Source organism: Hemicordylus capensis, chromosome 3 (genome assembly GCF_027244095.1).
Source record: "Hemicordylus capensis ecotype Gifberg chromosome 3, rHemCap1.1.pri, whole genome shotgun sequence".
Taxonomy (NCBI): Eukaryota; Metazoa; Chordata; class Lepidosauria; order Squamata; family Cordylidae; genus Hemicordylus; species Hemicordylus capensis.
This window is the reverse complement of record NC_069659.1, coordinates 266568426-267032909: the sequence shown is the minus strand read 5'-3', so window position 1 is coordinate 267032909 and position 464484 is coordinate 266568426. Positions and strand designations below refer to the sequence as shown.

General features: G+C 42.7%; 3 protein-coding genes, 3 long non-coding RNA genes, 1 other non-coding gene and 1 pseudogene across 20 annotated transcripts; 2 read left to right on the top strand and 6 right to left on the bottom strand.

Moving 5' to 3' along the window:
• The first annotated feature begins 15447 nt into the window (after positions 1 to 15447).
• Positions 15448 to 267778, top strand: GRK5 (G protein-coupled receptor kinase 5). 5 transcript variants are annotated; one of them, XM_053309322.1, is made up of 16 exons: positions 15448 to 15872; positions 105798 to 105893; positions 152078 to 152190; positions 180723 to 180800; positions 222421 to 222521; positions 225045 to 225137; positions 231804 to 231867; positions 232939 to 233079; positions 233523 to 233713; positions 245044 to 245081; positions 245954 to 246043; positions 246929 to 247137; positions 253461 to 253598; positions 256654 to 256791; positions 260235 to 260366; positions 261644 to 267778. In XM_053309322.1, exons 1-16 carry the CDS (start codon positions 15821 to 15823, stop codon positions 261740 to 261742), a joined length of 1773 nt encoding a protein of 590 aa, XP_053165297.1. In that variant the 5' UTR covers positions 15448 to 15820; the 3' UTR covers positions 261743 to 267778. The 5 variants fall into 5 exon arrangements, with proteins under 5 accessions (XP_053165297.1, XP_053165299.1, XP_053165298.1 ...); XM_053309324.1 differs by lacking the exon at positions 15448 to 15872 and adding an exon at positions 101578 to 101613; XM_053309323.1 differs by lacking the exon at positions 15448 to 15872 and adding an exon at positions 105381 to 105432.
• On the bottom strand, positions 24458 to 28162 carry LOC128350725 (uncharacterized). The gene is made up of 3 exons (XR_008319427.1): positions 27933 to 28162; positions 25567 to 25705; positions 24458 to 24707 (listed from the first exon to the last, which is right to left on the bottom strand). It is a non-coding gene; the product is annotated as an uncharacterized LOC128350725 (long non-coding RNA).
• LOC128350724 (uncharacterized) lies at positions 45855 to 51680 on the bottom strand. Its single transcript, XR_008319426.1, has 2 exons — positions 51558 to 51680; positions 45855 to 45996 (listed from the first exon to the last, which is right to left on the bottom strand). It is a non-coding gene; the product is annotated as an uncharacterized LOC128350724 (long non-coding RNA).
• TRNAN-GUU (transfer RNA asparagine (anticodon GUU)) lies at positions 92069 to 92140 on the bottom strand. Its single transcript has one exon. It is a non-coding gene; the product is annotated as a tRNA-Asn (tRNA).
• A 21939-nt stretch (positions 267779 to 289717) lies between the features above and the next one.
• Positions 289718 to 298515, top strand: LOC128351714 (uncharacterized). The gene is made up of 3 exons (XR_008319996.1): positions 289718 to 290023; positions 292881 to 293004; positions 297845 to 298515. It is a non-coding gene; the product is annotated as an uncharacterized LOC128351714 (long non-coding RNA).
• Positions 298516 to 304543: 6028 nt separating this feature from the next.
• On the bottom strand, positions 304544 to 333373 carry RGS10 (regulator of G protein signaling 10). 2 transcript variants are annotated; one of them, XM_053312254.1, is made up of 5 exons: positions 333306 to 333373; positions 322742 to 322860; positions 321851 to 321937; positions 316707 to 316850; positions 304544 to 309886 (listed from the first exon to the last, which is right to left on the bottom strand). In XM_053312254.1, exons 1-5 carry the CDS (start codon positions 333352 to 333354, stop codon positions 309740 to 309742), a joined length of 546 nt encoding a protein of 181 aa, XP_053168229.1. In that variant the 5' UTR covers positions 333355 to 333373; the 3' UTR covers positions 304544 to 309739. The 2 variants fall into 2 exon arrangements, with proteins under 2 accessions (XP_053168229.1, XP_053168230.1); XM_053312255.1 differs by lacking the exon at positions 333306 to 333373 and adding an exon at positions 330294 to 331908.
• Positions 333374 to 343448: 10075 nt separating this feature from the next.
• LOC128350591 (importin subunit alpha-1-like) lies at positions 343449 to 345052 on the bottom strand (annotated as a pseudogene).
• A 46337-nt stretch (positions 345053 to 391389) lies between these two features.
• On the bottom strand, positions 391390 to 437490 carry TIAL1 (TIA1 cytotoxic granule associated RNA binding protein like 1). Of its 9 annotated transcripts, none has more exons than XR_008318822.1 (14): positions 436887 to 436905; positions 418286 to 418382; positions 412109 to 412258; positions 411843 to 411897; positions 410804 to 410891; positions 408864 to 408939; positions 407838 to 407946; positions 403373 to 403453; positions 401316 to 401411; positions 401142 to 401226; positions 399386 to 399509; positions 396555 to 396694; positions 395548 to 395656; positions 394616 to 394741 (listed from the first exon to the last, which is right to left on the bottom strand). XR_008318822.1 is itself a non-coding variant. In XM_053305797.1 (13 exons), exons 1-13 carry the CDS (start codon positions 437260 to 437262, stop codon positions 394624 to 394626), a joined length of 1248 nt encoding a protein of 415 aa, XP_053161772.1. In that variant the 5' UTR covers positions 437263 to 437490; the 3' UTR covers positions 391390 to 394623. The 9 variants fall into 9 exon arrangements, 7 of the variants coding, with proteins under 7 accessions (XP_053161772.1, XP_053161774.1, XP_053161768.1 ...); XR_008318823.1 differs by lacking the exon at positions 394616 to 394741 and adding an exon at positions 394748 to 394963; XM_053305797.1 differs by lacking the exons at positions 395548 to 395656; positions 436887 to 436905 and adding an exon at positions 437234 to 437490 and having other exon boundaries at positions 391390 to 394741.
• Between the last annotated feature and the right edge of the window lie 26994 nt (positions 437491 to 464484).

Sequence of the window (464484 nt, the reverse complement as noted above, 5' to 3'; positions counted from 1 at the left end):
TTTGAAAATGCAAGTCCTACAATCTACCACTGTCAAAGTGATGTAGGTTAAGTGCAGCAGTGGTGAATTTTAAAAAGAAAGAGTGGCACTGGGACTGAAACCATGGCAACACCTCTTCAGAAACTGCAACCATTTCATTCTGAGTTGTATGTAAACTGAGTTGTAGGGTTACAATCTAATCTAGTAGGAGGCTGTGGTGTGTCATAGCCACCAACAAAAAGGACTTTTCTCAATTCGCTGTAAATTTCGCCTCAGATGGCCCCCAAGAAAATATTCTTCTGAGGATCTTAATGTTTGGTCAGGCTCATATGGGAAAAGGCATTCCTTTATGTACCCTGGTCCCCAGGGGCATAGCTAGGGGAGAGGGGGCCCGTGTTCATCCCTCTCTCTGGTGGGGCCCCAGGAGTGAGGGAGATAATGAAGAAAATAGGGAGGGAGGGAACTGGAGGGCCCTCAGGAGCTGGGGGCCCGCGTTCTTTGAACCCTTTTGCTGAGCTATAGCTATGCCCCTGCTGGTCCCAAACCACTGTTATTCTTACAACACAAACTATGTTGTAACACAACCATGTTTCTAGTAACTGTGTGTGGGGTGCGGGGGGTGGGGAGAGATAAAATTTAGAAGCCTGACCAGTATGAAGAGCATAGTACACTCAGGGGTGGTGTTTTTTTATTATTGTAAAGGAAATGAGGAAAGAGAGAGAGAGATGTATGTGGGGCAGGGAGACTTTCTTCCATAAATATGCTGTAGTTTTTCCTGTGGTCTCTGTTGTATAAATGAACTGGCTGGGTGCAGAGCATCTGCGCCTTGGCCGGCCTGGCCAGCCCACTTCTCCCTCCCCCCCCCACTTCTATTCTAGCGGCCTGGCCCACTTCTCCCCCCGCCGCCCGGCCTGCTTCTTTCCCCCATCCTGCCCGCTGCCACCACCGCCACCACCTGCTGCTCCCGCCAGCTGGCCCAGCATCCCTATTTTCTCCCCTGTCCCCTTCGCTAATCGGCAGCTGTTCACGAACTCTCACGAGAACTGCCACGCATGGGATTAGCAACAGGTATGCCCACGAGAAATATATTGATTGTGGCCAAGACCAGAGCTACCAGTGTTGAACATGGGCCCCTCTGCCCCCTTCTCCCCGTTCTGGCCACTACTGTTGCCACCTCTGCTGCCCACCTTCTCACCCACTGCCATCTCTCCTCTCCCTGTCTGCTTCCTCTTTACAGGAAGTGCTGTCAAGCAGTGTGCAGACAAAGGAGGAGGAGAGAGGAAAAGGAGAATAAACAGTGCCTTGGACAAGGAGTGTTTTCAGCTGGAAGCTTTTGTAATTAGTACTTAAACTAACTGTAGAGCTTGAATAAAAAGCTTGAAATTAAGACACTCACTTTCTTTTTCCCCCTAGCTCACTGCAGGTAGTTTACTCAACAAACCGTAAGCCAGAAAGTCCACTTCAGCACCTCATTCAAGTAGGAGCCCGGTTCACCCAGCCCTAAGCCTGGCCCAGCTAGTGCTTTTAAGAAATCCATTTTTTAATCCAGGACAGCTTTTGCAGAATATTTTATTACCAACATATAAAACATCCTAGTTCAGTGCAGGGGGTGGGGCATGTGTAGACACAAGAAGAAGAACAGGGAGGCAGCCTGGGGTTTTTGCTGTGTAAAAAACTAAAATATTTTCTTTAGTAAATTCCAAATATGTTGGTTTCACTTTGCTTACTGGTCCTCCTTCACTTCAGTCCTCAATTCTTTGGATTCTGCAGTGGTCTTCCTGCTTGTCTTGGGTAAAGAGGAGGCCCAGCAGACCAATACACTGCATGCACGGAGTGTGTCCCAGAATCCTTTGTAATTCTGGGCTGTTAAAGCAGATGTGCAGAGGTTCCTCAGCAGGTGAGTTGATCTGAAAAGGATTTTCTAAAACCAGAATGTTTCTAAACTGGAGACCCAAAATGGTTAGAGGCCCAAAATGTCATGTTTGCCTATACTGTTTGCCATAAAAGAATATTCAACTCCCAAATGGTTTCCTATCACTGTGTGGGTCAAATGTGCTGGATTGATTCAGGAACCTTGTTTTTTGTTGTATAAAACCTGTTTTGAATCAGTGGAATAAATGAACACTAGTAATGAAATCCCCAACAGATTGTGAAGAGCTCTAAAAGGATCTCTCCAAACTGGGTGAGTGGGCAACAAAATGGCAAATGCGGTTCAGTGTAAGCAAGTGTGAAATGATGCATATTGTGGCAAAGAAAGCCCAATTTCACATATACACTGATGGGGCCTGAGCAGGGGCATAGCGAGCTTCCCGGGGGCCGGGGGCTAAAGTGCAGGCACGTGTGTGCCCTAAGCCATGCCCCCTGCATCTGATGTCAGACACAAGGGAGCAAGGCGATTAGCAAAGTGTGATGGCCCCCCGCTAGGTCAGCAGCAGCCGCTGAGCCCAGCCCAGCAGGTTGTGTCTCTCTCCCTCCCACTCAGCCACTGCTTCAACCCCCATCTGTCAGGGCAGCTGGCATGAGCTCCCTCCCTCTCTCCCTGGCGAATAGAAGCTATGCCCATGGTTCCGAGCTGTCAGTGACTTACCAGGAGAGAGATCTTGGGGTCATGGTGGACAGGTCATTGACAGTGTCAACTTAGTGCACGGCAGCTGTGAAAAAGGCAAATTCCATGCTAGGGGTCATTAGGAAGGGGACTGAAAATAAAAATGCTAATATTATGATGCCTTTATACAAATCTTTGGTGCGGCCACATTTGCAGTACTGTGGGCAGTTCTGGTCACCATGTCTTAAGAAGGACATTGTAGAACTGGAAAAGGTGCAGAAGAGGGCAACCAAGATGATCAGGGACCTGGAGCACCTTTCTTATGAGGCAAGGCTACATCATCTGGGGCTTTTTAGTTTGGAGAAGAGGCGACTGCAGGGAGACATGGTAGAGGTGTATAAATTATGCATTGAGTAGAGAGTGGACAGAGAGATTTTTTCTCCTCTCACAAGACTGGAACCAGAAGTCATCCCATGAAACTGAAGGCCAGGAAATGTAGGACCAACAAAAGGAAATACTTTTTAACACAGTGCATAATTAATCTATGGAATTCCTTGCCATGGGATGTAGTGATGACCACTAGTTTGATGGCTTTAAAGGGGGCTTGGAGAAATTCATGGAAGATGGGTCTTTCAATGGCTATAGGCCACCCCCAGCCTCAGAGGCAAGATGCCTCTAAATACCAATTGCAGGGGAGTAACAGCAGGAGAGAGGGCATACCCTCACCTTTTGCCTGTAGGCTTCCCAGAGGCATCTGGTGGGCCACTTTGTGAAACAGGAGGATGTTGGACTACATAAGTCTTGGGCCTGATCCAGCAGGGCTGTTCTTATGTTCAAACACAACACACTGAACTGTGCCATAATACAATGTATGACAAATCCAACTGCTGTTACCCAGAATTCTTACTTCAGTGGTTATTCAGAGATATGTCAGTTTAAGGCCTGATCAGATTTAACCTGATAGTAGCTCTTTCCAGGCATGCAAGTACTGGGAGAGGAAGGGGACAGGCTCCACCTCTCTCTAGGCATGCTCATTCAGTTAATGAACTGTACGCATAGAGGGCTCCACTCACACAACTGGCAGGGATCTCAGTTGTGTGGAAAGTGTACACACATACAGCTCTAAATATGAGGATCTACTGAGGTACTGAATTAGTACATGTGAGACGGAGAGAGCAAGGGTATTTAGCAGGGGGAGTGCAATTGGCCCCATTTATCCCCAGCACAACATTCCTGCAGTGGCTATTGTGGTGGCTTTGACTGTGACCCCTTTGGGTACAGAAAAAAATCTTTTTAATTAATTAATTAATTAATTAATTATAAACCACTTCAGCTGAAAAGTAGTATATAAGTAGTAGTAGAAGTGAAGGGCTACCTTAAGGGGCTCAGCAGGGAAATGTCTGACGAACAAGCAGAAAGTTGCCGGCTCGAATCCCTGCTGGTACTATATCGGGCAGCAACGATATAGGAAGATGCTGAAAGGCATCATCTCATACTGCGTAGGAGGTGGCAATGGTAAACCCCTCCTGTATTCCACCAAAGAAAACCACAGGGCTCTGTGGGCACCAGGAGTTGAAACCGACTCAACAGCACACTTTACCTTTATAAGTGGAGGCATTTTCCTGCTGCCCTCCAACTACATGTGTTCATTCAGTGTGTGAATGACATGTGAAAAAAGGTTATTGGCCATGAACAATGTGCTATCCGCAAAAGTGTTTATGTGACTGCCATCTCATTTGCAAGCACGTATTATGTGTACCTGCCCATGCACATGCAGCATTAGCACTCGAGCTGCACATCCAGGCTACAAATCATTAGCATGCCAGCTATGCACATATTGATACTGTCATCAGTATCATGTATACTGATGACAGCTAATGCTGTCATCAGTATACATGATGAGCAAGCACATTTGAATGAAATAATGGTTGTGTGAAGTGTTCAGGCAGGCATGTGCTTTTTCACATGGCCGACACTGTATTTAAACTGGGCTCCAGAACAACACTTCCTTCCATGTATTCAATACCCTCTAAGGCAGCTAGATGTCAACCTGGAGATCTGCCTGCCTCCTTAAAGGCTCCAAGACATTTTGCATGAAATGCTGCCACTGAGTGTTGGCCCCACCACACATCTTCTTCTCCTGCCTCTTGCTGCAGGTTAAAATCAAAGCTTCAGAGCTTTAAGAGGGGCAGGCAGGATCTCCACAGAGGCAGCTGGCAAGACTATCCACTTCTCTGTCTATTCTAAATTGCTTTTCTGGAAACATTTGAAGTTTTTGAATTGCTAGTGAAATCATTTAGCAATGGCTGCTTTAAATTAAGTAATGACTTCAGGAGGGATTTGGGAAATGGGCAGTGTGTGTGTAGCATTAGCATACTAGCCTCACAGTTTAACAACTATAAAATACTAAGTGTGAGCGCCTGTGGAATGTTGTTTTAAAATAAGACGCATTGCCCTTTTGCTATTGCTAGGTGGCAGCAGATTCTTTCCATATACATGGAGAATGTGCAAGCTTTTTACGGTTCACAGGCTGCTTGCCAGATGTTTTGCATGAGGCCAGCTTACTCCTAACCCGCTGTTATGACACATCATGGAATGTTGAGACAATTCTCCAATTTGTAGGATCATAACCTCATTGCAACCATCACAGTTAATTGAAGGCAGGCAAATTGTTCATCATTTCAAAGGAGACACTGAAAATGCATAATGAGCTCGTGGACAGCAGCAACGTTTGCATATTTTATTCTAGCGAGGAAGGGGGTGGGAATCAGTCCTCCCTCCCCTGTATGAACAAAACAGAACACTGCCCACAATTACTAGACATGATTGCACTTTGTTGATGTCATTTGTTTGCAATTTCTGATATGTCAGCAGTAGTAATAAATCTTGAGATGCTATGGATGCAAACATTCAGTCTCAAATGGCACTCATTAAGATTTCAGTTTTGGAAAATATTTGCACATAAATATATATGTTGCCTATCCGGTAAGTTAAAAGGCCTTTTGTACCAGCTTCTCACATTTTTCAAGCATCACATATTCACTGAAGTTGGAAACCTTAAAAAAAACCCAAAAACAACAACAACCAAGCCTCAGAATCCAGCAAACATTATGTGCTGTGTGAAGGGGGGGCAGGGGAGGGGGCAGGCAACCAACAAGCCGGAGCTCTCCATCCCTGTAATAATTGGGTATGGCAGTTAAATACACAAGGAGGAGTGAATAGTGGGCTACTGTGGGACTTTTCCCAGTAATACATTCTCCTAAAGCTGTTGGTTGTCTCTGGAAATGTCCTGAGAATCAGGATTTGAGTCTGATGTCCTGAGAATCAGGATTTGTGGAGACAGTCTGTTGCTGCAGTATTCACAGCTGCAGACCTGCAAGCCCACTCAGTGGGTGACTCATCCGCTGCAACAGCTCAGAACACAGTCCTCCATTTACCCGTCCTCTTTTCTTATCACGAGGCCAAATTTTAGCTTTTGTACTGAAAAATGTGTTAGCGCTTCACTCACAGCCCCTTGAAAGATGGCTGCTGGTCCTTTTTTGTCCCCCTTCTGACAGCCTGTGTTTATCAAACGGTATTTTATGAAGTGTTCCTGTTCAGCTGTAAAGGAAAAACACTCCCCTTAAAAGAGACTGTGGGGGGAAAAGGTTTACTTGAAGGGTTTTTCCTCCCTTCTCTCTTTATACCTTTATAATTCCAGGCTTAGAGATTTTCCTCAACTAATTCCAAATGAAATATGCCCTGAGGTGTGTGTGTTTTTAAATTTCTTATTTTTGTTTTTAATAAAAGTATAGGGGTGTCTTTAGCTACTGAGGGCCTCCCAACAAAGTGAATTTGCAGTAGTGAACTACAGTACAATACTATTCATGTCTATTCTGAAGTAAGTCCCATAGAGTTTAATGAAACTTATTCCCACAGAAGTGTTTTTAAGATTGAAGGGTTTAAAGGCTGCAGTCTAGGGGCGTAACTATTATTAGGCAAGGGGAGTCAGCTGCCTGGGGGCCCCCACGCCTCGAGGCCCCCCCCCAGAGGAAAGTCACATGTGAAGTGTGTGTGTATCAGCGAGGGGCCCATTTTAAAATTTTGTCTCTGGGCCCACTCCAGCCTTGTTACGCCCCTGCTGCAGTCCTTTGCAGTGTTCTGGAAATAAGTCCAATGACACTGACTCCTGAGTAAATCTACCCAGAATGGGCTACACAGCTGCAATTCTTTGCATGCTTATTTGAGAGTACATTGCACTGAACTCAAAAGAAACTTTTGTCTGAGTAAATAAGCTTAGAAGCATGCCCTGCCCAGCAAAGATCTGGTGGGCATGAGATATTTTAAATAAAAGTATTCAAATTTCTACTGCACCCATCCAAAATGCTCAAGGCTGGTAACAGATACTGTTGCCAGCTATTCGTATGCAGCTGCTTATATTTTATTTAATAAAAAGAAATATAGATCCTATTAAAATTCAATTAAATCCAATAAAATGTAATAGTAGACATATTTCAAATCCTTGTTTGACCCTTGCCATCTAAACAGAAACACATTTATTAAACAAAGCTCTAATTCCCAGCCTCTCTCAAGCTTCAGGAGCAGTGGACAATCACCTAGAATATAGATCTACATATTCTCTTCTATTGACACCCAGGTAGTTACTTTAAAAGGGCTCTCAGCCATCAACAGCTGTGATTGGCAAATACTTCCAGATGCATATTCTGTAGGGAATGTGTATAGATGCCTGATCGTAAATCAAGTTGTTGTTCTCTTTAGCCTATTAATGGTCTTCAAGTCTTTCTCAGCTCTGTTGCCTGAGATTCTTTGTGAAGATACCAATTTGGGATTTTCTGTATGCGAAGCATGTATTCTATCATGGAGCTATTCCCCCTGAAGAACATGAAACAGTTATTGGATCTAGGTAAACAATTCATTTCAGATAATATAGGCAAATATTGAAATTATATAATTAATACCTGGTTGGTATTGAATGGCATATAAAATTAGAGTTAGTGTTTATATTACTTAGGAGGAGCCAGATAGAATGAATTAGTTACTTCTCAACCAAACATCAAAGCACTTAACTGGAGCAGCTACTCAGTGTAGCAGTTTTAGACAACTTTTCGTCACCATTGTACTCCCTCCCCCCAACACATCCAGTTACTTTATCTGAAGAAAGCTTACATTGTTCGAATCTCCCATCTGTCATGGACTCATTAGGTGATCTTAGACAACCAGCTTCTTCTAAACTTAATCTGCCCACTGCCACCTTCATCTGGAGAGGTGTAGCTTGGTAATTTTGGACCCTGGGCCTAATGAGCTCCCACCCCCACCCCTGCAAAAAAGCATCCTTTCCATAAACATACTTTTCATCACAAACTCACAGGTCTGGGCCAAAGTGCATGTACGGGGGTGGGGGGAGGACTACACAACCTGCAAAGGATCAATCCAAAGGATCTTCTTGATCATTCACCACAAACCTACAGATCTGGGCCAGAGTGCATTTGCCAAAGAGAGAGAGAGAGAGAGAGAGAGAGAGAGAGAGAGAGAGAGAGAGAGAGAGACTATGCAAGCCCCAATGGATTCACATAGCTTCTTGACCATTCACATACTAACTGGGACACAACACATGTCCCTTGCTCCACAGTTCAAACATAAAACCAACTTGAACATATAGTGCATTTGTAAGGGGGTGCGGAATTAATATCACAACACATGCCCCTTTCTTCACAGTTCTCATGCAGACTTTTTGGATCAGAAACCAACTTGCGCATAGTGCAATTGGAAAAAAACGTTTTATTCAGATGTAAGAGTCAGTTCCACCTTCACTAGATACCAGGTACTGTGGGTGACAAATGACAATACAAGGCCTGAAAGGAAATGCATTCCTAGGAATGTGCTATTGCTGTCCTGATCAAAATGCAGACAGTGACTGAGAGCTGCAGAAGGAAATCAGGAAGATGTCAAAGAGAGCTGTAATAATGGGTGACTTCAGTTACCCAACATAGACTGGGTAAATTCACTTTCAGGAAATGACAGGCCAAATTTCTAGATATGCTGTGCCATAGAACAGTTGGTCATGGAACCAACCAGGGAGAAGGTGATCTTTGACTTAATCCTGAGTGGTGCCTACTTCAGGACTTGGTGCGAGATGCCAGTGTTGTGGAACCTTTAGGAAACAGTGACCATAGTGTGAAAAACATTCAGCATATATGTAAGAAGAGAATCGCCAAGGAAGTCTAACAGACACTTTGAACTTCAGAAGAGGAAACTTATCTAAAATAAGGAGTTTGGTGAAAAGAAAACTGAAAGGGGAAATCAGGAGAGTCACTTTGCTTTACAATGCTTGGAGTTTATTTAAAACCACAATAATAGAAACTCAGTTAGAATGTATATCAAAAAGGAGGAAAGGTACCACCAATTGCACCAAATCCAAGAGGATGTCAGCATGGCTAACAAATAAGGTCAAGGAAGCTATAAAGGAGAAGAAGACTTCCTTAGGAAATTAGAAGGCCTGCCCAAATGAAAAGAACAGAAAGGAACACAAACTCTGGCAAAAGAAATGCAAGAAGACAATAACGGAGGCGAAAAGAGAATTTGAGGAACATTTAGCTAAAAGCATCAAGGGGAATAACAAAAATTTCTTTAAATACATCAGATGCAGGAAACCTGCCAGGGAGGCAGTTGGACCCTTAGACAATGAGCAAGTGAAAGCAGGGGCATAGGGAGCACTTGGGCAGCCGGAGGATGTAAGGCAGACAGGGAAAGGAGCTGCCAGTCAGTGATTAAATGAGCCACTGACTAGGGAAGCTCTGCAGGTGCCAGCAGGCCCCGTCCCTGGTACAGGCCACATCTCGTGTCTGATGTCAGATGCAGGGGGCATGGCCACTGCTTGGAAACTGGTCTGTTTGGACCCTCTCCCATCCTTCCCAGTCAGTGTTTCATTGAAACACAGACTGGCTGTGCTTCCCCCCCCCCGCCCCATTTTAGCCAGCTTTTCAGGGAACACCAGCTGGGGAGGAGAGGGGCGCACCTCACACTTCCAGCCGGTGAGCACTATATTTGCCGGCTGGGTATGAGTAGGGGCAAGGGGTGCCCCCCTGACCCTGCTGGCCGGGGGATGGTGGTCCTCCTTTGCTCAATGTTCCCTGTGCCCCTGAGTGAGAGAATTAAGGAGAATATGAAGATTGCAGAGAGGAGGAAATGGATTGCAGAGAAATAACTTGTTTAATTTGCATCTGTCTTCACAGCAGAGGATAATAAGCATATACATTATATACCTGTGCCTGAACCGAGCTTCTCAGGGACAGAGGCTAAAGAACTGAGTCAGAAGAATTAAGAATTAACAAATTGCCAAGGTCAGGTGGCACCCACCTGAGAGTCCTTAAAGAACTCAAATGTGAAATTACTGATCTCCTTGCAAAAGTAAGTAACTTATCCCTCACAATGCACAAAGTCAGGAAGTGTGACAACCTAGTAGTCTTTCTTTCCTTCTCCATTCAGACTGAGGGCCGAGAAATCTCTTGCATTGTCAGCAGCCTCAAGGTAGTGGGGAGAAAAGCCTCCTAGAGGAATGGTATGTGAAACAAGTACATTTCTTTAGTTTTTGCCTGGACATTTGCTATAGTACAAAGCATTTGGAGGAAGAGCTGTGCCTGGCAGAGATGCATTCCACAAGAATCTATCAGCTTTATTTGTAGGAAGTGATGGTAGCTGGATTGGGGACCTTTTGAATTTCTGGCTGAACAATTACTATATAGGTGGCATTTTGGGGAAACAGTGTGCCTTGTAGAAATGCATCAGGCAGAAATTCCCCAGGACTGACAAAAGGAAATTCACCAGGAGATCTCTAGGAAATGATTGGGGAAGCTGTAGTGTTGAATATCTGCCAGGATGCATCTTTGCCCAGCCCAGTGTCCAGCTAAAAGATGAAGACAAAGTGTGGCTGCTTGGAGCCTCATTTGTAAAGCCAGCATAATTCAGTAGACTGTACAAAGCAAGCTTTATGGTTTATATGGCATGCTTATATGGAAAAAAGAATCTCCACACTTTTTAGAGTCTGAGTTAACATGTAAAGCCATCTTAACTCTCATTTTAAACCAAAGGAGTTTTAATGACTGAATAGATTCTTGAGTAACTGGGCTTAACCCCCCTACAGTTATGGGTCACATGTTAAGCTTTTTAGCAATTTCTATGTATGAACTAGTTTATATGGCATAGTGTGTGTGTGTGTGTGTATAAATGCCTGCCTGCCTACAGGCAGTAATGGGCTGGATGAGGGATAACAAATTGAAGCTGAATCCAAGCAAGATGGAGATGCTCATTGTGGGGGCTCAGAATCTGAGGGGTGTGTTAGATCTTTCTGTGCTGGATGGGGTCACACTCCTCCAGAAGGATCAGATGCGCAGCTTGGGAGTACTCCTGAACCCTGGCCTCACCCTGATATCTCAGGTGGAGGCCATTGCCAGGAGTGCTTTCTGTCAGCTTTGGCTGATTTGACAGCTGCGCCCATTCCTTGAAGAGGATGACCTCAAAACAGTGGTGCATCAGCTGGTAACCTCCAGGCTTGACTATTGTAATGTGCTCTATATGGGGCTGCCTTTGCATGTAGTTTGGAAACTTCAGTCAGTTCAAAATGCAGCAGCCAGAATGGTCTCTGGGGCAACCTGGAGAGACCATATTATGCCTGTCTTGAAACAGTTACACTGGCTGCCGATATGTTTCCGAGCAATATACAAAGTGCTGGTTATTACTTTTAAAGCCCTGAACAGCTTAGGTCCAAATTATCTTAGAGAGTGCCTTCTTCTGCATGATCCCCACCTCAGGGTAAGGTCATCTGAGGAGGTCCGTCTCCAGTTACAACCGGTTCATCTGGTGGTGACTCAGAGGCGGGCCTTCTCTGTAGCTGCTCCTGGGCTATGAAATGTACTCCCGGCATAAATCTGTAATTTAAGTTCATTATTGTCTTTCAGGAGAGCCCTTAAAACCTATCTGTTTGGCCTGGCCTTTCATGGTTTTTAAATTGCTGTAAAGTGTTTTAAATGTTTGCCCTGGTTTTCCAGGGTTTTTAACTGTTTGAATGTTTAATTGGTTTTATTCTGTTTTTACAGTTTTGGTTTTAATTGTTAACTGGCTTTAATTGTGTTTATTCTGTTGTAAACTGCCCTGAGCCATTTTTGGAAGGGCAGTATATAAATTGAATGAATGAATGAATGAATAAATAAATAAATATGGTATTAAAAATAAAAATATGTATTATCTTTCAGTAGGAATGCCACTGGTGCAGGCTTTCATGTTGCAGGCTTTCATGTTTCAGGAGCTGTAGTGATGCAGTAATTAAAACATACTTGGTTACTGCATGGTGTTCCCTGAGCCACATTAACCAAAATATGTACTTGTATATTACATTAATTACTAGGGATTTATTTATGTATATGTATTAATATCCCACCTCTTGGCCCTAATAAGTGTTCTCAAAACAGCTTGCAGCAATTAAAACTGCTTTTTACAAAACCGAATCAAAAGCAACAAGTTCTAAGAACCCAGCTACTGAAGCTGAAACCAAGCGAGCACAAAACTGAACAGGAAGGCACAAATGAAACACCAGGCAAAATAAACCTGTTTTGGCTCGGTACTGGGAAGCCATCAATGAGGGGACCAGGTAGGCCTCCTGGATTGAGGGGATTCTACAGTCTGAGTGCCACAAACATGGAAAAGTTGCATTCCCACCAAACAGTCCTTTGAAGGCACGAGGATGTGAAGCAGAATCTTGGCAGATGACCAAAGTGGATGAGTGGATTCATATGAGGAGAAGCAGCCTGTCAAAAAGCCTGGATTCAAACAATGAGAAGCTGTCTTAGACTGCATCAGATCATTGGTCTGTACCTATCTAGCTCAGCATTGTCTACACTGACTGGTAGAGGCTCTCATGATTTCAGACAGGAGTCTCCCAATCCTACATGGGAAGAGGCTCCACCCTGGCACCTCCAAAATAGGGTTGAGAAAGACTCCTACCTGCAACATTGCAGAAGCTGCTGCCAGTCTGGGTAGACAGTACTGAGCTATATGGGACAATGGGCTGATTCGGTATAAGGCAGCTTCCTATGTACCTATGTTGATACCAGGGATGGAACTTGGGACCTTCCAAAAGCAAAACAGAGGCTCTACCACTGTCGGGCCATGTCATAGATCAAAAACTGCAAAATAAACTATGCAAAAGGAAATGAAAGACATTGGGGCCCAAAGGACAAGTCACCAATTTGTGTGGCACAAGCAGCAGGGGTTTGTGGCATGTCTGGACAGAAGTAGGTTATGCCATAATTAGACTGGCATTCCTTCCCACAATCCCTTCCCATAGGGCTGCCTGTTCTCTGGCTCAGTGGATTAACAGCAAAACTACCTTATGGGATGGGCTGCTGCATGTGTACTGTAGTGGACACACTGCACACCATTTTAAAATAAAGCTGGAAAGTGGCACTATCATACTTTTGACAGGCTGTAGCCAACCTTCATTTCAGTAAGACCACCACTAGATGGCACCATGGCACAACTAAAGGTTTACCCATGGGCACTGCTGTGGTCAATTAACTGGACTTCACTTCAGCAACAGCTGTGCTCCACGTTATTATTCATTCCTGAGAAGAGACAGAAGTTTTGGATGCTTTTGTGGCCAAACTGCAAGCATCTGAATCATGTTTCTCATGAGGCCTCATAACAGTCTTTCACATCTCATGAGGTTCACAATAAACACATACAGGAAGGAAGGACTCAGTTGGCTAGGAGGCAGAACTAAGGATTGATTCAAGTGTTAAGGCCTCTGAAAATTACTCCCATACAACCCAAATAGCAGCTCTAGCATTTGAAAGCTGCTTTCCCTGCAATTCAGCTTCCTTTGGAGAGAATCTCCATACCAGTGACAAGATTACGCAACACTTTTGTGGAAGCCACACAGGAAGCCACTGAACAGCCACTCACAAAAACATGGTTGTGACAGCAATCAAGCTACTTCTGTGGGAAGGTCCAGTTGCAAGTAAGACAGAAGCTGTGCTCTTAAACCTACAAACTGCAGCTCAATCAGTCCACTGATACAGTGGAGTGGCAGAGTAAGTGGGTGCTGATTACTTACCTATTGTAAAATTCTTTCTGATAACTATGTTGAATATAACAGTTACATTTCAATAAGATCAGAATTTGTATCATTCCACCTAAGAACAAGTGCAGTTTCACGCATTATAGCAAAAGATAGATCACTGCATTCCTACCATGGCTCCCCAAGGCATGCTGTATATGTTTAGACATACAAATGCCCTTCAAACAGTGAAGAAAAATTGGGTGATAGTGAAAGGCCTCCTTTTGTATACTGTATGAAGTAGCCCTCACTTTGGTGGTGGTCTTCAAACTCCCGTTTTCTAAATATTACAATGGAAGAACATGTGTTTCACTGAACCTGAAGGAATGTCTTCCACAGAAAATCTGCACAGGATTGCAGCCCACTCTGGCAAAAGATTATTATGATGAAAATTTATGTACGGCTTTTGTACAAAAAGGGATACAAAGTGGTTTACATAGGACAAAAATGGTTATCTGTCCCAAAAGGGCTCACAGTCTAAAAGGAAACATAAGATAGATACCAGCAACACCACTAAAGGAATGCTGCACAGGGGTTGAACAGGGAAAGTTGCTCTTTCCCTGCTAAATATAAAAGAATCGCCACTTTAAAAGATGCCTCTTGGCTGATTGCACAAGTCTTTGACCTGAACCCACAATCCATTGGTTCACATCCTATGAATGTCTTCTTGTCCTATTTCTTCTTGTTAGCAGGAAAGAAGTGAAAATGACATGGTTAAAGGATCAATTATAGACAGAATATGCCTCTTTAACAAGCACAATCTTCTATTGTTACTACTTTTTCTTAATTCACACTATGAGCCGAAAACTAATAGATAGAGAATATCATATAACAGCCAGAAAATAAAATTCACACTTTTGTTTTATGCAGCATTAAAGAGATATTCCTAACGATGGAGTAGAAAGTAAGTGGTAAAATGAGCAGTTCTGTGTGGTCTGGTAGCTTGCATACCTCACTTAAGTTAGGAAAGCCTGCCCTTCAAAATGCCAAGTTCTTTTCCTTATAGCTATATACACTAACTTGTACCATTTAGTACCACTATTCTTTAGATCTAGCTTCCAAGCATCTAAGATCAATAGAGGCATTAGACATAGTAATAAAGCAAGAATGCTAGTTGTCTGTCAGTCACCTAGGTATAATGGGAGATAGAGTTGTTACCTTTTTCCTTAGCATACTCTTTGGCTTAACAGCTGTATGTAAATCAGAAATGCAAATTTTATTTTCCCTCCACCCCATATGAAAGTACAGTGATGGCGTAAGCGGCGCGACCTATACTGTTCTGAGCTTAGAACACTTATTACATGTAGCTATGTCTTATGTATTCGAAAATAAGAAAGGTGCGAGGCTTCATGAATCTTTGTTGTTCAGTCAAGAAATACCATAACGTTACGCGTGACTTTGAGTCATTATAACAATTTTATCAGCAACTCAATTAAAAACAGCTAGCTGACTGATGAACTGTAAATTAGCTAATGGCCATGCGGGGAGGTCGTCTGCCCCCCCCCCCCGCCGCCTTAAACTGTTGGGGAGGGTAGATATTGTGTGTTGGCGTGCGTATAAATGTGTGTGTGTATGTATATGTGTATATATTCCTTAAAACACACCGTGCAGCTTCTTCCTTTCTACCGACACCAATTCGTTTATCTCTCCTCCTAACAGCGCAAGGCAGCTGCAGCAGGTCTTCCTCCAATGAGTATCGCGCGTGGAAAACGCAAACCCTGACGCCAGCGGCCGGCATGAAAACTACATCTCCCAGCATGCTCGGCCTGCGAGTACTAAGGAAAGAGCCAGCTGTTGAGCATGGCGCCTGCGCAATGCTGCGGAACCCGCTTCGTAGTACCACACCCCCGGGGAGGGAAGCAGAAACATCTGAAACCCTAAGCCATCGGAGGAGGGAGAGAGGCTTTGTATGTAGGCGTGGAGAATGGAGTAGTGAGGGGCTGGGGTCTCTAGCACTGGAGGAGGAAGAGCGAGCAGACCAGCCAGCCAACGGTGTTTTTTTGTTTGTTTGAGGAGGGAACTCGACGCAGGACTCGAGAGAAAGGAAGTGAAAGAATGCACTAGCGGGCTGCTGCTGCTGCTCTCTCTCTTACACACACACACGCACACGCGCGCGCGGAGCGGGAGACCCGCGATCGCTGATCGCAATCGGCATCCCCGCTGCAGCGCCCTGACGGAGCTTGTCAATGGAGCTGGAAAACATTGTTGCCAACACGGTCTTGCTCAAAGCCAGGGAAGGTAAGCTGCACGGAGCATCGCTCGCCTGTCGCATTTCCCTTTCTGCGAAGCAATGCATAGCCAGCTTAGCGGCGGAGGGAGCAAGGTGACGGTGGGATCTCACGCATCTCGTGTGTGTGAGAAATGGTTGAGGCGCTGATAAATCTGCCGATCTGCTCTCTGCCCCTCCGATGCGTGTGCTTTCAGCGTGTGTTGTGTAAAAAGGTCGGCTGCAAATACATTCGTTCACGATTGGCACATATGCAAATAGTCGGTTCGATCTACCTCGAGTAAGTCGGTGGGCTTTTGATCTGGAGTGACTGAATGGTGTAAGGGATGTTCAAAAACGAGTCGCGAAGAGCTTCAGGTTACTGCTTCTTTAACTATTATATGTAATAAAAAATTCAGTCTGACAGAGGAGGAGGAAGAAGACGGGTGGGGGAGGAGTGGATGCAAATAGAGTGAGGCACTGGCTTGCATACTACACATGAAAAGGGTCCTCGCTTCTCAGCAGCTGCAAAATAAGGCACAGTTTAAAAAGGAAGAGGTTTTGCATATGCTGTGTTGTCTTGAGGTGTGTGTGTCTGTGCGATTATATCTGCAAAAAAGATCTCGGTGCTTGCAGGGACAGTACTACAAAAAACAAAAATGTCATGACGCCTATCTTTCTCCCATCGATCTCTAGAATGATAGCTATCTCTAGTTCAACATCCTCTGGAGAGGGAAAGTGGTTTTCTGTTTTTGAATGACTGGGTGTTTTCTCCTCCTCTTCCTCCTCCTCCTCTTCTTTGGCTCAACTGAGACTCTGAGAGAGGATATTATTTTCTGTGAGACAGTCGCAGCTGAAATACTTGGGATGGAACAGCTTTTGAATGCAACTTGCAGCACTGGAGCTTTTCATTCACAGCATTTGATGAATGGAAATCCCATAGCCAGAGAACCAGGGGCTGCTATCATATCCTTTTCCCGCGTCTAGGCTCTGCTCATGCACGCCTCTTAGATTCGGTAATGCAGAGGAATGTTCTTTACCACCCCTCTGGTTGAAGGGGTGAGCAGTCACTCTCTATCATTGGAACCACTCAAAAGCATTCACTTCCACTTATACCATCTCTCTGGTGCCCTTTAATCGTGTGGTGGGTAGGGCACTTAATATCAGTCTTTTGTTTCTTACCTCTAACCGCCCGCCCCCCGCCACACTATAGTGATTTTTAAAACATACATACACCATGAGATTATCTGTTTATAAATACAGTTATAATTTCTTGCTTATTTTAAGACTGCAGGAGGTCTGGTAGGTAGGTAGGTAGGTAGCCCCTGTATTACAGCATGTTAAATGGATGATATGCATTAGATGGATGATATTATGAATATAGCGATTGTTTCCTCTAATTACATCAAGCCTTGCAATCCTCTTGTTTAGGACTTATGAGTATGCCTCCATAAGGTTACTATCTAGTTAACAATATGCACTTGTCCAACTGATTGCACTGTTATGGTAAATATATAACGATATAGGTAGCTTAGATAGACAATGTCACTATTCCTTCTGAGGAAAGAAAGACAATCCATGTATTTTTGGGGGGTGTGTGGTAGAATGAAATGCATTGCCCACGATTAGAAATAGACATGGTTCATCAAGCGATGTCATCACTTGGTGAACATCCTCATATGCCAAACAGAGCTTTTAGCCCCATTCTTGTATGGGAAAGGAGGTGTTAGTATTTGTGTAGGAGACTATATACAGTCGCTGCTGACTGAATGTAAAAAGAGAAAATGGCCAGAAAACATCTGTGATGGCCACCTACTGGTTGAACATGATTATGCGTTATATGGCTTGGGGAAAACTTATGAACATTTGGGCAGATTGAAAGTCTCTTTATGTGTGGTTAGGCTGTTGAGGGAGGTGTTGTTTTGATGAAACTGAAATATGATTGTTTTCTTTGCTTGAACTTATCAACTTATCTGTAGTGTTGCAGATGTTGCAAATGTTGCTTAAGTGCCAGGACAATCCTTTTATAGATACATCTTTGAAGCTTCTTTATTTCCTTTAATAGTCTATGTGTGAAGTAAAGTTTGCAGAACTTAAACTGTTAATAGTTTTGAGCCTCAGGTTGTCTGAGAGGCTTAAGGATAACTCACATATGACACTTTTATGTAGATCTGTGTTACGAAGTCACTGCATGCAGTCATGACAAACTGGACACTTGAAAATTTCTCACATACATGTTCTTTCTCCAAAAAGAAAAAAAAAGTCTGCAGGGAAATGCAGTATCAAGTTCACTCTTGGAGCAGAATGTTCTGTGATAGATGTTTTAGTTCTTATAAACTTATTTTTCTGTCCTTCATGTCAACACATCCACAGAAAGTTTCTGGGCCCACAAATGAATGTTTTTAAATATAATTTTTAAAGCTTGAGCGTGTAAATATCACTGGCAGATGGGAGGCCATATTAGCCCTATTCACATATGATTTTCTCTGCGTACTATATATGCATGTACCATTCTTACATTGTGTTTAATGCATGTCCAGTAGTACACTTCTTATCTGTACCTTGCATTTGAGGGGACCTGCACTCAGAAAGAAAATAAATGCATGTACAGTCACTCACACACACATGTGCATGTGTACAGACACATGAATGCATGTACAAGGTAATGTCTGAATAAGGTTTGTGTGAGAAGAGGAACACCTGAATTCTACTGAAATACTTGGTGGTTATGCACTTCACTGAAGCATTCCAGTTATACAGAGTGATCTTAAATGCAGAAACTTCAGCATAGCTTTCTAGTTTAAAAAATGTTTCAGTCCACAATACATCCTCAAAAAACAAATCCTAAACCTATTGGAATGCTAATCTGAGATATTTCCTGACATTGCATCTAATGTGTTAGCTGTTGCAAGGTTATTTCTGCACAGGATCATTCTCCTTGAATATTGCCTTAGTATTCCAAATTCAAAATAAAATTTATTTGCCCAATTAGTCCCTGTTTCTGCACATAATTTGTGACTAGGATGATTCAGAACAGAAGTGACAAATGTGTGGAAAGGAGCTACTCATAAGCTGCAGTTTCAAAATCTTTTCATATAGCTATACTGTCACCAGAAACCCAATTGTTATACAAATTGGCTTGTGTGACAAGAATGGTACAGAGCTTGCTATTGCTCTTCTGAGCCTAGGTTGAGTGCTGAGACACAACTTATAACCACACACACCCATATATATGATATACATATTATATAATACACACACACCATTCTAATCCAAATTTTTCTCCACTAGAAAACCATCCTCCAAACAATGAGCTTTTGTTGAACATTAACAGTACTTAGCATGTATAGGGCTTTTGAATGTGTAAAACACTTTGCTTATATTTATTTTGGTGTACAATAATTCTGGATAAGCTAACAGTTTTGCAGTAAGATTTATTGTGAATCACTTTGTACAAAAAAGATGGTTACTTGCCTTGATGCTTATTTCTCTGGGTCTCAAGCACTGGTTATAAGACATATTACTAGACATCCTAGGCATCTCTCTCTTTTGGTATACTCTGTGTGTGTATTATGGAAGTGTTTTAAAAGTAATTCAGCATGTTCATGGTGGGGATACTTCAGTTATCTCAGTGTATCTGAAAAAGCTCAGTCACAAAGGCCAAGAAGTATGTGAAGAACAAGCCAAGTTGTATCATGACAGTTCGGAAAGTTGTAAAAGACACTTGTCCAGACGCTTACGATTACAGCATGGCATAGAGGCCTTGATGTTTCAGGAATGTGATAAAGTCAGCACAGCAGCTGGGAAATGGACCATAATATAACAGAGGAAATTTATCATGGTTTCAATCTTTGCTTCTGCACTGCCTCCCTACCCTGGTCAAGCATAGTGTCATGAAATGTAATTCAAATAACTGTTAATTAAAGTAAGTAGGCCTCTGTATCAATGTGGTGAACACTTTTTCCTCCTCTCTAGAAAATAGTATGCAACTACATCTTTGTGGTTAGAGTCATCAACTCTTGGATCCTGGTGTGATTCTGATATGCTCACAAAAGAAGTTTGGGCAATCCTCACATGAGCGCACCCATGTGGAAAAGTTAAGCATTGTGAATGCCTCATAGGATTGACCCTGAAAACACATTCAGCTGTAACCTTTATTTGTTGATGGCTTTGCTTCAAAAAGTTATTACAGGAGCCCCAAAAACTGGCATTGTCTTGGCCCTCAATTTAAGGAAGACTTGAAGCCAAGTTGTACAAGCTGTCTTTCCCCCCGCAATTTTAACTGCATAAAGTAGTATTGTGAAGATATCTCCCACAGTAGAAACCGCAGCTTACAATGCACAGTTGCTTGTTCTTGCAGTCTAATCACTCTGGCGCATAAAGAGTGGTATCCTACCCCCTTTAAATAATGACTACATCTAAAGAATAATCACATGAACAAACACCCAAGTCTTGTTTGTGTTAATGGGCTGAAAGAGGACTTCTGTTTCCTTGAAATGCAACCTATATACAACTTTTAATTTCTCATGTCTTCTGTAGAGTTTAGGTTTTGGCCCCTGGGTTACCTAAATATAAGCTTTATTCCAAATTAGATTGGATATATATTTTTTTCAATTACAGCATAGGGACATGTGAACTAGGACATATTTTGTATTTAAGAACTGTCCTCTAAAAGAGCTGAAATTAGCCATTCTAATACAGTAGGCTCCACTTGACAAAAAGAAAATTTACTGAAATGACCACCCATAGATGGTGGCAATGGCTCATGTAACTTTGCTGTAATGAAATAGGTTGCATGCAATTATTGTAATTGGACTCTAGTATGGTTCATAAACCCATTCAGTGCAATGTGCATTTGATGTCCTGTCCCTCAGTAGTCTTATGCAATATTAAGGGTATAATTATAGATGGGCAACATTAACATTCTTGCAGTGAGTAAGGCAAACCTGTGTAGCATATGGAAAACCAAATGACTCTCTCTTTGAAATTAAAGTGAAAAAAATTGTATAGTGCAATAGAAGCCAACTTTCTGAAGCTTTGAGAATTGTATTACATTTTGAAGACTTTGCCCTCTTAATACAAGACCAAAGAATTACAATTCCAAAAAGCATTAATGAAAGAACAGGTAAAACAAAAGCCTAGTCCTAAATTAAATGCAAAATCCTGAAAAAGACTAGAAGTAAAATTCCACTTTGTGTCATTACTTATGCTGCGACTCTTACACCAGCATTCCACCAACAAAGAGGGAATAATAAATTGCTTGACTTGTACAAAGTCTCTTGTCTGATTCTCTCTGCAGTATATCTTCAAACTTCATTTTGAGACTTTAGTAGGACTGCTTGCCAGTTTGAAACTAACAGGCTTTGCCTTAGATCCCATGCAAATCCATTCTTTTCACAGCCAGATCATTTCCTCATCTTAATAAAAGATGGGAAGGCCCATAGCTCAGTGGTAGAGCATATGCCTTGCATGCAGAAACTCCCAGGTCTTGAGCAAAAAAGAAAAAAAGAAGACGAAGTGGGGGAGGGGGGAGAGAATCTCCAATGACAAAGTTTGTGCACAGGCAAACCAGCAGTCTCGCTTTTTATAAGGCAGCTTCATGTGGCTGGCATGTTCCAATGTTAAAGAGGGGAACAGCAGCCTCCAGCTTCAGCCTCTAAAGCTAATATAGCCCTACAAATCCAGATTCAAGTTAAAACTATCTTGCAAGGTGGTGTGGGGGATGGTAGGGGTTAGGGATGTGCACAAATTGATTCTTTTAAAATTCAATTGTGCCCAAATCAAATCACCCCTGATTTTTTTTGTGACCTAATCTATCCCCCAGAATCACCCCAGATTCTATTTGGATTCAGACCACTTATAAAGGTCCTAGGGGCACCAAATCTGGGTTATGGATAGATCCCCATGGGAGCCATCTACCCCCCAAATTTCAAGGCAGTGGGGCACTTGGTTGAATTCTAATGATTTTTTTAAAAGTTTTTATTGATTTTGTATATTTCCGCCATAGGAGATAATGGGGATTTGAAGTCTCCTTATCCTTACCCTAACATGGATCACCAGCTTTAATTCTTTCTTTTTTTTAAGCTAAGCTCTAGCCCTTATAGAAGTGGAGTTATGGAGCAAAATGTGCGGTTACTATTTTTCAAGTGTTTGGATTCTCTGGTGTATAATTTTTCCTCATAATTAATCCCTATGAGAATTCATTGCATGACTTCATTTCTTCTGTTCATTTTGACTGTAATTGGACAGTGCCAACTAAACCACCACCACCACCTGCAAGGCAGGGGGGTACTTAGTTGTGTGTGTTTTTTTAAAAAGGATTTTTTGAAGTGTTTAAATTCTTTGGTGGCTTCATTAAACACCTTCATTTATTCTGTTCATTATGACCCCACTGGTTTGCAGGTGGGGGTGGGGAATTAGTGGCATCCCATGTGCCAACTACCCCCCCAACCCCTAAGCCACTGGGTACTAAATTTATTTATATTTTAGGAGTTTTTGAGGTGTTTAGATTCTTTGGTGTGTAATGAATCCTCATAGGGATTCATTATGAGGAAAGGTTACTAGACACCAAAAAGTCTAAACAGTTGAAAAAATTCCAGAACATAAACTGAGTAGTACCCCAATGCCCTATGGGTGGGAGGGGGGTGTAGTTTGAAGATGGCAGTTGACAGTTGGCACTGTCCAAAGACTGTCAAAATGAATAGTAGAAATGAAGGTGTGTAATGAATCCTTATAGGGATTCATTGAGGAAAAATTATTATACACCAAAGAATCCAAATACTTGAAAAAGATTGACCACACATTTTGCTCCGTAACTCACTTCTACAAGGGGTAGAGCTTAGCTTTTCTTTCTTTTTTTAAAAAAAAGAAAGCTGGGGATTTGGGGAAATTAATAGGAGGAATCTGAATCTCGAATTGGAATTAGAGGAATCTGGTACAATTCAATTTGGATCTGAATCTAGCCAGTGAACCACAGGGGCGATTTGTTCTGTCTCCAAATCACCCTAATCAGCTAGATTTGGGTACAAATAGATTTGTATAGAAATTGATTTGCACATCCCTAGTAGGAATATGCTTTGAAAGGATCCTTTTGGATAAACTTCTCATACCATATTTGTGCCTACGTTTGTAGGTTGGCCATTGTTCTTGAAGGTGACGACGTACTTGATAAATATCTAGAGGGGTTGGAAGGAATAAATAGGTGTCTTGGGGACAAACTCCTGCTGTGCTTACCCTTTCTTGCACAAACAGCATGCATGGAGGCGGGGCGGGGAGTCTGGGCCAGGGCAGGGTATGGAGAACTTTAACATACCGTTCCTGCTGCCGTGCACATGATTTTTACATATACACTTTCTGTTTATCTCATCGGAAGCAATGGGAGCTCCCCACCCTTGTATAAATAGCAAATAGCACCATTTGATTTGATTTGGATTGGAACTATGGTGTGGAAGTCAAGTTAAAGCCCCTTGCCTTTGATATGTAGGTTAAATAATGGCGCAGCAGGGAAGCAACCTGCCTACAGAGCCGGAAGCTGTTGGTTCGAATCCCCGCTGGTGTGTTTCCTAGAATATGGGAAACTCCTATATTGGGCAGCCGCAATATAGGAAGGTGCTGAAAGGCATCATCTCATACTGCGTGGGAGATGTCAATGGTAACCCACTCCTGTATTCTACCAAGAAAACCACAGGGCTCTGTGGGTGCCAGGAGTCGACACTGACTTGATGGCACAACCTTTCCTTTCCCTTACCTTTGATATGCGCACACACACACACACACACACACACACACCCGTTTTATGCAAGGAAGGGCAAGCACTTCAGGGCTAAAGATGTAACTAACCTCGCATCTCATTTGGCCCTTGTGTACATGCAATATGCTGCATGTGAGATTGTGCTTCAGCTTCTGAACAGGAAAGGGTTTCTCTTCTTTCTTGTGGCTGAGGCTTCACATTTTGACAGTAAGAGTGAAATTAGCTGTCACTGCTAATTCTTATATGCAGCACTGTGGCCAACTCCTATACTATTACACGCCATTTGAATACTTATGGACCACAACACCCTCCTAATACAATGCAAAGAGTTGCAATATTTGGTGGATGCAAAAAGAATTGCATTAACATCTATCAGAGTGAGATCAGCATCCTTCTGCTTACCACACTAGTCCAGTGCATCTTCCTTTGTTCTGGAAGCTGATGGGGAATCTGTGTGCCAGGTACACTTATTCTGGCAAACAAGCTTAAATACAAGTGTGCTGCTGATTATATGTGGTGTACCAGGTCTGTGTACAGGTGGTAGAAAAGGTTCTTCTATTAAGGCATAGATAGTGAATCATAAATTTCCCAGTAACTCAAGTAAGTGAATCAAAACTTTCTGCCAAGGGAAAATTGAGAGAGCAGCAAAACGACAAGGAACTGTATTTGGAGTGGATGAATGCTCTTTATAGTATCTCTGTCTGGAATCTAACTTCCCAATTGAACATTCAAAAGAAATCATAGCAGGAAGTTTATCTCTTGTCTGCCTTTAATCTTCACCTTTTAAATAAGCAGTTTTAAATTTGCAAGTACTTACATGAATTAGTATTTATAAATGGATCTCCACCCCGTCTCCATAAGGGTGGCAATCTGGGAATTGTTTGGCATTATTTTACACACGTAGAATGCCACTATGTCACATTATCACTACCAGTTGCCTGCAAAAGGGAATCCTCCTCACTCCAACATGAACATATTCTGTAAAGACAGGACCAGTGTTCTCACCAATTTTTTTCATCTGTGTGTGGAATGAATTTTGTTCTTGGTGGCAGTATCGAGGCAGTGTGTGCACATGTATATTCAGAGTGGGGCCTTTCTGATTCAACCTGAACAGGATCTAAAATTAACGGAGTGGACATAAAAAAAACTTGTGAGTGTGCGCACACCTTAGAGGGAAGAACACTGGACAGAACAGGATGCATGTGTTTAGGGTTTTGTGGGAGGATTACACAAAACTCATGAGGGAGCATGTTCTTTAAACTTGCAAAATGTACTCTGTGTTTTTTTTAGACAGAACATGTTTAAACTAGCAAACTAAACAATTGATTAAAACAGTTGTCTGTGATCAGTACATGCCATCAGTAAGTGATGAAGACAGCTTTGTTCACCTACCAGTACTTTGAAGGACTGTGTTGGCAAGTACAAGGCTATGGACGTACAAAGCTATGTGAGCATGCTGGAGAGAAATGTACACAATATTGGACATGTATGAGCGCAGCTAAAGAGGCAAGCCAGTTATAAGGCAGGCCAAGAGGGCAGTATCAAAACTAAAGAAAAAAATGATCCCCTGGTGCAAAAACATTTTATTCAGATATCCCAATGCATTCCAATCAACAGCTCTCCAATGGGGGGGAGGTGGGAGTAATAAACTTCCTGAACAAATTAAATGACTCTCATTGATCAGCCAATTCTAAAAGCAGCTTGCCTTTTCAGTCATATGGTACACACTTCAGGCAGTGCCCAATGGTATGTTCGGTTCTCCACACTGTGAGCATATAGCTCTATAGGATTGCAGACTTGGTTTCTAGTCGCCAGTAAAACATGGTATCACATAGACAAAGGAAGAAAGATTTTACTATGTAGTTCTAAAGAAATAACTTCTGAGCATAAGGCTTCCTTAAACAGGGATTTGAATCTTCTCTTGGAGAGCAGACAGTGCTAGAACAAATTCCAGAGAATATATTTAAACCCTTTACCTTATTACAATCAGTGCTGAATTTCAAGCTGCAATGCTCTTCCTCTTCTGTTCTGTCGATTCAAAGTAGGATCAACTGACAAATCTCCTTCCAGCCAGCAGGGGGCATACAGGAGGCTTGGTGTTGCCAAATTCACACACTAGGGACACCACATGTTAATCAATGAGAATATAAACGAAGGACTGTATGAAAATACATGTTTTGAAAATGAAAAGTCTGAGCCTTCCCAACATATATTCCTCCCATTCTCAAGTGTATGAAATTCATGTGGGAGATAATAGAAGGCTTGGAGATGTACTGGATGGACAATCAAAATTGACCTTTGCTAAAGTATGGAAGAAGGTATGTCTGACCTTGACCTCTGTTACTGAATGGCTGAGGAAACATGCAGCTCTTTGCTGACAGAAGGACAGCCACAACATTTGAGAGTGGTTGTGGTGGAAACCTCAAAGAAGCCCCCAGCATTTATCCCTATTTTATTGTGGTGTCGAGGGCCACTGCTTGCCCCCATGCACCAAAGTTTAAGAATTCCTGGTTCACAGCATACTGGGTAACAAGCTCAGCCATTTCGCGTTCTGACTTGTTAGAAAGAGGCTGCATCAGAGATAATTGCCATTTCACCTGACTTGGTGCAAAGTTGGGCTTGACTGCGTTCTTTGCACAGAGTCCCTCCCAGTCCTAACTTTTTATCGCAGTTTAGCTCAAACAGGGTCGTTTTTCATCCAGTGTATGCTGCTGCAGGCTCCCACCACATGAGTCTCTGGATTTCATGGACTTAGCACTTCATTCCAAGAAGGTGGAATGGAAACAGGGGCTGATTGAAAATGTGTGTCCCCTTAATAGACTTGTTGAATTTTTGCTTTATCTATTTTGCTCGCAAACAGAAAACAAGCAATTAGCCAAGAAGGCGCACAGCTGCACAGCACCCTCCCCCTCTCATGTATGAGAGTGTAGTGGTGCGTACACAACTGGAACTAATTAAACTGAAATTCTTCTCATTGTGGAACAGTCTTACAGAATGTAGTAGGAATGAAAGCAGTTTTGGGCCAACAGATATTCAAGTCTTATGGAATTTTCTGCAGCTTAGCTTAGTTTAGCTTTCTCCTCTGAAAAAACTGCAGCCACAATCCATGCACAGTGTTATGATTTTAAGGCTGCATCTCTATGCTCCATTGTCCTGACTCAGGAGCAAATGGAAAGAAGAGCATTGTGCCTTTTTAAAAATCAGAAATGGGGTGATACATTATGACCTTGAGCTGGCATCACCCTGTTCTTGTATAGGAACTGCACACCTGTTCCAGAGGATCACATTCTGGATCCTGAGGTCTGGTTCTGCATTGGTACATGGATAATCAGCTAGCAGCACAATTCAGATTGGCACAAATCCAGTTTCAAAATGAAACTACTTGTTTAGTATGGCTTAGTTTGTGCAAACTAAGTTTGGTTTGGCTGTCTTGTGCAATGTGGACAAGAAAGTTTCAGCTGTTGCAGGTCATTTTGCTGTGGATGATCATACTTGATAGTTGTGCCATAGAACAAGATGATGATTGGGTGATGGAAGACAAGGTATGTTTGTTCCTTAACCGTTTAGAGTACAAGCTTCTAAACCTGGGTCTTCTAGTCTTTTTGCACCCATGGACCCCTTCAGATCCTCAAGTATTACTCATGGAGATCCCTGTACTTATAATTTTTTTTTTGTAAAATTCTAGTAAAACTCAGAATAGTCACTTTCAAGAATGTTATTCTGCCTCACCAGGAAGCAGAAGATTATAGATTGCTGGTCTATAACCATAATAAAGAAAGATCTGATTTGAATTCAGTACAGCAAAGATTTTCCATGGACTACCTGGAGCTGCCCCATAGATCCCTGATCCCACATGTTCTGAACAATAATCCCTCACTCTCTGCTTTGCTGAATCTTCTTTCCTTCTGACCCAGATCAACAAGTGCCTTTTAGCAGACTTCCTAAGTATTCTGTATTAGCAGGAAAACTGCTGCTCTCAGGAGTGAACTGCGTATGTCTCTTTCCTCTACCCTCTTAAGCCTGTTGCCTTAAAGTTTGTCTGGGGGTAAACTGTGAAGTCTGTTTCTGAGTAACAAACTGTGGACAACATGTCTAGCTATTTGCACAATTTGGGTAATTGCTAGGTAACCACTCAGGTACACTCTCTCACCCCAGTCCAAGTTGGCTATAAAGTCATAGTTAACAATGGCAGTGGTCAAGGCTGATCACATTATTATATTGAAACTTCAGGGTTCTCTCTCGTCTCCTCATCCACTTCTTCTGTTCTCTCATTTCTTTTAAAATTTCAGCTCCATATTGCAAAATTAGACAGTTCTAAATGTTTAAGCACTTATACAATTACCTATTGTCTATGTGGCACGTGCTAGGAAAGCAGGCGCGTAACAATGATAGGGCAAGGGGAGACAGTTGTCTGGGGGCCCCACTGCCTGGAGGGGCACCCCAGGGGCACCTCATGTGACTCCCCATTGCCCCCTGCCCAGCCCCATAGCCTCTCAGCCACTTGCCCTCTTCGCCGTCTCTCCTGCTTGTTCTGCTGGCCCGCAATGGAAGCAGCAGGCAAGCTGCCAAGAGCTCCTTTTCTCCCGCCTCTCAGCTGATCGGCGGGTGGGCGGGGCTTCCACGAAGGCCTCCGTGTAGGCCGCAGTGAAGCCTGAACTCGAGTAGGGCCCGAGCAAGCCAGGAAGGAGGAGGCAGCCAGAGTGTTCTCTGCAGCAGAAGACCCCTTGCTGCCCTGCTTAACCCAGACCAGCATTTGCCAGGTAGAGTGTGAACTCCTTTTTGTGGTTACCTTTCCCGCCCGCCCCCCATATATAGGGATCTGCTTGCCATAGGGCTTGGATATGGGGGGGGGAGGGACTGAGAAGTCTCTGAATATTTATTTTGAAACAGCTTGGAAAATTTGCTGACTTAAAAAAAAAAATCTAAAAAGTCCTATAAGTGGCTTGTTTCATGGCAGAAAATTGCAAAAACTTCTGGAACAGTATTTTATTAATTTTATTTATTCATTCATTCATTTATAAATGCACTTATGTTCAAGTTGTTTTGCAACCCAGAAGGTCTGAGTGAGAACTGTGAAGCATGTGTGGTGCTTTTATTTTATTTTTCTTGTGTGTGAACTGCTCCCCAATAACTTGCAGGGACTTCAGGGTAAATCTGGCCAACATGTGAATGCAGCACCTCCATTCCAGAGGAGATGTGTGTTAAAGGGCTTTAAAAGCCTGGTGTGAAAAGACTCCTGGAATCAAACTTGACTGAATTTGTTCAGAATTCTGAGAAAACAAACATAGGTTCACCCTGCATGGTTGAAAGTCTCCTTTGCTAATCTGCAGCGAGGGGCCCATTTTAATAATTCATCTTTCTAGTGTGTTCTAGGCATTAAAAGTAATACAAATGTATAGTACTCAATGTATATCACTATATATTGTGACGTGTGTGTGTGTGTATTCAGTGAAATGTATTTGCAGGCAGCATACTTATTTTGGAATATCAGACTTAAATCCTTGGGGGCCTGGGGTGTGCGGAGGCCCTGGACTTTGGGGGGGGCCCATTTTAAAATCTTGTCTCTGGGCCCACTCCAACCTTGCTACGCCCCTGTAGGAAAGGTAACAGAGTTATGCTAGGTTGCTCTACCTCTTCTGCAAAACACGAAATATTAGAAGCACTTGGTCACGAAATTCAGTTGTAGGGTGCTCTTTGTGATCCTATGATGAGATATTCTGTAGCCTCTCTTGGTTTTTTGTAGTTACTTGTACATTTCTTTAGGATGCTTTTCAACACATTTCTCATGTAAGCCTTAGTCCCCCTTTTCTTTAGTCCTGTGCCCATCTCTTTCTTGCATATTTTTGATGCAATTTGATCATACTTCAACTACGGCAGATTATGATCTTGGTTTTCAGCACTGTGCTGTCTCACACTTCTTTTAATGTGCCCTTGTCACACTTTCTTTCATCACCCACAATAACTAACTGTTCATCTCTTTGCAAGACCAGAATCATTTCAAACTTTGACTGCAGAGCATATTTCAATCTTTTTGTTAAAGAAAGATGGTTCCTTTGTCTTCAGCCCTTTCTGTCTGTGACTTCTGTTGCTCAGACCATACAACTGAACTAGTGGTCTTCCTATTTGTCACTTGACGATGTATTTATCAATACCACAATCCAGGAATGATCAATTTTGGCAGGTTCGTTCCAGAAGCTTTGTTCATACTTTGAGTTAGAGTCAGGGCCAGATTATGGCATGCTGAGGCCCTAAACTATGTCTAGCTTAAAAGACCCCCTATAATTACAAAATGTGTTAGAAGTCCTGTCCTGGCGCATTACTGACCACACTGCTCATGTTTACAGTGGTGTTAGTCTGAAGAGGCGAACACTGCCTGTAGCTGAGATAGTCATGTGAATAGCTATAATGGAACAAGGGAAGAGGGGTGCGGGAATGTCCTTGGGCCCCTGAGAGAGTGGCCTCACCACCTGGGTAACAATTTGCTCATTGGGCTCGCTCGCTCTCCCTGCTTTTGATTGGAGGACTCATCTTGGCTTCCAGCAAGATGAGTTCTCTACAGGAGGGGAGAAGAATGTCTGGCAGTGATCCTCCCTCCTCTTCCTCTCCTTTGGACTTGCTTTCTGAGAATATTATGTGTTTCACTATGTCCTTATAGTGTTTCGGCAGCAAAGATATGGTGGGGGAGGTGGGAGAAGACAGGGGGCTAGGGTGGGGGGGGCAAGGGCCCAACTTCACTTTTTGTCCCACTCCAACTTTGTTACACCCTTGGTGATGGTGGGTGTTGGACCTTGGTCTAAACCGGACCTTGGTCTAATAAAATTTTGATATAATTTACAGTTATTTCTGCACAAATTTATAAACCCATTATAGTTTATAACTTATATTGGGTTTACATAGCCTCATAAACTATTTTGTCATTTATAATCTCTATATATAATTCTCTTAAATGTACCCGTTGCTAATCCCATGTGTGGTAATTCTCGCGAGAGTTTGCAAGTGAGCTGCCGGGGGAAAGTGAATGGGCAGGTTAATGGCTGGCCAAGAGAAAGTGGTGCTGGGGAAAGCGGGGGCTGGGGAGGCTGGAAAGCGGTGGTGTAGGGGAAGTGGCCGGAGAAGTGGGGAAGAAGTGGGGGGACATAACGGCAGTCAAAATGGGCTGAGAATGGGGGAAGAGGTGGGGGGGAGAACAAGGGAGGGGGACTGAGAGGTGGGAGCCAAGAGGGAAGGAGGAGCCAGCTAGTAACTAACTAAAATGCCTATAAGTGAATACAGAGTACATGCCTAGAAGTCTTTCATTTCTTGGCAGAAGGATGAAAGTTGCAGATATGTTAGCCCCTTCTGAGGATATGATGCTTGCCAAATTGCAGACAATTAGGTGCAGGGTTTTTGTGTGTGCAAGTAACCTTTTAAAGTTTTAATACTTTAAAGATCTTGTTGTCCTTCCACAACCAAGTAGTCAGAGGACACTTGCTTGCACTCTCTCTTGGATAAAGGGTGGCTGTTCCTTTAGCTATTGCAATGACTATTAGCTTTGCGGTCTGGCTAGTGATATATTACTAGTTGAGAGATGCCCTTTGTACTCTCTGAATGGGTGGAAGCATGCTGAATTGGGGCAGATTGTTTCAATTAATACCAAATCACTTAGATGCCAGTTCAGTCCATATAAGTCCAATTTGATTTGTCACTCTGATGAGTTTTATATAAACCGATTTCTTTCTGACAAATACACCACTGTCTCTGGTGGCCAAATTCTGTACAGCTGTGATTACGCATTTGATTAAGTGCCATCAAGTCGGTGTCAGCTCTTAACAACCACATAGAGAGAATCTCTCCCAGGATGATCTGTCTTCAACTTTGCCTTTAAGGTCTCTCAGTGGTGCATTCATTGCTGTCGTAATCGAGTCCATCCACCTTGCTGCTAGTTGTCCTCTTCTTTTCTTTCCTTCAACTTTCCCCAGCATTATGGACTTCTCAAGGGAACTATATCTTCGCATAATGTGTCCAAAGTATGATCATTTGTGCCTCGAGTGAAAATTCTGGATTGATTTGTTTGTTTGTTTTCCTGGTTGTCCATGGTATCCCCAGAAGTCTTCTCCAGTACCAAAGTTCAAAAGCGTCAATACTTTTTCTCTCTTGCTTCTTCAAAGTATCACAGGAAAAACCATTGTCGAAATGATTCTATGATAGAAATGGTTAATTCAGGTTTTTCATTTGTTTTATCCTATCCTATTCTATTTTATTTCAATTTTATGTATTTTATTATATATATTTTATTGTTGTACTTATACATCTGTATCATTGTTCATTTTCAAGGATCATTTTTTTCTGGTTCTGGGACTGTATATTGGATCAGTGATCGTAATAAACTGAACTGAGCAGATTCGTGACCAATTTGGCTGCCAAAGGTTTGTAGAATCTTGCTAAAGAAACCACTTATATTAAAGGCATTCATTGCATCATAGAAAAAGTATATTTTCAAGAAATCTTTATCAAAATTATCTTTTCAAGAAAGGTGCCTTTTCTGCATCTTAGAAAAATAAAAGGTGCTGGAATCTTTTTTCACCTGATGCAAAATTAATCAAATTCAGTGCTCTTCTAGTTGCTGTAGGTATATTTCTCCCTAATATGTACCCTGATTGATCCACATGAATAATAGTTGAAAGTACCATATTCAGCATTTGTAACAACATGGAAGCAAAGATCTTACCTACATTAAGCAGAGAAATTGGCCTGTAGGCACTTACAGATGAAGGATATTTATCAGGTTTTGGAATCAGTTCTATCCTTGATTGATTCCATGAATCTGGAACTCTTCTGTTATCTTTTAACAGTTAAAGGTAAAGATAGTTCTTGCTTAAATTGGAAATAGTATGCTGAAGAAAGATCATCAGGTCCTAGTGATTTATTAAACTTAAACATTTTATTTTGGAAGTAATCTCATCTGTAGTAACGGGGCCATTAAGAAAAGCGTATTGTTCTTCAGAAATTTTTGGAAGCTGTAATTGTTGGGGAAATTTTTTTCCAATGGTACATCATAGAGGCACCAGGGGAATAGAGTTTGTAAAAGAATTCAAATTCTTGGACTGCCTTGTCATTTGATCTTGTTAGTTTCCCCATTTCATTTGGCTTAACTGATGGTATTAATTTCTTCTTACATTATTTGGCTATAAAATTAGCCAACAGTTTATCTGCATAGTTACCCTTCTCAAAAACTGAATCAGATGCATATCTAGTTCTTCCTTGAGTTTCTTATCTAAGGATTGCTTGTGTTTCTTTTCTAGTTATTTTAACTTAAGTTGTTACATGTGCTGTTTTTGGTTAATCAATTCATTGATCCGGGCCAGCTTTTGAATGGGGCTTTAGTTAATTGTATTACAGTCCTGGAATAGAGGTAGGGCTAACAAACAGCCAGAAGCAAGAACATGGAAAAGCAGTCTGCACTTGCCTCTCTGAACATAATATCTGTTTCATTATATTCCTGATTCCATTCCACTGCCTTTTCCTTGCATTCCTTGTTCTTACTGGTTGTGCACCACCCAGAGCCTTTGGATGGGGCAGTATTAAAATGTAATAAACAAACATATAAATAAATACAGCTTTCCCCTTGGATTCTACATTATTCAATTATCCATTTTCTCTTTTCATTCTAGAGCAGATTTTAAGAATTATTCCCTCTCAGTCTTATTAAATTCAAAATATTCCCTGATATTATCATTAACTCCTTTTACTACACCATCATTAGTTATCAGGAAATTTAAAATTTACAGTTAAAGAAAAAATAGCTAAATGTCATAATGTAAAGAACAAGAACAAGCTTTATTTCGATCAATGACCAGAACAAACACAAGCAAAAAGGAAAAAGAGAATAAGACATCATAAAATAGTAATACGCAACTTACATGCAACGTAACAAAACTTGGCCACAGAGTTAGTACTCATACTATCAAATTTAGTCAGTAATAAATCAAGATAAAAGTCATCTGAGCGGCCAGGAAAAGACTTCAACAAGGGTGAGATAAAATCTAAACGGGCATCCCTGTAGAGGTCACAGTAAAGAATAAAATGTGCAGTCGACTCAATAGCACCTGAGCCACAAGGGCAGAGGCGCAAAACATAAGGAATCCCCTTGAACCTTCCCTTAAGCACAGATGTTGGAAGAACATTAAGACGTGCAAGGGTCAAGGCACGCCTAAATTTAGGAAAAGTTATGTTACTTAGGTAATCAGCAGGCTTAAGATTGTAGAGCTGGTTACCTATATACAAACCTCTAGATATTTTGGAGGCTTCAACCTGTAGGTCAGTATCAATTATTCGCTGTTTAATAACCTTCGTAGCTGTAATAGAGCCCATCCTAACAAGTTCTTCAAGTGGGATCCCATAAAGTTGAGATTTTATTTTAAGCGACCGTTTCCATCTCGAATCAAAGGAGTCAGTCATAATAAGAGGGACTAATCCCACTTGTGAGAACTTCAGTTTTAACCAGAATAGGAAAATACATTTCCAATAAACCGATTCCAAAGTTTAGAGGCCTGCCTCCCGTCTAATAGCGGCATTTGAGACACTATTTGGGACCTGGAAGATGGATCTAAGAAATTTTGTCTGTATGGCCTCCAGAGGTGAAAAATTGCAGAAAGGGCCCAATTGTGCACCATATGTAAGCTGTGGGTGTACTTTAGCTGCAAAGAGTTTAATAGCAGCAGGTATATATGCAGCGCCCTTCGTGAAATAAAAAGATCGAATTAAGTTGGCAGAAAGCTGGGCTTTCTGTATGGTATAGTTCAGGTGGGCCTGACGGCCTCCCGAAGCATGGAAGACTATGCCAAGGTATTTAAATATTTTAACTTGTTCAATTAATTGGCCATTTATTTTCCATACATGGGGCTTGGAGCGTTTGGCAAATACCAGTACTTTAGTTTTCTGGTAGTTTACCTCAATGGCCTCCTCTGCACAAAAAGAGCTAAGTGATGCAAGTGCCCGCCTTAGGCCGACTGGAGTCAGTGACAGGAGAACCATGTCATCGGCATACAGCAGAATTGATATATGTTTATGAGCCAGTTTGGGCGGATGAATAGAAGGAGCATTCATATGAGTTACTATGGAGTTAATATAGATGTTAAACAAAAAAGGGGCTAAAATACACCCTTGTCTGACTCCTCTATGTGTGGGGATTTTAGCAGATAAGTGACCCTGTACACTATAACGAACTCTTAAGGATGTATTTTCATGTAGCTTATAAATTAGTAATAGGAGACGCTTATCTATGGATAAATCCTTCAGCTTAGCCCAAAGGTGGCCCCTAGAGATGGAATCAAAGGCAGATTTTAAGTCAATAAATGCCGCATAGAGGGCAGAGCCAGGTTTACAAGTATATTTCTCAGCCAGATGTTGGAGTATAAAGGCCTGCTCAATGGTCGATCGGCCTTCACGAAATCCGGCTTGTTCAGGAGCCAGGATGTTATAGCATCAATCCAGTCAGCCAGTTTTATCAGGAGATGTTTTGCATATAATTTAGAGATAATGCTCAAGAGGCTAATTGGGCGGTAATTTGCGGGATCTTGTCTGCTTCCTTTTTTATAAATAGGGATAATTAAAGCAACCCCCCAATCCTGAGGAATTTTCGCAGTCTTATCGATAAATGAGAATAATGACGCAAGAACAGGGGCCCACCATTCTAAGTTAGTGCGTATAATCTCAATAATGATGCGGTCGATCCCGGGAGCTTTACCGGGTTTAGTTTGTTTGACAAGGGCCTCAATTTCTGAGCATGTAACTGGGTTCCAATAGGAAAGGTCAGAGGTATTTAATTCTAGCTTAGCTTCTGTAGGATCAGTTTGACTGTAGAGTTTGTGGAAATGACGCTCCCATGATTCTGCGGGAACAATAAAGGTCGGCGAGGAGGGAGCTCTCACGTGAGGAGAAGAGATCAGTCACCAAAACCTTGTTTAATTCCTTGATTTAGCCGCATCAATTAGTTCAGACCATTTTTCTTTAGTAAATTGAAATTTCTTAGATTTCAACAATTTCTTATATTGATGCCTCAGATTAAGTAAATCCTGCAAACTGAATACAGAGGTACCTTCAGCATGGGATTTAAAGGCCTGAATGAGGGCCCTCTTGGCACCGTGACACTCAGAATCAAACCATGGACGGGAGGGGGTTTTATGGCGCTGACTAGCTGGTGGGCAGGAGTTGGTGAGCATGGGTGAAAGGAGACTAATTAGGCTATCATAAAGATCTAAGATAGCTGGAGAGGAAATCTGTAATCCTTTCCCAACTAGGGCATCTCGCAGAGAGATGGCATCCTGAGAATTTAGGAACAAGCTTACTTGGTTGATTTTAAGAATTATTCCCTCTCAGTCTTATTAAATTCAAAATATTCCCTGATATTATCATTAACTCATTTTACTACGCCATCATTAGTTATCAGGAAATTTAAAATTTACAGTTAAAGAAAAAATAGCTAAATGTCATAATGTAAAGTGGTCAGAGAAACCTCTGGGTATATATTTAACAGCAAATAAAAATGAATTGTTTGAGGCTAATTATGGTTTGCTATGGAAAGAACTACAAAAGGAGCTAGAACGTTGGTCTAAGTTAAATATCTCCTGGATAGGGAGGATCAATACAGTGAAGTTAAACTTAATGCCTAAATTTACTCATTAGAGATGTTCCAGTGGAAATTCCAGCAAGGAAGCTAAAAGAGTGGCGGAAATTAATAACTGGTTTTCTTTGGACTAAGAGACCAAAGGTATCATTATTGCAGAGGTAACTAAAAAACGGAGGCATTGCAGCACCAAATTTAAAACCTTATTCTAAAGTAATAAGATTAAAATTGGTTCTAAAATGGAAGACTGCAAAGGACATAGACGCTTTTAAAGGTGCATGTACCATAAGATTACTTACTGTGGGTAAGTGAACATCCTTATAGGAGGTCAGGTATGATGAATTATGACAACTATATATTAAATGAATTGATGCAAAACTGGGAAAAATGTAAAAGTTTTGTATGTCCAAATATTTTTTCCTTTAGGTTCCTTTATCAGTTCTTTAATATTGCAGATAAAGAATAAATTTGGGTCTGCAATAATAGAACCAGATATGAATAATAATAATAAGCATGAATGTCTTTCAGAACAAAAAATGTTTAAGTTTTAATCTATTGACTAAAAGAATGAATGAGGAGACAGTGGACTGGCTCCAGTATACCAGATTAAGAAGTTATGTAGGCAATAAAACTAGTAACAGCTAATTGAGAACTGAATGCACAGTTTTTGAAAGTTGGCTAAAGGAATATCAACTAATGGAACATTGGCTAAGCTTTATCAATTGCTATTAGACCATGAAATACAACATAGTGAAAAACTACAACATACCATGAAATTTCAACATAGTGAAATACAACATACCTTCAAAACTAGATGAGTCAACCTATTGAGGGTACAGATGACAGAACAAGAATGGAATGATATCTTCAGTGGCTAAGCAATGAAAGTTATTTGTAATAACATTAAAGAAAATTTTCTGAGAGTATTGTATCAATGGTACATGACAACAACAAAATAATAAAGTATACTGTACAAGAGCTCTGTGAGGTGTTGCAAGTGTGGGGATTTAAATGCAGACTTTCTCCATATGTTATGGAGTTTCCCTGTGGTTCTGAAATTTTGGAAGTACATATTAGATAATTTAAATGGAATAACACAAATAATAATTGGGAAAAAACCCTTAAAGTGGTTCGGTTGGAATATTTTGTAAATATCCCCAGTAAATTGAGAACACTAACACTGGGCCTTTTGACTGTTGCTAAAATGATAATTGCAAGACACTAGAAGGTAGAGGTGTTCATGGAACCGTTTTTGCTGTTTCAGTTCAAATCCAATCTGGGTTCGAGCTGGCCTGGTCCGGGTCAGGATGAGGGCTGGACTGGGTCTGGTCCGACCACGGGCTGCTTTGGGTATATACTTGTAAAGGAGAATCCAGTGAGGGTTCCCCTTTATCAGTAAAGGGTCAATCCATAACGGGTACCAGTTTGAATTGCAAGGCACTAGAAGATAGGGGTGAGCTGGTTTTGTGGTAATAAGCATGAATGGTCCCCTTTGCTAAGCAGGGTTCACCCTGGTTGGCATTTGAATGGGAGACTACATGTGAGCACTGTACGATATCCCCCTTAGGGAAGAGCATCTGCATGCTTGCATGCAGAAGGTTCCAGTTTCCCTCCCTGTCATCTCCAAAATAGAGCTGAGAGAGACTCCTGCCTGAAACCTTGGAGAAGCCACTGCCAGTCTGTGTAGACAATATTAAGGTGGACCTGATTCAGTATATGGCAGCTTCCTATGTTCCTATGCATGGAACTGGTTTTGCTGGTTTGGTTTGAATCCGAACTGGATTCGAACCGGCCTGGTCTCGTTCAGGGTCTGGCTGAACTGGGTCTGGTCCTGTTTGACCACCAAACCAGTTTGTAGGTCATTTGGGATATATACTTGTAAAGGGGAATCCTCATCGGATTCCCTTTTACAAGTAAAGGGGTAATCCCTATCCTAAGAACGGGGGCGGGGTAGGGGGAAGGAAAGATAGACACCTGCTATTTGCAGGTGGAGGTATTACCAGCTCCTTTAACCCACCCACCCCGCTAACCTTCCAAAGATCAGCTTGGGCCAGCTGCAGCCTGGTTTGTGCTTCCATGCGTGCATGGAAGCCATTTTTGTGACTTCCGCACATGCATGGAGGCTGTTTGCATCACCACGCAGTTTGTGTGGTGCTGCAAATGGCCTCTGGAGGTCACGAAAATGACCTCCAAGCATGCGCTGTGGCCCAGGCATCTGCCGGCCCAGGCTGATCTTTGGGAGGCTGGGTTTGGAGAAGAAAGAAGTTTGGAGGAACTACTGCCTCTTCTACTGTCTCTGCTGCCTGCAAATATCAGGTATCTATCTTTTTCTTTTGTGCTCCACCACTTAGGCTAGGGATTGCCCATTTATTTGTAAAAGGGAGTCCTTGCCAGTTTCCCCTATTCAAGTATATACCTGCACCGGTTCTCTTAGAACCAGTGCCAATCTGGTTCAAACTCGGACTGGCCAAACTGGAATGTATACCAAGAAGGAGAAAAAGTACCACCAAGTTCAGGAGGACGCCAACGAGGCTAACAAGTCGTGTCAGGAAAGCTATCAAAGTTAAGAAGACTTCCTTCAGAAAGTGGAAGTCCTCCACAAATGAACAGAAAGAAACAAAGTCTGGAAAAAGAAATGCAAGGAGACAATAAGGGATGCAAAAAGAGAGTTTGAGGAGCATTTAGCTGGAAGTGTCAAGGGGAATAACAAAAACTTGTTTAAATACATCAGAAGCAGAAAGCCTGCCAGGGAAGCAGTTGGACCCCTAGATTGATTGATTGATTGATTGATTAAACTTCTATACCGCCCAACCTTTTGTCTCTGGGCGGTTAACATAAAAACAATTAAAACACACACAAAAGTTAAAACAATGCAACAATTTAAAACAGCCATAAAATTAAAAACAGACAATTTAAAAAGGCTGGGAAAGCTTGGGTGAAAAGATGGGTTTTCCGGTGATTTTTAAAAATTGCCAGAGATGAGAAGGATCGTATCTCAGCAGGGAACGCATTCCACAATCTCGGGGCAGTGACTGAGAAGGCCCGTCTCTGTGTAGCCACCAGACGAGTTGGTGGTAACTGGAGACAAACCTCCTCAGATGACCTCAATGGGCAGTGTGGGTCATAGTGAAGAAGACGCTCTCTTAAATACCCTGTGGCCTAAGCCGTTTAGGGCTTTATAAGTTACAACTAGCACTCTGTATTTTGCCCAGAAACCTATTGGCAGCCAGTGAAGCTCAATTAGCAGAAGAGTAACATGGTCTCTCTGAGATGACCCAGAGACCAGCCTGGCTGCCACATCCTGAACCAACTGGAGTTTCCAGACTACATACAAAGGCAGCCCCATGTAGAGCGCATTACAAAAGTCAAGTTGGAGGTTATCAACAAATGTACCACTGCTTTGAGGTCATTGATCTCGAGAAACGGGTGCAGCTGGTGTATCAGCCGAAGCTGATAGAAAGCATCTCTGGCCACTGCCTCAACCTGAGAAATCAAGGAGAGGTATGGATCCAGAAGTACTCCCAGACTGCAGACCTGTTCCTTTTGGGGAAGTGAGACCCCATCTAGAACAGGTAGATCAAAATCGTCTCTGTTCATTTTGACTGTAATTGGACAGTGCCAACTACACCCCACGCCACCTGCAAGGCAGGGGGGTACTTAGTTGTGTGTGTGTGTGTGTGTGTTTTAAAGGATTTTTTGAAGTGTTTAGATTCTCTGGAATTCTGACCCTGCACAATAAGTACCTCCATCATATCTGGATTCAGCTTCAGTTTATTCTTCCTCATCCAGCCCATTACTGCTTCCAGGCAGGGTCTTAGAGAGTATATGCCAGCTCCTGAAGAAGTTGGTATGGAGAAGTAGATCTGGGTGTTGAAAGCCGCCAAGAGATCCAAAAGGACCAACAGAGTCACACTTCCTCTGTCAATTGCCAATTGGAGATCATCCATCAGGCCGACCAAGGCACTCTCCACCCCATAGTCCGCCCAAAAACCAGTTTGAAATGGGTCTAGATAATCAGTTTCCTCCAAGACCATCTGGAGCTGAGAGGCCGCCACCCTCTCAATTACCTTGCCCAGCCCTGGGATGTTGGAAACAGGCCTATAATTGCTCAACTCTGAGGGATCTAATGCAGGCTTCTTTAGAAGAGGTCTAATGATTGCCTCCTTAAGACAAGGAGGCATCCTGTCCTCCCTCAGAGAAGCATTTTTGATTTCCACCAGGCTGTCTATAACAGCCTCCCTGCTAGATCGAACAAGCAGGGAGGCTGTTCGATCTGGGGTGTTAGATAATGTTGGCATGAAAGGGAATATTATGGAGGATGAACAGATTACAGAGAAGCTGAACAAATTATTTGCATCTGTCCTCACAGTGGAGGATACTGGCCATATCCCTGTTCTGGAACTGAGCTTCTCAGGCTTGGAGGCTGAAGAATGTGGCCAATTTGAGGTGATGAGAGAGGATGTTCTAAACTTCTTGATGATGATGATGATGATGATGATGATAATAATAATAATTATGCTGCAATAATTATAATGCTGCAAGTCCATCAAACAGTAGAGGAGGAGAAAAGAGGCCTTGAAGAATATATAAGGGACAGTTAAGAAGATGCACTTCAAATGGTCAAGAACGCGAAACTATTCAACACCAATGAAACAAAACAGGCCTACAAGAAAGAACAAGTCAAGAACCGAGCAGAAAAATGGAGAAATAAGCCCCTGCATGGTCAATATTTACACAATATAAGTGGAAAATCAGACATCACCAAGACCTGGCAATGGCTTAAGAATGGCAACTTGAAGAAAGAAACGGAGGGTTTAATACTGGCTGCACAAGAACAGGCACTAAGAACAAATGCAATAAGAGCAAAAGTAGAAAAATCAACCACAAACAGCAAGTGCCGCCTTTGTAAAGAAGCAGATGAAACAGTGGACCACCTGATCAGCTGTTGTAAGAAGATCGCACAGACTGACTACAAACAAAGGCATGACAAGGTAGCAGGGATGATACACTGGAACATCTGCAAAAAATACAAGCTACCTGTAGCCAAACATTGGTGGGACCATAAAATTGAAAAAGTTGAAGAAAATGAAGATGTAACAATATTATGGGACTTCCGACTACAAACAGACAAACATCTGCCACACAATACAACAGATATCACTGTAGTCGAGAAGAAAGAAAAACAAGTCAAAATAATCGACATAGCAATACCAGGGGATAGCAGAATAGAAGAAAAAGAAATAGAAAAAATCACCAATTACAAAGATCTACAAATTGAAATTGAAAGGCTGTGGCAGAAAAAGACCAAAATAATCCCAATGGTAATTGGCGCCCTGGGTGCAGTTCCAAAAGACCTTGAAGAGCACCTCAACACCATCGGGGCCACAGAAATCACCATCAGCCAATTACAAAAAGCAGCTTTACTGGGAACAGCCTATATTTTGCAATGATATCTATAATAACCAACAGTATTGATGATAAAATTCTGGCATCCCAGGTCCTTGGGAAGGACTCGATGTCTGGATAAAACAAACCAGTCAATAACACCTGTCTGGCTGTGTAAACAAGAAATAATAATAATAATAAATTGCCAGGGCTAGTGGCATCTCCCCAATAGTTCTGATGGATCTCAAATGTGAAATTGCTCATCTCCTAGCAAAAATATGTAACTTGTCCCTACAACCAGGCTCTGGAGCAGACGAATGGAAAGTAGCTAATATAACCCCAATTTTCAAAAAGGGTTCTGGGGGGATCCAGGAAATTACAGGCCAGTTAGCTTCACTTCTGTACTGGGTAAATTGATGGAAAGCATACTTAAGGACAAACATATAAAAGCATCTGGTGGGCCAGTGTGAGAAACTGGATGCTGGACTGGATGGGCCTTGTGCCTGATCCAGCAGGGCTGTTCTTACGTTCCTATGAACCATGGTTGGAATAGATGTGGCTTGCACATTCTTACTGGAAGGCCTCTGAATATCTCTTTGTAACTGAATGGTGGAAAAAGGTTTGGGAGGTGGTTCAAATGATGAAAATAACAGAATCCATAAGATTGAAAGAAGGGAGGCAGATAAGATGATCCTTTTGTAATCCATGGAGTCCACTTTTGGAAGATAAAATTTTATATGGATTTTAAATTTTATACTAAGCTGGTATTATGAATGTGGCAATTTCTGTTTGGCTATGATTGTTTAGAAAACATGTTGTATCATTTTTTTATATTTTGTATTGCATATTTGTGTATTGAAGATTAAAAATGGATTTTTTAAAAAGAGAAATTACACTAGTCCTTGTCTACCACTTGTTCCATGGCAATGTAATTTAGTGGTTAAGAGGAAAACTGGCAGTGAAGATGAAAGATCTCATTTATAATTGGATATATTAATTCTTAATTTGAGAACTTAAGTTATGTGTGTGGGTGGCAGAGCCTCAGCTGGTGCAGGGCTGGAACCAGGGGCAGTAATTTCTGGTGGATTAAGATGTCTCTTAATTGAAGGTGTTGACCTAAAACAACACAGGGAGGTGGCAGAATTGCCTCTTGTTTTTCTAGCAACTAGACCAAAATAAAAAAGTATTGGACTGTTTGTGTGTGTGTAGGGCTGTGCAAGGCCTGTGATTGGAACTGTTGGATGTACCATATTGGGTTGATGCATTGTCCCATAGGAAGAAATGGGAAAACATCAAAATTTCTATATGTTATTATTATTGTAATAATAAATATTATTGTAAGAGAGTGGAATGAAACTTCAGGTGTGATGGACCTTGCTTAGGGCTTGATACCAAGCCCTAATGATTTCATGCAGAAGCAGCAGGTTTTCTGAGAAGTAGGCAAACCTCTCTGTCTTGCCCCCACCTCGACCCTTGTTTTACTTGGATTCTTGGAGGCAAGTACCTCCTGAGTGGACTTCTCCCAAAGCAGAGGCTGATGTATGTGCTAGGGTGCCTGAGAATAAGCCAGGCAGGTAGGGCATTGGAAGTATGTGGTTTTGGAGGAGCAGCAACTGTGCACAAAAGTATGGGAGACATTTAGTTTTTGTGTAGCAGCAGTTGTGCTATGGGCACAGACACAGAAGCACCTAAGTATATACAATATAATTCTACATCATTCCTCCCAATCACTGTGACTGGAAGGGAGATTAACTCATTGCAGCATGCTTTGAGCAGTTGCAAGCTTGAAGAGGCATTGATTTGAAACAGGGATGTTAGTTGCTGTCTCCCCCTTACCCAGCATTTTCCATAAATGGCACATAACCAGATTCAACAACAGGCAAGTTTTGTGACATCATTAATGGAGAAAAGCAGTAGGAAAGCAGCCATCCAGACATTGGACAGAGTTTAATAAAGCCCAATGTGGAAAGCTTTGTATCCCGCAGTGCCAGTATTAGCAATTTTGCTTCAAAACCAATATAATGAATGTTCTGATTGTTTTGAATCAGATCCCATTATTGTTTCAATTCAATGCACAGCCCTAGTGTGTGCGTCTAGTCTGTTAACTCTGTATCTTCTCTGTCAAATGCCAGCAGTCCGCAAAAAGGTCCATATTTGAATAGCTTGGTTCCTGTAGAAATTATATTCAAGGTTGAAACCACTGGTTCTCAATGTATTGGCTATTAGTATTGGCAATTTCCTGCAGAAATCCATAATTTGAACTCTTTATTGACCTTCAGGACAGCCCTTAAGACTTATCTGTTTCACCTGGCCTTCCAGGATATTTAAATTGTCTTTTATCTGATTGTTTTATGGTATTTTAGGAGTTTTGTTTTTGCTGTTTGATGTTGACTGTGTTTGTTTTGCTTGTAAACCGCCCTGGGCCAAATTGGGAGGGGTGGTATAAAAATTGCAATAAATAAATAAATAATAAATAATAGTCTCCAACAAAGACTTGAACACTATAATAGCTGAAGCTACCAATCTTTTTCTTTTTGTTTCTAGGGAGAAAAATGCTTTTTTGCTGTATAAATCTGATTCTTAGTCTGTTCCCCCATTTTTGTGAATGATGCTAGTACTCAAATGAAATGGTTCTGGAAAGCATTTGCTTAGCTGATGCATTTTACTACTGATATTTAAAATGATGCAGAGATACACTTTGGCCAGTGTTATGTCTCGTCTTGTGACCAGGGCAAATACGTGGGGCCTTCAGCATTCGATATCTGATGTTCTTTGATTTCTGGCTTGGCAGAATATAACTCCATTTGCAATCCTCAAGGCTTTGGTTTAGGGTGTATGGAGAACGTGTCCTTGCTAAGGGAATGCTACCCGCCACGACTTACACCACTGGATTCCAGAAGAATAGTTAGAGTGAAGGTCGGGAGATAATGAATCCACTAGGGGCAGATCATTTCTTCCTAACCGTGTGTGGGAAATCACCTGATGTTATGAAAGAAGCTCAGAGAACCACTATTTCAGTGAAACTTTTAAGCAGGCATGCTTAAAAGCAGCCCATAACAATATGTTGTTCCTTGGGGTGCAGTATTGGGGCTTAATTTGAGCCAGTGCTTTTCTGGACTTGCTCTAACTTCCATTGCCAAGGTTCAGCCCAGGAACATGTGGAATAAAGTGCTTCTAAGGACGTGCAAAATTCCTACAAGCTATGTAATGTGAAATATTTTTCTATACAGTCTTTCATGATGGGCATATATAATATATTGCGTTATATCAAAAATAATGTAGTTTGCACAGGCATTCTTCCTATATTAAAAAAAAAATCAGGTTTCTCATCTGACATCTTGGCTATGCTGCACATTTCAACATCTCAAATATTTTCTACAAAAGTTGAGATTGACTTAATGCCTTTGCTTCCTTCTCAGAATCTGATTAAATATGCAAATTTAACCTTATACAGGTGCTCTTAACATTTTTCTATCTCAGACCCCATCTTAGTTTTCTTCTGGGACCCAAGTTCTTAGTTGCAATTAACTATCTGGAATTAATTGTACTTTATTGGGGACTACATCAGAGATAAAGCCTAGGAGAAATCTGTTGGAGTTCTGGTCACAGTATATGCAGTGATAACCTCATTATATCTGCCACCTCAGCCCAATAACTTTCTGAGTTATTTACAGTCCCGCCACATATATTCATAGTTTGCCACTTTCCACAACACCATCAGTGGCTTGCGACTTCTTGATTTACTTGACTTTAAATTTAAAGAGGTCAAATTCAATGCACAGCCCTAGTGTGTGCGTCTAGTCTGTTAACTCTGTATCTTCTCTGTCAAATGGCAGCAGTCTGCAAAAAGGTCCATATTTGAATAGCTTGGTTCCTGTAGAAATTATATTCAAGGTTGAAACCATAGGTTCTCAATGTATTGGCAATTTCCTGCAGAAATCTATAATTTGAACTCTTTATTGACCTTCATTAGTTATAATGATTCTCCCTTGACCTAAGTGGCATTGATTTGAAGCAGTGATGTCAATCACATAATTGGTTTCTCCTCCCACACAGCATTTTCCATATTTGGCACATCACCAGGTCAGACAACAACTGGCAAGTGTTGTGACGTCAACACATAGTTCAGTAGGTGAGGCCTGTCATTGACTGGGCAAAGTCGTTGCATGGATTTCCTATAGGAAAGTTCAAGAAATTAAATGTACTATATGCAATAAAAAATTAATTAAATGTGCTTGCCAAAGGAAATTAAAGAACAGTTTGAAAGTTGAAGGATTTCAACTTCAAGCATAGTTTTTATTGAATAATGGCCGTATATGGTAAATTTAAATAGTAAATTTGAATCTGAGAAAGATCTTCTGCTTTTCTTGGGTATGATGTCATTTTGGAATTATTGATCTGGTTGAATGGTAAAAATCTGCAAAAAAAAAGCAGTTAAAATATGATTATAATATTCAGAATTTAAAAAAATACAAACAAATATTTAAACTCCCCTCCCCCCCCGAGATATTCTGGTATAAAATGTAGTGCACCCAGCTAATTTAAATGGCAGGAATGTTCATGCAAAATTTGATATCTGTAGGTAATTAGGAAGTATGGTATTGGGAATTTCTTCAAAGAAACTACCAAAAAATTATTTAAATTTTCCCTGAGTATATTCCAATGCAAAGCCTTGTGCATTCAGCTAATTTCAGTGGCAGGATTGTGTATGCAAATGTCACTGGGAAGTATGATTTTATTTTGCACAAATAAACAAATACAAACAGATTCTTCAAAGTTTATAATAGAATGTATTGGTAGATATTAGATACTTTTCAGATGGTTTTTCACCATGATCACCTACAAGCTTACCCTATGCCTGCATTTGAGAGCAAGGCTACCAGGAGATGCGCCTAACGTATACAGGTGAAACTCAGAAAATTAGAATATCGTGCAAAAGTCCATTAATTTCAGTAATGCAAATTAAAAGGTGAAACTGATATATGAGACAGACACATTACATGCAAAGCGAGATAAGTCAAGCCTTAATTTGTTATAATTGTGATGATCATGGCATACAGCTCATGAAAACCCCAAATCCACAATCTCAGAAAATTAGAATATTACATGGAACCAAGAAGACAAGGATTGAAGAATAGAACAATATCGGACCTCTGAAAAGTATAAGCATGCATATGTATTCAGTACTTGGTTTGGGCCCCTTTTGCAGCAATTACTGCCTCAATGCGGCGTGGCATGGATGCTATCAGCCTGTGGCACTGATGAGGTATTATGGAAGACCAGGATGCTTCATTAGCGGCCTTCAGCAATTCTGCATTGTTTGTTCTCATGTCTCTCATCCTTCTCTTGGCAATGCCCCATAGATTCTCTATGGGGTCAGGTCAGGCGAGTTTGCTGGCCAGTCAAGCACAGTACACTGTACACAGTACACTTTTCAGAGGTCCGATATTGTTCTATTCTTCAATCCTTGTCTTCTTGGTTCCATGTAATATTCTAATTTTCTGAGATTGTGGATTTGGGGTTTTCATGAGCTGTACGCCATGATCATCACAATTATAACAAATTAAGGCTTGACTTATCTCGCTTTGCATGTAATGCATCTGTCTCATACATCAGTTTCACCTTTTAATTTGCATTACTGAAATTAATGGACTTTTGCACGATATTCTAATTTTCCGAGTTTCACCTGTAGTGTAGAAGTAAGGTTGTGGGTTCTGAAGTACCCAATTCAAAACCCACCTCAACTTGCTGGATGGCTTTAGGCAAGCTTCTTTTGCACTACATCTCCCCTCCCTCAGTCTAAAACGTGAAGGCAAAAATACTGTCTTGCTTTGAGTCTGTTGTACACATTAGTGAGGTAATGTGGTTGTGACCGGCTATGAACTGACTACAGATCACTCCTGCTGAGCTGCTACTGGCCCATGCTCTCTGTCTTCCAACACCGAGGCCAGGAAACGTACTGCCAGCAGATAATGTGGCATTTTGTTCCCTGGTGCTGTGAATCTCCCCTCCAGCTTCTCAAGGATGCTGTGTATCCAGAAAGCTGGGGAAAGTTGCTTCTGAAGCGCCAAGTGTCCCAAACAAAGCTTTAAACAAAAAATTGAGAGGGTTTGACCAAGCTGTCCCAGTTCCAAGCAAAACAGCAATCTGGATAAATTCCAGGCAGCACCTTAAAAAAGAGAACTGTCCAGGACTCTGGGATAAAAGAGGACACATGGCCACCCTGCTGAGTCCATTTCCTCTGCTCAGAAAGGGAAGGAGCAGAAACAGGAGAGTTTTCTCAAAGTGGGACTACATTCCATGAAGAGAAGGCGGAAGGGAGATTAACTTAATTGGTGGCCTCATAATTATCTGCATGGCTCACAAGGCTGCATAATTACTCCCAAGTTACTGGTGGACCATCTGGTGCTTGCTAAGTATGTTGGCCTAGGTAGGCCTTGGTTTGATCTAGCAACACCTTTCTTAAGCAAGATTATATACTTGGGATCATTCAACACAGATTAGCTATAAGTGACTTAGTTTATATAGCCTCGCTTTGTAAATTTGAAATGCATCACTAACCCTAAAGCTTTTAGGGTGGTTTTAAAAAAAAGAATAAACCATGCAAGCCCACTTGAGTGAAATTTGCAGTAAATACAGATAATTCCAATCACCTCTTCTGTTTTTTTGGAAGTGTGAGACCAGGAGCTTGTTCATGAAAAGCAGAGAAGCCTTAAAGGAGAGATTCCCAACCTTAGGTCCCTTCTCACTATTGCAGACACAATGACTGAAGCTGACAGGAGTTGTCCAGCAATACTGGAAACCCAAGATGGGAACCCCTGCTCTAAAGCATGCTTCCCAGGATGCTCTGCAGCACCATGTCAAACTTGGCCCCAAGTTGGGAGACAATATTTATTTATTAATTATTATTATTTTTACATTGTATATCCCACTTTTCCTCCAAGGAGCCCAGAGCGGTATACTACATACTTGAGTTTCTCTTTCACAACAACCCTGTGAAGTAGGTTAGGCTGAGAGAGAAGTGACTGGCCCAGAGTCACCCAGCAAGTCTCATGGCTGAATGGGGATTTGAACTCGGGTCTCCCCATTCCTAGTTCAGCACTCTAACCACTACACCACGCTGGCTACACCACAGTAGCAGCGACACTGTGATGTTTCTAAGCAAAAATAAATAAAATTTGAGGACCTGGAGTGAGGTCTCTAAACCGATAATCTGGTAACACTGAGACAGCCTGTAATGTGTGCTTGCTAATTGCTTTTGAGCACTGAAGAGTTGGGTTACTTGCACTGTTCCCTCTAACAGGGATTCCCTGACGTTGTTGCCTACGACTCCCAGAATCTCCAAGCAAAAGCCATTGCAGCTGGGGATTCTGGGAGTTGCAGTCAACAACATCTGGGAATCCCTGTTAGAAGGAACACTGGTGACTTAGTGATGATGCATCCTGCCCACAATCCTCCTCGACATGGAATTTATCTTTGCATTGTGCTAACTCTCCTGTTGCTGCTCCTTCCTCAGCAGAGTGTGTGCTCCAGTGAAAATGGGGTGGTAGGGTAGCCATGGGTTGTTAGGTGGGTGCTCAGCAAGTTTGGTTGACATTGCCAGCTTTTCTGCCCCATTTCCTGACCTCCTTGTTGAAGGCTTGTCTTGGCACACTGCTGGGCACAGAGAGTAAGCAGCCCTTCAACTAACTGCAGGCCAAACTAAAAGAAAGAATCTCACTTTGTTTGTGGCCAAAGAAATGTTGAGAGTAGCTGCTGAGGCTTGTTCAGTTAGCATTTCATTTATCTGCAAAAGGGTCTCCTGCCAAAAATAACGGGTGACATATTTGTCAAGGCAAAATATGTGCCAAGAGGTTGCTGCGGTTGTGAAAACTTAAATTTTGTGCATCATATGTGTAAAAGCACAGTCATGGCTGAAGAAACAAAGAGCAGTTTTCATTAGTGGAGGTAGTACTTCAACCATTTAAAATGTACATCTTGAATGATCAGGAGTGGAATGGTAAAAACCATTATGTCTGCCAAAGTTAACTCCACCTAATGCTTCTGGCTTGGTCTCCAGACATGGATGGCTAGCACCAGAGCGAAATGTTGTCTTATTACATATTTCTTTCAAATAGACAGGCTTTTACACAAGAAAAACAATTTGGGCCCTTGTCCTTGGCTGCTGCACAATAACAATGTCAAGTAGTGCCAGTAGCTGTTGCTTGCTAAAGTCTGGAGTAATATTCTTTTGTGAAGAAAGAAAATGAAGCATTTTAGAGCTCATACAATAAAGCCATGGTCCAGAGAATAAGTATGGTATCTCTTGAATTGGAGCCAGGGTCACTATGCTATTGAGACTTGCCACCTGTTCCCTATTTCAATAAGCGTTCTTTATTTAGGATTACAATTAGTCTTCCATTTCAAGTTAATAAAAAATGTAGTTTGCTCCCCTGCACCCCACCCCAGGCCTTGGGGCTGGGCCAGGGGCCACTAACTGCAGGGGCCCCCAGAGGCATAACTAGGGAAAATAGCGCCTAGGGCAAGCACTGAAATTGTGCCCCTGTCCAAACAGGAATGATGGGACTTGTAGTCAACAATATCTGGAAATCCCTGAGACACTGTACCATCTAGACATGGTTGTTGATCAAAACCTGAAAACACGAGCCATCTCTGTAAAAAACTTAGAACAACAGTCAGGAGTTATGCGAGGATTCCAAGTGTCATTTTCTCTGTCTCATCTCATTCTTTTTTAAAAACATGACTTTGTCCTAGAGGATCACCTGCCCAAATAGCCACTAGCAAAATAGGGGAAGAAGAAGGTAGTGGTGGTGGTGGTGGGGAGTCTATAAACCAGTGAATGATTCCTGCCAGCCTTTGTCTTATGATGACTGTTGGCTCATGATGGGGTATATGTGCATTCACCACACCAGTGCTTACTTTGACACCAAGAGGGAGGAGGATACATTAGTTTGCCACACTAGACAGAGGCAGTTGAAACAGGAGCAGACAGCCAAGTTCTGCCAGGGCCAAAACCAGCCCCTGCCAGACTAAGAAATCATTGTAATTTGCCCCTTCCTGTCACAAGCAGTGTGCTGTTCTTTTATTATTGACTCTAACTCTCAGATATCCCAGTCATGGATGGAAAATTCAGGGTCAATTTACAAGAGACACATTTCCTACATGGAAGTTTCTTCTGTGCAGGTGTTGTGCAGAAACCCATGTGTAGTGACCGCCAGGGGCATAGCAAGGTTGGAATGGGCCAAGATGAGATTTTAAAATGGGCCCCCAGCCCCTCAAAATCCAGGGCCTCCACACACCCCAGGCCCCCAAGGATTTAAGTCTGATATTTCAAAATAAGTATGCTGCCTGGAAATACATTTCACTGAATACACACATGCACACTTACACACTAGCAACGCTAATTATTAAAATGGCCCCCTCGCTGCAGATTAACAAAGGAGACTTTCAGCCATGCAGGGTGAGCCTATGTTTGTTTTCTCAGAATTCTGAACAAATTCAGTAAAGTTTGATTCCAGGAGGATTTCCACACGAGGCTTTTAAAGCCCTTTAACACACATCTCCTCTGGAATGGAGGTGCTGCATTCACAGGTTGGCCAGATTTACCCTGAAGTCCCTGAAAGTTATTGGGGAGCAGTTCACACACAAGAAAAATAAAATAAAATAAAAGCACAACACATGCTTCACAGTTCTCACTCAGACCTTCTGGGTTGCAAAACAACTTGAACATAAGTGCATTTATAAATGAATGAAAGAATGAATAAATGAATAAATATTTGTTCCAGAAGTTTTTGTAATTTTCTGACATGAAACAAGCCACTTTTTAGATAGTTTTTGTTTTTAAAGCCAGCACATTTTTCAGTCTGTTTTAAATTAAATATTTAGAGACTTCTCAGTCTCGCCCCACCCCCATATCAAAGCCCTATGGCAAGCAGATTCCTATGGGGGGGACACCACAAAAAGGAATTCACAGCCTACCTGGCAAAGCTGTGCTAGATGGTCTAGGCAGGGGGTCTGCTGCTGCTGCTGCTGCTGCAGAGAACTCTGCCTGCTTCCTCCTTCCTGGCTTGCTTGGCCTGCCGAGTACAGGCTTCAGGGAGGCCTACTTGGAGGCCTCTCTGGAAGCCCCGCCCACCCACCGATCAGCTGAGAGGCGGGGAGAGAAGAGCTCTGCAGTTTGCAGGCCTTGCTGATCCTAGGTCTCCCGATCAGCCGGAGCTGGAGGCAAGTGGCTGAGGGGCCCTGGGGCTGGGCAGTGGGGTGGGGGTGGCAGGAACTGGTGTGGTGCCCCCACCTCAGTGGTGCCTAGGGCACGTGCCCTGCCTGCCCCCCCAGTTCTGCCTAAGGGGGCCCCTAACTGCACAATGACTGAAGGGTGGCTTCACATTGCAAGTTCTAGAGAGTAGTATTCAGCCTTGTCAACCAGATAGCAGAGCTTTCTGTAGTAGGAGCTACAACTCCCATGAAGCTATGGAGCCAAAACTTCATCCCTTGACCCTGCAGGCAGTGGGAAGGAGGCTAAGCCTTGTGCAGCAGAGCAGCCAAGCCTGTAAAGGTGTGGCTCATGTGGAGAGAGACTCCCTTTCTCTAAAGAGTTTAGAACAGCTTTTGGCTGTATACTGTTGTCTTGTCATCTTCCTCCTCCAGCAAAAAAAAAAAAAAAAAAAAAGCAGCAGGTGAATGCAGAAATATCGTGAAGAATGGGAAACGGCGTTCTGGTGGTTGTGTAAAGTGCATCATAATGCTTTGAAAGCTCATGGCATTGTATGTAATAGACTGCTTAGTTTTGCACGGCGGAGTGTCTGATTTTATTATGGTCTTACAATGTGTTTCTTATTTATCTTCAGGTGGCAAGCCTAGCTATAGCTGAGATTGCTAATATGTTCTTAATTCTAGGCCTTTTCAGATAACCTCCTTGGTGTTAGATGCATGGTGATCTAGTTGCTGCTGTGTTACAGTGTATCTTCCTTTCAGATCACACATTTGGGCAACAAATGATGTATCTTATCCCTGAAGTGCATTTCTGAGGGATCATTTTCTCAATTCTTGAAATATGCTGGGGTCCAGAAAAGATATTTTTTTAAACAGTTTAGTGATATTGGACAAGCACTAGCTTGGATCCACAGCCAAGCACAATATCCTGTGGCCATGTACTTTGAGTCTGAGAAGGTAGTCTTTCTCCTGGGGAACAGCTTGGTTTGCTGGTTTGTTTTTAAAGTAGCTTGTTTGTGCAAGTACAGTAAATGCCCAGCTTACTGATAAAGAACTGTATGTATTCTTATCCAGGTTGCTTGCACATTAACTGCTCTCTTGAATAGACTACTCATGAGCAGGATAACACTAGAGAATGAAATTTCTGCTCTGCTTCTGTGAATAGAGAATGCTTTAAAAACAACCACAAAATATTTAAAAATGCAGACATAAGTAGATCATTCTCACTGAGCAGTGCAATATTTGAAAGAAGGCAAAGTTAACCTGTGAATGGGTTCTTAGAATTTAAAATCAAGGATTAGAAACTGTAGGGTTCCAAGCCAGTATACTAGTGTGGATAGGGCAAAATACCCAGCTGCCTTAAATTTGCCAAGTAACTATATCTTAAACTTGACTGTTTCAAGCACTGGATTTATATGACTCAGGATCTAGATATTGCCTTTTAAATTTTCCAATTAAATTTGGTATTTGTGGGCAAGTTGGGTAACCACACCTTTCCATGGTTTTTATTGATGTGTTTTGTGGTTATTTCATCCAACAGAAAATTTGTTTTTCATAGTACTAGGTACACAGCAAGCCGTAATAAGAGATGGTTGACTCAGCTCATGTTATCATTGTGTAGATTGAACTACAACTTTTGTAAACAAATACCTGAGTGGTTGGTTTTTTGGGGGGGGGTCATATGTACATTTTGCTTAGATGTTTTGAAATGCAAGGGCAAGGTTTTTTTGGTCAGTACAACAATTTTTAATGCTAGGTATTATTTTCTAGAGACTTTGTATCATTTTACAGTATGTTTTGCCCTGTTCAGCAGTATGCCTGGTTTTACTGGTATTTCAGTCCTTGTTTAACCCTTACTTTTATACCAGACGCATAGCAGTTCTAAATAAAGCACAGAGTCCACTAACCAGCTTCACTGGGAAAACTGCAATCCTATATACCAGTTGAAGATCTGCCTGCTTTTAAAATTGAAAGATAACAATATTATTGACCTGTTATTACAAACAGAGTCCCATATTCAAGTTCTGTAGCTTGTCCGTATATCGGGTTAACATTCTTCCACTTGTAGTTTGTATTTTTACAAGACATACAACTTGTGTAACTCCCACTGATTTCCATTGGGACCTGGTACATGTGCAGATAGTTGCAAGCTTAAAGGTAAAATACAGATTTTAGAATTTGTAGTGAATTTGATACATTCAATTTGATAAATCTGAAAAATTCACTATCAAACTCTCAGTCAGTGAGCACTGTATGTTCAGCATTCAAAAAGCTGGAAAATACAAGTTAGTGGTAAAAGAAAGAATTAAGCAGTGCACTTAATAAAATGAGTGGTAGATCTCCTTAGAGACACATTCCAGGCATAGCTTTGATTTTGTGTTTGAAGAGGAATAATTTTGGAAATAATTTCCTGCTATATCATTCCAAACCTCCTGAGCAGCAGTATAATGGGATGTGTCTAATCTTTCCCTAAAGCACTTCACATTATCTTGAATCTTACCATTGAAAAAAGTAAAGTCTAGGTACATGCACATTAACTTGTCTTAAGTAGTATCTTCTTGTATCAGGGTTGTACTGTGCATTTGTATATATGTCCACGAGTTCACAGGTATTCAGCTTGAAGGGTGGTCTCCTTAAGAACACGCTGGTATTCCTGAAATACATGGTTCGCTAAGTGATTTACTACCTTACAGAACCAGCCTGTACCCTGTTTCCTTCAGCTACAGCCAGCTAGTCTTACCACACAGAGTGGCAAGTCAGGAAAACAGCCTCTCTGGAGTAATACTACCTAGAACTGCAAGCCAAAATATAATCTTAAATAAGACCACATTTAATAAGAATTATATAATATAGTGTAGTTTTGATTATTATGTTAGATCAGATAATAATCAACCTGTGGTACCTGATGTTGCTGAACTACAACTCACATTACCCCCAGCTACAATTTATTGTGTCTGGAGATGATGGGAGTTGTAGTTCAGCAACATCTGGAGTACTACAGGTTGGGAACCATTATGTTAGATAGAACTAGCCTGAACCAACCTTGTATAGCTCCAGGCAACTTTATATAGCTTTGGAAAGAATGAGACATCCAAAACGTGAACAGCATATAAGACATATTGTCCATTGCTCTGTAATGTCCCTCCAGAGGCCAATTGCAACAACAACAATTTTCTGTTTTCATCCCGTATCAAAGATGAGCCTCTGTGTCTACGAGTTAGTTCCAGAAATAGCAATTCAGTCCTTTTGATCTCTTTTTTTTTTAAAAAAAGTGTTCCCTTTCATCAGATCAATGTATATTGTAATCAGACTAGGAACTGTGGAAGAAACCAGAAAGAAGATACCCCTGGAAGAATCTTAGATGTGCCCACACAATTGATTACACAGCCAGTGTAAATCTGAATGTCCCTACAAGGCTTCAATTTATTTATTTATTTATTTACTTACTTACTTACATGAACAAGCTGTTCATATAGGAGACACTTGGAACATATTTGATTTTACCAAAGAACACACAGTGATGTACTGTACTATGTAACTCTTATGTTAAAAATGCATCCAACTCAAAATTTTAAAATGCCCCCCACCAAAAGCATCCAACGTCTTGATCCATGGTTTCCCTGTTTCTTCCATTCTGTTACCATTGGCTTAAGCATCATTATAGTTTTTGTTCTTGACCAATTAATTGCAAGCATAGCCCCATAACACTTCTTAAATTTGACTGCTACTTGAGACTTGGCCAGTTGGCTACTGAGTCAGTTTCTGCATTGATAAAGAATCAAGTAGATTGGCCAAATGTTCCTTAAGGGAAATTATTTCAGAACAATGCCCTAGCTAATGATGGCTCTGCTTCTGTATGCTTCTTATGTCAGATTACCAGATCAAAATGCTGTATAACTAGTCATAATTTGCATTGTGTGCCTTGTCATACTGCTCTTATACAGTAATTTTGTTTTTTCTCCTACTTGTTTTCATAGATAAGATCATAGGAAGATTCCTGCTGGATCAGGTCTAGCGTCCTGGATCAGGTCTAGCATTCAGCATCCTGTTTCCCATAGTAGCCAACCCAAAATCTCTAGAAATCCCACTGGCAGGAGATGAAGGCATACCCCCTCTCCCACCGTTGCTCCCCTTCAGTTGGTATGCAGAGGCATAATGTTAGATTGCTCCATAAACTCCTAGTGTCTTGATTATTCAAGGTGTGACCATCACTCAATTGATCATATGCATTGATTTTCTTCTATTACTCTGGGAAAGGGTGACAGGACCGTGTTTTGGTACATTACTGATATACATTCACAGCACAAAACTGGAAGGAACTGGAAGGCTGTTCAGCACTCTCATATACACATGCATGTTCACTTTAAGGCAGGATCTATCTTTCCCTTTCCCCACATCGGCATATTTTATTTATTTATTTATTTGATTTCTAGATTGCCCTTACAGAATAGCGCATATGTGTTCCATACCAAGGTAGGTTACTTTCTGTGTTTTCACCTGCTCCCTGCTTTTATCTAGAGGGCAAATCACTCCAGCTGACACAAATGAGCCAAGCTACCCCTGCAGGGAAGGAAGCCTCTTTGCCTTTTCCTCAGAACATAGCCATTCATGAATCTGACGTAAAGGACACCACAGATAATTGTGGGCTTGATGCCATACATTTCTTCATTAGAATATAGAAATAAGTTCTGTTTTCTCTCTGGTACTGGTACTGCTTGTGTTATATGGATGAGGTAAGGGTGCCTCCATTGTGGCTTTTATTCACTGGCTCTTAATGATGAGCAGCATTTCTTGACTCCAAAGGGCTTTGTAGGGAGGGTCATGAAAAGGTGAGCAAAACTATTTGCTTCATGCCTTTGTACATCTTGCAGCCCATGATTGTCCCCAGCTGATATACTGCCTACCACTGCAGAATCTACGCACATGGTGAAATTCTGTCAACAGCAACAAAATAAAATAATCCGATCTATTTACCTAAGTGGAAAATAAGACATTGTGAAAATAAAAAAGGCTCATGCTGTGTTCTATCATAAGACAGGTCTCGGCTGACTCGACTACTACTGTTATTTCTGCAGCTCAAGCTTAAAAATAAACAAGACCTAATCCATGCAATTTTATTTTGTGAAATCTGTTTGTCAGACATTAGTAGGAGATGGTCATTGCCATTATTATGCAAACATGGTTTCTGAAAGTGAAGGAGATGAAATAGTTAACTACCGTTGTGGAAAATGCAGCCCAAGTAGGTGCACTTCAGCAATGACTCACTGTAACTCCATGTTTCATGCTACTGGGAAGGTCACCGAGGACTCTGCAAGTCCTAGGGCACCACAAGTGTATGGTTGCTTAACACTGATTACAGAAGTGGGGATTCCTGCTGAAATAGGGAGGAAAACAATCAGGCCATGAATACGTATCCTGAATAAACAAGCCTGATCTGTTAAAATCCTGCCTCTGTCACAAGATTGATGAGTGGGTGTATCTTAGGAAGAAGGAATAGTGTATTGTTTAATGGCTAAGGAGGCTTTCACCAAGCTTTGGTGAATTGCGTTCTGCTTGTAAACTCAATAAATCTTTTATGTCCCTACCAACCTAGAAGTCCCCTTGCATATACAAGCCTAGCTTTACACATCCTGTATAGGTTCTCCTTCCCCCACCCACAGTCTGGCCCCTATACTTTGCAAAACACAGTCCAGACTTTTAAACGTGCTACCAACAGAAAGCAGGAACTAAAAGTGCATGCAAGCAAACAGATGGCTCTAGATGACAGCAGCTGTAAGGCAAGCCGCAAGCTATAAAGCAAATTAATGCATAACTGCAATATAGTGCTTATATTCTACTTAATGAGAGCCAGCGTGGTGTGGTGGTTAGAGTGCTGGACTAGGACCGGGGAGACCCAAGTTCAAATCCCCATTCAGCCATAATACGAGCTGTGTGACTCTGGGCCAGTCACTCCTCTCTCAGCCTAACCTACTTCACAGGGTTGTTGTGAGGAGAAACCTAAGTATGTAGTACACCGCTCTGGGCTTCTTGGAGGAAGAGTGGGATATAAATGTAATAAATAAATAATGTAATCTAAGTCCCCATTTTACAGCTGAGGAATGTTGAGGTATACCAATATGGGACTAGCCACAAATCAGCCAGCGAACTCCTGTCACAGTTATGTAGGGATGGTACCTCTGAGCATACACAGTGCTTCCCCCCTCCCCCCTGCTGAACAACAATACATTTGGAATTAAGAATTGGGTTTTCTTGAGTAGAGACACCTCCCATATAGATTTAGGTCCCAGCACCACTCCTTAAAAATTAATTGCTGACCTAATGACTATTGCCCGCAAATTGCAACCAGAGAACACATACATTCTGTTCTCTGCACAATAATTTGCTTCTTGTTTTTTTCTCCTTTTGCTTTCCTTCCAACTACTCTTTACAACAACAAAAACAGGACAGTGTAAAAGGTGGAATGGAACAGAACATTTGGAAATATCTGAACTGGCCAGAATTGACATTTTATAAATAAATATTGTGTGCAAATAAATATTGTGTGCTTTCCCTTAAAACCACAGTGGGATATGTTGGAGACACACAAGAACAATATTTTGGAAATAAAATCCATGCATTATTAACGTTTGCCAGCCAAGACCTGTTTTTTTTTTTTTTTAAACAAAAACAAAAAAATGGGATTGAAACAACTGGTTTTGAGGCATCAAACACAACCTGGTTAAGATACCCCACTACACTAGGTGGGATGGATTCAGTGACCCACTAAACCTCTCAAAAAATTCGTATGCCAGTACCAGTTCTGGATGATAAACTTTATTACAGAAATAAAGCCCAGAATGCCAACTTCACAATTGCATGTTCTGTTGGGCTAGATGGGAGAGATGGGATTCCCTGCTAAATGGGCAAATTTTAAAAGGTGTGTTTCTTTATATTCAGCTGGCGGGGCAGTAACTAGCCTCACTCAGCCCAAAGTAGCATGTGATTCAAATTCAGATTACTTTATTAAAGTCATTTATCAGAGCAGCGTAGTATCTCTCCAGTGGCTGTTGCTGGTATCTCCTATATGTATACCCTTTTGGGACAGGGAACTATTTTATTTTACCATCTGCCATGTAAACTGTTTTGTTGAAAAGTGATATAATAGGCCTATGTACCACCAAAATTATTGGAGCAGTTCCAATCTGATCCAATAAAAAAAAATTGGGAGGCCACAAATTGGGTTGGAATTGACCCAATATTTTTCCAATATTGTATGTCTGTGAGGTAGGGGGAGACACGCCCATTTCTTGACATGGATATTAAGGAATGCACTAATGGATTCAGGGGGTGGGGACAAAGGTAATGTCCTAAGAAAGACCTACTGGGCAGTGGGTCTTCCATGTGGTGGTTATTTTTTTGTCCCCCATCCCAAATCTGGGAGTGCAGTCCCTAAAAATTCATGCTGGGAGCCAGCTTGGAGAGACTTTCTCCTTGCTGTCCTTCCTGAAAGCCTTCTGATCAAGCCTGATAGTAAGCATCTCGGTCCAATATTCCTATTGGACATATACGACTGTACAGCCCTGCACAGATTTTTAGCGTACTCTTCAGCAGGCTTATGAGATCAACAGCCATTTCATGTGTGTCCCTGTCCGAGTGAGTGAGTGAGTGAGTGAGTGTGTGTGTGTGTGTGTGTGTGTGTGTGTGTGTGTGTGTGTGTCTCTCCGTGTCTCCCCACTATCAACGTAGAAATGCCTGGACCAATATGAATCAAACGGGGTGCAGTTGTAGAGACACCTCAGTGGTGTGGTTTGTGATGAGAGCTGGTTTGGGAGAGGAGAGCTGGTCTTGTGGTAGCAAGCATGACTTGTCCCCATAGCTAAGCAGAGTCTGCCCTGGTTGCATCTGAATGGGAGACTTGATGTGTGAGCACTGTAAGATACTCCCCTCAGGGGATGGAGCCGCTCTGGGAAGAGCAGAAGGTTTCAAGTTCCCTCCCTGGCTTCTCCAAGATAGGGCTGAGAGAGATTCCTGCCTGCAACCTTGGAGAAGCTGCTGCCAGTCTGTGAAGACAATACTGAGCTAGATAGACCAATAGTCTGACTCAGTATATAGCAGTTTCCTATGTTCCTATGTTCCTCCACCCCAGTTCAAGATGACGAATGTGTGAACATTTGAGGTGCAGTTGGGCTAAGTTGTGAGGTGCAGTTGGGCTAAGTTGCCTAACCGATTTGAACCAAATTTGCTCCAGGTGTAGGGACACACAGTGATGGCTCAAGGGCGTAGTTTGTAATGATGTCTTCCATACTGAATCAAGATGACAGCCATATGAACATTTGAGGTGCAAATGGGAACCGATTTGGACCAAATTTGGTACAGTTATAGAGACACATAGGGGCACCTCAGATGCATAGTGATCCATCCCAATTCAAGATGGCAGATGCCTGAACATTTGAGGCACAAGTGGGCTAACCTGTGAACTGCCTGATTTGGACCTAATTTAGTCCCGTTGTAGGGATTTTGGACCTAATTTAGTCCCGTTGTAGGGATAGTGAAAGGAAACTAGACAGATTAGTTCTTACTGGAACAACTTGTTAATAAACTAGAAAACCTCCACAAAATCCACATTCTGATACTCCTTCCAGGCAATATTTTATTTATTTCTTACATGTTTATACCACCACATATAAAAAGGTCCCTGGGCAATTCACCATCTAAAAACCACAATAAACTGTATTTTGGGGGAGAAATGACGTAGAACACCAGCTTCTGAGCTGTGCAGACCAGCCAAAACTACACGTGACATTGGGTTAGTTCAACACAGCACGGTGAGCCATTTAGAAATCACATTTAAAATAATAAAGTCACCAACCTGGAAAGTTGGGGGGGGGTTGTTTGGGGTGTTTGTCTTTGTAAGAACAATTACAATTTTTGGCTTCATCATAAGATAAACAATAGAATATTAAAAACACAAGTTTTTTTGTGATCATCCTTTCAGTTAGTAAAGATACCCCCCCCCCAAAAAAAGTGGGTGAGAGAAACTGGTGCTTTAAAATTGGGGTAATTGAAGGGTATAGTTTTCTCCAGTATAGGTTTCTGAGAATTTTTGCTATCCTGGCTAAACCAGGGTTCCTGAAGTACAGGAGCAAATGCAGATGTTATATTTACCTTATTATTTTTGGTCTTTTTTCCCATGGTGATTTTGATAAGTTGTAAGGCATACTATGTGTGGGAGGCATGTTGAATCTCCTGCTTTCCACCTTGGAATCCATGTAATAGATTCCATGAGTACCAGGCATGTTAAGGTTCTCTCATGGCGTATTGATTGTTTCCATTACAATTATGTTGGACACTACTTGGATGGACATCATTAGTCTATTTTAGCAGTTTCTGAAGCTGCCAGAGTTGGTGATTTTGCAGAGGTTATCTAGGCATTAACTCTATGATTGTCTCATAAAGTAATGGCATTCTTAGTCTGCTTCAGCAGTGTGAACAATGCTGTCTTTTTGGAAGAGGGCACAGCACCTTTTACTTACACAATTCATCTTGGGGTATATTCCGAGGGGGTGGGGAATGAAACAAATCTTGGAGTGTCTTCCACAACATCTTCCTCAACCAAACATTGCACAACAATTAATGAAGAGCACATTTAACAATGGTTCACCTCAGTTGCCACGTGTGCTCATACATCTGTGGTAACATCTGCATTAGCTCTATGTCTTCTTAATAGTAACAGTATGAATAAGTTAAGTTGATTAGAACTTCTGGATCTTAAAAACAACATTTCTCAATTTCATATTATAATGGCTCACTATTTTTTTGTTTAATTTTTTGTCAACACTAATGTTTTTAATCAAAACGACCTTTCAACGCCTGCATGAAAACCCCTACTTTTTTGGCCTCTGTCTTATTGTCTGTGCATGAAACTATGACTGAAAATGGCAATATACTGAAATCTTATTCTTTTAAAATTTGCTGGAGTGTTTACAGAGAATGCTTTGGTTTGATAACTTGCACATTCATGAGCAGTATTTTCTGGTTCCTGTATTTTGTTGATAGCTGGATTTCAACACTACCAGGAAACATTTCTGATTAATTATAATGCTGTAATTATTTGCCTAAGTGAAACAGTTCTGTCAAAGGTTTCCCCCCCTAATCGTTTTCAATCTGTTGCCCTTACTGACCAGTTTTCACCTATGATTTGTTAGTGGATGTTTGTCATACAAATAGATTAACTTTTAATACTGTTTCTCTTTCAAAAATAAAAGGCCTCATGAGAATGTATTGTAAGCAATTCTGCTCTAATCCAGGCAAAATTATGCTGAACTCTGCCTGTTTTTCTGCCTCTAACAGCATTGGGAATAGCACGGTGGTCAGCAGTGGCTATTCTCAGCAAAATCACTTCATGCTAGGGCCATTATATTTGTAATGGCTCCTGTATGGAAGATGCTCAAAATGGCTTCTGCAAGGTGCTCATACTGTGTGTAATGTATACAGAAGCTTATGACATGGATTGCCACTAATGTGGGAAGAATCTTCATATGACTGCTGAGTATTTTGGTGGCATAGAAACTTCCTATAGGATACTGGTGAGCTGCACAAGTCTGTTCTGTATGTAGTTGCCACCAATATAGGGGCTATTAATATGCATGCAAGTTTGCCCTGTGCTGCATAGGTGTGACATTTTGGGCCACCGTTATTTCAGCACAATGCAATGGATCACAAAGAGAGAAGTCAAAATAGTCTCTTACCAATTTCTATTCTATATGCACATTTTCTGGTGTGCTGTTTCTTACAAGCAGGTTGTAGAAGTACACAGACCACAGTCCATCAGGATCTCCAAAGTTTTGTTTCCCAGCTCTGTATTTTCACTTGCTCACTTTTGTTCATTTATAGCTCCTCAAGTATTTATTTTATTTATTCTGCTTGTTTGCCATTGCCTGTGGGACAATGTGTTCTTACATGATCTTGCCTTCATACCTGGGCTTGTAGGTTCTAGGTTTATTAAATTCAAATTGTGAGCAAATAATTTATACTGTTTTCAGCAGGATGCTATGTTTAATTCGATATCTGTATAACATACATGCGGTCTGTTAACTTAAATGCTGCATACTAACTTGACTTCTGTATTCAAAGGCAGACCCCCCCCAACCCAATTTCAGACAGGCACCTAGCCATTCTAATAGATGAGTATCAGTCCCAGGACCAAATTAAACTGGATTTGCTCATTTCATCTGCTTGCTGTGGAAAGCTTCCCACTGGGACTAGAAAGATGGCTATTTCTCCTGAGTCTTGACAAAGAGCAATGCTTGTGGGTTATCTCTTGGAACACTACTGAGTCATAGTTGTTGCATCTAAATGGTATTTTTCCATCTTGTCATCCTCCGTGTTCATTAAGGGCACTACTGCAAACTCTCCCTGGACACTTTAGTGGCAAGAATCTTTCTTCTAATGAAAGAAAGGGTTTGACCAAATTTTGTGTGAATTGATTAAATTATGGAAAACCATTCCACGTTCTCTGGAGCCATCAGGGCACTCCTGCCTGAGATAAGATCTAAATAAAAATTAAATTCTATACCCTTGTGTTTAGGTGCACTGTGGAGTGTTTCTCTCTCTTTCTTTTGGCCAGTTTAGAAGAGCCTTTACTGGCCCACACAATTAAAAGGCAGCTATGCCGAGAATGCACTCTTTGGGATGAGCATCCCATTCCCAGCGTTCTCCCAAAACATTTTTTCTTGTGAAGTGAGGGGTGGTGAGCATCCTAACTACTGCTTTATTAATTATGTATTTATTGAAAATATTTATACCCTGCCCCACTGCACTACTGCTCGGGGTGGCTCACAACAATAAGATGGACACAAGATACAATAAAAGTAATAAAATTAACTAAATTAAACCAAAAAAAGTTGTTAGATTAAAAACCACAATCATTATTAGGTTCAAACTAAAGGTTATATTAAAAGCTAAAAACTGAAAATAATAAAAAGCTAAAGAAACTACCAGATATAACAAAAAAATGGAGCATTAAAAAGTCTCCTTTAAAAGGTGTGTTTTAAGATGTTATTTTAAAAATACTGGGGGGGGGGAGCATGGCAAAGCTCTTCAGGGAGGGCGTTCCAAAGCCGAGGGGCCACAAGCGAAAATGCCCTGTCTCTAGTCCCCGCCAGCCGGATCTCTGTTAGTGTCAGGGCCATGAGCAGGGCCTGAGATGATGAGTGAAGGGCCCTGGCAGATTCATATGGGCAAATGCGGTCCGACAGGTACCCTGGCCCCAAGCCGTGTAGAGTAGTCCAGTCTGGATGTTATCAACACATTAGTGACTGAGGTCAAGTCTGACTTCTCCAAGTTGGGTCACAGCTGGTGTACCAGCCATAGTTGGTAAAAGGCACTTCTGCACACCGCCGCCACCTGCGCCTGCAAGGACAGTGTTGGGTCTAGAAGCACCCCCAAGCTGCGGACTTTGTCTTTCAGAGGGAGCGTGACCCCATCCAAGACCAGATTTACCTCATGCTCTGAATACTTGCATTTGGAGTGCATGTAGAAAAGTGGTTTGAATAATCCACTCCCCACATGCAATAAAGAAGCATCACAATGAGCACATTCTTGGAGTATCCTCCCTTTAATTGTGTGGCCTCGGGAAGTGTCATCCAAACCAGCCCTTTATCTAATTTCTAAAAATTGTTGTTGTTTATATACTGTTTTTCAACAAAAAGTTCTCAAAGTGGTTATATCAAAATGCAGAGAGGTATACAAAGAACAAGCCATTTACAGTAAAACAGTCTTTCATTCTGACATCTTGGCACACATTTAATTCTTGATGGATTGATTCAGAATATACTGTATGTCGGTCAGTATCCCCGAATCATCTGGAAAGAGCAGCATATTCATCTTTATGCAAGTGAATGATATTGTGCTGGAGGAGGGGACATGCTGTTCCTCTGAGCATGCTGTCCCCTGCATGATTCATTTGGGGTGGTGAACATATCTTCCAAACTGGCCTGATGATATTCTATACAAGCTTGCTTGCTTCCTTGCTTATCTATCTATCTATCTATCTATCTATCTATCTATCTATCTATCTATCTATCTATCTATCTATCTATCTTTTTATAGTGCCCAAAACTTGCATCTCTGGGCGGTTCACAACTAATGGCATGACACTGCAAATAAGGGCCCTTTTTATGGACAGCTGGTCTCTTTAATTGTCACCCTAGCTTTAGTAACCAAGACCCCAAAAACTTCATGGTCAAAATGACCTTTAATGTTTTTCTGTTGAAGTCAGTAACAGTTTTGTGACGGAACAGCAGGATCTGTCAAAGGCCTCCTGAAGTCTGAGATCTGGGCTCAATTTAAAGCCACCTTTTAAACTGGGTCCCAATCTGTTGGTGTCATATCTCCTGGATGCTTCACAGTTGTATGTGCTTTTACATCCTGATCAGCAGGAGACGGCAGTGCATTGTGTGATCTACCACTGCAGAACTGATTAGCTGCTGGCTAGGAAGGGCAACAGAGGTCTATCCTTTAGCTTCTTTCTTTTTGAATCGTTTCTCAATTAGTCTTGCTATAACGACTAAATACTTGCTAAATATTTCCTGGGAAGAAACCCAACTGTACCCTTTACTACTACTCTCTTCTCAGGAATACAAATTATCCTCTCCAAATATATAGTTATGATATTACAATGCACAAACCAAGTTTGCCTGTATACTGATACACATGTGCCTGCAATAAGATAGCATAATTTAAAAAGTTGCATCCATATGGTTCCACATCCTAGGAAGGATTCCAGTAGCTAGGAATGTACACCAATTGATTTGGTGCAGCCCACCAAATCATTTTGGCTGAACGGGCAACAGTATCTTGTAAGCAGGTCCTTATCTGCTCCTCCACCATCCCAGTGCTTTCCCAGGTGTGGTGTCAGAAGTCCATGCACTGACCATGCACCATGGTGTTGCAGTGGCCATATGTGTCCCACAACCATGCACAGGCTGCTGGGTGAACCCCTATGGCCACCTGCGGACTTCAGAGTGGTGCAGCACCATGCCTGGAGGAGCAGGTAAGGACCTGCTCTACTCATGCTTAAAGGTACCGTGCCCTATCCCGCCAAGACGTTTGTGGTATTACTGGCACTGGACAGTATGACTGTCATTATAGGGACTGAGAACTTCTCACACCAGGAAAAATGCTTGGGGACTGTGCACTCACATACACTCTAAATCAGAATTAGAGAATGTAGTGTTCCCATATCAGAGTTTGGTGAGGATAGTTTGAATACCTCGTTTTGAATACCCAAGGCCACAATTCCAGGAATTTTTATTTAAAATTGTAAGGGAGAGGTGATGGGCTTCCAGATAGACAAGCACTTGTAACAAAACATCTGTTGTAGTCTACTCGTACAACACAAACTTGTACTCTATTCTCCAGTGCACCAGCTGTATCTGCGTATAGTTGTGATGTGTAATCATTGCTACTTGCGCCTCTCCTCTTTCCTTGTTGCCTTTGTTGCTAGTTTCCAACTGTGTTCTTAGGAACCCTAGGTTCTTCAGAAGCTTATGGCGAGGGATTGATGAGAACCTTGTATAGGTGAAAGGAAGTTCCCTGAAATGGCTTGTCTGACATCATAAAGCTCTCCTGTGCAATCAGCGAGTGTTGGCCACATTGTTACTCTCATTCTCTGAGGAGCAAAGGAAGTATCCTGCATGGAGGATGAAGCCTAAAATACACCCTACAATCCTTTGGAGTATGAGAGAATTCATAAGTTCCTGGATGTCTGAATACTCTCTGGATGTTCCAGTGTGGCTGTGACCAGAAGTGCTCAGCTGCAGCGATGTCTAGAGCTGGTGAGCCATGCTAGAGTGACCTATGTCCCAGTTGCATCCAGACTTAGACTACTGGGAGTCCTTGACTAAGATATAAGGCCAAAGGCCCATCCAGTCACAAGAACAGCCCTGCTGGATCAGGCCAAAGTCTATCTAGTCCAGCATCCTGTTTTTACACAGTGGCCCACCAGATTCCTCTGAGAAGCCCACAGACAAGAGTTGAGGGCATGCCTTCTCTTCTGCTGCTGTTCCCCTGCAATTGGTATTCAGAGGCATTGCGCCTCTGAAGCTGGAGGTGGCCTAGACTAGTAGCCATTGATATACATGTCCTACATGGATTTGTCTAAGCCCCTTTTTAAAGCCATCCAAGCTAGTGGCTGTCAGAGAATTCCATAGATTAATCATGTGCTGTGTGAAGAAAGTACTTCCTCTTGTTGGTGCTAAGTTTCCTGGCCTTCAGTTTCATGAAGTTTCTATTATTATTATTATTATTTCTTGTTTACACAGTCAGACAGATGTTATTGACTGGTTTGTTTTATACAGACATCAAGTCCTTCCCAAGGACCTGGGATGGCTGAATTTTATTATCAATATTGTTGTTGTTATTATTATAGATATCATCGTAGAATATAGGCTGTTCCTGGTAAAGTTGCTTTTTGTAATTGGCTGATGGTGATTTCTGTGGCCCCTATGGTGTTGAGGTGCTCTTCAAGGTGTTTTGGAATTGCACCTAGGGCACCAATTACTACTGGGTTTATTTTGGTCTTCTTCTGCCACAGCCTTTGAATTTCAATTTGTAGATCTTTGTATTTTGTGATTTTTTTTCTATTTCTTTTTCTTCTATTCTGCTATCCCCTGGTATTGCTATGTCAATTATTTTGACTTGTTTTTCTTTCTTCTCAACTACAGTTATATCTGGTATATTGTGTGGCAGATGTTTGTCTGTTTGTAATCGGAAGTCCCATAATATTTTTACATCTTCATTTTCTACAACCTTTTCAATTTTATGGTCCCACCAATTTTTGGCTACAGGTAGCTTGTATTTTTTGCAGATGTTCCAGTGTATCATCCCTGCTATCTTGTCATGCCTTTGTTTCTAGTCAGTCTGTGCGATCTTTTTACAACAGCTGATTAGGTGGTCCACTGTTTCATCTGCTTCTTTACAAAGGCGGCACTTTTATCCTCCTCTACTGTTTGATGGACTTGCAGCATTCCTCTTCCACCTGAGCTGCAAGGGAGGTATAGCCTATCTACATCACTGCAGGGGTGCAGAGCATGATTGATGGTCATGATTTTCCTGATCGTACGATCTAGCATCTCTAGCTCTGCCTGGGTCCAGACTATTATTCCTGCAGTGTATCTGATAATAGGTATAGCCCAGGTGTTTATGGCTTGTATGGTGTTCCCGCCATTGAGTTTGGACTTCAGGATTTTTCTAACTCTCTTGATGTATTCACTTCCAATTTTTCTTTTAACTTCAGTGTGTGCAATGTTATCAGCCTGGAGAATGCCCAAGTATTTGTAATGTTCTTTCTCTTCCAAGTTCTTGATGTTGCTTCCATTGAGCAGTCTATTCCTTCTGGTTTTTTCCTCTGTTCATTATTAATGCAGCACACTTGTCTAGTCCAAACTCCATTGCTATATCGCTACGGAATATACGGACAGTGTTAATCATCATCATTATTATTATTAATTCAGTATGTACAAAAAGTTCTCAACGTGATTAACATAGAAAAAGGAATTATGGTGCCCTGCCCCAAAAAGGCATTCAACATCTTAACGTGTGTGTGTGTGTTTGTGTGTGTGTGTGTGTGTTTGTGTGTGTGTGTGTGTGTGTGTGTGTGTGTGTGTGTTGGAGTGTTGGATAAGAACAGAGTCAATTGGTACAGAATGCAGCTGCTGGAATATTAGTAAGCAAGTCATATTCTACACATTCTGTTTCAGCTCACTTCTGGGTTAGAGTCAAAGAACTAGTTTTGGCCTTTAGTTCTCTAAACTTGCCTGGGACCAGGCTACCTGAAATACAGTGACCTGCCATATGAACCCTGAGATGAGCTTCCGAGGCCCTACCTCTGAAGGCCTTTAACTAAGATCTCTGTGGGCACCAGAGACAGGATCTCATCAGTGGTGGTCCTGGGGTTTGGAACATGCTCTCAGTCTTCATCTTTGCTCTCTTTCAAAAACAGTGTTAAAAACACTTTCATTCTGCAAGGTGTTCCAGTGAATGTGTGTTTATCCATTGGATGGCAAATTGGCCTCCATGCCTCTACATTTAAATAAATAAATAAATAAATAAATAAATAAATAAATAAATATTCAATCATACTTTTGACTTTTTCTAAGTTATACTTTTTAATGTATTTTGTTACAGGATAGAAATCCTAATAAATAAAATATGATGAATCCACATTGAAAAAAGCCCCGGGAGTTTGTAAACCACTGGTCTCCCTTGTAATCTGCTTGGAGCATGGATGTATTTCTTTGTTCTCTCTCTCTCTCTAGCACATGGCACTCCGATTAGTGCTGTACAATGAAATAAGTAATGTTGGGTCAGCGTTGTGTGTGGGGAAAGCCATTCCAACAGATGGAACCTGATCTTGAATTTTTAAATATTAAAACTGTCTGTGTGTGTTTGTTTCAATGTTTAATGTTATGGCAAGAGATGTTATCATTGTTAATCCATGTGGTTTGGGGAGGAATTTCTTGGTCTGTGAGGATTAGTGGTTCACTGGTGCATTCCTCTAACTGGCTGCAGCCTCTGCTGTAGAAGCTTTCCAAGGGCATCCCAAATATATGAAAGCCCCGTCACTGACAGAAACCACAGGCTCAGGCAAGCATCTTGAGGAAGCTTTGGACAGCACTGCATTTAATAGCTTATTTCCTCTGCCACCAAGGCTATAAGAATTGCAAGAAACCTTTGCAAACCCATTTTTGCTTCCTTTTCTTCTTCTTGGTTTCTTCCCACCCCTCCCAATTTACAAATAGAAATATAGATGTTTAGAGCTGGAAAGGACCTTGGAAGTCTTCTAGTCCAACCCTCTGTTCAGTGCAGGAATCAGCCATGTGGGCATTCAGCCTCTGTCTGCAAACCTTTTGCAAAGGTAGAGCCCACCACCTTGCATGAGGCAGACTGTTACACCGTCAAGTAGCTTGCACAGTTCACGAAAGTTTCACTTTTTGACTGGTCAAAGAATGAAATAAAGGACTGACTGACTGACTTCATAGATCCAGTTCCATTTATAATCTGTAGCTAAAATAAAGTTTTAAAGCAAAACAGCCATGTGAAATATTGCCATCTGTACAGACCCTTCTGACACCTCCTACCTAAAAACCTAAAATGTCAGAAGGATTGTGAGGCCCCGCTTTCAGTTTTATTTTGAAACGCATCAATTTTGATTTTTAGCTGGCTCAGAATGATATAGGCTGCATGATATTGGCTTGTTTGTTTCTAACAGCTGTAATGGACATGTTTGTGTTCAGATTAAACTCTACAGGGAAACATGGAGGAAAGAGCTTGCCATCAGCTTGTTTCCTCACCCCCATATTCTACTCAGCCCTTCAGTACTTGCTTAGACCCTTGCCTTGGCTGGGAAACAGCCTACTTCTGCCAGTGTTTGTTCAGAAACTCTTCTCTCTTCTGCTCACAGTGAGGATCTCCTTTTTCCTACACAGTTGTGGAATCCACTGTTTCCATGTTATAGACTCCTCCCTCAAAGACTTCTGACAGTACTTTTGAAGTATAGGAGCCATTAAAGCAAGTAGGCCTTGATGGCACAGAGCTGAGGATGATATACCAGCTTCTTCTTGAGAGGGAGAGAGTGTGCCTTGTCACAGTTGGGTCATGCCCTGATATGTTTGGGCAGCTGCAATATGTCATATGTGTTGCTGCCTTTTGAAGGTAGTTAATACAAAATATGGCAGCTAGGTTACTAACTGGAACCAAGCATATGTAGTGCATCTCACAAACAGCTGCATTGGCTCCTGGTTCACTCTTGAACTTAATTCAAGATGCTGGCGTTAAGCTTTTAAGTAGCCTCACCAGTTTGGAACCAGGATACATCTAGGATCAGGACTGATAAAAATAGATGCTTTAAAAATAATAATCTTATTTTGATTTAAATTGGATTTTAATTTTTTTAATTCATAAAGAACCTAGGTCAAAGGTATATCATCATGAATATTAATCCTAATTATGAACAAGTTAGCAGCAGTTTAAGGGGATGAGAGATAACAGACCTGAGCAGTCCTATTCTGCAGCTGATGTACATGTAGTGTGTGCACGCACACACATGTGCACACACACACTCAGTCACTCCAGCCTTTGCTCCCCCGCAAAAAAGTGCAAAGGCAAAGAAGGTCAATGAATGAATAGAGGAGGGGGGGTAGAGTTAACCCCTGTTAACTAAGCAAAGAGACGCCTTTTAAAAGGGTGATTTTCTTATATTTAGTGGGGGAGAGCAACTGGCCCTATCCAGTCCCAGCACAGCATCCTTCCAGGCTGTTTCTGGTATCTGCCTTATGTTTATTTTAGATTGTAGGCCCATTGGGGACAAGGGACCATTTTATTTATGCATTTTTCTATGTAAACCACTTTGTGAACTTTGGTTGAAGAGTGATGTATATATATTTGTAGTTGTAGTGGAGTAGATCTGAGCAAGGAGGAGGAGTCTGAATATAAATGCAAAGATAGGTGAAGAGAATAGAAAGTGAAAACAAAAGTGAGCAGAACATATTGGTTCAACCCTGAGGAAACCTTTTTGGATTGCTTCCTCCATTGTAGAAGGGAAACACCTATCATGTCAGCAGGTCATAAGAGAGACCCCCAATGGGAATATCTTAATGAAGTCCCTGTACCTGTGGGTAAGACAGGCACACGTGTGAAATGCAAACAGTGTAACTAAGAAATGCAAATCCTGGTTGCTGAATGAAACATAATTATGAGAAGTGTGTACCAACTTTCTAAAAATGAAGCTTAAATCTATCTCTGTATTAAGGTTATATTGGGCAATAAGAGTGGGTATTTATTTATTTAGCGCATTTATATACCGCCCTATATAAAATCTCAGGGTGGCTTACAATCGAAACAAACAGCAGTTAAAAACCCCAAATCATATAAAACAGATTAAAATTTCTGTAAATAAAACTTGAAAACATCATAAATTAAAAGCCTGATGAAATGGGTGTGTTTTAAAAACAATCAGAGATGGGGAGAGTCTAACTTCATTTGGGAGTGTGTTCCAGAGGCTTGGAGCAACTCTAGAGAAGCCCTGGTTTTCAGTCGCCACCAAGCGAGCCAGTTGCAACTGTTGATGGAACTGCCTCGGGGATGATTGATCGACACCCCCAGTTGGGGCGGATGTAGGGAATTTAGCTCAAAAGGGGAGACAGTTCCAATCAGCCTTAATTTGTGCAAGCATATAAACTCAAGAAAATCGGCTTGAGAGAGCGGTTTTAATTAACAAGAAGGAGCTCATTAACAGAGAAGTAATAAGAGCAAAAGGCTAAGTTACTAGTTGGTCCTAATGTAAAAGCAATACAAATATGTTTAAAAAACAGACTTTTATAAGGCACATTTAGCTTAAAGTTCCAGATTGTGTGCAAATTCCTAGGCAGGCTAGAGAGAGGTACTTTAAGATAGAGGGGCAAGGTTTCAGAAATAAGAGAAAGGGATAGATTCAGCCCTGAAGGAGCCGGGCAAGAGTCTATATCACCTGTCCTCACGAAGATCCGACTTGGGCAGCTGGAGACTAGTGTCCATCCAGGAAGGTGGAAAGCAGGAGAGTTTGAAGGAGTTATTGGGGTTGCTCACGAGGAAGGTTCCAGCATGAGGCCAGCTGGATAGATCAACAGGGGGCTTGATCTCAAAGTAGGCACAATAAGTTGAGCCTTGGCATGAGGGCAGCGAATTGGCCAGGCAGGTAGTGAGTAGCCCCAAAGAAGAGAAGAACACCAAGGTGGTCTGCTGGAGTTCTTGTTGCAGTCTGATGGGGTCTTAAGTGAGAGGCACAAGGGAACGCTGAGATGTTTCGCAGTGGAAGTCCCAGGTGTAATACATGAGAAAACACACGTGAGTCATGGGGCTAGGGATACTTATATCCCAAAATATGCCTTGGGGGCACTTTGCTGTAGTCATGCTCTGCTGAATATGGGTCCATACTTTCAGAATGCATTGTGTCTGATTTCCCTTCCTGGGTGAGAAAGTGTATGAATCGCCTGTTGTATTTAAGATTGATTGTAATGAAAACTAGAGTATGCAGGTGCGTGAAAAGAGTATCCTGTGTACTGACTCTCCCAATAATTCTATCAAAAGTTTTGATGGCCACGTCTTCAAAGTTACATCACTGACTCATCCCTATTGAAATTGAGTCTGCTGTCGCACTTGTCTTACCTGCCTTCCCTTCCTGGCCTAATTGCTTCATTAGCAACAGGTGTTATCTCTCTTGCGAGAGGATGAGGGGAGTTTAGATTTTATTTCAAGGCTGAAATGATCTTGAATGCCAGAGACTTGCAGTTCTGGAGTCTGCTTAGCTGGGGCCCCCTCATAGAAATGTGAATGTAATCCCCGTTCCAATTTGTGGTGCTTGTAGCCAAATCTGGGGGTGACCAGTCCACTGCGAACTAAGCTACTTGTCGCCATTTATAACATAGACTGGGAACTCACTTTGCGGAGCAGCTCCTGAGCATAGCAAAGGTGCAATTTCCAAACCTGGAGATGCAGTTGCAACTAGGGAGGCTTCTGGGAGTGGCAGAATAGGCTCAGCTGTTAACACTACTGCAACCAGACCTCTCCCAATGATCTTAATAGGCAGTGGAGTGAAGAAGAAGGTGCTCTCTTAAATACCCTGGGCCCAAGCAGTTCAGGACTTTATAGGTAATAACCAGCACTTTGTATTTTGCCCAGAAAATAGTTGGCAGCCAGTGTAGCTCTTTTAAAATAGGAGTGATGTGGTCTCTATGGGTGGCCCCAAAGACCAACCTGGCTGCCATTTTCTGCACCAATTGTAGTCTCTGAACTATGTACAAAGGCAGCCCAATTTAGAGCACATTTCAGTAGACATAAGAACAGCCCTGCTGGATCAGGCCCAAGGCCCATCTAGTCCAGCATCCTGTTTCACACAGTGGCCCACCAGATGCCACTGGAAGCCACAGGCAGTAGTTGAAGGCGTGCCCTCTCTCCTGCTGTTACTCCCCTGCAACTGGTACTCAGAGACATCCTGCCTTTGAGGCTGGAGGTGGCCTTTAGCTCCACGACTAGTAGCCATTGATAGACCTCTTCTCCATGAAGTTATCCAAACCCCTCTTAAAGCCTTCCAGGTTGTTTCCAGACTATGGAAAACACCTATATCAGGCAGCAGCAATATAGGAAGATGCTGAAAGGCATAATCTCATACTGCACGGGAGGAGGCAATGGTAAACCCCTCCTGTATTCTACCAAAGACAACCACAGGGCTCTATGGTCGCCAGGAGTCAACACTGACTCGATGGCACACTTTACCTTTTACAAAGACTCTAATAAAAGTTTATCTACATTCCTCAGGGAGAATTGCTTGGTGCCAGTTCTGTTACCTTTTTGCTGCCCACTGATGATTGTAGTTTTTCCAGGCTTTTTAGCATGTGTTATTTTTTGTTGATGGTTATATCTGGCTTATATAACTCATTCTTGCTGCAATTTTATTGTATTTTTCCAAAATTTAGACGAGCTCTAACACTTGCCCGTGTAAATGCTCTCCCAACAGCTGTGCTCCATGGGAGATTTCAGGGTATACCATACACATCAAGATTATGCCCTTGTGGATCTGGTAACGTTGAAACAACTGCTCATTTTTTACTGCATTGTGAATATTACAGAGACATAAGACGCCAACAAATTGCCCCACTTTTGATAAACTTTCCGGGTCGTGGAGAGGATTTCTATTTAAACTATTTGCTCACTAATCCTAATCCGGATGTTATTCATATCGTGGCCAAATATTGTTATATAATATGCCAAATGCGTATAAATGTAGTCTGATTTTATATTATCATCTTATTATTGTTATTATCATTATTATTTTAATATTGTTGTATTGCTGGTCTACGACCGAAATAAAGTTTTTACAAGTTTATTGTATTTTTAATTGATGCTTGATTTAAAAAAATAATTCCAGTAAACCACTTTTTGACATTTGCCTGAAAAGTGGTGCTTACATAAAATGTGACTACTTCTTGTGCTGTAAAGGTAATGTCACTTAGACGGTATCGTAAGTAATGCAGAATAAGATGGTAGTTTACTTTTGCAGTCATGATAGTCGATCCAAAGCAGTGTGTGTGTGTACTCCATGGGGGAAAACTCCCCTGTTGTACCAGCTTCCATTCTGTTGGGGCGGGGGGAGAGGGAAATGCTACTTGCGGATAGTGTGGGAAAGTCCCCAGAATCCAGAACTGGGTGGTGTCAAGGACAGACGATGGGACCAGATTACCCAGTTATACTACTCTTATGTTGGGTATTTTGAAATAAATCTCAATAGTATAGTGGAATACACAAAATTATTTGCTGTCACAGTGTTTTCTTAATTCTGTGGCACTTTCTTTTCTAAAATAAGACACATTCATAAAAGTAAGACATTGCCATCTCGCCCAACTAGACAGCAGCCGGCAATAGTGTGTGTGCGATATTTCTTCTTGAATTAAGATATAGTTGAATCAGCTAACTTTCCAGAGGCTTGTAAATTCCTACAGTGGATTCCCTACTTGGATCCGCATGGCAGATTTTGTCTCTGATATGCCACTCTCCCTACGTGTGTAGGGCTCCAATTGACGTCAGTGAAAGATACAGTCTTTGAGGGATAAGAGAAGTTTGGAGTCTCAACTCAGTTTGTCAAAGCAGCTTTAGCCAATATTTTTAGAAGAGAGAAGGGGAATTTCCTTCACCTACATGGTTGATTTATATAATGGAAATCTAATCATGTTGATCCTATGATGTGTGCATATATCTGCTTAAGATTTTTTTTTTAAATGTAGTAAATACAGTGATTAAAACAGAATTAGTTGTTCTGTAGACACAGCTATCAGCAAGTCCTAAAATGACATGCCTTCTTTCTCTTGCACTGAAAATGTTCTCTTTAGTGACTGAGAACTGTACAGAAACATTCCATTCATTCCAGCCTAGTGCTTAAAAAAGAAGAAGAAGAAGAAGCGTATCGGTAAACATTACAACCCTAGACGGCAGTCAATAGCTGCATCATACTGTGTTCATAACCCTTGGCATTTAGATTTGAGCCCTAAAGGTCAAACTCTGTTCAATTCAAGCATCAAAGAACCGGGAAGCTATTTATAGAGTGTACTACGTTTACAACCACTTAACATGAATGAAAGTACCTCTCAAATAGTCAGTCATTACAAACCAGCTCTATTATACGTGTATTGGTCTAGTTTGCAATTTTCAGATTTGTTGTGTTGTCAGAAGAGCACCAATGAAAAAGTGATTTTTAAAATCTGTTTAACGTCTAGTGCACCTATTCTTAGCATACTCCATCTTTTAAATACAGTCTTTCCCGATACATCACAAATTGTTCCTCTTTTTCAGACAAGGAACTAAAGCTGAGAGGACAGTAAACACTGCTGCTTATGTTACCATATGTGGGACGATTTCCCTGAATTTGAAATGAAATTAAAACATCTCACTGTAATAGGTAATGTAGGTATGCAATACTCAGTCTCAGCTAGCACTATGAGCTGTCAAACTATTTGAAGTTTGACTAGGAGTCATGTGCATTACCCTTTCGGGCTATGGCTAGCTGATACTTGGATCCAAGGTCTCCTGGAACCCAGATTAATTGCTATTTGGACACTGGAGCGTTACATGATAGAAAATAGGGGTTTATTCCTGTAACCTAAGATAGTTGATAGATCTGGCTTTACCTTTGTACATCCTTCCAGACTTGTGTTACAGTGGACCATTCAGATCCACTGAATGGTCCTCCGGCTACTAGTCGGAGGGCTGTGGGCCACCTCCAGTCTCAAAGGCAGGATGCCTCTGAGTACCAGTTGCAGGGGAGTGACAGCAGGAGGGAGGGCATGCCTTCAACTCCTGCCTGTGGCTTGCAGCATCTGGTGGGCCACTGTGTGAAACAGGATGCTGGACTAGATGGGCCTTGGGCCTGATCCAGCAGGGCTGTTCTTATGTTCTTAACATGGTCCCCACTAACTCCCTACCCTTTAGGAAGGCAGAGCTGTGCCAGGAAAGTGCCTGGTGTGACATCAGTAAAGGATTTGCCAGTGCATTCTCAGCATGTCCTTTAATCACGTGTGAGGGATGGTCATTGGAATTGCCCCTCTACATGCACTCCAAACCCCTGTTGTTTGAGTGCATGTAGAAGGGTGATTCTGATGAACACCCCTCTCACACAATTAAAGGACATGCAGAGAGCACATTATTTAGTGATATCAGGGTGGGTGCATTCTCAGCATGTCCCCACCTTCATAGTGTGTAGGGGCCAGTGGGGGGCTGTGTTAATCTGAATTGCCCTACTTGGAAATCTGATCAACTGCATTTCTGGAAACTAGAACTGCTACTGCTTTTGCATCCTGTGGGGGGGGATGTGGGGGGGGGGATTGGAGAGTAAGCCCTTAGGTCTCAGAGCTTTAGGCAGTCATTGACGAAGAGTAGAGAGGGGACTCTTGACCTACCCAGCTCTGAATTGGAAGCTAACCTCAGAGGAAAGGATGAGTACGCTCCAGTTTAGGTTCCCGTCCCTGAGGAAAGCCCCTTAAGATCAGATAGACCCTCAGCACCAGAACTTGTCAGCCCTAAGGGGAGCCCTGGGGACATGGTGCCCTCCAGCAGGACTCTTGACCTGTCCCCAGAGCCCTATCCATTGGTCCTGCGATCTTGGAAACAGGAGCAACATGTGCCAGGGCTTCAGCAACAGAAGAAGTGCTCATGTGGATGCCTGTAGCTTCCCTCCCAATAGACTGGGAGGAGGAGGAGGCCAGCTCAGGCACCTGTTTTGGATTGTGGCTAGCCTGAGTTTAAGAAAGGGGTGGATTACATAACTCCTCTGTTAGCTGCCAGCTTTTGTTGGTTCTGTTGGGAATTCTCTCTGGTAGGAGAAACCCTTTTTCATTATAGCAGAGTGCACAGAGGCACAACACAGCGGAATTTAGTTAGGCATGTGTGTATGCTGAGAGTAAAGTAACTTGGAGCCAGTTCATAGTTTCAAATCAATGTAAGTGGTATTTATTAGAGAACTCCATTCTAGATAGGAAAGTGAGGAGTTAGGATCTCTAATCTATATATCTAGCTGGATGCAGATGGATTCTGCATCCTCTCTGCACACATGGTGCAGGGGAGAGGAGCTTGCCTGTTGTAAGGTAGAAGGAAGGGAAGAGAAAGGAAGAGGAAGTGACAATACAGGAAGGAAGGAAGTGTCCCTGAGAGTAGCAATCTACATTCTAAAGGGATAGTGTCAGAGCAGTAGAGAAGGGATGACCAGTGTCTTAACCCTCTAGCCCAGAGGTTCTCAACCTTGGGTCCCCAGATGTTGTTGGACTTCAACTCCCATAATCCCCAACCAAAGGCCACTGGGGCTGGGGATTATGGGAGTTGAAGTCCAACAACATCTGGGGACCCAAGGTTAAGAATCCCTGCTCTAGCCCTCTGACTCACTAGTCTGTCCTCCACTGTCATTGAGACAAGAGACAGTGCATAGTCCTTCACTTCCAATAGGCTCAACAGCTTATTCTTTGCTTCTAGCTGTTGCCTTGCTATACCCCAGTACGGACAGGGGCCTTGGATTTGGGAGTTGTAGCCCCAGCGGCTCCTAACCTTAGGCTTACTATGAGAAGACTGATAGTAGCTGTGATGCATGTTTTTAGACTAAAGCATTTGACCCTCAGCATATTAAAAGCTGTAAAATCATGCCAAGGGGAGAACCTTTTTATGAATTTCTCAGTTGATAAGTGTATTCCTTGATGCATGAGAACATAATGGACATTTGCTATTTATAACTTAGTTGATATAGATGCTGTTCTTTTTAGCTATATTTAACTGCTTCTTGCTTCATGGAAACTTTTTTGAGGAGGAAATATTTTTAGTGAGTTCTAGATCTACAGATACTTGCTTGGGATTAATGGGAAATGAGTTCTTGCATTCTAACCCATTACAATGGTGAGGAAGATACTGGGGCTTTCAAATATGTTGTTCAGATCTGTGCTGATAATTGCTGCAACTCAGTTAGCTTTCACAAGCAACATTGGGATCATAAATCAGACATGAAGTTGCTGAAACAAAATTTAGAAGCTGTTTTTAATGGATAAGATGTCAGTAATGCAGTTGGTGCAGCCAGTATGGTGTATTAGGTTGAACAGGAGTGGGCAGAAGGTAGGTTCTGGGTGAATTTTAGTAGATCCACAAGGATATTTGATTTCCAGTTGTTTAAGAACAGGAGCAACAAAAAGCATCCGCTCTAACACCCAAATTAGACTGCTGAAAAGAAACAGGTATATAATCAAGCCTGAACTCTGCCCACCTGTTGGCTAGAATATTTTAGTTAGCATGTGGGGAAAGGAGTTCAGATTCTTAACTGCTTGATGTTCAAGCTTGCTAGGTAGCTTTGAGCAAATCACCATAGCCCTATTCAGACACCATGTTGCATATGTGTTCAGGTGTGTCTCCGTGTGTGTGTGTGTGTGTGTGTGTGTGTGTGTGTGTGAGAGAGAGAGAGAGAGAGAGAGAGAGAGAGAGAGAGATTTGGGACGTATATAGGAGCTGGTGAGTGTGTGTGTGTGGGGGGTTACCCTCGTAACCAGGCACGGAGGGTTCAGAGGGGGAGGGATTTAAAATAAAGGTGGGTGAGACTAAGAGGGGGGAAGGGGGAGACTTGGAGTTAGTTGCGTGGGAAGTAGGAGGTGATTTGGGCTGAGGGCTGAGAGATCGGTTGGTGTGTTCTGAACAGGAAAGATTGTTTGGTGTGTGTGTGTGTGTGTGTGTGTGTGTGTGTGTGTGTGTGTGTGTATAACATGAAGAGTGAATGTGTGGAGGCTAGAGAACCAGCAGTGTTCTGGGCAGCTCCTAGTAACAGACAAGAAGGTCTGGAAGAATTTACTGTTTACAAACTCAGTTTTAATTACCTCTGTTCCAGTTATCTCACCCCACTATATGTTACATTTTATCCAGATGAAGAGAAATACTCAGAAAGTTGGACAGCGGATATACCTAGTAACTTGGTAGAGAAGCTTATGTGCCCTGCTTGCTTTGCAGAGTCCTTTATAGTAATCCATCAATAATAAACTTATTCTTCATTTCATTTCATAGCTCAAGTTTTGTTTCATTTATATCCTGAACATATGCCTATCCTGCGCTCGCAAGGCTACGTAGCCAAAGGTGTTAAGAACAAAGAGCAGGGTAACAAGAATTTATATCGCGGCAGCCAAGGAAAGTAAAACAAACAAACAAAACTGAATAAATTCCCAGAAGACTAAATTGTCATAGAACAATTAAAAAAAAACACCAACCAACAAAAACAAATAATCTCCCTGGAATTGAGCGGGTTGTCAGGGAAGGACCCTGACTGTGTGTGCGTGCGCGCGCATGACTGTACATTCATTCACTTTAAAAAAGAACCTGGGTATAGGTCCCTCAAATGCATGGCATGGTATGAAGCATGCTGCTGTACATACATTGAACATAATATAAATACCTGTACAGTTCTGTACATGCCTCTATGTGTACACGGTACAGAGACTGTATGTATGTTAAACATAACATGTATAGGGTTTATATTTCAACCTATATTGCATCATAGGTCATTGTGAGGACAAAATAAAGTAATCCTGAGTACATCATCCAATTGAAGAGAAGATGGGATACAAATGCCTGTATCTGTATACTGTGTTTTAGTGCTCTAAAGAACTCTAAGAATGCTGTTACTCAGAATATGTCAGAAATTTTGTCTAAAGCAAACCTTCCATAGCTGATGCACACTTATAACAACAATTAATGAGAGTGACTCAGTTGAAAGGTTTACTTTTAGAGAGTTGAAGGATGGAATCAGTTTCAGTTAGTAACTCAATAAAAATGGATTTGTGAGTTCAAGCATAAACTTGAAATAATTACCCATTTCCTTATAATACAAATACAAAGAATGTGTGATTGGAATGATTTGGTGGTCAGTAGCTAAATGAGGGTGGAAGGAACTGTTGCTAAAGACTCACCCTTTGATCCAGAGAAACCTGTGGTTGCTTCTGTTTGCATGTGGGGTGGCTTTTCAACTTCCCCACCTACAAGGTCCATGCATGACAACCTGTAGTGTGAGAGTCCATAGCTTGATGGCAAAATTGCACCCTCCCCTCAGTGAACTGAAGCACTTGTTGGGCTGCTTTAGAATTCTAGCATTCTGAATTCAAGACACTGTGGTGGGCTGGGTACATTGGATGGATTAAAATAGAAGTAATATTTCTTTTTAGAGCACTTAGTAATTCTTTCGCTGGAGCGCTCAATGTAGTTTGCAAAAGGCAAAGTGTCTTACAAATGTGTATTTCTAACACTTCCTTTAAAAAAAAAGCACGAAGAATATGTGTTTGGAGTACAAACTGATCAGAAGCTGTCTTGCTTGGCTTATACTCCATGGCACCGATACAGAGTTGCAGAGCTTCTGCGAAACTGCTGAGGCTTGGAGGAGCCCACCCCTTAGGTAGATCTGTGAGATACTGTTCTGTCTGGGACTTGTGCAAAGATGCAACAAGCAGACTTGGTCCTTGTTCAAGCAGCAGACTTTCTCTCTGTAGTTTTTATTCCACCTTTGCATCCCTTAAGGGCTCCCTTAAATTAAATTATAATCATAATGGGCACTCCTATGATGCACCAAATCACATTCTATCTTGAATCCGCTAGAGCCTATCCTTGACCACGCTTTCTCCTTTCACTACTAATTCTGTGAAGCATGCCTGCATTGCTTCTCCAGGTGCTTCAGTGTTGCTGGGGCGTGGCTTCATAGGTCAGTGATCAGTGGCGCCCTTTGGATTGGACCTTTGGGCTGAGGTCCGGTCCTCCACCAGAGGGTTCCCCAATGTCCCCCTGGGTGCCTCTTGGGTGGCACAGTTGCCACAATGCCTCCAGGCAGCCAAATGCACCTTTTCGCCCTCTTCAGCCCGATCTCTCTCCTGCAGGAGAGAGAAGGGAGGAAACCTTCTTCTTGGTCTCTGCGGAGCACTGGTGCAAGCAGTTTTGGGCTGTGAGAACATGTCCAACCCTCTCTCCTCCTCTCTTGCCAAGCTGCCCTGAATATTTGGTGCAGAGAAGCAAAGAGGTCAGTCACGTCTCCTCTCCACCCATTCTGCGAGTAGCTTTCATTGCAGCCCAGTCCTATGCATAGCTACTCAGACGTGAGCCCTGTTGCTCTCCATGGAACTTGCTCTCCATAGAACTTACTCTCCAGTAAGTAAGCACACTGAGGAACACAGCATTGCAGCCCGAGCCCTATGCATAGCTTCTCTGGGAGTCAGTCTCATGTAGAGTTCCAAGGGACTTAATCCCAATTAAAGTATTTTTTGGGCAAAGAAATGGAGTGGGTGGGTTTAGGATATAACTCTTCGAGCACAGGCAGAAATTGGGGGGCGGGGGCGGGTTTCATTGGCTGAGCCATCGCTTTTCTTAACTTCCCTTGAGAGCTTTGGTTGAAGAGCAGCTGCTCAATTTCCCCAATGAATAAAGAGATAAACTTTTCTGGATCAACTCTGCAGATGCAGAAGGCATGAGTTTCAGGTTGGACAGTTTTTCCCCCTCCATTCAAAACCTTTTTGGACTAATTAAAAAATGGACTCCTTAGAGACAGTTGGGTGGGGGGAGTGGGGAAAGCAATATGTGGGATGGGAATATGTTAATTTGCGTGTTGAAATGTTTCTGCTAATGGATATCTGCAAAAAGAGTCTTGCTTTATAGCCTTACATTCTTGTGAGTTCATTTGCTGTTTGTACCCTCAAGAACCCACGTGTTAAAAATACTGCATGTTGTCACGGGGTGTGTGTGTGTATATTATCTAGGTACACCTCTGTCAGTGATTAGGAGAGAGCAAATGAAAACTAAGCAGTTCCCAGGACAGACTGTTCTTTTTGGTGGGACCTCAAAGCTTCTCTTGGCACTGGACCTAATGCACTTGCATTATGTGCTCCATTGCGTGCTCCTTTGCAAGGCCACCTTTGCCTCTACAGATGGTCGTTCACCAGCGAGGTTTTTTCCATTCAGCTATTTATAAAAACATGAAAGCAGAAACCACTTATGTGAAATGCTCTAAAACATCAGTGCGTCAAAGGGAGAGCATTTTTCTTGAAAAAAATGTTACTCTGCCTGTATCTGAGTTTCTTAAAGAAACCACTTGATGGAAACAATTCAGCTTTGGCACTGCCATGTGCTAAGACCCTTGGCACTACTGAAGCATTGCTTTCCAGCAATTGGCTGGAAATGAGTCTATCACTGTGGTCCCACATGGCACTTAATATAGTGTTATGTACCTCATTACAAAACCGCAATGCACATTCTTGTGGAAAAGTGGGCAGTGCCTAGCTGCACAAACCATGGCAATCCCAAGCAAAGAAAGCTCGTGCATCTGCTTGTTTTTAAAAATAATTGTGTATTACTGGCATGCTTGTGCTTTAATGCAAAACCAAAATATTAAAACAAACTAACTTTGGGGAAAGGCAAACACTGTTGATACCTAGTGAGGGAAGAGATCACGTTGCTGGACTGGTAATAGCAGCAAAATCACCACCCAATTGATTCAGATTAAAATCACAAAGATCAGCTGCTTGGGAAAGGGAGAGGTGAGATAGCGCTGGAACTAATGGATTTGCATTGAAAAGTTTGCCATTCAAAATGGTTTGAGAATAAATATTTAAAATACTAAATATTTCTGTTTAATCGCCCTCCGCTCCAGACTAAGTGCATCGGCCTACCAGGTAGACCAGTCCTTGGAGACGGGCCAACAAAGTAAGTTCTGGGTGACGGGCTGATCTACCCACTGCATGAAGTGAGAAGAATAGGCCTCTGTTCTGGATAGCAGGTTGGCTGCCTCCAAGGACTGGTCTACCCGCCAGCTCCAATTGGTAGACCAGCTACCAGAAATGCAGGCCTCAAAATGGCACTCAAAACATTTTGAGTCGAAACAGGGCCATTTTGTTTTGAGTTTGAAATATTCTAAACTACCTGTTTTAAGCTCAAATCAATTTGAACTCAAATCAATTTGAGCTTGAATTGCTCAAGCAATTCAGTTTGCACATCTTGAATGTGCACATCCTTTTGCACATCTTTGTACATCTTGAATGCAGACTAAGACAGTGTATGAAAGTGTAAGTATTAACAAGCAGCAAGGGAACTCTTTATCTCTGCACATATTATCTTAGCAGCCATCTTGCTGATGCATCTACTGCAGCTTGTCATGGAGGATTCCAGGCAAAATGGTCTAGCAGGTTAAAATATCTCATGTTGGATGAAGGACAAATACAGCATTGCATTGGTTGATTTGAATATTGTTTGAGTCTAATGAATGTCTGATAGGGAAAGTACTTTCATATGCAAGCCTAAGACTGCAATCCTAAGCATACTAGACTACATTTTCAGTGGTCGCACCCAATATATGGAACAGCCTCATTGGTGAGGTTTGCCTGGACCCATAATTTTGTTCTTTTAGATGTTAGTGAAGATGTTTCTCTTCACTCAGGCTTCTTAAAATTGATGGGGGGGAAAACAAGTTTTAAAATGGTTCTATATTTTTTTTTTTGTCTGTGATTTGATCTACGTTATGTGTATTTATTGGATATGTATGTGGATTTTTTTATTATTGTGAGCCACTCAGAAAACAATTTGTTATGGGGCGGCTAACATATAAAGCTTTTGTTTGTTTTTGTTTGTTTGTTTGTTTATTTAAAGATTTAATAGAAAAACAAAAAACCCACTTAAATTAAAGGGCAAATGCCTGGTGGAGGAGGAGAAGGAGGAAGAGGAGGAGATGGTGATGATGGGGTGACTAACATTAATATGCTATTTACACACTGTCTACCAGATGTTATTGACTGGATTTGGTACTTTAATTATCTGGCCCTTTCCAAGGGTCTAGGATAACTAAAGAAGAATTAAAGATATCATTGTAGTATTCATACTGTCTCAGGTAGTGTGGCCGCCTTATTATTCTCTAAGATGCACCCCTGGCTAATCCTATATGTGGCAGCCCTTACGAGAGATTGGAGAGCTGCCGGATAGCCATGGGACGGATGTGGGGGTGAAATGGTGGCAGCAGTTAACAGCCACTGTGACAACACGGTGAAGGTGGGTGGAAGATAGCTGGTGAGGAAAAAAACAGCAGGCGGGGAGGAGGAAGCTGGCGGGCAGGCAAGGATAGGAAACAGCGGGGAGAGGAAGGAGCAGGTGGGTGGGGAAAGGAAGAAGCCGGTGGGCGGGGAGAGAAAATGGCGGGTGTGTGGGGAAACGGCAGCAGCAGGTGGGTGGTGGTGGAGGAGGCGGGGCGGACAGGTGGCTAGAAGCTCAGATGCTCTGCGCCCAGCCAAGCTAGTTACAATATATTTTTCTAAGGCGTACCCTTCGCAAATCCTGTACATGGCAACTCTCGCGAGAGTTCATGAGCGAACTGCCAGCAGGGGGAGAGGAAAGTGATGGCACTGGACAGGCTTGCAGGTGAGGGGGAAAAGAAAACAATGATGGCAGCAGACAGGCAGGTGAAAATGGCGGTGGTGGGTGGGCAGTGAAAACGGCTATGGTGGGGAGAGAACTAGAGCTGCAGATGCTCTGCACTCGGCCTAGTTAGTTAGTATAATGTTTATCAGGAAGCAAATTCTATTTTAAACAATAGAATTTATTTTGAAAAGAACCATGCTGAAATTTACAATTATTCTGCAAGTCAAAGAAATTCCATAGATTGTGCATATAAGATCATTGCAATGGTCATTGATTAATCATTACAAAACCAAAATAGTAATTGCTTATTGCATGTGGGTGCTGTGATCATTAATGTTTATAGTACACAATAAAATGTGAAGTGGTCTGTAATAGTTAAGTACTACTGCAGATGCTTAATCAATAAACAGAGGAGAAACAGCTGTTTGGATCCATACTGTTTTCCATTCTTATGGTGTTGCATAGCAAGGAGCTTATTTAATATATATAGTCCATATGGAGTCTTTCCTTATGGAGTTGCATAGCAAAGATTATATATATATATATATATATATATATATATATATATATATAAAATATGGAGTCTTTCATATATATATATATATATATAAAATTTGGAGTCTTTCCTTCACTAAGGCACAAGTCTTCACAGAATCTTCAGTTTCCCCTTGACAGTCTTAATAGTTTTTTCCATGGTTGGATTTTGGTTTCAGTTTATATAGTATAACCTCATCTAGTTGAGTGACCTAATATATATGATTGACACTAATTAATTTATCTTTAAAAGCCTCTCTAAACAAATGGGTTTTGATATCTTTTTCAAAAACCCTAAGGGAGGGAGAGTGGCGAAGTTCTTCTGGGTGGGCATTCCATAGCCAAGGGGCCACAACCAAGAAAGCCCTGTCTCTGGTCCCCGCCAGCCGAATCTCAGTCAGTGGGTGGAAGGGGTGGGCATGCAAGCAGGGCTCGAGCTGATGAATGAAGAGCCCTGGCAAATTTGTATGGTCCGACAGATACCCCTGCTCCAAGCTGCATAGGGCTTGGTCAAGACCCGCACTTTGAATCGGGCCAAGAAGCAAACTGACAACCAGTGAAGCTGCTGCAGGATAGGTATAATTCTCAAAGACCAACTAGCACCCACAAGCATCCTTGCAACAGCATTCTGGACCTTGCAGCAGCATTCTGGATCTGCTGAAGCTTCCAAACCGTCTTCAACAGCAACTCCACATTGAGGACATTGCAGTATTCCGGTCTGGATGTTACCAGTGCATGACTGACTAAGGTCAGGTCTGACGTCTCCAACTAGGTTCACAGCTGGCGTCCAGCCACAGCTGGTAAAAGGCACACCCGCATACTGCCACCTCACAAGGATAGCATTGGGCCCAAACTGCAAACTTGGTCTTTCAGCGTGTTTGTGTTTTCCTCCAGGACCAGATCTGCCTCAGCAGTTTTACCAGCCCAGAGCACTTGTTTTATCTGGATTAAGTTTGTTTGTTTGCCCCCATCCAATCCAGAACAGACTCCAGATACCAGTTCAGGACATCCACTGCCTCCCTAATATTAGCTGACTTAAATGATAGGCAGGACTGGGTATCATCAGCATACTGATGACATTAGGCTCTCAAACCCTTCCTCACTGCACCGTCACATTAGCCATTTCCTATGAGGAGCCTCTAATATTGCTGCCCCAACCTGGAAACTCAGTACAGTCCTTAACGTGCTCAGACACACCTCATTTGAGCCTCTGTGTTCCATTTCACTTTAGCTTCTCTCCTGCAAGGTCCTTTTCCTTGACACCATAATATCCATGCATAGGATCTCAGAGTTAGGTACACTCTCAGTGCGCAAAAAACTATGCATCTTCCAAATGGATAAAGTTGTTCTAAAAACCGACCATACCCAAGGCCAAGTCTATTTTCCACCATTCCCAAGACATTATTCTTCTGTCCTTTATTTAATGTTATTTAAAATATTTATACCCCGCCCCTCCAGTGCACTACTGCTTGGGACAGATCACATCATTCATAAAATAGTTACAATGTAAAATCAGACTAATAAAATTAACCAAATTAAGCTAAACAAGTTAAAAATACAAGCTAAAACCACAAACAGAATTACAGATTTTAAAATTTCAAATTAAAAGTGTTTTTTAAAAACCCCCACTAAGAATTGTAAAAACTAAAGAACCTACCAGATATAAGCAACTGGTGAAACATTAAAAAGCCTCTTTTAAAAGATGTGTTCGGGGTTTTAAAAAAAAAACATGGGGGGGGGGAGCATGGCGCCCTCTACAGGGAGGGCATTCCAGAGCTGGGGGCCACAACCAAAAAGGCCCTCTCTCTAGTCCCTGCCAACTGGATCTCTCTCAGTGCCTGCCATTCAGATCTTCTGTTCATCCCCTTCCCTTCCTAAGGAGAGAACCTGGCATAAGCTTGATGTTTACAGAACACTCTACATTAGGGATATGCATGGAACTGTTGGGTGCTTCATTCTAGGAGTGCTGAATCAGTTCTGTTAATTGGTGTTCGAGCTGGTTCAGAGGGCGGGGGGATGCTTTAAGGGACAGGGGAGACGCTGCCAGCCCTGCCCCGCTGTCCCCGCGCTCTTGCAAAAAGAGGGTGCCCGAGGCTGCAGCGTGTCTCCCTGCAGCCCTGGTCAGCATCACCATTCAAATGCTTGCGTGGTAACGCTGACTGGGGCTGCAGGGAGGCACGCTGCAGCCCGACATGCCTGCTTTTTGTGAGAGCGCTGGCAGGGAAAAGCGGTGGGGTGGAGGTTGGCAGGTAGGCAGCACCTCCCCTGCCCCTTAAAGAAACCCCCTGCGCTCATCCCTACTCTGCATATACATAAGCAGAACCAAATAGTTCCATAAATTAGACTCCGTCTCCTTCTACCCTGCATTGCCTCTTTGTCTCCTTCCCAACCTGCATCCTTGGTTTCAAAGTGTCAAAGGCTCTCTCAGATGTTGTTGTTATTTACATTGTATATCCCGCTCTTCCTCCAAGGAGCCCGGAGCGGTGTACTACATACTTGAGTTTCTCCTCACAACAACCCTGTGAAGTAGGTTAGGCTGAGAGAGAAGCGACAGGCCCAGAGTCACCCAGCTAGTGTCGTGGCTGAATGGGGAGTTAAACTCGGGTCTCCCGGGTCCTAGTCCAGCACTCTAACCACTACACCACGCTGATGTTGGATTAGAGCATGTATTGCCATGGCATATGAGAAATCATCCCTTCTGGTTTCACAGGCTATCACCGCACATTCCACACGCTGCACCTCTACTCTGGCTGCCTTCTCTGCGCATGGCCTGCTGCCCGAGATATGCAGGATGGTTACCTCGTCCTCCATTTCACCTTTCATCAAACATTATAAAATAAACACCTACCTTTCCTCATAGGCTGCCTTCAGGGCCACAGTACTTCAGCAGGTAATTTCACTGTGGTCCAATCCCTCCCATGCGTTACCACTCTGGTATGTCCCATAGTTAAGCATTGCCTCCTACAGTGTGAGAGAAAAACAGACTTTCCATGACTAGTTCTTTCTATACAGTGCACAGAGGTCATGTGGCTCACCATGGATCAATTTAGATGATTCATTGCTTCTTGCTGCTTCTTGCTACTTCTTGCTGCTGCTTCTTGCTGCTTCTTGCTGCTTATTTCATATTCATCCAGTAATCTTTCTTTCCTTTCTATAACATACTTCTATTCTATAATATACTTCTGTCTGGAAGCTGCAACAATTCGGAACTGGGAGGGTCCTGCTCTCACTGCCTGCTGGGTAAAGAGGATAGATAACTTAGCTAGTCACCTGATCATTCTACCTTGAAACCAGCTCTAATGGAGCGAGCTGAGGAAGACAGCCCATCATTAAGCATGACCTCCATAGAGGTGTAGAAAGAACCATTCACAGTAATTCCAAATCTCATGCAGACAACTTGTTCTTCGTATCTCATTGTCCCTCCTCAAGCTCCTGATCACTGTAGTGCAATGGCCAATGGGTTAGTAACTCATTAGCTTTGATAAAATATACAGACCAGTCCACAACAAATTTCCATCAGTTTGGTAAGCTCACCAGGCCATGTTCTGTTTCCTCCAGGACCTCAGAATGTTTGATGCTCTGCTTTAAATACTTTCAATTATATTTTCAGAAGCAAATAAACCAAATATTTTTCAATTTCCTGTAAGTAATTTTTAAAATAATAATAATAATTATTATTAAAAGCATCTTGCTCTTTGGCATTATATTTGCATTGTAACTTTAGAAATGAACTCTAGTCAGTCGAACTTTATTTCATTCCTTGTTTGCCTATAAGTTCATTCATGCAAGTCGTATTGCTCCATGAAGCACCTCTCAGCTATATTCTGGAAGTGTAGTCATGGCATAGTTTGTGATGATGTCATCCATCCTAATTCAAAATGGTGGATGCATAAATGTTTGAGGCACAAGTGGCCTAACTTGTGGACTGCCTAACTTATTTGAATCAAATTCGGTACAGTTGTACACAGGGACATCTCAACGGCATGGTCTGTAATTATGTCATCCACCCCCATTCAAGATGGTGAACACATGAACATTTGAGGTGCGACTGGGCTAACTTGTGAACTGCCTAACCAGTTTGGACCAAATTTAGTCTAGTTGTAGGGATAGTGAAAGGAAAGTAGGCAGATTAGTTATTACTAGAACAATTTGTTTTTAAAATGTAGGTACACTCAAACTAAGTAATATCAACGTGAGGCAAATTGGGGTTCAGACTGATGGCTGTGCCTGGTTGAACTATGGTGCAGGAGGTTGCATTTGAATGTTGGTCCTGCAAACTTCAGGCTGGTACAGAATGTCCACAGTAATGCCGACATACCACACTCATGTTTCTCCTTCCCTTTTGTATTTGGAGATAATGCCTGAACAGGGTTTATACTTGTCTAACAGAGGACTCTGTACTTGCATACAGAGTGTGCTTGGAAACCCTGCCTCTGTGCTGATGTATTCTGAAACCCTGCTCCCCACACTTACAGTGTTTGTCTTCAGAGACAAATGCTGTACTTGTGAGGATGTTTATCGCATGATTGCATCCCAGCATATAAATACATACAACAGTACAGAACAACAATTGAAGTATTCAAGTAATTGTATGTCACTTCAAGCAGTCTTATGTGTGACATCCCAACTATTTTTAATTAGTGGTCATTTATAATCTTATAATCCACAACTGTTGTCATTTTTATTAGCCTACTTTCCAGTAGCCTTATGAGGTCACCTGGCATGTGTGTGTGTCCCCCTATCAACTTTGCAATGCCTGGACCAATATGAACCAAATTGGGTACAGTTGTAGGGACACATAGGGTCACCTGAACACAGAGGCATAACTAGGGAAAATGGCACCCGGGGCAAGCACTGAAATTGTGCCCCCCTGCGCCGAGTTTAGCCCCGAGCAAGGGTGTTTAGGATTCTAGCTCAACACAACCAGGCCAATTTGTGGACACATCTGCAAGGCTAACAAAAAAGCATTTCATGTTTTTATTTAAAACGAATGCATGTATTAATCAGGCTTAAAATTTCACCAGCCGAGTCCCTTACAATATAGAGAGTTCATTTAAATGGGAACCCTTAAGCCCAAATCAGAACTTTAAACAAAAAGAAAAGAATATATAATCACATGCATGAATGTGCTTACTATGTCTGGAGGGTGTACAATCTATATACTGCACCCTAATATATACATTTTTTTAAAAAAAACTTACTCGCGCCTTCGATTTTTCCCGAGCCTCTGCTCCAGATATAGTCAATAACATTCAACAGCCATTTATGGAGCAACTGCTGCTTTAAAATTCAGCATGTCCCCTTCTAACATGTTCGCAACTCCGCGTACAGAAAGACAGTCAATGCAGAGTGGGAAGTAGGATTATGACTACCTCTGCCCTCAGTTTCTATGCATTGACTGTTTCTTTGTGAACAAATGTGCAGGTTAAGTGCGTGCACGCATGCACGCACACACCCCGCCGAGAGAAGACACCTTCCTCTTTGAGCGCCCAACAACACACACTGTCCCTCCCCACCTGCCAGCTTCTCCCTCCCCACACAGTCTGAGTCAACCCAGCATATCAAACTAAGGCTCCCTTTGCCGAGGGGACATGCAAATGCTACTGCTGGGCTGGGATTGGAAACTTCCTCCAAGCCGAGCAGCAGCTGCCAGCAGGCAAGCATTGCGGCTGCTTAGCAGTCAGCTCGGCATAGAGAACAGCAGCCCCAGCACAGCAAACTCAACGATGTTAGGGGCGTGCAGTGGCGCCCGCTCGAGGAGAGGCTGCTGGCTGCAGGCACAGCAGCTACCTAAGGGTGCAGTAGTGAGCGGCAGCGCGAGGGGAGCTGGGAGGAAGTTTCCCAGCAAGACTGAACAAATCAATCTGTTCTGTGTTCTCTCCCACCCCAGGGGAGAACTAGTGGCCAGAACTAATTTGAGATCCTGTGCCTGTCAAGCCTCTGCAGAGCTCAGGTTGTTTGGCACCATTTACTTGATTAATAAGCACATTGGTAAAAAGTTAAGTAAAGCCAGTACAGTCTCTCCCTGCCCGTGCCCGAGTCCCATGGGGGGGAAGCCAGTGTGGGTGTCCAAAGTCCAGATGAAAAGCATCTCTAGTTTTTCCCCTGCAACTGGAAATGAAATGAAATGGAAACCAGAATGTATTTCCTTAACTAAAAGGAAAGCACTTTCTTTTACAGACCCTGCAATTCCATCAGAAGGTTAGATCAGCCTTTTAAAACAATTTTATCAAGAAGGTTTTGTAATGATTAAAAAAATTAAAGTAATTTTAAAAAATCAACATCGTCCCTGGGTGGGCTCGAACCACCAACCTTTCGATTAACAGCCAAACATGCTAACCGATTGCACCACAGACTCCGCTGGTAGAAACTTTCTGCCAGGAAGGTACTAATGGTTTCTACGCTGTGGTTTTTGGTGCTTGTAGTTTTATTTTTAAATGTGCTAGTGAATTTTCATGGAATCGATTTCTAAAATAAGCGTTACGGAGGACAGAAAGAGATTCGTTGATTGAGGCGTGGGAGAGAAAAACTGAGTAATAACTGAACGAAGGCTGCTCCCGTAACAAAAAGAGACAGTAAACCGTCAAGAGCCCTTACTAGGTCATTCAAACGTACAGGCATGCACGTAGGCTTCCCGGACGCCCCATGGCCCCACCCCAATTTTGTACCTTCTTTCAGGAAATAATTAAGACGAGTCGATCGTTCGATAGTGTGGAGATTCCAGACTGTTATTTCAGCCTAGGACTTTCCCCTTTGACGCACGAATTCAGCACTAGCATGAGCCAGGGAGCTGCAGGTTGAACAACTTCATTCATTCTTTTGTATCGGGAGTTGAACTGTGCAGGCGCGCCTGCGCAGTTGGGAAGCGACGCCGGGCCAGAAGACAGGCTCGGCGTCGCTCTGCTTGAACTCCTCCTTGGCGGGCGATCTGCGGCCACTTGGGCCGCGCTACAGCCCATCGCCGCAGCCAGCCACCGCCGCACTCGGCGGGCGACCCGCCGCCGCCCGCCGCTCACCACCGCCCAACACCGCCACATCGCTGCACGCGCGGCCCCGCCGCCACTCAGAGTGATCCGGGGGGCGGCGGGGGAGGAGGCCACTTCTTGGCGCCCCCCACGTGACCCGCTGGGGTGGCGCCCGGGGCACGTGCCCCCCCTGCCCCCCCTATCGTTACGCCACTGCCTGAACGGCACAGTTTGTGGTGATGTCGCCCACCTTGATCCAAGATGGTGGACGCATAAACATATGAGGCACAAGTGGGCTAACCTGTGGACCGTCTTTAAACCAAATTTGGTACAGTTGTAGTGAGCAATACACAGGGATGGCTCAGTGACATAGTTGATAATGTCATCCATCCCGATTCAAGATGGTGGACGTGACTATTTGAGGTGCAATTGGGCTAACTTGTGAACTGCCTAACTGATTTGAACTGAATTTGGTACAGTTGTAGGGATAGTGAAAGGAATGTAGGCAGATTCGTTCTTACTAGAACTTGTTTTCCTTTATGGTTGACCTTCTGCCCAATCTGTGACAGTAAATTCCTCATTGGTGGTGTGCTGTGCAGAGGGAAAATCTTTTTGTTTGTGTGATATACATGATGATGAAATTGTTGCACTTAGTGGGCAATGAAGGCTAGACGGGAATCCTAAACTAAAGGCTTTTTATTCTGGGAATGTGTTGGTTTATTGTATCTATTTTTAAATGTGTGTCTTATTGGGACCACAGAATCCCTAGTCTCTTTCTAACATTTTGCCAGATCAAGCAACTGTAATGGGGATCAGGATGCAATTCTACAACATTGATTCAAGTCTTGGTTGAATCTTTTTATTGTTTTTGCTTAGTCTCAGTGAATCAAGGAAACCTGAATTTCGGTGGTGATAGTGTTTGAAAAGTAATCATAGTGAAGCAAAAGCTTCAGTCTGATTTGGAAAGCAGAAACCAGCAGCTTCTCATTGACCTCAAATAATTACTTTTAAAAAACTACTACAAAACTTAGCATTGCAGTGATTAACTAATGGATTGCAGTGACCATAGAGCAACAGAATCTGCTTGATTGTCATAAAATTCTTACACTAAGCAGAACCACTAAGAGAACCTGCTGATAACAAAAATTTGATTATCAAATGCAGAAGTAGTATTGCAGTAAAACATAGTGAATGGCTTAACACTATTTCCCCAGTAATTCAGCATTGGGCTCCAAGCACTGGAAAAGATCTGTATGGAAAGAACTTATGTGAAAGGAAATGTGGATTCTTTTGTTTAACATTCAACAGCTGAGCAAACCTGACAGTCTTCTACTGTATTTCACAACTATTTAACAATCTTCATACTCCTTGTGTTCAGAAAATCCTTTAATGTCATTTGGTTTTTCTGGAAAGGTCCTGGAAATTAATTGGCAGGTTGTGTCATTCACAACCTGATGACCTTTTTTTGTATTCATGAAGGAGTCACATATTTTACGAGTGCTTTTTTCCTTCCAACCTCTTTCATAACAAAGCTCAGGTCTTTGATATTATGTAATCATTAATTTATTTGGAGGATCATTTCTACATTGAAATCAAAAGTAAAATATGATTTTTAAAAATGAATAATGAGTAGGTCTAATTTTGAATGTGAAAGTGGAATAATGGCAGATTGCTAGCAAAGTTCACAAAAAATAACAAGATACGTGACACTAGAATTCTGCCAACCCACCCAGTTCCGGTTTTGGGTTTTTTAGTTCTGTTCCATTCATTATGATATTTCCTGTTTATACCGAAGACATTGGAGGATAAGGGCTCCATAACTGGTGCACTACTGAAGGCCCTCCTAGCTGCTACTACCAGCAGCTGTGAGTGAGGAGAACTCTCAGAATGCATAATTGATCATTTAGGGCAGTTATCTTCACTGTTTTTCAAGTGGAGGTCATTTTGGCAAAACATCTTCAAAATGACTTCCCATCATGCTGATCTTCGCACAGCACAGCACTTTTCTCAGAGCCAGGGGGTGGAATTTAAGAGAAATAGAGCCCTGTTGAGCTCCAGTGCCATCTTGGCACTGAGCATCCAGGCATGCTCAGAGGCAATGCTTTTCCCTAGAGCTCTTCCCGGCACTCCATGTGCACCTTCCAAGTTGGTGTTGGGGCTCAAGATGACTCAATTTTACATAAAGGAGTCTTACTGGCAGTGAACACAGCACAGCACTGCATGGTCTAAATGGTTGCTTTGGTGCAGTCTCAGGGGAGCTGTGTGGATTATTTGGCTTTGCACTAAGTTTTGCCAAAGACTTAAACAGTTATTCAGGAAGCTTCAGTTAGGGTTGATGGGAGCCACCACTAGTTCCTGGGCCTTGCAGTGAAGAATTTAGGGGGAATGCAAGTGCAACTCCCCCACCCCCGCCAAGATTTTTCCAACAAGACCAGTAGAACCTGTAAGACACAGGACCTCAGTTTTATCTGGATTGATAAAATTTTATCTGATTGTTCATCCTTATTCAAACCATACTGCCCCCAAACAACTGTCCAGAATCTCACTGCCTCCTTAGTCTTACATGTTGGAAATGGATGGTAAAGCTGTATGATTTGCAGTGGCTTCATGTAGACATTTAAAACATGGAGCACACCATAAGTCAAGGGGTGGAGCACTTGTCCTCCAGCATTACCTTGTGGGACCAACTCACCAGGAACACAATATGGTACTTACTAAGTACAGTTCAGTAGCTACATAGATCAAAGGTTTTAGTATTTCCTCTAGTGGAATTGTATTAACTTTTGTGCAGGCTTCTCTCCCCTGGTCCCAAAAGGCATGATTTCAAGCAGGACTCTCTTTTTTTGGTGTTGGTGTTGTTGTATTTTGTTTTTCACTAACTTTGTCCCAAAATGCCAGCTGGCTTGGAAATCACACCAACAGGCTCCAAGGTCATATTGGAAATAGGCCATGGTAGTGAGCACAAGAGCTGTTGCAAGCCCCAGAGCAATGCTGCTCACTGCCAGGAATGAGGCATCCCTCGCCAGCTCCCCTGCTCACAGGCTGCACTTGGGGAAAGACAAACAGTGAATGGTAGGGACAGGCAACAGGAGCTGGAAAACAGGACAGAGGAAGAGGAAATGGAGGATAAAGGGTCAAAGCATTAAGACATAAAAGCACCGAAGCCTGTGAAGAGGCAGTTCAGCCAGCCAGTTCCCTGAGGCAGCATGAGAAGAGTAAAGGGGCTAAAATGAGAAAAGAACTGGGTAGGAGGAAGATGGGTGGGCTAAGAAACTTCCTCCTCTGTATCTCTGAGGCCAGCAATCTCCATAGGAATTCACAAACATATACAACATATATCAGGTTTGAATAAAACAATTGAACAACAAAACAATATAAGCACACTACCACTTGAATCCCAATTGCCCTGGCAGAATAAAGAAATAGAGCTAGCTGTCATCGACTAAAACCTCATTGCATACCAGACAGCCTCTCCCAGCAGTTTTATGCAGATGTTAACCAGCATGAGAGGCGAAACAGAACCCTGTAGGATAATTCTGATGGGAAGGGACAAAGGTTCCCCAATAGCTTCTTCTGGAACCTTTCCCCCTGGAAGAAGTTGAACCACCATGAAGCAGTGCCCCCACTCTCAAAGATAGGCCAGAAGAATAGTAAGAAGCCTAGGAGGATCAATAGGGCCACATTCTGCTTGTGTGTCTCTCCCAGTGTAGGTTCTAAACCAGGACAACCAAGGTCATATATGTCCCAAAATCATGCCTAAATCCAGTGAGACCTATATAATCAGCCTCAACCAGGGGGTTGTCCAGTTACCATCTTCTCAACCACCTTGCCCAGAAATGGCTGGGAATGATGAGACTGACATAAAACACATTTGAGACTGACATAAAACACATTTCCCCATGCCTCCCAACAAAGAGGTATGCTGGCTCTTTAATTTGATAAAACTATCCATGTGGAATACATGTTTAATTTCATTTGAAGTAGTGAACAAATTTTGAATTCTAAATAGTATGTTGGTGATTAACCCCAAGGAATTTATTCAGAGACCACTAGAGAGTTAATACAGTCCATTCTCCGTATGGTTTCCAATTTCCACTAACAATAAGAAAGTACCTTAAGATCTGGTCCCTTGTTTGTCTCAAGGGGCTGGAATCTTTTCCAGTATGTTTATTTCCCGTCATGAAAGCATCCTTTTGTAAGCGCATGGCATCATGGATTATGTGAACCACACTACAAGAGAGGAAATAGCCATTCATCAACATTAATTCATTGGGTAATTAAGCCTATGACCTCTGACTTCACATCATTAACTACTGGGTGCAGGGAGGATTCTCCTGGAACATCTGTTCACTGTCATTCCCCAAGCTGCCTTTATTTACAAAGAGATTGAGCCTTTATCTACAACCAGACTAACACACACACACTGTAATGAGAACTGCTAATAACCTGTCTGAGCTAGTGCTGTCATTGCTGAGGACCAGGGGCAGAGCAGACTATAGGCCATCTCTGGGTCAGTGAAGAAACTCTAGTTTGTTTACATTTTTAGAATATCTGTATGGGGCACTTGGTGTCTTTGACATAAGTTCTAATATTAATTCAGATGTGGATGGATTACAAATATACCTGAATATAAGCTTATTGGCCATTTGGGAGCCAAAGTAAAAAACAGGGTCATGCCAAATTTATGTGTTGCTGGCATGGACTTGGGAGCCCTTTCTCCATGGTTAGGTTCCAAAGCACTCCAGCAACAAGCATCAAGAGAGGGCACATGGGCAAGCCATGTTTCCTTCCTTTCCATGGAAGTGTAACCAGATACCAAGAGAGGAAGAGCTCACTATATTTGTTTGTGTCACTTGAAACTTAAATGTAAAAGGTCAGCTGTATTAAACTGATGCACTTTATTCATTAAACTTTAAGGGCCAAACTAGATGGGACCATGGCAGATTGTTTGTTCAAACACAGGTGTGCCACAATCAAACATAAAGCGAGGGCTGGAAGGGTTAGAACAAAAGGGAGAGATGGGGTTAAACCTGTCTGTGACTTATCTCCTCACCAGTGTTCCCTGTTACAGGGATTCCCAGATGTTAAGAACATAAGAACATAAGAACAGCCCTGCTGGATCAGGCTCAAGGCCCATCTAGTCCAGCATCCTGTTTCGCACAGTGGCCCACCAGATGCCGCTGGAAGCCACAGACAGGAGTTGAGGGCGTGCCCTCTCTCCTGCCATTACTCCCCTGCAACTGGTACTCAGAGGTACCCTGCCCTTGAGGCTGGAGGTGGCCCACAGCCCTCTGACTAGTAGCCATTGATAGACCTCTTCTCCATGAAGTCATCCAAACCCCTCTTAAAGCCATCCAGGTTGTTGGCCGTCACCACATCCTGTGGCAGAGAGTTCCACAAGTGGATCACACGTTGTGTGAAAAAGTATTTCCATTTGTTGGTCCTAGACCTCCTGGCAATCAATTTCATGGAGTGACCCCTTGTTCTAGTGTTGTGTGAGAGGGAAAAGAATCTCTCTCTCTCCACTTTCTCCACGCCATGCATGATTTTATAGACCTCTATCATGTCTCCCCGCAGTCGTCTTTTTTCTAAACTAAAAAGCCCCAGGTGTTGTAGTCTTGCCTCATAAGAAAGGTGCTCTAGGCCCCTGATCATCTTGGTTGCCCTCTTCTGTACCTTCTCCAGTTCAACAATGTCCTTTTTAAGATGTGGTGACCAGAATTGTACACAGTACTCCAAGTGTGGTCGCACCATAGTTTTGTATAAGGGCATTATAATGTTAGCCATTTTATTTTCAATCCCCTTCCTAATGATCCCTAGCATGGAATTTGCCTTTTTCACAGCTGCCGCACATTGAACTGACACTTTCAATGAACTGTCAACCACAACCCCAAGATCCCTCTCCTGGTCCGTCACCGACAGCTCAGATCCCATCAGCATATACTTGAAGTTGGGGTTTTTCGTCCCAATGTGCATCACTTTACACTTGCTAACATTGAACCGCATTTGCCATTTTGTCGCCCACTCCCCCAGTTTGGAGAGATCCTTTTGGAGCTGCTCACAATCCGTTTCAGATTTCACTACCCGGAAGAGTTTGGTATCATCTGCAAATTTGGCCACATCGCTGCTTACCCCTGCTTCTAGATCATTTATGAATAAATTAAAAAGCACCGGTCCCAGTACAGATCCCTGGGGGACCCCACTTCTTACTTCCCTCCATTGTGAAAACTCTCCATTTATACCTACCCTCTGTTTTCTGTCTTTCAACCAGTTAGCAATCCACACATGTACCTGTCCCTTTATCCCATGACCGCTAAGTTTCCTCAGGAGTCTTTGATGAGGAACTTTGTCAAAAGCTTTTTGGAAGTCCAGGTAGACTATGTCAACTGGATCACCTTGATCCACATACTTGTTGACACTCTCAAAGAACTCCAAAAGGTTGGTGAGGCAAGATTCACCTTTGCAGAAGCCATGCTGGCTCACTCCCAGCAGGGCCTGTTCTTCTAGGTGCTTTACAATTTTATCCTTGAGGATGCTTTCCATCAATTTGCCTGGAACGGACGTTAGGCTAACTGGCCTGTAATTTCCCGGATCGCCCCTGGATCCCTTTTTGAAAATCAGTGTTACATTTGCTACTCTCCAGTCCTCTGGTACAGAGCCCGATTTCAGGGATAAGTTAAATATTTTAGCAAGGAGGTCGGCAATTTCACATTTGAGTTCTTTGAGGACTCTTGGATGGATGCCATCCGGCCCTGGTGATTTGTTAGCTTTCAGTTTTTCCAGACAGTTTAGAACATCATCCCTTGTCACTTCTATCAGACTCAGCTCTCTAGCCTCCATCCCTAAAAAGCCTGGTTCAGGAACAGGAACCAGTTGTTGACTAACAACTCTAATCCTCCCTAGCTGCAATGGTCTTTGACTGGGGATTATGGGAGTTGTAGTCAACAACATCTGGAGAACTCTGTTCTCCCCGCTTCTCCTTGGCCAAGCTGCAGTACTGGAAGTGAAGTCAGGGAGGAGGAGGAGGAAGAGGGGTTGTTGCTACTCTCAACCATATGGTCCCTAAAAATTGGAACCCCTTCACTTAATATGTGATTTGAGGCATACAATCAGTATGTGATTGAGGCGTACCTGGGTTTATGGATCTGCTGCTGTCACATTTAGTTTGACCTAAAGTGCACTAAGCAGTTGAACTCCCTGAGGAGCACATTCTTTATATCCTTTCACTTACCTTCCAATTTACTCTTTTTCTTCCCTTCTTCCATCTTGAGTGTCTTTTGCCAATGTAGCTAAAGAGACTTCCACACACAGCTATGGATGCAACTCTAGCTCAGTGGTCAAGGATCTGCTTTGCATGCAGAAGGTCCCAGGTTCAATACCTGGCATTTTCAAGGATTCCACAAAACTTCTGCTTGAAACTTTGGAGAGCTGCTGCCAGTCGGTTTAGACCAGGGGTAGGCAACCGTTGGTACAGGTGCCAAAAGTGGCACACAAAATGATTTTGAGTGGCACTCACATGGACTCCTGAAAGAAGGCCACACAACTGAATTTAGCAAGAGCCAGTTCTTCTGTGTTAGATCATCTTTTTTCCCCTCCCGTGTAAAGAAAGGGACACTGGAACTTTTACACACACATAACTTTTTAACTGGAACTTTTTACACACACATAGGGATGAACATTATTAGTTGACGTATCCCAGAAATTCTGCTTGTTCAGGAACAAAGCTTAGACTGGGCATTGATTTAATTTAATTTAATTTTAAAACTAGCTTAATCTGCATAGAGCATCTGCGCGCTAGTACTTGAGTGCTCCCCTCACCCCCTGTCACAGGCTCCCTCACAGACATCTCCACCCTCACCTGATCCACACTCCTGCTCCTCCTCAATCCGGTTGCTTCCATCCCCCTCACCCCACTTGGTCACTCCTCCATCCCTTTACTCCATCCTGCTCAGCCCTCTTGGTCATGGCTGCAGCATTGCTGGTGTCTGTCGTCCAAGCTGCAGCCCCCTATCCCCAGAGACCTACCCACTCTCACCCAAGCCCTGCTCCTCCCCACGAGAGCAGCAGCAGCAGTTTACCAGGTTCTTCCTTACTGCTGCCATGGCCGCTCGATCCCCTCAGGCCACTGACAGGCCCAGGCCCATCCCTTGCCTGCCTGCCTTCCCTGTCTCTGCTAATGGCCTCAGTAGCCCCAAACAGCAGCAGTGCTTGACTGGGCTCTTCCTTGCTGCCAATAGAAGCCACAATGGCTGCTCTTTCCGTTCAGGCCACTGACAGGCTCAGGCCCATCCCTCACCTTTAATTCTTACTCTCTTCTCCTCCCTTTGTTTTTCCTCTCTCCTCTGCTTGCTCTTCTCTTCTGTCTTTCTTCCCCTCCCTTCTTTTCTCTCTCTCTCTCCTTTCCTGAGTTAACAGATCTTGTTTATCTTGTTTCCTCATCTAATTCACACAACAGCAGCCTCCTTCTCCTGAAGGGACTCTTTCCTCCCTCACAACCCCTCCCTTCGCAGACCCCTGCCTGCTATCCTTGTATATATGTATAGAGTCCTCTCTTCTACAATCAAGAACATCTTCTGACCAGTAACAGTTGCATTCCAACTGACCTGAATCATCATAGGCTCCACCTTCCTATCTGCATATGGAATCACCACTGCCCAATTACCACAGTGCCACTGGCTCCTCCTCCCTATCTGCATATAGAACTCCCACTGCCCAATCACCACAGTGCTTCTTATCGCAAACTCTCGTGAGAGTTGCCACACATGGGATTAGCGACAGGTATGTCTAAGAGAGAGAGAGACACAGAGAGACAGTAAACAGCCCCTGCCAGACAGACAGTTAAAAGATATCCATGAATTACACTGGTAAGACATAAACTGGTAAGATCTACATTTTAATTTATTTTAAATTAAGCTTATTTAGCATTTTACAAGCATTATTTACTTTACATATAACAATAGTTTATACACAGAGAGAGAGAGAGATGAGTGTGAGAGAGAGCATGTCTGTGTAAAAATACACTGCAGGTACGCAAAACCTTAAACTAGAATGAATAAATGAAAACATGTCACACCACTTCTGAGAGGTTACTGACTCCTGATGTAGACAGTGCTGAAATAGATGGACCAATGGTCTGACTGTAGCTTCCTTTGTTACAGAGTATCTACTACTGAGTAAGTTTACCAAAGCCTCTGTATGTTCTGTTTCACCACAGGTAGAGCTACAGGTTACCTTAACAAACGCCTCATAGGTAGTGCCTTGTTTCTGTGCAGCAAAGTAATATTTGAAGCCACTGTGGTTAGAAATGTGCATTGTTGGATTATTGGCATAAAACACTCAAAAGTCATTTTCACATGTGTAATACTAAGAATTTCCTGCACTTGTAAATTAAATGGGGGGGGGGAACTTAGTTGATGTACTAGGTGTTTTTAAAAAAAAATGATTTCTTTAAACTGACTTGACTTTATAGCATTGATAAAATTCTGAAAATGGGATATGTTGGTTGTGTCGTAAAAGTGTGCTCTGCTTGGGGTCATAACTGGCACTGCCAGTAATCGTATGTAATTTGATTTTTGTCAGTATCAAAATGAAATATGTGCATTGTTTGGTCCCCAATGCTTTGGTATGTAAAATGTGGCCCCCTTCATATTAATGCTTTCTACATGTCTTAAGAACAACAAGCTTAAACAATTACCAGACATCTATTACCCTGACAGCCGCTTCCTGCACAGCAGCCAGCAAGCTGAGATGTCAAAACTATTCAAATGCTCCAAGCCCCAATGGTAAAATGGGGCATATAACATAGTGCATCTGTCAGCTTTTGGCAACAAAAGCAGCAGTGGAGATGGAGAGCCTCCCAATGTGAAAAGACAGTGTGAAAGCAAGGATCAAGGCAGGAGTTGAATAGCCTTCATTTTTACACCTCTGCAATTACCTTCCTGTTCACCATGATACCTTCTTTTAGCTTGCAGCCCAGCCAGACAATTTACCTTGTCTCAGCTGTCTGGGTGCATTATGTCCTTCAAGTCTTCACGCACACACACACACACACACACACACACACACACACACACACACGTATGCCTGTTGTCCTGCCGAATTGCATTTGGAGCAAGCAAGAGAGGATGGCTCCAAGATACAGGCTGTGAGCTAGAAAGGTCAGACAGATTAAAGCAGTTGATTGGAATCTTTAACGTAAAGACGTCACAGGCAAAATAGTGCCGCTGTATTACGCTCAAATACAAGCAAATGAGTCATCCAGCAGTGCTGCTGGCTTTTGTAGGACAAAGAATAGGAGAGGGGAGAAGTCATTGGCTGTGCGGTGCACCAATCACGCTTGTAACTAGGGGACTCTTCAGTCCTTTCCCCCACCCCAGATCTTGGCAGAAATGCAGGTTTAAAATGTATCATTTTAGAATGGTTAATTAATTTCATCTAATTGTATTCCTATGGTAATGGCTTTTACTTCTTTTTTTTACGCCATAATTATTTTACATTTCCTTTGTTCTTTTGCATGTAGTGCTTGTAATAGCTATTCCATACTCTCCTTGCTGTTGTGATGAAGAGAACATACAGATTGCCAAATTTGATAAGGGGATGCTGTAGCCAGCTGTTTTGTACTCTGGTAATTCAATGTTTCTATACCTCCGTGAATTCCTTAGGGTGATTTTACAACAAGAGGCAATGGTTCTTCCAGAAAATGTGAAAACTATGGCAAGATCAGACTTGAGGCAACAGAGAGTGGAAGATGAGCAATGTTGTTTAGTGGGGGAACAGGAGCATGGCATATATAATATTAGAAGAAATACACAGAGGCTTGGAAATGCGTATGATGGCATGTAATGGCGGATGCATCTGTAAACAAGCCCAGATATGCAGGGTGGGGGAGTGCATAGAGCATGAATTCAGTGAATGAAGCAATAAGGTGACCTGAAGATGGAAAAGTCAATGGGCCAACAAGTAAATATAGTTTACTGGTAAAATAATACTGGAAGTGGGAGTAATTCACTAGACTGTTTGCTAAGGAAGTTCTCTCTCCCAAACTGGAAGCAGCTGTCTATGCACACAGAACTAGAATCTGTTGAGAGCGAAACTTGTGGAACTTTCCAGAATTGTCACCCTGATCCAGTTCTAATCGGCTGATTTTGATATGCATTTTCAGGTGAAAATTCACATTACTGTAGTAGGTAGGGTAGTTACTATCAATAGAGATTTATAATCCTTTCAGCACTTGATTCATTCTACTTTTTGATTATTTAAAAATAAAATTGGAGCAATATGATCAATGAAATCATTATAACTGACTTAATTTGAAATAAACCTGTAAGACCTTGGTTTCAGGTTGCCATTTATTTCAGATAGTTGGGTTAGAATAAATTAAGATCAATCACTTTGGACATTATAACCAATCTTAGGTTAAAATAAACCAAATCAGAAATAGACGCTCATTCAGGGACTGGAGGGAGGAATGCGCATTTACAGGACTTGGCATTATTGTGCAGAGCCAGGTTTTAACGGAAGTGCTGGGCAATATCTGAACACTTTGTGCACAGAGCCCTGAACTGGGCTGCAGCCGGCCTGGCCTGTCATTTTGGAGGCTGGCAGGGGAGTTGGAGGAGCTCACTCTTAAAAATACTCATTTTAAAAGGTAATATTACCTCCCCCCCACACACACACACGGTATTAACTTTAGGGAAATCCCTTTACTTGTAAATGGGAATTCTTGCTAGATTCCCCTTTACAAGTAGACCCCTTCACAAGTATATCCCTCCAGCTGGCTCATGAGCCAGCTTGGCCTGGCTCGATGCCCGGAGCAGAAATGACCCTGGTTTGATCGAGCCCACGCCACCCAGGGCAACTTGAATCTGATCCGGATTCGAGCCAGACCAGGAAAACCAGTTCCATGCACATCCCTACTCCTAGGTGGTTCCAGGATTCTCCTGCCTACCTGGCTGCATTGGCTTCTGTTGATTTGTTCTTGAATACTGTATTTATCTGAATACAAGACTAGGTTTTTTCCAACTTCTGTGATGTTAGAAATCAGAGGGTCATCTTCAATTCAAAGTCCTCTTCCTTTTGGGTAAATATAGGTATAACCTGTATTTAATCTCTGTTTTTAAGGGGCCTGTCTTAAATTCAGAGTTGTCTTGTATTCTGGTAAACGGAAAAAAAGGGTGAGTGAATGAGGCTTCTTTTAACAGTGGAGGCCTTTTAAAAAATAGTTACCTCTTGGAGTCATTCCTGCTGATATTAATAGGTCTGGAACAGAGCAGGGTGGTTGGTTGTGAAAAGGTTCTTATAGTATGAAAAGGTTCTTGAATGTGTTGGGAAGTGTTGTGCGTGTACTGGAGCAGCCTGAAGAGTTTCATTTAATATAGCCACTTTCAGAAATATGTTATTGAAACAGCATAGATGAGAGCTTTCATCCACAGAGCCTATAGGTGAAGGCTTGTCTCTTTTACTGTTCTGTAGGCAAAGGTGTCTGAGACAGGTCTGTGTTACTCCCTTTTTTCAGTTTCCTCTATACTTCGATATTGTTATGATATGTTGCACCTTCTCTGTATCATGCTCAAGCCAGGTTGCAAAGCTGCTTTTAGATGCTGAGATTTTAGTACTCTTTCCCTCCTTTGGAGGAGATCATAGCAAGATGACAGCAACATTGGCAAAGGAAGAGGCAAGAGAAAGTAAATATCTTGGCTACTTTCTGGAGGGGCTCACTTAGTACTTCTTATAAAATGTCTCATCATGCTACACACATGTCTGGCGAGGCCACATCTAGCTGCTTTGCCTACTTTGACAAGAGGCAGAATTGTTTGATTGTTTAGCAACTATTGGATAGCTTCATAATCCAGAAATCTGGAAACAGTTGTGGAATGTGCCAAGTACTCTCCTCACCACCACCCCATCAATCTATGCTACTGAAAATAATGTTGAATAGTGCTATGTGTTTGTCCATGTGTGAATGTACCAAACCACAGCTGATATTTCAGTGCATGAGAATGGATGATGTTTAAAGAACCTGGTCTCAGTATGCTTTCTTCTCCTTCAGGGGGTGGAGGAAAGCGCAAAGGTAAAAGCAAGAAGTGGAAGGAAATCCTGAAGTTCCCTCACATTAGCCAGTGTGAAGATCTTCGAAGAACTATAGGTAAAAATTCATTTCCTGGTTTTGTTTTTCAAATGTTTCTATTGGCACTCTTTCATGTACAGTAGATTGTTATTAAATTTTTTCACCCTTATGTCCTGTATTGCAATCTGAAATATTAAGCTGAAATATTTTTATTAAAGAATTTCAGACAAAAAGCAACCAAGTTCTCACTGCGTTAACATCACATTTTGTTGCTCCTTGTCATTCTACAAAATATTGAACAGAATTAACATGTAATCACCTCTCAAGAAAATCAAGATTTGAATTACTGTACTTGCATTTTTATTACAACCTTACCCATAATTATTAAGCCATTCTCTATTGCATGGGTTCCTGACCTTGGGTCTCCAGAGATTGTTGGGACTACAGCCTAATAATCCAACGACTGACTGGGGGTAGTAGGATTTGTAGTCCAAAAGCATCTGGGGGACCTAAGGTTGAGACCACATAATGAATGGTAAATAACTGTTCTTCTTTTTAAAATGCTAATTGCCTCATCTGACTTTCTCTGCAGTGGGAGACTTAATCCTTGAAGCAATCTGGGTGAGATCTTGGCTTGGCTCTTCACAGCCACATGCAAATATTTTTTGCTATCTATCCTTTTTTTAAATTTGGTGTCCTCATTCTAAGGACAATAATGCTGGCCTTCCTTACTTATTGATGTGGTAAATCTGTCTCACTTTCAATTTCTGATAGATGTATGATGAAAAATTCATGATTATAAAATTGTGAAGATAAATTTATTACTGTGTTCGTAGTGGTGTATGCAATATGTGTATATATTTTCATAAAAATAACAAAAAGCACCTCTCATCTTACATGGATTATATCAAAAGACTCAAAATGGCCTGGTTCAGATGTAATGCTAAACCAGGCTTAATGCTACGAGAATGAAACGAGGGGAACCCTGGATTTGTGTACTCCCCTGTTTTTATTGAGAATGAAACCTTTGCTTTCTTTTAAGAACAAACTGAAGCTCCTCTTTACAAAATGTGGTTTGATCTCCTGGTTTGTTCTAACCTAGATTAACACACTGTAGTCCTGCATTACTTATGAAGTGTGGGAACTGCAATTTCCTCTTAAAATGAAAGCAAGAGATTTGCTCTCCTTCTCTTGCACATGAGAGAGAGAGAGAGAAGAAGAGTGGAGGAGGGAGTTTGTGAACCTGTGCCTTCCTTAGGCTCATTCATGTAGTACTAAACCATGGTTTATTGCTGTGTCTGAACTTGCCAAGGAGAAATCCAGCCAGAGGCACTCTTACCCCTAGACTGAGGGGCCAAAGTCCACGACCTCCACAGGCCCTGCACCGGCGCCCCCCCTCCATCATCTTTAGTCTGTCCCTGGTGGTATGGTTGCCCGGCAGAGCATGGTGATTCTTAATTTGCAGGGGAGGGGGAAGCCTCCAAAGTCCTTTAGTTCCAGGCTCCAAAATTACCTAGGTGCACCTCTGAATCCAGCTCTTAAGATGAGTTTGCAGTTGCATTAAAAAAATGTCAAGCATTGAAAGGCATCTCAACATTAACTTTGAGGAAAATATGTTGGTGACACTAATAATGTTGTGTAATACTGTGTGTTAATTTATGTTTTCCTGCTTATACTAACAGTGTTCTCCTGGGAAAATCTGTTCTGTTGTAAACCAACAGAACAACAATATTCTGTTGTAAACCGCCCAGAGACATAAGTTTTGGGCGGTATAAAAATGTTTTAATAAAATAAATAAATAAATAATCTGTGTCCCTTAAAACATTCTTTTGTCTTCCCCCATCCTTTAAACAACCTCTTGTCCACTAACTAAGCTATGGGTTTTCAGCACCCCCTTGCTGAAGATACCTGAGCTATCTGCCCTGCTAACTGAGCAACAAAGCACCTTTTTTAATTGATGATTTTCTTGTATTTAGCTGGTGGAGAGCAACTGTCCCTGTCCAGCCCCAGCACAGCATCCCTTCAGTGGTTGCTGCTTATTTCCTTTTAGGTTATTGAGCCCTTTTGGAACAGGGAAACCATTTTATGTGTCTTACGTTTCTGTGTAAATTGCTTTGCATATATTTGTTGAAAAGTGTTATATAAATATTGGTAGTAGTAATAGTATCTATACATCAGAACTGATCCTAAGGTTGCCATGAGAGCATGTTGGATTAGTCATAAATATGTGCAGAAATAGCACATATTTATTGGCCCTGCACTCACAGTATACTTCCTTCTAGATGGAGAAATAAGTGGTGATTGTTAAGGCAGCTTGACACATCTGGGCACCTAGAAATTCCCTTGTGGTCCCTGAGCCAGGAGGGTTTTCAGACAGGAGGCTTTACTGTGAATTTGAAGTTGTTCCCCCAAACCAATACAAAATCTTAATTTTTTTACCCCGGATATAAATCAGGCTACATTCTAACACGCAATGAAAAACCCGAATCGTGTGTGATGTGTTCCTTGATAGCTTGCAGGGACTTTGGGGTAAATCTAGCTGATATGTGAACACACACCTCCATTCTGGATGAGATGTGAGCTAAAAGCCCTGTTGAAAAATGCCCAGGTGATAGACAGACACGAGCAGGAATGGGCAAGCAAGGGTAGGGGCAGATTGCTCCCTCCTTCTGCTGCTGCTCAAATCCATTGGCCCATGACAGTCACTCAGTCTTGTTGGCCAGCCCTTCAGAAACATGCGTACTTCCTGTTTAAAAAAACAACGAGGGAGATGGAGAGGGGCGGAATTCAGATCACCCTTGGCTTGCTACATGATTACTCCTCCCAGTTAAGAGAGCTCCATGCCTAATGACAGAAGTTTCCTCTCTCAGCAGGCTCACAGATCAGCCTCGAGAAAATATGCCCTGTATGTTCCCACCTACACTCTCCCCCAAGTAACTGAGTTTGAACTGGCCACACTCTGACTGCATATCATAACCTGCAAAGTTCTCAGTCTCTGGTGCCACCACTTAGCCCCTATTTGAAGATTTCCAACCTAGCCTAATTTCTGAGAGCAGGATAGAAAACCGTTTACATCTGCACACTGCAGACAGAGATGGGCAGGAGGCTAGCATCCTCTGGCACGTTACAGCAAGCAGAAGCCTTAGTGTGGCAAGACTGGGATATTGTGTCTGAGTATGCATTTGCTTGCATAACAGAGAAATCCCACCACTTCAAGAGGTAGGGATGTGTGAACCGGCTCGAAATCGAGCCTATTAGCACTTGAGCTAGCTTGACTCAAAGGCTCACCCTCAAGCTGAACTGGGGGGGTGGGGGCAGAACAACGGCAAGTCGAGCCAAGCTCCCATCTTGCAATCCAGTTTGACGGTATACTTGTAAATTGCCAACTTCTGGTGCCAGTTGCCCAAAACACTGAAAGGAAATGTTTGCTCCCTAAAGTGCCATTTTTAAAAAACCACCCTGACTTTAACTATGAACATGAATTAGAACTCTCTCATTTGGAACTGTCCATCATGGCCCTGATCCAGCTGTGAATAAAGTATATGGCTGCTGATTCTTATCCAAGTCACTTTCTAAAATCTTTAGACACACCTTAATAAACCATTATCAGGGGGTAGCAAAGCTAACGTTATGTCCCACTTACTTTTCTAAATTGTCTTCATTTGTTAGTGGCTTTTTCTCTCTGTATTTGACCAGTAATTTATGCTTTGGGGTTAAAGGTGTGAGACTGGTGTAAACCGGCAACCTGAAAAAGGAACTCCAGATGCTCAGACACTTGAATAACAGTTGTGGCCTGCAAAGAATAGGTATATAGTTTGGAAAGCCCAAACTTGAAGTGAATGAGGACAATGGACCTTGAATCCAGAGTGTTTGCTCTTTAGTGATCCTTGCAAGGGGAATTCCTCCATTGGGATATGACAGCCATTTGTTATCTTTATAATTTAATATATCTGAGAAGATAAAAATTAAGTCAGAACATGCAGAAGCCTTTATAGAAAGGGTTGCTTAAATATTCTGGGATGATCAGGTTTGTGTTATAAGCATTCTTCTGTGCTCCTCTAAAAATAATTTATTCTGTGAAATTTTGTTGTATAGGTATAGCACACTTCTAAGGGTCTTTCCAGATGGTGACAGATTCCACCTTTGCTAATTCCTCTAGGTGATATTGCTTGGGGTCTGGAAGGTATGAAGCCTTCCTGGATTTTTTTGGCCATGGTTACCCATCAATTCAAGAAAAATAGCATTTTTTCCTCCAGTACTACTTGTGCAAAATTTTGCATTGTGCAACCGAGGAAGAAAAAATGCCATTGCGTAACCTGATGGTATATACATGCGACAAACAGACAGAGAGAGAGAAAGCAAAGTAGCGGGGGTGGTGGTGGAGGAGAGAAGACCACTTTCTCTAAACCAAGCCTGCTCAACTTAGGCCTCCCAGCTGTTTTTGGACTACAGCTCCCATAATCCCCAGCCACAGTGGCCAACAGCCAGGGATTATGGGAGTTGTAGGCTAACATCTACAGAAAGGCCAGAGTTGAGCAGCCCTGCTCCTAAGTTTACAGTAGGGCTGTTCAACTTTGGCCTTTCTGCAGACGTTGGCCTACAACTCTCATAATTTATTTATTTATTTATTGTTAATTTTATATACCGCCTTTCATTAAAATAATCCCAAGGCGGTTTACAGCAAAATTTAAAAACAAGATTGTAAAAAAGACACAATTAAAATATTAAGCTAAAAATATCAAACAAATCTGATTAAAAATTTAAAACAAAAGCATAAAAGCAATACAAAGTACAAAGAGCAGCAGCAAAGAATCAAATAAAAGCCTGTGCAAAAAGCCAAGATTTTACACTCTTTCTAAAAGCTGTGATGGAGACTGAGGAGCGAATAGCCACCGGGAGAGCATTCCAGAGTCTGCGGGCAACAACAGAGAAGGCCCTGTCCCACATGCACGACAACCGAGCCTCCCTCATTGTCAGCACCCAGAGAAGAGCTCCCTCAGATGACCTCGTCAAGCGGGTCAACCCTTGGAAACAGGCGGTCCCTCAGGTATCCCGGGCCCAAAACCAGCATCTTGAATTGGACCCGGAAACAAACTAGTAGCCAGTGCAGCTCTTTCAAAATGGGTGTGATGTGCTCCCACAGGGCAGCTCCAGATAAAACCCTAGCTGGCACATAATCCCTGGCTGTTGGCCACTGTGGCTAGGGATTATGGGAGTTGTAGTCCAAAAACAGCTGGGGGGCCTAAGTTGAGCAGGCCTGGTTTAGAGAAAGTGGTATTCTCCGCGCCCCCCCCCCCGGCTGGTTACTTTGCTTGCGCGTGCTCTCTCTCTCTTTGTTGCATGTATATACCATCCTATATAAAATCTCTGGGGAGTTTACAATCCAATCAAAACCTAAAAATCATATAAACAGATTAAAATTACCATAAATGAAACTTTAAAACTTGATAAAATAAAATCCTGATAAAACAGGTGTGTTTTCAGAAGTTGTTTAAAAGCAACCAGAGATGGGGAGATTCTGATTTTATTTGGGAGTGTGTTTCAGAGCCTCGGGGCAACCCTAGAGAAGGCCTGGTTTGGGGTTGCTATTAAGCTAGGCAGTGGCAACTGTAACTGGACCTCCCCCAATGATCTTAATAGGTGGTGGGGTTACCCTGGGCCCAAGCCATTTAAGGCTTTATAGGTAATTACCAGCACTTTGTATTTTGCTCAGAAACTGATTGGCAGCCAATGTAGTTGTTTTAACATAGGAGTAATGTGGTCTCTATGGGTGGCACTGGAGACCAACCTGGCTGCCTCATTCTTCACCAGTTGCAGATTTTGAACTACGTACAAAGGCAGCCCAACATAAAGTGCATTGCAGTTGTCAAGCCTGGATGTCACCAGCATATGCGCTACTGTTTTAAAGTTGTTTGTCTCGAGAAAAGGATGTTGCTGGCGTATCGGCCAAAGCTGATAAAAAGCTCTTCTGGCCACTGTCTCAACCTGAGATATCAGGGAAAGGTTTGGGCCCCAAAGTGCGCCCAAGCTACACACCTGATCTTTCAGGGGGAGTGTAACCCTATCCAGAACAGGCAGATCTAAACCACTTTCTAAGTTGCAGCCTGACACAACAAGTACCTCTGTTTTGTTTGGATTCAAATTCAGTTTGTTTTCCCTTATCCAGTTGATTACTGATTCCAAGCAAGCGTTTAGAGAGGTTAAGCCTCTCCTGACGAAGTTGACATGGAGAAATAGATCTGGGTGTCATCTGCATATTGTTGTGCCCCACCAAATGATAGTTGCTGTTGCTCTTGATTCAGTGTTGCAGAGGACCAAGATATCAAAAGAAAATGTGTTTGCAACATTGTTTACCTGTTATTACTCTGGTCAGAGATCAGGAAGATTGAAATGGCCAAAAGTCAAAACTCAAATCTTTAAAGTGTGCCTGAATCAAAACCCCTGAGCTATCTGGATAAAAATACTATAGCATAATAGCCTCACATGGATCTATCTTGCATCTGGTTTTTATCCCATTTGATAAGAAATAAACGGTCTATAAGTATTTTCAATTATGGCCAAAGTATTGGAAAAATAGGCAAGGACAGTTAACTACAGAAGTTTGTATGCTCTGTTCCTTGGGTTGCAACATCTAATGATCCACCACCCCCTCCTCTGCTCCTCTATTGGATTCTCCCAAAAGCATTGGATGTTTTAAAAGAATATTATCAGTATTTACAGTTTAGTGCTTATTCTCCCCCACCAATCAAAAGACAGAATGAGCAGCAATGTAAGATTAAATAAATAAATAAAAGAAATGAAATGAAATTGTGGGGCCAGCAGCACAGCTTATGCATGTTTAGTGAGAAGTAAGTCCCATTAACTTCCATAGGATTTGCTCCCAGAAAAGTGTGTGTAGGATTATATTGTAGGATTAAGTCATTAGCGGAGAACAATCAAGTGAGAGGAAAGGGAAACTATTCAGTGGGATTTTCAGGAAGTTATTTATTTATGTTTATATACCACCTGGTATGTGTATTTCTAGGCGGTGTTCACAATTTAAACACAACAAATATAAAATAGAGAGAAAACAGTTTCACAGAATTTTAAAAAAAGAATTTCATGCGATAAAAACAATTTATAAAAACTGTTTAAAATTAAACAGTTGAAAATTTATTTCAGTTGAAAGCCTGAGAAAACAGGCTTGAGGATCTTCCTAAGAGCAGTCGGAGATGATGCTCTTATCTTGACAGGGAGCATATTCCAAAGCCCCAGGGCAGCTACAGAGAAGGCCCGGTCCCTAATCATCACCAAATGAGCCAGTAGCAACCGTAACCAGACCTCTTCAGATGATCTTAATAGGTGACCAGGTTATGATAAAGAAGGCGCTCTCTTAAATATCCTGGACCCAAGCTGTTAAGGGCTTTATAGGTAATAACCAGCACTTCGTATTTCACTTAAACATATTGGTAGTCAGTGCAGTTCTTTTAAAATCAGTGTGTTACGGTCCCTTCGAGTTGTCCCAGAGACCATTCTGGCTGCCACATTCTATACCAATTGTTTATGGATTACTTACAAAGGCAGCCCCACATAGAGTGCACTACAGTAGTCGAGCCTGGAGGTTACCAGCATATGCACCACGGTTTTAAAGTCATTTGCCTCCAGAAATGGGCATAGCTGACATCAGCCAGATTCTTGTATTAAGACAGCAGCAAACTTGAAAACATGGAGACACTTAATTCCTACGTCCCCCTTCAACCTCCACAGATGTTTCAAGGAAAGCATGGCGGGGGAGTGTTGCAGAGCAGACCTTTAGAAAGGTGGAAGTGCAGCAAATCAGAAGTCTGCTGTTGTGCAACAACAAAAAGTGAAATGTGTCACTTTCCGCACATGCACACGTTAAGCACTTTAGGTGGAAGTGAAATTGGGAGTAACTGCAACCCACAATATCTGCCTTGATGCAAACAGAAAATAGCACAAACTAGTTGCGGATTCCCAAGACTAACTCCCACAAGCAGTAATTGCTTGAGCCAACTGAACATCCCACAAAGCCTCCCTTTGTCTAGGAATGGCCTACATCTTTGGGCTTAATTAGACTCAGTTTGTATTTTATTTTTAAAAAATTGTGGACACAGCCGACATTGAGTCATACTGTTTATACTTTCCATGCATACAAGAATGGGATTGACTACATCATTCCACTGAAAGCATTCGGTAGGCCCCCCTTACCAGATACCATTACATGCTACCATATATGCCATTTACTCTCTAACCTAAGCAATTGCCCATCTTCACCTGCCAATTTTGGAGAAAAGAATGATATCTGATTGGCGTGCTTTCCCCCCAAAGAACATGGTTTCCCACACAGCCTTGTTCCCAAACTTCAGGGATTTGGGTAATTACATTTTTATTTATAATAATGAAAGTTAGACACTTAAAAATGAAAGCGGAGGCTCTTGTCAATTCCATTAAAAGGTGAAATCTACTTTCCATAGTACTTGAAATAGTGTTTAGCTGCTATAGTGTGACTAAGTGCTATAGCTTAGCCGCTCTTGGATCCATTCTCTTAATATATTTGAATTCAGATATATTTTCTTTGAATGCTGTCACAATATTAGACAGAGTGTGGGGCGTATTCTGCCATTGCAAACTCTGGATATATCTACTTTATTGTGATGTACAGAATCCAAGGAGGGGGGAAATGTAAAACTTTTTGTCATACCATCAAAGAGAGGGTTTTTTTTTTTAAAGTCATTTTATGCATCTTGGGAGACTGAGAATTAACAGTAAAAGAACAGGCTGCCTGTGCTTGAGAGCTTCCAGGACTTTGAGGGATTACAGGGGAAATGAGTTTAAATTATCTCAGCCCACATTCTATTTACAGAATTTATTTCTCAAAACTTAATGCATTAAGGGTTACCTTGGTGGTGGTGAACTTGAGAGAAACCAAACAGGCTGTTGCTGTTCTCCTATAAAGGGCCAGCAACAAAATCCCCATCTCCTATCCCACACGAAGTGAGAGAACCCATATTCAACATGTTTTTGCATTCTCAGGCCTAGAGCAAATTCCACTAAATAGCTTATTTTATTTTAGTTGTGGTCAGGAGTAGTCAATTTCCTACAGTGAATTCTCGTGCATGTGGTATTTTTAAATGTTATGATACACCAGATTTGCTCCCAAATCTACAGTACAATCACAGAAAGAGGAAAAGGGCTTTTTGTTTATTACTTAAAATGATGGGGTGAGGCTATTGAGAATTTCAGGGGCTGTCATGACCTTCTTGGTAATACAAGCAACTAACTGTGATTAGAGCTTTGAAATTGGAAGGTACTATTTAGTGCTCTCAGTTCATTCTGTGTAGTATTGTTAAATGAGCAGTCTTTTGAAACCAATTTACAGCACAATACTATTAATGTTTTACTCAGAAGCAAATCCCACTGTGTTCAGTGGAGCTTATTCTCAGGTAGGTATACAAAGGTTTGGAGCCCTAATATTGTTTTGGGAGAGCAAGAGGTAATTTTGGGAAACATGATATTGATGTTGCTCGTGCATTTGTCAAAACTGCCTTGGAGAGGATTTTTCACTTTTAAGTACTCACAGTACAAACTTAAATTCCCATTATTCTCCATTATGCCTTGAATCCTGGTCCTCTCCTTTGTGTGTGTGTGTGATTACACTGTGTAACTTAATATTTAGTGGGCCTCGGGCTCTCTTTCTGCAGCTTCTAGTGCTGCAAACTCAATTGCTGCTGCTGTTGACTCCTTGGCATCTCTCTCTGCCAATCCTGAGCCATATTGTCACATCACCACACAGCATGTTAATGGACATCTCAACCTGGCTACCTTGTTGTGTGGTAGTGTTCAGCCTTCTCTCTAACATAAGTTCTGTGATTCTTAACAAATCCTTCCCTATATCAAAGTAAGGGAGTAAAGTCATTTAGTATGTTCATATACTCAGCAATGCACCCATGAATCACTCCTCCGTTTGCAATATACAGTAAATAAGCAAACAACCACACTAGGGTTGTTTAAAATTGTACTGCATAGCAGTTGGTGTAATTGGAGCCCTTAGTATAGTCTGTTGGAATTCTGCTGTTGTCAGAGTTGTTCGCAGCAGAGATCGACTAGCTTGTGCGTGTAACAAAATCAGATTCAATTTTTGAGTTGGACTTGGATGGGAGTTCCTGTCAAATTAAAAAGTATCAATGGTACTGATGATACAACCTACCAAAGGCTGTTCAAGGGACAAAGAGGCCTTCCTAGAGTGCTTACATCAAGCAAATTCAGAGTGCAATATACATTCATTTTACAGATGCCCACTGAATGGGTGGTCTGTTCTAGAAGGAAGCAGTAGTGTAGCAATTGGTTGGTCCCAGTAAGGCCATGGAGAGAGCCTACCTGTCTGTCCATCGCCTTCTGGACAGCAGCGTATGATGCCCACTGGTAGATGGTAGCAAGCTTCAAAATTGGTACATTTAGTGGGTAAGTGTTGGAGGTCTGGCCTAAACTACTTTACCTGGCTCATAGAACACACAAAATGAAATAATGCACTAGGATCACCATCTTTAGTAAGAGTTCTCATACTGTCAACAGCTACAGTATGTGAGAAGTCTAGCAGGTGATCCTTTCTCCTGGAATGCATTTCTGTTGCTAAATTTTAGCCAGTTATGCAGTTGTTAAAGACACAAGAGCCTTGCCAGGAGAAAAATTAGCAACCTGTCATGCTAGACAGGTTGTTCTAGCACTAATGTTCACTAACAAAAATGAAGAACTGTTTGTTTTATTTAAGAAATTATGTCCTGCCTCTCTACCATTTTGGTCCTTGAGGCAGCTTTCAATTAAAATGTAAGATTATATAAAGCATTAACAATAGATTATTTTTTAAAAAAAAAACAGGCTTAAAAACAGCATCTAAAAGCTGATCAGTAAAAACTGATGTTAAACACTTGGGTAAATTTGGATTCACAGAGGCAGCCTCTCTGTGATAAGCAGTTGGTAGGAAAAGGAACAGGTAGTGAGTTGTGAAAGTGCTGTAAACCTGAGAAGCCTCAGACTATCCTTGGTGGAGACTTCTGTGAGGAAAGCAGAGTAACAGGGCAAACAAAAATTATCTGGACACCAGAATTATATGTCAAAATATGCCATAATGGCCTTCCTGATCTGTGAATTCTATTCCTTTTGTGGAATGCTACAATGACTGCAGTTTAGTCTCCACCCATCTTCATTTTTTCCTCACTGGATTGACCTGTTCTTTGCTTCTTCTGCCCTTCCATGTCAATGTACCTGTGCCTTGGCAGGACCACACCTACAGGGATGAGCAAAATCCTAACTCTGTATTGCACCAAAACTATCACCACCATCCTGCAAGGCATGTACTGAGGTTTTTCTCTTCCGTACAATTTGGGGCTTGATTGTCAGTTTAATTTACCAGATGCTTTCGTAAATTGCTCTGCAAGGGACAAACTACCCTGTAAATTATATTTTTATGCTCTTTAAGTCCAAAGTCATTTAAATCATGTACTTTAATACATTTCCTAGCTTTTGGGGGTTGGTGGTACAAACACCAATAGCACATCTGGAAGACTTGGGCTGGGCAAAGCAGGTCCAGAATAACTGACATCTAACCTGTTCTGGATGTGCAAACAGCCATCATCTGTTAATTCAAACAATTCATAAAAATCACTTGAGCTGCATTTGCTCTTTCTGCGAACTTGAACATTAAAGAACTTGAACTCTCTCTGCTATCTTTGCTTCTCCAATTATAGCAGACTGACAAGGAAAACTTAATGGGGGGGGGATATTTATCAATTGAAATCTGATATAAAGATTATGGAATGCTCTAAGTAAACATGCATCCTTGAAAAAGGAAGGGCATGAAGGTAAGATGTCAGCAAGTTACCTGTAGCTTCTCATCACAACTTAAGCCTCTTAGAGAAGGCATGTGTGGGAACAAGTTGCCTTTTTAAGGTTATCTTTTGTTCTTGGTTACACTATAATCGGAGAACACGAAGGTCAAAGAAGTATGCAGTAACAACAAAAAGTTGATTTAGATATTTTCTTTCTGGAAACCTCATGACCTGTGTTCAAACATCTTTGCTTATAAAAATTTATAAATCCATTTATATATGGATATATATACCCTGCTTCCTAACTAGCTTCCCAGGTTCACAAACTAGACATAATAAAGAGAGAAAATCTCTTTATTGGGATATTTGCTAATTGAGAACAACAGTGCTCCTTTACAGAAGTGAATATTAGGCATGTTCTAACACTAGTGGCACGTCATGTGTATATTTTTAATCCCTCTCCACCCTTTACAGTTATAACTACTGCTAGTAACTAGTGTTCTGCTTGATCATGAGAAGCTCTCAACAGGAATGAACAACAATGACATCAGAAGCTCCTACTATTACAGTCAGGAAATCAGCCTGTATCTATGTATGGATTATGTCCACAGCCCTCATCTTTGATTTAGGACTAACGACATGCCACTGGCAGCCTCATTACTGTATGCTGAAAGAATGTATAAATCCCTCCATTTAAACTTGTACAAGCACATATGAGACTTATGAAAGGAAAAGAGCAACATTGACATTGTTCCTTTTCTACCAATGAAATAATGGAGCTCTAGAATTGCACACTGTATTGTGGGAGATGGGGGATTATCTCTTCAGTCCCCAGTATTTGTTTGGGGTGGCGGCGGCTGAAGTTTCCCTCATTCTCTGTCTCATTTGTCTGGAAAAACAGATACATTCTATCTACAGTCTACGTTTGTTCTTCCATTAATGCACAGTGGTAATGGACAATAAAAGGAAAAATTTATAATTTGTGATAGTTACATTGTTAGGAAGGGTTCTCCCACAATACAGTGTGCATTTCAGTTTATTACTACATTAAAATGAAACAAATCAAGTAAAAATCAAATATTTGAAATCATTCTCTCTTCAAAACACAAATATTGTAATAGGTAAATGTAAGGAGCTGCATTGGCAGTGTTACTTGAAACACTGTTATCTCCAGTTCCTGCCAGCCTATTTTTCAAAAAGATTTAACTCACTCATATGATGTCAGAAATCAGAGTTTGATTAACTTCATCATGGATGGTGGCAAGTAAAGCCTTTTTATAAAAACAATGTGCCTCTTGAGTCTAAAAAAACACAGAGAGAGAGAGATTGAGAGAGATTGAGAGAGAGAGGTTTTCCCATTAGTCGCATTGAAGTAGACTAGTTTGGAAAAGCTTTACTTTCTCTGAGTGCCAGTTTGACTCTGTCGGTGGTGATCCCACAGGTCCGTCTCCACCCCCCCCCCATCCAATTGGCATCTTTCAGTCTCCCATTCAGACCTTTTCCATTTTCATTGCCCCTGGCCTTGGTGAACTCCATTTCTGGGAAACACCCTTACTGCTGTCCACTGAGACTTATACCACATCTTTTCTTGTGACCATAGCATTATGTGGAAAGTAGCCAGTGGAAATGAGGTCAGATTATGGCAGATATATCTAGCGGTTAAACTAGGAAAATGGGCATCAACAACCCAGTTCTATTATTGACCTTGCCAGTGGTGTGTAGCTTCAGCTTGGCCTTGACCTAGTGCTACTATGCCAGATTGTTAGATCTTTATTATTGCTTTTGCTGCGTTACTCTTGCAAATATCTCATTGCCCTAGATTTTTAAAATATATTTGCAATGCAGAAGCTGCTCAACTTGTAGGATCTTTTTTGGATTGCCATTCAAGTGAAATAATAATCAAAGGCTTCCTATCTGTTTTTTTCTCCTTATTTTTGTAGCATTTTCCATATTTTATTAACTCTTGCATTTAAACATAGTAATACTTTTGTGTGAGATGGATCATTATTTTTGTTTTCCGAGGAAAGTACTGTAAGAGCTTACATCTTGCCACTAAGAGACCATGATTAAGGATTTATTCTGATGATGATGTTTTTACTGTTCCACTTGAGACTACTGGTGAGAGACTGTATGTTTGTTTAAATGCTGCCCCATTTAAAAAAAAAATTTTTTTTTTATATTTCAAGAGTTAGCATGTTAAGGAGAATCCTGCATGAGAATTAGTTTCATGGGGGAACTAATATCATTCCCATGTCTACAGTATCAAATGGTGCAGTCCAGGAAGGACTATATATTTGAATGACTGAGTCAGGATTTAAATAAATACATCCCACTGGATCATGCAGACTTTCCAATATAATATAGATAAACTTGTAGCTACCCAGAGAAGAAGGTAGTATTTGTTCCAAACTCAACAGGATTTTATATTCTGCATTTAAAAAACTGCAGCTAGAACACCATTATGGCACCTTAGAAGCTCACTGGTTTATTGTGGTATGAACTTTCATAGGTAACACAGCAATCAAAACCTTAGTCGATGAAGGAAGCAATTGTTTATGGAGATTCAAACCACAATAATGTACTTTCCACTTACATGGAAATCGCTGTCAGCATTTAAGAGAGCCCTAAAAACCTATTTATTTGGCCTGGCCTTCCAAAGCTTGTAAAGTGGTGTTGTTTTTAAAAGTATTTTAATTGGTTTTAAATAGTTTTAATCATTTTTGAATTGTTTTTATATTGTTTTTAGCATTGTGTTTGAATTGTGGGTTTTATATCTTTTAAAAAAGTTGTTGTACACCGCCCAGAGCCTCTGGATGGGGCGGTTTATAAATGAAATACATACATACATACATACATACATACATACAGCTACTTTTCAGCCATAGAGGCTCTATGATGATAGCAATTGCCATGGGTTTTTCTTTCTCAGTGCATTAACTTGGAGGAGTGGGGCATAATTGGATAAGATAGAAGACATATTTGTTCACCCAGACTTTTGATTAGATTCATAGTTTTTAATACTTTTAATATTGGGTTTCAAATTATTTTAATGCAAATGCTTAAATGATTTTCATTGTAAACCATCCAGAGATGCAAGTTTTGGTATAGAAATAGTTAAATAAATGTTTGGTAGCAAATTGGTGATGCCCCAACCCCTAATGGCACTTACATGGAAACAGCAAGCATGTCAGCTTTAGCTAATTGCATGGAACTGTTACTGGATAAGACCACCATTCTGTTTCCAGTATTCTGTTTCCAGTATGTTGCCAGCCAGAAATGGGTAGAAGATCTTGAATGTGTATGAAACGCTTCATGAGAGTGTGTGCGCAATGGGAATCTCTAATTCCCATCAAACAAACATTAGTCATCGGACGCAGCAACAGATTTTGTATTGGTCCTGCAGAAGGCTTAAGAAATACACTGGATTTTCATATAATAGCTATCAAATTTCTAGGAGCCCAAGCAACCAGCTCTATAACAGTATAGGCTCTGTTAAATGTGCTTATATTTAACAGGCATATTTTCACTAGAAGCCCTTTCTTTATGTGGAGTGAGAGATGTTGTGGGGTCTATAGTGCAACTTCAGCAGCTAATCTGACGTGGTTTCAACTTGAAGAATGATATTTCTTAAAGAGCAAATCTCCAGCTGTTATAAATAAAATGTAAACAGTTTTCCTAGTCTACAGATAAAGCAGGATGGGGGCTTTAGTGATGTGAGTAGAAACAGATGCACAAGAGACGTGTCTCCACAAGTCCCATATGCTAGAGGTTTTGCTATCAAAACCAGCAGAGCACACAGGAAATAAAACATTGAGAGCCATCGCAACAGGCCTTCAGTATAATGGGGCTGTAAATTTCTTTATTTCAGTGGAGATAGGCCAAAGAAAGTAATGTCGTAAATTAGTTGCTGCACAATCAAATTATCTTAAACATGTCAGAGTCTCATCAGGCAAAAGACTGAAAAAGGAAGTCCTTTTTCAGCCACAGGAAGTTTAAAAGGAACTTCTTTTTAAAAGTAACTATTTAAAAATCATTAGGCAACACTTGTTTTTAAAAGGAACTTCCTTTAAAAAACCATTAGGCTTTCAATAAGCTTCTTTTGTGAATGAAAATGGGGGGGGGGGAGTTGGCTTGTAAGTGTGCATGTGTTGGTTTTAAAATCATACCAATACAAAAATTAGGTGCTTTCTTACAATATATAGGTTATATCCAAAGAAAGTTAGTCATGACTAAGCACCAGTGAAATCAATTCATCAACAACAACAAACAGTTAGTATGTGCCACCTTTCAACAAAAGTTTCCAAAGTGGTTTACACAAGAAATAAGATGGATCCCTGTCCCCAAAGGGCTCATAATCTATAAAGAAACATGATAGACGCCAGCAACAGTCACTGGACGTACTATGCTAGGGGTGGATAGGGCCAGTTGCTCTCCCACTGCTAAATAAGCAGGGGAAGAGTAACTCTTTGCCAAGTTAGTATGGTTTAAATGCTAATTAAACAAGTTTAGTCATGACTAACAAGACTCATTAATTTCAGTGGGACTTAGCCACAGGTAACTTTATTTTGATCAACTCACCCCCTTTGTTTAGGGCAGTGGGTGCCAATTAAACCATCACTGTAGCCCTATTCAGACAATATTCATATGTTATGGTCAACATCTGTAAAATGAGTGTACAGTATGCAAAAGTGCAGATCTGTAGACAGGTTCTCTCTCTCTCTCTCTCTCTCTCTCTCTCTCTCTCTGGCGTACCTGTCGCTAATCCCATGCGTGGCCGCTCTCATGATAATTCACAAGCGAGCTGCTGGCAGGAGGAGAGGAAAGCGGTGGCACCAGTAGACAGGCTTGCGGGAGAGGTGGGAAACAAAACAGCAGCGGGGCGGGGAGAAAACGGCACCGGCGGACAGGCAAATTAAATGGCGGTGGTGGCAGGCCAGTGAGCAGGGGGGGAAACGGCAATGGTGGTGAGTGGGTAGGGAAAGAAAATAGTGGCAGGGGGCACTAGAGGTGCAGATGCTCTGCGCCCAGCCCAGCTAGTTATTCATTCTTTATGTTGGACACAAGTACTGCAGTACAACTCCTACCTGTACCATGCATTTAAGAGCATGGTACCCAGGTTCATTTTTAAAATGAACACAAGTACAGTGATTCACACAAACACACGCACATGACTACAGGCATCTGTACATGCATATAACATAATGTCTGAATTGGGCTCTGGTGTTGTTCCATTGGACAGTGCCATTTTGCAGTGAATGAATCCTTTTTTCCAGTATATGAACAGCAAATGATTGGGAAGTATAACCTTCAGAAATGAGAGATTGAGCACAGAAGGATGGCAGGTGAAGCTCTCTTAATCCAATATATTTAACACATTAGGGTTTTTTAAGGAACAGTCTTTTTAACTTTTTGTTGTAAATCAGTATAAATAGTTATCAAGAAAGTATAAACCATTTATAAAAATAAAGAATCCAAATAACTTCAAAACTAGTTAATTTATTCAGACAATAATAACCAATGAAGGGAGATATAGATTAATTACCTATGCATCAGGGGCGGAGCCACCATTGGGCGAATGGGTTCAAAGAACCCAGGCTGCTAATGGGAAAAGGCCACCGAGCCCCGTGGCTTGGGCTCCATAGGAGCCCAGAGCAAACTCCCCCCTCCCATGCCTGGGCCGCTGAGAGCAATACAATACATGCGATACAAATACAATTTCCAAATTATTAATTGCAGCATTTTAATTCCTTTTCTCTGTTCAGCTTTTAAAATGCTGATTCATATTTTAGTTTATAAGCTTCTTATAAACATTATTCAGTTGGGTTTTTATGAGGAACATAATCAGTGCTTTATTGTATAAAATATTTGCCAAAACAAAAACTTAAGAGCCACAAAATGGCTCTTTGCTGTAAAATGGTGGCTGGAAATGACCCGGAATTTCCATGTAATTTCTGGGCACTCAAAACAACGGCTAGGCAAATTCCACCAATTTTCTACTCATGGATAAACAAACCATGATCCCAGCCTAAGACCCAACTGCAGATAAGCAAAACCATGATTCACTAGTCTGCAGATAATAAGGATCACCTGTATTGTGTGCCATTGAGTGTCCATTTTGATTCAGTTCTCTCTAAATTAAAGCCTGAAATTGAGAGTTCTGTTGTGAACTGCCCAGAGAACAATTTGTTATGGCGTGGCTAACAAATAAAGATGATGATGATGATGATGATAAATATTTATTTTTGACAATAATGTCAAAAGACAAGTCATATCACTAGATTTTATTGAAGAAACCTTCTTATCTGAATATACTGAAAACAGGAAGTTGTTCTACACAGATCATATTTAACTCTTGAAAGGAAAATATTTAGTTTAAAGTTGTCTCCCACAAAGTTTCTGCACAGAACTGAGGCCAGATGCAGAAAACTACTGTACTGCTATAGATTATACACTAAAGCACTGATTATGATCCTCAAAAAACAACAACTGAATAATGTTGCTTTAAAATGATTTTTGTACTAATTTTAGAACAGCACAACCTTACCAGATTTACTCAAGTTTTCATTCCACCATGTTCAGTGGGGCTTACTTCCAGTTAAGTGTGCCTAGGACTACAATCTAAGTATAGCTACAACTTAACATATTTTGTAACAATGTAATAATTTGGAAATTGTATTTGTATTGCATGTTGTGGACACTGGAAATATCTAGTTTTGAATTTCTTTAGCTTTTTTGGCTTTGCCATTTTCAACTTAAAATTGAAAAGTGTTTTGATTTCAGATTCATTTTCTTTCTCCTAAAGTTGTTATTTTTGTTTGCAGCCTATCTTATTAACTATAAATACAGGGAGGACAGCCAGACCAAAATATAATAAAAAACAGTTTTTATTTTAAGTAATATAAAATAGCCTTTTCATTCTGTGTAGATAGAGAAATGTAATGAAATCTTAACACAGAAGGTGTTTTTGGAAAGTGGGTAGTATCTGGAATATGAGAAAAGGAACAAAACATAGATGCCAGTGTGATCCTCTTAAAAGGTGAGGTGATAGCAAGCTAAGAGGGAGCAAAAGTCAGAATGTCTGAAATAAGTGTGATTAGTATTGTTTTACAGAATGTTTTGCATTTGACATTTTGAACATGTGATTTAATAATGGTTTGGCTGCCTGTAGAAAATAGGGAAGAAAATGTTCCTGGCCTTTGGCAGAACTGAAAGCGACAACCTTCCCAACACCCTCATTTCCTTTAGTTTTAGGTTTGGCTTCCAGGGGGTGGGAAGCTGTCATCACATCATCACTGAGTTCAGATGAGAGCACTATAGCGCCAAAGAGTCAAAACTCAGGGAAAAGGAGGTGAAAGCAGAAAACTCTGTTTTTCCTTTATGGGGCATGTCCCAGTTATCCCGGGAAGAAAATCCCTGGCATAACTTTGCTTGCCTCTATAACAAATGTCACTCAACAGTCCGTACCACATTTCAGGATGGCTAGGGGTCAGCTTAACCTCTTCCAATTCCAAAGCATATAAATTGTGGTCTGTTCAGTTTCTCTATGTGGATGTTTCAGAGGAAGCAAAACACTAGGGTTCTGTCTTTTCTGCTTCTACACTACACTATGCTTGACGTTTCTTGTTAGTGTGTTAAGAAAGACAAGTATTTTGGACAAACCTCTTCTTGGGTGTTTGTATATGGCTCACTTCAAGATTTTCCCTTGAACAATGCATTGTGCATAAACTGGGGAAGTTTGCCTCCTAAATACGAATCTCTCCTTTTTTGTTGGTACAAATCTGAAATCTCTATTTGAATGCTGGGAATGTAATTTCTCTGCAATGAATGTGGTAACTGAAAGCATTTGGATATCCTGCAGAAAGTGTGTGAAGCTGATTCAGACCCATTAGGTGATCTAATTCAGTACTTCCAGAAGCTTCCCAAGAAGATCCCAGGCAGAGGTTTTTCCCAGCCCTCCCCTACCTTAGATCTCTTCTTACTGGATGCCAGAAACCTGAAAGCATGTGCTCTGAGTGTTGACTGTCCTCAAAGGTACAGGTACCCTTTCAACCGTTGCAAGGCTTTAAAAGGATTTGAACCCAGGACCTCTAACAGCCTAAGAAATAATACCCAAAGCCAACAAGCCACACAGTAAGCCACACAAAATAAGTAACAGTGGCACACATAGTGGACATTTATGCAACTTCGCTCTTCGTGCCCCTCCTCTCTTATTTCCCTGCAGCTCAGAAATAAGAGAAGATTATATGCATCTTCAGCATCCAGTGTTGTTTAGGAACATCCTACAGTAACGGATAAAATTTAAGGCAGGGTGTGAAATTTGGAAAAGAAGAAATGTTGGGACTTCGTAGCAAAACCAATCTCTGAAGTGTGGCATTCTAGCTGAAGCCAATACTCAATCTACCGAGCAAAGTCTAGGTGTTTGTAACAAGAAGGTCTAGGTGTTTGTTTTATAGTTCCAGTTTATTTTTAGTCAAGACATAGGAACTGGTTGCACTTGTTATATTTTTAGACAGTTCTTGCGCTGATTTAAGTGAAGCATTATTTGCTGCATCCTCATACTTGGGCCTTGAATTCCTAGTGGAAATGAACAAGAACAATAGTCTATTGGGATGGAGAACAAAGTGAAATGAGGTATAGTTGGAGCAAGGGTGCTCCAACTTTGTCAAAAAGGTCCATTCAGACCAAGGGGATAATTGTCCATAGGTTTATAAATATGTCAGAATAAATGCTTCGATATACATTTGTCCATAATCAATATGTATCTAGATTTTGTCCAGCTTTTGGAGATTTCATGAATCTTTCTTTTCATGAAATAAACACATGCCAAATCATTATTACTAGTCGGCCCGGGCGCAGAGCATCTGTGCCTCTAGTTCTCCCCCTCCCGTTCTCGGCCCCCTCTCTCGTCACCGGCCCCTTGTTCTTGGCCCTCCCCCTCTATTCTCCCCTCCCCCTCAGCTCTCCCCCCATTCTCGGCCAATTTCGGGGCTCTCTGCACAGGCTCAGAGAGGCCCAGAATGGGCCAAGTCCAGCTTGACCAGTCATTTGGGTGGCAGGCAGACCCAAATAAGGAGATTTCCGCTGCCCTCTTCCACGCCTACTTGGGTGTTCTCCTCGTGAGTAGGCCAGTCGGAGGTGATGTGTGCTCTCCCACTGGTTTGCAGTGGAGGCCGCAGGTTGGAGGTGGCGTGCCTTCTGCTGGACCTCCTTCCCACCCCGCCCCCGGCTGTTGCTTATTCTCCCACCTGCCTGCCCACCGTTTTCTCTCTCTGATCAGCTCCCCCCCCGGCCGCTGCTTTCAATACCCCCCCCATTCGCCTGCCCATTTGCCTTTTCTTCCCTGCTGCCACTTTCCTCTGCCCCTCCCGGCAGCTTGCTCGCAAACTCTCATGAGAGCTGCCATACTTGGGATTAGCCACACACAGGTACTCCTTAGAGAATTATAGACATAGATATAGATTATTATTTTTAAAGTTCTCAAAACTGTTTACACAGAAAAAGAAATGATGGTTCTCTGTCCCAAAACAGCTCACAATGTTAAAATGAACATAGTTTCTTTCTAACGGGAGAGATGCTCTACTGGGGTTCATTTACGAGATGAGTTCAAGATGATTAACGCCATTGGAAAAAGTATATTCTTCATTACTTCTGCCAGTTAAAGATGTTTAGCCAAGTTGGCCCTGCCTACAAATTCTATATTGAAGTAAGTTATTTTAACATTCTACAGAGGAGCCATAACTTAGTAGAAGAACATATGGTTTCTTTCTAGAAGGTCCTTGGTTCATTCCCAAATGTTCTGGATTAAAAAGTTACAAGCAACCAAAACTAGGAAAAACAAGCTTGAGTCCTTGGAAAGGTGTGCCATCAGAGTGGGTTTTACTGGAGTATGTAAACCAATAATCTGACTCTGTGTAAAGCAGTACTTTGTATCCTTATACCAGCTTACTCATCAGCAATACTCTGACCTTCCATCTGTGTTTTCACTTGGCACCCATCATTTACCCCACAATTTTAACTAACCTTTGCTAAACTTAAAGCTAGACCACCTTAATATGTCCTATGGGATTCCTCTTGAATACCGTTTTGCTACTTGTTGCAGGCTGCAGTAACTTACTTTCTGATATGGGAACATATTACACTTGTATTCCATTAGTCATCTGGATGACATTTCCCCCGCTCTGGCCACACAACTGAACTACTTTGAAGTTCAGCTTCAGTGGTGAGCAATGTGATGTGTTAGAAGTGCATAAATGTAAACATATTTGCATATGAAGATGTGAAAGGCCCTATTCTTTTTGTTGGAGATGAGGTAGCAAATGTAGCATTAAGCATTCCACTCTCTTTCTCATTACTGGGAAAAACTGTCCTTATACTTTTTCCTTTAGAACGGGCAATGCAGTTTTGCCCCATACTGAATGTTGCTAGTTTTTCCTAAGATGAACCTATGGGGAAGTTCTTAGCTTTACTGTAGGTGTTGATTCTCTGCTCCCAATGGATGTAATACAGGTGAATCTCTTCATTTGTGGATCCAACATCCTCAATTTTGCATATCCAGCATCCCCCTGCATATGCCAACCTCTGCATACATGGGAGAGGGGAGGGTTAATTCTGTGTATCTGTGGGTCTGGGCAACTGGAAATTACCTCTGAGGTCATTTCTGGCTGCCTTTTTGAGGAGAAGAACTATTTTGTGGTTCGTTTGTTTAAAACCCCCAAACAAAACCCTGTGATTTTTCAGGGAAAAAACTAGATTTGGGATGGGCAGCATTGCTTTACACCTGGAGACCCATGGAGCACAGTGGGGCACTTTACCCCTAGGTTTTAGGGCCCTTTGCAGAGCCTCCAGGAACCTAACCCCCTGAGTCCCATTGCCTTAATGACATAGTATCTGCAGTTGTAGCGGAGAACGGAACCGTCGCAGATACTGGGGTTCTCCTGTATTGCTTGTCTTCTCCCAAGATGTAGTTCACCAATTAGTAAAATGTGGCATACTGAATGCAAAACTAACCTTCTATTTTACAACCAGTGATTTGGCTTTACTCAAAAGGGATACAAGTGAGATGGAGGGCAGACTTCCCATTCCCCATCTCCTGTAACCCCGCACTGGTTTGTGGACACTAAACGGAAATAAAATGGTCATTCTAGGCACCCAGTCTGAACACGAACATGTGCTGTTCTTCAACTTCTTCCACCACCAGTCAGCTTCATAATGAGGCAAATGGAGATAACCCCTCAGATGGGGCTTATCATGTGACAGAGGCATGGTGGTTTCGAATCTGCTTACTACCACTACCACCAAATCTATTTCTCTCTGCCCACCCACGTCCAGTGCCACTTGGCTCAGCAGCAGCACATGAAGAGCTGCTCCATCCTTCTTGGTAAACTCAAAGAAGAGGGATGGAACGGAAGAAGTGGAGGAAGGGTGGTGGACTAAAGCATCTCTCCACTCTTCTACTCCTCCCTTTTTGCTTTGCCCTCTCTCTTTTTCAAGTTCAGCACTGAGGAAGAGAACAGAGAGGGTTTCCCCACCCCCACTAAGCTGGGTTGGGGGGCTGCAGCAGGCAGGTGAAGCTGAGACAGTGGATGGGGGCGGTGGGTGGCATCCTGCTTCCAGCACCCAAAGGGCTTGGGCTTTCCGTGGTCATCAGTGTTATAGGATGACCTTAGGGTCTACATATTAGAGGGACATAAGTTGTTGTAACTAGCTTGCGAATGTTCTCAGATGCTAACTTCAGCTAGAAAGATGACTATTTGGGGGGAGTTCAAAGTGGGAGCTTAAAAATTTTTGTTTTAATTATGGTGGTTGCTTATGGCAACAACTGTTTAAATACAATGGATGAGTAGTTCCTGCTTTTTAGATTACCTTAGATTGTTGTTAGTGTTGTTTTACACTCTTGAATGAACCCCTGAAAGGAGAGACAATGAAGCATTGTCTATCTTGACAGGCCCTAGCAATTATTAGCTCTTAATTTTTCTCCTAAGACCAAGATAAAGCAAAGAGATTTCCAAGGCAATTGTTTACTATGAGAAGTCTAAATCAAGAAATCCAGGATTTAGCAGGTGGTGCTCTAGGGAGCAAAGAAGTGTGCCTATGCTGTTTGGTGCCTTTTCCCCTGTCACTTGACAAAATGAGAACAGTAGAAAGCAAAATGGGAAGGACATGGAGACTGCAAAATCTCTTGGGGGAAATGTACTTTTCCATGCACGTCTGGCTTGTTGGCATGCACATTCCTCTCTACCTGATGACAGCATTATATGCTGGGTTGTGGTGGTAGCTAGGCAGCTACCCAAAGCAGCAGATCCCAGGTGCCAGTGAAACTTTCCATTGACTAAAGTAGGTTCAGTACTAGCTGTAGCAATGTTTACTTTGATCACTTTTGCTGCACTGATACTGGGCTTATTAGGATATTTTCAACATGCATTATTCTCGAAATCTCAACACTCTAGTTGTATCTTTACAACATCCCTGCACAAGAAACTCATTGCTTCAAAAGAAATACACTGGGGTTAGTGATGTTTCATATTTTGTTCTTGCCGACATTTTACAGGCATGGTCAATGACTCAGTCTTAAAAGTTTTGAAATTAGTCCATGCTCAAAATTGCCCCCTCAGAAGCCCTTACATGTCAGAAAAAGTACTGAATGCAAGAAGATACCAAAAGATACCCCCTGCTACATGAGTAGAGGCACATTTTCGAGTGGTGATTCTCTTATATTTAGCAGGGGAAGGGCAATGGTTCCTATTGAGCCTTAGCACAGGAGCCATTCAGTGGTTATTGCTAGTGTCTACCCCATGTTTCTTTTTAGCTTAAGAGCCCTTTTGAGACAGGAAAGATCTGTTTCCTCTCCATGTAAACTGCTTCGTGAACTTTTGTTGAGAAGCTGTATATAAATATTTGTAGTAATAGTGTATTTGCTGCTAAAATTGATTAATTATGCATGATGTATGGAGACAGATCTTGCCATTTGTGGATCCAGCATCCACGGTTTCGCGGGTCCGCAGTTGGGTAATTGGAAGAAGACCTTGACATATGCTGGAAAAAATGGCAAAAAGTGGGGTTAATTCCATCTATCTGCAAGTTTGGGTTGGCCAGAAATGACCTCAGAGTTCGTTTCCCGCCACCATTTTGAGGAGAAGAGCCTGTACATGCAGACACGTTAGAATTTCTATTATTTAAATAGATAGTTATACCAGACTCCTTGTTCTCTACAACCTTGTTCTCCAGCCTCTTCACCTGTGGCTCGCTTATATCAGTGTGCTCTAAAGTAAAATTGGTTATCTACCCAGCTGTAAAAGATGTTTTTATTATTATTATTATTATTATTATTAATAATAATAATTCAATTTCTATACTGCCCTTCCAAAAATGGCTCAGGGCGGTTTACAAAGAGAAATAACAAACAAATACGATGGCTCCCTGTCCCCAAAGGGCTCACATTCTAAAAAGAAACGTAAGACACACACCAGCAACAGTCACTGGAAGTACTGTGCTGGGGGTGGATAGGGCCAGTTACTCTCCCCCTGCTAAATAAAGAGAATCACCACGGAAAAAGGTGCCTCTTTGCCCAGTTAGCAGGGGACCATCTTTACCCAAGATGGATCCTGTAGGACTGTACTATAAAGTTGTGGTTAAGACTTTTCTTGTGAATATATTTTTCCACAAATAGCTGTTTAAAATAGAATTAATTATAATTGATTTAGAATTCAGATATATTATCCACTGTATATATACATTCACTCTAATAGATATTGGAGGATGAGTATTATGGTATATGCTACCAATAGCTGGCTCATTTTTTCAGACATTCTCTGTGAGTGTCTTACTCAGTGTGGCATATCCTGGAATGAGCACCTGAAATCCTAGGATGTTGAAGTTGGAAGGGACCATGGGCATCTTCTAGTCCAGTTATCTGCTCAGTGCAGGAATCTGCTACAATAGCACTGATAAATGGCAGTTTAGTTTCTGCTTGAATACCCACTTGAAAGAGAGCCTACCACTGCAGGAAGCAGACTGTTGCACTGTCAAACCACTCTGACAGTTAGGAAATCCCTCCTAATGCCTAGCCTAAATCCTCCTTGTAATTTCAACCCCTTGCTTCTAAATCCACTCTCAGGAACAACAAGTCTGTGTCTCTTTCTGTCAGCCTGTTGGATATTGGAAGACGATTATTGTATGTTCCCTTAGTCTTCTGTTCTCTAGGCTAAACATATCCAGCTCCTTTAACCATTTTTCACAGAACTTCGTTTTCAGTTTATCAATGTCCTCCTTAAAATGTGGCTCCCAGAAATGGTCACAGTATTCCAAGTGATATCAGAGTAGAATTTGGTGAAATGGAATCTGTGTTCCTTACTGTGTTTGTGTGTGTGCACGTGTGCACACACACACAAATTCTCAGTGGTGGCATTTTCAGTTACTGTATGATCAGAAGACATACTCCCTCCCCCCCAAGCATAGAAAATGAAAAGGATATATGAATGAACACATTGTGCCAGCACAAGAACAATAAACTTGGGAGTGTCTGAAAAAATTGGAAGCAAAGTATAAACAAGCCCTTGAGCATGGCTAGCATATATATCCAGCACTTCAATGGCAAGTAGCCCATCCTCTCACTAACCTTGGCAGTGTCAAGAGGATAATATTTTTGCAGATATGGACTGCTCCATCAATGCCTCCTAATGTTAGAGTGCTAGCACAAACTGCCTTCTGTTTAAGGGCAGAGGCATTCAAGCCTGCATTTTTCTATCTTTCATCCAGTCTTCAGACAAATGTGTATGCTGTGTTTGTGAAACTATAATTGTAATATAAAATTATATTATTCTTGGCCTGTTAATGACTTGTGAAGTGAGAATATTTGGGACTGCTGTGCACAAAGTGATTTCCTACATAGGAAAAATTGTTTATGTTGCCATATGCACACAAGTGATAGTCTAAATCTGTCAGGTGTACACATGGTGAAATAAATAGGTAGCATTTGTCATATGCTAGAGTGCTGTGCAGTGTACAGTGGTAATAGTAAGTCGCTGGAACTGCATAGTGAAATGCAGGATATAATTTTTTTTAAATATATACGTAAAACATCTATGTAGGGAAAATCTTTAAAATATATACGTAAAATATCTATGTAGGGAAAATCTAATATGAAGCAGTAATTTTGTTGCTGTATAACTTGTGGGTTTTTGCTACTAGTTATTGCCACTAGTAATTTGTTTCCATTCTTTTCTTAATTTCTATTTTAGTCTTGCATCATGATAAGAATATGTGTCAGGATGTGTATTTTACAAAAGTAATCTATTATAGATTCCCAGTATGTTTAAATGTTGGCACTTTCAGATGCAAAGTAAAGTGGACTGCTTGGGATAGACTTAACTCTCTTACTGCCCTGTGTTGTTAAAATCTTCTTAGTATTTGTGTAGTCAGGATACTTGTATAACTTTTCTTCTGTCTGTATTCTGTAGCAAACCACAATACAGGTGGACCTCTCTATACACAGACCTGACACCTATGGTTTCATGTATCCACAGCTGGGTAATTAACACCTGACCTCAGCATATGTGGGGGGAAATGGCAGAAAAGGAGTTAATTATAAGTATCCATGGGTCAGGGATGCCCAGAAATGACCTCAGAGGTCATTTCTAGATGCTGTTTTTTTGGAGGAGAGCCATTTGTGGCTCATTTGTGCTGTGTGTTTTTTTTTAACACTTCGATTTTTTGAAGAATTGTAGGAACTTTGGGCCTGGAGGCAGACCATGGCAGGGTACTTTATTTAGCCTGGTATGGTGTTTTCTGGTGCTTTGGGGTTTGTTTGTTTTTAAGTCTGGGAACCTAACCCCCGTGATCCCATAGGCTCAATTACTCATTATCTGTGGTTTTGTCACCCGCAGTAATATGCAGTTACTTCCACATATTAATAGAACTTCAGCAGATAATGAGATACAGCTGTATATTTATTGTAGGGTCCTGGTAGGCTATGTCACCAGTGCACTTCATCTGTTGGAGTTTTTCTTTTCTTTTCTTTTTTAGATACATATGTTGTTTCTCTGCTTCATATGAAGTAAATGCATGCATCAGCTACTAAAGTTCAAATGAAGCAAAGGATCCATATAAGTGTTCCCTGTAACAGGGATTCCCAGATGTTGTTGACTAAGATCCCCATAATCCTCAAAGAAAGGCCTTTACAGCTGGGGATGCTGGGAGTTGTAGGTAACAACATCTGGGAATCCCTGTTACAGGAAACACTGGTCCATGTGTGCAGTCCAGACATGATAAGGATCTCCTTGTTACCTCCTTGTGTCTAGTGTATGCTGCTCTAGGGCAAGATCCAGTAAGTCAAGGGTTCTCAGATTTCCCCAGATGTTGCTGGACTACATCTCCCATCATCCTTGACTTAATGGGCTTTGACCATTTTGGCTGGGTATGATGGGAGTTATAGTCACTTGGGGACCCGTTTGAGAACCCCTACACAAGCCTTTCTGATTCTGAAGAATGAGTCTTTTGGTGACTTAATATATCCATGCAACGTGTCCCACCACATGTAACATCTTCTATCAAAGATGTCTTTGGTGTTCGCAGTAGTGATATTTGCAGGGTAAAGCTTCTATGTGTATGAACGTCACCCCAGAATCTTGCAGCTACCATACAAAGTGCCCTCTATTGGAGTTCTAGTGACTTCTTTAAGCCTTCCTTGAACGATTTCCCCCCAGGTAGCACTGAGTAGTTTTGCAGACTTCATTTTAGAGTGAATAAAACTATTTGCAAAACACTTCCTTTAGTTTCCTGGCACTGAAAAGTTTGTTTTGTGTTACATACAACAGTTTGAGAACCCGTTTAAACATTCAAAGCAAAGCTTTGCCCTGAAATACTCTGTAAGCGGATATCATCAAGGAGAAGATTAAATAAAAACACTAGACAACAAAACGAGTGATGTATTTCAGTCAAAGCATCTATAACCAGCACAAATGTCGGTAGATTATTTTACTAGTTACCTCCTTTGACGACAGGCTTCTTAACACAGCTGCCTGTGCCAAAACCACTACAAATAGAGACTACAGAACCTTTATTCAGATGACGCCAGGGAATGCTTCAGAACTCTGAGGTGACCTTCAGTATTCCTCTTCAGAATTGTTTCCCCCCCCCCCCCCAGTCATAGGATCGATCACCTCACATGTGGTTCAGAACTTAAATATAGTGACTGACATCCAGAGCAGCATTCTGAGGGAAGCAGCAAGGTTGTGTAACACTCAGGGACATATTTCTGGAAGACAAAGAGCACCCACAGATGGGGGGGGTCAGCGAAAATTGCTCCCCCTGTGTGGGTGCTCTGCTGCTCAAGAAAGCTCTGCCTGCGAGGTCCTCAGAATGCTGCTCTGCATATTGACCACAGCCATTCCACACACATTTCATGAAATATGTAAAATACACTCAGGTTCTGCATAATTCTTTCTTGTGAACTGCTCCAAGCAGTATTGTATTGGAGGGGCAGGATATAATTACTGAAAGGTATCTTCTCCACCTGGAAGTTTTTCACACGGGACTTTTAAAGCCCTTTAACTTGCATGCATGGAGTAGGTGCATTCACATATCAGCCAGATTTACCCCAAAGTCCCTGCAAGTTATTGGGGAGCGGTTCACATACAATTTGGGTTTTTCACTTTGTTGGAGCGTAGCCCGATTTATATCCGGGGTAAAAAAAATCCACTGTTTGTGTTGGTTTTTTGGGACAACTTTGAGCTCACTGTAACACCTCCCAGTAAACTCACAGTAAAGTCTGCTGTGTGTAAAAGTCCCTGCTGGTTCCCCATCCCCTGGTATCCTTTGCAACTTTCTGAGCTGCACCAAAAAACCATTCCTGGTGTTAGGGTACATTTGACAATGGTATGGAATGTGGATGCAGCATTGGGGTTCTGTGGGGTAGGGAATCCATGGCATCAGTGGGAGGTACCTTCCATGAGTGGTGGTTTGCGCATGGAAGATAACTCCACCTGGTTCCTGGGGATTTCTCCCCCCCTCTCCCCCCTGGTTCTCCCTCCTCTCCGCCCTGGTTCTCCCTGTCTTGCATCCCATGCCATTGTTGAAGGTTTCCCCACTCTCATGCGTGAACCACTCAGAAGTCTGCAATAGAGAGAAGGGGATGGGGGAAATATCTTCTGCTTGCACCATTGTACAAGTGCTACTATGGATGCAACCCATTATGTGGTGCTGATATAGTACCAGCAATGTCCATAATGCTTTATAACAAGACATTAACTCCCTGCCCTTGAAGGGCTTACTTGTTTCATGTTGAGATAGGGGAGAAAGATAGAGGACGAAGGTAAGCAGAGGGAAGATCTGGATTCAGTTCCATTACACATACTTAGACTTAATTCAGTAGGAGCAGGGACATAGCAAGGTTGGAGTGGACCCAGAGACATAATTTTAAAATGCCCCCCCCCCTCGAAGCTCAGCTCATGAAGTAAAGAAATCTTAAATGAGGCTGAATAGTGGTAACAAAAAAGCATAGTAAAATTCATCTATCTATCTATCTATCTATCTATCTATCTATCTATCTATCTATCTATCTATCTATCTCCTATGTGCCATAATAGAACATCATCCTAAATTATTTTTTTAAAGGTTTTGTAAATCGTGGACAATGCAAGTCACTTAATGGTACTAGAGAAAGACATGCTGTTCTGGTAGCTCCAGGTCTTAACACTCACATCAATTTCGGAGGATGAATACAACTGAAGGAAGCCCAGGTGGGTGCACAGCTGGGGGATTCAGTCATGTGACTTGCCTCTGCCCCCCCCCCAAGGCAGTGGGCCCCCAGATAACTGTCTCTCCTTGCCCTATTATAGTTATGCCCCTGATTAGGAGGTGTCCTAAAGCAGGCCTGCTCAACTTTGGCCCTCCTGCAAATGTTGACCTACAACTCTCATAATGCCTAGCTATTTTTTCCCCCAAATTCAATTTTTATTAATTTTAACATTTAATTATTAATTGAATTAATTTTAATTTTTTGCCAGCTCCATAATGCCTGGCTATTAGCCACTGTTGCTGGGGATTATGGGCGTTGTAGTCCAAAAACAGCTAGGGGACCAAAGTTGAGCAGGCCTGTCCTAAAGGCTTTGGATTTTGAAGATGTATCTTGGAGAGAGATTTGAAGGAAGAGAGAAACTTGATTTGACTGACTGACCAGCCACTTTGTAGTAGACAATCTTGGATAGAAAGGCAGGATAGAAATATTCTAAACTTAATCTGAAGAGGAGGCATTGCCAGGTATGCTAGGAAATGGTTCTAGGCATAAGGGGCAGGAAGGGAGGAAGGGTAGAGTCATCCAAAGGAGCAGAAAACCTTCAGAGGGGTGTGTGTGTGTGTAGCTTGGAAGGGTGATGGCCACAGGCAGGAATATAGAGAGTTCGAAGGGATCTTGGAGGTCCTAGTCCAACCCAAGGAATCCAATACAGTCTCCCTGTCAGATGGCTACCCAGCCTCTGTCTCAAAACCTCTAGAGAAGCAGAACCCACCACTGCATGAGGCAGATGGTTCCACTGTTCAACAGCTCTTAACATTTGGACATTCTTCCTAAAGTCCAGCCTGAATCTGCTTGCTTGTAATTTAAACTCATTTGTTCTAGTCCTGCCCTTGGGAGCAACAAATCTGCTCCTCCTCCTATGTGGCAACCCTTCTGATATTTTAAGAGGGCTCTTGTGTCTTCCCTTTAGTCTTTTCTTCTCCAGGCTCGACATACCTAGGTCCTTTCTCTGTTCCTCATGGGTCATGGTTTCAAGACCCCTGACCATCTTAGTTATCCTGTTCTGAACCCATTCTAGTTATTGACATCCTTATTAAAATGAGGGACCCCAAATTAAACACAGTATTTCAAGTGATACCTGACTAGCACAGAACAGAGAATAATCAGATGGGAACAGGGTGTACTATATGCACTTGATATAGACAAATATTGCCATGGTTAGCCTTTGAAAATTAATAGGGTTGCATATAGTTGTTGTTTTTAACGTCCTGAGTCCTAAAAGAAAAGGGGGGGGGGAGAAAATCTGAATATATTCTGTTGAAGACAATCTATTGTGATCGTGCTACTCTGAAATACCAATAAGCTACCTAATGGTACAGCAGGGAAGTGACTTGATTAGCAAGCCAGAGACTGCCAGTTTGAATCCCGGCGGTAAACACCTATATCAGGCAGCAGCGATATAGGAAATTGCTGAAAGGCATCATTTCATACTGTGAGGGAGATGGGAATGGTAAACCCCACCTATATTCTGCCAAAGACAACCACAGGGCTCTGTGGTTGCCAGGAGTTGACACCAACTCGACGGCACACTTGACCTTTATGAAAGTTGTCTTGACCACGAAAGTCCTGCTCTAGCTTCTAAGATTTTCCCAGTGTAGCCTTAATTTCAAGGTAAGCTTCACGGAAGTAAGAGTTAGTAGTACTGGCTTCTTTAAGTGTGAACTGTATTTAAAGGTGCAGAATTCCACATTGGCTACTAACTTTTGCTTGCTTAGTTCTGTGTTGGACTTCTGGAATAATAGGCAGACATACTGAGAATGGGGTTCAGAAAATGAGCAAGATCACATCTTTATAGAAACGGCTTCTGGTTTTGAGATCTGCATAGGTTTTTGACTGGATTAGACCCAAAGCATATAGCACCTCAAGAATTACAGAGATTATTGGCAATTGCAACAGTTTAAGAATGCAAAATATCCTTTCAGCCTATGCTGTTGAATGATAGACAATTAGCTGAACAGAAGTCATGGTTCTTTGATCATTATAAGGGGCCAACATTCCCCTCTGGTAGTCTGCTTTCTCTCAGAGGCAGCTAAAACTATTTGTAGTTGTAACAAACCTTGCCCTATATATAGCCAAGAACTCTTTCCAATCTGCTTGATAAGCAGTTCTGTATAATTCAAATGCTTGTGTACTCCAAGCCACATAATCAGAAGTAAATACAATCCACCTTGACTATTTAATATTCTATTTTAGATATGCCTTTAAAAAAATATATTGGCTACTTCCACATTAGGCTAGTTTTTTCTCCAGTATTGGCACCAATCATTCATTCATGCACTTATTCCTGGGAATGTAGACAATGTTCTTCTCAGACTAATGCATTGCCATGTTTTCTCCAGTGCTGTCCTGCTTTTAAGGTACTGCTTGTACTGATTTTTAAGACACCCCATCACAATAGTAACAGAAAGCTTCTACTGTGACTAGATATAGGACTGTCTCTTGCTTATATGGAGATGTAATTGGCCACATGGTTGGTGAAGGTGGGTTTTAATACCACATTTCTTTATTAGCTGCCTGCCCCATCCCTCCACCATTATCTTCATCAGCACCTTCCCCACCCTATTTCTTGCGCAGTCCATTTAATCTATGATTCCAGAGACGGGGCTTCTGTAGAATCATAGCAGAGATGGAAATAAATTTTTTGTCGTTTCCACAACTGTGTTGTCAGACCTTGTTTATTAATAAAGTTATATTCCCCTTTGAAAAACCACTTTTCCTCCTTGGAGCAGGAGCAACAGCAGTGGCAGGGAACTGGGCAAGTCCTGTAGATACTGGAAAGGGCTGTTTTTTCTTAAGGCTGGCAGGATAAAGGGAAGTATACTACAGCACTATTGTGCACACATACCATTTGAAGCGGGGGAAATCCTCTTGAAAGAGCAGTAGTAGTGGTAAAACGGGAAAGGGGGGTGCTGAATGATTTTCTTCCCCCCTGGTTGCCACAGCATCCTTTTAATTAAAAGGAGATGGATGGTTTTGTGAAGTTTCTTCAGCAGCTGTATCCTTTTAGGGCGGGGCTACACAACTTTGGACCTCCAGCAGTTGTTGGACTACAGTCCCCATCATCCCCAGCCACTGTGGCTAATAGTCAAGCATGATGGGAGTTGTAGTCCAGCAACAGCTGGAGAGCCGCCATTGTGTGGCCCTGACATGGGGACTAGATAGCATGCAGTTACCAAAGAACATTATTATCTTACTTGCTGGAAACATTATAAGTATTACTTTTTCTCTTAAAGATGCTCTTGTTCATTCTTACCCCAACTTCCGTTATTGCAAGGCACAGTGCAAGTTTGCAGTAGTGCTGGCAAGCCGGAACAGTTTATCTTCATTTTAGCATGATTCATTCCCAGGGATTTGGGTTTATTTGAAAATTAATCTGAAATTTATTTGCAAATTGTTAGTGAATAATTTTGGTTGGAAAATTGGACTGTTGCTTGTTTATGCAATGGGTTATGTGCAAAGAAATAATAAACTAATCTACTATAGGTTAATCTCATTTATCTGGATAATTTCAGGGTTACATATATGTACAACTCTGATGCAGGTGCTTTTTATATGGAGTTTTGTTTACTTGGCATATGCAGGACATTCAACTAGCTAGGTAAATATCTAGATTACTCTCTACAAACCTATATCAGTTTTGTGCCAGTTGTCTGTCACGACTTCCTTTGAAAAAATCCTAGAAACTTTCAGGTTGCTGAAAGTGATGAGAATTCACAAAGATCCCTTGTGGCCTTCACAGAATTGAAGATCATACGGCTTAGGTGTGAACATATTGTTAATGGAGACAATGCATCATCTTAAGATCCTGAAACTGCAGAGTTACAGATGAAAATATCCTTGAGCATCAGTCAGAGTACTAAGGTGAAAACCATGCTGTATCAACCTTCCATACTATTAAGTGCCATATTTTGTGCCATGTTTTGTTCATTCTGATAAGGCTAGTATAACATGTTCATTGTAGGATGCTCTTGAAAAGGGTATTGCAGGGGAGTGGCAGTAGGGCGTGCCCTCAGCTCTTGCCTGTAGCCTTCCTAGAGGCTTCTGGTGGGCCATTGTGTGAAGCAGGATGCTGGAGTAGATGGGCCTTGGGCATGATCCAGCAGGGCTTTTCTTATGTTATTACATAGGGCTGCACAACTTGGCCCTCCCACTGTTGTTGGACTACAACTCCCATCATCCTCAACTACAGTGATAAATAGTGTGGGATGATGGGAGTTATAGTCCAACATCTGCAGGAGGACCGAAGCCCTGCTCTTGAAAATGTTTCAGAAGCTGCAACATCCAGAATACAGCAGCCAGATTGATTTCTGGAGCGTATAAGATTGCTTCTGTGTGAGCCCTACACATTACCAGATGTTTCAGGGCTAAATTCATGGTGTTGATCAGTGTTCCCTCTAAGAGGGATTCCCAGAAGTTGTTGACTACAACTCCCAGAATCCCCAAGCAAAAGCCATTGCAGCTGGGGATTCTGGGAGTTGTAGTCAACAACATCTAGAAATCCCTTTTAGAGGGAACACTGGTGCTGATACTTACATTTTAAACCTGTAGTCTAGTTCCAGGATATCTGAGGTAGTCTCTCTTCCCATATGTACTTTCTCTTTGACAAGTACAAATGAACATTATGAAGCTGCTTTATACTGAGCTAGACCATTAGTCCCGTCTATCTTGGTATTCAGGGCTGGTGTAATCATGAGGCGAACGGAGGTGGCTGCCCCAAGCGGATTATTAGACAACAGGGGTTGATGACTGCTGCCTTCTTCCTGTTGCCACTTCAATTAGCTCCACCTTCTGTCACCCTCCTCCTCCTCCTCCTCCTCCTCCCTGCCTCATGAGCAATGAACAAGGAGCTGTTCCACACTCCTTGACATGCTATATTTGAAAAAGAGATGGTGGTAAGCAAAAGGAAAGAGATTGGCTTAGACTAGCATCTCTGCTCCACACTTACTCTTCCACTCCTTCCCCTTTTCATATGTAATGCGTAGAGTAGGAGGATGGAGTGGCCTTTTGTGCGGTGCTCCGAAGGCAGGTGGAGGAGGAGAAAGATGAGGATAGCAGATAAAAAGGTGGCCATGGATAAGAGAGCCGTATTTGGTTCTTCACTTCAGGCATCCAAAGGCCTTAGCCTATCCCTATTGATACTGTGTACATGATCTACAATGACAGACAACAGCTCTCCATGATTTTCAGAAGGATATTTTGCAGCCTTGCCAGGATATGCCAGGTATTGAACCTGGGATCTTCTACACACAAAATGACTGCTCTACTACTGAGCTGTGGCCGTTTGCCATATCTTCTGATAATGTTTGATTCTTTCATCTTCTGCCAGATTAGGGGCACCATGTACAGGACTTTGTTGATCGTGACCCCTAAATTATTGAACCAGTTGCCTATTGGGTCTGCCAGGATCTGTGGATAATACTGACAGATTGTTTTGGATATTGAATATTTGCACAAAGCAAATATTGTCTGAATCTACATAATTAAATTTTATAAATAAAGATGAAAAATCATTTGTTTAAGACACAACTGAAAATCAGAAGAAATTAAGCTGGAAGGACCAAAATACCAGTTTAAAAGAATTAAAAGATTGTTTTGGCCATTAAACCAGACTTTAAAAAATTGTTTAACCAGAAAATCTTGTCTTAAAAAGTAGCTAAGTGATTTTATTAGTTGCTGTATTTTTTTCTAGTTATTGTCCCCCTCAGATAGTTTTATTGATGCTTTAAATTATATCTTGATTTTTTTTTGCCCTCTGCTTAAATATTCTTACACTGAAAAGGAGGCTATACATTTTCTAAATACCTAATTGGAAGCTTTAAAGCACTCAAAACAGCTTACTGTTTTCTTTGCTGCTGTTGAATATGTCTTGAAAATATTATGTGCTCATTCTTCTTTCTGTTGTTCTCCAAAATCTGCAAAGATTGTCCTGCAAACATTTATGGTGCAAATATTTGTATAAACACATTGGTACAAGTGCGTGTGAGATTCTACTTTCCACTGGCATTATAAGGAGGAAAACACCCCTCCCAATGTTTGCAGAAAACAAATTTAAAAGGCATTTTGTGAGCAACATTGAAGCACATTTAATTTGGAAGTTGTTGTTGAAATATTCTCCAAGTGCTGTTTGCAATCCTGGCTTGGTTTCTGTCTTGGAACATTTCCATCTTTTAAAGTAATATTTCTGTAATGTGTGGTGTTCATTCCTGTAGTGTAATTCCTTGAATAAAGGAGAGGATATAAAAAAAACAATAAGAGTAGATGCATAAAGCAAATATTGTTTGAATCTGAAAATTAAATTTTATAAATAAAGATGAAAAAAATATTTCAGACACAACTGAAAAGCAGAAGAAATTAAGCTGGAAGGATCAAAATACCAGTTTAAAAGAATTCAGTTGTCACAATCTTGATTGCATCTATATTTTTAATTAATTAGGCCTACGTCATATGCATCAAAGCTGCGCCCACTCTAGGGGCTTAGTTAAGAATCTGTCAGAGTTTCCATTATAAAATCCTGCATTCAAGGGGGAAATAACTCAGGCATAAAAATGTGCTCCAGGCTGGAGCTGTACTATACTAGGTCTAGACAGCTTTGAATTATGCAAGTGTTAACGGACCAAAAAGGAAAAGGAAAAAAGCTCTTTCTTTTTACTATGCTGCTAACTGGAAATTGCTGCAGTTTAATATAAGAAATTTGGCAAACGATTAACTCTTCAAGTGGCCTAATAGACTTCAGTGTGTAACTGAAATAAAAATGAAAATGGATGAGGTATTTAATGGCAGATGTTACAGCATTTATTACTGGTAGCTTCTTCACAAAGACTGCTTTTCAAATTTGCTTTCCGCACCTGTGCTGTACTGGCACAGTACATAATATGTAGCCTAGTCTTCAAGGCAATGCTTATGGCTTCCAATCTCTAGAAAATGAAAAGAGAAATAACAATGTTAGACAGGAGAATTAGTTGGGTTAGCCATCCATAGCATGGATGTGCATAACAAGTGAGGAGCAAAGACTGTTGACTAACAGTTGAATGTAAAGTACACTTTTTAATGTAAAGTACACAACTGCAGAGAGACAGAATAATTTTAAGTGCAATTCAGCTCCGTGAAGCATTATTGTAGATGTGCTTTTCCTGGGGTACAGGCAAGGGATCTTGCACCCCTCCCATATCATGGTGTCTGCTCAGACAAGCTTTTTATAGTTAATAATAAGTACCGTTTGGATCTGCAACAAATTGTTGTACTATATAGCTCTGATGTGCATGTGTTACCTGAGCCTGTGCCTGAACCTGGTGAAGGTTTTAGGCATTTCCCCCCTTAGAAGCAGAAGGGGCTGTGGAGGGAATATTCTTCTAGCAGAGAAATGTCCCCCCCCCTCACTCTTGCCCACCCTGGCTGTTTGTCAACTGCTCTCTGAGTACACAAACATTCCACTCCACTACATTACAGTGATGGAGTTTCCCCCCCTTAGAGTTTTTTCCCTTCAGATGTTGGTGGAAGTGAGACACCTGTGGATTATCCCAAGTGTGCTGGCACCTTCCTGCAGGTGCTCTGGTTATGCATCCATAAGGATAACAACATTTCCAGCTCTTTTGGAAATGGATATAAGGATATAATGGATTTGTTAAATATGTTAAAAATAATAAAATAAGATACTTCGTATAATGCCTTCAATAATTCAAAGCACTTCACATGAATTGTCACTTGGTAATCTTTACAACAACCCTATAAGATAAGTCAGTATTAGTATTCCAACATTGAGGGTGGCGAGCTGAGACTGAGGGAAGGGTTTGGTGAGTTCATGGCGCCATTTGGTGAGTTTTTAGTGACACCATTTGGTGAGCTTATTGCGGAGGTTAGATTTTAACTGGAGACTTTCTGTAGCTCAGTCATTCCACTGCATCAGCTCTATTGATTGATTCATTCAGTTCCTTTGTACACTTTTGGTACAGCAAGGGGTTTTATAACACATCAAACAGTACCCTGAAAAAGCTACAAGAGGGCCAAAAAGGGATTTCAAACTACCCATCCTGTAGGGCACTTTGATCTATTATATATTTTGAAGAATTTGGTTGGTTGATTTGTATGAAATAAAGTTATACTTCCTGATGACCTGTAGATACCAAATTTTGCATACACAATCCTGGCACTGAATTTATCTGAAAGCGCTACTTTTTACACCAGAATATGCTTGCTGAAAGGTTTAAATTTGTTGGTATTTTTAGAAGAAATTCTGAATATAATCACATTTAAACGGTTAATTTAACAGTTAGTCAGATCAATGATTCCAAAATGACATCATGCCCAAGACAAAAGTGCACCTAGGTAATTTTGGAGCCTGGACCTAAAGACCTTTGGAGCCCGCCTGCCCCCCGCCCCCCCGCCAGTGCAAATTAAGCATCATCATGCTCAGCCTGGCGACCACACCACCCAGAACCACACCACCCAGAAAGAGGATTTGGGGACGCCCAGGGGCTGTGGAGGTCCTGGACCTCAGCCCCGAAGTCAAGGGGTAAGAGAACCTCTGGCCCAAGAGAAGCAGAAGATCTTTCTCAGATTCAAATTTACTATGATTCCAATGTACCATATATGGTATTATTTAAGAAAATGAATAATATTTGAAGTTGAAATCTTACACATTTCAAACTGTTGTTTTACTTCTTTTGTAAGTACATTAATAAAACATTCTATTACATATATTTGATTCCTTGAACTTTCCTATAAGTGTAATCTACACAAAAATGTCTTTGCCCTGCCAATCATGGGTCTCACCTACTGTCTTTACCTGAGTTGACCTTTTCCAAGTTCTTTTATGTTAGAAATCAGGGGGTCATCTTAAATTTGGGGTCTTCCGTTTGGGTAAATATAGGTATCGATTGATTAAGTGCCTTGAAGTTGATGTCGACTCTTAGCGACCACATAGATAGATTATCTCCAGAATGATCTCCACTACCACCCCCAGTCCTGCTATGCTGCCTCATTGTGGCGGGATGTGTGTGTGTGCTCCTGGGAGAGATGAGTGAAGTATGCCGGGAGGTATACTCCCAGTAGAGTCACCCAAAGTGAGAAGGTCATCCCAGCTTACCCAGCTAAGGCAAGCAGGCATTTATACTGGGCAGCAGTGATATAGGAAGGTGCTGGAGGTGGACGATCACTTCAGTGACAACGACAAAGGCATCCTTTCATACTGCGCGAGAGAAGGCAATGGTAAACTGCTTCTGTATTTTACCAAGAAAACCACATGGGTAGACAAAATATAGGTATAAACTATATTTAACTACTGTTTTTAAGGGTCTCATTTTAAATTCAGAGTCCTTTTTTATTCGGGTGAATATGGTAAATAGTAGTAATATACTTTGTCAGTAGTGATGAGAGAGGCACGGTAGATTAGGGTTCTGTGACAGTTGTACAAAAAAGGTAAACTACATTTGTTCATTTCATTCCTTGTCTTTATTATAAGCCTGGTATAAGGCTAGATGATTCAAAGAACTGTTATAACAAGTTCTGTGTACTCAAGGAAGAGAGAACAGCTGTCCTCCCTACCCCATGGCAACCTCTTTCAACACAGAGGGGACTTTCAGCAGCCGTGCTATGGCAATTGGGAGCTGCTGTTCAATAAAAGTTCCATTGGATGGGCACAAGCCCTTTGAACCTGCCCAAAATAGCTCTTCAGATTCTGGCCACAAAGTCTGTGTGTATATATAAGAGAATGTTGGAGGCTGAAAGTAAGCTCATCTGGGCCCCTTTTTAAACTGAATACCAGGATGAACTTTTGTACTTAAACACTATTATGATAAGAAATGAAACTCTTACCTCTTTTTTTCCATTGCCCCCAATACCACCCACAATAGTCCATGTTCTAGTTTTGCATATTAAACTAAAATCCATTGGTTACACGTGCAGTGCTAGTGATGCAGCTAGCACAATTTGTCAGCCCCTTTTTGAAAAGTCTACAAAGAAGCTTTTGATGGGAAACACTTTCATCTTCTTTTAAATCAAGGTGGATTAGTGTAAACTCTTTATTGCCTTTGTGTAAAGATAACTGCAATTGCATTTGTAATTTGGCTGCAAAAAAGGTGCTGTGGATACTATCTAGTAGTACTTCTGCTAGAATTATTTTCCTAATACCTTCTTTCACAGGTAGGCAAAGTTATTCAGCTTTTAAAAGGCAATTTATTTCATATTGATGTGCTGACTATTCACCTGATTGAGCACAAATATTAAAGCACTGGTGATGTTCTTGAGCCCAAACAAGAAAGAAAGTAGAAATATTCATCTAGACTGAACAAAAACTAGTGCTTGTAACACAAGGTCATTAATAACTTTTTTGAGTTAGTTGGCCTGTATCAGGATGGCATAATCATTCTAGGCATAGTTATCCATGATACTTCCAGACAGAATGCAGGATATCCATGCATCCAATATGGGTGCACTTGATCTGATTTCTTGCCATTTTGAATGCACTGTAGGGTTGGCTCTTCTCTTGGCAGTGGAGTGAAAGATGGCGAGAGTGATTGCTCAAGATGGGTGGCTTTCAAAGAGAATTTATTATTTATTTATTTATTTATTTAACATGCTTTTATACGGCCCCATATGGAAGTCTCTGGGAGGTTCACAATGTGAGATATGATTTATTGTAGGCCAGGTGTATTTGAAACCTAGCTATATGTGACAATGTTTTCCTGTAATCTTAAAATAAACTTACTCTATCTAAGGAAAGATAGAGCATTTTCTGTATTTGTTAAACCTTCAAATCAGAACTGCTGTTTTTATTGGCATCTGTGCAGAGAACAACATAATGGATTCCAAGGCAGGCTTCTGACTCTCTAGTTGTCCATTTGTCCATCCCCCCCGCCCCGCCACACACACACTTTTCAGGACTGATAAAGTTCAAGTTAAAGAATGCGAATAATTTGGTTGTATCTTATACCACTTGGGTTGTGATGTATCACTGGAAAATTCTCTTTGCGTTTTGTGTTCACTTAATACTTCAAAAATATGTTGCCCAGTACATCAATAAGATGTTTTGTGGCAGTTCTGCATTGCCCCAAGACCAAACTACATTAGCAAAGTTCCTCAGTCTTGTAGGATTTAGGTCTTAGAACTATTTTATGCCACATGGAATAATAATACTATATATTATTTTACCATTGAGTTCATCCTGTTCTCATAGATTCATGTTGCCAAGAACTGTATGATCTAAGGGTATTGTGCATGTTCTTGGATTTATCCAAGTTTATTATTTTGGGCCTTGTTACTTTTATTGTTTTTGTTTTTTAAAAAGACACACATTTTTGGCCATATCATTATGGTCACAGTTCAATGAACCATTTTAGACAAGGAGATCATCTCTATAGCTGTGTCATCGACGTTCCCCTTAAGGGAGAAGATACATAATGCAGGTTGGGGCTGCTGCTAGGAAAAAGAGCAAGGGCACAGCAAAGTTGGAGTTAAAAGGTGAAGGCAGGCCCCTGCACACACACACACACACACACACACACACACACACACACACACACAGACGGTTCAGGGCGGCACAAGGGAGAGAGAAAAGAGCAAGCTGTCAACCAGATGGTAGGTTCCTCCTCTCTCAGGGCAAGTGTTCGGCTTGGGCCCTGGGTATTTAAGAGAACATCTTCTTTGTTATGAACCCCACCGCTGATTGAGATAATCAGGACAGGTCCGTCTGCAGTTGCCACCAGCTCGTTTGGTGGCTACTTGGGGACGGGCCTTTTCTGCTGCTGCCCCAGAACTTTTTTGGAATGCGCTCCCTGCTGCAATAAGCGCTTCCCCATCTCTGGCAATTTTTAAAAGATTCACCTATTCACCCAGATTTTAATTAAATATTGTTTTAACAGTTTAGCAGCGTTTTAAAATGTTGTTTTAGAATTTGAGTTGTAATGTTTTAACTTTTACGATAGCATTTATTTTGTTTTAACTAATATTTTAACTTTTTGTTTGCTTGTTGTAAATTAGGGGTGTGCAATTCGGATTTTTTGTGTTTCAATTCGGATCCATTATACCTTATGGGGGAAAACCTTAAAGACAATTCACCAAAAATCAGCCCTTTGCCCAATCCCCCTGCAATTTGGGTGGTAGCCTCCACCCATTAGGCACTACCACCCCACCCCACTCTTCCACTCCAGATCCCATTTTATGCCCCAAATCTGCTACAAAGACACTAAAACATCAACAATTCACCAAAAATCAGCCTTTTGCCCAATTCCTCTGCAATTTGGGTGGTAGCCTCTACCCATTAGGCACTTAACTTAAACTGAGTAGTACCCCACTGCCTTGCGGGTGGGAGTGGGGTGCAGTTGGCACATGGCAGTTGACAGCTGGCATTGTCGAAAAAACAGTCAAAATGAATAGAAGAAATGAAGGTGTGTAATGAAGCCTCATAAGGATTCATTGAGTGAAAGTTATTATACACCAAAGAATCCAAACACTTGAAAAATAGTGACCACACATTTTGCTCCATAACTCCACTTCTATAAGGGCTAGAGCTTAGCTTTTTTCAAAAAATGAAAGCTGGGAATCTGGGGGAATTAATAGGAGGGATCTGAAACTTGAATCGATTCGAATTGAATCAGGCGTGATTAGATTTGTACCCGAATCTAGCCAATGGACCACAGAGGTCATTTGTTTTGTCTCCGAATCACCCGCGTCAGCTAGATTCGGGTACAAATCAATTTGTACCCGAATCAGTTTGCACATCCCTATTATAAACTGCCCAGAGACGTGAGTTTTGGGTGGTCTGAAATACGTTAAATAAATATATAAGTGTAACTGGGATTCTCTGATTTTGTTGACTACAGCTCCTTAATCTCTAAGCAACTGGGAATGCTTGGAGTTGTAGTCAGCAGCATCTGGGAATCCCTATTATAGGGAACATTGCTCAGGGACCCCGGGACACTTGTTCAGTTGTAGCTACATCCCTGGAAAAGAGGAATGCCCACTGGGCATGTGGTCACGCTCAGGCTACCCTCTGTTTATGCTCTTTACCAGTACAGCAGATGTGTTGCTCTTGCCTTGTGCCACTAGAAGTAAAGGCATCATGTTGCTGCTTCTCCCTTGCTGGCTCCATCCCCACGCTTGGAGCTGGTGCTGACATTGCTCCTCTCCTTTGCTAGCCCTATCTCGTGTTTCAATGAGCCCAGGTGCTGGCCCTTGTCCCCTTGTGTTGACTTCACCTGCTGTGCGCTCTGCCCTCGTATCTGCTTATAGCTCAAGCTCTTCACGCTGGCTGGCTTCACTTCATTGTTGCTGGTCACTCCCAAGGTGCTGAAATGATAGCTTATCAGCTATATTATTGTAGCTATGTTGGCTGAACAGAAACAGTTCTCTCCCCGCTAAATCTAAGAGAATCATCACCTTAAAATGTGTCTCTTCGCCCAGTTAGCTGGGGTTAATTCACAGGATGGTGACTAGGGGACATGTTTGCACAGTAGCTCTGTGGAAGTATTAGAGGTTTTTTCCCCTACAAGCCATGATAGACTTGCTCCAAAGTTATTTCCTTGCAAGGAGGACACATTTCTGTTGCAAGAATGACTCAGTTTGATGCTGTGTGTTTTCCTGGGAAGCTGTTGCACAATCATATTTACAGTATGAGACTTTATCGTGAGAAAACAAAACTTAAGTAAAGTTTCACCAGAATATGTTTTGCCGCAGAAAGAAGTTTTAGGACTTCTGTGGTAAATGTTCACAGAATGTTTGACAGAAGCAGTGGAGCATTGCCAGAACATTCAGGGTTGCCGGAATCTCTACATTTGAATCCCTAATTGAACATATGTAGCAGAAAAAGGAAGGTTTCCACATCACGCCTGTCTGGACAGGCAAGAGTTGTACTTTAATAGCTGCACTTAAATAGAGCAACTTGGGAGTAAGTAATAGAAAATAAACACTGTGACCATAATGTCCTCTAGCAATCAGCATTCAAAAGGCAAGTAAATGTTCTTCAAGTATGGTGGAAAAGGATTCCATACAAACTTCTACAGTTCTTTGTTCTAGGTGCAGTTAAACTTGTCTGCCATGAAATGTGTTTAAGGAGTGGGTTGTTGCTGTAATAACAGAAATTGCCATATGTTACTAAGAAAGCTGGGCCAAGAATGTGTAAGGAAACAAAGTCTGTAGTTTTAATACTTAGTGTTTTTTTTAAAGAATGAATATATTTTACACAAGGATCCTACTATTACAAATTATGTGGTATTCACTCCTGATTTTAAAGTAGCAACAGCCTGATGTATCAGCTTGTCTTATATGGATGCCCAATTCAGGCTTTTTGCATATACCACCACAACTACCACCCACCCACCACATGAGGTGTGTGTGTGCATAGAATGTGATAGGGAACCATGACAATATAGTTGTATAAGTGGAAAATTTCTCAAAGTCCCTCACAAACATTTGATTTTAAAAGAGGAAACTTATAAATCAACAAACTGAAATCAGAAAGCTGAAAGAGTAGGTCAAAAAGTCAAATATTTTCAAAACATATGGAGGTTATTTAAAATAACAATAATAGAAGCTCAGCTAGAATGTGTACCACAAAGCAGGAAAGGTACCACCTAATCCTCAAGGATGCCAGCCTGGCCAACAAACGCAGTAGAGGAAGCTCTAAAAGGCAAGAAGACTTCCTTCAGAAAATGGAAGTATAGGAATACAAACACTGACCAAAAAAAGTAAGCTGATATGAAAAAATGGTTTTGCAGAGCATATGGTTAAAAACATCAAGGTAACCAATAAAGATGAATTTAAAGACATCTATTAAATGGTTAGTGTTAGATAGTGAGGGAGTGAAAGGCATCCTTAAGGAGGTTATAGAGGTAGCAGAGAAACAAAATGAATTATTTGCTTCTGTTTTCACTGAAGAAAATATAAGGCAGATACCTATGCTTGAACCTTTTAAGGAGGGACTTTAAAAATACTGAAGCAATGAACAGCAGTAACAGTAGAGGCGCAACAGTGGGTACGAATATGATGGATATTTATATACCACTTTTCAACAAAAGTCTCCAAAGCAGTTTACATAGAAAGATAGAAAGATAGATAGAAAGAATGGCTCCCAACCCCACAAAGCAATGGCAGGAGAATGGTAGGCTTTCCCAGAGCAATGGTTTTGATGTTTTTGAACTACAACCCCGCAACTGGTAGTCAGATATGATGGGAATTGTAGTCTAACATTTGCAGGAGGACTTAAGCTGTGCAGTTCTGGTGTGGACAATACTGAGCTAGATGGACCAATCGTTTGACTCAGTATACAGCAGCTTCCTCTGTTCTGTTTGTCATGAGAAGAGCAAGAGGCTATAAAGGCACCCTGAAGATCTCTGAAAACAGGGCAACCCACTCATACTGTCAATCTGCTTTCTGAGGTTTCAACAGGTATTTCAAGCTGCAAGAGCTAGTAATGGGCCTTCTTCAGAAAATAAAAGCTGAAACTGATTTCTGGGCTTCCATGGCACAGGTGCAAAACACAGCTTTGGCCACGGTCTTCATTTCTGTTGAGTTGTTTTTGTGTACATTTCAGTTTGTATTCCACATGCTGTTATTTTTAAAGTTCTTACAAAAAAAAAAAAAAACAACCAGACCAAATTGTGTTTTTAATGGTTCCTCAGATATTCACCTCCCCTTCTACTCTTTATTTCCCCTAGAGAGAGATTACTACAGTTTATGTGACAAGCAGCCGATAGGAAGACTTCTCTTTCGGCAGTTCTGTGAGACGCGTCCGGAGCTTGAGTGCTGTATTAGGTTTCTTGACTCTGTGGTAAGTTGATTCTTTTAAAGGTTGCAGTGCTTTATTGCTCTTTGTTCCTTGGTAAAAACTTTATGGGCCCGTACATGCAGGTACAAGAATAAACGCTGTGTTCTCAATGATGGGCTTTGTGTTCATGTCACAGACTCCACCACTTGCATTTTGTGATCTTTCAGCCCCACTCTTTACAGGGTTTTTCCAATATGCTCAGGTCCACAAAAACTTAATGCCATGTAATCTGTTATCTTTAAGGTGCTACAAGACTCCTTTTTTAAAAAAATTCATGTCCTACCACCAGTCTATATGACTTTTTGAGAGTTGGGTGGGCACTTATTGGGACAGCACCATTTCCCAATAATACCAAGCATTCAACAAAAATTATGTCATTTCAAAAGTGATGTTTTATTTTGCCACAAAATACATTTACATTTTCTGTGAGAGAATCCATTGCTCCTTTTAAAGAATTTGTTTTTTTTTTTTTAAAAGCATACTTGTGACATCTAACATTCTGGGTATGTGTCAAATCTGGAGATCTGTCTTGGTATAGTGCACATGCGAGTGACTATTTATAACCATGGTACTTCGTTTAAGACCATGCCCAGCCACAAGTACTAAAAATGATACTTTCCCAATTTACAGTGTTATAAGGATAAATAATATAGTAAAATAAAAAGCAAACCAAAAAGAAGTACCTGTACCATTTCAAACATGTGACTTACTGTTTCAGAGCTCAGTATTGGTACTTAAATCAGGAGTCACCTAGACTCAGTGGCTGACATCCAGTTAAATATTTCGCACATGCATTGGGGCAGGGGGAGATTATTGGCAATCCCTGCTTTCCTCTGCAGCACTCTGTTTCCTGAAAATATGTCCCTGAGGGCTGTCGGTCCCACAGAGACATATGTATGGGATGTAGAGTGGGCTGCAAAAGGATTTGTGAAAATCATCTGCTGCCTGTTGTGCACATGAAATATTTCTTAGCACACTCAAAGTTTGTTTGGATGTCTTATCAGTAGCTGAGATCTGGATTGCTCTTCTTCATTATCAAGTTTATAGACTGATTCCCCTTTGACCTGCAAGCCACTAAAGGGCCATGATGACTTGGATCCCTATTAGTCTAAATAGCAGACAAAAGACTTGCAGGGTCTGCTTGAATAGTTGAGTTCTAAATAGCGACTGTGGTGTAATACTACCATGCTATTTGCTACCTTTTCAGCGTGTCCATTTTATCCTTGCTGTGGGGAGAAGCTGCTATCTGGAAAAGTCTTTCAAAGTGTGGGGCAATTCTGGTTGTTGCTTGAGGATTATGGAAGTATTTTAGAATGATAATGGTTTAGAGGCTTTTTGAAAGTGGAATTTCATAATTCAGGGAGGTTTTCATGTGAAGTGTGTTCACAAAATATTTGCTTACTACTCCAGGAAGGCCTATCCCTGGCAGGAACTGTCCTGTTTGTTTCTTATGTGTGTAGATCTGATCCCTTCATTAAAACATATTATGAAATCTGCAAAGGCTCCCCATGCGTATCTGAGCTGTTACAGATATCTAGATTAGGATACAGATTGGCTGAGTTTAGCAAAATGTGTCATATTTAAAGAATGTATCCTTCACAGTCTTGCTGTTTTAGAATACATCTGTCATGGATAGAGAGCAGATGAGCTGGCAGGATTGTTTTTCTGAAGGCAAATCAAATGCAATCTAATTGTAAAAGTTCCAGTCCACAGGATCTTCATTCTGATACTGTAATGTAAAACTGTCACGTTGCATCATATAAATGTCATGAGAGAACTCTGAAAAAATTGTTTTGACAGGTTTGTGGGTTAGATCCATTTCTATGTTGAATCTCTTTGGGTTTTACATTAGATATGTGTGCAGCCAAAATAATGAAAATAAAGTTATTTGAAATGATAGCAAATAGTGACTTAACTAGGGGTGTGCAATTCGGGATTTTGGGTGATTCGGCTCGGACCCGAACCGAATCACCCCTGTTCTGTTTTGTGCCCGAATCTGGGTCACCCGAATCACCCTTGATTCGGTTCGGATTCGGATTTAATCCGAATCCTAATCCAAATCGATTCGGGGGGGGTAAAAAGGGTCCCAGGGGCAAAATTTTGGGGTGGGGTGGTAGTGCCCAATGGGTAGAGTCTACCACCCCAATTTCGGGGGGATTGGGCAAAATCCTGATTTTTGGTGAATTTTTAAAGTTTTCATGACTTTGGGGCAGTTTGGGGGCATAGCATGGGATCTGGGCAAAAGGAGTGGGGTGGGGTGGTAGTGCCTAATGGGTGCAAGCTACCACCCCAATTTCAGGGGGATTGGGCCAAGGGCTGATTTTTGGTAAATTTCTGAAAATTTCATGTCTTTGGGGCAGATTGGGGCATATTGGGGCAGAAAGTGGGGCCTGGGGCAGAATAGTGGGGTGGGGTGGTAGTGCCTAATGGGTGGAGGCTACCACCCCAATTTCAGGGGGTTTGGACAAAGGGCTGATTTTTGGAGAATTTTTGAAGTTTTAGTGACTTTGGGGCAGTTTGGGGGCAGAAAGTGGATCTGCCCCAAAATAGTGGGGGTGGGGTGGTAGTGCCTCATGGGTGGAGGCTACCACCCCCATTTCAGGGGGATTGGGCAGAGGGCTGATTTTTTGAGAATTTTTGAAGTTTGGGTGTCTTTGGGGCAGATTGGGGGCAGAAAGTGGATCTGCCCCAAAGGAGTGGGGTGGGCTGGTAGATAGTGCCTAATGGGTGGAGGCTACCACCCATCCCCAATTTAAGAGTGATTGGGCAGAGGGGTGAATTATGGTGAATTTATTTGTATGAGGTTTGTCTTCATAAGGTGAAGTGTGCTAAATTGATTACTTCCTCATATTATTCATAGTAAAGGAAAGTGTGAAAAAGTGAAAGTGGGGTCATGAGAGTTGTTTAATTGAAAAAAAATCTCATTTGCTATGATAGAATGAGAATTCACACCTCAGAAAAAACTTCTGAGGTGTGAATTCTCATTCTATCATAGCAAATGAGATATTTTTCAGTTAAACAACTCTCATGACCCCACTTTCACTTTTTCACACTTACTATGAATATGAGGAAGTAATCAATTTAGCACACTTCACCTTATGAAGACAAACCTCATACAAATAAATTCACCAGAATTCCCCCCTCTGCCCAATCACTCTTAAATTGGGGATGGGTGGTAGCCTCCACCCATCAGGCACTATCTACCAGCCCACCCCACTCCTTTGGGGCAGATCCACTTTCTGCCCCCAATCTGCCCCAAAGACACCCAAACTTCAAAAATTCTCAAAAAATCAGCCCTCTGCCCAATCCCCCTGAAATGGGGGTGGTAGCCTCCACCCATGAGGCACTACCACCCCACCCCACTATTTTGGGGCAGATCCACTTTCTGCCCCCAAACTGCCCCAAAGTCACTAAAACTTCAAAAATTCTCCAAAAATCAGCCCTTTGTCCAAACCCCCTGAAATTGGGGTGGTAGCCTCCACCCATTAGGCACTACCACCCCACCCCACTATTCTGCCCCAGGCCCCACTTTCTGCCCCAATATGCCCCAATCTGCCCCAAAGACATGAAATTTTCAGAAATTTACCAAAAATCAGCCCTTGGCCCAATCCCCCTGAAATTGGGGTGGTAGTCTGCACCCATTAGGCACTACCACCCCACCCCACTCCTTTTGCCCAGATCCCATGCTATGCCCCCGAACTGCCCCAAAGTCACTAAAACTTTAAAAATTCACCAAAAATCAACCGTGAACCGAATCACCCGAATTTTTCATGCCCAAAATTCGGGTGATTCGGCTCGTGCCCGAAAAATATCGGGGGACATCGGGGGTGATTCGGTTCGGCCCCGAATCACCCGAAATTGTTCGTTTCGGGCACAGATCGTTCTGTGCCCGAAATTTTTTGCACATCCCTAGACTTAACCCTTTTAAGGCTCCTCTATCTATCTATCTATCTATCTATCTATCTATCAAATTTGTATACTGCCCCAAACGTTCGTCTCTGAGCAGTATACAAATATACTGGTCATGTGTATATATATATTTGTGAGGCATGCCCTCATCTCTTGCCTGTGAGCTTCCCAGAGGCATCTGGTGGGTCAGGTTGTGAAACAAGATGCTGGACTAGATAGGCCTTGAGCCTGATCCAGCTGGACTTTCCTTATGTTCTTGTTGGTACTTGTGTGTACATATCTATATAATTGTTGACTGTTGGTAATGGCAAAGTGTGCCATCGAGTCAGTGTTGACTCCCAGAAACCTGTGGTTGTCTTTGGTTGAATACAAAAGGGGTTTACCATTGCCTCCTCCCACGCAGTATATGATATGATGTCTTTCAGCATCTTCCTATATTGCTGCCGCCCAATATAGAAACATACCAGCGGGGATTTGAACCGGCAACCTCTGGCTTGCTAATCAAGTCATTTCCCCACTGCGCCATTAGATGGCATTTGTTTACTGTTGACAAGCTGGTCTTATGGTAGCAAGCATGACTTGTCCCATTAGCTAAGCAGGGTCCACCCTGGTTGCATTTGAATGGGTAACTAGAAGTGTGAGCACTGTAAGATGTTCCCCTCAGGGGATGGAGCCACTCTGTGAAGAGCAGAAGGTTCACTTCCTGGCTTCTCCAAGATAGGGCTGAGAGAGATTCTTGCTTGCAAACTTGGAGAAGCTGCTGCCAGTCTGTGAAGACAATACTGAGCTAGATGGACCAATCGTCTGACTCAGTATATGGCAGCTTCCTATGTTCCTAATTAAGCCTTTTGTTATCTGTAGCTGTAGCCAAACTCCATTTTATTTCTCTTTTTGTTTCTCCATATCAGTAGAACCTTAAAGACATTGGCTGACATCCAGAGCAATGAAATAGTTGCAGGAGGAAGTTGGGCTAGCACAAAACTATGGCACTAAGTTTGGAACTTGCACAAGCAGGCTTATTGTTGCACAACAGTTAGACAAGTATGACACACCTCATTTATTGATTGGGAATTTTATTTATTTATTTATTTAGTTAGTTAGTTATTTGACATAGTTGTATACTGCCCCAAACCAAAGTCTCAGGGCGATTCACAACAACAAAACACTAAACAAAACTTTAAAATCAATTAAATGCTAAAACCAGTTTAAAACAAATCAATAAACAATCTAAAATTTAAAAAGTTAAAAAGCCTGGGTAAAAAGATGAGTCTTCAGACACTTTTAAAAAGCCGTTAGAGACTCTTATTCCCACGGCAAGCATGTTCCAAAGTCTCGGGGCGACAACAGAGAAGGTCCATCCCTGGGTGGCCACCAGACGACATGAAGGTAGCCACAGACAGACCTCCCCTGATGTATGCAGTGGACGATTGGGATCATGTAGAAGAAGATGCTCTCTTAAATGCCGTGGGCCTAAGCTGTTTTGGGCTTTATAGGTTACTAGTATTTTTAAGCCCGTTAAAATAATGGGCGCTAGTTGGGGATGGCGGTGATGGCCAGGTGCCCAGAGCAGCAGCAGCAACCACGGCTCGCCCTGCTGAGCTGCTGCCTGCGCCTCCGTCCCTGGGCTGGGCGTGAGCAGGAGCTGCTGCTGCTGCTGCTGCTGCCAGGGGCGGGCGGGCGGAGGTCTTCTCGGGGAGCCGCCGGTCCCCGCTTCTGCCTGCTGGTGCTCGGCAGGCTGCCGGCGGCTCTTCCCGAGGGAGGCGCTGCCGTCCTGGGAACCACCCGAGGGCCGGTTGCTGCCGAGCAGGAGGAGGAGGAGGCGGCGGCTCAGCGCAAGACACCCCCCCCGTCCGGCTGCCGCTGCCGCTCCCCTGGAGCCGCCCCCCCCGCCAACATGGCTTTGCAGCCTCCAGCCAGCCGGACCGCCCAAGGGACAGTCGCCGCCCCTGTTCTTTTCGGTGGGCGGGCCAGACCCGCCGCCGCCTCTCCTATCCCTGCGGCCGGGCTGGACCCGCCCCCGCCGCCTCTGCCCTCCCAGTGGCCGCCTCTGGCCTTTCCGCGGCTGGGCGAACAACCGGCCAACATGGCCACAGAATTTTATTTTTTTAAAACTTCCGGGCTGGTTCTTCCTCGCCTGGTCTGGACCCACCCTTGTTGTTTCTCCTATCCTTCGTCTGGGCTGGTCCCTTCTCCTGGGATGCCCGGTCCTGTCCCTGCCGCCTCTCTGCCTTCCGGGTCAGGTCCGGTCCCGTTGCCGCTCCCTTTCCCTTCTCTGAGGCTGGGCCGGACCCGCTGTTGCCGCCATTTTGAATCCGCCGCTGCCACATATCCTGCAGTCGGGCTGGACCCGCCGCTGTCTTTTCTCCCCTTTCTTTTCTCCCCACCGCTGCTGACTTTTCTCCCCACCGCCGCTGCCTCATATGTTCCAGCGGCAGGGCTGGTCCCGCCGCTGCCCTCCCCGTAGTCCGTTCTTGGCCCACTGCTCTCCTCATCATGGCCGCCTGGTGCCTGCGGCCGTATCTTCCTCGGACATTCTGGGCATGCGCTCCGCGCATGCCCAGAACGGCCAAGGAAGACACGGGCGCAGAGACACGGGCGCACACACAGGCTCTTTATTATAGAGGATAACCAGCACTTTGTATTTTGCCCGGAAGCTTATTGGCAGCCAGTGCAACTCCTGTAATATAGGAGTAATATGGTCTCTTTGAGATGACCCGGAGACCAACCTGGCTGCCGCATTTTGTACTAATTGTAGTTTCCGGACTTTATACAAAGGCAGCCCCACATAGAGCGCATTGCAGTAATCAAGTCTGGAGATTACCAGCAAGTGTACTACTGTTCTGAGATAATGAACCTCAAGAAACGGATGCAACTGGCGTATCAACTGAAGCTGATAGAAAGCACTTCTGGCCACTTCCTCAACCTGGGGAACCAGGGAAAGGTGTGGATCCAGAAGCACTCCCAGATTGTGTACCTGTTCCTTCTGAGGAAGTGTGACCCCCATCTAGAATAGGTAGATCAATATCGCTTCCTGAGTGACGACCCTGCACAATAAGTACCGCCATCTTGTCTGGATTCAGTCTCAGTTTGTTATCCCTCATCCAGCCCATTACTGCTTCCAAACAGGCATTCAGGGAGGATATGCCTTTTCCTGATGATGTTGACATGGAGAAATAGATTTGGGTGTCATCAGCATACTGATAGCACCCAGCACCAAATCTCCGGATGATCTCTCCCAATGGTTTCATGTAGATATTAAAAAGCATTGGAGACAGTATGGAGCCGTGAGGGGCATGATAGGAAAGTCCAGATTTTGAAGAGCAACAGTTTCCAAGTGACACCATCTGGAATCTGCCAGAAAGGTAGGAGCGGAACCACTGCAAAGCAGTGCCTCCCAGCCCCAACTCCCTCAGACGTTCCAGAAGGATACAATAGTCGATAGTACTGAAAGCTGCCAAGAGATCCAAAAGAACCAACAGAGTCACACTTCCTCTGTCAAGTCCCAATTGGAGATCATCCATTTAAGTGCAAGAACACTGTTGCACAAGAGTGCTCTTGTGAAAGTCCTATTTTTAGTGCAGCTAAGCTAACTCCTTGCACTACCGCAGACTTGCCCATTCCACAAGTGCTCCATATATCAGCCATTGTTCATGCAAATCTGAATTTCTGAACGTTTTTAAGGCCCACTCAAACCTAGAAAGCATCTACTGGTTCCAGTAGTTATTGAGAGAAGCAGTGCTAAGCTTTTTGTTCCTACTCTAGCCCTGAGATGCTTCTAGATAAAGCGTACATTCACATAGCCACTAATGTGGTCCCTGTTTCGCTGACAAATGATACCTAGTATATCTTTTGAAGAGTTTGTGGGTATGTTTGTGTGACAGAAAGTCATACTTCCTGGTTACCTACAGATACAAAATTTTGCATATACGATCCTACTACTGAAATTAGCTGAATGAACTACTTTTTACACTGAAACATGCTGGGGAAAGGGCTTAAGGTTGTTTGTTTTAGAAGAAATTCTGAATATAATAATCAGGTTTTAACTCTTATTGTTCTGAGTGGATTTTAAACACTCAATAATCAGATCAACAATTCAACAAGTTGCTCTGGTAAGAACTAATCTGCCTTCTTTCTTTTCACTATAGTCTTATATGATAATTGCTGTATTAACAGGTTAGCACACTTCACCCTCAACTGTTCACATGTCCACCATTTTGAATTGGGTGGATGATATCATCACAAACTATGCTGATGAGATGTCCCTATGTGTCACTCACTACAACTGTACCAATTTTGGTTCAAATTGGTTAGATGGTCCACAAGTTAGCCCACTTGCACCTCAACCATTCATGTGTCCATCCACTTGAATTGGGGTGGATGACATCATTTCAAACTATGCCATTGAAGTTTCCCCGTGTGTCCCTACAACTGTACCCAATTTCGTTCATATTGGTCCAGGCATTGCGAAATTGATGGGGGTGGGGGAGAACACAGATGATCACACTCACCCAGAATGCCTGGTATTCTGATAAGATTACTTTCCTTAAGGAAAGTAGGCTAAAAGTTCTCTTAAATTTATAAAATATTGTCTGTTATATATTTTGAAGAGTTTGTCACTTTGTGGATTTGTTTGTACAAAATAAAGTCACACTTCCTTATTACCTACAGATAACAAATTTTGTATAAACAATCCTGCCACTTAAAAATAGCTGAAAACACTACTTGTACACCAGAATATGCTATGGGGGGTTGTTGTTGTTGTTGTTGTTGTTATTAATTCTGTTTCTATACCGCCCTTCCAAAAATGGCTCAGGGCGGTTTACAAAGAGAAATAACAAACAATAAGATGGCTCCCTGTCCCCAAAGGGCTCACATTCTAAAAAGAAACATAAGACACACACCAGCAACAGTCACTAGAAGTACTGTGCTGGGGGTGGACAGGGCCAGTTACTCTCCCCCTGCTAAATAAAGAGAATCACCATGGTAAAAGGTGCCTCTTTGCTCAGTTAGCAGGGGTTGGAAGGGGAAGCTATTAATAACTTTTTAAAAAATACACAAAATGATGTTGCCTGGTCAATGGCAGGCCTCACCTACTAGTTAGATAATATATGAATAATATGTGAATGGTGAAAATCCAGAGCTCCTTCCCAAAGAAGCTGACATTTTTGCCAATTTTACATTCAAACAGTTAGTTTTCTACCACACAGTTTTGAATTGATACAGGCAGAATTTTTTGATACATGAAGAAATACAAATGATGAACTTAGAGGTGTTATTATTAGTTTTATAGTATGTTCAGCTCTGTGTAGAACAGGGTTGCTCTATGTCAGCCCTCCAGACTACAACTCACATCATACCTAGCCACAGTGAGCAGTAGCCAGGGATGATGGGATCTGTAGTTCAACAGCAACTGGAGGCCCGAAGTTGTGCAGGCCTGGTGTAGAGAAACTGGACATGACAATCTCACTTTTGAGCAACAAGTGGTCTGTGATGAAATGGTGCAGGACTACTTCTATGCAAATTGGCTTGGAACTCTTTGGAGCTGTCAGTCATAAGAGGCACCTGGAGAGTAGGGATATGCACGGAACTGCTGGTCCACGAACCAGTTTCAGGGGCGTAACTATAATCAGGCAAGGGGAGGCAGTTGTCTAGGGGCCCTCGCCTCTGGGGGGCCACCAGAGACATGTCACGTGTCTCCCCCACCCAGCACCCGCCACAGCTTCTTCCTGAATCATCATTTTATTTTATCATTAAAAAAAAAAATTCTCTCCTTGTTCGCGCCGCCGTATTTCCTTGTCTCAGTTCTCCCTCCCTCCGCCCTTTTGCCTTGTGGGCTCCTCCTCCTTCCCCATCCATTGGCTGGTGGCGCCCCACATGATCCAGAAAGACGCATGACTGGTGGGTCGGCTGCTGCCTGGAGCACGCGCTGCCAGCAAGGAAGAGGTCACGTCGAAGCCTGAGCTTTTCTAACTTATAAGTTAAAGAAGACACGGAGCGGCAGGAGGACTTGCAGGACTCTGAGCCCTCAGGTTAACTGAGTGGTTGCCGCCGCTTCTCCGCCCCCGCCCGCAGACATGGCTGGGCATTGGGCATTATGGCCCGCTTCTCTCCCACTCCCCACCCACCCACCCTGCGTGACCGCCGGCGTGGCTGGGCATGACCCGCTTGCTTCTCTCCCCATCCCCGACCACCCACTGCATGGCTGGACATGGTCCGCAGCTTTTCCCCTCTTTCCCACCCGCCCGCCTGCCGCATGGCTGGGCATGGCCTGTGCAGTTTCTCCTCCTCTCCCCATCCACCCACATGGCCCGCTTTCCCTCTCCCCCACACCTGCCTGCCGCATGTGACTGCCCGCTGCATGTATGCAGGCTCAGCCTGCAAAAGGGGAGAGCCCGTAGCCCGTGGACACCAAGCAAAAGCATACATCTGCTAAAGCCTCTTGTTATGAGGGAGATTCTCCCCCCCACCCCACCCACCACCAAATCAGCGCAGCCTCTGAAAGTTTCCTCTCAGGTCCTGCAGCCATCCAGGCTTCTGCATCCTTGATCCCCCTGTCCCCGCCCCTGCCCCATTCCAGCCTTGAATGTGGCCATTCCTCTATCGCAGCTTTATGGAGTAGTCAGATTTTGGGGCTAGATGTATGTGTGTGCTTGAAAGACTACGGGACGCGAGGTTGGGGAAGGTGCTTGGGTGACGTTGCCTTCTCTGGTAAGTGCTATCAGGTTAGGCTCTTTGAAAACAGGGGTCTTAGTGGGCTTGAAAGGGGTGTTGGAACCCTTTGAAAGTCAGGCAGGGAAGAATAGCGGATGCATTCTGGCAAAGCTTCCTCCAGCACTGCTGTTTTGGCATAGATCTCTTTAAAAAAAAAAATGCAGGTTCCCTATGAGAAATAATTCTAGAACAGTAGCTGTGTTTAGTCTGTGGTAGCAAAACCAACAAGAATCCATGACAGCTAACAGTTACTGGACAAGCTTTGGACAACCATGAAATAAACTGATTGCCCTTTAGGTATTGATGGTGGTATTTATTATGCTGTTTATCTACTTAGATGCTATTTTAGTGTGGGTCGTGCTGACTTTTATCATGTACACACCTTGGCTCTACATAGGAATGTGACACATCTACTACTATCCCTTATACTTTATGCCCATCTGGTCCCATGGTCTGAAACGTTTACTTCTCTATACTTATTCAGAAGTAAACCTGAGTTCAGGACAACTTACTCCCAAATACATGGTATCTAAAGAGTGCACTCCTATTTCACATTGATATCTTTTCCCTCTTTGTTTTTAATTAGAAAGATTACACCCCTCCCTGATGCTTTAATTATTTTTTTCCTTCATATTGTAAAGTAAGAAAAGTGGGCTGGAGTGGTGGTAATTATGATGATGAACACGGCTGTTGCTTAAATGAAAAAGGGTTGAGTCGTTTTGGCATCATGGAGGTGTAGGATGAAATTATTAGTGCTTTCTTTTTTACTTTAAATATGGTTAACAAGGGTTAGAAGAGAACTTTCATGCACCAACATATTCTGGAGGAATAGATGGTCTGAATGGTCTTCGCCCTCCTCCCTCTCTTTGTGCAGGGGACACATCACTTCAAGTTAGCAATCTTCAGATGGGGAACAAATAGTGTGTCTGCAACATGAGAAGACGGAACTTCTGTCTCCTCATCTTGCAAACACACTATTTGTTCCCCATCTGAGGATTGCTGACTTCAGTGATGTGCCATTTATTCTATTGTATTAGTTGGTTAGAGTGCTGGACTAGGACCAGGGAGACTCGAGTTCAAATCCCCACTCAGCCATGAAACTAGCTGGGTGACTCTGGGCCAGTCACTTCTCTCTCAGTCTAACCTACTTCACAGGGTTGTTGTGAGGAGAAACATACGTATGTAGTACACTGCTCTGGGCTCCTTCAAGGAAGAGCGGGAAATAAAACGTAAAATAAATAAAAATAAATACAAAATAAATTTACACCTTGTAACTAGTTGGGATATGTCACCTTAAGTGGCGCAGCAGGGAAATGCTTGACTAACAAGCAGAAGGTTGCCGGTTTGAATCCCCACTGCTACTATTTTGGGCAGCAGCAATATAGGAAGATGCTGAAAGGCATCATCTTCTACTGCGTGGGAGGAGGCCATGGTAAACCCCTTCTGTATTCTACCAAAGAAAACCACAGGGCTCTGTGGGCACCAGGAGTCGAAACTGACTTGATCGCACACTTCACCTTTTAACTAGTTGGGATAGTTAGCAGAGACATTGGGCCAGGAGGAGAGGAAGGCAGTGATGGGGGGCCCATTTTAAAATCTCGTCTCTGGGCCCCCTACAACCTTTCTACGCCCCTGACCAGTTTGTTATAACCAGCTGGTAGTTTGGTTCATGCAGCTGAACCGGTTCAACCTGGTTCGAGTGCCTTGTAAAGGGGAATCCAGTCTGGGTAGGAACACTCAAAGAGGAGTTCTGAGACTCAAAGCATAAGACAGTCTAAAAAATAAAGGACTGGGTCAGATGATGCCAAAGCAATTATTGTTGATCATAACTATACCTTCTTGCTGAAGCTAGCAAAGAAAGTGAAGGACATGGTACATATATCTTTTAAAATTCAATTGCTTATTTTTTCCTTCAACTTTGCTCCTAAAATTCTCAGTGCCAAATACAGATTCTGTTATTAGCTAGTTTTCTTTGCTTCTCTCTGCCCACTGAGATTTGGGTGGGGTGAAATGAAAGGGTAGAGAGAAAATTTGTGAGACTGGCTGATGATTAAAAGAAACAACGGTCAGAGCTCCTACAAATGACGTTTTCAGGGGATGGAGGACAGAAGGAGGCACTTTGACATTTGACCTGGGTTAGCACTGCTTCCTGTTTTCCTGCTTGAAGACTAAAAATATTGGCTCCCTGATTTTTATTGCTGTTACAGTCAGATATATTTTCAAATGCATCTTGTGGCTTTCAATCCTTTTTTACTGAACTAGAAGCTACCTAATGGCGTAACGGGGAAATGCTTGATAAACAAGCAGAAGGTTGCCGGTTCAAATCCCTGCTGGTACTATATTGGGCAGCCGCAATATCGGAAGATGCTGAAAGGCATCATCTCCTACTGCGTGGGAGGAGGCCATGGTAAACTCCTCCTGTATTCTACCAAAAGAAAACCACAGGGCTCTGTGGGAACCAGGAGTCAAAATCAACTTGAGGGCACACTTTACTAGAAGAGGCACAAAGGTCCCTCGAGGATAGCTGTTGCAAAACCTGGGCTCAGTCTACCAGGAAGGTCTTCTATATGAGCCCTATTGAAACAAATGGAAGTTTGCACAGGATAATTTCCCAGTGAATTGTATCCCTTTTGTCATGTCCCAGTTGCCAAGAATGTTACATAGAGTATACATCAATGAAGGAACAAATCACCTTTAATTCTTTAGGAAACTGCAGCAAAAACTAATGAACTAGCAGGTGAGTAATATCTCAATGTGATATAGTAGATTTTTGCTCTAAAAGTCTTGGAGCAGAATTCATGAACAGCACTTTAGTGGCATACAGACAAGGTCTCAGCCAGCCATGTTCTGATTTTTACAATATTTCATTCAACCTTTTTAAAAACAACCCCCTACCCAAAAATTTCCCTTCAGACCCAATATGGAAAATTTCTCTCACCATTTTTGCTTAAAGGTCAGTATTGGTCTATGTTACATGGTGGCGGGGTGGAAACTGTCCTTGTCTGGCTATTAATGCTGATCTCATATGAAGTGGTGTCAGGAGAAAGCTCTTCATATAAAATCCAACTTTTGTTCACTTACTTTAAAGGGTTAATATTTTAACTTAGGGGTCTCTCCATCTAATCACTCAGATTAGAAGACAGTTTTCTTCCATTGCTACTGGAAGAAGAGTGAAATGGTTTCAGATCAATATAAACATATGTCTTAAAAGATGGTTTACAAAACAATAAAAACAGCCAATAAAAGATTAAAACATTTCAACAATTAAAATTAAGAAGTTAAAACTATTAAAACACAATTAAAACATTAAAACACTAAAATTCATAAAAATAGATAAAAACACATTAAAATTTAAAAGTTTAGTGTTTTAATTAAAATTTTGTCTGTTTATCATGGAGGCCTAAGAGAGTTCTGTCCAAGTACCATGTCTTAGGGCAGTCCCACGTACTGATCTGCTATCCTCATTGTTCCCTCGTACTGCCAAACTCTCATGTTTCTACAAAAGGAGCTCTTAGTATGTGAGTGGAAATGTTCCAGTCTCTCCATTGTTTGTTTTTGCATTTATATACTGCTTTTCATACGGACCTCCCAAAGCAGTTTACAAAAAACTTAAATAAAGGACAAATACTTCAAGTCACACATTTACATTTTTACATGGGCCTTCGTCTCATTTTCTCTCTCCTCCCTTCAGAGCAAGATGGTCCCTGGCTGTTCTGTGGTGGCAATTGGGAGAGTAGGGGCTCATCAGCTGGGACAGGGAGCTGGATGGTGGCAGCTCTCCAGCCTGTCTCTCTTTCTTCTCCCCTTCCCTCAGAGCAAGGTGGTCCCTGGCTGCTCTGTCATTGTTCACATCTAGGCTGGCGACTTGTCACCTTTCGTTCTTTCATCTCAACATATATGTAGAATATGGGAGTTGGATATCAAGTGTGACTGGTATTGCTTGCTGGTAGGGGACATATACGAGAATACAATACACCATAGGTGAAGACACTTTTGGACGTTTTCAAGTCTGATGTTCTGATTTGAGAAGAATAACTGTTCTATGTATACATTGTACCATTATGTTCTTGTGGGTGGGACAGGAAACCACAAGTCTTTAAAGCGTTTGCTTTATTGGCTGGTATCGTAGTATCACTTGGACCTTTAATGAGCCACCTATCTGCTCCTGGAGAGTCGGCACTCGGCACCCTTTATTCAGAGTTTATCTGGAGCTATCTTATTCACTGTAATCATTTTTATGAAGATCTCACTTGGAAATTTTTAATAAGGAGTGGTGTAATAAATCTGGGCAAAAGGGACACCAAGCAACAAAAGTTCTCAAAGTCATAAGAACATAAACATAAGAACAGCCCTGCTGGATCAGGCTCAAGGCCCATCTAGTCCAGCATCCTGTTTCGCACAGTGGCCCACCAGATGCCGCTGGAAGCCACAGGCTGGAGTTGAGGGCATGCCCTCTCTCCTGCCATTACTCCCCTGCAACTGGTACTCAGAGGCACACCCTTGAGGCTGGAGGTGGCCCACAGCCCTCTGACTAGTAGCCATTGATAGACCTCTCCTCCATGAAGTCATCCAAACCCCTCTTAAAGCCATCCAGGTTGTTGGCCGTCACCACATCCTGTGGCAGAGAGTTCCACAAGTGGATCACGCGTTGTGTGAAAAAGTACTTCTGTTTGTTGGTCCTAGACCTCCTGGCAATCAATTTCATGGAGTGACCCCTGGTTCTAGTGTTGTGTGAGAGGGAAAAGAATCTCTCTCTCTCCACTTTCTCCACGCCATGCATGATTTTATAGACCTCTATCATGTCTCCCCGCAGTCGTCTTTTTTCTAAACTAAAAAGCCCCAGGTGTTGTAGTCTTGCCTCGTAAGAAAGGTGCTTTAGGCCCCTGATCATCTTGGTTGCCCTCTTCATCTACTTCATCTTCATCTACATAGAAAAGTAAATAAATAATAGAGAAGATCATTCTCTGTCCCAAAAGGGCTCACATTGTAAAAGAAACTCTAGAAACCAGCAACAGCCACTGATGAGATGCTGTGCTGGGGATGAATTGGACCAGTTACTCTCCCTCTGCTACTTACAAGAAAATCATCACTTAAGAAGCCTCTTTGCTCGTTTAGCAGGGACTTAGAACTGATCTTTAACCTTGGGTTGTAATTTAAGCCTGTATGTTTATTCAGAAGCATTCCCTGCATTGTTTTGTGGGATCTACTTCTCCATAAGTTTGTTTAAGATTGCAATCCAAGAACTAAATCCATAACCAAGTATTGACTTTTTATGCTCAGCTAAAAAGGAAATCTGCCATTTCGTTTAAACTGGACTCACCTGCATTTAATCAGGCTTAACGGTTGCAAAAGACTCACACAATCACAAGGATCCTGGTTAAAAAGTGAATCAGGATTAGTAAACCCAGCAGAACGGATTGCATGAACCCAAAATTTCAGGGCAATCCTGGACAAACCTCCCTGGTTAAGCAGCATTTAACCAGGATAGATGACCAGGCCTGATCTACCTATTATGGACACCATGTAAGAGGCACATGAAACAAATGTATAAGATAGCTTGTAAAATGTGGTGGTGCCCTGAGGATTGTTCCCAGTGGTGTGGAGAATTTTTCCACATTCCTGCCATTTATCAGTAGCAGCCCAGGAAAAAAAAGGAGGGGAGCACAAAAGAGGCAGAGTGTATTTGCGGTGGTGGTGGTGGGGAGGTTCAGCTGTGTCCCATATGTTAGATTTCTGAAGCCGAAATTGCGGGGGGGGGGCAAACTGCTTGTCTGAGAGGGCACTTAACATTGGAAATTTGCCCTCAGAGCCAGTGTAAAAGTTCCATGCAAAGGAATGGATCTATGGTCTATGTCAGTGGTACCTAATTAGTGGTACTCCAGAAGTTGCTGAACTATAACTCCCATCATCCCCAGACACAATAAATTATAGCTGGGGATGACAGGAGTTACAGTTTAGCAACATCTGAAGTACCACCAGTTGGGATCCCCTGGTCTATGTATTATTTATTTTATTTTAATTTTTTTACATTTTATATCCCGCTCTTCCTCCAAGGAGCCGTGCGGTGTACTACATACTTAAGTTTCTCCTCACAACAACCCTGTGAAGTAGGTTAGGCTGAGAGAGAAATGACTGGCCCAGAGTCACCAAGCAAGTCTCATGGTTATTAAGCCATTTATAAGTGCCACCATACAGAGACTGTTGCAGCTGGATTCCATTTAGTATCAACATCTAAATGCTGGCTTTAACTCTTTTTAAAAACTTCATACGTACTAAACATCGCTGTACTGTATTATTTGTAAGGGCGCCTAAAATATGCTAGGTACTATGTAGAAATTAAAATGAACAGATCCCAGCCGAGACACTGGAGTGGTAGGGAAAAGGAAAACTTTTCCCTGTGTGCATAAGGAGTGCATAAACAAAAAGAGTTAAAATAAAGGCCAAACTAGAAGTGATGTTAAATGCTTCATCATTTTCCAGGTTTTTAAAAAAATAAATAGGTGCCATTGGAATTCCTATCTGGATCAGGACCATGGGGGCTGTTTAACTAACTCCCCCTACAGTGCAGTCCTGACAAAAATAACTTCTGCAAAGCTATTTGAACTGGGAGGTAACCTATTGGTATTGGGGCAAACAGCAGCATTTGTTGCGGGTGGGGGAGGCATGTTTTCACAAAGGATCACAGCATGAGGAAAAGGAAAATTCACAGCATGAATCCCCATCCATGCCATGATCTGGATCGGGGACCACGTGGCAGCTATTTTTTAAAAAGACCAAAAACAGTGATGACCTTTTAAATGCTAAATCTAGTTGGACCCTAAAATGGATACAATAATTAATCAGTAAGTAGAAAAAGAACATCAAGACAGCAATTATAAGTTTTTAATGATGTCAGAGTTTGGAGGCTGCCGCCTTCAGAGAAGGCTAGCTGAATATCTAAAGGGGTGCTGTCTAAAGGGATGCTATGAAAGCCTTTCTTTACAGGATCCCCACCGCTCATTGGGATCAACAGGAGGGGTCTGTCTTCAGATGCCACCAGTTCATCTGTTGGTGACCTGGGATGGGGCCTTCTCTGTTGTCACCCCTTGGTTGTGGAACACACTCCCTATGGATATAAGAGAATTGTCTTCCCTGGAGGCCTTCAGGAGAGCCTTAAAGACCCATCCTTTTAGCCTGGCTTTTAATGATATTTCATTTTAATTGTAAATTTAATCTGCTTTTAATTGGTTCCTGATTTTAATTATGTATTTCTGGTTTTAGTGTAAACTGCCCTGGGCCACTTTGGGAATGGCAGTACAAAAACATAACATAAGAACAGCCCTGCTGGATCAGGCACAAGGCCTATCTAGTCCAGCATCCTGTTTAACACAGTCACCCACCACATGCCTCTGGGGAGACCACAGGCAAGAGGTAGGTGCATGCCCTCTCTCCTGCTGTTGCTCCCCTGCAACTGGTATTGAGAGGCATCATGGCTCTGAGGCTAGAGGTAGCCCACAGCCACCAGCCTTTGATAGACCTGTCCTCCATGAATTTGTCTAAGCCCCTTTTAAAGCCATCCAAGCTGGTGGTCATCACCTCATCCCGTGGCAAAGAATTCCATAGATTAATTATGTGCTGTGTGAAAAAGTACTTCCTCTTGTTGGTCCTAAATTTTCTGACCTTCAGTTTCCTGGGGTGACCCCAGTTCTAGTATTGTGAGAGAAGGAAACAGATTTCTCCTCGTCTACCCTCTCCACTCCACACATATTTTATACACCTCAATCATGTCTCTCCCAGATGTTGCTGAACTACAATTCCCATCAGCCCCAATTAATTACAATTAATTGGGGCTGGGGATGATGGGAGCTGTAGTTCAGCAACATCTGGAGACTCCCAGTTTGGAAACCACTGGTATAAGGGCGTTTTAATATTAGCATTTTTATTTTCATTTCCAGCCCCCTTCCTAATGACTCCTAGCAGGGAATTAGCCTTTTTCACAGCTGCCACACACTGAGTGGACACTTTCAATGAGCTGTCAACCACAACCATAGGTAGGTAGGTAGGTAGTCAGTCTCATGCTTTGCTCTTGGTATTGATGATGCCACAGAGATTTACTTTATGCATACTCAGAAAACTTGCTGTTGATTTTTTTTCCTAGTGGGAAGACTTGGGAATGGGTGTCACCAAGATGAAATTCTGTAAATTCTCCAAGCATAACAAACAGGATGATAAGAACAGCCATGCTGGGTCAGGCCCAAGGCCTTTCTAGTCCAGCATCCTTTCCTCCACAGTAGCCCACCAGAGGCCACTGGCAAGAGGTGGGGGCATCGCTCTCTCCTGCTGTTGCTCCCCTGCAACTGGTATTTTGAGGCATCTTGCCTCTGAGGTTGAAGGTAGCCTATTGCCAGCAGACTAGTAGCCATTGATAGACCTGTCCTCATGTCTAAGCCCCCTTTAAAGCCATCCAAGTTAGTAGCTATTGCCACATCCAAAGAGGCTTGTGTGGCATGTAAAGCTCTTCTGTATGTTCGCAGGTGTGTGTGTGTGTGTGTGTGTGTGTATTTCCCTTCCATTGTCAGCCCCTAAACTTGAAGAAATGCTGTCCCAGAGGTTCTTCCAAATTTGGGGGCAGCTTTTCAGGGTGTGGGAAGCTGAAAAGTCCTGAAATCACATATTGTCCTTTAGATCCCCATTAACATTTTCCTCTTCCTCCCAGCTTTCTGAAAGTTCCAGTACTGGCAAAGCAGTTGAGAAGAAGTGGATAGTTGGACAGGATTGTAAACATTGAAAGTTATGCAGACAGATCTAGCCAATTGGAATGTGTATGCAATTAATGTGAAAATTGTTTTAGTGGTCTATATATAAAATCCTGCATGGGATTATCAGATCTTTACAATGATAAATACAGAGTTCAAAAAGTAACAGGCAGAGAAAACTTAACAATAATAAGTGGCTATGAATTATCCTGGATTAAGAGATGATTGCCTTCTGAACTGCTTCACTGCTCTCATTACTCTGTATGCTTGCTCTTTGTGCTGCTGCTCAGTGTGTGGAAAGTTGCAATACAAATGTTTTCTCTTCATATTAAAAATGCTTTGTATATCAGTAGTTCTTTAATCTTGCTGAAGGCTGCCATCCTCTTTTGCAGTGATCATAAATGGTGACAGCTACAATAAGACTCCAGGTTTTCTAACCTTTTTAAAATAGCTCTTTTATCCATGTGGTTTTATTCTTCAGAATAGGTTCAGAAGGGTGGGGGCGGGAGGAAGGAACAATGCCGTTAAGATGCTATAAACATTCTTGGCTGTTCATGCTTTCAAGAGGCAAAATGACCTGTAGACAGATAGTATCTAAATAGACAGGAAATTGGAGGGAAAGGACTTTGCAAAACCCTTTCTGTTCCGTTTTATGAGTATATAATTGGTTCATCCCCATATGGTTATTGCAGTGGAAGGCTGTTGTCATGTATTTTAACAGTCAGAGTGTTTCTCATCTGAAATACCTTAGAGATTATTTCACGGTTGCCATTGAACCAGTAAAATCTAATTGCATTACTGTACTCTTAAGGCATCTTGTAGTAACACTGAAACAACAACAGCTGGCTCATGTGTGCAACAACAGCTGAGGGCTGGCTCATATGTGCTCTTCTGAGATGGTACAAAAAGGGCAGGGTCCGTACCACTTGAGTTTTGAGACTGTACCACATGTGCTTGGGAGTACAACAACTTTTAGCACACTAGAGAAGGAAGGTTAGTTTTCATGCTCTGAAGGGAAGATGGTATTCTTCAGAAGGACACGATTTATTTATTTTTGTTATTTATTTATTTATTAGATTTATATACCACTCTTCCAAAATGGCTCAGGGCGGTTCACAGCATGATAAAAACAATTAAAACAAATTAAAAATTAAAATCAAGCTATTAAAACACAATAAAACCAATAAAACAGCTAAAAGCCCTGGAAATCAGGGCAACAATTTAAAACAATTTAAAACAGTTAATCATTTAAAACCCTGGAAGGCCAGGCCAAATAGGTAGGTTTTAAGGGCTCTCCTGAAGAACAGCAATGATCTAAAATTTCAAATTTCTGCCGGGAGTGCATTCCATAGCCCAGGAGCAGCTACAGAGAAGGCCCGCCTCTGCATCGCCACCGATGAACCGGTGGCAACTGGAGACGGACCTCCTCAGATGACCTTAACGTGCGGTGGGGATCATGTAAAAGAAGGCGCTCTCTTAGATAACTCGGACCTAAGCCGTTCAGGGCTTTAAAGGTAATAACCAGCACTTTGTATTTTGCCCGGAAACATATCGGCAGCCAGTGTAGACCCTGTCAGTTACATGCACATTTGAAAGGGACTTCATGCCCAGGTTGGAAAGGAAGGCACAGCATTGGGACAGACAAGTTGGCAGTTCTTTTCCATAGATTGTGTTTCCATGGGAGTAAATACTGGGTCCAAGCCTCTTTAGCAATCTAATCTGTTAGGAATGACTATTTATCCACTATCTTAGCCGTTTGGGTGCCCCCAAATAAACACAATCTATGGAAAAGAACTGCCAACTTGTCTGTCCCAATGCTGTGCCTTCCTTTCCAACCTGGGCATGAAGTCCCTCTCAAATGTGCATGTAACTGACAGGGTCTTTCTTAACAGTATGTATCTGGTAGCAAATGTAATGAACCTAGTAATTTCTAAAGTTTGGACAGCTTGACATTACTGGTTCTCATTTTAAAATGAAACAGGTCAATTTTGATAGCCAGTAAAGCCTTCAGCCCTAAGGGTTATGTATTCTGCTTTGTCTGTCACCTAGACAACAACTGGATAGAACTGGTCAGACTACCCCAGAGAGGTGTCATGTAGAAATGTTATCTTTCCTGGAATTCTCCATTTAAAGGCTAATATGTTTGCTACCTAGTAGAGGTATGACTATCTAGGTCTAGCACTGAATGCCGTACATGACTAGCCCTGTTTTAAATTGTCCTGAGCTCATGGAGACATGGATTAACCCCTGCTGACTTGGCAAAGAGGCACTTTTTAACGTGGTGATTCTCTTTATTTAGTAGGGGGAGAGTAACTGGCCCTATCCACCCCCAGCACAATACCTCCAGTGAATGTTGCTGGTGTCTATCTTACGTTTCTTTCTAGATTGTGAGCCCTTTGGGGACAGGGATCCATCTTATTTATTTGTTATTTCTCTGTGTAAACCGCCTTGAGCCATTTTTGGAAGGGCGGTATGGAAATCGAATAAATAAATAATAAACAATAAATTATATTCTTGTCACCAAGCAGAGATGAGCTGGGTGGTAGCAGGTGCTGTAGCTGCCGGGCAGACCTCTCCAGCTGACCGAACTGCACACCAGCACAGTTCAAATATGGATGTTGCATGCCTGTGATGTCGCTTGGTTCACCACCCATCCCCCGGAGGCCAACAGTTAAAGAATAGTCGTGGTTTTGCAGGGGCAGCAGCGGGGCAACCTGCTTGGGGGCCACTTGGAGACTCCCTAGCCCTCTGGGCCCAGGGACATTTGTCCCTGGTTGTGCAATGAGTTCTATGCCCATGTCACCAAGGTGGGACATTTTTTAAAATAACAGAACGTCAAGAGTGGGACTGGTATACTCTCCATGCTATATGGCTGTTTAAACAACATGCTTGACAGAAACTGTTCCAATGTCAGGATGGCCTCTCTCAGACTTTGTGAAACAGTCTGAATGATGCACTTCCAGAATGTGTAAGTTTGTGAGGCACACCTTTGTAATTCCAACCTGGAGCTTTTTCAGACAGCAGGCTTTACCACAGGTTTACTACTAGGCTTTACTGCAAGTTTGGGCATAATGGGTACTCCAGCAGAAAAGGGGGATTTTTTTTAACCCTGGATGTAAATTGGGCTACATTCCAATACACAGGGGGAAATCTGAATCGTGTGAAGTGGTCTCTGAAATATTGCATGGATATTCAGGGTAAATCTGTCTGATATGTTTACGCACACCCACCCTCCCAAAGTAAAGACACCATCTGAAAAAGCTCCAGGTCTTTCACTGAAGAAAAGCATCTGCCTCTAGGCCTGTTCAGAGCATACAAATGTCTGGTATATTATTCATACAAAAACATGAAGGGGATGCCCACAGCATTCTACCTGAAGCCTGTGACAATTCTTTTATCAGTGGTGGTGTCTGCTAACCTGGATAACAAAGATTCTTCAGGAAGTTTTGTTAGATTAATATATCTTCTGAATCTATATAGGTATTTTGCCATAAAGGCTCAAACCTATGCAATTTTAATTGTGACTGGATTGTGTTCAGGGGAACATTTCTGCTTCATTTGGCCTGTGTAAGAGAAAGTCTCATGGGTGTTTTACAAATTTATATGTGCATCTGGGGTCTACCTGCAATATGAGGCTGTCTAGGCAAAAGTTCAGTGGAGTATGCAACTAGCAGCTGGACCCCTGGTTTAATACCCCTGCATAAAAGGGCACCAAACCTATGGCCAGATTTCCCACCCAGGAGCTGACATGGAGCTGCATCCCCACCCCGAATGTCAGTTTCACCTTAATTAGCTGTTAAGGTTTGAAACATTAAATTTTGCTCCATAGGTATCCATCCTTAAATCTATTGTGGAAAATAACTGCTGGACACTTGTGATCTGGTGACCTCAACATTTCTGTGCCAGTCTTGGGGAAAGTGCCTGATGCAGCAGCCTCGCTGAAGCTAAGCAGTACTGCGTCTAGTCTATGCCTAGATGGGATGTTGCCTGGGAATCTACTTTATGCTGCCTTTGTGTTCCATGAAAGTTCAGACAGAAATGAAACAAAAAAAAATGCTAGCTAGGGAAAGAGAGAGATGTATGTATCACCCCACTCCAGAGTAGCTTCTTCCTAGCCTTGATGAAGGTTGAAGGATTTGTGGGAATTGTGGTGGTCATGCTGTCATTGTTATCTCCTGTATGACCTGATGAGGCCCCTGAGCCTTGTGTTTGGTGTCTTTGCTGCCTTCGTGCATGACTAAGTATGAGAAACAGTATCAGGAAGAGAAAGGTAGACTAAGACGGAGGTACTTACTGTGCGGGGTCAGAACTCTAGAGACAATTTTGATCTGCCTGTTCTAGATGGGGTCACACTTCCCCAAAACAAACAGGTTCGCAGTCTGGGAGTACTTCTGGATTCACACCTCTCCCTGGTTTCTCAGGTTGAGGCAGTGGCTAGGGGTGCTTTCTATCAGCTCCGACTGATACGCCAGCTGCGCCTGTTTCTCGAGATCAATGACCTCAAAACAGTGGTACATCTGTTGGTGTCCTCCAGACTTGACTTTTGTAATGCGCTTTACGTGGGGCTGCCTTTGTATGTAGTCCGGAAACTTCAGTTGGTTCAGAATGCGGCAGCCAGGTTGGTCTCTGGGTCATCTCGGAGAGACCATGTTACTCCTTTACTGATGGAGTTACACTGGCTGCCAATAGGTTCCCAGACAAAATCCTTGTATTCACTATTCACTTATATTGATCAGACGGCCCACATCCCAAAGGACTGGGGTATTGTCCCAATTTTCAAGAAAGGGAAAAGAGAAGATCCATCCAACTACAGACCAATAAGTCTCTTAAATATAATAAGCAAATTATATGCGAAACATCTATTCATAAAATTATGTTCCTGGCTGGACCAGGAAGGCTTATTAGAAGATGAGCAAGCCGGCTTTAGACAGGGCAGATCAGTTATAGATCATTGTTTAATCCTGCAACATCTTATTGAAAAGTACATTTCCTTGGGTAAATGATCACTTTTTGCTGCATTTGTCGACTTTCATTCAGCCTTTGATTCTATTTCTAGAAGTTTATTGTGGGCAAAATTGGCTAATACATCAACTGATAAGCGGCTTTTACTGTCACTTTGTAAGTTACACGAAAACTCTTCTATCTGTGTTCGTTTGAACTCTATTGGTCACTTTTCTAAAGCAATCCCAACTACAAAAGGTGTGAGACAAGGGTGTATACTTGCACCTTTTTTGTTTAATTTTTATGTAAACGATTTAATTAAGCATTTACAGAAATTGGATACATTTGCCTCTATATTAGCAAACAGAAGGCTGCCACTGTAGATGTATGCTGACGATGCAGTGATTCTTTCCCAAACTAGATCAGGCCTTAAGAGAGCTGTGGGGGCTTTGGTAATATATTGTCAGGAGGAACATCTGGTCATCAGTTATTTCAAAATGAAAATAGTTTGCTTTAACAATAAAGCTAAGAGTTTTAGATGGACTGTTGGGGAACATCAAGTCGAACAAGTAAAGCAAATAAAATATCTTGGTGTGATATTTCAATATAACAACAGGCAAGACGCCCATGCTAGAATGGTTTCTGATCTGGCTCAATGAAGCGCAGTAGCTATTCTGAGATTTCACCATGCGCAGGGCGGAGGATATATTCCTGCTGCCATTAAATTGTTCCTTGCTAAAACTGTCCCGCAATGGGGTTCAGTTGGGCCCCTTTGATAGTTTTATGCCCCTAGAGTGGGTACAGTCAGGCTTTCTAAGAGCGCTTTTTGGTACACCTAGATGCACCCCTAATGTGGTACTATGACAGGAGGCTGGGTTGTGGAGGATTGAGACCAGGGCATGGTTGCAGATTATTTTCTACTGGCTGAAGCTTCACCTCCAGCCAGTGGGACTTGTGCCTGGATTTCTTTCGGCTACACCCCGGCCTATTTGGCTGGTAACAATTACGGATAAACTTTCCAGTATTGGCCTAGATCCTGAATTTTTATTAGAAACTGACCTAGTGAATGTAAAAAAATTAGTTTGTCAACGTCTAAATGATAGGGAGTTTCAGAACCAGTTGGCTTGTCTGCCGGCATTTTACAGTCAGTTTAAGGCCAGGGTGGGTTTTCCCCCGGCTTCAAATTTGTCTATCATAACTGTCAGAAAGTTCCACTGGGCTTTTTCAAGAGCTCGCTTTAATGCCTTTCCTTCAGCTGTATTAATGGGGAGATTTCAACATCTACCCCTGGAGGCTTGCTTGTGCCCTTGTGATTCGGGTGAACCTGAATCAATCGCTCACATTTTATTACACTGTAGATTCTACAGTAACATTAGATGTCATTTGATTCTGCCACTTCTTTCTAGGTTTAAACATCAATCAGATGATTTTCTGGTGAAGTTTTTACTTGAAGATAATGTACTTTGCATCTCTCATGTTGTAGCAAAATTTTGTTACATCGCAATTAGAATTTGTAGATTGATGCTAAAGTTAATGACTGAGTTAATGATAAATGCTGGAATTTATTCTTTGTGTTGTTGTTTTGTTTTGGCCATTGGCTGTAAATAAAGTATCTATCTATCTATCTATCTATCTATCTATCTATCTATCTATCTATCTATGTATCTATCTATCTACAAAGTGCTAGTTATAACTTACAAAGCCCTAAACGGCTTAGGCCCTGGGTATCTAAGAGAGCATCTTCTTCATTATGAGCCCCACCGCCCATTGAGGTCATCTGAGGAGGTCTGTCTCCAGTTACCGCCAACTCATTTGGTGGCTACACAGAGACAGGCCTTCTCGGTTGCTGCCCCGAGATTGTGGAATGCGCTCTTGGCTGAGATACGATCCTCCCCATCTCTGGCAATTTTCAAAAAACACCTGAAAACCCATCTTTTCACCCAAGCTTTCTCAGCTTCCTAAATTTTGGGAGTTTTAATGTCTGGTTTATTTTTAAATTAAAAACCCGATTTTGGGATTTTAATCACTGTAATTGTTTAATTGTTTTAAAATGTTTTTAAATTGTTAATTGTTATATTGTTTTTAATTTGTTTTAGCTCTTTACTGTTTTAGTGGTCTGTTTTAATTGTAAACCACCCTGAGCCATTTTGGAAGGGCGGTATACAAATCAAATAAATAATAATAACAACAACAACAAATACTGTATGAGATTTTGCACATCTGCTATGTAGATTCTGCAACCCATTTCAACTCTGTTGTTTCCCTGGTCTGTGAGCTACTGAGGATCATCATGCAGCTTCAGAAAGGGAGAAGATACGCATATGTGCATTATTAGAAAACAGTAAACTTGGTGGGGGTTAAGTTGTTTTGAGGCCTACCTTTATTATTATTATTATTATTTTTTACAACAGGAAAAGTTGTACCATATGAATGAAATGCCAGTAGAATTGTCCTCCACATGCTTAGAGTGAAACAAGCTGCTATGAACCACTTTACAATGGATCTATAAGGCAGAACCTGACAGATTTTCTTTGGATCTAGGAGCCAGTTGAAAATGTTTTGAGTCAGATAACGGGCACTTAACAAAATTCCCGGACTTAGTGACAGACCTTTGTGGGGGACAGGCCCATCCTTTGGGTGGGGCAAGTGGGGAGATCGCCCCCAGCCCCGGGCCCATCCAAATCTGCAATTTGCAGATACCCACTTCAGTGGTGCTTAGACGAAGAGAGCAGCAGCAGCTCTCCAGGAGTTGAGCTAAAGTTAAAGCAAATGTGAGGCACATGAAACGTAGTCCCGCTGAGTCTGCAAAGTGTGCTTAGGCTGGCCAATGTGTGACCTGTACCCCACCCCACCCCATATGGAAGGCACCCCGAGAGGAGCCCATAAAGTGGTGAGCTTCTGTTGGAGGAGCAAGCTTGGCTGTAGCAGTGTTTGCACTGTTCTCTCCATGACTGCTGAAGTTTTTCAATAAAGCTGTAAATTAAAGGCAAAGTAAATAAAAGGGAAGGGAGGAGGAAGGCGAAAATGGCAGAGCAGGGGAAAGGCCAGAGGGAAGTAACCTTCCCTTCTAGTAAGTATGTGTGAGCTGGGGCAGGAGGCTTCAAAGGGCATTGTGGGGTGGCAGAGAGAGAGAGAGAGAGAGACAGGCCCAAGGTACTGTTGGCTGCGGCTATAAAGGGTGCTTCAGGTTTGTTGCAGGCAAATTGGAAGCCGTTAGGGGAGCTCTTTGCCCAGCCAGGAGAGAAGCAAGCCTCGGATGCCAGGCAGGGAGATCTGGTTTCACTGGCCTGCATGGGTGGAGGAACACTTTGGACTCCTCCAGCAGCAGCATGCTCAGAGTTTCCAATTAATAAATCACTTTATTAATTGTTGGTTTATGCTGTTGGGGAGGGCACAGTGGCAGAGGTGGCACTAGGGGTATTATTGAAAAAAGGGTATGTGTGTCAGTCTCTCTCTCTCTCTCTCTCTCTCTCTCTCTCTCTCTCACACACACACACACACACACACACACACACACACACACTTACACTTTTTAAAGAATAATCCCATCCAGTTGCTACTGGATACTCAGTAAGGCAGCACTGAGGGGTTTGATCGCCTCCATCCTCGTTCCATCGAAGAGAGCAGCAACCGAACTGCCCAGGGCCTTACAACCTGGATACTAAATGAGAGGTTCGCATGCACCCTGATGTTTAATTAGGGTGCATGTGGGTCTCTCATTTAGTATCCACTTCCTGTGGGACCGGGAAGTTCGATCGCCTCTCTCTTTGCTCGAACGAGGAGGGATGGATGGAATTCTTTATAGTGCTATGCGCTGAGTTAACCCTAATGCTACTAGGGAATTTTCCTCTACAGAAGCACTCCTTTCATTTGATTTCACTAAGGAGGGAGGAGGGTAAGAAGTGGCAGGTGGGGAGTACAGGGAGCGCCCAGGAGGGGGGTTGAGCAGTGTTGGCGGAGGTGGAGTGTGGCTGAAGGGCAGTGCCAGTTGCCCCCAGCCCCACACACCCCTAGGGACGGCCCTGGGGGGGGCGGTTAATGGTGTCTCTTTATTCCTTTTATAAATAACTTTCTTAGAACAGAAACAGGGCTGCCTGGGACAAATAAAAGTTTTGTTAAATAACTCTACCTCTGGTTGTTCTGGTCTAATGTTTAAATTCCTAGGCTCCCTGGCACCGGGGATTTGGTAAGCCCTGCTATAAAGCGCACATACTGACCACTTTTCATTTTATTTTTCAGGCAGAATATGAAATTACTCCAGATGAAAAACTGGGAGAGAAAGGAAATGAAATTGTGATGAAATACCTCATCCCAGAGGTAAGGAACTCCAGAAAAGCTAATGCTAAAGAAATACAGGAGGAAAACTGCAGTAAAGTCTCTGCATAATTTTCTAGCAATTATTGGTAACTAACCTATAAGACTAAGAATGAATCTGTACATTTAGATGATGCCATTCATGGGCTCCAATGCTTGAATACTCTCTCACATAAAAACTTCCTGCCATGGAAGATTGGCACACTAGGGAGAAGAGATCTAATCTGCAGTAATCCCTGATGTACTAACTTTCTATGTAGAGGGAACTTTGGATCAGCCATGTGCCTGCCCTAAAATATGACTGCCATAGACCCCAATGGACACTGACTACTTACAGTCCTACCATTCTTCTTTAGTCTATACTATTGGCATCTCAGATCCAGACACACATAGAACTGTCCACCTTAATTGCTTATTAGCTGTCTCAAAACATGCCAGAACTGCAACTGATTTTTTTCTATTAAACTGTTTCCTACACCTAGCAGAACTTCTGTTTGTTTTAGTTTGGCTTATAGTTCTGCCCACTTGTTTCTTATGTAATTGCCAGCATCCTTCAATTCCTATTTCCACTGGAGGTGTCTTTACATGTGCACAACTGGGCTTATTTCTGTCCTGATGGTAGTCCTCACTGTAGAATAAAATTCAGAATAGGCATTTCTATTCTGATCTTTCTAGGCATTTGGATTCTGATAAGAGGAGAAAGTTTTGTTTTTAGGTAATCTTTAAAGCCACCCAAAATAACTTTGTGCTTAGAATGCCTTCTGAGAAATATTGGCCTACCTTTTGAAGTTGTTATACCATCCAATTGTCCCTATTTACTGGGGGCAGTCTTGATTTCCTGGTACCTGTCCCTGATAAAATCAGTGCCCTATTTTTGCATTTTAGGGATTGTGAAATGTTAAAATTTTTGAAAAGTGAATGCATGCATGTAACACCAAGCTGTGCATAACTTGGCATTTCACACATGGCAGATGTTGCATAGTATATATACTGAATTTGTTTATAACATATTGTAGGATAATTATGCTTTTCTAATATATTTTTGCCAAAAGAGCAATCACCCTCTTGGCATTAAAGTCAATTGAGTACAGGTTGCCAAAAAATAAATGAATGCATCACAGAGCAGACAGTGAAGAGCCTTCAACAATAGACAGCATCCTGACTGGTAGTCCCATGAATGGAAAATGTAACACAAAGGACAGTATTTCATTGGTCTGTTCTTCCCCCTGCAGTTCCCTGTGCCCCCTGAAAATATGTCCCTGAGGGTTGGGAGAATCTCAGGAACAGATCTTTTGAGGATCCAAAGGACAGCCGAAGGAAGGGGGGGGCTGGTGAGAATCGCTCCTCTCCCTCTGCACAAGCAGAACATCTTCTATTCACAGAAGTACTAGTCAGGATGCTTCCTGATGTGTAATAATAAAGGGGATGGGGCTTGAAGTGATGCTTCGCATACCAATAGAGATGTTACATGCATGTCTCTACTTTTGTCACTGAAATGTTTTGGAGAGACGGTATTTTTGCTAATCTAAGAACATAGGAAACTGCCATAGACGGAGTCAAACCATTGGTCCATTTAACTCAGTATTGTCTGCACAGACTGGCAGCAGCTTCTCCAAGGCTGCAGGCAGGAATCTCTCTCAGCCTTATCTTGGAGATGCCAGGGAGGGAACTTGGAACCTAGATGCTCTTCCCAGAGCAGCTCCATCCCCTAAGGGGAATATCTTACAGTGCTCATACATGTGGTCTCCCATTCATATGCAACCAGGGCAGACCCTCCTTAGCCAAGGGGACAAGTCCTGCTTGCTACCACAAGACCAGCTCTCCTCCCATCTCTTGGTGTTTGGCCTACCAAATACCAGTTTGGTAATTACCCATGTAGATAGGTAGAACTCAGCACCATGCACATTGGAAAGTATCAAAGAATTAAATGGACCTGTTTCCCCGTCTGGAAGAGCAAGAAGTGTTGACACAGGGCAGCAATTCTGCATTGAGATCCAGTGTCACAAGCCAGATGCAAGGCCAGGATTGGGGACAAAGCCTGGAACCAATAAGAGTGGGAGCCCAGGAAGGGCTGTGGCCAGTGGCTGGAGCTGAAGCTGCCTTAATGAGGAATTCTCTTTGGAACTGTTGCACCAGCAAAGGTCATGAGAGTGATATGGGATTCAGGAGTCCTGCCCCTTCCTGGAGCACATACTGGCCCTAGTCCAAGGCAGGTGCCTAAGCTACGTTCACCAGTCAAATAAGCTAAGACAGTCCTTGTGCAGGCAGGTGGGCACTCTGCCTCCTGTGCTGGAGCTTGACTCTGGTCCTCCCCTCCTGAGGTCCAAGGTAGATGATGGGGATTCTGAAGATGAAAGAGGGGTCCTTCTGGATGGGACATTGGTTCCTTGGTGTCCTGGAGTGACTCTGATGGGTTTGGTAAGGACTGAATGTTCAGGCTCTTGAGACCTAGGCCCTGGGGCCTCTTCTTGGGGCCTGTGGTCCCAGCTGGGATTTGCTTTCCCTCCTCCTCCTTTGAAAGGGTCTCTTCAGAATCAGAGTGTGGGTGGGTCTGACACATGCCCATGAAAAGCAGTCATATATAAAAACATAGACTGTTTTGTGCATGTAAACACAACCCAAGAGGTAGATATTAAAGGAGGAAGGAGCCTGGAGTTTGGGCTCTCTTTTAAACCCAGAGTATTTCACAATTCCTGAACTGTCGGTTTATGTCGAGATAATATTATCTTCACCAGAAGAATTGTATTGAGCACTGATGTCTCCCAGCTGAGGTAAAGCCCTCCTACTCAGCAGCCACAAATGAGTTCTGACAATTTCGTTCCCTCAGGACTGAAGCAATTCCTTATTATTCTTATGTGGGTAGAAATGTGGACAAACCTTTCCCTTTCTGTTAATCAGTCACCTACTTCCTTTCGGGCTAGGGATCATTGTAGTAGGGTAAGCTCAAATGCTTATGGTTTTTTCTTCCTTCAGAAATATGACAGCATTTATCAACCTCTGCGTTTTATCTTTGATATTTATGTAGGAGCATGTGTGTTTAAGGTATACCTATTAGATGGCATTACTAGTAGGACATAAAATCTAATAGATTGGATAGATTACAGCTATATGGAGTAAATGCTGTCCTGGCTTTTTGTTTATCCACTGCCTTCTCTTAGCCTCTGCAAAAGTTTCTTCCGGTAAGAAATAAGTGCTAGTTTTGAGTGCAGAGATCGTCTTAAGTGCTTATCTCCCTGAAGCCTCTGAAAGAGTAACTGGGCCCCATGATCATTGCTTAGATTCTTTTACAGCAGAAATTGTTTGACCCTGGGAACAATGTGTTACTTTAAAAAAAATGCCCCATTTACATTTTAAATGATACAATATGTTTTGGCAGGAGAAAAGGCAGATTTTTGCTTTTTGTTGTGTTTAGTCAACAGTTTTCCAACCACAATTTTTTCATTGGTTTACGTTTTCTCTCAGGGATCTCTTCAGAACCTGTTTTCATTTATTTAGTCTGGTTAATGTCAGATACGTGAGGACACGATGCCATTGCTGCGGACTGCTACTACCCATTAGGAGTGCTAAAACTGAGTCCTAGTCAGGTTTTGTTTTACAAAGGTGACATTTTCCTCCATAGCTATTAACTGTAAGTTGAGGAGGGGTATGGACTGAATAGTTAAAGGTCTTCTGTTCAGTAAGTAAAGAAAAAATGCGCTGCTTTCCCCCACTATTTTCCTCATGCCATAACTTGCTTAGGTTGCTTTCTCTTGAATGGTATGCTGAGTGATTCCTTAGCAGTAGCTGTGTTGTTTTTAACCTTGTGTTAGCTGCCTTGAGTGTTTAGTGTTCTGAATGGAGAGGCAGGGGGAAGACCCTTAAATAATATGAGCTAGTCAACATCACTGAGCAGAATTGTCAGACATAATAGCTCCGTTAAGATTGTGCCCACATCCCACTCCAATGTTACTAAAGGATGTGCCAACACAATCTCGGCACATTCTTTAATAATGTGTGAGGCACATTGGTTAGAATTTTCCCTTCACAAGCACTACAAAACTCTGCTTAAACATTAAAGGCATGCCCTTTAGTGATGTCAGGACAGGAGCGCTCCTGCCATGGCTACAACATTATCATGTGTAGTGGCCACTGAACATTTGAAGTAAAAATGAACCCTGTCTAAACAAGGTTTTGTAGCACATCCGATGAATGCCACTCACATATAATTAAAGAATGTGCCAAGATTTCATCAATAAGTCCTTCAATGATGTCAGGATGGGTGCGTTCTTGCTGCGGCCCCAACATTTTCAGCCCATTCTGTTATACCTATATTCAGATGTCTTTATACTTGTACATGTTTTTGTATAAATGACTGTACATGCATTCATTTTAAAGGTGAGCCTGGCTACAGGTCTTTCAGATATACATCAAAGGTACAGATAGGAAGTTTACTTTTGTATCTGCGTTCAACATAACATGTGAATAACTGTACCTGTATACAGATTTGTACCTGTGCACACTGTAAACTGATTGTACGAGTGTTGAACACAACATGGGAATAGGACTTATAGGACTATAATAGGAATTATAAAGTAAAGTTGTACTGTCGAGTTGGTGTCGACTCCTGGCGACCACAGAGCCATATGTTTTTCTTTGGTAGTATACAGGAAGGGTTTACCATTGCCATCTCTCACACAGTATGAGATGATGCCTTTCAGCATCTTCCTGTATCGCTGCTGCCCGATATAGGTGTTTCCCATAGTCTCGGAAACATACCAGTGGGAATTCGGACCAGCAACCTCTTGCTTCCTAGGCAAGTTACTTCCCCGCTGAACCATTAACAGTTTTCAGTGCTTGTTGCAATATAAATCCCTGTTTCTAAACCATTGTTTTCTAGAGTTCCTGGCAAGTATTAGTTAATGAGTATTAGAATATTCTGTGTGGTGTTCATGTAGCTTCCTGTATCAGTGAAATATATTTAGAAAGAGCCAGCCTAGTGCCGTAGCTAATGGTTGGATTTGAACATGGAAGAATCAGGATGCAAGCCATACTCCAGTACAGATATCACAAATTTAGTTCCAAGTCCTGCAGAAACAAAACAAAAAAAAGCAATTTCTATGAACTTTTCCACAAGAGGTGCTAAGAAGTGTATTTTGATTTCCTCTGTTTTTAAAAATAAACAGTAACCCTTCATATGTCCTTAACAAGCCCAAGGAAAGTGCTGTATGTAAATTGGCAATGTGATACTTTAAAAAATGAGTTCAAAGTCCATGACAAATGTTTGGATCGGATCTGCTCTCATGCTAATCTCTCTCCCTTGCTAATTGAGCAAAGGGGCACCTTTTTAAAGTGGTGATTCTCTTTATTTAGCCAGGGCCCTATCCATCCCCAGCACAGCAACCCTCCAGTGGCTGTTACTGGTGTTTTTCTTTCGTTTCTTTTTTTTATTGTGAGCCATTTGGAGTCATAAGAACAGCCCCACTGGATCATGCCCAAGGCCTAATCTCGTCCAGCATCCTGTTTCACACAGTGGCCCACCAGATGCTTCTAGGGAGCCAACATGCAAGAGGTGAGGGTATGCCCTCTCCCTTGCTGTTGCTTTCCTGTAGCAGGTATTGAGAGGCATTGTGCCTCCAAAGCTGGAGGTGGCCTATAGCCACCAGAACAGTAGCCATTTTATCGCCCACTTCCCCAGTCTGGAGATATCATTTTGGAGCTCTTCACAATCTGTTGTGGATTTCACTACCCTAAATAGTTTAGTGTCATCTGCAAATTTGGCCACTTTGCTGTTTACTCCAACTTCTAGATAATTTATGAACAAGTTAAAGAGTACTGATCCCAGTATAGATCCCTGGGGGACCCCACTTCTTACATCAAGCCATTGTAAAAACTGTCCATTTACATCTATCCTCTGCTTCCTGACCTTCAACCAGTTACTGATCCACACACATGAACTTGTCCCCTTATCCCATGATTACTAAGCTTACTCAAGAGCCTTTGGTGGGGAACTTTTTCAAAAGCTTTTTGGAAGTCCAAGTATATTATGTCAACTGGACCCCCTTTATCCACATGCTTGTTGACACTCTCAAAGGTTAGTGAGGCAAGACTTTCCCTTGCAGAAGCCATGGTAGTTCTCCTTTAGAAAGGCCTGTTCTTCTATATGTTTAACAATTTTGTCCTTAAGTATGCTTTCCTTCAATTTACCTGGCCCCAAAGTTAAGCTAACCAGCCTCTGATTTCCCAGATCCCCCCTGGATCCCTTTTCGAAAATTAGGGAGCCATTTTTGTTCATTTATTTTTATTTATATCTATGTAAACTGCTTTGGGAACTTTTGTTGAAAAGGAGTATATAAGGCCAACACACACACACACTGGCAGAAAATAAAAGACAGACACTATCACCAAAATCTCAAAACTTCTGGAGAACACCATCTAATAATTTAGTGAAGATAACAGTCTTTTCAAATGTTTTGAAACATGCCAATGCCAATGTTTTGAAACATGCCAATGTTTCAAAAGATCTTACACATTGACAAAGGTTCTTTCCAGAATATACAATATGTGAATTGCCATGCTATCACAGCAGTTGCTGCAAAGAAGCAGTAGTTAATCTGGATTCAGATGAAAGAGTATCATTACCTTGGATTTGCCTAAAACGTAGACTGAAAGCTAATAACAGTGACTGGAATCCCCCACCATTTTACAGCAATGGAAGACGATCTGCAATGTCCCAAAGCTGCTGGAGCCTAGCTATGCTTCTTTCTCCTTCTGTAGCCTCGTAGGGATGTGCAGAACCGGTTCGATTGCGAATTGATCCACCGCAAACCAGGCCACTTAGAACGGTTTGATCCTGAACTGGACTGCCTTCAAGAAAGGGGGCTGGTCCAAGATTGAACTGAACTGAGCCTAGTTCTAAGCAAACTGATTTGAAAGTTTGAGCAGCTGTGGGAGGCTATAGTGGGCGGGCAGGTGATGGTGCATGTATGAGCTCTGACAGGCACCTGTAAAGGAGAAGGTGCTTGCCGCCAGTGATACTGTTGCATTTGGAAGCTGCCTGGAGCAGAGTCACTCCCCTCAGCAGTCCGCATGGCGGCTCTGGCACTCATCTGGCACTCACCGCTGCTCCACGCAGCTTCCAGGAATGGTATTACTGCCGGTGGTAAGCACCTTCTCATTTACTTCTAAAGGTGCCTTGCAGCATCCCCCTACCTCCAAACCGGTTCACAGATCCGCAATTCGGACCGAATTACGAACACCAGTCCATGCACACCCCTACAGCCTTGCACCAGTGGAGAGGGAGGCGAGTACAGTTTTTGCTTTTCTTTCCTTCCTAAGGCTGTGCTTTAGGCTGTGTGACCTCATGGACATATTCCTGCAAGTAAATTGTTCTCCAGGCAGGATGAGAGAGCAGCATAAATTGTATCCCTTTCCCCTCCACTTCAGCTGGATTGTGGAAGAAGTGCAGTTGGCTCCAGCCTCTTTGGGATGCCACAGGGCTTGTTCTGTTGCCATAGCACTGCAGAGCATGTCAGCCAATGACAAAAAAGTGTTCCTATTAAAATGTCTAAAGCTAAAGCCATCAAGCAAATCAAAAGTCTCCATAAACTCCATTGCTTTGTGGGGAATTCTTCAAGTGTAACCATTGATAAAGGACACCACAAACAAAAAACTTGAAGCTGGGAGAAGTTCACACTTTGAGGTAATATTTCAGAGATCAGCAAACACAAGCTGGGTGTAACAGAAATCTCTAGAAAAAGGTTGTGTGTATTGCCAGGCTTGTAAAACATCAAGTATAAATGTTAGTTCTACAATATTTTGTGGCTACAAATTGAAGCAAATTGTTTTATAGCATTGCTAGTGTTACTCAGAGCTGCTGTAATGGAAGAATGCATGTGGCAATTCCAGGCCAGAAGCAAAATCTTCATGTATTCTTCAGGAAAGGTTTGTGAGCAGGATGCTTGGTTCCTATTATATTGGCCAAACCAGTGAGCCCTTCCTTTCACTTGTCTCCATTGACACAGCAGGAAAGGTGACACACACATTCAGGTGGGCCTATGTTCTGCCTTGATTCGTGAGGGTTTTCTTTTCTTTTCTAGAGTGCTATTTGTGCTAGTCTCCTCTTTTATGGTTACATTGCTGCATTGCACTGTGTATGCATACACATGGATGCATGTGCATGTGTAATTCCTTGGTTTCTGTATGTGTGGGAGAGATTTAAAAAGAAAAAGAACACTCTTGGATGAGGGAAGAAAACACTCCTCCACACATACATCAAGCCATTCAGGTATGCCCACTTTATCTTGAAGTAGATGGACAATGTACCATGGGCACTGTCAAACAAGCAAATGGGGGGAAAGTGTGTTTGTGGCAGGTGGGGGTAGAATGAGCTAGCTGAAAGCGAATGTGTAGCAAGCACTCGGACAGTCAGCAGACTGTTGTGTGGGAACCTGTAGACATGTCCAGGAAGCTTACAAGTTTGCGAGGTTGTGACATTTCAAATCCAAGGAGGAAAATGTCAGTGGCATCCCTTTTCTCCTTTTGTGTTCTCATCAATTCAGCTAATGTTCTTTTGGTTTCAGATTTAGTTTCCATTGTGGAATCAAACCTTACAGAAAGAAGTGTCTGAAATGAATTAAAGTTGCCATGCCAGTGTGTTCTCTCTAATGTGTTCCCTCTCTTTGTGGAATCAGTTTTGTTCTGGGCGGAAGTATCAAGGCAGTGTGTGCACAAGTGCATTCAGAGTGGGACCTACCTGATTAAAATTGAACGGGGTCTAAAATTAACTGAGCGGACATTTTAAAAAACCATATGAGCAGATGCACATGTGCACACCTTAGAGGGGACACTGCGTACCACCCATGTACCCTACATTTCCCTCTTTCCTGCATTAGTCCCACTTTTAAGCTGTATGTTGTCTTGGCACATCAGTGTGTGCCTTGCTTGTCTGGGTGAGAGCTGCCGCCCCTGTTTCAACTAAATCATTAGCTCATTGCCTTCTCTCTCGCTGCATAACTGCTTGTGATCCTTTTGTCTGAAAGATGCTATATAAAAGCAAATTGATTGGAAATTGCTGTTAAGACACTCTCTATGTGCCATTAGGGCTTGTGTTCAGACTCAGCTGGGTACTAAAGCATTGCTATATAGCAGGGCTAATGTGCACTGTTATTGCCATTAATGTCCTTCACAGATTCTGAAGAATAACTACTACATTAGCTTTATGATTTGAATTCCTGTTTGTTATCTGCCTCTTCAGGAAATGCATGTAATAATGGAAATGTCTGCAGGAGGGGAGCAGGGCAAGGGTATCATTGGAATCTACCCAGATGGAAGAGGCAAGGGAGATCAAGAAACACTTTGTTCAATAAAATGGCTCCATTTGTTTTGACATGAGGGGAAGGAAGGAAGGAGTTTGGAAGGGGAAACTGCTTGATATTGGTATCCCAGCTGAAGAGTATATTAATACTTTATTTTGTTCTAGGGGTTTAGAGAAACGGAAGGGAAGATAGAAACACAGCTCTGTTGACCAGAAAGTCCTCTTTCACTGGTGTAATAATCAATGCACCAATTCTATATGATTAGTATACTAATAGCTATAATTGTGATCAGGTAAAAATTGCGTCTGTGATATACCAGGGTTTGGGGGCTTCCGGGAGCATATCTTCAGCTTTTCGAGATGCACACACTCTGCCAGGGTTGTAGCCACAATTGAGTGGATGGGTTCAAAGAACTCGGGGCCCCCCAGCTCCATCACTCCCCATTATCTTCATTATCTCCCTCACTCCAAGGGGCCGCCAGAGAAAGGGGTGAACATAGGCCCCCTCTCCCCTAGCTACGCCCCTGGGCCCTACACACCTCTTTTCTTCTGCCTATAGTAACTGATTCCCTGCTCATACTGAATGAGTCAAGCAGAATCTGCACTGTAAACCTCATCAGTGTAGGTTAAGTGGCGGCATGCAGAATCTGCATGTTCTGTTCATGATGAATATGTTAGAAAGTCTTGCTATGATTGATAAGCCAGTGACTACCACCATCAGGATCATTCTAAGCAGCTGTTCTTAATTATACAAAAAATGTAGTAGTAATAGTAGTAATGGCAACTCTGATGTTGGTGAAAATAATGCATTCTGCTTTGTGTTTGTCACATGCTTTATATAGGCATACCTCTTTACTCGCAGGGGTTCCGTTACCGCGAGTAATGAAACCATGAGTAATGAGGCATTATGCTATGAGAAATAGGGGATTAGATTCCAGAATGGACAAAAAAGGTTTAAAAATCATAGGAAAAAAGTGGGAAAAGGTGAAAAGCATTGAAATTATTTACTATAATGTGCTCCTTAGGGTCCCCAGGAATGCCCCCCAAACCATGAAAAACCATGGAAAAAAATCATTTTTTAGAAAAGAAATGAGCCACAAAATGGGTCCTTCTTGCAAAATGGTGACCGAAGGTGACCTCTGCAGTCACTTCCAGCCCTCTAGGGGCCATGGATACATGAATTTTAACCCTTTTGTATCTGCGGATAATGAAAACAGGTGCCAATCAGACACTTGCAAATATGCAAAACCACAGATATAGAGTCGGTGTATAATGAGGTTTGCCTGTAGTATTACTTTTTGTAATTTGGCAGGTAAATTTATAAGAATGTTTATGGTTTCTTGTCATAGGGCTTACTAGTACATACATAGCATGGTGCTTAAGTCTTGAGGACTTGTGTTCTCCCTCTTCAGCTGTTTTAAATGCTTGCTAGATAAAGAGTTTTAATTACATTTTGGAACAGCCAAAAATGCATTCTGAAATTTGCTAGAAAGGCAGTTCTGAAAGGCAAAAGAATAAACCAGTGTGCTAAGTGCTAATGACTTTTGGTCTGTGATAGACTTCCAGGGATTGTTTTTCCAAAGTACTCATTTCCTCAAGCAGATTCAGCAAACTGGTCAAATATCCAGCCGGTTTAATTTCCAGTTAAAGGACTACTGCTAGCAGCAAGATATCCACATACCCTTGATTACAAATATGAAATATTTGACTTCTTGGCTCTTGAGACTCTTGCTATCTTTTTTTTTTTTTAAATTGTGTTACAGGTCCTTGTGATTGTACAGAGAAAGTTTTTTTTTTTAAGTGTGGGGTGTGTCTGCTGATCAAAGGGAGCTTTAGAACCTTTCGGGATAAATGCTTTATTACATAATGCATAGACGCTGGAAAATAGTTTGAGGATATATCATGCTTTTACTTTATTAAAACTAAACCAGCCTTACCTTGGTTAGTACTCTGGACAGGAGATTGTTTGGGAACTCCACAATAGCCTTTCTTGCTTCCCAGAAAACAGGATATAAGTATCATAAATATATCCCCCTTATGGAGGGGATTATCAAAACAGCATTCACATAAGTAGAGCATCCATTGTGGTGACCTCAATTTTTTTTGTGACTTTTAAAAAAACGTTTTTTCTTTTCATTTAGTTATTTTAACATATTTATGTACCACCAAAACTCACGTCTCTGCATGGTTTACAATAAAACAATACACATTAAATCAAAATAAAACAATAAAACAATTTAAAATTTAAAAACAATGTTAAATTCTATGACTCTGATTAAAAGTCTGGGTAAACAAGTGTGTCTTAATCACCCTTTAAAAAATTTGTCTGATTGTTGCTATTTTTCCGCCAGTGCTCACGGCAGGAAAGAGTCATGGCTGAGCTGTTTTCCATGTAGGAGGGAAAACAGCCCATCAACCGATTGCTTGTCATGGATGCTGTGTGGAAATGAAGGTGGTAGCGGCAGGTATGCGGCATTGTTAGGAGGAGGCTGTGGCAGGAGGTGAGGGCAAGGCAGGGGACCACTCTGAGGAGTTAGCAGTGGACTCTGTTGGGGAATGGAGCTTGGTGGCCCCAGGTTTTGTGACTTCTCTGGGAGGTACTTGTTCTTGAAACACATCTGCCCAATTACAGTTTTGCCCCTGCATAAAAGATCTCTGCACTCTTAAAATTTATCAGTTTTAATTTGTGTTGAAATTCTACCCATTACTTCCCATTCCACCCATTACTTCACTATGAAACCATTTTTAGGGATGTGCACAAAACAGATCATGACTTGGGGTCATAACCTGGCCATACATATGGCCAGGGCACATGTACGGTGGCCTCCAAAATGGCTGCCACCACCATAGAAAAAGCCAAAATGGCTCAAAAATGGCCCATAACAGCCCTTCGGAGACTGGGGGAGGCTGGCAGGGGAGGAGGAATCGCCAGAGGACCCCCCCACACACACACCCAACCGCACCGCACCCACCCCCGAGGTGTCCGCCAAACTTGGCATCCCAGCAAGTATTTTTTATTATTATTAATAAACTCTAGAGCCCCCAAACTGTCCCCAAGCTGGCCCAGGAACTAGGCCTGGTCCAGCGTGAGGGCTCGCCCTCGAGCCGAACCAGACTGATGTTGAACCAGCTCAAGGTTAAGCTGGTTCACACATCCCTACAAAGGATTGTCTACTTCTTGCCACAACACTATCTCACAAACAAAACAAATCACAACTCAGGGAAAGAAGGCACCTAAATGCTGCCTTTGTGGATCTGAGATCCAGCAAAACCAGATAGTTACAGCAGCATATTATACTCAGTGCTGAGAAAAGAAAACCACAAAATGAAACCTTCCTTCCTTCTCTCCTGATGTATCCTCTTCTTCAAGAGACACACAATATAAGGGCTCTCTTTGCCTCTCAATCCCTTTGAATACATTTTGAAATTCTTTCCTTTTGTGTTGGCCTCCCCCCCCCCGCCACAGCCAATAGGGGCACAGTAGCCCATGACTTCATACAAATAATACTTTATTTGTATGATAACAAGCCAACCAAGCAGCAAGGAGATTGCAAGCCAATCAGAAGACAGTGCCAGAAAACCAATCAGCAAGGGAAGAACAGGTCTCCAAAATGGCAGTCAAAATGTTGAAATGTTGAGATCAAAATGGGGGTTGTTCTGCTCCGAGCTTGAAACAGGTCCTTTATTTAAAGGGTGTTCTGTTTCAAACTTGAAACACTCAAAACAACCCATTTGGAGTCGAAACGTTTCGGGATCGAAACATTCTGCATATCCCTAACCATTTTCCCTCCTCAACTGTTGCTTCACTCAGTGCTCAGTTGCTCTTTTGATATGAATGTGAAATTCACCTATTGATTAATTCCCTTGAGATCACTAGTGACCAGTGACCACCCTTGGCCCATTACCATTTCTTACATATGTTTCACTTCCTTTTGTATGGTTAAATGAACCCCTGGAGGCATCTTTGTACGTCTCACTACTAAGCATGTTTACTTAGGTCAATTGGGAAGACCCTTTTATATATCCTGCCTCTATCAAATTCAGTTGGTGGGAACATGTGAAAGGGCCTTCTCTCCAACCCTAGAACATCTTTTGGGGCCTCTTCCCTAGCTAAAAACCTTTTGATTCTGGCAGGTCCTTTGCCTGTTTCATTCTTGAATATTATTACTTCTGGCTTTCCATTTCATTTATTTTATCTACTACTTCAGTCTGAATATTCTTAACTAGTTTTGAATTGTGATTGTTTTTCATTTTTGCTGCTGTTAGCCACTTGGGAGTTGCAGAAGAAATGAAAAGGCAGGATATTAAAAGAAGAAGAAATAATGAAATCCCCTGATTTCAATGGGATTTACCAACCCTTACCTTCATCTCCAACTCCCACTGAAGTTTTGTTTTGGCAATTGTTACATTAACAGTAGACTGGCAACCTTATTCCGCATATTCATTTTCTGTAACCAGGTTCTGTTATATTAGTAAGCAGTTTTTCCCATCAGAGGGCACATGTTGTAATATAGGATGTCATGGGAATCTAAAAAATGAAAAGACCAGCTTGATTAGGGCTTGTTCTGCTCAGTCTGTGGTGTTTGTTTTTTGTTTTGTTTTTTACATTTATATCCTGCTCTTTCTCCGAGGAGCTCAGAGTGGTGTACATGCTTTAAAAAAAACCAAAACCCTTATGTACTATTTATAAGCCAAATACTAGTCTAACAAAACATTTTTTAGCATGTGTCTTGTGGTATACTGTTGGCAACAGCATAATGTATGTTCTACTCCATCTATTATTGCCTTAGGTAATAAATATTAGGGGTGTGTGTGTGTGTTCACTCACACACACTTGGAGTTTAATTTGAGAGCTTGGTCCTGTTACAGCCGCCCTATTCAGACATTGTTGTATGAGTGTATCGATGTCTATACACTCCCACATATTTTTGTGTGAATGAATTTACCTGGGTTCACTTTAAAAGTGAACCTGGGCACAGGTCCCTCAAATGCACTGTACAGGCAGGAAGTGTAGTGCTCTACATGTGTTCAACAAATTTGTGATTAACTGTATCTGTGTACATTGTACATGTCTGAACATACATAAGTGTACAACATAATTTATATGTTATTCTGAACATAACGTGTGAATAGGACCCCTGTTCCTCACATCTAGGGCAATGAACCTTCCAGCTTACCCACCACCACACATGCACACACACACACACACACACACACACACACGCCTCATTCAAAGTGGTTTCATCAGAGGCCCAGAGAATGCTATTGAAGTCACATGGTTGTAGGCACTTGGTTATAGCTCACCAACTTGACTAGTGCTTGAGTAGTTTGCCATTGTCATTGGCCCATGTTGCCTCTCTGTGCTCCTATGGTGAAAGGGTGGCAAGCAAGACAAAGAACATTTACAGGCAAATATGTGCTTCTTTTATACACAAAACTATTATGTATTCTGATTAAAAGCACATACTCGGTGATTCATAACATTCACAAATGCAGTAAATTGCAGTAAAATATGGTATTGATAGGCCAGTGGGCCGTTGTAGGGGAAGGGGATTCAGAAATTTAATTGCTATTTTCCCTTCCAGCAGGTCTACCACCTCTTTGATTTTGGAGAGCAATGCCACCCACATAACCTCACCTTATTACTTTTTAATGCCAGGTCTGTTCAGAATAAATCTGAGGTAGTCCATGACTTGATTATGGATGAAGGAGTTGACCTGGTCGGGAGAGGCTAGTGGTCCAGCTTGGTCCCAGCTTCTCGGGTTACTCTTTGGTAGAGCAGATGGCTGTGGTCTATAAGAATATAATCTCCCTTACCAGGATCCCTGTCAGGGATTTGGCCTATACTGAATGTGTGTACCTGAGCCTAGGGACCAGAGATAGACTGGAACTTCTGCTGGTGTACTAATCACCTCACTGCCCAGTGGAGTCCTTAAGGACTTGGTTGCTTTGGAGTTGCCCAGGTTGTTGTTGGTGGGGGACTTTAATGTTCGTTTTGGGACCAGTTTGTCTGGAGTGGCTCAAGAGTTCATAGCGAAAATGATGACTATGGGCCTATCCCAATTGGTCTCTGGTCTGACTCATGATGCTGGTCACACACTCGATTCGGTCTTTTGCTCTGATCAGGGAGGTGTTCCGTGGGTGGGGACTCCTGTCATCTCCCCATTGTCATGGACGGATCACCATCTGGTTAAGGTAGAACTTACAGCCATGATCCACCTCTGCAGGGTTGAAGGACCTATTAGATTGGTCTGCCCAAGGAAGTTATTGGATCCAATAAAATTCCAAAAAGCCTTGGAAGGATTTAGGGTTGGCTCTGCTAATGATTCTGTCGATGCTCTGGTACATAGATGGAATAATGAACTTACTAGAACAGTAGAAACAATTGCTCCTAAGCATCCTCTCTGACTTGCTTTAAAGACAACCCTGTGATATTCAGATGAGTTACGGGAGCTGAAGCAGCAAGATAGATGATTAGTGTGCAAGTGGAGGAAGACTCAGCACAAGTCTGATTGGGCACAACACAGCACATTTGAAAACCTATGCTCTAGCAGTGCTGGCAGCAAAGAAGCCGTTCTTTTCTGCCTGCATTGCTTCCACAAATTCATGTCCAGCTGAGTTGTCTACAGGTAGGGTTGTGAGGGGGCTATTGTGGACCCCTCTTCCTTGAATTAAACTTGGAACCATCAGCCACTCACTGTGACATTTTTAAGGACTTTTTTGCGGATAAAATCTCTCATATTCAGGCCGAGCTGGATTCTTCAGGTACTGCAGAATCTACTGTGGAGGTGTCCAGCAACTCCTCTTATGGGATTAGATTGGATCATTTTCAGTTTGTGACTCCTGAGGAAGTGGACAAATTGCTTCGGACTGTGCATCCTACAACCTGTTCTCTTGACCCTTGCTCAGCTTGGCTTATCTCATCTGATAATCATATTATCAGAGAGGGTCTGGTTAATATTATAAATGCTTCTCTGAGGGAAGGCAAGATGCCTCCTTGTCTTAAGGAGGCTATTATTAGACCACTTTTGAAGAAAGCTACACTGGATCCCTCATAGTTGGTTAATTACAGACCTATTTCTAATCTTCCATGGTTGGACAAGGTGGTTGAGCGGGTGGTGGCCTCTCAGCTCCAGGCAGTTTTGGATGATGCAGATTATCTAGACCCATTTCAAACCGGCTTCCATGTGTGCTGTGGGGTTGAGACTGCCTTGGTCGGCTTGATGGATGATCTCCAACTGGCTATCAACATAGGGAGTGTCAGTCTGTTGATTCTTTTGGATCTCTCTGTGGCTTTTGATACCATCGACCATGGTATCCTTCTTGACCTCCTGAGGGAGGTGGGATTGGGTGGCACTGTCTTACAGTGGTTCCGCTCCTACCTCTCTGGTAGATTCCAGAAGATGTTGCTTGGAGACTGTTGTTCTGCTAAGCGAGAACTGAAGTGTGGAGTCCCACAAGGATCCATGCTGTCTCCAATGCTTTTTAACATCTACATGAAACTGCTGGGAGAGATCCTCAGGACGTTTGGTGCTGGGTGTTATCAATATGCTGATGACACCCAGATCTACTTCTCCATGCTGACCTCATCAGGAAATGGAATATGATTTATTTATTTATTTATTTATTTATTTATTTATTTGATTGATTGATTGATTTATATACCTCCCTTCCAAAATGACTCGGGGCATTTTACAACAAGATAAAGACAATTAAAACCAGTTAACAATTAAAATCAAAACTATAAAAACAGAATAAAACCAATTAAACATTCAAACAGCTAAAAAAAAATGGCTATGCAGTGTATCCTGTGAATGTGGGGGTTCCAGGAAGTGGCATTCTAAACCCATGATGCCCTCTCAGCAGCACAATGTGCTGTGCAGATTGGCTGGCTGTTGCATCAACAATGAAGTCACTTCCCTCTCACTGAGCCTTTGGGCTTCAGATCCAGGCCAAATAATCGCCTCCCCGCCTGCCCCTCCACTTGGCAAAGTTTTGAACAGAGTGGTTTTGCCTGGAGAGTAAAATTGGTGCCAATGTGCCTGCCATTTACCAGAGCCCCTCCCAAATGAAAATCCTCCTGTGCAAGTTCCACTGACTGAAAGTGGGATCCTAACTGGGGGTTGGGGTGGCTAGACCCAGCCAAATGCAAAGGAGGTTCTTCTGAGTGGGGAGACTCCTGTTTGTAGGGTTGTTCTGTAAGACAATCTTCAGTAATCCCTTAAGTGGACCCAGTTCCTGATTTTAAAAAAAGAAATGTTTTGTTCTTTTGTATAATATGTATGACTGAAAATGTTTTTGGTATGTCTTTTAATGTCTTGAAATGTGGGCTTCCATTAAAACATTATTTTTGTGTTTCTTTTTTGTGTCTTTAGACTCAAAAAGCATATGGGTCCCACTTGTATTAATTGTATTTTAGAGACCCCTATTTCTCTACTATAAAACTCCTCAAGGTGGCTGATAAAATCAAAAGCACAATAATAAATAGAACCCAAACCATATTAAAACAAACCAGTAATGTTAGTAAAGTCAACTATGCAGGGTAGAAATTGTCACACTGAACAAAATGGGGCTTCCTAAGGTCACCTCCCCTAAATGCCTGCTTGGAGGCAGTAATGGGCCTGGATGAGGGATAACAAACTGAGATTGAATCCAAATAAGATGGAGGTACCACCTGTGGGGGGCTGGGACCTGAGAGGTGGTTTAGATCTGCCTGTTTGGGATGGGGTTACACTCCCCCTGAAAGATCAAGTATGTAGCTTGGGAGCTCCTGGACCCAAAGCTCTCCCTGTTTTCTCAGTTTGAGGCAGTGGCCAGGAGCACTTTTTATCAGCTTCGGCTGATACATCAGCTACATCCATTTCTAGAGGTGAATGACCTTAAAACAGTGGTACATATGCTGGTAACATCCAGGCTTGGCTACTGTAATGTGCTCTATGTGGGGCTCCTTTGTACATAGTCAGGAAACTACAATTGGTACAGAATGCAGCAGCCAGATTGGTCTCTGGAACAACACAAAGGGACCACCTAACACCAGTTTTGAAAGAACTGCACTGGCTGCCAATATGTTTCCAGATAAATACAAGTGCTGGTTATTACCTATAAAAGCCCTTAATTGCTTGGGTCCAGGCTATTTGAGAGAGCGCCTCCTTTGTCATAATCCCTTCCACCCTGTTACGATCTTCTGGAGAGGTCCAGTTATTTATTTTATTATTTTATTTATTAAACTTCTATACCACCCAAACTTTAGTCTCTGGACAGTTAACATAAAACAATTAAAACACATATAAAAAGTTAAAACAATGCAACAATTTAAAATCAGCCATAAAATTAAAAACAGACAGTTTTAAAAAGTTGGGAAAGCTTGGGTGAAAAGATGGGTTTTCAGATGTTTTTTAAAAATTGCCAGAGTTATGGTTGCCACTGGCTTGTTTTGGTGGCTGCCCTAAGAATTCGTTATATGCTTCCTGCTGAAATAAGAGCATCTCCTTCTCTGTTTGTTTTCAGGAAGAACCTCAAGACTCTCCTGTTTTCTCAGGCTTTCAATAATTTTAAAAACTTTTAAAAATAATTATTTTACTCTGTTGTTTTTATTGTCATGCATTTTAATTTGTGACCTTTAAATATTTTAAATTCTGTACACCGCTTAGAGATATACATATCAGGCGTTATAAAAATATGATTCATGAATGAATGACTGAATGAATGCCTCATCAAGTTCTGAAAAGTGCCATTCATCAATTCTGGAAATTTTTGGCTTGTGAAAAGATTTTTAAACACTGAATGAACTTCTTGCAGCACATGACATGGAGGCACTTGTGCAGTGCTGAACCCAAATGTGCTCCCAGGAATCCACACCAAATGAAGTATCCCCACCAACCGTTCAGTCTTCACAACTTCCTGTTAAGAAGAGAGTTTCCTTCTGCAAGGGACTCTTTTCACCCACTTCCTTTGCTTCTGGTTTAGGTGGCATAGATGTGGCAGATAGGCAACCAGAAGCAGCTGTTTGAACCATAGATTTACTTCTACCAGACAATTGTGGGAACCTCTGGATGGCATTTTCAAGACTTGCTTGTTTAGTACATATTTCTCACATGAATTTTATTTTTGTTATAAGGGAAGATAAAGGTGCAATGGCCATATTTCTGGACGTGTTTGACACTACATGCCATGGTGCTCTCATCCCTGCTTTGTCAAAAGTTGCTAATGACTAACATCAGGCATTCACATTGTTGTTTCCAATTTCTTTTTGTTGCTTCAAAGCGGCCAGGGTTATGAAGTCATTCCCCCAATAGGTATAGATGTGCACAAGTTATTTTCAAATACAGGTAAAATAAAAACCAACAGGTGAAATACAAAGGATGCTGTGGAACAGCTTATTGGGGAGCGTTTTCTGTTGGTGGCAGCATCATTTTATGATGGTCATGAACAGATGTGTTACCCCTGGAGAAGAATGGAAAAGTTGGATCCATTTTACAGATGTTCCCCAGTAAACTCTTGCACTTTTAAGTTATATGTTTACTTCCAGAGCTGTTGTCCAAAAATTTGGTGCTGTCCACTTCTTTTTCACCAATTTCTGAATTCAACAACTAGCCAAGAAAGATAATTTCTCCTGTGTCAGTTGGAAGTTTTTTCTTCCTAAAATCGTGTTGATGTTTCTGTCACAGCTAAAGTGACTTGACAACTCAGAAGCAAAGCTTGTTTTTTGATCACAACTCTGAATCATAACCCCTTCCAGCCACTCTCACGCATCTTCCAAACTAAGCATTCTACCCAATACTGCATTTCTACTAGCATGGTCTTCAGCATCCCCTTCCAACTCTTGTCATAGACAGCAATTTCTTGCTCCTTATACCAACTCCCTGATTGCTCTCCAAAGATCTGAACTGGCTGACTCTCATAGCTTCTTTTCAGGATGTAAGGTGTGATCTGAAGTTAGCAGAAATAATGAATTGTGTGAGATTTGGAAAAGACTTTTAACTCTTCATTTCCTGCCATGAGGTTTCTGTCTACACTCACAAAACTGTTTGGTGGAAACATTTTGCACTGCAATAAGTCATATAATTAGCAAATGTACCAGCTGTGATGCATGTGAGAAAATAGCTGAAAAACATATTTGTGCTCCTAAGAAAAGAAATAGATATTACAGTGGAAACACAGAGTTTCCAGTCCTAAGTTTCCTTTGTGAAGCTAACACAGAAGACAGAATCAGTGGATTGAATGGGCTTGCTTACCCCTTTCCGCCCAACCGCTGATTCTACCCTGCAGATATCTCCCTGACAGTGGATAATATCCAGATTAGTTAGTCATGACTAAGCACGATTTAAATTAATGGAATAATTTAGTTATAACTAATTTCAATCCCATTAATTATAGCAGCAGTTAGTCACAACCAACTTAACTTGGTTTGGTTTTGTTTTTCCTGACAAGCTCTGAACCTGGAAGTCATCATGGCTGGAGGAAAACTGGTTTGGGGAGGGGACATTTGCAGATGAGAATCAGTGGGTGTAGGGAGGGGCTAAGTTTCCAGCCTACCACTTCATTCACATTATTTATCATTTGATTTTATTATATTTATATACCACCTGATATGTATATCTCTAGGCAGTGTACACAATTGAAAACACAACAAATATAAAACAGTACAAACAATTAAAACAATGTCACAGAATAAAACATTAAAACAATTTCATGGATATAAAAACAGCAATTTATCTCAGCAGGTTTAGGACTGGACCATTTATTTGCCAGGATTGCATGTGCTTTCACATAAACAAAATTCAAAATCTCACAGAGGGTGGGAAACAGCTTGGGGAGGTGCAGTTGGGATAAACTGGTGGGGAAATGGTTGGAGAAGGAGGGGACTTTTCTCTACTTCCCCGCACTCAGCCAGTGACTTTTCTGCTTCAAAAGGCTTTTGGGTGATTATTACACATGTCTGTAAGATGTAGTTTGAGCTAGTGTGTGCAGTTTTGCATTGACAGATGGATTAACTGGGTTCTTGCCTGGATTAATGTGGGTTCCACACATTTGTTTCCTGGGGAAAGTTGTTTCTTCTGTGAATTTAGAAACGGCTACACTCTCTTGTATGATGGCTTGCTTGTTTTCTAAATCCCATATAGTTTTAGTTTAAACAGAATTTTATTGCAATGTTAAGAAACAGTGGAAAGCTCTTGACCTGCCAGCCAAGCTTCTCCATGTAAATTAAACTAATTTGATCTGACTAAAGCTGGACTCTGTTCAAAATCCAGAGCATCAAAGTTCAACTATTTTAGCACAGCTGTTGTTTGTCCCAGCAGTCAAAGCTGAGGAGAAACAGATTGTGCCACTGTAATTGTGTATCTTCTCTCACAGTACTCTCTCTCTCTCTCTCTCTCTCTCTCTCTCTCTCTCTCTCTCTCTCTCTCTCTCTCTCTCTCTCTGTAATAGCAGTCACCATGAGTGCTGTCACTTGGATGGAGCAGATGACTGCAGGACTCACTTTGAGAGAAAATAAGTCTTGGTTGTTCTCCGTCCTTGGAGAAGGCAATTCCAAGATGCTGGTTGATTTTAACTTTCCTTGCTTTCTTGAGAGACCTATTTGCAAGCATGAGGAGGAGGGAGTGGGATTGTGTCTGCTAGTCTAAAGGTCTGAGTAGGACCTACACACACATCCAAGATATATGCATGGAGGCGCTCACTCCCTGCATTTGGAACCCCGCAAATACAGCGTTTCCGGTCATACGTACAGAGTCTGTAGTACAGCTGGGTGTATATATATGCGTTCAGACTTTCAGCTGAATATGTAGAAGCTGGAAAGCAAGCTAATGGGTGCAGTCTTGCTCTTGTCCCTGTCCAGTCACTAAATACAGATATAGCGTGTGAAAAGGGTTGCCACTGATCATTTTTTCCAGTGAATATTTTCACTTACTGATACCCAGAACATGAATGCCTTTAGCTCTTTTCAGCTTTTGCAATCAGCTAGTGGCAGAAGCCTCACTGATTTCAGCTGAAGCAGCTGAATGTGTGAGAGTTAATTTCTTCCTTAAGTTAGCTATCACTAGTACCTCAAGGCCAGGACCTATACGACTTAACTTGGAAGAAATTTCGCTTACACTTGGTGAGACTTGCTCCTGGGTAAATGTACATAAGTTCAGGTTGTAATTCACTTAAGTATGATCCTTCCATGACTGTTTATACTTTCAGTGAAATAAGAGATGAAGCACTGAGTTGCTCTGTAATGAGTTCTTTAATTCGGTCAATGATCTTTGGAACATGAGGAAGCTTCCCTAGGCAGGCACAGGAAGTTTGCGGGGTGACCTTTCAGGATCATCTGTTATGACCAGGCCGAGGACTAGAGTTTGAACCTTGTGGTCAAACTCAATGCAACAGCAACAGGGACATCTTTTTAAATGCAGTGATTGCGGGGAGGGGGGGAGTCTGGATTTTAAGCAAAGGGATTAGATTATATGAGATTTATTATGGTTGTTGACCAGCACAAAAACACATAATACAAAACCAGAAACAAGTAGCTAATTTTTAACAAACCCACGTGAGAGCTCACTAAAAGAATGGTGGACTAATGAACATCTCTTTCCCCCCAAACTTATTTGCTCTGGCACCTTGAGGCATGTTGAGGTGTATATCTAACACTACTCCCTTGGTTTTCTTTTGCTCTCCTTGCCCACCTGTGAGGCAGATACAGTGGGCATTAAAGGCCCACTTTCCCCCTCTTTATCTTACCTTATGGTGGAGCCCTCTTGAACTGAAGACATCCACCATGACAAGGTTAAGATCCCTTGTTCTAATTCAGCAGATATTTTACTTTACTTTTAAAAGACACTGTGTACTAATGAGAGAGTATATAGGATTTTCATCCCAAGCACCTTTTTGCAAAGATGTAGCAGACAGGCAGATATGTGTCCACTCATGGGCATGTGTCATTGGACTGATGTAATTATGCCTTGTGTTTTGCCTTTTTGTGGAACCTTTTTAACTTCACCTGCACAGTAGAGGTTCTCCTGCAGTGAGGCTGCTGGCTGCTAGGGAGCGTGCCTTTTTGGTGGTTGCACCCATTTAGGGAATAGCCTCCCCAGTGAGATTTGCCTGGCTTCATCACTTTGTTCTTTTAGATGCCAGGTAAAGACATTTTTGTTCACTCAGGCCTTTTAGATTTTAAATTTTTATCTGATTTTAACTGATTTTAAATTGTTTTGTATTGTGTTTTGTATTTTCTTCCTCCCGCTTTTTGGTCTGTTATGATTTATTGTGTTGTGTGTTTTTTATCTCGTGTTTAAATGTTGTGTTGCAAACTTCCCAGAGAACAATTTGTTATGGGCGGCTAACAAAGTTGTTGTTAGTTTTTGTTTAAAAAAAAAAAAACAGTCTTACATAGTGGCATTCTACTTGCATTGCTACATTTTTGTTAAGAACAGGAAATATAACAGTTAAGATACATTTTGAAACAGTTATCTGAACCTTCCTGAAACAGAAGGGGTAGTGGAAAACAGTTCTTGATTTAATGGCAAGTAAGGACAAGCGTGAGCCAAGTTAGAAAACCATGAAAGCAAAGATTTTGTTTGGTTCATTGCAAGGTGTTAAGGGGAGGCCAGAGGCAAACCTAGGCCTTCACTACAAACCAGACTTTCCATAAAGCTAAATGGCACAGTTTGTACCTGAGCTGGGCCAAGATCTAGTCTAAGTTGGAAAAACTGAGATTTGTTCCAAATTTTTTCCAAGCTACATCATTTCCACTCACGGCTTTCTCCTCTCTGCACATATATAGTTTTAGAGCTGGTTTAAGGTATTATTTGTTTGTTTCTTTGTAACATTTTTCTGTTGCTTTATAGAGAGGGGGATCAAAGCCATTTACATGTTTAACAGCCCCTTAAAAATAGGCGAATACAAAAATGGAGTAATCATATCAAAAACCAGAATCAAACAGAACTAGCTGCAACATACAACAGTGTGTGCTGTTAGCTGAGCGAGGCACCTTCTAAAGTGGTGATTCTCTTATATTTGGCATGGGGAGGGCAACTATCCTTTTGCAATCCCAGCACAGCATTCCTCCAGTGGTGGTTGCTGATGTCTATCTTATATAGCCATCCCTCACCAACCGCTAGGGTTCCGTTCTGGCAAAACCTCGCCGTTGGCAAACACGTAGTTGGTGAGGCATTAAAGTTTATCATAAAGTGAATCAGGTTGCACTGATTGAGGGTTGCGCAAACACCCGGGTGTAAACATTAAAGCAGGGGGTGGGATGGAGAGAGCATGAAAGCCCCTGAGCTTGCTTGGTACCTGCCGATCCAGTGGGATCTGACTGAGAAAGTGTGGCAGGCGGGGGGAAATAGAAGGGGGCTGTCGGTCTATCTGCTCAGGAGGAGCAGAGCTGTGGTGGTGGCAGCTGAGTGAGAGCCGTCCAGGAACAGGCGTGTTTGTGCTTCAAAGTAAAACGAACAAGATTGTGTCTCAGAGAGAGAGAGAGAGAGAGAGAGAGAGAGAGAGAGAGAGAGAGAGAGAGAGAGAGAGAGAGCGAGCGCAAGAGCACACTCCCTTCAGCCAGCCCAGCTAGTCTGGAGTGGCTGCCTGATTTGAGACAATATGAGGGAGTACAGAGGGAGGGAGGAGCCCAGGCTTCTGCAGCCTCCCCTTGTGCGTGTGTGTGTGTGTACGCACACGCGTGTGCACACGCACACACACATCATTTCACCCTGGCCCCAGAGCCAGCAGATTCTCTCAGCCCGGCACTCAGGGGGCCAGCCAAGCTTTGCCCTCACAGCCACACACACGCCTTTCCTGCCCACCCACCAACTCAGGCAGGTGGGCAGGCAGGCAAGCAGGCAGCGCAGGGAGGTAGCAAGTCAGCGCACAATGGGATGATGCAGCCACCACCCCCTGGTCGGCAAGCAGAGCCCCCTCTCTGCACCTTGCTAGCAACATGCTTTTAGTAGAGAAAAGGGGGGAAGGAAGCCTCTTGCCCTCCTCATCATAAGCAGTGCCCACTGTTTCCCCCTCCCCCCCGATCAAATAAAAATTATTTCATGAATGAAAATTATTGTCCACACCACTCCACGCTGCAATTCATAAAATACGAGGCAAGCCTCCCTGCAACGGAAAAATACAGCTACTTTCCTGCAACGCTATTAAAACATTATAGGGCCATAAAGCATCAATAAAACCCAAATCAAGGTACTGGAAATATGGACGGCACCCTGGTGACAGTGCAGCGACCGTGATGTCAAAACAAGGGAAATGTGGAGATGCACTTAGCGGACACGTTGCGAAATTGTTGCACCTTGTAATCTGGAAAATGCCCTCATGTGGAGAGTGCAGGGAAGGAACATGAAGCAAGGTCTCTTCTGGGAGAGGGTGGCACACGTGGGAATAGATCTACCCCAGATACCATGCAGGGCCACAAAGATAAGTACCAGCAATGAAGTATGTATATAGGTACTTCTGTTATGTAGATATTTTTATCCCACCTTCCTGCTTCTGAAGACATTCCAATAATCCAATAATGCCTACTACATAAAATGAAACCATAAATCATTAAGAATTCAATTTTAATCAAACAGAAGACTGCGAAATAGCAAGATCAAATCCACAGGGGAGTAGTCAGTAATAACCATCATCTTAAATTGCTTCTAGAGATGTACTGGTTAGCAATGAGGATGAGCAGAAATGGGCTAGTGTGCACTCTGCAAGCAACCCCTATAAGGAAATGGCCAGCAGAATACTGTGACTGGACATTTCTAAGCCATTTTAATGGGCAGTATATTGATACTGAAGTCATGAGGAGACTCTTGTCATTTCTGCGGAAAAGTAGGAGAAGATGCTCTTCTTTTCATGTTTGGAAATGGGCCCAACAATATTTTATTTTATTTTTGTTTGAAGATTTCTTCATTCAATGCCCACCCTTTCTTAGCTGAATTCATGAGAGATAACAGGAGAATTATAAAACAGCAATAATTTAAAATACAATAAAACAACTGCAGCAGCAAATAACTGTAAGACAGAAAAACACAGAGAGAGGTTGAAAACCAGTAAAATGATAAGACAGCAAAAGTGGTTCAGAAAATACTGGGGAAGATCTACCAAAATAAAAGCATGTTTAGGCCTCATTTGAGAGTTGGCAGGGAAGATACCACTTGAAGATCAAGTGGCAGGGAGAGGGAGGGAGCTCTCACTGAAAAGATGTGCTTGTGTGTCCCCATCAGCCAAGCTTCAGAAGGTGACAGGACTTGCAGGAGAGCCTCTCTAAAAGCTCTTGTGGGTCAATTAGATTCAAGCAGGAAGGGCAGTCATTCAGATATCTTGTCCCTAAGCCATATAGGGCTTTAAAGGTCAAAATCAGTCCCTTGAATTGTGCCTGGAAATACACTGGTAGTTATAATGTCTTGTGAGATCAGGCCGTGCCAGTCTCACTGCAAGGACTCACCAGGGGAGCCAGGTATAAAATGGAGGTCAAGTTACAAGCCAGGATCAGAAGCCAAGAAGTCAGGTCCACTCAGGAGGAAGGGTCAAGGCTAGGAGCTGGGAGGTCAGGTCTGTGTGGGAAGCAGTTAAGTCAGGTCAGTCAAAGCATGGTTATAAGCCAGGAGATCAACTCCATGTAAGGACAGGCTAGGACAGAGCTGCACAACTCCGGCCCTCCAGCTGTTGTTGGGCTACAACTCCCATCATCCTCAGCCACAGTGGCCAGTAGTCGGGGATCATGGGAGTTTCAGGCCAACATCAGCTTCAGCTTCTTCTTCTGAGCCAGAGATGGAAGAAGAGGGCAAGGGTGCCATCCTTGGGATGAAGGAGAGGTTCTGGAGGTATGGGGTTCTGGAGTGGGGATCCTTCACATCCTGCTTCTTCGTCCACATCTTCTGAGTCTGTCTCAGAGTCAGGAAGCAGAGTGGGGGTCTCTCTTAGATAGGGGCAGGATCAGACACGAGGATCATGACAACTGGTAAATCCTCGGGCCAACAAATGCCTTTTGACAACTGGCTAAAGAATTTCTATCAGTTTCCCATAAATGTTATCAGAACATAGGAAGCTGCTTTATACCAAGTCAGATCATTGGTCCATCTAGCTCAGTACTGACTAAACTTTGGCCACTCCAAGGTTTCAGGCTGGAATCTTTCCCAGCCCTATCTGGAGAAGCTGGGGAGTAAACCTGGGACCTTCTTCATGCCAAGCAGATGCTCTCCCATTGAGCTGTGGCTCCACCCCCAACATATTAAGAAAAGTATGTGTGCAAATGTGCAAAAACAAGCCATGGCCAAGATAATAATGTACCGGTAAATCATAGACAAGAGGATGTAATCAGTAGCCAAAGGCCTTGAAATATACCCAGTTATGTCAGTATTTTGCCTCCCATAATGGCAAGAATCACTGGCAAATTTCAGTTATTGGTGGCGTGTCTGACATTTTCATGAACCTCAGTTTGCACCTGTTAACTGCCACTTGCCCAGTGACTGCAGACTAGCACAGCAGCATTGACTAGAGCACTAGAGATGGCACCCCCTGCCTCCCAGAAATATGTTCCTTTTATTTGATAAGGCTTTGGATCAGGCTTATGCTAGGTATGCCCCCAGGGTAGGAAAGGCATCCTTCTGTACCAGGCAAATCTCCCTGTAGTGCCATGTGAATAATACATGATATTCCAGGAGAAAGCTGAGAATGGAATAAAGGACAAGAGTTCTGGTTAGATGCAAATGCCTTAAGGGTAGTCAGAAAACCTCTCTTGGGGTGCTGAGCACGAAGAATGGTTTTTGTATGGCGTACTGCTGAGCATTACAAATCACCAATAGCACAGCTATGAGAACCAGTCCAGAAGAGTAAATGGGTTCATTCTGATTCTCTTTTTTCCATATTGGGGAAGAAAGGGTTTTGTTAAAAGTGCAGTGACAGGGCAGACATTTATCACTGGCTGCATTCTATTTAGTGTTCTAGTGATGAAACCATCCTCCTAGCTAGTTCTACTCATTTGAACTGCCCACTGAATGATGCTGCGAATACCCAGTAGAGAGGTCTGTAGCAATGGGACAAACAGAATAGTGCACCCTCCTGTGTCTGACAGGATGGCAGGCATGCTCTGCTTTGAGATGATCAGTAGTTCAGCTAAACAGATTTAACAGTCTGCTGCTGTGTGGAGTGGCAGTCATGCACAGGATCAGAACCATGGGCGCCAGTGCCGGCAGAAGGAGAACACTGTCCATCTCCCTGCTCTGGTAACCCAACCCAGCCCCGATCTCTGCAGTTGGAGCAGCCGCCGCTACTGACCCACCGGTTGCAAATTCTGTGCTTCACAGCTGTGCTTTGGGAGGGGCAGAAAGACAAGCAGAGGTGCCCAACATCAGCTCTTATTGAATGCTAAGGGCTTTTGGAGTGGGCTTGCTCCCTACCCACCCCCTGGAATTCTGTTCCCAGTCTCCTCTGTTTGCCTGCCACCTGCCTGTGTTGGGCATTCCTGGATTCAGCACTGAATCTGCACTGAACCAGATTCCAGCCTAGATTGAATCTGTCAAGGCTTTCCTCCCCACTAGGGCCAGCCTGACCACTAGGCAGACCTAACTGTGGTCACCTCGGACACAGTTTTTGGCAGGTGCCACAGCTCCCCGGGAGAAGTTTGAGTGAGCAGGGCCCACCTCCGAGCTGCTTTCTGGCTTGCTTTCCTCCTCCTCTCCCCTCAAGCACTCTGTCCCCACCCACTCCCTGCCTCGCTCCATTCCATTGTTACTGCTGTGGCTGCTTAGGTGGAAGCCTCCATCCTGGTTTCTCAAATATCCGGACTGAAAACAGGCGTGTGAAAACAGTGGTGTGTGCAGTGGTTGGCTTGGCTGAGGTTGGGCCCGATTGGTCAATGAAGGAAGCTGCTTGCAGCACCATTAAAATCTGCCTCTCAGGGAGACAGAGCGTTTGGTTGGCTCTGAAGATTGCAGGGCCTGCACTTCTTCTGAGGGGAGGGAGGGAATCAGCAGTAGAGGAAGGGCAGGCATTGGGCGGACTCTGAGTTCCTTAACTCTTTTTCCTCTCTCACTGTATCCCCAAACCAGTGCAGGCTAATCATTCACTGGTCATCTATGTGGGCTTATCATTCAACCCAGCAAATGAGAAGCCTGCACAGCTCAAGTTAAAGCCGGGACTCCGTGCTTCTTGGCTGGAGTGCAGGCGCCAAAAACTCTAGGCCCAGGCCTGTTCACCACCTCTGGTTCTGCAAATGCCACTTACTTCCTGGCTGTGACTGTCACCGACTGCATCTTATGCATCATGTGTAAGAGGCCTTGGATGAGGGATGAGCATGGCATTGTGTGGCAAGGTTTACAATGATTTCTTATATTACCAAAGAGTAGATTTAATTTGTACATGTATAAATCAAATTGAAATGCAGCTGCAGCAGATAACTGACCTTTCCAGGTTCTCCTTCTGTTCATATGACATGCCACTTTGACATCCTTGCTTTGTATTGAAGAGATTTTTACAGGCATTTCTGTAATGTCTAGAGAAGCCAGTTTTTCCTCTTGAAGCATTTTTTCACACACAGACTTTACATGTTGTTTATATGTGGATGTCAGCTGCCCACATCTGAGAATATGCACATCAGGTTTAAGTTGGAACTAGAAGCAAATTCAAAGAGTAACTGCTTGACCTTTTGTCCAGTGAATGAACTGGACTAAATTAGTTCTTAGACTAGTTTGTCTCTAGAAGGCTTTCAGAAACTGAAGCATAGCATATGCTGAACTTTATTTGTTTAATACAAATGACATTTAAAATAACTCAGCGTGATTTAACCTCACATTATTTGCTACATATTTAAAAGCTGGCAGCAACACAAACTTATTTATGGCTGGAGATCATGCACGAGGTCAGAGCTATTTATTATCTTTAAAAATACATTTGGGTTTTTCTGGTTACATTTCAGTTTTATCGGGACCTCAGACTCCCTGGATTTTTTCTGAGAAGCCTTATGCAAGAGTGAAAAGTGTAGGTGAAAATAGACGGACATTCTAAATATTGGGGAAGTGGTCTGAACACATTGTCTGCATTGAAAGCAAATGCCTTGAAATGCAAGAGAGATGTGTTTAAGCCACTGTCACCACACATGTCTGCCTGCCTTCACCCTAGCAGTGTGTGAATGTCCACTTTCAGTGCACAACAATGCACACGATATGGGGCTGTGCTACTAAAAGCAGCAGCGCTGTGTCAAGTTCTCCTCCTCCCCTAAATGGCACACACACCCCCGCCACCATGCCCTTTGTACCATGTAGAGAAATGTATCTATTATGTGACATCACAATATTTCCTGACTTTCTCCCAAATCCACCAGCAGAGCCAATATTATGGTACATGGAATTGCATCATGTCATAGGTAACTTTTTCTGCGGTTGGGATTATCATACATAGGAAGCTTCCTTATACTGAGTCAGACCCTTGGTCCATCTAGCTTAGTATTGTCTACATTGACTGGCAGCAACTTTTCAAGGTTTCAGGCAGCAGTATTCTCCAGACCTAACTGGAAGTTTTCCACACCCAGCTTTTAGCCTGCATCTCCTCTGGAATGGAGCGGGCACGTTCACATATTGGGCAGATTTACTCTGAAGTCCTTGCGAGCTATCAGGGAGCACATAACACACAATTCAGGTTTTTCACTGCTCATTAGAGTGCAACCTGATTTATATCCGGGGTTAAAAAAAATCCACTTTTTGCATCAGGTTTTTTGGACTGTGTTGAGTTCACAGTAAAGCCTCGCAGTAAGCCTGCTGTGTGGAGAACTCCCTGGAGATGCCAGGGTTTGAATCTGGGACCTTCTGTGTGAAAAGCAGATGCTCTACCACTGAGTTGGGGCTGCAGTGCATCCCTAAAGGAGAAATTATTACAGCAGACAGTGCTTACATGTAGTAACTTTTCCAAATGCAAGCCAGAGCAGTCCCTACTTAGCAAACTCGTTCTCACTACTGTGACACCAGCTCTCTTTCCTGGTTTTTGAGCATGTGTATTGTAACCCATATCCACTCTTAGGGATATTCCTTTTTGCTCCTAGCAAGTAGTCCAATACTCAGTTGCAGATTAGGCAGATGTGTCACAGTTGGAGTTCCCAGAGCGCTGCTGCAATAGTGCCGGTTGCTGCTTCTGTTTCCAAGAGGTGAGGCTGCACTCGGAGCAGGCTGCAGCTGTGCCCCCTGAGTAGCAGAGTATAAGATGCATGTATTCCTTATGTAGCACGAATGGCAGCTCACTGTGGCTTGAGGTGTCAGGAGAACCCACTTGTATTTTTGTTTCACTCTTTAAGGTTGTTCTCACAACCATAGCAGCCGCAGGGGGCGGTGGAGGCAGGATGAAGCTTCCTTCCCCCCCAGATGAGCAAGGAGCTCCTCTTCGGTGTGCCATCGTGCGCCCACACAATCCGTGCTGCTCCTGACCTCCAAGTATTCCATCATGCCCCACGTGACGAGCATGGTGCATCGGCAGATTCCCCTGTCAGCCGGGCTCTCTAGGCGCCCGACTCTTAAAAACCGGGCTGTTGCTGGTGGTGGAAGTACTGGAGTCAGGAGCAATCCTGGTGCTCCACATGAGCAGCCCAACCCAGAATGGACTGCTCTAGCCTTAGTTGGGCTGCTCGTGTGAATAGCCTCTGTATGTTGTTGATTTTACCTAGAAGTGCCATGGATTCTGCCCCTGCGTTTGGCTCACAGCATGTTCCAAGAGACCTTTGGAGGTCTTCTGATCCATGGGTTCCCAAGCTGTGGTACTCCAGGTGTTACTGACCCACAACTCTCATAATCCCCAACCCCAGAGACTGTAGCTGAGGGTGATGGGAGCTGTAGTTCAGCCAACATCTGGAGTGCCACAGGTTGGGAACCCCTGCCCTAGAGAGTCCTTGAGGCAGCATCCTTCCCCACATGGGCATGCTGCAAAGCTCTCCCTACACCTGACCACCTGGGAACTCCAGTGCTCCCCCATGCTAGCTGTGGGCACACACTACTACTACAACAAATATTTATATATTGCTTTTCAACAAAAGTTTCCAAAGCAGTTTACATAGATAGATAGATGGATAAGATGGATCCCTGTCCCCGAAGGGCTCACAATCTAAAAAGAAATCTAAGATAGACACCAGCAACAGTTACTGGAGGTACTCCAGCCGCACAGTGCCATAGTCTTTGGTGCTGCCCTGGCAACCACTGGCTCTCCTTGCCTTCACATTTGGAAACACCTTTGTAAGAGACCTCCAGCCTTCTCCTGGTAGGAAGTCATGCCTTTTGGCATTGTGCACAAAACAGCAAATACAGCGGCTCTTTGTTCCTTTCTCTCCTGCCCCCACCCGCTTTCTACCTGCATTCCAACACCCCTAGCTGCTAAGATATTGCAGCCTCTACTTCCTCCCGCCCTCCCTTCTGCTCTCTTCCTCTTGGCCCTTGGATCTGCTGTCACTCTCCGTGCAACTGCAATAGTAAGTTGCCAAATGCTGCCATTTGCATTGTGCCTTTGCTTTAGCAATACACTTTATTTATTTCTTTCAAAAGCTGCTCTCTGAGTCTGCTTCTCCTCCAGAATATCCTATCATGGACATTTGCCAGACATTTGACAGACTGTGGTCTGTTTGTTATGCACACTTGCAAATTTAGTTTTGAACAAAATTCCCTTAAGTCAGTCTAAGAGCATAGATATGCACATGCGTATTGTACATGTGTGTGTGAACAACTGTAGTTAACAATCTCACATTCAGAAGTTAGTGATGTTTCTGTAATGGGCTGCTTTGTTTTCTTTGTTTATGTTGATTTTGGATAAGAAATGGACATTAAAATAAGCTTATCATGAGACTCGTGAAGTTTCCATCTATCATAAGACTTGTGAAGTTTATACATCAAAGAGCCATGCTTCTTGTGACTTCAAAAATGAGTAATGCTGGCAATAAATTAAAGGCCTTTGTTTTCCCCTGATGAACTCTGCTTCTTTAACTGATAAATCATATATATGAGTCACTTAAAAACCTCAAGATTGCAGAATCTTGGTACCACAGACACTTCCTTCCACAGACACATTGTAAAGTATTTTCTCATAGCCACAGACTTAGAGATAGTCCTTGTAGCCACAGGCTACTGCTAATAAGATTTTCTCTTTATCCAGTTCCTTGCATAAATTGCCAGCCTAGAGGATTCATGTTTCTTTGTCACACCAAGCAAGAGTATTCAAGTGAGCAAAACTATAACATTGTGTAGCAAATCCATTTACTCTGCAACGCTGGTACAATCAGAATCCTCTACACTCGTTGTTGGATTCTAATTGGGTATAATGAAGGAGGAATCAAAAGAAGATTGAGCCACTGGTACACCATCCTGACCCAACAGTGGCAGAGGGAAAGGCTAGAAAGTTACATTGAATTAACTAAAGCTCTTTTAAAAATCTGTGATCGATGCTTCAGTTGGCTCACTGACCTAGTTAATCAACTAATGTTTTCAATCCTGATGAAAGATTTCAAAATTAGTTTTAAAGTTTTCATCTTAATCTTTAAAAAAACCTCAGCAATTTAGATATGTGCACATTCAGAAGCCTCTTCTGAGCTTATAATGAGCCAAAATCAGGTGGAGACCTTTCCATATTAAAATGTTCACCCAGCACAGTAACAGTATTAAAATCCAGCCCAAACTTCAGCTCCTCTCCTGTGTTTTGTTAATCATTACTGTGGCCCATATGGCACTGTAAGGATGGATCTTTTGGTTAGGCATACAAGCAAATAACACCCTGGGATGCCCATATGAGGGTGACAATCCAATCCACCTCCCTAAGTCCTGGGGCACACACAGCACCTCAGTGTATCAAACCTCCCCGGAGGGACTCTTCCCTGTTAGCACCAATTGCTCTATTCTTCCATACAGGCACCCATGGGGACCCAGTCTGCCATAGCTGTGCTGGTGGGTTACGCACTGGGACCACTGCCTCAGCCACTGCTCTCTCCTCGTGATATGCATACGCATGCAGAGAGTGGCCACCATCAATTGAATCTGTTGTTCCAGGTCTGGAGGAGACCCAGACCTACAACCTTCGACTCTACTTGGAGCCAGTGTTCCCTCTAACAGGGATTCCCAGATGTTGTTGACTACAACTCCCATAATCCCCAAGCAAATGCCGCTGGGGATGCTGGTAGTTGTAATCAACAACATCTGGGAATCCCTGTTAGAGGGAACACTGCTTGGAGCCCAACTCCACTTCAGGAGAGGCATGCCACTGCAGCACGGACACAACCTACTCACTGTCTCCAAAGCTGCTGTCTCCACTCATGTACGAAAGGATGTGAAACCAGTGCCAACTATCCATGCAAACAAAATACCCACTAGCAGCAAGGACAACAAGATCAGTTTGAGATCCCATCCTAATGAACTCTATATATGCCCTGTCTTCCAAACTCTCACCCTCTCGTGCAAGATGGCATGTAGGTAGGCAGATAGCCACCACCTGTAAGGCTTGGCCTCTAGCTTTCAGATGTTGGGAGAAAATTAACTACATCAATTCTGCTTTGGGCTATCTGTACCTTCTTCAGAAAGACACATGCTAAATCATGGCCAAAAAGCCTTTAGTGAGGAATTACAACTACTGGGCTTCTCTGAAATATTCTTCATTTGCAACCAACACCAAGCCAAAGCCACTCTTGATCTTCGATTTAAAGATTCTGATATTCAATATTCTTTGTCTATGGCTTGTAAAACCTACTGCCCAATTTACTTAGGTTTATCCTTTAATTTCAGCAAGGGTCATGCTAAGTATCTGAAAAATTTGGCTGTTCCTGAATTTTGTGTCTGTGTCCCCCCACCCCTGGGCCAAATTTAACTCATTTCCTTCTGTTTTTATAGATAGCCATTTTAAGGGTATTCCTCTTAACACCTGGCTTTGTCTCTGTGGGAATAGTTGGATTTTTTAATTTTTACAGAGATAAAACACACAACATTTCTCAGTCCAATTTTAGTTAAAAACTCAAGAAGAACTTTTGATAGGTATCTGACCTTTTTATTGGCCGATACCATGTTTGACGGAAACTGTTGCTAAATTTGTTTTTCTTCCTTCATGCAAAAGGATTGTATCAGGTTAAGTGAATTTCTCTAGAATTCCATGTATTGCATTTTTAAAATGTTTAATTGGTTGTGTTTGTCCTATTTATGTATTTGTGTGTAGCTTATTTGTTTTCTTTCAGACATTTTGGTCTGCTTCCTGTAATCTGTGGTTTGGTGCTTTTGAATCTTATTTGTATTTTATAATGAGGCTGTGACCATTGAATAAACTTGACTAACTTTGTGTTGGATTGTGACCCTGGTTTGTCATCCTACATATGCACAGCCCTGGATGCTGAGTTTGGTTTTTCAGAGCAAAGAAGTAGTGTCCTCAGTTATTTTAATTCATTAGATTTGAGCACATGTCTATTAGCGTTGAAAAAAGAGAAAGTGCCAGTGCAAGCAATTTAATAAGTCTCTGGCTTACACTGGCTCTCAAGCAAAAGTGAAAAGCATGAGTAATGATGGTGTTTAATGTACACAGAACTCTCTTTGGGACTATAAAATATCTACAAAGTTAGTCATGCTGATTGCAGGGCTTGGAATGGGTCCTCTCGCCTTAGGCAGCTACTTTTACATGGTTTCAAGGTCTGTACAATTACAAGCTTGTTTTCACAGACATACAATAGCTGTGTAAATGGGCTTTCCGGAGAGGGAAGAATTTTAAAATAAAATAAAATACTGAATTGTCTAGTAATATGGTTTGTAGTATTCCACAGTGGGATCAAGCTCATCCATATGTTGCGTAGTGTATATTAAATTGGGAGTGCTAGCATTCTAAAGAGATTAGAGTCATGCTGGGAAACGTATTCTTAAATATGCATAGATTGGCCAGGAAAGAGGGAAAAGGAGAGATTAGTTCACTATGTTGAAAAACAAAGTTTTTACTGTGTCTCACGAACTTGTAGTGGGAAAGGGCAATGTGTGGAAGTGGCCACTTTTTTTATTTATCTTGAATTCTGTCTGTTTTTTAGAAAACTGAAATGAAAATCTTGTGTAAACCAGCCAAAAATGTTTCCCGTTAATTATTTGATGAGGATTTGATATCATAGCATCAAAAATACATCAAAGTAAGCAAAACTAAGCTGTTCTTTGATCAGCTAGAAAACAGTTCAGTCTGTGCAGTGCAGTAAAGTGATGCTGGAGAGAGGTGAACTTGCATATCCCTCTAGTAAAGAGAAAATGCCAGCCAAAATGTTATAACTTGATCAGATCATATATATTAAGGCTTTCTTTGAGTTGGTGGGTTTTCTGAAATTAGTTCAGGGAAGTTTGAAAATAGTTTCAGAATCTGATTCTGTTTGATCTTCCTGGAGTTTTTGAAAGGCATTGCTGAACATCTGTTGCTTCAAATGTGCAATTAATTTTGAAATCTATAGACTGGTATAACTCTTCTACTCATATGGAGTTCAGAAAAATCCCTTTACACCTTTATCCTGCTAACTGTGTGTGGCCCCCTTCTTTTGAAATCTTTGATGAAATGATGAATAATGAAATGAATATACACAGGGGGTGGAGTATCTACCCTGATCTATGCTCACTCATTCAAACTTCACCCATACACACTGAGCATGAATTTCATGCTTCAGCTGTACATATTGAGGGCACTCTCCACGTAAACCCTATGAACAGTTCTCTCTCATATGGAGAGAACTGGCCATAGACCTATTCAGACCACCCACCGCCCATGTGTTCACACCCACTGGTCCCACCCCTTAGCTCCACACATGGGCATAAAGATCTGAAAAAAGTGTTGCACATGTAGGCTCCCAGCATCATTGGGATACCCAATTGCACAGGATTCCTGACTAGGTGGAGATTCCTGACTGTTTGTGTTTCACACACAATCAGGCTCCCCTTTCAAACCTTCTCCCCCGTGGGAACACACACCAGGGGCAGGAAATGACAGGCACAGTCTTGCTTCTCCTCCATCTGTCCAGTGAACACGTGGAGAGAGGAGCTTTAAATAGTCTCACACAGCAGCTAAATAGACTCACATGGGAGCCTTCTTACCCCTGCTAACTCAGCAAAGAGACATCTTTTAAAGTGGTGGTTCTCTTATATTAAGCAGGGGGGGAGCAACTGGCCCTATCCAACCCCAGCACAGCATCCCTCCAGTGGCTGTTGCTGGTATCTGCCTTATGTTTCTTTTTAGTTTGTGAACCCTTTGGGGACAGGGAACCATCTTGTTTATGTATTTATTTTTCTATGTAAGCTGCTTTGACAACTTTGGTTGTAGAGAGGTATATAAATATTCTTCTTGGTCATCGTCGTCTTAAGAAGTTCTAAAGAACTTGAATGAGGTTGGAACTGGACACTTAGATGCGCCTTCTCACATGTCCATTCCTAAAACAAATACCCAAAAAGAGTTTCTGTATAAGAAAGAAAGGGAGAGAGAATATACATTGAGCTCAGCTTTGCCATTATTGGAGAGTTGCCTTCCTTCCGCCTTTCTTCCCTTATGCGTCATCCATTCAATTATTGCTTGTTTCACTGAAGTAGATTATTAATGGATTGTAATGATTTATTAAAAGAGTTCCCAAGATGTCACTTATTGCCAGAACATCAGATGAAATTCTCCCATTTAGAACCCCCTGCTGGTCAAAAACTCTCTTTATGAAATGCTAAACCCTACGAAACCTGTCACCATGTGGACTGTTAGGATTGCCTTCAAAACAGATTATCCATGGTCTGACCCTGAACCTTTGTACCTCCACTTTTGTGTTAATTGAGGAATATTAAACTGCAGCTAGAGATACACATATCAGGTGGTATATAGATATGATCATTATTTTTATAATTAATAATAATTTATTATTATTATTATTATTATTATTAAATTAATTACATTTGGCATTGCGTTTTGAATCAAAATAGCTGATACAATGTGTAGCTTTAGGCCCAATAATCTTTTTCACAGCACTTAAAGCCACTGTGTCTGTTAACTCTTACGTTCACTGACCACTACAGTAGTCATTGGCAGTAATTATAACTACTCTGGTGCATGCCAAGAATGCTTCTGAGATGACCAAATGCTCTCCATGGAGGACAGGTCTAGCATCGGCTATTAGTCATAATGGCAGGTTGAAACCCCCATCTTCAGTATATCTCTGAATGCCAAATGCTGGCATAAAATCATTGTAGGAGGGGAAAGAGGAAAGCTGTTGCCATCATATCCTGCTTGAGGGCTTCCCAGGAACATCATGCTGCCCTTTATTGGGGGGGAAAAAGTATGTCGGGTCCTTGGTCTGGTCTAGCGGTGTACTTCTTACGTTCTTAAATGTGGTGTATTCTTCATGGTTATTTAGTAAGTTCATTTACTACTTAAATCATGTATATCCTGTCTTTCAGGTTAAAATCCTCCCAGGAAGGAGGATATAGAAACTAAAAGCAGTGTGTGACATCCTAAGGCAGCATAGATATACCAGGAAGATGTCTTTGTGCTGCCGAGAGCTTCCCGACTGTGCTCATGTGCAAGTGATGCACAGGGGTGGGGGTGAGGGAATCTGGCAGTCCGCTCTGCCTCCACAAGTGCTCTGTGTCATCTGCAAATATGCCCCTGAGGGCTGCACAATCCTCAGGGACATTTTTTTGGGGTGGTGCATGTCATTTCTGGAGGCAGAGCTAATCATCCAAATTTGTTTCCCCTGCTGTGCTCCTGATGCTGTGTAGCTGGGGAAGCCCTCCACAGTGTGGGGACATCTTCCTGGTGTGTCCACACTGCCTTAGTCAGGATGTCACCCAGTAACTGCACAAAATTACAATAAGATCTGGGGAAAGTTCATTTTAAAAAACCATCTTCATCCAAATCAAAGCAAAATTTTAACTGTCTGTTTAGAGCCTTGTAGAAAAGAGAGGTTTTTACAGCATATCTAAAAACAGGGAGAGAAGAAGGAATATAAGAAGCTGCCTTATATTGAGTCAGACTATTGGTCCATCTAGCTCAGTATTGTCTACTGAGACTGGCAGCGGCTTCTCCAAGGTTGTAGGCAGGAGTCTCTCTTAGCCCTATCTTGGAGGAGCCAGGGAGGGAATTTGGAATTTGCAGGTGATCTTCCCAGAATGGCCCCATCTTACAGTGCTCACACATGCAGTCTCCCATTCAAATGCAATCCAGGCTGGACCCTGCTTAGCAAAGGTAACAATTCAGGCTTGCTACCGCAAGACCAGATCTCTTCTTCTGATGCATGTCTCTAGGAAGGGTTTAAAAGTTGACATCAAGAGGTGCCACTACTGTAAGGCTCTTGTGTCCAGCAAATGAATTCTCAATAGAGGTGGATCCAAGTGCAGGGCTGTAATGCAGGTCTCAGAACACAGGTAGGTTCAAATGGGGTTAGCTGGTAAGGAAATAATGCCCTTATTAAAGAGTTGGTATAGTGTAGTGGCTACAAGTATGAATTGCAGCCCAGAAGGCCTGTGATTTCAATCTGATTTTGTTGCTAGTGTACAAGATAGTCTTAGGCAAGCCATAATCTCTCAGCCCCACATCTGCAATTTGGGGATGTTTCACTAGTGCTATATTAATATTATTATTGTATCCTCCCCATTTTGGGGGGAGTGTGTGTGTGTGTGTGTGTGTGTGTATTTGAATTTGAGACATATATACAAATTAAATTAAATATAAATGAATTTAATGGCATTAGATTTTTAATATAAATAAGAAGAAATATTAACTACAGGTGGCCCTTGTTATCTGCACGGGTTCTGTTCCCACCAATTTCCACAGATGACAAAACCACAGATAACGACATTAAGTAAATGGCAATTGGGGCTTTAGGTTCCCGGAGGGCAAAAAAGCCGCCCCCCCTGAAAAACCCCCCCAATAAAAAGGCAGAAATGGAAGAAATAACATACTGTGCCATGTGTGCAGGTCGCCTTCTGTCCAGCAATGCCTCCTCGCACAACCCTCAATTGTGCCAATTCTCCACCAAAAAACCATGATTTTTTAAAAAGAAAAGAGCCACAAAATGGCTCCAATCAGCAAAATGGTGCAGGAAATTACCTCAGAGGTCATTTCCGAGCACCTAGGAACTGTGGATAGCTGAATTTTAACTCTTTTAAAACTTGCATATACTGAAACCAGATCAGAAGTGCACCTAGGTAATTTTGGAGCCTATACCTAAAGACTTTTGGAGCACACCCACACCCACACACAAAAACAGTATTTTAAACACATTTTTAATGCACCCACACCACCTGGGAAAAACTAAAACGGATTTGGAGGCCCCCAGGGGGTGCGGAGGTCCTGGACTTCGGCCCTGAAATCCAGGGGTAAGAGCACCTCTGGGCCAGATGCACATGGCCCGACCTCGGATACATGAAACCGTGGCGTAGCATGAGGTCCACCTGTACCATTAAATTAAAATTACAATAGAAACCAAAGATTACATAAAGAGATCTCTTAATATTGTTTCACTAAACCCATTTTGCTGCTTGGCAGGAAGTTCCCAAGGCAGCTTTTAACAGTATCAGTTTCCATGCTGGAGACTTCGTTTGTTTGTTCAGTTTATATACTACCTCCCATGAAACTCATCCCAAGGTGGTTCACAAAGTTAAAGTTATGGACATCGGATGAACTCAGAATTCTCTGACCAGAGCTTTGAGCTCAAGTCAGGGAGACCTTTGAGCTTCAAGCAGTGAAACCAACCTCCCCCACCACCACCACCACCTTAACTTTTTTCACTGATGCCATTTTCATAGTAATTCTGCTATTCCCAACAGTGTGACAAACTGATTTTCTCTTCCCAGAAATGGCCTTTGTGAACATTATACAACATTGTTCCCAATGGGCACATTATGGGTAAAAAAATTAAGGCCACCAGCCAGAGACTGAATGTCTGTATTAACCTCATAGGCATGTTTCTAGAAGTGAACATGGATTTTGTGGAGAGACAAGAGAAGTAAAAATTGCCTCCTGCTCCCCCTCCTTACCTGCTGGGTTACAAGGTGAGCCTTCAGTGCAGCTTGACAAATCCCTCCCCTACTCTCTCTCTCTCTCTCTCTCTCTCTCTCTCTCTCTCACACACACACACACGCACACAAACACACACACACACTGATTTCAGTCTTACCCTGGCTGGTGGCAAAACAACATTAGCTCAGTCTCATGTAATCAACAGTACTTATATGTGATTAAGTCTCAGCAGGCAAAAGGAATATTTTCTTTTTAAAGTTTGCAGTCACTAGCCAAATAAAGATTAATTCTCATGGTGTGTTCTTATTTGGTCATCTGTAGGAGTTTGCTTATCTCCCTGTTACAAAGCTAATGTTACCTGTCTATCACAAAGCTAATGTGCTGCTTTTCTTTTCTGTTTTTCCCTAGTCCCCAGTTTATGTAGCAGAAGTTAGTCAAGATCTTGTTCAGAAGACAGAGGAAAAACTTGAAAACAGTCCCTGCAAGGAGCTGTTCTCACCTTGTGCAAAGTAAGTCTTTGTGACATCAGGTGTCCATGTTTTTCTGTTGTTGCAGCCCACAGGATTCTTTCCCAAAGAAGTGTCAATTAAAGAAGAATTTTAATTTATCCCAGATTGGGTTCCTTGCTTGCTGTTGAAAAACTAACATTTGTCGCCATAGCACCTTTCTACAGAAATGCTTTTTGTTGCTCCCCACCCCCACCCCACCGAATGCACAGTGCCTTATACCATTGAAGCATGTGATCCAGATGAAGTTGTCCAGATGGACACATTCATTATTTGGTGGGGTAAAGTAGTAAGTGCTTCTGCATTCATTGTGAGGTCCCAGTTCTCATTCTGAGAATGACTCTTGCTGGAAAAATTGCAAATTTCTGGAAAAATGCAAATGCAGGCTTTTTCAATAGCTATGTGTATTCTGGTTACACACATGTAACCGAGGTATTGAAATACAAGTGTGCTGTGTTGCCCTTTTGCCTGGGAAAAGGGCTTATCTGTTTTGCAGAGTCACAGCAATTTTGCTCTTGTGCTGTAAGCTCCACATAAAAGATTAACAAACCCTGACTTTAGTATTCATTGAGACAGCAAGCCCTTAAAACAACAAAAATATCGAAAGGGAGAGATCATCACAAGCCGTCACCACATGGTCTCCGGCTGAGCAGCTTTTGTTGTTCCTGGATGGTTTAATTGGGTATTTATAAAATATACTCAGCTATCAATCAGTCGTTCTTCACATGTGATTGAATCCTCCCTCCCCCTCCCCCCCCCAATTTTCATTTGCTCTTGGTGTGGAAGAAAATGAGAATTGTTCATGACAGGAACAACAAAGTAATTTTATGCCATTGGCTTTGTTGTATCGTGGTGGGATAGTAGATTAACATGTACCAAGTGGTTGGAAAAGTTACAGTAATAACAAAAGCAGAGATAGGCTTGATGTTAATAGCCATTGCTTTTTCCCTAGTGTGTACTGATTTCAAAGTCTGGAATACATTGTAAACACATGCTTTGTGTCTAAGTGAGAAAATTAAAATCAAATACAAATATGAAAGGTAACCACTGGTCTTTAAACAAACAAACAAATCCTGTTTCTAGTTATGTAGCTGAAATAAGACTCCCTTTGCTTAGCATTTAGTTAACTTTATACATTCTGCTGTGCAAGTGAATGATTTGATAAATCACAAGTGAATGGTTTATCAAAAGACAAGCACTCATTGCTCCATGCAGTCCTGAATATTTAAATAATTTAAGACCATTAATAAAGAATTTATTAGTGTAGGTAAAAATTCTAAACACTGATTGATATAAGATTTTGAGGTTTATTAGCAAATGTTAGAAAATTTTGGCCTCTTAGAATTGCTGAACTCCTAAGATTAGGAGAAGAATTAAGAATTTGATTAAGAATTACTGGGCTCATCAACATTCATTGAGTTGGACATTTACCGTTACATACATGCATATACAATAGGTAGGATCCAAAGATGCCTTGCTACTCTTTTCATTCAAGATGTTCCCCAATTTCCACTTAATTCTCCCCTTCCGCCACAGCTCCATATGCCCCCATGCAATGTTGTTCCAGAGGATTCCCCCAACCCGCAAGGGACTGTTCTTGGAGAATACAGGAGGGAGGAAAGAGAGGGGAAGCACCAATGAATAAGCATAACTCTGCTCACTCAAATCTGGATCCAACTCCATTTTATTTATTTATTTATTTGCATACGAAGTGGTGGAGATTAAAGATGTACAGACAGGTTTGATGTCGAACAGGTTCAACATCAAACCTGTTCGGTCCAATGTTCCGCTTTAAAATCGAAACCCGCCCCACCCCCCAGTTCAGTTTGCTATCGAACCGAGCCCCCCTGACCATTCAGAGAGTTAACAAGTTAAAAAAACATTTTAACTTTAAAAAATTAAATTTTACTTACTGCTGCCCGGTCCAGGGGCTTAGATTCGGCCACTGGGTGTGTGTGTGGGGGGGTGTCTCCAGAAGTTCCTCCTCCCCCGCTGGCCTCCATTTATGTACATGTCCCAGGCCACACAGAGGTCTATTGGGCATATACGGGGCCCTCCAAAATGGCCACCGCAATGGAGGACAGGTCCAAAACAGGCTGAAGAACGTCCAAACTGGGTAATTTGTACATAAATGGAGGCTGGCGGGTGGAGGGGGAACTTCTGGAGGGGACACACACACACACACACACACACACACACACACACACACTGTCGAATCTAAGCCCCCGGACCAGGTAGCAGTAAGTAAAATTTAATTGTTTAAAGTTAAAAAAATATTTTTTCAAACTCACAAACCGCCCCCCCCTCCCGAAACAGGGGGTTGTTCAGTGGGGTGGGGTGGGGGAACCAAACATGCCTGGTCTGGTTCGAGTGCGATCCAGACTCAAACTGAACCAGGCAACCCGGTGTTGTGCACAACCCTAGTGGAAATTAAGCTAAGCTTCATTACTTCAACAAGACTTGAATACTTCTTTGTAGTGAAGAAGCTCAGGATTATAAAATGTTTGTCTTTATCATCTGAGACAGATCTGTTCATGACTACCTAAGTGGAGAACCTTTTCAAGAATATTCAAACAGCATGTATTTTGATAGATTTCTCCAGTGGAAATGGCTGGAAAGGTAAGTGCTGCATTTGGGGTGTGGGTGGTGATGGTGATGGTGATGGTGATGATGATGGAAAATGAGAAGGAATAGGAAGAAATAGTAGCTTTTGCTACTATTTATACTTGCAAGTGATATGCTGGCCTTGGGCCGAAATAAACAATACTACTACTACTTGCAAGTGAGACACATTTTTCAAATGAAAATTCTTTAAGCCATTTGTTTGTTTCAAAGATTTATACCCCACCTTCCTGTTAAAAAACCTCACATGGTAGCTAATAATAATTGGAATACAACAGCAATATAAAATAAAGACAATAAAATAATAAAAACAGTCACTTGGACTAAAATGTTGAGCTAAAAGCTTTGCAGCAGACACAAAGGTTTTCATTACCTAATTAAAAGCAATTAACGTAGGAGCCTAATGAACTTCCCTGTCACTGAGAGAGTCCTGTTCCTCGTTCCCCTCAATCTAACTCATGCCGTGGTGTGCCAGAGAACAGGGCTTGTGAGGCCAATTGTAATGCTTGGGTAGGCTCATGTGGGCAAAGGCAGCCCTTAAGGCAGGGGTTGACACCCTTTCAGAAAGGGTCTGCCAAGTCTTCAGGGGCAGCTCGAGGCAAAGTGGGCATCCCCACCTCACTAGCCCCACCCTTGTTGTATCTGCAGGGCCATGGCACTGTTCCCCAAGTCACTGGCCACACCCCCAACTGCCAGACTGACCGCCACACTGCTCAGTGCCTCTCTTCTTCCCAGCAGGATGCAGAGCTGCTCCCCAGCTGGCATCTAGCATCCAGGGTCTCTCTAGCTGTGCCACCTGGCTAGCTCCCTCTCACACGTGGGCATTTGCTTTTTCAGCGTGTGTGCATTCCAGAGAGAGAGAGCCAGCCACCAAAACAGCCAGAGACACTTTTGCAGGCCAAGTTCTCTTTAAGGCAACCCCAGGCCATGTAGGGCTTTGGGGGCTTCCCTTAATAAGAAGGAGATATGGTGCTAACATCAAAACAGAGAGTGTGCCTGAGTGTGTACAGATACCATTTTCCCTTACCATTTAATTTATATTGATTAACAATATAATTCAGACAATGCAAAAATTAAAATATACAAAGATTATTAGTTTTGTAGTCGAGAAGAAACATTCAGTAACCATAGAGGACAACATCAATTTCACAGCGTCCCCCCGCATCCAAATGGTGCTTTACCACAAAAAGGATAGTATCAGTAGTATCTGCAGACTAATATCATTTACTGCAAAAATGATCGCATTGATAGTATTTGTGTTTCCAAAGTATTTTCCTTTTTAAAAATGTTCACCATCAAAGCCAGTACAGGTTGTGATGGACCCTGGGGCAGAGTCCTGAACAGAGAGCCACCCACATGGAGCACTGAACCGCCTAACGGCATGATGGGTTCTGTGTCCTGATAGTACATGTAGGCATCATTATCTTGTCCCATCAGTTTCATTGGGACTACTCATGAGCAGTGTTCCCTCTGACAGGGATTCCCAGACGTTGTTGACTACAATTTCCAGAATCCCAGCTGCAATGGCTTTTGCTTGGGGATTCTGGAAGTTGTAGTCAATGTCTGGGAACCCCTGTTAGAGGGAACACTGCTCAAGAGCAACATAGGGCCAGTTTGGATGGGAAGAAGCCCAATACACAGAGTCAAGATGGGGTCACACCAAGAGTGCCCCATCCCTGATTAGGGATGTGTAAACAGGTTTGACCCCGAACCTGTTCAAGGTTCAATTTTTTTTAAAAAAATTACCTTTAGCCCCTTCGGGGGGCTTCCTCTAGACCGTGGGGCCAGCCGGTTCCGTGCACAGCCCTAGCCCTGATGTCACTAGACATAAAGTAAGTGAAAGGTATTTGGAGGGCATATAGAGGGACAATTCAGATGAACACCCCACTCACGTGATTAAGGGATCACATGTGTTGGGCTGCTTCTCATGCACACTGATGCCATGTCTGGATGTCAGCCAGTATGCTTTTGCTTTTCCACTTTTTACATACAATATACATTTTTCCTATATGTATATATTTTAATCTACCAACTCTGTAGCATTGACTAACACTGCCTGTGGAAGAAGTTCTTTTTGTTTACCACTGAGTATCTGCAGACAAGACAGCATCCACACAGCTGGGGTTGGAGAGAAGGCCCTTGGGGTCAGATGAGTGTGACAGATGTGGACATTTTAAAAACCCCTTACAGGATTTATAAGCACCTTCTCAGAAGCTTCAATGCTGCCAGTTTCACTTTTGGGTGTCATCCTTTTAAAAATAATAATAGAAAACCACAAGCAGTGGTGGTAGCCTACCATAAGGTTGATTACTTTGCTTATCTGTATCTCACCCTCAGTGTATTAGCACAGTGCCCTCTGGTGGCTGATTGGTTGTCTTGTGGCAGCAAAACAACAGTGATATAAGGCTTCTTTATCCTGTGAATGTTTATTTAATTGTTTGCTGAAGGAGTGTTTGGTTTTATTTTATTTTAGTGACGGATTGGGGGCAAAATGAGAAAAAGATCTTCTTTTGTTAAAGTAGTTCAATTATTGAGGAGAGATAGGTGGCCCTGTTCTAAACTTAATCTTTCTTCAAAATATCCCTGAAACAGGCTGACGTAGCAAACAATCAACTCTTCCATCAATGTGCCTCCAATAGGGAACTTACAGATGAGTAGGAAACTAAATTGCAAATGTGGGGTGTTCAATTTGCTGACTTAATCCACATTCTGTACTTGCAACTGATGTTACAAAATGGCAATATTACACCCTAATCTGTAGACCTGACATTTACATAGTATTTTGATGATCAAATGGTCCCTTTTTGCATTTTTTGGAGGGGGTGTCAGGGTTCACCTAGAGACCAGCTGGATGAGGGGAACCCAACTCTGTTCTGGATCCTCAGTCCCATTGATGGCCTGGTCCTTCAGACTCAGAGCAGCCTGAGCTGGTCACCGCAGTGGAGCACTGGGTAGGACTCATTCCCTCCAGTAAGGCTCCTGCCCTGTCCACAGATTGGCCCCCTCCTTTGCCCCCAAGTCCTCAGGGACAGAGGCAACACTGTGCCAGGGAGTAGCTCCAGCTCTGAATGTGGAGGGCTCACCTGGATGTTCCTCCTGAGAAGACCCGACCCACCCTATAGGTCTACTTGGGAGGAAGGAGAGGCCAACTCTGGTGTCTCCTTTAGAGCAGGGCTGGCCTGAGGATCCAGGAAGGGCTGTGGTTTTTGCCAGCTACATACACTCTTGGCTGACACCAGCTTTTTGTTGGTGAACTCATGCCTCCGGCTGCCTTGCCGGACCTGGACTGGGGAACAACAACATCAGACATTCATATACTACTTTTCAACAAAAGTTCTCAAAGTGGTATCCAGTATCTTTTGTGTGTTGTTGCTTAGAAGTTTGTCCCAGTGGGGATCTGGTAAAGAGTGTGGGGCCTGGAGTCATATAGGAAAAGGAAGGAGAAGGAAAAAATGGAGTTGTTTCTGAATAAACTCTTCACTAAATATGTATAAGATTGCTTTGTGTTTTGTGAAGGAAGCAGATATAAAACATTGGTTTGCATTTCTTTAAAAAAGCGATGCAGATTACCTTTAAACACCCTAATGTTGGTTAAGACTTGCACTTCAGCCACAAGAAGAGAAGAGTATTTCACCTGAGATGAAAACCACTTTGAGAACTGTTTGTTGAAAGGTGATATATAAACATTCTAAATGAAAAGGTAGGATTCCTATATCCATCATTCCCTATATTTTAACCAGGTTTTTATTTCTGCCTGATAGGATATCAGATGGCCACTATTTATCCCTCAGATGTTACTGGAATTCATAATGTGGTGGGGAAGGATTGGTGTGTAGGTTAAATTTTAGGCCATTCTCCCTCTGCAGCCTTCTAAAGTACTGCTACCACAAATTTTCAGTTGAGAAACTGAGGCTGGGAGTGATCTCTTTTTCCAGGACTACTGAAAAAGGCTGTGGCTGAGATTTTAACTCCAAGCTCTATGTCGGGGCCCCACAATTTCAGCCCTCCACCTCTTGCTGGACTGCAGCTCCCAGCTATCCCCAGCTCCAGGGGGCAGGAGTCAGGGTTGATGGGAGTTAGTGCAGCCCTGCCCTATGCAGAGATCCGGTTCTCAGTCCCTCATACCCCAATGATTCTGTTTTATTACATTTCCAGAGCTGTTTGTTGCAGCACTTCAATAATTCTCTTAGCGCATCACAGGAAACATTAGCAGACAGATTGCACTGTTACCTTCACACTGATGCCCTTAGCTGATGGCGTGTAAGTTCCTCCCCGACTCCCACCCCCAGGCCTCTGAAATGCTGATTCAGTCTCATATGCATTCCACCCCGATACCCAATAGTCTGCACAGCAGATGATGGAATTGCAGGGAGGTTAGTGGATTAGCACTATCCACACATAAGGCAGAATGCATGCCATGCCATGCTGTGTGGTCCCTGATTCTGACTTTGGGATAAAATTGCAACCCAGGAGTACAGAAAGGTCCTTTTGGGACATGCCTTGAAAGCTGCTGTTGCAGTCACCACTATAGGAGTCCGACCCATGTGCCTCTTGTAATAAGAACATTGGTGGGCGGGAAGTTGCTTAATCCTTTCTTGTCTGCTGACTCTAACAGCAGATGCTTCTTGCCTGCCAGTTTTATCCCACTTAACCCCAGCCAGGCTCTGAGCCCTAAATCACGCCATCTGGGAGCGTATTTGAGGAGTGTCCATGGCAATGAGAGGGCCATGAGCGTTTGCAGGAGAGAATCTGTGAGCATGAGAAGGGCATGAGTATTTAGAGGGGGAAATTAATGGGCATGAGAAGGGCATGTGCATTTCCAGTTCAGAAGTGGACATGAAAACCTGTCTGCTTGTTCTTCATTACAAATGCCCCCTCCCTGCATCAATGTTATCTCCATAAATGCTACTAATTGTCTGAAAACGTCCTCCCCCCCACACATTTTTGTGACCCAGTTTCAGGCAACAAAACAGAATTTTGATCCTCTTTCAGAAAGGGCAAAATGGAGATGGCAGAAGACCTTAGTAGTGTTGGCACTCCTTCAGTGGCATGGAATAGGAGCTGGCAATTTTTCTCAAAAGCCTCTGAGAATGGTGCAGCTGCTCTAAGAAACACGGAATTGAGATCACACATTTGTCAAGATGGCACGTAGCTCTGTAGATAGAACATAAAGACAGAGCTCTGTAGAGCAAAGATAGCAAGATAGCACTTCGTTCTCGCTCCATTTAGAAAGAGGAAGGGCATGGCACTTTGTACATCAAGCCACTTCCTGCTTCCTCTCTCCAACAAAGGGCAACTGAGTTGCTAATGTACACAATCAGTATTACCACTGCGAGGGGATCAGGGAGCATCACTCACATCTAATTGGGCAGCAAGACAAAAAGGGGCTGCTTTGGGGGAATTGTGAAAAGCAGGAGGAATGTTGAAACACTAGTAATACCAGGATTGCCTGTGATGCAGTGGCTGGCTGATGATACCTTTGTAAAGTTAATAGCCCAGCATGGGGACTGATGGTTAGGAAATGGTTTCCTGATCGGGCCGGGGGGGGGGCGTGTCTCTTGGTATGAAGAGCCAGGAGAATTTGTGGCAAAAGGCACACTGCCCACCCCTCCACTGCTTGCTAAGGGGAGAAAGTGGGTTGTTTTATTAAAGGAGGAGGCCTGTTAAAAATACACTGAGCTTTTCAATTAAGGCTACAGTCCTATGCACTTGGGGGAAAGTCTGATTGAAACCAGTGGTACATACTTCTAAGTAGGCATGCATAGAATGGATTGTACTATAGAGCCAAAAACTTTAAACATTAGAATACACAGGTAGGCAGTGATTTACATAAAAATCAAGTTATCCTCTCAACTGCCCTATTGGGGTCCCCTGCTGACAAAAAACAAAGGCAACATTCCTCAGGAGCTTTCCCAGACAGTGCGTCAGTTAATTTGAATAACTTATTTAGTGTGCAAATTATTTGCCAGCTAATTTGCATAATATACAAATTAAGGTTCCTGGATTTGGACAGCTTGAACATGGCAACCCTACCCTCTGGAAAGTTTTTACTTAGTGCATTGTATCGGGTAGTAGATTGTGTAGATCTGCCCCCTAAGCATTTGATGACTCCCCACCATTTTATTGAATCCCTACTGCCATGTCTCCCCTCCCCCCCAATGTCTTTCCTCCTCCAAAAAATTTAAGTGAGTTGCTCCTCAATTTTCCCCTTCATCTGCATTGTAACCCTTTAGCGTGATTAACTTGGTGTTATAGAGACAGATGTAAAGTAAGGTTTGTGTAAAAGGCCAGCAGTTGGGTAGAGATGGAGAGAGCGCTGAGAACTGGTGAGAGAGCACCTATATCTATTTCTGGAGATATGGGGTAGTAGATCTTTTGTATTTTAGGGGTGTGCCTTTGTCTCTGCTGATGCATTCATAAATAAACCTTATAATACAAAAAGAGCTTAAAGCTCCAGTTCACATTCATCCAGAGGAAACCAAACCCTGACAGTGCTGCCTCTGAAACTTCTCTCTTCTTGGGGAAGCGAGGAGAACACAGCAATTTTGTGTAATCCAAATGCACTGAAATAAAGGGAGTTCGTAAAGTTTCACCTTTAAATACGTGTTTTTAAAATACATGAAAGATATTATCTCTCTCCTCACCACTATTTTCTTCTTCCAGGCAACCAGTAACAAAAAACACATTTAGGCAGTACAGGGTGTTAGGAAAAGGCGGTTTTGGGGAGGTGAGTAATTCTGAAAATGACTGTTAAAACACTATTTACTCTTCAGAACTGCTGGCTAAACTGTAGCTGAGCAAGAACATGTCAATGATTGCGTTGTTTGCATTTTATGTTTCATGAGATAAGAATCTTTAAATTTGGCCCAAGAAGTGTTTTGTGTTGGTGTTAGTACTTAAAAAACAACAACAATGTAAGCACTAATAAAGCACAATCTCTGAGAGGGTTTTCTTGCTTCAGAATCCACACAAGCCCTATTCATGCACTGGGCCGATTTTGACAATACAGCCCTGGGCACAAGTAATTGTACAGAGTAGGCACTGAGGGCCACACCCATCAGGATGATTCTGGACATCCCAATAACGGGCTTGGGTTGTAGCCACGAAACTCACTACAACCCGAGAATTCAAATTGGAGTTAGAAACATGGAATCTTAGGTGGGCTGCCATGCAGAATCAGAGTTGCACGTATTTGCACATAATGGCAAAGCAACGTCTGCCCCCCAGAAACTATGGTTCCATGTTATGTGCGAATGCAGCTGTTACATTCAACAGCAGGTACCCTGCATTTGAGAGGGCATGTTCCCAGATTTAATTGTAAAGTGAATGCATTTATATGTGTAGAGGCACCTGAATGTATGTACAGTGTAATGTCTGAACAGGGCTAATGTACTGTATGGTTCTTTGCCTCCTTGAAATCTGGTGCGGGGATGCATCCAAATTCTCCCACTTTGCTGCACCAGGGGTCTTTCTGCTCCTGTATTGCTCAGCCCTTGAAGGAGGAGCTGGTACTCCCTTTCTTTTCTGCAGGGTTTATTCTGGACAGTGTAATTCAGTTCAGGACGTTCCTTTTCATTTTTTTGTTCCTTATCCCCCCACCCAAGACTTTCAGTGCCTGCAGCTGCCAAACAAAAGGCTGTCCAGTTAATTCAAAAGAATTTGTTAAGAAGCTGAGATGCTTAGTTCTTTTCGTATATGCTGGCCTTGGGCCAAAATAAACCAATACATACATACGATGCTTTGATTTCTAAGTTATTTCTCTCATCTCCTCCCCCCACCGTTATCTTTTCCTTTTCAGGTATGTGCTTGCCAAGTGAGAGCAACTGGGAAAATGTATGCTTGTAAACGATTAGAGAAAAAACGAATAAAGAAGAGGAAAGGTGAATCCATGGCCCTAAATGAAAAGCAGATTCTAGAAAAAGTCAATAGTCAATTTGTAGTAAGTATTGCTGAACTTTCAATGGGCAGCAGCCTTCCATTATGTGGCACACACCCCATCACTGAATGGCATTGGGCACAGGTTGTATCTAGTACTTCCAGAGTGCATCTTGATTCAAACCAACACTTCTTTTTCCCCCTCATCACTGTTGCTAATTTTTCAATGTTTCATTCATTAGCACCTGACAGGCTTTTGAAATGATTCATTCCCAAGTAATTTATTTACTGCAGACGACCCTTCAAATTGGAATGCACATTTCGATGGGTAGTCAGTCGTGTAATTCCACCTGCTTTCCCATCTTGAGTATTTGAAACTGGCATTTTGCTCAACTCAGATTTCCTCTTTTAACTGAATTCTGTCTTCTGTTATTCCTAATGCAGAGTGAATGAGATGCACACATCAGGAATCTTCATTTGCTTGAACTGTCACAACTGTCTTTCTAGGTCAACTTAGCTTATGCCTATGAAACAAAGGATGCGCTGTGTTTAGTTCTAACCATAATGAATGGAGGAGACTTGAAGTTCCATATCTATAACATGGGAAACCCAGGATTTGAAGAGGAGCGAGCCTTGTTTTATGCAGCAGAGATTCTTTGTGGCCTAGAAGATCTGCATAGAGAGAACACTGTGTACAGGTAAACATTATCCCAGTGCTTGTTGGATTGTCTGTTGTTTCCTGGAAAAACAATTGTAACAAAGTTTAGCTAAGATATGTTTTAGTACCACACATATATCCATTGTAATATTTTGTGCTCATGGGTTGATTCTTTAGTACGACAATGTGATTGCCCCACATAATGATAGAATCATCATGTGGGGACTGATCTAATCCATGGAAGCCATGAATATAGATTGTGTGGGAATTGCTTTACCACAAGGCTGCACAACTTCAGCCTTTCAGGTACCCCTAAGGGTATTTGTACCCAGGGATGTGCGAACAGGTTCAGGACCGAACCTGTTTGAAATAGAACTGGTCTGGTTTGACGACTCGATGTTGAACCAAACCCACCCCTCCAACCTTTTCGGGAGTCCGAAGTTTTTTATTTGTTTTTTTTTAAATTGCACTCATCCCTCTCCAAGGCTGCGGAGGGGGGGCGGTGTCCTCCAGAGGTCCCCCTCCCCCTGCCAGCCTCAGTTACGGCCAAAATTGCCCTGTTCAAGCGATCTTCAACCTGTTCCAGGCCTCACCCCCATGGCCATGGGGGCCTCCAAAATGGCTACCACCATGGAGGTGAGGCCCAGAATGGGCCAAAGACCCAAACAGGGCAATTTTGGCAGTAATTAAGGGCTGTGGAGGCAGGGGAATCCTCTGCACCACCACCCCCGGTGGCCTCAGAGAAGCCCTGGAGGGGATGAGTACCAAAATATATATATATATATATATTTTTAAAGATTGCGAACTGGGGGGGGGGTGGCAGGTCCGAGGGGGTGAAGAACCAAATTGGAGTTTGGGTCCAATTCCGAAACTAAACTGAACCGGACCCAAACCAAACCGACCCAAATCGACCCAAACCGGACCCAAACCGACCTAGACCGAACCGGGCCAGTTTTGTGCACACCCCTACTTGTACCCCTTGTTGGGAATCCCTAGACCTACAAGGGATGGGAGCCATAGTTCAGTGTTAGAGCACATACTTTACATGCAGAAGATTGTAAGTTCTGTCCCTGGCATCTCCAGCTAGGAGGGTCAAAGGTAGCAGCTATACGTGATCACGTATTTGAATATATGGAAAAGCTCTCTGAACGTAGAAAAGGAGTGTATCTGATGTAAAGTTAAGCTAGGACTCTTCTTTCTGCTCTTTTCTTTGTTCAGGAGCTTTTTACACAGGAGACATTTAAAAACATGAATTCTGTACTCTCAGTCTGAAGTAGTCTGAACAAGGCTGCATCACATGCTTTCTCTGCATGTGTAGGATTCCTTGTGTACAAGCTGAAAGACCTATATAACCAGTTTTCATGGTTTCCTTTTTCTGTAGAGATCAGGAAATGGAGTTCTAATATACACTGTTTATCTTTGTGAGCCTGCCCTCTGAGATCATTATTACCAACATCCTATATTTAAGAAGCACTGTAGAAGATTGATAAGACACCATCTGGGAAGCATACGTTCTAGGGAAATAATGTGTTTTAAAAATAGACCACATTGTAAATCATTCATATGGCCCATCACTGTGGTGCTATTTCTTATATTATTTTTTACCATAACAAATGTGATATTGATTTAAGTTTTACATCCCCTCATGCCTGTGATTGCATTAAGCTCTCACTAGAAGACCCTGGCGCAGGAAATTCTTGAAAAAGAAGACACCAAGACTTGCTCCAGAAAAATGATAAATTTTCGTTGTGGTCTCTACCCACCTTCCTATCATTCAGGAACCCTGACAAATAATGGAGAAGTCTACTGAGTTTTGCTGCCATACAGTCAGAGGTTGCATGGTAAAGTTGTGCTTGGTGGATTGCATATAGTGAGGCTCCTCTGCTAAGTATTATAGTGATCTAACCTGCTAACTGACATGCCATTTTTCAGTGGGAATATTTTAACATGGGGGAGTATTCAGGCATGTGACTACCTTGAATGCTTGCTGCTGGAGGTGCCAGGAATTGAACCTGTGACCTTCTGCATACAAGGCGGGAGTTCACTACTGATACCTCTGTTTATCTATACCTCTGGTTTTTTCCTTGGGCTGGTACCATTTCAACATACAAACCAGCCTTTTCCTGAACTAAGCTCCTATACTAAATATTAGGGCAGTTCACATGACCATAAACTAGATAAGAGATGGGTCCTACCCAGATTTGGGAGCTGGGCGTGCTCCCATTTTGCATTGATGTGTTAGATAAAAACAAGATAGAATGCACAAGGAGCCACTGGGTAGGATGAGCATGCCCTACTCAGATTCCGTCCTCAGCTTCTGAACAAGGTAGGCATAAAAATCACCTTACCCAGATGAGGCTGACAGGCAATCAAACTTCCTGCGCATCCTACTTTGTTTGTACTGAACACAAAGTAGCAAAACGGGAGCACATTGGGCTCCTGAAATTGGATAGGACTCATCTCCTACCCAGGTTATGGTTGTATGAACTGTGGCTGATTTTTCATTTAGGGGAAAAATCGTCTTTGATTCCAAGCATGGGTATTGGTTTTTACAAAGATATTTGTAGCTTACCTTTCCTGTATTTTATATCTTTACTCTTCCTTCCTTCCTTCCTTCCTTCCTTCCTTTCTTTTTTCTTTTGGCAAGCGGAAGTAGCTAATAAAATAATTACAAGTGATGTTCTACCTAAAGAAGGTGATGACTATTTGGGAGGGTGGGTAGTGATGAAAAGATAGCCTTCTGTATTAGAAGAACAATGTTCTGTTACAGCTCTTTAAAGATCAAATGCATTTGTGTACATAATGCAGTCAACATGGGGTTAGATCTTAAGATCTTCTTCCACAAACAGAGGGGAGGGATGATTTCCCCCCTCCCCTGATTCCCCCTCTCCCACTGAAGCCCCTTGAGCTCCCTGAAAATATGCTTCTGAGTGTTGGAGACCTACAGGTCTGAGTATGGTCGGTGTTGGATAGGAGGCTGCCTGTGTACGTTGCCTAGAACTCCCTGAACCAAGTGTTGTTTAATTGTACTTAGTTTCTTATATATGTAATTTATTTATTTTATTTATTTATTGTTAAATTTATATACCACCTTTCATTAAAACAATCCCAAGGCGGTTTACAGCAAAATTTAAAAACAAGATTGTAAAAAAGACACAATTAGAATATTAAGCTAAAAATATCAAACAAATCTGATTAAAAATTTAAAATAAAAGCAATACAGAGTACAAAGAGCAGCAAATAAAAAAGACAATCAAATAAAAGCCTGGGTAAAAAACCACAATTTAACATGCTTTCTAAAAGCTGTGATGGAGACCGAGGAGCGAATAGCCACTGGGAGAGCATTCCGGATTCCAAACAGAGTGCCCGGGGCGGGGGGGAGCGGAGGGAGGGGTAAATGCACCTACCTCCACCCTTAAAGTCAGATTCCCACCCCCTCCTTTGAACTTCCCCCACCCAGTTCCATGCACATCCCTATTTAAAGCTTCATGATGTAATTTCATATGATTGGATGCTCAACCACAGTTTTCACCATACGCTGCTTACCTGACTCCTACAATGGCATGTTTTTTATGTGATGTAGGAGTTATAGAAATAAATCTGAAGGATATTGTAGTATATAAGGCCTAAAGGAGGCAGCCTGGGAACAGTCTCTCACATAGTTGCTTCTGCAATAAAGCCCCTTAGCTCCTATCAGCCTTTGATTTATTTGTATGCTGAAAGTTTAATTTGAGTTTGAACCATGTTAGAGGCAGAGAGAGATCCTGGATAATTGACCAAGACTTTGTTTTCCCCTTGGGATAATTGACCATGTAAACAGTCATTTGTTTTTGCAAGAGTATGCTTAATAACAACAACCACCACCATAGGGGCCACAGAAATCACCATCAGCCAATTACAAAAAGCAACTTTACTGGGAACAGCCTATATTCTGCGACGTTATCTATAATAACAGCAACAACATTGATAATAGAATTCAGCCATCCCAGGTCCTTGGGAGGGACTCGATGTCTGGATAAAACAAACCAGTCAATAACACCTGTCTGACTGTGTAGCAACAACAACAACAATAATAATAATAATATGGGACTTCCGACTACAAACAGACAAATATCTGCCACACAATACACCAGATATAACTGTAGTTGAGAAGAAAGAAAAACAAGTCAAAATAATCGACATAGCAATACCAGGGGATAGCAGAATAGAAGAAAAAGAAATAGAAAAAAATCACAAAACACAAAAATCTACAAATTGAAATTGAAAGGCTGCGGCAGAAAAAGACCAAAATAATCCCAGTGGTAATTGGCGCCCTGGGTGCAATTCCAAAAGACCCTGAATAGCACCTCAACACCATAGGGGCCACAGAAATCACCATCAGCCAATCATAAAAAGCAGCTTTACTGGGAACAGCCTATATTCTGCGACGATATCTATAACAACAGTAACAACACTGACAATAAAATTCAGCCATCCCAGGTCCTTGGGAAGGACTCGATGTCTGGATAAAACAAACCAGTCAATAACACCTGTCTGACTGTGTAAACAACAACAATAATAATAGCAATGCTTTATTGCACAATCATCCAAAGTATTGTTTTTATTTAAGTTTTTTAAAAATAATATATATGTGCATATCAAGAATTTATTGCATCTACACTCAGATTACTAGAAAACCACAAAATCTGAATACTCAGCTTTATAATTTATAGAAATCTTAGCATGTTGAATCATTTTGTTGTTCGATGTGTTATAAATGAAAAATAAGGTGAATTATGTGAATTCCTCTTTTCATATAATGCTTCCCTCCATGCTTTTAAAGACAACTATTCCTTAGTTTAGTATTTAGGAGCTAACTGACGAACTAAAACGAAAGGCCAGAGATGCATGCTGCTATCTATTCTCTGGGTTCATTTTGGAATCATGACTGTACTTCCTTAGAAGACTTCACTGTGATTAATTTTCCAAATGAAAATCTGCCTTTGTGGTGACTTGTCAGAGATGCTGTCATTTTGGTTTCCCTAGAAGTATCTGCATCATTTTTAATTTGTCACATTCATGCAAGACCACAAACTAAATGAGAACTAGATGAGTCAATACCATTCAAATGCTAGAGTTAACAGACCAAACCTGACATGACACAGGAGATCTGTGACTGGATCTCCTGGCAACTTTTTGTGTTTGAAATGTAGCTGCTGGGATATAATTTGGATCAGCACATGACACTGGGGGGGGGGGGTGAGGGTTCAACGTATTTGCCCACATCTGTTTGCCCAAATAAATCACTTCCTAAAGCTGCTAATTACTTCAGAGAGAAACAAAATAGCCTAGGTAACCATATTGTACCAGATTAAGCCCCCTCGCATGATGCCAGGGTCTCTACCCTCTAGCAGCTGCTTTCATGATCCATGTCTCTACCCTCTAGCAGCTGCTTTCAAGTTGAGGCACAGATGTCAGATTTGTTTCTTCACTTATAAAATATTTGTATCCTGCCTTTCTGTCCCATAAAGAGGACAGCCAAGCAACTTGTAAATCAAATATAAAAAGCACAACATAACACAGAATAATTAAATATTAAGCTTTTGAAACAAAATTCTGAAAGTCATATCAGGAGCAAAAGCAAAACATAACATAGGTGTATAACATAGGTTCATAGAATAGAACACGGGGAGGACAGTTTAGTCCAGACTAGAGGCACATCGAAGAGGTTTGTTTTAACAACACCAAAACAGAGAGAGAGAGAGAGAGATTCCCAGAAGAGAGAGTTTAACCATCTAGATTCCTCAGCTGAAAAGCCCTGTCCTGCATACCTACCTTCATCTGCTGGTGGTGGGATGTACAGCAGTGCTGTCCTTGAAGATTTAAGTGGACTTTGACGATCATGCAAAGAAATATGGTCTTTTAAATACCCTGTTTCCAAATCATTTTGGTTTTTAAAATATTGACCAGTACTTCCATTTGGGCCTGGAAATATCCCAGGAGCCAATGTAAATTGTACAATATCTAAGTAACATGCTCTCAAAGACATACTGCATACTAGCTGCACTATTTTGCACTAGATGCATGTGTGATAGTGGCCAGATCTGCCTTCTCCAGAAAATGGTGCAGCTTGGTACGCCAACTGAAGCTGTGCAAGAGCACTTCTGGCCACATCCGCTATCTGACCATCCAGGAGCACTCCTAGACTGCAAACCTGCTCCTTCAAGGGGAGTGCAGAGCAGGTTGCATGCCCTAATCCCATACTGATTTTTCTCCCGACCAAAAGCTCTTTTGTGTTGTCTGGATTATATTTCAGCTTGATAGCCCACAGCCAAGTTATCATTGCCCTCAGACACTGGTTCAGGTCCTCCACTGCCTCCCTGGAATCATGACAAGGAAAGTGGATTTATCCTCATACTGGTGACACAAATTGTATGTGCTCATAGTTCTCCCACATCATGTTTGGTTTGGTCCTAAGAAGGGAAACAACATCGGCTGCATTTTGCTGATGGAAAAAATGGGGAGACTGTTTTGTTATTCATCCAGGGAAAACAAACAGCTTGTCTTTGATCCTGAAAATTATTTTCTGTCAAAACCAAGTGGCTGATATCCTGACTAACAAAGTGCATGCATAAGGAGAGACTCCAAAGATACAACTAGGACCTGTCCACCACTCCCCCACAGTCCCTCTACATGTGTATGGTTGCACAAAAGTGGTTGAAATGTCCCCACTCTTCTCATGCTCCAGAAGCATTCTGGAAAAGAAGAAATACGTCTATAGGTTTCCTCTCTTGCAGAGCAGTTCCAGAACGTAGGTAGAGCAGTGATGTTTCACCCATTTGCACAACAGCATGCGCATAGAAGGATGAGAGGGATTTTATGTGGACCCCTGGCATGTTCCCACCATCCCTCTTTATGTATGTGCACTTCTTTAGGAAACTGGTCATTATTCTTTTCCAGTATGATACCAATATAACACTACATTATTCTCTAGTAAAATGTGGGTCTTTATTTATTTATTTTTAACTTCCATGACCATATAGATCTCCATTAATTTTTTAATCTTTTGCAATAGCTTAAACGTTGAATGTTTCCAATTGCAGCCAATGTGTAATGTGAGTGAATTAAGAAATGTAGGTTGTTGAAGGAAATGTTTACAATTAGAATAAAAAAGGTACGTGGAGAATGACCTTTTATTGCATCACTCCAACACTATGAGTCTTTTTGTTAACACTGAGAATAAGCATACAGTAGTTTTCAAAATAAAGCTATCCATTTTCTTCTGTGTCCTCCTGCCCTTCACATAGTTTCTCAGTATTGTTTGTTTGAAAAGTAGGCGTGGTACCATTGGTTTATCTTGCAAAGTTTATCTTATGAAGTCAATTGGGATTTAAACCAACAAAAGGATGGAAACAAAAATGTTCTTAGTACATGTGCCTTCGCTTACAATAATAAATAACATGCATGATATATTTTAAACAAACAAAAAGTTTCCATCATGATTAGCCGGAGAAAAGCATTAAGTTTCCTATCAAGAAATAGCAAAACTAAATAATTAAAATAATAATTTTTAAATACTGGGAAGGAGAGTTCCTGTTTAATGGGTGGTCATCTTGCAATACAAATGCCTCTCTCAGTAGGCTGGGATTATGAATTTAAGCATGAATTGCTTGAGTTCATAATCCCAGACTGAGAGAGAAATGCTTATTTCTCCCATGGTAAAATCTCATGTATACACTCTGTCCACTTCATTTTCATGTGAGAAGGTGTTTACAATTACCCCCAATTAAAAAGCTTCAGATATGCCACATACATGGAAGTACGCACGTATGTGGAATGTCTTTGAACATTCTAAAACATGGTATCTTGGGTGATTTTAGACAAATGGTGACCCATGTGAAAATGAGCTAGTATAGTCAGACTTTGCCATAGTCTTTGAAAAGACATAGATTTCACATAGTCTTTGTCACTTCTGAAAAGTACATGTATTAACTGGGATTTTGTAAGATGAAATAGCAGGATGTTAAATAGAGTTGTTTTTTAAAAGTATATACTCTGATGGCTTTAAAAATCCAGCGATTCAGAAAATGAGAATGTGGACTCTTTAGCTGGACAGCTCCTTGGTTTTGTAGGAGCTATGCCACATAATTTGGCCTTGGTCAGAAATTGTAATTTTGATGTGTAAATAAACTGGTCTGGGTTACTGGAACTGAAACTCTATAAATCTGTTGCTTCACAGAGGACAACTTCCACCTATTTATCAAGTTGCAATGTTGGGGCCACAGCACTCAATACTCAAGGATGTGCCAATGCAATCTCAGCTCGTCCTTTAATCATGTATGTGGGAGAGTATCTGAATTGCCCCTCTACCCTGTTTTGTAGCACATGTAGAGTGGCAGTTCAGATGATCTCCCTCACACATGATTAAAGGACATGCTGAGATTGCACTGACATATCCTTGAGTGATGCCGGGTGAAGTGCTTTCATACCGCAGCTCCAACATTAATATGTGGAAGTTGCTGCAGACTGGTGTTCATCTGAACCAGCTCAGAACTGGGTTTCTGCTTAACCGCCAGCTCCAACCTGAGTGCATAACATTAGGTAAAACTCTAGTTTTGCCTGTTCAGGTTCAGTTCAGAACTTCCAAATCTGCTAACAAAGCAGGCTCTGTATGTTGTTGTTGTTGTTGTTGTTTAACATGAGAGACAGAGCCAGTGCAGATGTTAAATTTCAAAAGGTTTTCTGTCCTGCCCCCCGCCCCCACACACACACTCTTGAGATAAGGGTCTGAAGAGAGGAATCAAGGAAGATTTCAATGTCTACTTCTATAATTAGAAAATTTGAATCTTGCCATTTACACAAATCAGGTAGTAGCTGTTACCGCCTTCCAGGAGTTCCGCTTTGGATGCTGCATTGTTCACATGTATAGACCACTTGTGCAAGCACTTACTGAGGAGTGTTAAGCAGCTGTAGTAATGTATACATCAATCAAACTGGATTGTGCTTAAATTGGTTTAGAATGCAAATGTGAAACCTATTTTGCCTAGAGCACTGGTCCAACTAGGGCTCAGGAGAGACAAGAAGTGACTCGTGATCTAACCTGAGTAAGTTGCACCATTGTCACAGCAACATTTGCTTTAGATTTTTTTTTCTTTTTTCATTTCAAAAGAAATGAAGACAGGATGGGGAAGAAAGTGGGAGGGAGCGAATGATATCTACTCTAGACATATTTATTGGTTCTAGACTAGTTTAACAGCAATGGCTCACAACTCTTGCAAAAAAAAAAATCTATCTATCAGGTTTGTACATTGCCCCAAACTTTCTTCTCTGGGAGGTTAACAATAGCATAAAACAAGTTAAAAGCATATACAAAAAACAATTTAACAATTTAAAATTATGACTTATAGTTATAAAATTATGTTATAGTTATAGAGTTATAGAGTTATAAAATTATACTTATAAAATTGTGACTTAGAGTATTGTGTGACTGACACGAATTCTGCATTATACATGTAGCTCCCTCTCCCCACCCCTCTTCAAAAACACATACACAGCCATACAAATTCCCAGGGCTCCCTAGGAAGAACAAATGACTGTCAAATCAGTATGTATGCAGCATACATATGCTCTGAGAAAAAAGAAGAAGAGAAAGGGCTGTATAATAGAAAAATTGGGTTCTGTGTTGCACATTAGGGTCAAAGGTGAGTCCTAGATAGTGTAGTATATGCATGTTCCCCTTTCCTCTTCCTCTTCCTTTCTTCCTTTTTTGCATTCTATGCTGCATTAATAACATTCATAAATATCACAAGTACCATGAGAGAAACTCGTGTACTTTTTTGATGTTGCATGAGGAGAAGTGTGTTGACACACTCCCTCCATACCCCCATCCATAACTTATCCCTGCTTCCCTTCTCATCTACAGTGAGGTCTGGCTGCCAGGGGTTGGGTGGGGAGGCTCCACAGGCCTTGGGATCCAGGCTCCAAAATTACCTCGGTGCACCTTTTGGCCCCTTCCCATATCCTCAGTCTATCCTAACAGGAAGCACTCCTTTTTCAGTTAGTCCTGGAAACACAAGATCTCCTGGGAGGCGTATTCCCTTCTGCTACAGCCCCTGGCTGCAAGTTAAGCAATATTCCCCTACATGCACACACACACACATGCAGTATTTTTAACATGGGTTTTTGAGGGCACAAACAGCAACTGAACTCTCAAGAATGTAAGAATATAAAACAGGTATATTCATGCAAATATGCATTAGCAGAAATATTTCACAGAAGACCCACAGGACCAGCTCTCTGTTTTTCTAATCTTACTGAACATGAATGGAAGAGATGTAAAACAAATTACAAATTGTAATTTTTACTTAGTGGCACTTTATAACCACAATTAACAAAATAGGCTGCAGAGAATTACAGCATAGGTGGTTGTATATGAACGTTCTATTGTTATTTTTCAGATATTTATTTAAAGCTACTTGAAGGCTGCCCTGAATTTTTCAAATTTTTGCCATCTTGTTTGTATCTTGCCCTTCTAAGGAATACAGTTGATTTCCCCCCTTACAAAAACCCTGTGAGGGTTTTTTTAGAATGAGAGATGTAGCCCGTGTCAGGCAACAAATGTCACATGTTGGGGGGGGGGCAGAGAAACACAACCATGGTGCCAAGCCCTGCCCTTGACTGGCACCTATTGAGGACTGTAAGAGCAGATCTCTATGCATGTATAAAATATGTGCAGTTGGGAGCCCTGTTCTCCATTATGCAGTTGAACTTATATATGTGAAGCCTGTTCCTGTTTCTTGTTTTAAAGGAACGAATAACTTGCCTGAGGATAGCCAGTTAGTTTTATAGCTGAACAAGAGTTTGAACCTGTGTCTCTTATACTTAGCTTCACAGGGCATAGCAAGGTTGTCCATGGGACAAGAAGTGAAGATGGGCCCTTCCCTTCTACCTCTTGAGGGGGAGAGCAAAGACCAGACTGTCAGCTAGCTGGCAGCAGGGGTGGTGGGCCCAGGGACATCTGTTTCCACCCTTACTCAGTTAGAGCTGTGCCCCTGCAAGCCACTGCCCTGACCACTGACTGAAGAATAAATTATGTTGTTGTTTCAACTATATAACCATCCTCATTTACATAATTCCAAGAGTGTTCTGTTGACATGAGCTTCAGGTAATGGCCACAGAGTATTTGAGGACTGGGGTCTGCATCTTGCTTCAAAACCATTTTAGGAGGCTTTGTATTGGTTTTAAATTGGCTTGTTGCATTCTTTACAGTGTGTGCTGGCTCCCCACTGTTTTATAGTTAGTAGGAAAATACTTTCTGAGACCTTGCTGTTCTCATGTTATCAAAGCGGTTCTCACACAAATAACTGCAATCTTTCCCGTATTTTTTTTTAGGGATTTGAAGCCAGAAAATATCCTATTAGATGATTATGGTAAGTCTGAGAGCATTAGGTGAGGCCTTTTCTTCCACTGTAAAGTCGCTTAGATTTAGTTGTGTGACATGTATTGTGCAAAGGCAAATGATTTTCTGAAGTGGGTAGCAGGCTGAACAATCACCAGTGCTTATTGTAAAATATGGAGAATGACTGGGTAACAGCTGTACCCATGACTCCTGCACAACTGAGAAGACGGACAGCGAGAGAGCCATTCTGAAGAGCACTGTGGGTTAGGTTAACATATTCTCTGCATTACTTCAGTAATCATTCTTATTAATGTACAATTATGGTGCTCCCAGCTTTCATTTCTAGATGTGTTTTATCCTTTTGCTTTGGAGTCATTTGCATAACAGGACACCATTGTATTGTATTTTTGTATTGGCAATGCAAACATTGTTGAAGAGCAAGTTCCCAACAAATGTGGCTGCTCTTTATTCCAGGTGTTTGGAATGTTATACCAGAAATGAAATTACCAAGCCCAGATGTACAGGGTGCTTTAGTCTGCTCTTGTCCATATAGCTGACACAGATCAGTACAGGCCAACAAACAAACAAAGCTGACTCCTAGACTTAGTGTTGAGTGATAGAGGGGCAAAAAGTATCTGCCTTCTCTTAAGACAATTCCCAGACTCCCAGTTGTATGCCACCGTTTCCTGCAGGGAGGACAGGAAGCCACAGTTCTAGTCAATCCTTTGCTTTTCATGCTGAGCAGGCCTAGTGAGCCACTTTTTTCAGATGAGTTCTGCCAAAGGGCTACTATCATTTTCTTCCTTGCAGTGTTTTTGATCATGTGAACTGAATAGAAAAAATATTTTTTTCTAGATGTTTGTAGCTATGATGAAACATTTGCTCTATTTTCACCCTCTTTAGGCCATATCAGAATATCTGATTTGGGTCTAGCTGTTAAGATCCCTGGGGGTGAATCAATCCGTGGACGGGTAGGAACAGTCGGCTATATGGGTAAGTGCTTTTGGTATTCCATGTTGTTAGTAATCAGCCCTGAATGTTACTATTTTGAACTTTGTTTGTAATGCAGAGTACATTACAGAGAACCAAAGAAGAAGGGAAGGCACCAAATACACCATTACAGAGTTTGTAATGCAGAGTACATTACAGAGAACCAAAGAAGAAGGGAAGGCACCAAATACAGGAACAAAAGGGGAGCAGACTTCAAGGTGCAGAGAAGATTGATTGCCCACTGCATTTTGAGTACTATAACTCTCAGTCATGGGTGGCTCTAATTCAGTTCCTTTGAAGAGAGATCAGAAGCTTCTTCCACACTACCTCAAAATACGATTTAAGATGTTGTGGAAGACTGTTCAGATCTCTCTTCAGGGCCAGCTTTACCATGAACCAGGATGAATGGGTAACTCCGGACAGCAGATTTGTGGGCCAGTTCTCAGGGCAGTGTGGCAGCCCACCAAGCCCCTTCCTCATGGGCAGCGTCCAGAGGAAGATCAAATGACACCATGCCTCTTCCTTCCTTTTCTGCTAGGAAAGGGGAGAGATTTGAAAGGCATAGGTAACTGGTTTAACTGGTGATTTAATAGCTAAACAGAGAGGCACCATTTGATGCTCTGGTTCAAACATCATGGGCCAGCACTGTGTCTCCTTGAGAGACCTGAATTAAAGCCACTGTGACAAAGGCAGTCCACACAAATGCCTTGTAACAGCCAGCATGTGGAGCAATTTAAAGTGGCTCTAAACGTGACATGTAAACCAGCCCTAATCAAAATGGAATCTTGCCTTTCATTCCTGAACATACCTGCTGATATTTACTTAGCTGTCAGTGTAAGATGGTCAATACAGAACTTTTCCTGGATCTCCTCTTTCTTTCTCTTCCAGCTCCAGAAGTCTTGAATAACCAGCGATACACCCTTAGCCCTGACTACTGGGGATTAGGTTGCTTGATTTATGAAATGATTGCAGGACAATCGCCCTTTCGTGGCAGGAAAGAAAAGGTGAAGCGAGAAGAGGTAGACAGGAGAGTCTTGGAGACTGAAGAGGTGTATTCCCATAAATTCTCTGAGGAAGCAAAGTCTATCTGTAAAATGGTAAGGGGCTGCACTTTTGGGAGCTGGGATTTAAAATCCCTTAGCTAACTATATCAGGCAGCTAATTATGATAATAACTATTGAGGAAGATTAATATGGAGGGGAAGGGTCAGAAAGAGTGAGCAAACCCGTGGATTGGTTGGCAGTGGTAAGAGACAGACTGACTAGTAAAGCTGAATGCCCACTGCCTGCCCACTGCTTGGAGGACAGTGTGGACCACATTATTTCTTGTTGAAACAGTCAGACAGGTGTTATTGACTGGTTTGTTTTATCCAGACATCGAGTCTTTCCCAAGGACCTGGGATGGCTGCATTTTATTGTTGTTGTTGTTGTTGTTATAGATATTGTTGCAGAATATAGGCTGTTCCCAGTAAAGCTGCTTTTTGTAATTGGCTGATGGTGATTTCTGTGGGCCCTATGGTGTTGTTGAGGTGCTCTTCAAGTTGTTTTGGAATTGCACCTAGGGTGCCAATTACCGCTGGGATTATTTTGGTCTTCTTCTGCCACAGCCTTTCAATTTCAATTTGTAGATCTTTGTAATTTGTGATTTTTTTCTATTTCTTTTTCTTCTATTCTGCTATCCCCTGGTATTGCTATGTCGATTATTTGGACTTGTTTTTCTTTCTTCTCGACTACAGTTATATCTGGTGTATTGTGTGGCAGATGTTTGTCTGTTTGTAGTCGGAAGTCCCATAATATTATTATTATTATTATTATTATTATTATTATTATTATTAATAATAATAGAACATTAAAAACAAAAAGCTACAATACATTTTTTTAAAGTGTAAAGACATTTTTTAAAAGCTTGCGTGATCAAGAAGGACTTCACCTGGTGTTTAAAATGAGTCTGGATAGTGAAGATTAAGTCGGTTAGTGCTGGGCTCTGGCCCAGGGGATGGGGCAGTGAGTCGGGGGGGCACCAAGGGGTAACTTTAGAAGCCCAGGTGGGGCAGCGGCAGCAGGCAGTTGTGCTGATACCTTTGTGGGAGCAGGGCCCCACACTTGCCATCACAGGAGAAGAGAGCTGGTCTTGTGGTAGCAAGCATGACTTGTCCCCATAGCTAAGCAGGGTCCGCCCTGATTGCATCTGAATGGAAGACTTGATGTGTGAGCACTGCAAGATATTCCCCTCAGGGGATGAAGCTGCTCTGGGAAGAGCAGAAGGTTTCAAGTTCCCTCCCTGGCTTCTCCAAGATAGGGCTGAGATAAATTCCTGCCTGCAACCTTGGAGAAGCCACTGCCAGTCTGTGAAGACAATATTGAGCTAGATAGACCAATGGCCTGACTCAGTATTTGGCAGTTTCCTATGTTCCTATGATACATTTGTCACCTGAGTCCATTGCCTCACACGGCCTTATGGGGGAGCCATTCTTGGTGCAACCTCTATGACCTGTGATTGATTTCAAAGCTCCTGGGGTATACCGTAGCTCATAAGAATAACCCTGCTGGATCAGACAAAAAGTCTATCTAACCAAGCATTTCTAGCTTGCTAGGAAATGCCATAGTTCAGTGGTGGAGAACATGCTTTGCAGGCAGAAGGTTTCAGGTTCAAATCCTGGCATCTCCATATAGGACTTAGAAAGATACCTGTCTGAAACCCCAGAGAACAGCTGCCAATCTGCGAAGATAATACTGATCTAGAATGGTCTAACACTGAATAAGGCAACTTCCTATATTCATATAATTGCTCAACTTTCAATAAGAGGAGTCTACATACAAGTGTTCATGTTGAAATTTATTTATGGCCCCTATGCCTTCATCTTCTTGGGTTCTAGTGTGGTCAAGCTAGCACAGAGCTGAATTTGTGGAATGTCTGTCCAGATTCTTCTTCTGGTTACAAAGTGTCGAGCTACAAATCATTGACTTGGTTATGTTGTAGATCCAGGACTCAAAGTCTTATACAACAGCCCCCCATCCCCACCCCATTCCTCATCACTGTATAGGAAACACAATTTCTCAGATGTTTAGAATGAATCCTTGTTTAAGATATTATCTTGTGACATTTTCAGGGCCAGGCAATAATGTTCATTTAGTATGAATTCAGAAACAATAGCACAAATCTTTTATGATACCTTGCTGATATTTCTTGATAACTTTGTGTAGATATTGGTATTGGTTTCTCTTACACACTAAAGAAAGGCAGACATCCTTTGAGGATAGCTGAGGGGCCAAAGAAACAATAATGCCTTCTGCTGGGAAAATTGGTTATCAAGGTTATATGTTTTATCCAGAATTTCCAAAGAGTAACTCCACTAGAGTACACTGGGATGAGAATTTTCTACACCGAATCAACAGCATCAAGAATGAATGGCTTCTGCTGGTATTCACAACAATTTCTGCTGGGATGGAATTCAAGTTGTCAGGGCCTTTCTGTTCCCACAGTGCAGGCTCGGGCAGTAAAATTTCCTGACTCAGAGTAGTTTTCAGTCCTTCGATGTTCCTGTAAAAACATGGCTAGCAACATCCAAATGTTCTCTACTTGTAGCTGTGGAGTTTCATAATGTGAACATTGACAGTTGAAGGGAAATGTAGGGATTTGTTCTACTTACTATGTGTGATCTGTATGTTCCCACATATGGGTCTGAATGCACTCAGTTAGTTAGATCTTCTTTCGTGTTGTAAATTATTGGAGCAGGTCAAGCAAAAACAGGCCCAGTCATAGGGACATGCTAAAATTTTCTGGGTCTTTTTCCTGACTTCGGTAGCTGATGCTGTGTGGGTATATTATCATTAGCACTGCCTTTCCATTTATATTTTTCTAGCTTTGGAAACAGTTTAGCTGGAGAATTTTCCAGAAGGATTAGCCAAATCATTGCTGGGACATGAGCAAGTAAGGTTCTGTCTATTGAAACTGAAGACTATATTTAGATTAGATTTGATAGATTTTATTTGCATTTAGTCATCTGTTCATAGCAAAACATGGTAATAATTACACAATATAATAAAATGCAATAAAAGCAGATTACACAACACAAAATCTAAGTAAAATAATGTCACACAAGTCCAAATAAAAATTTAAAAACACATACAACTTACATTTCAGAATCCCCAACATGGCACAGCATTTTCCTTCATGAAGTTTCATCTTATTTACATATTTAATAATAATGTAAAATAATCCTACATTTTAAATAATAATCAGCACAAATGCTTACAGGAAACCACTTGCATTGAACTTCCTGTTGTCTAGGGGCCTAGCAAGGTTCAAGTGGATCCTAGGACAAGACATAAAGATGGGCCCCTACTCCACCCCAGATCCCCCACTGCCTTCTCATCTGTTCATGTCTTTGCTACAGAAGAAATGTAAAGACATAGTGAAAAAACAAAACATTCTCTGCCCACCTTTTCATTCGATCTTGTGCAGTATCACACACTCCCCATGTACAAGAAATGTCTCAGGGACCCAGGGACATTTGCTCACCATGTTTAGTTACAGGTATGCCCCTGGCAGAGACTGGATTACAACTATTCATTTTTTATTTAAAATATTATTTCTAAATTGCAAACCAATACAAACATTTTAGTGAAACAAACTGTATCTTTACCATTATTTTTTCTGCTGCTGCCCTCTGATGGATAAAGGAAAAATAACTGAATTGCAGCCCATGTCGTAATTTTCCTTTTACATGGAGAATGTGGCTTTACATTTTTCTTCTTAAATACATGTTTAAGACTTTAATTCTTTCCTCTTTTTAAAGTTTCTGGCCTGAAGGAGGCCCAAAGTTATTAGCTGATAGCTGAGCTATTTTAAACTCTTGAGGCTTTTTGATAGCGTGTGGTTCTCATGTGCAATATCTCTGGCAATTTTTTAAAATAAAGCTGCAAAAGAGAATTGTTGTTGTTAATAATAATAATAATAATAATAATAATAATAATTTGATTTATATTCACCCTTCCAAAAATGGTTCAGGGCAGTTTATACATAGAAATAACAAATAAATAAGATGGATCCCTGTCCCCAAAGGGCTCACAATCTAAAAAGAAACACAAGATAGACAACAGCAACAGTCACTGGAGGTACTGTGTTGGGGGTGGATAGGGCCAGTTACTCTCCCCCTGCTAAATAAAGAGAATCACCACATTAAAAGGTGCCTCTTTGCCAAGTTAGCAGGGAATGACACCTGACCCAAGCTAGCCAAAGATATTGTTTCTTGCCTATAATATATAAACTATAGCCATTTGCTATTTTCTAATTTTTCTCTACTGTGATTCAGTATTATAGAAGCCCATACTTTCTTTAGAACATAACTTATTCACTTAATTAAAGATAAAGTATGCCATCAAGTCAATTTCAAATCCTGGTGCCCACAGAGCCCTGGTAGCATACAGGAGGGGTTTCCCATTGCCAGTATGAGATGATGCCTTTTGGTATCTTCCTCTATCACTGCTGCCCAATATAGTAGCAGTGGAGATTCAAACCGGCAACCTTCTGCTTGCTAGTCAAGCATTTCCCCACTGCACATCTAAATGCATGGGTACTGGTGAACATTAAATATGCTGGAGCAAATGAGCCAAAAATATTGTAGTTGAGGAAGTCAGGTGAATAGAAAACCATTATATCAGTGGCTTAGGGGATGCTAAAAGGAAGTATAAATGGCTAAGACACCACCTACTTCTTTTAGATGCAATAAGAAATTATGGACATGATCCAGCCATTGGTTTCAATGAGAACTAGTTAAACAACTGCTAAACTTTTATTCCCACTGAAATCAGTGAGATGGAAAGTCTGAGCCTAACTTAGGCTGCTGGATAGAAAGCTCAGAGCAACCTATTTGCTCCCAAATGTTTCTCACTAAGGCCCTGATCAGGTCTTCATCATTTGTACTTACTACACTTTCTGTTATTCACAAGGAAATTATTAAAGCGAGCAAAACATAAATTGAGAAAGAAAAACACATTATTTCTGCCATCATAAATCCCCTAAAATTAACTTTGGGACAGGGAGAGTGAGCCCTCCTATAATGATTGCCTTGTAGGATGAACCTGTCTGATGTCTAGTGGACAGCATGTCTGGCTTAGACCCTGTGAGACCCAGATCAGGGCCAGGCATACTATGAGCTGAAATAAAACAGCTCTTTTCAAGTGACTGACTCCAAAGGGGATGCCATTTTCCTACCACCAATCCTATCTGTGTGTCGTTTAAAAAAATGAGTTCTAATCAACAGAAGAGGCATGGCCAGGGGCGTAGCTATAATTGAGCGAAAGGGTTCAAAGAACATGGACCCCCAGCTCCTAAGGGCCCTCCAGATCCACCCCTCCCTATTTTCTTCATTATCTTCCTCACTCTTGGGGGCCGCCAGAGAGAGGGATGAACACGGGCCCCCTCTTCCCTAGCTATGCCCCTGATAGCATTTTCATTCTGTGCTTTAGGAGCAAAGATGTCTGTTGCCAACACAAACTGTCATCTAAAGCAACTGAGTGATTGTGGGAAGATGGGCTATTGCACAGCTGTTGTCCTAGCTAATGGCACCTGAACTAGTACTACACTATGTGATTGCACAATTGCAACATGCCTCATTTGTTTTAAGGAGAGCTTTTGCACGAAACCACAGAAGTGCCCTTTTTTTAAGCACAACTAAGCAAACGCGAATTGGCTCATTCCACAAGCATGCCGTTGTTCTGGATGTCAGCCACTGGACTGAGTCCAGATACAGCTCATCCATATTCTTTATGGGACTCTGGGCCTAAATGCTCTTTTGGTCAAGGGGGTACTCGTAGCCGTTTTTGTGCTGATCTGTAATTGTAATAAAGGAATTGAAATTGAAATAGCAGTTTTGCTGTACAAATAAATGAGATCAGGCATGTGACCATCACTGAGCATGAGCAGCACTTCTGGGGGCTGCCATAAGGTTGCTCCCCTCTTTGCCCCATACTTTGGGGGGCGCACCAGAGTCACCCATCCATCCCCATGCCGGGCACACTGCACTGGAAGATTCATTCACACGCCATTGAGTTTGGTCGGGCAACGAAAGAACTCATTTGCTCCAACCCAACAGCGTGCACTGAAGTGCCCAGTGCAACAGGCAGACCAGCAGCTCACCCATCTTGCCACTGCTGACAATGCCTCAAGTAGTGCATTCTAGCACTTGCACACACACAACCACAGGGGAAGGGGGCCATCAGTCGAGCTCGTCCCAAGGCCACTGGCAAGCTCCCTACGCCCCTGAATGAGATTATATATTGAGATTATATACTGGCACCAGTTCCAGATTTTAAGGGTAGACAGGGTTGTGACATTTAACAGATATGTCCTATCGTATGTGAATATATATAAAATAAATACATAAGAGCCCTCTTACAGTGTTCTTGGTCTTCTTCAGCTACTGACCAAAGATGTGAAGCAGAGACTGGGTTGTCAAGAAGACGGTGCAGCTGAAGTAAAGAGGCACCCATTTTTCAAAAGCATGAATTTCAGGCGCTTGGAAGCAGGAATGTTGGACCCTCCTTTTGTCCCTGACGTAAGTGATGCTTGAAAGAGAATAACAGAATTGAAGTGGAACTTGAAAGCAGTACACCACACACCACTTGAGATCGTTCTCTAACCCTCTGCTTGTTTTCTTTTGCTGCTGAAGTCTTTCTTTTACCCCCTTCCCCTCGAGGGTTTGAGATAAGTAGGCGTATGTTGATCTAGGACACCTGAGTCCAACTACTTTGTTCAGTCAAAGAGTTGACTGAAGGTGATGGTTGTGGCAAAGTCACTATAGGGTATAGACCAGGAATTATAGTACAGTGGTGGGGGAGTGAAGGATTTCTAACAGAGAATTCTCAACACCATTACACAGTACAATTCCAAACATTCCCTGAGAAAAGCCAGAACAGTTAAACTGGTATTAAACTCTTGTAAGAATACAAGAGTAGATAACCCCTGCAAATTGTCCTGTCCTTGTGCTGTGGTGAAATGGTCCTGAGAATGCAAGATCACTCTTGCTTCACCCTGAATCAATCCAGAGATATGTTTGGGGTCCCCCACCCTCAAACACACACATTTTCAAAAATTTAGTGAATTGTGATTTCACCATTAGACTTCCAGAACATTACCTCACCACTCAGAACTTCAGGGACAGTCATCACATAGTGAGTTGTTTTAAGCCCTATTGAGACAATGTTGTACAAATGTATAGATGTCTGTACACGCATGTGTGTTTTTTAAAAAAATATTCTGTACCTGCATTCATTTCAAAAGTTAATCTGGATACAGATCCCTCAAATGCATGGTACAGATAGGAAGTATACAGCTGTACCTGTACTTGTGAACAAAAATGTCATATCAAGTGGGCATATTATTTTGTAAAATCAAATCAAGGGTCTTTTCCCCCTAATCAGGCTCAAAAGCAGTTTTGGTGGTGGCAAAATGTGAGATATTACACCAGTTTCCCGACACAAAATAGTTCACAGTATCAACCCTGAATAATAACTTCATACGGCTAGCATTTTTTCTAATATAATATAATCTTATACATAGCTTCAGTTTTATTTCTTTTCATCAAGCCTTCTGGTGTGTGTTTGTTTTTTGTATCCTGGGCCAAGGTTGTTTAGATACTTCTGGGATATTTGAGTATTTTTCTTTGAATAGTAGATTCCCATGCATATCCCAAATTAATTTTGAAACTCTCCTAAATTCCACGGTAGATTGCTGGGTGTGCAACACAGAGTCTGCAGTTCAGGAGAGACAAACACAAAGCCCCACTGGACCATATGTGGTTCTCTGAATCCTGACTTAAATGACAGGTCAAGTGAAATTGTTGTTCAGTGTTCTTTTCCAGTTTGGGTTTTTCTTTTTCAATTTGTTTTCCTTTTTCAAAAAAGTAAAATATTGAGACTGCCAGCCACTTTGGAATCAAAGCTGAGCTATTTAGGATATCTGCATATTAGAAAACTGTTTCTAATGCTGCTTGAAAAACTTGATTATGAATAATCCTGGGAATGCTGAATTTTGATTACAGATTTATTTCCATTTGAATAGGACTTCAGCTGTTAAACTGTTTTTGATCTTTGTGCTCAACCCACCCTGGAGTTCTGCAACTTGCATTTGTTTAAATGAGGCCTGTTCAGAAGTTACCATTGATTGTGTCCTTTTTGTTTACTTTTTGCCCCTTCAACTGCTTTTATAACTGGTGGGGCAAACTGCTTCTAGCACGTACTTGCAAAACCATGTCCATTTCCAACCTTGTGGGAGTCGCCACTCGCTAATTCACATAGAAAAGCTCAGTGATGCAGCAAGTTCCTCTTTTGAGAAATAGACTCCCACATCAGCAGGCAGCATTTCTGACTCATGCCTTCCCTGGCTTCTCCATCTAGTCTTAAAGTTCTTGTGTGGTTCTCAGTACCCACTGTGGTTTTTGACATATTAAAGGAAATAACTGATTGGCACAGTTCTGGATTTCATTGTGGCAAATTCAACCCAAGTAAAGTGGTTTAACGTTTCTCTTAGTTGCTCTTCAGTCATACTGCTGTTCACAGTAGCCCTCTTCAGGTGTTCAGCCTGAAGCCAAATAGAGGGGGAATTGGAGCACGCCACTAGTTTTACACTCCTTGCCAACACTCTCCACAGTTACTGTGAGAGGGGAGTGAGAGGAGAGCCGGTCTTGGAGAGGAGAGCCGGTCTTGTGGTAGCAAGCATGACTTGTCCCCTTAGCTAAGCAGAGTATATCCTGGTTACATATGAATGGGAGACTAGTGTGAGCATTGTAAGATATTCCCCTTAGGGGATGGAGCCGCTCTGGGAAGACTAGAAGGTTTCAAGTTCTGGGAAGAGCATCTAGGTTTCAAGTTTCCTCCCTGACTTCTCCAAGATAAGGTTGAGAGCGATTCCTGCCTGCAACCTTGGAGAAGCCACTGCCAGTCTGTGAAGACAATACTGAACTAGATAGACCAATGGTCTAACTCAGTATATGGCAGCTTCCTATGTAACCTATGTAACTTCCCATGTTCAGTGCTTGTCTGCAGAGGCAAGCAGGGAGACCTCTTCCCTGCATGCTAGAATCCTGGCCAGCCAGAGTTCTAGAATGCAGGGAGAACGTTTTCCCAGGCTCAGTGCTGGTCTCTGCAGACAGGCATTGAATGTGGAGAGCGCAGGCAGCATATTATTGGTCATGGAGTGTATTGCTGTGCTGTAGGGCTAAACATTTCTCCTGTATGCCTGAACAGGGCTAGTGTCATCTTTTTCTCCCAAGATAACTATTCAGATAATCCTTAATATAATTCATCATTAGCCCTGTTCAGACATTATGTTGTACAAGTGTACAGATGTCTATACAAGTGGATATGTTACTGTGTGAATGACTGTACCTGCATTCATTTTAAAAGTGAACCTGGGGCAGGCCCCTCAAATGCATGGTACAAAGAAGACAGGTACAGTAGTTGCTGTACCTGTGTTCAACATAATTTGTGAATAACTATACCTGTACACTGTTCAGGTGTTGAACATAATGGCTGAATAGGGCTATTACTTTTAAGCATTCTCACTTCATCCACATATTCATACTCTTTCATATTCTTTTTCCGCTGGGGCAGCCTAGAGCAGTATACTGCAAAGATGTGTTGGACATTGAACAGTTTTCAACTGTCAAGGGTGTGAATCTGGACCAAACAGATGATGATTTCTATTCCAAGTTTTCAACAGGCTCTGTGTCTATTCCATGGCAAAATGAGGTAATTATCTATCTATCTATCTATCTATCTATCTATCTATCTATCTATCTATCTATCTATCTATCTATCATCTATCTATTTATCTATCTTCCATCAGACTATTCCATTGCTTTCCCTGTCAGGCTTTAAAACTTCCATAAGGAGCAAATGCATGTTTTGAAGTTGTCTAAAGGACTTGGAATAGTCATCTTTCTAGGTTTTGAAATACTCTCCCTAGGATAATATAGGCATTTTTCTGTTGTTTTCCTGATATTTAGTTGTATAGAGTTAAATAGTACATCAGTAAAGATAGAGTCAAATGGAAGTATAAATGGTATTTCAGTAATGTCCTCTTCAGATGAGCAAGAGTCATTTTTGAATTCTTGTATTATTTTGCAACTTATCCTAAGATCTCAGGTGCGGTCATTTCTCCAAATGGATCATGGCACCTGTATAATGAAGAGCTAAGACATCTTTCTCTTCCAAACTGTCCCTTGATACTTTCATCTGCAGCAGTGTTCCCTCTAACAGGGATTTCCTTTTGTTGTTGACTACAACTCCTAGAATCCCCATATGTGATGGCTCTTGCTTGGTGATTCTGGGAGTTGTAGTCAACAACATCTGGGAATCCCTGTTAGAGGAAACACTGATCTGCAGGATCGGTGAATGTCCATAGTTATGGCTAGGAAAGTACTTTTCTCAGATCTGGTTAGATTTAGTATCAGTGATGAGCTAACAAATGAAACTTTTGTCTTTGCCTCCATCAGGCAAAGTAACTCAAATAAATTGTTCCATAGGTCAGTTACAGTCTCTGATCTGTGACTTTGGAGTTGTTACATTTCTGCTACTTTGAGTAGCAAGTTTTCACAGCTTCCAACCATATTTCATATGTTACCAAACAAGCAAATTGGGTTTTTTAAAAGCCACCGCATAGAAGCAAACATGGAACTTTATGCATGATATCAATAATATGATGACTGCTGGGATCAGAATGCCAGAGCAATGGGAAAGAAGAGGCAGGTGTTTAGCAGGTGATCAAACAGGTTCAGACATCTTCAAACTACATATCGAGGGTCTGATATACAGTATGTAACATGGATCACTTTTGTGAGCAATCTCATTGGTAGCTTGAGCCTGATGTTCCTAGGACACTCCTGCTTTTTATTCATGTTACACTATAATCTGGGTTATATATAGATTATATATAGATTAATGTTTAAGAAAGAAAAAACCTGCCTCTGTGCAGACATTGGATTAGCTGATCTTTCAAGTCTGTTTCAGATTCCATGTTCCATGGATAGGGATTTGGATGCCTCTTTCATTCTCCTGGTTGTTAACCTACAGGTGTTGGCAAGGCCCTTCCTTCTCCTGCTGCTATCCAAAGAGGCATTTGGAAGAACTCTTTCAAAAGAGTATCTGCTGGTTAAAAGATTTCTATACTATAATTACCCGGATGCTCATCTCATTTATCTATGGGCAGCGTAAAGCATGATTGTTGGGTTTATTTTCCATCTATATGGCACTGCCAGTCCTTCAGAGAGCACACATGCAACGAGGGGTACAAACGGATCCTTGATTACACTCCCCAGCTAACAATACCATTTAGCATTTTACTGCTGAATATTTATTACAGTAAGCAGAGCTTCACATAAAGATAAAATAAACCCTAATATAAGGGAGAAACTGCTATAAAATGGGCACGAGCTGCAGCAGCTGAATGAAGATAAAGAGTTCTTCAGAATACCAGGATAGTCCAACACAGGCACACATCATTATGTAGCCACAGTGATGTAGGTGAATAGTGGAGCACAATTGCAGGATACCCAGAAAACGAGCCTGTGTTTGGTTTGTTCTGCATGTAATATCCCCCATCGCTGTGTGGTTTGCCACATTAGGGGAAATTGGTTTTATTGGTCATACTGTACTGGAAAGCACTGATAGGTTTCAGGACTTCAAGATAAAAATTCTACCTTCAGTTGTATTAGATTTTCCTTCCTCTTACAGTAGTTCAGGATTCAGCTATGAGCACTTCTCATAAACCACATTTTCCAGTGCATGAGCAGGGTGGCAGATTCCTTTCTCATTGTATTGATTTGTTAGTATATTGACAGTACATCATGGGAACCAATAAATGTGGCAATATACTCAATGGAAGTGCCTCACTCTCTAGAACAATGAAATCCTTCCGTAAGCTATTGGACTAATATTGCTGGCTTCCTGGCCATCAAATAACTTCTGCTTTAGTCATTTCTCTGAAGAAACAGGATGTGTTTCAAGAATGTGAAGCTAATTCTAGTATGTTGCTATCCCGTTCACAGTCACATTTGTATAAGTTCCAGTGCAATCAGTTTGACACAAGATATATGCTGTGTTATGGCTGTTCATAGAACAATATGTCAGCAAAAATCTTCATAGATAAAATACCAAACACCCAGACCATGCCTAATCAGTAAAGGCAGGGGTTTTCCTCAGGTGTTGTTGGACTACAGCTCCCATTATTCCCAGCCACAACAGCTGAGCCACTGTGGCTGGGAATAATGGGAGCTGTAGTCCAGTAACATCTAGGGACCCACCGTTGGAAACCCTTGTATTAAGGCAAGTGATGGTTTTAGTGTGCCACAAGCAGAAGTGTCTGCAGAGTGCAGTTCATCCACAACGTGAATTGTGGAATTAGAAGGGACAAAAAGACTAGCTGGTTAAGTGCCTGCTGTGAGGTAGAATCATGTCTCCAGAAAGCAGACCCTTGCCTGTCGCAAGGAAAGAACAAATAGGCAGAAGCAAGTGAACCAATCTGCAGTCACTAGCTAAAATAACAAACTAAGCCCAAGGGTCACTAACAGATCTGACCAAGAGAGAAATTCTTTTCAACAAATTATTTTACTCCAAGTCTTAATGTCTGACTGACTGCCATTTCTGCAAAGGATATTTTGTTGGAGTACAACTCTATGCCACCCAACAACCTTTCATTAATTGTCCCTGATGCTGTAGAAAAAGATGGAGGGCACCATACAGAGAAGACTGATATTTTTAAACCTCAGATCAGGTTCAAAATTACAAACTGCTTCCCCTCAGCACATGGCCATGAAGCTGGCTTTGTTTCCTACTGTTTGATGGGCAGCTGTGTTTAACCAGCAGCAGAAAACCTCTGCTATATTCACCAGAAAAGGCTGACTTTGCTGATTCATGCATGACCAAGAATTAAGTAGACAGGCTGCATGTGGTAGAATAAAAAAGCATCAGAAATCCAGGAGACAATCACCACAATAAACTTACTGTTGATTGTATTGAAATGTGTGGGTAGCAACAAGGTCATCTACCTTAGCCAGGTGCACCATCTTCACCCTTTTCAGTGGCTTTATTTGGAGTAGGGGCTTTTTTTTCTTCTTCTTTGCATAGCACATTCAAGATCTGAGGCTTCTGGTTCAGACAAATGTAGTCTCTTTTTCTCTCTCATCATTTTCTAGATGATAGAAACAGAGTGTTTTAAAGAACTAAATGTGTTTGGACCAAACGGTACTATCTCACCGGACCTTAACAAAAGCTACCCACCTGAACCACCCAAGAAAGGATTGCTGCACAGAATATTTAAACGTCAGGTGAGAGCCTCTGTCTTTACATGGCTAAGAGCCATTCTAAATGTATATGGGATTTTCCTGTATAACAGGAATCTTCATTAGCCTTTGATCGAGGAAGAAATACTCAAGGAAGAATTTAACAGGAATTTTTTTTTTTTAATGCATATCAGTTCCTGTGTTAATATGAGAACTACATTTGGAAATGTCATCTATTTTTATTAAGTTCACATAACTAGACTCACATATTTTCTCCCCAACTATAAGTGGATAGATTGTGGCTAATATGCACATCTTTGAAAGTGATGAAAGAGATACAGGAGATCATCCTTATTTTAAGCAAATATCCCTTATTTTAGAATATGTACACGTCTTTTGAAGAATAGTATTGGGGTTTTAGGAGTATACTATTCTTCAATAATCTTGTTCAATGAGTTCAAAAAAACACAGGCCACCAGCAAGTCTGGGGACAAAAGTTTGAAACTTTTGTATGCATATTGGGGTCATATTGCATATGAGTATGCATATTGGGGTCATAAGGGCTTTAGCAAGTCATAGAACAGTAGTTATGAACAGACAAGGCAGCATACTCAGCTGGAACAAAGGTGGAAGAAGGAAAGAGAAACTAGAAAGACTTGAGATGGAAAATGCCATGGCAACTTTTTCTGCACCTCAATCCAAGGATTTAGAATTTATAGCCCATCCTGTCTTAAAGATTCAGGGCAATAAGCAAAAGAAAGAAAAAAGCAGAACACAATATACTTTTTTTTAAAAATCACTGACACTTTCCCACCCTTTCTTGACTTAACCCTGAAATCCAAAGGCCAGCTGGGAAAAGTACAACACTTCTGAAAGGAGCTCAGACTTGCACTTTGGCAAGCATGTAGAGCAGGCCTGCTCAACTTAGGCCCCCCGGCTGTTTTTGGACTACAACTCCCATAATCCCTAGCCACAGTGGCCAATAGCCAGGGATTATGGGAGTTGTAGGCCAACATCTGCAGGAGGGACGAAGTTGAGCACCCGTGATGCAGAGGGAATGTGTTCAACCATTGGGACCAACACCGAGAATACATGTCTCATTGTCTGAACCTGATGCATAGATGGCTAAATTTACTCAAGGAAGACCCATTAAAATTAAAAGGACAGCTTAAGCATTTACTCCTTGGGTCAATTTAGTTAGGATTCAGCTTTTGATATGGTTTGAAGACCTTTCATCCTGGAATTTTGAACAAATGTGAGAAATGTGAAATGTTTTGGAAATCTGATTTTTTAAAAACATCATCATCTTTTAACTATTTTAGCACCAGAACAATTCCAAGAGTTCTCCAAACGCAAAGGCCAGTTTAAATCATCATATAAATTCCAACCATGTCAGTTCAAACTCCACTGGAAGCAGCTAGTTATATTTGCCTTTGGTGATCCCACACGTCACATCCTTCCACTGTAATATATGGAGCTTCAAGGATGAGAGAGTACCCACCATTGAGCTAGAAGATCAACAATCTCCAACAAAGGGAGATTTTTCCCTCCTGTTCCTTCAAGTGGAGCCTCCCATTTTATGAAGAAATTTACTCTCAGGTCTGTTTTTGGAGGTGGCACTCGAAGTCTTGTGACTCAACGTTGTCTCTGTAGGACATTGCAATAGAAACCGGAGTATGACAAGTTGCACGTATTTAAAATAGAATCATAACTAGAACTGAATTTTGTCCTTATTATTTTTAAAGAAAAGGTTTTGTAAATTTCTCTATTGTCTCAGTTTACATTTTGTACATTTGTATTTAAATGAAAGTTGGACTTGGGGATGTATATTTTCTGAGCAGCAGCTTGTAAAGCCATGTGTTTTAAGACTTTTTTTTTAAGAGAAAAAAGTGACTCAAGACTTCCAGAGCCTCAAAATGAGTTTTTTCCTCGCAAATGTAGAAAATTATTCATATATTCTATTCCCCCCCCCACTTCATTTTGATTCTGTTGGGCATTTTATTTTTTTATTTTTTTGCATACTTCATTCTTTTTCATTGGTCTATTTGGTTTACAGCAACACTGCAGACTAGTGTCTTCCCTCCGTTTTGTTAAAAGTCTTGCATTTAATGCAACTCATACACAAGAATCACGGTCTCTAAGGAGGCTAATACACTATGTCTGAGGTTCAGAATGTCATGGGACCAGCACTGTTGCTATTTGCACTTTTTTGTAGTTAGGTCGTCCTTTTACGTCTTTTGCTAAAAAATCAATCTTCTTTGAAGTCCCTCATCTCTCCCCAGCCCCCACTGGTCGTCATTGTTTATATTATTATTGCTAAGGCGAGGAAGAACAAATGTTCACAATTGCAGACACAGAAGACAGATAATCAATCATCTGTTCTTCACATGTTGAAGCTCAGCCTTTATTGCTGCAATCAAGAAGATACTGAGAGGCTAGCTTTGTCTCTGAAATGTTGATTTCACCTTTGGGTGGGTTTGCACACGCCGTTGGGAAGGGGTTCTGGATCCACACTGGATGTGCTAATGCACATTTGACTCCTGAGTTCCCTTTGCACTGATCTACAGCCTATGCTGTTCTCCACCCTTCTACATTGCAGACCAAAGAAGAGCAGAATTGGTGTGGGTGGTGCAATTTACATACCAGCACTTTCTCCTCACCATTCCTGCTATAGGTATAACTTCTTGTGTTCTGGCTTCTCCTGCTTCTGAGGTGATGAAGTGGCAGAAGAGAAGGTCACAAAGTTCAGCTCTAAATGGCAGCTGCCTCATATACAGTATTTTCTATTCCATTCCCATTTTCCCAGGAACTTCAGAGACATAATGTATGTACCTGCACGTCATATCCTTGCCAAATAGTTTGGAAAAACATGTTCAAGTGTTACAAGTTCTTTGAGAACTCTGGCCACTTTATAGTTATGAGGTGTGAATGAGTCACATGGGTTCCCTTTTACTCTGATTGGATGACTGAAACTTTTGACATTAGTTTGTCATGCGGAATGAATTAACACCACAAATTCTTGTATGCATAATTGTTAAAAATATCTTTGCAGTAAGGTGGTAGAGAGGAATATCCATTTTCATGTTTGTCTTATGAAACATAGAAAGCTGTCTTATACTGAGTCAGACCATTGGTCCATCTAGCTCAGTATAGTCTACACAGACTGACAGCAGCTTGACCCAAGGTTGCAGGCAGTAGTCTCTCTTAGTCCTATCTGGAGATGCCAAGGAGGAAACTTGGAACATGCTGCATGCAAGCATGCAGATGCTTTCCCTAGAGCGGCCCCATCCCCCAAGGGAAATATCTTACAGTGCTCACATTTAGTCTCCCATTCAAATGCAACCAGAGTGGACCATGCTTAGAAAAGGGGATGATTCATGCTTGCTACCACAAAACCAGATCTCCTGCTTCTCAACCTTGGAAAATCCACTGTCAGTCTGTGTGGACAATAGTGAGCTAGATGGACCAATGGTCTGACTCAATATAAGGCAGTTTCCTGTGTTCCTGTATGGACAAAATCTGTTCATGCAAATTTCAGAACTATGAGTCGCCCAGGCAAAGTGAGATGAAACACATTTGTCATCAAATGTTGACAATATTCTGCCATCAGGACTCAGAGAAGCTACAAATAATAGTTTCCAACATTATGTTTAAGAGGCATTACTTGAGTCATATCAGCTTCATAGTGGTAGGGGTGTGTGCACAAACCACGGTTCAAGCCCAGCTCGGGAGCAGGGCCTTTGACATTTAAGAAAGAGGAGAGCATGTGCAGATGCCATGTACTGGTGCCATGCGGGGATTCTTGGGACTCGCACTGCCCCAAGGCAGCAGAGAGCAGGTAAGAATCTGCTCTCCTCCTCCTTAAAGCTCCCAGGCCCTGCTCCCGAACTGTGCTCGAAACACAGTTTGAACTGTGGTTCATGCACATCCCTAGGTAGTAGTAGTAGCTTAGTTGGGCTATATATTTCTGACCAGCAGAGGGGTTCAATATTTCAGACATTCCATGAAGTGATTTCAAAATTATCTTGGCTTGTGGCATATGAACCCATTTTTCTTAGGACTGCTTCTCATAGTATGTTTGAAAGAAACTGATAAACTCTCAGGAGTCATGCCTTTGTTTTAAGATTTAGAAAAAGTAATAATTTGGGATCATAATATACTTGTCTGTCTATGTGGCAATATGTAAAGATTTGTTTCCAGGCTTTTGCCTGCATCTTTTCACTAGGAGAAACTCTGGCATTATGAAAGATGGGGGGGGGGGGCTGCTACCAAAAATGGCACTCCCATTTTGAGTTCTTCCCAGCATCCTCTTTAACTTGTAATGACACTTAGCCCATGTCACGACACCATCATGTGATGATTTTCTCTGGAATGGCAGCTAATGATCTGGAAAGGAGTCAGGGAAATACTTGACATAACAGCAACAGGACGTTACGATGTTCCAAAGGGAAGGAGGATCATTTAATGCAGGAATTATGTTTGTGTTGGTAGCCCTGTGTCTTTCATGCTGTCTAGTTCTACCCTTAAGGCATATCATTCCTCACTAGAGAGAGACCTGGTGTCATTCATAACAAGCAGCGGTGCAAAGAGGCATAGGTTCTTTTGCCATAACCACTATTGTGATCAGAAATGTATTGTAGCCTAGGTATGCTGATATGATTGAAATCATAATGCTTTATTTTAACTCACAGAACTTGCATAAAGTCCATTGTTCAGCTGGATATTTCATAGCGTGGTCTAATTTATTTCATGTTTTCCCCTGTACAGCTTACATATTTCAAAACCAGTTTGATGAGTGACTTTCTCCTCGAATAAACGCTTGCACTATTAATTTAAATGATAAAGGGGATACTGTGCTTAGCACATTACATGTAATTTACAGGACCACCCAATGAGAACAAGTGTTCCATCCACTGAAGGTTCCACCCATCCCTCCCTCCCTCTCCCCTACTGCTCCCCCAACATACTGCCTCACACATTTTTCAATTCTATCTCCACTTGGGATCTGTTTTCTTCTGCTCTGCCCTAACTCATTAGTCCCTCTTAGACTTTCTTCCCTGCTGTCTCTTATGTCTTTCCAGACCAATTGATTTGGATGGTTTCCCAAACTTATATTAGGCAGAGCTGAACTCAGTTTTGGCCATCTCTCACTGCTTAACAAGAACATAGTTAACATTTGTGCTAGGAAGGGACCTCTGAGGCCTTTATAGTGGCCCACTTGGTATGAGATATGAAGTCTTTCCTCTTAAAGAAAATCCACAAGAGGTACATTTTCTTTCATCATCTCCACTGTTATTTCACCAATGCTTGCTGCTTTTGTTGTTTAGAATAATAACTCAGACATGCTACAGCAATAAGAATGCAACTTAGTGCAATTATGCAGAACACATAATTGATAGGTTTTTTTTAAAGGACTAAATAAAGAACCATAATTTTCCATGTTACACAGTTCTTCAGCTGGAATTCTTGTATTCCTTCTTTTGAATACTCATTCTTTTTAAATGTACATTTGTCTCAGATTTATTATTTCCTTCTCATAAAAGAAGGCATGGGGGGTAGTATGAGTTGCCCTTTAATTTGACATTCAGTTCTCACTGTCCTTGATCAAATCAGTTATTTTGTTATTGTCTTATTGTATCTCTGCCAAGCAGTAAACTCATAAAATGTGGAAGCTGCCAGGTGACAAAGCGAGGGATTCTGTGGGACTAAACTGTCATGTGGAAGGTTGATACAACCCCTGAATGGACTAAATTTGCCAGATGCCAGTGTTGCTTTTTTTTATGATCTGGCTTGGGTCTCGTACTATATCCTTTATGGAACGTTAACTAATTAACAAGACCTTAGGACTGAGCTTGCATTTTACAGTTCCTGCAGTGGTGCTATAATGATACTCAAAGTTGCTGGGATAGGAGTAGCAGTAGCCCTGTAAGCATTTTGCCTTGTCAATATTAAAGCCAACAGGCATGGAGAAAATAATAAAAATGGTATCCACCTATATTTATTCCGATGGCTTAAGTGGATAATTCCATGGGCCTGATCCAGAAAACCTTACACATAAGAGCACATTGCTGCATGCACAATACTGTGAATGACCTTTCCCCTTCTTTAGAGACCTTTCCCCTCCCTTGGAGAAGCCACTGCCAGTCTGTGTAGACAATACTGAACTAGATGGACCAATGGTCAGACTCAGTATATGGCAGCTTCCTATGTTCCTTACAGTTGAGTGTATGATTGGCACTGCCTTAGAAGTTCTTATAACCTGTTGAGTGGCGGGGGAAGCAGGTGCTGGATTTCTTCCCTCTCCCATTAGGAATTTCCCTTAGCCTGTCTGTGAAGCAGCGTGTCAGATGTTTAAGATCCAAAGATGTTCCCTCTACTCTTCAACAAAAATTGTCAGTGATATCATAGAAGCAGGAGCAACATGTTCACATCTCTGGGTGCTGGAAAAGGGAGGGTTCTCCTCCCACATTACTCTTGCACATGTAGGACCCCATGCAGTGGGACAGGATGCATGGAAGCTTATTTCCACACACAGAATGCCTTTGCTGGGTTGGGGCACCTGTATAAAAATTCCTAGATACATCACACACATTTGTTTAAAACAGAACTATGCTCAACTGCTGAACATTATGCATATTCTTCAGCATGTAAGTGCCATATATTTAGGATCAAAGGATATTAATATATATATATAACCCAAGCCCTCTGTTCCTCAGCAAGGTTTGCTACCCAGAAACTAAGACAGTAAGGATATTTCACGTATATTTATGCCATAGCTGGATATTTTTAAGGATCCTTGGATTTTTCATCTTTGCCAAAGGGAGGTTTGGTTACTGTTGCATTTCTGAGCAACTAAAACTGTCATGACTTCATAATGTAGTTGACCATAACTGATTATTGATTAAATGATTAGATGCAGATGGTTATTAGGAGTAGCCACATCACAGACTTTTAAAAGATTCACATTTGCTAATCACACATCATTGATCCGGTTTTAAAAATGTATTCAGGAGTTAATGTTTTAAAGCACTTATCATGCTATAGTCTCTGTAAAAAAAACAGGCACTTCTAAAAATGACAATGTTTTCATAAATTAGTTAAATTATACATTTATAATAAATGGAACCAAATGTTCTCAACTACAGAAATTAGTGGCTGTTGGTATTGTAAAAATAATAATAATTAATAATAATAAAGAATAATAATGGTTCTAGTATCCAAAGGTTTTTCATTTTGTTTTAATTTTCAGGGAGTTTCTTACATTGTTGAATGAAAATAGTTTTCATTTTGAGGTTGTTACTGACAATAATGGCTTCTGTGTTTTCTGGCTGCTTGAATTCTTCGTACACGTCTAATAATATTGCAGTGCTGCTGTATCTAGATCAAACCACTGTTTTGTTTTCCAATTTGTTTTGGGTTTTTTTTAAAAGAAAAATAAATTTCTTTATTTAAGTATATTCGAAGTATTCTTTTTATTCTATCTTCTGTAAAGGTTCTTTTCTCTGTAATATGCTCCTTGAGTTTAATCCTCGTCTCACTTAAATCTATATAAATTTGCTGTAAAATCAGCTGGTAAAATCTGGACAGAGTCTGAGTTCCATTGGTTTCAACAGGAGAATCAAAACATCTCCCTATTGATATCAGTTTTATTCTGAAATCTTTCTTGGATCATGCCAACTGGAAGCAAAGAACTCCAAGGGTACATGCCACACCAGTATATATATAATTCTCTGTGATCATACAAAAGAGAAAGCTACAAAAATCACATTTCAAAAATGAAGGAGAACTCAAGGTGTTGGGATTCCAAGAGTCCGTCTTTCACATCTAAATTATTTGTGTACCTGCTCGGCCAATTTTCACTTCTCACTGCAACTATGCCTTCAGAAACTGCTTTTTAAGGAAATACAGAGTTTTAGCAGCTGAAAAAGTTCTAGTGCATGGGCAAATTAAGTTGTGGGATTCTGTGAGCGCCAAGCTGCACTTCAAAGCTTCAGGAGCCCTAACCATGAGCACTCCTGTTAGTGGCTGAGGACATACAATACTACAACATTTTGTTGCAGGTCCCACTTGTAATAAACAGCCACTTGTCCAGCAGCACTACCTTATGCTTTCACTCATCAGCAGTCATTTTCTTCTGCCATCTACAGCTTCTCTTTTGCCATCAACAGCTTTTGGTCTTTAGATGTGTTGAAATGAATAGACAAGCATTAAACACAGTGGCTCACATTATGTGTAGAAGCCCACCACTCCAAAAGCAGGATGTGTGTGCTGGTTCCATGCTACTCCAAAATTAATCCATCCTGTGGTACGAGCAAAGAGGCTCCATGGCTATGAAGAATTGCGTTCTTGTTGTAGTGACAATTTCCCCATCATTCCCAATGGGAAAGTGTTGCTACAGCAAGGATGCACCTTTTAGTGGCCACTGAGCCTCTCTGCACTCACTAGAAGTGTGGACAGGTTTTAGAGTAGCATGGAACCAGCATGCATGCCCCAGTCTTGGATGATGTACAGAATGTGACCCAGTGCAATCACACTAGAAATAGTTTTTTTTAAAAAAGATTTGCTGCACGCACACACTGCAAGGTGACCATATTCAAGCTATGGAACCACATAAATGCACAAAAGGTAATATTCCCATAAAGAATTTATTATTAAAGTCAAGCATACAGTAATGTATATCTCTAATATTACTACTTCAACAGCATTTATAAAAATGTTTCTGTAAGAATGGTCACTAAGAGTGGTCGCTATGTGGTCGCTAAGAGTTGACACCAATGACGGTACTTAACCAATCAATCAAAAGAATGGCAGTATCAAGTTAGAAATTGAACACTCTGAAATAGAGATAATACTGTATCGTATTGATTTGCTCAGTTTACACTAAGAAACACAAATGGTGTTTATTTTGAAACCAACTAGAGCTGCTACTTATTGGAAGATTCAGGGGATACACGGTGGATATGTGCCCAGCACAAAAAATCCCTGTATATTTATCCAAATTGCAGCTTAAACATCAACTGATCATGGGAGACTCCGTCTCAGTCTTTGTGCATTTGTATATTACACAAGAAATTTTATCTTCAAACAAATGTGTTCACAGTACGTCCTGATACAAAGCCTAGATAGGTCAAAAATATCAGTCAGTTCCCTTTAGGATGTTGTGGTTTTTTTCTTCATAGAGTTAATATCGTCTTAAAGTTCCAAAATCATTTCCTCCGCAGAAGCATCTCTAATGGACCATTGATGCTCATTGTCAAACTTTCCAAATAGTCTCTCTTACAATATTCCTCAACATTCTGAGTGTCATCTTGGTCAGTACTAGCCACCAGACTTTCATTGGCTTGATCTGCTGAATCACAGGATTCTTCAACCAACTTCAGGTGGCTGGCTTGTATCACTGCACTACAGCTGCTTCTGCGCCTTAATCCCCTGCTGGTGAAAGTGGGATTCTGGTTTTCATTAGGATAGCCTTTTGCCTTCCCATTTGGCTTTTTTGTTCCATAGTTTCTAAGTTCCAAAAGCCTCTCGTTGAAATAATCTTGCAAAGTTTCGTCACAAAAACTGCTCTTGGTTTTGCAATGACCTTTGGTAAAATGATCTGCTGAGTATCTGAGGTTTTTGTTTTGGCCCACAGATCTTGTATTTGGAGGATTTTCAAGTCTTGCCCTCCCCAGATCCTGCAGCACAAAGCCAACATTGGAACCTCTGGAGTAATTCCTCTGTTTTAGAAACAAAGAAACAAATGTGAATTAGCATGGGCATTGCATATATAATGCTCTATAAGTGACACATGAATTAACAGGGAAACAAGAGCCTACAGAGACCCAAGCTGCCCTTTAGATTGCTCCATTTTACTGCTTGGAATCTGGGAAGTCTGGGCTATTGGGTTTGTTGTTTTTAGCTGGCTCATAAAAATTATCACCTTATTCTTGACAGTATTGTCACAAAGCTCAATGATGTCAAAAATAAAGAGACAATTTTGAGCTAGCTAAAAATGACAAATCCAGTAATTCAAATTTCCCAGATCTTATCCTCTCTAATAAAACGCTTGGTGTCCGTTCGTGCCTGGCCTGTTCTGGGCATGCGCTTCGCGCATGCCCAGAACAGAGCCAGGGAGACATGACCGCCAGCACCCGGCGGCCATCTTGGGCGGCCAGAAGCGGCGGCCCGAAGAAGCCGGGTAAGCGGCGGCGGGGGACACTGGCCGAGGCACGGCCAAGGTGGCGGCGGAGCCATAGCCGAGCCGCCGAAGCCGGGCGGGGGGAGGAGGCGGCGGGTGAAGCCGGCCGAGGTGGTGGCGGAGCCGCCGCTGAGGCCTGGCGCTGCTGCCGAAGCCGGGCGGCTTGGGGCCCTTGCCCGGCCGGGGAGACCGGCCGCGGCATAGAGGCTGGCGGCGGCGCCGCCACAGCAGATAACCACCCTCCCGCCCTCCCAGCTGCCCGACTTCCCTGCACCCCTCCAAAGGAATAAGGGCCGCCGCCGCCGTGAACTGCCCTCCCGCCCTCCCAGATGCCCGAGCCCTACTCACCCGAGTCAGCCCGCAAGAGCCGGGCGAAGTACAAGCATGTTTTCAAAAGGTCCAGAGAGGAGCTCGCGAACAGAGCTCCTCTCTGTGCTAAGTAGAAACTTAGCACAGAGAGGAGCTCTGTTCACAAGCTCCTCTCTGGACCTTTTGAAAACATGCTTGCACTTCGCCCGGCTCTTGCAGGCTGACTCGGGTGAGTAGGGCTCGGGCAGCTGGGAGGGTGGGAGGGCAGCTCCGGCGGCCACGGAGGCCCTTATTCCTTTGGGGGGGGGGTGCGGGGAAGGGTAAGTCGGGCAGCTGGGAGGGCGGGAGGGCGGTTTTCGGCCCCTTCCCTTCCTAGCACCCGTTATTCAACGGGCTAAAATTTACTTGTGACAAATAAATGTGATAAATGTGTCAGTTGTATCCAAATTTGCTGCTGTACTCATAGAAGCTCCTTCTCTGAAAAGAACAAGTACAGCATCAAGTTTGGATATAACCTATCATTTTTATATGAGGTTACACGTACAAGCATGAAAATAAGAGGAGGGGGCAATTTCCTTAGGTTTCTATTTGTTAATCCAGCCCTGTTGGCAATGAACTCAATACACATAGTAAGTTTGTTACCAATATAAAGGGCACATGTGCCCTTAAATGAAAGATGAAAATTTCAGTGAAATTGGAAAACGTGTTTAACTCTCCTACTGAAATAAGGGCTTCAGTGTACTTAACTTTGGTGGGATCATCATGACCAAAGAATTGCAAATTTTCATTTAAAGGCACTGGACACAATCCAGAAAAACACAGGCCTCCTTAAATGCATTTGAATCAACAGAGTTTACACACTTTGACTATTTAATCTCATTTCGTTCAGTCGGACATAGGCACATCATCTCACAACATCAGATCAAGATTCCCACCCCCGCCCATGACATCTACTTTATTTAACCATGGAATGTTCTTCTAACCATTCCTGTGGTGGCTACTTTGCAATTCGGTTATGCCATCCCAGATTTCCATGGCATGTATGATAACCTAATACTATGGATGTGCATGAAAGGTCTATCACAAGGTTTGTGTGTGTCTCCCACCATCCTGCATGGGCACAGTGGTGGGGGTGAGCAACATAGGGGGTGGGGCAGGCAGCAAGCACAGCCCTTTAGGGCCCCGGGGCCTGTGTTCTTTGGAGGTGCTCGCCCAATTGTGGCGATGCCCCTGACTAGTGCTCCTCCCTTCTCTGCCCCTTGTGAAAATCAGGGGGCCCATCTTCACTTATCCCACTCCAATTCCGCTGCTTCTCTGAAGACTGTATCTGTGTAATATCCATATTTACTAACATATGTTTGTCACATTAACACTTCACATTTTGGGGTGTAGACATAGAATATCATTGTGTAAAGAGGCTCTCACCTAGAAGTAAAAGAGGAGAACTGGTCTTGTGGTAGCAAGCATGGCTTGTCCCCTTAACTAAGCAGGGTCTGCCCTGGTTGCATATGAAAGGGAGACTATAAGTGTGAGCACTGTAAGATATTCCCCTTAAGGGATGGAGCTGCTCTGGGAAAAGCATCTAGGTTCCAAGTTCCCTCCCTGGCATCTCCAAGATAGGGCTGAGAGAGATGCCTGCCTGCAACCTTGGAGAAGCCACTGCCAGTCTGTGAAGACAATGCTGAGCTAGATAGACCAATGGTCTGACTCAGTATATGGCAGCTTCCTATGTTCCTAAATAAGTTCCATTTAAACAAACAGAACTGGTTTCCCAATGAACGTGTTTAGTATTCAGGCAGCGAGTGGTGTAAGTTAGCATTAGCCGATCCTTCTACCAAAGCATTACAGGCAGATATCAATTTGTATTCCATTTTTATTGCAAGCAGCTCACTTGTTCAAAAACAGGAGCCCAAACTAAAATCAAAAGACACATTTTGAGATAATCCACATTTCCAAATACCCCAAGCTATTTTGCAGTTAATCATCTTCACAACCCTCTGTTGCAGCACCTTACAGGTCTATTATGCTGCCCTCTTATCTTACAGTCTCCCACATGGTTGTACCGCATTCCACTAACAGCATGTGATGCTTTGCATTTTGGCATCCTCAAAATCTATAATGACAGGTGAGTCATATTCAGCACTGCAGGACCGTAGTGGGGAATACAATAGCACAAACACTGCCAGTTTTAACCTACTTACGAATGAGCATTTCTTTATCAAGGAACAGTAATATAACATGGCCCTTGCTTTTCAGAACCAGAGCTCATCTGTTGCACTTCTAAAAGACATAACATGTAGCAAAGGTAAAGCTTCTGTGTGTGGGGGAGGGAGTGTTTAAAAAACACATGTTTTTTCTGTTGTGGGGGATCTATTACAGATTTAAAAAAAAAATCATTCATTGCGAGCCCATTGAGGTCATCTGAGGAGGTCTCCAGTTACCACCCACTCGTTTGGTGGCTACACAGAGACGGGCCTTTTCGGTTGCTGCCCCGAGGTTGTGGAATGCGCTCCCTGCTGAGATATGATCCTCCGCATCTCTGGCAATTTTCAAAAAACACCTGAAAACCCATCTTTTCACCCAAGCTTTCTCAGCTTTCTAAATTTTTTAGGTTTTAATCTCTGGTTTATTTTTAAATTGTTAAATTGTTTTAAGTTTTTGTAAATGTTTTAAACTTGTTTTTTGCTATTGTTAACCTCCCAGAGATGAAGGTTTGGGGTGGTGTACAAATTAGATGATAGATAGATAGATAGATAGATAGATAGATAGATAGATAGATAGATAGAGACTGATTGATTGATTGATTTAAGGGCAATCTCATCAGGTTCCGCTATTGCACAAGCAGGAATGAAAAGGAGGCCAAAACTCCCAAAGGTACTGGTAGATTTCAATGAACTTATTTAATATATAATTTTACTGATACATTTTATATGGATATGTTCAATTTTGCCTAACACGTTTTGAGCTGAAATGCTCTTCTTCAGAGGCAATTCATAAGTAAATAAAGTTGATCACAATGGGTTGTGTTCAAACCTATTGAACAAACACATACCACCTATTGTAATCAACTTTATTTACTTAAGGATCGGCTCTGAAGTAGAACATTTCAGCTCAAAACACGTTATCCATATGAAATGCATCAGTAAAAAGATATATTAAATAAATTCATTGAAATCTACAAGCACCTTTGGGATTTAAGTGTATCAAAACTGGCAACCTATACAATAACTTTTATAAACCAAGTTAATTGTGAGAGAATAAATGATGTCCAAACATTGATCAAATCACTGGGTAGACTACTTGATCCTTCAAGATCCTTTTTTCTGGGAAGACAGAAGGGACGCCTGTCTAGACCTTCTATATTCCTATAGAAATACCTCTGATACACACCTTAGTATCCTGGAAGCCTGGATATTCTGGGATGCTTGGCAAGATGCATATGCTGATACTGTTTGACCGCCTCCGTGCCTTTAGTCGCCAAGACCGACTCCTGGAGAGAAGACATTGCCCTGGGTCTGTGGACTTCTCACTATAGTGAAACCCTTTACAGTCTTTCAAAAGGCAGGCCTTTGAATATGTTCTTGAGTTGCTTTGATCCATTGATCCAAGTTAGATACCAACAGCACTTTCTAGCAACCACTAACTTTAAGTCAGTTTAAAGCATTGATCAACTGTGGTTAAATTGTGGTGTCAGAGCTCTAGAGATCCCCACAACAGGGAGATTCTGAGAGGTTGCAGATGTGTGTCGTCTCTTGGAATGCCTAGAAGTCTGAGAAGTCGTCCTTGATGTTGCCTTTATCAGCTGCTGGCTCTCCGTGGCAAGACGACACAGCCAAGCCACCAACGCAAATGGGGTTTAGGTGTTGGGGAATTTGCAGGGATTAGGCAAGCTCTGCCTTCTGGTGTCCAATTCTCCTTTGCTGTCAAGCCACGCACAACCTGATGCAAGTGTCGACGTGATGTCAATCAGAGAGGATCAGCAGTGGGCTGCACACGCAAACAGAGCACTGATACTCTCGGATGACCTCAATGAATGCAGATCATAGTCTTTATGACTGTTGCGACTCCCCACAGATTAGCAGACCATTTATGAGCTTATGTTAAGTGTGAGATAATGCCAGAACGTGAGCCTTGTTGACCCACAGGTCAAAAAGTAAACATGTGTGTGTATTTTAAGCAGGAGTTAGTAAAATAAAAATCCTTAATGAGAAGAAGCCATGCTGTTGTTACAGAATTTTGCCTTTTGGAATTAGGTCAGTGGCCATTAAGGAAAGGAACCCTGTTCTGCACCAAAAAAACAAAAACCCAAAGCCAACAACAACCAACTGTAATTAGATGCCTATTTCCATTTTCATCCTTTAGAACTGATACTACAGTTGACCTAATTTGAGAGTATGGTGGACCAAATTCCTGAGCCAGAGTAAATCTGAGAAGGACCTTGCAGAACCAGATTCTGGTTGCCTGGACTGATTCTTCGTGTATCTCATCCCCCAGTGGCTTGCACTGGCCAAGGCTTCATAATGAACATATTATTATACGTATAGATTCCTACATGACAAACAGAGCTTCTGAAAGTGTTGTGTTATGTTCTCATTGATAGATGCTCAGCTATGGAATTTCTCCCATATCCTCAAACCTGGTAGCTGACCTAACCTCATATGTTTGTTTTTAAAAGTGGCTGACATGATGAGGAAAGTTACTAAAGGTAGTCCCATTAACTACCTTTTAATTTCAACTAGACTATAGGGATGTGCACAGAACCAGGCAGGGGTGTCTCGAGAGGGTTGGGGGGGTCCACTTTAGGGGCAGGGGAGGGTGCACTTACCCCTCCTCCCACTTTCCCCCTGCCGGCGCTCTTTCCCCCTCTTCAGCCAGAAGTGGCTGGAAGTATCAGGTGCACGTGTGCGCCCATCTGACGTGCATGTGCGCACGCACACCCAGTACTTCCGGCCTGGCCAAAGAGGGGGAAGGAGAGGCAGGGAAGTACACTGCCACCCTGAAGGCTTTTACAGGCAAAGAGCAGCGGCGGGGGGGAAAGTGGAGGGAGGGGTAAGTGCACCCTCCCCCACCCTTAAAGCAGCACCCCCCAAGCCTTGAACTTCAACCCCCTCCCCTGGTGTTCAGACCTCTTCGGAGGCCCATAAAAGGTTCATGCACATGCCTACTAGACTACATTGGGTAGTTTTTGTAATGTCATTCTCTGTGATCCTGAATCTTGCAGATTTGTATTTACACCATTTATTAGCCAAATAGGCAAACACCACCCACATAGCTACCCACTCTTCTTTATTGGATTCACACAAATTCTGAAATGGTATCAGCTCATCTGAAATTTGTTTGCATTTCTCTTTTCCCAACCTCCAGCACGAAGTGGGCAGGTACTGGGTAATAGGCTAGGACCTACGCGACACTGTTTTAAGCAGAGGTTGACAAAGTAGTACATGTGGTTGCTGGAGCAGTCATGGCTAATATTACAATGTGCCTATGCAATATGCAAAATGACCATAGGTCAATGAAGTTAAATAGAAGGAACTCTTAAGAAGGGGCCTTCACCCTGCTTCATTCTCCTGGGTTACCTGGGAGAGAGCCGGCATCTGCATGATTCCCACCACACATCAACGTCATCAAGAGAGGTCCATCTCCAGATGCTGCCAGCTCATCTGGTGGTGATTCAGGAATGGGCCTTCTCTGTAGTTGCTCCTGGGCTGTAGAATGCTCTCCCTATCAACGTTCATAGTTTAACATCTTTAAAGGTAAAGTGTGCCGTCGAATCGGCGTCGACTCCTGGCACCCACAGATCCCTGTGGTTTTCTTTGGTAGAATACAGGAGGGGTTTACCATTGCTTCCTCCTGTGCAGTATGAGATGATGCCTTTCATCACCTTCCCATATCGCTGCTGCCCAATATAGGTGTTTCCCATAGTCTGGGAAACATATAAGTGGGGATTCGAACCATCAACCTATGGCTTGCTAGTCAAGTTATTTCCCCAAAGAGCCCTTAAGACACACTTTCTTAGCCAGGCTTTTAATTGTTTGAGCAGTTGTCATATCCATTGTGTTTATTTCTGTGAACCACCTAGAGCCACTGGTGTCAGGTGGTATATAAATTAAATAAACAAATTTGCAAACTTTTCTTGCTTTTCTTTGTAATCCGTTTACATGTTTCCTCAGAATCCCTGTATTTGAGAGAAAAGGTGTGAGTAAAACTTTTTTCTTTCTCCTGCTAGTCCCATTCGCAACACTTGGTGAGCGACCAAGGGTCCACAAATGGGATTCCAAGATTACACAGTTTGGGGGTGCTGGGGATTTTCCTTAGTCACTATTGGCTAGCCAGGGTAAAATGTTAGATTTCTAGCCAGGAAACAAGCAATTAATAGCAGGGATCTAGAGATATCAGTAATTGCTCCCCCTCCCCAAGATATCTAGATGTATAACATCTGTATATGATGTATCCCATCTAATAGTTTTGGTAACAACCATACAAGAAAACAGATGTGTCATTTCAAAGGCATTTTAATGGCTTCCATTCTAACTGGGATGGCTCAGAAAACATTTCCACATCCATAGAGGACATGAAATCATATCAATAACAGGCAGGTGTGTGCCACCTGGAAAAATAACCTATAGGAGTATAGAAGTTCTTCAGAGCTAAAGACAGGGGGAAGCTGTCAAAGTATGAGAACTTGGAAATGGTGGTTGGGGAACCAGATGCTAGTAGATGAACACGAAGCAATCCAAATTAATCTTCAATCTGAAGGAAACATAAACGTGTTTCCAGAACAGCATTGTGCTGGAGGGGTGGGATATAAATATTGTAAATAAAACAAAGCACCCCAATTTTCTCCATAGTATAGATCCTACACTCTGCAGAGCCCCAACAACTAGATTAGATAATGTTTTGAAACAGATGTTTATTGTATATTTGTGCCAGTTTTGACCTTGCTGTGCATCTGTGATATGTGGCATGTTTGTGAAGTCGGAGTGTTCAAAGGAGAGATAAACCAAGTCCGCGTGTAAGTGCTTTAACAAAGTGTCCACACAGGATAGGACAGGAGTTCTAATTGTGATACAGCTATGCTGGGACTCCTCTGTGCACTTATCCACCAGTACTGATATTCTTAGAGAAGATCGTTCTGTGAATGGTTTCCTGTCAGAGCAGAACTGGCGATGTCTATGTAGGTAAGCCCTTGCATTACGTCTTGACACATTGCATCAGTCCCTGCTGGACAACCTGCATGAAATCTGTTTTGTTACAGAAGGTACTTTACACAGCAGAGAAAGAAAAACAGCAACAGCAGGAGTCAAGCTAATCCACACGTGATGCAAGGAAGTATTATTTCCCTCTTGTAAAGCAGGGGATCAAGGTGCTAATGATACTGCTCATGGTTGTCATCTGATGCAGAGGAATAATTAATTGCTCTACAAAATAGCTGCAGTTGACATACCAGCTTTTATGAGAGGAAGCCTATTATGAGCCAAGTGGTTTCACCAGGGTATCTACAAATGTAGCACTTACTGTCAGCACATAAAAGACTTTCCTCCTTCCACTGAAACCTGCAGATCCCAAACCTGTTATTATAATTGTTATCTACATCATCAACACACAGTTCCAATATTTCCCCCCTCCCCAAAGCTCTGCCTCCCTGTACTGAGAAACCAACATATTTCTGTTATAATTGTTCCTTGGGCTTAATGAGGGTATGATGGAGCCATGTAGAAGCTGTCACTTATACAGAAGCCCAAAGAAAAAATAGGGGGGGGTCCCACTTTAATCAGAGGTTTGGGTTCTGTTCCCTGTAGGCTGAAATCAGAGGCCACAGTGAGAGTTCTCTTAAAATCCCACACACTCTTCTGTATTATAGCATTACTGCCCAGAGAGGGGGAGACAGGAAATGCATTTCTGTCTCTATGGTAAAGCTCTATATCCTGTTTAACATGAAAGGTTATCATTAGTGTAGTTATTGCAACTCCTTTGTCCTCAGTTGAAAGGAAATGTAGAAAGGAAATGTAGATTTCTACAACATGTAGGCTCCCTTTCAACTTTGAGTTTTTAGGGGGTAACCAGATTTTGAACACTTGGAAGCTTTAGTCACCCCAGCTGTGCCATTGTTGTGCATTGTGTAAAAATGAGAGGATTGTAAGAAAGAAAGTATGTTTATTGATATGGTCAAGGCCAGCTCAAAAGAGAGATTATATGACATCATAATAATTGACAAAAAGAATACACACACACACGCATGCATACACACACATATGTGTGTGTGTGTAGTGCTAATCCCAATTATTAATGAACAACCACCTAACCGAATATATCCTAAACTTGCAATTATTAAATTACTTAACCAAAAGACACAAGCTTAACTATAACAGCAACAAGCTGCTGCATAAAACTTAGCCACTGTCTCAGAAATCTGAGGATTCTAATAACCCCAAAGAAAAAAAGGATAAAATTTGTCTGACCTACCCGGGATTTTTTTTTTGTAAAATTGGTGTGAATGAGAGGTTTCAAATAGGAGGGATGCCTTCTCATTCAGCCCAATTTGTCTTTGGAGGACTGGTTTAATACATGGGGCAGCATCCAGAATTTGTGAGAATGTTGCACTTGTGCAAGTCATGTCCTCCTTGCAACCCCCCGAATGCCCTGAAAACCAATTGCAGAGGATTGAGGGACTCCTGGCACGTCCTCCCAGTTTCCAGAAACCTCTCCTTCTGTTGCAGCCACCCGCATCATATCTCATGCCATTGCCAAGGGTCCTACCTACATAATTAAATGGGAAGTTTTTACCATCACCAAAAAAAAAAGGGGGGGGGGGAGGAAAATTTGCAGCCTTAAATTCAAATCCCCTTTGAGAATTTTCAGACAGCAGGCTTTACCATGGGTTTACTTCCAGGCTTTACTGCAAGTTCAAATTTGCCCCCCCAAAAGACACAAAAAATGGTTTTTTAAAATCCTGGACCTAAATCGACGAAAGTTTGGGCAGTATAGAAGTTTAGTAAGTAAGTAAATAAATAAATAGGGCTACTCTTTAACACACAATGAAAAACCTTAATTGTGTCTGGAATACTCCCCAATAGCACGCAAGGACTTTGGGGTAAATCTGGCCGATATGTGAATGCACACCTGCTATTCTATAGGAGAAGCCAGCTAAATGTCCTGTCTGGAAATGCTTCTTGTCCATTTAACTTTTTCTGCTGATCTCCCAAGCTCTCTCTTCCACAGTCTACTCCTAACCAATCCCTTAACCATAAAACTTTGTAGTATAGTACCTTTTCCTTTTTCTATGCATTACATTAATGTGGATTGTTTTGTATTCTTGTCTGTTTATGTTTGTAAACTGCCTTGAAATTGCTAATTTACGTGGTATATGTGATGAATAAGTAAAATAAACAGACAACGGACAAGCCAGTATGTCTAATGGTAAAGCTAGCCATGGCATCCTCTCAGATAGTGCCACTTAACATCTGAGTCAAGCTGAGTAGCAACTCAGCAAGGACCTTTGTGGTAATGGTGGACAACCTGTGCAAGGCTCTCCCCAGGAAGGCTTACAGTGTGCCAACTCTGATGTATTTTCAGAGCCAGGTGAAGACTTTTTTATTTTCTTAGGCTTTCAGTTCTTGATAATATTTTAGTGGTGCTATTTTTTAACATAGCGTTTTATCTTTGTACTGTTTGTTTATAATGTATTGCTTTCATCATTTTTTTTAGTTAACTGACCTGATACAAAAAAAGTCATAGTAAGATTAAATAGCTGACATTAGCGGCACCTACAAACAGGGAAGTTTTATTTTACTTTATTTTACTGTACTTTTATATGCTGCTATTCCTCCAAGGAGCCCAGAACAGTGTCCATGGTTATGTTTATCCTCACAACCACCCTGTGAAATAGGTTAGGCTGAGAAATAAGTGAGTGGCCCAGATTCACCCACTGAGTTTAATAGCTGAACAAGGATTTGAATTTGGGACTCCCTGGTCCTGGTACAACACTCTAACCACTACAAAGGTTTTATTCCAGAGTGGGCAACACCTACCCTGCTAACTGAGCAAAGAGGCACCTTTTTAAATTGGTGATTCTCTTGATTTAGCAGGGGGAGAGCAACTGACCCTATCCACCCCAAGCACAGCATCCCTCCAGTGACTGCTGTTGCTGGTATCTGCCTTATGTTCCTTTTTTAAATTGTGAGCCCTTTGGAGACAAGAAGCCATTTTATTTGTTTGATTGTTTTTATCTGTGTAAACTGCTTTGAGAATTTCTGCTGAAATATAAATTTTCATCATATTCGTATTTGTATTTGTACCACATCTCTCCAACAGGGCCTTAGCAAAATGCATTTCCAAGGCACATCATGGCCTTGTCCACCAAATACAAGACTGAAATCAAAGCACTTGCGCTAAAAAGCAGGGGCCGAAGGGGGATTTTCTGTGGTGCTATCACATCCTCAAATGATCGGAGCTATCGGTTTTCTCACCACGTGCAGGCTTGCATGTGGAAGATTTGTGTACTTGTCCAAGAGCAAAGGAAAGAGAGTTTTCTATGGGGTTCCACCCCAAGCCCAGGGAGGTTCAAGCTCTGTCGATAAGAGGGGTGATAGTAACAACATTTTAATCCTACCGGGAATATAGAATCGTTTTAGGAGAAGCCTAGCTAGGCAGCTCAAGCAGGGATGATTCAGCATTTCTTTCCCTCACGTTAGCTTGCTCTGAGACAAAGGCTTTAGATCACTACACAAGTTATTATAATAGAACGCACCTTCCCTTTCAATCATAGTGGCTGACATTCTGTGCAGCAAGCCATGGATCCAAGAGGGATCCGTGCTCACTGCTTCTCATTCTGATTCACCAGACCATCTGTGCTTCTAATAATGGCATGGGCTGCTCTGTGCATATTAAGCTCTGCATCAGAGCAGTTGTGACCAACTTGTATTGGGAATTATCGGAGTTGGTTGCCACTACTCTGACCCCAAGTTTAGTATGCACAGAGCAGCCCACGCTGCTGCTAGCAGTGCCAGCACTGGATAGGTGAGTTGCTTGGAAACAGTGACCGTGACCCTTCTTGGATCTGCAGTTCGCTGCGCAGAATGTCAACCACGGAGTCATTTTCCTAAATCTCATGACACAAAACAGGACCAACCAACCATTAACCCCATTCCTTCAGAGAGCCACTTCTGCAATTCTGACCTGTATCTGCCCCAAAAGCAGGTGGTAGACATAACACATTCTGTATGTCAATTGTGCCAGGTGATTCAAGCAGACATCAGTAGTTAAATAATGATCAAATAATAGGTGGCGATGAAGCATAGAAGCATATTCTCCCTCGAGAATACAGTTACAAGGTCCTGCAGAGTTTCCAAGTACCCTGATGAAAGAGTATCCAGGCCCTGATGAAGAGAGTCTTCCAAAGTATTGGGCTTACCAATAACAATGACACTCAGCCAACAGAGAACATTTGAAGGTTCCCAGATTCCCTTTTAAAATGAATTTACACACAGTCATTCGCACAAAAACATGTACATCTCTACGGAAACCTGTAAGTCTTATCTTTCAGCCTAATGTACCTCACAGAGTTATGGTGAGGATAAATTGGTGAGGGGAGGATTACATTTTCTTCTCATATATCCCATCTTTTGTTACACTCGCCATCAGCCTTAGTTAATCTATATGTTGAGTCCAACATATGATAATACAGTTATACCTATATAGAGACTTCAATTTCATTCACTTTGTTAGCATCCTCACAGCCAGTATCCTGAGGTGATATCATGCTTAAAACTGTTGGGGAGACATTTTGCCAAGACTGAAAACCACTTTGTCCTGTGTTAAGCAGACTCTTTGGTCAGTAATAAATCCCTATCAGGTGTTTCTTTCTCAGGGTGAGTGCTAAAATGGTGTTAATCAATACATCACGTCCTTGAAGTCATAAAGACCTACAGTGAAAGGAAAGGAAAGACAAACAGCTAGTACTATTCATTGAATATAGTGAAAAATTGTTGTTTTTCAGAAATAAAATATACACATTCCTTTTCCTCTAGACCTCATTGTTTTATAACACCGGGGAAGGTGGATTTTTAATCAATGAGTTATGCTGAAAGCTACATAGAGAAGTAGATAGGACTGGAAGCTAGTAAACTTCAGGTTCCGTCAGGCTCTGCCAGGAACCAAGGAGGTACTGTTCTGGTTCCATCCCTGACTTTCTGGGATAAACCTGGCTCCAACCAGGAGCCATCTATTCCTACCCTGTCTCTGCTTGCACTGGATCTACACCACACCATGGCTGTATCATAGTTCTTACTAAGCAGAGATCTGGGCTCTGCTAAGAGGATGGAACTGCCTGGAAACCACACTGAAGCCACACCAAGCTTCTTGGAGGAAAGGTGGTGTACATGGTTATGGAACAGACTGGGATCATGATTCATGATAAAAAGTGGATGTTTGCATAACCAGTCCTTTGGCCCACACACACACCTCTGTCTCTCCTCCTTCCCTTCAAGTAATGAAATTCACCACAGATAATCCCTAAATGCCTTTCTGGAGGCAGTGATGGGCTGGATGAGGGATAACGAACTGAGACTGAATCCAGATAAGGCGGAGGTACTTATTGTGTGGGTTCAGAATTCAAGAGACTATTTCGATCTGCTGCTTCTGGATGAGGTCACACTTCCCCAGAAGGCACAGGTAGGTATTCTGGGGGTGGTTCTGGATCCAAACCTCTTCCTAGTGTCCCAGGTTGAGGCGGTGGTCAGAGCTGCTTTCTATCAGCTTAACCCATATATGCCAGCTGTGTTCATTTCTGGAGATAAACTACTACAGAGCAGTGGTACATATGCTGGTAACCTTGGCAATTGGTACTGAATGTGGCAGCCAGGTTGGTCTCTGCGTCATCTCAAGGGGACCATATTACTCCTATACTAAAAAAGTGACACTGGCTGCCAATACGTTTCTGGGCAAAATACAAGGTGCTGGTTATAACCTATAAAGCCCTAAATAACTTAGGCCCTGGGTATTTAAGAGAATGTCTTCTTTGCTATGAGCCCCACCACCCATTGAGATCATCTGAAGAGGTTCATCTACAGTTGCCACCAGCTTATCTGGTGGCTACTCAGGGACAGGCCTTCTCTGTTGCTGCCCCAAGACTCTGGAATAAGAGCCTCTCCATCTCTGACAACTTCAAAAACTTCTCGAAAGACTTTTTTTAAACCCACATATTTTAACTGGATTGTGGTTTTAAATTGTTTTTAAGGTTTCAATTTTAAATCTGCTTTATGTTGTTGTAAACTGCCCAGAGACAGAAGTTTGGGGCAGTCTACAAATTTGAAAAATAAACAAAAAATAAATCCCTCTGCTGCTTTGGAATATCATCCTCATCCTTGCCACCTCCTCTACTCTGCATCTTCAAACCCTCATTCTGATCTATCCTGTATAATGGTAGATTCAGAAAACCAGTAGTAAGGCAGTATAAAAGGCTGTATAAAAGTTAGTTGTGTGTGGTGCCAGGAACAATAGTTTGAGGAGATGGTACCCTCTAGCCTCTAACGACATAGGAAACCTTTATCACCATGTAATTGGCAATTGCTCAGTAAGCTGAGGAAGTGGAGGAGTGATACATCACATGGTTGGGAGACTGATTCTGAATTTTCTCTCCTCCCTTTCAGAACTCTAACTCCTTTCATAGTGGGTTTTGATTGAAAACATATTCGGGCAGCATTCATTTCTGGGCAGTGGAAAAAGCTTTGGTAGAGCTAGATTGAAGGCCCAGATGAATGGCAGAAGAAGCTACCAAAATTCATTCCAAGTTTGTCTGTAGCTCTGTTCTATTCTGTTGTAAAGGGTGTTGGTTGGAATCACAAGGTATATGCCCTTCCTGAACATCAGTACATCTCGTCTGTTCTTGTGTCCTAGTTCTTATATGTTCTGTACTGCAAAGTGATGACCGATATCTAAAAGGAACTCAAGCAGACAAGAGAGAACACACGAAATTGGAGCACGAGAAGGTGCTTGCCTGCATCAGCAGAAGCTTTAAGTACAAGCTTTATCCAGCTAATGACATGCTTTCCTGTCCTGGCCTTTCTCCCACTATGGGGCAGGGAAAGGGAGCAGCCTAGCAACTGTTCTGCTGTCAATACTTCAGACATCTTGCATTAGTCCTCGTCTCTGATCCTGCTTGTAGCAGCCTATAGAATGGCTCATTTTTGGAGGATCAAGCTCAAATGTAATAGGGTCACCTCCAGACCGATTAACATCTCTAGAAAGATGTTTTCCCAGAAACAGTATAGCTAGAAAACTAGGATTAGGAGATTTAAGGAATGCATCTTTTATTGCAGGCTGACCTGACCTGTGACGGAATGTACTTGATGGCAAAGAAACGATGTGACTTTCTGGAATGAGGAGAGGAAAATGCCAGGAAGCACCTTCCAAGATGGTGCAGGGGCAAGAGATGGCTCTGTTTCTTTAAAGGACACCTCCGCCAGCATCTATCTATGCTGCGTGTCACATAGGATGCTTATGCGATTCATGTACAATCCACACCCAGTGTGGAACAAATCATGTAAGTGAGCTTTGCACTTGAGATACAACCAAATGCGCAAATTGGTTGTATCTTAACCAAATGCACAAGCCAGACTGTGTTCAGATGAGTCTTCATAAGAGACAGTCTGCCTTCCTTTATAGTGTCTGGTTTGACTTGCCTGTTTAAAGAGATCCAGCACAGCAGAGTGGTTAGAGTGCTGGACTAGGACTGAGAAGACCCAAGTTCGACTCCCCATTCGACCATGAAACTCACTGGGTGACTCTGGGCCAGTCATGTCTCTCTCAGCCTAACCTACCTTACAGGGTTGTTGTGAGGATAAAAATAACCATGTACACTGCTCTGAGCTCTTGGAGGATATAAGTGTAAATCAATCAATCAATAATAAGTCTTCTAGCCTCTTGTAAGGCCTGTGAGCCAATAGCAGCTCCCATCCACCCTGAGTGTGGATCCCTGATTGATTGTTTATTGGGCTTGTGTGAAGCTTCAGCCAGGGTGTAGCTATAATTGAGCAGATGGGTTCAAAGAACCCGGGGGCCCCCAGCTCTACCCTTCCCTGTTTTCTTAAGTATCTCCTTCACTCCGAGGGGCTGTCAGGCAGAGAGGCGAGCATGGGCCCTCTCTTCCCTAGCTACAGTGTGTTCCTGGCTTCAGCCAAAGCTGACTACTCTGCACAGTACCTTCATGTGTAGACAGCCATTCTCATGACGCAATGCTGTGCTTGGCCCAGCACTGGGGGGGGGGCTCCTTTAAGGAAATGGAGCCCCCTTGAACCCCTGCACATTCTTGGAAAGTGTGCAGAGTGCTGAGTGTGCAGAGTGCTGAGAGTGCCTTTCCCCATGCTTTCCTCCTCGAAAATGCTATCTCTATCCAGATGCTATCTCTCTTAAAGGGCCCTCCCAGCACTGATAAAAGTATAGAACTGCACAGAGGTGAGCGTTGTATGGTGGAGAAGTCAGCACAGTGGGAAATGGTCCACATTGAAAGTGTTTTGCCAAAGTGGTCCCCACTTGAAAAATAGTGAAAGTCACTGTTCTAGACCCATTGTTCTAAAAGCATCTCTTCCAATGATCTATCCTAAGCTTGTGGGGCTAAGCTCTGTCTGTGTGCATTCAGCTTGATAGATAGTCCCACATTCTGGCAAGGGGGTGGTTTAGTCTGGTAGCCTTTTAATTGCCTTTGTGATAACAGACTTTATATTTGTGCATAATACCATCTTTTGTGGATACAGAATTTTATTCCTATCCTCCTCACAAATCTCAGTCTGCAGCCAGGCATTTAATCCTAGCCTTTAAAAAAACAAAACAAAACTCCACACCAAATTTCACACGTCTCTTTGTCTTTATTAGACAGTTAATGCTCTCGACCGCTGAAACAGATGGTGCTCATTTACAAATGCTGGTTCGTGTGGCAAATGATGACTGATTGGAGTGCATGAGAGTCTGAGCCCAGATGGGTCAGATTCCTACAGTGTAATCACCTGTTTAAAAATAGAAACATAGATCCAGGCTGATTGCATTTGTATCTCTGTGCTTCTAGGATTGGAAACGATTGTATACTGTAACAGAGGAAATGATTATAACCGCTTAGAGGCCGGGAAGTCAAGAGAGTTAAAAGGGGACAGAGAAGCTTTTTCAGCCTCATCCAAGAACACTCTTCTTTTTTACTCTTCATGGGTGGCCCAGATATCCCAATTTAAACACATTTGTAGAATGTCTGCCCAAACAGCATAGTGAAGTGGCTGTATAAGAGAAGCTTAATACAGTCCGAGGCCTCAGCTATGCCCGAAAACTAACTTTTGATCTCTCTTTGCTCTATGCACAAACCTGTCCATGAGGCATTGTTAACTTCTTTTTTAAATCACTGGATATCTCTACATAAAGCATTTTATACAAGTGGGGAACTGACAGAAACCTAATTGCCTCTTTTCTTCTGGGAAAGAGAGTGTGTATTCTCAAAGCCATTTAAATAGGGGGTGGGCATACTTGGTTCATTGTGTTGCTTGGTTTTGAAGTTTTTGTGTGTGCTCACCTAGTTGCTAACAATAAAAGAAAACTGCAGTGGTCACACCATTGTTTAACACTCTGCCCAACCGTTCCAGGGGTGCGAACAGAGAGAAAGGTTGTGGGGCAACACTTAATTTTGAGGGGGGAGGAAATCTTCTGGAGAGAGAAAATATTTTGGGGGGTGTTCAGTAAAATGAGGAGGATGCTCCTCAAATACTTAGGGAGGAATCTGACCCCTGATCCTTTCTGCCCTTACCTGTGCATTTCCAAGAATGGCTCAGGCAACAGAGCCATAGATAAATATATCTTCCCTACCCCCATTCTGACAATGCTGCAGCTTTAAAACAGCTGCATAGAACTGGAGTGCCACCTGCTGACTATATTTCGCTATCAAACCTACACTGTACAATCCTTGACATAATATCCAACATATGATTTGTAGATATTTTATGTAACTTTCTATATCCTCTGCTTGTTGAGCCCAAGCTATGATATGTGACTCTAGACTCACACACAGATTAACATGGAGAAACCAGTTAGGATTTGAATATGGAAGACTAGACATTCTACAAATCTCTCCCATGTTTAAATTATATGGTTCTGTGCTGGACAACCATCTGGGCACTTTTCTGTCATAATATCAGTACAAGAAGCCTATATAGCTGGGGTTTTCAGCTTTAGGATCACAGGGTTTGCTCCAATGTAACTGAGGGAAGGGTGTGAAGCAGACATGTCACCCCTGTTGCATAAGTACAGCTCTCCAATAAGACTGGACTTCCCTCTTGTATATAGAGAACCAGCGTGGTGTAGTGGTTAGAGTGCTGGACTAGGACTGGGGAGACCCGAGTTCAAATCCCCATTCAGCCATGAAACTAGCTGGGTGACTCTGGGCCAGTCACTTCTCTCTCAGCCTAACCTACTTCACAGGGTTGTTGTGAGGAGAAACTCAAGTATGTAGTACACCGCTCTGGGCTCCTTGGAGGAAGAGCGGGATATAAATGTAATAATAATTAATAATATAAAGCTATGGTCTGCTGTTTGATTGGAATTGATTTTTAAGTCTGATTTTCACTCTTGCTTGCCTTAGCATGAAACTCAGTAAAGGGGACTGACAGCTTCCAAACCAGAGCAAATTCTGATGCAACATTATCTGCCAGCATCTGTTCTCCCATATGAAAGTTTATAGGTATTAAGCATCCATTGTGTTCAGTTAGTAGTCAATCTGTTCATCTGCATATTGGAATGCTACATGTTTATGGTCCTGGAGAACACAGAAGATATCTGATATTCCAAGCTCTAATTTCCCAAACTGGCTGGCCTTATGCTAGGGATACAAAAATAAAGAGTACAGAGGAAAACAAGAGCTGCTAACCTGAAATGGTCCCATAGCCATGACTGAGTAATACAGCTGCCACTTTAGGAACATAGGAAGCTGCATTATACAAAGTCAGACCATTGGTCCATCTAGCTCAGTATTGAGCTACACTGACTGGCAGCAGCTTATCATGGTTTCAGGGAGGAGTCTTTCCCAGTCCTACCTGGAAATTCCAGGGATTGGGCCTAGGACCTTCTATTTACAAGTAGATACCCTACCACCAAGAACACAAGAACAGCCTTTCTGGATCAGGCCCAAGGCCCATCTAGTCCAGCATCCTGTTTCACACAGTGGCCACCAGATGCCTCTGGGAAGCCCACAGACAAGAGTGAGGACATGCCTTTTCTCTTGCTTTTGCTCCCCTGCAACTGGTATTGAGAGGCATTGTGCCTCTGAGGCTGGAGGTGGCCCACAGCCACCACATTAGTAACCCAAGCTACAGCCCCATCTCCAACAGAGAATATCTTACAACAGAAAGCACTCATATGTAGTCACCCATTCAAATGAACCAGAGTGGATCCTGCTTAGGGCAATTCATGCTCTCCACTTTCTATGGAATTGAAGCAACCAAGGGTTGTGCTACAGAGTTCTTATGAAATATCCAATTTTCATTTTTCTAAGTTATTTGAGGCCCTTGCTAATATTTTTTTTCTTTTTATGGTAAAACCCTACACTCAGGTTTTACATTAACAAAATGTTTACATCTCTCTGAAATCAAGATTCAAAACAACAAATGTAGCCATTGAAAAAATACCATGCTCAGTCGATGTCCTTGCTGGGTGCATCTCAGCAAGTCTTGGCTTACTACTCTATCCTACGTTTCTCATAAGATGGTAGGGTTTTTAAAGTTTGCAGTTTTTTTGGACTAGCTACAAAGAATAATAATTTCCTTTCTGCCTTTGCCCAGGACTTGATGATGACTCCAAAAATAACAAGATTCCTTGAGGCTGGAAGCTTGAGTTCAAACAGATTTTCTTCATGTTTTATAAATGATCCACAGATATTCTTCCAAACAAATGGAAATACATATAAACAGTTTAAACATGAACATGCTGCAAAAAAGAAAAGAAAAGAAAGAAAAAAAGAAAACAAAAAGGGGGGAAAGCGGACTGGCCAGTCCTAAAATGGAAATGATTTGCTTAATTCTTTGCAGGATCTGCTATATTGTTGTTTCTATGCAATCTATTTACTTAATCTATAATCAACTCTGAGGAACTTTATAAAGACATCTATCAGAACCAGTTGCTCATTGATTCCTCCTCCAGAAAAATAGAAAGCAGAAGCATGAGAGAGGAATGGACAGTCAATTAATGGGTAGGAAAAACCGCTTTAAAATGTGAATTATTAAGTAGGAACTTCCTTTGTAAACCTAACTGAAATGTTTCTTGTCATAGATCTAGTTTAAACATAATAGCTAGCACAGTAGCAAAGTGGACACTGGAACAAATGAAATTTCACATGTCAAATTCAGGCTAGAAAACAAAACAAAAAGTCTTGTAACTATTCGCTATGTAACAGTCAGCAATTGTTTTTCTGAAATAATTGGGCAGGCAAAGACCACTACTGGGCTCATGTCATCAATTTATGAAGGATTACCGAGGTCAGGCAGCACACAGCCACAATACATTCACTGCACAGTTCATCTCCCCCACCCCCAAACATGGGGGAGCATCAGTCCGGAACAGGATATTGATTAGCACAGAGAAAGTTCCAGTAAATCTGCTCTAGGATGTTTTGGTAGATAGGAAGCTGACTGATTACCTTATCTGGTGCTGAGAAGGAATTTTCTGCCAGATCAGAACAGCAACCATGGGTTTTTTCTTGCAGTGTGGCTTGTCTTGTTTGCATGAGTCACCTTGAGCTTCCTGCTCTGCACATGCCTTTACAGAACCCCTGTTCTTTGCTTCTGGTGAGGGTGGCATGTTCATTTGAGGGTGCCTGGTGGGTGAACAATCCTCCTTGAGGCAGCAGATTGGACACTGTGGTCTTTGGGTAGCTTCAGACTTCAAAATTCTATGGCAGAGAAAGAGATGGAAGTCTGGACCCCAAACCCACCTGGGCCCACTAACTGTTGGGCCTTGGGCTAGGCGTTTTATCCTGGCCACTGTTCCAAATAATCTTATTCAGACATCACATTGTATGTGCATACAGATGTCTGCACACTTGCTTTTGAGTAAATAACTGCATATTTTAAAAGTGAATCTAGGTACAAGCCCCCTCAAATGCAGAATACTGATAGGAAACATCCCACTGCTGTGTATTGAGCATAATGTGTGAATAAATGTCTGCATGTATAGATCTGTCCCCATGTCATGTGTGCTGAACATAATGTGTGAAGAGGGCTAATCTCTAGCATCAAAATCAAAATAACTTGCCATAGCCAGAGCTGGAGTCTGAAGGCTATTTGGAATGTCAGGGCTCAGTCCATGTGAAGAAATGCAGAAAGAGGTTACTTAAGCAGTTTTCTTAATATAAGTCCCCACATCCACACATTTTGAAGTGGCGTGCAGGGTTTCAAAAGGAGAAGCATGTAGAACCTTCAACATCTCTGATTTTAGAGAACAGCCTCTAACTACCTCCCATGGTTGTTCACATTTTGGTTATAGTTTTCTAAACGATGAGCATTACTAGTAGAAATTGGGACCTATTCATAGCTCCTGACAGCAGAAAAATGGTTACATTTTCAATAAAACCCTAGGATCTTTGTAATTGGGGTTGCCATCTTTTCACAGACCCTTTTCCTGTGCTTTAGTAGTGGTTATGCTTTTCTCATCACTTGTCTTCATGGTAATAAAACACCTTCACCTGCTTTTCATGTTTGTTAAAGGAACATGAGCAGAGCTGGTAGAAAAGCAACAATCATATTTGAGAGTGTTTTAATCCAAACAAGTACAAACAATAGTGTGTACTTTTAGCATTTGTTTTCACCAAGCTGCTCTTTGGGAAATATTATTCAAAGTCTTGCTTTCAAGGTTTGCACTTGAAGTGAAAAAAGGAAGCAGAAAAAAGTGAAGTGGACCGCAAAGATACTGAGAAATGTTGTGTTGTTTTTAAAATAGTAATTAGTGTTTTTCTTCAGGACAGAAGAATTCCACATGTAAAAAGCTAGAAGTTGCCTCTGAAGGGGAGTTATTCAAAAAGCATTAGGCATAACTCTTGAGAGGTTTTTTTAAAAAACCACATTTCTTAGGCATGCTGGAGTTCACCTTTTTATTTTCCAATTCTGCCTCTCAGCACTTTATTTTGCAGAAAATGAAACTCAGTTTCTCTTACGATATATTAAAAAGTATGTCATTGAAATTCACTGAACACCATTGGACAAATGAAGCAACCTTATACTAAGTCAGACTATTGGTAGGTCAGTACTGTCTAGTGTCTATAGTGATTGGTAGCAGTTCTCCAGATCTGAAAGGGTTTCAGATAGGAGTCTTTCCTGGTTCTACTTGGAAATATCAGGAACTGAACCTGGGATCTTCTGGATGCAAAATATGTGCACCACCATTGAATTATGGCCCTCCAATCCCCACTCCCCAGACCACATCAGCTGGGCAGGGTTTGTCTGGGATTTGAATCCAGGAACCTTAATTACCTAATCAAGAATCATACCCCTAGACCAACAAGTCACTGTGTTACTTAAATATGCATTTTATTTCATTTCCTGCTCTGTGTCTGCAAAGGTGGAAATGTCCTACCTGTTAACTGTAATAGGAAGGTAAGAAAAAAAAATAGCCACTCATTTTGAAGAATAGCCTATCAATCATCAGAAAACGTACACCAAGCTTACTTGCGCTGACAAGTAAAATGCTGCATAGCTGCCATGTTATGCTGGCTGACAGGGGCTCAGTAAATTTCCTGTGGTTCCTCCCTGCTTGGAACTTCATCTTCCTCTAGCATCTCATAGGCCACAATGCATGGAGGGGCTCCAAATAAGGGGAAAGAGTCTGGGCACATCCAGCTGTACGTGGGCACTACACCTTCTGCTGAATGTGTGGAGGTGGGGTCAGTGAGCACCATCGTGCTTTTCTTTCCATGAGTTAAGTCAATGTGTGATTCAAGACATAAAGAAGACTTGGGAATATCTGTCATTTGTGAATGTTGTTAATGTGGAAGATGACCTTTTAAAAACTGAATGCACATTCTAGTAAACAAAATATAATTTTTGTTCATTTAGTTTACAGATGTGGGAAAAGCAAGAAGCAATTTAGGTGTAACTTGTAAAAATGAAGCAGCAGTCTGAAATTGCTAGAGAAAAGCACGTAAAAGCAGGAACAAGGGAGATGGCACTGAGGTGACAGGTATTAATCTTTGTCTAGGATCTTTAATGTTTTTGCCATGGAAGAAAGTCTGAACATCAAATGGAGCGTAGTCTTTTGGCTAATAGACTTTATATGCTTTAGAATAAAAAAATACACACATTTCAAAAAGGGTAGTTTAAGGGTTTTAAACGCCCAGTTAAAACAGAAAGTAATATTTCCACTTGTCAAATTATATGACATATAACAATCTTTAAGTAGTCAGTAGAGGGTGCTATTCAATTTGGCACTGCATTCTTTTCTGCATCATAACTTAATCTATCCCTTGGAAAGAATATGATGGAGGTAGGTATCATTCAGGGACCTACCTGGATTTAATTAAAGTATGATATTATCTGCTGTAATCCACATGTCATCTCCACATGTCAAATGACAGCATTCTGGACTAGGAGGCTTGCCAGACAGCAGTAGTGTGGAATTTTTAAAGCTTCCACACAAATGTCCAACTCTGACTCACAGTCCATATATGTTCCCATAGGATTCTGTACTCCTTCCTTGCATGATTTGACTCTCTGGCCACAGGCCAAGCATGGACCTTGCACAATTTTCATGGCACCGCCTGCCAGCATCCCTTATTACTTGTCCCCAACATGAAATGTAAACTGGAAGCCAGTTAATGATTCTGAAAGGTGATTCTGGAAGCCAGTTATAACCCATAATATTAGCATTCACATCACAACATTTCTGGCTTATACCTGTTCTACTTATAAACATTTGCTTGTTAGTCCCATGGGGTAACTAGTTCTGGGTGATCAAGAAATATTTGAACCCTGAGATTCACAGCATTTGCTTTTTTAAAATAGTGTTTAAGTTTCAAGGGCTGGATACAGGTGATGGATGTTTTTACCCATCCCTTGGCAATTTATTTACTTTTAGTCATGGTTATCAGATTATACTACATTCATGAAGACAAACGACAACTAACCCAGGACCTCTCTCTACACAAGGCCCTGCCAACAGCACAAAAATAAAGCATACTTCTATGAAGAACTAGATATCGCTAGGTGTGTTTGCATGACAGTGATTACAATTTCTACCACTGCTGACTTTGGACACAATATGATTTGAGGGGATAGTACAAAGGTACAGGGACTCATTGATGGGTCTATCACAGCCCTTTTATATTGTATATAGTATTAAGAGGACAAAGGAGCATAACATATGTTATTTTCCTGTGCAAGTGGTTAAAATGGTTGGGAAAACACTAGTGTGCACTATTATGAACAGCCTGCATACAGAGTTATGCACCATGTAGCAAATATAGTACAACTGAGTTTTACTTTTTATTTTATTTATATTAATATTTGACACACAATTGGTCTTCTGGGTAAAGTGATTTCCAAATTTTCAAAAGCTAAATTGTAAATCAGCAATAAAGTTCACCCATAGAGGAAGAAAACATAAATAATGAGAAGATGGGAGACAAAATTATACCACATATGGCAGAATGTGTAAATAAAGTATGCCAGCCAATCTGCTTTTCTCAAGTTTTAACAGCAGTGTAGTCATTTGGCATCAAATTAACAAGTATAAAACATAAACACATGAAAGAATTTGTGTCGGAAGAGCTTTTCTGCTCTGAGGCAACTCTAGCTTGAAAAAGAAAAGGTGGCTATTACGTTTGCATTCTGAATTTTCTTGTATTATTCCTCGTATAGTGTGGGAGCATATACAATTTGTTTATTAAAAGATTTAATATACTACCCAGTCCGCAGACTCAGGGTGGCGTACAACGCAAGAACAGCATCCGAGATAAAAGACAAAACAAAACTTAAATTAAAGGGCAAACGCCTGGCGGAAAAGAAATGTCTTCAATAAGGATTTAAAAGCTGAAAGGGAGGAGGCAGACCAATTTTTTGGGGGGGGGGGCAACAGAGAAGGCCCTTCCACAGGCCTTAGTACTATGGACCTCTCTAAGACCATCAAGAAGGGCAACCTGAAAAGATCTCACAGGGCGGGACAGGACTGGCTGGGAGAGGCAGTCCTGAAGGTAAACAGGCGCTAAACCCTGAAGGGTTTTAAAGGTGAGAACCAGCACTTTGAATTGGACCCAGAAGCAAGTAAGTAACCAGTGCAGCAATCACAAAAGAGGTGTCACACTATCATATCTTCTAGTGCCCATAAGGCGGTGGGCTGCCGCATACTGGACCAACTAAAGCTTCCGGGTCATCTTCAAAGGCAACCCCAGGTAGAGCACATCACAGTAATCCAAATGAGAGACGATGAGGGCATGAGTTACCATTGCCAGGGCCTGCCAGTCGAGATAGGGCCACAACTGGCAGACCAACCAAAGCTGGGCAAAGGCCTCCACCTGCTGCTCAAGCAGGAGCCGCGAGTCCACGAGGACCCTCCAAGTCACGGGGCAGCACAACCCCATTCAGAGAGATGCGAATAAGAATACGAGTAATTATAATACCGCTTTTCAACCAAAATTCCCAAAGCAGTTCACATACAGAAATATGTAAAGACTCACACTCGGCAATTGGCCAGGTTGAGTAGTAAGCAAAAGCAACTCGGTAGGATTAAGTCTAAGCTTGTTTTGGCCCATCCAGACCCTAACAGCCTCTAGACACTGGGCAAGCACAGAAACAGCATCTCCCGAGTGGCCAATGATTAGGACACCCATGGGATTTTTGTGATGAAAGCAAACTCCTTATGTAATTATCTTCAGAAAAGCTCTAAAAACAAGGGAAAAAACACATGTTGGCAGTCTGAGAATCTGCTCTGTTTTTTATAATCATTAAATTAGAAAGTGGGTTTTATTTTAGCTATTTTATAATGTAAAAGCAATATTCATGCCTGTTAAACTAACAGACAAGGTAATTAACCACAGTTAGGCAATGATTTAACTTCCTTTATAACATAAAAATGTAATTCAACATTATCAGAGGTTTGGGGGGGGCATGTTGCTGAAACCAGCTGAACCCCAGCTGATCATGCCATTTCCCTAGTTAAGGGTTCGAAGTTGGTTTTGACATGTATAAGTTTGTTTCAGTATAGTTTTCAATTAGTGTTTTGGTGTGTTTCAGATCTTCAGTCACTTAAATATTTTTGAGACCGTTTTTAACAGTCTCATTAACAATGAAAGGCATTTACCTGATGTTCATGGAGCTAAAGTAGCAAAATATGACAATAACTACTCGCTTTGTATCATCTGTCAGAGAGAGACAAATGAGGCACTGGTGGAGAAGCCTATTACTATATCCTATGAAAAATTGCTGAGCTTTATCAGGGAATGTGCTCAGTATGGAGACAAAAGTTTTCCCGAGATTACTAGGCAGGCACGGTGATGTCACATGGCAAGATCTTCAAGCAAAAGGATGTTTGTGAAATAGAAAATGTTATCAAGAGACTGTTCATATCAAAATGCTCAAACGTGCCAAAGAACGATATGAAAAAAAAGATAAAATCGAATACTAAGACCCAATACTGTCAAGCAGTACATTCACCCTATCTCGATCATTACCTTAGAAAAGGGAGTTGTGTTTCTTTTGTGTGAATGGACTGGGTTACAAGAACCCTTTGCATTTAGTTGCTACAGAAAATGCTAGTCAGTCACTTAGATATGCAGTTAAAAGAAATGGGAATGAGAAACTGCTTATCTAGCTTTGTACATCCATTGATCCTCAAGATGCACATTGACATCAAATACCACAAATGGTGCTGGGCAACACATGTAACAAATGTCAATCGCTCAGCACTCAACCCACAAAAACCAAGCAATAGGGATGTGCATGGACCTGGCTGGCCCGGTTTGATTTGGGTCCAGACTGGATTCGAACCTGACCAGACCAGTTCAGTCCGGCACTCCTTAGAACCCTCCAGTTCGGTCCAGTCTGGGGCGGGGGGTTCACAAAGTGTTTTAAAGGATTTTTTTTTTTTACCTCTAGCCCTTCGGGGGGCTTCCTCTAGGCCGTGTTAATCACTGCTGCCTCCGTATGGTGGTGCGGCAGCCATTTTGCCCATCACTGCACATGCACAAATGGCCTCTGCAAGGCCTGGCATGGCCCAGGGCCTCACAGAGGCCATTTGCACATGTTTGGTGGCCGTTAAAAAGAAAATTTAATGAGGTGCTAGCCAAAATTGAATTCCTTATTCTGCTTGAGAATACATTGTTGGATGGAAATATAGTCACAATGGCTCAACTTCAAGAGGCATACATAGGAATCCTTATGGCAAATAATGTGGACAGCCATCCCAGCCACAAAAAAAGAAAGCAACTTATATAGCATGATATACCAAGTGTAGAATCCACAAACCAAAACGAATGAATGAATCAGAATGTCTTTCTGTCAAAATTTTAAGAGATGCTACAATACAGTTAGCAGAAGAGAGCAACACTGATTAGCACTTAGCAATAGCAATAGCACTTACATTTATATACCGCTCTATAGCCGGAGCTCTCTAAGCGGTTTACAATGATTTAGCATATTGCCCCCAACATTCTGGGTACTCATTTTACCGACCTCGGAAGGATGGAAGGCTGAGTCAACCTTGAGCCCCTGGTCAGGATCGAACTTGTAACCTTCTGGTTACAGGGCAGCAGTTTTACCACTGCACCACCAGGGACTCTTTAAAATGACAATATGAAAATACTCTATGATGCTGCTAAGATTCTATGAAAACTTATTACCAAGGTAGAGAGATAGGTATTTTCTAGTTCACTTACAGAAGTTACAGATCGGAATGTTCCAAGTGAATTCTTCCATTGGGTTCTCAAGGGACCAAACACAAGCATATTAATTGGCGGGGGGAATACTTTGAAGTCAACCAGCATGCCATGTGTTTAGCTCAGACTACAATGTTTTTGTTTCTGTCCCAGGACCAGGTCCAAAACAAGAAATCACAGACTCTAAGGACCACCCATGAAATGCCTCAACCACTGGGAACTGCAATAGCAGTTTGCCAAACTTTTCAGAGCAAGAAGCTTGTCAACATGTTGCATCAGTTTGGTTTGTGAGTTGACTATAACCAGATTTTAAGACTTGAGGCACAGATAGCTACAACTGTTGTAGAAAGAATGCTGGTCAATGATGGCATCTATTTGCCTAATGATGTAGTTGAAGGAAGATTCATATTCTTTGCAAATAGACAATATTGATTTCACTGAAGATACGCCCGGTGGTAAACGAACCCTTCATGGAACAGCAATGGCTATATATCAGAGATGTGAGGCTGAAGATGAGGCACCAATAACTCAGCTAACAAGGAGAACTCAAAAACGCTCAATGAAGAAACTCCCAAGTACAATAACTAAACTTTCGATTGGCATAAATCATCAATAAAACCAACAGGTCCAGTATACACCTCATTCAATTTAAAAGAACGCTCTCAACCACAATTACTAGAATCCTGTCTTGCAGACATTACCTGGCTTATGGGATAATCAGTGGTTAGATCTCACAAACTGACTGTAAGCAGCATTCCTTGTACAAGTGAAAACAGTGGAGTAGGTGATGAAACTAAAGTTATAAACACTAGCAAATGCAACATTCCCACATAGTCTGGATACAACTCACTGTTAGAACATGGACTGCAAAAAACATGAGTTGGTACACCACCATTAATTGCAGCACCTGCACACAGGTGGAAGACATTACTGACTATACTCATGAAGGCACAGGGTATCAGCACAAAAGTCATAGGTCCTGACTGTAAAACAGTCATCACACTAGACATGGGTCTCTACAAGCCAGCAAAGCAGCTCCAAATGGCTCAAAAGGATTTGAATAATATTGTGTTCCAACCTGGAGAACTATATATAGTGATGGCTCAGCTATATTCTATTGGGGCCTATATTGAAAACAGTAGACTATGTTGGACAGAGACTAATCTGTATGGATCACTCAAAGTAAAGCAGATAATCAAAGGCAAGCATGTGAAGAGAAGAGTATAAGCTCACATGGTCACACTAGAAGCTCTTTTTAAGTTCTACCAAGATGCCTTCTTTGAAAAGTTTCCTCATCTACTGCCAATAATTACAGCTGCAGCTGAAAATCTTGATCAGTCATGTGCAGATGGGAATCCTGAGATAATTAAAGAATTACACACAAACCTGGAGGAGACCATCAAATCACACAGTGTTTTAGAAAAGATAAATCAGTTTGACTCAAAGATGGCAAGCAAACCTCTGCCACATGTGATGCATCAATACATGCAAATGGTAATGGAGATGTTTCTTTTCATTTACTTTGTTAGAACAGCTAATTGGGAATTACATTTAGTATTACTTGAAGCATTCACCCAATACTTTTTTGCACAAGACAAGATCAATTATGCACAGACTAGTATTTTTAAGCCCGTTATGATAACGGGCGCTAGCTTTCTCTCCCGCCTTTAAGTGTTTTTTTAAAGTGTTTTTTTTTTCTTTGTCTCTCTCTCTCGGTTTGTTTGTGTTTTTTTCCATTTTCCCCTCCTCCCTCTGTCCTCCTGCCGCCCGCTCACCCGCCCTCCCAGCTTTCCAAAATCCCCTTCCCCGCTCCTCCCCCCAATTGATTACGGGCCAAAAGGGCCCATGAGAAGGCCGTCGCCCCTGCCTATCGCCCACCCGCCCACCCAGCTGCCCGAGCCCACCTTACCCGCTCCAGCCCGCAGCAGTCGGGCGAAGAAAAAAAAAATTATTTGCACAGTGGAAGTGAGGAGCTCAGGAACAGAGCTCCTCTCTGTGCTATGCTGCTGCCCAAACTGCCGCTATGGACGCAAAGGACGTTGCGTCCTTTCGTCCATAGCGGCAGTTTGGGCAGCAGCTTAGTACAGAGCTCCTCTCTGTTCCTGAGCTCCTCACTTCCACTGTGCGAATAATTTTTTTTTCTTCGCCCGACTATCGCGGGCTGGAGCGGGTAAGGTGGGCTCGGGCAGCTGGGTGGGCGGGTGGGTGATAGGCGGGGGCGACGGCCTTCTCATGGGCCCTTTTGGCCCGTAATCAATTGGGGGGAGGAGCGGGGAAGGGGATTTTGGAAAGCTGGGAGGGCGGGTGAGTGGGCGGCGGGAGGACACGCTTCCCCTGCCGCCTCTTCCCCCCTCAATCACCGGCCGGGCGGTCTCTGGAGGCGCCGCTGCCATCCTCCGTGGCTGGCCCGGGCCCTTCACGGTCGGCTCTGTCCTGCTGGCCTCTGTTCCGTCCCCCGTTTCCCCAGATTGGTCGCTGTCTCTTCTGGGCGAGGCGGCGGCTCTGCCGCCGCCTCGGCCAGTTTCCCCCGCCGGCGCTTCTCTGGCTTCTTCAGGGCGGCCGCTTGTGGCCATCCAAGATGTCCACCGGGTGCTGGCGGTCGTGGCTCCCTGGCCTGTTCTGGGCATGCGCTTCGCGCATGCCCAGAACCGCCAAGGGAGGCACAAACACACGCTTGGTGTCCGTCCACGGACGGACACCAAGCGTTTTATTAGAGAGGATGATCCCGCTTTATTTGGCTGAGATGGAATCATTCATGAACACTGACAAGAAGATTTATCAAGAATTCTTGAATGGAATCTGGGTCTTAAATAAGAATTCATAAGTCCTTTTTTGTGCTATTGGCACAGATCATGCATTGGAGCACATAATCCATTCAATGAAAGCAGTAGGTGGACTGATAGGCATTAATGCTCAATCCTCAAGCTAGAACAAAGTTCTTCCTTCTCACCAGAATTAGCAAGCACTGGCAGAACCGGGGCGGGGGGGGCAGGCAGGGCACATGCCCTAGGTGCTACTGAGGTGGGGGCGCCACGCCAGTTCCTGCCACCCCATTGCCCACCCCCAGGGCCCCTCAGCCACCTGCCTTCAGCTCCAGCCTAGGATCGGCAAGGCCTAGGATCCAAGTAGCCTGCAAACTGCAGAGCTCTTCTCTCCCTGCCTCTCAGCTGATCGGTCGGTGGGTGAGTGGGTGGGGCTTCCAGAGAGGCCTCCAAGTAGGCCTCCCTGAAGCCTGAACTCGGCAGGCCCCAAGGAAGCCAGGAAGGAGGCTGGCAGAGCTCCTTGCAGCAGACCAGACCATCCAGCACAGCCCTTGCAAGGTAGGCTGTGAATTCCTTTTTGTGGTTACCCCCATATATAGGGATCTGCTTGCCATTGGGCTTTGATATGGGTGGTGGGGCGAGACTGAGAAGTTTCTGAATATTTAATTTAAAACAGACTGAAAAATGTGCTGGCTTTAAAAACAAAAACTATCTAAGGCCTATAAGTGGCTTGTTTCATGTCAGAAAATTACAAAAACTTCTGGAACAAATATTTATTCATTCATTCATTCTTTCATTCATTTATAAATGCACTTATGTTCAAGTTGTTTTGCAACCCAGAAGGTCTGAGTGAGAACTGTGAAGCATGCGTTGTGCTTCTATTTTATTTTTCTTGTGTGTGAACTGCTCCCCAATAACCGCAGGGACTTCAGGGTAAATCTGGCCAACATGTGAATGCAGCACCTCCATTCCAGAGGAGATGTGTGTTAAAGGGCTTTAAAAGCCTGGTGTGAAAAGACTCCTGGAATCAAACTTTACTGAATTTGTTCAGAATTCTGAGAAAACAAACATAGGCTCACCCTGCATGGTTGAAAGTCTCTTTTGCTAATCTGCAGTGAGGGGGCCATTTTAATAATTAGCGTTGCTAGTGTGTACTAGGCATTAAAAGTAGCACAAATATATAGTACTCAATGTATATCACTATATACTGTGAAGTGTGCATGTGGGTATTCAGTGAAATGTATTTCCAGGCAGCATACTTATTTTGAAATATCAGACTTAAATCCTTGGGGGACCTGGGATGTGTGGAGGCCCTGGACTTTGAGGGGCTGGGGGCCCATTTTAAAATCTCATCTTGGCCCATTCCAACCTTGCTATGCCCCTGGCGGTCACTACACATGGGTTTCTGCACAACACCTGCACAGAAGAAACTTCCATGTAGGAAATGTGTCTCTTGTAAATTGACCCTGAATTTTCCATCCATGACTGGGATATCTGAGAGTTAGAGTCAATAATAAAAGAACAGCACACTGCTTGTGACAGGAAGGGGCAAATTACAATGATTTCTTAGTCTGGCAGGGGCTGGTTTTGGCCCTGGCAGAACTTGGCTGTCTGCTCCTGTTTCAACTGCCTCTGTCTAGTGTGGCAAACTAATGTATCCTACTCCCTCTTGGTGTCAAAGTAAGCACTGGTGTGGTGAATGCACATATACCCCATCATGAGCCAACAGTCATCAGAAGACAAAGGCTGGCAGGAATCATTCACTGGTTTATAGACTCCCCACCACCACCACCACCTTCTTCTTCCCCTATTTTGCTAGTGGCTATTTGGGCAGGTGATCCTCTAGGACAAAGTCATGTTTTTAAAAAAGAATGAGATGAGACAGAGAAAATGACACTTGGAATCCTCGTATAACTCCTGACCGTTGTTCTAAGTCATTTACAGAGATGGCTCATGTTTTCAGGTTTTGATCAAAAACCATGTCTAGATGGTACAGTGTTCCTTTTAACAAGGATTTCCAGATATTGTTGACTACAAGTCCCATCATTCCTGTTTGGACAGGGGTGCAATTTTAGTGCTTGCCCTAGGCGCTATTTTCCCTAGTTACGCCTCTGTTAGCAAGGCTTGCTGGGGAAGCGCAGCAGATGGCTGGTATATTACCTGCTACACAAACCAACCATCATGCATTATTGAGATCACTCAACTTCAAGCAAAATCAAAACATTGAAGCACTAACTGCCACTCTTCACAAACCCATTTATTGAGGGCAGTGATGATCTCTTCAACCTGGCCACAAAGGCAGTCATGCCTGAGAAAGTCAAAGAAGATACCTGTAAACAACATGAAATTGGTAAGAAGCTACTTGCAAGTTTTGTATCTGTGCATATAAACCAGGGAAACATCAACCTGTGGGCTCCAATGAGAAAATGTAAGCTGCAGATTTTTAAGGACACCGGGTGGGGGTGGGGGCAGGGAGTGATTGCTGGAGATATTGCAATTGAGCTGAAAGACAGAAACTTTTTTGCTCGAATGTTATTGGTGACAAAATTCAGATCAGAAATAAACCTTGAAGACTCTGTAGGGAAACACAAACTCTCAGTTGTACCAAAGTCTGTTTGCTCAGCTTGATTTGAGGTGGGACTTGTAGATGGGATGGCAGAACTCCAGTCACGTCAAAAACCAGACAGCATAAAAATCTGTGGCCAGCATGCTGAACATTTTACAGATTATTTTCTATCAAAATACAGAAACTATGATGAACTTCATGTGGTATTTGATTGCTATGATGTTGATATGTCACTCAAGTCTGCAACACGTGAAAGAAGACAAGGGCAACAACTGGTTGCCACATCACAGATAAAACAAACATAGCAAAATTAACAATGAACAGCTTCTTTCACATGTGAAAACAAAGATGGAACTAACGCATTACTTGTCAAAAAAGATACTTGAAAAAACACATACAAATGATAAGAATGTGGTAGTGGCACGGGGATGTGAATGCAGAGCTACACAGAAAGCTGCGAGGCATCTTCAAAGTAATCAGGAAGAAGCAGATACAAAGCTTTTGCTTCATGCTGCTGATGCAACGAACAAGGGGACTTCCAGAATCAACATTCACTTACCAAACACTGATGTTTTTGTGCTAGCTCTTTGATGGTACCCAGAATTATACGCTGACACAAATTTTGTGACTGGAAAAGGAGAGTTGTACCGCACTATTCCTCTACTGGTCATGTATGAAGCTCTTGGACCCAGCAAGGTTTCTGCTTTGCCTGGCTTAAATGCGATCAGTGGTGCAGACAATACTGGAGGTTTTGTAGGGAGAGGCAAACTAAATTTCTGGAAAGCTTGCAAGAATGCCAATGATTGTATTATTAGTGCACTTGCAAGCCTAGGGGTGGATCTACTGACCAGTGATGGCACATTTGCTTCCGTTGAAGAATTTATACGTCAGGTTTACTTGCCTCGTACACAGATCTAACAGATTGATAGGTTAAGGTGGTGGCTGTTCACCAAGAAACAAGCCAAATCTGAGAGCCTTCCACCTACAAAAGATGTATTATACCACACATTACTACGAGCACACCATAAAGCAATCATTTGGAATAATGATACGATCTTGAAGCGTGTAATCCCATCACCTGAAAAATATGGTTGGAAAATAGATGGGGATGTCTGGATACCAATAATGACTGATCAACTCCCAAATCCAAAGGCTGTACTTCAATTGTTGGCTGTACTAACCTACCTCACAGGGTTGTTGTGAGGATAAAAATAACCATGTACACTGCTCTGAGCTCCTTGGAGGAAGAGCGGGATATAAATGTAAAACATAAAAATAAATAAATAAATAAATTGGTGAGGTGTGGATGTATTACCCCCAAATGCCAGGGAGGAAGATGCAGCTGTCATAAAACAGACATGATCTGCTGCGACATGTATTCCTGTGCACCTCAAAATACACAGAACCAAAACAATGCTTGTGACAACATGATGGAGAATGAAGATCCAGAGGATGAGGAGCTAGAGGAAGAAGACAACGAGGATCTCTAACAAGAAGCAAATTAATACACATAATGTAATGCGCCAAAGTGCAAAAAAAAGTTTTAATTAATTATGGACATTTTTCATATGCTGTAATATTAATTAGGTGTAAGGTAGTTCATTTTTGTCACACACACAAACTTATGCAAAACTTGTAGTAAAAGTAACTTATGCAAAATGTTTATTATCTATCGTTTAATTTTTCATTAACAACTTTCACAGATCAGCACAACAGTCAGAGCAGATTCTCAGGCTGCCAACATATTTTTTTTTTCTTATTCTTTGAGGTATTTTGAAGAGAACTGTGTAGGTGGTTTGCTTTCATCACAAAAACCCCACAGCACTGTGCATGCTTCCATACTAATAAGTTCACTATTACATATCATCATTATTCTCAACTGATGAATTTTTTCATATTTCATCAGCTGAGAATAATGATGATATGTAATAGTGAACTATTAGTACGGGAGCGTGCACAGTCCATTTCAAGCACGGAAGATGGAACATTTCCAAATATAGCTGAACTCAAGTATCATCAACATAAACTGCAACTATATATCCTCACCATTTGGAGATCATGCATAGGAAACAGATGCACATACTGTACCTGAATAAAGCAAAATGAGACACCAAAATAAAATATCCAGGCCTCTACCAGGGAATTCTTCCATATCTGTCCAAAAGCAATCCTTCTCTGAGCTTATCATTTCTTGTATTGATCTCTTAAGTCCCTGCAAGTGCACTTGTACCTCTGGCAGTTCTATACTTCTCTCAAAGGTCTTTCTAAACTTCATAGTTCTCATTCATCCCACCTGCCTTATTATATCTAAGACCAAAAAGTTGAAAAATAGCTCTATCATAATGCCATTTATGGGGTGGGGAGCTGGTATCCCCAAAAGTGTACTTTGCTGGAATATAGCATTTGTTCAAATTGTATATTACGCCTAGGCAGCTCTCCAACTCGCCCCCGCCCCTCAGCCATACAGAGGTACCTGTAAACAGAATTCACTACAGTTTAAAGTTGTTGCCTTAAAAAAGATTAAGCAATTATATATTTGAAACGTTGAGAAATGGCCTTGTCGGAGGGATCAAGCTATGCGATGTCAGAAACATCAGCCAAATAATTTTGTGCACAGTCAGTACCCAGCAACTGCTGATTAACAGAAATGTATCCCCACCACCATCCCAAACTTGATCCTGCAGATTATTAGGTACATGTGACAAGAACATCATAAGAATCAAGTGACATATTTTAATGTATGTCTCTACACAGCCTAGGCTGTTAATCACTCTTTAATTCATGGATATAGCTATTCAGGGCAGTGACACCAGCTCCTTTGCTAGATATCCTGCTTCCATCGATGTATCATGGAAAGCTATTGACTCATGTGGAATAGCTTTATTTAGAAATATTGTTATAATAAATATTGATGTACTGCTTTTCAGCACAAAAAGATCATAAAGCGGTTTACAGAGCAAAATCAATTAACAGATGATTTTTTGTCCCAAAGGAGCTCACAATCCAAAAAGAAACAGAACAAAGGCTTCAGCAACAGCAATGGGAGGGACACTATTCTGGGCTGAATAGAAACCATTGCTCTCCCCCTGCCAGAGTGTCACCACTTTAAAAGATGCCTCTTTGCCTAGCTAGCAGGTAAATAGGAGCAACATGCCCTACAATAGTGGGATAATAGGTGCTGAACTAAATGATGATTGGTCTCACCCTGCTGTCCCCACCCCCAGCCACCTTGAAATTCTGTTATTGCACACCAACTGGTCACAGATCTTGTAAATCCGAACAGGACACAATGAAGGATTTCTATGCAGAGTTAATACATTCTAAAAGAGAAGCACTTGGAAAATCACTCCGTATTTTAAAGTTCTGTTGCAGCATATGAAAACAATTTTAGCAAAAAAAAGAAAAGTAAAAATGTTGCCTGGTTAAAATGATGCCTTTAAAAAAAAAGAGAGAGAGTCTTGGCAATCAAGACAAAATTCCTTTGATTGAATGGGGAAGGTTCAGAGCTTGCTCATACTTGCTGTCGAGTTGGAAAGACACATTCATTGGGTGCGGTGCTATCTTACATTTCACCCTGCTAGGTAAACTGATCCATGAGACGGTGGCAGGCAAATCTCCAAGTGCATTTTGAGTGCAGAAAAATGGAGCTATATGATACAGGTTTGTTACAGCAATAAGCTAACTGTTAGTTTGTGTTCACAGAAAAAGCCTACTGTAGCATGAAATGGCAGCCTTCAGTTTTCCATATCAAAACTCTGGAAAGTCATTGCTGGGGGAAGCTCAGTTGCGCAATAAAAATGGAAAGGAAAACGTAAGAGCTCTTAACAATCAGGACAAGTAGAAGAAATATGTAATCTTTCCCCAGTCCAAAGAAACACTAACAAGGAAGCCCTACAAAAGCCATTCTGAAAGCAGCTTTTAGAGAGACGAGCTTGTGTTTTTGTTAGAAAGAGAACAGGATTTATTTATTTATTTTTCCGATTGCTTGGATTCACTACTGGGAAAAGTAGTTGTGATTTAAAAGCAGTGACTCACATGAACATTCCACTGCCTTTACATTTATTTCCCTTAATTTAGATTTCTAAGGTTTTGTCAGATCAGGAGGAAAAGAGTCCTGCTCTGGTCTTTTAGTTCAGTTTTTGTCACCAAGAATGCAAAATTCAAGACAAATCCAAACCTGTTCAAATAGCATCTAAAAATAGAAAAATCTGCATTTGTGGTCGAGCATGTGTGGTTATCAGATAGGGTTGCCTTATTCAAGCTCTTCAAACCTGGGCAGCCTAATTTGCATGGTATGCAAATTAGCTTGAAAATAATATGCATGTTATGCAACTGAACTGGTGCACTGACCAGTTGACTTGTATTTGCTCTGGATATCTACCAACAATAGTTGGAGAGAGTCTCTTTACCTGACCATTTACCTGAGCATTAAACACCCAGACTTTATTTTCCAACACTTTCTAATATACAAGTTTGTTTTTATTCTTGTCTAATTAGCTGTGTGTAGTGCTTTCATGGATTCCTCACCAATTGAAGACTATCATTCCACTCCACTTTCCAATACCAATATGCTATTTTTTGGTTAATAAACATGCTATTTATTGGTTTGAATATGATAATTTAAATATGCTATTTATTGGTGAAGGTGAAGATATCAGATATGATTGGTGAAGATACCAAATCAAAGCTTATGCTGAGGAGCAATGTTGAGTGCATTTTCATCACCACTAAGTTCTACAATTGACCCTACAAAAACTGGCGCTAGGGATTAAAGCTTTCATGCTTGAGCCTTGTCATGGTCACCATTTACATACTGAGAGAAGTATGTAAAATGTAACACCAAAATGATTCCTTTTGATTTAGAACACTAGTATAGGCTGGAAAAGAGCAGGGGGCAGGGAGAATTTATGGTGGCTTAAAGCAAAATTAAAAAACACACACCACAAAGACAAAATAATATCTATAGAAAATAAATGAAGACTACAGTGACATTTCAGTTAAGGCTACAATCCCATATACACTTACTTGAGAGAAGGTTTGATTCAGGGATGGAGAGCCATTGAGTGGCAGGATTCAAAGAACCCAGGCTGCCAATCACAGAGGGCTGCATGAGTACGCCTGGCACATGACATCATGTGCAAGAGGGGTGTGGTCAAATTGCCATATCACAGGTGTGCATGGGTCACTGCTCCTCATAAATCCCCACCTCTTTCTCCTCCAAGTGTTCTCAATGCAGCGAGCAGCCACATCTTGCTGCCCCTCCTCATCAGCAGAGGGGCAGCAAGGCGGGCTGGCAAGGAGAAGCGGGGGAAGCTACCTGAAGGCTCATTTGTAAGGAGCAGGTACTTGCCGTGGACTCCAGCTTCTTTATTCCCCATTAATTTGCTTCTGTGTGTGCATGCAGAGAGTGCAAGGGAGACAGGGGCAGGGAGAGGAAAGAACACTCTGAATCCCTGAAGTTAAAAAGAGAAGAAAGACCAGGCAGCTTCTCCTTCCCAGTGCCTGGTACCCAAGGTGCATGATTTGAGAATCTCCCTAAAGATCAGGGGCCTTTGACTTGGTCGCCTCTCCCAGAGAGAAATGGCTCTGAAGCGCTTGGCAATTCACTAGACAAATGCAAAGTATTTGTGATTATTATTATCCTGTCCTAACCTAGGGATTTCCAGCTTGTTACTTGGCTGTTCGTTCAAATATGAAATTGTCTTGTGAGGTACCAAGCACGTTAATGTAGAAGCATTCAAGCACCGGAGAAAGAGGAAGGGAAATAAATGTGCTCCGGAGGGCATGGGGGTCCTCCGCTGATTGGGCCATGCCCCTTTTGCACATGATGTCATGTGCATGGGGCGTCACTAGCATGAACACAGCAGGTCCATCGGGGGACTGGGAGGAACACCAGAAGCTCTTTCCCTGGTTCCGCCACTGGCTGAAACCAATGTTACTTACTTCTAACAGGGCTTGCAAAGAATGGATTGCACTCAAGCATTACAATACACAAGTAGGCAGTGATTTACATCAAAATCAAGCTATCCTCTCACCTGCCCATAGGGATACCTTGCTGACAAGAAACAAAGGCAACATTCCTCAGGGAGATTACTTATGGAGAAGTCTATCAGCCAACCTCCAGTGCTTCACCTGCCTTTCTCTAAATAGTGACCACAGGTCTTGATCCTTAACGTCACTACAAGGGGTAGAGCTTTGCTTTTTCTTCTTTTTTCTATTAATGAAAGCTAGGAATCTGGGCAAGCTAATGGGCTAACCAGGAAACACACTTAAAATCCGGTAAATACCCGAAAATCCAGGGGAGATGGCAACCTTAAGATCAGGTCCTATGAGGGTTTCGAACAGATATGCTGCCTTTCCCTTATACCACGTATGCTTCCAAATGTATCCCATGGTTTGTGCTGCATTATTTCCCCATGATTCACAAGGAAAGGTATACAGCTTAGAAGGCAAAAGCAACCTTGTCTTCTGTCTACAGATGATTTGCAAGTCATCAGTCCTTCCAAGGGTTTAGTATAACTGCCTTGGCCAAGGGGATTTGGTAGTAGCCATCATGCAAAAACAAGTAGGTCATTCAAGCAATTAAGGTTAAGCATTGCCTAACAGGGTTCTATGTTTTTTCAAGCTTTAAATGCAACTGTGTTAACCTCCAAGAGTGTTCCAGAGAACTCATTTGTTTTTCATTATAATCTCAGTGGGAACTGTTTGTTGTTATTTGGATCATGTGTTGTAAATTCTAGAAGCTCTTTTTGCTACAGTTTGAGCATCTGGTGAGTTTTCTTCCTGTTCTTCAGTATCCTTCAGCTTAAGAAACATGTCTGACTTTAAGAAGCGGCTGTAGCTGTCGTATTTCATGAGGTTGAAGATCTGAGTGGAAGGAGGGGAAGAAGATAAAATAAATGTTAAAAACAAACCTGCAATAGCAAGAATGGTTTTGCAGTTGAGGCCTTTCATGGGCCCCAAAATTGTTACACCATAAAGCAGCACATTGACAGAAAGAATGATTTTGGTAAAATATTTTTTAACAAAAGTAGCACTTTGTTACTGGCACTACCATACTAGCACTGCACTGGTGCAACAATGCTGACTTCCGAACTAATACTGCACTGTCATGCAAGCGTGGGACAATTTTTTTTACTATCTTTCCATTCCTCTGAAGCACACTGTACATCTCGAAAATATGTCTCTGAGCAGAGATTCCTGTAACAGAAATTTCCAGATGTTGTTGACGATAACTCCCATTTGTTGTGAGCCAAGCCTGATTTGCACTCTGCATATGCTCCAGAGCTAGCAATGAGAATGAGGCTTGTTCACTCTAGCCAAACATCGGCTTAGTTCTTTGTTAAGGCAGCCATATATTATCTGGATTTGAAGGGAGGAAGAAGACACCATACTCTCATAAAGCTCAGTGGGCTTTATTAAGGCAAACTGGTCTCACAGGCAAGAATACTAGTCATTCATTCATTCATTTGATTTCTATACCGCCCTTCCAAAAATGGCTTAGGGCAGTTTACACAAAGAAATAACAAACAAATAAGATGGATCCCTGTCTCCAAAGGGCTCACAATCTAAAAAGAAACATAAGATAGACACCAGCAACAGTCACTGGAGGTACTGTGCTGGGGGTGGATAGGACCAGCTACTCTCCCCCTGCTAAATAAAGAGAATCACCACGGTAAAAGGTGCCTCTTTGCCAAGTTAGCAGGGGTCAAATAAATCAAACAATTCAATCACGTTTCCATTTGTAGTGTAGTGTACAAAATCCTATCTATCACGTGTGTTGTGTGTGTTCTCAGTAATTATTCTAACTAGCATGAAATAGAGAAACTGGAAGAGGAGGGAGTTGCTTGGAAGGGGGAATGGCAGAGCACCAGGGTTTAGTAAAGGGGAGGGAGGTTGGAGGCAGAGGCTGGTTCTTGAAAGAGGCATCTTACCGGATCTTGTTGTGGCCAAACGGATGTGAGTGAGGCTATTAGCCGTTGCTGGGGAGGGTTGCAAACAGGGCTTCTGGTGGATTGCTGTTGCTGAGGTTCACAGACAGAGTTAGCCCTTGATTCTTTGCCCCGTGGCAAGAATCACCGAGGTCCACAGGTCCCAGGCCATTGCTAGCTCAACAGCTAGACAGCAGGCCCTTGGGATACACACATGAGCAAGTCTTGCTTGTTAGGCAAAGGCTGCTGAAGCTATGCCCAGAGAGCTAAGTTCTTATAGACGTTCATCCTTTGATTTAAACATATAGTTTTCTCAAGATATCAGCATCCTTCCTGAATCTTAAAGTGTTAATTGCTCATGACAATATCTATTTGTCTATCAGAGGAAGGTTGAGGAGATGAGGCCCATCTCCTGCGTAGTGTCAGTTAGTGCTATCAGTAAACATTGTGTTCTTAAAACAATCCGCATTTCTGAGCTTTGCTTTTATATCCTGCTCTTTTATATCCTGCTCTTGCTCTGAGGAGCTCAGAGCTTCAGAGTCTTTGCCTCAAAGAGTGTTAAAAGTCAAAGGTGTTAAGAAGGAAGAGCCTATGCTATGTGTGTGAAGCAGCAATTAAATCACTTCTTGTGTAAATCTACCTAGTGTGTAATTCTAAAAGATTCCAAAGTAACAGCAAGAGGATATATGTGTGAGACTAGTAATCAACGCATCTGATTAAGGCAAAACATTGTAACCATTCTGCCAGAGGAAACGCAGGATTAGCTTCCCAAAAATTAGCTTTAGAATTACCTTTCCCAAAGCCATTACCTGAGAGAAAAATCCAAACAATTTGGCTTGTTTCTTAGGAGTTAATCATTTCACTCAGAGTTCAATGATTCCTTGTAACAGGGAATCTCTCAACGGAGTTGCTGGCAGAGATACAGGCCTCAGCCTGACCCGCTGGGCTATGAGTTCTGATCCAATATGAGTGACCTGGGCCACAATACATTATCCCTTGCTGCAATGGCCTTTGGCTGAGGATTGGGGGAGTTGTAACAACATCTGGAAATCCCTGTTATAGGGAGCACTGTCTCTGAGGGTTGCACAACCCTCAGGGACATATTTTCAGGAGGCACAGTGAGCTTCAGAGTGGTAAATTGATGAAAATCATCCCTCCCTTGCTTGCATAATGGCACAGCGTTAGTCTGGAGATCAGCACTGTTGCGCCAGAATAGTGTTAATCTGGATGTCAGCCACTGAAGCTCTTCTCACGATCTCACTGATCGTGAGAAGAGCTTCAGTGGCTGAAGAAGAGAAGAGCTCAGGGGCTAACTGCAGGGAGAGTGGGATTAGCCCGCTCTCCCTGCAGAGGAGCAGCCGTTCGTAGCTGGGTGGCCAGATCGGCCGCCCACACAACTGCCGACTCCGTCACAGAGCTAGCAGGGGCAGTGGGGGTCTTCTTGTGTGTCGCTGTGCGCCGCAGCAACACATGAGCCAAAAGATGAGGTTAATGGAGCACTCACTCCATTAACCTCGTCTTAGGGGAGGGGTAGTTAGGCGGGCTAGCTGCCTTGGGAGCACCGGGCTTGCCTGCGAGCCCGGTGGTTCCCACGATCCCTGGAAAATGAGCTAAGCTCCCTTAGCCTGCTTTCCAGTGATCGTGAGAATAGCTTCACTGTCTATCAACATACTAAATAATAAATATATATATAAATAACTGTTCCAAATAAAATATGTTCTGTTTCTTCCAGCTCTGCTAATGTGTAATGACTGTACATCTTAAAAGTTTTCATTATTACATTGTTTTAATAAATTAAAGGTGCATACACATCTTCATACTGATACAGTACTATTAAATCCTTGAAGCAACCAGATTTAACTGTATAAGAGAAATGACGGGGTAATTACAACAGAAGTATTTTTTTACTGGTGCATTAAAAGCGGTCTACCCAAAAGCGGTCTCAGCTTTGAACGCAGCAAAACACAGCTTCTGAGGGGGGTTTTGTATTTAGTTTTTAGAGTTTTTTAGTGGGTTTTTAGTGGGTTGATGGGAGGGGGGCGTATGGGTATATGTTTAGATTATTCTTGTTTGGTCCTGTAGTAGTGGTTGTAGATTCTTTTCAATCTCGTTGTTCTGCACAGGACAATGACAATAAAGATTTATCTATCTATCTATCAAACACACACACTTTCCTATATTATGTAAATTGAATCTACTAGTATCTGAACTTCACTGTGTAACCACAAGTAGCCTGTGCCAATGTAAAATTCATTATTGCTTAGCAGAACATTTTGGATGTACCACAGGCCAGCTGGATAAACATGGTTATGATGTGTGCATTTAAAATGCTCTTCTCTTATACTAAACATGCTGGAGAAAACTCTCTTGGTATGAACAGATGCAGTAACCTGCCCCTTATATAAGACATTGTTTCAGGGTTTGGACAAACACCATGTACTTGAAAAACAAATTGCTTCTGGTGTCTAGGAATTATTATATATGTTCTTTGCTTAATTTTTACATGCTTGGGCTAATCTCCTCATCCTGCCACCCGCCCCGCCACAAATGCTAGATATACCCTCAAAATATGCTATAAATGGCAGCCATTTCAAAGGTAATGGATGCAGAACAAAAACCTTTATCACCCTCTGGCTACAGAAGAGCTCAGAGTAGTTTTTGTGATGGACTGCATGTCAATTAGGTAGCAAATCTCATGTGAAGAAAACTGGAAAAGAATCTTTATGGAGATGCTGTTTGAAAACATGTCAAATATCTAGTGCAAATGAAAGCTTTTGGCTTTTGAAAGCTTAATATCTGTTTTCCTTTTCTCTCCACAGCTGCAGGAACTCTGCACAACTCAAAGATTTTTAAACAGCTTTTAAATTAGCTCTATCTTTCTGAGTCAGCTATAACATCTTATCAGAAAAGATGTTTCAAGACACTGTTGATTTTCAAACCATTAAGCTGCCTCCAAACTTTAATTTAATTTAATTTAAGCCACACACACACAAATCTGATCTGCCACATTTAATGACTACTAAATAAAGATTGTTATCAGTTTATATACCACTTTGCAACAAGAAGTTCACAAAGTGGTTTACACAGAAGGAATGAAACAACGGTTCCAACTTAGGCACAAAGTGGTTCACAGTTTTAAAAATACACATGTGAAATACCAGCATAGACACTGGGAAGGATGCTATGCTAGGCTGAATATGCGGTGATTCCTGCTAAATGTTAGGGAATCACTACTATCTATCTAGGTTGGCTTACTGAAGTACAGTATATCGCTGCCGTGAAGAGGGACACTATGCAGGCACATCTTGCATGACTGAACCCCTGCTGACTGATGGCACCCTTATATTTGTCCCTAAGGGTGCCATCAGTCAGCAGGGGTTCAATCATGCAAGATGTGCCTGCATAGTGTTCCTTATCACTGCAGACACATACTGTCCTTCAATAAGTCAACACAGATAGATAGAAATATGCATGCATGTTATTGATTTTCATTAATAAAACAATTTTAAGTATACAAAGTCATTCAGACACATTAATCAAGACATCAAGCAAATATGGTAGGGTGGGAAACTGCACTATTGCACTATTCCCCACTGCACAATTCTACCACATGACATGGGGAAATAATTTGCCTAGGGAGCAAGAGGCTGCCAGTTCGAATCTCCACTGGTATGTTTCCCAGACTATGGGAAACACCTATATTGGGCAGCAGTGATATAGGAAGATACTGAAAGGCATTGTCTAATACTGCACGGGAGATGGCAATGGTAAACCCCTCCTGTATTCTACCAAAGAAAACCAAAAGGTCTTGTGGTCTCTAGGAGTCGACACCGACTCGACGGCACAACTTTACCTTTTACTTTAGAATCCTTCAGGTTGTACCACCAGCTGGAAAATTATCACGATGGTATTTATTTATTAAATGTATAACTGCTTTTCCAAATGTTGTTGTTGTTGCAGCAGCAACAAAAGCAATAAAGCAATAAAGCAATAACGGGATACAATTAAAATGTTAAAATCCAATCACATGTAAAATCCAATCACATGTCTGAATACTCCTCTATGTAATAAACTCTATGTATACGGAGAAAACTGGCACATCAGAGAATGAGGAGAATGTTTAGACCCCAAATCGATCCTAACCAAATGACTGACTATCAACACTGAATATCTATTGGTTGGCTAGGTTTTTGCAGATGTGGTGTAAAGTCCATTGCTGTGTGCATGCTTTATATGGTCTTGGGCTGTGACAGACCTGAACCTAACATGATATGCCATTTTTAAGAAAGTACAAACCTCCAGGTTTTTTGGTTTTTTTTACTGTCATTGCTGCTGCTCCTCCTCTCCTCCGCCACCAGATGCCCTTGTCCCCCAATGAAGTGAGGGAAGCAACTTCCATGGTGGGCCTTTTCAGGGCACTGGACCCCCAGGCATTTTCCTGAAGATGCTACATGCTGATGCTGACTCTGGTGCACAATCTAGTGTGCATATATGCTCTTTTGAAGGGAAAAAAACCTCTTCAGTTTCTCCTTCCTCCTTGAACTTAAGAGGTTTTTTTCCCTTCAAAAGAGCATATATGCACACTAGATTGTAAACCAGAGTCAGCATGTAGCATCTTCAGGAAAATGCCTGGGGGTCCAGTGCCCTGAAAAGGCCCACAATGGAAGATGCTTCCCTCACTTCGTTGGGGGACAAGGGCATCTGGGGAAACTGAAATGCCATTGCCACACCAGCTGCGGCAGCACCCAGTGGCAGCCATTACTGCTGCCCCAGAAAACTGCAGACAGGGCCACTCACTGCAATAGCCAGAAGAGTACTTCTGCCACTTTTGGATGTCTACACTATGCTACCCAATGCCATCCATGTCACTGCAGTCGCAGCCCCCACTGTCTTAGCTTAGTCTCACTTCTCCTCCTCCTCCTCCTCCTCTGTTGCCTCCATCACTTGATTCAACAGAAGTGCATAATGAACAGAAGCGCTCCTTCTCTTTGTCCTCCATAACATTCTGCCCTGCATCTTTCTTCTGTGATATTCCCTCCTTTATACATTTCTGCTCTACATGATCAGTTCTCTAGCCTCTCACAGCCTATCCATGCCTTTCTTAAGAACAGAGTTCTATTCTGCCCTTTTCCCAATGAATTAGGGTGGTATACATGGTTCTCTCCCCCTTCCCCATTTTATCTTCACAAGAACTTCATGAGGAGGTAGGTTTGGTTAAGAAAGAGTGATAGGCCCAATGCTGGCTTCATCTTAGCCATAAGCCATTCTCTTGCCATTGCCAATGCCTCGAGTTTCCCCACCTTCTTTTTACTCTTCACTTCATATTTACTTTTTAAAAATCTATTACAACTCCCTAACAACCATTATTCCTCAATGCCACGACCTTTCCCAGTGAAATTTTCAATAGGCTCTTATTTATTCCACTTGAGAACTGTTCTGCATTGCCACAAAAGTTAAAACAAAGAATCATGGGCTTAATTAAAATTTAATTGTATGTGAGGGCCACCTAACGGTAGAAACAGTTGGGACAATGCAACGTGTTATGTTATCCATCACTGGAGGCTGTAAAGAAGAGCCTGAAGAAACACACTGGTATGCTTTATACACATTCCTGCCTCAGAAGAGAGAAATTTTTTGTTCTTTTTAAAAAGAGAAATTTTTTGTTCTTTTTAGCTCTGTATTTCTGTGATACTGTACAGTGAGGCAACTAGCCTTTCATGTTTCACAAGGTAATTATGAAAGTTGCATAACTTTACCTGGTCTTGAAGTTTCTGAAACATTAGGGGGTGAGGTTCTTCCAATATTGACTGATCCAAACGGGACTGACCTTCAACATTGACTTGAAAAGAAGCTTTACTTGACAGGAAAGTTGTGTAAATTTCATTGGCCTTTTTTTGCATCTGTCAATGAAAGGACACATTTGCTAATTTTATTTTATTTTGAAATTTCATTTTGGAAATATGACAAACAAACCTATAACCTATCAAATACATGTATTCACAAGAATCCTTTAGGCATGGCACTTTCACTTTTTAATGACTACCTCAGTGACTCATTCACAAAAAGTGTGTGCCTTGTCAGACTATTTAACTGGTTTACAAAAGCAATGAGAAAGTAACACAAATTATATTGGACAGCTTGCTTAATAATTCCAACATCTTTTTTTTTTCTTTTAGTCTTCACAATACTTATGAAGAGGAATTCATTACACATATTTGCATATGATGCTTATTTTGATCTTTAAATTTCCAGACAGTTGAGAATCTGGGAGGCTCCCTTGAACTTGGCCACTATGCCACCACCATTTGACAAGGGAACAAAATTCTTCTCTTTCCGCTCTAAAATTCTAGAATTCTATGAATGGGAAATGGCTCTAAAATTCTTTGATGGCATGCCCTGTTTAAAACAGCAAGATATTTTAAAAAGGTAGCCTGATGGTGGTAAAAGGATAGGTATAAACCATTCTTCAAGCAGAGGTATGACCCAATAACAGCATTACAGAAAGGGCCCCAGTTTTGGTTTATGCAGTTTATACATTGGGTTGGACCATGATACTTCAACTGCTTAATCAAATAGTTGTGCTAACCCAAGTTACTTCTAAAAGTTATTTCACAATAAGCATAGCTTGTTTTCAAGTAATTTAACTATCACTGTCTATTGTGACAGCAGATGTTCAGAACATGTCACTGGTTAAAAACCAGTATAACAACATATGGCAACTGTACAGTACTCTCCTTCAAAAGAAACCAAAGGCAAAGCTATCATTACTTAGGAGGCTGAATAGGATAATCAAAGTCCTTCTTGTGGCATGATTCATTAGACCTAAACCATTTGACAGATTCTTATCCATTTTCTTCTTATCCAGATGAGGCAACCGCACAGCCTTTAAAGGAAACTTTTTCCATGACCCAAATGTTTTCACAGTTAAGACACTTCTCCTAATAATATTCAACAAATCTTATGAAACTTGAACTTGTTAACTCTTGCTTTCCTGAGCAATGCAAAACATTCCCCCCACCCATTCTTGTTTCTGGCAACCATACACTGGGTATAATTTCTCCTTAACCTTTTTTTTAGCTCAGACTAAAGTTCCTTAGATCTCTCAAGTCTACACACCATGAAATCAGCATTTTAATAACAAGAATGAACAATATAAAAGTTTTCTCATTTGAAATTTTTATGGTTGATGCAAGAACAGAATATTAAAAAGTTACTGAATAAAGAAAAAAATGGTGAGTTATGGGCATAATCCAGCAAACATTAGTTATAATGGAACTCTGCTGAAGTCACATCTAAGTCCCTGTATTCTTTTGCATCAGACTTAGTTGACTTTTGCCAGATTTAAAGCAGTCAGTATGGCATCAAATAAGAAAAAGTAGCCATAACAACCCAAGTCAAAAACTGTATCTTTGTGAATGACTTCTCCACTATTTAACACCACCTCTTTAATATGAAGTAAGACTAAAGAGAGAAGCCTTTAAAATCTTCACTATGGACAAGCATGTGACAACATCCATGTTGTTTTATTAGTTAGAAGATTCCCCCCCCCCCCGCAGATATGACCAAATGTAATTAATAAGCATGTAGACAAGAATTTGGACAACAGGTGTCAAAAGATATCATTGCTTTCTTTAAAAATTGTGCGATTATCCAGAAAAATAAACAAAACATATAACAAATACACCAGGTCAGATTGAATGGCTGTAATGCACAGGTGGGATCTTAATGAATTGCAAAAGGCATTGAAAAGGTAGATAACATGATTCAGGACATTTATTTTCTACACTGGAACCAATGAGACTTCTCAGAATTAAGTAGCAGAACATTGGCCTCAGCCATTTCTGGAGCTCCGTTATACTCTTCTGCATTTCTGTTCCTGTTTCATCACTGGTAAAAGTTCTCACACATGGGTGGAAAAAGATACATCCCCAGCACAGCATCCCTCCAGTCTAGTGGCTGTTGCTGGCGTCTATCTTATATTTCTTTTTAAGACTGGGGGACAGGGAGACATTTTATTTATGATTTATACCTATGTAAACTGCTTTGGTGGTTTTTGTTGAAAAGCGGTATATAAATATTCATTGTATTCATAATGGTGTGCAGTGTCCCAGAGCATGCCTGCAAGTCCCCACCCTTGGCAGTGACACAAAAGGAAGCCTCATCCTCACCACACTGCTCACAGTTATGGCTGCAATTGTGGTTACTATGGTAACCAGCAAGCTGGAGAGCCCCACTTTGGGATCACCAAAATGCCATGACCATGCTTACAGCATTTCGCTCTTCAGACAATCACCATAACTCTAAGCTTTGCGGTGAGGATGAGGCTTCCCAGTACATCAGTGCCAGAGTCGAGACTTCCGGGTGTACAGTTATAGCATCCCTTCCCCCCTGTGTATGAATAGGGCTACAAACACACACAAAAGTGCCTCTTTGTAATGGTGTACGTGCTTTCCCCCTACACAATGATTACTGTATCTCAGTGTAGGAAAAAGATGTAATAGATAGTAAGTAACTATATTCTTAGCATCCTGTTGGGATATAAGCAGGCCATAACTGTTCCTTAGCAGGGCTGATACTGAATTATGAGACAGTGTTTGAAGCCTTACGAGGACAGGTTAATTATAATTACAGCCTGGCTAACTTTTCATGGCTCCTCTTGGTAAATAGCTTCATGAGTTAGCACCTGATTTCAGCCTGAGCAACCACACAGCTACCTGGCTAAGATTATTCAGACAATACTTTTCCAGTCCACGCAATTAAAAGAGGGATGCACTGAGAGTATGCCTATCATGACATCTTTCGCAGACACCCCAACATTTTCTGGGGACATCCCTCTGTCGCATTGGGAGGCTGTTTGTCAAAATGGCAGCTCTACATGTTACCCAAATACTAGCTTAAACTTGTTTAGACTAGTAGGCCATGTGTGCAGCAGCTGTTTGGATGAACAACCCCCCTCCCACCTGCCAGATGATAAAGGGGTGAACTAGGAGGACACTGGAGGATGTCGTGACAGGCACACTTTCAGCACATCCCCCTTTTGTGTGGCCATAACACTATCATCTGAACCAACCCACTATTAATTTCATATTAACCCTATTCAGACACTGTATGTGCATATACCGGTAGGTGTCTGTGCACATGTACATGTTTGTGTCTGTACATGTAGACACATGTAATAACTGTACATGTGTTCATTGTTAAGTTCAAATGTATGGTACAGATTGGAAGTGTACTACTTTTATACAATGAACATAATGTGTTAGAAACTACACGAGTACAGATCTGTATGTGTGTCTACTGTACACGGATTCTACATGCATTGAATATAATGTGTGAATAGGTGTATTGTCTCTATATGTGATCATGCTACTTCACATTCTGGCCTATTTAATTCACACTCAGTTTGTTCATTCTTGGCTTCTTTCTCTCTCTCTCTCTCTCACACACACACACACTCACACACACAGAGCAATCGGAGTATGATACCGTGTAATGCTACTGCAGCATAGTTCTCAAGAGTAATTTGAATATTTTGGCTGACATCCTGACTAAATTACTCAATGGGAGTCCTACTGAAATTAATTCCTTTAGAGGAACTCCTGAGTAGTACTGTTGAGTAACTTTGTATGTCAGCTGTCTATGCTGGGGAAATGCCCTTGTGGCTGCTGAAAACATGCATACAAGATTTTACAGAAACATACGTTAACTTTCTTAACCGAATGTAGGTGGCACTACATGTGTGTGCTACCATATTGCCCCATAGGTGTTCCCAGGCAACCAATTTGTAGTGCAAAAAATACATCTGTACTCAAGTAAATACATCAAGTAACTCATCTGCAGCAGGGGATCTACATGTAGGAGGAAGAACAACCGGGACTGCAGCCTCCGCGAGGCGTAGGAGAGGCATCTTCAGTACCGGTATGTTCAGTCCCGAGGGGGCAATTGGAGCAGGGGAAATGCCAGTACCGCAAGCAGGATAATGGGCACTTTGGGAGCCGCCTGCATGTTGCTTGCAATCCCAACTCTCCCAAGTAAAGGGGGAAGAGTGAGGCAGGCAGCAGAGTATCTGGCACTCTGGCCACAGAGGAGCTAGTAGAAAGTGCCCTTTCCCACAAGTATGCCCGAAGACAGGCAGCCCGATTACGACGGGCTTGTTTCTTGAAGCCTCAGCAAATCACACACAAATCTGTGCAATGTACCTCCCCCAAACACACCAGGCACAAGGAGTGTCTGTCAGAGGAGGGGAGCTTCGCAGAGCACTGCAAGCACTTTTTAAAAGAGACCTTTGTGGCCATAAGCGGCCAAGGGAGGGAGAACTAAATGGAGATAACCCAATAAAAATCAAAATGCAAAATGTACAGCAGGAAATATAAGGAAAAGGACAGGAAGAAACAAAGAAATAAAAGGATTGGGGAACAAGTCCTAATAATCAACAAATAGCTCACAAAACAGCAGCAAAGCTGGAGAAGATAGCCGGAGGTGTAGCTACTGCGGCAGTCAACGAAAGACTAGGGGAATGTGGTAGTCTGTCAGATAGAGGGAGCTGGGCTTCCCGCTCCTTTTTCCTAATATGGTAAAGCTCTAGAAGTTTCTGAATGGTGATTCTGCGCAGGTGCAAACCCATGTGTGATGCACAGAGACAACAAAGAAGAACATACACTTTTTCATCCATAATCTCAGTCCTCATTTACATTCTTTTATAGCTTAAAGAACTCACTTGGATGAGATTCTTGGTAATGCAAATATAAGTAAGTAGGTTATGTTATATTATAAGCATTTCTGCAATACATTCACATGCCTCTGATGGATTCACATACAACTGATGGCTATGTAAAAGCATATGATATGCCCCAAGAGTATAATGGAAACTTTTCAGTCAGATTGGTTTTGAGGACAATACCTGTTTCTTATCTTGTATCTTCTTAAACTCTTCACATGCTAGCCAAAACAAAACATTTTCCTCACTAAATTCTTTCTTTAAAAACTCCTAAGGGGGGGAAAAGTGAACAGTTAATATACAAGGTCATTATAGCTATCACTAGTAGAAAGAAACTGGACTACAAGATAAGATTCAAGTCATTAGCAACAGATACAATATTATTTGACAAACTCACAACGTAACAATTTAATAACTGCACCTCAGTAGCAATTAGCATAATAAAGCAAAACACAAAGGATCTAAAAGCAGAGAGGATGCCATGTAGGTTACACACATACCCTCCGCTTGCACGGATTCACTCAATGTGGGAGGCCATTATGTTTGGAAGCCATTTACTGTATACACCAGCCCAACCATGTGGAGAGTTTACATGCTAGTGTCAACAACCACGGAAAGTTCAGAAGTGGTTTGCAGCAAAGTTTGCATATTCTCATTAAACATCAGTCAAACATCTAGGGCGGGGGGGGCAGGGGAGGGAATCAGAATAACTACTTTTGCTGTGATCCTTTTATTCCAGTGAAGTCCTGCTGAATTTATTTCAGCTGACCACAGAATAAATTATTTGAATAAACTTGATCCCCCTAATGTAGTAACTCCTTTTAACACTGTATATGGAGAATGTACTGTTGAAAACACTGGTCAACATCCTGACTAAGGAAACACTGAGTGACTCTGGGACTTATTTTTGGGTGGAAGAAAGCACTTCAGAGAGAAGATGAGATCAGCAAAACACCTCTCCTGCCATGCAAGCACCCTCACAACATTTGTCTGGAACACAGCAGCTGCACATGCACTTTGTTAATCAGGATGTCAGCCTGACTAGTGGACAATAATAACAGTTAAGATAGCAACCCTAAATCTCTTGACGCCTTCTGGATCTTCCAGCAGGTTTTCTAGTGATGTAGCCCATCTTGTGGTACCATTTAGACTTTGGTGGCTGCTGCTTGGCTTGCTGTCATTGTCATTTATCTCTGAAAAATAAAAAAAGTTATTTTATATCTATTTATTATATTATTATTATTATTATTTAGTACATGTATATACCGCTCCATACCAAAATGTCCCTGGATGGTTCACAATATAAAACCATTGAAACATTAACATAATTAAAACAATTTGAAATACAATAAAAATTCTAAACCCAAAGCTTTAAAACTATAAACTAAATGCCTGACTAAACAGGTGTTTTTAGGTCCTTCTTAAAAACATTCAGAGAAGGGAAAACTCTAATTTCATTAGGAAGTGAATTCAAGTGAATTCACTTCATTAGGAAGTGAATTCTAGAATCCTGGGGCAACTCTAGAAAAGGCCCAGTTTCGAGTCGCCCCCAACCAAGCCGGTGGCAACCGCAACCGGACCTCCTCAGATGATCTTAATAGGCCTGAATGGTTGATGAAGAAGAAGGCGCTCTCTTCAACAAGCACAAATGTTGCCTCTCTGTACCTGGCAGAAAGCTAAGACTGCTTAACTAATCTAGATGTGTAAAATCATTTGAAAATAAATGACGTAAATACACTTGCTATTTCATTTAGCAACAAAATTGTCCACAGACCTCAAAATTCAGAATTAAAGATTTTCTACTGCCAGCAAGCACTTTGGCCCAAGACTCGAAAGATGCTGTAACATTAGAGCAGTGAGCCAATAACAGCTAGAGAGGAAGTGAGACCTGGAGATCCTCCCTCAAACCTAGGACCTGGCATCTGACATCTGCAAAAGTGACAGATGCTTGCTGTGACATCAGGCCTGTCAGCCAATGGCATCAGGAGAGATGTGTCATGATGCACAATCATCAGGATGGAGGTTTCACATCCTATCACACTGATAGGCAGTTAGTTAATATATATATATATATATATTTCTCCTAGGTGTGCCTGGGGAAAATGCATCCCGGCAGCCCAGCTGATTGGCTGGGCTGCGGAGGCGCCTGATTGGCTGGCACACCAAGGAGGAGGAGAATTGGCCGGTCCATGCTGGCGGGCCTGGCCGCAGCGTGGGCCGGCCAATTCTCCTCCTCCTTGGTGTGCCAGCCAATCAGGCGCCTCCGCAGCCCAGACTCTAGCGAGCGAGAGAGGCAGGTGGGGGGGGAGACAGAGTGAGCGAGAGAGGTGCGCGGGGGGAGAGACAGAGCGAGCAAGAGGGGCGCGGGGGGAGAGACCGAGCGAGATAGGCACGTGGGGAGGGGGAGACCGAGCGAGAGAGAGAGGTGCGTGGGGAGAGGGAGACAGAGTGAGCGAGAGAGGCGCGCAGGGAAGGGGAGACAGAGCGAGCAAGAGAGGCGTGTGGGGGGAGAGACAGAGTGAGCGAGAGAGGCGTGTGGGGGGAGAGACAGAGCGAGTGAGAGAGGCACGCGGGGGAGAGACAAAGCGAGCGAGAGAGACGCACGGGGGAGAGACAGCGTGTGCAAGAGAGGCGCGGGGGAGAGACAGCGTGTGCGAGAGAGGCGTGGGGGAGAGACAGCGCGTGCGAGAGAGGCGCGCGGGGGAGAGACAGAGCGAGATAGGTGGGGGGGCACAGCGAGCAAGACAGCCATTGTGGGGGGGACAGAGCGAGTGAGAGAGCTGTGGGAGGACCAGCCAAACAAATTCTCCCAACTAACCCCCAAAAGGAAGTGAACTACCGCACAGATGCTCTGTGAGGGTTCAGCTAGTATGTGTATATTTCAGTAAATATATACATTTACTGAAATATATTTCAGTAAAATATATACAGCTAGTGTATGTTGTAAACACTGTAGTACTGTACATCTATTGCACATTTTTAGGAGGTATCATCGCATTTCTAGGAGCTAAGGGAAAAAATGATCCAAGAGATTGAATGACTAACCTCCTTGGACTTTTCTGGAACTATACATATAATTTCCATCAGCTTCCACCTCAGTTGGAGTGGAGCCAGCATAGTAGATTTAAGTGGATCATACAGAAACTTAAAACAAAGGGCATTTTCAATTCTGCATCTCTGAAATGCAGTCAGTAATTTACAAACAAAGGGGGAAAAGTACTGTTGTCTTAATGAATTAATATATTTTATAACTGTGGAACAAAGCTTCTACTAGCTCTGCTGCAAAATAGGGACAGCTTGTTTCTGAAACTGTCAGTGCTACTGGCTGGTTAAGATCACCCACACCAAAGGCATGAGACAACATCTGGCAACAAGCCAAGATCCTTTTAAAATTTAAGATTTGGGGGGATGGGCATGCATGTACATGTGTGAAAAAAATGCAAGTGGTTGTATTTGTTAAAGAAGGGGAAGAGAGGTGTGTGCAACATCTAGAAATACAGCTGTTTTCAGGGGAAGTGGATTGAATCACATAAAACCTATTTATGCAGATCCACAGAAGGACATGCTGCCAGGCATTTTTCTTATATTATTAGGTTATTTATTTGGACCATCTTCTAAACAAGAATTATATAACTATACAAAAATACACATACACCCTCACATATGTCCTAATTAATACTATGGTATCTAAGTAGGAGGAATTGAGAGATAATGCTGAATTTTTAAAAGACTGACTCTGCGAATACTAACTACATCAAACCACAGGTTGCAAAGCAAAAAAAACACCATTGTTCTAGTAGGAATTAATCTGCCTACTTTCCTTTCAATATATCTACAACTGGACTAAATTTGGTTAAAATTGTGGTCCACTATATTGAGCTACTATATGGAGTCCCTCAGGGTTCCATTTTGTCACAAATGCTTTTTAACACCTATATGAAACCGCTGGGTGAAGTCATATGGGGATTTGGTGCTGGGTGTTATCAATATGCTGATGACACCCAAATTATTTCTCCTTGTCATCAATAACAGGAAATTGCATTAGCCCCTTAAGTGCCTGCCTAAAGGCAGTAATGGGGTGGGTGAGGGATAATAAACTGAAGCTGAATCCAAGTAAGACGATGGTACTGCTCATTATTAAGGGTTGTAATCTGCAAGACTGGATAGAACTTCCTGTTCTGGATGAAGTTACACTCCCTCAGAAAGAACAGGTTCATAGCTTGGGAGTGCACTTGGACTAGGTCTTACCCTGGAGCCTCAAGTTGAGGCTGTGGCCAGAAGCTATGGCCAGGAGCACTTTCTATGTGGTCAGGAGTGCTTTTTATCAGCCACAATTGATTTGACAACTCCACCTGTTCCTTGAGGAGAATGACCTGAAAACAGTGGTACACCAGCTGGAAACCTCCAGGTTGGACTACCACAATGCGCTCTATGTGGGGCTGCCTTTGTACATCATTTGGAAACTTTAGTTAGTTCAAAATGTGGCAGCCAGATTGGTCTCTGGGATACCCTGTAGAGACCACATTATTCCTATTCTTAAACAGCTGCACACTGGCGGCTGATATGTTTCAAGGCAAAGTACAAAGTGTTGGTTATTACCTTTAAAGCCTGGATAGCTTAGGTCCTGGTTACCTGGTTACTTTTCTGTAAAGGATCACCACTGCTCATTAAGATAATCAGGAGGGGTCTGTCTTCAGGTGCCACAACCAGTCAATCTGGTGGTGACATAGGATCAGGCCTTCTCAGTTGTTGCTCCTAGGTTGTGGTGTGCACTCCCAATGGCTATGAACGGATTATGTTACTTCAGGAGAATCTTAAAGACCCACCTTTTTAGTCTGGCTTTTAATAATATCTAGTTTTAATTTTAACATGTTTTTAAATGGTTCTTGGCTTTAATTATGTGTTTTTTTATTTTAATGTAAACTGCCCTGCTGCAACACCTAATAGCGCAGCAGGAAAATGACTTGACTAGCAAGCCAGAGGTTCAAATCCCAGCTGGTATGTTTCCCAGACTATCTATATATTTATTTCTCCTAGGCGTACCTGTCACTAATCTCATGTGTGGCAGCTCTCGTGAGAGTTCATGAGCAGCTGCTGATTAGCAATGGGACAAGGGAGAAAAAAGGGATGTGGCCGGCTGGGAGCAGGGGGTGGCGGGCCGGGTGGCCACCGGGAACTGGCGAGAGGAGGTGGCGGTGTGCCAGCTTTCCAGCCAGCCCGCCAACCAGAAACCGCAGGCGAAGAAGCAGGCTGCTCCTTCCAGTGGTCGGCCGGCAGGAGCATGCGGTGGCAGGAGCGGGCAGCAAGTGGGCGGGAGGAAGTGGTCGGCCAGCTTTCTGGCCCGCTAGCCAGAAACTGCATGTGGGGGGGAGAAGTGGGAAGGGGGAGAGAAGTGGGCCGGAGGAGGCGCAGATGCTCTGCACCTGGCCCAGCTAGTATTATTTATTCCCGGAATAAAGTTTCTGTCAGATGGCTTATTTCACATAGTCTCTTCCCAGACTATGGAAAACACCTATATCAGGCAGCAGTGATATAGGAAGATGTTGAAAGGCATCATCTCATACTGTGAGGGAGATGGCAATGGTAAACCCCTCCTGTATTCTACCAAAGAAAACCACAGGGCTCTCTGGTCACCAGAAGTCAACACCAACTCAATGGCACACTTTACCTTTAAACTGCCCTGAGCCACTTTAGGAAAGGTGGTATATAAACCAAATGAACAAGCTGTGCAACAGGAAATAAAAATACCTAGTGACATTCTCCCTTCTAGGCAACTCTTTAAGAAAAGCAGTTTTCTCAAGGCCTGAACCTAACAACTCTTAAGATTTATCACTGTCAAGAACAGAATATATTTCACAGGGACAGACTACAGACATATATAGGCGTCTGCCTTTGCTGTCTTGGCTTGTTCGTCTCAGTAGCTAAAATTCACACTAGAATTTAGATGATGGATGGTGGGTTAGGGATCTTCCAAGTCATATTTAAGATTGGATTATTTCCTCTGTTTGACTATTGAAGAGTTACTGATTGCCAAGACCAATCATATACGGAAGTAGTTCATATTTTTCATTTGGATTTAGTGTTTGATCTTCTGGTTTGACTTACTTACTACTTTGATTGATGTATCTCAGGAAGCTGGTTATTTTTGGATGCTCATTAGTAGGAAAAACTGGCTAAGCAATAATTACTTTTGGAATAAACTTTCTGTCAGATGGCTTATTTTGCTTTCTACTAGCATGGCTGATGTTGGGCTTTAACTGGACTTTTATCCTAATCAATACTGATTGTACAGAATATTTTCTTCTTCTGTGAATTGCACAAATAGACAATTTATTATCAAAATGTTGCTGTACAAGACTCACAGATTACAGAAAGAGATGATGCCCAAACCATATTATGCTTTCTTGGCAGCACCAATCATCCACAGTTGTTCTTATGGTGCTCCAAACTCAAAAGAACATTTTATCATTTTGAACTTATAGTCACCACCTACACACTCTGCAGTAAGTCCCAAACCAGCTAAAGTGAGTAGTAGCTGACCCACTGAAAGCACTGGGAAAAGTTAGTCATGACTAACTTTATCTAGATTGGAATCATGGTGTGTTAGATACCTGCTACAAGTATTAGGGTAATGCTTTTATTAGGACCAATTAAAGAGTTGCAAAGCATTCGACAGCAGATTTCTAAAGAACTCTTCATCAGGCTATATGTTAAGCAAAAGGATGGACAGAGGGGCATGTTGGAAGTGCCCAAACATTCCATAGTTTGTAAAAACTAAATCTATAAAATTTGGGATCTGTGGGTGGAATGAAGACAATACTAAGTCCCTGTATTTTGGAAATACAAAATCCAGAAGGTACTCAACCTAATCCCCAGCACTTAATCCAAATATACAGGTTCCTTTTAAGACAGAGAGCATCAAAAAAGAAAAAAGAAAGAAAAACATAGTAGACTTTATATTGGCAAAATGGGGGAAAACTGCACTAGGCTGAAGGTCAATAGAAGCTAATCTGGCTGTATTACCTAATCTCTGGGTATTTCACCCTTCAAAAGTTAAATCTCATCATATGTTAACAATCACCCTCCTCAGTTCAAAAATCCTATGCTTGGTGCCTGATTGCACTATTCTCCAAAACACAAAATTGTAGCTTGCCATATTGGTCCATTAGGGGGAAAGTCCACAATACAAAGCAGGGCAATACTTTTATTAGGACCAGGGTAACAAAAAGCATGAAGCAACAAGCTTACATGTTAAGCAAAAGGATAAAGAGGCATGTTAAACAATTTTCAGTCTGTAGAATCTTAAAATGGATTTAGGTGGCTTTATGGCGGTTTGGATCAGCATTGAATAAAGGGGGTGAGTTGCTTTTCAGCACCCAGTTTGGCCATGGGGAGTGAATACAGAATATTTAACATTCTCCATAGCAGCCCTCTCTGCTCCCACACTGCACCAGTCACATGGTACTACTGTAAAGTAAAGTAAAGTAAAGTAAAGTAAAGTACAGTAGTGCCCCCAAGTCGGTGTCGACAACTGGTGACCACAGAGCCATGTGGTTCTCTTTGATAGAATACAGGAAGAGTTTACCATTGCCTCCTCCGCAGTATGAGATGATGCCTTTCAGCACCTTCCTATAGCTCTGCTGCCCGATATAAGTGTTTCCCATATTCTGGGAAACATACCAGCAGGGATTCAAACCAGCAACCTCTTGCTCACTAGGCAAGTGATTTCTACTGTACCCCATGGGAATATCTCTCTATATAGGTGCTATTCCCACGCAGGGAATTCTAGTTTTTCAAAAGAATTCATAGCTTGGAATGTATGGGTTCTTAAAGGATGCCAACAAGCAAAGGTGAATAAGCCTAAGTCTGTTTTTTACTAGTGCCTTAGTATCAATACAAAATATTATCAGTATGAACACTAATGTTACATACATACTAATGTTCCTAAAATTAAAGGTGAGAAAGTTAAGTACAAGATTTAAGATAGGAATTTCAAAAATTACTTTGCAATCTGGTACAAATTAATAAAAGTAATATGTATTATCTAGCTGACTTAAGCAACTACAATTCATAAAGTTATATCATCCCTATTTAGTCTGATTATAAGTCAAGGAAGCTGTAATGCTAAGCAAACTGACTTGGAAGGAAGTCCCTAATATCAGTTGGGTTTATTTCCAAGTAAAATGTTTGGGATCCAGTTTATAGTAGGACATCAAAAATAAGGGGGCGGGGGGAATCTAGAATGTTGTTGAGTTCTATCAGCTAATTAAAGCTAACTCCCAAATTATTTTTTCTCATTACTTTCCTCTTTCCCTCACCCAACCTGAATGACTACACAAATGCACAGCCAGCAAATTATCTGCTTTTTCCTATTAAACCTTTGATAGTATAACATACATATATATATTTAATTTAGCATTCAGAATCATGCCTGTATTCTGCAGACAATGAAAATAACAGCATCAACATATGACATATATTGTATTGGCATCAAAAGGATTTCTAATACATTGTATTCATCTATGACCACAAGAACATCCTTTGACTTACAAAATCCAAATTGGAACTAATAACTCATGGTGAAATCATTCATAAATGTACAAGTAAAAAGGGAAAATCTCCTTACTTTCCATGTAGTCAAGCATCACTTGAGGAGTTCCATATGCATATGTTCTTCTATGAGTTCCTGTTTCTAAAGGACATTTGGGCTACTGTACTTGTGCTTTGAATGTCTGGCTCACATTAAAAGCCCAAACATCCTCTTTTGAATCACCACTGGTTTCTAGTTTTAACTATAAGGAAGTAAATTTTAAAAATGTTCTGCACATGTAGCATATCTGGGAACATTCAACAGGCACATATAACATGTTTTTTTAAAAAACAACAACCCCAAAGCCATGATAAACCCTACTTGTTTTCTAAAAAAGCAGAATACAAGAACGATTGTGCAAGACACTAATTCTGCTACACACAGCCCCAGCCTCTGAGAATCCTTTGCTTACTGTTTCTAAACTAATGATTTTACATAGACTATTATAATTACTTTGGTTTCTCTGAGCTACTGTATTTGTTACAGCAGTGAAATTCTACAAGAAAACAATCCATTGTTAAGTACCTTCAAACACGGTATATTCTCTGTAAAATATTTGAAAAATACTCATTGGGAGGAATATGTTCAATTTGGACACAGAAGATATCAGCAAATTGGAAAAGTTTTAGAAAAGAGCAACAAGATTAAAGCATCTAGAATGCAATTCATAAGAGGAAAGTCACAAGAGGAAAGATTTAAGGCAGCTTCTAGCCTAGATCAGAGGGGAAGATAACTATTTATTTATTTATGTATTTAACATATTTTAATATCGCCCAAAATTTATGTCTCTGGGCGGTTTACAACAATTTGAAAAAGCAGTCCTGCATAAGATGGAAACCAGTAAGCGAAGAGCAAGAAATAATGGGTTTAGGATCCCAGTTGCTTGAAAGTTTCCCATTTCTGTATACGTTTCAGTGGCATTTGTTTAAAATTGGGATGTTAACTAACCCATGTTAATAGTTTTAGGTTGAATATTTAGGGGCAAATGTTCTCATGGTTACTTCCAAGGAGCAATACATCAGTGGAAATCATTGCCTGTTTGAGCAATACATCTGTGGGACTCTCAATCGACGGAAGATTTTCAGAAGAAACATACAAATATCTGTCAAAAATGTATAAACTAAGAGATTTCCTGACTGTTGAATAAGAATGAAAGTGTCCCCAAGGTTATCTAACCCAACCTCCTGCCTGGGGACCAGGATTCGGACTAGATCACCTCTGAGACACTTTGATTCTCTTGCTTGTTTTGCAAGTCTGTGTAGTTCTAATCCTGTGTACAACCTAAGGCTTTATAGCCAAACAAGGTTCTTTTTGGATGGCATGATGATAAACACAAAATAGGATTACAGAATAGAATCATTCTGTTCTACAGTGTGAAAAAGAACAAAATGTCATTAAAGTCTTCTTAAAATCTACACATGATAATCTTGTCCTTAAAACCTAACTTATCTACTTGATGTTGGAAACACTGAGGGCACAAGATTACACTTTAAATGGGTTATGAGGAATTTTCTTCTTCATTTCAATCAAGTAACAAACATGAAAACCAGAGGCAGGTATGGCCATCGCTCTAAAAATTGATCTTGGACTGGGAGCTATTTTAAGGGGATGTTCCTGTTGGTACAGATGATTCCCATGATGCATTTTATTTTGCTTTGCCATTTTTACCTAATACAATTAAGATAAATTTGCAAAAACAGAATAGCAAAATTGCATATGATTATGAAATGCCAATTCTAGACTGGCACCACTGTCCCTTCTTTTAAAGAAAATGTTTGTAACATCTAGAATTTCGGACAAATTCAGTCAAAGTGAAATATGTACCAGATTAATAAAGTACTGTAAAATAATACAAATAAATGTGTGTCTGTATCATCCATCAAGTTTAACTAGCCGATAAATTACCATGTAAGGGCTTTTTTTTTCCTGGTGGGAAAGGGAAGAGGACCTAAACATTTAGAAGAAATGTGGATTTCCACATTTTGGTATGGACATATTTTTCCAGATGGATGTTGGCATAGTGCCCAAAACGTGCTACTAAATAAGCATGTGGGGATTTATTTTTGTGAATGGAGTATGGTTTCATTATTCTCACAGCAATTCCTCCTGCTGTAAATATTTTCTTCTATTATAATTACAAGGCTGATTTTCACATAGACTGAGAGCCTCCAGAAGTCCAATGAAGTCTCAAGTGAGCTGGAGATGGTTCAGCATGAGTCCTGATGGTTGGGTTTATTCTTCTTACTTTTTACATTTATGAGCAGTTTTTTCTACTCCAAGCGACCTACAAATAATGGCATCTGGTACTGTCTTTCTCCTTATTCCAGGGATTCATCTGATGCTCCTTCTTTTAATAAAAGCAAAGCAGCTCTTCTTCAACAGCAGCAGCAAGAAGAGTCCAGCCGCTGACTCACATGCAAGAAAAAGTGTGGGTTGATAAACACATCTGGAAGCAAACTTGAACTTCCACCGAGCTCACATTTGGAGACGCCTCTTATTTTAAGGAGAATTCTCTCTGAACAGGGCAGCTCAAAAGAAGAGAAGGGGGTCTTTCATATTTCACAACTCCAAAATGTGAGTGTGCGTGACTCTTCCCTTCTCTCTCCCCACCACTTTTTATAATAGCTAGTCGAGCAAGCCAGCCTCGTTAGATAGAACTAAACCGCCCAGCCTTCCTCCTTCAGCTGCACACTTCCTCTTGCCTTTTCTTTTCTCTCTTTTTTTTTTGCGGCTTCGGGGAGCAAATGAGCAATTGCCCTGACTATCTCCTTTCTATCTTCGAAAACCTCCTGCGAGCCAGAAGCAACTCCCTGAAGGCAAGTCAACAGGAGGGCTGCACGCAGCCACATCAGAGAGAGGGTCAACCGAGCTTCGGCAGGGAAAAGAAGCTGCTCGCCTCCCAAAGCCAGGACCATTTTCGATAACAGTCTCACACAGAGCGAGACCCGCCATCCCGTCCCCCGTCCCAGCCGCCCCTCAAAGTAGAAAAGAGACAGGCTGGCGCTTGTTCGGTTCAGACATTGCTGCCACACACGCTAAAACCCTTACCTGACGGCGGTCGCTTCCTGCTGAGCCTGCTCACCGCTCGGGTGAACATCTCTCGCTGGCAGCTGCAGCGCGGCAGCAAGGAGGAGCCGGGTGGGGGAGGTCCCCGCCCGGGGCGCTCTCTTTGCCCGCGCCCGCCCAGCCTCCTTGTTGGGAGGCGCCTCGTGCACCACTTTGCGCGCGCTTTCCCTTGGCCCCCCCTTGTCACGTCAGCTCTCATCTCCGCGGCGGAGGGTTGCCCTGAAGCGCGTCGCCGCAGAGTGCCAGCCTTGCCCCAGCCTGAAGATTAGCAGAGGGAAGAGGTGCCCCCCCCCCCGAGTAGTAACTTACCGCGCGCTGCACTCCAGGACCCGGTTTTAGGAGAGAGGAGCACGCGCGCTTTGCTTTTGAGTTGCCTACTGGAAAGGCCCTTCATTGGGGCGCTCTACTTTATGGCACCTCCTCTAAGCGATGTGGAGTGCCAGTTCATTTCACAGGCATCCTGCTGCCTGGAAACAGACGGCGGAGGGAGGCTCGCCAGACTTCAGTTGTCCGTCTGCTTTCCTCTGTAAATAACAGAGCTTAGATTCAGCATCAGACCGCTTCATGAGGAGAGCAACTTCTGGCATTTGTCGTTGCCACATTTCTGATCCCATGCACAATGTTTACCCACCCATCCCAAGCTCTTCCTTTTGGCACTTTGAGAAGGGCTTTGGTACCTTTGGGCCACCTAATGGTGCAATAGGGAAGCAACTTGCCTAGGGAGCCAGAGGCTGTGGGTTTGAATCCCCAAAACACCTATATTGGGCAGCAGCGATATAGGAAAGTGCTGAAAGGCGTCGTCTCATATTGCGCTGGGAGGAGGCAATGGTAAACCCCTCCTGTATTCTGCCAAAGACAACCACAGGGCTCTGTGGTTGCCAGGAGTTGATACCGACTCGACAACCGCACAGTCTTTCTTTTCTTTTCGATACCTTTGGCACGGATGATTCTCCCCTTCTCAATAATCCTTTGTGCGCTTTATTTGGGAGTAACATTCTGAACTTTGGAGGGACTTACTTCGCAAAGGATCAGACTTCAGAAGCATAAAGGGTTCGTGTGGTTGAATAGGACACACATTCCAGTCACATGCACAACATCGGAGATGCCAAAAATGATTTGTCAAAATCCCTATTTTCTGGAATCTGGCCCTGGTAAATGACAATCCTTATTGTGTCCTTGCTTTTGGCTACACACACACACACACACACATCATTAGTTGCTTGAGTTGTTCTTCGGGATTATACTCACTCTCCAAAGTCTCTAGAAATTAAACTTCCAAGTGGATGCAAAGGTGCTTTGCTAATGAGGCAAGGTGAGACTGGGAACTCCCAATCCAGCCCTTGCAAAGCCTTTGCAAAGGTTCAGTGCCAGGAGTGTGGCTGCTGTCCGCCTTCCCTCTTACCTTTTAAAATGCTTCACAGCCTTTCCCCCTCCCCCTCCACCCCACCTCACCTCAGGTGCCCAGATACCACCTTCAAGTAGGTGGGCAGATATAGTGTGACTCTAGTGCACCTGCATGTAAATGGGTGCCCAAGACGAAGACACTATTGCAGTGCTGGGGTGTAGTAAGCCCATGGAGGCCTGTGTTTCACACACACACCCCATCGCCAGCTCCCACTGCTTCTTTGTAGGGGCTGATGCTAGCCTTTCCGTGCCACCCGCTGCTTTGCTTTGCTATGCTGCCTGCTTCCTCTTCTTGCCACTGCTGTTATGGGTCCCATTATGGGCCCCGCTGTTTGGGGTGAGCTGGGGATGCCAAGTGTCAAGCTCTCTCACACCACATCCCATCCCCTTATTTGCAGCTCCAAGAATCTACTAGAAACTCCCAGCAGACCGTTGGAGCTGTAAGGGGATGGGATGCATGACATCCCTTGTAGGGGGGTGACAGCAAGAAGGTGTCTCCAGAGGGTGCTGCAGCTCATATTCCCAATGCACATGGGAACACCAATGAATATACCCCTGTGCAGTGCACAGCATATAGCAGGCAGAATCCAATCTTCAGCAGTAGAAAACTGTGGTGGCTGAAACAGAGGCCCATAGAGAGAAACTCTGATATGAGGCCAAGAAAACCGCCTCAAGAGAGGGTCAACAGGGTGTGTGGGGATCCTCGTGCCCAGAGCCCGGATGTGCGAGGAGTTCCTACCCTGGTACTATCCCTCGATGGCGGCTGATAGCTCCTGAACCTGAAAAGGGGGAAGACAAACATGAGGAATGGGAGGCCAGCACCCGGGGTCCCCATAAGCGGTCAGAACTTATGACTGGGGGATGACCAAGCAGAGGTCCTTGTTTCACCTGTGGGCAGATGGGTCGCGTGAAGTGAGAATGCCCCTTCAAGGAATGTGACCTCTGCCATGGCGAGGTAGGCCCAAAGATGAAAGAGGAACCCCTAGTCGTCACTGTGCAACTACCTGGGGGAGAAGCCTGGGCTTTGCTGGATACCAGGAGTACCGTTTCAATTGTGTAAGCCCGATGTGGGCTTCACAGGGTACAGTGGCCAAGAGAACAGTAGCAGTCTCCTGGCCTGCACTGACACACATGCCAGCTGCCAGTGCAGTCCTTTCGGATTGGACTGCCCATAGGAGAATGTATCCTGGAAGTGATAATAACCGAGGGCCTGCCCTATGATGTATTACTGGGCCGAGACTGCCCGGGTTTCAGGTCTATGGTCCATGATGCCTCACACCCCCTAGCTAGGGAAGAATCCTGTGCCCTAGCAGAAGAGGATCCCGAGGAAGGGCCCTCTGCCCGAGCATAGCCCACTCCCAGGACCCAACCCGAGGAGGACTGGAGGGGTGATCCCAAATTCCAACGGGCTCAACAGGAGGATGAATCCTTCAGCCCTTCTGGGATGTGGCTCAAGAAGTACCCATGAAACAAGAGTTCAATGGGGAGGATGGGCCAGGCAGGCAATTTGAGGTATGACAGGGGATCCTGTGGAGGGTGATAACCCGGGGACGGAAGCAGGTGAGGCAATGGGTAGTGCCCCAGGGATACAGGGCTGAGGTACTAAGGGTGATGCAGTATTCCCCTGGGGGAGGGCATCAGGGTGGACGAAAAACCCTGAGCAATATCCAAGGATGTTTTTTCTGGCTGTCCATGAGCAAGGATGTGCACTCTTATTGTGAAACATCACATGCCCAATTTGTCAGCTAGGCAATGCCAGGCTACCAGCCCCAGCTCCATTATGCCCCATCACTCGTGCCTATCAACCATTCAAACTGATAGGTATGGACTTTATAAGCCCCTTGTCCCGGACCACTCGAGGCTTTACATATGCCCTGGTCACAGTGGACTATGCTACGCTGTATCCAGAAGCTGTGCCCTTGAGGACCATGCAGACCACACAAGCCGCCCGGGCCCTAATGCATTTATCTTCTCACATGGGACTGCCTGATGAGGTAATATCTGACCAAGGGACTTCATTCATGTCTCACACAATGAAACAGCTATGTAACAGCCTGGATATCAAACACAAGGTGGCTTCGATATACCACCTGCAAACGGACAGCCTGGTGGAACGATATAACCAAACTATAAAAGCAATGTTGAGGAAGCTGGCAGGACACCACCCTGGCCGCTGGGACTTGCTGTTGGGCCCCATTCTGTTTGCTCTCTGTTCCATGCCTCAAGCCTCTACAGGTTATGCCCCATTCGAATTGTTGTATGGAAGGCAACCACGAGGGATATTGGACGTTCTGGGGGAGGGATGGGCCACCCCCTTAGGAGTCAAAACCATGAGCCTGGCCTCCATATATGGAGTAGCTGTGGACCATGGTGCAGGAGAAACAAATTCAGTCCCAATCTAACCTCTTGAAGGCCCAAGAACAGCAAAAAAATTACTACAACCAGAAAGCCCGAGTACGGACTATACAGCCTGGGGAACGTGTATTAGTGAGGGCCACAGTGTTTCCTACACAGAGGGGTTGACCCTGGCGAGGACCTTATCAGGTCATAAAAATCATAGGCCTCCAGACGTATGAAGTTCAATGAGGTATAAGTTGACAGGATACCAAATGGCTGCATATCAACCTACTGAAGAAATGGAGAGACCGACAACCCGAACAAACATGGATGGACGGTGGGGAATAGCCTACCAGATGGAGCATTACCTTGGACGGGTCATGGAGAAACCAGGGAACATCCCTGCTGCACCCACAACCTGCCGGAAGACTGGGCAAACCCCTTAGAAGACCTAATCTCACAATATGCCTCTTTATTCTCAATGAGACCCGGGCAGGTAGAAGGCATCCATCATGCCATAGAGATGGAACCGGATGCCATCGTATGCATGCACTGGAGGCCTATACCCCGAAAAAGGTGGGAGATAGTGGAACGAGAAGTATAGGATATGCTGCAACTCCATGTCATAGAATCCTCACACAGCGATTGCCGTAACCCAATCATTCTAGTTCCAAAACTCGATGGTACCGTATGCTTCTGTATAGACTTCAGGGAAGTCAACAATAAGTCCAGGTTTGACGCCTACCCCATGCCCTGAGCAGACATAATGTTAAGCCAATTGGGAGAAGCCCGAGTGGTGTCCTCGCTAGACTTCACGAAGGAATACTGGCAAAATACCACTCCGTGAAGAAGACAAGAAGACAGTCTTTGCCGCACCCTAGGGCTTGTTCCAGTTCACCGTGATGCCCTTCAGACTCCATGGGGCCGCTGCCACATTCCAGCATCTGGTAGACCACGTCTTGTCTCATTGCCAGGAGTTTACAATGGCCTACATAGACAATATCATAATATATAGCCGGATGTGACCAGAACATCTTGAGCATCTGTGGTTGGTGCTGGACGCCCTAAGCAAAGCAGGTCTACGCATAAATCCTCGAAAAAGCCTCATGGGTGCCTCAGAGGTGAAATATCTGAGATACCTAGTCGGACAAGGACAGATAAAGCCTCTCCAGCAGAAAGTGGATGTAGTAGCTTCCATTCCGGAGCTGAAGACAAAAAAACCAGCTACAGCGCTTCTTAGGTTTAGTTGGATACTATAGCCAGTTTATACCAGACCACGCCACCATAACTAGTCCTTTGACCAACTGTCTGCAACGGAAAGCAGCAGACCCATTCGAGTGGACCCCGACTGAGCTGAAGGCCTTCCAGGAAGTCAAGGAGAGGCTGCACTGGGCCCCAGTCTTGCAAAGCCCTGACTTCAACATACCTTTTGTCGTGTAAATGGATTCATCGGCCACAGGTTTGGGGATGGTGTTGTCACAGTATCACGGAGACAAGGAGCACCCCATACTGTACCTCAGTCACAAGCTGCAACCCGCCAAGAGGAACTACTTGACTGTTGAGTGGGAAGCCTTAGCGGTGAAATGGGCCCTCGAAGCCTTACAATATTATCTCACCGATAATCCTTTCCTCCTCGTAACAGACCATGACCCTCTCCAATGGCTCCATAAAATGAAAGACACCACTGCCTGAATCATGTGCTGCTACTTATCCTTATTACCTTTCAGTTTTACAGTCGTACATCAGAAGGGTCCAGCCAACAGGAACACTGACTTCCTCTCCCGCCTACATGAGAGCACCAACCCCTACCACAGCTCCAAGATTTTAGGAGTGTGTGTGTGTGTCCAGTGAGGCTGGCTGTCCTTACCTCTGAGGAGGGAGTGGTGAGAGGGCCCAAGGCGACAGGTACAGATGGCAGCCGGGGAGAGACAAAGGAAAGACTGCCAACGGGTAGGGACTCAGCTCCAGTGGAGGAGGAGCTGAGCCCTGATAAGACCGAAGGGGTGGCATGCAAGGATAACATCAGCAGCATGCCTTGACGGGAGGGGGTCTGAGCAGGAGGAGGGAGAAGGGGGAGAGGCATTGGCATCAGCTGTAAGGGGTAATCAATTCCAGGTAAGAAAGAGGGGCGTTGGCCCGGTAATTGGGGGCGGGTGATGCATAGCCTGTGAGGAGGCATATAAGGAGCTGGCCAGGGATGAGAAGGAGGCTGGTGGAGTGTCAGGGCCCCCCAGAGAGGGGCAGACACAAGGAACAAGCAGCCTGGGACAGAGGAGGCACAGGGTGATGCTCAAACCCCTTCCTGTCCCTGCTCTGAGGGCGGTCCCGATAAGCCTAGCCAGGCTGGGTAGAGGAGACAGGGACGTGTAGCTGGACACAAATATATGAGGAAAAATGAAAAAATTATAAGTACAATTTAGAGTTGATTTTGACATTAAATTACTTGTGCATTCTTTTGAGGATTTCACACAATTGCTTGTATGGTCCAAAAGAAAAAAGAGAGAGAACATTTTACCCAATGTTCCAGGTTTGAAAGGTGCAAGGAACGGATCTGCGTATAGCTGCTCTCTCATCTGGGTAGTGTGTAAGAATTATAGCCTGATGACAATTTTAGCTGACAGCAGGGCAAAAAGTTCTGTATAGAGCCAGGTTGTCAGATCTCTACTGTGCCACGCAGCTGCCTGCATGATTTGTCAGCACAGCAGAGAAAGTCAGAAGAATGGCTGGCAGTTGGGTCAACAGCAGTGACATTGCGATATTTTGTGCCACACCATTCTGCTTCCATGCTTCAGAAGTACAACAGATGTGCTTTGCAGATATGGCCTTAGCATTTTTTAATTGCATGCTGTTTTATAGAAATTCTTTTTACCAACATCTTTAGGAATATAGGAAGATGTTTTCTTATTTCCCTAGCTGTGTGACCAAAGTTTTAACCCAGGCTTCCAAATAGCCACTTGCCTGGTCAGTCTATGATTCACTTCCAGACAGGGAAGCTTTGCAAACTTGCTTCCTCCTTCTGCCCGCCCCCCCCCCCCCCGCTCGCCCCATTAGGCCATAAAGGCTAACACAGGTACATGTGGGCAGGAGACCTACTAATTCCTGTGGACTTATTTGCAATGCTGAATCAGCCCATCGGCCAAGGAAGAAACCACTGAACAAAGCCAAGAGGCAACTAAAGGAAGCCCACCCAACATTCTGATCCAGTTAATGAAACATTTAATCAGTGTATGATTTTAAAATGAATTCTGCACTCACAATCTGTTTCTCGGTGGGCCACAGTGACTTCCAATGTCGAAGTCAAATCTTTGGTGCTAAATTTCCCTCTGGAAACCCACGTATCCATTTATTTTGAATGAGTCCACAAGTGCTGATTTTTTTCAGATGTCCCCCCGCCCCCCAAGACATTTACCTAACTTGCTATATAATTCCTGGAAATGGCTGACACAAACTATTCATTTTAGATAATATTTCATCCAAAATTTAGATTTCCTGTCTATCAAATTTGGAATAGTCATCAGATTTGAAAAGTGCAGCATATTCGTGTTCAACCCTAAATATTAATACAACTTGGAAAATGAACTGCAACCAAGTTACCAAAAAAATAAATAAATCACATTTCATTTATAGTGATTCTGTAGACTTCTCCATTCCATCGAGAGCCCCAAATCCTCTTTGTGCTCACTGAGTTGCAGAGCCCTCCCCCCCTTGCTCTTACTTCCTTTTTTCAGTTCTCCCTTCATATTGCAAGCTTTTAAACTGCTGAGCTAAACTTTCCATCCTGGCTAAGTTTAGCTCACAGACCTGTGAAATTTTGTGCCTGAATAATGTGTTGTCCAAGAGAAAACCAGAAGCTAGAGAGCAAAAGACAGTATTTTCAGATGAAGGAAGCTGTTGTTCTACAGCCCAATTAATTAGTGTACGTTTGCACATAGGGGAACAAAATTCAGCAACTTGTTGCTACAGCAGGTGAAGGAGTGGGTGGCAGACAGTAAGCACAGTGAATGAACAGGCATGAACAGTTGTGACTGCCTTGCTTCCACTCATCTGGAAATTTAAATTGGGAAGTAGCAACAGTTGTGGGAAAGCTCTGAGTAAATTATCACTCAGCCCACTTTGGAAACATTACACAACTGTTGTCTGGGTCCAGATCTCTATTTACCTCCAGAAATCTATACTCAGAACTAAATATTTTTCTTTTGTTGGCAGAGGTGGGGGCGGGGGGTGGAATGGTCCTGCACTGCATTGGTTTGAACAGGCCCTTAGTTTAAGATGTTTTGGTGCCATCATACTGCAAGTATCTCAGTTCCACTGACTTGTTAGTCAAAGACCATCATTTTCCTACGAAGAGACTGATGATGGTTTTGCTGCAGGTTTAGTAATAATTGCTGATAAACATTTTCAGCTTCCACAAAGGTTGAAACAAATTGAAGGGGAAAGGGTAAAAGGCAACCAGCAACGGCCACTCTGCCTGCCTCCTTCCTTCCTTGCTGCCTGCCTGCCTGCCGGGGCACTGGAATTCAGGCTTCAGGGAGGCCTGCACGGAGGCCTCTCTGGAAGACCCACCCACCCACCAATCGGCTGAGAGGCAGTGAGAGAAAGAGCTCTCTAGCAGCTTGCAGGCTGGCCGCTTAGATTGCCAGCCAGGAGGGCTGGCTAAGAGGCCTTGGGGCTGGGTTAGGGTTAGGCAGTGGGCCCCCGGTCGACTGTCTCCCCTTGTCTAATCATAGTTACGCCCATGTTGCTGGCTATGCACAAATGAAGGGGGGGGTCTATTCCTTTAAGGTGATGGCGTCGCAGTCTGTGAGTTACAGCTGGGTCCACTGCCTGAGACAAGAATATAAATCATTTGCTTCTGCAGTAGGTGGTTAGTGGTGTGAGCTTGGAAGAAGGCAAAGGTGACTTGCTTAAGGTCTCATGGAGAGACAACCAATGTAAGTAACCCTGCGCTGGATAGACACTCTAGGGAAGCGACGAGAACGATCCCCTCTCATCCCTTGCTGAGAAAGGACTGAGTTTGGAGTGGGGTGGGAACAGCATTGGCAGCTCGAGCCCTGCCCCCAGACAGCCCTCCAGCCAATGGCTGGCCAACTCATGCCTCTTTACAGCATGAGCAGAGGGGAAAGACAGATGGCCGACTCTATGTCCAATGGCCAGTCATAAGTCTGTCATCACGCTTGCAAAGCTAAGAGGAAGCAGGCATACTAAAATGTAATACAATATCAATACCCAATGGCCTAGGAAACCAGCTAAAAATAATTAATCATAAACAGCACATCAGCACACCCACAAACAGCTAAAATACAGTACAAATGGTTGTTAAAAGGGCAGCCAAAGTTTCTTCTCGGGAATACAGAGGGCAGGCCATAGAAAGAGCCAGAAACCTGGCAGAGGTTAATGGGTCTAAATTCCCCTTCAGAAGATCAGTGGGGACAAAATATGTAGCAGGATTGCCTTTCTGAAGATCCCTTGATTTCAGATCATTTTATTAGGCAGTGCCAGAAAAGTGCAAGGAAACGAGGGATCGAGGCTAACGTGGTCTGCCAAACAGCCAAGACTGTAAAGCAACAGTTATTAAGACCAAGATGATGTGACAAAAAGGGTGAAACCAAAGCTTGTCCAGTTTGTGAAAAGGGGGAAAGGAATTGTCAACAGAAAGGAGCCGTTTACAAAAACACTTCTGTGGAATGTGTGTGAGGAGTGCTGTATGGGAGAACCTGGAAGAAATCTACCCTCCAGCTTTAAAGAACATTGAGCAGACTCAGAATACATCAATAGGGAAAGACCATGGTCAAGACATAGGAAAAATCAACAGGAGGGAGTAAGTTTAACAACGCCATTTAAAATGTGTACTCTGGCGTCAGAACATTGCACACAAAAGAAATGAGAGAAGTGTCACATTTAGGCAAACTGAGGCCTGAGGTTCGTGGCAAGGAAGAACTGAAAGAAACTTTTGAAGTACATTGGTCATTAAGGGGTGTATAAAGGAATTTGTTCTCTTAGCTGCCTTCCCCGCCCTTTGTTTCTTCCCTTGATAAGAAGGCATCACTGTGTGTTATCTGTCTCTGCTTGATTTGATTGGGAAGACTTTCAAATGTAAGAATGCAGTTTAAACAGTGGAATATCCAAGACTGAAGCTGACGTGTTTACATTGAAACATTTGTTTTAAGTTTTTCTTATAACTGATGCATTCAGTCCTGCCACCTCTGCCAGCAGCCTCATATTTTCTCTGCCTTTTTAAAAAAAACAAATCAAGACCAGCAATTTATTGACAGAACAATAAACAAACCTCTCCACACCTTTGTCTCTTTGCCCCGGAGCGCTTCGACAGCCAAGTGGAGTGTGCAGCCCCTCACCAGATGTGTGGCTGGCAAACCAGGCTCCTCTTTAGGAGTCATACAAATCCTGTTGCTCCACTGAGAAAGGAAGCGTCTTGCTTTCTTGGTCTACTTCTGGAGTTGGGTTTCCCTCACCATGCTTGAAAAATGTTTCTCAATGAGGTTGATAGCCGCTCGATTGACCAAACTGTTCTCATGCGTCTGAAGCATTTCAGTCTTCTCCAGGCCCCTGAGATCTTCAGTTGTGAGGCACAGATCTTATGTCTCGCCTATCTTCTCCACCAACACAAATAGGTTGTTGATGGTATCGAGGATCACCAGGATGGTTTTGCTGTCTCTGACAGTTAGTAAGTTGAGAAGAGGCTGTAGGACGCCTCCCTGGACCAGTTTCACCACTTGCTCTACAGTGGCTCCTGTTGTGAAGTTGGCAAATGCCCAGATAGCCTTTTTCTGAGCTTTAAATTCTCCCTGTCCCAGCAGCTCCTCATCAAGGGAGGCAGCATCCCACAGGTGATCAGCTGCTGGATCTGATTGGGGGGCCCTGCTGGAAGGTTGCTCAGAGTCCAGGCTGCCTTCTTCTGAATGGTGTGCTTCAGGTACCGTAGGAGCTGGGACAGGACCGCCAGCAGGCCAGCATCAATGGCCATCTGCGTTTGCTCATCTGACCCCATGATGATGTTGCCTACTGCTCGCAGAGATGGCATCAGGACACACAGTTCTGGAGTACCCATGAGCTGTACCAACTGCGGCAGTATCCCCGTCTCCAGCACCACGTGGACGCGGTCATTGGACCCATCTGTTAGGTAGGAGACGGCCTGACACCCATCCGAGAGGATCTCTTTGTCTTGATGTTGCAGGAGACAGGTCAGCGTGGGGAGTATCTGCTTCACAGCATCCAGGGGAGGGTGGGGATCCTTATTCCTACAGAGGTTGGACAGCGTCCAGGTGCTGTTTTTCAGAAAGCCCACAGGAGTAGTGGGCATCACCAGACTCAGAAGGGGAGGGACCGTGTTGAAGCTGATTAAAGCATCGGTGTACATGGGGCCATCACCTGCTATGTTTCCCAGGGCCCATACAGGCTGCTCGCAGATGTGCATATGCAGAGAAGACAGGACTACAAAGGCCTGGATGGCATTTGCCTCCACTCCTACCCTGGTCTCCTCTGATGTCCCAGAAGCAATATTAGTGAGTGCCCAGGCAGCCTTGAACTGCAGAGTTGGGGCATTGTGATGGTACAAAACGTCCACCAGTCTAGAAATTATCCCAGATTTGATGACTTCATCAAGAGATGGATTCTTCTGCCTAGACTAGGGATCCTCAACGTTGGGCCCCCAGATATTCTTGGACTTCAACTCCCATAATCCCCAGGCCCAGTGGCCTTTGGCTGGTTGCCCAAGTGGCCTTAAAATAGTGTTGGGGGTCAGCTGATTTCACCACAAAGACAATTTCTTCCAAAGTTTGCTCTTCTTTTTCTGGAGACAGGACGTCTTTCGTGGAGAGAGAGATGTTCCTCCGCTTCAAGGTCTGTTCGTCTTTCCGAGCTTTGCGAAGCTGAACGTCCACCTCTATTCTTTGCTTCCTCTTTTGTGCAAGGTCTTTGCCGTTATTCTTGAATTGCTTCCTCCGGTTATCTTGCCCGTCTGTGGTGGGCATCTTCGGTGCGGTAGTTTTTTTCTCTTGCTCTCTTTTTACTTATTTTTGCAAACTGTACATCCTTCTTCGCCTTCTTGTGTTTCCGCCTCTGATCTGGAGCCGAGAGAGGACTGGGTTGGGTGCTCTTCCCAGAGGGATACTCTGGGCAAAGGTGTCGAGTGGGGAGCAGAAGTCAGTGAGGACCTCCTTTGTGCAGAGAACATCTGTAAACAAAATGTCTTCTTGTTTAGTTTTAAAATGCATCTGACGTAGAGATTTCTGCAACAAACATGTCTGCCAGTTATGTTATCAAAGAAACCGAGAATTACAGTGTCTTCATAAAGCACTCTCACTATCGCTTCCCCCACCCCCAGAGGAGGTCAGGTTCTGTTAAGTGATGTGAGGACAGAGAGTGCATGAGCCAGGCCCACACCTTCGGGCTACTGGTACCGTCTCTGGGGACAAATGCTCAAAGCTGCTTTTGGCATCTACCTCTCTAGAGATGGGAAAGAGGTGATCGCCTTGCTGCACAGAAAGCTTTCTGTGGGTGTTCACACCTTCTTTATCCCTCCCCCCAAAGGATTTGGGTCAAATTGTGCCTGAGCCATTTTTGGAAGGGCAGTATAGAAATAGAATAGATAGAATAGATAGATAGATAGATAAGATGCAGCCCCTTTTGCACAGAGAAAAGGGTCAGGGTAACAAGGGGCAAATGGTGGTCCTCTCTCCAGGGAGTCATCTGCCAATTGCCATCTCTGATATAGACAAACTTTTAGAATAGTTTCTGTGTTTTTAAAACTGTTCAGAACTCTTAAAGGAGCACTGCCTATTGGGTGCTGCAGGCCTGATGGTCCCAGGGGTGGAGAAAGGACACGAACGGCCTGTGTCCAGCCATGGCGCAGCGGCCTCTCTCACCCCGCCCCTGCGTCTGACATCAGATATGAGGGCTACCACACCCCTGCATCAGACACGGGGGGCGTGGTCTGGCTCCCAAACGGAGCAAGGGAGCTCTCTTTGGCAGTTTCAGCCTGGTCGACGCTGCATTCACAGTGTGGCCAGGAGCGGCTCTTCCCTGCCCTAAAGGCAGGGGGGAGCTGCTTCTGGCCGCACTGCGAACGCAACGTTGGTGGTCCAACTCCCGAACGGAGCTCCGTTTGGGAGTTAGAACCAGGCCTGTGCTGTGAATGCAGCACTGGCCATTTAGCTCCGCTCGGGAGCTAAACCAGCACCCCCCACGTCTGAAATCAGGGCGTGTCTGGGGCTGTGCTCGCTTGTCTGGGGCCGTGTTCTTTGAAACTGTTCGCCCAATGATGGCTCCATCCCTGGATGGTCCAGACCAGAGGCGTAATCAGGGTAGGGCAGGCAGGGCACATGCCCTGGGCGCCACTTGAGGGGGGCGCAAGTGCCATGCCCCACCATGCCCCCACCCATCACCCCTAACATTTTTTTAAAAAATCATTTTTTTTCATTTTTTAACAAATGCGGGCGCCGCTGCCGCCAGATGCCCCCCTACCCGCTGCTTACCGCTGCCACCAGCTCCAGGTGCCCTAACCCACACCCTCCACTCGCGCAGGCACAGCAGCAGGCAGTGCACGGTGGGCAGGTCCTCCAATTGGCTGGCAGAGAGCGCGCCCCACGCTGATTGGGCCGCCCGCCACCGCCCCGCCGGTTCAATTTTTTACACGCATGGCTACTGCACGACCATGTGGGTGAGTTGAGCAGAGCCAGCAGCAACTGCTGAGTGTTTGTTGTTCTCCAGCCCGTGTGCTGCTGTTCGTTCCTCCTTCCGGTTTTTGCCCACCACACTGCCTGCCCTCATACATATGCTCAAGTAAGTGGATCTTCCTTATTCTCCTCCTCCATCCTGCTTCTCTCCCCGCCCCAAATCAATGTATGGATAAAGAGTCCTCAAGCTGGTGGTGGGGTCTGGGGAACGCTCAGCCAGCCATGTGCGTTAAGGCAGGGTTTGGGCAGGGGTCTTCATCACTTTCTGGGGCATATCCCCTAGCGTTGCCAAGCATTTACGTCACCAAAACAGAAGGTAAACCAAGAAAACCCACACTGGAATCCTTGCCAACTGCTCTGGAGAAGTAAAAAAGCAGGACTTCAGGGAAAGGAAATCTCTCCCTCTGGCAATAGCTGCAATGTAGGTCACTCTTGCTTGTTCCTAATCCGCCGCCGCTGCCACGCCTGGGAAGACCTGGTGGTGCATACTAGGAGGAGGCAGCAGGACATGGGGAGGCAGAAGCAAGCCCTCCCTGCCTTCTTGGCTCTGTGTGTGTGTGGCGACTCGTGAGGTGTATGTGTGAGAGGGAGAAAGAGAGAGCACGCGCGCTCTTCCTTGCTGCGGCCTAAGCCTCCCTTGCTGTGCTGCATAACCGCTAGCTTCTCCTGGATCTATTCCTTTGTGAGAGAGAGAGAGAGTCCACGCGCCCTACTCTGCTGCTGCCTAAGCCTGAGACTCCCTTGCTGCATGATTGCTGGCTTTTCTCTATTCCTCTCCTCCCTTCCCGGCGTGTGGTGTGTGAGAGATGGAAGAGCAGACTCTCTGCTTCCCTGCAGCAGCCCCGGGGCTGCTGTGCTTTAAAAACACAGAGAGTACCCAACAGGACAAGCAGGAAAGTTGTGGGGAAGTTTTCTTAGATGCTCCTGCTCCTCCAAGCCAGATGCAGCCGGCCAAGGTAGAACAACAAAAGAAGCAGCTGAATGCACAATACAAGGAAACTCCCCCCTACCCCCAAATCCAGTCTCTCTCTTTCTCCCTATTCCTCCCTTGAAGGGGCACGCAGCATGATGGATGGGGTTGCCTTGGGGTCTGTCTCCCTTTAAGACAACTTCCTCTGAGCTGGACGTTCAGCTCCTTCAGTTCCCAGGCTTTTATTGTCTGTGTTCCTGAGTCCTGTTCATTCTGTTTCCTTTTTTCTCATGGAGTGGGTTGGGTGAGGAGGAGAGATGAGCCTGGCTGCTGGAAGGAGTAAAATCAAACACCTATAGGTCCCCCCCCGCCACCTTTTTTTAATCCTCTCTCCCTCCCCCATCACCTTTGGTGCCTCCCAAAATGATTTACTGAGAACTTCTTGAATTGAATACTTTTCTGTTGGACTGAATCTAGCCTGAGAACAGAGGGTGAAATGCAGTTGTGGCTCACTGGTGGGGTTTTGCTGTTTTTCAGTGGTAAAATTGCCTTGTTAGCTTGGGATTGTAACAATTGGGAGTAAACAAAGCCTCCGGTTTCCTGGCTAATGTAGATGGATCCAAACTCATTCCTATTTTGCACCCACTGAAATAGAAAGAATCCCCACTGTACTTTATCTATTGATAGTTTTCTCTCTCTCCATTTTTGGGGGTTGTCTTGAAAAAGCATGAGGTGCTACTCAAAACAAGGGATTTTCTCTCAAAGACCATTTCTTGCTTGTTTTCCCAAGCAAGAAAGTTTTTGGTTTTTTTAAAAATTGTATGCTTCTGTTCCACGTCTAGCAGTTCAGAAGGGTGTAGACTGTAATTGTGTGAGACACAAAAAACTAGAGGCACACAACTAGGTAAGGTGACAACTCTTATTGGATCCACCTTTGCTGTTCAAAGAAGATACAGCAAGCTTTTGAGTTACACAGAACACCACATCATTGGGCAACTGTGCCATTATACTTGAGTGTATTGCTGTGAAAGACTCCTTGTAGTTTAAATTGATTTGCTTATGAATCCTCTGGAGCAGGAATCTGTATAGTTCCAGGTGTCCAGCTGTCACTTCATAAAACTAAGAAGTGGACTTGAGCAGTTAGTTATCCTTGTTCAAATGTTGCTGTGGTGATAAAGTGGATTTATCTCATTAAAGATTTCTTCTTTGTCTAATTATCTGACATGCTATCTGTTTGGCACTGCTTTTTCTTAAAATTTTGTCTCTATCTGTTGCATCATATTTAGAAAACAAATAAAGGTGTATTTTTATGCCATGGCCCAAATTAAGCAGAAAAAAACACTTTGTTTTAGATTAGAATATGCTGCAGAGATACAGTGTTTAGTGATTTGCAGGACTTTGTACTATATTTTAAAATATTTGAATTCGTTTGTTTTGCAGCTAATCTCTTTGAAGATTGATCTTCCTCTTTTTTTTTTAATTGTTGTGTGAGAGCTGCTTGCTAATGCACTAAATAATTCTTGAGCTGACATTATAGTAAAGTTATCTGAAAGATGGGTGCCAGATGTTTGGATGGGGGCCCCCGCAATTTCAGTGCTTGCCCTGGGCGCTATTTTCCCTAGATACGCCTCTGGTCCAGACAATCAAAGCATGAGAACACATTGAAAGCGGAGAGTCTTAGGAACATAGGAAGCTGCCATATACTGCGTCAGATCCTTGGTCCATCCAGCTCAGTATTGTCTACACAGACTGGCAGCGGCTTCTCCAAAGTTGCAAGCAGGAGTCTCTTTCAGCATTATCTTGGAGATGCTGCTAGGGAGAGAACTTGGAACCTTCTGCTCTCCCCAGAGCGGCTCTATCTCCTACTAAGAGAAATATCTTACAGTGCTCACACATCAAGTCTTTTCATCTGCAACCAGGGTGGACCCTGCTTAGCTAAGGGAACAAGTCACGCTTGCTACCACCAGACTAGCTCTCCTCACTTGCCATGCGATCACCTCCTTTTCACCTCAAAGAGGCAACAGCCATCAAAGCTAACGCTACTGCCGGCTGTGTTAACAGAGGCATCATGTCCAGAACACAAGACAGAATTGTTCCACTCTATTCTGTGCTGCTCAGACCCCTCTTGGAAGACTGCATTGAGTTCTGGGCCCCACATTTTAAGGACACTGAACAACTGGAACGGGTTCAGAGGGAGGCAGCCAAGGTGGTGTCGGGTCTGAAAAAAACAAATCCTAAGTGGGCTGGTTGCAGGAGTTTGGTATGTTTAGCCTGGATGCTTTCCAGATTAAATGCTACCACAGGGTCACTATGGATCTGCAAAATGTCCTTCTGTACTTCCTGTGTTGTGACACCTCAGTCCCTGTGTGGACAGCAAGGTGAAGTTCACATTTCCAATGCCTTCTTCTGGGTTTTATCTTTGCCTTATAGTGCTCCAATGCAAAAGAGTAGCTGTATTTTCTCATTGTAAGAGGTTTATGCAAGCTAGAAAAGACTGCTCCCCCTGCTGCTGACTGCACTACTAACAGCTGGATCTTTTATTTATGTTTTCAAGACGATCCTGCCAAACCGAAGCCTTTTATCGCTGTTGTAGCGTGTAATCTCGAAAGCGCCTTGGAGAAGAGAAGACCAAGGGGAGAAAAGAGAGCCGTGGTCCTTTCCAGTAAAATGCTTCAGGTTGAATCAACAACATAATTAAAGGATGTTGCACAAATCCACCAGCAGGGGGAGCTTTTCTAGTATGCCCGAAACGCTCTAAAACAGTATTTCTTTTACAGTGTTGTAGGACAGTAACAGAGCAATAAAACCCCAAAGAAGGCATTGGAAATGTGAACAGCACCTTCCTGACAGCTCAGGGGCTGTGATGTCAATACACAGGCAATACAGAAGCAGACTTTGAAGATGGTAGCGACACTGTGGTCAGGGTTAATCTGGAAAGCGCCCATCAGAACAGACATAAGAATCAGCCAGAACAGCAGCATCTTCTAAGCATTGGCATCCCCACTGGACATTTTCAGCATGGCGAGCCCTAATTTCACCATCCTTCTGAAAAAAGGAAAGAGAGAGAGAGAGAGAGAGAGAGAGAGAGAGAGAGAGAGACCAAAACAAACCTTGATTGTCCTTCCAGGTGTCCCAGGAGATCTGGTTATGCAGAGGCTGCTTGAAGTGGAGACTTGGGGCAGTAACTTGTGGGTGTGTGGCAGCTTCTGCCCTCCAATTGCCAGCCCCCAAATCCCCCAGCTGATGCAAGTGGAAACATCTTGAATCAGCCAAGGAGCAAGTGAGGAGGAGAGCAAAAGGGAATTGCTTTTCTCCAGTTAGGAGGACTCATCTCGGTCTGGCCCGCCCTCAGTCCAAGGAAGTAGCTCCTTGGCAGAACAGATACTGCCTGGCGAGAGTCAACTCCAGAGTCTGAGTGAGGCCAGGATGTGGGTTCTCTACCCTGTCCCCCAAAGCTCTCTCTCTGCTTGGTGGTTCCCCTGCTAGGGAGGGAGGGAGGGCAACAGATATAGGGGAGGAGATCTGGAAGGCTGTCTTAGTGGACACTGCCCAAAGAAATAGCAATGTCTGCCGGGTGGTCACTGTGAAGCTTCATATCAGAGGACTGCTTGAGACACGTGGTGGCAGCATGGTGGGTTCCGTGATGCAGGGAGGGGCAGGGGCATGGTCCTAACCCCACATGTTGGACCCAGGGGAGGCAACGGCCACATTTGCATAACTCCCCTGCCCTCCCAGTCAGCGTGCTGGACCCTCTTCTGTGGAGACGGAAAGGCCTTTGCCTACAGGGCTGGCTGCTTGCATGGCAGGGGGGCAGATCATCCTCACAGGAGCGTAGCTATAATTGAGTGGATGGGTTCAAAGAACCCAGGCTCCAGAGGTTCCCCCCCCCAATTCCACCTCTACCTATTTTCTTCATTATCTCCCTCACTCTGAGGGGCCACTGAGGGGTTTTCAGAGAGTCGTGCCCTGCAGCTGGCTGACCATCAATGCTTCCGGGCCCAGCAAATTGCCGGCCAACAGCCCAGACTAGTCAGTTCCTGGGAGCTAAGGTTGTGCCTTAGGAGAAGCCTGTTGGAAATGCAGGGGGTGGCCCTTCCATGAGGCAGGGTGTGGCAGCCACCTCAAGGGGCAGGGCTTGGGGATGTCTGCTAGGCAAAGCACTCTCCACCTCAGGAAGCCACCCACCACTGCTCAGGCCCACCCAGCTGCATGGCTCTCGCTCTGCCTATTTAAAACACAGGGAGCTGGAAAGGGAATCATGGGAAGTATGGACCTCCCCCCCCCCAATTCCTGTGGTTCTGTTCTGTTCCTCTTTCTTTCTTGAAGGCAAGAAGAGCGGGGAAAGCGTCGTAGCGGCTGGATGGGGCTGAGTGGTGGCTCCAACTACTGCCTCCCTTCCCAGAGAGGAGGAGGAGAAGGGCCCGAAGCTCTACTCTGGCAGCTGCAGGTCCCTTTCAAAGTCTCCAGCAGGGAGGGGTGTGAGGTGACCAGAAAGAAAAAGGGGGGAGAAGAGTGATGGAGCAGTGAGAAGAGGAATGTTGGGGTTGTGGGCTGGTGGGGGAAGAAGGGAAAGAGAGAGAAGCGGGGAGAAGAGAAAGGAGAAGAAAGGGAACTGTTCTCAGAGAGGGAGAGGGAACAGGGAGAGGAAGGAGGAGGAGCTGTTGTGTCCACCAAGTGGTTCACAATCTAAGGAGAAAGACAAAGTCCACAAACCTTTCGAGACCTCTTCAATGCGCAAATAAAAGAAAGCAGAAAACAGATGTTAAAAAATAGCAAACGTTTCCAAGTTTGCTACGTTATAGAATCTATGCTATGCTATAGAATAGAATAGTTTGCAATGCTATAGAATCTAACCAGCTAGAAAACCTAGGTGGACTGGAGTCCTCCACAGAAACCCTGTGGATGACAATACAGGCCCCAAAAGGGAATGTGCTACTAGAGACGTGCTATTGCCCTCTGGGCCAAAACGCTGACAGTGACTGGGAGATGCAGCAGGAAATCAGGGAGGCGTCAAGGAGAGGCAGGGCTGTAATAATGGGTGACTTCAATTACTCACACATAGACTGGGGAAATTCACAGTCAGGTCATGACAAAGAGGTCAGATTTCTAGATACACTAAATGACTGTGCCCTAGAACAGTTGGTCATGGAACCAACCAGAGAGAAGCCAACCTTGGACTTAATTCCGAGTGGCACACAGGACCTGGTGTGTGATGTCAGTGTCATCGACCCTTTAGGGAACAGTGACCATAATGTGATCAAATCCAGCATACATGCAGGGAGAGAAAGGAAGGCTAACACAGACATTTTGAATTTCAGAAGAGGAAACTTCTCTAAAAGGAGGAGTATGGTGAAAAGAAAGCTGAAAGCGAAAATCAGGAGCGTCACTTCGCTCCAGAGTGCATGGAGTTTACTCAGAACCACAATACTAGGAGCCCAGTTAGACTGTATACCCAAAAGGAGGAAAGGTACCACTAAGTCCAGGAGGATGCCGGCATGGCTAACAGGTACCATCAAGGAAGCCATAAAAGGGAAGGCGACTTCCTTCTGAAATTGGAAGTGCTGTCCAAATGAAGAGAACAGAAAGGAACACAAACTCTGGCAAAAGAAATGCAAGGTGACAATAAGAGAGATGAAAAGAGCGTTTGAGGAACATTTAGCCAAAAAAGTATCAAGGGGAGTAACAAAAACTTCTAAACACACATCTGTCACCACATCTAAAAAAGGACATTGTAGAACTGGAAAAGGTGTAGAAGAAGGCAACCAAGATCATCAAGGGCCTAGAGCACCTTTCTTATGAGGCAAGGCTACAACACCTGGGGCTTTTTAGTTTAGAAAAAAGACGACTGCAGGGAGACATGATAGAGGTCTATAAAATCATGCATGGTGTGGAGAAAGCAGATAGGGAGAAATGCTTCTCCCTCTCACATAACACTAGAACCAGGGGTCATTCCATGAAATTGATAGCCAGGAAATCTCGGACCAACAAATGGAAGTACTTTTTCACACAATGCATAATCAACTTGTGAAATTCTTTGCCATGAGATGTGGTGACAGCCAACAACCTGGATGCCTTTAAGAGGAGTTTGGATGACTTCATGGAGGAGATGTCTATCAATGGCTACTAGTCGGAGGGCTATAGGCCACCTCCAGCCTCAAAGGCAGGATGCCTCTGAGTACCAGTTGCAGGTGAGTAACAGCAGGAGAGAGGGCATGCCCTCAACTCCTGCCTGTGGCTTCCAGCGGCATCTGGTGGGCCACTGTGCTATACAGGATGCTGGACTAGATGGGCCTTGGGCCTGATCCAGCAGAGCTGTTCTTATGTTCTTATGTTTCCCACAAAACCTTTGCTATCTTAAACATCTGCTTTGTGTTTTATTGTATTTGCACTGCATGAAAGAGGTCTCAAAAAGCTTGTGTTCTTTTCGGGAATGCATATTTCATCGCCGTTATACCATCTTCTAGAAAGACAAAGGTCGACCACAGCAACAGGCTCTGTTAAAGATGCTGTGCTGGGGTGGACAAGGGCCAGTTGGTCCCCCCTGGCTGAAGAGGAAAGAAGCCACCCCTTGGAAAGGTGCCTCCATGAGCCACATTAGGGGTGTGCATGGTCCGGTGGACCCCCGGTCCGGCATGGGGGGGAATGTTTCTTTAAGTGGGGGTGGGGGTGGTAGTACTTCCCCCCCCGCCGCTCTTCCCCCTCCGGCGCTGGTCCATGGAAAAATCTTCTTGGGGTGGCAGAGTTCCTCCCTGCCGCCCCTGCCCCCGTCGTTGTTTGTAAAGGCTTTAAAGAGACGAGCGCTAGCGGCGCGCATGCGTCCTCCTCGGCGCACGTGCTCGTCTTTGATGCTGCCGCCCGCACGCCGTGACGTATGCCAAGAACCCATTTATTGAATCGGGGTTACCAGAAAATTCCAGAAAGGGGGGGGGTATTATCTCCCAGTCTAGATGGAAAGAGAAACTTCTTGTACCAGAGATATCACTGGCAGCTTCTCTTCTTGCCTTCTCTTCAAGAGTCCTGGGAGCATCGGGGGCTGCCGGGGACCAGGGAAAAGAAAACGAGAGGTTGCTGGAGCAAAAGGGGCCCTGGTGGCATAAAGCCCACACCCCATCTGCCCACAAGGGATCCATCGGCCCTTCGGCAGTGTTCCCGAGAAAACCAGGACCATTAACAGGAGAGAGTGTGGAGAAGAACAGAGCCCTTCTCCACCACTGGCTTCTCTCATGAAAAGGCCTCTGGGGAAGCTCTCCCCCAAGACCTTGGGGACAAACCATTCCCACTCCTTGTGGGAATCAAGGCTGCTTCTCTTCCCCCTTGAAGGCAGGAAGAATGCAACCTCCATGGGGCAGAGACCTGCCTTGAGAAAACTGACCCCCAACAGACTTACACTTCTCATGGGAGCAGGCGGCATCTGGATATCAATCTGGCAGCAGAGCCATCTCAGCCTGGGAGTCTTCTGCTCACAGTCCTGCAAGAAAAAGGTTCGACAGCAAGCCGGTCATCATGGGAGGGTTGGATCTGTGTTGAGAAAGCAGGGCTGGGCTCAGGTTCTGTCTGAGGGCAGGAGAAGCCTCCGACCCTGAAGCAGGAGTCCCCTGCACTCCCAATTGGCCAGCATGAGAAGGGTGGCCAATGGGGAGTGTGCCTGGCTCTCAAATGAGGACAGCCCTGCAGTGCAGCCCCTGGCCCCCAGGAAAGGGTGCCCCAAGCAAGGCTGCTAAAGTGTATGAGTGAAAAGGTTAGTATTCAAGTGGTGCTCCCATTGTGCTCCAGAAACACAGTCCTGTTGGCCTGTCCTCTTACGCCACTGAGGGTTAGTCCCCTGCTCAATGAGCAAAGAGGCACCTTTCAAAAATGATGATTCTCTTCACTGAGCAGGGAGAGAGCAACTGGCCCTATCTGTCCCCAGCACAGCATGCCTCCAGTGGCTGTTGCTAGAATCTGCCTAGTGTTTCTTTTTTAGATTGTGAGCCCTTTGGGGACATGAAGCCTTACTTACTTTTAATTAGATATTGTTTTGATTGTTTTAAACATTGTTTTAGATTTTAAAGATAGGCCTGAAAGGGACTCCTGCCTGCAAACTTGGAGAAGCTACTGCTAGTCCGGGAAGACAATCCTGAGCTAGATGGACCGAGGGTCTGACTCAATAGAAGGCAGCTTCCCATGTGCCGTGGTTCCTCAAAGGAGTGGTGGGGTGAAGATATAGACGCAAAGCTGGCAGGAAGCCCAGGCTCCATTTGGCCCCTTGGGAGGGAGCAGAGAGAAGAGCAGAGGTTTCCCCCCTGGAGACTGAGGCTTGGGATCTCTCATGAAAAGAATTCAGGAAAGAAATATTGGCAAACGCCCTGCCTGGGAATTCCATGACAGGCTGTCCCCCAGGGCAGATCGTTGGGACCCCTTGCTCCCCCACCCTTTGTTCACGTGCAGAATGTATGCTCCTTGGGGCAGGAATACATCTTGGGAAGACTTACACGGAGAAATCGCTGGTTTTCCTCCCACTGTTCTTGTGGTGTTGGGAAACAAGGCCCCGATTGCTTGTGGCGCTGTGCCCGCTGATGGATCTGCAATGAAAGACGCAACACCAGGGAATTTCCCAGACAGCAGGTTCACCGAGGTTTGCTGCGAGGCTTTACTGCTTTGAAGTAGCGGTTGTGTGGGAGGACCCTGCAATGTCGGCGGATCCACACAAGATTGATGTGGGGAGCATAGGTCTGGAGGGGAAGGCCTGGAAGTTACCTTCAGTTTGTCTGTGGCTTTTGTCATGGACTGGCTGCAGGATCTATGCAACAACCCTCTAAAAGATGCTCTGTAAGAGGAGGAAAGAGTGTTCATCTGCACTGGAAAGATCAGGGAAAGCTCCAGTGCTGGCAACGGGGACCTTGGTCAGAAGCACAGGGTTACACCTCTGGCTCAATTGGCACTGAAGCCAACTCCCTGTTGCTGTTTTTCTTCAAGCCTCTCCGCATTTTGAAGTCACGGCTGACTCAGGAGCCCCTCCCAGCAGGAGCCTGCCCCCCACCCATACACTGAGAGAGGACTGAGGGCCTGGGAAGCAGTTTTGTGCATCTTAGGGAATGTGCAGTGATCAGTTGGTTGCAAAAGAGTCGAAGGCCCCCCCCAGCTGTTTTTGGACTACAACTCCCATAATCCCCAGCCACACTGGCCAATAGCTGGGGGTTATGGGACTTATAGGCCAACATCTGTAGGAGGGCCAAAGTTGAGCAGCCCTGGCCTATAGTGATGGAGGTTGAACTGCAGCCCTCAGATAAAGGGGATATGCAGAGTGGTGCACATACTCCTGGAATTTGGGGCCCAAGTCCAGGGCCTCTACACCCCCTGGGGCCCCCAAATCCTCTCTAGTCTGTCCTAGGTGGTGTAGTCACCACTGGCCCACACTGTGCCAGGAGGCAGAGTGTGATTGTGACCTGTGCTGGAGACAGAGGGGGGAGTGGGGAAAGAGATATGTGGGGGTCTGTCTGTCTGTCTCTCTCTCTCTCTCTCTCTTACACACACACACACACACACACACACACACACACACCCCAGTAGAATGCCTTCGGTGATGCTATTTTTGGAGGAGTGGTATATAAATCAAACAAATAAATAAATAAATATTAAAGGATAACTTCACAATGAATAGTCCACCGTTCCATTTTGCTGTCCTTTGAGAAAAGAAAGGAGTCTGCACATCAATAGGGGGAACGTTGTCGTTTCTGGAGGTGTGCCTGACTCTTCCTGTGTTGACAAGAACATGGCCTTCAGGAATAGGAGGGTTGCCCTCTTTCCTGCATCCCGGCACCTTCCTCGCACCCGGTCCAACCCACCACAGCAAGTGCTTGCACCCCAGGCAAAGTTTGATTTTGTGCACACCAGCTGAGAAGTGCAGAGCCCCGGATTTCACTGGAGCCCTGCTGGCTACTCATTCACAAGGCCACATCAGCCAGTGCAGAGGGGCCGTGAATGGCTAGCCCGCACTGCTTTGGGGTTCCAGTGGGAGAGAGTTCCCAAGTCAATGCTGGGGGCAAAAGCTTAGTGCTTCTGAGATGGAAAGAGGCTGCAGTGAATGTGGAAACCCAGCCTGAGGCCATTTCTTTCTGGAAATGAATGCTGAAGCAGGCGATTCGTCTTCCAGGGAGGGAGTGCAGCTGATGACACAAGCTGTTTAGGGTTAATGTGAAAGGACAATCTTGAAAGGACAACCAGCTACTGGGGGGGGAGGCAATTTGCCTTCTGAGCATGCTGGGTCATCCCAGCGCAAAATTCACCCAAAGGGCTGTGCTGGAACCTTTGGGGGACCACAGAGCAGTCCAGCTGGGGACGAGGGCCAAATTTAATGCTAATAAACCAGCCAATGTATTGTGGCTGGGAGGATGGGAATTACCACCCCACCCCGGCTGCGAGGGCTCTTCTCCCAGACAAGGGTCATCTGGGAGTCTTGCAGGCCCAGAAGTCCTGGAAGCATTTCTTCCCTCCTCCATTCTACTTCCTACTAGAACTACAGCTCTTCCCAATGATAGACTTCATGAAATAAGCAAATTGAAAGTGGAGAAGAAAATTAAATACTTGGGTGTCTGGTTGACAAACAAAAATTCTTTGTTGTTTTCAAATAATTATACCAAAATATGGAATACAGTAAAAATTGATTTGCAAAGATGGACTAGAATGAACTTATCTTTAATGGGAAGAATTTCAGTTGTGAAGATGAATGTTCTACCTAAAATGTTGTTTCTTTTCCAGACTATTCCTATAATTAATACGTTAACCTGTCTCAAGCAATGGCAAAAGGACATAACCAAATTTGTTTGGCAATGGAAAAGGCCAAGGATTAAATTCAAAAATTTAACTGATGCTAAAGAAAGAGGTGGTCTTACCCTGCCGGATTTAAGGTTGTATTTTGATGCTGCTTGTTTGACATGGTCAAAAGAATGGATAACATTAAGAAATCCCAGAATACTTGATCTGGAAGGATTTGATAGAAGGTTTGGATGGCATTCATATCCATGGGACAATAAAAGTAAAGTGCATAAAGACTTTCTTAATCACTATGTAAGAAGGAATCTAATGGGAGTGTGGGTAAAATACAAAAAATGGCTGGAATCTAAAACTCCATTATGGGTATCCCCGATTGAAGCTTTGGCACGTAAAGAGATAAATATGCAATCTGAATGGGGGATCTATAGGGACTTGTTATGTTTTCAAGAGAGGGGCTGTAAATTAAAAAACCTAATCGAAGTACAAAATTTGGTTAGTAACTGGTTTCAGTATCATCAGCTAAACGAAATTTACAAGAAGGATCTTAAAGTTGGATTTGAGAAATGTCAAGATTCGAGAAGGAATTGTGTGAAAATGATGAAAAATTAGTCTCTAAGATGCAAGGGCGTAGCAAGGTTGGAGTGGGCCCAGAGACAAGATTTTAAAATGCCCCCGCCCTCACTGAGGCGCAGCTCATGAAGTAAAGAAATCTTAAATGAGGCTGAATAGTGGTAAATTGTGGACGATGCAAGTCATTTAATGGTACTAGAGAAAGACATGCTCTTCTGGTAGCTCCAGGTCTTAACACTCACATCAGTTTCAGAGGATGAATACAACTGAAGGAAGCCCGGGCAGGTGCATGGGTGGGGGAGTCAGTCATGTGACTTGCCTCTGGGGCCCCCCAAGGCAGTGGGTCCCCAGACAACTGTCTCCCCTTGCCCTATTATAGTTACGCCCCTGCTAAGATGTATAAGTTGTTGCTTTTGGAGGAGACAAGAGATGAAGTGGTTAAAACGACTATGATAAAATGGGCTCAAAATGTGGGTCATAATATAGATATGGCAGCTTGGGAAAAATTATGGAAAATTGATTTAAAGGTCACTGCATGTTATACTTTAAAAGACAATTATTATAAGATGATGTACAGGTGGTATTTGACACCGAAAAAATTAGCATTAATGCTCCAAACAAATGTTGGAAATTTTTTAAATGACATTTCCTAAGAGGCCAGAATCCTTCCTGCTGGGAATAACGCAAGGAGAGTTCTCCAGAAGAAACTTAACATTTTTTATGTGTGCAACCACGGTGGCTAGAATAGTATATGCACAGAAATGGAAAGATAATAAAATGCCCTCAAAAGAAGATTGGTTGATAAAAATTTTGGAATACATTGAGATGGCAAAACCTACAGCACTCATAAGGGATGAAAACTTGGAATGTTTCAAAGAAGATTGGGAACCATTCTTACTTTACTTAAAGAACTATGTTTCCAATATGGACCTTTCAGCAGGGTTTGAAATTTAGTAACAACAGCAGGTTGGGCAGGGTAAAATCGAGTTTGCAATGTGGAGTATATATGTTTTGAATTATTACAGCAATGGTAGATTTGTATAGCTAATATGAACCGAGCAGACTGGTAAGCGGGAAGTCAATATTTACTTAATTAAATGTAATTGGATTATTAAGATATTGTAAAACTAATAAAATTTTAAAATGCAAAAAAAGAACTACAGCTCTTCCAAGACCGCCTGGACTTAAAAAGGGCAGTGGCAGCTGCACAGCAGATGTGTTGACGTCTGGGGCAGACGCATCCTGCTGGGTGCCGGGGGGTCCTTTTTAAAACCAAGAATCCCGGCTAGTGCCAAGAGGTGCTTGGAAGGCTGCATCTCCCCTGAGTTCCAGGCCAGAGGCCCATCCAGCCATCAGCCTCTTCCCCTGATCAGCCAAGCTGGCTTGACACTTTGCCCCTGGCAGGCACCGAAAGGGCATAGACACAGTTTGGGCCAAGCAAGCATGCACAGTCATCCTTAACAGTAATTTGGGGAGGAATCAGAGTCCTGTCTGTCCTGGTCCCTGACAGCCCACAGAGGCGCCAGGGTAAATGCAGCGAATATGTGGACTGGCACATTCCATGCTGGAGGGGATTCAGAGTTAAAGCCCTGAGTGTAAAGCCTCCTGGTGTTCCCAGAAGCTGGCGCTTTCCCAACCAGGATGCACAGACTCCTGTCCCCGAGCAGCAGAAGGGGGTGGGAAGAACCGGTGGTGCTGTGGGCTGCCACAGCTTTAGAACAGGACTGCACACCCTTGGCCTCCTGCTGTTCTTGGACTACCACTCCAATCATGCCCTGTCACAGTGGCCAATGGTCAGGCATGAGGGGAGCTGCCCGTTCAGTTCTTGCTGGTGGCCTCTGCCAAGCCACTCTCTTCCACCAGCCGACACAGACTGTCATTCTGCTTAGCAGCAGGCAGAGTTTGGGGAGGAGAGCTGGAGTCACAGCAGTGAGCACCAATGGTCTCCTTTGCCAAGAAGGGCACAGAGCAATCCCAGCCAGAGCCCCTCCCTGTACTCTGGGCAGCCCTCCGTGCCCCTCATTGGCAGAGGATCGAAAGGAGGCAAGAGACAGACAGACAGACAGAGGTGGGCAAGAAGATTGTTCGAGCTGGGCAGCTGTTGTTCAACCCCCAATTTGGGGGGCTGGGTGGGCGCCTTCGTTGACTATGGGGCAGCCATCCCAGTGGTGGTGGGAATAGAAGAAGTAACATTGGAAGGTCAGCAGGCTGTTCCAGGGGGAGGGTAGTCAGAAATTTAATAACTGTCTCCCTTTCCGGCTGTCCTGCCAGCTCTTTGACCTCAGGGGGCACTGCCAACAACCCACACAGCCTTACCTTGCTCCTCTGCAATGCCAGGTCAGACCAAAATGAATGAAGGGGATGAAGGGGCTGACCTGGTATGTATTACCGAGACTTGGTTGGGGTAGGCTAGTGGTCCAGTTTTGTCTAGCTTCTCCCTCCAAGATATTCTGTAGAGGAACATGTGAGGGGACGTGGGTGGGGAGGTGGACTGGTTGTGGTCTATAAGGATAACATCTTCCTTATCAGGGTCCCTGTTAGGCTATCAGATGATATTGAATGTGTGTACTTAAGTTTGGGGACCAGAGATAGATTGGGACTTCTGTTGGTGTACCGATTGCCCCGCTGCCCAACAGAATCCCTTACTGAGCTCACGGACTTGGTCGCAGAGCTTGCATTGGAGTCTCCAAGACTTTTGGTGCTGGGGCACTTCAATGTTCATTTCGGGACCAATCTGTCTAGGGTGGCTCAGGCGTTCATAGTGGCCATGACAACTATGGGCCTATCCCAAGCAGTCTCTGGACCTACGCATATTGCAGGTCACATGCTTGATTTGGTCTTATACTCTGATCAAGGTGGAGTTCCGTGGGTGGGGACTGCTTTGATATCCCCATTGTCATGGACGGACCACCATCTGGTTAAGGTTGGACTTACAGCCACTTCCCACCTCCGCAGGATGAGGGGCCTATTAGAATGGTCCACCCAAAGAGGTTATTGGATCCTTCTAAGGGAGGATCTAAGGGAGCATTGTCCTCTTCCTCAGACTGATGCCCTCTTTCCCTGAAACCTTCATTCTCTGTGACACCAGAGGAGCTGTCAGCCTGGGAGTGGGATGCCTCAAACATATCCCTGAGAATCTCATCTACATACATGCAACGCTCCATGCAATACACTGAGAAGCACTCCCTCCCCTGCTGGCATTCTACCTTCACAATGAGTTTTGTTAGGTATTTAAACTATATAGAGTTGGTTTACTTTAAAGCTAGGTCTTAGCTGCAGTTGCCAGCTAATTAAAGGTTTGAAGCTCTGCCTTCCAAGAAAATTACAAACGTGAGGTAGTATTCGCCTTCTTATGCTGGATGTCTCCTTTCGGATAAAGAGAGAGCAGCTGAGCAACTCTCTGCACAATTCCCCGCTAAACTCCACACAAAACTCCTTTAATATGTTACCAAAATCCTGTTCGCAAAGCTCCGGGTAGCAAAGATCCCCTGGTCTGAGCCTTGTCTTCTCAAGAACTGTTTCCAAACAGCAGCAAGCATCAAACTCCCTTAAAAGCTAGGGGGAAAGAGAAATCCAAAAGAGAAACAAAGACATCCCACTCAGCCTAATGAACAGGCAGAGGCAGGGAGTTCTAGTGGAAATACTGAAAAGGCCATGTTTCCTGTTGCCATCTACCTCAGGTCAGATGGTGGGGGCACTTTGAGCAGGGCCTTTGAAGAAGCTGTTGATCATCAGGCTGGTTCCTCTGGGAGCAGACAGTCCTTCAGTTACTCTGGGCCCAAGCCATTTAGGATGTTATTTGTAGATCAAAACTAGCACTTTGGTGCTCCTATACACACAGGGGCGTAGCAAGGTTGTAGTGGGCCCAGAGACAAGATTTTAAAATGCCCCCCCTCACTGAAGCTCGGCTCATGAAATAAATCAATCTTAAATGAGGCTGAATAGTGAAAACACCTATGTGCCGCAATAGAACATCATCCTAAATAATTTTTAAAAAGGTTTTGTGAATTGTGGAGGATGCAAGTCATTTAATGGTACTAGAGAAAGACATGCTGTTCTGGTAGCTCCAGGTCTTAACACTCACATCAATTTCGGAGGATAAATTCAACTGAAGGAAACCTGGGTGGGTGCGTGGCTGGGGAAGTCAGTCATGTGACTTGCCTCTGGGGGCCCCCCAAGGCAGTGGGCCCCCAGACAACTGTCTCCCCTTGCCCTATTATAGTTACGCCCCTGGTATTATACACAGTTTGTTAGCCTGTGTAGTACTCTGAGTACTGGTGAGATACATTCAGTTGTAAAAGTCCTGATTAATAGCCTAGCTGCTAAAATCTGAACACAATTTCCAAACAGTCTTTGAAGACAACCTCACATAGAGTGCTTGCAGTAATCTAACATAGATGTTATCAATTCATGTTTGACTATGGTCAAGTCTTGTATTTTTCAGGAAAGCAGCAGCTGGTGCAACAGCTGAATCTGATAAAAGATATGACAAACTACAGAAGATTCCTAAGCATGCATCCAAAACCTGAATCTCATAAAGCATAGAACTCCTAAGCTGCAAACCTTATTCTTTAGGGCAGGGGTTACCAACCTGTGGTACTCCAGATGTTGCTCAACTACAACTTTCATAATCCCTACCCACAATAAATTGTAGCTGGAGGTGATGGGAGCTGCAGCTCAACAACATCTGGAGTACCACAGGCTGTGAACCACTGCTTTAGGGAAAGTGCAATCCCATCTAAAATTGGCCGAATCCCACTTTCCTCAACAACCAACAGCTTGATCTAGATTGAGCTGCAGTTGATTGGCTCTCGTCCATCTCATTCCAGGCATTTGTTTAGGATTTCTACAGCCACACCGGAAGGAGGTGAAAAGGATATTATCAATGAATTAAAGACATTTTTACACCAGATCTCCAGACAACTTCATGTAGCCTGAGAGAGATGGTGGAATTCTACAGAACTCCACTATACAACTGGCATGGTACAGAGCAGAAGGCCTCCAGAAATGCCTTCTGGAACTGACCAGTCAGATAGAAACTAAGGCACTGGAACTTTGTTTGTTTGTTTGTTTGATTGTTTGATTGATTGATTGTTTGAAGCATTTACCAGTATAGCCTGCCTTTCAACCAAATTATCCTTAAGATGGCTTTCAAAAGATTGCAGTTTGCTGAAAACAAAGGAATAAAAAACAAATCCACCCCCCGCCCAATGCACAGCTTAGCAACACTTTGCCCTCTGGCCAAGGATAGAGGTCAGGGGGTGCTTCTTCTTGCTTCTGCTATTTTCCCAGTCAGCTCCTCCAATATCCATCCCAGTCATGCGACCCAGAAGGATACTGTGGTACTGAAAGGCATTAAGAGGTCCAGGGCGGGGGGGGGGCACTGAAATGGGTCTAGAAAATCAGATGCAACAAAGTGTGCCTGAGGTTGACTGGCCACCAGCCACTTAAACACAGTGCCCCAAAAGGGAATAATGGCAGGCAGATTATCTGGCTCCAGTGAAGACTTAGTTAGGAGTGCCTAACAACTGCCTCATTCATGTCCTGTCCCCTGGGCAAGATGTTTCAGCGCAACCATCTTCTCTCCAGGTGAAGCCCATGCAAGAACTTGCTGCTTGCTTTCAAAAGGACTGATTCTGCCAAGACTTGGGTCTCATGGGACGTGTTGACCTTGCCAGGAAGCACCAGTCAAAAAGTGGGGTAATAGCCCAGCATAACAACTGTACTGATTATTAGGGATGTGCAAACAGGTTTGACATCAAATGTGTTCGACATCAAACGTGTTTGATATCGAACCGATTCAGTTTAACAGTTTGAGATGGAACTGAACCACCCCCTGTTCAGTACAACCCTGGACCAAATCCCCACCCTGGCTGTTCGGGGGGTTCATGAGTAATTTTTTTTTTAAAATTAGTACTTGGAGGGGGCTTCTCCAAGGCCAGGGGGGGTTGTCTATGGAGGTTTCCCCTCCCCCGTTGGCCTCCCTTGTGCCAAAAATCGCCTGGTTCAGGCTTTCTTTGGCCCTTTAAGGGCCTTTCCCCCATTAAGGTGGCTATTTTAGAGGCTGCTGCGCAAGTGCAATGGGCCCCTGCATGGCTGGGTCATGACCCAGGCTATGCAGGGGCCCATTGCACTTGCGCAGCAGCCTCTAAAATAGCCACCGCAAGGGCGAAAGTCGAGACCCGGAAAGACGTTCTGTTAAATATCCAGGGCCTAAGCTGTTTAGGGCTTTATAGGTAAAAAACAGTACCTTGTATTTTGCCCAGAAACTTGTCGGCAGCCAGTGTTGCTCTTTCAACACAGGAGTAATGTGGTCTCTCCTAGATGACTCAGAGACCAACCTAGCTGCCACATTCTGTACCAACTGCAGTTTCCGGACTACGTACAAAGGCAGCCCCACATAGAGCGCATTGCAGTAGTCCAGCCTGGAGGTTACCAGCATATGTTACACCATTCTGAGGTTGTTCATCTCAAGAAACAGATGCAGCTGGCCGAAGCTGATAGAAAGCACCTCTGGCCACTGCATCAACCTGGGACACCAGGGAGAGGTTCAGATCCAGAAGCACCCCCAGACTGCATACATGTTCCTTCCAGGGGAGCATGACCTCATCCAGAACTGGCAGATCAAAATCATCTCCCGAGTTCTGACCCCGCACAATAAGTAACTCTGTCTTATCTAGATTCAGCCTTAGTTTGTTATCCCTCATCCATCCCATCACTACCTCCAGGCAGGCGTTTAGGGAAATTATGCCTTCTCCTGATGATGTTGACATGGAGAAATAGAATTGTCTATCATCAGCATATTGATAACACCCTGCACCAAATCTCCTGATGATCTTTCCCAGCGTAGATGTTAATGTAGATGTTAAACAACATCGGAGACAATATGGAGCCCTGAGGGACACCATATGAAAGTTCAGGTATTGATGAACAGTCTCCAAGAGACACCGTCTGGAATCTGCCCATGACGTAGGAGCAGAACCACTGCGTCCCACCCCCCAATCCCCTCAGATGTTCCAGAGGGATACTATGGTCAATAGTATCAAAGGCTGCCCAGAGATCCAAAAGGAACAACAGAGTCACACTCCCTCTGTCAATTCCTAATTGGAGATCACCCATCAGGCTGACCAAATCTCCATCACATAGCCTGCCTGAAAGCCAGTTTGAAATGGGTCTAGATAATCAATGTCCTCCAAGACTGCCTGGAGCTTGGAGGCCACTAGCTTCTCAATCATCTTGCCCAGCCACGGAAGGTTGGAGACAGGCCAGCAGTTGCTTAACTCTGAGGGATCCAAGGCAGGCTTCTTCAGAAGAGGTCTAATTATTGTCTCCTTAAGACAAGGAGGCATCCTGCCCTCCCTTAGAGAAGCATTTATAATCTCTTCCAGGCCCTCTACAACAGCCTCCCTACCAGATAGAATAAGCCATGTTGGACAAGGATCAAGAGGGCAGGTGGTAGTCCACACCATTCCAAGCAACTTGTCCATATCCTCAGGAGTCACGAACTGAAACGGATCCAGGGTCATCACATAGGAGCTGCTGGATACCTCAGCATCAGACTCTGTAACAATTGTGGAGTTTGAATCTACGCCAGCTTGAAATAAGATTTCATGTGGTGTGCTACAGCACAAATTACAGTATCATCATCTAGCCCACATTCAACCATCTTCTCAACAAGAATATTGTGGGAGATTTTGTCCAATGCTTTGCTGAAATCGAGGTACACTATAGTTCCCTTTTTAGATGTTATTTTAAAAAGCAGGGACGCTGTACTCGTGTGCAGTGTCCCATGAGTGCACCCTGAAGCCCTCCCCCACTCAGAGATACTCAGAAGCACCAAAGGCCCGCTGTCCACAATTACAGCATTTTTCTGCAGAGGTAAACTCTGTAAACTGTGGAGAAATTCTGCCTGTGATCTGGAGTACCCCAGCCTTCTGATCATCCAGTCATGGAAACAAGGTACCCAAAGTTACAGTGTTTGTCTCTGCAGACAAATGCTGTAACCATGGACAGTAAGTAGTGCTTCTGAGCACATCTCAGCGCAGGGGTGGGGATTCAGGACATGATCTTAGGACACTGTACATGAGTACACCATCCCTGCTTTTTTTATAGCATCTGAAAAGGCTATCCACAGCAATTCCATTTTCTATCAAACTAGTAACTGTTGAAAAGGGAGATGAAATTAGTCTGGCATGACTTGTTTTTGACAAATCCATGCTGGCTCTGACTATCTCCAGATTCTTTCTTACGTGCTCACAGACAAACTGCTTAATAATCTGTTCTAGGATCTTGCTGGGTATAGAGGTCAAGCTGACAGGTCTGCAATTTCCCAGTTCCTCCCTTTCCCCTTTTGAAGATAGGAATGACTTTTGCTTGTCTCCATTCTTCCGGCACCTTACTCATTCTCCAGGAGTTCTTGAAGATTACAGACAGTGGTTCTGAGATAACATTTGCAAGTTCCTACTTCCTACCTTCAGTAACAGGGAAGTAATTCATTTGCGGGTTCTCTTACAATCTCTTTATCTGTCTTGAGGCACATATCGCTCCTTTCTTCATTTGTGCATCTGTTGCCTGGCTCAGCAAAATATACCTTGTGGGAGAAGAGAGATGCAAAATAGGCATTAAGCAGCTCTGCCTTCCCTCTGTTGCCTGTTACTATTTCACCATCTTCTCAAGCAACAGGTTTAAAGCTTCCTTGTCCTTCCTTTTGCTCTGGGCATATCTGTAAAACTTATGGCTGTTTTTGGCATCTCTCACAAGACCTTGCTCATTCTGAGCTGTCACTTTCCTGCATCATCCCAACAAGTTTGTGCCACTGTTTTGCACTATTCTGTGCAATATGTCCCTCATTTCCTATATGTCTCCTTTTTGCTTCTTAGCAGCTCAGAAAGTTCATTGTTAAAATGGTTGTGTGTGCTATTAAAAGGCATTTCCTGTATTTGCATATGCTGCATGGCAGAGGAATGTTTTAAAATTCCTTTCAAAATTTTGAAGTTGTTTAATATATTTTTTAATTATTATTATTTCTTGTTTACACAGTCAGACAGGTGTTATTGACTGGTTTGTCAATCCAGACATCGAGTCCTTCCCAAGGACCTGGGATGGCTGAATTTTATCATCAATACTGTTGGTTATTATAGATATCGTTGCAAAATATAGGCTGTTCCCAGTAAAGTTGCTTTTTGTAATTGGCTGATGGTGATTTCTGTGGCCCCTATGGTGTTGAGGTGCTCTTCAAGTTGTTTTGGAATTGCACCAAGGATGCCAATTACCACTGGGATTATTTTGGTCTTTTTCTGCCACAGCCTTTCAATTTCAATTTGTAGATCTTTGTATTTGGTGATTTTTTCTATTTCTTTTTCTTCTATTCTGCTATCCCCTGGTATTGCTATGTTGATTATTTTGACTTGTTTTTCTTTCTTCTTGACTACAGTTATATCTGGTGTATTGTGTGGCAGATGTTTGTCTGTTTGTAGTCGGAAGTCCCATAACATTTTTGCATCTTCATTTTCTACCACTTTTTCAATTCTATGGTCCCACCAATCTTTGGCTACAGGTAGCTAGTATTTTTTGCAGATGTTCCAGTGTATCATCCCTGCTACCTTGTCATGCCTTTGTTTGTAGTCAGTCTGTGCGATCTTTTTACAATAGCTGATCAGGTGGTCCACTGTTTCATCTGCTTCTTGACAAAGACGGCACTTGCTGTTTGTTGTTGACTTTTCTACTTTTGCTCTTATTGCATTTGTTCTTAGTGCCTGTTCTTGCGCAGCCAATATTAGACCCTCTGTTTCTTTCTTCAAGTTGCCATTCTTAAGCCATTGCCAGGTCTTCATGATGTCTGATTTTCCACTTATATTGTGCAAATATTGACCATGTAGGGGCTTATTTTTCCATTTTTCTGCTCGGTTCTTGACTTGTTCTTTCTTGTAGGCCTGCTTTCTTTCATTGGTGTTGAATAGTTTCGCGTTCTTGACCATTTGAAGTGCATCTTCTTCACTGTCCTTGATATATTCTTCAAGGCCTCTTTTCTCCTCCTCTACTGTTTGATGGACTTGCAGCATTCCTCTTCCACCTGAGCTGCGAGGGAGGTATAGCCTATCTACATCACTGCGGGCTGCAGAGCATGATTGATGGTCATGATTTTCCTGGTCTTACGATCTAGCGTCTCTAGCTCTGCCTGGATCCAGTCTATTATTCCTGCAGTGTATCTGATAACAGGTATAGCCCAGGTGTTTATGGCTTGTATGATGTTCCCACCATTGAGTTTGGACTTGAGGATTTTTCTAACTCTCCTGACGTATTCACTTCCAATTTTTCTTTTTACTTCAGTGTGTGCGATGTTATCAGCCTGGAGAATGCCCAAGTATTTGTAATGTTCTTTCTCTTCCAGGTTCTTGATGTTGCTTCCATTGGGCAGTTCTTTTCCTTCTTTTTTTTCCTCCTCTGTTCATTATTAATGCAGCACACTTGTCTAGTCCAAACTCCACTGCTATATCGCTACTGAATATACGGACAGTGTTTAGCAGTGATTCGATTTCTGACTGGGACTTTCCATATAACTTCAGATCGTCCATGTACAGCAGATGGTTTATTTTACTTGATGTTTTAGATGTTTGTTATCCGAGGCCTGTTTTGTTTAGTTTGTTTGAAAGTGGGGTCATGGCGATTACAAACAACAGAGGGGATAGTGAGTCTCCTTGGAAAATACCTCTTCTAATGCTAACCTGTCCAAGTGTCTCGCCATTGATTGTTAACTGTGTACTCCACATGCTCATTGCTTTTTAAATAAATATCTGAATGTTTTTGCTGACACCAGTTGTTTCTAAATGTTTTAGTATCTATGTGTGAGGTAATGAGTCAAAGGCTTTCTTGTAGTCAATCCATGCAACACTTAGATTTGTTTTTCTTCTCTTGCAGTTTTCTAAAATCATTTTGTCAATCAGCAGCTGGTCTTTCGTGCCTCTGGTGTTCGGACAATTTCCTTTCTGTTCAACTGGAAGCTGTTTGTTAGTTAATAAGTGTTGCATCACTTCATCTGCTATGATTCCAGTTAATAATTTGAACATGGTTGGCAGGCAGGTTATCGGTCTATGATTACTTGGAACTGCACCTTTTGCTGGGTCTTTCATTATGAGATGAGTTTTCTCAGTTGTTAGCCATTGTTCAATATCACCTCCTTGCAAAATGTGATTGAACTGTTTTGATAGTTGTTTATGAAGACTTGTTAGGTGTTTAAGCCAAAAGCCATGCAGTTCATCGTCGCCTGGTGCAGTCCAATTTTTAATTTTCTTTGCTCTTTCACTTATTAATTCTGGTGTTATTATTAGATCTTGCATTTGTTGGTTACATTTTTTGACCTCTTTCACCCAGCCTGCTTTTATTATAATCTATTGGATTGTCCCATAATTTCCCCCAGAATTGCACAGTTTCTTCTTTATTTGGTGTTTCTATGTTTCTTGCAGTTTCTCCTTCTATATAAGTTGTTTAATATTTATTATTATTATTATTATTATTTCTTGTTTACACAGTCAGACAGGTGTTATTGACTGGTTTGTTTTATCCAGACATCGAGTCCTTCCCAAGGACCTGGGATGCCAGAATTTTATTGTCAATGGTTATAGATATCGTCGCAGAATATAGGCTGTTCCCAGTAAAGCTGCTTTTTGTAATTGGCTGATGGTGATTTCTGTGGCCCCTATGGTGTTGAGGTGCTCTTCAAGGTCTTTTGGAACTGCACCCAGGGCACCAATTACCACTGGGATTATTTTGGTCTTCTTCTGCCACAGCCTTTCAATTTCAATTTGTTTAGATCTTGCATTTGTTATTATTATTGTTATTAGATCTTGCATTTGTTGGTTACATTTTTTGACCTCTTTCATCCAGCCTGCTTTTTTATTATAATCTATTGGATTGTCCCATAATTTCCCCCAGAATTGCACTGTTTCTTCTTTATTTGGTGTTTCTACGTTTCTTGCAGTTTCTCCTTCTATGCTTTGGTAGAAACGTCTCTGATTCGACTGGAATTGGAGATTCTGCCTGTGTTGTGAAATTCTGGCTTCGTATCTGCTAATCTTCTTCTACACTGCTGTTATTTGCTGCTTTATTATTTCCAGGACTTCTCTAATTTTCCTTGAATCTCGGTGGTATTTTTGGATCAGATACTGTTTGGTGTTTTCATTCTTCAGCTTCTTGTCTTTCATATCTTTCAATTTACTAGCATCTGATCTAAGCCTGGAGATTTTATTTTCTAATCTAATCTTCCATTTAGGTGATGTACTGCTTTCTTTTTTGACAGGTCCACTGATCTTATATCCGAGCTCTTGTGTTGTTATTGTTGCTGCACTGTACATTAGTTGGTTTGTTTCTTGCAAATTATTGGTTGTTATTTCTGCAAGTGCAGCATTGACATCTTTTAATGCCTGAGCAAGTTGTTTTTTGGCAACTGTTTTTAGAGCGGGAAGTCGAACCCTGGTGGTTGTTTGGTTCATGTGCTCAGTTATTTTTTGCTTTAGTTCTTGTTGCTTTTCTGTTAAACGGCATTTGGGTTTTTGAGTTGAAGGCAAAGGGGCGGTTGCCTGGTTTTGATTTTGAAACAGTTCAGCAACGGTGGTATCCTCTATTTCCAACACCTCCTCCATCTGCGCCTGAGCAACTGCTTCAGTTGGTGGTAATTCTTCTTCCATATCTTGAGCCTGTGTTGCTCTTTGCAGTTCTTCCAGCTCAACTCCTGTAAATACTTTATTTCTTATTATGAATCTTCTCTGGTCTACCAGCCTTTGTTCTGTTATTTCTGTACCTGGATGCTTCTCTTTCCATATTTGGTACATTCTTTTAAAATAACCTCTTCTAGTTGGACTAGACTTGTAATAGCAGATCATTATTTCCTTGTTGGCATTTTTTGTATATTTTTTCCGGTTAAGCTACGTTTCTTCCAGTAGCTTTGCTGTCTCCAGCCCTGGTTGCTCAACTGAAGATCCTGAGTCCTATAGCCCACTTGCCACCAGATGTCCAGGGACTATAGCACCTGGCGCGGTCCTTGTTGACCCGGGCGATGACCGATCCGGTATAGATTTATTAAAGTTATGTCTCACCATATTGTTGATGGGAGAGGCACTCTTTGTCTGGCTCCTCTGGTGAGACCTGTCCAGTATGGTTGGACATCTGGCATAGCTCTCACCTTCATCAGAGCACACAAGCCCCACAACCACGTCAAGGTAGTGCCTCACTGGGGGATGACGATGATGATGATGATGATGATTATATTATTATTATTATTATTATTCTTATTATTATTATTATTATTATTATTATTACCACCACATCTTCTATCTGTCTTTTGGGTAGAATGTACACTGAAATATCTAATGAACAAGTATAAACATAATACAAAAAGCAAACTTTGGTAACATCAGCATGAACACTACTATTAAGACTATACTTTTGATGGGACACAGAGAGCCATTTGTTCATAAGACCTAACAGAAAATAGTGCAACAACTGAAGGGAAGCACATCATATGAAGGGCCAAATATAACCTTTCTTCTAACAAGTTAAATAACATTTTTCAACATACAAAAACCAGCAACTTTTTAAAAATCCTAAACCGCATCTTATATGTTTAGAATATTTTATTTGATGCAAAAAATAAATAAATGAAATACTCCTTGCAGCTTGTTAGTAAGATACAGAGTATATGAATACATCTGAAGAAAATATGCAGCAGTAGAGATGATTGATCTACTGTAGGGACAAATCACGCTAAGAAATCTAAAAACCCCATGTTATAGCATAGCACAACTGTAGCTGGAAACAAACGCACACACACACGTATATATTTCATTTTCCAGCACTAGAGGAAGGGAAGATTCCTGTGGCCCACCTCTGAAAAAAGGCCAAGCCAGCTGCCTTGAGCAATTCAGCCAAGAGAAGAGCCATTCCTGCCTACTGGATTACGCCTTAAGGAAGAATCCAAGAATAAGGAACTGCTGTTCAAATTAGGCTTCTTTTCTCCCTTGCAGAGATTTAGAGTGACATTTAATTATTAATTAAACTATTTATATCCCATCATCTTTTAATCAGATGACCCTCAAGCAGCTATATTGCTTCCCAAGGCAAGACTAAGAGAGCTAGGATTGATTTGCAGTCGTTTCATAGAAATTCAAACTCACTCAACCCCTACTCCCTTCCACTAGCTCTCACATGCAGCAAGAGAATACTGACAATGAACACTGGTCATGCTGAAGAGCTCTATGCATTCAGCAACAGGACACGCCCCATTTAAAACACAATACATTGTGAGATTATCTGGAACATAAGAACATAAGAACAGCCCTGCTGGATCAGGCCCAACGCCCATCTAGTCCAGCATCCCGTTTCTCACAGTGGCCCACCAGATGCTGATGGAAGCCACGGGCAGGAGTTGAGGGTGTGCCCTCTCACCTGCCTTACTCCCCTGCAACTGGTACTCAGAGGCATCCTGCCTTTAAGGCTGGAGGTGGCCCACAGCTCTCCGACTAGTAGCCATTGATAGACCTCTCCTCCATGAAGTTATCCAAACCCCTCTTAAAGCCATCCAGGTTCTTGGCTGTCACCACATCTCATGGCAGAGAATTTCACAAGTTGATTATGCGCTGTGTGAAAAAATACTTCCGTTTGTTGGTCCGAGATTTCCCGGCAATCTATTTCATGGTATGACCCCTGGTTCTAGCGCTATGTGTGAGAGATAAGAATTTCTCTCTATCTGCTTTCTCCACACCATGCATGATTTTATAGACGTCTATCGTGTCTCCCTGCAGTCGTCTTTTTTCTAAACTAAAAAGCCCCAAGTATTGTAGCCTTGCCTCATAAGAAAGGTGCTCTAGGCCCCTGATCAATTTGGTTGCCCTCTTCTACACCTTTTCCAGTTCTACAATGTCCTTTTTTAGATGTGGTGACCAGAATTGTATGCAGTACTCCAGGTGTGGCCGCACTATCGTTTTGTATAGGGGCATAATAATATTAGCTGTTTTATTTTCAGTCCCCTTCTTAATGATCCCTAGCATGTAATTGGCTTTTTTCACAGCTGCCGCACATTGAGTCGACATTTTCAACAAGCTGTCCACCACGACCCCAAGATCCCTCTCCTGGTCAGTCACTGACAGCTCAGATCCCATCAGCATATATTTGAAGTTGGGGTTCTTCATCCCAGTGTGCATCACTTTATACTTGCCAGCATTCAAACGCATTTGCCACTTTGTCGCCCATTCACCCAGTTTCTAGAGATCCTTTTGGAGCTCCTCACAATCCGTTTTGGATTTCACTACCTGAAAGAATTTGATATCATCTGCAAATTTGGCAACCTTGCTGCTTATTCCTACTTCTAGATCATTTATGAATAAATGTAAAAGCACCAGTCCCAGTACAGATCCCTGGGGGACCCCACTTCTTACTTCCCTCCATTGTGAAAACTCTCCATTTATAACTACCCTTTGTTTCCTGTATTTCAACCAGTTAGCAATCCACATATGTACTTGTCCCCATATCCCACGACCGCTAAGTTTCCTCAGGAGTCTTTGATGAGGAACTTTGTCAAAAGCTTTTTGGAAGTCCAGGTATACTATGTCAACTGGATCACCTTGATCCACATACTTGTTGACACTCTCAAAGAACTCCAAAAGGTTTGTGAGGCAAGATTTACCTTTGCAGAAGCCATGCTGGTTCACTCCCAGCAGGGCCTGTTCTTCTATGTGCTTTTCAATTTTATCCTTGAGGATGCTTTCCATCAAATTGCCTGGAACAGACATTAAGCTAACCGGCCTGTAATTTCCCAGATCACCCCGGATCCCTTTTTGAAAATCGATGTTACATTTGCTACTTTCCAGTCCTCCGGTACAGAGCCCGATTGCAGAGATAAGTTATATATTTTAGCAAGGTGGTCGACAATCTCACACTTGCATTCTTTGAGGACTGTTGGATGGATGCCATCCAGCCCTGGCTATGACATCAACTCCTCTGGTCACCACTGGGGGCACCACTCTTGGATGGATGCCATCCGGCCCTGGCGATTTGTTAGTTTTCAGTTTTTCCAGATAGTTTAGAACATCATCTCTTGTTACTTCTATCTGACTCAGTTCTTTAGTCCCCATCCCTGAAAAGTCTGGTTCAGGAAAAGGTATACTGTATGCTCAGTATCCTCTGCCGTGAAGACAATCGCAAAGAACTCATTTAGCTTCTCTGCAACCTCCATATCCTCCTTAATAATCCTTTTCACTCCCTCATTGTCTAATGGTCCAGCTGCCTCCCTGGCAGGTTTCCTGCTTCTGATGTATTTAAAGAAGTTTTTGTTATTCCCCTTTATGCTTTTAGCTAAATGTTCCTCAAACTCTCTTGTTGCCTCCCTTATTTTCACTTTGCATTTCTTTTGCCAGAGTTTGTGTTCCTTTCTGTTCTCTTCATTTGACCAGGCCTTCCAATTTCAGAAGGAAGTCTTCTTCCCTTTTATGGCTTCCTTGACGGTACCCATTAGCCATGCTGGCATCCTCCTGGACTTAGTGGTACCTTTCCTCCTTTTGGGTATACAATCTAACTGGGCTTCTAGTATTGTGGTTTTGAGTAAACTCCAAGCACTCTGGAGTGAAGTGACTCTCCTGATTTTCCCTTTTAGCTTTCTTTTCACCGTACTCCTCATTTTAGAGAGGTTTCCTCTTCTGAAATTCAAAATGTCTGTGTTAAGATATCCTTGGCGATTCTTTCCCCGCATGTATGCTGAATTTGATCACACTATGGTCACTGTTCCCTAAAGGGTCGATGACACTGACATCACGCACCAGGTCCTGTATGCCACTCATTATTAAGTCCAAGGTCGCCTTCTCTCTGGTCGGTTCCAAGACCAACTGTTCTAGGGCACAGTCATTTAGCGTATCTAGAAATTTGACCTCTTTGTCCTGACCTGACTGTGGATTTCCCCAGTCTATGTGTGGGTAATTGAAGTCATCCATAATTACAGCCCTGCCTCTCCTTGATGCCTCCCTGATTTCCTGCTGCAACTCCCAGTCAATGTCAGTGTTTTGATCTGGAGGGTGATAGCACGTCCCCAGTAGCACGTTACCTTTCTAGCCTTGTATTGTCACCCTCAGGGTTTCTGTGGAGGACTCCAGTCCACCTAGGTTTTCTAGCTTGTTAGATTCTATCCCTTCTTTAACATACAGTGCTACTCCACCTCCAAGGCGCCCCTCGCTGTCCTTTCTATAGAGTTTATAACCAGGGATAATAGTGTCCCACTGGTTCTCACTGTTCCACCATGTTTCTGTTATGCCCACTATATCTATTTCTCCATTAGCAACCAAGCACTCCAGCTCACCCATCTTGGCTTGGAGGCTTCTGGCATTGGCATATAAGCACCTAAACACTGAATCTCTCACCTGATGTATGCTATCTTTCTTTTGACTCTTTGACCAGCTGGCACAGGCTCCTGTCTGCTCTTTATGCGGTTCTGCTCTGTCCCCTTCTGTTTTATCTGAATCCTTTGCTCCCTCACACTTTAAAGGATGGCTTTTGCCAAACAGGATACTGCCCAGCTCCCGTCGCCTGTTCCCCAGGCATCATTTTAAAAGCTGCTCAGCAACCTTTTTGATTTTAAGCACCAGCAGTCTGGTTCCATCTTGGTTCAAGTGCAGCCCATCCCTTTTGTACAGGCCTTGCTTTCCTCAAAATGTATCCCAGTGCCTAACAAATCTAAACCCCTCCTCCCAGCACCAATGTCTCATCCACACATTGAAACCCCTCAGCTCTGCCTGTCTCACTGTACCTGCGCATGGAACAGGTAGCATTTATGAGAATGCTACCTTGGGGGTCCTGGACTTCAAAATGCTACCTATCAGCCTAAATTTGTCTTCCAGGACCTCCCGACTACATTTCCCCACATCCTTGATGCCGACATGCACCACAACAGCTGTCTCTGCCCCAGCACTGCCTAAGAGCTTATCTAGATGCTGCGTGATGTCCGCAACCTTCACACCAGGCAGGCAAGTCACCATGTGGTCAACATGTGGGTCACAAACCCATCTCTCTATACCTCTAATGATTGAATCACCCACTACAAGGAGGCCCCCACCCTCTATAGGAGTATCCCCTGTGCAAGAGGATATGGGCTTATCATCCATGGAAGGGGTCCCTTCTAAAGGAACATTTCCCTCTTCCTCAGACCAATGTCCTCCTTGCCCGAGACCTTCATTCTCCCTGACAGCAGAGGAGCTACCAGCCCTGGAGTGGGATGTCTCTATCACGTCTCTGAAGGTCTCGGCCACATGTTTCTCTGTCTCTCTGAGCTTCTCCAGATCCGCCACCTTGATCTCAAGGGAATTAACTTGCTCCCTGAGAGGCAGGAGCTCCTTGCACCGAGCACACACCCATGACTTCTGCCCATGGGGCAAATAGTCATACATGTGGCACTCTGTGCAATACACTGGGAAGTGCCCCCTCCCCTGCTGACCTTCTACCTTCATACTGGTTTTGTTGGCTGTTTACAGTATTTAGAGATAGTTTATTAGAAGGATAGGTCTCAGCTGTAATGGTCAGCTACTTAACTGTCCAAACAGCCTTTCCCAAGAATATGAGGAAGGGATTTGTACTTATATTCTCCTCTCCACCAGACTCCTTGTGATCACAGGGGCTTGTTCCAGGCTCCCCCGCACACTTCCCGCTAAACTCCCGCAAAACTCCAATGTCCTGTTTGCTATCCCTGTTCACTATGTTCTCGGTCCTACACCTCTTATGTAGAGAATATCTTATGTAGTGTGTGAATATCAGGATGCCATAGTTAAACTTGGCACCTATGCTGTGCTTACTGAGATAATAGCTGAAGTTGTCCTTTAGGTTCCATGAAGGCCTCTGGACAAGCAGTTATCACTGAAGATCAAGGTGATTATGAAGAATCACCCAATTCAAGTCTTTGGCTAGTGACCTCAAAACATTTAGGTGGTTCTTCAAAGATATTGCAATATCATTGACATGGCTAACACACATTTATTGATTTATTTGTTTGTTTGTTCTGTTTGTTTGTTAAATTTATATACCGCCTTTCATTAAAACAATCTCAAGGCGGTTCACATAGAAAAATCAAAACAAGACTATAAAAATTGCAACAATTAAAATATTAAGCTAAAAATATTAAAAAACATAGACACATGACACAAACAGTCCAGTTCTAAGGATGATTTCCGTACTTACCCTAATACAAGACGACTCTGGATTTAAGACAAACCCTTACAAAACAGAGGTTATATGCAGGTTATGTGTATATCTACCCAAAAGGAAGAGTACTTTGAATTTAAGATGATCCCCTGATTTCTAACATCAAATAACTTTGGGGAAACTTAGTCTTGGATTCAGGTAAACACAGTATTCAGTAGTCTTGCTGAGTTACATGACTTACTTCCACATCAATATGGACAGGGTTGGAAACTGCTGACTTGAAGGGTAGGCATTACAAATCTACGCTATAGACTGCATGGAGGCAATAAGCCAGCAGAGATCCTTCACTGTTTTCTGTGTGTAAACTTAGAACAGCCTCTTGCTCTAAATATTTTTGAAGTCTCTCTGGATTCATGTCTTTTTTTATATAGTCCAGTATGAATCTTCCTGGAAAACTTTTAAAAAGTGAATGTTTGCCAGAACTGTAATGAAAACAAAGATGCTTTTATTGCTTTACTTCACTGTGAAACAACGTAATGTTAAGAATTCCTGCCCGGAGAATATTTTTGTCAAAGACCTGTACCTACCAACACCAAATGTTGTCAAAGCATTAGCAGTCTTTTAAAAGGATCTTTCAGGACCTATTTTGACTCATAAATTTCTATATAATTTCTATATAATATTTCTTTCGACCAAGATTTCTCTCTCTCCATGTGAGCTTCCCAGATTCCATATGAACATCATGGTGCTTCAGGATCAGACAAGAAGTCTATCAGTTCATCATCTTTTTTCTCATATTGGCCAGACAGATGCCTCTGGGAAGCCCAGAAACAACAAATAGCAACAAATAGCAAAAAGGCAAATAGCATCTCTCATACACACACTGTTGCTTCCCAGCAGCATTCAGTAGCATATACTGATCATGACTAATAGCCATTAATTCATCCAATCCCCCTTGACAGCCATCTAAACTAACAGCCGTTGCCACCCTTTGTGGCAGTGAATTCCATAATTTGGTAATTATGCGCTATGTGAAGAAGAACTTCCTTTGGTCTGTCTATATTCTGTCAATAAGTTTAATTGGATGACCCAGGGTTCTAGCACGGTACTAGAGGGAGCAAAACCTCTCTCTATCCACTTCCTCCATGCCCCTGCATACTAGTCATCTTACAGGGAAGGTGCCCCAGGCTGCTGATAATTTTGTTTGCCCTTTTCTGCACCTTTGCCAGATCTGCACAAATATCCTTTCTGAGATGCAGTGTCCAGGACCACACAGAATATTCCAGGTGTAAACCACATCATAGATTAGTAGAATCTCTTTCCTAATAATCCCTAGCATGGAATTTGCCTTTTTCACAGCTGTCACACATGGGCTCAACTTTTTAATTGAGCTATTTGCCACAGCCCCCAGATCTCTCTTTTGATTAGGCATCCTTAGTTCAGACCCTATTTGTTATGACTAATTTGTTCTACTAATTTCAGTGAGACTACTCATAAGTTAATTTGGATGTCAGCTGTTTTTGTGTGAATGACTGTACACAGGTAAAGCTTCCTTCAAAGGCAGGATACAGATAGGAAGTTTACTACTTAAATGTATTGAACATAATATGTGAATAATTGTATATGTGTACACATGTGTACATGCATGCACACAGATTGTACCTGCATTGAACATAACATGTGAACAGGGCTAAATTATACATACAAATCCTTGAGGAACCTACACTTCTTATTTCCCTCTCTTGTAAGAATCATCCATTTATTCCTACTCTCTGTTTCCCATTCTTTAATCAGGCACAAGTTTATAAGAGGGGCCATCCTCTTATCCCATTATTGTTAAGTTTACTCAAGAGCCTTTGGTGACAGACATTGTGAGAAGTTTGTTGAAAGACCAATGTCTATGGGTTACCCTTATCCACAGTGCTTGCAGGCATCCTCAGATAACTGTAGAAAGTTAGTGAGGTAGGACTTACCTCTGCAGAAACCATGCTGGTGGTTCTTTGGCAAGCTTTGTTCTTCCATGTGCTTGATGACAATTCTATCTTTAATGATGCCAATATTCCAGGATCAAAAGCTTAATGGTAACTAAGTATGCATGTTAGGGAAGAACCCTGGCATCAAGGAGGAAGCCCAAGTCCCTGCTGCTCTCAGATCTATTGCTACTGTAGCTTCACAAACACATCCTAGGCTCACTAGGGAGTTATTCACACATGGCTTCATGCTGTGGGGTAAATGTTGAGCGAAGCCACTTTGAATCACACTCCCCTCTGCTGTCAGGTATTGTTTTGGTGCAAGTTTTGTAGCCCCTCCCCTCTGCTGTCAGGTATTGTTTTGGTGCAAGTTCACATCCCATGCCTCCGTGTTTTCCTTCTAGCCAATGGGGTGGGAGAGATTTCGAAAGAGCTGTATCTGCATTTCTAAAGAGAGTATCCCTTTTATCATGCTAATGATTCTATGTCAGTCAGTGCCTCTTTTTCGGGAAAAATAGCTTAAAACCAGCATTAAAAAAAACCCGGAAATACATTGAAATAAGCTAGAATTTGCAAGACAAAGCCCAATTTTTGTGTGGAGTGCTTCCAAGGATCTTGAAAGGACTTTGGGATAAGTTTGGCTGGTGTGTGAATGTATACACTCTCTTCCGAAGGAGATTCGGAGTAACAGCCCTGTCTGCAAAGCCTCCAGCAGGGGCTACAACATAGATCTAGAATCCTGCATGCCACAGCAAGGAAGCAAAAAGGGGGAAACTGCAGTAGTAACATGGTGGGTGTTGGGTGAGGAGAAAGAGAACACTTTGCTTGAAATCAAATCACATTGCTACATGAGGTCTTTAGAACAGTAGATCCTTATGTAGTTCAAGATATCAGAAACATTCTACCAAATGAAATCATCTTCCCAGCTAATATTTCCCAGTGCTTCCCTCCTTTGTACACAGAACCATGGAATGTAATTCTTCTCTTTAATAACCACACTTACTCTTTGATGCATTTTATCCAGCTGCTTGCTTTTCTGTCTTTCAAAAGCAAACGTGCGGAGAGCATTTGTCCCATGATTTCCAGAAGAAAGGAGTATTCACATGTTATGTTCAACGCTTGTATAATGAGTGTACACAGTTACAGATCTGTACACAGGTACAGACATTCACATGTTATGCTGAATGTAAGTACAGAAGTACACTTCCTATTCCATACATTTGAAGGGCCTCTATCCAGGTTCACTTTTAAAAGGAATACAGGTACAGTCATTCACATAAACATGTGTATGAGTGTACAGACATCTGTACATTCATGCAGCATAATGTCCAAATCAGAAGTTTGCCTTTTCATGACAACATTAACCTCACAAAAGCATACTATTAATAGGAAAATAGCAGGGACTACACACACACACAGCCTGTTGGCTTGGCACAGGCAATTGCTAGTAAATTCACTGCACAAGGAAAGTCTTGGAAGCTGGGCTTCAAAAAGACATGTTTGACAGAGATGTCTACAGTTTGATAAAGTATATCTTATCCACTCCAATTCTATGTCTAAATACAGAAGACATCTGGTTTGGATAACACACACACTTTCTACAAGAGTGCTTATCATTGATGAATGGAACAGGCATCTTTCAGAGCAAAGGGCTATTTCTCCCCCACCCCACCCCGCCCCCACCTGAAAACATCCAGAGGACAAAATACTGCCATTAGTAAATTACTGATCAGCAAGCACAACTGAAACAATTCACTACTGAAAGGATGAGTGATTGATTGATTACATTTATAAACCACCCCATCAAGAGGCTCTGGGCGGTACACAACTAGTTTTAAAAAACATAAAAACAAACATTTAAAACACACTGCTTAAAACAATGTAAAACAATTTTAACACAATTTAAAACCAATTAAAATACTTAAAACCAGTTTAAAAACCTTGGAAGGCCAGGCCAAACAAATAAGATTTTGGGCTTTCTTAAAGGCCAAGAGCGAACCTAAACTGTGGATATCTGCCGGGAGTGCATTCCATAGGCCAGGAACAGCTACAGAGAAAGCCCGGTTCTGAGTCGCCATCAGACATACTGGTGGTAACAGGAGAGGGACCTCTCCAGATGACCTCAATGTGCAATGGGGATCATACAGAAGAAAGCGCTCTCTAAGGTAGCCCGGACCCAAACCAACAATTTAGCCTTTAAATTGTTGGCATCTTCTCATATTTTAAAAGCTTTGATCTAGGTCACAATCCAAGAGATAGAAACACAGCTAAAGCCCACGTCTGACTTGAATGCCAGCACCTGCTGCTTTTGCAGAGTGTAGATTGAAGAGCTGATGATATTTTTTTCTAACTGTTATATCAGCAACAGAATTGGACCGTCTTTCCATGAATGTGGCATGTGAGTTGTTTACACTGAGGGGTAATGGAAGGCCAGTTTGGTTATTAAGGTGGGAGGGACTTGTTCTAGTGAGATTTTGCAAGAATTGATAAAATGGGGAGGATATATACAGGCTCTTTGCATGTGTGCATTCCGTTTGTCTGGAACCGGCGCACGCCGCTGGTCCTATATCATGACCAGCATGGGCTGGGAGAGTTGGGGCATGTGCTAGCAGCTCTTAGAGATGGCACATAAAAAGTGGTGGGCTGGATTTACATCTCCAACATCCTGAACAAGTGGCTACCTGGAGCAACAATCAGTGCAGGCCTATCCACAGTGAGCAGTTGGGCTGCGAGGTGATTCCCAGAGTGGCTGGGGCTCACTGGGGAAGGGGTGCAGCCTCTTCTTCAGGAACAGATCCTGCTGATTTCCCAGCTTGTCGGGGGCTGGTGCTTACCCGGGGGCCTAGCTGCTCCGGATGGTATTTATTTTCCCATTTCAGTCCTCCACATCCCCCATTGGCTTGCTTTGGCTCTTTCTGGAACTCAACCAAGGTCCTGGATGCCATTCATCCCAGCAATGGAGGTAGGAGCAATTGTATGATTGTTTGAGTAACAGTAGGGATCTGGGAAGTGTCCAGGGAGGTGGCACAGTCACAAGGTTCACCCAGAGAGGTTTGGCCAGACTTAAAATGGGCTTGTAGATGTTAGCAGCTTCTGATGGGGAGGCCCTGAAGTTAGTCCTCTGGCAGGTGAGTATGCCATAGCTTGGGCCGGCGGTAGGCTATGCTGTTTTTTCAACGTATGAGATATGCCTCCTCCTATAGGCTGTAAGCCATATAAAAGTCTTAACCCTTTTGCAGGAGAGAGCTGGCCTTGTGGTAGTGGTGGAGTTACCCCATTTGTTGAGCAGGATTGACATTGGCTTTTATTTTGAGGTGTGGCTACCATCAGTCAGCCCTTCCCCCAGCAGCTCATTATTTGGAGGGAAATATGCAGTTTTATTTCTTGCTACAAGCAGCCCACCTACAAATGGGGCAGCCCCCCCCCCCCGACAAGCTCTCTCCTGCAAAGGGGTTAAGGTTCTATATGGCTTACAATAGGACTAGTTATTCCTTGCAGAAAGCAGCTGTTAGAAGAAATTAAAGCTGTTAGAGTATCTGGGTTGCATTAGTGCTCTCCACTGTCAAATCCTAGGATTTCTCCATTAGGAGCCCTTGGGGTATTCGCCTTTTGAAACAGCTGTAGCATTGGTGCACCAGAACAGCCATCATGCCTTTATGGCAGGCTGGCATTAGGTCAGCCTTTTCTTGTTGCTGTGCACTCCAATGAGTGGACTAGCTGGGTTTCCACTGTGAGGTGCAATACTGTTTTGATAAAACTAATCAACATGCTGTAAGGTTGATTTGAGTCAGGGGTCCCATTCATCTCAGAAAACATAGATGACCCTTCTATGGTATTGCAATCTTTTGGTGCCAAGCTTGATTCCTGAGGGGTGTCTTGATTGGATTTCAGCTGACCAAGCAGTGATGCCTTGTATGACACTCTGGCTGTAGCACAGGGTGTAACAATTGGCATCCCAGTCTCATGGTGTTATGTCTATAGTGTGAATTGTGTTACTCTGCCTGAAATTTAACATTCTGTACAAAGCATCCCAAAGACTGGGGTGGAGCAAGTGGATGTTTTGCCTCATTCCAGTTTTCTAAATTCAGGAATTGGCACTGGAAGCAGATCTGGATCCTTTGCCTATGCTGGCAGACATCTGGAATTCTGGGAGAGTGGGTGAGAAAGGGGCTATTGGAATTTCTTTCCCCTACCACAGCAGTAGCATAGTACTTTTTCAGTTTCTGTTGTTCCAGTATGTGCCTGGCCCTGGATTCTGCATTTTCCCTCTGGGCGTTTTCCCCCTATTTTAGTGTGTCTTCAGAAGTGGTATGATCTATATAAAATGTAAGTGGGGGTTCTACTCATCTGCCTTCCAGCTGCTCATTTCTCTTTTGATGCCTATGGTAACAGCCATTTGATTGTGCAATTCTATTATTGAATAAAGTTTAGCCAGGCAGATTGCCTATGCCCATTTACCCATGTGTTTGACTTCTTCACTGTTCTCCATTGTTCAACATCTGGGAGTCGAATAATAAATGTTCCCTATACAACAACCTATTAATGTATTTAAAATATGTATACCCCACTCCTCCAGTACACTACTGCTTGAGGCTGGTGTCTTCTTGTTGTGGTTATTGCTGGTGTCTACCTTATGCTCCTTTTTAGGCTGTGAGCCCTTTTGGGATAGGGAACCATCATTCCATATTTATTTTTCTATACAAACCTCATTTGATAACTTTTGTTCAAAAGCAAGCTATAAACATTTATAGTAGTACTAGTAGAAATCATATGGTTGAAAAGATTCACATGTAGGACAGACATAGCAACAGAAAGATTTATATGGAAAATATAAGATTAACACTAGAAATCCCAGCAGAGAGCGGTACTCCACAGGACTGAGGGGCCTATTAGGATGGTCCACCCAGTAGGATTCCAAGAAGCCTTGGAAGGACTTAAGTTTGGCTTTGCCAGTTGATTCTGTTGATGCCTTGGTGGAAAGCTGGAACAGAGAACTTACCAGGGCAGTAGACATGATCAATCCTCAGCATCCTCTCCAAATCACTTCAAAATTGTCCCCTTAATATTTGGAACTATAGGAGCTGAAGTGGCCATCAGTTACCTGCTGGGATATATTTAATGAGTTTTTTGTGGATAAAAATTCTTGTATTTGAGATTTGGAACGTGGAACTCAGATTCCACAATTACTGCAGAGTGTGATGCAGAGATGGCCAACAACTCTCATGTCATTAGGCTGGATCAGTCAGTCTGTGACTCCTGAGGTTGTGGACAAGCTGCTTGGAATAAGATGGCCTACCAATTGTCCGTTTGACCCTTGCCCACTCCATCACTCCTTGAGATAATCTGGAGGGATCTGTCTGTGGTTGCCATAACATAAGAAAAGCCCTGCTGGATCGGGCCCAAGGCCCATCTAGTCCAGCATCCTGTTTCACACAGTGGCCCACCAGATGTTGCGGAAAGCCACAGGCAGGAGTTGAGGGCATGCCCTCTCTCCTGCTCTTACTCCCCTGCAACTGGGACTCAGAGGCATCCTGCTTTTGAGACTGGAGGTGGCCTTTAGGCCTCTAACTTGTAGCCGTTGATAGACCGCTCCTCCATGAAGTTATTCAAACCCCTCTTAAAGCCATCTAGGTTCTTGGTCGTCACCACATCTCATGGCAGAGAATTCCACAAGTTGATTATGCGTTGTGCGAAAAAGTACTTCTGTTTGTTGGTCCTAGATTTCCCTGCAATAAATTTCATGGGATGACCCCTGGTTCTAGTGTTATGAGAGAAGGAGAATTTCTCTCTATCCACTTTCTCCACACCATGTATGATTTTATAGACCTCTATCATGTCTCCCTGCAGTCGTCTTTTTTCTAAACTAAAAAGCCCCATGTGTTGTAGCCTTGCCTCATAAGGAAGGTGCTCTAGGCCGCTGATCATTACTTGGTTGCCCTCTTCAGCACCTTTTCCAGTTCTACAATGTCCTTTTCTAGATGTGGTGACCAGAATAGTGCACAGTACTCCAGGTGTGGCCACACCATAGTTTTGTCTAAGGGCATAATAATATTAGCCGTTTTATTTTCAATCCCCTTCCTAATGATCCCTAGCATGGAATTGGCCTTTTCCACAGCTGCCACACATTGAGTTGACACTTTCAACAAGCTGTCCACCACGACCCCAAGATCCCTCTCCTGGTCAGTCACCGACAGCTCAGATCCCATCAATATATACTTGAAATTGGGGTTCTTTGTCCCAATGTACATCATTTTACACTTGCCAACATTCAAACACATTTGCCACTTTGTCGCCCACTCACCCAGTTTGTAGAGATCCTTTTGGAGCTCCTCACAATCTGTTTTGGATTTCACTACCTGAAAGAATTTGATATCATCTGCAAATCTGGCCACCTCGCTGCTTACCCCTACTTCTAGGTCATTTATGAATAAATTTAAAAGCACCGGTCCCAGTACAGTTCCCTGGTGGACCCCACTTCTTACTTCCCTACATTGTGAAAACTCTCCATTTATAACTACCCTTTGTTTCCTGTATTTCAACCAGTTAGCAATCCACACATGTACTTGTCCCCTTATCCCACGACCGCTAAGTTTCCTCAGGAGTCTTTGATGAGGAACTTTGTCAAAAGCTTTTTGGAAGTCCAGGTATACTATGTCAACTGGATCACCTTGATCCATATACTTGTTGACACTCTCAAAGAACTCCAAAAGCTTTGTGAGGCAAGATTTACCTTTGCGGAAGCCATGCCGGTTCACTCCCAGCAGGGCCTGTTCTTCTATGTGCTTTACAATTTATCCTTGAGGATGCTTTCCATCGATTTGCCTGGAATGGACATTAAGTTAACTAGCCTGTAATTTTCCAGATGGCCCCTGGATCCCTTTTTGAAAATTGGTGTTATATTTCTACTTTCCAGTCCTCCGGTACAGAGCCCGATTGTAGGGATAAGTTATATATTTTAGCAAGGTGGTTGACAATCTCACATTTGCATTCTTTGAGGACTGTTGGATGGATGCCATGCAGCCCTGGCTATACCATCAACTCCTCTGGTCACCACTGGGGGCAAGCCTTCTATGTTGCCCCTCCGAGACTTTGGAATGCACTCCTTGCTGAAATAAGAGCCTTTTCATATCTGAAAGCTTTTGAAAAAGTATCTAAGACACATTTATTCTGCCAGCTTTTAACTAGAAATGGCTTAAACTGTTTTGATGTTTTCATTCTTGTTTGAATTTGTTTTATGTTGTTGTGAACCACCCAGAGACATAAGTTCAGGGTGGTGTACAAATATAATCAATAAATACCAGAAGGTATGGAAATTAAGCACAGGTAGGACAGTATAAGGAGGGAGCAGGCAGAGTAGAGAAGTCTGAGATAAATGGAATAGTGGGAGGCAAGAAAGGGCGGAACAAGATAAGTTAAGGAGAGGGACCCGAAGAGGAGCATTAGCTGTTGAAAAATCTCACAAGACCTAAGGAATCAAAGGGGGAAAGGTGAGGAAAGGAACAGGATTTCTAGCTAAAATTCAGGGTAGCTAAAAGAAGTACGGCAGAGTCAGCAGAAGGTGGAAGCACAGAAAATGCAGAAGAGAGGGTCAGCAACATGTTTCCTCTCTTCCAGAGCAGGCATGTTTCACCTTACAGAATAGGATTGGGGGAATTGCAGGTGAGGCCATTAAGTCAACACAGTCCCTTATTACTTATACACTTCATTAGGCAGGATGTCAGCCACTGACTATGGGGAACCATTTAAAGCAATCTGCAGCTGGTGACCATTTTGGATACACCAGCCCTTGGAAACAAGAATTGGAATATGTAACATGTTTAAGCCCCCTTTCATGTGCTTCCTGCACTTCAGCATTTTTGCCACTACATTTCAAACATATCTCAGAAAATATATTTATACCTCACCTTTCAGTCAGGACAGGTTCTCAATTTAAATCTACAAAGAGGTACAATAGGTTTGGTGATAGTGCTTATAAGAGAGTCTGTCCTGGTCTCTGGCCACTGATGTCATAGGCCAGGTTCCAGGGTCTTCCCTTCAGAGGCAGAGAAGAGGCTGTAGATGAATCTGGACTAGCTGATGGTAAAGATGTCAGTCCACAGAAGAAGCAGCCCCTCCATTACAGGAGAGAACACACAATTTTTAGAGCTGGTTATTAATAAAAGCTGGTTCTAAGATGACCCTGCAAAAATGTGTTACCAACTCCTATAGGAAACCTCTGAGCAAGAACGAGAGCTTGTAACAGTGTTTATGTTCACATTTAAGTTCTGATTTGGGCCCAATCCCTGAAAAGGCAAGACCCTGAAACAACCTTATTGTCTGAAAACTAATTTGTAAAATACAGGCTTTTCTTTAGTGTGACGTCCCCTTGTTAAAACATATGACTGTTCAGAGACACTTTTAAATGTCTCTGCACTATAAACATTGTAGTTAACTAGTAAACTATACAAACTCAGAAGATGTTTAAAAGGAATGTGTTATAAAAATTATAACACAAGCATTCTCAAAGAAACCAGGATTTAGCCCCTGTAATATAAACAAAGCTTCCACAGGAGTTTTTCCAGTATTGCTATTTATCAGTTTAAACTATTGAATGTCTGAGAGTAAAAAGGGCAGACAGAAATCTATTCCATAGCATGTTCACTGCTTGGATCATCTGCAAGAACTCTTACACTCTAGTCTGAGGCCTCCACTATCAGCTGTTTGGCTTGCAGTTTGCAACCTCATGCCAATCCCCAGCAAGGTAAGGGGTGGGAGGGTTCTAAACTCAGAAGATCTAGGAACATAGAAAGCTGCCACACACTGAGTCAGACCATACGTCCATCTTGTTCAGTACTGTCTACACAGACTGGCAGCGGCTTCTCCAAGGTTGTAGGCAGGAATCTCAGACTATCTTGAATATCAGAATATCTTGGAGATGCCAGGGAGGAAACTTAGAACCTAGATGCTCTTCCAGAGCAGCTCCATCCCGAGGGGAATATCTTAGTGCTCATACTTCCAGTCTCCCTTTTATATGCAACCAGGGCAGACCCTGCTTAGCTAAGGGGATAAGTCATGCTTGCTAGCACAAGACCAGCTCTCTTCCCATGCATGGCCTTATTTAGGCCTTCTTTTGACAGTTTGTTTTCTGTTCTCAGGAACAACTGCTGGAAGCATTCATTATCGTTCATGTTTTATTAACTCTATGGAAAGGTTCCAGCCTAAGTTAGTCATGACTAAATCTCTTTGAAATTAAGCTAGTCATGTGGGTCTTATTTATTTCAATGGTACTTAATCATGGCTTAGTCTGGATCTTGCCCAATGTATTTCAGTGTTGACCATTTCTCATTTGTGACACATATAATTCCCCAACAAATATGCTTACTTAAATTTGAGGACAGAGCACCAAATTTCAAATGCATGTAGTACTACCATTATTACCTAGTTAGACAGATGCATATAATTAAATTCACAGATCTTTGGATGCTGTTCAAAATCTTTTATCTATATCCCAATACCAAATGTACCAAATTAGTTCAGGTGGACATCATTGTAGTGACAACATGCATATTTAGAGTGCAAATTGCACTAGATTCCAGTTTGTTTTCTGGCCCCATTTGAAGGGCCCAGGGAACCTTAAAGAGCATCCTATCCTCTATGCAGCCCCTTCCAGACTCTCTGATCTGCTGGAAAGAGACCTGTTCTGATTCTATTACCATCTGAAGACAGAGGTCTTTGAGATCACAGGGTCTTTTCCATTGTGCCCTCCATGTGGAATTCCTTTTCTAGGCAAGCCCATTTGTCCAATTCAGCATTCCAAAACTGCTTGAGCTCATGATTCTCTCTTCTGCTCTTTGGACCCCATAAACTAACCAACCATCTGTCCATCCCATAACAAAGTCCAATTTAGATTTCAATACTGCAGTACTTGCCATCAAATAACTCAGGCAGGGCAATATCCTCATAACACTACAAGAGCTAGATGCTTTGCTGAAAGTGCATGGGATCAGCAAGCCCTTCTTTTAGTTCCAGTAGGACCCCCTCTCTTGCACTGAATAAAGAATTCAGTATGGGGACAAGCAACATCCTCGTTGCAGCTGCTATTTCCAAAAATAAACAATGCTTTTTCATTCCAGGACATTCTCATTAAGCATCACTTAGATTATTTTTGTTTATATGTTCATTGTTGCACAATTGTTTATAGACTGGTGGTTTGGATAGCTTTCCCTCAGTATGAGCCATACTTAAAAAGCTATGTTGATTACTGAAGTTTAACTATGAAAGAATCTCGCTTAAATCTGTGGTAAAGTTAAGTTTCTCCATTCAAGCACCAATAAAACTTGGCTACTGTTTCTCTGTGGCTAGAGAAAGCTGACAATATTATAAAATTAAAGCATAAATAAGCAAGTCACAGAGTTCATTTTCTAAGCTGAGAACAAATTTGATTTTGCAGTGGATTTCTTCAATTTCACACATTGTTAGTGCAAATTGCTTTTTAAAAGGTGCAGAACTGCAGCTCTGCAGTTATTTTAAATATGATCATTTCTACTAGAGCTGCCTACAGAAGATGATTTCACACCCAGTATTTTGAATATACTAGATTTGCTTTTAATGCAACAGCTACACTAGTGCAGGGGGTTCCCAGCCTATGGTACTCCAGATCTCACTGAACTACAGCTCCCATCATCCCCAGCAACAATTCATTGTGGCTGGGACAATGAGAGTTGTAGTTCAGCAACATCTGGAGTCCCACAGGTTGGGAACCCCTGCATTAATGTATGTGTTAAATTCCAGAGTTAAGGCTATCGCAATCTGGCTCAAGCACTAACAAAGCTGGAAAACTGGAACCTAAGGCGGATGCCTTAACAGACGTGCCACACGATCAGTAATCACGTTGTGCAATGGCTCAAATTGTGCTCACTTACAACATGCCCTCCATGCAACCATGCTTTTCTTTGGTCTTTGAGGCCCAAATCAAGATAGGGAGAATGTGTCTGTGTTTCTGTACATGGTACATGTTTGTGTGTGGAATTGGATATGCTTTTTTTTCCTTGTGTGCATATTTCAGTACCTCTGTTTTTATGCATTCATTTGTGTTGTATGTATGTGCCAGTGGTCATGCACATTTTTGCGTTGTGAGTGTGTGTGGCATGCATTTGTTGCACAGGTGTGTGTGTGTTTTAAGAATAGTCAGAAAATGTAAACCCAAGTTTTATGCACAGAGACCATGAAGAAGAATGTAATGTTACATGCTAAAGAGAAGACACAAATGACAGTATAGCATGTGTCATCAAAATGTTTTTGCTTTATTGAAACATTTTCTGCAGATGTTCGTTGAAACCCTGGCTCAGCTCACCTTTTCCCCTTCAGGTCATACCGTGCTTTTGTCATCAGGATTCCAAATCCTGGTGGCATGAGGTGGGATAGTGGTTGAGCTCTGTGACCTGGAAAGCAGGTTAGATTGCACTACGTTGTAACAATCAGGAGAGAAATAATGTGGCATCAAAAGCTCTTTGGTGCCCAAAACAAAAATCCCAACGGTGCTGGTGAAATATTTAAGAAAGCAACACTTAGTTCTCAAAGCATAAAACTGTCACAAAATTAAACCTCCCTAGTCAGCATCACATGGTATTTTGTGGCTTGAATAACTGGCAGAACGATTTAGAATTTAAAAACAAAGTTAATAAAAAAAATCTTCTGAGACAAAATACCTAGGTCCTTATCCTGGAGTGGTTGTTCTGTCTTGTCTTCAGAACTGAATCACTTGTGTATTTAAAACTGCAGGATTAAGGCCGTAAGTGCTATGCCCAACTAGCTTAAATTGTTAGCAGTGATATCTTGCTGAATCTAAATGGAGACAGAACACACATTTGTATAACATCCCAACCCCCTGAAAATCCTTAATTAGTTTTAACTTTCAGAATAAATTCATTTTCAAGATAGAGCTGGAGGATATAATCCCTTTTGAAAGCAACTGCAAGTCCAATTACTTAATGGATTCAAGGATGAGTACATTCTCTTTTAGCAGAAGTGATAACTTTTAAACGTCACTGGTTGACATTTAGACTGTCACGCTAGTGCAATGAGAGAAGTCATGAGCACACTTAAATTTGGGGAACTGTGTGAAGTTACAGTGCTCCGTGATATTGTGAGACACATACACAAGGTTGCACGAGGGGTTCAGTAGTCTGTCAACATCTTCTGCTAGCACAAGAACTAGTCAGAAATAATTTTATTTGCACATATCTGTGCTACATGCTTGCACTAATACAACAGCATTATGCTAAGCAAGACTAGTCCAGGGATTCTCAATGTTGGGTCCCCAGATGTTACTGGACTTCAACTCCCATAATCCCCAACCAAAGGCCACCAGGGCTGGGGATTATGGGAGTTGAAGTCCAATAAGATCTGGGAGCCCAACATTGAGAACCCCTGCTCTAGTTGACGTAGGTCACCATATCCAATATTAACAGAGTTCATAGCAGTTGCATCCCTCCCTGCCTCAAATTTTCCTAGCCTTAAAGACAATTTAGGAACACAGAACTCCCTAAAAATATTTCAGGTACAGCAGGACAGTCATATGCTGCAAGAACAAAGAAATCTGCTGTTGTAAACACCAACAGCTCTGCAGTCACTTCAGATGAGGCACCTGTCAGAATTGTAAGAACTCACCAGTGCAGTCTTGTCCAAGAAGCAAGGTGACATTAGTTTTGCCAAAAGAAATAACTCTCCCAAGTAATGAAGATATGAATTCATTTTTCAAATTGTGCTAGGTCTGTAATGCAAGACTCTGCACAGCAACCCATTGCTTAACAATAAGAGTTATGTTTACAAAGCAAACATGCAGGTTGCCCCATACATTTCTGGAACTGCATCTACCAAAATGCAAGTCTTTAAAAAAGAAAATCAATCAGAACAGATTATGGCAATGGGGCCTATTCAACTTATTAGAGGACTTCAGTACATTAAAATTCGGAGCTGACACATCTGCACCCCCTAGCTGTTGCAGGTAACACATTTAGTTCTTGCATCTAACTTACATTCATTTACAACTTAAAATTTATTGAGGCAGTTTTGTCAATCTATCCATAAAATAACTGAAAAATAGCCCAAGTATACCATTTAAACAACTTCATGATTTATCCCCAAAACACTCAGTGCACAAACAACCCCAGCCTCTGTACAGGTTTGTCACATGCAAGCCACCTCAAAATACAAAAAAACATTTTAACTAAAAATAAGCCACAACTCAGTATATTTGTTTCAACTGCATTTCTGTTAACCAAATGGCACATTGAAGAATTTCTAAAATAAGATATTTTAACAATCTGGTTAAAAAAATTCTTGGGCTAAATATTTCTAGACTTAAAAAACATCCCAAGATTTTTTCTTTTTTAAAACACTCAGGTACTATACAACTTATATGAACCTTCAAGTATACAAGGTTGTCAACCAAGATATTTACATACTGAGTAACATAAAGCAAAATAATTCAGATTTCTAGTGACAAAAGGAACTGAATTAAAGAGTTATGAAATTAAAATTAAGGCCCTTTGTATAACATTTGTGTAAATTTTTAAAGCAACTTTGGAAGTGTCAGTCTCCCACATTCTTGTCAGTCTACCACAAATAAAGCAGTAGGTGACATTTGACTTTTAAGTATTAGTCTAAATAATTACATTTCTACTTCTATGTCTGAACATGCTTTTGTAACACTGCAGTTAAGTACAAACTTTATGAAAACACAAGTATGACTGCCTAAGCACCATACTGGAAAAACAAAAAGTTGCTTCCCAATATTAGATGCAGTGTTGTACTTTAAAGCAAACTTGATTTGAAAAGTATTAATATGCTCCTGGATGTGGACAGCAAGTGTTTGCTCAAGTATTGTAGACAGCACGGCTTTTCATCAAAGACTGAAATATTTCTATTAGGCTTCAGTTTCTTCAAACATAAGAAAGCTTAATTATTTGTTTGTTTTTTTAAAAGCTATTTTCATAAGTTATGTCTTCTGCAGGGTGACCTTGTGATTATTTGTGGGGAGCGGGGGGGAGACACAGCATTGTCTTCTGTGATGCAATGTTTGGTCCACAGCCAGAATGTCAGAATTTAATATTCAACTAGAACCAACTTTAATGTCATTTTTCTTAAGAGTGGTGATGTCACACACTGAAGACAAAAAGTGGAATGGCAATCTAAGAATCATTTCTTCCTTAAGCATTTCTTCCTAACATACCAACATTTGTAGTCAGAATTGTCTTTATTGACTTTATTTTAATTTTTGTACATAAAGAAAAACATGTTCATATTCATCATGAACAAAAAAACTTAAAAAGGCATAACTAGAAGACATTTGTGTCCTTCACCAAAGCAAACGCTGTGTTAAAGGTTCCAAACATTTTCAATTTCAAAATAAATATTCTCTTTCCCCTCCCGCCAAAGTCTATATTCCAGTCTTCAGAATAATCACTGGAAATTGAAACCTATCTTGAAATCACACTTCTAAAGAGAGTCCCAGCTCACTGCGTTTGGTAACTTGCCATACCATATCCAGCCTGATTAGGTATTACAGGAGCAGCTTGTCCCTGGGGAGGCTGAGCACCAAATCCACTCATCCAGGCTGCAGATGGTGTTTGACTTTATTTAAGAAAAAAAGAAAAGCAATGAGTTATTTATCAAGGCAACTAAGTAACTATCTTCAGAAAAGGACAAAAAAGTTCTTACACAAAGTACGTTTGTAGATAATGGTTTCTAGCCCAAACAGAAGGATGAAAAGATTATATTCACTAAGAACTTGGCAGCTTCATACAACTTGCTTTCGATCACTGTAGCCTTACTCCTATCCTTGCAGCCATCAATCTAAAAGAAATACTGCCACAGTTTTAGTGCATGAGCACTAGGAGAAAAATGAATATATATGGACTTACTTGATAGTTCCTACAAATAAAATGGATATCTTGGCTTTTTTCCTGGTAAAGACCATTGGGTTAATATAGCAAGTGATAGGAATAGATTGTACATTTAAATATAATTAATATACATATATCCACTGCATATTTTGTCAGTCTGCATCAATTTTATTAATTAAATCACACACCTACAGTTTCTCTCATGATATTCAAACAAGCTGGCAGATTCTTAGAGACAGACCATATTTTTCCTTAAGACATACACATGTGGAACAACTGGATATATATGGTCAGGAACAGGGCAAAATCATGATAACTGAGCAGGAAAAAGTATCAACTGTTTGAAAAATATAAGCTGTTTCATAAAAGTATATATTGTAATCACATCATTAACCATGAATGATTTGACTAATGATTTCTTTTACAGCTGTTTTAACCACTAGCTCAAATAAGTCTATATTCTGCTACTAGACAACAGAAACATATTCCCTTGTAATAATCTAATCAAAGGATAAATATCCATAAAGTTAATACCTTAACAACTGAAGACTTCTCAAAAGCAGTAGTAATTCAGGAAAAGAATTGTTCATCCTCCCCTCCTCGTCACTGCCAGTTCTACCCATACTTTCTCTGGGAATGGTAACTGAAAGGCAGAGTGCTGATGTGGCTACGGTGTGGGATCAAACCCCATCCCTCACTATATTTCAGCCTTTCCTGCCCTCAGAATTACTGGGAGGAACAGTAATGTAGCATCAGTAATGTAATATAACATGTAGTATTCCCCATATGCAGTACCCTGAGCTTGGACGAAGGATGAGATTAAAATACAATAAGTAAAGCTAGGATAGTCTGCAAGGAGCTGATATCTGGGTGGTTCTGCTTTGCTATTAACTCAAAATTAATACATTATTAATCTAAAACATGCTAATTGTACAATACACTTTGTCTAACCTACTGATGGCCTGGGGAAAGGAATTTAGGCAACAGAGAATACTTTCAAGAGAACATGCACTCTCAAGTTTTAACAGTATAGCAAATTATAAATCTGGATTTTGGATATTTATAGAATATCATTACATTGTTAGTCTTAGTCTCTCTAAGTAGTAGTGGGTTGCAGCCAAAGTAACTACTAAGCACCATTGAAATAAATAAGAAGTCAGTCATGACTAACTTAATTTCAATGAGACCTAGCAATGACTTTCCTTGAATGTAACCCCCCAAAATTTAAAGCACTTTCACCTATATAGAGCAGTAAGTTGTTTTAATTTTTATTATGGAACTTATAAAAAATAGACTGATCTAGGGCATGAATGTCCACGGAGAGCCAACTCCCAAAACTTAAAGAAGATTCAAAATGCTGATACTATCTTTAAACCTGCACAGAAATCAGAGAGATCTGTTTAGAGACAGGAAATTAAGTGTTTACCTTAGCCAAGACTGGTGAAGCCAAACAGACACACAGGCAAAAATCACAGCTGAGAGTTTACATCCTTGGAGAGCAGGGCATATAAATAGCATTTTGAGAGAGTGGAATTACTTACTCTACACCAAATCCCTGTTGATTCCACGCTTGTCCATACATTCCATAAGATGGCACTTGCCACCCATTGGTCATGTATTGCCCATACTGCTGTGGATTCCCATACACCTGACTCCACTGTCCCCACTGACTGTAATCCACCTGAGGGTTAAAAAGGATTAAGTTTCAAATATACTAGAAGTACCAAGTAGCATTTACACTTGGGGCGGGGGGGGGGGGGAGAGACACATAAAGCATATGGGAAACTATGGAGCCCTTAAACAATCAGCATTGAAATGTGCACTGTAATATGTAAATATACAGATGCAAATAGATGGTGTTGCAAGAGCTGGTGTAACAATGGTTGAGAGACTAAGCTATAAACTAGAGCCTCCCTAGTTCCAATCAAAGCTCTGCCATGAAAGGTAGCCTCTGGCATGCCCTCCTTCTCAGTCAAACCCCCACCCCCCAAGTCATCTGCAAGATGCATATAATTTTACAGGATTATTTAAGAATTGTAACATAATACAAAAACAGGGGCACGCATCCCCCAGAACACAGGCATCTCTGTTTTGAGAGTCAGTGTGGTGTAGTGGATGGAATGTTGTACTCCATCCACTACAAGATGTACTCCAGGAAGACACAAATTCAAATCCCCATTCAGCCATGAAACTCGCTGAATGATTCTGGGCCAGTCACTTATCTCTCAGCCTAACCTACTCCACAGGGTCATGCGAGGATAAATATAACCCTGTATATCATTGTGGTTTGCTTGGAGGAAGAGCGCGATATTAAGGTAAAAATAAATATATTTTTCTTTTGTAGTGGCAATGCCACCGCATGCATGCTTCCTTCTCTTGCTGGGCACAAATAGCCCCAAGAGAGCAGGTCAGCTCCAAAAGCAGGGAGTTTGAACTCCTAGGTTTTTGAGATGATTGGGAGCTAGACAGTGTGGCACACCAGTTGGGGAACACTGAACATGTAGCCTGCACTCACATTTAGCAAACTGGGCAAAAAACAGCAAGCACACTGGGGAACAGTGGGACTGCACTCTTACACTTCCATTTATTTACTATAATGTCTAAAATCGTGTGCTCCGACGAAAGTTGCCATCTCCTTCGATTTCTGGGTGGTGCCTGGATTTGAACTCTCCCCACCAGTGCCTGGGCCAGCTCTTTTTCTGCCCGGATTTTAGCTGCCGCCACCCATCTCCTCTGCAGTGGCGGTGGCGGCACAACTTGGGCTACAGGCAGCTGGCTGGGCGAGCTAAGCAGCCTGCTGTCATCTGCCGAGCAGCTGCTTCTGTGTGCCTGCGCAGTCCACGACACACGGCACGTGACAACGTCTTGCCTGTCGATTGCCCGCCCACCCAGACCAGTGAGAAAGTGCGAGCTTAGAGGCACGGTTGCCTCTCAGGACAAGCACTTAACATTTAATATATGAAGGACAAGCCTCTAATGTTCAATCTCAAAGACAACACTTCATGCTAAACACAGGAGTGAGTGTCAAGTCAGGCATGCCGCCCCGAGAGATAAGAAGGAACAGTCTTGCTTTGAAGGGCTGGGGGCAGGGGGGAGAAGATGGGCGAGAGTGTGTGTCTTTCACGCTTGTTCCCTTCTCTTCCTGATGAGTGCAGAGCCTGGCAGAATGACCCCTTGCCAGCCTAAAGCAACTTTACATTGGGGAGGGGGGGGCATTAAAAAAAACAACCACCCTGAAAGGGAAAGAGGTCAGAGAGAAAAGTCCCCTTCTCCCTTGGAAGAATCAAATTTGTATTGATTCTTGAGGATGTCTCAGTGGTGGCAGGACTGCTGCCTCCGAGTCCCCAACATCTGCATTCTTATTAATTTAGTGGAACTGGCCCACTAAAGGAGCTAAATGAGAGCCTATTAAATGAAAGCAGCATTAAAACAAGTACCTAATTGAAAATGATCACCTCTACTTTTATTCGCCTAATGAAATGTCTTGATGTAGTTTGAGAAGAATATGGGGTGGTGGGAACCAGCAGGGTACAGAAGCAAATTTGTAAACATTTGTTTGACAGCTGGGCGGGAGGGAGGGAGGGAGAGGAAGGATGTGTGGTTTGTTTTTTAAAATGTTCTCAGACACGTGCATCTACTTACTACTTAAAGGAAAGAAAAGGCAAGAAGTTTGCTGTGGGGACATCTAATACAGTTATACTGAAACTTAACAGTAATGAAAACAGAATTATTGTGAAACTACAGTAATATTATTGGCTACATTACAATATTTTAAATTAAAAAGGTCTGTTTTGGTGTTATATTTTATATGCTGGTCTCAGGATGTAAAGGGTGATATGGCTCAAGGATACTGAAAGCCTTAATCCCCAGCACCAGTTTTGCAGGGTCAGTTGTAGAATTTAGTAGTGATTAATGCCCTCAACATAAGCTGGGCTATCTTCACCAATCAATAGCATTTGCAGGTATTGGGAAATGGGGCAGCGGAGCTGGCAGTCTGCAGTTGGTGAGGCAATCTATGACAGTGCAGCACAAAGCTAATTAGATAAGGTTAAAAACTAAACTTGATATTAGAAAGTGTTGGTAAATTTACGATATCTAGACATTAAATGCCTAAAATGGTCAGGTAAAAGATGATTCCCCAACTGTTGGTGGTTGATGTCGAGAGGGGAGACATCTCACAGTGCTTGCTCACATAACATGCAAATTAGTTGCAACACAATTTGCATGACATACAAATTAGGCGGCCAGGATTTGGGAAGCTTGAATATGGCAACCCTAGTTCAGATCCAAATTCCACACAATGACTTCACCCACTTGGCCAAATGAATACAGAGGAAACAGGAAACCACGTTGCACTAGTAACACCAATTACCTGCTGAAAATTTTTAGTCATATCTGGCGACTCTTTACCCCAATAGCATTTAACAACATGTCCTTCAATTGTAGTTCCATTGACTGAAACAATGGCATGTGCTGCACTTTCATGAGTTGAAAACCTGAGAATAACACAAAGATTTTATCACCATACAATAGTAGTGCAGATAACGTATATCAGGCTGAGATGATCTCAGGAATGTGTAGAGAATAGTGGTGTGCACGGAACCGCACCTTCGTGGTCCTGCACTGGGGAGGGAGGCTCTTTAAGGGTGGGGGAGGGTGTACTTACCCCTCCCGCCACTTCCCCCCCTCCAGCTCTCCCGATTTTGAAAGCATTTGGGGTGGCAGGGTACCTCCCTGCCGCCCCTTCCCCCATTCCTCATCAAAAGGCTTCAAAAGCCTGACTGTGCGTGCGCACGTCACATCCATGCATCTGCAGTCTGATGTGCGCACGTGACACATGGACGTGACGCGCGTATGCGCAGTTAGGCTTTTGAAGCCTTTTGATGAGGAACGGGGGAAGGGGCGGCAGGGAGGTACCCTGCCACTTCAAATGCATTCAAAAATGGGAGCAATGAAGGGGGAAAGCGGCGTAAGGGCTAAGTACACCCCCCCTTAAAGATCCACCCCCCTGCCCCCAGCGTTGAACCACCATAGGTCCGGACTGGTCCGGAGGCCCTTAGAATGGGCTCTGGACAAGTCCGTGCACATCCCTAGTAGAGAATGACACAGAAAGGAAAGGTAAGTAACCTTATTTTGCTTTGGAACATGATGGATTATAGTTATTAATATAGTTACCAATGTACCTTGTGCTTTTCAGAATAATTCAAACAAGACAGAGACCCCCTACTGAGAAGCTTACAAACTAAATTCCAACTGTGATGGAGACAATTGGTTCTGTCGTCATTAAAGGATTGGAGGTAGCCATCTAGCAGGAATAATCTGTATGGGCAGGGTGATGCTAAATGAGCCACAGGTGCAGTTTGTTCCCACTCTCCTCTTTCTGCCCCAGCCACCTCGCTCTTCCTCATTTTGCTTGTTGCCACATTAACCTCAGGTGCATGGACTGGTTGAGAGGAGAGCTGGTCTTGTGGTAGCAAGCATGACTTGTCCCCATTGCTAAGCAGGGTCTGCCCTGGTTGCATCTGAATGGGAGACCTGATGTGTGAGCACTGCAAGATATTCCCCTCAGGGGATGAAGCCGCTCTGGGAAGAGCAGAAGGTTTCAAGTTCCCTCCCTGGCTTCTCCAAGATAGGGCTGAGAGAGATTCCTGCCTGCAACCTTGGAGAAGCCACTGCCAGTCTGTGAAGACAAGACTGAGCTAGATAGACCAATGGTCCGACTCAGTATATGGCAGCTTCCTAACCGGATGAATAACCAGCTTGCATGCCTGGGGTAACCTGGAAGCAGGCAGAATGAGGAAGAGCAAGGCAGCCAGGGAGAAGAGAAACGAGCCGAACGAGCTTGTTTATCCCCTTGCTCCACCCATACGGGATGCTCCTGCTCCGGTGACATGAGGCAAAATTTGAATTCTCAACCGTCAGAGAAGTTTAGTTACTTAGCCAAACACAGAGCTAGTGCTAGAAAGCACATGAAAGGCTCTATTCACAATCATTCCAGCTGACTGAAATAGCTAAATGAATCTTCATACTGTCTTTCAAAAGCTCTGTTTTTGTACAGCATTGCCTATAATGCATTCTGTGAATACTTTATTACATTCCATTCCAAACAAGTGTAACAATTATCCTACCTCACAAAAGAATAGCCTTTTTCTGGAAAAACTCTTATTTCCATAATTTGTCCAAAAGGTGAAAACGTCTGTCTCATCAACTGATCTAGAAGAGGTAACATTTTCTATTAGTTGTCTTTGTGCTGAGAGGTTCAGTAAGAATGTCTGGATATCCTCAGAAAATGTGGTTCCTACCTGTTAACCCAGAAGCAATTCCTCCACAGTAGACTGTACAGTTTTTGGGGCTTGACTGATTTACTACATCTTCAAATCTCAGTTGTTTTGTGTTGTCTGGAAGACAAAATACACTGTTAATAATGGCTTCTCATTTATTTTCCACTTCATAACAACTTTGAAAAGTGTTGCCAACTATCACAGGAGATGCACATTTTTAGAGTGGTTCCTACTGGAACAAGGCCACGTTAGCAATCCTGTGCTAACCAGGCAAAGAGGCACCTTTCAAAGTGTCAGTTCTTTTTTATTTAGCAAGAAAGCAACTGGTCTCATTCAGTCCCAGTGTTCTTCCAGTGGATGTTGCTGGTGTCTACCTTTTGTTTCTTTTTAGTCTGTGAACCTTCAGGGATGGGAAACCATATTCTTATTCTGTTTCTATGTAAACTGCTTTGAGAACGTTTTCAATGAGAAGCATTATATAAGTGATAATTATTGCACAAAGGCCCTTTGAGACATGGAGCTTCAGGAGAACTAGCAGCAAGTCAAGATTTTTCTTTGTGGGTTCCCCCACCCCCTCCTCAGAAATAGTGGGTGGGTTCACACAAGCACCAGAAAGTAAGCTGGTGTCTACCTTTTGTTCCCAGCAAGAATGCATGCCCAGCATGAGCCGCTACTTCTGCCCATTTCTGCACTGTCCAAACCTGCCAACCTCCTGAGCCCCACTTTTATCCAGGAACCCAACATTCGTAATATACATTTGAAGCTGGGCAGCAAATGTCAGGTGGTAGAGGGAAGTATGGTTCAGGAACCAGAGGCTGTCAGGTTCAGACTACACAGAAATTGGCAAGCGTAGCTGCTCACACCAGGAGTACACACTTGATGGCAAACAGTAGTTCCTGCTAACCTACTTTCTGATGGTTGTGTGAATCCACCCAGAGTCTGAATAAGCATCTTATCTGTTAGAATGGAATCCTTTAGCTTAAAGCAAACATTGATTTCAACAATATTCAAGTTTTAATATAAATGTTGTGCATACATGGCCTTCCTTTAGTAAGAACTACACTGAACATCTGCTGAAGTTTTGCATTTTTAAGTTATGCAAAGAATTATACTCCCAACAGGTAAGTTGCTCATCTGAGCATTGCTTCCACTAGTTTATCATAATATCAATAATAGGGTAGCTCCAAGTATGATTCATCTCTATTTTAAACGATGAGAACAATTTTCATAGAACACTCCTGAGGAAGCAGCTGGTCTTATTTAGATGAATGAATAAAGATGCCAAAACCAGCAACCACCATTCTGGATCTGGCTTAATAACTTCCTCAGAAACAGAATCCCTCCACAGGGAATTTATCTCAAAAGTATTCACTAAAGAATGATGTGAACTCCATGTTTCCATACCATGAGTAAAAATGAAACATTTTTTTTTTTGGGGGGGGGGGGCGTTTATGCTGCAAGAATAATCATGCAAGCATACATTTTGAAGTCGTGACTACACTTGCTGTCTTCTTAAGCTGCCATGTTCTGTTTTATTATTTTATATTCTGTGGTGCTTTAGAAACAATGCAGAAAGTTGGGATATAAATAACTTAATGCATAAATAAAGGTGGAGTTAGTCTAGGACACAACCACCTGTTTTTGAAGAATGTAATGGAAGGCTGCTTACCTAGAACTGTGATTCTTTGAGTGGTCTTCTGTGCATTTACATGGATAGGGGCTGCTGTTTCTGTGCAAAGCCTGTCAGGAACCTTCTAAAGCTCTACCTCATTGCTTTTTAGGCATGTATGTCGCCACCCCCACCCCCACCTGACAACATCCACTAGTATATGCAGCTGCATATTGGTCAATGACCATAATAAATATTTGATTAGTAAATACAATTTGCCTTTCCTTCAGTTCGAGTAACTGTTGCAGCCACATGAGACATTATGCAGAGCTGCAAAGGGAAAGAAGGGTGGATATGTGAATGCACCGGAGACCACTCAAAGAATCACAGTTACAGGTAAGAAGCCTGCCATTCTTCTTCGTGGTCATTATGCCATTCACACTGATGGGAGTATAATAAGCAAACATACCTGGATGCAGAGAGCAGCGTGTCAAGAAAACAGAGTGCAGGGCAGCCCTTCCAAAAGCCACATCAGATCGTGCATGAAGATCTAAAGCATAATGTTTCACAAAAGATGACAGGTGGGCCCAAAGAGCAGCTTTGCAGATGGACAGTATAGAAACGCCTCTGTCAAACGCTGACATGTGGAATGCGCCCTAACTTCCTCAGAAACAGGTTTCTTATTGTATTAGTTAGTTCATAACAAAGCTTAATAGTCAATGTCATCTACCAGACAAATGGAATGAAACCTATAGACCCCTATTGAGTTTACCATAGCAAACTGAGGAGATTGGTCAAAGACAGTAGTCCTATGCAAATAAAATGACAGCACTCTCTTCACATCCAGGAATGTAGTGCTCTCTGAGCAGCAGAAGAAGGGGTAAAACACTAACAAATTTCCTGAGAAACATGAAGTGTAGAAACTAGCAGGGGCAAAAAACTGGAATCAGACTGCAACACAACCTTGTTGGCATGAAAAGTTATGTAGATAGGTCCTCAATATTGTGCTCTAAGTTCCCTGACTCTGAGAACCAAAATTGCAGCAACAAAAAAATGTTTTGAAAAATATGAGTAGTTGCTTAAATGGCTTGCACATTGGTTGGGGAAAAAACGACGACAAGCCCATGAAGGAGGCACTCTAGGCAATCAAGAGTAAGTCCTCAACAGCCTTTAAAGAAATCTTTAGCAGTGGAGCAGTAGATGACAGTCCAGCAGTCCCCAGTTTTTTAGCCTTTTAAAGATGATAAACTCAGGCTTTTTAAAAAAAGCTGAAGAGAACATAGTATAACATGTAATGGGGCCCGATGAGCCTTTGCAAACTTAGAGAAGTTGTTCCATTTTGCAGCACTCTGTGGTGGGTTACCAGGAGTTGAAACCAACTCGACGGCGAACCCCCACCACCCCGCCCAGTAGAAGTCTCTCTGGAAGCAAAGAGAATTTGTAGAACCTCTTGGTCAAACACTGTATTCTACCACCATCCCTGGAGAGAAGACAAAGACGAATCGTGAGATGTAGGTGAATATTGTGAGAGAAGGAAGAGGCGGAGGAGGAATATGGAAAAGAGGGCTGACAGGGTCACCAAAGCAATAGCAGGACAGGTTGCCATGTCTCTTATTTCCTGGAGAACTTTCTGAGGAAGTGTGGCGTTTCCCCACCCTGCATGACTGCAAGAGAGTCTATACTGAGCATTAGGTCCTGTTGCAAACATGTTGATTCAGGGAGTTGAGTGCCCTATGTGTCAAAAACCTTGCTCCTGAGAGCAGGTCTACTCTCATAAGAAAAGCCCTGCTGGATCAGGCTAATAGCCTATTTAGTCCAACAACATCCTGCTTCACATGGTGGCCAACCAGGTGTACCTGGGAAATCTGTAAGCAAGGAGAAGAGGGCAACTGCCCTATCCTGTTAGTGTTCTGTGGCACCAAGTGTCAGGGACATGCCACCTTTGATTCTGATAGAACTAAACAGCTATCAAGGAGAGTAGCCACCGATAACGCTATCCTCCATTAATTCATCTAATTCCTTTTTAAAACTGTCCAGACTGCTGACCATCACCACATCATGCAGCTGTGAATTCCAAAGTTTAAGTACACACAGCATAACTCATGGGAAGCCAAATGATGTCAATGAACCTGCCAGTATGCTTTGAGTCACCTGAATATGGAGAGCTGATCAGGTTCTGGATTCACCAGTTCCAGATATCGACAGCAAGGTAATGCAGTACCACCCTGGCAGTTTAAGACTTTGCTGTTGTGGCTATCTTTATATATATATTTATTTATTCAATTTCTATACTGCTCTTCCAAAAATGGATCAGGGTGGTTTACACAGAGAAATAATAAATAAATAAAATGGATCCCTGTCCCCAAAGGGCTCACAATCTGAAAAGAAACATAATACAGACACCAGCAACAGTCACTGGAGGTACTTAGAGAATATATAATTCTCTAAGACATACCCGTAGCTAATCCCATGCATGGCAGCCATGGAATGGGCCAGAGAAAAAATATGGTGGCGGTGGTGGTGAGGGCCGGCCAGCGAATGAAAAAGGTGGTGGCCGGTCGAGCGGCCACGAGCTGCAGGCAGGTGGGCGGGCAAGCAGCTGTAGTTGGCGGCTGGTGCAAAAGGAGGAAGTGTGGGGGGGGGACAAAAAGAAGGCGGTGGCTGTGGGCAGGGAGAGAAGAAGATGGGCAGGGGGGAGAAGATGGGTGGCACGGGTAGACAAAAAAGCGGGAGTGAGGGGAGCAGGAGTAGACGGCAGGAGTGGGGGGAGAAGGCGGCAGCGAACTAGGGGCACAGATGCTCTGCACCAGATCAGCTAGTAAGTGAATAAGAAGCTGATTCAATGAGACTGAAGACTGGACTAGTAATGGGCTTTGAAAACTTATTAACTTGGAAACCCAGAGATGTTACCATTTGAGAAAGCTGTTCAGCGTATAGCTTCAGGTCCTCTGAATGCGAGCCAGGCTTCTAGTCTGCAACCCATTCCAACAGAGAAAAGCTGGAAGTCAGATCTGAGGTTAGTGAATGAGAAGAGTAAACTTCAGAATCAGAGTGCTTATCTAGGGTCGGAGGACGAGGAGCAACCATGTCGGATTCAAGGAAGGGTGTGCTTATACAGAATCTCTTGGTTTTGATGTTGGAGACCATACTGATATTGGGACCAAAGGCAGCCTGCTGGGCGGAGATGCTAGTTTGATAGTTCTCAGTCACAAAGAGGTTCCCAATGCAAAGTGGCTGCCAATGCCATCTTGTAGAGGATGGCCCTGTTTAAGCAGCAAAGTTTTCAAAGAATACAAGGAATAGTTACACCCCTAGACTGCTCCCAATTCCAGAATGGAGACCAAGAGCAGGAAGATCATCTTTTCCAGGAAACCTGGAGCGTGAACACAAATATCGAATATAGGGAGGGGAATAATGATTGATGCTCCCAATAATCTTGGTACCATGGTCTGGACCTCAAACAAAGCACGCCTGAATGTCTGAACTGATTGTCTCCTCTATCACAGGCATAACTGCTCCTGTGATCATGGTAAGAGACATCTCTGTGGAGAACTTCTTCCAAGTACCTCTGGTTATGTAGATAGGAAACTCTCAGCAAAAGGGGAGGGAGCAAATCTGTACTGTATATCAGGTTCCAGTTGAGCCTATTGAACACCCTCTGGCAAGGGTAAAGATGGAGTGACTCTTTGAATCCTGGATAGACTCAAAGATGACTATCCCTGTTCCAACACTGGAATGGTATGTTTTTTCTTCAACAACAGAGTTGGTTGAGAAGTTAGCATCCTCCTCTTCTGCTTGGGCAATGGATCTGAAGGTGATGGGTCCAATACCAGTGGGGCTGTATCCAAATGGACTAAAAAGCAGCACTGATAGCTGTGCTATTTGACATGATGCTGTTATTACTGACATTCAAGTGGGAATGGTATGTAATCAAGTGCATGACCATCACCATCAGTACTGAAGCCAAGATTCCTGTATGAGGTCTGGCAATCCAATCTTTCTGTGTGGTCAAATTCTTAGTGGCCAATATTGCTTTTTCCTCAGAGAAGCGTTTGTAACTAGGAAAAACTATTCCTTCTAGCCTGCTTGGTAAATTTCAAGCAATGTTGGCAAACCTCTACAATGTGGCCCCCTCCAAGACAAACATGGACTGCTGATACTATCTGAAGAGGGCAGTTTCACTCCACAAGCAAGTACACCTTTTACAAGACCTTGCCAGCTATAAGTATGAGAAAAGATGGCAGAAAAATGTAGGGGGGAAGGGGGGTCACCCAAGAAGAAGAATAGATAGAAAGAAGGGGGGTCACCCAAGAAGAAGAATAGATGCAAATTTGACAGAAAATGGCAGAAGAAAAACCCTGAAACAATATAGCAACCATTTTTTAAAAAGTAGGTAACACTGAGGAGAAGCAATGACTGAAAAGGGAAAGGTTTTGATGAAGCAAACAGTGCATCAATCAACAAAGAACTTAGGTGTGAACCATGCCTATTTGAGGACATCATCAGGGGGCAGGTTCATGCCAAACTGTGAGATAAAGCTCTAGAAGGTTCTTGACGGGCTTTCCACAAGCACAGAAGCTCCCATCAGTGTGACTGGTACAGACACCACAAAGAAGGCATTCACTAAGTATGAGAAGAAATCAGAAGAGGTCTATCTCGACTGTGAGGTAATCTGACTAAATGTGACCTATGTCTTTCAAATACCAACCATAAATAAAACGACGTTTGGGACAAATCTGACAAATTTTACAGGACTGTTATAAGGTAAGGCTCTCTGAATACTCAAAATGCATTATATGAATGCTAAGTGTTATTTTTAAATATTATGCAAAGAGCTGCAGATTGTTACCTACAGATATGTTAAATTAGGTGTTATATTAAAGTCTAAATTTCTCCCTGCACCATCCCCTACTCTTCTTCTGCCATTTACTTACTTTCTTGTGTACTTTTAGGAGCAGGTGGCTTTCGTGTTGCCCAGTTAGTTCTGATTTGACGACCTCCTAACCACTGGCCTCCCATGTGCACAATTGCATTTTCTGCATCCTGAGAGAAAAGCAAAGGTTCAAAGCATATACACAACAGATTACCTTTTCTGAGAATAAGCCATAAATGCTGAAATTTGAGTCCACAGCATGTGTTCTGTCATTTTATTCCCAACCTGTTTATTTTAAAAAAAATTCTGGGCTATAAAAGAAATCCATTCTCTTAGTCCATTATTTCAAATGTTTTTAGGAGAAGGATATCATGACAAGCTTTGTGAAAACTTTGCACAAGCTAAAGGAAGCTCACACAAGGGAAATTCTCCAACTCTTCTTCCCACAGCAGCTCCTGGACCCACAGAAGAGCCACTCCTGAGGCTCAAGTGACCCCGGAAGAGGACAGGACAAGGTGTACAAAGTTGCATGTGGAGGGGGGAATCTACCAAAACTGGGTATATATATATTCCATATATGAAGATTGTCCCTTCTGCTAGAGCCCCCTAAAATGCTGCTTCTGTGCATAAAATGCAGGGCCCTCTGGAACAATATGGGAAACAACATGGTGCTGCAACAAGAAGAGTTGTTCAATAACAAGGGGGGAAACAGTGCAAATTGGTAGCTCTTCAACCTTGCACAAGTGGAGGTAGTTACACTATTGCTTCACTGGATCAAAATATGTTGTCCCAGATATGCAAGTTACTAGTCAAGTAAAAAAGAAAACTGCGTCTTTTTACAACTCGTATCCAAAAACTACACCACAGTCTACAAAAACTACACTCACAGCAACACCCACCAAGCTAGGCAACACAACATTCCCAGAACACAGGGTGGTGGGATTTTGCCCTTCACACATTTCAGTACAGTACCCACTGTATGGAAGAGAAGTTGCAGTGGCATCTCAGAAGTACGTGTTTTGTACATCATATATAGGATATTAATAATTCAGATACCTCTGCTAAGTCTAACTTTCTGATTACTCACCAGTTTGTTATAAAATGATACAAAGCCATATCCTTTTGATTTTCCTGTTGCCATATCTTTAACTACCCGTGCGTCCCTGTGAAGAGAAGCACAGTTATATGAGGAAAATATTAAAGATTTTCAAAATAAAAACTAAAAGGAACCACACACACTGTATTGTGAGCATAATTTTCCCTATTATAAACTCAGTAACCCCTACAACTATAACGATTCCTAAACTCTCCCTAATGCTTCTTTACCTGTCAGAAAAAAGCAGTAGGACAAAAAATAACATGTAATAAACATGCAACCTATCCATATAACCTGCACTTTCTATAACTGAAATGTTCAGATTTGAAATTTTTAAAAGGAATAAAGTTTCCTTTTCTAATACTCTATTGGCTAGGGTCCTCTAAGGTTCACTGTTCTATAAATTACTGTAACATTTCTAGCTATTTTACCATGCATTTTCTAAATAACGCCCTCTGCCTAGTGATATAAAATATGAAATATTAAAAAATTGAAAAAGAGGAAAAAAATAGGAATTAAAAGGCATACATGGCCTGTTAACAGATTTCTTTATTTTTCTTGGTCAATTCTCTACCATCATTTTGGAGTTTGGGCAGCTGTAAATTTTGAAAAATTGACATTTTCAGAAATTTAAGAAAGGAGAATAAAACTAACAACAATGCTAAGCACACCAGTACGAAAACAACAAATTTTACACATAAATTTTAGTGAGTAAGTTAAAATGATTGGAAATATAGAACTGCACTGAATATAGAATGTTAAAATGTAAATACTAAAATATGTATATATAAATAATGTATAATAAGAATAAATAGAAATGAGAAAAAAATCTACAACTGAGTTCCAGTGTGCACAGTTCCTTGCAGTTAGCTTCAAGATCCTGTCCATTCTTATGAGCAATTCTGCAAAATAATCAGAATGCTATTACTTTTAATTGTGACTTGGACTTTAGAAAAACTGCAGGTCTCAGGTATAAATAAAGATTGAGAGATAGCAACCTGTATTAAACCTTTTTATATTGGCTCGCAAACAGTACTACTTACCACATTGAGATAAAAAGCAAAGTAAACAGACAAAATAAGATTTATGTTTCAATTGAAAATATGTACAGTGAGTAGAGAAAAGATTTTGCTTTAAGCAGAAATATATTCCTGTAAAGTAACACAAGATGTTCAAGTTTTGTTTTGGAGTTGTTCAAAGGACAAAGAAAACAAGAGGAGAAAATATTTGAAGGAGCCAGATTATGCAACAAGAGACAGACATACTATAGCACTTACAAGAACTCTTGCAATGTTTAAAGTTTAACAAGACTATGGACTTTTGGAAATCTAATCCCACGTTTCTACTGTCTAAGAAAAAGGGCATTTTTGGACTGGCACACTTGGTGCACCACTACAAACACAAAGTCACTGTACTTTAAAATTCAGCCCTTCTATTCTGCCCCGCACCCCACTTCAAGGATAATTATAATTGTACTACTTTTGAAAAGGATACATGCACACAACTAGGTTTCATAGGTAGCTATGCTATTGTATATAGTTTGCCTATTGTCCAACACTACCTACATAATTATCAGAAGAAAAAGGTACCTTGATGCTCCTAACACATACTTCTGTTGATTTCCAAGAACGAAAAGCAAGCTAAACACATTTTTCTTGCTCATTTGCCACCACCACATAAACCTTAAAGAACATAGGATTTGTTAAAAGCACACAGCTTTCAACAGATTTGGAGAAGAGACCTCATTCTTTTTTTTTTGCGGAACAACATAATGCAACAAAACAATATTATACCCCACCCACTACACCATTATCAGGAAAACTTTAAATAGATATGAGCAAAATGAAGGACATGAACTTAATTTTTATTTTTTTAATTTTGTATTATGACAATCTACATTAATGATTCAAGGTACAAACTACGGTACTTACGATATTTTACCAAAAGGAGCAAATGCTGACTTGATATCCTCTGTTGTTATTTCTGGACTTAAATCTCCCACAAACACATGGAAGTGATCTGATGGGGGCCGGGGTGGGGGGGGCGAGAGAGAAGAGGCACAACCCAATTAAATACATTCCCATTATAGTCTTTATTTTATACAGTTTTGTTTTATACAGTAGGACAGGCATGGGAGTAATAATATTGAATCAGATTTGCAAGTCTGACTTGAATTTATTTATTTATTGCATTTATATCCCTTTCTTTCTCTGAGGAGTTCATGGTTATTTTTATCCTCACTACAACCCTGTGAGGTAGGTTAGGCTGAGAGATACATGACTGGCCCAGAGTCACCCAGTGTGTTTCATGGTTGAGTGGGGATTTGAACAAAGGTCTTCCCAGTCCTAGTCCAACACTACGCTATGCTGGCTCTCTTTTAACACTGACAAAACTTCTTCAGTCAGGAAGAATATTAAGGGGAATGAACTGACCCTTCAAAAGTGAAGTAATTCAGGCTACCATGTACATTCAGCACCTGTATAAGAAACATACAGGTGGACCTCATTATCCTCAGATTATCATGGGTAATGATAATGACTCATTGAGTCTATGGGAACATGGGGGTTAGGTTCCCAGACTAAAAAAACTGCCCCGAATCACGAAAATTGGCCAAATAAAGTGCCCTACCATGTTCCATGGGTCTCCTGGCATCCAGTAATGCCTTCTACAAGTCTCAGATGGTCCTCAAAAGTCGTGGGCTTTTCCTCTCTGCCAAAATGAGCCACAAAATGGCTCAAGCAGACAAAATAGCAACTGGAAATGACCTCCGGGGTCATTTCTGGCCTTTTCGGAACCATGGATACATGGGTTTTAACCCTTTCATATCCATGGATAAGGAGGTTCGGTGTCTATTTGTCACCTACGGATACGTGAAACTACAAATAGTGGTTCCGTGTATAACGAGTTCGCTCAATTATACTACTATGGTTGATTTCACTAGAATAATTTCAGAACACTAGCATTACTTACTTGATGTATCTTTTTTCTGGCTACTTGGTGTTGTTGCCCAGTTAACTTTGACCTCCTGAAAATAAGGAAAAAAATTCAGTACCAAGGCAATTCTAGAAAGTACAGTACAGTATACATGACCAAGACGCACAGGCTCAGATCCAACACTCACACACTCAAGGTTCCAATATATTTTCAAATAGGAACAAGGTAAAACGGTTTGCCATAATAAACCTATTCATTTCATTTGTTATGTTAGGGTTTGTTTGTTTTTAAATGCAACGTACCTTTCCCAAAATTTTTCTCCCATTCATAGCAGCTAATGCAGCAGCTGCATCTCTGTGTTCATAAAATTCCACAAAGCAATAAGGGTCATTGCTTGTATGCTGCAAAACAGAAAATCCAACAGAAGAGTTGACCCTTCTGCTATCGGATTGCTGAGAAGAAAATCCAGGAAAATATATTACTTAAAGCTAGAAGAGAAAATATTACTACAAATATTTACAAAGTAACCTTAAGAATTATAGACCACTCTGTTATACTATTTGGAAAGAAACAAGTTCAAAACAGCACTGTGGCCCCAATCCAGAGAATGACACATAGCAGGTTTATAGCAGGACCCAAGAATTTCCCTGCCAAATCAATGGAGCTGTTATCTGTAATCTCACCAGTCAACTCCTCTGGGAGGAGGGATGGATGTGTAATCAATCATCCACACCACCCTCAAAGAGGCGACTGGTACTGTGAGCACTAGCTCAGTGAGCCTTCTATTTGGAGGATACAAATACAGTACTTCAACAACAGCACTTGGTGCTGGATATATTTTAACTTGGTCTGTATAATTCTGCCTTGTTATGATCTGTTACTCTTCTGTAACGTTACATTTGTGCCTTTCGCACCTCAGACCGAAAGAACTGGGCGGGATTATCCCCCTCAGCTTCAAGTAGGCATAGCTTTCTATTTCTATCCAATCAACTGTCCTGCCTTGGAGCTTACGGGAAGGATAACCCATATATCCTTTTTTGCCTTGTATATTTGTTTTGCACATATGGGATCAGTTTCAGAAGCAGACTTGTACACAAATGCCATTTAGGGTTAAGATCACCCTTTAAAGGTTGGGATACATGTAAATAAGTTTTACAATTTTATTCACTTCTTCACATAATCTTTTAAAAAATAGAGTTCTAAAACATGGCAGCCATGGAAAAAAGAAGGATTTGGTTAATAGAACATCTTATATTTTTAATGAGCCTCAAGCAATAGTTACACGCAAGAGTCCAGATTTTTGCAAGTGAGGGAGGAACTCCCTTTTCAATTTTTTTTAAATAATGAAAAGCCAGGATGCAGACTAGAACTTTTAAGCCTTACAGTAGAATGTGCTAGATGATTCATGTACATGGTCTACTATGATTCAAAATTATGTTGACATCTTGTCTCTTATGCCAAGAGCTTATGTTACATCACCGACTAACAAGTGGATATACAGTAAACTACTAGGAGTACCAAGAATCCCCAACATCTACTATAGAAGCACACAAAGTTATCATTTTGAAACAGTCAGTAGAGGGACATCATAAGCTTTTCCAGTGTTGGCAACACACAGCAAATTCCCCCTGTGAATTAAGGGCTTTGCCATGTCCCAGTCACAGCAATGGAATCTAACAGATGCAGGAGACAGATTTATTAAGAGGAATCAAATAACACTCCCAATGCATTTCTTCATCAAGAGACCAACTACTGTATTGACAAACATACAGGTGAAACTCAGAAAATTAGAATATCGTGCAAAAGTCCATTAATTTCAGTAATGCAAATTAAAAGGTGAAACTGATATATGAGACAGACGCATTACATGCAAAGCGAGATAAGTCAAGCCTTAATTTGTTATAATTGTGATGATCATGGTGTACAGCTCATGAAAACCCCAAATCCACAATCTCAGAAAATTAGAATATTACATGGAACCAAGAAGACAAGGATTGAAGAATAGAACAATATCGGACCTCTGAAAAGTATACAGTGTACTGTGCTTGATTGGCCAGCAAACTCGCCTGACCTGACCCCATGGAGCAGGCATCCCCAAACTGCGGCCCTCCAGATGTTGCTGAACTACAACTCCCAGCATCCCTAGATACAATTTTTTGTGGCTGGGTATGCTGGAAGTTGTAGTTCAGCAACATCTGGAGGGCCGCAGTTTGGGGATGCCTGCCATAGAGAATTTATGGGGCATTGCCAAGAGAAGGATAAGAGACATGAGACCAAACAATGCAGAATTGCTGAAGGCCGCTAATGAAGCATCCTGATCTTCCATAATACCTCATCAGTGCCACAGGCTGATAGCATCCATGCCACGCCACACTGAGGCAGTAATTGCTGCAAAAGGGGCCCAAACCAAGTACTGAATACATATGCATGCTTATACTTTTCAGAGGTCCGATATTGTTCTATTCTTCAATCCTTGTCTTCTTGGTTCCATGTAATATTCTAATTTTCTGAGATTGTGGATTTGGGGTTTTTATGAGCTGTACGCCATGATCATCACAATTATAACAAATTAAGGCTTGACTTATCTCGCTTTGTATGTAATGCGTCTGTCTCATATATCAGTTTCACCTTTTAATTTGCATTACTGAAATTAATGGACTTTTGCACAATATTCTAATTTTCCGAGTTTCACCTGTATAGCAATAGTTTCTTCCAAAACCACTGATACTGTTACTTGATTCCTCTTAATAAATCTGTCTCTTGCATCCACTGGATTCAGTTGCTGATTTGGGTTTAGGGTGCTGCCCTCTTCAGCTGGCTTCACTTCCCAGTCAGCAATGATATCCTGTATCTGCAGCAGTATTTATTCTTTATTATGAGCCAAATTTCTAATGAACTTTGGATGTGTCTGTTGCATCTTTCTTACGAGCTTGTGGAAAACAGAATAAAACCCCAACAGCAATCTTTTTCTAGCTACCACTTAAAAATTTGGAAAACAAAACTGGAGTGAGGTCAAGAACACCCCTGCTTACATCTATATATTTCACAGGGGAAAGAATCAATGTTGAAGTCTATTTGGCGATATCAGTTAAGAGAAGACAGAGAGGTTAACCACAAAGATTGACTATTATATTATTAAGTTTCAGAAATAAAGATTTAGAAAATTTAGTTTTGATCCTTTCAAATAAGGTAGTTGGCGCAATACTATACTAAAAAAGTATGGCCAATTAGGAAAACATATTTGGAACTAGTTTCTAAAAATAAAAGATTAATTGGATAAACACGCAATTTAGGGGTGTGCACGGCACACTGCGGTCCGGCACTAGGGTGGGGGGTAGCCTTAAGAGCAGCGGGAGGGTTTACTTACCCCTCCTGCCGCTTTCCCGCTCTGGCGCCGTAATCTTCAGAGTAATTGGGGTGGCAGGATACCTCCCTGCCGCCCCTCCCCCACTGCTGCTCTGCAAACCTCCCAGGAGTGCTTTGCGCGCGCGCACATTGTGCGCGCACTTCACGTCTCTGACGTGTGCGCGCGTGCGCTCAAAGCACTCCTGGGAGGTTTGCAGAGCAGCAGCAGGGAAGGGGCGGCAGGGAGGTATCCTGCCGCCCCAATTACTCTTAAGATTACGGTGCCAGAGCGGGAAAGCGGCAGGAGGAGTAAGTAAACCCTCCCGCTGCTCTTAAAGCTACCCCCCACCCCCGAACCGAACCACCAAGGTCCAGACCGGTCCGGAGGCCTTTACAATGGCCTCCGGACCGGTCCGGGCCCATCCCTAACGCAATTTACCTGGATGCACAAAAACTGGAAAGAACCATTTTTAAGTGGGAGGGAAGATATGAACGATGAACCTGACTTTGAAATATTGCTGAACAGTTAACATGGGAAAATCTGAAAGAATCCCCAACCCCTAATTCAAAACTGGTGGTTCTTAACACTTTACAGGTTACAAAAGGATATATAAAGAAAACTCAATACACCAGAGAAATTAAAAACCTGTGATACTACTCCTTAGATAAACTTTGAAAATTGTTTACTAAAACCAAAGATATGATTGATTACATACAACATGCTAATTTTATTCCTAAGAATTTTCAAGAACATCATACAAAATGCAATACAGAGTATCAAAAATGTTATTGTTGCTCAAAATGGAACTGTTTTACAGCGTTGTAGGGTCTGACATGGCTGAATAACTGAAGTATAACACATCACATTTAGTTGCAGCACTGATTACTGCATGGTATACAGTACAGGAGAAAATTGTTATATATGAATTCTATATCCGCAGTTTCACGTATTCGAGGGTGTCTAATTGTCACCCATTTTCAGTATCCACAGATACTAAAAGGTTAAAACCCATGTATCCATGGTTCCTAGAGGGCCAGACGTTACTGCCAAGGTCACTTCCGCCTTCCATTTTGTCACCAAGAGCCATTTTGTGGTTTGTTTTTTTGAGAAACACACATTTTTTCTGTGATTTTTGAAAGCTGGGGGGGGGGGCATTGCTGGGCACAAGAAGGGCACCATGGAGCAAAGTAGAGTGCTTTTTTCCTGCCACTTTTCTTAACAAGCATTTTCAAGCGTTTTGGCTTTTTTTGTTCAAGTGGCATTTCACGGTTGGGGGGCATTGTTGGGCACAAGGAGACTCTGCGGAGTACATTATAGTAGGTTTTTCTTTGGTGGTTTTTGGCGTTTTTACAACTTTTTTTGTGCATTCTGGAACCTAACCCCTCGTTCCCCATAGGAATAATACCTCTACTCGTGGTTTCATTACTCTTGGTGGTAGGTGAGGAACGAGTTCCACTTAAATGTTTGCAGGATTGTGTCCACTGTGGTTTAAAGGAACTTACTAATAAGTCTAGCAAAATACAAGAAGTTATGCTGCCATTTTAAAGGGAAATACTTCCCCTGCAGTTATTAAAGACAGAAGGAACAGTCTAAAATAAGAAAGGCATGCAACCCATAAACCTTTGGAGCCCTGTCATCTTGGCAAGTCGAAAGGAGTTTGATTTTTAGCCCTCATTATTTAAAAGTTATCTACCTTTTCAAATGGCATCATGATGAGCATCCAAGATCACTATTCAGTGATGAAAAAAAAGTAAAGGGGGAAATCAGCACGTCTGAACAAAATATTTGTAATTTTATATGTGTAGACACCTGTGCTTTAAAATAATCTTCTAAGCACCAATCCAGAAGAGGTATGTGTGTGTTTAAATATAGTCAGGAATCTTGGGCTGAGAGAGCACAATTTGCTCTAAGTTACTTAATAAATTCCAAGCAAGTTCAATATTCTGTCTGGTTAATTACTGCTTTCATTAGAGTCTATCAATGAGGTTAAAAGGGATGTTAATGAAGTTCTGTTTCAAATAAGGATGTTCAGCAAACTATATTTACAACATAACAGCTATTCTATACATCTATAGTTGTCAAAGATCTAAAACCATTTGTCAGGATTCTTAAAAGGCTCTTCCGTTAGAGTACCACTATTATCCAACCTAATTAAAGATGTTTTAGGTTTTGGTTTTTTAAATTATTATTATTATTAATTCAATTTCTATATCACCCTTCCATTATTGATCTTATACCATTGTTTAAAACTCCATTAACTTGAAAATGAATAATAATTTTGCATAAAATGTGTTCACTGAGCAACATCTGGATCAATGCTGCAACTGCTCAAGGGGGGAAATGTCTCTCACATGCAACAGAGGAGGAGCTATTTTTTGTTATCCCCCCCCCCCCGCAGAGCCACCTAATGGCGCAGTAGAGAAATAACTTGCCTAGGCATCAAGAGGTTGCTGGTTCGAATCCCCGCTGGTATGTTTCCCAGAATATGGGAAACACCTACATCGGGTAGCAGCGATACAGGAAGGTGTTGAAAGGCATCATCTCACTCTGCATGGGAGGAGGCAATGGTAAACCCCTCCTGCATTCTACCAAAGAAAACTACATGGCTCTGTGATCGCCAATAGTCAACACCGACTTGAGGGCACAACTTTACCTTTTCTTTCTGCTATCCTGATGCTCCTTAAAAATATGTCACCAAGGGTCCACCAACTTTGGGACTTATTTTCAGGGGGCACTGGGGCAGCAGAAGGGGGAGACAACAAAAGATTGCCCCACTCCTGTTGCACAAGTGAAATATTTTTCTCCTTGCACAGTATCTGAATCTTGCTCTTTTGCTTTTAGATTATGCTTGTATATCCCAAAAGTCACCATCTTAGAAGAGGCAGTCTGAGGGATAAGGGGAAATAAAGACTGCCATCTACAGTTTTTAAAGTACTTATATTAAAAAAATTAACATTTTCAGATTTAAGATTAAGAAGAACAATTTTTGTTGGCCAAATAGTTGTAGAGCTGATTAATCTAACCAATTTAATGACTAAACATTGTTGCCCTAGCAGAAAGATGTTGCAAGCAGGAGAAACAATTATTTGAATGCTTAAAATGAAGTCATATTTTATATGAACTAGATTCTTACCTCTGTTATCATTTTACAGCTTTTGCAGGGTCCAATTTGGCTGAATAACTGCAATATAAGCACTTCAGTCACATCTCTGGAGAGATTTCCAACATAGCTAAACAACAAAACAAAAAAAGACGACATTAATTCAATCACTGACCTCTTCTAAGGATTTTCTATATAGTTTATAGAAATATTAGCTGAATAAATAGATGCTACACTATTTGCAAAGAAACTTTCCACATACAACATTACGTAGTTCGCAACTTTTTGAATTCTAAGGATGTCCAGTGAAGAATGATACATTAAATTACTAATAAATACATAATTATTCATCCAAGCCCCGCTCATGCTAATAGCGGGGAAAATGGGGAGCAAGTCCAGCTGCTCCACTGTCACTCACACATTCCCACAGGGCATGCACACTTACAACACTATTTGACTGAAAGGTGCCATAAGCTACCGTAAGCATGTTCAATGACAATTCTGTGAGCTGCAACCTGGACTGATCCAGGTTGTGGCTCATGAAATTGCCGAACATGCTTGTGGTGATACCCTCCTCAGACAAACAATGCTGCAAGCGTGTTCATTGTGCATGAGCAAGAGCAGGAGGGTGGGACTTCCTACCTGCTTTCCCTAATATTACAACCACTGTTCCCTCTAAGGCGTGCACAGTCTCATGTGCGGGCTCACAAGTTTTTGGATGTCCCCTCAGTTCATTTTCGATCTCGCTCAGGTTGAATCAAGAAGCCTCCATTCTGAACGCTTGTGCGCACAGAATGCCTTGATACTGCTGCCCAGAACAAAACCCATTCCGCAAAGAGATTAAAAAAATTAGAGGCACCACTGGTTTAAACTTGTTATTCAAAGGATGCAAGACCACCCACAATTAAGGTAATTATGTTGACCAATTTTATATTGCTTTTTCACTGAATAGTTAGCTAAACCTTAACCCTTGAAGAACACAAGAAATTTCATCTGCAGTTCAGGTGACATGCACCATTCCAGGCATGCACTCAATATTTTCTTGAGAATTTCCTTCTCAAAAGAAGTATCTACAGAATCCAAACACCATCCTTTAAATTCCAAAATCTGAAAAGCATCTGCAGATTTTGCACAAAAACCTCCTAAAGAAGAAATTGGAGGGGGGAAGAGGCGTGTGAATATTGATAGCATTTACTACTTCTTTTTTAAACCCTTGCATACACAGTTCAAAACTGCTTCTAAACTCAGAAAATTTTAAAAAGAACAAAATGCTTTTTGGGGGGAGGGATATACTCAGAATAACAATTTAGATTTATACCTGGATGGTACATGCACACAAACATGCTCCCCTCCAGGCCCATGAATACAAAAAACAACAACAACAACAACACCATCCAAGTCAGCATGTCTGCCTACACCCTGCATGAAACAGGAATTCCATTCACTGCATATTTCAGGCATTATCTATGGTATTGTGAAGAATTCCTAAAAAAACTCAGTCAATGGTTATTCTAATATTTCCTACCAGAGTTCCTCTGAAGCCCTCAGAAATTTATGTACCTGCACATTACTGCAATTCTAAATTAAGATCTAAATTAATTTAAAAAGGTATATAGAAGTCTAGATGAGTTTCCAAAATAGATTGTGATATAGCATAGTGGGGAGGCGGACTGAAGCTCACACAATAAGTCAGGCTAGCTGGCCACAAATCCTTGTGCATTCCCTTTTTAACCATTATTTTTAACAGCCTTGGAGATTCCTTATAAAGTGCTCTTGTTTGTGGTGAGTAATGATTTTTAAAAATGATTGACAAAATAAGAGCTTTCCAGTTTTCAAATTACTTCCAACTTTAGAATTCTATAACTAGACACAAGCCAATAATCTGTGATATACCATGTTTTAATATCAAGCCGAATATTTATGTTAAAACTAGAAATCAACAACTAGAATGTACAGAACAAAAATTCAAAGAGATAATTCATTGGCAGTTTATATAAGCCTTATGAAACACAGACATAAGGGAGCCAGTTTTTAATCAATCATTTTTGGTAAACATGCAGTACCAGTAGGCGTGGTATTCCAACCATGAAATGGTTGGAATAGCTAGACCCTGACTGCCAAAATATGCATACATCAATGCTGCTTAAGTGTTAATTAAGTTAGGATAGTTTCACTGCTGTTAGAAACTAAAGAATGGGAAAACACATTGCAGAGCAATTAGGAAAAGGACAATTCATATCAATCAGATTCACATACTAAAATATGATGAACAGTTTGCAATCTCAAATATTAAGTTTCTAATATACTAATAAGAACAGGAAAGCCAGGAGTCATTCTTAAAAATCAAATAGCTTCCATCTCATGCCACACTGGCAGTTGATATGTGCTTTGACCGTGATGTTGTCAGTGCATAGTAACACATGCTAGCCCTTCAAACGATGATGAAACTTCCACAAGGCCAAGTTGGCGGACTGAAGCTCCAACCAACTGATGCTCCTTTTCTTTTCCTCCTTGGTCCATACTCCCTGAGCTATATGGTTTTGGCAATGCATGCCCCATCTCAACTGGCTGGTGGCTGTTGTAACAATAGCCCTCTTCGGATCGTCGAGCCAAAGGCCTCTGTCGATCGCCAGAGACAGCCACCACCGAAAGGATGCCCTGACCAATTGAGGCAGGTGAATTTGTAGATTTCCCTCCACCAATAAGGCATCCTGATGTGGGAGAAAGAGCCACTGTAGAGGCAGTGCGTGCCACCTTGCCCATGGCATGCACTCCATGCAAGCCACCATGAATTCCAGTATCTGAGCCAATAGCATCAGATCTGCTGAAGGACAGAGCAGTAGCAGGCATAAGAGAGTGACTGTTTTTAGCTTCTACTCTTCTGGCAGTGAAATCAGGCCCCAAGCCATATCGAAGATTGCTCCTAGGTGGTAGAGAACCTGTGATGGTCTTAGATGATTCTTTTCTCAATTGACCACAAGCCCATGGCTCTCCAGACAATGCAGTGTAAGGGTCACCGCCGTTCCGTTCTGATCTTGAGACAGGGCCCCGATAAGAAGGTTGTCAAGAAAGAGGTATATATGCACCCCTCTGGAGTCGTAGATGTGCAATAACCATGACCATGATCTTTGTGAAGGTCCGAGGAACTGAACATAGGCCTAACAAAAGTGCCCAGTACTGATAGTGCATCCCGTTGTAGGAGAATCTCAGGAACTTTTGGTAGCGTGTATTGATCAGAATGTGTAAAACGCCTCTATCAAGAAGGAAACCACTGAAGCCAAGAAGTCCCCTGGCTGTATGGCCTCCTTGATAGTCCTCAGTGACTCCATTCTGAATTCCACTTCCTTATATACTTGTTCAACAGCGTGAGGTCCAACACTGTGACCAATTATTAAGGGAATCACTTTTAATTAGGAGTATTGCTTTGGATAGGCGAATACAAGTTCCAAAAAGAAAACAGATCCCGGACACCAGCTGGATTTAGTTCATCAGTTTATTGTTACATCCTAAATATTAGCCAAACTATAGTTCATTCACTCACACATGCATATTTACCAGCCCCCATTAAAGGTGATCAGTCTTTAACAGGGTGTTGGGAGAAGCTGTGGGCCCCACGATCTTCTGTGCTTCTCAGAGTGAACCTCTGTTGATGCCTGACTTTAAAAAGGGTTGCCTGCCTTTGAAGCTTGTTTGCTGTTCCATGTTTACATCCGTCTGATCCTAGGATTGACCTTAGTCCTTGTTTGCCAAGCACCTACTTTCCTGCTGTGTTCAGCATTTTATCCAGTTTTCTCTGGTCCTTTGGGGTCAGCTGCTGTGATGCCTTTAATGGTTTTTTTGCAAACAAGATCTACTGTATTCGGGCCGACTTGGACTCCACTGTTTTTGCAAGGTCTATGGAGGAGGTGTCCAGCAATCCCTCTTGCAGTATTAGATTGGATGAGTTTCAATCTGTGACTCCTGAGGACGTGGACAAGCTGCTTGGGGCGGTGAGGCCTACCACCTGTTCTCTGGATCCTTGCCCGACTTGGCTGCTTCTATCTAGCAAGGAGATTGTTGGAGATGGCCTAGTTAATATCATAAATGCATCACTGAGGGAGGGTAGGGTGCCCCCTTGTTTGAAGGAGGGATTGATTAGACTACTCCTAAAGAAACCTTCTTTGGATCCCTTAGTGATGGACAGTTACAGGCCAATCTCAAATCTCCTTTGGTTGGGTAAGGTGACTGAGAAGATGGTGGCCGACCAGCTCCAGGAAGTCTTGGAGGAAACTGATTGTCTAGATCCATTTCAAACTGGCTTTAGAACTGGCTATGGGGTTGAGACAGCCTTGGTCGGCCTGATGGATGACCTTTACCGGAGAATCGACAGAGAGAGTGCGACTCTGCTGGTTCTTCTGGATCTCTCGGCAGCATTCAATACCATCGACCATGGTATCCTTCTGGATCACCTGGGGGAGTTGGGGATAAGGAGCACTGCTATGCAGTGGCTCCGCTCCTATCTCTTGGGTAGATTCCAGATGGTGGAGCTTGGTGACAGTTGCTCCTCAAAACGGGAGCTGTTATATGGAGTCCCCTAGGGCTCCATTCTGTCACCAATGCTTTTTAATATCTACATGAAACCACTGGGTGAGGTCATCAGGAGATCTGGTGCTGGGTGCTATCAGTATGCTGATGACATCCAAATCTACTTCTCCTTTTCATCTTCAGGAAATGGCACTCATTCTCTAAATGCCTGCCTACAGGCCGTAATGGGCTGGATGAGGGAGAACAAATTGAAACTGAATCCAAGCAAGATGGAGGTGCTCATTGTGGGGGCTCAGAATCTGAGGGATGAGTTAGATCTCCCTGTGCTGTATGGGGTTAAACTCCCCCAGAAGGAGCAGGTGTGCAGCTTGGGAGTATTCCTGGACCCAGGCCTCAACCTGGTATCTCAGGTGGAGGCCATGGCCAGGAGTGCTTTCTATCAGCTTCGGCTGATTCAACAGCTGCGTCCATTCCTCGGAGAGGATGACCTCAAAACAGTGGTGCATCAGCTGGTAACCTCCCAGCTTAACTATTGCAATGCGCTCTACGTGGGGCTGCCTTTGTACGTAGTCCAGAAACGTCAGTTAGTTCAGAATGCGGCAGCCAGATTGGTCTCTGGGGCAACCCGGAGAGACCATATTATGCCTGTTTTGAAACAGCTACACTGGCTGCCGATATGTTTCCGGGCAAAATACAAAGTGCTGGTTATTACCTTTAAAGCCCTAAACGGCTTAGGTCCGAGTTATCTAAGAGAGCACCTTCTTTTACATGATCCCCACTGCATGTTAAGGTCATCTGAGGAGGTCCGTCTCCAGTTGCCACCGGTTCGTCTGGTGGCGACGCAGAGGTGAGCCTTCTCTGTAGCTGCTCCTGGGCTATAGAATGCACTCCCAGCAGAAATTTGTAATTTGAGATCACTGCTGTCCTTCAAGAGAGCCCTTAAAACATACTTATTTGGCCTGGCCTTCCAGAGTTTTAAATGATTAATTGTTTTAAACTGTTTCCCTGATTTTCAGGGCTTTTAGCTGTTTTATTGGTTTTATTGTGTTTTAATAGTTTGATTTTAATTGTTAATTTGTTTTAATTGTTTTTATCATGTTGTGAACCGTCCTGAGCCATTTTGGAAGGGCGGTATATAATAAGATCTGCATTTCTCTCCCCAACATTTATCATGTTTTGGAGGCTGGTATATTGCTTACTCATACATTCTTTCAGTCACACACACAAAGTTGGGGTATCATCAGTTTAACTAGAAGTAAATCATTCTATTAGGTTTGCTAACAATCCTTGAAGTAGGAGTAATTCCCCTTATCAACATCAATACTTCATTCGGTTGTACACGTAGGCTATAGAACTACAACATGGACAATCACTTTTAATCAAATAATTATACTAGTTGTATTATATGTCAACACTGCTCTCCAAGAACCATCCTTTTTGGAAAACGGAGTAACAGTGAGTAAACGCTATGTCATAAGCTGATCGATGGGACCTGTTGTATTGTGCCTATTTATATGAGATGACATGCCTGAACCATCCTTGTATGCTTCTCCGAATTGTTCGATTTTGGGGATGTCTGAAAATGATCTGGAGGGGAAGCTATAAACTCCAGAGTATCCATTGGTAACTATGTTGAGTAGTCCTTGGTGGTGGTTATCCAGGTGGAAGCAAATTCCAGGAGCCTGCCCCCAAATTGAACCGGGTCATTGCTTCTTGGGGAATTGACCATTGGCATTCAAGGGCCTAGATCCCTGTGATCCTTGTGCCCTTGCCAGGTCCCTGTAACACTGTCTCCACTGTGAACGCCCATATCCTCTGAAGTTGTTGTAGTGGAAATCCCTGGCGGGGACTGAGAGGTTCGCTTGAGAGTGCTTATTTGGATGAAAGGCAGATGAGTAGAGATGAAAAGGTCTCTGAAAATCCCTCTGGTGGAAGGTATAGCTCTTTATTTTTTGTCCTTTGTTTCAACTAGGACTGGATCCAAGACTGGTCCAAACAAATTAGTCCCAGTAAAGGGAGAAGCAGTAAGTGCTATTTTGGACTTCAAGTCCACCTGCCACGATTTGAGCCAAAGTAAGCAGTGGACCACCACTGCCGGCACCATAGCTCTGGATGCCTGCTGGATGCAATTGAGGCTTGAGTCCGCCATCAACGCTGCAGCCTTGGCCATTTTATTAATGCCTTGGCAGAGCTTTACGCTCTCTTGAGGGACTAGGGCAGACCTGCACAACATAAGGCCCAGTGGCCGGATTCGGGCCCCAGGGACTATTTTACTGGCCCCCAGGTATCCTGCAGCAACACAGGAGCTGAAAACTGCCTTATAGTGCCATCCTGTGCATGCTTGCTCAGAAATATGCTCCATGGTGTGCCCAGTGAGGCTTACTCCCATGTAAGCATGCCTAGCATTGCAGCCTGAAAGCAACAAGAATTTAGGGAGAAGAAAGGACTTGGCATTTGTTTGGGGCTGGCATGCACTCTAGGGGCCCCACTGATTGAGCAGGGACAGGACCTATTACCTGGCCACTACCCTTGGTTAAAACTATGGCTCCATTGCCAGGGGTTATAGATCCACAAGTAACTAATAATATTTTTAATTCTAAGGTAATAATGTGCTAAAAATTTGACCTCGGCCCCTGCACGCCAAGTTGTGGATTATTCCGGCCCACCAGGGCATTTGAGTTGTGCAGCCCTGGACTAGGGTGATCAGCAACTTGGCCCAAAGAATCAAAGCCAGCAAGAAAATAAAGTTAGTAGTGGCTGCCTTTATAATAGTTGTGGAGGCCTCATGAGCTTTTTAAAGGAGTGTATCTCTTTTCCTGTCCTCCAGAAACTCTAGTTGATCTTGCCTCTCCTCATTCAGAATAGACCCAGACACCATTTGCACCACTGGTGTATCTACACAGGGAATGACTAGCAAGGTAATGACCTCCTGATTAAGAGTATAATGTTTCCAAGAGAAGCTGCCTACCGGTTTAGAGGAGGCTGGCTGTTGCCATTTGGCCAGCGTTACCTTGCGATAAAGTGAAGGGAATGGGACAGAGGCAGAGGAAGCTGATGTTGAGGAGAAAATGTTCTGATCCAAGTCTGGGGTGCTCTGTGCCACCTCCGCAGACACCATATCATTGATAACCCTTTTGGCTTTAGTAAGCAATATGTCAAAAATCAGACTGGGGAACAACAGGTGGCAAGGCTAGAGGCAACATAGGTTTAGGTAATTGCCTAACAGGGTGCTTTGGCTGTGGAGAATCTGAAGAAGAGGACGCCCATCACCTTAGGCACTTAAGCTGCACTTTTCTGAAGACAAACCTGCCCCATTCTGAAATGGAAATCGCTTGCCTCCTAGGGCTCGAGTCTGGAGAAGAAGAGGACAACAGAGCTCTGTGGCGTTGGAGCCTCTGTGGTGGCAAAGCAGGTGCTGCAGGCAGGTGCTGTAATATTTCCCTAGGCACCAACGGTAGAACAGCATTAGAACCAAGAGGTAGACATTCCCGCCTAAAAAGTTCCCTCAACCATCCCACAACATCCGGAGGAACCGCAAGTCCCAGCGGGGGTGGGTGGGGATGTTACATTACTTACTGGGGCTACCTTGCCTGATGGCTGCACATGAGGCTCCAGAACTGTAGGGAAGATTGGCACACTCTCCACCGATGTGGCCAGACCATCCAGGCCCTTCGGCGGACTTTGGAGCGGTGCGGGGGACTGCGTGGGCCAGCCAGTTCCTCCTCTGCACCCTCTGCCAGCAGATCAAGTGGCTATGATGCCAAAGACTCGCCCACCAGGCAAAGGTCGTCCCGCTCCTTAATTAAAAGCCTCTCGCTGAGGCACACAGAGTGCTGTGACATCTTCTTGCGCTTTGGTGCCTCATCATGCACCTTAAGATTTCTTTGCTGCCTTTTTTGCAAGCAGTGTAACTACCCTCGAACAGACAGGCAAAATGGCAGAAGCCGAGTGCATTGGAGGAGAAGCCGAGTGCGCCCGAACAATGCGAAGCTCCGCCGCGCCGATCCTTTGAGTTGCTTGAAGTCCCTCTGAGAGGGAGCCTTTCAACAACTCTTTGCCGTGTGCCCCTTCCATAGCACCCATAGAGGTGTAATTTAATAGTAAGCAAAGAAAGAAAAGAGACCAAATAAAAAAACAGCACACAAGAATTTGGACACAGAAAATTAACAAAGCCTAAGGTATCTCCCTTCCCACCCTCGCACAATCTAAAGGGGTGAGAGAAATAAAAATGAAGAAATAGCCTGATTAGGCAGAAATATGTAAAATGTCTGAAGAGCTCTTTTCAGCAACCTGCAAGATTGAGCAGACAGGACCAGAACTGAGATAGGGCGCCCTCTGGCATTAGGAAGCTAGCCTTACAAACATTACAGTCCTGTCTAGAGCATGCTCACTGTACAACCCATCCATGAGGAGCTCCAGCACAGGGGGAAAGGCCAGGAGTCACTTTTAAAAATCAAATCAATACAAGCTTTCCCCCATACCCCTGAACATGGTTATAGGTAGTTTTAACAGCTAACGGGTAAAAACATCTACATTAACTTAAACAGTTTCTACCATCTCTCTCTCTCTCTATATATATATCTATATATATCTATATATCTCTATCTATCTATCTATATCTATATCTATATCTATATATATATATGACAATGTAATACCGATGCAGAAGCGTTACTAGGGATCTCATGGTTGAGAGATCAGGAATGGGCTTCCATCCCTCACTAAAGTAAACCCTGTCCCCAGACTTAACTGTCATTATGCTGTACAATGTTAGCCAAGTTTACGCAAACCAAAATTTCTTCTGAACTAGGATCAAATAGTGGCTCAATCAAATATTCCCCTTCATGTTCAAACGCCTACAAATATATTACTCATTAGAGAAGACCTGTTTTTCAACACTCCTATTCTCATACATCCAAATGTTTTATGACACTTTCATAAATATTTTTGAACGAAGTCAACCAACATCCATAGTCAAAAATTTCAGAAAGCAAAGACATTTTTTAAAAAAATCTCATTCAAGTTAAACAGAGGAGCCTTTGCTCTGTGTGCCAATAATATTGAGAGAGGCTAAATCGTCATGCATGCAGGACAGGGTCTTCTCTGTTGTTGCCCCCAGGCTCTGGAATGCTCTCCTAGTGAATGTCTGCTCTGTGAATGCTTTTAAAAAACTAAAGACATTTTTTCTTGTTCAGGTTTTCAGCCCTTAGGGGCTGCCGGAGTCTCTCAACTTTCCTGCTTCTGTTTGCCTTTTTAATGGTTTTTTGTTTGTTTGTTTGTTTTTTGGTGTGTGTGTGTGTGTGTGTTATTTTTTCCTGTTTAACTGATTTTAAGGTTTTTAATGTGATTTTAATGGAGTTTTATTGTCTTAACTTTTGAAAGCTGCTTTGGGATGTTTTATGAAAGGAAGCATAAAGATAGAACAATTAATAAAAATCTAGTTCAGCATACATGATCATTTCTATTAACAAGAGGCGTTTCTGCCATCATACTGTAGCTTCAACATGTATGTGCATGCACTATCCTTGACTATAGCTCCCCTCTCCTGATGATCTCAACATTTACTCATAGAAATGGCACTAACTAATATGTCCATCATATGTTTAGGAAAGGCTCCCCTACAATTCTTCAGACCTAAAACAATCCAAGGCATATGATAATCACCCAAGCTTCTGGGGTTTGGATGCTGGTATTTTAGATTGAAAATATTTGTCCAGTTCTTATCTCCTAGAATTTTGCAACTTCCTGTTCTTGATTCTTTTGGCTTATATGGGACAGCAAGAACACACTATACAAAGAAGATACCTTAGAAGCATTTTAAACTTGTTTGTAAATTTATTATTGCACTCCCATACTTTTAAAAACTAATCAACTTTAGTAACATTACTTATTATTAGATACACGGTACTTTAAAAACATATTTTAGAACAAACAGAATGAAATATTAAACAACATATTTTAGAACAGAATGAAATATTAAAATAGAATGTAAAGCAACTATTGAGCTAGTGAAAGAACTAGATAATAAAGCTCTTAGTAACTGTAATAAAGTTATTAAAATATTGGACTATATTCAACTGCTCAACAGAGCCATTTCTTTTTAACCAGGCAAATGGCCATCCACAGTCCATCTGGAATACAGAAAACTGTCCAGACCCATTTGTGCTCAGATGAAGATCCCACTATGCAAGCTGTGAAACTTCAGCCAGCAGGCAAAATGTAGTGAGGCAATGCAGCAGAAAAAGGATTAAACAATCTGAAAAATGCAGCCAGCCATGGGTTGTGCATGGTCCTAGAATCTGATAGACAAAAAGGCTAATCAGTTATATGATTAAGGCTGCAAGGCCAACATGAAAATCAGGACCTGGTGGGCTGCAAGCAGGACCCAACACAGGATGCTGAGCTGCCAACTCCTGCCTTCATGATGCAGCAGCTCATTACTTTTTGTGGCTATGCCTACCTAAGCATGATGGTTCTGACTTTCTCTCACTAATTTTGCTGTACTGAATAGGCAGTTGAGCCAAGAAGCCAGCCAAACATTGTCTCAATATTACTAATACTAATGTATGAAACAACAGGAATATTTCCCTTAATTTTCCTGAGATACCGCCTTATGAGAAGACCTGGTTTCTGCAGACTCATGATCCAGAGAATAGGAGACATCCTGGGGCTCATAAGAAAGTACCTCAAGGTAGACATGTGCACGGAACTGGCGACCGTCAGTTCGAAGGTGGGGGGGGGGGGATATCTTTAAGGATGGGGGACGGTGCTCTTACCCCTCACACTGCATTTCCCCCACCGGCACTGCCTTTTAAAACTGTCTTGTGGGGTGGCAGCGTACCTCCATGCTGCCCCATGCCTCCTCGGGCCGGAAATGACCAGAAGTACCTGGTGCATGCACGTTGCGACGCATAGGCGAGCGTGCCTGCAGTGGGGGGGGGGAGATAAGCATCCTCTACCACCCTTAAGGATATCCCACCCCTTCGAACCAGCAGAACCGCTGGACATTCAAAGGTCCATAAAGGGCCTCTGAACCATTCGGCCTCTGGACATTCGGAGGTCCATAAAGGGCCTCTGAACCAGTTCCATGCACATCCCTACCTCAGGGTCCTGACATCAGTAGCTTGAGGTTCTAAGGATGAATCTCTGCCTGCGGATATGGGTCCCCATTAGATCTTATAGAGAGGACAATTTCTCAGTGCCTAATCCTGGTAGATAGCATGGAGGAAGACTTATTCATCTTCTGAAGGGGACCATCAGGAAGCCTTGTCTTAGTTATGCTCCAGCTCTTGACATGAGCTAGGAATCCATGAAGTAAATAAATGTCACCTTTATTGGAAATACAGTACCAAGAACTCAAAATGCAGTACATTTAGTTACTGTATTTACCCGAATAGAAGACAACCATGAGTTTTAGATGACCCCCTTAAAAATGGGTTAAATATAGGTTATACTACTTACCCAATAGGAAGAGAATCCTAAGTTTAAGACGACAACTCAAATTCTAACATCAAATAACTTGGAAAAAACCTAGTCTTGGAATCTGGTAAATACAGTATATAGAACTTTTCTTTAGACTGGATGTTAGAGGGAAATGCTGGGGCGGGGGTGTGGAGAATAGGGCCTTGGGGACAGTGTTCCCTCTAAGACGTTCACATGTAAATGTGCACACAAGTTTTTTGATGTCCACTCAGTTAAATTAGGTCCACTCTGGTTGAATCAGGAAGGCCCCATTGTTACAGTGCAGGCCTGATTTATATACTAAATATGCTCATTAGCTAGCATACAAAATTAGGCCTGTCTCATAGTGTCACCAAGTGACCAAGTTCTTTTATATAGTGACCATGTAGGATCTGGGCGCAAGGAAGAAAGGAGATCAAGCCAATCCTAAATGATTCAATGGGCTTTATTGAGTATAAAAGAACAACAACATCAATCTAGCTGAGCAGAAAGCAGAACATTCTATAACAGTATTTCAACCCTAGCCAGCAACAATATTCACCCAGTGTTCCTAACTAACATATGTGTGTGTGTTAAATCTTCCTAGAGCCTAATACAATTCAGATATAGATGGAAAAAAGGGGTGGTGGTAAGGAAGGCTGAGAGCTGGCATGGTTTGGGGAGATCAGGAATTAGTAAAGGGAAAGTGGGGGAGAAGAAGGGGAATGGATGAAGGGAACCAAGGCTTGTAGGGGCAGCATATTACCAGGATCAGAGGCTTTGAGAGTGGTGGATCTTTCAGCTGAAGGAGCGAGGCTTTTGGCTGGAGACAGGAGCTTTTGGATCAAGCGTGCAGTTTGCTCAGAGCATGGCTGAGAGTCAGAGCACCATGGCTGGGGAGTCTTGACTTCTCACTGCGCAGTAGAAGTCACAGACAGCTCCTGTCCATGGACAGAGTTCCTGCTTGTTGCCCCACGGCTTGGCAGCAAACTCTGGGATTGCTCGTGAGCAGATCTTGCTTGTAGGCACAAGATTGCTAACTCTCTGTCCAGTAAGCCTGTTCTTTATAGCTGTATTTTCCTTTGATCTCTCATAGAATCTATTCAAATCTCATCTTTTCCTGGGTCCCAAAAAGGGGTGACAATGGTGTTACCTTCTGGACAATGTCTTTTAATTATTCAGGATATTGGCCAGTCCAGAGAGATCTGAATCTCATCTTCTGTAAACTGTGCGCTTAGGGGGGGGGCACATTGCCCTAAGCAAATCTGCATCTCTGAGCTGCAAATGGGCATCTTCCCAGATTTGCCAGCCTGACCCCAAAAAGGTGTTAAAGTGTTAGTAAGGTAAGAATTAAAGTCTATAGGTGTTTTCTTTGTATGCATCTACCTATGTTGAATTTCTTAATATAAAATGAAATCAGACACAGGCCTCAATTCCACATACTTCTGAGTTGGTACCTTTAAGTCTAAGGTGTACATGTGCCCCAACACCATTCTGAATGCACATGCGCACACACTGCCTTGATACTGCTGCCCAGAACAAAACTTATTTCACATACTGATGGGGGGAAAATAGAGAGAACACCCTGCTTGGGGGTTGACACCTGGCCAACAAAGGGTCTTGAATGGGGATCGAGTAAGGTATTCTGTGCAACAACACAGGAAGTTGTATAAACAGTCAATGGTTCAAATTCAACTAGGCTATGAATGTGATCAGGTACCAGTTCAGCTTATTTCCCGGCCCCCTATTTGTAATATAAAAAGACAATTATACCATTTGCCTGGTAAACCTGAAGAGAACTATATATAAATACTTTTACTGTACATCCCCTGGTATATTATAGAATAAGGCACACACACACGGACTAGAAAACCAAGGAGGGTATGCAATGCAGGAGAATCTGCAAATAGGGGTGTGCATGGAACCGTAGAACTGCAGTCCAGCACTGTGTGTGGGGTTCCTTTAAGGGCGGGGGAGGGTTTACTTAACCCTCCCGCCACTTTCCCACCCAGTGCACGTATTCTATGTAGTAACTGGGTCGGCAGGATACCTCCCTGCCGCCCCTTCTCCCGCTTGAGTGCAAAAGCCTGCACAAAGCCTTTTGCACACGCGCACGTATGCTTCATGTCTCTGTGACGTGCGTGCGTGTGGCCACGCACACGCGCATGTCGCGGAGACAGGAAGCGCACACGCGACGTGCGCAAAAGGCTCCATGCAGCCTTTTGCACTCAAGCGGGAGAAGGGGCAGCAGGGAGGTATCCTGCCGCCCCAATTACTACATAGAATACGTGCACTGGAGGGGGGAAAGCGGCGGGAGGGGTAAGTAAACCCTCCCCCGCCCTTAAAGGAACCCCCCCACCCGAACCGAACCGGCCAGGTCCGGACCAGTCCAGAGGCCTTTAGAATGGCCTCCAGACCAGTCCGGACCCATCCCTATCTGCAAACCTTATCCATGACATCACTACTGCCAGCTTTTAAGTGAATTCATAACATTACTCATTTATGCGAGTAATGAATTTACTCACATAATTAGGGAAATAACTGGAAGCTGAAGCCTATAGACACAGATGATTTCCTTGTTTTAGTTTACTGTTTTGTTGGAGTTGTGTGTTTTTTAAGTACACATTTTACAATGCAAATTTTATTCTAAATGAATAATCTTAACTGAAAGTAACACTCTAATATAGTAATTAAAGCAAGGTAAGCAAATTACAATTTACTATGATTTTTCAAGTTTTCCTAAAGAACATTGTTTTAACTTGGCAAAACAATAAGTAATGAAATAAAGGCATATACTATACCTCTATAAGCTGTCTCCCTAATTCATGTGACATCACTTATGCTGCACTGACAGGCATAGTATAGAAACCTAGATAGATAACAGAAGTAGTTTATACTCTGACATATATAGGTTCCAATACTAGGTGCTGCTGCTGCATGTAGCACACACATTTATACAAGTCTGACAAAGAGAAGGAGAAAGGGATGGACTTCCTGCTACCTTAAAATTACCCAAGAATCCCTGTCTACTGGGAGCAAGGAGTGGAAGTTAACCCTTTTTGGACAATGATCTCCTATTCTGAGGAAGAAAAAACAATTCAACCTAAGAATAAAAATAAATTAACCTATAAAGTTAGCTAAGGCTGTAACTCTATGCATGCTTACCTGGGAGTAAGTCCTGTTACTCTATGCATGCTTATCTGGGAGTAAGTCCTGTTGAGCTCACTTACTTCCAAGTGAAAATGCTTAGGATCATGCTGTCAGTTTAAAATCAGACACAATTGGTGCCCAGAGAAATGGTTCTGTGCAGCTGAGATTATGAATGTTGTAAACTAGTGATACAGGCTGTTATACTCACAACCTGAGTTACAAATTATGACCAGCAAACTGAAACCTGGATATTACCTGTAGCAGACTGGATTCCTCTATATTATACTACAATACACAAAGCTTGTTTAGTGAACACAAGTTAGGAAAATAAAACATCAAATGAATGTTTCATTTATAGAAAAAGTATTTACTATAAATTCAACCATTAGTTGACGACAGCTAACAACTTATAACAGAGTTCACATTCTCTTTCCAACTGCCGATAATTAACACTCAGTTAAGAAGCTACATAATGTAATCTGTTGCCACTCATCACCATCCTATCCTATTAATTATATTATCCATAGCTGCTGATCTGGTATCTCTAGAATATCATTTCTTATGTTGTGAACAGCTGTGAAATGTAACAATTTTAATCAGAAACACTACTTATTTGTTTTAAATATACCTGGGAGACAAACAGGGACATGAAATAGTTACCTTATTACTAAGATTACACATTCTACAGTACAACATCTGGCAGTAAATGCTTACTGCAGAGTGTTTCAAAGTCTACAGGATTGTTCAGGCACAGCGTCTACATGGGTGAGGAGTAAACTGAGGATTTGAACCCAGGTCTCCCCAGTCCTACTCCAGCACTCTAACCACTACACCACACTGGCTCTCTATAGATCATGACTAGGTTTGATTCAAATTCGAAACACAAGATATCTCATTCAGATAGAATTGAAAAACAAAAAACTTCTTGCTCTCATCTAATGCACAACCACCCTAAATTTATGGAGTAATAAGCTTAGAACATGGCACATATACTAGCTATGTCATGCTACAAAAATACGATCTTGAAGTCTGTTCTATCCCTTTACAATTGGCACTCGCAGCCCTTATGATGCTCAGATAAACAGTACAATAGTGGCTGCACATCTCTCTCTCCCTTTCTTCAGAAGTCCTTTAAGACCAGAACTGTTAATAAAAGAAACAGTGCAAAACTATGGCAGCTGTGTACACACATGCTCTTCCGGCTCAGAAATATAGCATAAACAACACGATAGTATGGTGTTGATCTGTGCTTCCATGGCATACACCTTAAAACCAAGGCAGATGCCAATCTTAGTTCCTTCTGTCTGCCAGAAGAGAGAGAGAGAACATGTATGCCTGCAACCCAACAACGTACTGCTCAACTCTTGGGATGTTTTACTCAAAATTAAATACATTCTGTAGTCCTAAGAGGCAAAATGTAAACCTCAACCAGGTGTCAAGTATTTTTCCAGTACAGTTTTCACATTTTTCAATCCATTAGAAATCGCCCCTATAAAATAAACAGCAACACCATCATCAGGAGTACTGCAAATAACATCAGAAGTACTTTGATAACATTTAAAGTTACCTCAATTTACTCAACTTCCCCTTTGTCATCATTGAAATTTTTTGGCGCTTCGCTTGCAGGGAAGAGGGTGTGTGGAAAGAGAGACAAACCAAGAATATGCTTTAAATTCCCAAGCACTTAGGGGACATATTCTCTGTTCTGAAAGAGATCTTTATTTCTAACTCTTCAAAGGTTATTCAGTTTGATTTTTTAAAATACATCACATAATGGGCATTTGTTAGCTGCACTGGACACCCTGTCATTCCTCTTCTGCACTTAACCAAAATAGGAACATTCCTAACTCAGGCTCTTGAGTTAGTTAAAATTGTTCCTAAAGAGTTAGAACTAAAGTGTGTTGACTTCCAATGTGGAATCTGAGTGGACACAAAGCTGGACAAGAAAACCATGTTTTAAATGATTGATTAACTTCTGAGGACTGGGGGAAGGAATGAGAGAAAGTCAGCCAAAACTATTCTGAATGAACTCTCAGAAGCTGAATCATCATTTCAGAATAGAGAGAAAAGATTATCCTCCCAACTCATCTGACTGAAGCCAAAACTGTAATTTGTTTAATTAGAAAGAGAGCATTTCTGAAGCTAGCTTCTCCAAAAGCAAGCCAAAAGAACCATAAAAAGGCAAGGTCCAAAACAAGAGTAGGCACACATGCACTTTTCTTCAGCCTATAGGCTATAGAAATTGAATTTCTTACATTTGAGAGTAACTATTTTACAAATATTGCAGAAAAAAATGCAACATGTTCAGTAACAGCACACCTGCATTTTCAAACAATTTCACTCTATTTCTTTGCATTTTAAGTGCTTCAGCCATCTATCTCATACTTCTAACACTGAACAAAATTCCCCACCCAGATGTGTCACTTTCAAATACAGCTGCTGTTCCATCAATATCTTACATGAAATGCTTAAGAAGACATATGTATTATTGAGAGATGACCTCATTTACACACAGATCCACTACAGTACTAATGTTCTTTATATTACCATACTGTTCTGCTACTCAAAAATGGGGACAGGGTTGGGGGAGAAACATGAAAGCCAGAAAGAAAACTGGTTATTATCATGACAACTGAAACACAGTTGTTTCAAGATTTATCTTGCAGAAGAGAGGGTTATTCTGCACTAGTATAGCAAACATATGGTTCGCATGTTTTCCACACACTTGCAAGATGCAGCAAGCACCTTACCTTTCATTGAACATTAACTTTACATTTCAGCTCAGGGTTTTGGATGTTTTTAGTGACAATGCCCTTCAACTAAACAGCCTCTAAATTCTAATTCTGGATTGTTTCTTATTGCAACCTCCTTCTACCAATAACATTTATCTAACTTGGTCTCCAAATTCTGAATTTGCTATCATTCCATCTTTTATCTATGTGCACCATCCAATGGTTTTTCCATTATCACTTCTCTTGCATGGTATCCATGTCTGCATCAACATATCTTCTCTAACCTTTCTCCAATTTTATTATGCTTCCCATATTTCCAGACATCCCTTATTGTAAGACTCTAGTCTTCCCACATGTCCACAGAATTCCAGATCCACAGAATGTATGTCCAAACCTCAATGCCTCAAATTTCAAGGATCCCAAAGGAAAAAGTCATCCACTGAGCAAATGGGATCTCCTTATGCTTTGAATTACAACGTCTTATTCCCTCACATAAAAGGAAAACTGTGATCCTTCCAGGTCCAAGCACTCATGTCCAAGCACACTGGCATAGCTTGACCACAACACAGCCCATGGAATATAAAGCTAACTTTGTCACACACACACACACACACACACACCACAATCCTCCAGAAAGACAAGGACTCCTCTGGCAATCCCTTAACGACACATGCCACACAGTTCAGGTCCTTCCAGTTCTCAAGTGGGCCACAAAGACATTTTTGAAATCCCAGCTTTTTTCTTTTAACATGGTGAGCCACTAGCCTCAGTCTCCTGTGGATTCCTACCTTCTCCTAGAGACTCGCCTCCAGAACATGCTTCTTTCCCCCACATCCCTCAATGTATTCCATAGACTAATCCTCTTCCCCCCTCCACCCCCCCCCCACCCCACACAAAGCATTATCGGCCTGATCTCTTCGTCATTGCCTCCATTCGCCCCTTCATGCCACGACTGACTCCCGCTATCCCAAATCTCTGTAGGCGGCTTCTCCCTCAACCCACCAGCTTTCCCTTCCACAGACACCCTCCCTGCGTCCTGCTCGTCCTCCCTCCCTCCGGCCCTGGCGAAGATTCCGGCCTGTCAGAGCCCCCTTGACCCTCGCCTGCCCACCCAACCCCACCGCGCCCCACTCACAGTGTCCTGGGCTGCCCGTCGTCTTCCATCGCGGTGAGGCAGGGCCGCTCACAGACGGACCCAGGACACCGCACAAAGGGAGAGGGAGGCTTCGACGCGCGGTACAAAAACAAAAAAACTGTGTGTGCTATAGGCCGAGGGTCCCTCGTCCCCTCCAGGACAAGACCAGGCTATCGGGGGAGAGAGAGGGGGGAAGCCAAAGAGCCACAAAATGGCCGCTGCCGCCAACCACTCAGGAAGCCGCGAAGTACGCAAGCGCAAGCCCTCCCCCCCTCCGTCTCCTTTCCCCCCACGACCATAGAGAGAGAGAGAAACTAAAGTAACCCACACTTCTGGCTGTCGGTTTGATTTGGGAACTCCATTTTAGACTGGAAATCTGTTAACCCTATTAGCCTAGCCTTGAGCACATTTAGACGAAGTCCTTCACTACCGAGTAAGTTTTCGTCGACTGCATTCCTCTTGCATCTAATGAAGTGGACTGTAGGGGGAAACATATGTTGTCGTAATAAGTGTTGGGAATCTTTAAAGTGCCAGGCATCTGCTGAGTCCAGTGCGGGCTTTGGAGAGAGGAGAGAGGTGTAATTAAATTTGCTGTAAGACTAAAGTTTGTTTAGTGTGGGATCTCTTTTACTGTAACGTGGCCTATTTCCAACATGAGACTGTGCCTGCGGTGATTTCAGGCGGATTAGCGTGAAGATGGTCGCTCTAGTCTAAACTATGACGGAAGTGGCTTGAACTTCGCTGCATTCCGAAGCATTTGTTTTCAGAGTAGACAATGCTTGCGCTCGCACCTAGGCGCGGGTGTCTGCTATCACCATAGGCGTATAGACACACTGTGAGCGAAACAAATTCACTTGATCTTAAAGAGAGAGTGCAAGTTTTTGTAAGAGATTTGTTTTAAGCTGTTACCTGTCAACCTCAGCCCCCATCTGAAAAGTGGAGATCATAGTACATGGCGGTTGTAACCCGCTCCCCACCCCAAGCTGCGATACGGTGATATTAATAGTAGGCTACATGACAGGGTTGTTGCATGTGATCGGCCCTCAACCCCATAGGAAGTATGCGAATTTTTAAATGTAGACCACATTACATGGCAGGTTATCTAAGTCATTCAGGCCCGCCCCCCAGTTATCTGCCCAGCCTGCGATAAGGGAATGATAATGATAAACCATATTGCAGGGTTGTTGTGAAGCACTTTCCCCCAGTTCCACACTCCCTATCATATCTCTTAGCCTCAGCCTCCACTCATCTGCAATTTGGGGGCATTAATAGGGGTGAATTTCTTACTACCGTCCTTGTGTGGGAATTTCTTACTACCATCCTTGTTTTCAGGACTTTTTTTTTTTAAATTCCCTATAAGAAGACCTGACTGAGTAATTTGCACATGAACTTGGGTCTTTGTACTTTGGAGAGGAGGAGGCGGCGGCGGCGGCACAATTCTTTATGTGCAGCTTTCATTTTTACCACTCTAACATGCGATATAGTCATAGAGTAAAAAGTAACCATGAAGGCTGTGGGCAATGAAACTGTCAGTCTAGCACTTATTAGGTTTCTTGGGCGACTCACTTCCTTCCGCATGTGCCTCTGGCGGAGAGCAAATGGTGAGGTGGCAGGCACTCGGTGAACTCTGGTAACTGTAGTTTTTGGCTATTAGAGTAAAAAATTCAACTCGTCCTAACTGTCAATCGCAGTACTACAAAATCCAGCATACCTAGGTATAATTCATGCTCCTGAGCCTGACCCTTTCAAAGATGTGGGGTGGGCTCTTGATACCGCGTTGTGGCAAGGAAAGACAGAAGCAGATTCACATGGAAACTCTAAGTAAAGGAAGGTGCTCCATTTTCTTGGAATAGTCTGTATTCAGCTTTTGAAAATCTCATAAACATTTTATTTAAGTCAATAAACCCAGGGCATTTGAGTATTTGAGTCATATGCCCAGGATGTGTTTTACTCAGATTTGATCAAGAGATTGCATATACTGCATCCATTACGATTATATTATTCCATGCACAGTGAGCTTCCTCACTGTGCAGCAGCTGCAGTTTTGGATGATGAGGGGCTTTGCTTTTTCTAAAGACATGATTTTTGAATAAGCTGGACTTGCCTGTTTATAATATAAAGTGCTTCTGAATTTGATCACTGAATTTGATCAGTTTATGCTAGTAGATAATACTATGCTGGTTCTGAGAATTTCACCCTCAGATATGTCACTGCTGCTTTGGGGCCCACAATTATGTGAACATATTACTCCAAAAATGAATAACTATGCTCTCTAATTGCAATCAGGTATCAAATGCAATACAATGTTTTCAGTAAGTCTGTTACATCTTTTTCACAGATAGATGAGCTTCATTTAATACACAGCATTTTGTGCCATACCCTTCTTGTGCATCAGTTGTTCATTCTTCTAAGGCTGCAGTCTTATGCCTACTTTCCTATAAAGAAGCCCCCCTGAACACAATAGGACTTCTGGGAAAACATGCACAAGATTGTTTGTGCCAGGTATGGTCACCTGCAGCAATTATTAGATCTCTTTTGAAGAAGCCTGCATTGGATCCCACAGAGTTGAGCAATTATAGGCTTGTCTCCAACCTTCTGTGGCTGGGCAAGGTAATTGAGAGGGCGGTGGCCACTCAACTCCAGGCAGTCTTGGATGAAACAGGCTATCTAGACCCATTTCAGACTGGCTTTCAGGTGGGCTATGGGGTGGAGACTGCCTTGGTCAGCCTGATGGATGATTTCCAATTGGGAATTGACAGAGGAAGTATGACTCTGTTGGTCCTCTTGGACCTCTCAGGAGCTTTCGATACTATCGACCATAGTATCCTTCTGGAGCATCTGAAGGGGTGGGATGTGGGTGGTACTGCTTTGTGGTGGTTCCGCTGCTACCTCTTGGGCAGATTCCAGATTGTTTCCCTTGGAGACTGTTGTTCTTCAGTCTGAACTTTTGTATGGTGTCCCTCAGGCTCAATATTGTCTCCAATGTTGTTTAACATCTACATGAAACCGCTGGGATTGATCATCAGGAGGTTTGGTGCAGGATGCTGTCAGTATGCTGATGACACCCAAATCTATTTCTCCAGATCACTATCATCAGGAGAAGGCATAACCTCCCTAAATCCCTGCCTGGAGGCAGTCATTTGCTGGATATGGGATAACAAATTGAGACTAAATCCAAATAAGATGGGGGTACTTATTGTGCGGGGTCAGAATGCAGGAGATTATTTTGATTTGCCTGTTCTGGATGGGGTCACGCTTCCCCAGAAGGAACAGGTACGCAGTCTGGGAGTGCTCCTGGATTCACACCTCTCCCTGGTGTCCCAGGTTGAGTCAGTGGCCAGAGGTGCTTTTTATCAGCTTCGGCTGATATGCCAGCTGCACTGGTAACCTCCAGACTGCAATGCACTCTATGTGAGGCTTTGTACATAGTCCAGAAACTGCAATTGGTACAGAATGTGGTGGTCAGGTTGGTCTCCGGGTCATCTCTAAGAGACCATATCACTCCTATACTAAAAGAGTTACATGGCTGCCGATAAGTTTCCAGGCAAAAATGCTCGGTACTGCCACTGCATCCATGTCATCCAAACCCACCAAGGTTGGGTGGACAATATTGGGTCCCCACTTATTGGAGCCAATATTGGGTCGCTTTCAGATATAGGTTATGAATGCTGGGTGGCGGAGGGGACCCAACATTGTCCACCCAACATTGGTGGGTTTGGATTACACGGAAGCAGTGGCACACCTAGGTAATTTTGGAGCCTGGACCAGAGGAGCTTCGGAGCCACCCCAGCCCACTCCTTAATTTTTTTTTAAAGAAAACCTACATTTGCAAATATTTGGGGGTGGGGGGGGCTCCCCAGAAGCCTGCCACCACCCAATCACGCCAATCTTTGCCTTTTTCTTTATACTTTAAAGTTATGTGGTTCTTTGCTGGTGGGGGGGGGGAGCCGAACAGGCCTCCCCCATGTTGGTGGTGGCAGCGGACGCAGCTGGTGAGCCTGACAGTCAGGGCAAGACACTCCAGCATGCCCGTGCAGTGCGAGTATTGAGCGTCATGACATCACAGGCTTGCGATACTCAAGGCCCAGATGGAGAGGCCCACCCGCCACTGCACCCGCCGCCGCCACCACGGGAGAGGCCTGCTCAGCTGACACACACACACACACACACACACACACACACACACACACTCAGGCAAAGAACTAGATAATTTTAAAGAATAAAGAAAATAGCAAAGATTGGCAGGAGTGGGGAGGCACAGGATGGTGGCAGGCTCCCCCCACACCCAAGACAGGAGGCCATGGACCAGCGCCCAAGGTCCAAGTGAAAGATCGCCTCTGCATGGAAGCAGCAGCAGTACTGGGAGAATGTGCTCACCAGGAACCTGTGGTTTTCTTTGTCTTACTTGCCATGTGTGAAGCTGCCCAAAGATACAGTATAGGAAAGGAGGTGAAAGTAGAAAGAAACCATGGAAAGAAAAAGGGAAGACATTATTCATTGCACAGTTTCCTATATTTCCCCACATTTTGCCACAGAAAAACTGTCATGGTTTCTGGGCATAAGGGATAACCTATCTAGGAATATCTGGGGTGGAATCCAGATTGGGGAAAAATCTCCAACATTGTCCACCCACCGTTGATGGGTTTGGATGACATGCATGTAGCAGCAATATTGGGAGAGCATGCTCACCAGGAACCATCATTTTTCTCTACTTACTTGCTGCTGTTATGTGTGAAGCCACCCTTTGTCTTAACCCATTCCTCTGCCATGGCCAAGCCCCACCATAAACAACAGTCCTGCTATCTGGCCTGTGTCTTTGCACATGTGACTCTAGTCTGCTTAGAAACTGAAACCACAGGCATTTCCAAAAACAAAAGCTGGTAGGTAGTTAGCAGTGCAGAGCAGTCTAGGTGTAGCATGTTTGTGATGAGATTTGTGATGAGATTTAATCTTAACCATGTTATATATTTTTAATGAGAAATGTAGTATTTGGTTTACATTTTTTACAAAATCTGATTTCAATTTTAAAAATCCATTTTTTTTATTTTTAAAGCCATTTTTATGTACCCTGTTCATGAATAATCAAACTACACAAAGTTGGCATAACATATCATTAAAGGCTTCATAGTTGTTTGAGTATATATATACATATAGCACTACATACACATATTTTCATTAACCCATTAAATAGATGTTACACCAGGTCTTGACAAATTTTATTTGGCTCTAGAAAACAGCCCAAAAATGTGGGAGCCAGACAGTGGACATTTGACAAAATTATGGGGGTTAGTGATGAACATTGTGGAGCAGGAGGGTAACTAGGCTTCTCTTTGTCCCCTTTACAAGTACCGTATTTTACGGACTATAAGACGCTACGGACTATAAGACGCACCTTAATTTTAATCCGGTTTTTCAGAGTTTTAACATATTAAACTGTTAAAACATATAAGACGCACCTGAATTTTGGCGGATATTTTTCGAGGAAAAAAGTGAGTCTTATAGTCCATAAAATACGGTAATACAGAATAGAAACACGACTGCTTGGGTCAAATAAAAATTTTATTAAATAATTCTACCTCTGAAGATCCTAGTCTAGGCACCACAGTTAAATTTCTAGGTGTCATGGCTCCCTGGCACCTGGGTTTTGACAAGCCCTGTATTATAGGGCTTGACAAAAGTGGAGAAGTTGAGGCTGTTCTCACGCACAGCCTAATCCAGGCTAGGGAATAGGGATGTGCACGGAACCGGTTCAGAGGTCCTATATGAGCCTCCAAACCAGTTCGATCGGCGGGCGGGGGGTGGAGGCGGGTGCATCTTTAAGTGTGAGGGAGGGTGCACTTACCCCTCCTGCCGCATTTCCCCTGCCAGCACTCCATTTTGTTAAAGCCCCTCGGGGTGGCAACGTACCTCCATGCCACCCCATCGCCGCGTCTCCCAGAAGTAACCGGAAGTAACAGACGTGCCTGCCTGCAACGTGTGCATGCTCATGCCCAGCACGCGCAGGCGCATCTGTTACTTCCAGGAGATGTGGTAACGGGGTGGCAGAGAGGTATGCTGCCACCTGAGGGGCTTTAACAAAATGGAGCACCGGTGGGGGAAACGCAGTGGGAGGGGTAAGTGCACCCTGCCTCACCGTTAAAGATGCACCCCCCCTCACTGTCGAACCACCCCCACCTGGTTCCGTGCACATCCCTACTAGGGAAGCCCAGTCTGGGTTAAGCTGCACATGAGAACCGCTGGGATCCAGCCCAGTCCCGGCAGTGCTGTGCCACCAAACCTGGCTTTCTGCCCTGGTTTTTAACTGGGGTTAAGGGTGTGAGTGCACCTTTAACTCCAGCTAACTGCTCATGTGGACACAGAGATGGACACCTAGAGTGCCCATCTCCTAGGGGATTCTGTCATGTGGCATATCTGGGTATCATGTGGGATACTCGGCGATATGTGGCTCCTGAGAGAGCCGCGCGTGGAACGCCCAAGCCACGTAGCTCAGGTACTCCAGCGATCATCTGGTGGGAAGATAAGTTCAGTGCAGCCTTCCCTCCCGCACGCACACCCTCCCCACCTCCAGTCGTATGAATAGCCTTATCTGTTACAAATGTGGAATGTCTCTTGCAGCTTGAAAACATTTTCTATTCCTTATTAATGACACTTTCTACCATCACTTTATTCAAATTGAAAAAAATACTAGGGGCCAAATAAAACTTCATGAGGGCTGAATCTGGTCCATGGGCTGCCAATTGCCCATCACTATTCTAAGACAAATCTTAAGGATCGTGGCAGAAATTGTGGAATTATTTGCCAATTGTAACCCTAATTAGCCTACGTTCCAGTAGGCTTATGAGATCACCTGGCATTCTGTGTGTGTGTGTGTGTGTGTGTCCGTGTGTGTCCCCCCCCCCCCCCATCACCTTCACAACGCCTGGACTGATATGAACCAAATCAGGTACAGTTGTAGGGACACATAGGGACACCTCAACGGCATAGTTTGTATTGACCCCGATCCTTAATGGCAGACGCATAAACATTTGAGGCGCAAGTTGGCTAACTTGTGAACGACTTAACCGATTTGAACCAAATTTTCTACAGCTGTAGGGACACATAGGGATGCCCAAATGGCATGGTGTGTGATGATGTCATCCACTCCAATTCAAGATGGCAGCCGCATGAACATCCAAGGTGCAATCGGGCTAATTTGTAGACTGTCTAACCCATTTGAACCAAATTGGATACATGTGCAGTGAGTGACACACAGGGACACCTCAGCGGCATAGTTTGTGACGATGTCATCACCCTGATTCAAGATGGCGGAGGCATACACTTTGGAGGCGCAAGTGGGCTAACTTGTGAACCGCTTAACCGATTTGAACTAAATTTACCACAGCTGTAGGGACACATAGGGACACCTCAATGGCATAGATTGTGACAATGCCATCCAACCCAATTCAAGATGGAAGACATGTAAACATTTGAGACATAAGTGGGCTAACTTGTGAACCGCTTAACCAATTTGAACCAAATTTGCTACTGCTGTAGGGACACATAGGGACACCACAATGGTGTAGATTGTGACAATGTCATCCAACCCAATTCAAGATGGTGGACACGTAAACCTTTGAGGTGCAAGTGCTCTAACTTGTGGGCAGTCTAACTGATTTGAACCAAATTTGCTACAGCTGTATGGACACATAGAGATGTCCCAATGGTGTAGTTTGTAATGATGTCATCCACCTTGATCCAAGATGGTGGACATGTGAACTTTTGAGGTGCAAGTGCACTAACTTGAGGACTGTCTAACCCATTTAAACCAAATTTGATACAGTTGTAGCGAGTGACACACAGGGACACCTCAATAGTATAGTTTGTAATAATGCCATCCACCCTGATCCAAGATGTTGGATGCATGAACATTTGAGGTGCAAGAGATCTAACTTGTGAACCTTGATTTGAACCAAATTCAGTCCAGTTGTAGAGACAGTGAAAGGAAAGTAGGCTGATTAGTTCTTACTAGAACAACTTGTTTTCCATTATTTGACAGGAGAACAATTGTCACCTTTTCTTTGAAAAGGGCAAGATGTATGACACAGCTCTATTCCATGGGGATAAAAATGAGAGCAAGGTTTGGACTTGGGGAGGAATGTGATAGGATAACAGCTTTTTTTCTTGACAGTCTTTGTGCCCTCAATAACTCTATGAGAGGGAGATATTAAACCAGTGTTGGTTTCTCAGATCACTGTCTTCCCTGCTAAGAAGCTCTGCACAGGCTAAATTTCTGCCTATCCTGCAACTGTTGAGTCAAGTAAAAAGGCAAAAGTCCTATCACTCTCCTCCCTTGATCTGAATCCGCCCCCCACACACACATTTTATGCCTATGAAATAGAACTGCCATGACAGAAGAAAAGAGAGTAGCAACTAGTAAATTCAGATAATCAAGGGAAGCAATCTTGTGGGTACAAGAAATTATATTGTATGTGTCTAGATACTCAATGTGGCGGGCTCACGATCAATGAGACCCGCCTGGGGAGGGTGCATGAGGAGAGCGGGCTTAGCCTGCTCTCCCAGCACACGAGCAGACAGTCTGCTCTGGGTGGCCGAAGTGGCCGCCCACACGACTACCTGCTCTGTTATGGAGCTGGCGGGTGCTGGGGGGAGCGGGGGCCAATCGGCCCCCGGAAGCTTCAGCATGCCCTGCACGAGCGCACAGAGCATGCTGGCGAGACCCCCAGAGCCGGGAGGCAGCTTTTTGCCTCCCCTCCTTGTGAGTAGCCGCGGCACAGAGCTGCGCCACAGCTACTCACGATTTTTAAAACCAGGTTTGCAGAGCACTCGCTCCACAAACCTGGTTTAAGGGCAGGGGTAGTTAGGCAGGTTACCCGTTTAGGAACCAACAGGCTCGCAGCCAAGCCCGGAGGTTCACAAGATGGGACGAAATTGGGCTAGCCTCTGCTAGGCCGATTTCATTCCATCATGTGAATAGCTTCCATATATAATTAATTGAGACTGGTAATAAAAACACACTGAGAATAAGGTGAATCACATCTCTCTCTTTTAATCCAATAAACAAAACTTTGAACATTTCAGGCTTTCCCCGCAGAGTTTTAAAGTTTCCCACTTTAAAGTGTCCCCACCAGATCCCATAAAATATAAGGCGAGTCCGTTATTAATTCAGGGTCTGTATTATTTCAACATTCCTTTCTTCATCACTAGACATTTGATTTGCAGTATAACTTAATCGGAAAACATCTAAAGCCTTTACACATAAGAAGGTCACTAGACCATAAACACATTGTTCTTGCCAGTTTAAATAAATGTCATCTCTGACAATGCTTCAGCTCCCAAACACCTAAAATACAAGAATAAGCCCTTGTGATGTAATATTGTCCATACTTTAACAGTAGAAATTAAAGTCACCCATTGGATACAGTCCCATGGAGTTAATGTGACCTGCCAAATACCAGTCAGTTAAATAGATTGAAATTCTGTCTTCCTTGCTAATGAAAAAGGAAACTCTGGGACCTTTTCAAAACAAAACAAACCAACAACAAGGAGTTGGGTTCCCTCTACAACTTAACATGGTTTCAGGTGACAGAAGAATTACAGTCCTATGTTTTTTTTTAGTTAAGCTAAACCAGAATACTGTGATGAAATATGACTCCCCTGCAAAATGACCTAAGCAGACACCTGTCAAATTCTTAGCACTGCTGCTGAAATACTGCAACTCGTCTTTCTGCAAACTGAAAATGGGCCAGATTCAAAACTGTACAGCCAATAGCATTCTGGGGGCTCTCCCCCCTCCCATCCCATAAATATACATTTGTTCTTCAGCCCTTCAGTCTTTAGCCCTTTGACCCACCATAGTCTTGATCTGCATTTAGGCCCTTGGAGGAAGGCTCCCATTGGCACTAGTGGAAGCTTCCTTCTTGGGGCCAATGACAGATGTGGTAAGGGGGTGGGGGAGGCTAATCCAGTCTGGGACTGTGGTATGGGCAAAGGGTTAAAACACCATGCTGTGGTCCCAGATTGGATTGGACCGCCACAGCTGGTATGCATGTTGTCAGTGTGACATGTACTTTGGCTTTGAGTCTCCCTGCATTCAGAATGGGGCTGCAGCTCAGTGGAAGAGAGTATCTGCTTTGCGTGCAGAAGGTCTCTGGTTCAGTCTCTGGTCTGGTGTCTCCAGGTAAGGCTGGGAAAGAATCCTGCTTGAATCCTTGGACACCATGTGAATTAGTCTAAACAAAAATGAGATAGATGGGCCAATGGTCTGACTTGCTATAAGGCAGCTTCCTATGTTCCTATGTAAGAATGTAAGGTGAACCCTGCTCAATCAGGCCAGTGGCCCATCTAGTCTAGTATCCTGTTTCCCACAGGGGCCAGCCAGATGCTTCTGGAAAGCCCACGGACACTTCCAAGCAAACCTTTTGCCAATTACTTTCTAACAACAAAACATATTTGATAGTTGCAGCCAAATATGGTTAAATCAATCAATATATGACACTAGTCTTCTCTGCCTCTCTGGCAGTCCCCCAGTCTTCAAAACTTCCTTGCCTGCCTGTTCCCCTCCTGCCAGCAACGCGTTGCTCGTGCCTTAACCCTGCTGAGGTTTTCCCACCGTCTCTCTCTCTCTGGCACCTCAGCCCAAGGCCTCCTCTACTTCTCTTTCCCTCAAGTTTCTGTTCTTTTCACGCATCACCCCATATGGTCCCTGATGTTAGACCCTTGCATATTCTGTTCAATTTCTTTATGCCACTTCTGCTTGGTTGTCTTCACATTTGGATTTCCAGGTTTCTAATCGTCGCTTGCTGCCAATAATAGACAATTTTTCCTATATTCAAGCTGTGTGTAAAGGTTTTCCTCAGAATCTTGACATTTATTATTTATTATTTTATTTTATTTTTTACATTTATATCCCGTTCTTCCTCCAAGGAGCCCAGAGCGGTGTACTATATACTTATGTTTCTCCTCACAACAACCCTGTGAAGAAGGTTAGGCTGAGAGAGAAGTGACTGGCCCAGAGTCACCCAGCAAGTATCATGGCTGAATGGGGATTTGAACTCAGGTCTCCCCGGTCCTAGTCCAGCACTCTAACCACTACACCACGCTGGCTTATTTGCCTTCCAGTTTCTCAACTTTGTTCTTTATTACCTTTCTGACTCTCAAGTGTTTGTCTCTTTCAAAATTATTAGATGCCTATTTCTCAAAGCCATCGTGCATACTGCTCAGTGTCACCTTTAGTCACTCTGCCACTAATTTCCTCCCTCACTTCTTTAGCTTCTTTTTACTTGGTTTACCAGCATTCTTATTTCCTCCCCATCTCTTACCAACAACATATAGATCTTGTTTACAGGCCTTCTTTGTACTTTCCCCCCATTCAAACCAACTTCTTCTACACTCCCAGAAATCTGATTTTCAATTTTTTATTGCTGACGTATTCACTCTGAGAAGTTGGAATGTCCATGAACATTCCATGATTTCATTGCAACTCAATCTGTAGCATAATAGCAAGGGAGCTTGAAGATAAAAGTCAAATTTTCTTTTGCCAATAGCAGCTTCCCTCCTAGGGCAAATAGTGAGGAGTGGGGCCGAATCTGGATCAGGTCCACAACAGGGCAAAAGGTTAAATCCCAGCTGCCCCAAATGTACCTGCTAGTAATTTGTGTCAAAAAGAACACACTGACATGAATATGTTGCAGGGAATTTTTTGGCATCCTTACAGAAGTGCTTAGCACGGATTGTCCCGTATTTGAAGGGAAACAGTCCAGGAATAGGACAGCATTTAACACTGGCATTAGGAATAGGCAAGGAAGCCAAGAAGGAAAAAGAAGCATGGCAAATGCTTCTTTGAGAGTCTGAAACAGGCTCCCTGACCCCCTATTTCCAAACAGTCCTGAGGACTTCCTCAGAGTTTGTTTTCATAGTCTAGTCCTTCCAGGACATGTTCTCCACACCCCATGCATTCCTGCACATAAATACCAAATGACCCAGTTTCTCCCACTTCTGCACTAAAGCTCCAGGGGTTTACAGCTCTCTGGAATCTTCCCCAGGATATTCCTGACATTCCTGTGAATCCCCATCTCTCCTATGGCTTCTGTCTAGCACTCTTTTGAATCCTTTTGTTTCCTTAAGAATCTCTATTGCCTTCCTACTGGAAGTATCAATGGGCAGACATTAACAAGGGAAGCCAAGCCGGCTTCCTTTCCAACCTATAAATATAACTATCAAAAAAAAAGAGAGAGAGAGAGAGAGAGAGAGAGGGCAGCAGCTCTGAGGACTCATTCTGGAAACTGCTGTACCTATCCTGCACCCAGCTCATTCTCAAACCCCAACCTTTGTGACTCATCTCGCCAGGACAAGGTGACTATAGAGGGTGACTCATCCTTCCATGGTCCTCCGGAGTCTTTTACATCTCCCACTCCCATTTATTTATTTTTTATTTATTTATTTATTTATTTACATCTCCCACCCCATTTCCCCCCTTCCTATTCTGAGTATGCATGTTTAGGTCTGTGGGAGAGTGAAGTTCCAACCAGTTAGGCTAACAGCTTTAAGTCCATGTTTCACCAGGGTACTGGGAAAGGGGCTTCACTTTTCCATGGGGAGGATGGCCAAAAAGAGGATCCCCAAAGGGACCCTTGACCTGAAGGTCCACCCCAACATTCCATGCCTCATGAGAAGGGTTCATGAAAGTGTGCCTGGGGCACAGCCGAATAACAAAAGAGAGACATCTTTCACTTCCTAGAGTCACTGGGCTCCTGATGGTGAACTATCCGCTCATAAAAGCATGGAAGGCAGTCAGAGGACTTTGTGGGCTTACCACTCAGCCAGAGGTGAATTTTAGCCAAATTTCCCTAGGAAAGGTTCCGATCGGATCCAGTGTCCTTCCTGATTTAAGCGACTTCAGCCACTGAGGCCCACCTATGATGGATTCTAGTAGTTTAAATCCCTGTACTTCCAAAGCTGCCATCCATTCTCCCATACATGCCCCCCTGGCAACACAGGGACTGCCATTTCCTCAGGTTTCCCTTTCCAGAGAGCAATATCTGCCCTCCATTTACATAACTATGCCCCAAAGTTTGCCCCTTATCTGGGAGGGCAGGTCACAGAAAAATGAAGCTGGATCTTGCTGCCTTTTCCTAGTCCGTTTACCTGAGTATGTTCAGGCTCCTATTTCTCCAGAGGTCCAGATGGTGACAATCTACTTCCTCTCCCCAGTCTTAGTCAGGCTTTGCTCTTTCCCCTCCCTGTTCCCTTCTCCAGTTCCTCAAGACTAAGTCTGCTCATCTTCCCTCTCCAATTTTGTGTGTCTGTCAACATCTTCCATTGTGTCCCTCTATGTCAACCGACCCCAGCTTGTCTCTTTCCCCCAAATTTGTTCAGATCTGTCTTGGGCTGTTTCCTGCTCCCTTTGAGGATCTTTAGTGTTTATCAACCTTCATTTGTGTACTGTGTCTGGGTTTGTGCCTGTTCTGTCTCCCCCTTACCAACCTCCACCCATTTCCCTTCTCCCACTCTTTAGTACAAGCATGTAACTAGGCAGTATAGTGCACACATCAAAGAACCCACACAGCAGAGGTTAAGTGTTAGCACCCAGAGAGTCACTTGTCCATATTGCATGTTCTGTGGCATGTGGGAATGCCCTGTGCATTTTATCCTGTCCAAGCATCATTTTTGAATTAAAGTATATTATTATTTGGATTTAAGCCTGTGATTGGCAATTTTCTGGAAAAATGCCTGCTTTATAACAATTTCTTGGGTCCCCAAAGGGGCAGAACAGCCCCCCCCCCTTCATGGCATTTTACCAACTGTAAGAGGGCAGGCCCCTTCCCCAAAGGCTTACGTAAAGCCTTACAAAAAGCATCCATAACTGATTTTGTGAAGGCAATTTTGACTCAGCATAGGTGGTGATGTGACTGGCTAATATCAAAAGGAACCTTACTGCAGTTAATGTGCATCTCTCCATTACCCTCTTCTTACGTGTTTTAACAAGCTGGAAACAAAGGTAGTTATTTTGATACAGAGGGTTGCAAAGAGGGAACTCTAAACTGAATACAAGCACTGAAACAAAGAAAAAAGTCATTGCCACACTATATTGCTTTGTTTACACTACATTATATTAACAGACCATTGAGCACCACAGTAATTGGATATGGAATTCACAGATGAATTATCAATTTTCTCTGGTCCATTTTGTGTTAATTACACCACTTCCATGGCTCTAGGACTCTTTCAGGCTCTTGCCTGGGACGGGTCTGGTGCTGGTTGTCTAGGTGAAAGGGATATCAGCTTTCACTGAGATTCACTTTGAGGTGTGTGTGTGTGTGTGGTATCTTGTCATGTCAGGTTTTTTTTAATGCTATGTGAGACACATACACAGCTATAGACACAGACAACCTTGTGTTTTCTCAATAGTGGCAAACAATACTAAAGCAGTTCACGTGATCATAAACTGGGTAGGATAGGCATCCTACCCAGTTCTGGGTGCTGTGTATGCTTCTGTTTTTGATTGCGTGTGAGCAAAAAACTAGATAGGAGGAAGAGAGAGTGACTGTGTGTGAGAGAGGAGCTGGATAGAATGGCTGTTCCTCCTACTTAGTTAAAATGCTGGGTATGAGAGCTGGGCAGGACAGCATTGTCCTATCCAGCTCCTCTCTCACACAAGACAGAAAATCAGGAGCATGCACAACTCCCAAAGTTGGGAAAGATGTTTGTCCTACCCAGTTTTTGACCGTGTGAACCACCTCACTATATACACAATATACACAAAGCACTGATTTTGCAGCTTGCTTTATAATGTTGGGCTTTCTTGTGGGTCTGTTAGTTTCTAAAGTTAAAAATGCAGGGTCTCAAGCTGCCAGAATGTCACACTGACTAACATCATGCCATAAACCTCCCTGTCTGGAAAACCTCTGATTCACCCCAGTCTGATGGGAACTGGTAATATCATGGTGCTTGTTCCTGTTTTACTTCAATTTTCATATCTAATTTGTGTGCCATAAATTTATTTAGAAACATAATATTCAGAATTGCGTGTCAGAGGAATCCTTTTGGGATAATTAATGTTTTTTCCTGCATTCCTCTTTTTTGGAATGCCTAAAATAATCAATGTGATCTCAGACTAAATAATTTATATTACTAGATAATTTTACTCCCAAATACTTGGTATATTTCTCTTCGCATTTAACTTCACTGGCTGTAGATATTATATCTCCTTCTTCTTTACTTATGTGATTTCATAACATTTCTAATTTACTCTGATTGACTTTATACTCTGATAATCTTCCAAATACAATTAATTCTTCTATCCAATTAATCACTGAGATATTTGAATTTCTAATGCATACAGTACTATGTCCCCAACCTAATTATTTGTATATACTCATCGTATTCGTTGACATTGTATACCCTTCCTTCTGCCATTACTAATGTTTCTATACATTAGTATAGAAGGATTTAACAGTAATAGCATCTAATAGTATGTAAGGATTTAACAGTAATAGCTTGAGTGGACACTCTTGCCTAACCCCTCTCTGTAATACAAAACAGAGAATGTTTCCTATTTGACTAGATAAGAGCATATTTGCATGTGGCTGCATGCTTCAATACTTAAAAAGGAGGGAATGGACAGGAAGTGAAACACAGGAGTACAGAGCAATAAGACTGGTTCACTGACTCATATCTTATTTCCTATCATAGGTTTCACTACAATGTGGGACCTCTGCTTACCCCAGGATACAGACTGTTTCACTGTGCTGAAATACTAGTTAATCAATATACAACCCTAGCTAGGTGGTACCTAACCTTTACTGAAATCTTCATATGCAAATTAGGTATTTTTAATCAATTTCAAAGGCTTTAAGGATTGGTGAGCCTTCCATTTAGAATTTGCCCCACTCTTTGGGTTTCTGAAAGCTTGCAAAGAAGTTTACCTCAGGGAATCTTCCATGTCTCCCATGCCTGGCATCAGGGTAAAATGTCCAGAGACTTTGAAATATAGCTCAAATTAGGTGTTTTTCATGAAAACTAATATCTTACAATTGGCCATATGCTAAAATGTGTATTCTCACTGGTCACCTCTTTATCACACTTTAAATTTCCAGATTCACTTTCTATAGAAAGAAGAGTAGTTCTTTTCTGAATCTGGTCCCTTCTTTCTGTTTTGGCATCAACATTTAACTAAAGCTAAGCCACATAATGGTGCAGTGGGGAAATGACTTGATTAGCAAGCCAGAGGTTGCCGGTTCGAATCCCCGCTGGTATGTTTCCCAGACTATGGGGAACACCTATATTGGGCAGCAGAGATATAGGAAGATGCTGAAAGGCATCATCTCTACTGCATGGGAGGAGGCAATGGTAAACCCTTCCTGTGTTCTACCCAAAACAACCACAGGGCTCTGTGTTCGCCAGGAGTCGACACTGACTCAGTGGCACACTTGACCTTTATGCCAGGGGGAGCACTTCTGAGGAAGAGCTGGTCTTGTGGTAGCAAGCATGACTTGTCCCCTTAGCTAAGCAGGGTCTGCTCTGGTTGCATATGAATGGGAGACTTATGTGTGAGTACTGTAAGCTATTCCCCTCAGGGGATGGAGCCGCTCTGGGAAGAGCAGAAGGTCCCAAGTTCCCTCCCTGGTGTCTCCAAGAAAGAACCGAGAGAGACTCCTGCCTGCAACCTTGGAGAAGCTGCTGCCAGTCTGTGTAGACAATACTGAGCTAGATGGACCTATGGTCTGATTCAGTATATGTCAGCTTCCTATGTTCCTAAGCAAAGAAACATGCAAATGGAAAGATAGTTATCTGACTGAACAAAGGATTTACAGTGTAGCTATGCTTAAAATGTTCTGTGTAAGATATTAGCTATTTAGTGTAAAGTTTGTGCAGCCAGAATTCCATCATGTTCATATATCATTTTATCAGCTGTTGCTCTTGTTACATTGGTATTGTAATACAATCACACTTAAGTGGTTATACTTTGTACTGTGTGATTCTAGCTTAAATGCTTATCCTCCTTCCTGGTTGCCAAGGAATGCTCATCCATGTATTACTAATATTGAGTAATATATTATTTTTAAGGATAAGTGAGGGGGGGCGGGTTGGAAGAGGACTGGGGGATCTGCCTAACCAGATCTCTACCAATTATTGCTGTTTTTATTTGGGAATCTGACTCCTGCAAGAGTTGGCAGATGGTATATGGCGTTTTAGTGTTTTAAGGAGGTTTAACCAAAATCATTACACTGAAATAATTAAACTTTGATTTTAACCTGAGACTGTGTTTTGTCACATAGGAAGACAATTCCAAAGTAAATTCTTAATATTTCTGATTAAGGATCAGCACTCAGTACCAGCCTTGAAGGTTTCAAATAGGTGGTGCTGACCAGAGGTACACCTAGGTAATTTTGGACCTAAAGGCCTTTGGAGGCCGGCCCCCCTCTGCTTTAGAGGACCTACACACACACACATACCATGACACACACAGTATTTTTAACATGTGGGTTCTTGATGGTAGAAACAGCAACTGAACTCGCAAGAACATACAAATATAAAACAGGTATATTTATGCAAATATGCATTAGCAGAAACATTTCAAAATGCAACTTCATATTCCCAACCCACAAATTTCTTTTCCCACTCCCCTCTCTGTCTCAAAGCAGAGGTCACACTTGGCTACCTAGCACAGTGGCAGCCAGTGTCACCCAGGACAGACTAAGAAGGATTTGGAGGCCCCCAGGGAGTGTGGAAGACCTGGACCTCAGCCCGGAAGTCCAGGGGTAAGAGCGCCTCTGGTACTGACCAAGAGACACATATGAGGACATCTATATGCGGTATGGACTTAGGTAAACTGCAGCTTTCCGCCACCCGATTTTAAAACTTGAGGGAATGATTTTTAAAGTCTCACAGGAGTATTTTAAAACACTAGTGCTATTCAGGCATTCATCTGGAAATAAATTAACATCCAGAATGGGTTTATCTGGATTATGCCTGCTGGCCCTAGCCCCAATCTCTACTCATTAAAAGGTACTGTTTGCACAGAGCCTACACACATAGAGCTGAATGTACGTATACTCCTGTATGTGCAATGTGATTGATTGATTGATTGATTGATTAAGTGCCATTAAATCGGTGTCAACTCTTAGCAACCACATAGATAGATTTTCTCCAGGATTATCTGTCTTCAATGGCTTTTAGGTCTCTCAGTGATGCATTCATTGCTGTCATAATCGAGTTCATCCACCTTGCTTCTGGTTGTCCTCCTCTTCTTTTCCCTTCAAATTTCCCCTAGAACATGGAAAGTTTCAGATTTACATTCTGGTGCCTACTTATGTATATAAGAATAGGCTCTATGAAAATTATGCCCTTGAATATAAGATCAAGTAAAGGGCTTGCAGGAGTGATCTCCATCAGTCTCCTTTACACATTCATTTATACCCATATGAACACACAATCAGGTCTACAGTCAACATTCATAAGCTGATTTGGAATGAGGCATGTGATCAGGTGGGATGCAAGTAAAGTCTGGAAAGCTTTCTCAGTTGTAGTAAAGTCTGGAAAGCTTTCTCGGTTGCTGCCCCGAGACTATGGAATGCGCTCCCTGCTGAGATACGATCCTCCCCATCTCTGACAATTTTTAGAAAGCATTTGAAAACCCACCTCTTCACCCAAGCTTTTTCTGTTCTTTAAATTTTAAGGTTTTAATTCATGGTTGATTTTTAAATTGTTAAATTGTTTTTAGTTTTTGTATATATTTTAACTTGTTTTATACTGTTGTTAACCGCCCAGAGATGAAAGTTTGGGGCAGTGTACAAATGTAATATAAACAAACAAACAAACAAAGTAACCAGCTGCACAAGTGCAAATTTGGCTATGCATGACATAATGGGGGATCCTTGCATTGGGACCATGTTGAAAATATATATTCATCTTAGACTGAAAATCAAGGAAGATATTTGTCGAGTCACTTTCAAACAAAACCTGAAGACACATATCAAAGAGGCTTACAGGAACATGACAGATCAAAAGGGTTACCTGCCTTTAGAATGGGTAGGGATGCTTGGTTTTCTGACTGAAGTGAAAGCATCAGGTAATATTGTTTAGGAATTAGAGATGTGCAAATTGATTCTAGCCAAATTGATTTGAGCTCGAAGTGGGGTGATTTGAGTGATTTGAACTCAAATTGAATTGCCCCTAAAATAAAAGGCTGACCAGATATTGAATCTAATTAGCCCCAATTCGCACTCAAATCACTTGAATCAATTTTGGTGGCAGGCACCATTTTGACAATCAGCAAGGTGAAAACAGCCCTCCAAAATGACGCTCACCACTCAAATCACTTAGATTAGAGCTCAAATTGATTTTAGTGATTTGAGTAATGAGCACCATTTTGGAGGGCTCTTTTCCCCTTGCTGATTAGTTTACTTGCATGTCTTCCAATTGGCTTGAGATCTCCTTGCCTCTTGATTAGTTTGTTATCATTCAAATCAAGTGTTGTCAGGGGCAATGGCACTCCCTTTGTCTGGGGAGAGGGAGTAGGTTATAGGGAGGCCAAAGGAGGGAGCTTCAAAATGTATTTAAAGGGCTGCTTGGAGGCAGAGAGACAGAGAGCCATTCTGTGCCTCAGGAGAGAAGGATCAGAAAGAGACTGCAGCAGCATTGAACAGAGACTGGTGGCAGGGCTTATGATAGGGGGGTGCAGGGAGTACATCGTGCCCGGGGTCCAAAAAGGGGCCCAGGAGCCAAAGTATTAACTGTAACCTATATTACATGTTATTGCAACAGTTCATAGCTTATCTCTAGAACTTTTGCGGCCTAATGATGATAACTACGATTGCCAGCTTGGCTAAGCCTATTCAAAAGATCAGGCATCACATATTGTATGTTCTGATAAGCCAATGATTTTATGCTACAAAGAAACTTAAGTAGGTATGCTATGCTAAGTAGGTATGAAAATACAATGGCACACAAGCAAAAATACAAGAACAACGTTCAACAGCCATTTTTTCACCTTGTGGTTGTCACACACTCAACTTATGTGGAAATGCTGCTGCTGAATGCATACTTGAAGCAATAACATTTTTTCATAACAATTCAAACTGTGTACCACCTGTTCAGTTCCAGTCCTAAGTGGTAGGAATTACTACAAAACTGTATTGGTTGTTCTCTTCATGGTACGTCTGAAACAAGATGGACAGATCGCGTTGAATGTGTAAAGCCTTTTGCAGCTCACTTGCCTGGCATTAAATTGGCACTGGAAGGCCTCCTAGAACTAAATTTGATGGCCAAAACAAGAAATGAAGTCCATGGAGTTTTATTATATGTGACATGTTTTGCCTGTGTGTTAATGTCAGCTATGTGGTACAAAATATTAGCTGGCATAGATATTTGCAACAAGGTCATTCAAGCTAGAGATCCCACACTGGATGTTGAAGTAGCAACCATAGAAACTCTCCTCACAGATCTGACAAAACTTCAAAAAAATAAATAAATCTGGAAATGCATGTGGAATGAAGCCAAATTGGTTGTGTCAAACCTAAAGATAGAAATAAAACTCTCCCGTAGATGTGGTGGAGTTGGGCGCAAGCGGGCAAGGCCGCATGATGACAGCACACCTGATGCTAACTTGGAAGAAATGAATGACACAGACAATGGAGTACAGACTTGGTGACCTGTTTCCAAATGTTTGTGTTAGCTTAAGAATATATTAACAATTCCAGCAACAGTAGCTTCTGCAGAGAGGTCATTTAGCAAACTCAAGAATTATTTAAGGTCTACAATATCTCAGGAACGTCTTGTAGATTTGGCCAGGCTAAGTATTGAATCAAACATTGCCAGAACAATTAATTTTCATGCTGTGATTCAAAATTTTTCACACAAAAAAGGTCAGGAAAGCTCTTTTAAAAAAGTAAATACTAAGCCTATCTATCTTTTAAAAAACTTTTAACTCATAATTATTATGTCTTCTGATGATCTGATCTGCATTGCAATAAAAAAGGATGTTTCAATGTGAATTCTTTTTCCTTATCTTTACTGTAGCTTAAACAAAAATGTTCAAATCAAATGTGCTTTTTTCTCTCTGATCCTCTTTTATTTTATTTTATTTATATTTATCATGGAGAGAGTATAGGAGCATAAGGCCTCAAATGCAGAAAATCACAAGAGCACTCTTTTTGGTCTTACAGGCTCATGGCATAAAACCATAGTGGATAAAAACAGGATGACTAATGGAGAGGAGAAGGGGGCCTGAAAGAAACTTTGTACCCCCTGATAAAATTCCTCTCAAGAGGCCCTGACTGGTGGTGGTCTGGCCTGCCTGCCATCCTGCCTCAATGAATGGAGAGAGAGAGAGAGAGAGAGAGAGAGAGAGAGAGAGAGAGAGAGAGAGAGAGAGAGAGAGAGAATTTGCCTACTTGCTGGCCTTGTCTGTCTCTCTGTTTCCCCCTCCTTTTTATTTGCAGTTGCTTTTATTTTTTTTTCCCTTCTATTTTTAAAAATTGTTTTTAATTGTACCAGCACCAGTGGCTTTAACTGGGTGCTGCTTGGAATTTTATTTGGATTTTTTATTCTTGCTTGAAGCCAGCTCCCAGTGGGCTTAATAACTGAGGTGCTGTGCATATTTTTTATTATTATTATTATTATTATTATTATTATTATTATTATTATTATTATTTTACAGCCCTGCCACCTTTGGTGTTGCTGTCTGTGTGCCTGGTGGATTAATTTTTGGTTTTGTACACTGGTATGTTCTCTCTGGTGCACATCCTGTCAGACTGTCTCTCTTTCCTTGTGTGTGTGTGTGTGTGCGCGTGGGGGGGTTGTTTTGATTATTTGGGTGGGTGCCCACCTGCTGGCACCCACCTCCCCTCCCCCAGGTGTTGAGTCTCAGTGTCTGCTCGGCCCAGAGTGCCTCTGAGAACAATACCTGGCAGACTCCAGCTGAAGACACTGGGGCGGAAGCCCCCAGCTGAAGACGGCAGAGGTGATGACAGCTAAAGAGGACAGAGGCCTTGGTCAGGTTGTTAAAACTTACAGTTCTTTAAATGGGGCCTAGTTTGGGGAAGGGGGATTAGGTGGGTAGTGGCAGGACTGTAGGACAGGAAGGGTGGCTTGGGTAAGACAGGCCACGGTAATCTCCTGCCCTTTGCCTTCCCTTCCCTTAGATTTGCCCCATTGTTGCTTAGTTTCCTCAAAAAAAAGCTGCCCCCCAAATAAAGCCTACTTCCTTATTTGGATTTTTCTAGCTTCTGTTGGAAATTCTCTGTGGTGAGAGAATCCCTTTCTCATTACAGCAGAGTGCACAGAGGGACAACACAGTGGAAATTTAGTTAGGCATGCATGTTTGCTGAGAGTAAAGTAACTTGGAGCCAATTCATAGTTTCAAATCAATATAAAAGGCATTTATTAAGGAACTCCATTCTAGATAGGAAAGTGAGGAGTTAGGATCTCTAATCTAGCTATCTAGCTGGATGCAGATGGATTCTGCATCTTCTCTGCACATATGGTGCAGGGAGAGAGGCTTGCAAGGTAGAGGGCAGGTAGGGAAGAGAGAGAGGAAGGAAGTTGAATCCCTAAGAGTAGCAATCTACATTTCAAAGGGATAGCATCAGAGCAGTGGAGAAGGGATGACCAATGTCTTGACTCTCTAGCCCTCTCTTACTAGTCTGTCCTCCACTGTCTTGAGACAAAGAGACAGCACAAAGTCCTTTAACTTCCAACAGCTTCTGTGTGTGCACCACAGTGCAATAGATAGAACTGTATGTGTGGCACACAGAGCAATAAGTAGACCAACCCCTGGCCCCACAGCCCCTTAAAGGCACTTCTTCTGCCCGCCCACCCACCTGCCAACAGAGTTAGGGCTTACATTTTTTAAAACCCTAGTATGTCTGGGAGGGTGTGAAGCAGAGCCAGGAGCAGAGTGGCAGGCAGAGGAAGGGGTGATACTCCTGGCTGTGGTGGGTGAAGGCAAGAGGGGCCTACTCTACAAGTCGTCCCCATCCCCATTGATGTGGTTGTGTGGAGGCTCTCCTTTCTGGAGGAGCCTGGTCCCGCAGCACAGCTGCCTGTGGTGGCTGAGGTAGAAGTAGCAGGGAGATCCTCCTCTGTCAGTGAAGAAGCTCTTCTTCCTGCGGCAGTGGAGGAGGAGGTGTCATCAGCTGCTAGCCCAGCCAGTTTGCTCTCTCCATCCTCCCCAATCCCCATTGGCAGTCAACTCCCACATGTGAGAACTGAGGAAGAGCAGAAAGTACCTTTGCTTCCTGGACCTTTTCAGCCCAGGATGGAGGGTGGTGGTGGTGGCGGCAACACCACCGAACAAATCCGCAGCCCCAGTACCACCACCACCAAAATAGTCTTGGACCGATAGCAGCTTGGTGTGGGACCACTTTGAGCTCTGCCATGGTGACCCACACCATGCTGCCTGCATCCATTGCAGGACACAGGTCATCAGGGGTAAGGATGCCAAGCATCTTATGATGTTGGGGATGCTGCAACACTGTGATGGCATCATCTGGGGGTCCCCATTCCTGCTGGCAGCAATAGGCCTGGTGTGTCTCCAATTAGCAGCAAGGCACCTGCTCCTAAGCAGGGGAAGTTGCCTGCACAGTGGGTGCAGCTGGTGAGCAAGGTCTGGTCACCTAGAGCCTCATATCACTAGCTGGGCCATTGAGGATAAATTTGTGTTGGACTACCAGCCATTCCAGGTGGTGGAGAATGCTGGCTTATGCCGGCTGCTCTGACTGCTTGCTCCTGACTACAACATCTCCTCATGCACCACCTTCAGCAGGTGGGTGGTGTATGCCCTGTACCAGGTGTGCAGGCAGGATGTGTTGGGCTGCTGCACGCAGCAGCACCTGACACCAGTGTGCACTTCACTGCAGATCTGTCCCAATGAGAGGCATGCTGTTTTCCTGTCCCTGATGGCACACTGATGGGGGCAGGGGAGCAAGATAACATCTGATGCTGGTGGCATGGCCAGACCCTCCCATGCAGTGAAGCACAGATGGGCTTTGTTGCCACAAACAGTTTGTGTGCTGAGACAGCAACTCTGAGCCAGGCTTTGCCTGCCACTCTTCTCCTTGATAAGATGATGGGTGAGATCCAGACCATGCTGACGACTAGGGAAGCAATTGCCTTGGCAGGTTGGCTGCGGACTGGAATGCTGGATCATCTCAGCAATCCCTTGGGTGCATTGGCAGTGCATGTTTTCTCCTGCCTATGTGGCCCAAGCATGAAGGACAAAGCAGTCACCCCTGACCAGCTGCCCAGGTAGAGGGGCCTCGTGGTTGCAGAGGTTAGGCAAGCAGAGGAGAGGAGGCTGGGGTGCAATCAGGAGCAGGGTGCTGGAGTACACCCTACTGCTAGCGCTCAGTTCACCCCTAGCAGCAGCATCACCACTGCTTCCCAATCCAGCAGCATGGTGTCCTTGGCAGGGCCAAGTGAGCCAGTGTTTCTGCCTCCGCATTCCACCCAGTGGTTCATTGAGGGGTTCCTTGGAGCCTTGTTATGGATATGGGAGGTGCCCACTAAGTCCTACAGCAGTGCTGAGCAGTGTGGGCTGCAGTACCTGTAGGAGCCAGTGGCAGGCTGGGAGATGGAGCCGATCCAGTTTGGGGCAACACATCGCCAAGTCTGGCTGGATTTAGTGGTGGTTGCTGGACGGTTCCTCTCGTGCCCACCAACCAGCGTCCAGAGTGAGAGGGTGTTTGCCATGGCTGGGGGCCATGGAAGAAAGAAGAGTTCTTCTCATAGGTAAGAGTCTAGAAGTTTTTCTTCTTCTTTGTGACACCCCATGGATGCTGACATGGTGGAGTGGCTGGACTTTCTGAAGGCCAGCCTACTCCAGCCAGGCTATCCCAAGCTAGCCATGGTGAGTGACTCATGGTCACTCCGTACCCACTGCAACACCACTGGCAGTTCTCCCCACCCTGGCCAACCCCAAACATCAGATGTGTCACAGTCTTCCCATTAGTGCTGCTGACACACACAGACATGCACACATGCCATCGCCATAGCCAATGATGAGATATGCACTGGTGCCCTGACCCATATTGTTAGGCTGTCAGCCAAGGCCCAGCATCAATCTGATGCCATGGTGTTATCCAGACACAGGCAGGCAGGCAGGGATGTATGCTGGCTGGAAAAGAAGAAAGAAAGAAGAGTTATTCTCATGGTAAGAATCTAGAAGCTTTGTTTCTTCTTGTCCACCAGGCCATGACTGCTCTGTCCTCCTGTCTCTCTGTGGAAGAAGGCAGGAAAGTTTGATTTTGTGGTTTTCTCAGCACTGAGCATGTATAATATGTTTGCTATGCTATTGCTTGCTGTTAATTATCTGGTTTTGCTGGATCTCATATTGACAAAGGCAGAACTTGGGTTCCTGCTTGCCATCCTTGAATGTTGGTTTGGGCTGTTTTTGACATGCTGTTATGGCAAGAAATGGACAGTGGCAGCTCAGCTCTATGTGTCTGTGTGTAATATTTCTTGGTGATTGCTGTCTGGCCTTGAGACTAACTTGTGCTTCACAATCATTGCTCTGGTCTGCTCCTCAATCTGCATTGCAAAGTGTACTCAATCCAAATGTGGCTGAAGACGTTCTAGTTGAGTTTATGGCTATGCTTGCTGTCTTCTAAGGGTGTTGCTGTGGCAGCTGTTGTAAGGAGTCATAATTGTGTGTGACAAGCAACTTGTGCCAATGATGTTACTGCAGCACAGGCACTGTTGCTGGCAGTGGATTCTGGGTCAGATTCTGGGTATCATGCAGAAGAAGGCAATCTCTAAGGTAACCTGGACCTAATCTGTTCAGGGCTTTAAAGGTAATAACCAACACATTGTATTTTTACTGGAAACATATCAGCAGCCAGTGTAACTGTTTTGAAACAGGCATAATATGGTCTCTCTGGGTTACTCCAGAGACCAATCTGGCTGCTGCATTTTGAACTAACTGAAGTTTCCGAACAATGTACAAAGGCAGCCACACGTAGAGTGCATTGCAAAGGCAAGCCTAGAGGTTACCAGCTGATGCACCACTGTTTTGAGGTCATCCTCTTCAAGGAATGGACACAGCTGTCGAATCAGCCGAAGCTGGTAGAAAGCACTCCTGGCCATAGCCTCCACCTAAGATACTAGGGTGAGGCCTGTGTCCAGGAGTATCCAAGCTGCATACCTGTTCCTTCTGGGGGAGTGTAACCCCATCCAGCACAGGAAGATCTAACTCATCCCTCTGATTTTGAGCCCCTACAATGAGCACCTCCCTCTTGTTTGGATTCAGTTTCAATTTGCTATCCCTCCTCCAGCCCATTACTACCTGTAGGCAGGCATTTAGGGAATGAATGCCATTTCCTGATGAGGATGACGAGGAAAAGTAGATTTGGGTGTCATCAGCATACTGATAACACCCAGCACCAAATCTCATGATGTCCTCATCCAGCAGTTTCATATAAATATTAAAAAGCATTAGTGACAGAATGGAGCCATGAGGGACTCCATATAACAGTTCCTGTTCTGAGGACCAACTGTCACCAAGCTCCACCATCTGGAATCTACCCAAGAGATAGGAGCGGAACCACTGCATAGCAGTGCCCCTTATCCCCAACTCCCCCAGGAGATCCAGAAGGATACCATGGTTGATGGTATTGAAAGCCACCAAGAGATCCAAAAGAACCAGCAGAGTAACACTCCCTCTGTCGATTCCACGGTAAAGGACATCTATCAGGCCGACCAAGGCTGTCTCAACCCCATAGCCAGCTCTAAAGCCAATTTGAAATGGGTCTAGATAATCAGTTCCCTCCAAAACTGCCTGGAGCCGGTCAGCCACCACCCTCTCAATCACCTTGCCCAACCAAGGGAGATTGGAGACTGGTCTATCACTATCCATTGCTAAGGGGTCCAGAGAAGGCTTCTTGAGAAGCAGTCTAACCATTGCCTCCTTCAATAAAGGAGGCACCCTACCCTCTCTCAGTGATGCATTTGTGATATTAACTAGACTACCTCCAACAATCTCCCTGCTAGGTAAAAGCAGCCAAGTTGGGCAAGAGTCCAGAGAACAAGTGGTAGGCCGCACTGCCCCAAGTAGCTTGTCCACATCCTCTGTAATCACAGATCGAAAGTGATCCAATCAAACACTGCAAGAGGGATTGCTGGACACCCCCTTCATAGACTTCGCAGAACTAGCGGAGTCCAAGTTGGCCCGAATACAGGCCATAGGATGTAAAATGTGTGTACTCTGCTTGTTTTGGCCATAGGGAACAAAGAGGAACTCAAAACACCCCATTGTC

What these genes read in the sequence shown, in the direction of transcription:
- GRK5 (XM_053309322.1), top strand. Translation starts at nt 15,821, where the DNA reads ATGGAGCTGGAAAACATTGTTGCCAACACGGTCTTGCTCAAAGCCAGG. An exon ending in GAAAAGGCGGTTTTGGGGAG is followed by an intron (nt 231,868 to 232,938) that starts GTGAGTAATTCT and finishes TTTCCTTTTCAG; the next exon opens with GTATGTGCTTGCCAAGTGAG. An exon ending in AGAGAGAACACTGTGTACAG is followed by an intron (nt 233,714 to 245,043) that starts GTAAACATTATC and finishes ATTTTTTTTTAG; the next exon opens with GGATTTGAAGCCAGAAAATA.
- RGS10 (XM_053312254.1), bottom strand. Translation starts at nt 333,354, where the DNA reads ATGTTCACCCGAGCGGTGAGCAGGCTCAGCAGGAAGCGACCGCCGTCA. An exon ending in CAGGAAGCGACCGCCGTCAG is followed by an intron (nt 322,861 to 333,305) that starts GTAAGGGTTTTA and finishes TTTATTTTTCAG; the next exon opens with AGATAAATGACAATGACAGC. An exon ending in AAGGCGTCAAGAGATTTAGG is followed by an intron (nt 321,938 to 322,741) that starts GTTGCTATCTTA and finishes TCCCCCCCTTAG; the next exon opens with GAGTTTTTAAAGAAAGAATT.
- TIAL1 (XM_053305797.1), bottom strand. Translation starts at nt 437,262, where the DNA reads ATGGAAGACGACGGGCAGCCCAGGACACT. An exon ending in GGAGAAAAATTTTGGGAAAG is followed by an intron (nt 411,898 to 412,108) that starts GTACGTTGCATT and finishes CCTTATTTTCAG; the next exon opens with GAGGTCAAAGTTAACTGGGC. An exon ending in CAACAGGGATTTGGTGTAGA is followed by an intron (nt 394,742 to 396,554) that starts GTAAGTAATTCC and finishes TCTTAAATAAAG; the next exon opens with TCAAACACCATCTGCAGCCT.